The 533,987-nt window shown below is 30.4% G+C and overlaps 4 protein-coding genes and 1 pseudogene across 10 annotated transcripts; 2 read left to right on the forward strand and 3 right to left on the reverse strand.

Annotated features, from left to right (window-relative positions):
* The first annotated feature begins 6,570 nt into the window (after positions 1-6,570).
* LOC116412672 (adipokinetic hormone/corazonin-related peptide receptor variant I-like) lies at positions 6,571-103,647 on the forward strand. The gene is made up of 8 exons (XM_052902545.1): positions 6,571-6,608; positions 40,729-40,850; positions 54,037-54,142; positions 63,882-64,086; positions 70,174-70,327; positions 82,338-82,525; positions 84,270-84,334; positions 100,550-103,647. Exons 3-8 carry the CDS (start codon positions 54,092-54,094, stop codon positions 100,742-100,744), a joined length of 858 nt encoding a protein of 285 aa, XP_052758505.1. The 5' UTR covers positions 6,571-6,608; positions 40,729-40,850; positions 54,037-54,091; the 3' UTR covers positions 100,745-103,647.
* Positions 103,648-134,215: 30,568 nt separating this feature from the next.
* LOC113510786 (actin-binding Rho-activating protein-like) lies at positions 134,216-183,639 on the reverse strand. Its single transcript, XM_031907215.2, has 5 exons — positions 183,397-183,639; positions 160,572-160,708; positions 154,633-154,810; positions 142,627-142,719; positions 134,216-138,253 (listed from the first exon to the last, which is right to left on the reverse strand). The coding sequence occupies exons 1-5, from the start codon at positions 183,451-183,453 to the stop codon at positions 138,140-138,142; spliced, it is 579 nt and encodes a 192-aa protein (XP_031763075.2). The 5' UTR covers positions 183,454-183,639; the 3' UTR covers positions 134,216-138,139.
* Positions 183,640-184,169: 530 nt separating this feature from the next.
* On the reverse strand, positions 184,170-480,415 carry LOC113510787 (protein unc-13 homolog B). Of its 7 annotated transcripts, none has more exons than XM_052902517.1 (41): positions 480,287-480,415; positions 480,085-480,199; positions 478,393-478,516; positions 450,764-450,877; positions 448,933-449,048; positions 447,550-447,653; positions 445,549-445,634; positions 444,907-445,003; positions 443,565-443,787; positions 442,338-442,422; positions 441,353-441,577; positions 440,333-440,444; positions 438,853-438,917; positions 437,471-438,604; positions 436,454-436,812; positions 244,518-244,561; positions 243,993-244,083; positions 241,972-242,046; positions 241,491-241,710; positions 238,454-238,586; positions 237,955-238,061; positions 236,121-236,262; positions 234,857-234,983; positions 234,129-234,269; positions 199,686-199,864; positions 198,744-198,894; positions 198,066-198,224; positions 197,111-197,236; positions 196,375-196,542; positions 196,038-196,151; positions 195,158-195,325; positions 193,986-194,207; positions 193,207-193,373; positions 192,264-192,405; positions 191,289-191,420; positions 190,672-190,815; positions 190,127-190,346; positions 189,463-189,561; positions 189,179-189,341; positions 188,521-188,647; positions 184,170-187,497 (listed from the first exon to the last, which is right to left on the reverse strand). In XM_052902517.1, the coding sequence occupies exons 3-41, from the start codon at positions 478,475-478,477 to the stop codon at positions 187,324-187,326; spliced, it is 6,540 nt and encodes a 2,179-aa protein (XP_052758477.1). In that variant the 5' UTR covers positions 478,478-478,516; positions 480,085-480,199; positions 480,287-480,415; the 3' UTR covers positions 184,170-187,323. The 7 variants fall into 7 exon arrangements, with proteins under 7 accessions (XP_052758477.1, XP_052758476.1, XP_052758471.1 ...); XM_052902516.1 differs by having other exon boundaries at positions 478,393-478,519; XM_052902511.1 differs by lacking the exons at positions 436,454-436,812; positions 437,471-438,604; positions 438,853-438,917; ... (10 more) ...; positions 480,085-480,199; positions 480,287-480,415 and adding exons at positions 246,410-251,210; positions 279,706-279,791.
* On the forward strand, positions 417,855-425,846 carry LOC113510755 (uncharacterized; annotated as a pseudogene).
* On the reverse strand, positions 429,570-430,596 carry LOC128202372 (uncharacterized). The gene has a single exon (XM_052902518.1). It carries the CDS (start codon positions 430,112-430,114, stop codon positions 429,638-429,640), a length of 477 nt encoding a protein of 158 aa, XP_052758478.1. The 5' UTR covers positions 430,115-430,596; the 3' UTR covers positions 429,570-429,637.
* Positions 480,416-533,987: the final 53,572 nt, after the last annotated feature.

Below are 533,987 nucleotides of genomic sequence, written 5' to 3' on the forward strand. Positions count from 1 at the left end.
TCCACACAAAGAGGTTGTGAGGGTATTTTAAAACAACATTTAAATTGCCATTTTGCAACATTTATATCGGCATAGTATGGGATTTTCTTTTCTTTTCTTTTCCGTGGGTGTTGTAAATGGCGACTAAGGGGATTTGATGGTTAAGGGATGGAAAGCAGCATCCTTCTTCACCTTTACTCTTCAACTTCACCAAAGCCTACCTGCGGTTGTCAACCCATATGCCAACTACTGGCAAAGTCCCTCTTATGGGGGAGGTTTATGTTCTGTAGTGGAGAGTCAACTGCTGATATGGTATGATTATTATCTTGTAGCTTAATTCGTGTGAACCGGTGGCTTTTTTAATGCATAATAATAATGTATATTGGCGGGTAACCAGTGAAGGATTGATTAATCGTGCGAGTTTAAATAAAAAAGAATTAGAACGAGAGTTTATACATATCAATAAAGGTGGATAAAATGAGAAATGCGTGTAAAGATAGAGAGAGCTACGGCTACTTGATTTTCTCTATTTATCCTATAAGGAATGAAATTTTTTTTTATATCTCGAAGGTAGCCCGTCTGATGGTAAACGGCCACTGTAACCTATGGACGCCTGCAACACCAGGTCACGTGCGCATTGCCGACCCTGAAGAAATGCAAAAAATAAGAATAGAACACAGTGTATTGCTAGAAGTGTCATAACTCTTGCAATATTGAGATTTATTCGATAAAATTTATATTTGTACGTATTTAAAGTATTATAAAAGGTAGACTAGTTTTATAAGTGATACCCGTACAAATAAAAATATTTTTCATAACATTTTATAGAACTTATTTATGTAGCAAATATAATTTAAAATATTTCAGTTGTTTAAGCGTGATTGAGTAAAAAATATCCAAATATTTTTATAAATTTTCGCATTTATAATAGTAAGAAAACAAAGCAAAGTCGCAATCAGTATTTTATCTGTATATTTTATTTATTTATTTATACATTAGTTCAAATATGTGTACATGGCGGACTTAATGCTAAAAGCATTCTCTCCCAGTCAACCATAGGGAAGTGTCAGAATACTCGAATGCGGTACTACTAATTATTGATATACATACATACTAAAAATATATTCCATTCTCAGTATGTAGAACTCAGTGTTACACGCACAAATACAGAGAGACAAACGCTTAAATAGATGCTTTCAAAATAAATAAGCGCTGGAAACTCATATAATATACAATCATTCTGTTTAGCAGTTAAATACAAATTCGTTAGAGAGAAGCGCTCTGAAAATGTGTGTACACACTTGTATGTTGTGTACTTACCTTTAACTTGTTACGTTTGTGTATATTAAATTTATTAAGGGCGTATGTCATAAAATGGTCACATAATTCGAAGAACCGATAACAGATGGGGAAGAAATGTTTTTTTTTATGCAACTTAGAATAGCAAACGGGCTGATGACCCACATGATGGAAAGTGGTAACCATCGCGTATAAACATGAACAGTACCATGGACATAATAGAGTAAACTGTTTCGTCCATGACACCCCCCATACGTTGCCATTCCTTCATCAGGTGTTATTCCTTGTATCCTGTACCTTTAAATTCACTGCCATGTCCCACCGTTCAAACCGAAATATAGCCATGCAAACACAGCTGCTTCACGATTGAAACACGAATGGAACACAGGTGCCCAAGAAAACGACTTTTGTGCAAAGTCTTAGTAATTAAGTCTCTGGTACGTTTTTGAGTGACGACCTCCCACTAGATGGAGTGACGATGTAGGGACTCAAATGCATTGTAGGGAGACAGTGGATGCAGAAGGCCTAGGGCCGTTTCTTATGATAGTTTATGAGGAAGTCCTATGTTCAGCAGTGGACAGATAATGGCTGAGCTGATGATGATCTCATAAGATTGCGAGAACGTTTGTATTAAAGCATGTATATACATGATGGAAATTTGGCGGGCGGTAAAAAATTATTTAGTTTGTAACTCTGAATATAACACGACGTGTGAATGCATGATGCGTTTTCGGTGTTTATTATTGAACTAAAATATACGCCAAAGATTTCCTTTATTAGATTTTAGATTATCTGGCTAGATGAGGTAAATACGGACTATGAAGGCCATTAAAATGAAAATTAGATAGAATGAGTGAACATCGTAAACATAATTTCTAGTTTTAACAAAATGAATTGTGCGCAAGTATCAATTATTATTACTGCATTAAATAAAAAAAATCCTTTAAATATCTACAATTATTTTGCAGTAAAAATTGCTAAATCGCAAGCTGTCGTACGCATCGTCCTACAATACGACATACAAAGTGTTAACTTGCATTCCTTGGAATAGAATGAACTTGATACTTAAAAGCATTCTTACAATATTCTTACGCTGTACGAATAATTTTGTAAGCTACTTTTTTATACTTATGTATTTACCTTTGTTTTATCCTCTTTGTTCCTTTAATTTCACCATAAGCAGGTAAATTTCGAGCATAATTAAATGACTGCGCTTAAATGTTAATGAGTTCTTATAATGTGATATAATGTCTTACGCAAAGGCCTCTTTTTACATGAAGATGATATAGCTTAATATTACCAGTACTACGTTAGCTAGATGGCTAAGTACAGACCCGAAATTCTACAGTTTTAATAATTCTACTAATATTATAAATGTGAAAGAGTGTAAAGGTTTTTTTATACAACTTAGAATGGCAAACAAGCTATCGGCCCACCTGATGGAAAGTGGTAACCGTCGCCTATAGACATGAGCAGTACCATGGACATAACAGAGTATACTGTTTCGCCCATGATACCCCCCATGCGTTGCCCATCCTGAGGACTCAGGTGTTATGCCTCTGTACAAGGTATTTTTTAGTTAATTAAGCTTAAACAATTAAACAGATTTGAATTAAATATGGAACACGAGAAAGTTATATCCCAACTTAACACATAATACTTTCTTAGATCATATAGATAGAGGATCTTCTAAAAGATGTTTCTTTTAAAACAAGTAAACTTTTGTTATCTATGTGTGCGTAAATCAGGTTACCAGTATGAATAATTAGTACTATGTGGGAGAAATTTATAAGGTCAAATTGAAAATATGATTCTTACGAATATATTTGAAAGAAAAAGATGAACAGAGCATAATGATTTGTATTGATGCCATTTTAATTAATACATGTTTACCTATTAATTTATAAGCAACACATACATATGTATATTCATGTAATACTAGAAAAAAGCATTCCAATCTAAATAAAAAAAACTTGATATTATTTAATATTGCACTAAAAAAAAGCATTTTTGTTGTGATTAAAAAAAAAGTCAAGTGTCATAATTTGCTGCCTAGATTCTGGCCCATTTTTGATACTTGATACTCTATCTACATAATTTAAGGATACTTTATATAGTATTTTACGTGGATAAAGCTGTAGGAAATAGCTAGGTGATAAGGCGAGAGAAAATTAATACTGGTACATCGTGGTAATTTCTTGGTGAAATCGTCAAGATTGAAGCAATGGATCTAACTTCATTCCCATCTACCATCCATCACCGGTACTCAGTCAGTTTATATATTAATATTTACCTGTACTATTAAATGCAGGTAATATTCCATTTTCATTCAAAAACTATGATAATTGCTGTTTGTAAACTGGCGCTTGCTATCAAGCAGTTTACAATTTTCAATTTAGCTATTTGTATCAATTCAAAACACTCACTTTACGGGAATGTGACCCTATAATAATATTATTAACGATAATTAAAATCCAATTTACATTGATTTCTCTCTGGGAACATAAAATTAGGGAGAAAACGAACGACCTAATAATTGCTTGATACAATTATTCGTACATTAGCATGCTAATGCTTTTTAAGGGAATACATAAGATATTTGAGTAAGAAATAATCTTACCTTAGCTGCTTTTCAGGTTGTTGCCAGAGAAAAAAGGTAGTCGTTCTTAATTCGTCCGTATTTATTGTTAGTTGTGACGTTTTTGCTATTTGTGAACCGATTTTGAAAATGCTTTTTGCAATCGATATTAATTGCTCTCCTCTCGCCCGCTCTTGGGTCTCCTGATACAATCCTTCTCCAAGGATCTCCGGTTACCTTACTCGCCGCTGGAACACAGTGCTGTTAAAACACTATTTGGCAGCGATTTTCTACAAGGTGGAGGAACAATGCCAGTCCGGGTAGCTCCAATTCGGGCGAAAGATCTTTATGTAGCCTACCTCTCTTACTGCTTCCGAGGCAGAAGTATTTTCTTCTACCTACACACATCACATGTGAATTGAATTGGGTTTACATAAAATTATCGAATTTTATGCCTTGTCCCGGATTTAATATTTTTTTTGTATATTTCCCTATATTTTCATATTCATTCGTATAAATGATAATAATAAGATTATCTTAATAAGTATCACTCTAACTGTGACTATATTCACATAAATAGTTGTATTATCATAATAATAGTCCATTTATGTCTATTGTTGATTATATATAGGCCTTTACAAAAAGGAAGATGCTGAGTAACTGTTGGATTTGATAAAGGGGTCGTTGTCCTGTATAGTAGAGATAGGTATACCTGGGTGTACGGGATTCAATTGCAAATTATGTTTCTCGTCAAAATGTTAAATGGATTTTCCCATAAAGGTGATATTAAAAAGGATTTTTTTTCTTCCCGGAAACAAACTAAAGAGGTTTGGGTACTTTTGTATAGCGTAGGTTTTTGTACTTTTTGAAGCGATTATTAATAATTTTATTGTAGTAACATTTTAAAATAACATTTCTGATTAATAATATTTGTTGTTAGTCAGAGCTGAGATAGTTGAGCTTAAATCTTGATTCATAGAAAATAATAAAAATTTTAATTTTAATATCTCGATTCAGTTATTTTTGAATTAATATATAACAAAATTATGTTATTCATAATGAGATTTTTTTATTTTAAATTCAAATTCATCTTCTTTCAAAATATATTATAATTTCCATAATTTCCCTGAATTTTACCCATATCCTTTCATTAAAATCCTTGAGTTATTTACGAAAATATATTAACAAATATATATCTACGAGCACATATATAAAGATAGGGTAAGCGTGGGTAGGAGAGAAGTAATATATTATTATCATCGTACATATATAGGTAATATTACTGAAAAAAATTATTGGCAATCATGACAAATTTGATATGGCATGGAAAACATTTTGCATATCTTTTTATGGTATACATACATATCGATGTTACATAATATCTTTAGATAGACTATCTTTTTTTTATACAATTTAGAATGGCAAACAAGCTGACGGTCCACCTGATGGAAAGTGGTAACCATTGCCTATAGACATGAGCAGTACTATGGACATAACAGAGTATACTGTTTCGCCCATGATACCCCCTATGCGTTGCCATTCCTGAGGACGCAGGTGTTATTCCTCTGTACCCAGTAAATTGACGCCATATCCCACCCTTCAAACCGAAACACAGCCAAACAAACACAGCTGCTTCACGGTTGAAACACGAATGGGACAGAAGTACCCAAGCAATCGACTTTTGTACAAAGTCTTCCTCTAGTAAAGGTGAGCATTTGTATCTTCATACAAATGCTCAGCTAAAACTGTTGTTATTGTTTATTTTAGCACGATATGTGACCACAACATTCTGCAAACACAGAGACAATATGGTCCATGAATACGATCAATCGAAAAGAGAATGAATTTATGCTTAACGGTTTCTAACTTATTGGCATTGTGCTGGCTTAAGTACTCTTTCAAGCTGTATTTTAAGGATCTGAGGTTATAATATGAAGGAAACTTGTTTCGGGAAAGGCCATTCCACAATGTGACCGTGAGGTTCACGTAAGAGTTGGTTAATTTACTTGTACGCAAGCGCGGGAAGGCAACCGTCTATGGATGTAGAGGTTGGCCTATCCTCGTGGTACAATATCTGAAAGGGGAAGGTAAAATAAAGGAATGGAATCGGAAAAGGGAAGGCGGAATAAAGGAATGAAAGAAGAAGGTCAACTTTTTTATTCGTGTTGGTGAATAGGGTTGCCATACTAAGTATTTGAGATAAATTGTATTATAAAATTAAAAATTATTTAAAATTCTTATAATATATTTGAAAAAAAAATTAGATAAACAGCCTATAATTATTCGTAATAATGCTTATCTTTAGTAAATACTTTTATACTGAATTTAGACATAAAAAATGTTTACGTCTTGTAATAATTGGAAATGGCCGCAATTTTAATAAATACATGTACTGCTATAATATAATATGATTTATTCTAATTTGTTAATATAATGTTATGATTTGTATATGTATTAAACATTTCCGAACGCAATATCCTTCTACCCTCCTTAGTTATCCATATTCTCTATCAAATCTGGGATCACATTGGGGGTAGATGGTCAAAATCAGTCTGTAATCCAACAGTCCATTGAGTTAATCAAGTTCTGCTAAGATCACAAATAAATTTCCGCCAGTTGCGTATTATTCAATCAACCGCGATCTCCGCGCAACATAGTGACACTTTAAGCGAATCAACAAATGTGTTGGATAATTTGAAGATAGAACAAGAACGCGTACAAAAGACCTACACGCGGGGACTACGTGAACCAGGTTTGTCCTTCACCCTTCTTTTTATCCAACACTAATTAAAAAATTTAGGAAATTTAAATTTAATTATTTGCAACACTGATATAAAGGTTACCTAATATCTTCTCCAATCATCAATTTTGACCTCATTTTGGTATTTCTTGTTGCAATCAGTACAGTTTTATTTCCATATTAGCTCCATTTTATTTTTTTAATGATTGAAATAGTTTTTTTTTTGTAGCTAAGTCTACAATAAATTTCTTTTTTTTCAACTAATCTTATGTAAGAGAAATTTGAGAAAGTTAGAAATGAAGTTAACAGCTGATTAGGTACACGTTCTAAATTCAAATATTTTTAATCAGTTTACAATGTAGTTTTTAGGCAAAGTGTTTTTGTTTCCAAAACACAATCTAAAAGTATTTCGCAGTAAGTAACAAATAAAAACTCTTTATAGTTTTAATAGATTATACGTAGTACTTATATGTAGATAACTCACAAGATATCAAAGCTGAAACAGTGCCGAGGTAAAAATAACTTATTACTTTGGTCTTACGTTAGGTCAAGTTAGAAACACTGTATTTTTATTTCTAGTAAGAATTTCCTAAAGACCTTTCTAAAAACCTACCTAATTTAGCTTTTTTTTTTATTTAATTTTAATTTATTAAATTTAGCGGTTTGATCTGACAAGGTATGTCAAATATTCAGTCACTTCGAAAATTAAATATTTGATATAGTTAATAAAATATAATAGTTCTAGAAGACTTCAAAAAGGAGTATATTTTATATTCTACAGTAATTTTTTAGGTCTATATAATACTTATACTTTTACTTGTTATGATCTGATTTTGATATTACTTTTTTTATCTTGGCATTATTGAAGTCACTGTTTAGCGGAGTAAAACCTTAATTCTTTACTTACTTAAAATTCTTTTGTAACAAGAAAAACAGTTTATTTCATTCATATTTCATCCCTTACAGTCTCCATTGACAGGAATGAACCGTAGCGTCATATCGGAGACCTTAGCCACGGAGGGCGCACGTCGCGAATTCCCGTTGTCACGTCGCGTGTAAAATCGCAACTTATTTGATAACTGTATAACTTATTTGTGTATAACTTTATAAGTGTAATTACACATAACATTTTTAATAATGTGTTTCTGTGTTTTGAATTATACATTGTGAGAAATGTAGCTGAATGTACTTGAATAAAGATTTTTTTTATTTACAAATTATTAAAATTAAATAAGGAGTAATATGTTATTAGATTAATTATGTTATCAGCGTGTTAATATTTAAAAGACTATTTCAAATAATAACAGACAGAAGTTATTTATTTTGGTGATAGAAAAATATTTAAAAATGGAACAATATTTCAAAAACTTTTGAATAACCTAATATTGAGGTGAAAATACAAATTTAAATGTTAATTAAAATAAATAACACTCCGATAATATTAAAAAATGTTAAGTGAAATGTAATTAATCATCAGTAAGTAATTATTAGTGTTTAAATATTTTGGTGATTAAGTTGAAATAATTAGAGACAGAAATTACTAATTTCAGTGTTAGAAAAATATTGAAAACAGAACGTTCTTTAGAAAAACTATTAAAAAACTAAAATTGTAGTGAAAATACAAATTTACATGCTAATTAAAATACAAACTCGGAAAATGTTAAAAAGTGTCAATCGTACACTATCATCGGAATACGATCATGACAATTTGGGATTTTGGGATTACTTTAACATGAAAGATATGGATGTTATGAATTCGACCGAGCGTGGGGATGCTACTGTTCCGGCACCGGACCAGGAGTTTGTGGTGGCTGTGTACAGTGCTCTGCTGGTTACTGGCGCGATTGGAAACGTGGGAGTCTTCGCGACTCTCATGAAGTCACGGCGCAGAAAGTCAAGAGTCAACCTGTTGATGACACACCTGGCCATTGCTGATATGATGGTCACATTCATCGTCATACCGCTTGAGGTTTGTACTCTTATATATTTTATATACAGAAAACGAAATCCTTAGTATTTTTTAAATCCCTTAAATTGTCCTTTAATTATCTTTTTTTTTGTTGTTATAACATTGCCCTGTTATATCAATGAAACTGGACATTTTCATTGAAGTAATGTGGGTCAATGACGCCAAAAAAATTTGAGCCTCCAAACTTACACGGCGCGTTCAGCTGTTTATTTAATATGGGAGGCTCAATTTGTTGCTGTCTTTGAATTTTTATTTTATAAAATTTTTGTCTTAATATGTTCTATAGCATATCTAGATTCCTAGTTTTACGTAACGCTAATAATTTCGAATTAATTTTATTTGTAAATAAATTAATGAAAGGCAAGATTTTGCTTCTCTTTACATCATCTACTATCTTACTGTTTATATAACGGATTATGTCCTGAAAAACTCTTACAGCCACCTTTTATCATCATACTGCTCGCCATCGGCACGACATTATTTTCACACCTTAAAACCAGAATGGTAACGCATAGCGCGGTTTCAGAGGAGCTTCTTCCCGCGAACACTCAGACTGTGAAAAAATTTTCCTGCCGAGGCTTTCTCCAGAGATTAAATTTATTGGTTAAAGGAAAACAGATAGAAATGATTTTAAAAAACAGATAGATTTTAGTATTTTATGCACGTAATAATTCTTACGAATCTATATTGCACAAAAATATCAAATATATATACATATAATATACATACATAGCACACATAAGGAAATATGACGAATACAGTATATTATATTCTATCAAACGACAAAAAAAAAATGAGAATCTTGTAGTAATTTCCCCGCTTGTTGCTATTTTTTGCTACAAGCGTCAATTTAAATCATTAAAAATAAGGTCACGAATATTTCAAATGTTCGCCTACGGCATTCGGATGTCTGAACCCTGGAAAAGAAGGAATGCGTTTCCTGTACTCTACAGAACCTTTCTATATTTTTATTTATGACATTTTGAAACGACGACGACGTTGTTTCGAAGCAAATTAGTTTCTTGGAAATTTCGTGATATTTCGTAGCCATTTACGGTTCAACGCATATGTTTGTTATTGACTAGTAGAGATAAGCGTATTCTCTTTGAGCATCACAGCTCGTGAGTCACGAGTAAGAATTCCTCAGACGTAAGGATTCTAGATCGGAAAAGCGTATGGTATAACTGTGTAAACGTAACATTAACTGCAGTGCTGGCTGAGCTAGTGCATTACTTGTATGTTTTGTTTTAAAGGAACTTAATGAAAATGAAAATTATACAGTATCTGCTTATGTTCAATAGAAATATAAATAATAAATCGATTAAATGACTGAACATTTCGATTTATTACTAATTTATAACGAATTTAGAGAGAAATGTTTAATTTTTTTTTCTTTTCTTTTAGTTTTTTTTTTATAACACAGGGGCAAACGAGTATGCACCTCACTTGATTGTAATTGACTATCGTCGCTCATGATCGCTTGTTCAAAAATACTATAAGCTACGTATCCATTATGCTATCGGAAAATACACCTTGTTTGCGAATAAAATGATTTTTTAATGGATGATAATGGAATGGTAATCCCACCTGTACTAAAAGTATACGCTGGCGGGGTATCAGTCAGGATAAGTGAGAATAAAAGACAGATCAGTTAGTCCATTGTGATGAATATACTTGAAATTCAGCACGACGGTTTCCAGGAGGGACCACGTGGAGGGCAACTTGACTTGGTATATTGCTAGCAATACAACTAGTATTTAGCAGTATTAACAATTCCTCTCCCTCGCGGATAAAATTATTAGGTTTTACCATGTTTGACAGATTCAGGAGGCACAGGGCTGTTTATTATGATCGTTAATATAGAAGGTTTGCGTTCAGCAGTGGACAATAGAAATGATGATTCAATTAAATTTAAATGAATGCATATTTTAATCTTATTTGTTACTCTGTTTGAGTCATAGATTACTATTTGCTCTTCTATTACAGTTGTTTTGTTTTTTTTTTGTTTTATATAGTAATATTTTATGTATGCATATATTGCATGTATATATTTATTTATTTAATATATTACGTGTATGTTTATGTTATTTGAATACATGAAGTATTGCTTTATTTTTTCTTTATTCAAAAATGCATCGCCTATGTGTTTCTCGGTTTGCCCAATAGTTGATTGGTAGAGAATACCGTCTGGTATTAAGTTCGCCAAATGTACATAGAGTTTTACTGTGCATTAAAGTTTAAATAAATAAATATGGATATTAATGTAGAACTGACGAAAATAATATAAAGTACATTTCACATTATACTGTAATACACTACAACTGAAAATTAATTAATTAATTTAAAATCTTCAATTTGGAAATTTTGTGGATTACACACAAACTAGGGATCTGAAAAATATTTTCGTAAGCTAGAAATGATTTATTTTATTTATCGATCATATTACAAAAAGAAAATGCTATATTATTCATATTAAAGTAAAATAATAGATAAAAAAACCTATACAGACAAGTAAATAAAATATAAAGAATACGGTAGCGAAGGTAGATGCTCTTTTACTTTTTTATTTTGAATCTCTATTAGGAAAATAAATCTCATTCAGCTGCGATTTCTGTTTCAACTTTGTCCCCCTTTATAGCTTTGTCATTTCTTCTAATCACGTGGGACTAACGAAGCTTTATGATAAAACAAAAGCTTTAAAAAGGTCCTCTCGTTTTGTAAATCCTAGTATTGGTCTTGTCTCTTTGGAAAAAAAGATGATAAAAAATCAATTTAACGTTAAAAGAATGTACCAAATGTGTTAGATAAATGGATGGTTGGAAAGAATGGGTTCTGTTTAGATTGCTAATACTTGCAGGAAACCTTTTAGTGTGATTATTAATTCTGATTAAGGTATATAATACCGTAATTGGTAAGTGCGTAATTAATTGCGCGTTAAAAGTGCGTTATATATTATGGTTTTTGTTTTTTTTTTGTTTTGTTGCTTTTTTATTTTCATTCTTTTATCTTTTTTTACTGTGTATTATGTATATGTTTGTATTATAATTTGTGTGCCGTAAATAATGTAAAGAAATTATCTATATATCTATCTAAATAAATTTCATCATATCATATCAGTATTAAACTGCTTAATGTAAGCATTCTCCATATGGGAGGTTTTGCCAGGTTTGACAAGCGAGTTTTTTTTAATGGATTATAATCGTATGGTAACCCTGCCTGCACTATCGGTATACACTGGCGGGCCACCAGTGAGGAATAAATAGTGAAGATGAAAAGGCAGGTCAGTTAGCCCATCATGACAAATTCAACAAAAAAATATTCATGATAGTTTCCAGGGGAACTGCGTGGAGGTCGACCTGATAGAGTATAGTGATGTCATTGTGTGATGTTTGTTAACTCCCTGTTAACTTGTTTGCAATTCTTTATTACATAAAAAAACAAAATACTTTTCCTAAATTAACAATTCAATCTTTTTTTCATTTAAGAGTTTCCTGTATTTCCTCACCGACAGGTGTAACTAATTCATACATCTTCTTCCAGCCAGCTTTATTCAAGGCCATATTTTTAACCTTCATATACGAGATGACACCTAGCGTTTTCTTTATCTGGAAAGGGATTGTTAGTAATGGAGACTTGAGAATTCCATTGCTCTAATTTTTCTTCTAATTTAAAAAATCAGATCGACCTCTCGGTTCTTTTAGTAGAAACTATCATGGTTAATTCCTAATGAATTCATGATGGGCTAATGGACCAGTTTTCATTCTCATCTATCACCCTTCACTGGTGCTCTTCCAGCGTATCCCATTAGCGCAGGCGGGGTTACCATACCATTTTCACCCATTAAAAAAACCTAGCGTTTTCTTTATCTGTCCCGTGTAGTTATTTCTCGGTCTTCACCTTTCCCTTTTGCTCTCTACTTTTCCTTTTATTATGCTCTTTAAAAAATCGTCATGACGTATAAGGTGGTCAATCGTAAGGACATTTTAATATTACAAATGTTAGAAAATAACGGCTATCTCTTTACAAAAGTCCATTAATATGACAGATGATAAAATAATAACACTACTATATATAACACATATATACTAAACTAAATATTTTTGAAGATTTTCCGAATTGTTTTATCTGTATGTATGTTTAAAGATGATGGACGTGTGGTCCCGGCATAGAAAAGGCCACCTGTTTCTTTCTCATGGGTGCTGTAAGAGGCGATTAAGGGAACTTAATGGATGGCAGCGTTCCTCATAAAACATTACCAAAGTCTAACTGTGGTTGGCAACTGGCCTGTCAAGCGTAGTAACTATTGACAAAACTCTATCTCTAGTCTATGATTAGTAGGGGATAGTTAATAATCGTATTATTATTATCGTCATTTTCAATGACTTTCATTTAAAAAATGGCTTTGGTAAGCTAAATATAATAAAATATCGGATATTTTGGTCTGATCGGGTCAATTTAAGAAACTTAATGATCTAAATGGGCAGCAGCCTCTCTATTAGAACATCACCATAGCTTAACTGCAGTTGCCCATCCGCTTGCCAAGTGTGGCAACTGGCAACTACTGGCAAACACCCCCTGTTGGGGGACCTCTATTTTCAGCAGTGGACAGTAGATAACTGATATGATGGCGATGACAGGCTACAGAATGTTTAAAAATCACCTCCTAGCTTGTTTAAATTCCTATTTATAAAACTATGTATAAGTCTGACTAGACACACATGAAATTACGAGCATACCTAGTTTCAAATGTTTGCTTTAATTCACAAGTATTTTACTCGAAACTATCTCTTAGACTAAAATGTCACGCGAAAGTGTCGCCAGACTATTATTTTGAAGATAAGATGTAACAAATTCTAATGAGTTTTCAACCTACTTCAAAAATGACGAGGTTATCAATTCGGTTGAATTTTTTTATGTTTGTTACCTTATCACTCCGTCATTTATAAACTGATTTGCAATTTTTTTATGAAAGAATATACTTTCAGATTGGTCTTATAGAAGTTTTATAGAAAATATGTTTAGTAGTTTAGTTTTTGAAACAAAATTTTTATTTATTTATTTATTCATTAAAAATAATTAAAACAGAAAAAGCCAAATCAATGTTATAAATCTAGTGTGTATATATATATACATATATACTGAGCCGCTTCTAATATATATATATATATATATATATATATATATATATATATATATATATATATATATATATATATATATATATATAGTTAGTATTAGCGGAAGTGTATAGACATTATTTAATTACGTAAATTGAACTTAAACAGATTGTTTAATTACGCTAATGTGTAAACTATTTATGGCCCAATATTAAAGTCACTTGGCCCTGTATGTTTGAAGAATTTAATGGTATGTTTTAATAAGTAAATGATTTGATGACGATGTGGTCTAAGGATCATATTATTACTTCACATGAAGCGAGACTGTGGTCAGACGCGCACGAATTTTAAAATAAATTTAAATTAAAATATACATTTTTTATGTATACTAATTCTGAAGTAGAGGCACGTTGTATTTTTACTCCGTCACCACCAAATATAATTTTTGTTCTTTATGATAGATTTAAGAATAAATGTTATGAGATATAGCAGTATGTGCTGATCGATTTCAGGCTCGAGTTACGAAATGGAGACTAGGTTTTACATCGCTATCATCAATTCTCTTGTTTTAACCTTGTTTTATTATCCTAGGTAAATGTTATATATTTATTATGTACTAGGAACATTATAATGTAAGATAGAAGGAAGAAGGGGAGAGGGAGACCGAGACATTATCTATATCAAAATTGAATCAAGAGCTCCACCGACAAGAGCGCAGCTCTTAAATGGATAGATAGTCAGATAGATTTCATGCACTTTATTTTATAATTCCACCATTCCCCGAGTTTCACACGTTCACGCGGAAGTTGTTTTGTTTTATTCAAAACTATGTTAGTTGTTTCTTGCGATTCTTCACGCGTGAATCGTTGTTAAGTTAGGAATTGTTAAGTTACATCTTGAGAAACTCATATTTATAATATTATTAGGATTGTTTCTGTCGTTTTCATTTATCATCATCATCATCATTATACATATATATATACACACATACACACACACACACACACACACACACACACAGTCCCGGTATAGAATAGGCCACTCCTTTTTTTTTCCATGAGTGTCGTAAGTCACGCATAAGAGGGATGGGTAGTAGCGTCCCTCTTATAACATCATCAAAACCTAACTGCAGTTATCCATCCGCTTGCCAAGCGTGGCAACTATTGGCAAAATTCTTCTTTTGAGGGAGGCCTATGTTTAGCTAACGGCTGATATGACGATGATACGTTCAATCATATAAGTAAATAAATAATAATAACACTAATTAAATATTGTTATGCTTTTATTTGTTATGTTTAATAAACATTAACGATTTTTACAACAAAATAATATTTAAATTTTAAAAAGTAAAAGTCTGTATATATCCATTATGTAGTACTCATAAAACAAACTCTACTTAGCTCGAGACATGGTGTCACTGTATTAAATGTAATTAAAAGTACATTTTTTGTTCAGCCTATCTACACAATAAATGAATATCAATATCTACTTTCATAAAAAATACTTACTCATTGCTCACTACTTAGTGAGTATTTATTATTTGAAATTAAAATGCTACTCACGATTCTGAGAGGTTAGATTGGTCCTAAAATTTTTTATTTAATAGTTACAAACTATATTGTAAAAGTATATTGTAATTAAATAAATAAAATATACGAGTATAAATAAATGTATAATGGAATTTTATTAAATTTATCAAACCCTGTTTAGAAGCTAAAGAGGTTTTGGAATGGACCAATGGAATTGTTGTAGCAATTTTTTGCAAAGAAAACTTGTCAACCCTTTTGTTGTCAGCGAAAAAGCGCTTTGTATAAGATTATTTTAAAAAGATTCTCCAGTGACGAACTTTACGGATTCATCGTCTTAAATATATATTATCATCAATACACATAATAAAATGGTAAACGGTCGCTGTCTGTACATGGAAGAAAAAAAGAAAAACTACTTTAGGGCGGCTTTATAAACGCAATAGAACCCATAACAATGATTTATAGAATTTTGTCTGTTTGTCTATAAGTTTACGCATGTTAATCTGAAAACGGCTTAACCGATTTGAATGTGGTTTTCACTAATACGTTGTGGTTTGTTCCACTTAATATTTAGTATTTGTTTTATTTCAATCGGTTCAAAAATAAAAAAGTTATATAAATCTAAAAAATCTCTAAAAAAAGTTGAATTGGCTGAATTTTTTTTTTATTATATGTATTGATTTCCGAAAATTCTATCTACTCGTGCGAAGCCGCGTCGGATCACTAGTAAATAATATATCATAATTTACGCCGTTTGCTTTATATTATGAGTTTTTTTATTTATAATCTCCTTGATAGAGAAGGTAATCCGGATAAAACATGAGATTTTGAAGACTTCTTTTCCCTGTTCTTTTCCACGTGTCACACAAAATAAATATTACGACACATATATTTAATTTGAATATAATTTTATGTAATAAATTTAACATAATATCAAAGACTATGTAGACTTTGTCTTTTTTTCAAGAAAGTAACTTCAAAGGAAAAAAAGCAAAAGGCACGAATTATGTAAAATTGATTTAATTTCACTTTCGAATGCAGGAATAAATAAAAAAATGTATTAAATTTCGTTGCGATATTTGCTATAAATATTAATTTAGGTAAATAAGAGTGCAACATGATTTATTTAACTTTTCAGTAATCAAATTAAGTGATAAATAATTTTACTTTATCTTAAAATTAATGTGCCATCAATTGTGCCATTTCTTAATAGGAGGACAAAATATATACCTAGTTCTTCCAGATAATTCGATAATGAAAATATCGGTAGATACGATTGCGTTAGTGTATTTACAAGAAAGAATAAGATGATAGACATGATATCTGTTTTCTCGTCCTGTCTCAGGTATACGTAGTGAAAAAGTATCGTTTTATTTTTATTTAGGGGACGGTAAATTAGCTACAGAATTCCACCACCATCAATAAATTTCAAGGGTAACTATTGTATATCTGCTGATAGATATCTCGCATTGAAGCGGTAATTTTCGCACTAGAATCAGTCTGCCGGATTATATGAAATGGCTCAGGAGAAGTGGCCATTATTGCAGGTTCCTGCCGGTCCAATTTAAGAAAGAAACTTTTTATTATCCGCTTGATGGCTGGGTATAGAGATTGGGTTGTGCTTGTAAATTTGTGGTTTGGGAGATTAGTGTAATTATGTAGCGTTATATTATATAGGGTGAAATTCGAAGTTATTAACTGTACGTAAAATTAAGAATCTACCTACTTTATAATATAATTTTCAACATCCCATATATATTAACTTTAAAGCTGAGGGTGATGAGAGATTGTTAGTAATGGAAACTAGCGATCCCATTGCTAGAAATATACCCTTACAGGTCGACCTCTTCGCGATTCACTCTGGAAACTGTCACGATTTAGTTCTTTACTCACAATTACCCAAAACATTGGTTGCTGTACTTGTTCCAGGGTATACAATAGGGAAATTAGCCCGACCTTTCTATAATTGCATAGTACTCATCGCAAGCGAAATTGACTAGAGAGATATTATATTGTATTTATTACAATATATGTTAATAATATTTTCCTAACTCCGTATATATTATTGTATTAGTTAAGTGTGTTTACCAGCGAAACGGCTAATGTATATATGCTTCTGTCTTTGTTTTCCGCATTACGAACATTAATGCTGTTACGTATCTAAGTTTGTTTGGACAAAAATATATCTAATTGGACTCCATAATCCTTAAAACAAAACAACTTCGATGGTATTATTTTTATTCATTAAAAAGATATCTCTTAATCTATTAAAAACTTTTAACGACGTAGAAAACAACAAATACGATTAAAAGCGTCTGATTAAATAGTACTAACTAATATTTAACAAAGTCTTTTTTTTATTATAAAATTTTGCCAAAAATTTCAGCAAAGTTGGACCTGCAAATGACATTAAAATTAGTTCACAAGAATTTTTTTATGTAAGAAAGTTAAATTAATAATTAAGAATTTAAAGTCAGCGTTCGTTTCACATCTTAGTGCGCGGGGAATCTTTATACTATACTACAACTCTTTTATATTCCATCATAAAAATAATCCGAGATAATTATAAGCTATATATAATACAATAGAACGCCCCTATTAAAATATCGCCGAAGTTTAACTGCGGTTGCCAACTCGTCTGCCAAGCGTGGCAAATACTAACAAAACTCCCTTTATGAGGAAGGTCTATGTTCAAAAGTGGACAGTTAACGACTGATATAATGACAAAAAAAATGATTATAAAATCATCATCATATCAGTTGTCGAAGACCATTAAGTTCCGTTGGGACGTTCACCCACGGGGAAGGAAGGGGTGATTCATTCTATATCGAGACCACACAGCAATTTACAATAATAAATAATAATTTATTTATTTATTTAAGGACAACCAACAAGGCAAACATTTATATCTACTTAAAATACATTATAATAAGGTTACATTATAAAATGCTGCCTCAATTAAAGGTTGCCACGACACGCGTATTATAATATATATATATATATATATATATTTATATATATATATATATATATATATATATATATATATATATATATATATATATATATATATATATATATATATATATATATATATATATATATATATTATAATCTATTATGTGCAATGATAGATGCCATGCTGTTATTAAGCTGATTAAAATAATATGAATTAAACTTAATGTTAGTGCTACATATAATAAAAATATAATTTGTGTAGGTGTTACTTGATAGTTTCAAGTTCTTCCAACAAAAAAATAAATATTAGCATAAGTCTATGGAGAATAAACAATAAGCTTTATAGTTTTAAATAGCACATCTATTAAAAACAGATTATTTAGATTCAAAGTGTGATATAATACCATTTACTTAGTTTAGATAAGTAATTTAGTTACATATAGTTTTTTATTAATTAATATTGATAAGGTATCTTTAATCACAATCACAGTTTAAAGATTTTGTTCAAGATTTTGTAAGGTTAGACGAAATATTATCCCACGAAATTTGGGATGAAAAGAGTACCTATGGTATTAATCCAGGTTACAATTCATCGAACCAGTGGACGGAAAATGGCTGAGATGATGATGATGATGATATCAATCCATTGGTGAATAAGATTTCATCCAAATCTAAACAAATTACAATAAACAGCAATTAATAAATGCTTTTGGCTTTTAATTTTCAAGAATTTTATTTTTCGGAATAAAAAAGAAATTACAATCAAGTTGTAAGCATTTTGAATTATTGTTTATAAGCATTTATTTTATGATTAGGAATTTTTATGTAAATTTAGAATCGCAATGATGCTGATATTGTTTGACAATAAAACTTGATTCAAATAATATTGTTTCATGTACAACCATTTTAAAGATTCGACCTGATAAATGTAAATCTACAAATCTTGATTTTAATTGCGTCCAGAGATAATTGATGTAAATTTTTTTAAAAATACAATTCGAATGGAATTATATTTTAAAAATTTTCTCGTTAACCTTTTTTTTCTGGTATCCAATACTGGGTCAATTTATATTACTGGCAACCGCTTAGTGTCTGTGGTATGGTTTTATTAGATTTTATTATTATCCTAAAGGGACCGCATGATTTGCTAGAATAAAAGTACCTACTATATTATTGTATGTTTGAATATATTACCTTTATTGTGTGCCCGACCAACTTAATTAACATTGTTCTAATGGTTATGAATACATTTGAATGTTTGTCTGTTTTGTATAAATTATCCGCATGCTTTGTTTGAAAAGGAGAAATTAGTAAATTAATGTAATTAAGATATCCACTGCAAATTGTAGAATAAGAGGCTTTTTTTAACATATTTGGTACAATTCACTCATCGTGATTAGTGAAGAAGAGAGAATTACAGTAACAGGGTCACGCGAGACTCATTGCTGATCTGACTTCATCATCAATTATCGTCGCTCTCTAATACTTCTTAAATGTAAGGCATTAAAAAGGCGCAAACAGGGTTACCATTTAATTTCTATCTAATAAAAAAAAACCTACAGTATTCCTATTATGATAACAATGTTTGTTTCATGTTCATTTTTAAATGACTGAAAGAATTTGATTTAAATTTTGAATATAAATGTATTATATTCTGTATTAACATATAGAGTATGCCATTTCAATTTCAACCTACATTTGTCTATTGCTAGTCATAGATGATAATGATGACGATATTAGCCGTTACTGTCGACTGCTGAACATAGGCCTCCCGATAATGGAGGTTTTGCCAGTAGTTGCCACGCTTGGCAGATGAGTTGCCAACCGTAGTTAGGCTTTGGTGATGTTTTAAGAGGGACGTTGCTGGGCATACGCTTTCCCTAGAATCTTTCACTATGTAAAGATCCTTTCGTTCTGATTCGACGTTTTTTAGATCCATCTATTTCGTATCCGGTCCAACTATGGTATCTAGAAAAGCGCCTCACGCTCCATCATTCAATATGCGAACTTCATTTCAAGACCTTTATTCTCTATGAGCCGTCGCTGATTCATCAAATATGGCAAGCCCACTACCACATCAGCTGACAGTATTTAAGATCTATGTTAACCACTTTTGTTCTCCATCGAAATTCCTCGTTCACCCGTAGAGACATTCTAGGCGTAGTTCTCACCATCGTTTGCTATCTGACATTTGTGGTACATACGGTACATTTATTTCAATTTAGAGTGAAAAACCGCCGGATAAAGCTAGTATCAGTTAATTGATTATTTAATAGATATATAAAAATATACATAGTTCAAATATGTGTCGCAAATTACGTTGAATGCTAAATTATCATAGAGAGATAGTTCATAACAGATATGTCTCAGGGTCGTCCTTTTATATACCTCGGTTGAAGTTATTATGTAATACTCGTAATATAATATATTATCGAGATCGATTTAAGAATTCATCTTGGTTGGGTAGCCAAACGTTGGTCGAGAAAATACAAAATATTTATATTATATATATAATGAAAACTTAATAAAATAATTAAAACAATGATAACTCATTATCGTTCCCTTAAAAGAATGATTGTTGTGATTTGTGTGTTTAAGTAATGTCATATATATATATATATATATATATATATATATATATATATATATATATATGTAGATGTAAAAATGAAATTTAATAATATAATTAAAAATGGGCAACAAAAAGCTAAAAATCCTTTTTAATCAAGGATGAGAAAATAAAAAGAATATAAAAATAAACTTACAAAAAAAATTTAAATAAAATATTTAATATAAAAATATACTTAGATAAAATAATTAATAAATATTTAATATATATATATATATATATATATATATATATATATATATATATAAATATATAAATATATAAACTTATATAAATATATTGTATAAGTTACTATGATGGAAATGACTTTCTTAAATAGTAATTTTTTACTTGTAACTTAAAATTCGACAATGATTTTATTTTTCTCATAGAAACTCATTCATTTCAAAGGCGACTAAGGGAATGCGAGGGATGGGCAGTAGCGTCCCTTTTAAAACATCTAGAAAGTCTATCTGTGGTTGCCAATTTGCTTGCAAAACGTGGCAACTACTGGCAAAACCCTCCAAGGGGGAGGCTTATGTTCAGCAGTGGACAGTTAAAGGCTGAAATAATGATGATGATGATGAGAAAAGATAATATGTTTTAAGTATTTAAAATGCTCGCTTTGTGTGTCTATCTATATACCGAATTTTATTCAAAACCTTTCAGTCGTTTAAGCATGATTGATTACAAATATTTGAACATCTGAACGTCTTTACTCCAATTTATGTTAGTAGGAAGTAGATAAAAGCAAGCTTATGAAATTCCTCACTTTAAAGTAATGGAATTTGATAGTACGAGAACAAAGCGTTCAATGAACCCTTTCCTTAGAATCCTTATTATATAAATTATATTTTACAATGTATTTGTATAGGCTCTTATATTAGGTATATTATCATAGTAAAATGGCAAGTGAATGCTAGTAACCTTTTACCTTCATTAACGTGAATATCGTCATAGTCGTAGAATACTGATGGATCTGACAAAGATTACAGTATTAGATCCGTCAGTATTTTACAACTATGACGATATGTAGTAACTGACTTGGACAAATAGTAGGCTATGTCTTTCTAATCCTATATAGCATGTGTATACCAAATTTTATAGTGATTGATTAAGCTGTTAAGGTGCTCATAAGAATGCTCAAGACTATAGACTTGTATCGTATGATCGACTTGTATGTATCACATAATCATATTATATGAAATTAGACTAACATTTAAATGCTTTTTTTTATGACTCCGATACTGATATCGGAGAACAGTAATCATTGACATATATTCAGATATAAAATTAGTCATTGATTCCTTTGTTTTTACTTAATTATTGGGTAATTTTGGTATTATTTAGTAATTTTCGTAACTGATAAATAGTTAAATTATTAGACGGGTTTGTTTAAAACTCTATTAATTAAAGTTTAAAATATTAAGTTCCAGTAAAAAATAAATAGATAATAATCTACTACTTAATGTGAGACAACTTATTTATTAAAATAGTTATAAAGTGCCCTGTAATATAAATATTTACGATTAAAATGAAAATTTTAATTATTATATTTAATTACATTAAAGTTCATATACAGGTTGATTCAGATTCAGAAAATAAAGCATAATATATACATATATATATATATATATATATATATATATATATATATATATATATATATATATATATATATATATATATATATTATTATTATTATTTGATTTATATTATTTGATTTGATTATATTAATTGATTTACTTTTACGTTTACAAATCGCAATCATCAATTCATCTTTTTTTAAACATATGTTTAAAAATTACAATATACATATAATTGTAAATATTTTTCTTTTTTATAATATAAAAATCATTTGTATTGATTATATTGTTTCTTAATATATATGATGTTTAAATTTACTAAAGTGATAATGAATTCTGTAATCAACAATCTGGAAATTCATATTTATTTGTAATTTAAAAATACCACCTTAGTGGTATAAAAAAAAAAGAAACAAAAAAATCTAAGCACCTAATAATTATGTATTTAAGGGAAATAAGAGTATTCGACACTTGTTTAGGTAAGTTATTTTCATATAAAGTCTAATGTTATGTTCATAATGTCGTTATCCCAACCAACGTCAATCAAATAAACATTATAAGACCCAACATGTTAGCGTATTATGTTGAATTCTAAATTTAGTTTGTGTCAGAAAATGAATATTATCAGAAATTATTGTGTAATATTCAATATATTGGATTTATATTGAACAATGTACCTAATTTGGGAAAATGCTTTACTTTTTACATCCTGGCTTTGCACTGGTAGATAGATAAAAAGATCACCAGATGGAGACTTTGTACAAAAGTCATTTGCTTGGGTACTCCTGTCCCATACGTGTTTCTACCGTGAAGCAATTGTGTTTTCATGGCCGTGTTTCGGTTTGAAGGGTGGTATTGGTTATGTCCATGGTACTGCTCATGTCAATAGGTGACGGTTATCACTTTCCATCAGGTGGGCCGTTAGCTTATTTGCCATTCTAAGTTGCATAAAAAAAAGATATGTTAGTATTTTATATAAGTTTTAATAGGTAGACGGACCGTATGCCTGTTTGCCACCTCAGTGGTATATATATATATATATTTGTAAAATTGTTTTATGGTCAATAAATGTCTTCTATTCTATTCAAATTAATACGATTTTCTTAACTTTTACCTAATTACACACTTGTGCCGGTTTTCTTTAATACGTTTTATTATGTATGTATATGTAAGCCATGTAAAATTTATTGTATATGTGAAATTTAGAATGTTGTATGTGTATGTTTTATAATTTTTCCGTGTAGTCCCGGCATAGAAATAGTGTCTTTTTTAAAACATCACCGAAACCTATCTGCGGTTACCAACTCGCTTGCCAAACGAGGCACCTACTAGTAAAATTCCCCAAGAGGAAGGTTTTTTTTTTTCGGTGGGTGAAAATGGAATGGTAACCCCGCCTGCGCTAACGGGATACGCTGGTGGAGCACCAGTGATGGATGATAGGATGAGAATGAAAAGACAGGTCAGTTAGCCCATCGTGGTGGATACACCTGGCATTCAGCACGATGGTTTCCAGGGGGGACCACGGGGAGGTCGACCTGACAGGGTATATTGCTAGTAATGGGACTGGTAGTCTCCATTACTAACAATCTCTTCCCCCTCCCAAGAGGATGGTTTTTTTAATGGATGATAATGGAATGGTAACCCCACCCGCGCTATCGGTATACACAGGCGGGGCACCAGTGAAGGATGATAGGTGAGGATGAAGTAGGTCAGTTAGCCCATCGTGACGAATTCAACAAGAATTGTTCACGATGGTTTCCAGGGGGCCCCACGTGGAGGTCGACCTAATAAGGCATATTGCTAGCAAGTTAAAGTCCATTGCTAACAATCCCTTTCCCCCCCAAGAGGAAGGTTAGGTAAACGTATGTTCAGCAGTGGACAGTTAACGGTTGATATGATGCAAATATGATATTATGTAGTTACTATTACGAATAGTAAAAGAAAAATGTTTTTCCCTACATTAACTTCTTTATATTACACTACTATATATAATCCTATATAAAATTGACAAACAAATTATCGAAACCCACACACGTTTTATTTTCTTTGAAAAATTTCACTAACAATTTTATTTCTTCAAAATTTCTCAATATATATATAAAAACGTTTACTCAGAACTACGAAAAAATACCCGGTCTGCCAATGATGTAAATATTTACGAGAAAACAACTGTATATATAAAGGTGACCTATACATATTTATTGACTTATAGATAACTTCTGTTTATTACAAATATTTCTTACAACTCACTAATATGTGTGTTTAAGATGCAATTATTTGTTTATTTATTTATTTATATAATGATTTTATCATCATCATGATATAAGGCTTTAACTGTCCACTGCTGAAGATAAGCCCTTTTGGGGGATTGGCCAGTAGCTGCCACGCTTGGCATGCGGATTGGCAACCGTAGATAGGCTTTAGAGATGCTCTAAGATCGCTGCTATCCATTTACCATTAAGTTCCTTTATTTGCCTCTTACGACACATATAGGAACGGAAGGGGTGGCCTATTCTGTGCCGGGAGCATCCCTAACTATCTCGCTAAAGAGGAGCTCTATGTTTAGCAGTGAATAGTTAATTGCTGATATCATCATTATCAACAAATTTATTTTTAATTTCTACCCAAAATGCAATGGTTTTGTTAAAATTAAATAAAAATCGGGAATTTTGAAGTTTATTATTTGAGGTCATGCATTAATTGATTATGCCTTTTTAATGCGAACAGAAAACACATAAGTAGGTATATAAATTTCCGAACCGTCCGCTTGAGGTGTAGTTAAGTTTTCAATGTAATATAATGCAGCAAGTTGCGTTATATTTGTACTTAAACTGAGGACTATATATAAGTTACATGCTTGCAACAACAGCTACAGATACTAGAGGGAGATTTTATACATAAGCGATCTGTTTGATTACCTTTGTCCCATCCGTGTTTCTACCGTGAAGCTATGCTTGAATGGTGGAATGTAGCGGTGAAGTTACAAAGTGTGGAACTACAACAATTTACCTAGAATGGCAGACAATTTTTGTTATAACCTAATATCTATATTATAAGTGAATGTACAAAGGCGTATAAATAAATAATTACTACGTATTTATTATGTTATGACCTTTAGGTTATTCATGTCTGTAGGTAATAATTATCACTTTCCATTAGACGGGCCTCTTTGCCGTAAAGCGCATAATTTGTTTAGAGGATTGGGTAAATCTAGTAAGGGTAATTTTTAAGAGACAAGCGATTATGAATATAAAATTAATAATAAAACCAATCTACGGGACACCAGGTCTATGTGCCTTATACGCTCGTAACTTATTTTTAGTACCTAGTAAAATGTGCAGTTTACATGAAGTCACTAAATATTTATAACTGAGAAATCCAGCTTTATTTATTTATAATAAAAAACAATGTATAAAATATTTTTAATGTAAAAAAAAGAAGGCTGGCCTATACCTTGGTCAACGCATTTCCATTGCTATTCAGCGTGGAAATGCAGCAAGTATCCTAGGCACCCTACCAGCTGGCAGTGATCTCAAAGAAATTTTTTATCTTTAAATAATTTTTTAATTACTTGTTCTTGATATTTATAGCTGTATAAAAACACTTTTTTATACTAGTACACATTTTGCTTGTACGATACCTATGTAAAAATATTATTAAAAATATATACAAGCTAAGAGTCTGAATTTATTTGTATACTTATTCTGATATTAATCCGAGTGATAAATTCAAATTCAAATCACCTTTATTCAAATAGACTTGTTTACGAGCCCTTTTAAATCGTAATCTACTGCAGGGCTCAGAAAGTTATTATCTGTTGAAAAGAGCCGAGCCCGCAAGAATTTCTGTTAATATATATATATATATATATATATATATATATATATATATATATATATATATATATATATATATGTATAAGTACACATATATTTATTTAAATAATAACTATGTCTAAAATAACATGCTCATTAAAAAACCCGTGCATGATTGACTAACACCATGCACGTTGTGTGTTTTTGTGTGTTTTTTAATAACAGTTTTAAATTTATTAAAAGATAGATATTAATATTTCCTACGGTATCATATTATTAACATTTAACGCTCATTCCCATAAAAGACTATAACTTTCGACAGCAGCGAGTTCACTTAAATTTAAACTAATATAGAATATTGTAGAATATAGTTTCTTTTTTGTATTAGGAATGTGTCTTAGTTGTCCGATTATTTTTTCAATTATGTAACTTAACTAGATTAATTTTGTAACTTTAAAACTTATTTAAAATGTAGACATAGAGAATTATTACATTGTTCTTGTAAAATGTGAATAGGTACTTGAAACAAATTTTCGACTTTATTGACAAGCGAATTATTTTTGATTACTACATTTTTCGCTTAAGTGGTTTTAAAAAAATAATTACTCCGTCTTTGTTAAAACTATTTAATTTAGTCTATTAGGTTATTTCTTTTATCTTAATGACAAATCTCACCTTATTTCTTTCAGTACGTATAAATTCAATAGGTATTTAGGTCGGTTTGTGTGGTATTTGTAGCAAATAGATTTAGGGATTTGAATTAGGCAACCACGCAATGTAAGATTAGCAGTTACAAGGGAATACTTTGATTGCCTAGACAGGATTTCAGATATACGTATTATATCTGTGTATATAGTCTCTCAAATTTGGGTCAGTTGGTTAATGTATCTAATCTTATTATATATATATATATATATATATATATATATATATATGTATATATATATATATATATATATATATATATATATATATATATATATATATATTACCAAAAACTTATTTAGTAGTTGCTAGAGTTTTAATAAAGTAAAAAAAAAATAATCGTTCTTTTTTAAATGCGTTATTGATTTAGTCTGGCGAAGTCAGGTCAGTTGGTCCATCGAGATAAATAAATTTATAACTTATTTAACAGTTGGATAGGCTGTGTAACTTTTATGCTTGGACTCTAACATAGATTTAATATCTTTTTTTTCGGTTTGTCGGCTTATGTTCCTTTGGGAAAAATATTCAATTTCTTTATTAGAATACTAACGACGTTAATAACTTAATAATGTTTGTATATTATTTTTGGTATCAATGTCAGCCCCTTATTTTACTATAAAACTATACAATATTACCACTGCGATAAGAATATAACAAATAATAATAAAATTATGTTTCACAAAGCAACTGACTTCAATTGTTGTAAAATCAGTTATTTTGGTTCAAAAACAAAACTTCTTCTTATCCGTATTCTAATTATTATATGGTGTCGGCGTAATATGTTTTTTATCCATATTACAAAAAGATTTGGCTTAGTTTTACGACCAGGTTCCTGCGTGACGTCAACCCTTTTTGGAAATGCATTTGTTGGTGGTTTCCGGTACTAGGGTATGGAGGAAAGGATTGAGGAAAAAACAAAGGAACCATTACAAATGCGTAAAGGATATTGGTAAATAAGAGGAAGAAGGGACTTATGCGGGAAAGGAAAGCGGGGGGGGGGGACACTGTAGTTGCAGAAAGGACTGGGATACTGCAGCGGCTCGGGAGGCCGGAGTCGCATACCCGTATTCTAGAATCGGACAGATTTCTAGAGAGGAATACCCCTAAAAATGGTTCAAAAACAAAACTATTGAATCGATTTTGATAGAATTTCTGTGCTACCAATCTGTTAGTGTATTGATTTAGTTAAAAAAAGAATTTTTCAAATAGGTTTATAACTGACGTAGTTATGAGGTAACAAATAAAAAAAATACAATCGAATTAGTATCTACTTTTTTTGAAGTCGGTTGAAAAGAAGTATTATTCGAGCCATAAAGTGTTAAATTAGTAATCATATTATGAGTTACGTCTGAAGTCTTACAAAATTATAAATATTATTTAAATCGATTTATCCATTTAGAATTGTGTCTTAATATTAATCCTTGAAATATTTATAGACTTCGATGTAGTAATTCGGGAAGTTATTAACTTAACGTTTTCCCTCAAAGCATCTTTAATTTTTATGAAAGAAATAAATCAAACTGTATTAAAGTAATATTAAAGAAATGGAAAAATTATGAAGAACAATCTTTATAGATTGTGATTAGATCATGATTGAATAAATAGAAAATACTATATTATTATAATCATTACACGTAGATAGATAATGCATATGTATGTAATGTGTACGTAGGTACGTAAGTATTGTTCTCTATTTGGGATATTTTCCATGTAAGATATATTCTAAGCGTCATAGGTTCTAAAATCAAACAGCGGAATTTTGTAATGGATAAACCCAAAAAATACTAAACCGATCTTAAAAATGTTTAACCCATAGAAAGCTACATTATTAGCGAGTAATATAGGTTTTATATTGTTTTCAAAAATTTGATCTAACCGTGCGAAGCCGGGATGGATCACTGGTAATATTATAAATAATTATATTAGTATTAAAAAAATCTAAAACATTTCTTTTTATAATTAATAAATGATGTAGATGTGTCACACAGGATATCCTTCATGTTTTGCTATTCCTGAGGACTAAGGTGTCATGCCACCCTTCAAACCGAAACATGGCCTTGCAAACACAACTGCTTAATGGTAGAACTACGAATGGGATAGAGGTACCCAAGTAGACGAGTTTTGTACAAAGTCTCCCTCTAGTGAAAGTGTTTTATATACTTATATTGATACAAAGTTATCAGTATACTAAATTTCATCAAATTTAATATATATATATATATATATACACATATTAGCTCGTACCTTTACAAAAGTCAAACAGCCTGAATATAATTTGTAATTTAATGTGAATTTATTGCATTCCTCTATGAAAGTGAACAAAAGGGTTTCAGTTAACGAAGCACGAATGGAATTTGTTTGGTTCCCGGAGCTATTGAAGATAGAAGTAAGCTCTATGGATAAAATTACATTGAATAAATGGATTTAACGTGAACTACAAGACTTCATTGCATATTAAATTATATTATATATATTATATTATACTTCAGATACAACGTATAGGTATATTAAAATATAGTATAGAATATAGTGAAATAGAGGCTATTTCACAGTATTCTATACTATATTTTAATACTTAATACCTGCTTATTGCCGTGATAGAAATGTTATTAAAGTATAAAACTTATATTCCAATAAATATCATCTTTTCAAATCTATCGCTTCTGTTTCTTGTTAGGATAGGCAGAAATAATGGAATACCAAATGCTTCGATTCAACTTCCAGCAGCAATATTTCCGAACTGATACGACATCATAACCTTCAAGATAAGAGCATATTACTTTTTTAACCTGGCAGCACACTTGCAATGACTCTGGTGTCGCGGGTGCTCATGGGCAGCGGCAGTTACTTACCACCAGGTGAGCCATATGCTCGTTTGCTTCCTGTAGTAAAAAAAAAATTACTAATGGTGTCTTATTATTATTAGTTATATGGAAAAATTGACACATAACGTTCTAGTAATAATAATTAGATTAATCGTTACATAATAAAAAATACAATGCATTTGTGTTGAATCTCATAAGTGTGTCTGTCCCAGACATCAGCAAGCGTGACCGTAATCACGGAATATTTGCCCTACCACGCAACAGGACATTTCATGCTGATCACGAGGGCACTACGTCTGCTCAATGAGGTAGTAGCGAGTTCCAATCTGGACTTATTTCACTGTACTGCCACAGAGTTTCGCAGAGCGGTAACAAATTACTCAGAAATGCATTTTTAATATTTATTTTATATAACATAATTAGATTTTTGTTATTATTTAAATATTGTATTGTTTGATATTATAATGTTTGATTTTTTAATTTTTATTAAGTACATTGGTAAAAATTGTAAAACTCACCAAAAATATGTATATAAATAAATAAATATCTCTGAAGTACTATTGTTTAAAATGTAATAATTCTTAGTGATATTATATATAGAAATGTTTGTCTGTATATTATATGTTGACACATAGTTTATGAAATACATAATAATTGGGATAGAAAAGAACACATTGGCAAACGATTTAACTCCGTCAAACATCGCGTCAATCAATGAAGTCGCGGGTAAAAACAAAAACAAATACCAATTTTTTAACGTTACTTTGTACGCGTGGATATCGGAAAAAGGAAAATAAAATAAACGATTTTCAGATAGTGTATTAAAATAAAACATTCACTAGGTTTTAATTTAGACACTAAAGAAGATAAGTATGAAAGCCGGAACCAATTTGGTGTAGTAGTTTTTGCGTTATACTGAAACAAACAGACAGACAAACAAAATTCTAAAAAACATGTTTTTGACATCTATTGTTGTTATTAAGGCTTCTAATATAATTTTTTCTTAAATACTCACAGACATTGACATTCACAGATATATTGAACATATATTGTAAAGTTAAAATTTTATTATATTAGTAAGATTAATAAATGTACTTATCTGATATTGTGCAGAAAAATAAACAAATGTATTATTAATAAAATAAAAGATTACATCTTGAAAGTAATGTGGCATGAAGATTAGCCGTTTATACCTAGGCAGTCTCGTCTAGATAAATGTCTATTATATTTTATTCTCATATGTAAGCAACACAGGTAAACATACATTTTAATATAGGTGAGCGTATAAGATTTCCTTTTAATTTCGCTGGGAATTATATCTTTTATTTTTCGTATTTGTTTGTATCTATTTTTAGAGATTGTCCTTTGAAATAATTTTAGCTACATTATTTACTTTCATAAAATGTATACACACAATACAATATTAATTTTAGCTATTTTCAGTTAAGGGTCGGTAATATATAAAAATATCTATATATTTTGATTACAATATAGATAGATAGATAGATAATTTATTTGTACAACATATATATACATAAAAAGCGAGATAACAAAAATGATTAAAAAAAAAAGCTAAATACAATTCTTCGTTGTGCGTGTGCCATAACAATACAAAATGGTCACAACTCTGTTTATTGCTTCGCCCTCAAAAGAGCAAAGCACTGATATTCTGTTGCGGCTAAAGGGAATAGGGTAACAATAAAATAATACTACCAAATTATCCATACAGTAAATAGATAAATATACAGTAAACAGATAGATATGATAGTTTATATAGCAGACAAATGGAACATAGAGGTAACTTGTTGGAATGTCTAACTTTTGCCTCTCAATAAAGAATTTTTGTAAATAAATTTTGAAACTGGACTTAGTGGACTTAGTGGACAATATCTATCTATATATTGGCCCAATAACGAGTATATTAAATATTTGTTATCCAATATACAATATCGAAACCAAGAACCCAATTAAAATTAAAATAAATATCCGATATATATGCGCTATATCAAATTGGATAATGAATTTTTCCCGCCATTAATGTTGAGAGGAACTTAATATATAGATATTGGTGCGATACCGATATTACTTACGTCTATTTTCAATATCTAAAATGCTTTTTATTTAAGTGAAAGATCGTTTGTTTACATAAACATTAAATAGTTGGGAAGGTATTTATGTATGGAGATGGAATGGTGTATTCTCCTATTGCGATGGAGCACAAGTGGAGTATGAAACGAGCATGAATTTGGTGCAGGTCGCCTATCTTGACGTATTACTTAAGAATTAACCATGATAGTTGTTCTAATGTATAAAGATGTAAGTCGACCTGATAGCGTGTTTATCTAGCAATAGGGACTAGTCTTCTTATTATTAATAGAAAGGTTAACCTTCTTCCTTCCACCAACTACGATAGTTTTTTTGATGAGTGATAATGAAATGGTCACTCCGCCTGCACTAACGGTATATGATAGCGAGGCACCAGTGAGGGATGATAAGTAACGATGAAAGCAGGTCAGTTAGCCCATCTTGACGAATTGCACTAGAATTAACCACGATGGTTTCCAAGGGGAATCACGTAGAGGTCGACCTGATAGGGTATATTGTTAGCAATGGGGCAGTTCGACCCAATTACTACCAATCCCTTTCCCCTCAATTATGATAGTTACCAGAGGGGTTGGGTGAGTTTTTTTTAACTCCATCTGTGCAAATAGTATACATTAGATACCGAAGGTTAATAACAAATGAAGATGAAATCAGGTCACTTGGTTTATTGTGATGAATTGACATGTAATTTAACAGAGCGATCGCGTGGAGTTTGATCTGACGGGGTATAAGCTTATTATTGGTAGGTTGATTGGTGGTTAGGTATTGAGGAAAACGATGTGAAATTTAAGTACTTCCATAGTGTAAACACAACGATTTATGTTAATGAGGTTTAAGCTTCGATTTTGGATTAAGTCGAACAACAATATAGAATGAGTACAATATTTAGGCAGTATACGAGAGACGATATAGGCGACGGTTATAACATTCCAAGGAGGCGTTGACCCTGACATTACTAAGGGTCTGTTTACCAGCTCTAATACGATTGTGAAATGTCAATACATACTGGTAATACCTCATATCTGACCTTTATTTTTCAGAGAGGTTTCAGATGTCGCTATATCAATTTCCTATATTTTAGAAAAGATATTGAGGGGATGTTTAAATATAAGCAATTATATTTTATATTGTCTATGTGGGTATGTAGTAAACAATTAAAATAAGCCTATTCTATATTTATGTGATAGATTTGGCTGTTTTTATTTTAATTATGAATAAATTTCTTATATTTTAGAAAATATACTGAGGGGTGGTTTTAAATGTAAGCAATTATTTTTTATTTTATCTATGTGGGTATGTATTAAACAATTTAAACAAGCCTAATCTATACTGATGTAATAGATTTAGTTATTTTTATTTTAATTACAAATAGTTTACTTTTTTGAAAATTATTGTATTAAATATGTTAGTGTGTACACAGTGCATATGCAATGTTGGTACTATATGCTGATATAAACATAATTATGCAGTGGTAACACAAACCTATGAAGGTTTATAACGGCACGAAAAAAATTTATTGTAAAAGAACACATTTGTTGAGAAATGAATTAAATTAAAAGATAAATAAAAACTAACAATGGAATGTATAATCGATAGAGAGAAGTAGTTACATAATATACTAAATGAAAACCAGGAAAATCTTAAATATTACGAAAATATCTTAAGAGATTATATAGAAAGATATTATTGTTAGATAGAAAATATATAATATAATATAAGACATTATATCGTCATCATCATCATCATTTCAGTCATTATCCGTCCACTGCTGGATCCGTCCGCTTCTCCCATACGGTATATACAATACATAAGGAACGATGGATGCAGATGGCTGAGCCACTGGAATACCTAATATATAGAAAATACATTATAGAAATATATACAATATAATAACAAAATTATATTATAAAAAAATAATAAATTAATTATAAAAATCATAAATTAATTATAAAAAATTTATAAATTAATTATAAAAAGATATACATTTAATTATATTTTAAAAATAATAAATCAAATTAAATGATAATTCATTTAGTATTGGCAAAAGTATTTATTTATTTACACTTTACTGTAGACACTAATAATACTTCAAGAAATATGACAGTGGAAAGCAAATGTACAAAGACGAGCTTAACTATACAAGAATTCTCTTCCAGTACATCCAAAGTGGGAAGGAACAGATATCGTAATTAATTCACTTAAAAATAAAATATAGGGGACAAGAATCACCTTTTTAAAATCGAAAAGGAAGACAAATTGGCAATTATTAATATTTTATTTTGTCACATAATGTAATAAGTTAGATAAAGTACTTAGCTCATTATGACCAAAATAGCTCTTTATGGTTTATTATTTTGAATTATTGTTCCATTAAGAATCTATTGGGGGCGATATGGGCTTGAATTCTCATTTATAATCAAATAATATATATTTAATCATGCATAAGAAGTCAAAGATATGTTACTTATGAGTTGTGAATCGTAATATTGTCCGCGTAACTGGATGTTAGATATATATGAATTCACTGGGAAAAATGTAGAAATATGAAAGCCTATGCCCTTCCTCATCTTAAATACTTCGTGAATATTTGTTTTTGTAGTAAAACTATGTAATTTGTTTTATGATTAACGATTAACGTTTCACTTTAATTAATTAGAACATATTTTATATAGTTAGAAATATTTTAAAGACTTCAATTGTTTTTGACAGTTTACCTTGTTGAAATTACCATATTTCGATTGAGTTTTCTTAAAATTAAAATACGATTTTAATATGAATGCTCTTAAAATTCATCAATTTGTTCAAGTCATGTGTGGGTGTGTATGTACATGTATATAATTATCAATGCCGCGATGGGATGAAGGTATGCCTTTGAGCTTTGATTATTAAAAAAATAATCACTCTTTTTCCTTTTATTAATATCCTGTACAAAGAATACATAGAAAATAGTTAATATCAAAGAGTAATCTAGAAATATTAAAATATAAAATTTATTGTTTAAGTAACGACTGTATAACTTATAAATTGTATGTATAATGTAAACGGTAAAGTTCACACCTATTCTTAGAATAAGTGTTCATTCATTTTAGTGTTTATTTTTAGAATTATGAATAGATATATTTATATACAATATAATGGAATTGTAACTAGAAGATATCTATAGATAGGAGATATTTAAGAAAAAATATATACATATATAAGATGCCCTAGTAAGAACAACAGAAGTTATTATCAGAACTTTTAAAATATTTGTCTTTTGTCTGCATGTTTATTCCGGCATCACGTAACCGAAACCGAAACTTAAAAAGTCTTTAAACGTAAAGTGCAATCGTAAACTAGTCACTTTTATGTTTATACTAGCTTTTCCCCGCAACTTTGTCCGCGTAACCGTGATATGTTTACTGACTTGGACAAAAAGTAGCTTTATAGTACCTAACTTCATAGTGACTGGGTAAGCTGTTAAGGCGCTATATGGTAACAAACAAATAAACAAACCCACTTTCAGATTTATAGTATTAGTAACGATTATTCAAAGCGGTTGCTTCATATACAAATTTTATAATTATCTAATATTAACATAAAAAAATATATTTCTACGGGAATTGAACCCGCAACTATCAGCAGTGACATAGTAATGTGCTACCATTTGTCATTTACGTTCACACGCCAATCTGTCAAAATATATAAAGATAATAATATGTTAGTCACAATACAATCCAATATAGAGTCTATTTGAGAATATTTGAATATTTTATAGGGTTTCTTCACCATATGGCCCATATAATAAAGGCAAATTCAATATACGCGCAAGTAGATAGCGTGGCACACACGGGCGTACATGGTAATATATATATTACACATTTAAGTGGAAAATATGCCCCATGGAGAGGTATGTATGTCTTAGAAATATCATAAATATTATTCGTGAGCAAACATTAATTTTAAACAGAGGGAGATTTTGTACAAAAGCAAACCGCTTGCGTACCACTGTCCCAATCGCGATTTTGCCGCCAAATTGTGTTTCGGTTTTGTTCCGTTTTGAATTGCAGAATTACAAAGTACGAATGCATAAGAACTTCTAAAAAATGGTAATGCATGAAAGGCCTATAGAGCGTCACAGTATATTTTGTGACGGTTATGTTGTCATGTGATCCCGGGATAGAATGGGCCACCCCTTTCTTTCTAGTAGGTGTAGTAAAAAGCGACTATGAGAACTTAATGGTCGAAGGATGAGTAGCAGCGTCCCTCTTAAAACATCACCAAAAGCCCAACTGCGGTTGCCTACCCGCTTGCCATATGTGACAACTACTAGCAAAAGCTCCTTTTATGGGGGAGATCTATGTTCAGCAGTGGAAAGTTAACGGCATAAATGCTGATGGCGATGATAATGTTTTTTATGTTTATAGGCGATGCCACTTACCATCAAGTGGGCCGTTTTTTGCTTATCTCTAAAGTTTCATAAAAACGAAATAATAAAGAGCACAATTTTAGAATATCCAGCTCAAGAGAATTAATTGGAAAAACTTCGTCCATTTCTATTAGTTTGACTGAGGATAAGTCACGGAATCTTTCTTTACTATTGAATATCACTATGTATTATTGTCTACCCTTGTTTCTAAATTTTCAGTAGTCGCAGAAATTTGAACCTTGTAAATCGTAACAGAAAGTTTAAAGTCGAACAGTGAGCATTAGAAGTAAATTTAGAAGGGATAGATGAATCAGCTGAGACGATTTTCACGTTACAATGCCACCCTCGCAAAATTGTGCATTATACTTATATTATAAAATATAGAAAAGTAAGGCAAAAATAAGGATTTTAATTGGAACAATTTTCAAGCGACTTCAGAGAGGAAATTCTTCAAAAGTATTTTTTTTTTTAATTTGTTAACTCATAACTCCGTCAGTTGTACACCGATTTGGAAAATTCTTTTTTATTTGAAAGGATATATTTACAGATTGGTCCCCCATAAATATTATATCGATCAGTTCATTATTCGGTTTAGTTTTAGATCAAAATAATTGGTTGTCACAATTATTGTATTTGGTTTTTTTTAATTATTATACTTGGTTTTTTTGTCGGATATATTTTTTTTTTATTATTTAAGCACCACGCAACTTTACAAATTTCAAAATAATCAATGTTATGAAGCATCAGACAATGGACATCTGCGGATACAATCTAGAACACTTAGATCCGTTACAAATCAAAAAGTGTTTTCTAAACTGATCCGATCGAGAATTGAACCTAGGTCCTTATTATGCAAAGCAACATGCTTACCGTTGCGTTACGGAAGTTATCAAAATTAGAGAATATTATATTTTGGCAATTTCTGGAGGACAGATGAAGGAAGAATTGCGCGTATATGAATATATTGAATAATGTAGAGAAAGCGAAAGAGGTCTGTTTGAATTGAAGCATTTGTCATTACATTGTTTTATCTACCTACCTATCTAATATAATGACAGATACATATGTATGTATACATCAACGCGAGAGTAAACCTTCTCAATTATAGAAAGAATTATGAAAATCAGTTTAGATTGGGCAACGTAATTGAGTGCGCAATAAAGTCCTAAAAATTCAAATGAATTGAGCACCTAAATCTTTTCCAAGTTGGTTAAAAACATAGTGGATTCGGTTTTGGATATTGATATAAAGTACTTTGTTTGGGACATAAGAGTTAAAAACTCTTTGACTGCATAATACAAATGCTAGTTTTTACGAGTATGTCTATATCATCATCATCATCATTACCGTATCGGTCATTAACCATCCATTGCTGAATTAATATGTTCACATTAACGGCGTTTGTGACAGACTGAAAGCTTTTCTTACTAACTTGCAAACTATTCGAAAGCGCGTCCCTTCAAAACAATACTTCTGCTTTATAAAGCTGTAACCGACGTTTCAATAACATACAGCTTAAGTACTTGTGGTCGTATTTACAAGACGTATCTTGAGGACATCTATCGTCTTCATGTACGTATATTAAAGAAAATTGTTCCAGATTATACTAAGGCTCAGTGCATCACTGGTGCATATAAATTGTTTCAATATTGTAATACTCTTTCAATACACCATAAAGTAAAATATCAATTGCTAAGAAAACATTTTTTTAGCAAATATATAAACAATTTGGTTTTTCACAGTACAGTAACACGCAAGGCGAAGGTAAATCAATCACATTCGCAGCAAAAAACATATACGGAACCAGAACTTGTGCGGATATAATTTCTCGATTAATAAATAAATTAGACCATAATTTAAAGGAGTCCTTAAATTATAAGAATAATAACACAGTATAAAACAAAATCGCTTTCCACTGTCTGTCCCTATGTATGCTTAGATCTTTAAAACTACGCAACGGATATTGAAGCGGTTTTGTTTTAATAGATAGAGTGATTCAAGAGGAAGGTTTATATGTATAATACATGCATCATATAGTAGAGAAACACTGATAATTTTAGAGGTTTCTAATGTCATAAATAAACACATTTTCTTGTGTTTCCATTGCAAACGCTGGCTGAACCCTACGAGATAGATCAAAATAATATACTACAGTATTATACACCTTAAACTTTACAAAAAAGCCGCAATGTTTTATGTCTATCTCTTAGGGATAACATATTACTTTTTTTTATATCTTTGAAAGAGATCTCCTTTAGTTACCTTAATACAGTGGCATAGTAAATAATTACGTACAAATAGTAGATTTCAAAAAGTCATTTAGAATAAATTTACTTACGTGATTTTGTGAATGAAGCTTATATAACTTATAGTTAAGTTTTTTATAAAAGTTAAGTTGTAATAAATTGTTTTCAACTAAGATATCTATCTCAGTCATTATCCATCCATTGCTGAACATAGACCTCCTCTATAGCGTAAAGAATATTCCTGAGCATCCTCTTGCATCCACTGATATCACTCCATATAGTGCGGGGTCGTCTAACACTGCGTTTGCTCTTACGGGGTCGCCACTCAAGAACCTTTCTTCTCCATCGGTTGTGTTGAATGAATTGTTTTATCTGATAATAATAAAAAAAAATTAGGCCTCCTACTTAGATGGTTATTAGTACTTATATATAAATATAAGTAATATTATACATGAACTATATTATGTTATATATATGCTGTATAATATTATATTTAATACATTGGAATGTATTAAGTATATGGTACCAGATGTCTAATACTCAAAGTATAAACTGTGCTTAGTTTGGGATTAGATAAATGTCCAGTGGCATTTTATACCAATATTATTCCGCCCATCCACGACATCGACCTTTATACAATTTATTTTCCTTCTGAATATTGTGACTGAAGCCATTTCTCGAGTACATTCCTTTACCATACAGGGTGAGATAAAAATCATTAGCATTTCTTTATGGGATTACTAGCTTTTATTTGAGACTTCGTATGCATGTCCGGAAAATGTTAACTGATCAGGATAAAAACAGCCTATATCCTTCTTTATCCCATATAATATGTATATGTCAAATTTCACAGTGATTGGCTGAGCCGTTAAGGCGCTATAAGGTAACAAGTAAACACTGTTACCTTATAGCGTATATAACAGTTAAACTGAATATAGGAACTTCATAAGGGAACATGGGTCGGTAAACGAGAAAATAGTACATTACAGCGGCTGAGGCGTAGCCGAGGCACACATACGTGAGTCCATCAAAGCCTAGTTGCAAGAATGCGCGAAAATCAAAAACACAATTTTACTTTTTAAGTTCAATGACGAATTACAATAATAATTTTCTCGCTCCATAATGTTCCTTTGTTTTTTTTTTTCAATAAACAGCTTTCTATTTGCAAGCCAGTTCGAAATTTAAATAAAACTTTTTATTAGTTACCTCCTTAATAGGTCATTCCATTTTTAAATTACAGGACAGATATGAGTTTACATAGTAATTTATCTGGCCGCAAAACACGACACATATGGATTTTCATACAACTTTTGCCGACCGCTGCCCGCATGTATCTGGTCAGTACGGCAATTTTGATTTATCTCGAAGAAGATTATCAAAATAATGCTCACATTTCCAAGCATGTTTGAAAAAAAATTATATACTGACGTGGAGAGTTCAGCTGTTACATTAGTATGGAAGGTTCGAAATTTTACATGTACGGCATGTGTGTGGAGTGCGTTAATTTTGTGATGGCCAAAGCCGTAATTTAGAACATAGGCCTAAACTGCCATAAGGAACGGTTCTGAACCAGCTGCATCCACTGACTCCCTGCAATGCATTTGATGTAGTAACATCATCTAGTGTGGGGGGGGTCGTTTGCCTGTACGGAGTCGCCACTCAAAAACGTTTCTTCTCCATCACCAGACAATTGCCACTTCAACTTGCTTATCTTTCGGCTATGTCGATCACTTTGGTTCTTCCGCGAATATCTTCAAGCACGCAAAGAAACTTCAAGCATAGTTCTCTCTTGTTTTTCCAATTAGGTATTATAAGAGTATTAATAAGATTAGTATGCTTTTTTTTATTAGTTTTATTTGAAATAGCAATCGCTTGTATCTTAGCTACAAAATTATCCTACATTATGTTTGCCTGTACGGGGTCGCTACTCAAGAACCTTTCTTCCCCGTCGGTTGTTGGTTCTTCGAGTTATGTGATGAGCCTGTTGTCAATTTAACTTGTTTATCCTTCGGGCTCTGTCGGTTACTTTTTTGTTTATACCATAATTTTCGATATTTATTTGTTTATAGTGTAAAATAAATAAATAAATATATTATATTATAGTCATAGATTAATATAAGGTTTTAAAGTAGAAGAATTCTCCTCAGTTTGAACATGGGTTTAAAATTTAACAGACAGCGAGTCTTCTGAATTAGTATTATTTTACAGATACTGTTTATTGGTAAATTTTGAGCAATAAACAACGTTTTTATTTCTTTTTCAGATTGGTTGGCGAACGACCAACGCATGGCTGGCGGGGAATCTGGCGTGTAAATTCTTTTTAGTGCTACGAGCGTTTGGCCTTTACCTATCATCTAATGTTTTGGTCTGCATATCGGTAGACAGGTAAGATTTAATACAAAAAAAAATTGTCATAAGTTTAATGTATTCTATTGAGAAATATAATTAAGAAATAATTGTTTTTACATTAATTTCAATATCTTATGCTGCATTAGAACTTAAGTCGACGATTTTAGTTAACCGATTAACGTAAATTAAGATAAAAGTTAACTATGTGTTTGAAATAATAGGATAGTTTCCTAACCTCTCTCGAGTAGGCGCTGGAATATCTCAGATAAATTACTTTAAATTTAATATCTTTGTTTAATATAAACTTTGATTCTTCTTTGTTTCCCAGTGCATGCTTAAACAAAAAAAAAATGGACAGGGGTCCAGAAAAGATTGGAAACTGAAATGATGAAAAATTGCTAGCATATGGTCCTCCTGTACACTAAATTTAATTTAAAATTCTAAAATATTCAAATATTTAAACGTTCAAATCACCAACTTTTACATTTCAGTTATAATATGATTATAATATTCGAGAATTATTTATTTATTTATTTAAATAATTTTATTGACCATATAAAAATATGGTGTAAAAGGCGAACACAATGCACATAGTACACCGACAAATTTTTGGGAGGATGAGTGAATGACGAACGCGGTTGTTTATTAATAGGATAGATAATGCAATAGATAGATTGATGAATGTGGAAGAAGCGAAAGAGGTTTGTTTGAATCGAAGCATTTGGCATTCCATTGTTTCTGCCTACCCTAATGGGGAGACAGGCGTGACAGATATATATGTATGTATGTATAATTCAATTAAAAATATGTATTCTTGTCAGTTTTATCCTAATTTCTGTTTATATTAAAGAAGTCAAGAATTTGCATCGACCTTGCATAATTTATTTAAAGTGAATTCCAAACTGATAAATATTAATTGATAATATTAATATTATGCTAATACTTTACATTGACAAGTTCCAAAGGATTTTAGTTTAGCACGTTAATCCCTTAAACGAGGGTAGGAATCTGGGTCGGGCTAATTTAGAATTCGAACTTATGTAAACCGAGTAGGACCTGGGCAGTTTGGAGGGTGCTCCCGGATGTGACTAGGTTAAATTTTTATCTAGCTCTGAGAAACAGGCAAGTTATGATTACCTCGCGTTACTGTGATTAATGTATTTACACTAGACCAACAGTTTATAATTATAAGAGAGGAATTTTAGAGATACAACCTGACTAAAGGATTTCCTATTTGAATTTATAAATTGACACCGTATATTCAAATTTAGCCTACTACAAAAGTTTATTTTATTTATTCTTTACTACACAATAAAACTTTGTACAAGTGACGACCTTAATGCCATGTGGAATTCTTTACCAGCTAATCATAAGGTTAGAACAGAAGGCGTATGGAGGGCAGTGGTGGTGAAAAATATGTGACATAATTATTGTAACATACTAAAATAATTATGTGTATGTGTAATTATTACATAAGAAATACATTAACATTACATTTAATATATTTGAATATACTATATATATATATATATATATATATATATATATATATATATATATATATATATATATATATATATATTGAACAACTTGTTCTTTGGAAGTTGTTTAAAAAGTATTTAAATCCTTTAGAAATGTATTGACTATAGCACTTGTGGATTCCTGTCAAAACAAACTATTAAATTGCATCGATAGGCACATTGTTTTACATATAATATTCCGGATCCGGTTCGCGATTGACCCAATTTAGTAAAACAAATTTTGTTGAATTTGCTCAATACTGGGTGTTTTGGTTTCTCATAACGTAGTATACTCTGTTATGCCCATGATACTGATCATGTCTATAGACGACGCTTAGCGCTTTCTATCAGGTGGACTATCAGTTCGTTTGCCATTTGTTGTAATGAAAACTAGACTAGAACTGGAAATCGCCACTTAACTAATTGCAACGTCAGCTTTACTAGACCACCCCAGAGGTGACTCAGGAAAATGGTACAAGCGAATGCTACCCGTATTGATTCCGCGAACATCGAACCACTAAAATACTTCATCCTCATTAGCCTTTAACTATCTACTGCTGAACATAAGCTTCCAGTAATTGCCATGCTTGGCAGGTGAATTGGAAACCGCAGTTAGGCTTTAGAGATATTTTAAGAGGAACGCTGCTGCCCATTTCTCGCACTCAAGACACTCACGAGAAAGGAAGGGGTAGCCTATTCTATGCCGAGACCACACGATTAACTGAAACACTTATTTCTTATTAATAAGTTACTTAATTATTACGTATTTAATATCGATCAGGAGTACTTATGATTTTAATTGTAACCTTTCATTTCATTTGTTTTTTAAATAAATTGGCTTTTTTGGGGCTTCCGCCAGCGACTGCAATAACTCATTTTAAATTGCCTAAAATTATAAGGTATCTTGAGCTTGAGGTTCAATCAATTGGTGTGATTATGTGACACTTATTATTATTATTATAAAATGTCGTTGAAGTTGAGAATTGTTTCCAAGTTCTATATGAAGTTTGTATTGACATTTACTTGTCAGTTGTAATAAGATATCGCCAAAGATTAATATCACATATGTTCTAGAACGTTCTCTATTGTCTCAAGATTGTCTATTATTTAATGTAATTGGAAATCTTAATACGTTACACGAGGATGAATTTCCATCATATCTTCAGTTATTTTAGTGTTTGAAACCATTGTGTTATGTGATAGTAATAATAATAAATCTATTTACTTCCTATGTATGTAAAGTAATTTAATTTTGAAATTAGTTACATAGTAAAGTTGTTTATTTGTCCTTATTAATATTGTAAATGTGAAAGTGTGTTTGTTATTTCTTGATATTTATAAAAGCTCGATTACTTAATTGTCATGTAATGTTGTATGCTGTAATGGAGAAGGCCAGCGGTAAACTTTTTACTAGAGGGAGATTTTGTACAAAAGTTGTTTGCTTGGGCACCTCTGTCCTATTCGAGTTTCTACCGTGAAGCAGTTGTGTTTTCATTTGGCTGTGTTTCGGTTTGAAGGGTGGGATATGGTAGTAAATTTACTGGGTACAGAGAAAGAAACACCTAATAGTCCTCAGGAATGGCAACACGTATCATGGGCGAAACAGTATACTCTCTTGTTCATTGTACTGTTCATGTCTATAGGCGACGGTTAGCATTTTACATCAGATGGGCCGTCAGCTTGTTTGCTATTTTAAGTTGTATAAAAAAGACTCCTTTTTTTGTTTTTATCTTAAATATAATGAGTAACAAATTGAAATATAAAAACCTATTAATCGGTTTTTAATATTTGTTGTACTCGTATTTGTATATTAGTAGGTCGAGTCAATTCTTTGTTTACATTTTCGTCGAGTTTTATTTCGACAAATTAAAAATTATATATATCTCTTTCCACGTAAATAATAATAAATATATGATCGATATTGACGGCTAAGTATAGGTAGGTATATATAAAAGAGTGCTGGCGTAAACACTAGGAAAATCAGTCACTTCTGTTGACAGTGAGAAGGGAAAATATTAAATAGATGAATATTGGAAGTTTGACATAGCAGGTAAAATTTTACGCTTCATATATTAAACATGACTAGATTGAACAAAGCGTCTGTTATTTTACGGTGATATACAATTTATCATAGTTTTCTGTGTGTGTGTGTTTTTTTTTACAATACAGGGGGCAAACGAACATTCGGCTCACCTGATTGTAAGTGACTACCGCTGCCCATGATCACCCATAGCACCAAAGGCATTGCAGGTGTGCTGCCGGCCTTTTAAAAAGAATATGTTCTTTTTTTGAAGGTTATGATATCGTATCGTTTCGGAAACACTGCTGCTGCATGTCACGTAAACTATAAATTTAAAGTAACAAAAAAGTGGTGTCAAAGAAAAGAACAAATATCTAAAAAAATATATATATATATATATATATATATATATATATATATATATATATATATATATATATATATATATATATATATATATATATATATATATAAAAGGCCGGCTGGCTATGCTGTCGGTAATAGTAGCTTTTAATTGAAATAAAAATTTTTGTGTAGAATGAATTTTTTTTAATGGGTAGAAATGGCTTGATAACTCCGCCTGCACTATCGGTATACACTGGCGGGGTATCAGTGAGAGGTGATAGATGAGAATGAAAAGGCAGGTCAGTCAGCCCATTGTGACAAATTCAACGATAAATTAGTCATGATAGTTTCCAGGGGGAACTGCTTCATTCTCATCTGTCATTCCTTACTGGTGCCTCGCAGCGTATATCGATAATGGAGGCGGGGTTACCATTCAATTTTCGTCCATTGAAAAAAAAAATATCTCTCATCACCCCAGTAGTATTCAAAGAATAAAAAAATATCATGGACTTCAAAGTATATTCTGTGATGTTTTTGGAATGTTTTATATTTGTAGACGACGGTTGTAATTTTATAAAGTTAGGTTAGGTTAGGTTTTATAAAAAAATAAACATATATTCCAAAATTTTAATGTTTATTGTGTATAATGTTGTTCATATAATTATCAAAGTAAATAATGAAAACACTGCACGTATAGTTACTATTAAATTATCTCTTTACTCCTTTGTTGTGCACGTTCGCAATGAGTTCTTTGTATTAAACTTGCATTTGAATACACGGTTTCATGTATTGTTTGCTTAGCTATTATTTTATCAAACATAATCAAATATCCAATAAAAAATAGTATGATACTAACACAGGATTAATTATTAGCGATGATATCATGTACAATTTCTTGAAACCTTAACGAACAGAGTATGCTCCTTTTTGAATGGCCAACAATACACCTGCAACTAACTACACTGATGTTGCGGGTGCTTAAGGGCGGCGATAGTCACTATTATCAAGTGAATCGCATGCTCATTTGCTCCCTACGGTTAAAAAAAAATGTTAATGGATAATTTTTATTATATTAATAACATTACAATTATGGTATCATTAATTATTACTGGCTGATTAAACTGGCTGTTCTTATTTTAAAACATAAACCTATTGATGAACGACGACATGTTTATGTATGTGTAGACACTAGAATCGAAATAATAATATTTAAATTTAGAACGCGAAATCGTGCATGTCTCATTTATTTAATTACTTATTATTTTTGTTTATTTTATACTAGTAATCTAGTCCGGCTTCGCACGGGTAGATAAAATTTTCGAAAATGATATATGTTACTAGCTGATAATTCATTTCTTTATTTATACTTTTGAACACATTAAAATGTGTCTACAGACTTAACACCTGATGGTATTCTCTACCAGTCCAAGTGATAATGTAGTTTTCTATAGGTGAAAGGATTTTAAAATCAGTTTTTGAGTTTATCCATTACAAACAATAATATCTTTCTTCTTTATAATATTAGAATAGACAGAATTTATAATAAAATAAAAAAACAACAACCAACACAAACATACAAACAAACAATAATAATAAGCAGGATTTTTTTTAAAAGAAAAACGACATTTTTAATCAGTCGTAACAAAACGGAACCAAAATGGACCAACATTGAACTAAACTTTATAGATTACAAAAAAAAATATTAAAAGTTGTTTACAATTGATGAAGATATTCTGTAATGTACTCGAAAAACATACAAACGAATTAAGAACTGTGAAAATGTAAACAAAAACAAAAAAAAAATAGGTTTACCTAGTTTCTTTTATTTTCACTACTACAATTTTGATCGTGTTTATGCATAAATGAAAGAGGTCAACCTTTCAGACATTCTGTATTATTATTCTGTGATCTATTTGTTTTTATATTGCCCAAATATTATTCGTAGCCTAAATATTAATTAATAAACGAAGAAAAAAATAGTTGAGAACGAAGAGTGATGTGTGAATTGCAGTCATGTCGAATTATTTAAATTATCATATTGTTTCTAGTGGAGAAATCAATTCAGAATAAAGAGACGACATTATTTTATGTATAGCTGAATGAAATATATCTATTAGATGTTTGCCACTTATTTATGAAAATAAGAAATACTAATGTTGACTGAAGGAAATCTCTTTTATGTGATAAGCCCGTCATTAAATTCATTTTTTTTTATTTTGTACTCTATAATTTAAGACTTAATACTACAATAAATTACAAACAAATAAATAAAGTATAACTAGTAAATATAAGGTTTGTTTAATACATGTTAATGAACCCCACTAACTGTATAAATTAGCGGGATACCAGTGAGAGATGATAGGTGAGATTAAAAAGGCAGGTCAGTTAGTCAACCTTGATGGACACACTTGGAATTCAGCACGATGGTTACTAGGGGGGCCACGTGGAGGTCGACCTGACGGGGTATGCTAGCAATGGGACTAGTAGTTCGCATTACTAATAATCCCTTGCCCCCAGTAAATATAGTGCTGTAGTGCTATTATTTCTTGATTCCAGGGTCTTTGATATAAAAAAAATGTTTTCTGACTGTGTCTTATGGCAGTTTATGTATCCGTACCAGACTTAAGTAGAGACTTAACAGTTGAAATGATAATGAGAAGAATGATGACGAAGATCATGATGCTTGATATAATTTGTAAAATGGGATAACCCATAAAATACATCATATGGTGGTCTGTGTGAAGCCTATATTTTGCAGTGAATAATTAATATTGTCTAAAATAAAGTTGATAAAGAAATAGCGTATCTGGCAATACTAAGTGGTTATATGTTACTGAATATTCTAGGGTCACCGCCCCGATATTTTGGTAGCGTTTTGCAAATACAAACAGTTAGAGTATTTGTACGAAATTGCAATTTCACCAACAAACGGCTGAAGTATCCAAGTGGGACGTTGGCGTGACAGATGTCTGAATCTAGTATCCACTTTGTTGGGATAAAGGTTCGGTATGTTTTTTTAGGATTTCTACGACATATAAATTTACTGGTGCAGATTTTTCTTTATTATTATTTAATTTGATATCTCTATCGTTTCATATTAAATCATAGGAAATTTTTCATAAAGGATTATGTTGGAGATCAGGTAACAATTTGTCGTTTACGATCGAGAAAAGATAAATTGCGGTCGTGCTGTCTTCTTTCCATATATCCTTTTTTTTCTGTATAACTTGAAACGACAAACAAGTTGACGGCCCACCTGAAGGAAAGGGCAGCGTAATCGTTTTCTAAAAATATCTGTATGAAACATAGTGCACGCAGCACAGATAACATCGTTTTATAACTGATAGTGCTGTAATAATACTATTACATATCGCAAAAAAGTATGTTTGAAGTTGTTAGTAATTTACACGAAATTTGTTAGTAATTTAGTAAAACATTGTAGCTAGAACAAAATTTAAACCAGGAAAAAAATTTAAGAAGAAGATATTAGTAGGGTAAAGATTTTTTTTAGAATTTAAAGATATAAAAAGATCATACTGCAATTTTTTTTTCTTTTGAACCATTAAGGCGACAAACAAGAATATGCAACAGACAGTCCGTCCCATGGTACAGTTAACTGTAAGGCAACAGTTATTGTAGCTTATGGGCGCCTGTAATTTTTTTTTTTTTAATAATTGAAAATGAAAGTTTACCCACCTGTGCTATCGGTATACGCTGGCGAGGCACCAGTAAAAGATGATAGATGAGGATGAGAGTAGGTTAGTTAGTCCATCGTGAAGAATTTTACGAGAATTAACCACGATGGTTTCCCGGGGGGAGCCGCAAGGAGGTCAACCTTATGTAGGGTACATTGCTAGCAAAGAGGCTGTTAAACCAACAATCAACTAACAATCCCCTTCCACCCCGCCTGTAATACTAGGAGTGTCACTGTAGTGTAGGGAAAACCTCGGCAGGGAGTTCATTCTACAGCCTGAGCGTTCGCGGTAGAAAATTCCTTTAAAACCGCACTGTACATGACTATTTAGATTCAAGTATGTAAGGATAAATTCCTTGTCGATGGCGAGCGTGAGATAATAGAAAGTGGCTACGGGCATTATTTTAAACAATTCTTCGGAACACAATCCGTTATACAAGGTTAAGTCTCGTCTAGACTTAAGCGCTTGATACCGCCTGTGAATTTAGGATCATCGATAATTCTTATCTATTCTCTCATAATTTTATTACAGTAAATTGAAGAATAAAAAGTAATTGTTATAAAAATATTTATTCTAGAAATACTAAGTCGCTTTCATTAGATTAGGTATGTATATATTTTGTTTCAGAATTAAAATGAATTCAAAGGAAGCAAATAATACTGCTTACTTAAAAAAAAAAAAAAAAAGGATTCCAAGGATTTGTAACTTTTAAAAATGTCTCAAACTCGTGATTGGTTTTAGGAATTACTAGCTTATTGAATTATTTGTTGTACTCGTAAAAACTATTATGGACGCATTGTTTTCGTATTTATAGAAACTATTTATTGCTGTTTACTGTCCTTCACTATCTTCAAGATTTTATGATTATATTTTAGAAGTTAAAATATGAAGTAATATATTTATTTTCAATATATATATATATATATATATATATATATATATATATAATTTTCATTCTATAAACATAAAATGATTATTGAAACGAGTAGTTTATGTGACACTAGTTTATGCCTATTACTTTGTTTGCGCGAGATATCAAGTATTGCTTTATTTTTCCTTTATTTTATAATGCACCGCCTACTTCTTTCTTCGTTTGTCTTATGATTGACTGGTAGAGGACACTGTCCGGTGTTAATTCCGCTAAATGTACGTCGAATTTCACTGTGCTTAAAAGTTTAAATAAATAAATAAATAAGTTTTTTGATTCAGTATAATATTGTATGTAAATAGATTTAGCAGGATATATTATATACCTATTTGGTAGTATAACGATACTGCGTAAATTTGTATTCTGGATATAATTTTTTATTATTTTTCATTAGGTGTGAAATAATAATAAAAGTATATTTGCTCTAAATAAAAACAAGGTTTCCAATAATCACAAAATATACGGGTGTAGATATATGAAACAAAAGTCGTTTGAATTTAGAACGCGAAATCGAATGTTTACACAGATTTTGCTTTGCAACAAATAATTTTTTGATTCACAAAGGAACAATATATTTATATAATGAATACTTAACGTTTAAACGTAATAACATAGCCGCCCTGTTACTCGTAAGTAGATAACTTCTGTAATGCCCTAGATCAACACGTATCTCATTAAAAACAGCTTAGTACGGAAATAATAGATGTTTTCAAAAAGAATGATTAGGCATAAGTACTATAGAAATATCGACAAAATACCTCTTGGGTTATTACTTATTTATTTTTATGTAATAGGATTATAAATTATGGAGATACCTACATAATTATTGATAGCAACAAGAGGGATAAAAGAAACAAATTTATTTATTTATTTAAATAACATTATTGACCAAAACAAAATAAGGTACAAAGGCGGATTTAATGCTAGTAGCATTCTCTACCAGTATAAATAATGTCCTTCGGGCTATATTAATTACTTTGGTATTTTTGCGGATGTTGGCAATGTATTGGTCACATAGCTCGAAGAACCGACAACCAATGGGGAAGAAAGGTTCTTGAGTGGCGACCCCGTAGGGGCAAACACAGTGTAGGACGATCTCCCTTCCCACTAGACGGAGTGACGACCTGAAATGCATTACAGGGAGTCAGTAGATGCAGCTGGTTCAGGACTATTGCTTATGGCAGTCTATGGGGGAGGCTTATGCCTAGCAGTGGACGGATAATGGCTAAAATGACGACGATGATGATAAATGTAGTACATAAAAAAACCTTAAAATTATTATATTAAATGTCAAAGTGACTTTGTACGATGCCCTTTGACGTTTTATCTTCGTGATATTTTTCTTATATGGACGATAGTGCGCCAACTACATTTTGTCTTTTTTCTCAATGTTTTCTATTTAAGTATTACCTAGAAGAGATTGCTTAATTATAATGCAGTCTTTTGTATCACATTGTATAAATTAATTAATGTCGAGTGCTATTAATATCAGAAGCGGTACTAGTGAAGGATGATAATAAATAAATATAAATATTTTTACTCAAGTAAAATTAATTAAAAGCATTTTTGAATATTTATTTGTTTTAAATCTACCGCTCAATATTAGCTAAGAAGAACGGGAAAGAAATTAAGTCGTTACCTTTTTCAAATAAAAAAAAAATGTGAATGAATAAAACGACTATCACAAACTTTATATTGATAAAAACTATTTTATATTGATAATAAATCACAGTATACTTGATAGATGAGGATAGAAGCTGGTTAGTGAGCCCATTGTGGATAATTTATTAAGAAATAACTACAGCGTTTTCCAGAGCGAACTGCATGGAGATCGACCTGCTAGGACATATTGCTAACAATGGAGCTACTAATTCCCATTACCAATCTTTCTTCTTACTCTCATCGTCATAGTGCCATTTAGTATATATGTATTTAGTACTCGGTATGAAGAAAATCATAACTTATTATTTATTGCGGTCGTTCTAATAATCGCGGTTATGAGGACAATGTGTATACACTAAAGCTCTTATTCATAAAAACTTATTTATAGGAACGCGAATAGCATATTGGATTATAACATATATAACGAACATGAAATACGAGACAATAAGCTATTCCACAGCATTAACTTTAACATAATTATACAATATGAAATAAACAATTTTTAAGGTAATACAAGGCTACAAATATTTTAAAAGTTACATTATAAATTATAGAGAAATATACATATAACCGAAGTTGTAAGTATGGTAAATACGATAATTAATGAATGAAAGTTAAATTAGCAAGTTTTAGTAAATTAGCAAGCTATTGAAGTGTTTTGTCCATTTGTTTTGCGCTAAATTCTCAATTTGAGAGACGGTGACAAAATACTGTAATAGTTTAAATATGTTTGTAGGACGTATTTTTTTTTATGAATAAGGAAGTTATATTATGAATGTGGAAGTAGACACAGCTAAATATAAAAATAAATTAATATCGTATTATAATAATTGAAGAAAATTTTATAATCGTGTCATGTAATCTTCATTTATATGAATTTTTGGTGAAAATATTATTATATATTTAGTTATTAACCATTAAGAAGTAAATTAGTTGGACTTATATCTGGAGACCTTTTTCATAAACTTATCTTTAAAATATTTTTTTTATTAACCTTTTAGCAAAAATATTATGTTATTTACACAAAGAACTTAATATGTGTATACTTAGACTCACCATTCACTCAAAACATATTCACAAAATTAATTTATTCAAGTATTCTTTTAAAAAATGATGTTACAGATCACTGACAACAAAATTTCAATTTGTTTTTAAATTTATTTCAAACTAATGTTTAAAATCACGAAATCAACAAAATCAACCAGCATCACCAAAAGCTTAACTGCGGTTGGCAACCTGCCTGTCAAGCGTGGCAACTACTGACGAACCCTAATCTATAGGGGAGGCCTATGTTCAACATTTGACAGTTAATGACTGATATGATGATGATGAATGTTTAGAATAACTACGTTTTATCAGAGGGAGACTTTGTACAAAAGTCGTTTGCTTAGGCACCTCTGTCCCGTTCGTGTTTCTACGATGAATTAGTTGTATTTGCATGGCTGTGTTTCATTTTGAAGGGTGAGATACGGCAGGGAATTTATAGGGAACAGAGGAATAACACCTGAGTTATCAGGAATGGCAACGCATGGGAGGTATCATGGGCGAAACAGTATACTCTGTTATGTCCATGGTACTGCTCATGTTTATAGGCGACGGTTACTATTTTCCATCAGGTGGGCAGTCAGCTTGTTTGCCATTCTAAGTTGCATAAAAAAGTACTTGGTTAATAGATATAAAACTAAAATTTAATACTTACAGTAATATAGATGTGCCTCATTTATAATATAGCTGTCTTTAAATATATATATATATATATATATATATATATATATATATATATATTTTTTTTTTTTTTTTAATTACTTATCTCTAATTATATATATAGGCTAGTAGTTGTATTGTTCTATGTTTATTTTATATAGCTATTAAATTGATTGAAATTGAAATTGATTTTAGTGTAGAATATTAAATTATTATATTATAATAAGGTTTTGCTCGTTGAAATGAATAGATTATAAGTTCTCGGTAAATTCACTTCGAGCCTGTTTTGACCTCCAATTTACAGCTGTTTAATATTCAGGATACAAATTCATTGCCACTAATGAATTAATAATGTTCACGAAATATATTTTGTTGACGTACGCTCAATAGATATTGAGACCTGAGAAATAAATAAATAATTTACCAGTTTGTGAATGCAATGAAAGTGAATAAAATTGTGATAGTAGAAATACAGCGATGGAATTTACACGTAAAAGTCTTTATTTTATTTTATTTAACTAAAATATTACGCATTCAGTTCAAAAATGTAAGTGCGTATTTTTGAAATATTGTGTTTACGAGGATCAATATCATTTATAAATATTTATTTGGAAGTAAAGTAAAATCTTTAAAAAGAAAATAACAGATTAGACAAATAAATATTTCAATCTGCATAATATGAAATTATATAATCTTGGTTTTTCCTTGTATATTTCCAGTATTGTGCTGAGTTGTAAGTCGAATAAATTAGCTTTGTTAAACTTTTTATTCATATTAATTTTTGATTTATATTACAAGTTTAACTTCTCCTTTTAAGATTTTTTTTTTCAATAAATGTTGGATGCATTATTGTAGAGTATTGGTGTTAGGTGGGGTTTATTCTCTCTTAAATCAATTTTGTGACGACTGATGCTATTTCTTTGTACCAACAAAAAACTTTGTGACAACAAAAAACTGCTATTTGTAAAACAAAATAAGTTTATAAAAATACAATTGTACGTATAGAACGTATGCATTATAGAACTTCTTTTTGAAGTTAGTTGAAAATATTTGAATGTAGAATTCAAATTTGTTTCAACTAATTTAAAAAAGAAGGAGCTTCTCAATTCGGTTATAATTATTTTGTCGTTCTATTTTGTGTTCTGGTACTATGCTCAATCTATGCTTGTGTATTTATGATCAAAACAGCTTTTTATACAAGCAAAATATGCTTGTTTATAATCGATTTTGTCGTTGTCGAAAGACAAAACAATAAAATATTCTTCACATGTTATTGTTACATGTAATATAATATTTATTATTACTCGGTTGAAAATACATACCGATAAAATTTACGTTTTTGTTTCAGATTTTTCGCCATACTGTATCCACTTCGGCTAGCGATCGCCCGTAAGAGAAGTAAAATGATGCTGTCATTTGCTTGGATGATAGCTTTATTGTGCAGTTTGCCACAGGTAAATTATGAATTTTATTTCATTATCATCATACCAGACTTTAACTGTCGATTGCTGAACATAAGACTCCCTCATAAGGGGGGTTCTCAGTAGTTGCCATGCTTGGCGGGCAATTTGATAACCGTACTTAGGCTTTGGTGATATTTTAAGAGGAACGCTGCTGCCCATCCCTCGACCATTAACACCCCTTAGACGTCTTTTACTACTGGAAAGAAAGGAGCGATCTATTCTATACCTGGACCACACGGCAACTTTAACTAAGTAACTTAAAAAGGTTCTCAATTCGTCTGTATATTCTTTTGTGTACGTCTGTGGTACCCAAAGTGGGCCGTAACGACCCCGGGGGTTTAGCAACTATCTTTATTTGCATGTGGACTAAGTCAGCGAAAAAAAATTGGGTATCAAAAATGATGTTATGTAAATGGGAGTCCATGATATTAGACCTCATTTAAACAATGGTGACACTGCGGTAAAAGTTCGTATAAAAATACAAACTTATATATTTTCATAATTCGGTACTTATAATTCACTTTATAATTAATGATATTACAATATCATTAATTGTAAAGTGAATTTTTTAACACTATTTAGTTTAATTACATATTAATTGAATTGTATAGTAATTACAAAACTTAAACTTTAGAATTTGCATCATTTACAAAAGTCATAATTAAATAGGCAAAGCAGAGGGTCTACGAGAAATCAGGTTTACAAGAAAAAGTTTGAGAACATCTGACGTACGTGTGTATATAATGAGCAATATTTTCACTAAAATCCTGCCATCTTGGTTTCGGATTAATTTTGTCACGAATAAAGTTTGCTTTTTTCTGGAACAAAATTTTATTTATTACTTTTTTATACGAATGCTTCTTTCCTTAGTGATGAATAAATATAGCTATATTGAATGAACCCTTCATTGTATAATTTATTAAAATTTTATTTAATTTACATCTATGTATACAGGTAGTAACCGTCTCTTTGAGAGAAGCCTTTAACTTGCTTCGTTTGTTAGCCTTTTCTCTTATTTTAATTTAAAAAAAAATTAATTAAATTTTCAAACAATTTTTAAAGGATATGAAAGTTCTCTTTAGATGTGCCATGATCTAAAATATTTAATTTAGAGCCTATTTACAACACCAAGTTAGTGGTTTGGTATGTTAGGTATAGTGCTTTGTTTCTCTCCCGAGTTCGCTTTGTGTATTATTATATGATTCAAACTTTATTACTACACACATTTGTCACACCAAACAAACTGTACTAAAATGTCACTTATATTTGTTTTCAAAACAGCTTTTAGTTTTGAGAGATTTGAATTATTTTTATTTTTATTAAACATCAAAAATTTTTTATTTTGCTAGAACAATTCTAATAAATACTTATAAGTATATAGTATAAGTATACTTCTTGAAGTGACTGCAAACTAGGGATCATCATATGTAGCTCTTAGGTATATTTTTGTGTTGATATTTAATTCATGAATTGGACTAAAATTATCATCCACAGTTACTTTATCTTGGTATCCCCGTTAAACTGTTGGTAATATTTCTTTAGACTGCTTTCATATTTTCATATTTTATATTTAGTACCTATATCCAATGATGAGAAGTTAAATAATTAGATATGACACATTCACAAAATATCTATTGTAAGATATTGTTGTTAATATTAATATGCATGTCGTCTAGGAATCCCGCCACTGTTCCTAGACAAATTGTATGTGTGGAAAATAACTTATTTACACTACATTTCGGTATACACGTGACACACACGTTTATTTATTTATTACCCGACTTCAAAAAGGAGGGTTCAATTCGGTTGTATTTTTTTATGTTTTACTCCATCAGTTACAAATCGATCAGCAAAATTATTATTTTTTTATCTAAAAGGATTAACTTACAGTAATCTGTAATAAGTTAATCCTTTCATATAAAAAATAATAATATAATTCTTTAGAACTAATGTGTTATAGAAATTTATTAAAATTCGTTTAGAACTTTAGATTTGAAATAACTGGTTTTGCTACAATTGAATTCAGTTGTTTTTTGTGGAATAAAATCTTAAATTATTTGAATAATTATATTTGACCAAATGATAATATTAAAATCCTAAAGTTATACTTAGTGTTTAGCATTCTCGACTAGTTAACCTTTGGAATGAAATTTATGACGAAGTTAATCATGAATAAAAATATGTGTAAAACCCTTGTTTAGAACTAAAATTAAAAAAATCCGTTATTTCCCTTGCTTTTTGCAGATAAATGTGAAAGGTATTTTCACTTATTTCACTACACTTTTAAGGGTTAAAATCGGGAGCATATTATTTGTTTTTTTCCAAATTCGTTAAGTACTTTATGTATATTCGGCTTAAATATAGCTTTTATAAAATCCACATATCAATTTAAAGTAATTGTAGTGAGACAGTTCTATGAAATCGTAAAATTCAATATATTTACAATAAAAATATAATTTGAAATTTACATTGTTCTGTTATGATATAAGCGACATAATATAATTTCCTTTCAACCCTTGTTTGTAGAGAAATATTTACGAGAGAAGTTATCTGGGACAGACGTGATGTGGTTATACGGCAGGTTTCGAAACAAAAAAATGTTGGGATTAACTCAAAATAAGAACTATGTGGGCTAAAAAAAATATTTTAACAACGGTGTGTGGACAGCTTTAGAATTTGTGTACAAAATGGTTATGGTTGATAACACTGAATTTGTTCAAGCGAGTTTTGTCAGTATTTATATCTTTTTGTTATACGACTGCCCAAAAAGGTGTGTAATGTTTTCAGGCTTCATGAATGTATGACAGTTTTTTTATTCTATCCTAAGAACAAGATTCTGCCATAATATTTTAAAATGCCTGAACAGATATTAATGTATGTATATCCTTACATTATCCTGTGTGACACTGTCAACATTTTTTTTTAATAGTTGGATATTTGATTTGCTGTAGTATTTTTCTAATTTGTGAAGCAAAATGTACATTTTTCAATTCTATATGTTTGTCAATTCTGATCATAAACTTGACTATAAACTAATTTGGTATTTATTTTTATTATCAACATGCTTCCGTTTTAACTAATAGCCGTTATTTGTTAAAAGTATTTATTATAAAATATTAATTTATGTTTAGCCGTATAGGTCCCGGTATAGAATACCCTTCCTTACCCGTGGGTGTCGTAAGAGGTGACTAAGGGAGCTTATGGTGGAGGGATGGGCAGCAGCGTCCCTCTTAAAACATCACCAAAAGCCAAACTGCGGTTGCAAACCCGCCTGCCAAGCGTGGGGACTACTGGTAAACCCCCTCTTTTGGGTGAGGTTATGTTCAGCAGTGGACAAATAACGGCTGATACAAAAATTCAGTCTATTTAAACTTCAATCAGTTTGTGGTGTAATTTATTCGACAAAGAGAAGGGCGGAACAAAATCCTAAGTTATTAACGGTATTTTTCCCTTGAGAGTATGTTCGCAGAAGAATGTGTTCAATACATACCTCGCAGTCTAGAGCATTTTCTTTATTACAGATTTTTTGATTTTTTTGAGACCTCTTATTTACAATATAAAAAAAATGTTGTACTGTTACTCGCAAGTTCGTTCATATCACCGGGTAAATGTCATGTCCTTCTTCATCCCAAATAATACTTGTATTTCAAAAGTCTCCCTACGTGGTGGTTATAGGTTCGATGTCCGCGTAATATAAACATTTGTTTTCATGAGTATGTATATGTCTGATTTTTATTATAATGCTAGCGTTTGCTCGCGGCTTCGCTCGCTTTTAATTTTCATCTCTTATTTCACGCCCTTAGGGGGAAATTCTTGAAATCCATTAAATGAATTATTTTTCGTTTAAAAGCCTAGATTTAACATTTAACATTTGTTTAACTTCTAAATTGATGAAATTTCTTACAAACTTTCAACCTCCGTTTTATTCCCTTAGGGGTTTAGGAACTTTCAAAATTCCTTTCTTATTGTTCACCTACGAATATAAACAACCTATTTGCAAAATCTCAAAATTCTAAATATAGCGGTTTCGGCTGTGCTTTGATATAGGTCAGTCAGTCAGTAAGCGATTGGCAATGAAATTTTTATTAAACAGGAAGTAAATTTGCTGTCTGTCTATTTCTTCGTTTACTTTTCTAAACTAGGTAACGAATTTTAACGCACATTTCACTTAAATTTTTTTTATACAACTTAGAATGGCAAATAAACTGATGGCCCACCTGATGGAAAGTGGTAACTGTCATCTATAGACATGAGCAGTACCATGGACATAACAGAGTGTACTGTTTCGTCCATGATACCCCCAAATGCGTTGCCATTCCTGAGGACTCAGGTGTTATTCCTCTGTACCCAGTAAATTCAAGCCATGTACATTTAAATATTTTATAAATTTATGTTATTGCATAAGTTTATGATTATATTACTTATTACATTATAATATAATAAAATGTAAATAAATATTATACCCGTGTCAAGGAACGGATCGCTAGTAAAAATAATATTAATTCAAACTAAAGTAGTTAAATAATATTTTAATATTATTTAACTACATTAGTTTACTTAAGAGATTGCTATTTTTTCAGCTGTAAAAAACGTCGTGTCCATAAAGTTAACTAAGTTAACGAGACATAATATAGGGAGACATCTTTGAATACGCAATAAGAAAATGAATGAGACATTCAACTAATGGACAATAAGAGTCAGTCAATAACCTTTTCACTTCTCAATATTATTTTTCATTTAAAACATGCAAAGGCTTGCATCTTAGATAAATTTTTAATCGACTTTAAAAAAGTATGTTCTCAATTTGATTATACTTTTACTTCTATGTTTGTCACCGCACAACTTCATAATTTATAAACAGATTTGGAAGTTTCTTTTTTTACCTGAAACGAAATAATAATAATAAAAATTCTTTATTTGGAACAAAAACATTGATTACAATATTATTGAAAAACGCTGAAGAAGTATAAAACTCTGTCGCGAATATCAACGCCCTCCTCCTTATTGCAGGATTCCAAAACAGACCAATTAAGACGTATAGTTATATCAAGAAAGACAATTTTTTTTGTATCTAGATACTTTCCGATTGGTTTAATGGAAATATTATCTAAATAAATAGTTTAGTTTTAAATCAAATGTTTTAAAAGTAATATTTTTGTCACGATTGAAATTGGTGTTTTTTTTTATGTACAATAAAATATTTAATTATTTACTAATCATTTATCAAACAAGAAAAAAAAACAAATTCATTTCTTGACATATACTTCAGACTAGATAGAGAAGTATACAATACAGTAAATAGTATTGGTGAAGTGATACAAAAGGCGATCTTATCGCTGAGCAAGTACACAATACAAAAACAGACAACCTTTGGATAGAGGGCATTGAGAGAAAAAGATAAAGAATACGTGGTTTACTGTACTATATAAATATATAAACACATAGACAAGTATTAGTATATACTGCTCAACATAAGCTGAATAGTAGAGCTTCCAGGCAAGCTTAGGATGAAAAGGAATAGTTTTTTCGCATTTTAATATGTATATGTTTCTTTAGCAAAAATGTTTATATAGATAGATATTCTTTATTATTTCCTCCAAAAGATTACAATAGTAAACTTATTATAGTTTAGTTTAACTGATGAATATTGATTTCCATTCATCTCTGTATATATCATCATTTCAGCCGTTAACTGTCCTTTACTAAATATAAGCCTTCTTCATAAAGAGATTTTGCCACGTAGTTGCCACGGTTGGCAGGCGGATTGGTAATCACAGTTAGGCTCTTAGAGATGTCTTAAGAAAGACGCTGCTATCCATCCCCCTACTATTAAATTCTTTTAATTACCTTTTACGACACCCACAGTAATAGAAGGAGTGGCCTATTTTATGCCAGGACCACTCGAATAACATATTAATAACACTTAATAAAGCTTTGCTTAGTTTTATCACCCATACGAATATGGAATAATTTTTTTTTCTGAAATTATCAAACGCAATTGACACGATAATGATAAATTATATTTAAAAATCTAGTACAAAACTTATACATGTATTGTAGACAGTATATTATGTATGGGACCAAAAGTCTATAATAAAATATCAAAGTCCAAAAATATTACCAATTTTTGTATTTAAATACATCTAAATAAAAAAAATATATAATTGATAAATGCTATTACAATCTATGTGAATTCTTAAATGGTAAAATTTGACAAAATTAATACTTATTTATACTTATTGACTTAATTAATTTCTGAAATTCCCCTTATGGAGATAGCTTATGTTTAGCATTGGATAGTTTACGGATGAAGTAATGAATAAAAATATTAATTATTTCAGCCATAAACTGCCCACATTTGTACCTTTAGTAAGTACATTTTAACATTTAAATAAATTATTTCAATAAGTATTTGTTTCTCCTAATTAATTCCTAACAAAAAGTATATATCCAAAGAAGATTTAATTATTTTATCACGTACCTACTACTGTTGCTGTGGCAATAAATTCGATATAAATATCAGCAAGCCTTGTTGACTATAAAGAGCGGTAACAAAACAATAACGAAACCTTCTAACTGAGAGAACTAGAAGTTTTTAACTGACTAATAATTTTTAAAGCTGTTTACGCTTTTGTTTGATTTAAATAGCTATTTTTGTAATTAATATCAATAGGAATGTAAAGAGATTAAAAGGGAATATTGTGGTTTTTCTGGTGGAACTATTTGTTACGTGATATTTCTGAAAAAGCATTGTTTCTTGTACGGGTAGTTTTGCAAATAATAGGGACATTTACCAGTTCAAATAGATATAATAGATGAACTGCCTGATAAGTTAAATTAAACCACAACTTAAATCTATATTGGACTGAAACTAATTTTGGGCGCCAAGAGAGTTTTTACGTTGCTTGCGGAACTCTGCCAAAACCAAACCACGGCTTCCCTCAGAGATATTTAATGTCTTAACTTCAGGATTCAATCAAGGGCATTTCCTTGGGCTACAACAATGAAGAAACATCGTTATTAACTGTGATATCATGTGTTCTATGTAACCGTTAATTTGGTATAACAATTTGTAAGTCTGAACTTACTCCTTCGGTATGTAATCATCTGAAATCACTTAAGATTGGAGAAATCGTTTAACACTGATTTACTAATGCCGATAATATTTTAATACTGTTTCTGTTTACTAGTATTATAATAACAAAACTCAATTAAGCCACATAATAACTTTTCTTATTCCTCCTCTTCAAACACGCTGTTTGCTGTCACCCTCTGGTCTTATTGTACCTTCATTTTATTGATGATATTTATTTATTCGACTACCCTGTGACTACACTATATTGACAGCTAAATATATCTTCCGCATTACAGATATTATAGTTCCCTAAAAATCTCATGCAATTATTTACTGTAATAGCATTTTATTTTCTTAAATAAGAAAAGAAAGAAATTAAAAAAATTTTGAAAATATTTAGTTTTGATATCTTACTTTCACGATATGAGTGGAATGAATCTAAACTAATATTATAATGATTTGATTGAGATTTGAATTGTTGTATTTAAAATTCAAAAAAATATTAAACCGATTTTAAAAATTCTTTCACATATAGAGAACAACATTAGTAGCAAGTGACATGGACTAAAAATGGTAAAACAACCGTACGACGGCTTTGCCAGGTTTTTTTTTTTAATATTTTCCGGGCGACTCGTTAATAAATAAATGTATGAGATACAGACTAAACATCCAATTATTTATATAATCCAATATAGTGATACAAATACTTAAAAATATTAATTTAATTATATTTTTTATTAAAAAAAAACTATTAGGTTTCCTTTTTTTTACATTTTATTCGTAAATAGTATGTGAATGTACATTCATTTATATAACGATTAGTTTAGCTGGTAAGGTACCAAAGGGTTAACAAATTACCTCACGTTCACACTTACGATATTAGAAAAAAAAATTTCACTTTATATATCATAATTATGGCCATGTAGTCCCGGCATAGAATAGGCCACCCCTTCCTATCTCGTGAGTGTCGTAAGAACCGACTAAGAGAAGGCTAGGGATGGGCAGCAACGTCCCTCTTAAAACATTTATAAAGCCTGACTGTGGTTGCCAATCTACCTCCCAAGCATGGCAACTACTGGCAAAACCCCTTAAGGAGAGGCTTATGTTCAGCAGGGGACAGTTAAAGGCTGATATGATGATAATGATGATGATATCAGAATTAAAATTATTTTATATATCAGGAGCTCTTTACCTATTTGTTACGTAATAATTCATTAATTTAGCTTGCCGTGATTCTTCTCCTATTACTTAATTGATATAAAAATATACAGATGACATACAAGTGACATGTGTTGTTTTACAGTTGATGTCTCTGACACGTGTAAGGGTCCATTAATTAGCCGAATATTGTGAGGGTCGTTGTACTGATATTAATTGGAATAAGATGCAAAGTCAAATATTTGCTTTTAATCATAATTAACGGTTTGATATTATTCACAATAAGTATATACGTAGATACTTATAATCTATAAATTTCATTCATTCATTCATTAACATAAAATTATCAAAAAGACAGTGTTCATTTTGTAGAAACATAACTTATTGTTAAAAATGAAAATATATATAAGTGCAATCCTGAAACTGCACTTAATGTTTTTTAAATACATTTATTTGATTTTATATATATATATATATATATATATATATATATATATATTTCTTTAAATTAAAGCCTTTCATTTAAATACAGAACACAATCTCATATTCAATAATGACTACCACGAATCATTTTCCGGTTAGTTCACTGTTCACTGTCGAACATAGGTCTCCCCTTTATAGGTGTTGCCAGTAGTTGTTACGCTTTATTGGCGAATCGGTAACCGCAGTTAAGCATTTAGTGATGTTTTAAAAATAATACTGGGCACCAGTATCCTTTTTAAAACATTACTAAATGCTTTCTTGACCATTAAATTCCCGTGTGAGAGGTCCATTCTATGGTAGTACCACACGGCAATCATACTGTATTATAATTGTTTATATTGACTTTGTTTACGTATATAACTTGGAGATTACCTGATTCAGAAACTAATCTATAAGTTTCTGACTCTATAGGAGTCATTATGAATAAATTCACGGCTGCTTGAGTTGCATTGCGCGACAGTGACTGCCGTGAAACTTATATTATGAAATAATTTCCTACCATAGATAATAATACTATATACTACTATTATGAATGCAAAAGTTTGTAAAGATATATGAATATATGTTTAAGTTGTAAGTTATAAGCCCAAAAATATGTTATTTACAATTATAATTAAAAGGAATAATATTAATAAGATTAAAATACCGTAAAACTACACAACAATGATAGAAATAACTCCAGCAAGTTCGAGACAGATACGTCTAATTGTGGATACGAGCTCAAAATATCATTGAGTAGTTTTAATGCATAAGAGATGCGAGTTTCATTGGCCAACTCTGTTCTTTTTAACGGAATATCAAATAATTTGCGTCTTGCTCGCATGTAGTTACTGGGTGCTCCTAATGATCTTGATACCTGTACAGTTTGTTTACATTTTACCTCGTATTAATTTTAGAATATAATTAATTAAATTTAATTTCCGTCTGGTAATGATAGGTTTCCCCACGTAAAAAGGACTTCGCGGATTTGGTATCTTGGTTTAAAATAATGAAAGCCTAAAATGCTTGTTGCAGAGTCTCGTCTTCCGAGTTATGCAACATCCAAGAGTACCAGACTTCCAGCAGTGCGTCTCCTTCGAAGCCTTCACTAATCAGCAGCAGGAGTTCGCGTACAATGTGTTCTGTCTATGTGCTATGTACTTCTTTCCACTGATGATCATTACCATCTGTTACGCGTGCATATTCTATGAAATCTCCAAAAATTCACAAGAAACTTCAGGTAACAAGTTTTACTTTTTATAAATATACAAGGTAAAATAATATAATACATTATATAATAAAAGCATATTTTCGACCGCCTTTAAAAATAAGAAAGTTCTCAATTCGGTTAAATTTTTTTTGTTTTTTACTTTATAACTGCGTCAGTTTTAAATCGATTTGAAAAATTATTTTTTATCTGGAACGACATACTCGTACATACAACTATTCTGAGTCTCTCGTAATATGTCTCTAACTTTACATTTACCATTTTGTTCAAAATATAAAAAAAAAATGCACTACGAAAGACTTAAATTAGCCTGCTATTTAAAGGAAAGATATTTGTAAAGCACAATAATATTATAAAGTAATACTAAAATAGTTTTAAGTTTTATTAACTAAATGTTAATAACATTTAATTAGTAAAACCAAAGAAATAATAAAGAGATAATATATATATAAAATCAAATAAATGTATTTAAAAAACATTAAGTGCAGTTTCAGGATTGCACTTATATATATTTTAATTTTTAACAATAAGTTATGTTTCTACAAAATGAACACTGTCTTTTTGATAATTTTATGTTAATATATGATTGTCAATATTGATCGATTTTAATGTTTTTACGTAGTACCTGAAAAATAACATTTAATTGTTGAGAATGGTTTCATGGCATGCCATTCTATATATAGAGACCGATGTCAACCTTTCGATATTTCGGCAATTAGAGTTCGTTACTGTTTCAATCTATAAAGCGATACAGTATAAATCTCCAATTACAGAAATATACAACTCTATACAAACTACAAAGTATATCACAATACAAAATATTTTGTTACAATCAAACTTATCTATCAGTATTGTAAACTTAATTCGTTAGTATTCTGATATTGAAAATATCAGTTACAACAAAAACAACAACAACAAAATTAGTATTTTAATTAACGTTGTTAATATAAAATGTAAATAATTTTAATCAGTACTTTCAGATGAGAATAGAAAGATACCTTCTTTCCCACCTATGCCATATCCTATTACTGTTATAAACGCAAAAAAGTATGAGGATGGATGGATGTTTGATATTTTATCAAGCAAAAACTACTGAACATACTCGTACTTGAAAAGAGTTTAGTACACGGATAGATTCTATTCTAATTTAACACATATGGTACTTTATATAATGTTCTTTTAGCTAATAAAATAAGTATTTGTTATTGCTTTACACTGGCCGAGTGTTTTTTTTTTTTTACAACACAGGGGGCAAACGAGCATGCGGCTCACCTGATGGTAAGTGACTACCGCCGCCCATGGTCACCCACAACACCTACGGCATTGCAGGTGTGCTGCCGGTCTTTTAAAAAGGAATATGCTCTTTTCTTGAAGGTTATGTTGTCGTATCGGTTCAGAAATACTGCTGCTGGAAGTTGATTCTAAAGAGTGGTTGTAGTGTTAGAAAAACTTTCATTCCATCATAACTTTTGTAAGTTGATCATGTCAGTTTAAATTAAAATTAAAATAATACATACATCTCTCTCACGTCTGTCTCCCATTTGGTTTGGAACACCAAATGCTTCAATTCAAACAAAAATAATTATAAGACTTAGAACGTACATGGAGCAAAACTTAAATATCTCGGTACAGGATAGAGTGTAAGTTTTGGTTCACCTACTGATTCTCGTTATACATATTACCACTTTCTTTAGCATTTTATGTGATGTAGTGTACTTATCGAATTACTATAATATATTGGGACGAAATTCGCATATATTTGGAAAGGAAAAATCTATTAAGTGTCATTTAATGATTTTATTTCTCGTGGGTGTTGTAAGAAGCAAAAGGGGAACTTAGTGGCCGAGGAACGGGCAGCAGTGTACTTTTTTAAATATCACTGAAGCCCAACCGTGGTCGCCATTCCGCCTGCCTAGCGAGAAAACCCTCCTTATGGGGGAGGCCTATATTTAGAAGTGGACAATTAATGGCTTATGGGGAAAAATAGTTAATATCATATTTTATATTTTTAACATATTTATATTAAGAAAATATTAAAAAAAAACACTAAAAACTGTGGAGTAAAAGTACAGAAAATTCTATGGTTGGCCAGTTTGTGACTTGAAGAAATCTCTTTCCTCTGGTTAATTTTTTTTTTTAATATGAACGATATAATTCAATATCGGTCAGAATAGCGCACAACACGTTTTGCCTTTCTGTTGCCTATTTTGAATATATTTTGAAGAGATATAATGTATTTTAGGACTTAAATACTTATACTTATATTTGTTGTTCTTGATACCGGAAAAGAAGTGAGAAATTACAATGGTTACTTTATAAATGTAATATGAGTATACCTTCGTATTAGAAAAACTTTTGTTGCAAGTTCAATAAACCCGTAATGGTCGTCAACCTCAATGCTGAATGTACAACTTTTGTTTCCAATTGAAGTTTTTTTTTATATATATATTATTACGCACTAGTAATATTGGTAATATTGCAGAGGTACAGCCAAATGCAATAACAACTTAACAATTAATATTTTATTACTTTATCGAATTATAAAAATGTTTTAGTTTGCTACAGTGGATTCTAACACGCTCGGCGAATTTGTGAAAACTGGTAAATTTTTCGTTAAGTGTAGAACTCAGCCATCAGCATAACGTAATAGTTGACAAATGTTTTTGCTAATCTCATCATTACAATCGGCAGTATATTTATATATTTCCTTAACTATATAATTTTAACTATTAATACAAACAAGGTATATAATTTGAGCATTTGTACAACGAAATAAAAGTAGTTTACTTTTAATTTGGCGACAAAATTAAAGACAATAATTAAATAAAAATTATAATGTAAGTAAATACATATTATTATTTATGCAGTAGAATCGTTATAATTCGCACAGTACAGACAAGGATATGATATTCATGTACAAAAAAATATAGACTATTTTGGAACTTCGTATTAATTACAGTCCCTTTATTTACGAAGATATATATTCTTTATTGCACTTGTAAGTTACATATAAAATAATGTATTTATAAATGTTGTGAGCAAGGGCGGACTTATCTCTGACAGAGATCTCTTCCAGTCAACCCAGTAGAGTAAGAAAGCATTTCGTTAGCGGGCAGCTGAAGTGCTACAACTATTAATACATAAACCAGTTAAATAAAATATTGAAATATATAATAAAATATTACATAAATACATACACTATAAATACATATAATACCTACCTACATACCAAATATAGTATTAATAAAACATATCTATTGTAAAAGTTTCCTGGAAGCAATCAATTCTGTTTCTCCATCGTTACATGTATGTTATAATTAGTAAAATTATTTCTTTAAAAGATATTATTGGAAATTGCTAGTAAATATTATATTATGAATGTCTTCTCATAAGGGGTTTATTAACTTATATTTACTACCATGCTGGCTTCATCATATTAGCCTTTAACTGTCCACTGCTCAACATAAGCCTCCTCCTGGGGGAGGGAGTGTTTGTCAGTAGTTAGTTGCCATGCTTGGTAGGCGGATTGGCAACCGCAGTTAGGCGTTGGAGATGTTTTAAAAGGCACGCTGTTGCCCATCCCTCGCCCTTCCTTAGTCGCCTCTTACGACACTCACTGGAAAGGAAGAGGATGACCTATTCTATGCTGGACTATATTGGATTAGTTAGGTTTTGTTTTTAGTTTACCCTCTTTTTAAGCAACTTTTAAAAAAACTATGTAATCTAGTCGTCTTCATTTATTATACAAATATGTTATAATTCACTGTTTATTTGTGATTTCTTGATACAACTTTATTATATTGATTATATTATATTAGTTAAAATATTTGTATTTTGTTTCACTACCTTTATTAAAATGTTATTCAGGTGTAATTGTAATATATATATATATATATATATATATATATATATATATATATAAATATATCTGATGATATAATTTCGAAACCAAACGCTTTTATAAAACAATAAAATATTTAATAAACACAGTGTGACAAAGTACAAGTATTTTAAATAATATTATATGGTCGACGGTTCAGAATTATTTTTACAATTAATAAGGTTTATTCACGTGTTAATATATCATATTAATTTTGCAACGAAAAATACACATTTTTATATTGTTTACATGAAGTAATCAAGATTTGATGGATAGTCCAGAGTGGCTAATGTGAGATCAAAATTTACGTCACGACTGCATTTATATTTACGTTGATAGTTTGTATGAAAAAATATGAGTTTTCGAAACCATCATTAAGTTTTCAATAATAATGATAAAATCGATGTAAACTCTGTTATTGTAATCTGTGTTAAACTCACAGCATGACCTCAATAGTCGCTTGTAAGTCCTTTATCAGCGTATTTATTCATTCAAATTTAATGTTTGTATAATGTAGAATATTCAAGAAAATCATTTCATATCTCAACGGTTTACTGATAGATTTCTGGGAACGTTCACCTTTGAAATATTTACTCAGGTAAATGACACTTTAGGAATTTACAAGTACCTAACTAAAGACATTTTTTATTAAATTAAAATTGAAATCTTACATCGTACGTTTTTGAATAAAGTATAGAGTTGGTATCAAAAACGGTCAAGCCAATGCTTTTGACGCGATTTTTTTAAACATTTTAATGCGCGCCATGTTTTTTGTATTATAATGGCAAGTAATAGGTACATAATACTTAATATGTACGTACGTACATAATAATGTTCTTATTAACAGATATATTGTGAATCTATTAAGTTTCAGAAATGTATTTTATGAAAAAAATTAACTTACATAAGAAAAAAATATTGAGTTGGTACTGGTGAAGTGTTAGATAGAGGGGATCTAATTATTGAGAATCTAAGACTTGAAAATATTAATTACAAGTTTGAATTCTATAATACAAAACTAAACAAGGAACATCTGGGGCATAACCAAGAAGAAGGTCAAATTTACAAAGGTTCATCTGAAAGTTATCTGACGGAAAATCACACTCTTATTTCCATACATTATTTATGCACAGTAACGTACCAGCCCCGGTGTCTGTCATTATCATGAAATATTTTGTTTTTAATCGAAATTAAAGAGTACAAATTACTGTGATGAGAATATTAATTTAAAATATCTAAATTGTTGATTTTGATTTTGTTAAATAGGTTTTAAATTTACGCTAAGTTCTTAACAAGGTAGGCAGAAAAAACGGAGTACTAAAAGTCTCTTAGGTACATTTTTTCTTTATCCACTAAAAATATATATAAATTAAATTAGATAAAATAATGTATAAACCATTTCTGGTTGATTGTCCTTAATACTACGTCATTGTTTCTCAACCATTTTTATGTTGCGTCCAAAAAGCCAAAATTAAATAAGTCTTCCCACTCTGTCACTATTAAATTAATAGTTTATTTATACGTTTAATAACTAATTTTTATTATTTTATTTTATTACGTCTTGATATTGTATCATTTGAAAGGGGTATAGTAAAAACAAATCTTTCCAAGTCTTATTATTTTTCAAGACAGACTCTTTAATAACAAATGCGACCCCCTCAAGGGTCATGACCCCCCGGTTGAGAAACGATGCACTACGCAGTATTTGGTAAATTAACAAAATATGTTTCCGGCACGTTTTCGTTAAAATTAGGTCTAACTTTGGAATATACCAAATTCACAAAATATCGAGGAACACGTGAGTGGAATTCGGTGTATGCGAAGAGGTAGTAGTTGTATTTAGTTTATGCATGCTTGCTTAATTAACATGTAAACAAGATAATGTAAAACAATATATCCTGTGAAAGGGTAGAGCCCTTTCTAAGGTAACTGACATGTAGACACATAGGTTATATTCTTAGAGTTATATATATCCTTACCACGCTTGGCAAGTGGGTTGGCAAACGCAGTTAGGCTTTTAGAGATGTTTTAAGAGGGACGCTGCTGCCCATCCCACGTCCTCTCTTAGTCGCTTCTACGACTCCTACAGGGAAGGAAGGGGTGGCCCATTCTATGCCGCAGCACACACTGTGAACGGGATGAAGTTTACTCGAATAAAAATTAATTATATATTAAGTAATCGCTTAAAAGCACATGTTCACGTTATTGGTAACTTTCAGAAAAGTACGAGCAGACCGATCATAGCCGCGTGCTCCTCAGACGGTCAGACCAGAGGCCGCTGGCGCGTGCGAGGCGGAGGACTTTGCGAATGACAGTTACCATTGTCACGGTCTTCGCATGTTGCTGGTTACCATACGCTACCATGACAATATGGTAAGTGACATATTTTTTATTTATGTGTTTTTATCTTTAGGGATACTAGCAAAACTAAAATCACTTTTGATCCACGAATGGTGGATAATAATTTCCACCTATCGTGTACAAATGAATTATAAGTATATCTTTTGATATGTTAATTATTGGGTGTTTTAAATCAACTTAATTTTTTTTTATCTAATATGGCAATTTTTATAATTTACGTATTTGATAAAAGTAACAAATTTTAATATACACTTACTTATGTATTGAACTTCAATATCATAATAATAGAAAATAAAACTACGATGTAACATAATGAGCAAAATAAGTCCTATTAATACAATAAATGGAAAAATTTGTAGCCATGGATGGATGGATAAATGGATGGATTGATAGGTGGGTGGAAGTTTGTTACTTTTGTATCTAAAAAACTACTGAACAGATATGAATAAATTTTGATGCACGGGTAGGTTATATCTTAACATTGGATATTCTATTTATTGATTTATCTGAGTAAATCCGCGGGAAACAGCTAATGGAAAAATATAGGATTTATGTATTAAATATCATATAAATACTTGATAATAATAGCAAATATTTTGTAAATAGAATAATATAGAATAATAATATATAAATAACATACATATAATACCCACATGAACGATATAAAATATAATTGAATACTTTTTATTCAAAAGACCATGAATTGCCTTTTATCATACGACTGAAGCCTCAGGGCAGCGCTTCGTGTCCTTTATTTAATACACAAAAATACGATACTAACAAACATATAGTAACCTATTTTTATTTATAACTTAGCGAATGCTCATAAGTTAACTTTATCTCTGTTCAAGCAATTAAAGCGGCTAACAAAATTATTTTACAACATTTAATAGCAAAATAATATTTCATTGACACGGTTAATTCTGTCTTCTATTTCGGCAAATATATCGGACGTCAAATCAGAAGATATATTTAGATATAAGATTATTTTCATATGCATATTTGAGACGGTAAGGGAATTATGCGGAGGTCATAACCTTATACGCAACACCATAAAATATTCTATATCACATTCCCTTAGTTATGATGAGGTTCATGCGAATACACCACAGATAATATTATATCAGTACTTATAAGTAAGTACGTAATTACGTTTCCGTGCCGTATTTTGTACTATATCCTGTAGTTTCATCCACGTGAGTGGATTGAGTGAGTGAGTTATTCAAATCCATTCAGTAGTTCATTTCATCATTCACCCATTCATTTATTGTTACAAACTTTCGCATTTATAATAATAATAAAAGGATTTAAAAAGTGTGAGCAACATTGAAATTTGTCCTCAGGAGTGGTAACGAATGAATGAGTTGTATCATATCGTAATGTGTCACAGCTTAATTGTTGTTAATGTCTGTTACCACTTTCTCAAACTAGGGCGATTTTGTTATTTCATAATTTCATGAATATTTTTATCAGTTTTTTTTTAATATTTATTTATATTCGTTATTTTTATCAAAATAAATGTGAACAAAGATTAATTTGGCTCTAATAAATTAAGCTTTTTTTAAAAAAAAATGAAATACCTGTACATAAGTAGAATTTGCTATGATACGCGATCTTACGTTTATGATTCTTGATCAGAATCAAATCAAAATGAAGAATTCGATATTTCTTTACGACTTGAATTTGAATGAGTCCTCAGGAATGGCAACGCATGGGGGTATCATAGGCGAAACAGTATACTCTGTTATGTTCATGGTACTGCTCATGTCTATAGGCGACGATTACCACTTTCCATCAGCTGGGCCGCTGTTTGCCATTCTGAGTTGTATAAAAAAAATCGTCGTTGTACTATGTGTACTTAATAACCGAGTGATGGACAGCGGCGTCCATCTTAAAATATCACCAAAGGCTATCTGCAGTTGCCAACCCGCCTGCCAAGCGTGCTAACTATTGGAAATGGTGAAACCACCGCAATAGGAGGAGGCCTATGTTCAGCAGTGTACTTTAGGAATTCTTAAAACTGTAACTAGTTAAGTACTACGGGTTTAAAATATTGTTAGTAATGGGGGCGTTAATCCCCATTGTTACTAAACAATTCGATATATAAATATACCATATTTTTATCAACAAATATAATATTAAAACCTTTAAAACCGCCTATTAATCTAATAAGTTACTAAAATACATAATAATTAGTATGGAAATATCAACAGAATTTTATTGAGCTTCGGTTTAATCTTGTTATCTTTAATTAAACTCTTATAAAATGTAAAGAGATAGATAAGCTTATTACATATTTAATATAAAGTAATATAATGAAAATCCAAAATGAAATCATAGCAGTGAGAACTTACTAAATTGTTATACTGTGAACGTAATTCAGAAGTCAATGTTCTGATTGTACTAGCTAGGAGAAATACGTCAATAGGTTTAGTCAATAGAAAGAGGATTGAGCCTTGTGGTCACAGACCCGACCAATTGTAATATCACTTCTCAATATTGAAATTCATTATCAACTGTTAGCCGTCCTTTAGATGATAAATACTTGAGCACAATATCTTCCCTAAAAAGTGATATCTATCACGTCCTAATACTCAGACGAATGGAAATGTGTAACATAGACATATTAGATAGAAAATATTTAAATTTAGAATACGAAGTCGTGTTTACGAGTGGGTTGATTTTGTTCTGGAGTAATATTTTTTTCTATAATGAAAAATGGACTAGAAACATCGTTCTTTTAGATGTTACTTATTAAATATTGCATTGTCATAGTTCAATAATTTGTTTTACGTAAAAATAGCGGCTTATTACAAAATCACTATGGAGATAATACGAGAGTAAAAAGAATTAATTGCAAAAGTTATTATAAAATCGCTTCAGAATTGGCGCAGATATTAAATAATTAATACAACAAATATAGATAATATACAGAGATTTACGAGAACCTAATAGGTATGTAGCGGAAAAGTTATCGCTTGAGTGCTTGAATATGATTAAGATTGACTTCTGACTATCTCTCTTCTGATGGTAGCTGTTATTTATTTATATAGAAAAAAATATTAAATAGCAGTAAGTGTAATTGACACATACAATTTATATTGTTCACATATTTTTTTGTTAAGGAATCACGCGACTGGCTTTTGGCCACAACAGAATATCAGAGTATTGTTCTTTTGAGAGCACAGCAATAAACTGAGTTGTCACCTTTTTTGTTACTATGGTACACGTAAAAAAGGAAAATTTATGTTACTTCTTTTATGTATTTTTTTTTTTGTATATGTATTCTTTTATCTGTTTTATTGTATATATCTATCTATGTCTGTTATTATTTGTCTGCAGCAGCAGTGACGCAAATAAATTATAGTATATCTATCTAACATAGCTAAAGTATACAAGGATTTTTTTTATTCAATTTGGAATAGAAAATAAGCTGACTGCACATTTACTTGAAAGTTTACCATTTACAATACAATGCTCATTATAGAATACACTATAACGAGAACCGTCGTATTTAATTCTCTCCTTTTATCTAAAAAAGTTCGATGTTGTAGTTTTATTAATTATATATATATATATATATATATATATATATATATATATATATATATATATATATATATATATATATATATATATATATATATTCACTAAGTAAAAATGCATACTTACCAACACTATTAAAATTTGTTGTGTTTATTTTTGGTTTCCCTTGAAAATATCTTGTTGAAATCTTAATATTTTATTTATGTAATTCCTGTATGTTCTTGAATTAATATTCTAATTCTTAAATTGATTGAAGCTGACTGCACACTTACTAGAAACTTTAACTACCATTTACAATACAATGGTCATTTTAGAATACACTATAACGAGGACCGTGGTAATTCATTTCTTAAACTAAACTTTTTTAAACTAAAAAAGTTTAGTTTAAGAAATATATATATATATAATAAGTTTAAAAAAGTTATTAAAAAAAGTTCACCAAAAATAAACATTAATAGTGTTGGTAAGTACCAACACTATTAAAATTAATGTTTATTTTTGGTTTTCCTTGACAATTACTTGTTGAATTCTTAATAATTTCTTTATATAATTTCTGTGTATTCTTAAGTTAATACTCTAATTCTTAAATTGACTAAATACAATTTCTTTGACAAAATTTTGCAATAAGTTTTAGATTCTTACTGTACTCAAGGCTACATACAGGCCAGAGACTCGCTTAAGCCAGGGGCTCGTGGTATTTTGCTTTGCCACCCTATCGTTATACTACCGCGCCCATGGTACCCCCTCATGCGTTCCATTCTCAAGTACTGAGATGTTATGCTTTCATATCCTGTAATTTAACTGCTGTTGACACAACCTTCACAGTTACTGAGTGCAAAGTAGCTATTAAATGCAGCTCACGGTCCAATAAACAAGATCAGAAACGTTCTATTGCTGTGTAATGAGTATGATGTGATGTTTTGATACGTGTAATTAAGATGCGACTAGGGAAAGAGAGAGATATATTGATTTTGCGGATTAAGAAAAATGGAAAATTTTTATAGAAGAATTTGTCCCGCTAAAAAGCTTCAAAATTGAGACTAATTTATCTTACCATTCTAATTACGACTCGAGTAAAAGTTACCAATAAGTGTAATATGCTGATGGATGAACAGTATTATTGACGGTGGACTATGATGAGATGGTTAATAAAGACACGGGTTTTAGGAGAGAAAAAAATATTACTAAATGTTAACAAATTTTTCAAAATTTAAAAAATCAGGCAAGAAAGGAACATACTGTACGTGATATTTGTAAAAAAAATACAAAATCGAAGTAATAAATAAAAACATTCTAAAAGTAAATAAGTTTGCATCGGCCGGTCGTCAATAAACAGATTCATTTTCATCATATTGTGAGTACAGACTAAAATAACAAATAACAAAAACAAATGCAGAATCAGTCTGTAAAAAAGAAAGTACATAAGAAAAGTAAATTTCTTATATACTTTCCTTTTCTCCCTTTTGTACATGTTCATCTATGTTTGTTGTTATTTGTGTGGTGTAGGTAAATACATATTAAGTTATTATCTATTTAATAAACCATCGCAAGAGAAAAAAAAGCTCATTAAAAGAAGTATACTGAACTGCCCGGTCAGTTCGGTAATAATACACATTTATCTTCTTTATTATCTCTATAATAAATCTACATTTTATTCCCGCTGATTTATTTAGTAACACGTTAATTAACGATTATGAATTGATGATAATTTTAAACGACTTATAAAAGAATGAAATAATTTTCAATGTATCAAAGTACATATACTTCTCTCCTTATGGAACTTTTGTAGAAATTAACATTATATATGTTACATTTATTATATTACTTATTTTACATATTATGTTTTTTATGTGGTCCCACCATAGAATAGGCCATCTCGTCCTTTTCCGTGGGTGTTCATAAGAGGCTATTAATAGAGAATTTACTAGCCGAGGAATGAGCAGCGTTCCTCTTAAAATATCACCAAACATTAACTGCGGTTGCCAATCCGCCTGCCTAGCGTGGCAACTACTGGCAAACCCCCCGATAAGGAAGGATTTTATTTTTAGTAATGACTAGTAATAGCCAGCCATTAGCTGATATAATATGACGTTTATATTTTTTATATTACATGAAATTTGACTTCATAACAAACAAAAGGTTTATCAGAGGGAAACTTTGTACAAAAGTCGATTGCTTGGGTATCTCTGTCCTATTCGTGTTTCAATCATGAAGCAGTTGTGTTTGCATGGCTCTGTTTTGGTATGAAGGGTGATGTGATGTGATGTGTTTGAAAGGATATGGCGTGAATTTACTTGGCACAAAGGAATAATATCTGAGTCCTCAGGAATGGCAACGCATGGGGATACCCCCCATGGGCGAAACAGTATACTCTGTTATGTCCATGGTACTGCTCATGTTTATAGGCGACGGTTACTACTTTCCATCAGGTGGGCCGTCAGCTTGTTTGCTATTCTAAGTTGTATAAAAAAAAAGGTTCTGTGAAAGAAAGGCTTATTTTGTTTGTGCTTATGTAATTGTATCGATTTTGTTGATTATTTATACAAACGATATGCTTTAATTCGTATCGCTCTTATATTTATTTTGTCATGATTAAAGTAACTGTTTTTTCAAAGTGTAATCCTGCTTGTTGCGATGTAAAATCCATTTGAAAAGTGGGTTCCAGGTTGTAATGTCTACAAAATATGTCAAAATTATTAACTTCATAGTAATAACCATAAAATTATTACTACGATTAAAGTTACCTTTATTTTACGGAGTAATATCTGTTTGTAAGTGCTTACCAAACAATGTCAGGCTCGCTTTTGTGAATAATTCAAGATAAAAAATATACACAAAGGAAGAAAGTTCGTGTTATCATTAGCTAAAGCATTAGCTAAAGATAATAATAAAAATACAACACCCTCATATTTCTCAAAGAGAAAATTGTAATGCTGTCTGCTGCAAGCATATTTACACCAGAAATCATCCCTATCATGTTTCTTTGACAAAATGGTGCCCGAAATGGCTGGGTAATATTATCCCTGAATTCTCTTATAAGGAAGAAATATGTTTATTTTGTACATTGTCAATTTAAAAGGCATAGAAAGAAAGAATTGTTACTTTCGAAGCAACTTCCCAGAGAAAGAAGATAGAGAGACTGGTTTTTAGAGTTATCAAATTTTTAACACGGAGGCTTTATGATGGTTTTATTTATTTTTATGTTTTTAACTTGTGGTAGAAAATGTGAAAAAATATAATTTTTCTCTTTTTCGAAGTTTGTGAAGCGAAATATCTAAATTAATTTCAATTTATGAAGATTTCAGTTTTTGAGAAAATATCAAAAAATCACAAATAAACTAATGTCTTTAGTTTTCCACCACATTTATTGTTCATAAGAAACATCGAACTATAATAATAATAATATTGCCTTCTTTTTCGTTTAAAATAAAAAAAAAAAAGATTTATGTTGTTTATTTCATATAAGAAACACAATGTGTATAAGGTTATTCTATCTCATAATTATTACTGCTCATGTCTATAGGCGACAGTTACCATTTTCCATCAGGTGGCCGTCAGCTTGTTTGCCATTCTAAGTTGTATAAAAAAAAGATTATTTAATGTATCGAACTTTCTATGTTCATACGTATATGAATTCATATTCAACTAGCACTTGACTGGGTTTATTTGTTCTAGTCACACGTCTCAGTCATGTTATCACAAACACATGTCTAGTAGAGCAAGTAACTCTTAAAAACAGTTAAGTATTGATATAGTGAATGAATGAAGACATTTTTAGCAATTTGCTTATGATTACAGTTTTTATGCTATAAAATATTTTTTATCACCTTTAAATAAAAATAAGTTGACGGTCTGCCTGTAAAAAAAAATACATAAAAAAACAAGTTCACATGATTTATTTAGGTTATTTAGTTTATTTTCTGCTCCAATGTAATAATAAATGTATGATATTTATAAAAAATATATATAATATTTAATAAGTAATATAACATTGGACCAGGAAATGTTAAAGGAATAAATTTTATTCTATAAATATAATGTATTTTTCAACTTTCTTGGATATTAAGTGTAAGTTGAAATGTGACACCTGTATATTTAGAAGGATTCGGGGAAAATTGGAAAATTTAAGAAACGGAAGAGAAGATATTATTATGTTATATTAATATAATATACCGATGTAAAAACAGTTAAATAAAATATGTGCACACCGGGGGGAAAAGGATTGTTAGCAATGGAGTTTGACAGCCCCATTGCTAGCAGTATACCTTATTAGGTCGACCTCCACGTGGTTCTCCCTGGAAACCATCGTGAACAATTCTTGTTGAATTCGTCACGATGGGCTAATTGACCACTTCATCCTCACCTATTATTCTTCACTGGTGCCCCGCCGGTGTATACCGATAACGCGGGTGGGGTTACCATTCCATTATCATCCATTAAAAAAAATATGTGCACACCAATATGATAGCTTCAATTGTTCGAAGCGTTTTTTATTATGTATCATGAAATGGCAAATAAGCTGACGGGTCCAGCTGATAGAAAATGGCAAATATCGCCTACAGATATGAAAAGCACTATGAATATCATAGAACACACTCTAATAGCCATGGCCCCCCACAAGCATTGCTATTCTTGAGGAGTAAAATGTTCCTGTAATTCCACTCCTATATTCCACACGTCCATATTTTCATACTTCATAGCCGATAGTTTCATATTTGCCATGTGGTCCCACGTGTAGTGATGGTAACTAGTAAATAAAGTGCCAAAACATTGTTATAATTGAAATAGGAGTTTTAAAGTTTTATAAACAATACTTCTTGTATTTAAAGTTAATGAAAGTTACTGCAAACAAAATATGATGAAATATATTTAATTACTTTTGTTGTTGCTTCTACTATTATATTTGACTTTAATAATTGTACGTATTGTAAAATAAACACAACACGAGACACGATTGCGGTGTACGCGACAGATGGGTCTGACGTGAAGAGGCGCCACGCGCGTTTGTATATATATATATAGATTCAATTAAATATGTGCACACACACAAACACGTACACACAAATCTTATTTGCAAATGTTTTTATGTAAATAATACTCTGGAATCAATAAAGAGATAAACCAGTTAAAACAAATACTTTAAACACCATATATGATGTATTTTAAGCTTACTATTGTCGTAAGCAAATAAATGATACTATTTTGTCTGTAATAACTTTGACTTGAATTTACTTAGTAAAAAAAAAAAACTTCAGTTATTAAAGTTTAAAGAGAGTAAATCAGTTTATTCGTAGGCATACCTTATGATTGCATTGTTAATTATTATAATTGTCTTAATAAATTTTCATTACTAATCACATCACTTGAAAATGGCTGTACCGATGTACCTATTTTATTAGATTTGTTTGTACGTAATAGTCTAACAAGTTTTTTAAAATAATAACTTTAATTATGAAAATACCGATGAATGAATATGTATTTCTTAGACACTAATTTGTTTTTAAGACTATTTGAATTTATTCGACGCAATAACATTGCTATAGAAACATTTTGTATACGAACAAATTGACAACCTTCCTTTATGAAATCAATTGAGCTATTTAGAAATAAAAATTGAAATTATTGTCAGATATAGCCTTTGTTACTAAGTGGAAGAAGGTTTACATTTGTCTGTGATTTATTTCAGTATGTTATCCGAACGTAGGTAGATAAAGGTAGACAAGCGAGGACTTTCTAAAAGTCACCTTACTGACAGCAGACACCTTAATCAAAGTCCTCTCATAATTTTGTTAGACCTGCGAATAGTTGTATTGTTTCAGTTTACAATTAAAGCATTGGTACTTAAATTGTAAATTGAATACTTATTCTCCTAAAAATATGCTCATAGTTACTAATATGTATTCATATTATCTTAGATTATAAGCAACAGCTTTATGTTAAAAGCAACAGCTGTGTTTTTACCCGTTCTTTTTAGTTGAAATTGTACTCTACAAAATGACAATTCGAAAATGATTATAAACAAGTTTACTTAAAAAAGAATGAATTATTATTTTATGTAATTTATAAGTTAATATTTATACGTATGTGTAATTGTTTATCTGCAACAGTTTTCAATTTTTTTACGGCATAATTACATTTTTGTTTTGCCAAAGGTTGACTGAGAGAGAATGCTATATAGTATTAAGTCCCCCTTTTAACCCAGACATTTTTTTATAATGTGGTCAATAAAGAATAAATAAATAGAGTATGTAGTATAAAGCAATTTCTGTCAAACTAACAAATTGATTTTATCAAGTCAAAGGTTGCCTGATAAAACGCTTTTAGCGATAGAGCATGGCTATGAAATATATTTTTTTATACTAGGTATTTGTCATTTATGTAAAAGTGTATGCAAATGTCGTAGTAGTGCTAATGAGTGTCATCTCCATGTTTGATATTCGGCACGTTTGAAACATATATCACTTTTATTGTAATATCATTGTTTATCTCTATGTTATTTTTTATTCGGTATTGCGTAAAAACGGAAATTCTGTCATTTATTTACGTATATTCTTTACTTTTTTTTCTAAAACAAATGTTCCAGAAACAAAAGTTTTTATAGCATTTATAATATGTATGTGCAAGTACTATAGATACTTTTTATGTGTATTATATATATGTTTTTATAAAATTGCAATTTTTTTTTATTTTTGGATGTTTATAAATAACAAAAGAAAAAAATACACCTGCGGCTTCGTTTGCCTTAATATTTATTATAAATGTTGAATTAAAATTATGTCAGGATACAAACTACCTGCGTACCCAATTTCATTCAGATCCATTTAGTAGTTTTCGTGTGATAAAGTAACAAACATTTAACAATACATCTTGTCAAACTTTAGCGTTTATAATAGTAGTAGAATAGGATGCAACATCTTTATATCGAAGTTAATAAATCAATTTCCTAATTAAATGGAAATTGGGTTGAGAACTTTCTCTTTGTTATGTCAATATCTGTGCCAATTTGCGGTACAAACAATTGAATCGTATATTTTAATTGAACGATCTAATTAGTTTTTGATACGGGTTTGAAAATTTCACAGAAAGTAACGCAGCTTCTCGATCATTCGTAATTGAAAGTTAGAATAATAATTTTATTAATTGACCTATTTATAAACATTTTTAAATGTATAATAATGTTATAACGATTTATACGAGGTCTGTCCGGAAAGTTCGTATAAAAGTGTTCTGGAATGCGAGAAAGAGGAGTGGGGAGGCCAGGTAAGCGCAGGACCCCTTCCTTATGTCCCTAACAATGCTTCAGTTCTGGTCTGACCGCCGTGCGGTGCGAACTGGCTTGTCACGCCATCTGTGAAGTTACCTCTTAACGAAACCCCGTCGGCATGGAGCCCGCTTCCGTTGAAGAGCAGCGCGTCGTAATCAAGTTTCTCTCGAAACTCGGCAAGAATGGCCGTGAAATTTTTGCCGATCTCAGAACAGTTTATGGGGATGATGCTGTGAAGGAACCAACCGTCCACAAGTGGCTAAAAAGATTCAGAGAGGGCCGAGACAATGTTGATTGTTTTTTTCAATAGAATTAAATAATTGTAAAGAAAAAATATATAACAAAGATTTAGAAATAGATGAATTATCACAAAAAATTAAACTATTAGAGAACTCGTTGTCCAATTTATCTTTGAAATACGAATCAGCTAAGAATGAAATACATGAATATTCTGATCAGTTAGATAATTTAATAAAATTGGGTAACTACAACATGGAGCGGTTTGTTTCTCTTACGGATAGATGTCACTGTAATTCACCGTAGACAGTTGATGGAAAATTCTACGTCGATGTGCTCAGACGCCTCAAAGCTCGTGTGGCACGAGTTCGTCCAGAATTGGCGCGAGAGGGGCGTTGGATTCTTCACCACGACAATGCCCCTGCCCACACCTCTCTTGTTGTCCGTGAGTTTTTGAGTAAAAATTCCATTACGGTGACCGAACACCCCCTATTCGCCGGATTTGGCCCCGTGTGACTTCTTCTTGTTCCCAAAAACCAAATTGGTACTTCGGGGGCGGCATTTGGGGGACATAAATGAGATAAAAAAAGCTACGACGGGGCAGCTGAGAAACCTACAACCAGAGGACTTTCAAGGAGCCTTCTCACAGTGGAAACGGCGTTGGCACAAGTGCATTATGTCACAGGGGGAGTACTTTGAAGGGGATAAAATTGATTTACCTGAATAATTGTAAAATAAAATTTTTAAAAAACTTTTATACGTACTTTCCGGACAAACCTCGTAAATACACATCTGTAAATAAACTTTAACAAAAGCCAAATTTAATTTTTAATATATGGTAAAAATATATGGTTTTACAGGTGTAACCACTGTGATAAAGAATTCTCATTTCTTTGTATACAAACGACTTAAAAGTAGTACATTTTCATTTATTTCTATTTTATGTATAATATAAAACAATATTTTTTTCTTTAGGTATATGGTGGACAGGCATTCAGCACAACATGTATCAGCGAGAGTGCAGGACCTGTTCTTTATCATGGCCGTCTCCAACTCCTGCATGGACCCATTGGTTTATGGCTCCTATACATTAGATCCGAGGACGTTCACAAGAACTGCTAGGAAGATCTTTTGTATTCACCCCAAACCTATGGAAATTCCCGGTATGTAACTATTTAAACTTTAACAGTATGTCGTTATCGCATTTATTACTTTTATGTTCGCCTGTTACACGCAGTACTTTGTGTATGGAAATTACCAAGAACTGATCAATTCACGAATTATAAATTGGTCATACTGTATCGTCGTATTAACGCATAACTGAAACCGCTGAATCTGGAATCGTAAAATATTGCAGATAGTTTCTTTATTAAGTGTGGGTGAATAAGGAGAAAGAAATTTTGAAAATTCTACCTCGAAGAGGGTGAAACTTTTAAAATCTACGCGTACGAAGTCGCCGGCAAAAGCTAGTTATTAAATAAAACAAATTTCGTCAATAATTTATGTTGATCATAAACAAGTTTAAACAAATTATTTGTTTCGTTAAATAATATCCATCCGACCGTCTAACTTGTAAAAGAGTAGGTATAGTTTCGGCAAGTTAATTGCCAACTATTTTTTAGGGTTTCATAAACAAATGACAAACATAGCTAAAATTTAATTCCGTCACGATTGTTTAATGTTTATGAAATGTTACAAAAACAAAAACAAAAAAAGAAACTGTTAAAACCTGCAACTTACTACAACTAACTTAAACAATTTCACAAAGCTAAACAAAGATTTTTTTAGAAGCTTTCTTATCCATACCAATATTATAAATGTGTGTGTATGTGTTTTTTTTTAATGTGTGATAATGGAACAGTAACCTTGCTTGCGTTATCGGTATACATTAGCGGGGCAACAGCGAGAGATGATAGATGAGGATGGAAGCAAGTCCGTAGCCGATCTTGACGGTTTCCACATGAATTAATCGTGATGGTTTCCAGGGGGAACCGCAAGGAGGTGACATGGTATATTGCTAGTAATGGAGCTGTTAGATCCCTATTATTAACAATCTCTTCCTCCTGTATGATAGGATTTTCTGTTACCTCTCGGCACATTTAACATTCAACTAATCGTCATTTTTGGCATAGTCAATATTTGGAATGTGAAACATTATAAATTACTTTTTAGCCGTGAATTCATCATCATCATCATATCAGCCGTTAACGGTCCATTGCTGAACATAGGCCTTCCCCATAAGAGGGTTTTGCCAGTAGTTGGCAGGCAGATGGGAAACAGCAGTTAGGTTTTGGTTATGCTTTAAGGGCTGCCCATCCCACGATCATTAAGTTTTCTTAGTCACCTCTTACTTCACACATGGGAAAAGAGTGGTCCCCGCATAGAATAGACCACCCCGGGGACTATGCGGGGACTACATGGAATATTATAGGCATGAATAGATTGGTTGCATAGAAATTTTATCATAATCGATTTAGAAATTTAGTTTTTAAATCCAAATAGTTATGGGTTTGCCACAATTAAAATCGGCTTTTTTGTGGAACACAATTTGACTTAAATTTGAAATAGCAACCAAGCTGACACCCTATTTGATGGAAGGTGGCAACCATCGCCTATAGATATAAACAGTGCCATGGACATCACAGAGTACGCTATCATACATATGACGTCTTAAATGCCTTTCGACTGTCCACATTAATTTGTTATTATTTTATTTCTTACATTAAAGAAAAGTAATACAATATACCATAGTACCTACAACCCGGTGTTCTGCAAGTTTACGTAGACTAAGTTTTGATTAGGACTAACTTTTTAAATGCGTAGAACAAAATTCCCGTAAAATTTGTCTGTGTTGAATTTAAAAAAAAATTGAATGTTATTGACTAATATTTTTTTTCTGTCGAACAGGTATTTCCGGACCGGATATTATAAAAAGTAAGCTACCAAATAATGGATCCATACATCATGATCATGTAAGTATAGTTTAATGTTGCTTTTAAATCATTGACAAATCCCGTGGGGCAATGGTGTGCTCGTTGCCTTGCATAAATGAACTCTCGGGTTCGATTCCCGGTCGTGTCAGTTCAAGAAAGGATTTTTTTTAATGGCTTGGGTCTGGGTGTTCTAGGTTGTGTCTGTAGATATGCGTTGAACATTATTACATAGAAAAGAACTTAAAAATAGATATACACTCTAATACTCCTTTTGAAAATAAAAAATTGTAGAAAAGATAACATTTTAAAGACAAAAAATTCACAGTGCACTATAATATTCAATTAAAGGATTTCTTAACAACAGTGATTTATAAAATTTACACAGATTTAAAGGTACCAGAAAAATCGGTATTTCGAAACGAACCAGTAGATCAAATAATTTGTCCAGTTCATTTAATGTACTGACTGAATATTTATGATCTTAGTGCTGGTGCTTTATAATTCATTTCGTATCTTCAAGAACATTCTGGAGCATAGCTAATTTTAAACTTTCGCGCTGTTTACACATATTTTAAATACACAATCGGGATTTAACGCGATGTAAAAGCTTTTACAGGTAAATACACCCTATACACCTGCTTCTTTATTGTGGACGTTTCGACGTGGATTGCACCACGTCGTAACCACGTCGTACTATTTACCTGCAAAAGGTAAAAGCTTTAAGTCCCGATTGTGTATTTAAAATATTCGGGAACATTTCAGTACATATAAAAAGCAGGCGTAATCGGTAGTTTACTACATTCTTATTTTAAAAGCGACAGTAATTATATTATTACCCTTTTCCTATTTATTGATTTTCTGCAAAAAAAGTTGCTCAGGTTTCGAAATGGAATTCCGAAAATGAAAACAAGATATTTGATAAACGTACTAACATTTTTGTCAGATTCTTTCCTGTGTACTTATATTGACACGGTGTGGGTGTAAAATTAATTTATCTATTAATAGATATCAACTTGAACGTGGTTATGTCGTAACGTTGACATCGTTGAAAAGGCCTTTTAGCTTTACAATAAACTATTTTGGGTCTAGATTATTGTAAAGATATTATAGACACTAGATATTATAGACATAATACAATTACCTATTAATAATCAAATGGACAGATCCATTCGCCATATTATATGTTCAGTAAAGTTTGAGAACTATACGTCACATACTTTATATAATATTCCTACGATTTATAACGGATATGATGGTTTTATAACTGATTTCAGACCGAATAGTAGGTCAATTAATTGTGGCTAGTCGAAGGTCCCGTCCTGTCCTAGAACGTGTCTTTAAATTTACTCAAACTTGTACCAGTTTGACCAAAATGGGTATAAATCCACGATATATAACGTAATAAAGTGTTTACATTGTTGTCAAATTATAATATTTTCAACATCTTCTTCTGCCTTCTTCTTTGCCATTTCAAGTTCAATAAAAAAAAAAACGCAGAATATAACTGCTAAACTGCGTTCTGGCCAAAAAAGCTGGATTCGTTCTAGACGAACCATTGTGTTGTGTTGTGTTGCATGTAGAAAGAACCCAATTATAATTAAAATTGTAATAATTTGTAAAATATAAAAAGTAATTGGTAATTAAAATAAAGAATTATTTATTTATTATTTGTAGATGTCAAATATAAGTTTCAAATTAAAATTACTTAAAACGATACAAAAATTAAAGGATATTAGATATAAATAATTCTAACTGAGGTATCTTGTGATATTTTATTAATAGAAATATTTCAAATAGAAATTATTGTATTGAGTTATACCGAGTAACATCTTTTAATTGTTTACGTGTTGTTTATTTATTCGAAATTTAAAAAATAAAACATTATCTCTTAAATAAAAATCATGCATATTGGTCATCAAAAGAAAAAAACATAACACATTAATACATACGTTAGAGCGAGATAGATGACCAGGATCATTCACGTACACGCTAATGGTCCGCAAAGGTTCGCCGGAAGTTATGAACATGTTGTAATTATTTCCACGTTAGAAGTGTAATTTGTTTTAAGTAATCGTAATTAATTAGGATTATTTGTACCGTATTTGGATGTAAAACAAATTAATAACAAAGTCCATATTATTACATATTTTACACATTATACGTTAGTGGTATGCTTGAAACGTTTACTTTTTTAAATGAAATATTAAAACTTGCTAAGTCTTTTATAAGAATTGGTAGGAAAAATCAATTGCAAGAAAAGCTTTGAATGTCCACGAATTGAAATTAAAATAAGAAATAAATGTGAACGAGAATATCTATTGTTATTTAATTTCCAATTCAGAAATCAATTTAGATATTACTATTATAAATAACACTTCTTTGTAACTACATAAAATAAAACTATTGCTAAGCATGCATTGTACCACTGTGTACTAGCAATTTATCTAACTTATAATTATGTATTATTAGCGGCTTCGTTTGCGTGACCAGGATATTTATGTTGATTGACTGAGATAAAATGTAACTATATTCATGATACATACTACGACCCAAATTCTATATTTATGCCAAATTTTATGATCATTAAATAATAAACATATAAATTCACTTTCATATTTATAGCATTATTAAGGGTATTATTTTTTTACTATCATAATAGACTGGCTATTACGACAGACAAACCATGCACATGTCATGCACATAGACAATTTTATTACTTTTTTTTTATTTGGAATGCTTACATTCACTTTAAATTCACGAAACCTGCCAAATTCTATTACTGTGAAGTCTGTTTTACCTCCTGTCTGGTTTTTATAGAGCGGAGCTTTATCAGACTTCTAGTATTAGGTTAGCTTAGATTTAAATAAATTACAATATTTAAATACATTTAATTAAATAGAATAGTATTATTATTGTTTTAAAACTATTGTAATAAGGCTAATAACGACAGACATACTTAATTATTTCTTCTTTTCATTTAAGAGTTTCCTCTTGTTGGTACAAATAATTTATGCATTTTTTCCAGCCAGCTCTATCCCATGTCATATCCTTGACCTCTCTATACGCCATAATACCTAGTGTTTCCTTTATCTTCATTGTTATGTCTGTGGAAATAATGAAAACTTTAATGACAATTAAAAGCATTGTGGTCGGCACACTTGACATTAAGTTCTTTAAATAACAAATAACTAATTGAACTTGAAAATGAAAATTAATTTAATTAGTCACCTGTTGAGAGTGGAGAGCGTTATATTGTTGATTGTATTGAAAAACGAGGTTGGTCATGCCATAAATTCTTATTTTGAATATTTATTTTAGTGAATTCGAAAAGGAGGACATGTTATCCGATATCTTCACTGGTTATGACGACAGCCGAATTCTCTGTTTCCTTTTAAACTACGCAACGGATTTTGATGCAGGTTTCACTATTATTTAGATATTTTTTTTGCAGAAGATTTTTATATGTTGATACAATATATTTATTGTATAACATAGGTATTGTATTTCGCTGTGTGGTCCCAGCGTATACTGGGCCACCCCTTCCTTTCCTATAAGTACTAGCCAAACGTGACAACTACTGGAAAAACCCCCAATAAGGGGAAGCCTATATTTACCAGTGGACAATTAACGGCTGATATGATGATGATGATGAACTTTTGTATAAGTAGATACACGAAGCTGGCTCGGAGCGCTAGCAAAATATGAAACGAGAAAAAAAAAATATTCATGAAACCTCCGCAATTTTAATCTCATCAAATTCCTTGGATTGATCTCATAACAACCGAGACTGTTCTCATTGCCAAGTTAGACACTTCTACTCCTAAAACTTTTCCTATTTAGAACATTCAATTGTACGAAATATATTTTATTAAGATTTATTGTTTAGCTACTTTTTTGCTGTAATATTAAATTGTATCCGTAATAATTTTAAATAAGACTTGTACATATTATTTCAAGGATAATAAATTTAATTACAAAGGCATGGATAATAATAGATAAAATGCGATATCTGTATATTGGATACCTCTGGACATCCTGGATATTGATGGCAGAAGAAAGGTTATCGTCCATTTCGATATCGCCCAAATAGGTCGGATATTTATTTGCGCATATGTTAAATGTCTGTTATCCAATATTATTTTTTGGATAACAGACTTTTAACATATCCGTTATTGGAACAGTACATAGATATTGTAACTAAAATATATAGATATTACCCACCCCTGTTACAAAGCTTACAATTTTAATGATATTTGTACCACAGTATAAAAAATTATGGAGACTCCTTATACTGTGCTTGTACTGTCTGATGTATTATTGATACTTACCCACAGGTTTCACTTTTATGAAATGTTCAAACGTACCTATTTAAAATTACTCGTAGTTGTTTTATATTTAGTGAGCTTAGGTTATATAGTTATAGATAGAGTATCGAATATCAAAAACATGTCAAAATTTAGTCAGCTATTTTGATGTTAGGCTGACTAAATATTTTTATATTAAAACATTAAGCGCTTTTTTTTCAGTGTTGCACCTTGATTATTACTCCACCTTGTTCTTTTAAATATATTCGTAGGAATTTCGTATTGTTTCTTTTTTTTCAATTTAACCTTATAATATTTTGTCCAACATATTGACTATATTATTAATTGCACGTACTGGTAACGTAATCTATATAATCTAAATCAGTGACATAAAAATGTGCCTATGTATTAATCTCTGGTGTATTAATACAAGACTGCGCATGTAGATACTATTCTTAATCTCTGTCTATACAATCTAAGATGAATGAGTAACACACAATTTCGTTTTCTGAATTTCAATATTTTATATCGAACGTGCCAATGAAACATCTCGTTACCCATGTGCGTATTTTATTTTGAAATGCGAACAATCAGTTAAATTTTGTTACGATTGTAATACCTACCTGGGTTTTACGCGGAAAAAAATTATGCTTTTTTAAAATATGATTGGTAACTGGGAATTTGAAATCCATTTTAATTCTTCTTATTAGATTCTCTGTATCATGATGTATACACGTACTATATAGGATGGAGAGACCATTATTAGTAAACACTCTCTTTCATCAAATTATCTTCAGCAACAGTTCAGTAACTCATAACTATTAATTGGTTGTTGTACTTTCTATCTATTTCCCCTTAAACGACCAATATAAACAACCGATATCTACGTAGAATTAATTTGTTCAGTAATAGAAACTGTACTCAATATTATTATATCTAGACATCTATTATCTAACATGTTAAGGTCTAAGTTATCTTATATTAGTAATACCTATGATAAAGTTGTAACTATACCATACATAGGAGATATTGGAGAAAAATGAATGAATGAATAAATGAATGAGTATACCTTATTTGCATTATACAATATAGGAAATAAGCAAGGCAATTTACAAACACAACGATACAATTGTATAAGTACAGTAAAAATTTATGTAAGGCGTCTTAATATATAATCCAGCAATAGAATTAAAAACAATATTTTTTAGATTTTTCTTGAGTAATTTTTTTTTTGAATGCGTGAAAAATGATATGACCAGAATAGGAGTGAATGCGGAAATGACTGCGAATAGAGAAGAATGGAAGAGAAAAACATATTATACCAACCTCAAATAATAGTTGGGGTAAGGGTGAGAAGATAATGGTTTTTTAGAATCTTTATCTGTTTGTCTGTATGTTTGTTTCTGCATTAGATATGATGCGTACATATTTGTATTCCTGATGAGCTAACTTAAAAACTTGTGAATATGGAAGTGGTATATATTATTTTCATACTTCATACTTTTTACATTTACATTTTCATACTTCTAAAATTCACGCAAATCTGCGTGCAATAACTTGTATAAACTAAAATTGAAATTCATTAGTAAGATTTTTATATTGAATGCTATTAAATGTTAACAATTTTATAGATTTTTTTTTATACAACTTAGAATGGCAAACAAGCTGACGGCCCACCTGATGGAAAGTGGTAACTGTCACCTATAGACATGAGCAGTACCATGGACATAACAGAGTATACTGTTTCGCCCATGATACCCCCCATGCGTTGCCATTCCTGAGGACTCAGATGTTATTCCTCTGGTATATGTTATTACTCAGGTATTAAAAGTGCATCAAGTTATGAAGTTATTACGTGGAATGGATGAATAAATGAATGAAAACTCATCATTGTTCCCTTCAAAAAATGATACAGATGATAAAGATTAACCATATGTACACAAACAAAATTAATAAATAATAACATAAAAGCAAGATAAAAAGGCAACAGTGGGCGACCTTATCGCTAAACAGCAATCTTTTCCAGAGAACCTTAGGATGGAAAAGATTTTTTTTTCGCTTTTTTATAAGTACGTGTATCTTTGGGAAAAACGTCTTACGACATCCACTGGAAAGGAAGGAGAATATAACGGATAAAGAATGTTCCTGAATTTGATACTATGTTGAGATTTGGAGTGATAAGATAATATCTATCTATGACATCTATGATGTAACCGTTATCTATGATGTAACCTAAATTATTCACAAAATCTTCAGATTGAAAAAAAATTTATTAATCACGAGATTATTGTTTATACATTATGTACATCAAACTTCCATCTTGGTTTTTGTTAAGATCAACGTCATTTTTAATGTTATCTACGAGCTTTTTAAGTACATTGAGAGGAGATTTTATTTATTTATCTAAATAAATAATAGTTATACTTATTTCGTCAACATTGTTGTCTTACATTATTTATAGTCTACCAGAGGGAGACTTTGTACAAAAGTCGATTGCTTGGTACCTCTGTTACATTCGTGTTTATACCGTAAAGCAGTTGTGTTTGCATGGCTGTATTTCGGTTTGAAGGATGGAATATAGCGTGAATTTACAGGTTACAGAGGAATAGCATCTGAGTCCTCAGGAATGGCAACGTAGGAGGGTATCATGGGCGAAACAGCATGCTCTGTTATGTCCATGGTACTGCTCATGTCTACAGGCGACGGTTACCACTTTCCATCAGGTAGGCCGTCAGCTTGTATGCCATTTTAAGTTTTATAAAAAAAAAATCAGTAACTACAACCACAGACATATTGAGTTTTATTTATTTTTATTTATTTACACTTTATTGCACCAAGTAAAAAGAGAAATAACAAATACAGTAAATATTAATGAGAAGTGATACAAAAGGCGGCCTTATCGCTAAGCAATCTCTTCCAGACAACCTTTGGGTAGAGGACATTGAGAAAAAGACAAAGAGTAGGTTAGTCAGTCAGTGTTATACGACCCAATTTGTATCTCCAGTGAACCATTTTGAAATTGTTAAACTACCGTAAGTAGGTATAGATAGTACCTAGTACCTAATTAATAGATCTGTTCGAAGTACTTTCATATTGTATGATGTATTTGACTTGTTAACTATATATTTATTATTGTTATATCAGCCGTTAACTGTTCTCTGCTGAACATAGGCCTCTCTCATAAGAAGGGTTTTGCCAGTAGTTGCCACGCTTAGCAGACGACTTGGCAGCCGCAGTTAGGCTTTGGTGTTGTTCTTAAAGGGCCGCTGCTGCTCATCCCTTAACTATTAAGTTTCCTTAGTTGCCTTTTGGGGCACCTACGGAAAAGGAAGTGGCCATTATGTACTGGGGACCAAACGGTGACAAATATGGATAAGTACTCTTTATTGTCAAATTAAAATTAAGTTAAATACATATCATCATTATCATTATGTCAGCCATTATTTATCCGCTGCTGAACATAGGTCCAAAATTAAAGGATAGCCCCGAGCCACTTGCACCCACTCCCTGCAATGCATTTGAGGTCGTCACCCCATCTAGTGGAGTTTCGTCCTACACTACGTTTGCCTGTACGAGGTTCTTCCCCATCGGTTGTCTGTTTTTCGAGCTATGTAACCAGCTCATTGCCACTTCAGTTTGCTTATACTTCACACTGTCAATCAATCGTATATATATATATATATATATATATATATATATATTGTATTTGATAATCTCCTTCTTTTTGAATTTGGTTGTAAATATATTATTATCATTCTATAATACGTCTCGGTATAGTATCACTCATATCATTACCCCTGAGGCTTGAGTATATTATGCGAATTTCTTCAAAGATTGCATCAGGGTTACATCCATCGTAATAGAAAGATGGTAATGTCTATCCTAGACTAATCATACAGAACTACTATTGGTGCTAAGATGAAATTACTCGGTTGTTTATAAATATTTTAGATTAAATCTGTTTAGATTTCCCTCAGGAATAAATAAGTTACATTCTGATATCTACCACTACTAAATTCTTGCTATTCATGTGTTTATAGTAAAAATACCAGAGGGAGACTTTGTACAAAAGCAATCTGGAGACCACTGTGTCATTTGTCAACCGACTTTAAAAAGAGGAGGTTTTCAATACGGTTGTTTTTTTATGTCTGTTACTACACAACTTCGTCAGTTATAAACCTTGTAACACAGGTTCTTCAAAACCTACCGCAAGCACCAGTATCTCACAAAATTGGTCTTCATATCAAATTGTACCTCAAGTTATCACTTTATACTACCTTTTGTGAAGAGAAAATAAACCATTCAAGTTATAAACCGATTCGGAAAATTCTTTTTTTATTTGAAAGGATATTCTTACAAATTAATCTCATAGTAATTTTATCAAAATTGGTTCAGTCGTTTAATTTTGAAATCAAAATAACTGAATTTGTCACAATTGAAATCTTCTTGAGGAACATAATCTTATATTATGATTGTATCGCTAAGCAACTGTGATTGTATGATTGTGTCTTGTCATAAAAAATGAAATCTTATATTTTTTAAAACTCTTATTCGAGACACTAAAAAAACAAAAAAAAAAAAACGCCATGATCCGTAATTATCACAACTACAAAAACAAGTAACACCTGTACATGTGACAATGTGTGCGTATATACGAGTAGTTAGGGAAATGGGCATCGCAGCGTATTCTGTGATATTCATAATGCTGTTTATGTCTATAAGCCGAAGTTACTACTTTTCCTCATGTATGCTTAAGCTATTGTTTGTTTTTTCCAATTTCAAAGAAAATGGAAGCGGTTTTGTCTAAAGTTCTTAATAATTTTGCAATTTTATTTACAAGTTTTGAAAGATATTGTTTACAAAATTATTTAATTTTTTATTTAGCCTGATCGGATTATCTATGTGAATGTCGGTTTTTAATATATTAATAATTATATATTAATAATATTAATAAGAAGTCTTTGAATAAGTCAGCATATTGAGAGCCATATATTTGATGCAACCTTGCTTTGAACATTTGACCTACAAAAATAAATTTAATTTATTATATCACTTACCATTAGGTAGATGTATCGTATAAATATAAAAAAGTCGCATGGTTAGTTCAAATTAATTAATTAATCACGATTACATTACATTATTACTAGTATTAAAGAGGGTTTTTATCTACAAATTACTATACTGTAACCAAAACTTTATAGAGTTGCTAAACAAAACTAAGATGAGGCCTTAGAATTGAATGAATGGTATTCATTACTTAATTAAGTAATGAACGTGACATATATCTTCGCTCTATTTAACTTTGGTTAGCAGGTTTGGTTTTAAACTAAACGTAAAAGTTAATGTAATGAAAAGATAAGAGTCCCCTAAAATAAGAGTGTTAGAATATATTTTATACTGAAATACCTCGTTTGACACTTTCATAGTATAAAAAAAAGCTTGCTGTTGTTTATATTATCGTTACAATAATATCGAGTTCACATTTCAATTTTTATATATAATCGGTATCCTTATATATACACTATTTGTATCTCGGCTTTTCTTAGGTGAATCTTTATTTGAAGTAAACTTAAAAATATCACTTTAGTAGTTCGTTATCAAATCTCCATCAATTGATACAAATTCGGTTTTTTTTATAATAGTGGTAGGATAATAATGAATAAACTAATACTATTTTCAGTTTACATTTTATTGACTACTATGTTTGTGTTGTAATATATAAATTTAGAGGTCTTTCCCTTTTTACGCTGAAAAAATAGTACGTGCCTTGCTATATCTATACAATCAGTATGCTGTAGTCAATTACACGTCGATTACAAGTCGATTGCTTGGGTACCTCTGGCCCATTCGTGTTTCAACCGTGAAGCAGTTGTGTTTGCATGGCTGTGTTTCGATTTGAAGAGTGGGATATGGCGTGAATACACAGGGTACAGAGGAATAACACCTGAGTCCTCAGGAATGGCAACGGCGAAACAGTATACTCTGTTATGTCCATGGTACTGCTTATGTCTGTAGGCGACGGTTACCACTTTCCATCAGGTGGGCCGTGAGCTTGTTTGCCATTCTAAGTTGTATAAAAAAACACATATTTTCCCTTCACCATGCATATCACTTATAATTTTTTTGTCCAAAATAGAATAGAATTTTTTCCTTGCATAATATTATCGAACATAAACAAAGGAACGAAACATAAAGCGATGTACATGAATACTTAAGTAGATCATGAATAGATACGGTGTCGCTGAGTTTACAAAGAATGCTTCCACTCACTTATGTCTCAACATAGCTGTGTTGAGACATAACTGAGCTGAGAGACATAAGCGCTGCAACGTTGATTTTTCTGTGAAGTTTTAAAAGTGTTTACCTGAATCTCGTACAGATATTATGTAACATAATAAATTAATAAAAAATGAATTAAAAAAAAACGCAAAAGATATATAGGGATTCCAGAAAACTTGATAAAATATTGTTCTCTAATCGATGCAAATTTCATTATTTGTTACAACGTATATTTGTTACAAAAAAAAAAAAAAAAAAAAACTGGCATCAATTAATTCAAGTAGCCCATCGTACTGATGATTTAAAACATAAAAAAGTCTTTTTATGTACGTGTATCTATATTTTAAAACTTAAAATAATTTAAATATACTATAATATATGTAGGTCTCGAATGGACTGGAAATAAATTCCAACAATGTGTCGCTACGTAGATACAATGGAATTATTTATCCAGTTGCTGCCTTTGAAATTCGTCGTTTTTAATTTTGGAACAATAATATTTTATCAGAGCATTTCCCTGTTCGAATAGCAAAATGAAATGTTTAGAAACCTCTCAACGTTAGTCTATGGACTTTATTCAAAGTTTTGATACATGTATAATTTATTGTTGTGAAAAGTTGCTTTGTAGGTGAAAATTAAGCAATGTTTTCGAAACAAGGCAAGTAGGTAATCTTGTTACTCAAACAAGTTAATTTGGGTACTTATATTTCAGAGTATTAAGTGGAGTAGGTAGAGACTATTAAAGACTATTTAAAACCATTTACAATATAAAGATAACATTATAAACATTTGACTACTCGAAAAAATTTATTCTGTTTATATATTAAAGAAGAATTTCTTTAACTTCAAATGACTGTTATCTATAAAAAAAATTGTATATTTTGTTTTGATTTATAAGTGGACATTTAAAATTTTTCTATTTTATTACTTATACGGAGAATTTGGATAAGTCCTCTTTACAGGCCTATATTTAATTATAAGGTCAATTATAAATAAAATCTAATCTACTGTAATGTATAAATATATATCTGATAGACTCGTCACCATGATAAAGGCGCATAAGAAGGTATTAATATATATAGGTAGGATATATCTAAATAAAAATACAACGGTATTTAGTCTAAAACTGAGCACTTTATTTTTATTTCAGCCTTTACATGTCCACTGCTGGACATAAGCGTTCCCAATAAGGGGAGTTTTAGTAGTTGCCATGCTTGGCAAGCGGGTGGGCAAACATAATTAGGCTTTCAGAGATATTTTAAGAGGGACGCTGCTGCTTATCCCTCGCGCTCCTTTAGTCGATTTTTACGACTCCCACGAGAAAGAAAGAGGTGGCCTATTCTATGCCGGGACCACACGGCAAACTGAGCATAGTTATTATTTAATTGTTATTTTTTTTTTGTGATTTCATATATATTTTTTATGTTACTTAAAATGGAAAATAAGGCGATGGCCCACTCGATAGAAACCGATAACCGTTGCCTTTAGTTAGAAAATCTATAGATCATTACAAATGATTATTGCTCATAAATACAAATGTAATATTGTACGAGGCTCGTAACCATTGGGGAAATAGGTAGTCATCTAATCCACTACACTACCAAGATCATTTATGTAGGAAAAAAGAAAATAGCTTATTTATTCTTCATTATCCAAATTACAAAAAAATGGCACAGAAGACGGACTTAATGCTCTACAGCATTTTGTCTCGGTCAACCTATGACAATACGAAAATGTAATTAAGCGGTTAAAAATTTAACATCGCTGTAGATAAATTGTAACAAACGTATTCATATTGACTTACAAATTATAAAACACATACAATGGAGAACTGCTACACATTGTGATCATAAAAATTTATTTACATGAATACATTAAACAAATATTACTCACATATACAAATATATATTATGAAAACATACATAAAATTAAAAATATACATTCTCATTGAGACTCAATGTCGCCGTGCCGTTCAGAGCAGGCCATGTACTCTAAAAGTGATCATAATTTGAATTCTAAAAGGTTGAGGTCTGGGCTAGATGAGGGCCAGTCTTCAGCTCTTATAAAGTCCGGAACGTTGGTTTCAAGCCAGGTTTAGGTAGCTCGTGCCTTGTGACTAGGTGCAGTGTCGTGCTGGAAAGGCCACGGTATATTTTAAAAAAGTGTATTGCTGAGAGGTTAACAACACGATCCAAGACTGTATCTTGATACACTTTAGCTGAAGTTTTCACTTCTTTTTCACAAAAATGTAGTTTTGTGACTCCTTGATAAGACACGCCCCACTAAACCATCACTGACGCAGGATGATGGCCACGTTGTACCTTTCTGACCACTTGAGCAGCTTCTTTAGAACTGTGAGCGTACACTTTATCATTTTGCTTATTGTAGTGTTCCTCAATCGTGAAAATTTAATTGTATAGATTGGTTTAGGACATGTCCTGATTATCGACGATAAACACCGAGCTTCAGGTCTTGTTTTATAATACGCGACAGAGTCCTAGAGGGAATCTTCATTTCTCACGATAAGATTTTTTTCCTTTCAAATGGGGTTTCGTCGAATTCTGGCTTTAACAGCATTCTTAATTCATTCAACAGTCTTTGTAGTTCTAACAGCATGCGGCCGCCCCGATCTTTTCTTGTTTTCGACAGAGGAAGTGTTGTTGTATCTGTTGATAGTACGATATAGGAACATACGGCTGATATCAAGCTTTTGAAGTGTCTGGAATATGACCAACGGCTCCATACCCACTTTGTGTAAAGTGCACTGCAATCACTATAATCCTATTTTTTTTAAACCCCCATTCCATATTGTAATTTGATAATGAACACGAAAAAATATGTGAAATGGCGTGAAATCGAAATAAGTTTTTTTAAACGTGTTCCAAATTCAATATAATTAAAAGGTTAAAAAAAGTAAAGTTTTTATGTAACAGTATTTATGGCCAGCTATTTATATATGGGATAGAGGGGGGGCTATATATTATGTGAGAAGTAAATACGATATGTTATCATAAGTACTTATTTATTCTGTTTCTCCTTTTAGTATGAAATATTAAAAGTTTTAATAATTTTAAACAATAGTTACATAAACACGCATTTGTATTAGCACACCTTTCACGTCACAATAATAGCAAGTTCATTTAAGTCGGTAATTGGTAGTCAAGGGAGACCTGTCAAACGAAAACTTTGTTGTATTTACACTTACAATGTATGAACTGAACTATTATGGTTGAAGTTAATAGTTTAGGAAATATCCACTTCTTTCAACTAAAGCCATGTGGCGCAGTAATTAATTTCACTCAAATGGAAGTTGGTATATTTGAATATTTGGTACTCAATTAAACTGAATCAATTTAAATTATATTTACACAAATACACCACATGTTTAATGTACATTCATGGTTTATAGCTATTATATGCATTTATATGCAATTTGAAAGGTCTCTATTCGACTTTGTTTTTTAAGTAACGTACATATCTAAAGGAGTGATGATTTAAAAAGGAGTTTTTCAGTTCCACTGAATGGGATGATGTAATTTTGCAATTACAATTTTATTATTCTAATAACAAAATATTAAGAATGATTTTATTTATTTTATTCTTTGAACTTTTAAATGAACATCAATGAAATTCGAAGTCAACTGTTATTCATTCGTTGTATTGTTCAAAACACAATTATAGTATAACAGTAATTGTATTTAATATTTCTTTGATTGTTTCTAATAATGTTGAAAATAATTTCATTAATTTATTAACTGAACAGTAATACTAAAGGGAGTCATTTTACAAAAGCTTGAGCATCTTTGTCTCATTCGTGTTTTTGCCACTAAGTGTTCAGTCACACAGACTGATTCCGAAAGGAGAGCATATCTTCGCATTTAAAACAGAAAGAAAATTTAAAATAATTAAAATAAATTTTATTTTTACATCTCACTTCTTTTGTCATGTTTAAATGATAACAAAAAAAAAAGCATAATTGAAAAACAAACCTTATTTTAGTGATCTAAAACTCTATTTTATACGCTACCAAAATCTGATCTCGTCTTCAAGCCGGTCCATGTGAATGGATTAGTACCCATAGCATGTCAACTATAGCATGTAACTATAGCATGTCAGTGAATTTACTCAGTCCTCAAGAATGACAATGCATTAGTGATACAATGGATATGACAGCGTATCCTATGGTATTTATGGTGCTATTCATAGCCATGGCGACGATTACCCCTTCCTATCAGGTAGATCTTCGCTTATTTTTTATTTCAAGTTGCATAAAAAATTACCAAAAAGTAATTAAAAAAACATTAAAGTATATCTATGCCTAGTTTGCGATTGAATGTTGGTGAGCATTTAATTATATATCTCCATCAATCACTTCTAATGGGCCTTTATAATACTGACGGATCGATTAAATTTCATTTAACTGGCCTTATAAAGAAGTCTGTCTGGAGGACCTATCCGTAAACAAGTGTACCTACCTAGTTATAATAGAGGAGTCGATAAACAGATTTTCTGTATAAATAATAAATTTGGAGGATTTTAAACGTGGAATTATAAAACAAAACCTAATTTATAATGTTGCATAAAAATATTTATCACAATTAGTTGAGTACTTTGTTGTTCGATCAACAAATTGAATTATAAATAATTGTTGTAACACTGAGAAGTATTCGAGTTTTGAGTGCTATAAATTATATCAAAAGCTAATTGTTCAATTTAGGGTATATTGCGGTACTTTGCGTTACAGACAACACTAAATTACAGATTAATATTACAGCAAAATAATTATTGTAAGGATCAGTATAAACTAAATATAAGTAAGATAGTGTTAGATTGGCCTTAAGCCTTGTTTTTGATTATCAATTTTAGATATAGACTAGGTTTTGGTTTTGATAATCATAGTTCATAATTGTTTCCATTATGTTATTAGAAACCTGGCGACAGACATCTGTCGTTAGGTAGTAACTATGATTATTATGTATACTTATGGATATATACTAAGTTATTTTTATACAAATGTGTACAATGGAAAATACATTGTACACATTTATATAAAAATAATTTATTAAAAATATACATTTTTATGTATATAATAATCGTTAAATAAATACTGGATATAATTTTGATTAGGAGCTCAAAATCAGACTAATAAAAACTATAGATGCCCAAAAATAAAATCATAATATTCGGTTTTTATTTTTTTCATATTACTAAACACTATTAAATTAAAAACTTGAAACCTTTATTTTGATGGTTTGAGTTAGGAAGAGTTACGTTATTTTAATAAGTAGGAAAATAAATGGGCGCAGGGTCTACTCGGGATATTTAATTTAATTATGTCAGGATAATATTTAACAACGGCAAAGAATTTTAACGAGAGAAGGAAAAAAGTGGTCTTACAATGTTTTGAATTAATGAATGAAATTTCTTAGTACAATAAATTCGAAATTTGTTTTTAGTAACAAATACAATTGCGTTTAAATTAATTTTTTATTTCGACTTCCACTGACTTCCTGTAATGCATTTGAGGTTGTCGCTCTATGTAATGGAGGGTCATCGTACACTGCATTTGTCTGGGGGTCGCCACTCAAAAAACTTTATTTCCGTGATTTTGAGACGGATTGTTTTGATATAATTATTTTGTCATAATAAATTTATATTATTTTTGATACAGGTACGCCCCAGTAACTGTTCCCGTCGATACCCGGTGCGTTTCGAGGAAACATCAATCTCAACAGTACGGCCCAGTGCTAATTCCGACCCAATACAGTTTATAAGTGAGCGTTCGATTGAAGATCGCATAGTGAGACCGTCTCTAAGTTGTGAAGTGTTTGTCTTACATACACCAGGACGCAGCTACATACCTTAAGTGTAAGTGGTCAATACCCTAATGGTTTAATATAAACTTTGTACAAATAGTTCTAACTTATATTTGTGTAGGGACATATTTTAGTCTATTTGTATGAATACATTACGTAAGGTAAACTCAGATAGTGGTTTACAATCGCTATTACCTACTATACCTAAAGAAAACCGAATTTAATGTAAAATTGTGTACTGTATTATTTATTTATTTTTTTTGTTTTCCGCATGTTCTTAATAACATCTCTGGTGCTGTGTTGGGCACCTTGAGTTGCTTTGTGTAAATGAATTCTCGGATTCGATTCCTGGTCGGGTCAACTTAGAGAATGAAACAATCTGAATTGGCTAGGATCTGGGTGTTATGAGTGTGCCTCCAGATGTTTGTGTATGGTTTCTTATAACACACGGTATCCTAATTTGAGAACGAGGCGATTGATTCACATCAAGCACTCGTGTGATACTTATCATTATTTTTAACATTAAGACCAGAAATATGTAGTGCTGTATTTTTTTCTTTGTTATATTAGCGTAAATGCAAAGTCAAATTGGAATTATTAGCATCTACCAATTAATGAAACATTTTTCGCGAAAAATTGTTTTTTTTTGCAAAAAATGTTTCGTTCATTGGTTGAAAAATAACAACCAATTTCATGAAAAGCTATTTAGTTAATACGAAATATTCAAAAGTATGTTAACGATTTTGTTTATATGTATATGGGTGTTCTGTTAATTACTGCTACTTTTTATATTATTAAAGTAGATAATTAATTATATGTATATTATTTAAACACCTGCTCAATTGTTACTATAGATGTCGTAATAAGTACCTAATAATCTAATTTTTAATGACGACTTTGTAAGCGGTTGAATGCACTAGTATACGTCTGTCAGTAGACCAATACTGACAGTATATATATTATATTGTATTCAGTTTATTATATTTTTTTTTATTTTATACTTAACTTTTAATCATATTATATTTGATTTTTTTTATTATATTCAATTATGTATAAATTTAAAATACTTTTATAGTATCAAGTTTGAAAGTAGATGGTGCTGTTTTTGCTAAGGTTATTTATTAGTACTTTTATTAATCAATTTTAATTTCTTATCATTATTAATACACTTAGTATGCTTTATATAGTTATCTTTACCATAACTTTACATTGACTTTCTAGATCTCTAAGGTTTTGAATAATTAATTAGTAATTTGTATTAGTTAACGGCGGCAAGTTTGTAATTTATGTTCTCGCCCTCTGAATGTTGATTCCGCGAATCTAGATCTTTAAATTTAACTTTAATAGAGAGGAGATTTTGCCTGACTGAATAAAATGAATAAAATCGATTGTGGCAGTTCTTATTCTAATCTATAGTATCGCTGTTATAAACATTTCGTTAGCTTTGAAGGCACTGTTTTTGTATGCACTTTTAAATTGCAGTCTATCTACCTTTCTCCTTACTGAATGTCATATTGAGTATTTAGTGTGAATGGAAGTCCTGTTTTAATATATATAATTCTTTTAATTTTTTAAACTTTCTTCCCCATTTAAAAAAGTCAACTGTATACCTGAGAATATTACTGTAAATATTAGGTAGTTAATTGTAAAAAAATTGATATTTCTATCTAGTCACGTTGTAAATTTGTTATTCTACAACTACATTAAATAATTTATAAATAAGGTATTATCTACGTTTTATATTTGTATCAAATATGAATGTATAAATTGGGAATGTATATGTATAAAAATTATGTAAATAAAAAATTTTACCCAATGATTTGATATAGGTTTATATAAGCTACTTTTAGTTTTTTATACAATTTGTCATTTATAAAGTCATTGTATAAAATGCTGTTAAAAGTATACATATAATAGTATATTTATAATAACAGTTATATGTATCACTAATTAACTATGATACAAAGATGTTATTATTATCATTACGACTATTTAAAATCCCATAGATAATAAAAGAAAACAAATAGGGCACATCATCACGTCCATCATTTAACCATAACCGTTTACCATCAGAAGGGTTGTAGGCTTGGCCATGTTTATAGTATATAAATGAGAATATTGGGTACTATTACCGAAATGACTATGAGTTTTAATCTATGGCACTGGAGTATTCTGATGTGGTTGTTTAGTCATTTTACGATATCTTGGGGATGAGGATAAATATTGAAACGTTGTGTTCATACGGAATTCGTCATCATACGTAGTTAACTTACTTATATATGTAAAAATAATACATATTTTTAAGACCAAGTTGTATTATTGTCAGTGTTATTTCTGGTTTTCAAATTAACTACTGTTCATCACGAAATTCAGCAAATGTGGATGAGGTAGTTCTTAGTATAATATGTGTATAATGTAATAAATTAAAATGAAAGGAAAACATAATCTATAATGGAGTCACATTGAGCGTTTTTATGACACGTAATGTTGAAATCTTTTACGTTTACGATATAATCATTATCATCTTATCAGCCGTTAACTGTCCAAAGCTGAACACAGGTCTCCTCCTATGGGGGTTTTGGCAGTAGTTTTCATGCTAGGCAAGAGGATTGACAATTGAAGTTAGGCTTTGGTGATGAATGGGTTCCTAATCACGCTTCTGACTATTCTTTGACCATTAAGTTCCCTTATTATAAGAAAACAAAAATTATTATCTGTTTCAACAAAACTTAATAAAAATGTAAACAAATGACAAAAGCTTATTTATTATTAAGTAGTACAGATAAAAAAAAATTGATTGAGTGTTTCGATTTGTTGTTAAATTCATTTAGAGAGTAGTTCTATCGAAACAGACTACAATTATACATAACAACACCCAGTAAGATTTGTTTTTCCTTCATTTTATACAAATACCTACCGGTGGTTATTATTATATTAAAAATACTTATAGATTACTGGAATTCGTGTAATAGAAATTTAATTAATACAAACATTATTTTTGTATCTTTGAAAATATGGATTAATCATTTTATTTTCAATTTTCAGATTAAATAACTAATTACAAAATCATTTTATTGTTTCATTTATCAAAGTGGAAATACTTGATGATGTACAATTTATTTTACAAAGCATTGTAAAGAAGTATTTAACATCACGGTCCGCAGAATAATGGTTTAAATCTTTGCTGGTAAAAGAAATTAGATTAAATTTTTAAGTAGGTACTTAAGTAATTATTTCTATAAACAAGTGCTCATAAATATTTTTTTCTTATTGTATTAAATAAAGATTTTTTTTAATAATAACTATTGTTAGTCATATTTTAATAAATAAACGCTCCATTGAGTCTAAAACTAGTCGAGTAGCCCCGATTTTCATTGCTTATAAATAAAATATTATATATACACTATTACATTAGAAGTCAGTGGTCAGCGTCAACTGTTGCTGTTTTGGTGACCGTAATTCGACAATATAGTCGATATATCTACCGTCATCAGGATGATAAAGTTAAAATTAATTACTAAAATACCATATTAAACTTTTTCAGTGACAGTGAAGTAATAAAGTTGAAGTAATTAGTATTCTAATAAACATAAGTTGCAAATTAAAAAGATAAAATTTCGTCTGTAAAGGTATATATAATACAGTTTATCAACTGTATTGTAAGGTATATATACTTTACGCATAAATTTTTAGTCCTAGAGCAGGTACAAAAGAGCCTAGTTGACAATTTCGATCCAAAGTTCCTGTAATAGGTCTAGAGATCTGAAAAAAACAGCATTTTAAATAGAATTTCGTAAAGACGAAATGGTTTTATTATGTTATAATAAATACCTTACCGCTTTCGTCTTTTATTTAGGCTATCCACATAAGTTAATTTTACGAATGAAAGTAGTACAGTTGATCAATGAATTCAAACATAATATTATTAATAGTGATATATTTAGTTTAAAAACATGTCTGTCTCTAGAGTAAAACCCTGCAACACCTCTATTTATTTCGTATTTACAGATATATATCTTTGAAAATAGCTACAAGTAAGTATTAAATTTTTATGAATAAATCTTTCGTTACCTCATAAATTTCAGTTAAGAAGGCGCGCATTTTATTGATGCAAACATATCGTATCTGTCCTTTCGGGTGGTGAAACAAATCTAATAAATATTTAGTAGGTATCTCTCTTTCATATCTCTCGACTAATCTCAATAGAGTAATTAGTATCTAATCATAAATTTCTCGATTTACCGTCAACCATCAGCATTAAAACTTTACAACACTAAATGTAATTGCTCTAGAAGTTCATTGGAATTTAGATAACTAAAATATTAACTCAAGGGGCCAACGAACTTCTCCACATTACCGATATTTATAACTTGATTGACAGTTTATTCAGTTATACAGAATGTTTCTTTTTTATCAATCATACGGTTCATCTAGTCGCAATCGGCCATCGTACTCTAATACTTGCAAAACCAGAGGCATTATTCGCTGATTACCAACCCTGGGGATATAATGATATTTGGGCCCAATACTCAAAAAGAAGGTTATTTTTATCATGTCTATGTGTGTATAGTTATCTATGTCTTATCACGTCTCATTCTAGACATAATTTTCCTCACTATTCTGAAACTGCATTTTTTACTGAAATAATAATACTATTTTAATATTTTTTTCCTATAAAATTTTGCATTTTTTCGCTTAAATGAGTACTATGAAGAGATTTACCAAAACTCCCACAGGAATTAAACATAATGAGTTCCACGATGGGGAATTTCTGAGAAATAGTATTTCTATTAATATAAAATGTCAACGCAGTGATCGAAGGACTTTAAAATCGAAGTTACTCAAGGATGAAAATACGAAAATGGTTCCAATAAAATGAGTCGGTTCAATATCGTTACGGTTTTCGATATGGGAATATTGATACAAAATAATTTTAAAGTAATAATCTTATGTGTGTAACTATATTTACATTTACACATGACACTTACATTGTCACACATATCACCATTACATGTTAATTTATAAAAACAAATAATTTCAATATTTTTTAACGAGTATGTATTTAAAAGGTGCTTTCAAAGAGAGGGAGTTATTGCAATATCTTTCTATGTATTGTAAGATTTAAAAATTTGGAAATTCTAATACATTTATATAAAAAAATATTAAAGAAAAATACATGTTTATGTAAAAAAAAAACTTAATTAATTAATTAACACTGATTAAGTCATTTAAAGTTTTGAAGATTTATTTATACTTTTAATTGTAAAATAAAAATATTCAAAAGTTTTTTACTAAATATTATTAAACGCTGCATTGAAATGGAACATACTGTATAGTAAAACATAATTAACAGTATCATAATATTATGAAATTAAAGTAATTATAAGGTCCATTAATTTAACCTCTGTTTACTGTCATGTCAAGTTACGGCCTGTTAAACACTATAATTATATTGAGCTTTCATATAGAAGGTTTTAATGGTGCCAAATCTAAAACTATCTCTAGGGAAGTACAAAACATGAATTTTAAATCACAATCATTATTATTACAGTCGTCCTACTGCAGTTCACTGTTGAACATAAACGTCTTTCAAAACACGTCTGTTCCAATGGTTATCGGTTCTACGTACAGTCCACTGCCACTTAAGCTTCCAAATTCATTGAAACATCTTGGTAATTTTGGTCATCTGTCGTATTGTTCTATTTAAGATACGATCCTTTAAATATTCTAAGCATATTATTAAGAGAAGTATATTTTTTTTTAATTTTAAATGACAATAGCTAATTTTAATTTTACATTTAAAATAAATTACTAATTTAGTCGTGATATTAAACACAATGTTACTTAATATATAAATGACTTCGAAAGATGCTGTTATAATTTGCCTCTATATTTATATGTATGTTATGTGATATATTTGTCAATTTTGACCCAATTTTGTAGATAAATATATTATATCGATCGATAGAGTATATTGTATCGCTCATGATGCCCTTAATATGTTATGTAATACCCTTTTGCAGAAGTACTTTAAGCATAATTATATTGATTGATCAGGATAAAAAGTAGTCTATATCCTTCTTCATCATAATATTATGTATATACAATTTCACTATAATTGTTTGAGCCTTTATGGTGCCAAGAGGTAATAAACAAACACACACTTACGCCTAATATTAGTAACGATCTTTAAACATCAAGCCTTTCAAATATTCGTACCTATGTGAATATTAGACCCACAATAGACTTTGGGCATTTATAGAGTATCTATCCGATTTATTGAACGTATAATCATCCATTGGATCGGAAATTAATATTGATCATAGGAGTATATTCAATTGTGTATTTCAGAAAGTCTAGACAGACAAAATGCCTTTGAACTGCATGTTACCAGCCCGAGGCTTGGAATCTAAATATTAAAGTATTAACTGTTGGCAACATGATCTTTTATATTTTAATAATTAAATTTGTGTTCTATAAAAATAAAAAAAAACCAACTTCAATTATGGCAATACCAGTTATTTGGATTTAAAAACTAAACTACTGAACTGATTAATGATAAAATTTGTATAGGACTAATCTGTATTCTTTCAGATAAAAAAAAAACCAAATCGTTTTACAAATGATAGAGTTATGATATTAAAAAAAAAAACAAAAATACAACTGAATTGATAACCTTCTACTTTTTACAGTTCGTTGAAAAGGCTTTAAGGGTCATACGATTTTGACCTCTATATGGTTAAAACTTAAAGGTATTAAGGTAGCATAATGCATTGATATACAAAATAGACGTCAAGTCAGACATAAAAATTATACTCAAAATTGTCTTGAATTTATATAAAAAAAAAGTTATAAGTACAAAGCATGTGTGGAGTAGAACACGTTTATTATAAATGAGAAATCACAAGTATTTTAAATTGTATCGAAATTTGTTAGAATTTTTCTTTTAGTACATGAGACTGATTATAAACGTCACTCGATGGTCTAAAATGTCATTGTGTCATGTTAATTGGGTTAAATGCACTCTATTTATTTGTCTATATCAACACTAAACAACACTGTATATATAAGCATATTATCATCATATATTTCAATAATTTGTCACTCAGTGCTGCGCTATTGATCCGTCCAAAATCCATTTGCTGTAGCGGAAACGTACGGGCGATGTAGGTATATATTAGGAAAGCTGCTTTTTGACGCAATTGTATTGAGATCAAATTGAAAGTATTTTATTGCTTTCATAGGCTTAAATCTATAGAAAATTCACTTATAAAGACATATTCCAAATTCTACAATCTCCAGAATCACTTAGAACTTAAATAGAAATTACTTCGAACATATATCAAATTTACGTTATTTTAACATCAAAAGTTAACCTGCTGATACTATATTCGAGTCGTGATTTACATGAGAGCATGAGCAAGTTATGGATAAAAATGTTCGACAAGGATTGTCCATTGGCTGCGTAGGCCTTAATAAATTGGAAGTCTTTTGGGAGTAGTATATTTTTTTATGCATAAAAAATAATGGCAACCACGTTTACGTTTTTCGTTTTCATTGATGAAATAATATTAAAGGGTAGTAGGTGAGGATGAAGTCAGATTAATTGGTTAGTCGTAACGGATTCACTTGGATTTGGCCTCGATGGTTTCCAGCAGGAACCGCGTTGAGTCCGCGAGACTTGATGGACTATATTGCTATGCTAAATTATCGGTTCTTTATATTCCATTATTATTCACTTATCTCTTTATTGCACCTAATACTAAAAAATATACAATGAAAGTTAGTTCAATTAAAATACAGTAGGATGAAAATGGCGATCCTATTGCTGGAGCAATCTCTTACAGACAAACTTTTGGGAGAACAAATAAAAGTAGGTAAGTGATGTAAAAGTGAAGTAATAATACATATTTGTACACACATGTACTTAGCACACACAAGGTAATGTGATGAATCGAGTGAAACATTACAGAAGAAAGGAAAAGGGGAACTACAATGAAAGAAAATGCATATTTGTCTCAAAGGAACATGAATCGAAAAACAAATATTTAATTTAAATATATTATATATAGACATCAATACCCAGACTAATACAAACACATTGATATGGAATAATTACCATATTATTTATTATTTCAGCCGCTAACTGTCTACTGCTGAATATAAGCCCATAAGGGGATTTTAGCCAGTAGTTGCCACGCTTGGTAGACGGGTTAACAACTAGGTTAGGCTTTGGTGGTATTTTAAGAGGGATGCTGCCGCCTATCCCTCAACCATTAAATTCTCTTAATCTCTTACGACACCCACGGGAAAGGAAGAAATGGTTTATTCCATGCCAGGACCACATGGTCAAACAAACACACTTTCAAATGATTAAATATTTTTTCTTGGGTGGAGATTGAACTCGCGACCATAAGAAAATGAGGTATTGTGGAAAACCACTACACCGCCAATAATCAGAGCTGTTATTTATAAAGATTTTAATTTTTTTATAATTATGTTTGTACATAATATGAAAAAATCAACTTATAAAAAGGAGTTCGGAATTACTGTCAACAAACCAAAGTACCGGCAACAAATTTATTTGACACTAAAAGGAATAAGATCTTGGCCACATCACAAATTTGTTAAGTATTTTCGGCAAATATCGTTTTAGGTACCAATTTTAAATTCATTATTTTCTAAATCATCGTCATCATCATCATAGACGTGTTGAATTGGAGACGTGTAGATCGTGTGTACCCCAGGATGTGGGCGGAACTCTCAACTATGCGAAAAAACATGTTTGAGAGTAATGTAATATATGCTTTTTCTATGGGATCATTTGAAAGTAAAATTAAAATTATCTTACTAATAAAGTAAAATTATAACTAGACATTAATCTGTACATAGGAGATATTTAAGAAAAAATAATATGAAGTGTCTGTAATATCTTGTCAGCTGAATTAACTGTACTATAACTGTAGTAATGTGAGCAGGTCCTAAGGCTCGAACAAATCGAGTGTAATATTCATCATAGTGGCAAATATTGACATCTTGTCAGCTTGATAACCTTTGGATATGAATAGTAACAAAATCGGAAAATTTTGAATAGGATAAATGAGAAAAGAACACTAATTAAAGCAATAGGGAAATATGAGGCAAAATATTGGGTCAATTTATTCGACATAACGATTTTAAAAAGAGTAAAACTAAATATATACAAAAACAAAAAATAGCGTCCAACAGAGGAAGGGGAAGATAAAGATATAGTCATAACTATATAGGATAGATTAAGAAAAGGCAAAGTGTTATGTTGTGTAGGGAGTTCAATACTATAGCCCGGGACAGATACTGTTTAAAAAAAGGCATAAATTAGTTGCTCCAATAAGAAACAAATCTTAAAATAAAGGTAAAATATAAAGTTAATTAATAATTTTAATAATCAATAATTAAGGGCTGACACCAAACAAACTGGGATAAAACCAGGAGAAAGGATAAGGATAAAAAGTTAAATAATTTATAAGGGATTTGTACTCGTATATAGGTACATTTTATAATTACAAAATTGAATACCGTAAATGAGTCAGAGAATTTGTTTGTATTTATGTTTGTATATTTTACCTATTTATTTTATAAATTTATTTAGGGTTTATTTATAAATAAATGTTGATTTACATTTTAAAAGAGTTGTTTTATATGAGCAAATTTCTGAAAATCTTTTTTAAAAAGCTACTCAAAGATTATACCTTAGTATTAGTTATTAATACCTTAGTATTTTTTAGCATACAGGATGCATTTTACTACATTGTAATATTTTAATTTCTATAATAAACTACAAATAATCATAACGGATTTAAGAATAATAATAGATAAAGATTAATAGATAGTAAAACAATTTTATCGTAAAGAGAACGGCAAAAGAACTGTACCTATACAGCTTTTGTCTATCGTTGTTGTGTTTTATTCGATTATATCTAAAACTGACACTGACATATTGACAACCGAATTTCTATAAACTCCGCTTTTTGCCATTAACCTAACTGCGGACCTTCAAAAATGGGCGTTAAAATAAAAATTCCTCAATTTAACGCTTACAATTTTCTATAATGTAAAATATGGTTTATGGAATACTGAAGAATTGAGTATATTGTTATAAAAAATTCATGGAATCAAATTAACTTTCTTAATGTTTGTTTTGACCAATAAATAATTGCAATAGAGCATTTAATATCGTTAGAAATATTATATAATTTTGTGATTTTCAAATTCCCAGTCGATTGAATCGAAATAAAAATAAGATTTTGTAAATATAGTTTTATTAAATATATATTAGATGCCAGATCTATATTTTAAAAATGAACCACCGAATAATTCATGTCACCGGAGGGAGACTTTGTACAAAAGTTGTTTGCTTGGGTATCTCTGTCCCATTCGTGTTTCAACCGTGAAGCAGTTCTATTAGCATGGTTGCGTTTCGGTTTGAAGGGTGGAATATGGTAGTGAATTTATAAGATATAGAGGCATAACATCTTAGTCCTCAGAAATGGCAACTCACAGGGGGTACTATGGGTCAAACAGTATACTATGTTACGTCCATGGTACCGTTCATGTCTATAGGCTTTAAGTTGCATAACATAAAAGAAATTCGTCATTTTTAGAATGAATTCCTATCTACGCTATTAGCTTTTCATTTACGTTTTAACATTCACATTCAAGATTCAAATTATGATCTGTACTATAATATTTTTAGTAGTACAATTGTTACTTAATCTAGTATAAGTAATTATTACATTATTATACAGGAGGATTTATTTTGTAATTGTTAGTGTATTAATTACATTGCATTATGTGCACAGTTATCATACCTTTGTATACAAGTGCATCTGTCAAATATTTGATAAAAAGCTTTTACTCAACTTCACTTACTAGGACTTTGAGAATGCTCTTCGGAATGCTACGAAAGCTCATCACTACTATATGATGACAAAAAGGTAATACTGTAGTCCCCAACAAAACATATTGTTATATCGAAAATTAACGGCTTCACAGGTAGTAAAACATATATGCTTACATTTTTGGCATCGAGTATGAATTAGATTGATGTAGTAAGCTACTCTTGATAATTAGACATATGCCGTCCCGGATTTTTTTGTAGACCTATAAAAGAGAAATAATCCCACAATACATTGTTTTGTTATATCACAAATGGATTATGCGGCGTTTTCGAATAAAGTTGTTATCTATTCATGAAAACTGCATTAAAATCCGTTGCGTAGTTTAATGAATTTTAGCGTACAAATGACGGGAAGCGATTTTATTTTTTATTTGAGTAGGTACTATGTAGAAAATTTTAGTTCAATAGTACAGTTTGTAGTCTCTAAATGGAAAATAGGCAAAGGCATTTCTCGTGTACAGAAAAGTGAACTATATATATGTCAGGTTATCGATTTTCTCTATACAAATATAATAAAGTGGAATTTTTTGTTTGTTTGAACGCGCCAATCTCTGGAAATATCAGTCGGATTTGAAAAAATATTTTCGCATTTGATAGCTCATTTCTTGGTATAGGTTATTCGACATCATAGTAAAACCACAGGACAATAAAATTTTATCAAATTGGCTAAAATTGGCTGACGTATTAATGATGTTATTAATTTTTTTACGTTATACATACCCATTTAATAAATTTTAATGAACTAAAAAAAAAACAAATGACCCATTTTCTAGAATCTAGACTAATATAAACTTAAAATATTTGTAATTCTTATTTATATGAGCAATGGAACAAACTGATCACGTGATAAAAAGTATAAGAAAAACTGGACAGTCATGTTTTATTACTGAAAGTTGTAAACTTCGGAGACCAATGTCTTGTGAGAAAAAAAATGTAGTTTGGAAGAAATAAAAAATAAAAGTTTAGTATTCAAACACTTCAGACATGTATGACAAACATAAGAGACATCAGTGGCATATCATTCATTATTTACATTGTATTCAAAGCGAGAAAGCCTGACCTTGTAGCTGGTTAGTTAGAAACTCTCATGAATACTAACCAACGCTTTTGAGTTGTAGGTCCCAATAATAGTTATATATGTATATAGTATTTATGTAAAGTAATTTCGCCTAATTAAGAGATTACAATTTGCTTGTCTGGTCTTTTGCTCGTTATATTATTAGATATACCTAATATCTGTCAGAATATAATTATAACAGAGCAGACACCGATATAATTTACAATTTGCAATCACCTTGACAAATGCAGATTTTAAACATACTTAAGTTAATCAATTGACTTTTCTGAGTCAATGATGTTTTATTTTATTATACACTGTACTAAATGGTCAATGCTTCATCATCGTCATATCAGTCTTTAATTGTCTACTGCTGAACATAAGCCTCCTCCTCTTGGAGGGTTTTGCCAGTAGTTGCCATGCTTGGCAGGCGCATTGGTAACCGCAGTTTGGAGATGTCTTTAGAGGGACACTGCTGTCCATCCCTCGTCTTTCCTTAGTCGACTTTTACGACACCCACGAAAAAGAAAGGGGTAGCCTATTCTATGGCGGGACTATACGGCACTGCTTATTTCGTTAAAATTATTTTGTTTAATTCCGCTACCATTAATATTTGTGTTTTTTTTATACAACTTAAAATGGCAAACAAGCTGACGGCCCACCTGATGGAAAGTGGTAACCGTCGCCTATAGACATGAGCAGTACCATGGACATAACAGAGTATACTATTTCACCCATGATACCCCCCATGCGTTGCCATTCCTGAGGACTCAGGTGTTATTCCTCTGTATCCAGTAAATTGACGCCATATCCCACCCTTTAAACCGAAACAGAGCCATGCAAACACAACTGCTTCACGGTTGAAACACGAGTGTGACGCTAACATTCGAAGATTAACCACCATTATTACTACCAGAACATCCACAGCTTTCCATATTAGCCATCAAACTACAACTGACATTTTGCCTACATACTAGAACAATATGGAACCATTATGTCACTAGTATTGCAATTCGAGAGCGCGGAACGTCGCAATTTCAATATTGATTTATTGGAATTTATTTCAAGAGTAAACCCACAGGTAAGGTCACTATTACGTTTTCAAACATTTATTTCCGGCGTAGATTTCCAGGTGTTTATGCGAGTTTCTCATAAATACCAGGAAATCTACACCGGAAATTTTAACTAACAATATTCATAACTTAATTTATGATTATTGATTGAGCCAAAAAGCGTCAATTAATAAATAAAAAAACAAATGAACTTACGTTCATAATATTAGCAGAGTCTTATAAAGTGAACATGAAGCATGAATTTATATTCCCCTACACTCCGAAAGTCGTTACAAGGACACTTTACAAAAACCAAGAAAGTAATTAGAAGGTGGATGTGACAAAGTTAATTAAATCCAATTTTAGAATTTGAAAAGTTTATAATATAAATACTTATAAATGCATGTACTGGTAAGTTTAACTGGTAAGAGTGTAGACAGTCCATGTGATGGGTAAAAACTACCGTCATAAACATAAGCATTCCCCATAAAGAGAGGTTTTGTCAATAGTTATCACGCTTCGCAAGTAGATTGGCAACTGTAGTTAGACGTTTTAAAAAGGACACTGCTGCCTATCATTCGACCTTATGTTACATTAGACTCCTCTAACGACACTTACGGGAAAGGGAGGTGTGGCCAATTCTATGCCGGAGCCACGCAGTTTATGTGTATGTTACGCTATATTTTTGCTAATTATGAACTGATTTTGATTCCTGCGTTGGTAGCAAGCATTTTTCTACCGAGAAGACTGTGTACGAAACTCGTAGGTTGCTTTTTCATTGCATCCTATTTATATTAAGCATAAAGACCAGAGTGCCTACAACTGTTTGTTCACAACCGGTATCGCCGGGATGACACGGAGAATGAGAAGCGTTGAAGTAGCGATGCATATATCTACTATGGTCGTTTGTTCACTGCACCCATGTTAACGGAGCGCCGTTATGCCTTCCATCGAACATAGGAGTACGTCGTTTATAAGGTCTCTATTATTATAAAGGTATGCCAGTTCCGAAGACTTTTCTCAATTAAAAGAAGAATTTGCATGAATATAAACTATCATAAAAACACGATTATCAACGTCAAAATAATATATTTTTATATTTATATTTTTAGAACTTGATCTTTATATTGTATATCTTAAAGAATTTAAAGTAAGTAGAGGTAATAAATAGTAGCCTGCGTTATATTAGGCACCCATACAAAGTTTCAGAGGGTTGGATAATTAATATATAATTACTTAGATGCCTATTGACAAAGTTGGTCATATTCACAGAACTTGTAAGTAGTAAGAGTTCACTTATATTTAATTAATACCCAAGGGTAATTAGGCATAAGCTTCTTAGTAAACCTTAGTGCAACATCAGATAACGCTTTATATGAGATGCAACTAGTACTAATTATTAATCATTACTAATTATATAATACTAGACAAATTAGAATAGACTTTTTTCTTTATGATTTTCTCATAATGTGTGGCTAAAATTTTATTATACTGAATAAAGATAAAGATTACCTACATTATTGTATAAATTTTGTAGAAAAATATAAAGAATTCTATAGTAAAGTAATTCCGTAGGTTTATTGTCAATTTGTTTAGATAAAACTATATATAAACGTGAAAACCTAAGAACAAAGAATGTGAAAACACGATGAAGGAAAAAAAAACATGATATTAGCGCTCAAATGTCAGTATATACGAGAACTCCTCGTGTAACCTAATATTTTTATTTCCACAGAGATCATAGTGAGTTAATTTACTTGTGAACACACGACTTAGTCACACATATACAATTTAACACAAGTAAGAGACTGTATAAATGTCACCTATGTAGGTAACTATCTCATATTTCTATTTTTGCAGCAAAGCAACAGTGTCAGTGTTTCTGTGGATATAGGAAAGGTACAGGATAGGATATGGCGATGAAATTAAAAGGAGTCTTAACATCTCGAGTCTATCAGAATAGCATTGCATGAGTGTACAATGAATACTACTTCTCTGATTTGCATAGTGCAGTTCTTGTCTATTGGAGACGGTTGTTACTTTTCTTCAGGTTTTTGTTTGTACTCTAAAGAACGTCAGCTTATTTGTCATTCCGGTTTGTTTTTAAAAAATGAGTATTTGATAGTTGTAATTACATTTATTAATAGAATTTACGAACTGGTGACAGAACGTGGAAAACTATTTTATTGCTTATTGGCTTGTAATTAAAGGGATTTCTAATTTAACACATGTCAATCCCTGAGGTAAATAACGTATAAAGGACATTTTGCTATTGAACATTATAATTATAAAAGTTTATAGCCTATGTATCTGTGCTAGGTAAAGACTTTCATGGCTATAACGATTGGTAGTTATATAATGTACCACCTTTGTCAATTAGGAAAGTTTTTAATTACTAAATCACAGAGCGTAGTAGCTGTTACCATTATTACAAAGCCACATTTTACTTTCTTTTTAATTATACATAAGATTTTGTTCCACATCAAACCCTGACTTTAAAAACGGCAAAACCAGTTTTGACTTCGAAATTTAACTACAGAAGCGACTTTAGTTTGAACTGGTTTTATTACAATTTCTATGATACCAATCTGTAAGTATATCCTTTCAAATAAAAAAAAAAAACAACTCGTTTTATACCTGACGGAGCTATTAGGTAACACACGTAAAAAGTATAACCGAATTAAGAACCTTTTCTTTTTGATGTCAGTTGAAAATAGGTTTCAGCTTGAGTAATGTGAGTACCGTTACCTAGAAAACATTTATTTGCCCATCGACATAAAGAGAAATTGTAGTCATCCAGGAATATAGAAACAGGAAAAGAAATCCTAAAAGTTTAAACATCTTTGAAGTAAAGGACTAAGGTACGGTTTAGTACTTCGCATTAGGGATGGTGTAACATTTTTTTTATACAACTTAGAAACGGTTGAAACACGAATGGGACAGAGGTGCATTATGCAGTTCTATGAAGTTACTGGGTAGTAGATATCAACTACTGAATGTACTTCGAGTACATACGCGACAGATATACGTCTACATAGACGTAATTATATAGTATTGTATTATCGATGCTATAACAAAATAAATAGTCAACTATTACAATAAGTTAGAGATTGTGACATATATTTTATTTTAACAGAGAAATGCTTTATGCCTAAAATTCATAAAATATTTTGACATAATATTAAAAGTAGAATTTAATAGTTTTAATATTTACACGAAGAAAATAAATATAAGTATTGCTTTAAAAAGTAGGATAAGTCAACAAATTTTAAGTCAAACGTCAGGCTGGAATATTTATAAAAGAAGAATCGATTTTCTACATGGACGAGTTTTACAAGTGTTAATAAATTATTTACTATTTCTCAACATTTCAATAAAATTATACAAAATAAAAAAATAAGGCTTTGAAGGTTTGTCAATATAAAATAGCATTATTTATATCAATTTCCAATAAAGTACTCTGTTAGTGGCACGAATATTGCAGGATTGCTTCACATATTCTTTCAGGATTTGAGATTGTTAGTAATAGAGTAGTAATATATTACCACTGATAATATGGTAGCTAATAAGCTACCTTACTATCAGTGGTAATATATTAGTACTCTATTACTGGTACTCCTTGAAAACCATCATGATTTTCATCTATTATGATTTGATTACTATGGGCCAACTGAGTTGACTTCTGATACCATATATCATCCTTGGTACCTCGTCAACGAAAACCTATTACTATAGTTGATGTTACTATTCCATTTTATGCGATAAAAATATGCTTATATACTTCTAGCCGTATGAGCAAGTTAGTAAAAATAAATGACAAAATTATTTCGAAATATTATGAACTAATAAATTGAATTATCTATGTAGTTCCATTAATTTCAAATTTAAATATATTATTTCTTATTTAGCAATATGTATTTTTGTATATCTTGCACTGGTGTTATTTATGTAACATCAGTGCAAAGTAAAACGTTTTGAACGAGTAAATTTTGTCTTATAAAATAACAAATCGATTTAGCAGTTATTTTGATTTAAAAATCAAATTAATACACCAATTCTGACGAAATTTCTATGGAACCACTTCAAAAGTATAATAAAGTATATTTTTATAAAAGAAAAGAATTATGCAAATTGATTTATGACGTTGGTTTAAAATGACGGACTTCTGTGGTAACGAATATAAGAAACATACAACCAAATTGATAAGTTCCTCCTTTTTTGAAATCGGTTGAAAATTTTTAAAAGTATAATAACCCTATAAATATATCTGGCCACCATAGGATAACAATGGAACATTAATGGTTTGTTAAGGTAAGAATGGTCGTTAGTAAACGTCAACTAATCAATCAGTCATTCACTTCGTCAATATTTAATACCACTCGAAAAGCTTTTAGTAAATTATTCATGTGTGAGTACAAAGTTAGTAGTTTAAATCGGTAGGTAGGTAAAATTTTCGATATTTTGTGCTTCCTGTAAACAAAGTATGTATAGGAGTCCGCTCTACATGTGTCTCGTCGCATTTAATAAATACTATATACAATTAAATAAAATTGAAATTGTTAGACGTATCACCATCATCATCTCGGTCATTATCTGTCCACTGATGAACATAGGTCTCTCCCATAGACTCCCATAAGGAACGGTCCTGAGCCACCTGCATTCACTGACTCCCTGTAATGCGTTCGAGTTCGTCACTTCATCTAGTGGAGGATCGTTCTACTCTGCATTTGCCCGTATGGGGCGCCACTCGAGTACCTTTCTTTTCTGTCGGTGGTCGGTAAGAAGATATATACAGAATGAATTCGAAATTATTAGCGATACGTAAAACTAGAAATCTGCTTATACTGTAAAACATATGAAGACAGAAATTTTATGAACGAAAAATTCCAAAAATGACAATAAATTGAGCCTCCCATAGTAACTCAACATCTGAACGCTCTGTGATAAGTTTGGAAGATCAAAATTTCTTGACGTTATCGATCCAAATTACTTCAAGGAAAATGTACAGCTTCACTGATATAATAACAAAAAAGGGTATTGAAGAATAATTTAAAGGATTCAAAAGATGCTGGCGATTTCGATTCATGTACCATATATAAGTACCGACAACCGATGATGATGGATCGTCAAGCTATGTGTAACCAACACATTGCCAGAGATTGTTAGAGTTTTGTAAAATAAAAAATCTACCTCCTCTGTTTTATTAATATTATAATTTTCCGAATTTCATTCGAATCTGTTTAGTTGTTGTCGCTTGCAAGAGTAACAAACATCCATTCATCAATTATTATAAGCTTTCACATTTAAAATACTTGTTCATTTTATTCCTATTTAAAAGCTGTGCTATTGTCGATGGAGCTCTTGCCACGCACTACGTTTTACAGCGAATTGCTTCGCCTTTTGAACCGCCTGCGTTGGTTTCCCTCTTTCTCTCCTTCCTTTTATCTTATCTTTTATAATAATGTGTGCCATGTCAAGTATCTTAACATTTTCTCCCTTCTGAACTTAATAGTTTTTATAATTTGTCTCTTTTCCTTAACCCTAAGTAGAATCTCGTCATTACTAATTCTATCTTTCCAACTAATTTTCCCTATCCTTCTGCAGCACCATATTTCCAAGAAACAGATATACTTAAAAGTATATCTATTTTTTTCTGGGTTAGTGTCCACATCTCAATTCCATATAAAATTATACTCCAATAATAGCCCTTGATAAGTCGTTTACTATTATTTTTATTACCTTAGTATAAGGTATTTTTTTATATTATTGGAGGCTTGCATATTGACTACTTCAGAACTCCTATGTGTTCATCATAAATACTTCATGACTGCGGGTATAGATTTTGAGCTTACTGCCCGATAATTTTATATCAATGCCTAAGTTTTAATTTTACTAATATAATACAATTGTAACTAGATATCTAATAATCTGTATGTCTAATCAATAGTTTTTGCCTGTTTACCTATTTGTATTTTTGTTCCAGCATCACTCATAAACTAATTAATAAAACTAACTAATCCAATTAAATATGGTTTTCACAATTATACTCCTAAAGATGTAATTTAAAGTCTGGTGTATGTTTCATCTTAGTAAGCTATATAAAATCAATCTATTTCAGTCTTCCTTCTAAATCTCAAGTATATGAAATAGCGTACAAAAAGCTATATAATAAAAAGTATTATTGTAAAGTATTTGTAAGTAAAAAGTATTATTATAAGCAGTCTTTACTAAGTATACTTACTTGCGTAGTAACATCGTTTTTGTCTGTTACCTGCTCATATTATAAGTGTGAAAGTTTTTAACGAAGTTTCAGTATTTGCGAATGATTTTTATTATCTATTTATTTACATTACATTAAATAATATGGAAATAAGGTGTGTTTTATCCTAATTTATTAAAACATAGTCGTTGAAATAAAGAATTAATGAAATTACCGTTTATTAATTAAATTACTAGTACCGCATTCGAGTATTCTGACGCTTTTCTATGGTTGACTAGGAGAGAATGCTTTTATCATTAAGTCCGCCATGTACACATATATATACTAATGAATAAATTAATAAAAATAAATAAAAAATTGTATTATTTTAGTGACCAGAAATATTTATATAAGTAAGCGTTGAATTAACTGTTTAATAAATAATGAGTTCTACAAACTTGACCAGTGGCTTGGCGGATATAATTTCTATCATTATGATAGAAATTTATTTAAAAATTAATTCAACGCATGCTTATGTAAATATAATTATAATTTTCAGTCAGATACACTTTAGACTATTCTCTTTTATGTAGTCATTGACCTCAAGTTTTGATACTCGAGTAATTTATTATAAATCATCTACTCATCTGGGATTATATTTCCTATTCTAAACATTAGATACTTGCAAATAAGTACTTTAGGTCCTATGATTTAACTTTGGTGGAAAATTTACGTAAATTCTCGGATGTTTAATTAATGAAATTAATAAGTTAGTTAAATGTCTATTAATTTATTACAACCTATGTGTACTTGAGAATTCCGATATTTTAACATAATATACTGTGAACTAATAAACAAAAAAACAGAAGTCAGTCAATTCGTTTTTTAATAAAAAACAGTAAAAAAAAATTATGTGATAAGTTAGTATATTAATAAATTATAGCTTTAATTAAATCTATTACTTGTGTGAAGGTCTCGCCCTCTAATTTAAAAATTTTCTTGGCTGTCTTCATTACACACGTTAGCCTTTGATGTAGTTTATCAGATAATGACTTATTTATAATTCAAAATTTGCCAAAAAGAGACTTTATACAAAAGTCGTTTGCATGGATACTTATGTCCAATTCGTGTTTCAGTCGTGAATCAGTTTAAATGGCTGTTTTGATTTGAAGGGTTTCCTCAGGAAAATCAACGTATGAGAGTTTTCGCAACCGCTGTATCGCAAAAAATACACATAGATATACAATATATGTTGTGATGTCCATGGTGCAATTTATTGACGACGGTTACCACTTTTTAACCCTTTTCAAAGAATTTTCAATTCAGTTGTATTTTCTTTTCTATGTTTGTTATTTCACAGCTCCGTCAGTTGTAAATCTCTTTAATAATAATAATAAACTCTTTATTGCGCACAGTAGAGATGTATACAAGGAGTATTTATACAGAATGTGCATATACAAAAGGCGGCCTTATTGCTAAAAGCAATCTCTTACAGACAACCTACACAACCTATTTAGAAAATTATTTATTTATTTTATAGTATATACTTACAGATTTTTCGATAGTAGATTAGTTTATAAATCAAAATAACTAGTTTTACCAGAATTGAAGTCAGTTTTTTTTTGTAGATCACAATTTTAAATTATTAAGAAGTGGGTCGACAAATTTGGTGCAACTTTTTGTTTGTATTCATGATGTTATAATTTCATTCACTAAAAAATTTAAATTAATGTAATTGTGAACTAGAGTATCGAATTGTAGGAGTTAAAAGAAAAAGAAAAATAAGCTCACTATTGACAAATCTATCATAAATGATAATATTTAAGTAAAAATAAAAATCTAGATAAACATGCAGGACTAAAGATAGGAACAATTCATCAATTTTATGACAAAATTGTGTATTATTTATTGGATATTGATTATAACAGAATTACTTACAGAATAAATACAGCTCGAAGCAGGATTCGATAGGATAAGTAGACTAATCCCTTAAACCACTCAAATATCTTTGACAAGTGGCCTCGACGGGTATAAAAGTGTAATTACCTTGGAGATAGTACTTAGTAACAGGTTCTGTTCTAAGTAACTTTTGTATATAAGTATTTAACTAAGGAGAAAGAGAAGCGATTGTTACTAATGGGAAAGTAAAATCGCAGTGATTAATTCTTTTTTTTTATAATATTATGATATATAACCGCACCGTCCTGAGTAAATCCAGGGACAATTTGATCCATGAATCTTGTTTAGTTTTTCTGTAATATTTTTAATACTTTCGCGGCACTACACTCTCTAATTACGACAATAAACACACAGGCACACACGCACGCACACACGCACGCACGCACACACGCACACACATACACACACTCACACACACAAACTCACACACGCGCACGCTCGCTCGCACGCACACACCGCGGTTTGAGGTAAGTCTAAAGATAGTTTATTATTTTATTTATTTTCCATATGTATATACTCGTACATAAGTGATTAAAAATATGCATCGACAATGCAGCTTTCTGGAGTTCAGAACCAGCAACTTTAGTGTGAGATGAAGTAAAGTGAGGTGATTAAAGCTAAAATTTCACCGAAATCCCTACATATGACAAATCTGATCAACCAGTAAAAGAATGTTCTATTCTTAATGGTTGGCCACACTATGCTGGTTTACTAAGTGCTTTTAACACTACGTTTAAAGGATCCGAGGTTATAGGTTGAAGGGGACACGTCACAACACGATACTCGTACACGTAGGAGTTTAAAAACATATCTGTACGTGAGAGCAGGAAGGTCAGCCCTACTGAATATGCCATAGTAGGCTAGTTAACCAGACTCTATTCTCATCTATCTTTCTCTATGGTATCCCGCAAGCATATAGTGGTAGCGCACCAGAATTATTTTGTCATATATACCCCATTAAAAAAAAACTAAAGGAGATATAGATAGGTAAGTGTACTTAAAATTAATTTTCGTGACTTCTATTTTTCTGTCTTTTAATTTTCCAAATGATATTTGAGGGAATTAGAATGAAAATATTTAATTCGTTTGTTCTCTTAAAGGAAATCCTTTTAAAATACCTACGTATTTTGTAAAGGGTATTTAGATCAAAAGTTTTGTCATCACAGACCTAATAATAAAATAGACTAAGCATGTGTAACTTAAAAGCCCACCAAAACTTACACATCTACATACATACTCACACTAATACAAATGCAGGGACGAAGTTAGGGTAAATAATTACATTATTAAGCAATTTTTTTTAAAAGCGTTTATAGCTTTATCTTGAAGAAATGTGACAACGTCGCAAATAAAAAGTACTCTGCCTACGAACTAAAATGTTAATCATGTACTAAGTTATTAAGCTGTCACTGAAAATTTGGATTATGATAGTAAAAAAGTATTTAAAAAATTTCAAAGCAAAATGTCTAGGTACATAGTATTTAATGATAGATTTATATGAAACGTATTCTATGATTAAAGTTTAAGTTCATAGGCAGATCACTTTTTAAATAATTAATCGGAAATATTCAAGAATTCTTCAATTGTTTCTGAAAATTGACAGATAATAACGACGTTGACATACTTCGTTACCAAACCAACTAACCTATTTATAATATATTATATATTTAATATATAATATATATTTAGAATATTTATAATATTCATTAATAAAGTCTTTATATTTCGGGGGGAGGGGGAAGGAATTGTTAGTAATGGAGTATAACAAGTTTAATGCTAGCAATAAATTTATCAGATAAGGATATATGATCTTTGTTTCTTGAATTTGTCACGATAAATCCAATGGTCTGCATTTGTCTTCACTTAAAATCTTTCACTGGTGCTCCATCAGTATATATCGATAGCGATAGGTAGGATTAGCAAACAATGCTTCTTCTTATAATATTCTGAGGATAAATTATGGTGATGACAGATCTTATCCATCACTCTGCTGTAAGAGATCGTGTATAGAGAAGGGAAGTGGTGGTAATTGATTGATATAGGTCCTTAATATAAGAAAACTATATACGAGTACATATGTATTATATAAGTACTCACTGTTATATTGAGGAAAGTACATCGTTTCTTTAAAAAATTAGATGGTATTATTTATATTTTGATATATTCGTCTTTAGCGAACTTAGAATTATTCTAATGTATAATATTCTTTATAATTTCTTTATTTAATTTTTTTTATTTTAATTTTTGCTAAACATAATTAAGTCTCGTAGGTCTAAATGCGGTCCTTCCTTTCAAAAGTATATACATTAAATGTCAAAATCATATCCTATACTTATTGTAAATCAGAAAAGCAATAATTTTTATCTTATTTCAAAGTCTCTATATAATATAATATATTGTTTTATGTAATTATCTAAAAATTATTTGCAATTATAGACTCCAGCACATGTATTTTTTTGAATATTTCTATAATTCATGATAGGTTGATATAAAAAAGATGTTTATATGCCACTAAAAAATTAAATCTGGCATATTTCCATAAATTACACAATTACAGAAATTGTATTTTACAATTTTCACGTACTTTTTTTTCAAATGAACAATTGACAATACGAATTCAATAAAAACTAAACAGTTTTCAAGGGAAACCGCGTGGAGGTCCACTTTATAGGGTGCATTGTTATCACTGAGACTTTTAAAACTATTGGACCATGAATCCATAGACATTACTAACAATCCATCTCCTCTTGTAAGTGTGTTAGATGAGCATCGCTAACGTATGTAAGAGAGTAGCAGAGTACCAATGTGGGGTGGTAAGTGAAGACAAAGTTACGTCAATTGACCCATTATTACAAATTCATCAGGAATTCACTACGATTATTTCTAGGCAGCGAAAAAGCGGGAGGGAGTAGCGGTATGTGGAAAAAATTTGAACAGGTTATATGTAAAAATGGGGCCTCAATTCTCCAATAACTTTTTCTTCCCCTTAAGATCACATGTTTTCTTTCACAAAGCTCGGGATATACTTACATCTGAAAATTATTTCTCTTTCTTTTTAGTCCAACCAAAATATAGACAAAAACAAACAATCAATAAATTATAGATTTATTTGAATACTTCAAAGAATTGTATGACAAGTACATTAAATTGTATTAAAGCCATGCAACATATCCAGGGTAAGTCCATCGTAAGTGTTACTATTCTAGCCATTGTTAGTTTGCCTTTATTCCTTTCTATATACCGAATGAACTTGGGTATTATATTTTGATTCGATTTTTCTGCGAAAAAAACTATTTTAAAATATCAGTTGCCTTCATTACAGAATTAAAATAGAATGCACTTTACCTTTATAGTCTTTAGTTAGTCAGAATTTATTTTATAATAATTATTTTAGTGTTGGATAATTAACATACTTTGAGAGAAATAATAATGTAAAATGTTATAAATAACCATAATAGGAAAGTATATTTTTAGTATTTCTTACTAAATATACTTGCTAAATGTTAAATATTCTTGTACTTAAAATAATATTGTATGAAATTAACTTATAAGTATCACCTTAATAACTACCAGTTATTAAGATGAATTACCAGGTAATATCATAAATGTGAAAATTTATAAAGATGTTAAGTAAGTATATGTATAAGTATGTAATAAATATACATGTACATGGTCATAATAATTCAATAAATGAATGAATGAATGAGTATACTTTATTTGCATTATATAGGAAATAAGCAAGACAATTTACAAACACAACGATACAATTTTATAAGTACAGTAAGGCGGTCTTATTGCTGAGAGCAATCTTTTTAAGACAACCTTAAGGTTAGTACAAATAGTACATAAAGAATGTTTTACCTCTTTTTTAATGTTTATAAATAGCTAACTTTTGTATATAACTTTCTTGGAGTGAATTTTTGGAAGTACGTAATCACTTCTAGATAGCGTATTAAGATAAAACATACACCAGACTTTAAGTTTAGATTATCGGAAATTTGTCTGTGAAAACTGCATTTAATTTAGTATAGTAGTTTTTGAATAATACCAAAATAAATTGTCTGTCTGTATAGACAGAGAAAAATTAAAATAAAAAAATATATTTGCTACTACTGTTCTAATTATGACCCTCTTAAATTTATATCTCCTATGTACAGTCAATGTCTAGTTACAATTTTATTATATTAGTACAATAGCTCACCATCAGATTCAATAAGCAGTTCTGTAAGAAATATTGTAAACTTTTTATCCACTTTCATAATCATATTTCCTTCGAAACAAATTAAGAATATAAGCATAAAATCTTTAAATTTCATTATAATAAAATTAATCATATCTAAAAATGTTATAGATGTTCTTTTCTGAAAAAAAAAAAATAGATTTTGATAATATGGAGTAAAGGAATTTATGTTTCTTACAAAAGAAAATAATTACGTACTATTAATTATATAAAATATGTGTATAAAAACAATAACATGCAAAGCAATTTAAGGTGGCAATAATATACTACTATTACTAGGCAAAATAATAAAATATATAAAGCATTCATCGATTCTTGTTCAAACGATAAACTAGTTTTACACATAGACAAGTGTTTGTACGTATTTGTCATAATGGACTTTGGTAAATATATTTAATTAATAAATAAATATAGTTATTAAATATCTTTATATGGGATTTACAGACGCGTAATATTTTGACGAAAATAAAGCCAATTATTAGAAGTTAACGTTCCGACAACAGTTGCTGCGGACTATAATGTAGCGTTTTCCGTGAAAGTATTACTCGTCTTTAAGAATCGCTCATTAGAACATAGTAGATTACCTCATCTTTAACGCTGTATGTGTATAAAAATATTTGAACACTAGCTATAGCTAATGTAATGGATAAATTGCAGATGTACTGAAAAATATAAAAATGAATAATTTTATTAAATATAACTGAAATTTCGATATGTTTTAGATAGTTTATAAACACCATTATATATGGTCGTAAGGCCTATAGTATTCTTACAATACAAATATAAAGTGACACTGTATGTACATCATCCATTCGAAATCCGTCAAGTTGTTTAGGTTACTAATTGTCACACATTGTACCAAAGATTTATTTATATACGTATTTGTATACAAACATAATTATTTACATACATAAACAGATAATCATTGCCCTCCTTTCTTTGGTAGTCAGATTGAAATACTCAGAATGAAATATTAATCGTAGAATATTACTGATGTTGACTCTTTTTAAAAATATACAGTATAGTTTTTAAAAATATATATACAGCACTCAATTTTTTGTTTTTTTTTTATTTTAATTTTTTTTGTATAAAAAGTAGGTTGTGTTGTTGTCGTTTTACAAGTAAAATACTTCCCTATTTGAAGGATGTTAATAATTTCGATGTTACTCTGTTACATAGATAAAAAAGTCGATTGCTTGGGTACCTCTATTCCATTCGTGTTTCAACCGTAAAGCAGTTGTATTTGCATGGCTGTGTTTCGGTTTGAAGTGTGGGATATGGCGTGAATTTACTGGGTACGGAGGAATAACACCTGAGTCCTCAGGAATGGCAACGCATGAGGGTATCATGGGCGAAACAGTATAGTCTGTTATGTCTATGGTACTGCTCATGTCTATAGGCGACGGTTACCACTTTCCATCAGGTGGGCCGTCAGCTTGTTTGCTATTCTAAGATATATAAAAAAAATTTAAATATATAAATTTTTATTAGAAGCTGACAGCCCATCTGATGGAAAGTGGTAACCATTGCCCATAGATATGTACAGCGCTGTGGTCATTACAGGATAGTGTAAGGATCATGCGTTGCAGATTCTGAGGATATTTTATACTTCCGTATTCTGTAATTTTACTCAACCTATCCTTCAAACGAAAGTATAGCATTGCAGGCACAGTCGGTGAGTAAAAAAATACGAGTACTATTTTTTCAGATATTTTTTTAAATTTTCCTAAATAATATTTTTAATAAAATGAAATTTTGAATTGTCATACTTACAGCTGGATTTAACAAATCAATAATGCACTTTTCTGATTCTACCATCGTCTTGTAATCTTCGAAGGCTTCGATTAAAAAATCATCAACTTTTTCAACGGAAATCGGTGCAGGCGAACATTTCTTAGAAGCGTCATGTTTTGGGGTTTTATTTTCCTTACGAGTTCTCCGGTACTTAATATTTTTATAAATCATTTCTAAACGACATCTAATAAGGCTGAATATGAGGAAACACCAAAACGAATCCATGTGCATGACAGTTATAGTAAACCACAACAAACAGCTCATAATCTTGTCTATTCCAACTCGCTCGACAAGTACAAATGCAATTAATATATATAATTCAGAAAATACATAAATTTGTAATAGAATAATTTTTAAAATTATTTGTTTATTATCATATAAATGGTGTCTATTAAACAAATTATTGTAAACTGAACATACTTTATCTCCTTTCACTTTGGCAGTAACAAAAGTGAATAGTAGGTTTAATTCCCTCAGTATCATGGTAATTTGATATTCGCGAGTTGGAAAATTCATAAAAACATACACAATTAAGCAAAATATAAGAACAAAACATAAAAAGCTATATATTAAATAAATTATTTTAAATATTTTTCTGGGTTTCGTGTTAAAATACAAGCCTCTATTAATGCCGCAGATTGCTAAAAATACGATAATGAAACCGATAAGTATTCGAGGTGGTATATTTTTCTTTGCCAACATTTCGATCTTTACTTATCAAGACTTCGTAATGAAATGAATGAAATTCGTGAAACAAACTTATTGATTATTAATATTGTCAGTGTCATCAATTATATTTACATTCAAGTAGTCTCGCATATTTCTTGTAATTTAGCTTTTCTTCTAATATACTAATTGCTAACTAACTGTACCATACGGGTTTGCCCGTGTGAGGCACAGTAAAGATATGAATAATGAAGATATGTTTATAGATGTGATGTCTTTCTGAACAGCATAAATTTCGTTTAAATCCGCTCTGTTTTGCACTAATTTCTATATTTATTTTAACACGCAACATGATTTAAAATTACAAACGTGATTTAAAATTATAATATCAATCAATGGTTAAGATTTGACTTTCAAATTTTAAAAATTATATCTTCTAAACTAACAATATTAGCAAATGTTCTATTGAAAAATATTTTATTAAGTGAAATGAAATGATAAGATGACTGTTCAAATAGTTAATCGACAAGCTGACGAGAAAACATATCATGTCTACATCTAATTGAATTAACTTTAACAACTGAGCATTACATTAAATGAAAATATAAAAATAAAAAAGAAAAACTTTTTTCACTTGTATTCTACAGTATGTTGACGTACAATGTTAATGTGAAATCAATATTTCTATTGTTTTCAAAGCCACCCGAACTTTTGAACACTGTTTCTGTTAGTCGTATGTGGGTCTTTTAACGAGATGAAAATTAAATGGTATCCGCGCCTGCGCTATCGGTATGTACTGGCTGGGAACTAGTAAGGGATGATAGGTAAGAGCGAAAGTGGGTCTTTTTGTAACGGGTGATAATGATATGGTAACCCCGCCTGCGCTATCGGTATACACTGGCGGGGTAGTAGTGAGAGATGACAGATTAGGATGTAAGCAGGTCAGTTACCCCATCCTGACGAATTCAACTAGAATTAAATACGATGGTTTCCAGAGGAAGCCACGTAGAGGTTGACCTAATAGGGTATATTGTTATTAATGGGGCTATTTGACCCCATTACTAATAATCCTTTTCCCCCACGAAAGTAGGTCCGTTACCCTAGCGTGGCATATTCCACAAAAAATAACCACAATGATTTCCAGGGGTAATCGCATTTAAGTAGACCTATAGGGTATATTGCCAGTTATGAGGTTGTTTGACTCATAACTAACAATCCCTTTCCCTCCAATCGCATGTGGGTATCGCCTTCTAGTGCCAAGAATTTCTATGCTCCTTTCATTATATACGAAAGCCGAATATAAACAAAATAACAAACTGTCAAATAAAAAACATTTTTAAATTATTCTAAAATTACTTTTAAAATTCGGAGGTTTAGGCTGGGATTCCACCTTGAGATCCCTGAAGGTCAGTCAAGCATTATCCGATTGAGCAGTCACCGCGCTTCTTTTAATTAGTGTCTATTTTTAAATAATAATTTACGAGTGAACATCTTTTATATGACTCTATATATATAAATATATGTTTATATATATTTATATGCTCTTGTATATAACAAAGCTAGTTTTTCAAGCTAAATAGTATATTATTTTAGTATTAGTAAGTAAACAAACTAATATTACTTCTGATCTTCTTTAAATATAGAACTGCTTTCCTTTTTTGAGCCCATATAATATTTAAATAAATTTACATTTCTGAATATACTATTTTAAAAAAATATACATATTAAAGAAAACGAGGTTTGATGAGGTCATCAATAAAGAATGATTACTCGATAAAAAACAAACGATTTTATTATTGTTTGAATTTTATTTCCCATCTTTGAAAAAGGTTAATGTAGGTATAATACTAAGTTCCTAAGGGCACTTTAAACCAAACACAATATGATAGCTTAGGTTTATTGGAAGGAACAAGTACAAAAATTAAAAAATCAAGAAAAGTTACGGTGTTTACAATATATTGCGTTCATGTGATGCCAAATCTAGTCATCATGTTTGAAAACTAAAACATTTGCATTTAGCGCCAACTGGCGGTGAAACCGAAGTTACACTCTAACAATATTAGTACTGGATCAAAGCTAGTTAATTGATCAAAGCGCTATGTTTTGTGAACTATTTACATCCATACTTATTTTTTTTGTATATAGTTATATTGCATTCACACATGTTTTTTAAAAATAAGACACACAGGTCCACAGACGAACGAATAAGCTGATTTAAATTCAAAGTATTTTAAATTGACTATTTTAAGGACCATTAATTCAAAACAGCTGATCGTGGGCGACGGTAGCTTCTATCCATCAGATGGATGATCGTTTTCGTTTGCTTCTTTAACAATAAAAAAAAGTATTTGTAGGGGCACATTCCTTTAAATACAATTTACTAAGTATAGTTTTTCTTTACATCGATGTTAACGTTGTAGGAGCTATGGTTGTTTATTACTTAAATATTTATGATAATGGATTACGTATTCCAATATTCTTTTTTTCTTTTATTTGCTAATAATAGCTAAATTAAGTCTATAGTGAATATATTTATTATAGGTCAGGGTAGGCTTCATCATCACTACATAGTATAAAACAAAGTCGCTGTCGCTGTCTGTCCGTCCCTATGTATGCTTAAATCTTTAAAACTACGCAACGGATTTTGAAGCAATTTTTTTAATAGATAGAAGTAATTCAAGAGGAAGATATATATGTATAATACATGCATAATATAGTAGAAAAAAAAAACTGATAATTTTAGAGGTTTCAAATGTGATGTAATGTAATGTGCACCCGTGCGAAGTCATGGCGGTTGGCTAGTATATAATAATAACAAATTTATTTGCTTTAAACAAGGTACGAAGTTAGTTAAGTTAGTTTAGATTCTTAAGCCTATTTTGCCATTTATAGAATAGCATGCAAATGTCACATTTTAGTAGGAATTGACCAATTTATGCATCGACAACACTAACTATACTAGGTGTTTATCTATCCTTCTTAAAAATATTATCTACTGAATAAAAACTTTTTATAACTAGCCATTTACGAAATATAATTTTAAATTTATTTATTGCAAGAAGCTTCTTTTTTTGTATACAATTTAGAATGGCAAACAAACTGACGGCCCACCTGATGGAAAGTGACACCTGTCGCCTATAGACATGAGCGGTACTATGGACATAACAGAGTATACTGTTTCGCCCATGATACCCCCATGCATTGCCATTCCTGAGGACTCGGGTGTTATCCTTCTGTACCCTGTAAATTTACTGTCATATGTCCCACCCTTCACACCGAAACACAGCCATGCAAATACAACTGCTTCACGGTTGAAACACGAATGGGACAGAGGTACCCAAGTAAACGACTTTTAGATAGATAGATACTCTTTATTATTTCCTCCAAAAGATTACAACAATAAACTTATTCTAGACATAAACAATGGGCGACTAAAAGCGATCTCTTCCAGGCAACCTTTGGATGCAGAGGAGTAATTATAAACACTTTGATTGGAGGCACGATGAAGATCCTATTATTTTTAAATATGGAGATGTAATACATGTAATAATGTAAATATATATCCCTACTTATTATATACATACATACATATATTAATACATATATACATACATAAACACATGCATATAAACACCTACATAAGTACATAAAAATATATAAATACTGCTTACATTTATACGTAAAACACAAAGCTATAAAATTTTTAGACTTTTGTACAAAGTCTCCCTCTGGTAGACGAGACTTCTCCCAGACATACAACGATATTTACAAAATCTTGATTACGATGCCACAGAATTGATATTACATAACATTTATTGATTTTTTTTTTTACAACACAGGGGGCAAACGAGCATGCGGCTCACCTGATGGTAAGTGACTACCGCCGCCCATGATCACCCACAACACCAGCGGCATTGCAGGTGTGCTGCCGGCCTTTTAAAAAGGAATATACTCTTTTCTTGAAGGTTATGTTGTCGTATCGGTTCGGAAATACTGCTGCTGGAAGTTGATTCCAAAGAATGGTTGTGCGTGGAAGAAAGTGCCTTGAAAAACACACGGTGGAAGACCGCCACTCGTCCAGATGATTGGGATGAAACTTTAGTTTGTGGCGGGTTGTACGGTGGTGAAAATCAGCAGCAGGTGTCAATCCGAACAATTCCTCAGAACACTCCCCATGATAAATTCGGTAGAAGATGCACAGAGATGCAACATCTCTGCGCAGTTTCAGTGGGTCAAGTCGGACAGTAAGGCGTTGACTATCGATAATTCGAGCCGCCCGACTTTGAATGCGGTCTAGCGGAAGGAAATGGTACTGTGGCGCTCCTGCCCACAGGTGAGAACATATTCGTATATAGTAGTGTATGTCTTTTGTATATTTAATTGTATGTATTTATTTATGTAATATTGAAAGTACTGACATAATTTTCTGTTTTATGCGCATGTCTTCACGAAGCACTTCATTGTAACTTGTTGTTTTCGTAAAACTGGCTTGCTAATTTAATTTAATTTATATTTGTAAATCAAAATTTCTCTTATAGACGTCCGCGATACAGGTTCGCCTAATGCGGGGTCTAATGTACTCGCTGTTGTAAATTCCTTATATTTAATATATAAATAAATTTAGTAAGTATACAGATACTTATAAACATTATCATATAAATATAAAATATAGAATTTTCTACGAATTAAATGAAAAGTATAAATATTTTAATTCTATGGGTACAAATTAGTTTCAATATATAATACTAAAATAAGTTTCATATTAATTATATGAAATTTATTTTGAGTGTAAATTCTTGCATCAGACCACTTTATATAATAAATTGTAGTACTTGAGACCTATTCTTGGTACAGGATTATCAAAGAGATGAGTTAATAGGTACTGTATTGTTTATGTCTTCTATTCATTAATTAGCTTACATTCGCTATGATATTAATATGAGAAATATCTAATTATTTCTCTTAGTACTTATTCTAAGAATTTTATTCACAACTACCAATTCATCATCGCATGGAAAGATGGAATATTCGAAAATGTTACTTGCTGACAATTTAACTTTCTGTGGGTAAAAGGATTTTAAAAATCAGTTGAATAGGTTTTGAGTTTATTCATTGTAAACAAACAATCACATCTTTCCTCTTTATAATATTAGTATAGTAGAAATAAAATATATAAACTTGGCAGGATTTTTGTTCTTGGAACTACTATTATACAGTCTGTTTGCATTTGTTTTTTTTATATTATTGAGGTGGCAATCCAGCACACAGATTACCTGATGGTAAGTGGTTAACGTAGCCTATGAACGCCTGCAATACCAGGGGTATTACTCGCGCGTTACTGACCCTGGAGAAACCTCTTTACCGCCCTTTTTAAGAAACCTTTGGGAAAACCTCGCCAAGTACTTGTGTTAAGTAATCAGAGTCAGTACCATGTCTTACACATGATTTTTGAATGGCAGCACTTATATAGCTATTCTTTTTTGTTGTGTTTGTCAAGATAAGGTTTCATCATATCAGCCCTTAACTGTTCACTGCTTAACCCTCCTTAGTCGGGCTACTGGTATCGTATTATATTATCTGTGGCTAGACTAGCACCCGATAAGGAAAATAAAATAATGAAAACATTGGTTCTTTTGCAAATTATTTATTTTACAAAACAAATAGACTAGGCAGACTAGAACAATCTTTTTTTTATTTTTATTGGAATTAATAATGTATTTTAAATTTTTATGTACTCGCATAGTTCATTGATGTACTTAATAGGTACAAATCGTGCGTCAATGATTTTATATAATATAATAATTTTTATTTTTCAATATAGCAAAAAGAAATAAAAGAATATATAACATACATACTGAGATTTATTATTATGGAAAAATATAGCAGCGTATACGAAAAGTTGCTTCAAATATCTGTTTATAAAAGTTTTTATTTACTTCCCTATACATATATTGGTTTTATTAAACTTGTAAGTATTCTATACAAAATGGAAATAATTTAATTATATTAGACTGACTCTTATATAGATAGATAAATAGACTTTCGTATATACATTTAATATTAATATTGGAAATTTTATTTTATAAATAAAAATAAATCTTTTCTTCCGGTATTCTAGATATCGAAAATAAAAATATATATATATATACTTTCTTAAACATAGTATTAAAAATCTTGTAAACAGTCATAAAATTAGATATTTATTAGTTCCGATACATTTTTATTCCAAAATTATTTTACATAGTCTTTTTTTTTTTTAAGTTTATACTAAAGTCGACTGTAATTTTGTATACACTTTACACTCGTATTTTGTATAAATTCTAAAGTATTACATAAAATTATTGCAAAAAAATGTTTAGCCACAACCAAGTATTAATTAATTTTATAATAGATATTATAAATAATTAAGATATTATTATATTTTCGAATTCTATTTTCATATAAATAATTCTTGCTTGTGTGGTATATTAAAACGTTATCAAAACCATGACAATAATTAGGATCAATAAACTTTGAAATTAATAAATTATATTTGAGGCAACAGTTATAATATTCTGTTTTGATGCTATATGTAATGTACGTTTCAACATCCTCAATATGTATTAATAAGCTCATGAATAGAGAAATACAAAACGCACCAAATTGTCTCTGGACAGTAATAGGGTTAGTTTGTCCTTCACTAAAGAATCTTGGAATAGCTTTAGGTACAAAGCAAACCAATATCCAATTAGCATTTCCTGTTGTTACACAGAATGCCTATTCAATAATGCTATGCGCTATACGGACAAATATGACAAGGTGAAATCGAAATAGCTCTACATAAAATTAAGAATTACCCATATTATAGAATTATCATGTATATATATCAGTCCTTAACTATCCACTGCTGAATATACTACCACCGGAACCACATAGCATATGCAATAGATAATATAAATTAAAAACGATCTATAAAAAAATCTTAACAGCTGAACGTGCCATGTTTAGGAGACTCATAATTCTTTTTCGTTTCGTTTTTTTTTTTATGAAAATTTACAGTTTTATAAATAGAATACTCCCTTAAAAGGTTGCTAAACATTTTAGGTTTCAATACAGGTATATCAATTAATCCTTATGCAAAAAATAGACACGTTTTTATTCAATTAAAACAGTAATAAAATTAAATAAATATACAATTTACAAACCGAGTTTAAATAAATATCGTATATATTTATTTAAACTCGGTTTGTAAATTAGACTCAAAACTGAGGGACTCTAATCCAATAGTGTCTGTAAAAGTTCATGAACTTTAATTTTGTTTAAACTACAACCTTGAAATATTTAGTACCATAAGCTTGTCTATGGTTGCGTGGTTACGTTCATTCTAGAATTCTCATTCATGTAGTTTATAATTCATGTAATATATTTCCCAGTTTAACAAGATTGATCATGATGTTGGCATAGATTGACTTCTCCTTATGTTACAATGCATTGGCAGTCCTTTGGCAACATTATCAATAATTTAATTGTATAAAAAGTTTTTTTTTAATAACTGTATAATATAAAATACATGAGGCAATTATTCTTAATTATTTATAATATCTTTTTATCTTTTATGTTCTAAAATATAATCAATAATATATATTTAAAAATAAATGTATAAAATTTATCAAAAGATCTCCATATAATGCAAAATCAAATTACAATCGAATATTTTAAACAAATCTACATGTTTTCTTTTGATCAATTAATTTAACATTCGTGTCCATTCTTTTGTAAATATGTACATAATTTTTTTTTATATGTAGTGCTATATATTTTCTAACTCTAACAGATGTCGTTGACCGCATATTAGATTAGAGGCCTCATACACGGACGGATAATTACGAATCGCACGTGTATACCTAATGATGTACATACAAAATACATTCGATACGAAATATTTGACTTTAGCGATTTATGCTTCATTAGTTGAAATTGGTTGACTGGAGCGATAGATATAAGAAAACAATTACTGTAACAAATATTTATTTAATAAAATTTTATTAACCAAGTCTCGTAAATAAATATAATATTTTATTTAAAATTTAACTGCATTGTATTACAAAAATTATCTAGACTAACTAGTGTTTGTATTATGGTTTTTATAATTCTGACAATTTTCAAAACTTAATTAGCCATTCTAAGCAAGTACACGCCAAAGCAAAATGAGAATGCAAAGATATTTAATGAAATACCCAGGAAAGCTACGAAATAGAATTCATTTTATGAAACAACGTATCACATTACAGTATTTGCACAAAATTTTTAGATTTACTATAAATATTTACATTATTAAACGTTTTCTGTAATTTCGTATATATCGTATTTCATAATGATATCCCTAGGTATTTCACGATATCCCTAATATTCTCATTTTCCTGCGACATATACATATAAGTAAATCATTCTGATAACTAAAATAGTTTAAATTAAAATATGTATTACAAATGTTTGTTAATTGTAACAATGCGTACAATTTTATTACTTCGACCTGTCCACACTTATACCTCCTAAAGTATATATAAATGACTAGTAATTTACCTTAATATAATTTGGTATAAAGTGATTTTTTTACATAACAATAATCTAAATAAACAGATTTAATAACCAAACTTCAAAACATTTTAACGTTTTATTGTAATTTGATGTACATTTTGTTTTTGATAACATCACATGAGCAATTTTTGAGCAATAATAACTCAGTGACTGTTATAGGAAGTAATTGTACATTACGAGTACCTATTAATATGGAGATTTCCTTGTCAGTGACAATTTTATTGCTACATATTAATATCAAAGTATATTATTTGTTACTTTCGGATATTATAATTCACAAATATTGTCCAGGATGTACAACATTTATAAAATACTGTTGCAGAAAAAGTCAATAGTGTACAAATAAAATCCTAAATTAAATATTAGAGGGCAAAAACATATATATTACAAACATTTAAAAACTTGCAAGGTTTAGGTCACGTCACGTGACTGTAAATTGGACTGTATTGTTTGTGATTTTAATTAAGCTACTTAGCAGCTCAATTTAATCTGTAAAACAGGCGATAAGCCCCTAGCGTTATACAATTTAAATTGTCCACGTAAACACATTTTGTTTATGCAGACGAGAGAAGAATAACAATTCTATCTATCTACTGACGACTTGCAATGCAATAAAATATTGTATTCTATTTTGCCGGATAAAAAATATACCACCCCTGTTTTATATCTACACAGGTTTCGTGTATTCGGACTAAGACTGTAAGAATTAAAAATAGGAATTTTGAAAATCTCAATTTAAATAATTGTAAAATAAATTTTAATCATTTTCAAATTTTTTTTAATATTTATAATTATTACATGATCAGAATGAATGAATGTTCGGAATCCTTTCCTTGAACTGCCAAGATTAAATTTAGATTATTGCTCTCGGTTATTAATTCTGTTGGTTAAGATATTGCTATTTCTTACATATTTATTCATAAAATACTTATTACCTATATTGAATATAACTAAATTTCTTCTATCTATTGAGGCATTGGTGATACTGATCTTCTAGCTTGGCTAGCTTTGTCGTCGCAATATGCTCTGATGTCTGCAATTGGTTTTAACAGGAATATAGGCACGTCGTCATCGCGTTTCTGAAATAAAAAAATAATATAAGTATAAAATAAATTGTAAAATAATCTTTTGTACATCTTTATACAAAATAAATTATAACTATGTAATATTTGTGTACAATATAAAACAAATTAATTAATTAGAAATTCTTAATTTTTTACGATAGATGCGTTACGTATGAAAATAATTTAACCTTAATTTTGTTTAAGCAACTTAGAATGATAAATAAATTGACAAACTAAAATGGTTAATTTATAAGTATAAACACGAATAGCATTGTAAACATTACAGAATATATTGTAACTCTCATCATATCTTTCAAGCATGGTATATATATTCGAATTGAGTTTGTTGTTAATACCATATTAACATAGTGACGATTCATATTTCCACTTCTGTGTAAAAAAATTATAAAGTAGGTCTTTACAATTAAAGGTTGATGGTTTAATGATAAAACAGTGGACTGCAAAACTGTTATAATTCTTGTCGAAGTTAATTGAACAAACAATATAAAATAAAGATACGCATAAGGTGTAGTCGGTGACGTGACACAAAGTGAGGAATAGAACCGATTTAAGCCGAGCCCGCCGGACGATTCTCAGTGTTGCTGTTCGATGAAGTGCGAACAATAATAAATAAAAAAGAAAAAAAAAAATACATATATATTGAGAAGCAAAATCTACGCATAGACAGACGTCTTCGCATTCTAATTGAAATACATATTTCAAGTCGTTATTTTTGCTGAGTAAAATTTACCTATTATTTAGTTTGAGTTAGTACAATAATTATAGATTTTACTGTGTTAATTGGAATAAAACAAATAAATAACAACGGACAGTTTTGTTTCTATTCATTGAAATTTATGTAGGAATAGTTTTGTATTAGTTAAGTTGTAAAATGAAAGTATTCACTTTTGTGCCTGGAAAGTAATTAACTAATTTGCTAATTAATAAATTACTATTTGATTAATGTATTATTTGCTAATATGAAATTTAAAACGTATATATACTCGCAATAGGATTTTTAATATTTTTTACATTATATTAGATAGATTACCTTATATATGGTAATTGGGTATCATCGTCATCTCATGGTGAGTACAATCATAACAAAAAAAAAAAGGTTTTATATGTATTGCTAATCTAACATGTTAATCATACTTAAACTTTATATTTTATTGAGAGCTATTTATTTTTTAATTTCTAAAAGTTTCTTATATTTTCTCGTGTACCCGGACTAATGTAGCTATCTAGACATTCTAAGTACTACCTACGTTCTCGTTACCTACTGACATAAATTGTCAGTAGATTTTATGTAGCTTTTAATTTTAGGTTGAAAAAAGTGTTTTATAATTTTATTAGTTAAAAATCTACCTAGAAAACATTTTTATCACTAAAACGATTTTTTCAAATCATTCATAAAGCAATTACATGTTTAAATTGATTTTATATATATTTATTTCACATTTAAATCGAGAGAAAATGTCTATTAATAAATTAAATTTATAAATATTTTATATTATTTTATATATATATATATATATATTATTTTTACGGTAGGCTCATCTCTACCGTTTTAGGTTCAAATATGCTCGGCGAAAGGTAGGCATATCGAGTGTTACGTTTACTACGATAGCGACAACAATTGCCTTTACCCCATCTAATTATTATAGTCATGGGAGTATTTACAAACTATTTTTTTATTTTTTATACAGTTGGTATGTTTCATAAAAAGATTCAATTTACTATTTAAATAGTTCATTCAACGATAGTAAAAAATAATATAATATCTACATTTTATGTCACAAATCTCTAAATATTCTAATTTATTTTTTTAAGTAACACTAAAAACAAATATTAGAAAGAAAACTGATTACTTTTGAACTTGCTCTGAATCTCAAATATCTAAAAAAAAAAAACATAATCCCGAATCTCTCTACCAAATTTCCGATCAAGGTCACATAAAACTATGCGAAATTCAATATTCTCTGCGTTTACCAACGCTAGTACCGTATTATTCTAATATTTTTATACAACAAAGAAAACCATCTATCTACGAGACCCGGGGGTAAGATTTTAGGAATATCGGAGTTTATTGATGTCACAGGAGAGCAAAGGGTAGGCACTCACTTGTGCCTCCCTAATATTACGACTAAAGGAACCGACAACAACGCTTGGAATTATTTTAGGGTTAAATGTGTTTAAGTATATTAAAAAGAAATTAGAGGTTTTTAATGCCATTGTATTTTTTTGTTAGTATGGTAGGTAATGGGGGAGGCCTATGTTCAGCAGTGGATAGATAATAGCTAATATGATGATGATGATGGTAGGCAATATCTTGATCAATTCTGAACAGATTTTGAATTTCTTTTTGCAATCGATAGTCTTTACTTTCGTGTTCATCTTAATTTTTTCACTATAATAGCAGGATAATTTTCAATACCCTATAGCATATCATATTTTAGATAAAGTCAAAACAATTATCGAAAACTGTAAACATAGTAAGTTTATTAAATTTCATATATATCTAATATATAATATTCTCGTGTCACGGTGTTTGTTACCAAACTTCTCCGAAACGGCTTAACCGAATTTTATGAAATTTTGTTTGCATATCAGGTATGTCTGAGAATCGGCCAACATTATTTTTATATATATATATATATATATATATATATATATATATATATATATATATATATATATATATATATATATATATATATATATATATATATATATATATATATATATATATATATATATATATATATATATATATATATATATATATATATATATATATATATATATATATATATATATATATAATATTTCTCATCTAATTTTAATAAAACATTGCTTACGCTGTTATGATTTTGCATAATCACCCGATAAAATTGAATAAACAATAAATTAATTAATTCACTTTTATCAAATGGTCATTCACTCTAGATATATGAACAAAATAACTTTCTACGCGTACTACGTAGATACGCTTTCTGTTGTATAGGATATGAATATGCTCGGCGAAATATAATCATGTAGAATATTATGTTTTTCACAAAGATAAAAGTCAATAAATATCTCTGACTACCGTATCAGAGATTATAGTCGTGAGCATTCTATTATTTTAAACGAATTGCTAAAAGCTTGTAAAAATGATTGGGCTCTTATTCTATTATAAAATAATATAATAAATACGAATGTTTATAACAATGGATGGATCGAAGTTTGTTACTTTTTCACGCAAAAATTTCTGAACGGATTTGAATGAAATTTGGTACAAGGGTAGGTTATATCCTTACTTAGCAGATAATTATGTACGCATTTAAGCGGGCGGAGCTGCGAGATACCGCTAATTGCTTAATAATTAAAATTTGTATCAGAGAGACTTTATACAAAAGTCGTTTGCACCTCTGTCCCATACGTGTTTCTGCGATTTAGCAGTTGTGCATGGATGTTTCAGTTTGAAGGGTAGCATATATCATTGAAATTACAAGGTACGGAGGTATAACGTTAACCTTCTAGAATATCAACACATTAAGTATAGCATGGGTATCACAAAGTATTTTGTGACGTTCATATTGCTGTTCATGTTTATAAGCAACATTTACTGCTTCCCAACAAGTGGGCCGTCAGCTTGTTTGGCATACCAAGTTTCATAAAGAAATCTCTAGATAATTCTGCATTTAAATAATTTAAACGCACTTTTATATATAGATGATGCACTCTATTTTTGGACACAAAGGTTATTTTTCCGAAGATTGATCCTACGAGATAATTTACAATTTAACTAATTGCCGTATAATCTTGGAATAGGATGAGTTACTGTTTCCTTTCTCTTGGGTATCATAAAAGGTAATTAAGGGAACTTAATAGTCGAGGGATGGGCAGTAGTGGTCCTATTAAAACATCACCAAAAGTCTAACTACGGCTGCCAACACGTCTGCCAAGCGCAGGGAAATATTGACAAAACCTCCTTATAGGGGAGCTGTACTTTCAGCAGTGGGTTAACAGCTGATATGATGATAATGATAACTAAATTCATATGAAGTCACGGATAAATATTTGCAGAGGTTCTTCAAAAAGGATATATTAAGGTTTCTTCGGGATTGGCAACGCGCACGAGACACCCTTGGTGTTGCAGGCATTCATAGGCTACAGTGATCGTTTACCATCAGACGCGATGTATGCTTGTTTGCCACCTTTATGCTATAAAAATAATAAATAAAAAATATTCATACACGAGAATAGCCGATAAATAGATTTGTTAGTCACATAATGTACTTATAAGTTACAGAAGAACACACAAACATGCCAATTCGCCATCTGGAGTTGCGAATGTGATTAATAAGGAAGCGAAAACAAATTCCAACTAAAGTAATATTCACCTGAAATAAAACTTCCCCCTCGAAGTACGTCAGATGGTGCTTCCTTGACCTTAAAAGTATTCCAACGAGTTTGTCCGAGATCACTGTGTATATCTGTGGAAAAATAGATATAATAAATTCTCAGTAGAAATTGTATTGCAAATAGGCGATAGATGAATGACTATTCAAAAATGCTTGCCATTTACTTGAATAAAAAATACTTTTATTGTAAAAAAAGAAATATTTCAATACATTTTTTTGTAAACACATACACACACTCGCACATAAATTTTTCCAACTTAACCACCTTAAGGATTAGATAGGTTGTTCACTTAGCTACAATTTCTTTTTTTTTTGTCTCGATACCATCATTTCTCGCTGAGCTATCGGACTTTAAATGAAAATGTATCATTTTCTCTTTGTTACTAAATTGCATTATAGAAGAAATAAATCGTTGACATTAACTAACTTATATTGAATATTTAAACACTTTATTACGTGAACTTTCTGTGGTAAAGATAAAAAAAATTAAGTAAATATATTAAATGTATCAATAACTTAACTCTAAAATTTAACTAATAATTAATTAAAAATATGAAATTTCTTTAAGCCCGTCTAATAAAGTAGGTAACATCTGTTTACTTGTAAAATTGTTTTAATTAAAAATGTTAACATATGTATTTATTAAAATATTTTTATTGGTTATAAGATATGCATCTAAAAATTCTTAGTAAGTGTTTTCATTTATATTTAGTAGCGTTCTGTCAATAAACTCTATAAAATATTTAATAACTGTAGAAAAAGTTTTTGAAATTCTTAGTAACTACCTCTAAGGTTGAAATTCTTAGATAAATTAAAGATAACTGCTTCTAAGTGTTTACTAGAAAACATTATGCTAGAATGGATTTAAGTATAAGTTATTTATATGTCAGCTAACATGGGTATTAAACATGTCTATCGATAAAAAAGAGTCATCTAAAACGGATTAGAGTTGGTCAAAATCGTAGAAAAAGTATCGAAAATATTGCGTCGCCCGAAAAATGTTAATTTAAAAGCACATTGTTGTACTTAAATATTAATTTGTAATCATTTCATTTTATTTTTATTTAATAAAAGTAATAATATTGTGATGGAAAATTTTAAGTTTAGATACGTGCATATATACTACCTATCTAAAAAAAATGCATAAAACCAATATTGACGTAGCGCGCACGTCAATCGATCGGTGCGAACCAAGCGAATATCAAAATATTCCAGAGTTTACTGCCGTAGCATCCGCTTCCATATCTGGCCAGGATCTTGTTTACGTTGCTAATTATGTGAACAGACATTAGTAATCCAAAATTAAATCTTGGCCGTGACGGACTGCCGCCGCGCCGCAAGGAATGCACGTGACGTCATGCGTATCGTCATAGACTGTTACATATACAAATACTAGCAATAATAAGCAACTTACTTGCATACTACGTTCTGATTTGAAACGCGAGTATCGCATTGCAATTATTGAGTACTAGTTTTTCCTGTGACTTTGTTTACGTGACTGAGATGAAAAGTAAGAATAAAGAAAGAGTAAGTAAGATGTGTACACTAATTTTAGAAACAACTTAACTGATTTTAATGCGATTTTCACTAATGCGTTGCGATTTGCTCCATTTTACATTTAATATTTGTTTTATTTTAATCGGTTTATAAATAAAAAAGTTATATTAATGTAAATAATCACATTTAAAATGCTATAAAACAACAGATCGCTTAAATTGATTAAATTATTTTGTATACGAATATAAAAAAAACAACCAATGTATAAAAAATTTTGATTTTCGAAAATTCTGTCTATTCGTGACCGTAACCCGGGTGGGATCGCTAGTACTATATATATGTTAAATTTCATGATAATTAGTCAAGTCGTTGAAGCGCCAAGAGATAACAAAAAACTTGCCTCTATTTCGCGCTTATAATACGAATAAAAGCATAGTCCATATTTGTAATCAGCTTAGATTATACAGATACTAATGCTTCGCTAAACACAGGTCAACCTTTTCGTCCATGTGTGCGTATAAGGGTTACCATAATTTATATTTATTACTCAGTGTATGGGAAAATTATAGTAGAAAGTTAAATTGTAAATAAAAAAACGATAAACGAATATATTTGAAAGAACAAGATAAATAGTGCATAATAATTAGTAAATATGCTTAACTTTACTTCAATACTTTGATTTACATGTGAGTCTATACTATTTATGTCTATACATAAAAAGATGTTTTCATTTTTAAATAATAAAAAATGGCCACCACTTTAATTAATACATGTATGTTCAAGTAACATTTACATATGTATATTTACGAGTATATCGGAAAAATAGTTGCAAATTCAAATTTAAAAAATCAATCTGATCTGGGATTTTTTTAAACCAATTAAGTAATTGCAAGTGCAGCATTAGAAAAAAAAACGCGTTTGTTTGGATTCAAAAAAATATAATCAGCCAAACATCACATTGGCTTACTAAATTTTAACATGTTTTCGACATTCGATGCTCTATCTGTATAATCTAAGGTGGAATTATGTGTGCCATTCCCAAAGAGGGTTGAATTCCCAAAGAGGGTTGACGTCAGGCAGGCGGCCAGTCGTAAAACTATAAGCCAAATCTTTTTGCAATATGGATAAACAGCATATTACGCCGACCCCAAATAATAATTGGGATAAGGGTAGGAAAATGATGATGAATTATGTGTGCCATGTAATTATATGATTACGTCGCGAATCCTGAACCGATCTTAATAACTATTTATCTGCAATTGACAGAAATTGGTTTATTATTAGTGTTGTAACAATTGAAACCGCCGTTTATCTTTGTGGAGCAAAAAAATACTTGTTGCGAACAAAAGCTAAACATAAACACGCAATCCTATATTCTAAATTAAAATGTTTTTAATTTAGAAATTATTTTATTTATGTATTTTTATGCAACATACAATGGCAAACAAGCTGACAGGTCACCTGATGGAAAGTGGTAACCGTCGCCTATAGACATGAGCAGTATCATGGGCATTACAGAGTACATATAGTGATTCGCCCATAATACTCTATATATATAATTAATTTATGTTTTGGAAAATAAAATATATAAAATATATTAAAAAAGCGTCATAAATTTGACTTACTAAATAAACCTGTCTAGAAAAGATCCCTCTTGTAAAGAATTTAATCGTTTAAATGTGCATAAGAAAACTCTTTGTATTTTTAATAAAAACTCAGTTTCATTACTTTCGTGCCGTAATCATGCGGAAAACCTCGTTTTTTTGACATTGTTGATAATAACATAAACAAAAAAGTAATTTAATATTTTGAAAAGAAATCCGTTAAAGTTTTCTGCGTTGATAAACAGACTATAGCTGAGCCCGAAACTTCACTCGTATAGAAAATAAAATAAAAATAAATACTAATATAATAAGTGTGATTGTGACTCTGTTTGAGCTTCAGGGGTGTTCTTCTCTAGAAATCTGTTCGATTCTAGAATAAGGGCATACGGGTACGCGACCCCGGCCTCCTGAGCCACTGCAATGTTCCAGTCCTTTCCGTAACTGCAGTGTCCCCCCCCCCATTTCCTTTCCCACATAAGTACCTTATTCCTCTCATTTACCAATTTTCTTTACGCATTTCCAACGTTCCCTTCCTTTTTCCTCAATCCTTTCCTCCATACCGTAACAAATGCATTCCCAAAGAGGGTTGACGTCAGGCAGGTGGCCGGTCGTAAAACTAAAAACCAATATATGGATAAAATCATATTACGCCGACCCCAAATGATTGGGATAAGGGTAGAAAGATGATGTAACTCTGTTTGTTACTTCTTGGCACTTTAAATGCTCAATCAATCATCATGAAATTTACCATACAAAAAGTATTTGCCATCAAGAATATAGGTTATTTTTTATTGAATTCAATCAATATTACGTAGTTTCACGGACGATGTTGTAGGTTTACGATTATTAGTATACGATAGACATAAATCCTTCTTTTCCAGTGAGAAAAAATACCTTAGATGTCGTCCCGTGATATAACTTATTACCTAGTTTGTCGAGTTTCATTAAAGTCCACTGAGATGTTTCCGTATGATGCCTACGCAGATAAAGTACCTTTATTAATGTTAATAGGTTTTCTTAGTGGTAATGGCAAACAAGTTAATCTTTTTCTTAGAAATGGAGTGGCATGTACGCGGTTTCTTAATTGATATAATAATAGTATGGTCTTTAAAGGATGAAAATAAAATAGTCAACCCGCCTGCGATATCAGCATACACTGGCAGGACACAAGTGGGAGATGACAGGTGAGAATGAAAGCGTTCTAAGTGAAACATGAATTTATGATGATTTCCGAGGGGAACCACGTGTAGATAGTAGACTTGATAGGGTATATTGCTAGCAAGGGGACTGTTAAATCCCCATCACTAACAATTTCTTTCCTCCTAATAATGTAATGGCAACTCCGCTCGCACTTTTGGTATTTCTTAGCAGGATGATAGCATGAGGGATAGGCGAGGATGAAGCCAGGTCAGTTGGTCAATCGTAATTAATTGGGGGGAAAGGGATTGTTAGCAATGGAGTTTGACAGCCTCATTGCTAACAATATGCCTTATTAGGTCGACCTCCACGTGGTTCCCCCTGGAAACCATCGTGAACAATCCTTGTTGAATTCGTCACGATGGGCTAACTGACCTACTTCATCCTCATCTATCATCCTTCACTGGTGCCCCGCCGGTGTATACCGATAGCGCGGGTGGGGTTACCATTCCATTATCATCCATTAAAAAAAATCGTATTTAATTCATCAGAAATTAAAGCGGCAGTCAATCTGACAGAGCATTCAGGTGGCGATTGGATAACTAACGCTTTAATTACTAACAATTCTTCCCTCCGAACTCTCCTCCATGTATACGCATTTTATACAATGACAGAGCACCAGTGGGAGATAAAATGAGGAGGAAGTCAGACCAATTGGCCCACTATGACAAATATACTATGTATTAGCCACAGTTTCTCAGAAGTCTTTGAATGTTTACAAAAGTAAAATTTTTATCATATTTCACTGTAACAAACAGATGTCATTCATCTATAAATGTTCAGTGAAATATATATAGAACATATAATGAACATAGTTGAGATATTTAACATTAAAAATTCAACAAGACAGTAGCAAATCTTAAATATTTCGTGAATGTGTCACAAGATACCGTGAATGTTCCATGTGCCAAGTTCATTACTGTCACAAAGCATTGCTAATGTCCAGACGGTAGTACGATACGGGAGACAGCGATTTATTATACACAAGTAAAAGGTAATATTTTTCGGGTGATTGAAAATTATTAACATTATGTGAATTTACATTGTGAAATAAGTGGTATTTAGTTCCACTGATTAGAATATAAAATTAAATTTTTAACAAAAAAAAAATTACTGTCAAATAATATTAAATACGTGAAATTAATTTAAAAGATTATTTTTATTTAAAAAAAAATTAACAGAGATTTCTATTAGTTCTAAACGCTTTTTACTTGTACCAAAAACTAATGTTTTGTCAAGATCATCCTAGCGGTACATGTGGGTTATTTTAGTATTCTGCCAAACTTTGGCCTTGTGACATAAGAACTAAATGTATAACAAACAATGAGTTTTACGCAATTAGACAGTAATTAAGTAGGTGTGTTCATTAGTAAGCACCTATAATAATAATTGCCATGTGGTCCCGGCATAGAATGGGTCACACGTGGGTGCCGTAAGAGGCGATTATGGGAACTTAAATGGTCGAGGGATAGGCAGCAGCGTCCCTTTTAAATATCACCAAAAGCCTAACTGCGGTTGGCAATCTATCTGCCAAGGGTGTTAACTATTGGCAAACCTTTTGGGGGAGGCCTATGTTCAGCAGTGGACAGTTAATGGCTGATATAATGTTGATAGTGATAATAATTGCACGATTTACACTTGATTCTAAATTATCATATTGGCTATATTTCGTATCTTCATCCACGTGAACCGGTATAAAAAGTCCATGTGCTAAGTTAGAATATAACCTTGTATGGTATGAAATTTGGTACACAGGTAGTGTACCAAATTTCATTCATATCTGTTTAATGGTTTTTGCGTGAAAGGGTAAAAGTTTGTCTATCTATTCATCGTAAGATAGAATGTTTTTATAGTGTGGTAATATTAAAATGAAATTCTGTTTACACTATATAAAAAGTAATAAACATATACACAAAATAAGATATACTTTTAAATAATACTAACGTTTGTTCTGTAACAAATACTTAATTTTTAACAAAATACGAGTTAAAATCTAGAAGAAAAAAATTATATGCGTTTTTTTCCAATTTGAAAAGTGATGTGTTGACGGTTCCTACTATATTTAGTATTGTGATTATTATAAATGTGAGTTTGTTTGTTACCTTATAGCGCATTAATGACTTAACCAATCATTAAATAAATTTAATATACAGGTACTATGTGGGACGAAGAAGGATATAGGGGTACGTTTTATCCCGGTCTGTAAATATTCCGGTAAAAATAAGTATAAATTAAAACGAAGATACATTTTATTTAATTATATTTCTAATAATGCCTACAAGGACAGAGAAGGATCTATAAACATGGATGGACTGTGTGAAAGTTGATATGGCCAGAATGGGAACTAGAGTGAACGTGGAAATGATTGCGAACAGAGAAGAATGGAAAAGAAATTCATATAACACCGACCCTAAATAATAATTGGGATAAGAGTAGGAGGATCATGATGATCTTTTAAATGATGTATATGATATATTATCGTTTATAGTTAGAATTCTGCTGATTCTTATATAGGATAAATTACGCCCTTATATTAAAATTATTGATAAAGTTGAAGCTAGTTTTTGTACAATTTACAAATGCACCAAAGTCTGTAGTTGGAATGTCAAAACAACCTTATAAATAGTGGTTACTGTCACCTATACAGGAATAATGCCTGTGCTTGCTGTCCCTCTACAAATATGAACATTACCAGAATAGTTTAAAAGTATATGACAGATGACTTTTTAGACTCTCTTTGAGTAATAATTACCTCTAAGATTGTGTTGTACAAAAACACCGACTTTGATTATGACAGAACTAGCTACATTGATTTAAAAATCTAAACTACTGACCGTTTTTGATAAAATTTCAATGGGACCAATCTGTTAGTATATCCTTTCAGATAAAAGAAATAAAATCCAAATCGGCTTACAACTGCTGGAATTATGAGATAGCAAATAAAAAAATTTATTCGAATTGAGAACCTTTGTCTTTTTGAAATCTGTTGAAAAGTTCCAACTAAATAGTTTTATTTACTGAGAAATCGACTATCAAGCAAAACGTTATCTGATCTTTCTAGATTATTTTGAAACAACAAAAGTGCGACACAATAATAACAAACCAAATTAATACAACATTAATTTCGATGATAAAATAATTTCACCTTTTTATTATATTAATTTTAATAAATGTAAAAAGTGAATTGTATAATGTAGAATATTTATAGAGAAATTTAATATATAAGTACATAATAAAACTATAATTAGATTTACAGTTTCATTTAATAAAATCTCGTAATTAATTACTGCATAATTTAAACATTATGCAGTAGTTACTTTCAATATGGCATGTACCTAATTAAGAGGTATGCCATAACTTTAACTATTCCAAGAACTTCTATGGTACTGGGAAACGTTCATAAAAAAAAACTAGATAGAACGGAAAATACATTGAAATTTGTAATAACATTTTTTACTTTAGGAATTACCACAAAAAACTTGAACTGCGATAGACAGGTGTTCAATATATATTTAGTCGTCTAAATTCGAGAGCGTATTTTATTATTATAATTATGTCTAAATAAGAGAAAATATGTCTTATTAAAAGTAAAAGATACTTAAAGTAATAAATTTATATTAAGTAAAATTATATTAAGTATATGTATTACTATACATTTATACAATAGTTTAAATATTTTAGCACATAAAATTACAAGTAAACATTATCACAACGACTGAACTACAATATATTTAAACACTTGAATAGAGTTTTGTTAAATTGTGTTTACATAAACAGAGTTTTAAATTATTTTTGTAATTAAGTCAACAGGTATGTAGGTATCTTACTCATTTATTTGTGTATAGTAGAAGATATAGAAAATATGAGTAGTACGGGAATCTTCGTGTGTATAGAAGTATAGACACGAGGAATTATTACCCATTAGTAACGACGAGTTACTAACAATCAGTAAGTACGAGAAATTACACAGGAATGAATCAACGTATGCTTGTACTATATAATTATTTTTGCCATATAGTCCCGGCATAAAATAGGCCATCCCTTCCTTTCCCGTGGTTGTCGTAAGAGCCGATTAAGGCAAGGGATGGAAAGCAGTGTCTCTCTTAAAATATCTCCAAAGCCCTGACTGGGGTTGTTAATCCGCCTGTCAAGAGTGGCATTTACTGGCAAAATCCCCCAAGGGGCCTCCCCTTTGGGGGATTTTCCCCTTGGGGGACTTATATTCATTAGTGGACAATTAAAGGCTGATATGATGATGACTATAAAATTGGTAAAACTGAATACAGATGGGACAACTGACCTATCGACAAATTGGATGCCAGCTGTTGTTTTATGATATTAATGTGGCGCCCGTTCGATTCTGACCGAAAAGTTGGCTTGTTGAGCAGAGGTATTTGTATCATATATTTTTTAAATGAATGTTAATGGAATGTCAAGCCCGCCAGCGCTATCGGAATTCACTGGCAGGGCACCAATGGATGATGATAGATGAAGATGAAATCAGGTCATTTGGTTTATTATGACAAATTTACCGTAAATTAAGCATTTTACTACGTTGGTTTTCAGGAAAACATAGAACTAGGTATTGTTTGGAATGAGAGTGGTAGTCCCCATTATATAATAAATAATAATAATAAATAAATTCTTTAATAAAGGTAACTAGAACCCACACAATTTTTGCAAAATATTTTTAATTATTAGGTATATTAATGTATGTTAGCCAGCATGTGAATTATACTACAATAATTCACATACTGGCAGTCTGGACGGTCCGCAAATACCCTAAGGATAGTGTTAGAGCTGGCCCGCATTCTACGCATCAGAGATCCCTAACAACATCCTTATATAACAATCTGCTCGCATCATAAAAACTTTTTTTTTTATTCAACTCAGAATGGGAAATAAATTGACAGCCTACCTGATGGAAAATGGTAACCGTCGCCTAAATACATGAACAGTGGACATTGACATGTATGGACAATTATTTCTAAATAAATAACAAACTGAAACATTAGATAAATTAATAGATTTTTATTTGTATTACAATTAGATATCAATACATTGTTTTATAGTCAACTTAATTGTTTGTTTACATTTTCAATAAGGTCTTTTGAAACATACTAAAAAGTGATCAGTTCTCAGCATACAATATTGGAAGTCGCTCACTTATTTAGTTACGAAATAAAACGATTATTAGTAACAATTTATGTTACAGAAATTGGGAAATATTTACATTACATTTCTTGTTTATTAAAATACATTTTCGTTGTTATTTTGTATAGTTTATATAAGTGATTTTAATTAAGACAATCCTAAGTAAATATAGTAAACAAATCCGCTTAGCCCCAGTATACTACAAGTTTATAAATTCTAAGATTTCATCTGTCTAGACTAAATTAAAAACATAAAAAAAAAAAAACTAAAATTAACTAAATAATTATTACAGTACAGTACAGTTTCCATACATTGATTAAATATTGTAATGTGCTTATTTCACCTATATAGTATATATTCAGATAAAAAATTTGAAAAAATACTCGTCTTTTAAATATCTAACAGAAAGCCGTGTGGTCCCGGCATAGAATAGGCCACCCCTTTGTGTGGGGACATCCATGGGGGATGTTGTTAGAGACGACTAAGGGAACTAAGTCAAGTGATGAGCAACAGCGTCCTCTTGGAACATCATCAAAACCTAACTGCGGCTGCTGACTCGCCTGCTAAGCGCAGCAACTATTGGCCAAACCCCCTTTTCATGGGGGAGGCCTATGTTCAGCAGTCAACGGCTGATATGATAAAAGATATTACGAACAAATTCGCAAACAACAATTTCATGCTAGGACGAATCGATTGATAATGATGTATCATTTATTAAAACTGGTATGTAATTATTAAACAAGATTTATACATATAAAGATTCTATTAATTTAACAGAATATTTATTAAGTAGCTACTTGAGTTGTTGCTCATAATTATAATGAGAACGTACTTGCGAATGATATTACGATACTTAATCATAATGAGGCAAATTGATTAAATTTAAAAAGTACTTACACATGTTAAAATTGTATTTCTCTTATACTGAAGGTGGCCTTAATAAATCATCATGAGTATAATATTTTCATAAAGTCGAGTTATTAAGAAAATTATATTAGATTTTTTTTTAGAAGTAAAATACATAAGCTACGTTTAATGGAATTGTACTCAACTGTAAACCTGCGACTGTGATTTCATACAGCTATGAAGTCTCATATTCAGTTTAAATAGGCAACATTAAAATTATATCATATACTATTCAGTATATTTTATTTATATTAAACCAATTTATAATATTGAATTATTATACTAGTTAATAATAATAAAGTAATTAATTTAATCAGTATTACTCTTTACTCATTCTTTTTTTAATAACTGTGTATCCTTTTATTGTGTAACTAGAGGGATACCTTGTACAAAGGTCGTTTGCTTGGGCACCTCTGTCCCATTCGTGTTTCTACCGTGAAGCAGTTGTGTTTGCATGGCTATGTTTTGATTTGAAGGAAGAAATAACACCTGAGTCCTTAGGAATGCCAACATATGGGGGATATCGTGGGCGAAACAGTGTACTCTGTTATGTCCATGGTACTGCTCATGTCTATAGACGATGGTTACCACTTTCCATCAGGTGAGCCGTCAGCTTGTTTGCCATTTTAAGTTGCATAACAAAAAATCATATAATTTAAAATTTCACTGTATAATAAGAAATTAGTAATCATTTCATTTTATTTTTTAATACAAGAAATGAAGTGTTATTTTACAATTAAAATTTGTTTCAAGCTCTTTTTATTATTTATGTCTATCCATATTATGTAGTAATAAGGACCTTGTCCAAACAAATAGTATTTTTAAGTATACTTGTGTAATAAAATACTGGGCATAACTTTTAACCACTTTATAAGGACTCAGTATTTTATCGCAACTTTGCTTGGGTAAATAGGCAAAGTTGTGAAAACCCTACTTTGTGATAAAATATATTACCTTATAGATAGAGCCTTAGATTATATACCTCAAGATGGCGTATTGAAAGACAAAAACGGTCAGCCAAAAAAGACTTGGCTGACGAGCTTTGACTGTCATTAATAAAGACAGCCATTTTTAATCATTGTGACTTTCATAGTCACATACTCTGTTCCCAGATATCGATCAAAGTAATTATTAAAGTAAGCTTCATTATACCCTGTTTACACCGTTCTTTCAAATATAGACATAAGAATACTGTATTTTATTTTTCCAACTAAACCTTACAATATACATTTCTCCTACTTGCTACGTAGTAATTTGCACGCACACAAGATGTGAAGATTCTTGTGTGCTAAAGTTTAATCAATTGACTTCGAAATGACAGACATTCCAATTATGTTGTATTTTTTTATGTTCGTTACCTCATAATTCCGTCAGTTGTAAACATTTAACGATTTGGAAAATCATTTTTTTATCTAAAAGATAAAATATATAAGATCCGATTGGTTGCATAGAAATTTTCTCAAAATCAGTTCAGTAGTTTTTAAATCGAAATAACTGGTTTTGTCATAATTGAAGTCGGGGTTTTTTTTATAGGATATAATGTAATTTTTTTTAACAAAACGTTGTTTTTGAGATACTTCATCTACGAGTATAGTTATAAGATCCGAAGATTTTGTATATTACTTACCGAGAAAAGTTCACCAAACAGGATCACTTTGGTCGAAGACGCCAGTTCAGGAGGTAATAAACTCTTGCAAGGTGGTTTTCCATATTCATTGATGATCTCACATAATTCTTTCATTTCTGTGCACACTCTGGCTTGAGCTTCGGCTCCTCGGAACTCGGTCATTGAACCAGGGATGGGTCTGCGAAAAAATTGTATTTTTATTGATTTTATAACATACTTTCATTGTCCTAATGTGTAACAAGATGATATTTATTTACTAGTAATTGTCTGCAGAATTACTTGTATGAAATAGTCTTTTTTAGACACTTGGAAATTCTGTAAAAACATTATATTAAGTATGCTCGTATGTTCACACCATCTGGGATCCCTAGAATCTAGGAAATGGGCCTAAAAATGAATAAGAATGAGAAAAGTTCACCTAAGATATGTTATTACTTTGATACTACACTACAAAACAGGAAAATGAACAATAATGGCGTGGCAAACAGACTTATTAAGAAACTTTTATGTTTATGAACTCATATGTGTTCCTATTAAATAGATTTATATTAAAATTAGCATCGACTTCAGTTAATACTTTACTAGTAAAATTTTATATTTCTTCTAAAGAATAGGGTGATAAGCAATAATTTTTATCGTACTTTACGGTTGGATGCACTGTGTTAGCATAGGAGTTTTAAGTTAATAATTTATAAGAGAAATAATGCAGAGGGTAAACGCATCGAATAAAAGACATGGTCAGTGTTGTTTGTGAGATAACTCAGGTGAATTGAATCATAATTTATCTACCTAATTTATAGCATTAATACCCTCTCTCTTATAAGCCATTTCTTTTATAAATATTTACCCCTCTTATAAATGTTTTTTATTAGTTATCGACTTATACATAAACTAAATAACTGAATATTGACCAAAGATTTGATTTTTAGTTTGTATTGGATAATCTCTAAAATACCTAATTATTTCTGAAAATTCTTTCATCTGTACAAAGCTATATTATCAGTGAGTATTAATTATTGTTATTATTGAGAGATGGGCATTCTTCAGGCAGAAAAACCTGTGACATTGCAAACTTTCCATGATCTTTTATGCTTGCCCTTTTTTAAAGTTTGCTACTAATTCTTATCAGTGATAAGAATTTTTAAACGTTCTTTGTAGCGATGTTTTTTATCTCCTTAGGTGATATGGTGTATTTTCCAAAGGAAATATATCGTTATCAGTAACATAGGTGATATTTATTTTTAATTAGAAATGTACATATTTAGTCGCACGAAGTCAATGCGGATTGCTAGTTTCTTATACGAGGAGCATTCTCTAAAAAGGATTGATGATTTCTAATTCAGTCTGTAGAAATATTGATATCCAGAAATGATGAAACTTGTTCGTTCATTTAACTTAACTCTTCATCACTGAATACGTGAAATAAGGATACAAGCATCCAATATTTTAGTCATAACTTTAGAATATCAAACTTGCTAAATTCAATAAGTCGCAAAATTTAATAAGGAACTTCCATGTAAATTGGCACGATCAGTCTACGGAACTTGTTCTATCTAACGATTTCTAGAATTTTCTTGTGCCTCCTGTTGTAATATTCTTACTAATATTATATTATAAATGTTAAAGTGAGTTTGTTTGTCATTTTTTCGTGCCTTAATAGTTTAAATAATTCGTGATACAATTTGGTATACACGTACTTTTTAGGATATAAAAGTGCTACTCGCGCGAACGAAGTGGTCAATGTAAGTTAGACAAATCTAAAAATATTTTTAATTTTAACTATCTATCTATATAAAAATTCATACATACATACATACATATCGCGCGTCTCCCATTAGGGTAGGCAGAAACAATGGAACGGCTTCTTCCACATTCATCAATCTTGTCATACACGCTCGTCGGTTACGGGTACTTTTAATTTGGCCCTTCTTCAGCACGTCGCCTATTTGGTCGACATACGTCCGTCTAAAATTCTTGCTCGATAAATCTCTTTTAATTTTCATCCATCCTCTCCAAATGACCAAACCAACGCAACATTCCTTTTTCGATTTTGGTATATATAATATATAATAAAAATTCATTTACACAATTTTCTGTTGCTTCTTGTACTTTTATTCATCTTAACAAAATATGAATATATAAGCTTATTTATAAGTCCATTTTCTATAAAAATAAATGTTTCATAAAAATACATTTCACATTTACGAATACTAATTCTAAAGAAAGCCTATGTTTTTAACTGACATCAAAATGTAAATGGCACGTAAATTTTTTATCTAGGAATATTGATTTCTCAGAGTCCTCTGGGCGCCTTCTAGTAGTCTACTAGTATATTTCTTTTTAATTTAAATTGTTTAAAAGTGAATTAGTTTTGTGTCATACTAATTTTGTTAAAGTTGAAATCGATTGCATTTGGTTCTGTAATTTAAAATATATGTAGAGTGATATCATCAAAAATCTTATACAGATGAAGTAGAGTTTAGTACTGCAAAGAACGGGCCACCCCTTCCTCTCCTGTGAGTGTTGTACAAAGCAACTAAGGGAACTTAATGATCGAGGAATTTACAGAAGTGTCTTTCTTAAAACATCACCAAAAGCCTAACTGCGGTTGCCTACCCGCTTACCAAGCACGGCAACTAACAACAAAACCTCCCTTTACGGGAAAGGCCTGTGGTCCTTTTAAAGTCCAACAGTGGACAATTAACGGCTAATATGACGATGATGATGATGATTTGCAATCATCATCATCATAAAACAATATGCTATTTTCTAAAAATAGTTAATAAAAATAATGAATATCAAAGATTTATGTTGCAAATAATTATCATAGAAGATATTTTATAACATTGGTTTCTCAGAAACATCCAAAGTAAAAAGACGACATTACTGAGACTAGATTAGAAAGGAGTTTGCCCTTTCTAATAATAAATAGAATATTAGTATGATAAGTCAGATCAGAAGACCGATGAAAGTAATTCATATATTTTATTTATCAGGCTTATTGTTTATATTTTTATAGAAGATTTTTCTTAACTTTAATATTAATTAATTAATATAGCGCTGAAAACTCTTTTTATTTTTTTTATTTATTTTTTTATTTATTTATTTATTTATTTATTTTCTCCACAAATCTTACAGAATGTTACATGAAAAAATACAACTATATATGTATGTATAATTAAAGTGGTCTGTAAAACTTGTGGGAGACTGGACCCTAAACTAGATCAGAGATCTGTATCTCAGGAATCCAGGCCCCCAACTCGGACACCATGTACAGCTTGCATTAAGCTAAAATTAAAATTTGTGAAAACGAATATACAAAATAAAATGTGTGTGTGTGTGTGTGTGTGTGTGTGTGTGTGTGTGTGTGTGTGTGTGTGTGTGTGTGTGTGTGTGTGTGTGTGTGTGTGTGTGTGTGTGTGTGTGTGTGTGTGTGTGTGTGTGTGTGTGTGTGTGTGTGTGTGTGTGTGCGCGCGCGTACGTGTGTGCGTACGTGTGAGCGTGCGAGTGTGCGTGTGCGTGCGCGTGTGCGTGTGCGTGTGTGCGTGTGCGTGTGCGTGCGCGTGTGAGTGTGCGTGTGCGTGCGCGTGTGCGTGCGTGTGTGTATGTGTGCGAACGTGCGTGCGTGCGTGCGTGTGTGTGTGTGTGTGTGTGTGTGTGTGTGTGTGTGTGTGTGTGTGTGTGTGTTACTGTTTAATTTCCATAATCTTTTCCGTTTCTTGGTAACTAAGGGAACTCAAATATTGAAATAACTTTCTCTTTAATATATATTTAGTAGTATTGTATATGTTAATTTTTTTGTTTATATGGTTATATATTCTACCTGCACGGAAATATAAAAATTTTTGAGCAAACGTTGTCTTCACGGAGGTAGATCTACCCAAAGCATAATTTCTTCTACTCATTAAAATATTTTTACTTGTGTTTATACTTAATCTTGTATGTTGATAACGCGCAACATATAATAAGTAAAGCTGTCTAACTGTAAGAAATCCCGCATCTTTATATAATTGATCAGTAGGATATAGTTTAGTTTTAAATAGACATACTTTTAAAAGCATTCTTTGCGCTCTTTCCAACTCCAGCAGAATGTATTTGGGCGATCCGCCCCAAATTTTAATGCAGTATGTTAAAATAGATTCCACTAGTGCAAAATATATTATTTTCATAGTGCGTTTATCTGCAATACATCGGAGGTATTTAAACAGGTAAGTCAATTTTCTAATTTTTTGTGATATCATGTGTATATGATCATTAAATCTAAGCTTTCTGTCTATAATAACACCCAAGTATTTTATATTATCAACCAATGTGAGTGTTGGGCATGTACATTGAACATTAAAATCAAAAGAACAGTTATGAGCAATAAGGGGAAAAGCATCTAGATTACTTTGTTGATTTTTTATTGTATATATCATATACTTGGTTTTACCAGCATTCAGTGATAACTTGTTATGAGCAAGCCAAAGACAAACAGTCGTAAATCCATTTTGTGCTATATATTTAAGCTCTTCCCAAGTTTTTGCATAGAATGTTAGTGCAGTATCATCTGCATATGTGGTAACTCTACAATTCAATAAGTTAAGTTTACAGAGATCGTTTATGTAACAGAGAAAAAGTGTAGGTCCTAAAATACTCCCTTGTGGCACGCCGTAAATAACAGAAGCTTCATTACTAATTAACTCTCCAATTTTAACACATTGTGTTCTGTCAGTCAGGTAACTTGACAATAATGTAAGTGGAGTGCCACGTATACCCAGAAGTTCCAATTTATTAAGGAGGTGAGGAACAGACACAGTATCGAAGGCCTTAGCAAGATCGATAAATATTGATAAACACTTCCTATTTTTATCCAAATGTTGTACCACAAATTCGGTCAAGGCTTGTACTGCATCATCAGTCGATCGACCAGAGCGAAAACCATACTGAGTATCAGCTAATAATTTATATTTTTCTAAATATTTCAAAAGTCTGGTATTAATGATACGTTCAAATATTTTTGAAAATGTATTGAGAATCGATATTGGACGATAGTCATTTACTTTAGACCTATCTCCTGCCTTAAATATTGGGAGAATAATGGATTTTTTAAGGGCTCTTGGAAATATACCCCTCTCTATGCATCTATTAAACAGATCTGCAAGAACAGGTGATATCAAGTCTGCAATTGACTTCAGTGCTTTCGCACTAATAAAATCCCAGCCAGGTGAGCAGTCACTTTTTAATCCATTAATAATTTGCTCAACCTCTGTGCTGTCTGTAGGCAAAAGTATAAACGAATTTGAAGTCCCTGGCGAATTCTTTGACATAGATATTGTTTGAGAAGATACATTTATAGGAATATTTTCAGCTAATCGTTTTCCTATATTGGCAAAGAAGTTATTTATCTCATTTATAGAGTTCGAAGTATTATCTGTCAAAAGTTCGTGTGGGACGGAATTTTGAGTATTAATATGAGTCACTGTTTTAATTGTATTCCATAACTTTTTTGAATTGTTTTTAGAATTTAATAGTTGATCGCGTTCATACTGTTTCTTTAATTTTTTTAACATATTATTACAATAATTTCGATAGCGGATATACGTTACTTTTAAAATGATATTGTTCGGTTATTAAAAACAAATAACTGAAATCTGTTCAAAATTAGAAAATAAGTATAATTTATAGATATATAGACAGAAAAAATATGGTTTAATGAAGATTTAAATACCTTTTTCATTACTAAAAAAAAGGGATAGTTAACAGAAATATGTTAGGCGGAGTACCGATTACGGATAGGAAAAAATATTTCTCAAGTAACAACCCCATAAAGGCAAACTCAATAAAGAATGCAGTTGATTCAGGACTATCTCTTTCAAGACAAGGAAGGCTATATTCTATGGTGGACTATAAATTACTGATGATAATGTATACATAAGTATCTGTAATGTTGAACTCACTTGCCGTATTCATCTTTAGAGAATGTAGGCTTATGATTTTTGTCGAAATGCCCGCTGAATGCTGTCACCTTCTGTAGGTCGCTGTGTGCTTGCGCTTTTGTGTCGAATGCGGAGATTAAGTCTGTTAGCGACGAACTCTGTAAATAAATAATTAAATATATAATTATATTTACAATCCCTTAACAATATTAAAGTTATTTGTATTATAATATTGGCTGTGTAGTCCCGGCATAGAAGGAGCCAGCCCTTTCTTCCCCATGGGTGTCGTAAGAGATAATTAACGAAATTTAATTGTCGAAGAATGGACAGCAGCATTCCTCTTTAAACATCACTAAAGCCTAACTGCGGTTACCAATCCGCCTGACCAACGTAGCAACTACGGGCAAGATCCCTCATTTTGGAGGAGGCCTGTGTTCAGCAGTGGACAGTTAATGACTGACATGATGATGATGATTAGTGATATAGAAAGAAACAGTTTAATTCCGGTCTATCAATATATCTTGGTTATGTAAATTAAATCGTGGATAAAAATTAGTTTATTTATATATTTTTCTAAGCAACTTGGAACAGCATACATACTGGCAGCCCACCTGATAGCATCTGGTAATAGTCACCCGCACAGTATTATGCATATCCGAGAACATAATCTTCAAGACACCTCATTGTCATGTACTTTGTAATTTCACAACCATATCCCACCCTTCACATCGAAACACAACCATAACAGTTATTGAAATGGACACAAATACGAGCAGAATAACGATACCCATGCAGATTTCTACTTTTAAACAAAGTAACATATCTTCAACAGGATATATAAATAAAAATTAATCAGTATTGCTGTAAGCGATAATATGTACTTTGAGCTAAAGTGTGTAAAAATAAAGACAAAAAACTCTTTGTGTAAACGTAGTCTAAACATAATACTTTAATATCACTTCACAAACATTTGAATATTCAGAAATTCTCCTAATAAATAATATTGATAAAAAATTAAAATGCAGTATGTTATTTTAGTATTTATTATTTTCTATTTTAAACTTTTTTAGATGTAAAGTAACAAAAAATATACATAAAAATAAACAAGAAAAACAGCCACAAGTCGTCTGCGTAGGTGGAGAATTTAATAACTTAGTTTTTTATAGTCTTGATATAAAATGTAGTATTAAGACAACCTAAGTTATATTTTTCATTTAAATTATCTTTCAGTTGTTAATTACTAAAAAAAAAAAACAGAGAAAAAATTGTAAATTGATTATGTCGAAACTAAAGAACTGAATTATTTTGAAACAATTTAATTCAATTTTTTAGTCAGCACCATTGGCTGGTATTTTTTATAAGTTTAGATTTAAAAAGAAAAGTATAAAAAAGCGTAGGTTTCATGCTTATTATTGACAGTCTGTTGATCATTTCCATTCATATAATACCATTATTGACGTCTGAAGTACTGAATTAGTTAAGTTTGAATCAAAATTACGACTCATTCCGGGAAATCTGTGATCTCCAAATGTCCCTCAAAAGTTATTTTATAAACATTTATTTTAAATACGTGGCAATTTTTAGAGTAGTAGTTAATATTTCCATAACTTCAAAACTTGATGTTACAGCTATTAAAACTATTAAAATATTATCATTATATTGTAATAGTTATATGGCCATTAAAAAGCCTGTGCATGATTGACTAACATCATTCAAGTAATCGTTTAGTGTGTAAAAGGCTTTGTTCAATAAGTGTTTTTAATGACAGTTTTAATTTTATTAAAAGGTAAATCCAAAATATCCCTCAGTATCTTATTTTAACATTTATACCAGAATAACATTTAATTAGAATAGCAAATTTGAATTTGTATATAGTGATAAGATTATTAAGATGGATGATATCACATGATTATTATATATCAATCAATACGTAAAGTTTATTAAACCTTTTATTAAGAATTAAACTGAAATCCATTGAAAATTATACATGTTTGTTTTACTGCTAAAAGTTATAAAGTTTAGCTTAGATACAAATTGATAAATATTATATGTATTTCGTTGGAACTAAACTATTTGACTTCATTTTGGATTTAGATAATCACGAAAACAAACTAACAAGACACAAACTTGAGTAAGTAATTAATTGGGAAAATGAGAACATTTTTGTAATTAAAATGTTATAGTTTCAAATACTATACTAATATTTTGTATAATTTTCTCATTGAATACCTCGTCGATATTTTATTCATAAAATTAAAGATGGAAAAAAGTTTACTTCTACGAAACTCGTTAATCTAAGATATATATTTATTTTTAAGATTACAATTAAATTTACTAATTCATTCCTGGAATATGAAAATCAATAATAACAAAATTAATTTTGTAATAAACAATTACAAAATTAATAATGGTGCATTCAAATTCGATAAGGCAACTGAAACCAAACTTTAAAGAAGTGTCTAGACTAGGTACTTAGATCATTATTTAATAATAAAACATTTCTATGTCTATGTTAATATCCGTAGTAATATTAAAAAAAATCTTTGAACAGTACACAATTTAGAGCTTACTTTGTGTTATTGATAACAGTTTTATTTTAATCGCAGAAATTCCATTCTATTGTTAACTGGTGTTTTAAAACGTTTTAGCGCAAATGTTAGACACTTTTGATAAATCAATAAAAGTTGGCACCAGACACAAAGGTGGATGCGAAAATAAATGTCGCTTAGAACGGCTTTGTCTCAGACAAATAATGGATATAGGCGAAACACGTCTAAATATAAACACTGACTTTCAGATCATAGATGTAGTATGAACTCACGTACTGACAGATTGGAATGAAACAAAAAAAAAACAAGAAATTCGAGTTTAATATAAAAACCTGCACTCAGAATTTGCAAGATGTTTTGATTGAGAGATAGCATTTATTTACATATTTGTTAATATTTTGATTATCATTTGTCGATTGTAGGCACTCTCTCAAAATGGGTCTCATATATTTAATTGTACCTTAAGCTGTTACTTTTTACTACCTTTTGTGAAGATAAAATAAATCATTCATTTATTTAGAATTTTATTCGAATTACATATGTGCTATACTTTTTCTAACAATGTATGTACAATACAAATGTATTGTATAAGGGAAAAGGAGAATGTTAGTAATGGGGTCTAACTGCCTTGTTGTTAGCAACACACCCTATCAGGTCGACCTCCACGTGATTACTCCTGGAAATCATCATGATTAATTCTATGAAATTCATCACTATGGGCTAACTGACCTGCTTTCATCGTCACCTATTATCCTTCACTGGTGCTCCGCCAGCATATACCGATAGCGCAAACGAGGTTACTATTTTATTATCACTCCTACAAAAATGTATGGTTCTGTAAGTTTAAATTTAATATAGCGTAACGTTATAGGTTTAAGTAATTCCAATTGGATAGAGTTGTATGCAAAAGCCAGAAAATTACATAATTTATACGTAAGTATATATAAAAATTATTGTAGTTTAAAACATATAAATAATTAGAATTTGTTCTTAACTTCCATCAAATATTTTGGAGCCCATATTGTGTACAATATTCCTATCTATCTTGAATTAACATATATGTTACCTTTTGTTCTCTTTTATTTTACCAATTTTTAATACATTTTTCATATTTATTTATTGCCTACGTGTACGTTTGAAAAGTCACCTCACTACTTTTTGTTAAAAGCACGATGCCATTGCAAATGGGTCATGAACGCGTCGTAAACATATTAAAGTTTCATCAAAACTATCAACAGTAAGGAACTTTTGGCAATTGTGATTATAATAATAGATCTGTTTCTCTGAGGTGAGATAAATATGATGCTATAATCCCTCTTCCGTAAATATTTTACAGTATAAATAATTTATTTTTATGAACATTTCTTGTTTCCTTCAAGGTAAGTAGTAATGTTTCTTCAGTAAGATAATAACTGAATCTAATTTTTTATTGATGTCGATAATATATGTGTTTAATATTTAAAAACTAAACTACTAAATCGAAGTTGATAAAAATGTTATGACTTGTAAGTATACACTTTAAAGATAAAAAAAGAATAATCCAAATCAATTTATAACTTACGAATTTTTAAGGTAACAATCATAAAAAATGTACAACCGAATTAAGAATCTCCTTCTTTTTGAAATCCTTTGAAAATATAATGAAAATTTATGACAAGAGATTATATAAATTTTATTATATAATAATATTAATAATGTGACAGAAGTAGATAGTATATTTAAAAAAAAAACAACGTATTTATTTACACGACGAGCGCTAATAAAACCACTTTATTGCAAACATGAAAGAAGTTATGGATACTTTGAGAGTTTCCATTGTTTGAAATTTTGTTGCCAGATGAATGAAATCTGTTTACGTAAAATTTTATTTCGAAGAAGATGTTTTAATGTTGATTCTCAATTTTTGATTTCTCTAAATATTTATGTTTTCCATCTGCAATTTGTCTTGGTATTAAATCGGAGGGTTAAATTCTACTGTAAGCCTTTACGACCTCGTTGACTGGTTATTAGGAAAAAAAATATAATGAACGAGCCTAAAAAAAGATTGATAGACGGATTTAGTTCGTTTGAATTTTAGTAAAATTTTATTAGCCCTTAACAGTAATTTACTTGGGTATATTATTTTAACGTATGTAACTATATTAGTGTATTCCGTAGCTTTGTCAACATAAATGAATATATGAAGTTCTCTGTATATAACTTTCGTGTACCAAACTTCATTCATATACCTTCACAAAATTTGTTATTTGTTATAGTAATAGGATTTGGTTCTTAGCTGTTATTATTATTTATTGTTACATTAAAAATTTGTTAGAAAGAGAGCCATGTATGAACAAGAGCCAATATCGATGGTAAAGGTCATAAGCTCGAATTCAGTTAACACTAAATCATCATCATCCTAACAGCCATTAACTGCCTACTGCTGAACATAGGCTTTTTTCATAAAAGGAGTTCGTCAATAGTTGTCACGCTTGACAGGCAGTTGCCACAATTATCGTTTGGTGATGTTATAATATCAAATACTTTGTATCAATTTATTTTACAAAATAATCTCCACCAAGCGTGGCAACTACTGCCAATACCTCCTTATGAGAGAAGCTTGTGTTCAGCAGTCGACAGTTAACGGCTGATATAATAATAATAAAACCCTATTAAGTATTATAATCGTGAAAATGCAAATATTTACTTTTTTTATTAATTAAAAATATTTAAAAGTAAGTAACAAAATTTTTGTAGTAACTCATAAACATCAATTACTGTTCCTACACTTTTACAAATAGTGAAAAATATCAGATGCGTCCAAAAAATAATCTGTAGGGTAAAACGTTTTGATTTTATGTATAGGTATACATACGTTATCGTCAATAACGCACGTGTGAACTCGCCATTAAAATGTCAAGTATACATTTATTTATCGAAACATCTACAGCGTGTTTAACGTACAGTGTTTACAACATTATACAGTATTACAGTAGCAATAATACAGTTTTCAATGTTCCAACGTTATCATGTTTATTTCAGAAACATCCGCTTGCTAGTTGTAATAGGAATGCGGAGAATATAAATTATTTCTATTAATACTTCTTGATTTCATAAATTAAAAGCATAAAAGCTGGTGTTTACATATATATATATATGTATATATATAATTTATGTATTGTTCATGGCTATAATAAAATATATATAACATTCTTTATAATACTTGTAAAAGAAAGATACAGTGGTTAATAAAATTAATACTTTGCTAACAATTTCTTAAACAACTTGTTAGCAAGAGTCTGCTTATCTCTGAAAGAGATCTCTTCCAGGCAATCTAATGTAGCGAGAGAGAAAAATGATTAGTGGATAATTATATAAATAATAAAACAATTTTTATATGTGTTAACTCGTTTATCATTTAAAAAGTTTAAATTTTAATTTTTATAGCGTCATTTTTTGTCTCCTCAGGATATAGAGTGTGTTTTCCAAAGGGGATATATCGTATATGTATGAGTAGGCAACAGCCACACATTAAGTGCTGCGGCTTTCCTTCCTTACCGTGATAAAATTTGCAAACATTTTTTTGTCACAAGCTTGTTTAGTTTGCAGTGTTTAGTAAAAGCCCTTGTTAATACATATATATTATTTTTACTCAAAACATTAATTTAAAAGAGTAATTTTCTATATAATATTTATATTAATAATTAATAAAACCCTTTAACAAGTAACTAGCTATATGTGGTGACAAATTTATTAAAGCACTGACTTTTACACGCCACTTTGGCAGTCAAAGTGATGCCTATGTTAAGATGGAAAACATCCCAAATTTTACACCAAATATTACAGAGATTGTTTAAGTTGTTAAGTGGCTAAGAATAAACAAACAAACAAACTCACTTTCATATTTAAACTGGCTTTTATATGACAACTAATGATTGGGTTCGATTTCACACGTATTGATAGTTTTATGTAAATAATACGAGTATATAGCCTATGTTACTCGCTAATGATGTAGCTTTCTAAAATATAATAGTAAAAGAATATACAAATTAGGTTGAGTAGTTTTTAAGTTTATTATTATTTTTTATTTATTTGATTATTTGTTTTATTAACAAACAAATCATCAGATTTTCCCTCTTTATAATATTAAATAAAGTTTATTTTTGCAATCGATTGACAATTGAAGTTACCGTGTTAAAAAGCATATTATATTTGGGTTCTAAATTCAAATATTTTCAATCTAATATATCTACGATACATCTCATCCTTCATCAGTATGTTTTGTTACGATTTTACAATTGAAGTAGATATTTTTAGTGGCATAAAATATATTTGTTTAAATATATGTCTTTCAGTCATATTTCGTATTTTAATGTCATTTGGAAAGATAGCCAATTGTATGAGGTGTTATTTCGATGCATTTTCTTGATCAGTAAGGATGATTCACGGTGACTAATTGTGGCATCTTGATTTACATTCGATGAATTGCCAACAGCTGTCAGTACGCATTCTTTGATTATACTGTTCACGAATTGCAGGAAACGGTGGGAGTTTATAATTATTATCCTTGTATAAAATTTAAATATAGTATTCCAAACATTTTTACAGATGTCTTACTTTTTTTTAATCCCAGTGGGGTAACAGTGAGGGAAAATAGGTGCGAATGAAGACGTTTCAGTTACTTCATCATAATTAATTCATCAGGAATTTATCGCAACGTTTTCAAAGAATTCGACCAATTGTATGAATTGATTTAGAATCTCTTTCCCTATTACTGTGGCAAAAAGGATTATTAGACATGGGTTGAATAGCCTTTTAGCTAGCAATATACCCCATTCAGACAGACCTCCACGCGATTACTCCAGTAAATTATCGTGTTAGGTCTTGTCGTTATCGTTAGATGGGTCAACAGGGGGCGAGGGATTATTAGTCATACAGACTACCATTCCTATTGCTGACAATATACCCTGTAACGACCTTCACGTGGTCCCTCCTAGAAACCATCGTGCTGAATTCCTGATGTATTCATCATGATGGGCTTATGGACCTGCCTTTTCATTCTCACCTGTCATTCCTCATTGGTGACCCGCCAGCGTATACTGTTAGCGCGGCCGAGGTTACTGTCATTATAATCCATTAAAAAAATCCCTGTTTTACTAATAATATTTACCTACAAAATCCCTTATTTAGGTATATATTTAATATGTATGTTTATCATAAAAATAAAGTATATATGATTCAGGTATTAGATAAGTTTAATAATATTTTGTATGCATTTTTTTATAACACAGGAGACAAACAAACGTGTAGCTCACTAATATCAAATGAATATTGCCGCCCATGAACATCTGCAATTTCATTGTAATTGGACGTATGTAGAGTATAAGAAAAGGGCATATTCCTTTTTCAAATCTAATTAATATGGTATTTTCTTTTAATATTTCAATGTCGCATCTATTCTGGAATACCTATTGTTGCTATTTAAAATATTTCATTCCAGCCAAAGGAATGGGACTGCCTTCCGTCCTCAACTTGATTTGAAAGAACATTTCTCATTATTCAAATCTTGTAATTTAGAAGATTGGCTCAAAGGCATAATTTCCATTGCTGCTGTTAAAATAAAATGAGTAACTCAAAGATTATTATAATAACTATATATATATATATATATATATATATATATATATATATATATATATATATATATATATATATATATATATATATATATATATATATATATATATATATCGTCGTGTACTTCTGGAATAGAATGGACCACCCCTTCCTCTCCCTTGGGTATCGTAAGAAATTATTAAGAGAACTTAATGTCGATAATAAACAAATATACATTTGTTTGTTCGCGTCGATTTTAGTATCTATTTATATTTAATATTTATATAAATATAAATAAATTATATTTATATGAATATAATCTATTTATATTTAGATTAATATATAGAAATTTCTTTGTACGCAGTATACTATGTAAATTAAATTTGACAAGGAAGATAAATATAAGCTCAAATACGTATTTCGTGATGTAGTAACTACAGTGTTACTATTTATAACACTTTTATTATTGTATACTTTAATTTTTAAAATGGAATATCTATTTATTTATTTAATTTTCTATACAAATCTTTGGTAAGCTTTACAGATTTACCAATGTACTCACCAAAAAACCATATAACATTAATAACACAAATAATACGTTAATAGAAAAAAATACTGTAATTAGTTTATACAATAAATAAACATTAAAATTGCAGTTTTACGTAATTTATTATCGCTCTGCCAAACTCTGTGGCAGTACAGTGTAAAAAGTCCAGGACCTCTAGACAAGTGGCAAGCGAATTCATCGATGGAATCGACATCGCTAGCGAGTCCGTGAGATAGAATGAGAAAGCAACGCTAGATGACTTATTCCAATTTACGGACTCGCTAGCGATGTCGATTCCATTGACGAATTCGCTTGCCACTTGTCTAGAGGGCTAGTTGTGAACTTGCAACTACCTCATTGAGCAGTCGTAGCGCTCTTGTGAATAGCGTCTTATCAGCATGCAATGCCCTGTTACGTAGTAGGATAAATGTTCCGTGATTATGAAAACTACCATAGGTTTTTGGAGGGAGAGGGATTGTTCGTAATGAAGAAAGTTCTCCGTGTCACTCTGCCAGCGTATATCGATAGTGCAGACGGTGTTATCATTCCAATATCATTTCTTATGAACCGTAAATGTTTCTTTTGTATTCGTGGGTACTAGTAAGTCGTTAGTTTACAAGACAGTATGTAACAAAGTTTCTATTGCTTTGCAATAAATACCCTTTAAAATCCACTTGTATTGTATTAACTTAATGTTATCAAACAATTATATGAATAATAAATATCCAATTCAATATGCCATTCAATAAATATAAAAGGAATGATATTAATTCAAATACATTTATTTACAATAACATTTTAATGGCCATTATTTGTTATTACAATTGATATATGTAATATTGATATATAATATACATAGACAGCCTATTCAAAAACAAAGTAAAATTTTTAATATAAATATATTATAATTATCATTGTAATATTATAAATATGAAATATTATCAAAATCAAGGTTAACAGATCTTGTTATATTACTTAGAGCACATCAAAAAACATAATAATAAATACATATTGAATAATTTTAATTTATTGAATTACTATTCCATGTTTCTAATAGATACAAATCCAGCCTTTTTCCACATACTTTTGTTTGTTTCATTATGAATAATTGACTTTTTTTTTATATTTAAATCCACTAAGAGGCTCTCTCTCACTTATCAGTTACAGTAAGTAATTCTACGAACTTCTTAAACAAGACATAATCCATTCTATCTCCTTTCATTTTTAATTTTCATGGGACTTAAAAAAGCAGGTTTTTAATTTAATTGTTTTTTTTTTTATTATTTGTTACCTTATAAATCTGTCACTTACAAACTGATTAGGAAAATTGTTTTTTTATCTTTTTTTTTACTTTCAGATTAGTCCCATAGAAACTTTATCAAAATCGGTTCAGCAGTTTGCTACAATAGAAGTTTGTTTTTTTTAACACAATCTTAAGTTGTCTCTTATAATGCTAATTTGTACCGCATGAGTGTATAAGAATCATTTATGCATGCATGCATATATGCATGCATATCAATAGCATAAAAATTGGTTACGTATTATCATATTTTGTAAGCAATAGATTTATTTCAATATACGAGTATAGCTTCAAACGATGAACTCTATTTAAGGTCATTGGATAATAAAAGAAGTTGTATATAATTCAAATTTATCTGTCAGAAACACTTATATTAAATTTGTGACAAGCTATATTTGCGAAATCATGAATAAATCGATTAATTTTATTATTGGCATCATATAATATGTGGTGTCTTTCTAAGGTCCGCCAAATGTATATACAATTTCACTGTGCAATAAAGTTTAAATAAAATAAAATAATAATATGATGCCTCTGTTCTATGTAATTTCACTTCCATACCAATACAGATTCAATGCAGTAAAATAAAATGAGAGTAAAAAAAAATTAGGTACTGGATACCTGCAAATGACTTGTGCAAAGTCTCCCTCTAAGTGGTTTTTTCACAAAGCCTAAATTATATTTGTGAAATAAAAAAAAAACTCTAGAATAAGTTCACATTTTGCAAAGGCATACATTTATTATATTTATTTATTCTGTTTTTGTTTTTATTAAACCAAGAATTAGAATGACAAAATATTTATAACTCGAGTAAGACCTGCAAAGTTTCTTTGTATTAGGCATTCATATTTAAATACATATATTATAAATATAATACAATGATTTGACTAAATGCTCACGTGTTCAGTTGCAACTATTTCAGTTGAACATTCTTTTTTATTCTTTATTGTACACAAAACATACTGGTAATTACAATTCATTATAAACATAATGTACAAAGGCGAGCTTATCTCTAATAAGAGATTTCTTCCAGCAAAACCTTTCCATGTTAATGTGTTATTTTATAAATAAAAATAGGCAGTCATACGATCTGCATATATTGCATGCATAAGTTATGTATACACAAAGAATAATACAAACTACACATTATAAATTACATAAAATACCCTGTAAACATACACATATATTTACACAAACATACATATACACATACATATATATACACATATAAACATATATAAATATACATACACATATACATAATACGTCAGCATAGTGATAAGTAATGCTCTCTTAGACGACGCTTAAACATGCCTATACTTGCCGATTCCCTTATTTCGGATGGCAGACTATTCCATAGTCGAATGGATATAACTGTAAAGGAATTCCCAAAAGCCTGAGTATGATGTTGGAGTTCTTAGAAGTAATCGTGTCTGAGGGCGAAGTGGTTTATCTCTTGAATATAAATATTCATAACGCTCGCGGAGATAACAAGGAATGGAGGGATTATGCAAGATATTGTAAAGAAGCGTCAGTATATGGACATTCAATCGAAAACGTGAAGGTAACCATTTCAATTCTTTTCGATATTTGGAGACATGATCAAACTTACGCAAACCATAAATGAAACGAATGCATAAATTAAATTAAAACATTATTTATTATATATGAAAATCTTTGCAATTCGATGATGATGATTTTTGATAATAATATGTTCTTTCAAATATAAGAATTTTGCGTTGTTTTTTATTTTTAATTTTATCGATAAAATATAAATTCATATACTGAGTAATAAATGTACATTATGGCAACTCTATTCACGTATACATGGATCAAAAGTTGACCTATATTTGGCGAAGCATCTGTATATTTATATAATCTAGGAATTTTTTATTATAGTATGGTACAGGACGGCATTACTATACGGTATTGGTATCCTCTAGGTGTCTGTTGCCTAGTTCCTCATACTACAAATTGTCCCAGCTTGAAGATTAAGCAATTTGCGTGTTTGTGTTGCATTTATTATTATACTTTATACAAATTTATTATTATTATATTATACAAATGCACACATGCAGTCGTACAAAGAACCTCCTTGTTTTCGAACTCAGTTGCTAAATATGAAATGTTGTGCACAACAAACACATGTAACGTTCGAAAATATCCGAGCATTTGTCATTTTCCTGGGTGAATGACAGAGTCATAAGCAATGCGCTTTGGCCCCGCGCCTACGTCGGCCTTGTTCGCTCGTTAGGTTTGAATGATTGGTCTTTCGACGTGCGCGTGAGTCAGCCTTCCGTCTACGCGTTTGGATATTTTACAGGAATGTAAAGAACATTCCTGTAAAATCAAGAGGTGATAAAATTAGTTGTTTATTTTTGTTGTTCGAGGTGTTAATTTAGTTATCGTTTCTCGTTACATAGTTTAAAATTGCAATCACCGACTTCAATTATAACACGAGTAGAATTTAAATATAAGCAATGTTTTTAATCGGTTTTAAAGAGAAGAGAACGATAATTATATTATCAGACATTCTTTTGTGATGACGTAATAGACTGACTTGATTAATGACTGGCTTGGAATCTATTATTTAGATGTTATAAGAAAATTATTTTCATGGGCGTATCCAGGGAAGGGGGGCTAGTAGGGGAAGGTGCTCTCCCCGCCTGAAATTTATATGCTTTACAATTTGTTATGTGTTAATTATTAAAGAAATCGCGCAGTAAGCAAATGTCACAATCACCACAAATCTAATTTGCCCTCCGTGTCTATATTTAGCTTCCGCAGTCACAGATGCAGCACATTTTCACATAAAACATGTAATGTAGATACTTCTCAATTTTATAATGTAGATATTTAGATTTAGTGATGTAGTCTATGCAATGATATATAAGTTTCTTCGTCTGTAATTAAAACTCAAATAACTAGTGTATGCCAAAAGTGGATAATTACATTGAACGCGGTTAGTGATCATTAAAACGTTTTCTGGCTATCAAAATGATATCGTGTTGCGGATTTGAGAAAAAAACTTGGCACACAGCCATAAGACGCCGACATTCAACTATAACAGGTCGGCTTGTGAAATATTTTATTCAAAACATAAACAATAATAATTCATCACTAATCAAAATGAAAAATATACATTTCTATTGCAATATTTTGCTTAATTTAACATCTTTGTTCAATATCTTGGTCGCTATTTGTCCAAATTATTGAAAATAAAAGACTTAAAAGATTGATTTGTCAATATGAAATAAATGTTGTATTGTTTACTGTAGAAATTACTCACGGTACTATATTTGTAGTAATTCATCTGAGTCACTATACTATTCTTAATCTGTACTATTCACAATCTTTTTTTACATTTTCGTGGTCTTGTTGTTGTCTTTACGTCTAAAGTGTAACTGATGCACAAGTAAATTTATAACATTGGTAAAGATACTTGAAAATAATTAGGTTAGATAATTGCCAAATGGATTGAAATATATAAAGCATTTTCACGTACCATGATGCAAAATCTTAATGCCCTGATAGGTAAAATTGAATAGAGTTTTTTGTGGAAATAATATAAGATTGTGTTAAAAAAAAACCGATTTGAATTGTAGCAAATTCAGTTATTTTAATTTAAAAACTATTGAAATAATTTTGATAAAATTTCTATGTGTGAATTTTCCAAATCGGTTTATAACTGACGTAGTTACGAAGTAACAAACATAAAAGTTACAAACAAAATACTTCCTTCTTTTCTAAGTCGGTTGAAAATCCAGAAATAAACATTAATAGACCTTAAGAACCCATTAAACGTCTCACTGCTGGGCACTGGTCACTTCTTATAAGAGAGACTATGATAATAGTGACATTTCCTCTTTTAAGTCACTTGACAGGTAACTTACTCGTAGCTTCAGTGTTTTGTTTCGCATTTATCTTCTCTTTCAATACTGTAGGTGAAGCCATAATATAAAAAAAAACACAGCTAAGTACGAGTCTCTTGTTGTAGAATTAATAGTATTGATTAAGTAGACTATTGCTACGTTTATAATATTATTATTTTTATTGGTTTTGCTTTTTAGTTTTTAATATTACTAGTTGTATATTTATCTGTTATAATATCATCAATACATATAATAAAATTGTAACTGGTCGCTGTCTGTACATGGAAGATATATACGAAAAACTATTATAGGGGGAGGGAGGGGGGGCTTTATGAACGCAATAGAACCCAAAACAATTATTCTTAGAATTTTTGTCTGTTTGTTTGTGCGCGCTAATCTCAGAAACGGCTCAACCGATTTAAATGCGGTTTTCACTAATGCGTTGCGGTTTGCTCCACTTAATATTTAGTGTTTGTTTTATTTCAATTGGTTCATAAATAAAAAAGTTATAGCAATCTATAGAATCACATATATTGTACTATAAAATAACCGATCACTTGAATTGTCTGAAACTTTTTTTATTTTATAAATTGATTTTTGAAAATCTATCCACTCATGCGAAGCCGGGTCGGATCGCTAGTCTATCATAATAATAATTTTATTATACTAGATATACCTACATATTCGTAATATTACTTCAAATGGTACGTAAAGTTAGAAGTCTTCGTATATAATAAAAGTAGTCTAAAAACTCTTGTCACCAAAGGGCGACATTATGGTATGATTAGTATTATAAGTAAAATCACTGTTAAAATTGTATATATGACTAGCGATATACCCTGGCTTCATACGGGTGAATAGAATTTCCGAAAACAGTATATAGCCTATGTTACTCGCTACTGGGCCATAGCTTTCTACAGGTGAAAGAATTTTTAATAACGGTTTAGTAGTTTATAAATGTATCTATTACGAACAAACAATCAAATCTTTCCTCTTTACTATAGTGATAATATATTAATGTAGGTACGGCACGATTTTCTCTAATTACAAATTTGACACGACTGTCTCTTTTACAATATTAGATTTCTTATTTATATTTTCGGTCAATCTACTGTATTAAATATAATTGGCACATTCGTAGATGGAAACGGAATTGAACCTGTGAATCCACGTTCCGCTTTGTAGGAATTAGGACAAGGACCGTCAAACTCGGTCAAAGTACATTGAGTGACGTTTTGAGAAGCCTCTGAAGATACTTCTGGTACCTATTTTTATCATTTATGAGACAGAAAGTCATTGCTACTTTTCTTTGTAGCTTTGCTTTCACGTAAACTTCCTTATAGTTTTTTTTTTTAGATTGTATATAAATGTAACCTTGCATGTGGTATTGGTTTACACTGGTGGGGTACCAATGTAGAATTATATGTAAAATTTAAATCAGATTGTTATAAATTGTCATTGTTATAAATTCACCAGATATTAACATCAACAACTACGTCCGTCAATACTGTTCTATATAAGGGGTAAAAAAAATTCTTCAGGGCCGGAAACGCGCACGTAATGCCCATGGTATTGCAGACGTTTATAGATTACGGATTATTTAATGAACCGTTTACTATTAGCTGGGCCGGATACTTGTTTGCCACCTCAGTGGTATAAAATAAATATTAATAATACAAAGAAGAGATATTTGATGTTTTGTATATTTGGTAGATAAACTCAAAAACTACTAAACTGATTTTAAAATTACTTTCACCTATAGAAAGCTACATTAACAGCAGAACATATACATACATAACAGAGTAACATAGGCTATATATATTTTAAAATTTAGAGATTTCTATAAAAGTTACCATATTATAATCCAAGTATCAAAAAAATTGCCTACTAAATCTAATGTAAATATGCCATATTACGAGTAGTTTTCTATCTGTCTATTGATAGTTTTATTATTCAAAAGGAGCCAACAGAACATAAGACAATGCAGAGGATTTTTATTTAAAAGGCGATTTATTATAAGAGATAACACTTATATTAAGAGCTTGTTACAGAGAGAGATGATCACAAAGCACAGAGCGTGTAAAAATTAAAAACGAAAATTAGTGGATACATTGCGCGATATCAACTTTCGTTATTTTGCGTGCTACATTTTTATTTTTTATTGGTGCGAATCCGGAGCGGATCACTAGTCGTCTATAAATTATGATCTATAGTATTAATATTACGTAAATGTATAGGCAATCTACGTATATATACACAATATCTCAGACGCTCTCTGAGCTACTGAGAATTTGCTAGTATTTTGTCATAATTACTAGATTTTCTTGGTAAATAGACGAAATAGATAAGAGTATTCGACATTTATGAATTCAAGGTACCCTTGGGTATTGCAAAATTAATACTATTCTCATTTCTTTGCAACATATCTATATATCTAACAGTACAATATACTGTTGACAACTATTAATGTAATTAAAAACGCTGCCAAGTCTAAAGAAAGAATGATAAAATGCGCTAGCGTTAGAATGAGTGATTTTCTAGGAAGTTAATACTGTGGTGTAGTCTGATGTAATTTTAAACAGTTTGATTAATTCACAGTGTTCGTCTATATAACAAAATGCGTAGTGGCTTATGGGCTTCCTATAATATGGTCGAGCGCAATGTTGGTTAGCCCATTTGTCATAATCATGAATGAGTGCCACGTGGAGCACGAGCCATTAATATTCTTTATATTTTTTAGAATACAATAGAAAATATTTATTGCCAGAAAAACACATAGTTATAACAGAAGATACGATATATTATATATAAGAAGTATCTCATATTAGGCAAAGCGACCGGCTCAGATGATACTATGAGTGTCTCAGTGCAGTGTATAACTGTATAGGGCTAGCTTTCAGCCAGTCTCTCTCTTAACAAAATACTATCAAAATGCAAACGGATACAACTGTAATTGCATGTTGTAAGAATGTGCCCTTTATGTTATTTCCTACCAAATTCAATATTCATACATCTTTGTTCCTTTTCGGCACTCGTTCGTGGGCTTAGTTTTCCTAAATTTCCAATATCCCTAGTTTTCTTTATTGCCTACATGTTGCTCACAGAGACTCAGAACAGAGGTCTGCTCAGGATTATAAAATTTTATTATATATAGTTAATTTTTGTTCTACGTTTTATAATAATCTATATTATACCATTACTCAGATATATTAAATGTCTCTCATAATTCTTTAGGGATTATAGTCATAAGCATGTTTTTTTAATTTGACCTAAATATAATTCGTTGAGTATAATATGATAGCTGTTATTATACCCAAATTTTCGTATTAATTTGTGAATTATTTGAAAAGAGAAACTATCAATGTTATTGGCACCATTCTCGGAAGATAGGATTCAATATTCCGATTATAAAAAAAAATCATTCAAAGTAAAGTACTTAAATATATAGTATTTGAATTTGAAGATTATTTCAATGTTATGTCTTTGAAAGCAAACAATAAATGAACTATGAGAAATGTTGAAGAGAAAATGTTCACAGTTGAAATAAATTTTCATGCTATCATTGTTCTCATCTCTTTATTGTTTCTATTAAATACCTACGTAACAATGTATAAATATTTAAATTCAATATACGCTCGAAACACATGAAGCTTTTGTTTAAGAATTTGTGTCTTGATTTGATACATGATTTCCTTTTATAAATAACATGAGAAAATTTCTAACGTGTAAATAAATAATTGAGTGAAATAAATAATTGGATGAGAATGAGAAAAGGACATTAACAAAAACAAAAGAGAATAGAAGAGGTAAGATGCTGGGCTACCTTACATACATGACGATTTTTTTTAAAGAGCATAGTAGAAGGAAAAATAGATTAAGGGGAAGACCGAGGAATAATTACATGGGACAGATTAAGAAAAGAAAAAGGCTAGAAGAAGCGGAAATTCTTAAACCAAAATATATATATATTTATATTGGCTGTTCTAAACCTTGTCTCCATGATCGACATAAAAATTAACCCAAAGATATTCATATTATAATACAAAAGTAGCCTGATTTTGTCCATGAAAAACAGTATAAGTGGAGGGGGAGGAGATTGTTAGTAATGCGAAATACCAGTCCCATTGTTAGCAATATATCCTGTCAGGTCGACCTCCACATGGTCCCTTCTGGAAACCACCGTGTTGAATTCCAGGTGTATTCATCACGATGAGCTAACTGACCTGTTTTTTCATTCCCATCTATCATCCCTCACTGGTGCCTCGTCAGCGTATACCGTTAGCGCAGGCGGGGTTACTATTCCATTATCACCCATAAAAAAAAATACTATGAATATGTTGTTATTCATTTACTTGCTATTTCCTGCGGGTTTGTCCGCGTACCTAAAGTATGTGTATATATAATATACTTGCTCCCACGAACACTCAGGTTATTGAATGAGCTCCCTGCCGAGGTTTTCCCAAGAGACTACAGCATGGGGTTCTTCAAAAGGGGGGTAAAGAGGTTTCTTCAGGGTTGGCAACGCGCGCGTAATACCTTTGGTATTGTAGGCGTTCATAGGCTACGGTACCGCTTACCATCAGGTGGGCCGTATGCTTGTTTGCCACCTCAGTGGTATAAAAAAAAAACCTATGTGTTGAATATGATCTACCCACAAACTTTATTCTAATCTGTTCATCCCCTTAAGAGTAACTGAATAACAAAATTTCTCATTTATAATATCAGTGTGGTATTATAGCGAGATTATCTTAACAGCTCATTAACGACCCACTGCTGGGCATAGCGAGTAAAAAGAATAATATAGCTACTAATACCATATTTATCAAGCTGCTCGACTTTAATATAATTGCATGTTAAAATAATATGAGGATTTCAGAATACAGAATGGTAACGGAAGGAATGAAAATCTCTATATGATTCTCTAATAAATTTGCGATTCTTATATTTAGAAAGCAGTTTAAAGATTTATGAAATTTAATATATAAAAAATTTGTAGGTATATATAATATTGTAAAAAAAAATCTAATTAATTGTCAATCTGAGTGAAAGCGGATATTGCTATCGAGTAGTTTAGTAGGAAAATATAGTTTTGTTATTACAACATGACTAGTTTCTTGTTAAACTATGTCAGTAAAAGGACAAGATTTAACAGGGATGGGCAAGATTAATGGATTACAGGAAGGACCTTTGTAAAGTCGAGTTAATAAGTTGTCAAGAAGTTCATGAACATGCTTTGATCGAAAATGGCTCTGATCAGAGTAAGTAGAAGAATTTCTTCATCATTGCTGGCTTTGTAACCCTGTTATTAGAAATATAATGGAATTAGTTACGAGTCAGTGAAGAAATCTTCAATTCATTATAAAAATTTGCTACCAAATTGAACTAAAGAAATTATTATAAAGGTGGTATGCATTAATAGTAATTTAATTAATTTACATTTTATCTGAAGTAACTTATAATAAAGTATTACATTAAATAACTACGTTCCCTAAATAGAAAGAACGTATAAATCATATTATAAGATAATAGAATACAAGAATGCTTTGAAAACGATTTATTCGGCCAAAAATAAAAATATTTTTCAACTAACTTAAAAAAAAAAGAGGAGGTTCTCAAATCGACTGTATTTATTTTATGTTTATTACCCCAGAACTCCATCATTTATAAACGAATCTGTAAATCTTTTTTGTCTGAAACGATACACTTTCAGATTAATCCCATAGAAATTTCATCAAAAACAATTTAGTAGTTTCGGTTTTATATCGAAATAACTAACTTTGCACTTTGTACTTGTGTACAGCAATATTACGTCTTATGTCCTACACTCTCGAATCAAAACATGAGCTCACGCAAGAACATTGCAAATTTATCGAAGAATTTTCTACGTTTTTGAAGAATAGGTAAAATTGTTACTAATATTATAATTGAGTTTCTTTGTTACTTCTTACCATCTAACGACTTAATTAATCACTATAAAATTTGGTATATAAATCTACTATAAAAGATGTAAAAGAATATAGGCTACTTTATATTCCTGTTGGTAAATATTTCCCGAATATGCAAACAAAATCGCGAGACTTTGTATTTCTTTGCATTTTTCCACTTTTCTTGAATAATAGGTAAATAAAAGCGTCTTCACGTATTACTCATCGAATAAGCGTAGATAAGTATTTATAGAGAATACAGCATTCTTCACCTACACAATTTTTTTTAATGGATGACAATGGACTGGTAACCCCGCCTGCGCTAACGGTAATCACTGGCGGGGCACCAATGAGATGAAAAGGCAGGTCAGTTAACTCATCGTGATTGAAAGACCAGGAATTCAGCACGGTGGTATCTCAGGGGGGGATCACGTGGAGGTCGACCTGACATGGTATATGGCTAGCAATGGGACTAGTAGTCCGCATTACTAACAATCTCTTCACAATACCAAAAGTGTCCATTTGCAAGCTGTAAATAACAGTTCCAAATCCCTCCAAAATGGTATGAAACGAATTTAATAATTGTTAATGTAGTGAAATGCCCCGAGTTAAATAACTTAATATTTTTATTTACTATTTATTAATGTATAATAAAAAATAACAATGGTATTTAACATAACATTAACTATTATAGATTTCTTGAAACCTACAACAAGAGTTTTCTTTTGGAAAGTACGTCATTGAAGAGTGAAATGTTTGTTTTTTTTTGTTTACTTTATTTAAAATTTACCAACTTGCTATTGTAGCGCTACTTTAAAACCTTATGAAGACTTTTTAACCTTTTCATCCATGGAGAAAAATTTTCTCTTCTTCTTATTATATATATATATTCTTCTCTTTCTTATCTCTACCCTTTATACAAAAGACGATTACTCATCGATCTACTTTTACACAGGACTAGTTTTCAATGACAATTGAATAATTTTTTTAATGTCTTACGAAGATTTGTATAACAGTATTCAATTAAAGATGGAGACACATTGTGAGGACCTTAATTGCGAAGAAGAGCCTCATCGACAATCCACTATAATCATGAAAACCATGATCACTCTGTCAAGAGTGTCCAACAGAAGAGAGATTCAATTAAAATGACTAAACAAGTTATTTATTAATTTATATAATGCATAAAACGACATTTCTGAGATACAAATAAAAATAGCCAATTTATAACATTTCGATACTTAAATTGGCCCAATCCAAAATCAAATATAAGATCTCATCATCATTTTCATGTCCTTATCCCAATTATTTGGGGTCGGCGTAATATGTTTTTATCCATATTACCCAAGGTCTTGGCTTTTAGTTTTACGACCGGCCGCCTGCCTGACGTCAAATTCAAGAACTACTAAACGAAAAACACCATTATGCAACAAAGACTGTAATTTTAATATATTGAAAAACATATATAATTGAATATTTACGTATTAAAATAGGTTATATATAAAGCAATTTTCAATACCTATTTGATACCTATAATGGTTTTTTTTGTGTACAATGTTGTTAATTGAAGCCTAATAAAAGTATCAGTAACTAAAAATTAAATTTACTAAAAATATATTACACTTATTCTGTAATAATTGTTTCCAAATTACAATTTTAGTAATAAACTATGTATTAGGAGCTTTATTTATTTTTATTTTCTTTATTTCAGATAACAAATAGATGTCACAATAAGTCTTATATACTATTTACAATACTAATCCTTAATTATTTTGAAACCCATACTTCTATCTACAGACGAATAAGAAAAGTATACATATAACCAGACATTCCAAATATATATCTAAGATTTTTAAAGTAACATTAGGGTATTAGTACGGGGGAAAAGAGAGAAAACATATAATTACAGTATACAGATACACATAACAGGAGTACAGTTACACGTATGTAAGGTATTGCATTGTATTTGCTGAATGTAGCCTTTTATGCAATCAAAATGTCTATTTAATAGGTTTAAGTTTAATAAAATTAATTTCATATCAAAACGTAGTAGTCCTAATTCATTTTTAGACCTCTATGCGCCATCTATAATCCAATTACTCATTAAATTTGAATCAATGAGCTGAACTACCAAAATTATGATCTTACTACAGCACCAGGATAATAAAGTTACTAGATTAGTATATTTTGGGAGATATATTCCAAATAGATAAGCCCAGTGGAAGTATTACATTTTTTTCATACTAAATGCGTATATTATATATGCATATAGTATATCTGTGGTATGGATAAGGTACGGTATATTTAGTACCCAAAAATAAACAAAGAATAGTTAAAATTTTGTTCCATGAAAAAAAAATTACTTCGATTGTGGCAAAACCAGCTATTTTGATGTAAAAACTGAACCATTAAATTGATTTTGGTAAACTTTCTATGGAACTACTCTGAAAGTATATTCTTTTATTTTTATCGGCTACTTATCCAAATTAAGTAGCTAACATTACAAGTAACATAACATTTACAAGACTTAATTGAAGTTTATTATTATAATATATTTATTATAAAATTGTGTTTAAGAATTCGAAGAAGTCAAAGAATTGAATAGAATAATTATATCTTATAATAATATATCATATATCATCTTAAAAATTCGGTCAGTTATATGTTGTAGATTAATGAGAAACATGTGTGGTGTTTTAAAGATTTAGAGTATAGATATAAAAAATAAAGTATTTTTTTAATACATACCAAACTAAAATGATTTAGAGTACAGATAGAGAGATTATAAAGAAAACTGAAAAGTACTGAAATATCACAAAACAAAGTCAATCAAGATAAGAATGTTAAGATCAAAATCTCATTCAGTGATTGTGATAATTTGCGACTTTGTCGTTTATGTGGGTGCTAGATAAATGAAGACGAAGCCAAATAAGTTCTGCAACATGAACGACAGAAATCTATTTCTACTCGTATGTATTATAGTATTCACTTCCATGATTGTAGTAGCTGTAGCGTGTGTTTGTTTACTCACTAGAAAGAAGGGCATAAAGAAGCCTTACCCGTGCTCGCCTTTGAATAGGATCATCGCCGGGGATGGTCAAGAAATTCCCGCTCATCTTCACGAGACAAATGCCACAAACACTGGCGCTCTTTGTACTCAAGTGGAATTCGTTAAAAATAGCGCGCGTTCGCTTTGTGTGGAGAAGCGTGCGTACGCGACTGTGGTTATTCTGCGAATGATGTACCAGTTTATGAATGGGTGACGTTTAATAGTCCCTCTCTCTCCGTTCCCCGATGACGGTGCGCTGGTCACCGCGTTAACCCCGGACGTTCTTGTGTGGGAGTGTCTACGTTCCAATCTAATTGTTACCTAAATAGACTGCACCACAATCAGCAGTGTGAGCAATTCTTTGAAAGGGGGGGAAGCGATTGTTAGTAATGCAGACTACCAGTCCCATTGCTAGCAGTACACTCTGTCAGGTAGATTTCCACCTGCCCCCCCCCCCCAAAACCGTTTTGCTTAATTTTGGATGGGCTGAAATTCATCATAATGGGCTAATTGAATTGCTTTTTCATTCTCACTTATCATCCCACACTTCATTAAAAAAATCTATGAAAAACCGATGATCACTTGTTAATCGGAAGTGGATTTCTATTTCAAGGTTAGAGTATTTGGAATCGAAAATATTCTTGGATATTATCTATAAATATCACTCATTTTCTATTTCCTCTTCGAACGCCTAAACATTTCAAATGAACGCAATCATAACATTATTAGAGGCGATGAAAATATGGTATTTCCTTTGACTGGAATATCAAAACAAACACATAATGAAACGAAACGAGGTATATTTGAAATACGGATATTTATTTATTTTTTCATAAAAATTCTAAATTCAATAATGTGTTTAAACATGTAACATTTACATATATGCATTTATACAAAGATATATGCAATGTTTAGTGATATTAATACTAAAATTGGAGCGTTACAGACTTACAATGATGCCGATGCATGTGACGATCACATTTTACACTTACAAAATAATATTTACCAAGTATTGTCAAATGGTAAAGGTTTTATGTGTCAATACAATTTGTTCGTATTATATTTTGATGAGATTATAATGAATACTGTGCGCTTCTTTTTTACACTAGCTCGTATCGCAATATCTTCATAAACGATTACACGGAATTAAAATTAATTTCAATTGTACAAATACTTGTAAAATTAAATATACACCGAAATTAATACTGATACATTGTTAGTTTATGCAGATATCACACGATCCCATCAAAACTGCTGCCTCCCTTTCACAATACGATGGAAGTATGATTTGTAAGTATTTACAAATGGATGATCCAATTATATGAGGTTATTATCATCATTGGAAACTATCATCGTCAACAATTTGTTCTTTTTTTAAGTCGCGAACGAAACGATTGGATATTGTTATCCGATTGTTAACTATTTAGCTAAAATAATACAAACTTACACTCCATTCAATGCATTAATTCGTATATGTATTTATTTATTTATTATTAATGTTTTATTATTTATTTCAATGGACAAAGAATGTAATATATCTAATTCAAATTGTTAAAGCACTGTATATTATTAGTTTAAAATACGTTAATACATTGAATAGAATACAGGGATAACTTAATAAAAAATAACTATTTATTTATTAATTAATGATTGCGGAATATTTCTATTAACTATAGTTACACAGATTCAGTCGACTCAGAAATATAAAGTAAAAAAACTCGATTATTTAAAGAGTAAATATATATTATTGAGATTTGGACTAGACAAACCACATTCTCTATCTACAGATATGTAATCCATGATAATGCTAATATTTAGAAAATCTTAACTCCGTGTTGGTTAGTGATGTGCTTCAGCTACACATCGTGTATATTTTCAAAGCCACGCCGATTTTATGATACCGGTTAATTTGCACTCAAGTTTACATGTCCGAAAATGAATATGCTTTTATATTGTTTTACTAAGACTTTTTTTATTGAAAGATTTGAAATTGTGTGACAAGTGGGAAATTGCCTATGAAATTTATGAAGAGGTAAATTTATTATTATTACATTATATTTCTCAAAAAGATACGTCCTTTCTAATGAAAAATTATTAATGGTATACAGGTATAAAGTTATTGAAAATTTCGTATACTTGTTTGTACGTATCATAAAAAAAAAAGCTAGTGGATTTGAAAATACACACATTATAATTTAATTTATGTGATGTTTCAAACACTGTGACTTGAGTTTGGACTGTGATATTTAAATTATGATTTAATTATTATCTTGTTAAATCAACGATTCGTTATTGTTATCCCCCATATAAATAGCCTTAACAAATTATTTTTGAGCACTGATCATAAACGTACAGTCTCTAAACGAAACACATTCGAACATTCATAAATATTTTATTTAAACATTCAATATTGTATTGTAGATATAAACGAACTATAAAGATTTATTATTATTTAGTTTATTTAAAAAATATCAGTGCCCTGTACTCTGAAAATTAAGGATGTACCATCACTAACACATATAAGAACAATTATTACCAACCGACCATTTAATTTATCAGCTAAAACAGATTTAGGTACATTAGTAAGTACCCACGACAGTTAATGATTGTATTTCATTTATAACAATATCACAATTTTCAATAATATACAAAAAGACATAGGAGATTTTTGATTACATTTCTTGTTAAACAGGCCAAGCTTATTAAAGTAATATTAAGATGTGATATATATATTTAAACAACATTTTATTTGGTATTTACACGTTTCAGTAAAATACTAAATCAATGTGAACCACATTACAATGCAGATCGCTCGAAACGGGACACAAAAAGGAGTTTTATAAAAGATGGATAAGACCGTACATTTTATTATAAACCATAGCTATACCTATATTAATTCCATTTTAGAACACTCATCTCCTAAACGAACATGCTTTACGTACTCCGAGCATTACACCACGCTTTTAACAAATTACCAGAAACGCGTTTGCCTATAACACACTTCGACATTCAATAGACCCTTAACAGTTTAGATACATAATTCCGACTAACTCGATATGAAGCAAAGAATACAAACGAACGAAGGAAATAATTTACATAAGGCCATATATTATTTACTGTACACGCATAACGAGTAGATGATTAATTAGATAAATAATTATGTTGCATTATTATTAAGGGTTAAGGATTAATGCATCCGTATTTACGGCAGTTTTGGTCCATATAAATATTATTACATAAATCGTGTAATCGATGCTGCCACCATTTTAGGTACCCAGTGAAAAAATTATTAGAACAATATGATTCAAGTATAACTGAGAAGAACACTTCCATAGAATCAAATAATATTCTTGTATTGTTAATTAAATTCGTCGTAATGTAATAAAAAATAATTTATTGTTCTCTTTCGAGCCAACTATTTTGCAAGTGAGTGTAATTTTTCATTTGTCATATAAGAAAAATGTTATAACATTAAAATATATCTAATATACAATTCAATTAAATGGAAGTGTGCGATATCGAGACATGATAGAAATAAATTCCACGAGAAACATCTGAATACCTAAACGTAGGTGGCGCTCGCGGCGCCCGCGGCCGCCTACGGTCAGTCTTTTCAGCTAATGTTTACGAATTTGTGCAAAATATTCTACTATCCGCGTAACTTAACACCGTAATTTATTTACAAAAAGTCTAGCCAACGAGATTGTACGAAATTAAACGAACGAGCACTGACCGGGTACCGCCGGAGCGCCGGGCTTGTTCGTGTATGGTCGTTTCTTTCTGACGCGCAGCGCCGTGTATGTCCGTCTCGCTCGCACTGTACTATCGAAGGCTCGCCTGGAAATGTCAAAGACTATGGACCTTGTTAAATCCAGTCTCAGTTACCAAGTAGCCCTTACAGTTTGTGTCGAAGGCTCGGGGGTTGTCTTTAGAGGGTTCACGAGGGTCCCTGACCTCCGGTTGGTGCTTCTGCCCTCATCTCTGATTTGAGCTTGACGAATTCCCGTGCCACTTCATCGCTATGCCGCTGTGACAGTATTCGAAGAATGGTCCATCCGGTCTCGTCCATTTTGACGCGGGTGCCTAGTGGAAGCCAGCAGGCGCATGAACCCTGAAACAGAATTATTTTGATGTTGTTATTGAATTTGATAACTGGAAATAGGATAATTCAATGATGGTTTACTTCAGTAATACAGTAATATTGGTGATGCAGTAGCTATCATTGTTGAATGGTTCAATAGTTAATGAGATTTTTTTTATATTTAGTCTGACAACAAAATATTCCCGTAGAATTTGTAAAAAAATACATTCCTAATAGGGTATATAATTCTGTGGGCGTAAACCATTCTATGCCATATGGTCTCGGCAAAGAATTCGGCCAACCCTTCCTTTCACGTGGTGTTGTAAGAAGTAATTAAGGAAACTGATCTAGGGATGGACCAGCAGCGTCCCTCTTAAAACATCACCGAAGTCTAACTGTAGTTGTCAACCTGCCTGCCAGGCGAGGCAACTACTGACAAATTTTCCCAATAAAGAAAGACACATATATACAGCAATGGACAATTAAAAGCCGATATGATGATTATGATAATTATACTCCTATTAAGTTTGGGATGAATAAATAATAAGAGGTAAATGCAATAAAACATTAGAAAATTAAAATCACCTTCAAAGTCAATGAATATATTACTAACTGAAATCAAGCTAAATGTTAGTGGTAGTAAAATTACAGAGTATAAACACGTGAATTTACAGGGTACAGAGGAATAAAACCCGAGACCTCAGGAATAGCAACGCTTGGGAGTATCATGGGCGAAACAGTATACTCTGTTATGTCCATGGTACTACTCATGTCTATAGGCGACGGCTACCACTTTCCATCAGGTGGACCGTCAGTTTGTCATTCTAAGTTGTATAGAAAAAAGACAAATACCGTAATAAACAAACAAACAAACCGTCGTCTTTAGATATAGCATCACATGAACAGTACCATGTGTGATTACAATGTATTCTCTTCGGTCATATGAAGAATTTTCTACCAGGTGTGTTGCTGTTTGCACTTCTAATTTGTATAAAACATTCTGGATATTTTTGTGACGTCTAAAAGAAAAAATAAATATATTTAAATAAATACCTGTTCTGCGATATCGGCGAGGCGCATGACTGCGACGCCGACGAGACGGTCCTCGCGCGCGAAGCAATAATCCCGCACGCACACGTGCAACTCGAACAGTTCCAGTTGTTCCGTCGCGCTCACCATGCTGTAAATATATTATCCAAATATTGAATAAATAATAAAAATAACATATGACTGTTTTGCTAAGAGATAAGCACGTGATAGAAGAAATACTTGGTACAACACAATTTAATCAATTTATAAGAGACATCTAAAGATGCTTCCTATAATACGAAGATTTTTATTCTTTTGTTTTTTTTTTTGTTTTGCATAATACTGATTTATTTATTGATTTATGCTGATATATTTAATAATAAAATAGATAGATTTTCTAAATGTTGTTTTAAATGTTTAAGTTTATAAAATGAACCTATGGCTCACTATACGTTTTGAGATACTATAAGTGTAGTGAGCAATTTATAAATAAATACAAAGTTACAATTTAATTATGTTTAAAATCCTTACTAACATTACCCATAAATTTAAATCATTTGATCGTTATGAAATTTAACAAATACATAGTATTTGGAAGAAAAAATGACATTTTTATTTTTTATGCCACTAATTTGGTCAAACGGAAGAAGTCACAAGTAAAATCTAGTAATATAACACTCACAAGTGGAACGTCTCGTTGAACTTGGGACTCCAGTTGTTGCTCTTGGACTTGGTGGCAAACTTCCTCTTCTTATCCGCTAGATGGGGCCCAATCAGGTTCACTTCAATGAACGGACGGAACATACCACTCGCAATCACCCATTTCAGATCATTGGCTGCTACCACTGAAATTAAAAAAAAATGTTTTGGTTGTAAAGTTATAAATTCAAAATTAAAAAAGATACCTTAAAATTAAAGCTAATGCTTTGTAAAGGGACTTATTACAATTATTATAGTCTATTTTACCTTTTACAGTGATCTTGTGTTCACCGGTACCAGGATGTGTGAACAGATCGACCTGCAAAGACACTTCTCCAACGCTACCTTCTTCTGCAACTGCTGCATCTGTGTGATGAGGGTTATATAAATTAGCTGTAATTAGCGAATTCATTTTATATAAACAACACTTGTAACGTGATCGAGGGTAAATATTTAAATTTTTCAGTTTTTAATTTTTTTATTTGTGAAAAAGGAGTTACAATAAAAGAACACAGGACAATAGTTGGAACTCGATATAAAAGATGGAACTTATTAATGTTAGGCATTTTCTTAAAGACACAAAAACAAACTACAAAATTTATCGCGAATGCACTTAAGAAACCAAAGAATGCTCTCAGATTAGTTAAAAAGTGCATTTACATCAAAAAAGTGTAGATAGGCAGCAAAAATAATGATTCTTAAACTTTAATTTCACTTTAAGAAATTTTAGATTAGAATTGATTTTTCGTAATGTTAAAGTAATAAAAAAGCATAATACGAACTAGTGGAACATGCCACGTACACACTAATGTACATGTCGCCGGCCCAAAATTAATATTTTCACGCCTTTTTTTTAAAGAATCCCATACAAAAAACAGTAATAGTTATCAACTTCCCTTAAAGCAGATCATAAATTAAAGATGTAACTTACCCTGATTCTGCTGACTGGTGACAAATGTTCGGATAAGCGTATCTGTTGTTTGCGTGTACAGACTGAGAGCATATCGCAACGATTGCAGTTCCGGACTCTTCTCCAAAAAGGTCTTTTTGAGGCCATTGCCACCCGCGTGGAAGTATTGCTTGATGGTATCCAAAGCTGCGTCTAGTACCGCACATTGTTTTGGTGTTAAGCTCTTCTCAGCAGATAGATGCTGTAATCATGAAAAAATGTTAGAATTTTAATCTAAAAGAAAAATGTTAGAATATGTCCCAATTTGATATTATTTTACAAGGCACTCTAATAAACATGGACTTGGCGGATACCATAAACTTTAAGACATACATTCTAATTAAATTTAATTCTTCCAAATTCAAAAGTCTAAAAATTGTTTTAAAGTTGGATATATTAAAAATGTGACAGTCAGTTGCTTATTTGTATTTCAGAATTCATTTACAAGCGTTGTTCCGCAAACAAAGTTAGAACTAAAATACCATAGTATTCTCCTACGCTTAAATGATTAATACCATGGTAGATACCTCTTTAGATATATCCATAACCCCGGAGAGCGCATGTTTGACATCCTGTTTACCGACTGTACTCTTGAATAATTGTGTCATGTCTTCAATCTTTGCGTTCGCCGCCAAATTCTTGGCGTTGTTGGTTAAATTCTTAAGCATCATCTGTAAGAAGGTAAAAGATATATGTTTAGAAATATATTCACAGACAGAATCAGACACATTTTATGGAATATTCCTTGTATGATATCAAAACGAGAATACAATGCATCACTACTCATTGTCGTTCCAGAATATGCAAGTGATGATAGGAGAACTCATCTCAACACACCAATGCAAAAGATAAATCTCGGAAATAAAACTCCAAACCAAGCCATCAGACCAGTGTGATAAATCAGAATAAGAAAGCAAGGATCTTTTTATGGCATAAGATAATTATGGCAAATATAACACTCCATTTTTTCATACATCAGTGAGGATATTTGAATCTGATGATCCACTTGCGTTTTTTGGATTTTAAATAATTATAACATTATTGATATAATGAGGTATATAATATTTAATCCGCATGTTATATACCTATGTATGTTTGGAAGACGTATACATGCAATCAATTAAGTAAAACACAATTAAGTTACCGTCTTATCAGTCATAGGCGGAAGCACAACAGTCTTTTCGAGAATCTTCATAACGATCTTCCATAACTCTTTGAGCAGTCGTTTGAGAACAGTCTTTTCGCAGGACTCGGCGTACATTGTTAATGAACCATCCTGAAAGATAATTTATTATTAAACATAATAAGATCTTTTTATGTTCTATTCTGAAAAGTTTTTTAGGATTAGCAAAGTGACACTTTAGATCTAAGAAGTATCATAAATACAGTGCTAATGTGAACAAAGTAGCTTTAATTAATCTCACTATACTTACTGCGCCTACCGATTTCAAATGCTAAAAATGATAATTTAAAAGAGCTTGTAATCAAATCTATTTGAATAAAAATTATTTCTATAAATCATTTCAGCTATTACTTGTCCGCTATGGAACATAGGTCTTCTCCATGGATTGCCGTAAAAACCTAATATTCTTTTCTACATATTATTGAAAGCAAATTACGAATAATATAAAATATAGCAAAAATTTAGCATCGATGTCTATCAATATAAAATATATATTTTATACTATAAGATAAGAGAAGAAATACAAGATAATCATACAAGGGCTTATTACAATCTTTTAAAAACTGGGCAGGTCTTTGTCACGGCCACGTGACCACTAACACACTGCCCTGCTTAGCCTACGGTTTTAGTACCCATTTGTAATGCAGCTTAATCTATTATTATCATATCAGCCTTTACCTGTCTAACATAAGCTTGCATTTAGGGAGTTTTGACAGTAGTTGCCACACTTGGCAAGTGGACAGGCAAGTTAGGCTTTGGAAATATTTTAAAATGGAAACTGTTACCCATGCCACCCAAACCTTTAGGAAGGGAAGGGGTGATCTATTCTATGCCAGATTAAGCTGATCATGTGGTCCTGCCACAGCTAATAAAACAATCAAATATTAAGCATTCGTAATAAAGGACTTATTACATTAAATTAATAAAAAAACTGACCAGTATGTCCATGAGTGGACGCAGTACTTCATCGGCCTCGTGGTGTGCAGGTGGCTGTGGGGCACCAGGAGCTCCACCACCACCAACCTTCTGCAGGAGCTCGCCCAGTTCTTTTACGCTCGCAGTGATGCGTCCCTCCAAGCTATCATTATGCATACAAATATTAGTGCAGGTTATATTAAATAGATCGGACGATCTCTGATACAAGGTGTCCTTTAAATAGTGTACTTTTATTGTCAGAAGTAGCGACTCGTGAGGAGAGAGCTATGGGTGGTATCTCTATAAATGGATTTGAAATTAATATATAATACAGCGGTGTGACTTTTGATGCAGTTTTATTGGAAATTTGGCATTCAATCGAAATGACTACGAATATCGAATAAATATTATCTAGCCCTTAACGAACTCTGCTGCACAGCGGTTGCTTTGCGTAAAGGACATCTCGGGTCAAACCAATTTAGACACGGATTTTTTATAAATTAACTCGGGTTTGAGTATTCTGGGTTGTGTTCCAGACATTTAATGGCTAGTTCCTCATAACATAGGGTTGGAATAACACAACTTGAGATCCAAGCAATTACTGCGATTGTATAGCATTTGTGTTATTATTATATTGCAATATCTATTCGATGTCCTTTCGATTTGATCTTAAAGCCATTACGTTAAAAATCACCTCGCAATCTTTAGTTATATTTGTACCGTTCTTTTCTTGCTATATATGTATGCAAGTAGAATAAATAATAAAACAATATTAATAATTTTTAATGCAACCGGTACAACTAGACCTTCAACCACCACTCAGTAGATTAGGATTTAAAAGCGTCAATTTGTTTTCTTCAGTCATATTTTTAACACATCCATGGCAATAGTACAAGTGTAGTGTAACTTATACGTAATAGTATACGTAAATACTTTTTTAGCCGAGTTTGTGTTCTGTACATACCTGTTTGCGAACATAGAAGCGAGTTCATCGAGCGTACTGTTCAGGCTTTGCTGTAAGTCATTCAAGATGTCGGCCGCGTCTCGCTCCAGCTTCGGACCTCCCATCGCTTCGAACATCTTCTCCAATTGTACTCGCAGTTGTTGGATGTTATTCATAAGAATACATGCCTGTTAAAACATTATTCAATTTGTGAAATTTATTATAAATAAAAATGATATTGTGACTGATTTTTGTTTAAGGATTCATGAATGAATTGATTAAGAAATGTATATTAAATAGGTAAATAAATTTTGTATGTACTTTTAAAATTTTAATAGAAACTATTTATGATATTTAATTTGATGCATATAAATTATTTACTTGGGATATTTAAAAGTCTATTTCTAATTACATTACGCCATAACATTAGAAACCTCTAAAATTATCAGTTTTCTCTACTATAGTATATTATGCATGTATTATACATATAAACCTTCCACTTGAATCACTCTATAAAAAAAAACCCATTAAAAATCCGTTTCGTAGTTTTAATGACCTAAGCATATATAGAGAGAGACAGACGGGAATCGACTTTGTTTTATACTATGCAGTGGTAATTGATTATTTATTCTGTGTTAATAATACGACTTATAGTTCATTTATATAACAAACTTCAAACAATTAAATTCAAGAACGATTAAGTAACAAATATCTGCTCGTATATAAACTGTCACGTAAACCAATATAAAATTATATATTGGTAAATATATTGTAAACTATTTGAATAAAATCCAACGTACCACTCTCTCTTCCTTCAAATGCTCAGGGAATTCTTTTTTCACAATATCAGCATAAGCGACGAGGACTTTCACGATGGTCTTCGCGAATCTCTTCATATACCGTTTCCAGATCTCAGGATCTGGACATTCCAGTTTGGAGACCACGTCGAAACACTGTGTCAGCTGCGTGAACACATCCACTACGGAGTTACTGAAGAGGGCATGCTCGCTGGATTTTTGGAACTGGAAGAGGAAAATTTTTGTTAAAATATATTCCGCTATTTTGGTGCAATATGATTTCTGCAACTATCCAATGGATAATAAATGAATGCAAGTTACAACTACTGGCAGATGTTTATATATATTTTTTAAATCATCTATTTTTTTTTTTTATTTTATTGTGATATTTTTGAGTATTGTATAAGTAATAATAAAAAAGACCTCTTTTCTTTTATTTCGTTTACGTTCATGTAAATTAATAATATGGATAGAAGAATCACACGCCATTGTATCTGTGCCATGTTGTCTCATAAAGAATATTGGAAAGATTTTGTTTATATATAGAATGACAAACAAGCTACCTATAATGGGAACTTGCAACAGCAACATGGATACCATAGAATACACTGTAATACCTCCTGAGTTGCCATTTCTGAGTTCTATAATGTTATGTCCCCGTATCCTGTACTTTTACTGCCATACCCACAATTTAAACCAAAACACAGCTATGCAAGCACGCAAGAATACTTTACGGAAGAAACAAGAGTGGGACAAAGATTTCCGAAGCGACGACTTTTTTATAATGTCTCCTTCTGATAAAATTATATAACTTATATAAGTCCTAGGAATCTTTTAGCTAGTCTCAGTTAACTCTTAGGGGTTCCCAAGTTATAAAATGGATGTTATACAATAAGTATCATCATAATCATCACATCAGCCTTTAACTGTCTACTGCTGAACAAAAGCCCTTCCTCTTCGAGGATTCTGTCAAGAGTTGCCATGTTTGGTAGGCGGGCTGGCAATCGCAGTAAGGCTTTAGAGATACTTTAAATGGGACACTGCTGCCCATCCCTCATCCTCCCTTAGTCGCTTCTTGCTACACCCACGGAAAATGAAGAAGGGTGGCCTATTCTATGCCGGGACCATACGGGTCACATATATACATTATGTATACTTTACGGTAATCTACTCACCCCATCTCGTTTATCTCTATTGAAGGCCCCGTTGAGGTATTCGAGTGATACATCGTCGTTTTCGTTGAGCCACTGCATTACGAAGGGCTCGAACCAGGCCGGGTACTCCGGTACTGCTCCGCAGTACGGAGGCACGTCTTTCACGTAATTCGTATGAAGCCATTTCACCTGAATTGTTAAATGAAAATGAATAGATTTATTTTTAGTTTAATAATACGCAACATTTAAGTAATTAAACCATCACAGTGATAACTGAATATATTGGGGGGAAGGGATTGTTAGCAATGGAGTTGGACAGCCCCATTCCTAGCGATATGTCTTATTAGGTCGACCTCCACGTATCTCCCACTTGGAAACCATCGTAAACAATTCTTGTTGAATTTGTCACGATGCGCTAACTGACCTGCTCTATTCTCACCTATCATCCTTCACTGGTGCCCCGCCGGTGTATACCGATAGCGCGGGTGGGGTTACCATTCCATTATCACTCGTTAAAAAAACACTGAACATGTTACAATGCCATCTACTGCTGAATTAAGCAGAGTAAGTAAACAACTAGTAGTGTATATGTACGTAATGACATACATATTATACGAGTATATATATGTAGAAAACATAAAAACATGTTAAAGTATTCATGATTACAAATGTTTGTATTATGCATAGATCGAACCAGTAACCATTCGAACGTGAGGCGGTATGTAGCCAACATACATAATAAATACGTGACAATGACAAATGTGAAGTGATGTATAAGGTTTTTTTTTAATTAATAATAGAACAGGGAATAATTAAAAAAAAATTATACACCAAGGATATAATCTATTGTGTAATATTTTCTTCACAAATTTCAGCTAGTTACGAGGTTATTCTTACAAACCTTAAAATGTAAGTTCATGTAGGCAGAAGACTTGCATAATCGATGTTGTTCGTGTTCTTCTAACGCATATTTCATGTCCACCGCAAACAGAGACCACATCGTTGCGGCGGATAACTGTAAAAATTATATAATTGGCCACATAAATTACACTGTTTTATGTATTTTTATTATTTTCATTTATGTAATTAATTTATATTAAGACAGTTCTCGACTCCTGTGAAAGTATTGGAACGCAGTAATACAGTGACGTGAAGTGGTGATAGCTCAGTTAGACGCACTGCGCAGGATTCGAAATATGTTGATTTAAAAACAGTATTTATTTTTTTCATTTTATTACCTGTCCAATGTTCAATTCCTGTGGAAATTGATTGAGGACGGGAGCGTAACTGTTCCTGTCCTCCTCTATCACAGATACGATGAGGGCGATGAGCTTATGCCAGAAGTCCACAGAGTCCAACTGCGGTCCGTGGTCGGATGGATCGCGTTTGGCCTCGTTTGGATCCACCTGACAGAAATTAATAAATAACATAAGATGGACGTCGACTTCAAAGGTAATATTATGTTACGTTAAGGTGTAGTTTCTTTTACTTTCTTTAATCTACATGTAGTATGTTATTGTTATTTAAATCGAAATATGTTGGTTTGATATGAAACTCTAACAGACAAATCAACATAAACACAAACAGAGAAATATTTCAAAAATTATATTTAACCTTATTATTTATTTATTTATTATATACATATTTTTGGTGAGCTTTACAGATTTACTAATTAATGCACTTACCAAAAACTGATAATAAACTAATAGAAAATAATAATAAAACATTCTAATTATAATATAAAAATAAATATTAAAAATGTAATTTTGTGTAATTTGTTATATGTGACACCATCATTTTTAATTCAGTACTACACGAGAGTGTAGTACTTATAAACTACATTACCAAAACAAATTAATATACAACTTTGAGAATTAATTAATTATTTAAATAAATTAAGCATCTTGAAGTGTTATTGGGTTACAAATATTCAAACATCTCTTATTAACTGTTGTTTTTAGAATTATAGTTTACCTGGAACTCTCTGTTGTACAGCTCGTAACAATTCTCAAATAGAAACTGATATGTTGATCTAAGGCAAGCCTTCACGCAGTCTTTGACTACTGTGCTGGCACGGGGTGGGCTGCTAAGCTCTTGGACCTAGAAAATACGCAAAAAACATGAATATACTTTAATAACAAAACAAATATAAATAATTATGTACTAAATAATATTTAGTACATAATTATTTACAAATTTAAATTACAGACAATTACAGACGCATAAGACGCCAAGTTAGGTAAATACTAGATTACTACGTTATTTAAGAGTCGGTACTGCTCTTTAATTGACTAAACTCTTAATTTAATTTATGCAACTACCTTCAATAATCACCACAATGAAATAATGAAAATTCATAATGTTATAGAACTATTATAATAAATATGGGTATCGATAGACATCACAAAAAAAAACTAGATGTTTCAGTGCAAAAACATTAAAGTTCAATGAACTGGTTGCATAGATTTCATACAAACGTTTCTTTGTTCGAAGTCAAGTTGAACGGCCAAAAATAATATAAAAATAAATTTGGCGGGAAATTAATATTTTTTTAAAACAAAGAAATATTTATGAACTGTTTTACTACATACATACATACATACATACATATCTACATACATATCTGTCACGCCTGTCTCCCATTAGGGTAGGCAGAAACAATGGAACGCCAAATGCTTCGATTCAAACAAACCTCTTTCCCTTACTTCTGTTTTACTAAAGTGTATAAAATATTGATTATAAAATTTTTAATAATTTTTAAGACAGATATATTTAGAAACTACTTTTTCTTTATAAGCATAATAAGAAAAAAAAACACAACTAAAATATAGCAATAAACTACCCCTGTTTCTAAGAATAAGGGTATTTTTTTATATCAATACAATTAAATACCTTGAATTCTTAGATTATACTAAAGTTTATTGTTTACCTTCATCCTGAAGAAAGTTATGCTGGTAAGCAGATCAACTGTAGACTTGAGATCCATGAGTTTCTCAGCGCTGGAAGCGGGGAAGTTATTTCTGTACATCGACAGATCGATGCGCAGTGAATTATGCAGCTGATCCAACAGTTTGACGAATTTCTCTTTCTGTGGATATTAATAATGATATTTAGTTTTAATAATCGCTTAATCGATTTTAATGAAATATTATTTTCTTGAACATGAGAGATGAAACAATTTTTATTTCAATAAATGTTTTTTGAGTATCATAAAATCTTAGATTATACATAAAGCATAGTGATTACCTGATAGTATAAAGAATAGAATAGAATAGAATAGAAAATCATTTATTCAAATAAACTTACATTGAAGCACTTTTGAATAGTCATTACATTTTTTTTTAATCTACCGCTCGTTCGGAAAGCTGTCTCATCACAAGAAGAACGAGCAAGAAACTTGCGTGTTGCTCTTTTAAATAATTTTATTATTACTTTATTATTATTAAGATGTATTCAATATAAATAATTATTTTAAAAAAAATGACAATATATCAAAGTATTTTAATATTAAAATTTATCCTGTTTATTTAAAATTGGCTGAACTCGGATATTAAGACGATAATAACATATTATTATTGAGAAATAACATATAATTCAATATTCTCACCCCAAAATTGGATGCAGCGAATCTGTCCGAAGCTGACACAGCAGACGAAGCAGTGGTATGGGCATAGTATGCATTGATATTGGCTAATAGTGTTGACATTACAGCTGGAACGCCCGCACATAGATACTTCGTGGATAAGCAATGAAAATGTCTGAAAGAAAAAATAAACATCAAATAAGAATTTTCAATAAATTATTGAGGTATTTATTACCTGTTCTATTATGTAATATTTTTTGTCGTATATAAAGAATTTTCCATGATATAATATTAAAAATTTGTATAGGTATTTTAAAAACCCCGACATGATTTTTTTTTAAATATTCATGTATCAAGTAACCTAATTAAACCAGCTTTGAAACAAAAATTGTGCACATACGCGTACACACACAAGCACACGCATGTGCATACGCTCACACTCAAATACTCAGCAAAAAAAAATACACACGTAAAATATTCAAAGAAAATGAGGGGTTTCTTTTTGTATTTGACTAGTACCATTAACTATTAGATTACATAGACAGAGCATTTAGTATCAAAAATGGAGCAAAATTTTTAACGGATTTTTTTACTAATAATATTTTTAGAAAACACAAATTTTTTTAGTAAATATAACGTGTAACTTTTTCACTGTTTTAAGTAATTTGATTGATGATGATGATAACTAAAAATTAACTTTGTAAATTTACTTCAGTTCATAATCACTTACAGGAGGAAAGGGTTCTTAGTAATGGGGTTTAGTAACCCCATTAGTAGCAATATACCCTGTCAAGTTGACTTAATTTCATTCATTCATGTAGATTTTTGAATTTTTCACGATGGGCTAACTGGCCTGCTTTCATTTTCACCTGTCATCCTATACTGTTTCTTACTGGTCCGACAGCGTAAAGTCATATGGCACGCCGATCTACAATTTCATTTTCACTCATTAAAAAAAACACTTACGTCATCGCCTGATAGATAGCTTCAATGCCGTATCTCATCGCGAACTCGTCTACAATCTCCTCCGGAATCTCATTGAAGTAGACCTTCCAAGCATCATCTCCTCTTGCCGCCGGAAGGGTGACGGCTCCACCGTTCTCTTCGCATAGGTAGTGGAACAAGTTCTCGTGAAGGCAGGTGTACTGGGGACAACAGAGACATTTTTAATCAAGTTTAAAAAGAACAAGTGCTAAATACGACTGCATTTAGGATTTTGCATGTTTTATAATAAACAAGTTGTTTCCCACAGCTTCGCCCGCGTGAATCAGTATGTAAAGTATCAAGTTAAAGATATAACCTACTTGCGTATAAAATGTTAAAATCCGGTTAGACGTTTAAGTGTGATTGAGCAACAGTCATACAAACATCTTTACAAACATTTACATTTATATATAATATTAGTAGAGTACGTATATATTTATGTATGTATTTTTTTCCTCAGAAATAATGATGATGTATATATTTTACGCAATACTTTTACCAATTACGAACAGATTTTGATAATTGTTATTATCGTCAAAAAGAGTTTACTCCCATGATTTTAATATTATAATATGCCATAGATCCCATATTACTTTTATCAGGATTTGAATCGTTGCTTTACTATGTATTATTAATATATTTACGTAGACTATATACTCGTATTATTATCTGCGCAATTTTATAATTAAGTTACAATTGAATTTTGTGATAAAACGTGGATAACAGATTAAAAAGTTTTACAAACGGACCCTCGATTTACAATGGCAACATTTTCAATTCGACGTTTTCCGACAACCGCGCGGGAAATCAGAGGCAAACGAATGCGGAATAAATTGGATTCTCCCGGCTTCGCTGGTGATCGACACAAGCGCTAACAGTGATTAATATTTGTCAGTTTTCAATATAAACAATTTGAAAACATCTGCGAATGTTTTTTTTTTGGTATCTAATAAAAATAAATAATTGTAAGTTCGTGTGCTGACAGGGTAATATAACAATTTGTCACCACTCCATTTTCTTACTCAGAAAGTCGTAAAGCTGATTAAAGGAGCTCAGTAACACACCAGTACTGGAAAAGGAAAATTCGAAATTAAACTTCATTTCGAGTTTTCCGTCTTCTTGTTTAGAGGAGAAAATCACGGTTTTGTTTCATTCTCCATTTTGATTTTGATTCGGTATTACGAAGATATCTTTTGTGACAGCTACATTTATATTCTCTGAACCCATATTTCTTTAGACACAATTTCATTATTTGAGTTTATTATAAGTAATACAATAATTAAATAATTAACTTGTTTTATAACCCGTAATTATACCTCTAATTAAAATGAAACACCACTGTATTAAAATTTAAAAAGAATTATTTATATTTATTATACTAATATTTAATTAACAAATTTGATAAAATAAAAAGTTTATTTTTGGAATTATTACTCTTCGTTTTCGGTAAACAAAATAAATTTATATATCACTTATTTATTGTAATAAAAATTAACATCTGTAATTTTAGTAAAAGTACTATATAATTTATTAAACAATTTGAATTAAGAACATTAATCGGATTATATACAAATGAGGATCTTATTATTTATACATCAGTATTGGGTTGTGAATTATGAGCGTGTTTCACGACACGCGATAAATCTTCTTCACACGCCAAAAGTAGCGTGATCAATAACTTAACGCAATGTATACTAAATATATAAGTATGTAAATATCATATGTACCTAATGCACAGATAGTATACCTATCTTCCGATGGGAATTTCCTGGAACTACTACCCGGTAAGATTTTGTGGGAACACTTTGGAAATGTGACTATCTGTAATAGCAGTGTGATTTTTCCTGTTTTTATGTTACTAGTACGTATAAATAATATTACGAAGTACAAATATTACAAATTTAAAAATGTATTTGTTTATTTATTTGTTACGCCATTTGGTATATTATTTGGTATATTTTTCTATAAAAAAAGCGACTGCTTAGCTAAATAGCTCTCAAATAGTCACTAGTTCACTAAACTTTTAATTTCATTAAACTTTTAATACCAATAGATACTAGTAGTAGGTATTAAATCAACTAAATTAGAAAATTTCAGTATTCTTAAAAGTAGTACTACCCACTAAAACATAAAAATCTCAATCTATCAGTAAACATATTTTAAATGTTCTAGCACAAAAATAACAAGACGTCGGTCGTTTCTGCCCCGATCTAGGGATATAGTATTTATTTATACTTTATTGATCACAATACAAAAAATAATAATAAGAACAAAGCAGAGTCAAGATAAGTGTAAACGACCTTAGTTGACTAATATAATATAAGCGCCCAGGACACAAGACCCAGAAGGTTTAAAATTTCAAAGGTATACATAGAGGACAGGAAATATTTCATGCGCAGGTGGACTTCTTAATCATTTTTAATCTCATTGCTTTTTGCGGCTTATGAAGTCTTGATACTGTAAAATTAAATACATGAAAAAAAAAAGGAATAAATTAATATAATATGGCTTATTACATTTAAAAATCTTTTGTTATAAGGAAATCTCGAAATAAAACTGTATTTCTAAGACAGTTATATTAATTTAATATTCTTCTATTATAAGGAAAGACTTTAATCCAGTACTAGGTAATGGTATATGGTTGTTAACCTAGTAATATATTAAAGAGTTGACAACAGAATTGCTGACGATATTGCATACGCAACATAAACATAAAAAAGTTAAAATGAGAAACTCCTCTTTGAAGTGAAAATGTTTTGGAATTTTTTAAAGAAACAAGCAAGTACCAGTAAATTATATAAGAACCAAACATTCATCAACGAAATGAAGATTGGAACGAAAATGTTTCCCATATCCGCTAAGAACGCGACGCTCTCACAAGATTAATTTGTAATTACATTACCTGCCAAATAAGTATGCAAATGTATAAATAATGAGAAAGAGTATGCAACTCAAATATTTTTCTGCGATTCAGTATTATATTATTTGATGATGTTAAATTAAAAGAAATGAAATACAATTACTTGGTAATATAAGCCTGGTAAGTAAGAAGGTACAAATTTTTTTTATCAATATTTAACCCATGTCTCTTTAAAAAAAAATGTTCAGTTTAGTTGATAGAACATACACCTAAAATGATCCTAATGATGTCCAATTTACTCTGTACATAATTATATAAACCGTGTGGTTCCGGCATAGAATAGGTCAGCCCTACATTTCCCGTGGGGGTCGTAAGGCAACTAAGGGAGGGCGAGGTATAAACTGCAGTGTCCCTTTTAAAACGTCTCCAATGTTTAACTGCGGTTGCCAATCCGCCTGCCAAGCACGGCAACTACTGACAAACCCCAAGGAGAAGCTTATGTTCAGTGGACAGTTAAAGGCTGATATAAATAAATAATGACGATGATAATTATATAAAAAGCGGAATTCCCTATTTCTATATCATTATATAATTACTATATTAATAAGTACATGGAATTATAATGGAAGATGATGTGTTAATTCTTCTCATTATGAGCAAACAAAGGAAGGCGGCGGTGCAAGAAGAAAATTAATTAACAATTAACAAATTGAGAGTCATCAAGTTGTTGAAAAAGGGCAGCGCTGAAACCCTAGAGCGTTTTAATTAATCTTAGTATTTGGGTAGTCTCATTATAGCACTACCATTCACTGATACAGCACTAAAGGAACCAAATAAATGGGGTCATATCACGATTCTCATACAAAACTTTTTAGAGTACACGTAAAGCTTTTATGTTCTACATTATTATTTTAATGCACTGATATTAGTTTAATAAGCATAAGATTACACTTTTTAGATATAGTTGTTTATTACTTTTTAAAATCCCAGTATAGTAATAATATAGCAAATTTTTTAATACACAAAATGTTTCTTAAATAGTTAATATATTTTTTTAACTTATACATCGTGTATACGAAAGTGCAACTTAAAAAATATTACTTTGTCTTATGTATAAAATATATGTTATTGTAAAAACCCATACATTGGTAAATCATAGGTTTAGCCAGTAAATCTAATAATTCACCAACATGATTTGATAAGACAGATCATTTTTCGGGCTTTTATCAAACTTAACCTACCTTTCTGACCATGAGTACGAACACTACGCACTAAATTCTAACTCAACTAACTTTATGTCTAAATCATTTCAGAAATAGTAAGATATCCTTTTTAAACTATTAATGTAAAAAGGTATGATCAATAAGGTTGCTATAAAAAGTTTAACAGAAACTAAAGAGGAAAATCTAAATTGATTTACAAACTGTTTGTAAAAAAAGGGTTTTATTTCGAAGCTATAGGAGTTTGTACTCTTTAACTTCGAATTGAATCTCTTTTACTTTTATACGTAGTTATTTATTTAAAATTCGAAGAGTAAACTCATTAATCCTTCCACAGTTTTCATATTATAAAGACCAATATAAACTACAATTCTAATAGGATTAGATCAAAATTATTATAAGCTTAGTATATATAATCCATAAAATATCAATTTCGCAATATCAAATTTAAATAACAGGTTATGAGATAGGTTTAGAGAAATGATGCCTAAAAATTAACCTCAATGTTTATGTTTATAAGCAGTTATCAGAACCTTCCATTAACTGGACTATCAGTTTATTTTTTTTTCTATAGCATTATAAATAAGTGGATATAACATAGTTATAAAAAAATCCAACCATAAAATTAGTTACTGACAGTTTATGGCCGCCGTATTTCAGTTCTACAATTAAAATGAACTAACAAATCTAAGTTTCTCGTTTATATAAATAAATAAATAAATTATACTCAGCGCCATAGATACAAAAGCACTAATATACATACATATACATACATCAGATAAAAAATACTCTTCTTTCTATAGTTGTGTGTTACATTTACTTCTCTCTACCTACCCCGTAAGGGATATAAAAACTGATAGTAATCTCTTATAACGTACCGCTAGCCTAAGAAATTTCATTTTTTTTTTGTTTCGTCAATTTTGCGGTTTATAATAAATGTAGGGAAAAGTTATGAGGGTAAGTGAAAAAGCCTGTCGGGAATATAAACTCCATTGAAACTGATAACAAAACATAAATTGAATGATACGCCTCTGTAGGACGTATTTTCCTTATTATCAAGTATGGCTAAGTCTGTTTTCTGTACGCGTACAACTTGATTATTTTGTGCATGTCAATTTCAAATCTCAAACTCTAAGGATGTCACTATGAGTGATTGATTATTTTTTACCAGATAAATGAAATTCGGGTTCAATTCTTATTTAAAACAATTTAGGATCAATGTACTTGTTCAAGATGGGCTTACATCAAAACTCGTGTTACAATGCATCACAAGATCAAAATGAAGATTGTGAACGACGTGTCGATATTGTTCTGGTATTGAGATCCCGGAGTCTGAGAATTTTGCTTAGTAATCCCCAATTTATTAGTTATTCGATCAAAAGCGATATCATTATTATCAAGTATAGACTTGATAATATATTTTTGTATTTTCAATATTGAAAAGACAAAAATATATTTTCTTATCTTAAAATATTTCTTTTAAAAGATTACACTTTGATATAAGCTGATAAGTTGATCCAGCTGATTGGGCTAGCCATTTACTTTAAATTGCTTAACTACTAATTACTGCAGATCCTCTTATATTTTATTCATGTATGGAGTTAGCTAAGCTATTACACGTTGACCCATTGGTATTTGTTGTGCTTCCCCCTGCCTACTGCGCGTCAATCAAAATTGAAGAATCCATACAATATTTAATTTTAATTTATTATTTAATTAACACATAATTTATGTAATTAATTGAAGTTAAATTTTATTTCTTATTTATTTTTGATGTTTCTTCACTAATTAGCAAATGTTTAATTATAAAGCAAATGTGTTACTCGTATACAGTGTAATTGCTTACAATTATACCATGTATGCGTAATTTGACCTACATTACACAATAATTATGAATATATTATTTGTATTTCTATTTGTACAGATGCGGGAATAATAGGCGCGTGAATAACAGCCGCTTTTCCTGCCAATGTTAATTTCAACGTTCTTTATCGCACGATATGATATTACATTACAGTTATAATCTGAACCGTAGTGAATTTGTAAATAGCTGATACCATATTATAGAATATTAATCATGACGAGGATTAGTATAACCATACGGCCTAGTGAAAGGAAACTTATAGACCAAGCCTTATGTACCTAACCTCAAAGTTAATGGGGTCAATCAAAAGATGGGGGTCTCAGCCTACAAATTAAGTATTTATAGAGGTTTATTGCGGTTCCCAGGGCAGTTTAGATGTTCGCGACGACCAGAGCTTAAATTATTAAGGTCCAATTTGCGGCCGTCACTTTTGATTACCTGTTGATCCAGGATGTTAGGTTGTCATGTCTCTAAAAATACAATTAGGTTATTGAACCCAAAAAAAAGATTATTTAAAATCATTGCGTGTAATCGTCAGATATATTCTTAATAACGTTTAAGCTTAAAAATAGTAAAAAGCTAACTGATATTGTAATATATATTAAATGTTATACAACAATATTGTATGTTATATTGTATGTTGTATTGTTGTGTTGCTTTTTATTTGTAATTAAATTAATTATTTGTAATTAAATTTGTTGCATATAATTTGTAATTAAATTATATGGCAATTTCCCTAAATTGCCATTATGTATTTGTATCGGATCTGAATGTTTTAGGTTATGTGCTTGGTTCCTCATAACACAACGATATCGTTTAGTCGCTATGTTATGAGTAGCCTCATAACATAGCGACTAAACGATCTATGTGATTACATAGGATTTATTATTATTATTGCTATGTGAAGCATATAAAAGTAGCAACATATCTTGTGTTCTAAGCGTATGATTTTAATACTTATGTTTCAGAATCACATATAAGATAGCTCATGTACTGGTTTGTACCTACTTGTCTTATACAGGGTAAAATAAAAATCATTAACTGCTACGAAAATATTGTACTAGTAAAACTGATTTTTACAGAAAAGTGATCAGCCAAGAAACAATAAAATCTATGCTTTTTTTATACTATGAAAGTGACAAACAAAGATACAGACCATTTGATGGCAAAAGATAGCCTATGAACGCCTGTGACATTAGAAGCATTACGTACGCGGTGCCGACCCTGAAGAAACCTTTATATTTCCTTTTTGAAGAACCCCATACTGTAGTCTTTAGGGAAAACCTCGGCAGAGAGCTCATTCCACAGTCTGAGCATTCGCGGAAGAAAATTCCTTTGAAACTGCACTATACGTGACCATTTAGGTTCAAGCGTGTGAAGATTAATTCCCTGTCGACAGCTAGCAGTGCAATGATAAAAAGTGGCTATGGGCATAATTTTAAACAATTTCTCAGAACATAATCCGTTATACAAGCGGTAGAACACACAAAGGGAGAGAAAGTCTCACCTTAGACTTAAGGACTCGATACCACCTGTGAGTTTCGACGATTCGAAAATCGTCGACTATTCTCATAGCTCGTCTTTGAACCGAGTCAAGAGAATCAAGCTGGCATTCAGGAGCTCCGGCCCAGAGGTGAAAGCAGTACTCCATATGGAGACTGATATGCGACTAAAAACCTTTCACATTAAAATGTCATATGTAACTTTAACAGATAGTTATAATATTTCGACCTTTCTTTGAGAAAAATATTTAAATTTACTGGCAGAGCAAAAATGTTATTAAATTTGATGTCACCCAGTAAACGTAATGTAAAATTTTGGATTATCAAAAACTTCATAAAAACTTCAAAGGGAACAGACAATATATATAAATTAAATTGATTAAATTATTTTATATAATATAAGAGGAACTGTGAGCGTTTATTAGTTATAATTATGGTATAAAGGAAAATTACATTTAATATCCTTCCCAAGTTTCAAGTATATAAAACGATGTCATTTATCCAAGAATAGCGCGAACAATACGAAACTGAAGTTTAATTTCGAAATTAACTCTATAAGCTCTCATCTTTTAGTATTACTGAGAGCAATTTTTGTATATTTTTTTCATAAAACATTACATACACGTTGTGTATGTAATGTTTTATAAAAATTGTATTGTATCTTCATATTTTTTATGCATGATAATTATATAGTAATCTCGGCAGCATGATCGGTTTACGATGGCAGTGTATTAGTAAGAGATGTAGGGTAAAAAGATAAAACCAGACTATTTGGCTCATCGTGGCGAATTCAAAAATTAACCACATTAGTTTCTAGGGAGAATCGCGTGGACGATTACTTGACTATATTGTTAGCAAAGTCGCTAGTCTCCTTTACTAATAATCCCTTCTCCCTTCACACTTTTACAAAAGGCCGTGTTGTTAACAAGCGTCTAAAAATAAAAAGAAAACTTTTGTATAATTATTTCTTGCGAAGCTTTCAACTCAGCTTAATAAGAAAACATTTTGAATAATAGCCTTTAATGCTTCACGTTTATTAAGGAGTCCGCGAAGCACGGTGGCGCCCCCAATTAATTTTATTTAATTCTCTTGGATGTTGGTACAGTAGAACTAGAATATTTCGTTGGCTAATAAAGGGCGTTTATATTTTTGGTTTAATATTCTGTATCCTTTATTGGACTGAAACAACAGTACCTTAAAACGAGTACCTTTCTTTAAAACGAGCTTTTAATATTTTGAAGTCCATTTAATTAAAGGGGCCCACAGTAAATCGAGCCAAAGATAAATTGGTTTAAATGGAACGCTACCTCACGAGTGCACGGGCAAGAGTAATTTGAATACCTACCGTTAAAACAACTCATATACAGGAGTGCACAAATTTAGTCTTTATTATAAAGACATAAGGTATGTTATGTTGTAATTGAAACGTTCCATGATATATTAAACATTAGCATAAGTTAAGAATCAGTAAATTCGTTAAGTAGAAGTAGCCGGTTTTGCATCATTAATTTAATATATTCATCAATCAATTATACGCATTATTTTTTTTTTTGTTTTACTGTATTTAATAACAGACTGAAAGAGTAATAATGGTTAAATTAATGGTTTAATTGATCACTATAATATGTTATCAACGTACTAAATGGCATGAAGGGAGATGTAGGTTACTTATTATCCCGATCATTGAACATATCCCGAATATATGGATGAAGATAAGGGAGACTTTGTACAAAAGTCGATTTCTTGGGTATCTGTCCTATTCGTGTTTCAACCGTAAAGCAGTTGTATTTGCATGTCTGTGTTTCGGTTTAAAGGGTGGGATATGGCGTGAATTTACTGGGTACAGAAGAATAACACCTGAGTCCTCAGGAATGGCAACGCATGGGAGTTATCATAGGCGAAATAGTACACTTTGTTTTGTTCATGGTACTGCTCATGTCTATAGGCGACGGTTACCACTTTCCATCAGGTGGGCCATCAGCTTGTTAGCCATTCTAAGTTGTATAAAAAAAAGATGAGAATAAAAGCTAATAAAATAAAATAAACAACATATGAAATAATAATAATAAAGCTTACTACACTGGTTATCCAATACAAGAAATAATAACAGAAGAATAATACAATAAGCTATATGCACTTCTGAAAATACTATATAGATTAGAGTGAATCCGAGCTAAATTAAATACATTACGAAAGCAATTTAGAAAAAATACCTAAACGAGAAACATTTGTTCAAGTAAAATTTCCTTCAAACGAAAATATCCCTTTTTTATGCGAAGCAACGTGCCTCCGTGGTGATTATAAAGGTTGTCATTAAATTAATAGTAAATTAAATGGCGAGGATACTCGTCTTATAGCATTTTAAATATTTATTCCAAATTCGAAAGATAAGCTCTTAGTTGTGGTGAAAAAATACACACCAGAGAGATGCTTTTACGTTTGCAAGCATCAATATCATTTATAATTTCTTAGACAGTGATAAATATCTTAATTTAAGAAGTATCATTACTTTTCTTAATGTAATTTTTTCAGAAGAATGTTTTTCTTTTCACAGATAGAAGATTTAGATATGGATTATATATATTCTGATGTGTAATTAAAAATATGACGAATTAAAAGAATTTTTAAAAGATAAAAATAAATGTATATATTGACCAGATTCCAGCATGGAAAGGTAGATTAGCAAATCAGGTCAGTTTGCTTATCATTATGGACTAATTCACTATGATGGTTTCCAGTGGCAACCACGTATAACCTGACAAGGTTTGCGATGGGGCTCTTACATCCCATTAGAAACGCTCTTTGGGCAAAAAATATTAGGTAATTTCAGTGATAAAATTTTATGTAAATCGATTTAACACTTTTCCTTAATTAAGAGCGAGTGAATTTCGGTAAGCTTATCCCTACCACGTTTTATTCCAATATTATGTTCCACTAAACATGAACAAATCGATTGTTGTACTCGATACAACAATAATAATTGACGTATGTTTTCTATTTTTCTTTTGTGTAACAGAAAGGAACCTATTTCTATTCTGTCAAAATTACGCAACTAATACAGGACTAATAACTATTCTATTGCCATACGATTCCGGCATAGAATGGGCCACCACGTACTTTCTTATGGGTATCGTAAGAGCGACTAAGGAAATTAAAATTTCAAAGGATGAGCAGTACAGTTCCTCTTAAATCATTACCAAAAGTGTGACTGCGGTTGCCAACCCGCTTGCCAAACGTGGCAATTATTGGTAAAACTCTCTTATGTAGGAAGCTTATGTACAGTAGTAGATAGTTAATGGCTGATATGAATGTATAAACTACTAACAGTTCACTTACCGGGCTCAATAAATTTATTATAAAAAGAATCATCAAAATCGGTGACATTACGTAGCGTACACATATTTTATATAACTTAAAAAGTAGTCTAATTATATATATGTGCGGAGCCCTACTTGAAAAGTATTTATAAAATTGTATTTTACTGATAAGGGACTGGCAGTAAGCAATCATTTTGGCAAAACACCCATCACACTTCCTTCGCTTCGTCTATATTCATAGGGCGTAACGTAAAAGCACGTAGGTTTAGGGCACTGTGGATTTCACCCTTTTTAGGTAATCGTCAATTTGTTTTCTCGATAAATATAAAATATTATTTTTCTTGTATTTCTTAGTGCGAAATATAATAAATGTTTCTTTAAGAAATGAGAACAAACATAACAGTTATTATGTTGATCATAATTATAATAACAAACGTATACTTTTCAGTCATATTTTTAGCATAAAACTGCTTAAAATTTATAGAATAGTATCCAAGTACAATGCTAAGAATCCCTACAATATTATAAATATGAAAGTTAATGTGTTTGTTTATTACCTTATAACACCTTAACGGCTTAACCAATCATTATAAAATTTGGTGTATTATACGGGATGAAAAAAATATAAGCTACTTTTAATCCCTATCGTAAACACATCCCTGTCATGCGGACAAAGTTGCGGTTAAAAGCTAGTGTGTAATGATATAATTACAAAATTGATTTCTTTACGAAAACAACATGTCTAGTACCATTAAGTCGAACGCACTGGGCTCTCAAAATTTAATACTCAAAATATATAATGTTAAATATTTGAACATTCATAAGTACCCATTTAGTAATGTTAAGCACGCATTTAAGACATTAATATTCTCACACACATTATTACAGAGCTGATTTAAACATGTATAACAAAAAATGAACCCTCCCATCAAGGTTTTGTAGTTCAATTATAAATGTTTGTGGTTCTAATCAAGTCTTTTTGTTTACCTGACATAAATTGATAAGAATTGTTTAGATTATACAAAGACTAATACAAAGACAGAATAGGGAAGTCAATATGTGTATGTTAGTGGAAAAACACGTAAGTAAAATACACAGTGAAGTAGTATTAGGTGGATTGCGTTGCGTATATGAGGTTCCAAATTTGATTCCTGGTTAGTCTAATTTTTATATGAACTTTTCTAAATTGTCTCAAGTTTTGGTATTTTGATCGTAGCTTTAGCTCCAGAAAATTTGTATAATTGTGTGGCATTTATCATATATTCATAAACTAGAAGGAGACTTTTAACAAAATTGTTTGCGTAGGAGCTCTGTCACACTTTTTCTACCACTAAGTAGTTAGGCTTATACAGCTGTAATCTAATTCAAAGCATAATTAAATATAAATAAATACTGTCTACCTGACTGTTTGTATGTTTGTTCCGGCATTACGAAAAAAAAATATAATAATAGCCTTTTCTATCATTTCTTATTAAAATATACTGTATTTATTATTTTTAATTGGTGCAATAAAGTGTACAGAAATAAGTAAGTGGAATATGACAGGGGCATTACTAAGTGTTGCCTTTAAATTTTTATTTTACAATGATCAATAGTATGCGAATGACGTTTGAAGTCCTAGAGTTACACTCAAAGGTATATACCTCTTTAAGAAGCATATGCTTCTTTGAAGAAGTTGTGTTGTAAAATGTGTGTTTTTTTATAATATTACTAGTTAGTAGTTAAAATTAAAATTTAAAATAATCTTCAATGGAAAAAAAAAACGAAAACATGGGGAAAAAATTATCATTTTCATTAGCATAATATCGGTGGCTTAATTGCCCAAAGAAATTTTTAATGCACCATCATTTTAAATTAAAAAGATATAATGATATCATAAAAGCTTTATTTTGATATAACGATCAATTTACGGTAGAGTTTAAGACTTTTCAAATGATGATATGAATGGATAATTTAAAACGTCTTAGTTCTGATACAAATAATTTTAAAATTATAATATTTCTATATCAAATTTTGTAATTATCTAGTATTCTGTAAATTACAAAAAACAGTTTATAGATATTGAAGAGTAGTAAAGTTTGTTTTACAACAATTATATAGAAACTAATTTAATTAGGAAAGAAATAATTATGACCTTCGATTTAAATAAATATATTTACTTTAAGAATTGATAAAGATATACATATTTATTCGAAGCCTTTTTAATATCGTTAATTTTACTAATTACTGAATAATAAATAAAATTTTATCAATCCAGTGTCTAGTAAAGTTACGTAAAATAAATAAAAAAAAAAGACAGTTAAATTGAAAAACTTTGCATTTATGAGTCAAGAAAATATGAAAAATATAGTATTGTGTGTTCTTATGTGTAATATTCTACCTATATGTGTATCTGGGATTTGAAAATCAATTCAATTATATTTAAGTAATAAGGCACTACCGGATTACTTGTAAGAAAATGTAAAGATTTGTAAAAGGTCGCTATTTCTATCAACTAACAGGCCTCAGTAAATACGTTTTTCAATAAAATTAATCAATTCGCAAAGCGAGTAAACTTTTATTGATCCCGCTTCATTCCCTATATTTACTACCAACTTGTTATTGCCAGTTAAATTTTGTAGCTTAATCCTATTTAATGTTCTTTGTGGCTTATGAATTTTGGCAATATCATAAATAATGCTAATTACATTCCAAAAAAACGTATTTCAACCTTGATAAAATTAGTATTAAATTTATAAGAACATAAACAATTTAAATAAAAAAAAAAGTTATTAAAATCGATACATATTTTGTGTCGGTACATTTGCGTATTATTAGTAAGCAATAATATTGTAATAATTATTATTAGGTTTCTGTTTAACACTACTACTGTTCACTCACAACTTTCTATATTACTGTGTTACGTTGACTAGAAGAAATCTTTTTTAGAGATAAGTTTGCCTTTACTTACTTTGTTATTATTACTTTATATTTTAGTGAAGAATATATATAATTTAAAAATTATTTTCATTACTTATATTAAATAAAAAAAAGTTAGCTACCTCTTTAATTCAAATTCAGTACAGTTTTTATACAGTAGAGTATTCAAAGAAATATTGTTCATTTTACCTGAATTAATGACGTGTTGAAAAATTGCTGATCTTAATACACTATAAGCTTTTTCTTTGAACATCAATTTCAGGGTTTTACAACCTCGTACTTGCGTACGTAATGAAAATTTCTCATCATGTTCAAGGGCTTTTACGCACCTGTACTACATCACAAAATATACATGCTTAGTTTTATATCCGTGTTTCTTAACATACGTTTCCCAATACTTAATTTGTGGTCTAGAAATTATATTCTTTATATATAAATAATTTGTGAAATTAGTGAAAAGTTACGGGAGAAAGAAACATATTTAAACAGGTAGGTCGATTTCTTACGTGTTTCAGTATAAATCAAACAAAGATCGATCGAAGCTAACCAAATAAAATACTAGGTAGTAAATTTATGTTAAAAGATTTTTGAAATATTTGAGTTTAGCTGAGTTCCACGGCTTTGGCATCGATCAGTATATAAAGTATCCTATATGAGAGTAGACCGACATAGCCCAAAGAATAAGCGAGCTGAAATGGCAATGGGCTGGTTATAAAGTTCGAAAAATCAACAACAGATGGGGAAGCAATGTTCTTAAATGGCGACCCTGTATGGGAAAACACTATGTAAAACAACACCTTACTAGATGGAGACAACCTCAAATGCATTGTAGGGAGTTTTTGGATGGAGGTGGCTCAGAAACGTAACTTATGACAGTCTACAGTGGATGCTTATGTTCAGCAGTGCACAGATAATGGCTGAGATGATGATGCTGTGTGAATTAGGATATAACCAAATTTCAGTCAATCTATTCAACTATTTAAGCATGTTTGAATAACAAACATACAAACATCCTAACATCTTCAAAAACTTTAACATTTATAACATTAGTGGAATAAATAAACTAATTTAATAACTAATAAATAAATAAATTTGCATTGATTACGAATTATTCAGGTGTCACAAAAGAAATATTTTGTCTTTCGCAGACAAAAAGCCTTGACCCATGCAGATTCGTAGAATATATAGGTATTTCAGTAGTCATCCCAAATCGAAGTGGAAGTTTGATATAAATTACAATATTTCAAACTTCTGATTTTATACCTAAAAGTTATAATCACAAGTCGCCCAAAGTCATCGATATAGCAGCACCCGCGCTAAAATGTTTTGTCACTTGTTAGATGTGAAATAAAGATAATATATAAATCATTGGATATATTCTGACATAGGTAATTCATTGGTAATACACCACTAGTAGCTTATAATACTTTTTCAAAACCTACAGCAGGCACCAGTGTCAAACAGGTGTTACAAATTTCATATTACCTAAACCTTTATTTTTTTACTATCTTTTGATAGGAGAAAATAAACTATTCATTCTTTATTGAAATTTATAAATGTGACTGAAGACAAGTGGTATATTATATTAATTAATTTAAATAAATAATTTAATAATGACATATAATAATATATAGTTATGTTAATTTATAATAACTTTAATCAATCTTAGAAAAGTCGCGTGTTACATTTAGAATTTTATACTTATTACCTATACACCTATCTCAAAAATTAGGGTTAAGATTCAATCTCCGAAGCCAGTAGTATTACGTGCCAAATGACTATTCGTTAAAATTATAAAGCTTAAATTTATTACATTACAATGACCCAAATTAATTTGGTCAGGTAGCTGAACCATTATATCTTATTCTGATATAGCAATTTTAATGTACGCTCCTGGAATTAATTGAGCTAACTAGCTATTACTGGAATTTATAATACGTAATTAACAGGATAGGAGAAGTAATATTTTATAATATTATTCATATACGAGTACAAATCATGGGTACGGTTTGTTTTCAGTTCATTTAAATATTTTTGTTTCCTCATAATATCACCCAGTATCCATTCGTCTACAACAATAAATACCAGTAATGGGCGCGAAATTTCTCTGAAAACAAGAGTAGAAATCGCCATATACAATGCATGTATTATTATGCTAGCTGTCACTAATATTTTTATCAATCCATATCAACTAATTATATTCGTTATCCTATTATAGCTTTTTTCTTATAATAGAAATAATTTAGCCTATTATTAGTTTTGATCAAACGCCGTGGAATAGTATATAATTTAGATTTTTCCTTTTTTTGTATTAGTATAATATATCATGTTTTGTTCTATTAGATAGTTTTACAATATCATATTTATAAAAATTGTAGTGACACACATTCTTACTCGTTAACCGCTACAATCAGCTATTTGATCTATAAATTAATATACTATAAGAAAATATAAGAAAGGGTTTTTGAAAACATTGATAAGAATGAGAAAAGCGAAGAAAACATTTCCCATGCGGGCAAATCCGTTAGAATTACTTCCATTGATTCATCTAAGATACAGTAAATTGACAGGGCCACGTGTGGCACTGGGCTTAACTAGCTTTTCTTATTACTATGTGACCCAATTTTTGTAAAGAGGTCGAAGCGTCATTTCTCGTTAAATTTCGAATATGGAAGGAATGCTACGTTTGCTTTCGACCCATAACGTATAAATATATAATTATACGTACACGTGATGTATAAGGTGCATAAATATTATATCTACAACTACTTGAACGTAACTAGCTTTTTTTTATTAACATACGACCCAATTGTAGTCGTATGAAGAGGTCAAAACCTTATTTCTTATTACATTTGGAATATGAAAGGAACGTTATGATTGTTTCCGACCCTTAGCATAAAAATAAATAAATAATGATACCTGTAGGTACGTTACGTCAAAGGTGCATATACCCACCGCTGTCATGTTTAGATACGAGTATTATACGCAAACAATCCGCGAATATTCTTCGTTCTTAGAATTTCGTAGACAAATACCAAAAAGAGATTTTTTGATGGAATAGATAACAGAGAAAGGTTTTTTAACTACCCTTATACACAACGCAGTGTGACGTAACCTGATAAGACAACGAATGGCTGAAATTATAATGATATCTATTTTTTTTTTGTCGGCCATCTAGAGTGTTATAACGTCATAGCTTTCCAACCTATTTAAAAAAGAATGAAATTCTTAATTCGAATATATATATTTTTATGTTTGTTAATTCCATCAATTATAAACTGATTTGGATTTTTTTTTTATTTGAAAGAATATACATACATATTAGTTCCATAGAAACTTTATCTAAATCTTTTAACTGATAACTGATCTGACTGAACCGTCTGTAACTGATTTTGCCATAATTAGTCTATTTTTTTTTTGTAGAACAATTTTAATACACCTCTATAAAGATTAAATTGATGTTTTTATGCGACTTAGAATGACAAACAAGCTGACGGCCCACCTGATGGAAAGTGGTAACTGTCGCCTATAGACATGAGCAGTACTATCGACATAACAGAGTATACTGTTTCGTCTATGATACCCCCCAAACTTTGCCATTCCTAAGGACTTAGATGTTATTCCTCTGTACCCTGTAAATTCACTGCCATATGCCACCTTTCAAATCGAAACACAGCTAAACAAAGACAACTGCTTCACGGTAGAAACACGAATTGGATAGAGGTACCCAAGCAAACTTTTGTACAAAATCTCCCTCTGGTATAAATCTGGTATGAATCTTTATAAAAGTGCACAGAATATGTACAAGGTGTAATTCGCAGTGAAATCGTCACGATACACGATAGGCTAAATGACTCGACTACATCATAGCTTCAAATTCCACTAATGTTCCGCCATTGTATATCAGTGACACAAATTATTCACAATATAAGTTACCATATTTATGACTATAAGATATAAGATTTCATTATAACAATACAAAACACCAAAATAGACTTTCGTCCCCAGAGAGACTACCACAAGGCCGTGACGGGGAGACACAAGGTTCTTTTAAGTAATTTATGATTCCTAAGAGATAAGTGGCGTGCTCGTCACAATCTCTGGGGATTATCATAATATAATGTGCCTACAACAGAAAGTGCAGTACAGCAAACTATCGCTCGTTATTTATTGGCCTACGAATAGTATTTAAAATTGCCCTAATGGGCAAATGCCTAGACTGTAAAAAAAGGAAGACATATATTGTTAAAGGGCTGCAAAATATATTTTTGCCTGGCTCGGGGAAATATCTACATTAGGCTATCATATAAATATCTATATCAAGCTATGAAATGAGCTCCCTGCTGTAGTTTTCCCTAAAGACTACGGTGTAGGGTTCTACAAAAAAAGGTGTATTAAGGTTTCTTCAGGATCACTAATGCTCACATAAAACTCCAGTAATGCAGGCGTCTATAGGCTACAATGACCGTTTACCATCAGGCGGGCTATATGCTTACTTGTCACTTTCTTAGTATAAAAAAGTATCTTCATATTATATATTATAATAAAAAATTTCAATGGAGCAAGAAGTACAGTATATGTTGATACAATTATTAAATTATTACTACAAGAAGGCTCATTAGAATTAGTGTAGTAGTTTCCCGTGATACGTGTGTAGATACGTATCAGTTATTGTTTTAATACACTTATTGATATTAATCCATAGACCCGGAGTATAAAGTTAAAGAGTTTCCAATATTATATTGTAGTATTTCCGAAGGATCAAGAAATACAAAAAATTTAAAACATTATATATTTTTCAAGTGAATAAATTACACCCAAGTTTGAATATTTGATAGCTGTCCGAAGCGTGAAAGCGAAAACGTCGTTAAAAATATATTTTAAGGCTTTGCTCGTAAAAACATAATCGATCAATCAAACCTTTGAATGCATTTAAATTGAAAAGAGATTTAAGTTTACGACACCAGTTTTAATTTAAAATTTTTAATAATCGTTTATTTGAAAGGATATATTAACAGATTGGCCTTATAAAAATGTATCAAATTTGGTTTAGTAGTTTAGTTTTACAATCAAAATAACTGGTTTTGCAACAATTAAAGTCGGTTTTTTAATGGAACACAATCTTAACTTTTATTAATGTTTTAATTTATAAATTTTTTATTTTATGAATTTTCACGATTTTATGAAAGCGAATAATTTTAGTATTTGTTTATCTAAGAAGAACGTTTCCATCGTACGAATCCATTAAAAGTTTGAATATAAAAAAATATTTGTTACATATAGGCAGGCATCAATTATTAAAAAAGTATGTGATATAGTAAAATGCAGTAAATATTATATATAATAATATCAATTTCTAGGCCCTCTCTAATAAGATTTAGAGGCATATCTGAGAACATCCAAGTCTGGGATATTTAAGAAAAGTTATTTTTAAATTAACTCGATCGAGAATAAAACCGGCGCCTTATTTACGTAAAGTATTTACCACTATCACAGTCTAGTCTGCCTAGACATAACAATAAAATTATAGACTTAAACATCACAAAAATATTTTTCTCTAGCGTAATGATATGACCTCTTCAGTACTATGAAAAAGCCAATCAAACGTATATGACCTAAGTATACACTGGGGTCAAATATTGCACAGCCTTCATGGACATGTCCGACTGTAAAGTGCCACATAAAAAGAATTAGGACTGAGTTCCTTTATGAGAATTTGTGTTATTTGGCCCACTGACAATTACTACATTTATCTTGTACTCGAGCGGAGAACAATTCAGGCGTGATTTTTTGTTAGATATACGTAGATAAGAAGCGAATTCTTTTGTAAGTTACACCGGGAAAGGTTTCACAGGTCCTTTGTGTAATATATATAATATAAACGTATGTTACGTTAAAGCTACATAATATAATACTCTTTCTGCAAAGTTAGATATAACGATCATCATTTAACAACTCTACTTCCTTTCTTTGAAGTTTTTTTATATAGTAAATGTACTTTCTTATATAGTAAATTTTAAACAGTAACGTCCATGTGGGTCCAGCACAGAATAGGTAACCCCTTATTTTTTCGTGGGTGTCGTAAGAGGCGACTAAGGAAACTTAAGAGCAGAGGGATGAGCAGTAGCGTCCTTCTTAAAACATCTCTAAAAATCTAATTGCGGTTGCCAACCCGCCTGCCAATCGTGACAACTACTGGTAAAAATCCTGTTATGGAGAAAGCTTATATTCAGCAGTGGACAGTTAACAGCTGACATGAAAATAGTAAATTGTTTTTGTATGCAATTTTAATAGTTTCCATTAATTAGGTTAATTATGAGATTCGTACCGAAGTTTTCTTTAGAGATTACTACATTATAAAAAGTCATAATAAATTTTCTGAAAGCACACCCTAGTATTAAAGGCATTTAAGGATTCAAGAATAACCCTTATTATCAGACGCGTCGTATGTTCATTTTATTATATTAAAAAAAAAATTGAATTATTTTTTCAAGATATAATTTTGAAAATAAAATAATATTACAACTACTTGATCTGTATTTTATTGTACAATTCTAGCACCATTAACCTTTTTATGCATGACCGACCTCTAGTATCACATGAAAATAATATTTTAAGGGCTAATCCTTTTTCTTTTGTAATACGAAACCCTAGACCCAAAACACTTTTTTAACCGCACCTACACACTTAATCTACGTCAATCAAACAGAAATATAGAGATATCACAGTACATTTACACAACGTTTTTTGTCCCAAAAATACGAGTAAATAGAATTCACATTATAGAGTTTCTAAATAGTTAATAGACATACTTAATATCTTTTTAGTAAATACACATTGTACATACCTGGATATAAACAAATATGCTGTTTAATACAAATTTTATAATTTTCCCGCATTAAATTGACTACCATTTAAAAATTATAAAATATGTAGTGCATATCACCAAAAAAAAAAAGCGATAATAAAACATCAATTAAAAAAAAATGCGTTTATTATAAAAAAAGAAATAACAGAGACAGAACAGAATAAAAATATCACTTATATCAAAACTTATTATCAAGTTACATTAGGAAAAGTCTGCATTATTATCGGTCACTAAACTAGGTCAGACTTGTATCTTGGGGACTAATTCTTTAAACTTCTAATAACGTTGCGTTACACAAAATGATGATCTTTTAAAAAAGGGATGAAAATAATAAATCGTAATTATTTTGTAAGACATCGGCTAATTACGGTCACTATTGTAATTATGAGAATAGAACAATTTTATGGCTTCCATTACAAATGAAATCATTACTGGAAATTAACCAAGAAAGATTTTCTTATTATATTATAAAATATTTGTTTTTACTTACAACTATGTCCACGTAATGGATATGTTGATTTATATAAATAGTCTATATTCTTCTTCATTTCAAATTTCATGAGCAGGTCAAGCTATTAAGAAGCCTAGAGGTAAAAAACAAACAAATATACTCCCACATTTTCAATATTAATGAGGATTTATACCGCTACATACAATATTCATAGCTTTCACAATATATATCTAGCGACGTAAAACATAAGGTAACTTTTAAAACATTCCATTATCTAACCCCATTTGTGAGTTCACAAGCTCAGCATGTGACAAACATAACCTCTTACGATCCTAATTGACGCAAAAGGGCTTGGCGTCAACTTTTAATTGCGTTACTTCACTCTCTCAACACCCTGAATGACTGAATTTCATTTTCATACATAAAGAATATTTATATGACAGTATGAGCAATGGTAGGTACTATCATAGTGTAATATATATTCCCCGTGTGATCCCGGCATAGAATGGGTCGCTTTTTCCTTTCCCGTGGGTGACGTAAGGGGCTACTAAAGGAACTTAATGGTCGAGGGATAGACAACAGCATCCCTCTTAAAACATCATCAAACCCTAACTGCAAATGCCAATGAGCCTGCCAAGCGTGTCAACTATTAGAAAAACTTCTCTTATGAACACAAGGTTCAGCAATGGACAGTTAAGGGCTGATACAATAATTATAATAATAAAATCACAATATAAAATAGGAACTATTTTGTACGGTATAACCATTTACTACCACCATATCGGCTACTGATTTAAGTTGTCCTGTACACATTACACTCTTTTTTTTTCTCTATCACAAACAGGATCTTTTGTAACTCAGATATCACAAGATATGAACGTTTTGAGCCTCATATGTTATTGTGAAACTTGAATATTTTGGGAGGCTAAAAATAAACACACCGTGCTCGGCTCTTACATATTTGAGTGTGTACAGTCATTTGTTTCTGTAGAAGTGACAGTCAAAGATCACGCCGTTTTTGTATGAGGTGACAAAAATAATATATATAAAAATATCCAGTTAATTCATTTATTAAAAAAAAATCGATATAATGAGAGAAATACGCAAGTAAAGGAAATTGACAAATAAAGGAATATCCCTGTAGGTACATTTACCTTATTCTCCATGTAAGCGATATGGAAGATGAGACAGCATATCTAGTATTTTATACTTTCGCCCACACATCTTAAAGCCAAACCAGTTACAGTGCAATTTCATAACAAGTTTCGCTCACAAAAACAAATAACTACACAAAAAGTGACAAAGTTCTTTTAAGGCGAACAATACGCACATAATGCCCCTAATATTGGAAGCATCCAAACGGTGCAATAACCGTTTACCATCAGCCGGACCATACGCTTACTTGTCACCTTAGTGATATAAAATAATTATGAACCATGAAACTGATTATTAACCCTAGTCACGTCTCTTCAATGACCTAACTCTTAACCAAAGTGTTTGCCGTTTTGTTCTAGCCAAATTAAAGCAGTATTTCCTTATGAAACGTCATTTACGCTGCCATCTGAATTTTCCCAATGCTGTGCGACGGGTGGAATTTTTATTAGGACAGTCTCAAGGAAAAAGTTGATCCCAATGAAGAGCGGTACAAAGGGACAATTTCTACAGGCAATTGAAGATAAAATTAAGTTCTCTCTTAGCCGGACCATTTCTTATGTTAATGTGATGTAGGTAAAAGGATACACTGGTTCGTTATTGATATAATTCAAATAGTGAAATGTACGATATTTACAATAAAGGAATAGGCAAATTAAAATATTTTTTAACATTCATACTTATATGAAACTGTATTTGTATAGACCGTTGCCAACTTAATGAGATATCATTTGACTACGATTGAATTACAGCTATTATTTCTTTAAATTTGTTTTTGAATCATATACCGCTCACCATCGGCAGGGAATTCATTCTTAAACGCTTGAATCTAAATGGACACGGTACGGTTTCAAGGGAATTTTCTCCCGCGAATGCTCAGGTTGTGGAATAAGCTCTCTGCCGAAGTTTTTCCTAAAGACTACAACATGGGGTTTTTCGAAATATACCCTATATTAAGATTTCATCAGGGTCGGCAACGTGCATGTACCTCTAGTGTTACAGGTGTTCATAGGCTACTTTTACTATTTACCATCAGACAGTCTATATGCTTGTTTGCCACCTTTGTAGTAGAAAAAAATATCTCTTTCTCTAGAGAACACATTAGCTCTCGCCCAATCCAATCATTACGAGTATAATTAATGCGAAAGTTTGTAACGATGGATTGATATTTGTTACTCTTTCATGTAAAATCTACTGAACGGATTTGATTGAATTTTGGTACATGGATAGGCTATATCCTAACTTAGCTTATATGATATTTTATATACTGTTTCACATAAGTCACGGGATATAGCTAGTGAAAGGTCGATGGACCGCTTTTTAGGTCAAAGGGTCCGAATTTGTCGTCAAAATGTATTAAAAATTAAAAGGCAAATTAGTCATCAAAATTATGTCCGTCTTCTTATCGGTCTTTTTTCCAAGTCCTTTTGTTTTGTCCCAAGCTGTCAGTTTTAATTGTAGAATGTCTTAGCGGCCAGCGATAAAACCGGTCAAAGAGGCCGCAACAGCTAGTAAGCAATAATGAAGTCGATCTATGAAATTCTTGACACCAGGGTGTATTATCTTCATACGATTGCCATTTATAAGCCACAGTAAAAATATCCTAAGTACTAATCTAGATATTATTAAGTCTATCCGTCTACCAAATTACATTAAAATTTGTTTAACCGTTGAAACGTGATTAAGTAACAAATATCTAAACATCTGCGTAAACTTGTTTCAGAGATATTTTCTCCTATGAACGTTCAGGCATAGAATGAGCATGGGGTTCTTCAAAAAAAAGAGTAAACAAGTTTCGTCAGGGTAGGCAACTTTTATCGATTTTTTTCATAAATAAAGAAAATATACTTACTTTATAAAAAAAAAAAATTCTATACCAATATCAAAAAATAAGAATACAAATATCTATTTCCAAAATTCAGTACTACTCGTATCAACTAAATCCGTTTATCTGTTGGTTCAATTATTAAACTAAGCAACAAACATCCGAGCAACTCTACAAACTTTTAAAAAGTTTATGAAAGGTAAGTAACTTAATTGATTTTAGGTAACGTATCTCAAAGATTAAAAACTTCGAAAAGATCAGAAGGACCCTCATCTTGTTTTTTATGACTCGTTGAAAGATACTCCACTCGATAAGATACGCTAAAAAATCAGTATTCGCTTTTCCCATGTTAGTTATACTTTATAAAGGTAAACCTTATTGATTTTACCATACGAATGCTATTCAAAAACAAGTAGATTTTATTCTACAAGAAAAACAAAACACTGACTTCATCATCATCTCAGTCAAAATACTAACTTCAATCGTGGCAAAACCAGTTTAAATTTAAAATCAATAAAATTTATGTGGATACAATCTGAAAGTGTATTCTTTCAGATATAAAAATAACTATCCAAATCGGTTTTTAAATAACGGAATCTAAGGTGACAATCATAAAAGCTACAACCAAATTGAGAACTATCTCTTTTTTTTGAGATCGATCAAAAAATATGTTCACGACTACAATCATAGGTATTTGTCAAATATTGCCGTTGTAGTGAAAGTAATAATACCACAGATAATATAATACTATACTAGGTAATACTCAAGGTGTCTACATTTCACCATTTTTATTAAAATCAGACGTGACAGGAGACGAGCCTACTGTGATCATCATCTTCCTGCCCTTATCGCAATTATTTAAATATTTTTCTACACATATAAAATGTATCTTGTGTTTGTGCTTATAAGATACTAGCTTTTGTCCGTGGCATCGTCTGCGTGACTGGGATATGTTTACTAACCGGAATAAAAAGTAGTCCATATCATTACATCTCATATAGTACGTGAATACTAAATTTTGTATTATTGGTTAGGCTGCTTGGGCACTATAAGGTAACAAACAAACTAACTTTCACTTTTATAATATTGATACATGAATCTTATTCATTACAGACAGAACTGTTGGTATAAATATTGATAATTAATTTATTATTTACGGATGACTATATTATTCACTCATAACATAGTAGCGAATGTAAAAGTAGCTATCGCAATAATTGTATACATATTATATATATGAAAATTCATAATAAAATACCCTAAATAATCTACGAAAAACTCTTCGGAATGTTCCGAGGAAAGCTACGTAACTGGCTAATTGAAAAATATTTTATATATTGTAGTTGCACCGACAAGACGAAACTCTTAAATGAAAAAAAAAGAAGAGTTTAATACGAATATTACATATATTAGTTTAATCAACTAATATTATAAATATGAGAGTTTGTAAAGATTTTTAGACATTAGAATCATTTTTTGTAATACTTAAGATGTCAAAGAAGCCTTATGTTACAAGCAACCTCGTAGATATTGCAGAATATATTGTGATACCCATGGCACTTCTCAATCCGTTACCATTCTTAAGGAGTATTGTGTTACATTTTCATACCCTATAATTTAACTACCGCCACACCTTTTAAACTGAAACAGCCATATAAATATAACTGCTTCATAGCAGCAACACGGATGGGACAGATCTGCCTACGCAGAGAACTTTTATAGAAAGTCTCTCTCTAGTACTATTTGTTATTCAAACACATTTTATTGAATAAACAGATTTGAATTACATTTGATACGCTTATATGATATTATAATAAGTAATAGATATATCTACGAAAATGAAGCCTCGACTAGACCTAAAGAAGCATCTCTAACAGTAATTAACATATATAATCCTACATAGATACGTGTATTACATATCAAAACTACAGATGAACTGAGAGCCTACTATGAAATATTTTCCGAAATTTCGGGATCGAACGTAACACAAATTTGATGTTAAAATTACATAATACATATCGTTTAAAAATATAAAAAAAAATCGTTCCTTTGGACTATTATGGTAGGATTTATGACGAACGAAATGTTAATCTCCATTTACTGGGCCAATTTTGGTGTGAACAATAACACGAAATTAAGTCCGAAAATTCGGAATTTCATTTCATAGTAGACCCTCTGATACCTTTCTTCTTTAAGCAATCGCTTAAAAGTATATCAATATTTTACGAATTATTCACATTTAGAATGTGACTTTTTATACAATTTAATATACGAACTCGTAATACGAGTACAAAATATTCTATACAATTAGTTAATTATTCAATTGTCCACTATACAATTAAACTGTACTTAAACGGATTTGTGTCAACACACAAGGGACCAAAAAATATATATATTAATATAATCAACGTATTATTTTGTGTCTACGATTGTTACCTACCACTTGTATATATGCGTGCCACTATATATTATACTCAATGAGTAATTACTATTTTAGGTAACAAAACAATCGTAAAAAACCACAAGTGTATGTAGTACTCGTAAACATCAGTATTATGTGTTCGATACTTTCCAACCAACACAAAAAATGGAGATTCGTAATTCGACCGGACTTATTATGCATATATTTAACTATATCTGCGCCTATTGTGAAACGATTTTGATGACTCATTTTTATTAGAAAGGACTAAGACACTCCTGTATTTACTCTAGTACTTTTTCTTCACAATTGAAGAATTCAAGTAACTTTTAAAAAGATAAGATTTTTACTTCACGTTTTATGGCAAATATTTTATTTATTTTCATCTTGTGATTTAACATTCTAAATAAAAATATATAAAAATAATATCGAATATCTGCACTAATTTGAGACATAGTTACAAATTATAAGAGATCACTTCCAAGAATCTGTAGTAATATTAATTATTAACAGTAATAATTTAATACAGTTGCTAAAAATCAAGGACTCAACGGCATAAAAATGCATTAAAACTCAATTCAAAAGACTGAACTATAATTATATGACATAAACAATGTATAACTTGCAGGTAGTTGTTATCACGCGAATAACAGAACGTCCTGTTTTATTAAATCATGCTGTTAGTAATTTCAAGATAAAGAAAAACGCTGAAAATTTATGTGACGGCATGAACGCAAATCACTCGGGGCCTGACCTTCCACATAACCGGATTTTTCTATTAAAAAGCTGACGGAAAATACTGGCTAAATAAAAAGATGGAAACTTGTAAGAAGTTCGTCCTAGCATAACTTTTAATAACAGGATTTTACTTGGACAAGTACTCTTCGCTAAGAGATTTTATATACGCCTTGTTTTATAACTAATCAGGACAAAGAATAACTGTATTATAACTGTATTTTACGAGTCATGATTATTTTTTTATATTTAATGTTAAACTCATAGGGCGTTTTCATAACTTACAGCAACAAGACATGATATCGTACGATCACGATATATGAGTAAATAAAATGTATACAATTATATGGAGATACTTTTAATTTTCCGCAATGATTTCGTGGACGTGCACGGTATGATAATATCGTGGACGTGCACGGAAAGTTAAAAGCATCTACATGCTATTTATGCTATTTATCTTCATGTCAAGTTCGTTTTGGAGTAAGTAGTGAGAACAAAATTTTAAAATCTCCCATGCTCATACAATTTAATATTATTTGGTTACCTTATTATCATAGCAGTAAAATTAAACGATATTAATATTTGTATCATAAATGTGAAATTACTCTTTTAGGTAAATAATATTAAACAGATTTAAATAAAAAACATGGATAAGTTATATTCTAACTTAGCACATAGGATAATTTATATACTTATTGATATACACGGGCAAAGCCGTAGTATACAACTAGTGATACAATAAGTATAAAGATGCCCAATGAAGTCGCCGCTTTAAAATTATTCTATAATGTAGTTTTACTTTAGGCAAGGAGCCTACTATCTCTGAGGGATAACTTTATGCATACATTTCATAGCAAAGTTGCAGCGTATTACGGTAAATGTAAGCAGAACATTTGATAGCACCGCCGGGGGGTCTAATATGAAAAGGAAAATCCGAAGTTTCGGCCGAAAGTTCGGACATTTTCTACTACAAACTTCATATGACTCAGTCAGTCGGTACAAACTTTCCGTTCAGTTCAAATTAATTACTTTTGATTTATTAGACCGATAAATTTGTGTTTACAAATCAACGTAAACTTGTGACTAGTAGTTCACGTCCGACTTTTAGATTTGTATTAAATACAAATTATATAGATAATGTTCAAACAGAAAATTAAAAAGAATGTGAAAAAATTATAAAAAGATATATTTATAACTTTTTTTATGTTTCATCTATTTGTTTAGACGTTCGTTATTCAATCTTTTTCTCCTGGTCCACGCAAACAAAATGGCGGAATACCATTGGGTTTGTATTATACAAAGTTTCCAAGTTACGATCAGAATCGAAGATAAACCGATAGGGCATAGAATGTATGGGAGAGCCCCCATACGTTTCGCTGAATTACAACATCAAAAGGGGCACGATTGTAGGAGGTCTCTTTGAACCTTTGTAGTATTCACTTGATTCTGAAAGAAATTAAATAACATAATGGCGATAAATTATCGAGAATAAATAGAGTAGAAACTCAAAACAAAACGTACCCGATTTCTATTTGGAATAAACGCACAATTCTCCTTTTTAAAGGCTGTGAAATCTAATAGCGGAATACTGAATACGCTACAGATAACGCAAGTAGTAAAATAGTGATATAAAATTATTTGATCGGTATCATCATATCAGCCTTTATCTGTCCACTGCTGAACATAAGCCTCCTCCTTGGGAGTTTTGCCAGTAGTTGCCACGCTTAGCAGGCAGATAGGTAAACCGCAGTTGGCCTTTGGCTGTCTATCTCTCGCCCTCCCTTAGTTGCCTATTACGACACCCACGGGAAAGGAAGGAGTGGCCTATTTAATGCCGGAATCACACGGCGATTTAATCAGTATGGTGCGCTAAAATCTAAAAATGATATATTATCAGCAGTGTTAAAATCCACCTTATATAAATCACTTACTGAATCTCACGACTTCGCCCATTATCGTATCGTGATTTTGCCCGTAACTTTCCTCAAGTAATAGGCTGTTAAATGCAAAATGAATTTTTCTAATCCAACTGGTAGTTCCGGAGATTATTAGTATATTTGAATTTTATTATTTCGTATAACCTGACGAGTTTGAGAAATATCTCGCGCGAAAGGCTTACTATTATAATTCACGTAAAGCATGTTGGATTTAAGTTTTCACTGTTATGTATAAATCTACTCTTAAAGAGAAGGGCAGGTATTCGACATAATACTTAACGTTTTAATCGTAAAGCAGCTGTGTTTGCATGGCTGCATTTCGGCTTGAACGATGGGATATGGCGTGAATTTACTGGGTACAGAGGAATAACACCTGAGTCTTCAGGAATGGCAACGCATGGGGGGTATCATGGGCAAAACAGTATACTCTGTTATGTCCATGGTACTGCTCACGTCTGTAGGTGACGGTTACCACTTTCCATCAGGTGGGCCGTCAGCTTGTTTGCCATTCTAAGTTATATAAAAAAAAACTCATTAATATTTCAAATAAATTCTACGAGACTTATTTCTGTTGTTTTTCCACAGCATTTATCAGCGAGGAAGTTTTATCAACATACTTGTCTTCAGTTTTGACGGAATATCACAGCGTGCCGTTTCGCCGTTTCTTTCTTATTTTTACTTCATTGTAATAGAACGTAAAGAAAATATTTTTATCCAACTTTTATATATTGATGAGATTTTTAAAACAACTTCAAGTAAGAAGAGATTCTTAATTCATATCTTACGCGGTATCTTTACTACTTCTTAAATTAAAAAAAAAAGTATTCAGTATTTCTTTTTGAAATTGACAGTGTTTATTCGTGTCTTAGTTTTTCAATGTTGTTTTTTGCAGAGCAATTAATAAAGATTATATAGCCTTATTTTTCTCGTATTATTCTTAGTAACCCTTACTATTATTTATTAGTAATGTGAAAGTAAGTTTGTTTATTTATTACCTTATAGCGTCTTAACGGCTTAACCAATCACTATGCCTATAGTAGGTATATGTTAAATTTCATAGTGATTGGCACTATGAAATTTAGCATATACCTACTATATGCGGACAAGGATATAAGTTACTTTACCGGTCAGTAAACATATTCTAGCCTCACATGAAGTCCCAGGTCACATGGGTCGTACGATTCCGGCATAGAATAGCCCACCCCTTCTGTTCCCGTGGGTGTCATAAGTACCGACTAGGGGAGGGCGACAGATGGGCAGCAGCTTCCCTCTTACAACATTTCTAAAGCCGTCTGCCAAGCGTGGCAACTACTGGAGAAACCCCGCAAGGAGGAGACTTATGTTCAACAATGGACAGTTAAAGGATGATATGATGATGATGAAGTCGCGGGTAAAATCTAGTAAATAACATTTTTTGCATGCATACTTTTTTTTTTATATAAAAATTGAGAATAGAAAACAATAACCAAACTAAAATATATTCATAGGCAGCTACAATTTAAAGGGTTATAATTTTATAAAATAATTTCCGTGTGATTATTCCACAATGTCATTTTACTCATTTATAAAAAAAATCTATTTATCCACTCTTAAGACATTTTTCTCACAAACTAAATTTAAATAATACCTACTGTGAACGGAAAATAAAACTAGAATATTTTTAATAACATTAACACAACGTGCTAAATTGAAATTCTTTGTAGCAAAGTGTTATGAAGACTAGCTTTATACGCCGCAAATAATAAAGGCAAGAATTTTAATTAAAATTAATTTACTCATATACACTGACCACTATATATTTGAAACTGAGCGAATTGAGAGTAATTTATACTTTTATATTAGCTAGCATAGTTTGGTGGTTTTAAGAAAGTTTTCGCATTTATTCAAGAAAGTTGTCCCATTTGGTGCCCGCATCTGTTTCTCTTCTGAGGTAGGAGAGATTCGATTGTTTGTAGAACACGAGTCGCTCGTTATAAACGATTACCTTAATTTGAATTAGAAGATAAAAGAGGGATCTTAGCGAGGGGTGTTCGGAAACTTTACGAAGTTACGCGATCAAAAATGTTGAAACGGCGAAACTTACGTGTACTTATACACTTATATACTCACAAAAGTTCATCTAAAAAATGTATTTGTTATTTACATTTTATATTAATATATTATCTCAATTAAGGCTATAAAGGTAAAATATGAGCGTATAAATTTTTTATTTTTTTTTATTTTAATCGCTGTGCACGTGATTTCGTCCATTTATCAGGGTCATATTTATTACTAAACGTTTTCTAAAACTTTGCCTGCGTGAATTATGATAAAAAATGTCCTATATATTATGGTCCATCTTTGCACTAACATTCATTCAAATTCGAATGGCATTTGTCCACGCAAGCATGAATAACAACGCATGGGAGTTATCATGAGCGAAACATAGTACTGCTCATGTCTGTAAGCGACGGTTATTACTTTCCATCAGGTGGGCCGTCAGCTTGTTTGCCACTCTAAGTTGAATAAAAAAGTCGTTCATTTCAATTTAGTCATTAAAGTATATATAATAGAGTAATAAATACACAAATATCTAAACACATACATTCAAAAATCTTTACACACTTTCACATTTTTAATATTAATAAGACTATGTTTACATTTCAAAATGTAAGGACAAAAGCTCTTTATATGGTGGCTTTATATGAGAATTCTCTCAAATAAAAAAAAAAAATTGTACAGTTTTTTCTTTAGTTACATTAAAAAATGTATCTAACATTTAATTTAACTTTAGTGGTCGTTTTCATTAAAAGTTATAATAAAAACTTTGTTGAAAACCAGTGCAAGGGAAAACACCAGTAGAATGTAATGGAAGTAAGAGCAAGGAGAACAGAATCAGAAAGAAGGCTATAGAAGCTCGGAGGATACAGGCTGATATCAAAATCATTATTATCCTATTCAGGCAATGTTATATCAGTGAAACTAAATATTTTTTTCCAAACAGATTAAAGAGAGAGAGAAAGTATGCCATATTTGCTTACATTTAAATACATATTAGTAACAGTATCGTATATAAAGGCAACCAGTATGAATGCAACAAGGCGTTCTTATTGTTGAAAGCAATCTTTTCAAAACCTTTGGGTAATGGAATGGATAATGGAACAAACAGATAAGCAAAACAATGGAAAAGGGAAATGGAATACGAAATAAATAATAATAATACTACTGAACATAGGCCCTCTTCATAAGGGGTATCATTTTGCCAGTAGTTGCCACGATTGGTAGGCACTTGGCAGCCGTAGTTAGCGATGAATCAAGGGAGACGCTGTTACCCATCCCTCGACTATTAAGTTCCCTTAGTTGCCTCTTTACACTAGGCGTCATGTCGTATAGGGCGATAAAAGATATGGCCTGGAATAGAGCTGGCTGGAGGAAGATGCATGAATTAGTTGTACCAACAAGAGGAAACTTAAATGAAAAGAGAGTTGCCTCTTACGACACCCACGAGAAAAAAAGGGATAGTCCATTCTTTGCCGGGGCCACATGACAAAGAACACATAAAAAGGACAGATATATCTCTAAGTATTTCCGATGTTTATTACTCAATCATTCGTAAATATCTAAACAGATTTGCTTATTAAGTTTTTCAATGTTCTATTATCATACAATATTTAAGTACAATAATCTAATATTAAAGTTTATAAAAATAGCCGATTTTCACTAAAAACAGTTTAACCGCCTTTATATTAGTCTGAAATGGCGTAACACTTTGTTCTAAAAGACAATTCGCTCGATATTACGTCCTGATAAGTAATTACAATATTACATAGTCATTATGGATTTGTTGGCTGGCGGCCAAAAGGCATGGTGCCAACCCGTGGACCTGTTGATTTGCCATATGGGATAACGCGATGGAGAAATGAAAACAAATCGTTTTGGAAACTATTGTTGTCACCATAAATATTACTACGTACTTAATCCGTTTGTTTGTTTGTTACATTTTAGCGTCTTAATATCTTAACCAATCACGAAATTTGATATATATATATATACTATAAGGGAAAAAGAAAACATAGGCTACTTTTCATCTTGGTCAATGAACATACTCGTATCCCGGTCATAGGGACGAAGTCGTGAGTAAAAGCCAGTATAATATAATAGAAAAGTAAAATGTGCGTAATCGTACATAGACGGTATTAATTTTCTTATATCGTGTCAAATTAAAAGCACTTTTATACAAATACAAACAATTTGTTTTATTATTATATCTTAACGAAAAAAAAAAATCGTGTCGTGAAGTACTTTATTTGCTACAGTTGATAGTAAAAATGTCCATTAACTTCTAATTTTATAAGACGAAGATTCATGTAGGTAATCCTCAAGCGGATTAAGTTTCCGAGAGCCCAATCTTGAATTTAAAAAGTTTTAATCTGTTTTTAAAATCTACTAATACACCTTCAGTACTTTTACAGAGTTTTTAAAGATATATTTTAAAATTACTATGACGTTATATGGAATTCTTAAAATGGAGAGAGATTTTTAAATACTATACTTATTAATTATATCATGCTTGTAATAAAATTTGATAATAGATACGTATTATATGTCCCTTCACCACTAATAGTTGATTGAGTATTCTTACAGAGGGCACTTAGAATAATAAAAATATTCTACTTTCTATTGATATACATAGAAATATAATATTATATAAAGTACTTATATATCTTTGCGTTTTAATATTTTATTAGGAAAAATCGCCATTTATACTATATCTATTTTATAATTAATTATTCGCATATTCTCAAATTCAAATTATCTTTATTTAAATAAGACTTGTTTACAAGCACTTTTGAATCGATTTTTTATGAATATGTAGAGCTCAGAAAGTTGTTATCTGTTGGGAAGAACCCGCAAAGAACTTAGTAGTTACATCTCTGTTAACATTATGCATATTTATTTTTTTTTTTTTTACAACACAGGGGGCAAACAAGCAAGCGGCTCACCTGATGGTAAGTGACTACCGCCGCCCGTGGTCACCCACAACACCAACGGCATTGCAGATGTGCTGCCGGCCTTTTGAAAGGGAATATGCTCTTCCATATGTACTATGTCTAAAGTCATTAATAAGCCCGTGCATGATCGACTAACACCTTGCACATTGGTCATTCAATTAGTCGTTTAATGTGTAATAGTTCCATAAGTGCTTCTTTTTTATTAACAGCTATTAATTTATTAAAAGATATATTCAAAATATTATTCAATATCTCGTTCACATAAAGGACCTATTAACTTTAACATTGGAATAAAAGTCGCCGTTAATAAATGTAATTACAATTTAATAATAACAGCCATATAGTTTATTATTACTATCACTAACCTGAACGTGGTATGGAGCCACCTTCTCTTCACCTTTGATCTCAACGTTTATGTGTAGACGAATTGCCCCAGATACAGCGGACTTGTCTGTTCTCTTCTCTAAGTTATACCACACGTCCATCTCGCCGGATAATGTTCGCACCTAATGTAGAGATTAAAGAATTAAAATTAGATTGAAAGCTACTATTTCCTAAACCTAAATTGAAATATTATTTCATAAAACTAAATCACTTTAATAACTTTTATACACTTTAACAATAACAATTTATTATTTATTTTATTTTATTTTATTTTATTGTAACAATAATTGTGTTGTGATTATTAACTAAACCACACCGATACGTTGATATAAAACTAAACTTGGCTGGAATTATATTTTAGTTAAACAATAAATATATTAGTACCTAAATATTATTTTGTTTGAAAACATTTACCTGTATTACAGAATCTTTAAGCAATAACTTAGAGTGAATTTTATTGATGTAAAATCAGAAACTAGTACTTAATTTACTTTTTTTTTGCCATTTCAATAATAAACAGATCTTGTCTTTTATAGATAATTGATAAAAAATCTTTTTTTTTTGAGATCACTGTGGTCAACTTGTAGGGTACTTAGGAGTTTGGCCATACTACTTCGATAGGCTTATATAGTCTTCAGCTCGCCAGAGCTACCTAATTTGAGCCTCAATAGTCAAATAAAAAAGAAATATTTATTTTTATAGCACCCACCTCAATGATGGTTTGTCCCAAGAAGTCATCGGATTCTCTCGTTAATTTTTGTCGAAGTTTCGATTTGAGGTCGTTATCTTCATCCCATACTCTCACTTTGATGCGGTCTGAAGAATTGTGACATTCGCTGCAGAGACAAAATGCAAATAAATAATATAAACACACAATGTACCAAAAGCTTTATATCTGAATCTACATTAAAGTAACCGCGTTAAATTCCCATCATTCAAAAACTTTGCAGTATAATATTTTCTTGTCTATTATCCTCTTTTGTAGCCATAAGTGATTTATTACTCTGTCTTTATTATAAATTGCATCTTATAGGTGGGAAAAAGTAAACAAATATAACAAGCAAGAGTTTAACCGGACCACAAGATTTTGCCAAAAAATGCAAGGTATTCAATCACATGTGATCAATATATGTACATGTCATAATATATTAATATAATATAATAAACCCTATTGTACCTATACATTGTGTGGAAAAATAATTATTAAAATCAAAATTAAAATATATAAGCAAATAGAAAACTTTCCTGTTTTGGAAATTACTTAAAAATTAAATTTCAGTCTAGATGTGTAACAATATTGTATTAGTTTGGTCAACACAGGCGGCCTTGTGGTCGATACAAAGCGAACCCATTTAGATTTTACTCGTTAGTGTTCGCAATTACATTTGTGTTAACTTTGCTATTTCATGCTTCCATTTAGCGTTGGTCAAATTCCTTTATTTGAAAATACAACTTTTTTGCATAAACAGATAAACTTAAAAAGACAATTTAATATACAGATATAGTATAATAGGTAAACAAAAAATTCGAAAATTGGTATACATCTATCTCAACTAGCAGACCTTTAATTTTTATTCAGATTCCTCACTGAAATGCAGTTAATTTTCAAATGGCAAACTAAAGAAAAGGCTGATGTATTTTTGATAAAATAATATTTTATTTTTCTTACAATAAATAAGGTCCCATTTGTACCAACGCCAAGTACTCAAAAGCCAGAACATGTGAAATTATAAAATTTAATTATGAATTTGAAAAGTAGAACGGCATTTTGTAAAAATAAGCCTCTTTCTTTGTCTTGCCATAATATAACTTAATTACACAAAAGATAATTTTTTAATCGACTATTGGTATAATATTATAATATTTTAAAATCAAAACAGTTATTTTTTTAAATCGCAGTAGAAAATAGTGTTTCAAAATTGGCCTCAGTGTTTACAAGCATTTAGAAAATGTAATGTAAATGCAGTACTCACAAGTAAAATTTTTCATTCCACACTGGATTCAACTCTTGCGGCATAGTCCTCGTCCTTTTCTTCACTTTGCTTACTTGTACAGTGACGTATGGATCTGAAGTTCCACTCTTGTCTTTCGCGATCAAACCCTGAGCACAAATAACTGCCCGCAAAGGGCCAATTTAGTATGCGGTACATCAAGTTCTAATATATATATAAATATTTCAATCTTATTTTTACATACTTTTATAGACATGTATCTTCTATCTATCTTCTCTTTAAAAATGTTAATAAAATTGGGTACATGTAAAAGAAGTAGTGTGGTACATAATAACATATAAGACCATTTCTTTAGACGATCCCGTGGTGCGGCTGAATGAATCTTGGTGAACGTATTCGTAGCAAATCTCCCGAGAGTAACACATTCTTTTTACGATTATTTTATGATCATATATAACGAAGACTTTCACGTGTTCAAATATTCGGTAGTCTCATATGTTTAACGCTATACGCATCTTCTGAATAAACCTTTACTTATATCTAGAATACATTATAAAATTAAAAATTTGTTTTACCTGTTTACCTATATTTAGAAAACTTACCAAGGAAAGCATTAGTCATAATAATACCTTGAATCTCTATAAACAGGGTGTACTGTGGTCAAAACGGGCTGGGGGTCATAAAAGAAGACACTAGCTGCAAAACTACCAAACTTTTACTACCTATGCCCAAAATCGATTTCTAAAACAAGTTGAACATAGCGCCTACATTATCGGAGTATCTAATGCAAACTTCGACCAAGAAGAAAGTTTCAAAGAAGAAGTGTAAAGATATGCACGGGTATCGATCTAATGGTATTGGAATTTTCACGAATCAGAAAATATTAAGTACAGTTGTAAGTTCCTAGTTATCATAATATCAAGGCATTTTGATATTTCATTCTGCATGCGTTTCATTGTTTCTATACAATTTAATCAAATCATTTTCATCATGCAGATCTCCATAGTTCTGAAAAAAATATCACGTGATTTGTTGTTAAATTGTGAAACCCATGCAATTAATGTTAAATTAGCAGACGTGCTGCTGACTCCATGTAGTTTTGCAATCATCATTAAATAAATGTGACACAAGTTTGTGTTATTTGGTGTTCGAGGGATAAAAAAATTGTGTGCGTGAGCAGAATTTTATCATTGATACATTTGTATTCCTCCAGTGAAGTGTTAGATTCGTGGAATTTCCTTTGTGTAAATGATTATACAAGGCTACGGTTGTCGATGGGAGTGATTAGAGGCGGTGCATTAACGACCGTGATTCAATTGGGTTAGTATTTGAAGTAAGATATTATGCAATAGAGTGTCTCTTGACATCTGCTAACAACATGACTTGAAACAAAACACCGTAGGACTTTTCGATTTAAAATTCGTTATTTTGGTACAATGAATTTAATAAAGGAATGAAGTAATTTTTAATATAAAATATATTTTCAAAAAGTGTCATGTGATTAGCAGATTTCAAAAAGTAAGTAGCAAAGAATTCAGGCGAAGAGTTTCAGTCTAATAGAATCAAAATTGCGAGCGTGCGGTTCGTAGCCGCAAAAGACCACTGCAAACCTGTAATGGCAATCTTGCAAGACCATTTCGAAGTTCCTTCTATAGTGATTTGCTCGGCTTGTTCGAGACTGTCAATGTGAGTATCTGGATCGACGTTAAAAGTCCTCCTGGCCGCCACATGAAACGAAAGATGGAATTAAGTTTAGTGTCACGTGTGTTTGTGTAGTGCTCGTTGCGGCTCCAGCGGCGCTGTCTCGGGAACTCCTGTGGGAATGAACGGTTAGTGCCGCGTCGCGGCTTCGAACCTGTAATGGCGATTTTGGCGCTCCATTTCGATGTGCCATCGAGGACTGATTGCTTCACGGTGCTCATGTGTTGTCCATGCCCCTCTCCTTCGATGCTGAACACGCGTCTGTTACATACATACGTCTATCAGCAATTTCGCTATATGTTTTTTTTTTTTAACATAAAGAATCGTATCGACATTTATTTGTTATATCTAATAAAATAAAAACAAATTCATATTCAAGTTAAGAAAGGTTATTTAAAAACTACTAACTGCACAGTAATTATTTTAAATATTGGAGTAAAAGACTCACCAAAATGCTGAGCAGGTCTTAAAAAAACTATAAATGATTATGCTTAATATAGATAACACAGTCATATGAGTGCCTAATAATAATACCTTTAGTAATATGATTATAATAATAAAAAAAAATTAATGGAAAATCAACACTAAATGTACCTGAGATCCAAATCTCCGATGTTTTGTATAGTAAAATTAAATTACTGAATAATTATTACCTGATGAGTTCAAATATTTCAGGCTTGTCCCGTTCTCGTTGCTTCATTCTTTCCTTCATGGCAGTAATAATAGAGTTGGCTTTGTCCTCAGCGCCGTGTTTGGATGACTTCTCAGCAGCCCCTGCGAAACACACTGCTCAGGCGGTGCCAAAGTAGTTCTCGGATACCGCGGGATGCGCCGGGACGGCCCCCCCGCCCCGCGCCCACGACCGCTACGGCCACTCCAGGGTACAACCTGACTAGATTCCAACTCAAAATTCAAAGTTACGACTGTATTGAAATGCAATGATATAACCGATGTCAGATCTGATCAAGTTGGTGACCTCGAGCGGCGCTAGCCGGAGCGGACCTGAGCACGGCGCCTATAGAGTAAATTGAATACAATCCCATCAAATAAAAAATGTAACTAAATTTTGGGATCATTAATACTTCTTTATACCAATAAGTCACTGTTTGAAATGCTAGGATTGTATTGTTAAATACCCTTTGTATTTATTGTATGTATTAGTAGGTATTGTTTGTTAGTAACACAAATATTTTCATCGCATTTTATTCTCATTATTATATTTCTTTATTTCATTTACGTCGATCACACTTTCTTTAGGGATTCAGAATAAACAACATAAAGATAGTGAAAATAAAACACAGAAATGTGGAAGTCTATAAAAAGTAATATTAAATATAAAGTAAACTAAAGGACCACATATAATATCGAAGTGGACAGACATTGGATAGCGTGCACACATCGCTAACAGGCACATTTTTACAACATGTGAGATTTTGTCGAATTTATTTGAACACATGTGTATTTGAAGCTTCTATATCAATCATTTAGAAGAGCGGTGTGTAAGACAGTGTAGAATGTAAAGTAGGTTATAGAAAAGTATAACTTAAGTAATATAGTATAACAAGGGCTTTAACAAGTTTCGGCGCTGGGCGGGGCAACCCGAAAGAAATGGACGGATGACAGTACCGAATACCCTATCTACTCTATATATTTAGTCAACACTTTGAAAACGTTGGTACTTAGAAAATCTTGCACATAAAAAATATAGCAATACCTTAAATAAAAGTAAATAATATATACTCGTACAACAACAAAAAAGTACCTAAAAATATAACAAAAAATTTAATAATTTTATAATATAGGTATCGTATTGATTTAAATGAAAAATATATTCTTAAGGAACATTTAGAAAATAACTACGATACCTACATAAAATAAATTTTGTAAAAATAAATATAACATATATTATTACGATCTAACATTATGAAATAGTATAATAATTTTTAAAATATAATATATAAAAATTTAATTAAAGATACAATACTGTTTGTCTTCAAAGTGTAGACTAGAAATGAAAATAGCGTGCAGTCGATGTCTAAATTTTGATAATTAATGAAGTTATTACGTTAATTGCCTAAATGTGACTGCTCACATAATATGAATCGTGCAATGTCATTCTAAAACCGTATATTATAATGGGAACCATAAAATTTAGAAAATATAATGTAGGTATGTATAATTGTAAATCAACAGCCATGCATACCGATAAAGCAATGGACAAATTATTGATTAAAAGGGACAAAAAGTCATGCTAATTTATTATATGAGGTCAATAAAATATGAAGAAAAAATAAAGAAAAGAAACACCACAGTTAAGAAAGAGACCACATCAATAAAAAGAAACACATTTAAGATAATTTCATTAAATAATTACGTGAATCCTCATGATGCCACTATCAGTGTCATTAATTGATATTGTCAATGATCCTGATTGTGTTAATACGTGAAAAATATCAACCTATGATGTAGGATCGACGCATGCAAAAATTTACTCATGCACATAAATCGAACTAATGTAGGACATAAAGTTGGCTACGACGACACCTTTGACGTTAACAGTTTTACCTTTATCATCACCTAGATAACGATGTCTATTAAAATGTGTGAATATAAACTATATTTAAATATTACACAATTAAAAGAACGTCACTTTAAAGAGATACTATTTTTTTGTTTTTTAATATTTTTTATGTACTGACTTCTTTTAGTCACAATTTTATTACATTATTAAGTTACAACTACATGATATATATGATACAAATACTATAGTATTAACAGATAAGTACAAAGTACTTTTTAAATGCTTTAAGTTTGTTGACCTATTCCAGTTAATTATATATAAGTTTGGTATTTAACAGAATAAACATGTATGTATTTCATATCTTGCAAAATACGAACCAATAAAACATCATATAAACGACTTCCACGAGGAAATACGTGCGTGATAATATTGATATATTGCAATCAGCTAACTTGATATCCAATATTAGCTACAGTGTTATATTAATAACTCTGTTTTTATATACAATTCAAACTTTTTTTTTTTTACATTAAAGAGTTAATACAATTTTCCTTTATCGAAATTCCTTTTAACTTTAAATTAAATATTGATTTAACACTTTGACGGTGTGTGTTCAAGATGTTGTCTATGAACTAATGACTGACCCGTCAAGTGCTTCTCGAATCTACTTGAGATTAATAAGAAGGGAACTGTGCTTCGCAACCACTTGAAATATTCAACATACAGTTTTTTTAAAATAATTTCAGATCCCTATAAAGTAACGGTCTTATGCGTGATTTATTTTACAGTTTTGTGCTTTCAACTTACCTACACCTCGTATTTTTCTTTACAAAGTAGATATATATATATATATATATATATATATATATATATATATATATATATATATATATATAGAATGAAAGTAATTATCATTTATTTTTTTAGTAACTGTAACCAATACTGAATATTTATTTACTAATGTTAAAAATTCTATTAAGTTTCATTCTATTATTTAATTTAAATATGTTTCATCAAATAACATCCAATAATTAGTGTTTTGCGAAGATTGGTTTCAATCTAATTTTATGATAGATTATTTTTGTAAAAAACAAGTTTAAATTATTTTGAAAACAATCTTCAGTATATATACATCAAGATAAGGGAAAACATCACAAAGCTCCACTTACTCTGTAGGCAGTCGGCGTTGAGCAAATCTTTGCACTTTTCGTGACATTTGACGCCGCATTCCGTACACCTGACTCCTTGTCGGGCTATACCCCATAAGAGGCCTTCACACTCATAACAGTAGGTTGGGGATGTTGCCGTCCATAATACGAAGTTATGTGGGGTTGTTGAAGAAATTGGATAAATGAGTGCTTGCAAAGTCTTCTTGTACACGTGCATTTTCTGTAACACACTTGGTCTTTAGAATAGTAAATAAAATATAAATCTACCTTGTTTTCATAAATTCCAATTAATATGAAGATCAGCTTGAAACCAATTATAATAATTAATATTAAATATAAAATAAAATAACAACTTTATTTAACAATGTCCGAGGTAAATATTTGTTTTATTAATGTGACACTTTGATAAAATGAATAAAAATAAAATTATGATTATTTTAGTGATATAAATTCATTTACAATGTAAAATTAATGAACTTACCAATTCTTCATCATTCAGTGTTGCTCGATGGACAGCCGACGTCAAACCTGCATTCCTTTTTGTAGCAGCCATGGTCTAAACATTCAAAACATAAATGAGTAGAGAGTAATGAACTTTAATTTAAAAAGGCAAGCTCGGCATGTATGTATTAAAATATTGAGTATTAAAATTGAAAGTCTGACTATAGAAAAGCTGATTGTGTATGCCTACCTACATAGTCTTCGAGAAAATACTATCAGATACACTTCTAATAAATTATCACTTATTTTGATTGTATTACAGTAGTTTCAATTCAATCTACTCATGCTTTAAAGCTGTTGTTCAAGCTTGTTTTAAATTTACAAGAAATTATTCTACGAACTTTGATGAAATTCAATACTACTCTTATTTCTAAAAACAATATGTACCTCCAACCATTTGTATGTACAATGTATTGATAAAATATGCCAATTAAAAAATAAATGTTGCAGCAAATTTCAAGTGTGCGGTAAAATAAAAAAAATATGTGTAAATGTATAGAAACAAAGGCACAACATTGAAAAAGTGAATCAATGTTTGTTATAATATTTTGTAATGTTTATAAAACCTTTCCATTCATTAAAATGATACTGTGATATTAAAGCCTCGTCGAATGAATATTTAATAGCAAGCACGTGCATACTCTGAACGGAATTTTTAATATCAGTTATTTTATTCCTTCATAATATACGTACATAACTATAATCAATTTATTTGGTAGTGAATAAATTACATTCAATATAATTCAAAATATGTGACCATTAAAAAATTTCATGACAAAGCAGATTCATGCAGTGGCCGAGTTAATTTAATATTTAAATATAAATATTGCAAGCATACTATATACAATAAATGTGAAAAGAGAAAATATTATCCAAAGCAGTCTTTGCGGTTATACAATTTCCCTTTTCACTGCCAATAAGAACTGCATGCATAGAAATGATAGTGTTATTGGGAAAGAAATACCTTGAGAACCTGCAGGTCCGTGGTGAGGGGTAAAATGCAATGACATTATTAATTTTAATTAGGAATTTTCATTTGGTGTCTATGGTTCCTCTATAGCTGCTGGTGACCCCTAATTTATCTTTTACACGATTGAGGTTAGTTGGGATTGGTATATCATCTAAATTTAGGCCATCTAAATAGTGAAAGTTAGAAAGGAGACACATAAACTTACAGGTAACATAGAGACATCAAAGAAGAGAGAAGGGACATAGGCCTTTCGAAAATACTTTTTTTATTATTATTTAATTTGAACAATCATTGGAGACAACAATGTTATTACTGTTTTGGTATTTAATAAAATAATGACAAATATATAAACATCAACATAGAAAAACATAAACCTCGAATCGTAAGACGTATATCATTGTTAAATAATGATTATCTAAAGAAGAAATAGATTACAAAGCAGTTCCATAAACTCTCCATAAATTGTTCAAAACACTCAGGGTGAAAATATTTTTTATAGAAGAAAACATTGATTACGCGCCTAGTATTACTAAGCCTCAGGAAGCGTACGTCGATGCGAGCTTTATACATTTACGACCAGTTTCAAAACACCATCAAAATATCAAAAATCCTCGAAAAGTCTACAAATTTTCTTCACCAGAAAAATCTCGATCTATAATTTACGAAATGCATTTTGTTCAATTTATTGTTCATTTTAGAACTATAAAGTAACAAAAAGAAAAATTAATAAAATTTTTAATTAATACAGCTTATAATTAATTAATTAATTTAAAATATTATATAATTTGGTGAAAATAGATTAAAAATTAATAAACTACGGATACTATGGTACCAGTTAATGTTCTTTTAAAACAAAATTTATTATTTATTGATTGCTGCATCTCATATTCTGGTGAAAGAAATAAATTCAATGTCATTCAAATTTGAAACACAGTGGCTTGAAACCGGTTAAGAAAAATATAGATTACTTCCATCGGATTTGTAATAATAAGAGATATCTATTATATTAGTCTTAAGTGAAGTATACTTACAAGTTCAGAAACAAGGGGTATGGATTTTCGTCTCGGTCGGATATCTGGCATACTGTCGATATTACTGTAGAACGGGTTATCGCCTGGATGTCTAAAAATAGTATTATAATTTTTTTTATATTAAAATTGCATTTACGAACACAATACAAATAATTATGCTTTCTAAATTTAAAAACAATTCAAACATTTTATGACCATGTTTTTTAATTTTATTCAAAGTTTAAAATTCTTGATTACATAATATTAAATAAAGTGAACTGATGGTCCATCTGATGGTAAGTGATAATCACTCAAATATGAATAGCACCATGGTCACAGAATGTTCTCAGAATACAACAAAATTAAATGTACTACCATTATTTTAAATCACCCAAATGGAACTCGCAGCATTTGTGATTTTTTTTCTATTTTATTATCAACTCAAAAAAGACTTATTATAAAATATAAAAAAGCATTATATAAATGACAATCACTAATGAAAACCTTTTCGAAATAATACTTTTCCATTTGAAATATGTCACTTACCCGTTTCCGCGGCCACCTTGATCGTTAAATCCGCCGGAGCCATTCTAAAAACAAACAAAAAAAATTTTATTAAAAAAAAAAAAAAAAAAAATAAAAACAATAACAATTTAATGAAAAAAAAAATTGAATAAATAATATTACATATTGCATAACAATATTAACAGTATACTTTATTACTTCGATTAATATTTCATAGCATTTCGAATAATTTACTGTGAGTGTATGGAAACATTTGGTAAGCTATTGTAATTTATATATGTAGGTACATAGGATAGTAAATTTTGAATCTAAAATTAAAAAGTTAGCAACATGTTACCATGAAAAAGTAATCGAAGCAAAATAACACTTAATTAATGGAGAATTAATAATACATATCGTGTATCTAATAATTTTAACAATTATAATATTGCGGGCAGAATGTAGGTCAGTGAAGTGAAATTAACACATATTTTACTACCATTCTGTTCTGATTGAAGCATAATAGTTTCATGATAGTGAATATTTGATATTTCGGAAATGACTATACTCTTTTTTATATATAAATTTGCAAATCGATCTGCCCATACAATACTTTATGCTATTTAATACCGTTCAACATCTAAAACCTTCCACTAAATATTTACGTTAATACACAAAGTGCCAGCTATCTTTTATTAATGTAAGTGTAAATAGCTATACGTTATCCTAGGCTGTGTGATCTAGTTAAAATACATTCATAACGTGATCAGCATCATTATAATTCATATATAAGCAAACCTCTACGAAGACATAACTATCTTAATGTAAATTATAAAAAATAACTAGATATTTTCGTTTGTCTGGAAGTAATGAGTAATAAGAAATGCTGTAACATAAGTTTTCTTTTACTTTCAATAAGAAACATTTTTTCTACTGAAATGAAGTGATAAATCCTCCCATAAAATATATAAGCAATATTGAATAGGCATCTTTAAGAACATATTAATTCATATAGTTAATTTATGATAATCTCTTGATTTGATTTGAGTGATATTCTAAATAAAAACAAAATATCTATATTTGATATGAGATGATATGACAATGAGTGATTATTTGTACGTTAATGTTCCCAATATTATTTTAGAACTGGCGAATGAAAAACTATTAGGCAAATACGAGTAGCTAGTGATAACTTCTGTTTAAAGAATAATAATTAAATAACATATGCATAATACTGATTTATTATCATGTAACGATTATTTCTTATAACAGTATAAATATCGTAAGCATTTCAAAACGTTTTAAAAATCGTGTATTATTATTTTGCTTGAATACTTTTAAGCATTATATAAAAACCCCATATACGTATATAGAAAGACCTTAATATCTATTGCGCTGATTTATACCTAATTATTGCCTCAATAATATATAGGACAAAGAATTATAATAGTATAAATTTGTTTATTGGAGCATCCTACAATATTTTTTAATACTTTGAATTTGGATGTTAAAAAAAAAGTTGAAGTATTACTTTAATTACTTGTTCACAACCGCAATAACTTTACGTGATGTAAATGAGTATGATATAACAAAATTTATATATATATTTGTTGTAATTAATATTACAACAACTTTATTTAAATCATGATTTCAGTTATTATTATCATATACCTAATTATAGAGATGGACTTCTAATATAATGATTACAAATTACACATCTACGACTATCAGTATGGATATCCTATGTAGATAGGAAATATAAAGCAGGTTAAACAATTTTTGCAATGGCATTGAATATATCATCAGTCTAACTATTAGTTTTAACTTTCATATTGATATGAAAGTTTTCGGTGACATTTTCCTATATCAATTATACTTATATTTAATTAACTCTTAACTCTAATTTCATGAAACTTTTGCATAAGATAACTTACACCGGCGCTGACTTTATCCTTATCAGTAGAGGGCGTTGTAGCTGCAGGTGTTTCTGAAGTTTTTTCTTCAGCTTTTCTATCCTTTAATGCCTTCAGTAACTTCCACTTACTTCCAGCTGGAGCATCTTGTTGTGGTGGTGGCCGTTGAACTGGAGTAGGTTCTTCATGAATTTGTGGCATATCATAATCATCATCAAGCTCATCGCCACTCTGTACAGGGCTATCTGGCCCAGAAGTTTCCCCTGAACCTGAATCCGCAAATGATTTGTCATCATCTGTTTCTCTATCAGAGACTCCACCTTCATCTCGCTTCTCTTCAATGACAGGAAATGTAGTAATATCTTTCCAAGTTTCTTTAACTGGAGTTTCGTCATATTTTATCTTAACAGATGCAGTTTTTAGTTTTAATTCTCTTAAAACGAAGGACATTTTTTCTTTTAAATTCTCATTTTCTTCTTCTAATAAAGATTCTTCAAATTCAGGTTCTTCGGTTAATGTTTGCTGTCGTTCTGCTTCTAACTGCGATTGATGTTCCATTTCTTCTAATTTTCTTAGTTCATAGCAGTACCATTCATCTTCAGAATCAATACTGTCTTCAGTACTTTGCCTTCTTGAAGATACTCGAGAACCACTTCGCCAGGAATGAGTACTTTTGCTATCGTCATCATCGTGTTTATTTGGTATTTCTAAACTTTGTTGGTGACGAGGTTGGAATTTATTTGGAACTCCACGAGTACTTTGAATAGATGGACTTCGTTCAGGATAAGTAGGAGTCTCTTCTGATACTGTAGTGCTTATTATTTCAGGGGTACTTTGCTTTCGAATTCTCTTTTCTTTTTGATTCGTGTATTCTTCAGTTACCTCTTCTTCTGTTTCAGGCTTTGGAGGAGAAATATTATCGTCCACATGTTCATCTGAAATAGATGTTGATTTACGAAGTCTGTATTTGCCCAGTGCTCGAGAAACTGCAAATTCTTGTGAACTCCCACTATAAGATTTATTAAGTTCACTAAGGCCTTCTTCTGATGTACCAGCTGCCTTTTTAACATCACCTACTGTAGCAAAAAGTGATGCAGGTGACTGATTGTCTTCTTTTTCTTCCTCTTCAAACAAATCGACATTAGATATATCAGTATCAATATCTAACTTTTCTAATTCTGATATATTATTTTTATTCATTTGACTCACACGAGCAAAATGAAAATCTATATCATCACTTTTGTCTCGTGGTATAACATTACTAACAGGTAATTTTTCACTTTCTTCAACTATACACTCACTGTCTTCATGATAATCAATTCCTTGTTGTTGTAATTCTTGGATGATTTGCTGTTGTTCCACAATATCTTGATTGTTTACCTTTCTTTGTTTAGGTTTAGTGGCGACTTTAGCAAACATATTATTTTCGTGAGCTGAGTCGGAAAATACACTATCACTATCTTCAGATTGGGCACTAGATCGACCACCCGACCACTCAGTTTCTGATGTTTCAGGATCTGACAACGATTGATGACTAGCTTGGTTTTTTCGTCTAGCTTTTTGTAATAAACCAGACATAGATGCTACTAAATGATATTTCTTTTTTCTTCGTTGAGCAGATAATATTCTTTCTTTTAATGACTTTTCTTGTTGTGGCTGTTCCACATTATCAACGCCCGATGGTAAGGAATGTGATCTATGTTTTTTAGGTAAATGTAAATCTGGTAACCAATGACTTACAGATGACATTGCTGACTTAAGAGATGATGTTCGTTTTGGCTTTTTTGGTTGTTTTTCTTGAGGCTTACTTTTTAAATTTGTAGATATAGACAAGTATCCTGATTCTGATACCAACACGCCACTTGAATCTACATATTGATCTTTTCTAATTTTGGAGTGGTCTGCAATTATTTGTTTGTCATAACCTTGATTTTCATACATAATATTACCATTTCTTTGATCATATTGTTGTTGTTTAAAGTATTCTTGTTGTAATTGATTTTGAAATTGTTTTCTTTCTGAGATATTTAAAGAGTGTGATTTCAAACTAGATGTTTCCATTGAACTTGTAGGAGATCTACTACCGCCTTGCCATGACAGTTGATCTTCTAGTGACGTTCGTTTTGGTGAATCATATCTGGTTGATGTTGGATAATAAGATAAAGCATCTGTTAGATTACTTGGCGGATAACCAATACGATGTCCAGGCTGTTTGTAACCGTTTTGATAAAAATTGGGATCATTTGGACCCATTGTATTAGCTCTTGTGAGAGATCTTTTATTGGCATTAGCTGCAGACATTACAACAGTTTGCGCATGATAACTAGGCTCTGGAGGATATGAATCTACTACAGGTCTTGTAGTAGATTCAGTAATTTCATTTCTATCTAATAATTCGGAAAAATTTCTATCTTCAGATAACATACCTCTTGGAGTACTATAAACAGTAGTAAATATTGGCTGCCTATTACCTGCCACAGAATATATTGAAGGTGCTTCATTCCCATAATAATATTCACTCATATTACTGACTTGTGTATTTTGACCAGTAATAGAATAGGGTATGTCACTTTTTAAAAAAGCACTGTCAATTTTTTCCTGTAAATTACTCAAGTCTCGCGAACTACATACATCTTTGGGTAAATCCATTTTACGTAAATTATAATCACTTTTTAAATTTTTTCCTTCATATACGTATGAGTCTACTAGGGTTTCTAAATAGGGCTTAGAGTCTATTTCATAGGACATTCTTTGTATTGATTGTGGAGATGAGATTCTTATTTTATGAGAATCATGGCTTCCGTGAGAAATTCGTCCCATTTTTGGTGATCCAGGACTTTTTTCTAGACTTGACCACCCACTCATTGATGATAATCCAGAATCAGATTTAGCAGCTACAATATTAGTGTTGTCTCTTTTAACGTGTTTTGGCGACGTTTTTGGTGATTTAGGGGATCTTGGACTTAAACGTATATTATCTGCTGGAAGAGTAGAAAGCATAGAATGATGACTAGGTGCTGTTTCGTTGTTATTTTCAATAGAAAATAATTCGCCTCCATTAGGTGGTGCTGGAGGCGGAGGACTAGGAGATTTGTGTAGTCTATTTTCTTCGTAATTCATATCAAGTCGGCTGTTACTAGTAGACCCATTATAAATTTCATGGATTGACAAAGGGGAATGTTGTTCTGTATCTGTTTTATACATATCGTTTAATTGCTGAGATATACTTTTACTGGAATAATAATTTGGTCTATTATCAGTAACCTGGTAAGATGAACTATATTCAAAACGATCTCTCGAAATTGCACTTGGAGATTTAGAAGCTTTAGCTGCATTTATTTCAGCATTTGCCACTGCTGAACTATATGCTAAGCGACCAGTAACTGTCGTATATGGTTCTGTGGTTGTCCTTTCTGGAACAAATTTGCGACGAGGTGACAAAGTTGGTGGCAGATAATCGATTGTTCTTTCTGTTACTGTATTTTCAGTTAAAGATAATCTAGATGGAGATTTATCTCTCACAATAGAATCCTTAGGCATAGTCAACATAAAGTCATCAAAACTTTTCATCATATCATTGATACCCCAATTTTCTCCTCCAGAATAAACACTTTTTAATTGTTCGTTTATAATATTTCCGTCTTCTACAAGTGTTTTAGCTTCTATGTCTCTATCATGTTTTGATGCAATTTTTGTTTCTGGACTAAGAAGTCTGGTTTTCAAGTCTTTTAACTCTCTCGAATCTTTATGTAATTGTGTTGTCAACCTATCTAATTCATGTAATTTATCTACAGTGATTTGATCTATTGTACTTAATGTAGACAAATGTACTAAATCTCTTTCGCTAATGCCAGGACCTCCTTGTATACCACAATAATCTTTATAATCATTTGCACTGTATATTTGCCTAGAATTAGAAGGTATGATTTCGATATCAGCTTCTTCTGGAGCTTCCCAAATCATATCTAATTGAGAAGGTGGTCTTGAGGTTTCATCACATACTAGATCATCCCTATAAGCTTGATTTAAACTTTTATAAAATGCTTCGTTGGACTCCATTATTTCTTCTTGTGGATCTAATAATACAGAACTTCGTCCTATATCTAAACCTTCCTCGATACCATCTTCTACAGTACCGTTGCCTAATATTTCTCTTATCACTTCAAGTCGAGTCATGGGATCTCTGGAAGCAACAGTTCGACATGTATAAAAGTCTAGTAATGTTGATATAACACCCTGTTGATCTGCAAGCAGTGCTTCTAAACGTTCCAGCCTTTCCCACATTCTAACATATTCCTGACTGAGAAGATCTAGTGCTCGCCAAGCATATTTAAGCTCGGTTTCAAGAATGTTGAGTCGTGTACCCAAGCGTTCCATGTAATCACTGATGATGTAGTCGCCGGAATAGGGGGGCAGGTCGGGCGGCAACGCGAGGGAACTACACTCGTCCATATCGACCTCTGCAGCCCCACTCCCTCCGCCCTCGCTTTCCTCCATCGCGCCGCTTGCGCCTGCCCCAGCATTGTCGTGAATTTCTCGCATCATCTTCTGATCGGATTGTGGGTTGCACATAATATTTTTCACTATGAGTCATCCCATATCGTTTTATTTGTCACACTTTTTACACGAAACGGTCCTGTATTTAAAGTTCTTGCTAAAACCATTTTATCACTATTTCTTTCACCACATTATCGTTTGTTTAGTTCACTTTATTTATATATATTAAATTTTCGTCACTTTATTAGGTATACTTTGTACTTCGACGGAATGAAATTGATAATTTTACATCAAAAATATAGTTTGATTTACACTTATCACTTTACTGTGAAAAAATATGTGGTTTAGTTTTGATTGTAGTTACGGATACCACTGGTTTGTACATAATGTGAATTATGTGCACACCAGTGTCGGTAATGGGAAGGGAATACCTCGATAGAACAAGTTAATATATGTCGATATGGTTATTGATTAAGAAAAACAGGAAAAAGAAATGTATATAATATAAATTTATATAACAGTATCCATTTAGAACCTAATGTAATCGGAAATAAAAGTTTTGATTTTTTTCAAATAAATAAAAGGTAACCTGTTCTATTGTGAGGCAGCTAAGCGGTTCACTTTGGATTCCACATGAGCAATATACTCTCAGAGGTGGAAGGCGTTACACGGCTGGAAAGGAAATGGAATAAACGAAAGGAAATGAATGCCGAGTTTCACCACCGCTTCGCTTAATTTAAGCTTAGGATCTTTGCTTTAGGAACATTTTAAAAATCAAAGACTGATAAACAAAACCATTGTTACAGTGTTCAAACAGATAAAGGGTATTTATGCGATCAATAAGCGCTTGTTAGGTTAATTGCGATCGGCGTTGTCCTATTATATTGTAATAGCTCAAGGTAAAATGGTTTAGTAATATATATTCCTAAATTAAAAACTTCAAGAAACACCTTAATATACACATTTATAATTTTGAAATTTTCTGATTTTTATCCTTATAATGTAGATATGCATATTTATAATATTTGGTATTGAATTACGAATAAATAGATGGAAAATATTAAATTAAATTTATTACATAGACAGAACATAGATTACTACACAAGTTTTTTTTAATACTAGTGTGGTGGCAAAAAAGCGTACAGCCCGTCTGATAGTAAACAGGTTACGTAGGCTATTGTCGCCTGTAATACCAGGGATATCACGCGCGAGGTACTTATATACCAATGCACGCAAGCTTTGTTATGAGGTATCGTAATTCTGTATTAATATAATACATTAAAACGGGATGATTGTCCTGTTTAAATAGACATATATTTCTTAAAAAAGAAGAAGAGACGTTAAATATGAGCATAGTTGTAATTTATTATTTTGTCAATAGCATACAAATTTAAAGTTATTAAAACATATCTAGCAACCACATAAGGATAGCAATTACCTAAAAATATCATATATTTAAATAAATTAAACGTCATAATGCCCATAATTTGGAATTTGTATTTAATGCAATTTATGTTCTTTAATATAATACTAATAATTCTTGTTTCTAAGCACAAGTTAACTAAATAAAATGCTTCTGGGTCACAAAATGCCTGCCACAGTCCCTTATTAAGTAAATGAGAAATGTCAATAAGGATATACGTGACTAGCTTCCAGACAAGGAATGCCTTTGATGGCATTTCCAGAATATCTGGGAGACAAACAAAGCTTACTTTATATCTATGAGAATTTGGGTTGTATGAATGATAGAAGGAATATTGATCCGACAGTATTTTAGTTATTATACATACTGGTTACGATCTACATGTCGATTGTCGATGCAATCGAATTAAGATCAAATAATGTCGAATAGATGTCAAATTGATGTTACCATATATTTTCAATGTCTATTCATTGCAAATGATTCGATCCTAACTCGATTATGTCAAACGTCATTCTACTGGTCAGATGACCAGATCGCTATTCATATTAGAATAAGGTTTTTTTAGTATAATCGAAATTGATTTAAAATTTGTGAAGATATCGTATAATCCCACTGATATTATAAATGGAAAAAATTTTAAAAATATTTAAATGTTTGCTATTTAATCATGGATATAAGCAGTTACACGAATTACACGAATAAAAAACACGGATCCCCCTTTTTAAAATTACTTACTTAAAAAAATTAATACACCTTAAGAAAGCAAGGTAATATATTTCTAGTGTATGTATATATGTTAATTCAGATCTTTGATAAACATATAGCCTAAAGAGTTTAGTGTCTAAATTATGAGTGTATTGTTCTTAGTAATATTATATACTAGCTGCCTGCCCCGAATTCGCACGGATGTACTAATGAAAAAAATTTAACCAAATCTTCCATCTACATCTTATATGTGGAGATTTTTAAATCAATTTTTTTTTAATTTTCCGTACGATTTTTCAAACATTTCCTTTCATACAAACCTTACCCTGATAATTACCAACTCAACATAAAAAAATAAATGGATGCTGGATTAGCTGTTCTAATGTATAGTACTTACGTACATTCGGCAATATCTAATAAATTCTATTTAAATTTGTATAAAAATAGAAATCTATATAGATCATCATATCGTGCGATATATGCGCGCTGAATATAGACCCCTCCCCTTTAGGGGGGTATTGTAAAGGCAATCGCAGTTAGGTTTTAGTGATATTTTAAGAGGGATGCTGCTACTCATTTCTCAACCATTAAATTCACTTAGTCGCCTCTTACGACACTCACGAGAAAGAAAGCATATAGGGATATAGATATGAGAGTAAATTTGAACATCGTGGTCAAGAGAACGAAGTTGCAGTTTAAAATTAGTTGATCATATAATAGTATATCTCAAATGAATATAGCACCCTTATTATACTGATTAAAACTTATGATCGGGATTTTGTAACGTCACGTTCACGTCCATTTATTTACATAGTCAATATTTTATATTTTTATTTAATTGCGCAATAAAAATTAGATGTATAAAAGAGATAGAGAAATAGCAGTAATGAATATTACTCGGTCTAAAACATAAAATTGTGCTTAAGATTCCCTGTATAAACTAAAAATCCATTAACAAAAGAAAATTTGCTTTGGAAATTCTCACAGGAACAGGCAATTCAGAGTTCCGCATGCGTGAGCCGCGAAATTATGTTCTAAGATTAAAATTTGAACCATTTTTACAATTTTGCTTGTACGTTTTATTTCAAATGTACTCGTAGGTATCTATTATCATTAAATCACTCAAATGTCAAGCCTACATCAGAGAGGCAACGTCACGGTACTAAAGCAAGTAAAATACTACGTACGTACGTACGTACCTAATGTTGTTATATAACTATTCAAATAAAACAAGATAATTAGGATAGTAATATATGTAACTACAATTACATAATAGTAATATTACTAATAGAAATCAAATTAGTTAACGATTAAAAAATTAGATAATCATAAGAAATTTGTTTCTCTAATCATATCAATAGAATCCTATCAGTTTGTATTTAGTTAATCTATTTTATTATTATTGACCGTGTGATCTTGGCATAGAATAGGCCACCCCTTCCATTCCCATGGGTGTCGTAAAAACTACTAAGAGACGGCGAGGGATGAGCAGTAGCGTCACTTAAAACATCTCTAAAACCTGACTGCGGTTGCCAATCCACCTGTCAAGCATTGCAGGTATTGGCAAAACCCCCCGACGAGGCTTATGTTCAGCAGTGGATAATTAAGAGCTAATTTGATGATGATAATGATTTTATTATTATTTAAAAAAAACATACAATTAAGTATAACCTAGATATTGTTCTCACAAAAACAATAAAGAATTACAGTGAAAAACTTATTATATATAAAATATCAACAACGTGTTACTATATCATTCGATTGTCTATAAATAGAAACATATAAATATACGATACTTCGTAATCTTGTCTAAATATTTTCTTTGTTAATACAATACCATTATTTAACTTGTTCAGTAGCATTCCTGGGAAATGGGATTACAATTTAATTTTCACGGAATGCAATTTTCTTGTAAATTCTAAATTCTATCTGTGGAGTCATGAAATCTTTTCACCATCTTAAAACAAATCATCATTCTTAATACCTAGAAAGTAATTTAGGGATAAATGTTTGTTTTCTTGACAGGTTATATACGAGCTTTTTATAAAACTTGAAGCCCACCTGAAGGAAAGTGATAACCGTCCCCCATAGACATGAACAGCACCATGCAAATTACAATATGTATTATGACACCTACTTCACCGTCGATGCATTACCGTTTCTAAGATTAAGTTCTAATGTTTTAATATTTGTTGTTTAATTATATTGGTGTCCCTTATAATCCATTAACATTCCACTTCTAGGTACGTATCTCTTCCCGGACACCCTGGTGTATTGTATTTTGTTGTTTCTTATGTCATTATTGGAATGAAAAGAAGCGATAACTATTGGATTACTTCTCCGTTATCAAATACAGTACATTTAAAAATAACGGTGTTAATAATACACATTACTAACCAATTTTAATTATTGAATAGAGTTTACAATATAATTACTCAAATTGATGTCAGTTTTAATGCTCTTTTGCTGACTCCACTGACTATAATTCACTTATGTTTTCGATAAAACATTTAAGATATATTTATATTTTGGTAAATAACTACTACATAATGCAAGAATTAAAAATAGGATTTTCCATGTATGAAACTCAAATATAATTATAGTATTCATATAATACACGGATTTACATGAATACACACAACATCAAAATTTTACATTTCAGAATTAGTCTATTTATGAGTTATAGATAGATAGAGATCAAAAGTGATAGTCAAACATAATTAATTTCATAATTGAACGTAGTCACTCATTCTGATTCTTGACTAATTATTAAAACGGCTTAAATTTTTGATAAACTATTAGATATGTTAACTAACTGAGACTGTTTAACTAACTAACATTGTTTTGGAGGAAAAATGTTTGCCATGAAAGATAAAATGGACGCGGTAGATGGCGATAACTCCTTAGTGCCATCTCCCGGTTTCATTTCTTCTTATCAGAATAAAAATCATACTGAGTTTAGTGTATACAAAATATATGTACAGCATTTTATTTACATCGGTTGAACAGTTATGAAAAATAATGTAAACACAGACCATGACACTTTTCTCTTATAAATTAAGTATAGTAAAAACTTCCAGTACATAACAAATAATAACGTCTTATCGTCTATATTTTGATTTCTGTGGCAGCTAGAATCTTAGTTAGGCGACGCTCCGTCCCGTATCGGTTTTCGATAAACTGTTCAGCGAAACGATAGTTCGTTTTTGTGGCAAGGAATAATCCCGAATGGTTCTCATCTTACGTAACGAGAAAGTCTTAAGATTAACATTTAGTGGATTATATATCATTATTCAAGTAGTACATTATATACTTAAAAAAAGAGATATATGCTACGTATCGGATATGTGTAATATGTATATGTATTTGTCGATTGCTGTGTTGTATGTGTTATCATATTATAATTACGAGTAATAAGTCATCTAATATTTCAAGAATTCATTTTAAAACCAAAACTTAAACATGTAATTTACAACTAAAATGAAATAGATTTTATTTTACATATAATCTAAAAAAAGTATTTAAATAATCCCAAAGTTTAGTAATGTAAACTGATATAATAAATATTCCATATAATTTTATAAATTGTAAACATTCAAGTTCGTAGGAACTAAAACAATGTAACCGGATATAGAACAATTCCAACCCCTCTCTCTCTGTACAACGGTACCTAGTAATCAGTGTGCAATTGTCTTTCGTCTCACGGCACCAAACTAAATTAGTGGCAATGAACCAGCGGTGGACGTAAAGTTCTCTGGGATGGCGATAGCCGATTGAAACAATTGGAGGGCCGCCAAAATCCACCGAGAACTTTTGCCCAACACTAATTGGATTTGTAGCTGGCATAGGAAAGGTACAAAGTTTTATTGAATACCACTAAAATTGTAAGGTTTTTATGGACCATACTCTTTATCTAGTTACTATTAAACTTTCGCGTTAAGTGCACACTTCGATTGTAAAGGAAATACTTTATTAACCATTAAATAATTCGCGTTTTTTTTTTAATGGGTGAGAATGGAATTACAAATTCACCTATTCTGTCGATATATATATGCTAGCGGGGTACCAGTGAGAGAAGAAAGCAGGTCAGTTGGTCCATTGTGACAAATTCATCAGTCATCGAATTAATTACAATAATTTCTAGAAGTAACCGCATGGAGGCCGTCCTGATAGACTATATTACTAGCAATAGGACTGCTAGACCTCGTTATTAACAATCTCTTTCTTCCCAACTATTTACATTAGTACTCCCTAAAACATATTGATAATATGTTCTTCACCTGCAGGATGAAAATATATTTATACAAGATGATAGAGTTAGATTTTCATTCATATTTACACACTTTATTATAGGAACAACTAAACTTAATATTCTAAGAAAGATAAAAGTGGTCTGTTTGTACAGAGTTACTTTTAAGCCAAAACTAAAAGATAGTAACTATTAATATAACTGAACAACTTTCAACAAAAGACATAATGGAAATCTGTGTAATGAAATTTACCTATTTTCTTATATACGGAAGAAAATCTCTATAAATTCAGAATCAAATCTTTACTTTCTTTTTTTAAAACAAAGGTATACCACAGCATATAATGAAAATTTCTACGGAACCCGTTATCTCACGTTCCCGGGGGAATTTCGGAAAATAATATTTCTTATTCAATGCCCACGTCATAAAAATAGGTCACCTATATCCAAAGTTTCCAATATCTAATATCAGCGGTTTGACTGTGCGTTGATGGATCAATCTGTTAGATAAGTATCTTCAAAATTGTATGATATCTGTAATTTAGATAAAAATGTAAGAAAAAACCTATCATTATATTATCATTCCGACACTAAATACTGATTACTTATGCGGAAGCAACCCTCGGATCGTGGAGCTGGCTCTCGTCATCGAATGTAGTGCATCGAAAATTGTATATCACTATTAAGGATTTTTTTTTTTTTTTTCTTGTTAATTTGGTACATTGGATTCTTGTTCTGTTATATTTTTTTTTTCATTTATTCATTGTTTTTATACTTGTTTATTTTAGTTTTTGTAACATCAATATATATATTTGATAATGAAATTATGCAAACTGAAAATCAGCGCTGAACGAACATCAGTCCAGCAAAAGCTGAGTTTGTACCTATTGCCAGGCCCATACGATTAATGGACAATATATTGATTAATTAAATTATGTACATTATAATTTGTGAAGAATGGCAATAAATTTTATTATTATTATTATTATTATTATTATTATTATTAAATAACACTATTAAAGATTATGTGTCTAAAAAAATTATGTCAATTATAACAAAATAAAGTAAATTTGCTTTAGAAACTAAACTACTCAACCGATTTCGATAAAATATCTACGAGACCAATCCGTAAACATACCTTTTCGGATAAAAAAATCAATTTTCCAAATCGGTTTACGATTAAATAACAAACATAAAAAAATACAATCGAGTTGAGATGAATTGAAAACGTCCTCCCTTTTCAAGTTAGTTAAAAAATATATAATCAATTCAGAATCAGTGAAGATATTGCAATAGTAAAAAATTACAATACAGTAGATTAAAATCATCATCAGTGGTCATAAGTGAAGGTTTGTACTGACACAAAGGTAACTGGAGTCTTAACGAGATTTTCTTTTATTTAATTAACGTTAGCCTTTCCTTTTCAGGTCCCGAGAGAAGATAGATGAATTCTTCCTGAATTCACAATTTTCTACTAGTAGTTGTTGGGGCATAAATTTGTCGTAAGGTTCTACAGATTTATGGGACCTTTGCACCATTCATTCGTTAGCAAAATTTGTGGTACGTTAACTTTATTTAAGCATAGATACCTACAATGGCAAGATTAAATTTTAAATGTAACTAAGAATTTACAATTAGTATTATTTGAATTATGAAAAAAATTACTTTGATAAACATATTGCTGAATAATATTATTGTTAATAGATTAGAATGAATTTATACATGAATTTTTATTATTCCAAGTCTGTATAATATTTTAAACTCTTATTTACACTTTAGAAGATACACATTTAAAAAAATTATGCTATTTCAATAAATTATTGAAAATGTATAATTTTTTCTAACTGTTGTAAATTTGAACAAACGATGATGAGTCCATTAGTTATAACTTTTCTCTTATAATATTAGTATGAGTGTTAATAACCAATAAAAAGATTCTGAAAAGAATTACTTATTACGCAAACATTGCATTTATTATAATCATTGTTACTGTTATTTACACATTAAAAACCTTTAATATTTCCCGTCTTACGTAAACTGCGTTCTTTTCCACGCAGACGTAGTGTTAACTCAGCATAGATTGGGGAAAATGAACTTGAGATTACTGGCAGGAACAGGCTACAGCTGTTGGCAACTGTTCAAATGTTGGCACAGATGTTTCACGCCGCGTTGTTTGTTAGCAAGCTATGGGTAATGAGGTGATCTTTGTCGTAACACGAAGGGATAACAAAGGGTAATATATTACGGATAATATTTTGATGCAAAAAGTTTTATACCAGTAATGTGTTATATATTTTTAAAAAGAGTATTAATAGTATGTTCAGTGAAGATGTTATGATTTTACCTGAATGCCAAAAGAGAAGGTAATTTTTTCAGGTGTATGTCTCTATATGTACGGATCTTAAATATAACGAAACTACTAAGAAGATATACTAAAAAGGTTTAGTTATTTTTTTATTTTATTTATGGAAGACATAACAAACTAAATAAGATGATCTTCAAAAATTAATAAATCTCATCCAAAAAATCGTTGCTAGTAAGTTTCTCAATGAAACGGTATTCGTAAATAAAGAATATATATTTTATCAAGTACTTAATAAAATATATTTTCATTGACATTTACGCTATGAAATAAGAAGGCCTGATGACGAAAAATAAATTATTCTTTTCACATTCTATTGTAGCATAAAACATTTTTTGCGACAACAAAAAAGAAATATCTTGACAAAATATAAAGAAAAACCAAAAGTATTCCAAGGTTGACAAGAATGTAAAAAATTTCATCGCATTTTTTTACTCTACAAAGGTTATTCAAATCTAAAGCGTCGGAGGTTTATACAACGTACTACGTATTACAAACGTATCTATGTACCTAGTACAGTTACAGTTTTTAAAGATTAAAATAAAAAAAAATCTAATAAGATTCTTTACTTGAAAATATTACGCAAATAACAAAAGATACCTACTGGCCATTAATAATTCATATTATAAAAAATGTATTATTAAGTGATGGCAAAATTACAAAAAACCTCTCTATTTGTATTATTTGTAATCATTATCACAAATTTAATTTAATACATCTTATTAAATTTTAAAAAGCCTTAAACTTTTGTTCGAAATAGTGTTGTGACTGTTCCTAATTTCATGCATATGAATGCAATTTTTGATATAAGCAAAATCAAATAAAGCTTTATAACATTTTACAAATAACAAATGTATTTGACTGCGAAGTATTCGGATACAAAATATTACAGAACCAATGGCAGGTCAGATTATTCAACACATTGTTTTTGAGCTCGACTCTAGCAAAGCCGCGCAGTCATGCCTTATTTCATTCAGTAAAGCGGTTTTTCGCACCCCTTTTCCGTTGACACTAAAAAATATGTATCTGCCACTATTATTTTTGTTTGTGGCTGAGCTATTTTTTATACTGTATACAATATTTTGTACACCTAATAATATAACTAAAATAACGGGTATATTTTATATTAAAACACAATTGTACGAATTAAATAAATGCGTTTACAATTGTTACCTCAAAATAAAAAATTTGTCGAACATTCTTAAAATTTTACTAAACTTATTAAAGACAACGTGAGCAAGTTTGAGTACAGAATGAGTCTATCGTGCCGTCTCCGTTTATTAACGATATTTATAATTTCACAAAAGTTAGCTAATGCCAATATGATTTGATAATTTTATGGTATTATGACCTAGATTCTAAACCGGGCCATGACTTTCATTTATTCAATACATCAACATATAATACATACATATAACCTTAGTTGCCAACTGGTAAAATGTATTGGAAAAACAGTTGTATTGGAATCAAATTAATATAAATTGTCATCATATCGGCCCTTAAACTGCTGCTGAACTTACGCCTTCCCCTATTGGGGGTTTTGCCAGTAGTTGCCATGCTTAGCAGGCAGGTTAGTAACATAGTTAAGCTTTGGTGATGTATATTAAGAAACGCTATTGCCCATTAAGCCTCGACCATTAAGTTTTCTTAGTTGCTTTTTACGACATCCACGAAAAAGGAAGGGATAGCCCTGTCTATGTCGGGACCACACAGCAAATAAAAACTATTTATAAATATATATAAATCCTTATACTCGTGTACATAACTGTGAATAGATGTAATTATTTATATTTGTACTTATATGTATATGCATAGTGTATTAAAGAAGTGTATTGGAGCTTAACATCGACTGTACTACTTTCAGCCTCGACCATCCTATTGATTTCTTTCAGCTTCTCAAAGGTTATAAGAGATCCCTCTATGGGATAAGTCCGCGCTTTTATATATTATTCTTTTTCGTATAAAGTATGTGCAATAAATATTTTAAAAGTACAACAACATATCGTGATATAGATAGAAATAAAGAGACTCTCAATAGCTTAAGAACTCACTATTGTCTTTTGCAAGAAAAAGGCTTTATAATGAAACTTTGTTTAAATGAAAGATGAGCAAAAATTTAATACAATGCATTTGAATTGCTTACTTTCAATCAGCTATAACCTAGGGTTGCCACTTGTCAACCTTACTTGCGACTATTTTTTTTTTATATTTACGCCTATATTATGATAGAGTAAAAAGATCTTGGTAAAGAAACTTCATATTTCCTGTTAGTATAAGGTTTATGTATTCTGTTTTACGTATTTACCTCAAAAAGTCGTCGTGTAAAAAAGTATTAAAAAGTATTCCTCCGCTAACACACTGTCGTTCTACTTTTTTTTATTCACAAGTTGCATAAAATGACGCAATGGCTGTTGTTACATAGCCTGGTCGCCTATACGATAGGGTGTAATATTCATAATTATAATCAAACATAAGAGTCACTGTATGTAATTACCGACTCGTTTATTGCCCACCATTAAGTATGGAAATTTTTCTCGATACTATTTTAAGTTAAATTGTAACTGTACTATTAACATAACTTCACTCTTATCTACACCAGTAATAAAAACCACCGTACCGTCATGCTAAATAAGAACAGCTTTTAAACACAATTAGCATGAATTTATGTGCATTTTTTCGAAATGGTTTCACTAATTCTGAACCTATTTTGATAATTCTTTTTGCAATTGGTACATAAGATTTACCTAATGGTAAAGGACCAGGACCAAAAAGTTTAGTAGCTCCTGCTTTTATCGAATCATCAAATTATATGATTCCCTTCCAGGACTTGTGTTTCGTATTAAACACAACTTAGATTCCTTCAAGGGAGGCGTGTAAAATTAATGAGTTGTAATGATCAAAATGATACCATATTTATACATATTTTTGCCCTATATGATAATAAGTTTTATTTTAAAGGCTAATTAAAAAAAGAAACACTTTTTAATTAAATTTAGCCTGAATGTAATAAAATATTAATTTAGTTTATTTTAGTTCGACTATCTTTCGATAAACTAAAAGTATAAGACAAAGTTGGTCGCTGCATCTATGTGACTGAATACTAATGTTTCTATAGCAGTGAAACTTCTTGACGGATTTTATTACGGATTTATCCATTATTCATATTTCTCCAGGAGAGTAGAAAACGAATTATTATTTAACATAATTAAAGAAATCAAAGTAACCGATGCGGTCTAAAAGATACGCGAGCTGAAGTGACAGTGAGCTATAAAAAACCGATAATCTAGGAAGAAAAATAATTCTTGAGAGGCGATCTCCTAGAAATAAACTCGGTGTAGAATGACTTCCACTAGATGGAGTACGATCTCAAGTACTGCCAGGAGTTAACGAATACAAGTGACTAAGGACCATCGACTAGTTCTCTATAATAGTCGACATCATTATCATTTTATGTAAATTTAATTTATTTCTACTTTATATATTCAGGTTTACTCATAATTGTTTCCACTACATAGTGTAAATACTTATACATACATAGAGCTTAGAAGTGAGTGCAATATTTTTTTATACGTAAACACAACACATATCGATAATAACAATTAGAACGAAAAAAAATTATACAGACATGACTGTAATCAAATGATTAATAACTAAAGCTACCATCACTATAAGTAGATCCAGCAACACGATACTTTTTATATATTAGTACACATTTTAGTTTAAAACTATTTGGACTATCAAGATTAATATCGACCTGGTCACTGTAGCTATTTATAATTTTAAAGAACCTTGCAATTGGTGAATTACTACCTAATAATTTTAATGTATAATAATGTAAATTGTCAGCTAATAATCCTTTTAGATTGCTATATTAATACCTAATGAAGTAATAAAAGATTCTGTTTATACCTCAATTATATCTAAATAGGTCTATTAATACCTAATATAGTAGTCTAGAAGGATTATCAGCTGACAATTAACAGCTGACAAATAAAAAAATAAATAAAAGAAAATAAAAGTCAGATGACAATTAATTGTTGAAATGACGATGATTATCAAGTTTCTTGTTCGAGTGACATAGACGCGAACAAAACTGGGGTAGATACTAGTTCTGTTATAGATCAATCACAATTACCATCGGTGACTGTATTTGTGAACGTAAACTTATTTTTACATAATTCGTACTTTCTCTTTAACCTTCAGATCCGGTTTTGGTCACGCGAACGGTAAATGGTTAATAAATATTATAATGTCATTATTGTTATCATAAATGCTCGTCTAATATCATATAAATTCATACTTAGGATAAGTATGAATAAAAACCAATTAACATTCCATTGATTCTTATTGTTGAGCATAGTGTGTCTATAACTATACTCTATTTAATGGTGCATATGATTATTTAAGTAGCTAAATGATGCAGAAAATCTTTTATTTATGCTGATGTGTTGCCTAATAGTGTTATCCATTACACCCTGACACTAATGTTGGTGTGGCGTGCCCTTAAGTAAGTCCCTATAATATACTTATCACGTCTGAAATTACTTAAGTGTTATATTCGGGAGTAGTTGGTCGCGCCGACTTCAGACAAGCAATCAGCTATCTTAAAGACACAGGGAAAGTGTTATAAGGTAATTTTTTATTGTTAAGTAAATAAATTTTTTTTTTTTAGAATTACCGAAGAATGTATTTTTTTTTTATTATACAGAATAAAGTCGAAATTATTAACTTCCCTATAAGAGAATGGTATATGTGTCACTGGTGTAATTGAACATATTTTCCAAAGAAATATATATTGAAAAATGAGTTTTCTATACTAAATTAATAACCAGATGTACCATAGCAGAGATTCACATTTTTTTTGTTATCTGTCGCGCTATGTTTCTTCAGACAAAATGTTCCTTTTACTGGTCCATACAATAAAGTAGGGAATAATAGAACAATATAATAATCAGAAATTCAGTAATATTACTTATCAAATTGAACAACATTCGCCAAGAAACACCGATTGGAAAATAAAAATAATTTGCACCTTTCCTGCAATAGGTGATAATAAATATCAAAACCCAAAATCCTATTTGAATATTGTTAAATGAAATATACAGAGATAACAAACATTAATTTAAAAGTAACGCTTTGATCCTGTTTCATGTCAAATATGTCAGCGGGACTCCCATCTTTCTTCGCCAATATTTTTCTACCACAAGCTCAATGTCGAAAATACACAGCCAGCATATTAAAATTATTCCCATTGAGTTATAAACATCAATTTGAAAATGTGTTTGATAAAATACATATGTATTCATATGATATGTAGATAGACACCTCATATTTTTGTATTTATTTACTTATTAACTTACACCTCCAATTACAATTTCTGTTATTCGTATTTACGGTTGACTGGTAGATATAACGCCATCAAGGAATAAAGAGACTTCTTCAGGGTCAACAACGTGCGCGCAATGTCTCTAGTAAGGCAGGCGTTCATAGGCTACGGTAACCGCTTACCACCAGATGGGCAGCAGGTCAAAAAAATGGTATTAAATCCACCTTTTACACTGTGTATATGTATAAAAATTTACTAAATAAATAATAATAGCATCAATGATATCTCCTATATGACATACGAGCAGCTTTTATATGGCATTTTGATCTTATAACCACATTTCAAAAGCGACTTTGTATTACTTAGTCTCTATAACAACATTAGTGAAGTTCTAGATACAGTTATTGTTGTAAACAGCTTTTGTTGTACTTGAGAAATTTTGTTTTTAACTTAAATATGAGAACAAGTAAATTATTATCATTTATCCAAAAAAAGGTCCACATTTAAAGTTGTATAATATAATATAAAAACAAACGCAACATAGATAACTAATAATTATAACAAAAAAATAACTTCACATTTATACAATAGACATTAACCCCTAACTTTATTTATACAGGGCCTATATTTGAATGTAATAAAAGATTTTAATTTAGATACTAATTATGTCGATATAAAATCGGAAGCAGTCTCAAAAATGTTACGAGTATTTTTGTCTGAACCCAGCACAAATGTAAAAGAACAAATTACAAAGAGACGACACTTGAAACAAGAAATGGGGTCATAAGGAATCGTTGTTGCAGGATAACAAGATAAATGTAGACTGTACAAAATTTCATGAGTCTTGAAGTACAGAACTGGTTTTTCAACGAGATATAAATAACAGTTTTTAATTTAACTGTTTTTTGTTTTTCTTATATTTACTTTTGTTGTTACATACTACTCTACATTTCTATTCTTATTTCCTTTGTTTTCAACAAAAATATTTCGTCATTCCATTGTATTAATGTTTAATAGCACGTTTATATCTAATATAACAAGCTCAGTAGATATGGAACGTAATTGTTCAAAGTTTACACCAAAACCATATCATAACTAAACGTCTATAAATACACGAAGCCAAGTTTAGCCACTCTCGGCAAATTTATTGTGACTGGCACATTCACTGTTCTTGCAAACTATTTTACCGCTGAAAATATCGTCGGTAAATTAATAATAATAATCAAAGTATTACTAAACTATGACAGTACATAGAAGATATTTAACATTAGTTGGTATGAGAGGTCGATATCAAAAGAAGCCAATACAAACTATGTGAGTAACAAATAATTAAACATTTTTATATATTTCTAATATTATGGGTAGTAAGATAAAGTTATTTTAAAAACCGTCACAGCTATTAAGCTGTCTTCCCACTAGCTATTAACGTGCTATCATTAGAATTGTTTCCCATAAAATAAATCCTTTAATGTTTACGAACTTAATATAGAACAAGACAAAATATATTTAAATTAATTCTGTATTGATAAAAATTATCTGTAACATAAATTGGACGAGAAAAGGGCAGCAGCGTTCCTCTTAAAACCTAACTGCGGTTGCAAACCTGCTAAGCATTGCAACATTGGCAAAACCCCCCAAAGAAGGAGGCTTATGTTCGGCAGTAGACAGTTAAAGACTGATATTATTATGATAATAACAAAAAGAAAAAACTTTATTTCAAGTTTTTAGAAATGGACATATTTTTATTTTACGTATAAAAATAAATCCTTATTTTAAATCATGACAAATTTTTGATGATAAAAGGGAATATCTTTCCAAGCCATTGAATGACTTGAATTCGAGATCAGTTATGAAAGATTCCTTTTAAGCCGATCAAGACAGTTGAAATATTTAATATCAATGTGAAAATAAATATCATATTAGATTTTTCTGTTATTTAATCTATTTATCGATTTACATATTTTGTGTAAAAATACTGTTAGATACTAAAACAGTTGGTAATAAACGGCTAAAAACTTAAAATAAAGTAGACGTCAATTAGGTCGCAGACAGATATAAGTGGTTTATAATTATATATATAATTATAAACTATATTTATTCATATGTTTTACATAAAATAAAAAAAATACATTTGTATGTAAATATAATCCGCGAACACTGAATATGAGACCTTGGCAAATTTAATTCTTACTCCCCGTAATAAATTTAATTTTTTACCTCTTATATATTATTATTATTTATTTTTTATTCCTTATTGGTTCACCATCCAATCACAATGAATAACAGACATTTTAGAAAATATCGAAGCATTTTAGAAAATCTTTTGTCTCAATTCACTTGATTTATGTTCACTATAATATTAATACCTGTATTATAATTTACGAGCGCTACAACAAAACTGGTAATATATCACAAAATATTAAAACAGTGAGTATATATATATATTAATAACTATTGCTGCTTGATAGCCTAGGTACACCATCACGAAAGCTATGATGTTCATAAGGTCCACGCTATATAACTCATCACTAATTCATAGAGAATACAACACAACGGTCCGATTCACGAAAAGCATTGATTTATTCAACAAGACATTCTTGTTCCACGTGAATATAGGTACAACGGTGGTGACAAAGCAATTTTCACTTAATGAATAATGGGTGAAGGCTTAGTTTCAATTGGTGGGTAAGGCTCGGGCTTTTCTGCGGTTCATAACGTAAGACGCCCTTTGTCCCATGTTGGCGATATCTAGGCACTGTTTTCCGTACGCGGCAATTTCATAAATTAAAGCTTTCGTTGTCTACATTGCGTTGATAACTTTATTGCCCGACTGACAAAGAAAAGGGTGATATTTTCCAAGTTTAGGGAAAATATATAAATAACATAAAAATATATAACCTACTAGAAATATATTGCTGTACATATCTTATCTTTGGAGCGATTGCGCTTTTAGTCAATCAAGAGATGCAAAAAAGGCTAATGTGTTTATCACCTTATATATGGTGATTTAGTGGGAAAACGCCTGCACTGATTATAATGATTCTTTTACATTTGTCTAAATATTGCGTGTGTCACTAAAGAACTTACAGCAATCGAAATTCAATACAGTTACAACCAGACGCCATATTTTCTTATACAACTTAGAATTCCAAAAAAATTACGACCCACCTGATGGAAACCGTCGCGTATAGATACGATCTGTTATGTCCATGGTACTGCTCATGTTTATAGACAACGGTTACCACTTTCCATCAGGTGGGCCGTCAGCTTGTTTGCCATTCTAAGTCGTATAAAAAAAAACGAACGGTACTATGGGCGTGTCGCCCATGGTACCGTTCATGTTTTGCCATTTCTAAGAACTTATGTGTTATTCCTCTGTACTCTGTAATTATTGTGAACAAGAAAAAAAAATTCAACGTTACAATGAGGGTGAAGCTGCGAGATACAGCTAGTACATAACAGGTTTGCGACATGGGAACGTTTACAGGTAATGTCTTAAAAACCGATTTTATAGATATTAAATAACTTCAAAAAGGAAAAGATTCTCAGTTCGTTTGCATTTTTGATGCATATATTATGCGATATTTTCGATAATTTTAATTTTGATAATTATGATTACAATCGAATTTTATAAAATAATAAATGTAAGTCATTAGAGGCTAAAATAGTATAAAATAAAATATACTGTTAAAAGCTTCATAAGTTTAAGAGTTAATTTTTTTGTGCTTAAAATATGATATTATTAATAAAAAATATTAATTATTTTGCGATTCTCTCATTTTCTTGTTTATGTTTACTATTTGAAACTCAGCATCGGATTTATCGGGGATAAAGCTTATTAATATGCAGAAATGGGTCAACTTGTTACACCTACATACTGTGACAGCGTAATATATTAAAATGCACAGGCGATTGTGCATAATTAAAGCTAACAAGTTTATTATTTATAATGGACGATTTATCATTGTATAACATAGTGATGATTATTATTGTATCACAGTAGTTTATCATGTCACTTGACTGAAGGCTTTAAATAAGCATCATTAACTTGAACCAAAAAACAGTCAATTTGTTTTCAGTTCACGCTAATTATACATATTTAAATAGTTGCATAGGTAGTAAATTTTGATAACTGAGATCTCTCTCATAACGACTTAGGTTTAACGTACAGAAATGTATTAACTAAAACTGCTAATTGTTACTAAGTGTTATTTAAATAAATTCAAATAGTAACGTTGTATTTTTACCTCAGACAAAGGATAAAATACTTACCATTATTTAAATTATAAAATTGAAAATTCGATTTTTTTCTTTTGATATTTAAAAATGTTTTTCAATCATTCATAAATGGGGACATATTTCTGTTTGAAAGAAACACAAATGTGTTTATTTCCCGAAATATTCACATGGATAAAGTTCCGAGAATTACTAGCTAGCTTAGCTATTAAATTATATTCTTCTGATAGTTCGGTCCGTAACAATTTATAAAATGGATTTTTCAACGTTATGCTATTGAAAAATATATTGGTTTATGCCACTGGAAATGGCTAATGAACTGTTGAAGCACTTAATGAAAAAGTCGATAAATGAAATACTTTTTCATTTGTCAACTTTTTTATATGCAAGTGTATATATTATCATCCCCAATAACGATATTGATAATTATTTTTCAATCATAAATATCAATTTTTAAAATGATCTAATTCTAATTTTGTCAATAATTAATACAAACTGAAACGTAACTTCCTTCGTATTTCAGATTGCATAATCTCTTAGTATTCACAATTACCCATAATATGTCAATATTTAATTTCTCCTACGCAAAACCTGACAATGTTATAATTATAGAGAAACAAGAAACACAGACAACAAGTTTAGAAGGCTTCAACTTAATAATTTATATATTACTTTCGAGAGATTTGCTTCTCCATTATATGGTATAGGCCGAACATAATACTCACAACTCATAACATGTGATTTATCTGAGAATATTGCCTTCAATCCGATACTGTATTAACAAAGTTTACGCACACAATATAGTGCGCAAGGGACAATTTCCGAACCTACTAAATTCTTTCCCAGTGCCGCTGGAGAGCCAAGTTTTTATCGTTTATTGTGGCCACTAACTTATATTACGTGTTGGAAATCACGCAAACTTGCCCGCATTTACAAGTTATAAAATTCATAAGGGAAAGGATTTCTCACGTGGCCGTAAGCTTGATGAGAGAACGCGCTGCGCACGCGAAGGTAAAAATAGGAAAATATAAAAAGGTGGAATGCTTTTTCCCACCATATTTAGGTCAGTTTAGTTAGGTCATTTTTTTCTCATGTTTCATTTTAAGTATTCGCTCGGAATGAAAAAGTAAATGTACCGAACACGACTGTGTAATGTTGCACATATTTTTTTTCAGTCTTAAATTGTAGTTACCGATTCCGTACCTGAAAACTATTTATCATTTAGCTATAGGTACTATTTGCGAGTACTAGCTAAAATCTAAATCATCATTTTATGAAAATGTTTGTATTTTTTTAAATATTGAGCCCTATAAATAGCTGAACGTACCGTTAAAGTTGATGTCTGAGGCTTAAAAAATTTTGACGTTTTTCAATGTATATGTGGAAAATGACCAGTTATACTGGTAGACCACTCCTATAAAAGAATGCTAATGTTTTCAAATTCACCCGCCTTAAAAATGACTATAGATATATAACATGTAGCATAAATTTGATTATTATTATTCTATAGGAATACAGCAATACTAAGTTTTAGCCGCAACTTCGCTCGCGTGATCGGAATAAAGAGTAACCTATTTCCTTCTTTATGGCTTATAGTACGAGTACGTATATACCGAATTTCATAATAGTTATGTCATCAAGGCACTAAGAGGTAATAAACAAACTAACTTTCACATCTATAATATTAGTAAAAATACTCTATAGAAAATTATTACTACTCTTAATCATTTATATTTGCCAATTATAATTTAAATATTTCTAGCATGAAACTCATTTAATATCCACTATTTTAATTGTTAACCCAATATTTCTATATCAAATTGTACAAAACAACAAAATTTGAAATGTAACCAAGTAATATATCATGTTTTGTTACAAGTAGGCCGTAACTTATTAGGTCAGGTCACTATTAATACAAGTCATGTTATACTGAAGTGTTACCATTAAATAGAAAATATTCAATGGTACGCTTTTAGTAAATAGAAGTCATTTCATTTCGTAAGAGATTACAGTCAAAAACTGATGAATGAAAAAATAAATCATTCAAAGTTTTAACGGCTGAAGGCCATTCGTGACATTCAATTTGAAATCGTACAGCTATAGAAATAAGATTGCGAAAGCAATGAAATGTCACTCATTTTTCTCGTTAGCTGTAGCCTGGAGCTGCCCTAAAGAAAGATTTCTAGTGAAATCCGAGGTGGGTATTCTAGTGCAGTGTAACCAGTTAGATCCGGTTTTCCTCACTAATGAGGCACAGTCACGAATCATTTATAATCGTATACTTACTATCTGCTACGATTTAGTTCATTAATTAAACTTATTTATTGGTCAATACTATTGTTTTAATTATATTAATTTATTGTAAAACTCTTGAATGTTCATATATGATTCAAATTTAATAAAGTAGTACAATTATTTTTAAATATCGTTATTATAATATTACATACTTATATCTCAATCAAAGGCATTTTTATGTGTCGTTTACATATAAATTTTATAACAAAAGAAAGTAATTTAAAGAACTTAAATTTAAAGAAAAACTTACCTTGCGTAAGTTTTCGTGAATATTTAAATATTCACGAATATGATTCTTTATACACTTTTATTTATTTATATTTGATCATATGAAAAGAGATTAACAAAAGGCGAGCATAACCCTAAAGAGTTCCTTTCTGTAAACCTGCAGGTAATTTACTGGAAGGAAATGGTAAATTGCTAAAAATAAATATGTACTTTTCGTTACACGTTGTTGTATTCAAAAGCAAAGAAAATAACAATAACATTTTCTGTACAATAAAACGATATTTTATTTTATTTCTTGCAGAAAGAATCTTTAATGTCTAAGGAAAACGGTGAATACTTCTAATAAATGATTTGTAATGAAAAAGAACTACATTAGCTTAGTGTTAAGACACGACACGTTCTTGTTAAAGATGAAGGCCTACAATATTAAGAAAATATATTTTTTTTACTTATGTCACAGTTTATATTATTATTTTTTTTTTGTATATTTTTATTTTCTGTTTTGAATCTGTTAGACAAAAAAAATATATTTTGTTGAAAAAACATTTTTTTGCTTAAAATTGTCGTTTCTATAAATATATATTATATTTTCGGGCATCTTTCATTAAAACTAAGTTATTAAATTCAATATTGAGTTCACTTAAAATGAGACTTCTACTTAAATTGAGCGAAATCTTAGAGCATAGGCACCTGACATGCTCATATTTTACTGCAGTCCAGCTGTCAAATTAGTATGAAAAATTCACATTTAATGTCGTTTTTCTGCATTTAAGAAAGTTAGCTATGTAACAATTTTGATTTTAACCTATTTGGATGTGATTTGGATGTGATATACAATCAATGAAATAGTTGTAAATAAAAGAAAATAGAAAATCAATAAAATCATGTATTATGTTACTAAGTGTTAACATTAAATTAATTGAAAATACTGAATTTATAAAACATATCATAACGAATGAAATCTCGACTTAACGCAGTCAACAGTAACATGAGGATGCCTGGTCACTATAATTCAGCTATTTGCGGCTAGACAGATCGCTCTGGGGCATTAATTATAGTGGCCTCCTTAATCGGTCATCAATCAACCCCACTCACCCCCAATTCACCCCACATCCCTGTATCTAAAATAATACCCATTAGTGTCAATATCGCCTTGTACCTTAACAGATCAGCTGGTTTTTGCTAACGTTCGGAAAGTTTTATAAAGTTCGCCAAATGCTGATTAATTTTCTTTTAAACGCGTATGCCTGCTCTTGAAATGTTTTCGAAAAAGAAGCGATAACTTTTGCTGTTTTTTCAGTCTCGTATAATATGATACGAGAATATAATTACACTTAGCTAGCTTAAAAGTGAACCAATGTTTAAGTTTTAATATTGTAGAATAATTATTTTTATATTTTAACTTTATTTAAATATACACGCAATTACGATATTTAATATAAGCGTATCACGTACTATTGTGCTATCAAGTATGAATTAAACGCAGGTAGAATCACTGTAACACATACCTACTATCATCATCATCATCTCAGCCATTTTTATTCATTACTGAATATAGGTCTCCCCCACAGACTGCCACAAGAAACAGTTCTGAGGCACTTGTATACCTATGTGTAACAGTAATACAAATACCTATTTAGAATAGTGTTTGATTGTTATATGATAAGGATACATTTACTATAACAAGGTGCAAACTATATATTGGAAAATATCTATAATATATACTTCCAAATAAGACTGTAAGCAAGTGTATTTAGGCAATAGATATATCGATGATTCTTCAGGTACTCGGTAGAATTAAGCAAAGTAGTTTATGTTATATCAGTGTTAAGTATAAGCATGTTACATAAATAAAATAATGCACAAGTATATCATATGTACTTGTAATGGACTTATACCTTTTGACTGTCTTTTTTTTATACAACTTAGAATGGCAAACAAGCTGACGGCCTACCTGATGGAAAGTGGTAACCGTCGCCTATAGACATGAGCAGTGCCATGGACATAACAGAGTATACTGTTTTTCCCATAATATCCCCCATGCGTTGCTATTCCTGAGGACTCAGGTATTATTCCTTTATACCCTGTAAATTACCGACTTAAAACCGAAACACAGCCATGCAAACACAACTGCTTCACGGTAGAAACACGAATGGGACAGATCAGTCGACTTTTGTACAAAGTCTCCCTCTTTGAGTCAAATATTAAGTACTTTTTTGCCGTGTGGTCCCGGCATAGAGTTGGCCACCCCTTCCTTTTCTGTAGATGTTGTAAAAGGTAACTAAAGGAAATAAATGGTCGAGGAATGGGCAACAGCGTCCCTCGTAACTCCTCATCCGCCAAGCTTGGCAACTATTGGCAAACCTCCCTCAAGTCTACGTTTAGCAGTGGATAAATAACGACTGATAATATAATAATAATGGACTTAAAAGACCTTATGACGGTCTCTACAAGTCGAATATTAAGTAGGAATACATCATTGTAATAATTTACCACCCCTATACATATAAGGGACGGGGGTCGATAATAATTCATTTCCTTGACAACCTTAATAGTATAGTGGTTTAATACACTACCTCTTCATCCGATACTATTCTTCAGAAATTCTATATATTCTAATATAGGAAGAGTAACATAGTTTCATGTTAATTAATCTTGGTCTAAATTACTATGTAACCAAAGTGCTTAGCAAATTTAATTAATCAGTGCTTCATCTATTTCTAATACTAAAATAGTATAGAAATACGATTAATATATTAATGGAATGTTGAGAAATTAAGATATATATAACAAACTAATATTAATTTTACCTCAAATCGATAGTTTAAATAAATAATATAAACGTTATATAAAAATATTATTACAAAATTAAAATCATATTTCAAACAAAAATATAAAAAGAAAAACCACCAACTAAATATTTGATAAACGACCAACTGTCCTGACAGCTGTTATCCCGTACAAATTTCAATTCTTTTTTCTCTTTGTTTCGAACTATTTTTCTCCACTATCGGCCAAAGCTCTTCCTTTTACGTTTGAATAAAAAAAAAAATAGCCAAATCAATCTAACCGTTTTCAGTTGATATAATCATCATCATTTTGCCCGCTAAGTCTCCACTGCTGAACATAAACCTTCCCCATAAGGAGAGTTTTGCTAGTAGTTGGCAGGTAGGTTGGCAACCGCAGTTAGACTTTTAGAGATATTTTAAGAGGGACGATGTTACACATCCATCTATCATTAAGTTCCCTTTGTCGCTTATTTTCAATTGGTGCATTTAACTAACTAGCATTTAATTAATACTTCAAATATTTGACTTAGTTACTGTATTTTATAAAGGTTATATAAAATAGTTATTACCATTAAAAGAAATATTAATCTAGAATTCTAACCTTAATGAAATTACTCTTTCTGAAATATAAAAGCAAGGGGTAAAGGTTCCCTTTTAGGATTTTAAGAACTGAAAGTAAATATTTTACCTTAATTTTTTTCTAGATATTTGCTGAGAATACTTAGTAAAAGCTATTAAATTTAAGAACCTTAGTTTACTGTCTTCAGTTTCTTTATCTTTGATAATTGATTTAACATAATAGATTTCCACAACATAATAGTTTGTGTCGATAATTTTTAAAATTTTAAGTTAAAAGTATTTTTAATATTCGAAACTACTTATAAGTATATTTAGAGTTATAAAAGTGAATAAAGCATGAGATAGATCCCTTTCTTTACATACATGTAAGGATAGAGTTGGCACTTGATTCTTTCTACTTGCCATATGATGGACATTGAGCCACTCAAATCTAATACTGTAATAAACTATAAAATAATTTGATTAAAGTTTTGTTCGACCAAAGTTTTTACATACAATATATGTAACTATATATTAATCTAAAAATATAAAATTTTATATACTTATATCTTTAATAGCAATATCGATCAAATAATTATTAAAATCGGTATTGTTTAATAAAAATGCAATTAGATTCAACGATTAATTCGATATTACACTAATGCTATCTACATTATGAGAATCAAGTTATTGATGTTAAAACAGACAGATATAGACATATTGCTTACTCAGCAGGCATGAGGAATATATCTAAACATTTATCTGAATGGATTCCAGAGCTTGAGCAGTATTGATGTTCAAGTTACATTTCACATCGTCTAGTCGATATTCTATCTCAAGTGTTATATCAAATATTGTGATTCAGCTGTATACAATATAACTTTAGCACTCGGTTATAATCTCTTCATCCGAACACAAGCACGTTACCATAGTTATATAAGCATATTTATTATATTATCAATACAATCTATTGTTATTCCTCCTACACTTATTATATGGAAGATACATTTATCTTCGGATTTACTTTACATATTTCGTAACCCGTGTCACCACTACGCCAACTGAACAAATTATACGAGTTTCCCGTTCCGCTTTATACAAAAAATATTATAAAAATATGTAGCCATTTGTCTAGTAGTTTATTTGAAGATGTAAAAAGCTAAACTCTGGAAAATATGTATGGTGAAATGAGAATTCATAAAGTATATTGTTAAGTATAATGGCGTTAGTCGACAATGCCTCCACCATCTTGGATTATAGTCGTGGGCAATATCTTTTTAATATATAAAAATAAGTTTAATATAAGTATAAACTGGCTGGTCAACTCTAACAAAACTGGTTTGTTTAGAAACATTATTTTTTTGTATAGTAAAAATATACACATATTAAAAATCCTTGCGAAAGGGTTCCTATAATAAGAATGAGATAAGTAACGAACAAAAGCAAGTAAAGTTATAGGAACCAATCCTTATTATTCATAAAAATGCTTCATAAAAAGAATTATAGAGCAGGAGTGAGCTAAGTGCGGAAAAAGGAATCCAATTTATATTCACATTATAAGAATCATAAATTATGTATACATAAAAAAATACGATTATGATTGTAACGCAGACGAACATAACCATAACAGTAGATTTGCCTGGATTTCACTGAGCAAATTGGAATCTAACATTACCAAGTTGGTCAAAAATTTTGACCAAGACGAAGAATTTTTGATGGAAACTTACCACCACAGAGATATCTCTATGTGTGTGTAAATATCTATAAATTTTTATAATATTATGTATATAAAACATATGTATATTATACGACGATAAGAATATATATATATATATATATATATATATATATATATATATATATATATATATATATATATATATATATATATATATATATTATAATAGAAAATTTATTCAAATATCATTATGTTTAGTAGATATTGTTTACATATTAAGCCAGTCATTTCGTTTTGTTGGTACGAAGACTAATGCGTTTTGTAGGTAACGATTTTACAATTTGAATGCTAAATGACTATGCTGAATTTACAGGCAGAGTGTGAATTATAATATGCATAATATATAACTTGACCTTTACCCACGCACTGTATATACTACTATATATATGTAGAGTCATGTCACTTGTCTGTTTTATATATACAGTTTTAACATGAAATTTGTAATGAAAGGATAAATCAACTGTATTTTTTTACAATACAGCGGACAAACGAGCACGCAGCTCATCTGATGATAAGTGAATACCTCCGCCCATGAGCATCTGTAATACCAGAGGAATTACAGGTATACTGCCGATTTTTTAAAAAAAGAATATACTCTTTACTTGAAGGTTATGGTATCGTATCGGTTCGGAGATGTTGCTGATGGAAATTGATTCTAAAACGTGATTGTACGTAGAAAAAAGTGACTTTAAAATACGTGGAGATAGACTGCCACTCATTTTGTTAATTGTGGCGGGTGTAACTTTAGTTTGTGGCCGGTTGCACAGCGATTAAATTTAGCAGTAGAAATCAATCGAACATTTCCTCAGTATACTCTCCATGATACATTTGATAAAAGATGCATAGAGATGCAACGTCTCTACGCATTTACAGTAGGTCGAGTCGAATAGTAAGGCGTTGGTCATCAATAATTCGAACCACTCGACGTTGAATGCAGTCCGATAGATCCAGCTCAAAGGTGAGAATAATATTCTATATATGACCGCACATGAACTTTATACAATTGTATTTACTCCGAAATAATAAATCCATATATTTATCTTAATATAAATATGTTAGCAATTTAAAGACGGTATTTAGAAAATCGCGATAGAGTCCTGATTTTTATAGCAAACTTTTTCGGTTAACGTTGTCGTTTAATTCGTTCAATATGTAACAACGTTGATTGAAATAAAATTAAACAGCCCTATGCCCACATAATGATGACCACATAATATAAAGTTAAAAAGTAAAAGCAAAATTTCAGTTTTTAATAAATTCAATTTAAAAGTTAGTAATTTAAAACTTTTCCTGCAATAAAATAGGTACTGTGCTACCGATGAAAATTATATGAACCAACACAGTAATAAACTCTATCCATTATAAAAAAACATTCAATATTAATTTACGGATATAAAACAAAAATTATAGACAAATTTTAAAGCTTATTTCTGAAGTTTTAACAACGAATTCGTTGTCCAAATTAGAGATACATTATTATGTATCCTTAACTTAATTATTACTAAAAACTTAGCAGTAAGAGAAAATGTATTATATTCCATAATTGTATCCAATAAATATTTATATCAACTTTATATAAATTACATTTAATTCTATAATGAATTGAATATACAAAATCGGTTCACATTTGAGCCCAACTCAAATACTGCTCTCTTGAGACCCTATTAATTAGTAACACTATGTCAACATTAACGGAACTATAAATTCAATATACATTTGTAATCAGGATTATATAGATATACATAATAACATATACGAGTGTATATATCACATCATATTACAACGATACATACGTAGCTCTATTATACATATATTTATGAACACGTGTATATCAAATTTTCACGACCCACTCTTGGGACTAGTGGATGTCGAATGTGTACGGATCCTCACTTCCTGTGCTCCTTTTGTTTGTGTGAGTGAATAATAATGTATAATGTCACATATTGTACATTTGTATATTGCTTACGTATGTAACTAACTCTTAACATCCCTCCAATGTAGAAAGGTATATGCGTACCTCGCGATAATTTGTAAATTACGTGATAATACCTTCCTTATACATTTATTAATACTACAGATTGTATTGTACTAAACTTTATTTCAGTGTAAAATTTAAACTATTTTTCTACTAATTAAATCACTATTAATAAATGGTATTAACTCGAATGTCAGTAGTAGATTTGCTCTCGGCCACAGTAGATACTATTATGCTAGGCAAAATGTAAGTTTTTAGTGCTACGTTCATTACAAGGGTAACAGTTGAAAAATACCTCTCACTACCCATAAAGATTCTCTTTATTTCTCTTTAGTCGTGAGATTCTTTTGATAACAGTAGTTAAGTGACTTGTCTGTCCATTTAATAACAATAAATGAAAGTCTAGTTTACTACTTTAACTTTGCTATTATTAATTAATAGAATAATTATCAGGCTCGTAGACCGTAGCATTTGCTACGAGCGTCTACGATCGTGTAACTTGAATGAACTATAACGTAATTAGATAATGACTGACGCTCTTTATAACTAACACTTTAGAACTAAATATTACTAGTCTCAAAATAAATATAAGTAGCAAGTGGCGATGACGTTTTAAACGAATATTAATTACTTTGACAGTTGTACAACACAAATGTAAAAGTTTTGTTTTGTTGAAAAATACGCGCCGCGCATTAATTGGATTAACGGCATCGTACTGTAAAATTAAACCTCGAGCTATAACAAACTAAGTTAGCCGATCGCATATTATATATCCTTTTAACACCAAAAACTCAGGTGTCGTTTCGAGCGCTAGAACGAAATATAAGTGTGCTCTATAAATATAGCAGACAGTAGCCGGAGGCTTCCATTATTAATTGATGGCACTACATAAAATCCGACACTGAACACATCACTGTCACATGTAGTTTTGTTTACCACGGACACCGTATATACAGGAAGGGATATGGGTCGGTTGGCGGGCGGTGCGGCCGCCGCACGGCCATCTGTGGGGCCGGCTGAGATCGCATCTGCCGGGCCCCCTCGCGGGCACACTGCGCGCGCCGGGCTCGAGTTCTCGCTCGATACGGCTGCGCCGCGCCCCACGCCCCATATCACCACCTGTGCGCTCCGTCACAACACCACGCCATGGTTTTTGTCAGGCATGGCTGCAACGCGCTCCCATGGGGGAAAGGATTTTGTTAAGTATGCCACTTCTGAAAACTTTTGATTGGTTTGTTTTTTTAAAATCTTTTATATTTTCATTTGATATTTATGTATTGAATATAATATACACAGACAGTATAAAAGATGGATTTAAAACCGTATAATTATCACGTTATATACCAAATAGGCGTAGGTATAAATAACAATATAATAACGATACAATGTAATGAAATAAGCAAATAAATAGAAAATTAAAAGTATTAAGTTGCGTAAAAAAAAAAGAAACAACGCTATACTATTTTTTTAAGATCATACTTATTATAATCAACCATATTATTATATATATATTTTATAGACTTTAATGATTATTCTGACACGTCGCGTGATAAAATGCGGAAAGCCTGAGTTAAAGAGTTTTTATGGAGAACGAGAACTTTTATCTCCTATTTTGAGAATCCTAGGTCATAAAAGTCAATCCGCCGGTACTTTCTGTCATCTAATCTACATTTTTATCATTATACTCGACCGGATATTTTATTTCACGTTGAAAAATATTAAATCTTGCTCTGAAAATTAACTCTATAAAATGAGCGCTTTGACACCTTTTACTTTATACGCCTCTTTTAATTGTATACTTAAAAGTTTATTAATATATTGTTATCTTTCTTTCAGCTATATTAATCATTTTATATTAAAATAAACAAGTGGATAAGTAAAATATATTAAACTTCTTAAAATTAATAACACTTCATTCTAAACGAATACAACATTAATATTTATATTCAAATCACTAGTCTTTCATCACTGAATAACCTAATGAAAGCCACTATATATTAAAGAAGAAATTAAAGTTAGTTAACTTAGAAATTAAAGAAAGCCCTGGTGGAGAGACTAACGAATAAAATATAAAATGTATTATTACAAAATGTGAATTTAACTCCTTTAATTAAACGCTGGCGGCCGGCCGGAATCGCTGCACATGAACAACTTGTTCCATAAACGAAAACAATACTCAAGGAACAAATTTAAAAATAATAACCCTTACAATATTAAATATTTACGAACTTGAAAAATTTATATTAAGAGATACACATTATCATGCCATTATCGTACTACTGTTATACATTAATGTCTACCATAAAGCGAGTATATTGCCTTCTATTTCTAAGTTAATAGTTTCGTAAATGAGAGGAACTTAAAACAAATAATAGACATGAGTTTAACCATAGCTTATCCTGTTACTTCAAACATCCGTTCAACTTTGCGACACTAGTAAAAATCATTAATAAATCTGGTTACTAATTTAGTCGGTAAAAGTGTGTGAATATTTGTTGCTTACACGCTTAAACATCAGATGGCATAAAAATGAAATTTATTATCTAGATAGACCATATCCCAAAATAACACAGAATACTTTAATATCTAATTTAAGCGGACAAAATCACGATACAATACTAGTTTTATAATTAAAATTGTCCATTGAATATTCCGAACAAAATTCCAAACAAGCTCGGGGACCTATTTATTTACTTTCCAGTTTGCTGTCAAAGAGATGACAAAGTTATATAACGTTAATTTTGTGCGTTGCTTAGACTATGTAAACAATGTTGTTCTAAATATTATCCAGTTTACATCAAGATACACTTAGGATATGAACAATGTTCTCGGGTAATGTTTTTAACGTTGTTATGAGCTTTAATATTCCATAAACATAATTATATTAGAATATACCGGGAAATCAAATAATTAGATCTGTTTTACTGTCTCACCGTCCGATATACCAGGACGTTATAAAAGGAGATTAGGAAATAAACTACGATACAGCAGTGCAAAAGAAAAAGAAGGTTAAAATAAAATCCCATGCGAAAGTGGCTGAGCAATGGAATGAAAGCCAATATCGTTTTCTTATAAGAAGAAACCTGTAGCAAAGGGTAGCGTTTTAATAGGCTATATACGATTGTGATAATACAATCTTGGTAAATCAGATCTTTTATTCATGATATACAAAATCACAAGTCAAATTTCATATAAATATATCATTCTCATTACAAATTATCTCATTTTATTCAATTATAAATCCGAGAAAATAGCCTGTATTCTATGTAATAATAATGTTTAAAAGTAACAATACATTATAACAATAATAATTACGTCACTTCCACAATAATAAAATATAAAGTATTAAAATAATAAGTTTAAAACCAACACATAAAATAGTAAATAAACAAAATAATTTAAAACTTGGAAATAGAAATGGAAACGTTTTACATGTTTATAAATATTTAAAATAGTATGCATAAATGTTATTACTCATACTGTTGAAGCATAGAACTCTATTGGACAATGTATTTTGTCATATAGTGTTCTTTACGTATATAAATGACTTACCACTTTTATTAGACTATCTGTATAGTATTCTCAGTAGATCTTAAAAATTATGTTTTTACACAACAGTCAACTGAAACAACCTTCGTATCATAATATATAAATGATATCATAAAAACAAATAAGAGATGTTCCTTCCTGTCACATATTTAAAGCACGACAAATTACAAAAAAATAAAACCGTCTTGAAATCTGACTTAAGTATTCGGATTAAACAAAATGCCAGAGCACTCTGGAATAGAGTATGGCCTAGATAAAAATAAAAATAAACTACATCGATATAAGCATCGAGTGCTGAAGCAGTTTCTGACACTGTGTCATCTCACTAGATATGTATTACTAGCTTTCTTTTCTTATTATTTATTTGTATGGTATTAGCTTTTACCAGCTACTTCGTACACTAGACCGAGAATACGTTGTTAGTCCGGGCAAAAAATAGGCAATATCCTATTCCAGCCAATTTCATGACGTCTGATTCAACCATTAAAGCACTGCGACGTAACAAACAAACTAACGAGCAAACTCTCTCCTATAATATCGGTAAGGATAATTTTAAGCAATAAAATTATTTAAATTAAATGTACGAAGTGTTGTTGTGAAATTACATATACAATATAAATATTTTTAATATCATTTAACTACTATATACTAATATATATAAAACAAAACATATTCTTTCTAAGAGAAAAGTCAAGAGTCTCCGGAATTTGTATGCACTCATTAGACTAGTTACGAAAGTTGATGAAGCAAGACATGTATATGAGTGTTAAAAAAATATTTAATAATAAACAAATAAATAACTAAGAACTCATATCTTTTAATGTAATCAAAAACGAAAAACTAACTAGATATGGATTTTTATGAAACATAAAAATGTTGATCAATGAATTCTTCATGCATAATATAAAACATAAATAATGTGGAAACTTACAATAAAATATACAAAGATGACAATAAAATAGGTACTAAACGATAAATAATTGTTCACGTATATATTTTTTTCATTGCGCTCGGTTTCTAATCGTTAATTGCCTGTTACGAGTTATCACGTCAAACGGCTACGTAGCCTATTGTGATTTGATGCGATTGGTTGCATGCAATTGGGTACTTTGTCAGTATCGAGTTTATTGCTTCTGTATGAAGATTTTTCTATAAATTCATTGCAAAATATGCAATTCACAGAGTGTCTTCAGTCACATGAAATTTTTAGTATTGACGCCTAATAATATCCGATATTAAATTAATTCAGAATACAAACTCTCTCTTATTTTTTATCAATTTAGATTTTATGCTATAAAATAAATTGTAAATTGTCGCAATCGGTTGCATACAATTAAATAATTTATGAAAGCAACTTTAAAAGCTGACGAAACAAAATAAATGTGAGAAACGTTGTAAAAGACTACATAACAATAAAAAAAATCTACGATACATATGTGGAGATGAAAAAAATCGATAGTTCTAATTTTAAAATTTGTTATTTCATAATATAATAGACAAGACTAAATGTATGTAAATGTGTAATTCATTTGTATTGTGTGACATTTGTTATATTATTGACTTGTTATGTATTTGTTTTTGTTTAGTTTGTATTTGTATTTATTTAGTCTGCTACCATTAGTATGTGTGCGGCTGCCAATATTTATGGATTGATCCTTGTAGGCTATTAATATACGTAAGCCACTAAATTATAATACTAAATTTGCATGCCTTTAGATAAGGCGAAATGTGTAGATCTATTATATTTAAGACCATTATTATAACCACATTTCTAGCAAATAAATAAATTATTATTATTATTATTATTATTAATGATTTTGTAAGGAGATATCTCCGTAGATTTATTATAAACTATGTAATTAATTGAAAGAGAATTTTCTTTCGCATTAAATTTTCAGAGCTATCACCTTATAATATTCTATATTACTTTACCAGAGGGAGACTTTCCATCAGGTGGGCCGTCAACTTGTTTGCCATTTTAAGTTGTATAAAATAAAACACTCGATTAAGAATATTCGCCTACTCTGTGTAAAATATAAATTCCATAAACATAACGATTATTAAAGAAAATCTGCATAAAAAAAATATCAGGGTTTCTACCACATTTTAAATTATCCATCTATATTTATTACTATTATGACTAGTTAATTAATTGACTTTCCATCAATACAGGAATTTAGGTCAAAACGTAAACGGAGTCACTTTCTCAATTGACTATTGGCTTAATCGAACGAAACTGCTTACGAAAGGGATTCCCATTTTCCCATAGAATAGCTATATAAATAAATACCCATCTTTGTTGAAAACCCGAACTTTTCCCGGCCTATAACGAAACACGCTTCATCACCTATGTAATATAATAAGGATCGTAATTTATTTCATCTGACGCCCCATCGTAAACTGACAAACGTAATCCCCTCATATTTTAACATATGAGGTTACAATAAAAAAATATAAAGGTAATAAACACTTACATTTTTTAAATGCCTTTTTTCATATTCTATTGATACAGCTAGCTGACTCGGGCGTTCTAAAAATACCACTCACTCACTATTAATATATAGGTATATTCATTATTTGTGATTGGCTTTTTTATCTATTGATTTATATGAAACATAAATTGTTTAATTTCATTATTTTTAAAAATTATTTAAATTATTAGTATTAACTTACTATGCTAATAGTAAGTTTTTAGCTACAGTAACCGCTTACTATTAGTGCTTATTTGTCACCTCAGTGGCATAAAAAATGGTAAATTTTAAACTAATTTAATTGGGTATAAAAATTTACGTGACGTATAAAAATTTACTTTTAAAGAATACAACTATTTTTATATTTTGATTTATTATTATGGTATAAACTCTCCAATAAAAAGGGCCAATGTGACCAGTACGTAAAGCGGAAGATCACACTTGTTGGAAGGCATTGCGGAAAGACTATATCCAGCGGTGGATAGATACAGACAAAAATTATGATGATGATTGATAACTACTGTATAAAGTTAAATTAATTTTAAATGTTTAATAAATTTCATTTTAAATTATATTCCTTTAGTGATTCTATTTTAATGTTTTAAATTACTGGCTCATTAGTATAGACAACGTTTTACATTGAAAAGTAATAAATAAATTCTCTTTTCAAGTATAAATTAAATAAAATACCTTTTCATTCATTCTAAGTAATTCAATAATCTTCAAGATAATAAGACAATTACTACTAAGTAGGTATATAATAGGCTTTATCTTAGACTACAACTCCCTAAACATTTCCGTTCTTTATTATACAGATCAATTAATATTAGTAATATATTAATATGCCATGTAGTCTCGGCATAGAATGGGCCTCCCCTTCCTCTCCCGCGGATATCGTAAGAAGCGACTAAGGAAACTTAATGATTGAGGAATTGACAGCAACGTCCCTCTTAAAACATAACTAAAGCGGGTTGGCAACACCTACCAAGCGTGGCAACTATTGACAAAACTCCTCTTATAGGGGCGGCCTATGTCCATCATCATCATCATAAATAATTGATATTATAATCCAAACTAGTAGTATTTATTAAACTAAAAAACTTTCCTTATGAAATACGTTCATACAAACTACGTAATCACATGATCGATTTAATATAGAAAGTCAGCCGTTCTCCCTAGAAACTATCATGGTTAATTCCTGATGATCATGATGGGCTAGCTGGCCTGATTTCATTATCATCTATCACCCTTCACTGGTGCTCCGCTGGCGTATCCCATTAGCGCAGGCGGGGTTACCATACCATTTTCACCCATCAAAAAAAGAAATACGGACAGCCAAATATTTTATATTGTACTTATTTCCTTGTTACGTTCAAGTTCACGAATATTATGGTATAAGAGTATCCAATATCTATCAAAAATCGGATTCCGAGTAATTATATGTGCCGTTATCACTACACGCTAAGACTTCAAAAAAGGCGCACTACTCAATTCGGTTGTACCTTTTGTTTGTTGCCTAATTCTCTCATAAACCGATTTGGAATTTTAATTTGAAAGGTTGTACTTCTAGATTGGCCTATAGCGAAACTTTATCAAAATTCATAAAGTAGTTTGGTTTTAAATTAAATTAACTGGTTTTGCTATGATTAAAATTGTTTTTTTTGTTTTTTGTGGACTAATATCTGTTATATAAATTAGTCATCAAAATTAAATAGGTCACCTTACCAATGAGAGATCAGAAATATTAAACGCAATAAGGTTTAAGGTCGACCTCCAAACTGAAACTCCTAACTGACCTGCTTTCATCTTTACCTATCATCGTATAGCGATAGCGCAGGTGCGGTTACGATTTAATTATCACCTATTAAAAAAACCTCTGGCGGAAGAAGGCATCTAAAAAAAATAGAAAATCAGTAAGATCAGTTCGATTAAAACTGTTGCTGCAAAATTTTAAAATAGAAAGTGTTATAGGTAACATTTAAAGAAATTGCCCCATTTTCCTACATTTTCCTGCTCTTTAAAATCGTATAGACGACTTCTGATATTACAATATTCCGACCCAAGGGGATAATTTCCCTAAACCGTGCGTTATCGGGTCGGCACACTCGAACATCTGTTCCTCTAGATCAAACGGACTAGGACTGTATTGGTAATATTACAAATCCAAGAGCTAAAAAGCTAATGAAATTTTAACAACGCCTTGTGATGAATCATAATAGGTATTAATACATACATTAGAACTGTTCAATTATGATATCTTGAGCTTTTATACATACATTCGTGTACTAGACATTTTAATACTCACAATAAGCAAGTATCTATACTTAGTATTATTTTATGCAAATTATAATGACAAAGATTAAGATAAATATACGGGGATATTAAGCTATCAAATATATATATATATATATATATATATATATATATATATATATATATATATATATATATATATATATATATATATATATATATATATATATATATATATATATATATATATATATATATATATATATATATATATATATATATATATATTATATATCTTTACAAACTTTTATTATATTTATAGCAGTACCTTGATAATCTATTTATTCAACACAATAGCGTAGATTGTATAAGTTGTCTTTAAAATTCTTTAAAAGAAAATTGCAGTGCGACATACAATAATGAGATCATATTGAGATAAAACAAGTCTATCTTGGAATTTGTTGGTTTATAAACTATTTCTTACCAATGGCTTCTTTGTATTGCAAGATACTAACTTTTGCTAACAACTTCATTCGCATAGAAATGATAGGTACTTTGTAACCAATAAAGATGAATACATCTAGCCATTTTCAATATTGATTAAAAAGTATGAAGTCTAACTGTATTCTGCTACTATTCCCACTACAATTAAGGTGAAAGCTATCCTATCTGTTAATCTAGAATATGATCTGGATCATATTTCGTTCAAATCCTTTTAGCTGCCTAATAACGATTGAGTAACAATAGTCTAATTGTTTATACAAATATTTACATTTGTTTTATTTACATAAGAATATTTCTATAATTTGTCTAAACGGATAGAATTCCCATTTTGTTGAAATTTTAAGTCAAATTTGAAGCAGTATAATGAATTTACGGATTACAATGCGCTTCTACATTATTTATTTAATATTTGCACACTATATATACTATTAGATTCTCCTATATATACAAATCTAGTACATTAATAATTGTATTAACGAACACATTAAGCTTAAGAACATATCGCCCGACTTGGATAGTTAAATACAAATTCAAGCAGCACGAACGAGTCCCAATTTGTAACTTTGTTCATCGATTACCTATCGGTACATGCAATATTGAACTGTATTCCAAAATGCTACCAGCGTTAAAATCTCTGGTATATACTCTTACAGTAGATACTTTCTATAGATATATATATAAGCAGGGTGCAAGTAAGAATAGAACAGTATTATCTATCTAACTTTGTCTACCAGCTTAAAAGTCAGCTGACCGTGGCATCGGACTAATCTCTGGTAATCACTTGGGGTGAATACAATTTAACTCAAAGTAAAGTTTTCCACGAAATAATGACGAAATGTGATTACAATAAATTATGTATTAAACTTTTACTGTATAATTTTGCTTTGAAAATATTTTCACTTGACCTTTCATCTCGTTGCTGTGCAGTTTAAATAAGAGTAAAAGATTATAATAATTTTATTTATTTTGCCCCGGTTAATTTATGAAAACGGTTTCATTAAAGAAGAACTTTGGCAAGGTAATTAATTCCAATTTATTTTAGCTACCTTCATTCATTCATATCGTTTAGATTATTCTTAACCTTTTTTTATAACGGAACATCATACATACTGACGAAATACACACACGCACGATCGCACGCACGCATGCATGCACGTACGCACACAGGCACATGCGAGCGCGTTCTCGAATAAAGATGGTAAAATTAAGTGTGATAGAAAGTGGTAAACCATTACCCGTAGACATGAAAAGCCCCATGAAAATCCAGAATATACTGTAATTCCAACGGAACCTCTCATGCATTCCTGATAAATAAGATATTATGCCTTCGTACCCTGTAATTTCACTGCCGTATCCCACCTTTCGAACCGAAATACAGCCATCTTACTTATTTTTAAATTTATACAGCAAAGCGTATGAACGTAATTGTGTTCTCATCTGAGGATAAAATAGGCACTTAAATCACTCTTCTCATTAAACGTAAAAGATACATGAGCTTATGTAATCTTCTAGAGATAAGTAAAGTGTACTTATCTATATACTTCTGCTTAATTCTCAGGGATAAGGTATAGCAGCTAGTTAGCAGCTAATTTTGCTTTTCATATATAATGAATACCTATTTAACTGGCATAATCTAAACGAATATTATAAACAGGAAAGATTTAATTTTTTTGTTTGTATTTGGCCTAAATTATATACACACTTCTACCGATAAAAATCTACTTTATCGTCAATTAACATGGGTTGTGTTTTACTTATGAAAACCAAGATGATCTCAGGCTCGACTTTACTGTTTATTATTATTATTATTTTTATAAGGATTTATGGTAATTATTTGATGATAACAATGTTACCGTATATGTATGTAGTTCATATAATAACCAATATATTTCCTTTTACTTAAAAAAGTGAGTAGGTACATATGTACTTATACGGAGACGTGAGGCAGACAGATCGACGTTACGAACTGGTAGTGACGTTAGTTTACTTTTTTTATTCCGTCATCATCATCATATCAGCTGTTAACTGTCCACTGCTAAACATAGGTTTTCCCATAAAAGGATTTCGCCAATAGTTGCCATGCTTAGAAGGCGGGATAGCAACCACAGTTAGACACTATTTTAAGAGGGACGCTGCTATCCATCCTTCAATCATTAAGTTCCTTTAGTCGCCACTTACGATGCCCACAAGGAAACCCATTCCACGAGTATGTCGGGACCACACCATTTTTTATTTAATACTATAATATAAAATATCTATTTATAAATTCCTAAAAAGAATGAAAAGACATTTTAAATAATTTGAATATTTTCTGTATTTAGACTAAAAGTAAAAGGTTCTGTTCACTGTTTCATTATGTTTAGTAGACTTAAAATTTTAGAACTAACATTATAAATATTATTAGACATCTCTCCGAAAGGTAACAAAACATTATTATAATTATACTTTGCCATATTTACAAAATGTGGTCGTATTATAATAATATTTCTAAATATTATACTGAATAGTTGGAATAGTATTCTCAAAGGGTAAACGGTCTAATAAAGTGACGAGATACGTCGACTGTTGGGATCCCGGACCTTTTGCGACTTATCACACATTACAGTGGATTTATTGTGAATTTTATCATACTAATTTTATTTATAAAAATTTACAACGTTATATAGATAGATCGATAGATAGATAGTCTTTATTGCTTCCTCCATAAGATTACAATATTAAACTTATTATAAATATGAATAATTACAAGAAAAATATTACGCTGAGAAAACAATGGACGGCTTTATCGATAAGAGCGATCTATTCCAGGCAACTTTAGGATAGAAAAGAATAATTATTAACAGTGTTATTGGAGGCATGAGACTGTCTTAAATACTATAAACATAAAAATATAATACGTATGATAATGAGAATATATAAATGTACAGTCTAACTTTATATAATATTTTTTATACAACATACAGTAATAGATTTTTATGTTCAATTTAAAAAAAGTAAACTTTTTTACCAGCAATTCCATATTGTGCATCGCTAAAATAAAGACATTAATTTATACGTTTTTTTACTTATATATCCACAACTCAGCATATTTGGCTATGATTCCATTACTGCGACTAGTAAAAAATCTCAACCTAATCTATAAAAGAAATATTTCTGTAGAAAACATACTCTTTAAGAGGAAGGAACGAAGCTTGAATTTGAATAGCGAGGTGAAGGTTTGTTATTAAAATGTCTTAATTTTGTTTTAAATTATGGCTTCATTTATGGCGCCCTAACGACATAATTAATCATTATGGAATATAGTATACAGATACTATATGGAATGGAAAAGGACATAGGATATTCTTTTTATCCCGATCAGTAAACATATTTATTTATTTATTCTTTATTGAACAATAAAACTTTGTACAAGTGGCGAGCTTAATGCCATGTGGTATTCTCTACCAGCTAACCATTAGGTAAAATCACATATCCCGATCATGTGAACGAAACTAGTTTCAATATAATCGCTAAAGGGGTATATCCAAAATTTATGTGTACTTATAATATATACCAAAATTATCATAAAACACTTACGCCCGGTATTGTTATTTATTAAAATTTCATTACTGTTCGATATTCATTAATTAATCACATTGTCAAAATTGGCTTGGCGTAGTGAAATTAATTTATTTTCGTACATGTCTGAGTAGCTTCATATTATAAACCACTTTAATCTTTCACAATCTGTATAAGCGGAGAGAGAATTACAATAAATATTATAAATTGTTATAAACATGAATACCTCTAACATTGGAGAGAAGGTTTCACCGAAATGTATTATTTGGTTCGCAATACTGGATCTAAAAGGTGAAGGATGAAAAGAGATTGCAAACAGCCGAGATATGAGTGTCGAGATGAATGTGTTAAATTATGATAATGGATAGAATGAAGAATCAGTATGAAGGTAAGAATATTTGGGGACACTTAAAATTAAAGGAAAAGCAGATATGTAGCGCTTACTTATCTTGGCATTGTTAGTATGTGTCTTTAAAGAGGTTAAGTAACCATGTTAGAGGTGTTCTTCTCTAGAAATCTGTCCAGCTCTAGAATAAGGGTATATGCGACCCCGGCCTCCAGAGCCACTGCAGTGTCCCAGTCCTTTCCGCAACTGCAGTGGAAAGAAAAGGGGGGACCCCTTTCATTTTCCACATAAGTCCCTTATTCCTCTTATTAACCTTTTTCCTTTACGCATTTCCAACGTTTCTTTCCTTTTTTCCTCAATCCTATCCTCTATACCGTAGGTGGTGGAAACCACCAACAAATGCATTTCCAAAGAGGGTTGACGTCAGGCATGCGGCCGGTCGTAAAACTAAGCCAAATCTTTTTGTAATATGGATAGAAAGAAGAAGAAGAAACGTTCAGTGTTTCTTTAGATAGATGACCACGAAATTAAGTTACTTTCCGAAATGAAAATGTCTATATATTTGGGAACTATCTTTCTATAGACAGATAAACACATGCAAAAGATGCAAATTTTTACAGAAGTCAACCTAAAGATTTCGACTTCATTTTACATATTATTATAATATGTATTACAGAGTATACATATCCCGTACTTTGCCGATATGAATTCAGTATATCTTCCGTAGACCTTTCGTTTAATAGCATGATTGAGTAATAAACATCTATACATACAAATCAACGCTATTAAACTTTTTATTTCTTTTTATTTTTATAATATTAGTAGAATAATATTATATTTTATTTCAAATTCTAACAAGAAATATAATGAATTATATATACGAAACATCAGCTTATTGTCATAGACATCTTAAAAGGTGACAGAACATTTGTATCTAAGTAGGTGAAATGTACAATATAATCTGTATTCATGAAATTGTGAAAGGCAATCCTGTATGTTAAAAATGTGAGTAAGACTGGGGAGGTCACGTGACTGCCATCAGTCACGCATATATTTCAAGCAGACAAAGGGTGTTTGAACGAAACGTGCCTTATCATTGGTGTAATCTATTACTTTGTAAATATTTTTTTGTCCCACGTAGATGTATGTGGTAACAGATAGCTGGCGCCTGGGAGAAAGAAGTTTTTTAATACTAGACAAGTTTATTTCTTTCATTAGTTGTACTTTATTGAAATTGGATTTTAGTCTTTCTCTTCTTTTCTCGCACTTTTGTTACTGCTAGATTAAGCAAAAACAAAATACCTAAAGCTATCTAAAACGTCGAGGGATGAACAACAGCGTCCATACAAAGCCTAACTGCGGTTAACCCACTTACCGGGGGGGAAAGGGACTGTTAGTAATGGAAACAGAGAATACCATTGCTAGCAATATATCCAACCAGGTCGACCTCCTCGCGGTTCCTTCTGGAAACTATCATGGTTCATTCCTGATGAATTCATCATGATGGGCTAACTGGCCTGTTTTCATCTATCACCCTTCACTGATGCTCCGCCAGCGTATCCCATTAGCGCAGGCGGGTTACCATTCCATTTTCACCCATAAAAAAACCCACCTGCCGAGTATTACAACTACTAGCAGAACCCCCCCCCCCCTTTATGGGGAAGGCCTATATTCAGTTAACGACTAATATGATAATGATGAAAATAACTAAAATTATTTGTTTATTTAATATTTATCGTAAAAAGAAAAAAGCAAGAAATAAAACGTTTGTTTTATACAACTTAGAGTAAATAGGACTAAAGCTACTATTACCTATAAATATGAACAATATCATGTACATCACAGAATACACTGTGATGTCTATGATATCTCATACACGTTGTCATTTTTAAAGATAATTGTTATGCATCCACATACCGAATAGTTTTACGAAGTCATTTTACTGCCAAATCCCTTAAAATATTCAGCTAAAGAGAGTTTTATAATTAATGAATAGAAATATTACAGACAATGCGAATACAAATATAAAATTTAAAAAAAGTACTAACAAAAACTACAATGATTTTTTGCTGAGAAAAAACCAACAAATTTCCATTACACTTTAGTAGCAGCCAAGATAGTCTTATCTACGTATACAAATATTAAAGTGAAGGGAATCTTTTGTACTGAAATACAAAGAAGTAGAGCAAAAAAAATATTGAAACGTCTGAAAATATTTGATGGCGTATCTTTTGTTAGTGCTGTAAGCCAAATATAAGTCTAAACATTACGTTTATGCTGTAAGTAGGCCATGTTTTTACATGAAGTTTTTCCTTAAGAACTTTAATTATTTTGAAATAGCTTTTACACGCGACTGCCTCTGCGTGACTAGGACATCATGCTCAGATATGAAAAAGTAGCCTAAATCCTTTAATATTTCATATAGTACTTGTATATCATTTCGTAGTGACTGATTAAGCCGTTAAGATGCTTAGAGGTAACAAACATTTACATGTAAATATAATATTAGCAAATTAAGCATATTTACATACAAGCAAATTTTTTCTTTATTTAAAATTAAATTAATCGTACTTGTTATTCGTATGCATAAGAAATAAATTGAAATAAACTTACATCGCCCTATATATAGTCTTTTATTATCAATATTTATTCAATAAGACTCTGTGCCCAAAATTAACGTCAATTTATTATTCGGATTAACATTACTTTGTTAATCGGAATTGTATCCTCGCAATAACAAATACAAAAATGGATAATATAAAATGGAAATAACCAGTAATAGGCATCGATTTAAATATAAAACTATTATGACAATGGCTTTGCTGGATATTATAATTTGCTGAATACGAGTATGGTCATACCGGAAAGCTATTTGGCAGAACTGATAACGCAACAAGTACCAGCTGCAGGGTTGCCAACTACATTACATTCAATATTTACTATTTTATTATCTCATTTCTCATAACAGATGGTATCCTGTTACGAAGATTTAATTTGATAAAACTGAAACTTATTTAATATAGTTTTTGTTTATGTTAATCATCGAAGCAGCTTTCAATTGTAAATTACGTCGCCCTGTACGTGTAAAACAAAGAACAAGAAGCTGGATGTCGCTGTCTCGTTCTATCTCATACTCACGATAGAGATAAAATATCCACATAGATTATTTATTTAGTAATGGGGTCAAATAGTCCCATTACTAACAATATAGCATATCAAATCGACCTCCATACGGACCTACTTTCATCCTCACCTATCATCTCACTGGTGTCACGTAATTGCTATTGTAACACGATAGCGAAGGTGAAATGACCATTTCATTGCCATCCACTAAAAAAACTTATTCATATATAAATTCGTTTGCCACTAGTCTAGATGTGCAGTTGTATAACAAGTACAAAATGTGACAGATCTTTAAAAGTGTCAAATCTACCACTAAAAAAATTGAAATGAAATTAACAACCCTAGCTAGGTGGCAGCGTTCGTGGCAATTGCCAACTGGCCTCTCACCTTCCAAGACATTTTTATTGTGCCCGTTAACGACATTGTAAATTCACGTAAATTTTACGATGTTATTCTGCTGACAAGTACTAGTTACGACTAAATACTTTGGACTCATAAAAAATAATAAACAAATTTTAATATACAAAATTAAACGAACTGTTGAATGTTTTTAGCTGCAACTTAAAATTTTTATTACATTCATGGGAATAACTGCAAATTATATTATTTAATATTTATAATTATTATTTAAATTGTAAATTTTGCAATATTATTCTGTATACAAATATGAGTACTAGTTACAATTAATTACGCTGTATATATAAATTTTAATATATTAAAACCAACTATTTGCTGTAACTTCAAACTTTTATTAATACCCAGCGACAACTATATTTTACTTTTCCCCTACCCCGTGAGAAACATAACATGTTGTTATTAATGAAATTATGCAATTTGAGAATCGTGAATCTTGCTACATTATTTTGTTGAAAAATACTTGTTTATAAAAATTTTATCAGTTATTAACCGCAACTTTGGACTTTTATTAGTTTACAGAGACAAATTGTAATTTGCTACTTTGTTTACCACTTTAAGGACCTGTTATGAAAAAGACTAGACTATATTTCTTAATCTATATACATAGCAAAATTATAACTAGAAAATAACAGTGTCTGAAAACAGAAGTTATTTAAGGAAAATTGATATTAGAGGCCTTGATAAGAGCTATGGTAGAAGTAAAAAAAAATCTATTTTTATTTGTTTGCCCATCTTTTCGTCTATGTGTATTATTTGTTCCAGTATCAAGTGAAAACTATCAAATCGGATACTGTATTTACAGTTATAATCCTGAAGGTTTAGTTTAAACTCTAGTGTAAGTTCGTTGTTAATATGACATCTGAGGGTGATTTTTTTTCGCCTTCCAAAATCCAAGCTTACGAAGTTGAGTACAAAAGCTAATCAGCTATAAATTTCATGATGAGCAAACTAGACGTTATATCAGGGAATGAACTCATATTATTCTTCCACGTTTTGTTTTGACGGAAGGTAAATAAAGAACTATTTCCTTGTGAAAAACTACTACCAAAGTTTACACCATATAAAATGTGCCTTTTGTCACGCGATAAATATCAAGAAGTTTGCCAGTTATTGTTGTTTGAGTTAGTTAATCTTTTTGTTTGACAACGAGATAATATAGTTATATATAATATCTAGGTTAAAAAAGGAGCAAAAATAAAACATTTAATCACTAAGTCGATCTGATTTAGGCTTAGGGTGAAACTAGCACGCGATACTGAAGCGTTCGTTTCATTGTTATTCCACATTACTTATGTAATATTTTATGTAAAAATTAATACAATTTAATACCTTCTGAAGCAAACTAGCACTGCTTGGGTACACGCGTACTTTAACTTTAATAACCCTTTAAAAACTCTCTCCTGAGATGACGAAACTCGCCATAACAGAATGACTTTTTACCCAGCATTGTTATGATAGCAGAGTGGGTTGGTATAAAGTTTTATTTTGACCTTCTCTTGCACCCTTAGTCACCTCTTACAATATATACTCGTATATTAAGTCTGCTATATATATATATATTTTAATATGTGCAAAAGAATAAATAAATATATATATTGTAGAATGAGAAGAGGTGATGACATATTGTATTCTTATATAAATTTGCGTAGCTTTAATAGTATTTACATAGGTCACTTTCATCCAGACTGGGAATTGGTATGACCTAAAAACGATATTGAGTGTATCCCTGAATAGTCACCCAAATAATATTTTTGGAAATGGCACTTCTTTTATCTAATAATCGAATTTTTTATGTAATATAGAATGCAAAATAAATTGAAGACCTACTTAATGGAAAGCGGTTACAATGACAGTCAGCTATAGACATGAACGCATGAATGTTACAAAATATATAATTTAGATATACCAAAAAAAAAGATAAAAGAAAATATATATAAAAAAAGGAAAATACATGAAAGAAGTAATATAAATTTCCCTTTCATGCGCGTGCCACAGCAGCCCTTAAAAGAGCAAAACACTGATTTTTTGTTGTGGCCAAAAGCCAAAGTAATTATCAATTTTCTAATTGCAGACTTTTAGTACATATATCGTCATTTTATTTATAAAATATTTGCCAAAATAAGAGACTACGCAATACCTAGTCATTTATCTGCTATAAAAAAAACAACGTGTCAGTAAAAAGTAGGCTGGTCATTTTTTAGACGTTTTCTCACATTCGTCGCTCCTCTAAATGTATATGATCTAAGGCGATATGTTAGCAAACGTGACCCACATCACTGCGTTTCGAAACATCTTCGGTGACGCCTTTCGAATATATTTTATTTAGTAGGTAATAAAAATAAAAAAGTATATTGCTTACGACTCTAATCCCAGATAAGGTAGTCAGAGGGATTTGTCTCTTGTTATTGACGTAACACTCGAGTTGATATTAACCTGAGAGACTATTCTTTCAGCTTTCAACTATTTTACACGTACAAATTATTGAAATAAACAAATTTTATTCGAAGCATTTGGCGTTCCATTGTTTCTGCCTACCCTAATGGGAGACAGGCGTGACAGATATGTATGTATGTATGTAAATTATTGAAATAAACTAAATCTAAACCTTACTAATATTATTTATATATTATGTATGTGAAAATGGATTTATTTAGTCCCTCTTACTGCTTTAACGACTTGATTATTATAAAAAACAATTTCGTGCTATTTAAGATAGAAATAGACGATATTTATTCTTATCTCATCGATATCTATAATATTTTTCTTTTACAATAATAATTCTAGCCCAACAGTGGAATATTAATGGGTTGTTATGAATAAATAAATAATAAATACATTTGTATGTATGTAAATATGATATTACAGAGCATGGAAGTATATCACCATAACCCCAGAAATGGTAGCACATATGAGTTACTTTGGGTATCTCAGGGTGTTTTGTGATATTCGTCATGCTTTACATATTTATAGATTACGGTTACCACTTTGTATTAAGTAGATCATCAGATTAGTTGTTACTGATATTATAAAAATATTATTGTTATATTATAAATACGCACGTCGAATACTTCCATTTATATAGGATGTAAGACACAGGTTGGCAAAAATTTAAAAAGTTAATTCAAATCATTATTCTGAAATAAAAACCAGTGGAAATTCTTTCTTGAAATTGTAAATTTATTCACTTGCTTTTTTCATTTAAAATCATGTAATCTATAATAGTATGTCATAATATAAAGAAATAATAACATTTTATAGTGGAATACTATGAAATACCAAAAAAAAAACAGCAATGTAATACACATATTAAAATCCTACCGCGACGCGCAGAATCAGCTGTGTAAGGTTAACGCCCCAAGCGTGCTTAGGCGCTTAAGCGTACGAAAACAACCTACGAAGAAGCGCTATTGAGCGCGCCTTGTAGGTATCACGCGTCGTATGGATCGTAAAATTTCAAATACATTGCGTGGTGTCAAAAATAAGAACCGTTAATTATATGGCTATGCATTTCCGATGGCAAAATAATCAATCATCTGATTCAGACCATTCATCTGAATCAGCTGTTTTCGTTTTTGCCAACCTGACCCTTCCACCCTGTATATGTATGATAGACACCCAATACAAAACCAACAAAGAGAAAATATAGCTTGATCACATAATAAGAACTGGATTACATTTTGGTAAATAAAAATATCCCATTCATTCACACAATAAACAAAGCATGTGTCTGTATTGTTTGTATTGCTTAATTAATCTGAAATTCGATTAAATTTGAAACGCCTCTCAAATTTCATTTATTTGTATCAAAATTCAGATATTTATTTTACATAATTGAATTAGTAAAGGGTAAAATGTGATAATCCTATAATAATTTATATATTTGAGCATTACTTACATACTATTTTTTACTGACTAAAGGGTCACTGTTTTTCTGTGGATATTTCTAGACATAAGGCCTTGAATAAATAAAGAAATTCCTTCCAGATTATTAGTAATAAAGATCAATCAATTAAACACCTATATTCTGTATATATCAACCTTCATACAGTTCCATTGAATTCATCATAGTTAATTTCTCTTGAATTCACTACAATGGACAAAATGACCTAACTTTATCTCTATTATTATTTTCTCATCCTCAACTGATAAACTCCTCTATGTTGGTGCATCATTTTGCATTATCCATTAAAAAAAATTACTATATTAGAGTTTTCAAATTACAAAAAAGTATAATTATTTATTACAGTTATAGTTTTTAAACATTTGAAACAATTTATTTTTTGGTTTTAATTGTTTTCGTGTATATGATCGTGTTTATATTGAATTCTACCGAAATACTTTTAACTATGAATAAGTAAGGATATTTTAAAACAAATTTAGATCAGAAATGTTTTAATCGCTTTTAAATGATCATTTTAAATATAAACATGTTATAATTATAACTATTTATTCCAATCATATACGTTATTGAATGTATTAAAAATATTTCGTGGAGAATATTATGGGCGATAAAGCGTACTCATGTTATATAGGCTTATATATATATATATATATATATATATATATATATATATATATATATATATATATATATATATATATATATATATATATATATATATATATATATATATATATATATATATATATATATATATATATATAGGTATAAATTAAGTTGATAAAATCCCAAAATATGGATATTTTTAAATTATAAATTGTACAAGTAGGTACGGATCTAAAAATTGTACTTTATGACAACTCTCGCAAATTTGGGGATGGCAATTTTGTACACGCAAAATTTTCCCGAGAACAATTCAGAAATTTGCGTACAATTTCGCAATTAGCATAAATTTAGAGGGAAAATAATAGTGGAGTTTGTTGAAATAACTTAATTAATAAAACTCTGTTAGTGAGTTATGTTATCTACACTAAATATATATTACATATATTCTATATATATTAAAAAAGTAAAAATTATTTGTACTTAATCTGTAGGAATAAAAGACTATGTATATGATGAACATTTTCTCAGCGAATAACATATAGGTACCTTTATATATGCTGTGTACTTGCATTACACATGTATGTTGATCATACAATTTTAGGATTTTATTATAATCGTCTTATAAAATAAAAATGCAGTAGACATTGTTTCTCGCGTAACTTAAAACTTAAAGTTTGCTTCATAATCTGTAGAATTATTTAATTGAAACTAAAATTATTTCAACATAATTAACATTAAATACTTGCGTACATAATGCGACCTCATAGTGAGACGATCTTTATGGTGAGAACTATTCTACACATTACCTCACATCTCGATAATTATTGATGTATCCCTATCCAGTACATAGGTATTCATTTTTATTCATTAGTATGTCTATTTATTGATTGACTTAATAATTTTCTATATATATAATGAAAATAAAAAAATGTATAATATAATCGTACAATAACCAATATCTATTAAAATCTATTTAGTATATATTTGCCGTGTGGTCCCGGCGTAAAATGGGTCACCCATTTCTTTACCGTGGGTGACGTAAGAGATGACTAAGAGAACTTAATGGTCGAGGGATAGGCAATAGCATCCCTCTTAAAACATTACCAAAGCCTAACTACTGTTACCAACCAGCGTGGCAACTACTGTCAAAATCCCCCTCTGTTTTCAACAGTGGACTGTTAACAACTGAAATGATGATTTAGTATATCGCCTATATTTTTTAGGAATTTACCATCTTTGCGCGGTAATGGTAAAGAAATTAGGTACATTATAACCTTTGGTCAGGAAATATAGTTAATAAAGATTTACTATCTTTAATCATAAAACTCTGTTAGTCGTAAATTTAAATGTTGAACTAGTTTTCTAGTAATGGAAAACATTCTCAAACCTAATTAAAATGAGAGAATGAAGTAAATTTATGTCACAAATCCATCAATCGAGCTTAGCTAACGTTATAGAACTTCATTGTATATGTTTACTCATAGACACGTTCATCACGTATTTATATAATAATATTAAATAGTATACCTTAATAGGTACACATGTACCAAAATATCAAATCTTATTCAACTTGTGTCAACCGAACGTCCTGTTATTCAAAGCGAGCCGTTCTCGCAACAACAAAGGAATCCTCTCATTGTCAGCACCACAGTGACGTTGCGAATACACTGAAAATAACCCTAGTACTAAGCAAATGTTCGGCCGCAGGGCTATTACATAAAACCATTAAAATTAAATTGCACCGTAACGAAACACCGCTGTATAGCTTTTGTGAAAAAGAGAAATAACGGACATGGAGTCCGCCACGAAACTCGAGAAAGAACGGTCGGGTGTGTAATTAAAATTTTGGAGAAGCCGCGGGTTTCAATTCCGCAGAGTGGATACACCGACCACCGATTTATAAGAATAACCCTTAATTTTCACCGTTTTAATATCTTTCTCTCTGTTTATAAGAATACATACTACGAACCACCACTCTCTTTTACAAATTTTAGTAAAAGATGACTGAGAGAGCAAAAGCAAAATACAATATAACAGTTCAAGAAAAAAAAAGGGACTTAAAAGCCTCTGTTACGTCACCTAATTAGCATAGCATACCACTATTAGTAAGCTGTAAAGAGGTCTTGTCCAACAGTGGAACGTCACTTGACTGTCATGAACATTCCTCAACAGGTACATATGTATGTATTCTGTGTTGTCTGTTATCCTGTTCCTAACTATAAACAACCATTATTTTCCCTCAGGGAGACATCCGCATGCTTACCATTCCAAGTTGCATAACAGAATTTGCATAATTTATATTTTTAAATTTCGATCTCCATTTATCTATAAATCCATTCAACAGATGAAGTTTCGAAGTGTTAAGTATTTTTAGTGCGCGAATTAATAATTCGTCTGCGTTATTATTATGAAAAGTTAATTATTTACTTTGAAATGAGCTTTAAAAGTTTCTGTTGATTTTGTAGCGGAATATCTAGCACAAAGTCGTTAGAGTATTATGATTAAAAATGGTTTTTAATAAAAGTGCCTTCCTTTAAAAATCTTTTCGAATATTGTACACTATGCTTAGAAATTCATAATACTGAAATTTTGTATTTTTAACATAATATCTACTATCAAATTAAAAATGTATAAAAGTATCTTACTTATTAACTAAGGATTTGATGTAAATAATCTATAAGGTCACTTCGAAAGCAATATGTCTAGTAGGTACCTCCTGTTAAAATACCTACTTGTTTATGAGATACCTACATATTACGTGTAGGTATCATATTTATTACATATAAAAATATACACGTCATTTACAAATAAACTATAACAATTACTGCCTACATGAAATTCATATAGATAATATGGTCTATATTTAGATTAACTAAATATAGAAAGTAATATGGATTAAAGGGTTATTTTAACTTTTCTGCGATTCAATTTAGATAAAACGTTAATCACAGTTAATTATTATAGTTGACCTTGCATCGAAATCCTTTTTTTATGAAATACATAACATACGTAGATATTATTTCGAAAAAATTAGACACAAAAACATTCTTAGAACGTATATAATTTATCTGAATAATACCTACTGCATGTTATTATTTATTTTAAGATAGTTAAAGTTTACTAATCACAAAGTAAGATTAGCAAAATATAATCCGATAGAATAAAAAAAAGAAGGAAAAATATGAAAAAGGTAGAAAAAAAGACATTAGCGATGAAAAGGGAAAAGGCAGATCATTTCTAACAAACGTATCGATAATTTCCAACCAACAAATGACTACAATAGCATCAAAACCGGTATTACTACGGACGGTGACTAATTCAACGCCATTCACGGACGCGTCGGACTTTCCGCTTGGCTGCGTCGCGATTCCAGCCATTACTGAAGTGTCACATAGGTTTCCGTTCGTGTTGGACAGAAAAAAATATTTTCTACTCTATTTTCAACTAACTTTAAAAGGAAGACATTCTCAATACGATTGCTTTTCTGAATGTTACGCGTTAGCAAAATCTAAGTAACAAAATATGATAGAAATTGGTTTACAATTACTTTTGGAAATAATAATATGTAACAAGTATCGACTAGATTTATTCAAACTCAAAAGATATGTTTATACATTTCCTTTGTTTTCTAATACAAAATAAATTAAAAAAAAATTAAACATTGTGGAATAATAATGTTATTTTAATTGACATTAATTGTAGAAATAATGTATGAAGGCCACTAAATAACTGTCATATATGAAAATTTTTCTGACATGTTATTTTCGTTTAGAAATTAATATTCGTACCTTATCCAATTCATAAAATGAAATATAATCAACGAATATGACTTTTTTTGTCCAGACTTCAACATTTACACGATATATGTACTTTACTTTAACAAGCGAACATTAAAAGTAACCGAAAACATTTTTGGACAATAAATTCTTATTATGTTATACGAATAGGGTATGCCCCATATATGTATAAAATTTTATTTTAATATGTTATAGTATTATAATAAATCCAAATGTTCAAACTTCATATGTAACATCCATTATAACAAATGCAAAATTATCATAATTATAGACCATTCTCTATTTATCACTAAAAGGACATAAAGAATGATAGAAATAAATTACATCTTAAAATATCTCACGTAGTAATTAATAAAGATAATATGCCATATTATCTTCGTAGAGTGTGGGCAGGTAAATAATTGTGTACAATTTATTGCGTTTCCTACTTTCCTTAATACTTATATCTCGTATTATTAAAGTTCTTGAATCAGGATCCCGTCTAAACAAATACAGTAAAAGAAAATCTCCTTCCAGATGGATGACTTCAAATGTATTTTAGGGAGGTATACAGATAGATAACATGCGTATGAGAAACGCCTATGTTCAGAAGTGGGCAATTAACTGTAACTCTGCTTACTTTTTTTAAACCACCAAACTAATTCTGATATGGATTTTGTTGTCATTGAGATATTTTTTACGGAAGATCTTTACCGTCAATTTATACCTATGCAAAGCCGGAGCAAACCCTGGTTATACTGTATAAGTTAATATAGATAAATATAATATGAGAAAAATGTTTATATCATTTATTACTCGATTTAATATAAGTAGTTTAATTTATTTTATGAGCATTATATAAATTGCTCTCAAACGAAACCGTGTATTGAGATTGATGTGGGTACTAAATTGTATTTCGCAGTATCTCATGGCCGTTATTCCTGTCGAAAGTAATTTAATTTGTTTTATTTCTTCCTTCTTTTTGAGAAGTTTAGATTCATTATATTTTAGTGTCATTATTATTTATAATACTAAAAAGTATGTATACAACAGTAATCCCCGATAGTGTAGTTAGAAATATTTGTAAAATTCGACATGACATAAATTTGTTAAGCATATTTTTAATTTATTAATAAAATATATCAAATCGCTGATTAATTACTAACATAATATAATATAAAAAACTAGCTGTTTCCCGTGATTTCGCTTGCATTGATCCTGCAGGAAATAAAGTATAAATAAATAATAAAGTGTTGTGCTACATTTTTAGCAGTGCAATAATGAGTTAATGAAATAAATAAATAAGACAAATAATTAGAGATGATACATACAAAAATGTTGCGATATTGCATGACTAAAATCGGCGATAATATCCATAGTAGAATACGACTTTGCCCGTAGTAATTTTGGCGCAACGTTGTCACCTCATAACACCACAATACATCGCTTTTATGTGTACCTATCAACCTCTGCTGTTTACCTTTACTAAAACGTCTACGTATATATCCAAAACCATTATTTTGGTACTGGAAATAAAAAAATTGTACGTTATTATTAGATATCTAACCTAATGTGACATAAGCGTTTACTAAAAAGGATTTTGGTAATTTATATAATGTGTGACTAATTTTACATTACGTTCTACTTTTATTAGTTACTTGTTACGATAACTAAATAGTTAATTTCTTTTTCTTTGCTCCTCTACTGAAAGATCATCTGGAAGTAATAAAACCATCTTTTATACTTCATAAATGTTTTTATTATTCTTTAAGTGGTTCAATAAAGAGCAAATAAATAAATATTTTTATTATTGATAACTTTTGTGACGCAAGCACAAGGTTTAGCGTAAATAAGATACCATGTATTTATTCCAGTCTAGCCAATTTATAAAACGAACTTTTCCGAATTGGCTCGGGTCTAGGTGTACTGGATGGTACTCTCAGATGTTTATTGTCTGGTTTATCATAATATAGGACATTCTTTCTGATCCTATGTTGAGAACTAGACGATTAGTGGGTTTTTGTTGCATTTACAAGTATTGCTAAAAAGTCATAAAAATAATATTTTAAATTACAATTAGACAGAATATCTTGTATTGATATATTCATACACAGAGCCTCTTCATTGCGCGTACATAAATTAAAGTTAAAACACATATTAGGCTTGCTGCCTAGTTTCTCTCAGAATATGTAATAAGATCTATTATAGACCTATATTTGTGCTTTACAAACGGTAAATGAATTCCATTGTAGCAGCTACCAATAAATGGCTAGTAACACGAAATTAATTGAATCGAAACTCGTGGCCGTCATAATTGGCTAGCAATCGAATAGTCGAAACAACAAGGGGCCTACCTGTTCCCATCCCCTATTAAATTTCAACAGTTTCTGTTTCAAATTGTATTACAAATCCTATAGATTTGAGTCGAATAATATCGGAAAACAAATACCATGAATATTCCGTTACTATTCAAAACCGAATATTAAATACGTTCATATTGTAAAAAAATTATGAAAAATAAAAATAATCAATACTATTGTTATTGTAATGGCAACGCATAGAAGTGTATTATGGGCGAAACAGTATACTCAGTTATATCCATACTGCTCATTTCTATAGGCGACGGTTACCACTTTCCATCAGGTGAGCCATCAACTTGGTTGGAAATTATCAGGTGCATAAAAAAATATTAATACGTCACAATAGTCTAGTTTTAAAGAAACTTTAAAAAGGACGCTTTAAATACGGTATTTAATAATAAAAATTGCCAAAAAAATATATAAATAATGCAATTAAATAAATACATTGTTTCTAATTCTCAATTTTTTAGAATAGTTGTTCATACCAACTTTTTTACAAGACAGACAGTGAACTATGCGTTTCTGCCCATACAATCACCTCATGCTTAATCCATTATCATAACTCATCACATCCAAATCAGTTCTGAAGACTGTTGATTCCTTTTATAATATATATATATAGATATTGAACTGAAATCAATATTATTAAAAATACCCGCAAAATGGCTTAAGCAGCTCATTTCTCTACTTGCATTTTATAGGTCGTGCTTAAATACACTTGTGCTACTTCATGGTAGCACAAGACAGATGATTTTTCAATGTTCGTTGCAATGTTTACAAATATAAATTCATTTTGTTGACGTTTCTCATTTCGTCCGCCCAGCCGCGGCGAACGTTGCAGTATTGCAGAAATAACAAACGGCCCCCGTTGTACGTCGTTTGTACCGCAAATCCGTCTTATCAGTTGCCCCGGGCGTTCCGTATTTTTGCCCGACACTGTAGGTACGAAACTTCGGTGCGATAGAAGAGATTTGTATTCCCGTTTCGGTATTTTGCTCTGGCATCATTTGGACACATGCCACAGATTATTCAGTTATTTTTTCGATAACTAACTGAAATTGAAATCAAATTGTGTTTATTTATTTAGGAAATCATCATCATTATAACCTCAGCCATTATCTGTACATGTATGTCTGTGTTATTTCAGAATTATTATTTATAAATATATAAATGATATTATTCACTTAATAATATGGAAAGAACGTAAAAATTAAGTAAATGAGTATAGTCTATTTTTATTCCATAAAAAAGACATTAAATCATCTTACTAATAAAATTGTAACTGGACAACGTATATATATATGAGAAATATTTAAAAAAATATTCTTAGTGGTGTTACTAAATAAGAGCAATAGAAGCCAAAACAATATTTTTTAGAAATGTTCTCTGTCCATCTATATTTGTGCGTCTGTTCGTTTGATGCAACATCAAGCAAAAATTACTACACTAATTTGGATGCGGTTTTCACAATATTATTCCTGAAAGTCTAACTTAAAACTGGTATGTTTTATCTCGATACACTATCTGTAAGTGATCTAGTTAATTGATTTTCCTACTTCTTAAATTCACGTATACAATGTAGTGGGCAAAAAACAAGTTTATAATATGAAAGTTGAACGACAACTAATAATTACAACACTCTACTTATTATAAATTAATTTTATTACAAAAAGACTTTCCAATACTCTCTATACATTTTGTTTTAAATTACTGCATCACATATTTTATAAAATACTAGCAATCCGACCTGGCCCGGCTTCTTACGGGTAGATAGAATTTTCAAAAATAATATGTATACATATATACACACTCATACACACAAACATATACACACAAACACATACACACAGAGAGACACACACACATATATAATACAGCTTATGTTACTCGCTGATAATTTAGCTTGCTACAGACGTAAGAATTTTTAAAATCTGTTGAGCAACAAATAATAAAACTTTTCCTCTTTATAATATTATTATAGAAGAGTAGCCTGTCTTTTAATTCTTTCGAAAGCCATTCCAAATGAAGCTTATTTTTGGCACAAACGCATTTCTGCCAAATTGAGCGTCCAATCATCTGTGAAAGTATTTCAAATAAAAATTTCCTTTTATTTTTATAAGTATTCTTGTATATTACGAATTTAATGCGGTTCCTTTTAAATAAATATAATTATATAAATAAATATTAGGAAGGGAACTATAACAACTTATAAGAGTGGGTGTAGTGCACTTAACAATAATAAAAACGTAGTTTGCTTTTAGAGGCATAATAAAATAACTACCTTCTGAGGTAAATAAAAGCCATTAGAAAGGAAGACATTTAAAAATCATTAGCGGTGTATATGTACCTATACATGCCTAGTTATGTTACACGGCTTTGGTCGAATGGATATATATCCGGTTTACATAAGAATTTTCATTAAATTTCTAACGATACATATCTTTTGCTATACTTGTTAATCAGTAGTTGAGTTTATCCATCGATTTATTACCTAATATTAAAAGAAAGTAAAATCGCATAAAATTTAAATCATAAATTTTCTAAGATACTAGAGTAATATAACTAAATATGTAACTAAACTTAATATTTCATATAACAAAGATTTTTCTCTAGAATAAGGTAATAAATAAATATGAAAAAAAAAACAATACACTATAAACATAAATGTGTAGAAATATTAAATCTCATATTTAACTATCTAACCCGGCAAACGCTATTTTGCACCCTACTGCCACCTACCGGGTCATATTTTCTTATTGGTATAATTTAATTCTGTCTTTTAAATTAAAACAAATGACAGAAATTTCATTAAAATCGGTTTAACGGTTGCAGAGATTAGTTTGAACAAACATCGTGATACGAGATATTTATATATTGAAACTAACCAGCACTTTGAAGCTAAGTCCACAAACAATTTTATTCCACTAATAAGAGAAAGCAAGACACATTTTTTCCTAATAAAGTTACATAATGAGATATACGTGTAATCAAGGATTTAGAAGTAGTCCGAGACATGTCACTCTGTAGAGTTACCGCTAATAAGTCAAACAACGCGAACGTCAAGATATTGTAACGCGTGATTTTAACAAATCAGCCATGTTTAACACTATTGACGATTGACAGCGTGACACTACATCACGCTGCGCACATAAACTTTATAATTTCATCAAAATTCTTTTCATCATCATCATTCTAACTCAAAACTCCTAATAAAGTTTTTTTTCCTAATAAAGTTGCATAATGAGAGACATATATGTAATTAAGAGTTAAGAAGAGGCTTGAGACACGTCACGTTGTACCATTACCGCTAACAATTCATACAACGCGAGCTGCGAGATATTGCGGTGCGTTGTCTTTACAAACAAGACACGTTTAACACTATTGACGGCCGACAGCGTGGCACTACATCATGTTGCACATATTAATATTATTATCTATTCTATTATCTATCACATGAAAAATAGTATTCCTTCTATCACTATTTACAAACTATTCATTGTCGACTGTCGAACACAGGTATCCATTATATTTCGTCAAAAATCTCCTAATAAAGTTGCATAATGCGAGGCCTACGTGTAATCAAGGGGTTAGAAGAAGCCCGAAGTACACCACCCTGTACCATTACCACTAACAATCCAAACAACGCGAGCGGTGAGATATTGCGGTGCTTGGTCTTAACAAACCAGTCACGTCCGACACCATTGATGGCTGACAGCGTGACACTACATCACGCTGCGCCCATTAATTCTATTTAATTAAAACATTGCAATATAGTTTATAACTGTAATAAACGACGACATGTTATGAAATTTACAAGACATTAAGGTTCGGTATTATTAATAAACCTATATTACACATTGCACCCCAGTACAATAAAAATATACTATAAAAATTCATTTTTATAATATACACCAAAAGATTAACAGCGTGACATTACATAATGCTTCGTTTTTATAGAAGTGAATGTCAGTTTATTTGTTACCTCTTAGTACTATCAATCTCAATCATCGTAAAGTTATTCCCCAAACACATAGAAGACGGCTTGGGGAACAAATCAGCGAAGTTTATTCTGGTCACACAAACGACGTTCCAGGTACAATTAGAATTAATAAAATTCACAATGCCATATCAATAATTTCGTCCTCGAGCTAGAAAATACCATATTATGGGAAACTAGACAAAGGAAATCTAGATGCAGTGAGTCAGTTTATCCATTATGATGACACATTGTGCAGTTTACAAAACATTAACCAAGTTATACGGCAGTAAAATGAATGCTGTATAATACAGCGTTTCCACAAAATATACATTATATATTATACATTATTAATATATTGTATGTTTTGTGTAATATCTAATATATATATATATATATATATATATATATATATATATATATATATATATATATATATATATATATATATATTTTACACTTGTTAAGTTTTTTCTTGTATACACGTCTTGACAACTGTTACATAAATTAAACAATTAACTGTTTTTAATATAAATGAACTGTATTTTATTAATTGCTTTATCTTGCTGCGCTTAGTAGTTACAAATAAAAAATACAAAAGAACTTTATGGTCAAGTTGTCTTAAACAACAACTTTTACATCTTATCATGTACAACACGTGTACGACGTATAACATTAATAGTGGTAACGAATATGAGTAAAAATCAATTAGAATAATTAAATAAAAATAAATGAATTAATATAATAGAAAGAAAATAATTTATACGCGTAGGAACTTATATTTCTTTTATTTATTATAATATACTTCAGAGATGTGAGAATAAGATCAGTTATTATGCTGTTATAGCATAATACCAAACCTCGTCACGTCTTACTATATCGACGATTATGAACGTGACACTTCATCACGTCGCACACAATAATTCCTTATCACAATATTTGTGTGAAATATAAATTTATTTATAAACTGCTCCCTTACTTATAAACGAATAAAATGGTAAAAAAAATATGATATAAATTAAAAAAAAAAATTTTTTAAATTTATTAATTATAATAGAAAAAAATATGATGTATCAAACAAAAAAATATCAACCGACTTCATATAGAAATAGGTTCTCAATTCGACTGTATTTTTTGTTTGGATAAATCATACTATATTTTCACTAATTCTACACAGAACTCAAATATGTGTTGCTCCCGTATCATACAAAACTTATCCCGATTAATGGTTTTTTTTATACCTTAAGTTATAATATTTAGTTAAAACTTTGCACTTAAACATTTAATTACATTACATACTCATATTTCTTTTTCCAATCATTTTACTGTGACGTAACATTTTGCACTATGTTTCTATTCATACCAAAGAGCAATATAAACTCGAACAAAAACATTCATTTCGTCTAAAATAGCTATAAAATATAGCTAAATTAAAACTAACGTTTTTAGTATTTCTTTATGAAAAAAAAGGCATTAAAAAAAAGTAACTGGGTATATGTGAATGCAAATAAATGATTATGTTATTTTGTTATAACTAGGATTCAGATTTATTTATTAAACCGTTTATCTATTACAACAATCTTAATAATTACATTTATAGTATACTAGCAACCCGCCCTGGCTTTGCATGAGTGCAATATTCGTTTGTGTAACTTTTAAACTTAAAATTTTTGCTATAGATTTTATTACTTTATTTCAATCCGTTCAAGAAGCGCACGCCATATTATAGAATATTATAACAGACTTTAATTACATTTATTGCAATTGATTATTGAAAATATATATTTATCCAAATAAAATTTAGTCTATAGCACTCAGGGATAATATTCCTTTCTAACAGTGAATGAATTTTAACAATTGGGTCAGTAATTCCGAAGATTACTTTGAACATCCAAACTCACAAATTTTCCTCTTTATAATGTTAGTACAGATATACCTATATTCAATTCTGATGATTTTTATACTAATTTTATATAATCAATGCTCAGTCTACATATTTTTCAGCATAGGGCAAAATTAATATTTGCCGTCCTTTTTAACCGTCAACCATTCTCAATTTTGCCGCTTTGCGTATTCACCCAACTCGACCCGGCAGTTACACACTAGATTGATTTCTGATTGGAAGTCAATTATGATTATAATATTTCTATTTTATACTTAAAACGCAATCACATTCATTTATCTTTTAAATTGATTTAAAATAACAACTTAATTTTTATAAAAAATGTTAATTTCAAAATAATACATCCAACAATATATTTCTGTATTGAGACAGAAACAAGAAAGACAGATACTTAGATAGCTTTATAGTGTAGTCCTTCATCTAAGCTAAAGAACTTTACTCGTATATATAATGTAAGATTCCTTATTTATCATAGCGTTACATAAATCTCTACATGCTAGTTTATATTTATGTACTTTCACCACTAAAAACGTACTAAGTCTTATAATAAATCGTAGCAGTACTAACATATAAACTTTATATCTAAAGCTGCAGAAAGTCGCAGATGCATTTTTATCACCTATATATATTAAATAGGTTGCGAGTCAGAGCACGAAAATGAAACCAGGTAAAACCCATTTCGTATTATGATATTCCTAAATGCATCTTATTATTTGTATTTGTATACTTGAGACTTGAACAAAGATTGCGTAAAGTTTTGTTATTAAAACTTGAGATAATGCTAAGATACTTTTTAATAAGAATTATTACTTATGCCAGTCTTAATCTTAAGTCCCGTTGTTGGGCACGGATCTCTTCTAATAAAAGAAGGCAAGAATCAAATGTAACAACGCTGGCCGGGCGATTTGGAGGTATAATGAGTTTTCCTTCTCTTGCATTGATATACTGCACTTTATTCTTTTTGATATCTCTTACAACATCCTGAGTATGAAAAAGAATAATGTTTTTGAATTAAACAGCTATGTTTGCATGGCAGAGGGTGGGATATGGAAGTGAAATTAGAGTTCGGAGATATAACACTATAGTCTTCAGTAATAGTTATGCATGAATACTATCGGTATCCCAGCATATGAATGAAGTCCCATGAAGTCCATGATACTGTTTATGTCTGGAGGTGATAGTTACCGCTTTCTATTAGATGGGTCGATAACTTGTTTGCTATTTTAAGTGTCATAAAAAATCAAACTTTGTATTTTACTTCACAAGTTTATTTATAGGTTAACCAATACTTTGTTAATACTGTTACTATATTTAAATGCCTTTTTAAATTTATAAAAGTTCTTTTAAAATAATTCTATAAAATTCTACAAAAGGTCAAGTTAAATAAAAATATTAGTTTCGAGATATTTAACTTCTAGTTTCTTTTATGTTTTATAAACTTGTTCACTTTTAGTTTTATTTTTAATTAAAATAATAGAGTAGAACTGTTAAAGAACACCTTTTACATTACTTGGAAGAATAACAAATTCATATCAAAATTTCTTGAAATTATTTGTTACTTTCAGTTTTGTGATTATATCTTACATTTTATTTCTGATACATATGACAAAAATTATAAATTTGAAGATTATACTTGTACCTTAGAAAATATACAAATAAAAACAGAAAGTCTCACAGCTATAATACTCGATAGTGATACACTGTTGCCTTTATGGGCAATTCACTCGACACTTCTAGATAAACTGATATATTGGATCTACAAGTCAAAGTACCTATTTCAATAAATTTAAAAGATTTATGAACAAAAATATATTGCTCAGTAAAATTACTAAGAATATTTCAGAGATAAATGTGCTCGATTTTCGTAAATTATTCATGGGATATGCAATTAAAGACTTAGCGACCCAATTTAAAGAGCAACCCCGTATTCATAAAAGCAATTATATTTATTATACCTACTTCAGCCATTAGAGTATTTTGTCCTTTTCTTCCGAGTTAAATTCTTAAATTAATAGAGAGTAACTAAGTATAATGATTAGGAGAGGGTAATATATAACAATATCTAAATATTTTAGTTACAATATTCATATATTGGTCCAATAACGAAAGTGATGACCTTTCTTTCGTCATCAATGTGTAGACGAACCCAATTTATAGATATCAGATCGATGTCCATATTACTCATGTCTAATACCAATAGTTAAATTAGGTTTTTAGGTTCTAAATGATGCAAATTCTTACGTAATTATCTTGAAGAAAACTTCAATAACCTTTCTAATCTAATAATAATATTATGGAAAAAAATATTTTATGTTGGGTAAAATATTTTTTATACAACTTAGAATGGCAAACAAACTGACGGTCCAACTGATGAAAAGTGGTAACCGTCGCCTATAGACATGAGCAGTACCATGGACATAACAGAGTATACTACTTCGCCCATGATACCCCCATGCGTTGCCATTCCTGAGGACTCAGGTGTTATTCCTCTGTACCCAGTAAATTCACGCCATATCCCACCCTTCAAACCGATACACATATATGCAATATATTGATAATTTGTATAATATAATCACAGACACAACTATCCTTACTTATATTAATGTGTAAGTCAGTTTATTTGTCTGTTTACTACTTTTTAGCGACTTAACAGCTTAACCTATTACTATGAAATTTAGTACACACATATTATGTGCGATGAAGGAAATAGGATAGTTTTTTCAGTCTGTGAATACATTTTGTTCTCACAAACGATGTGGCGGATAAAAGCTAGTGTATATATGTAGATATTACTAGAGCATACAACAATGTATGATTTTAGTACTAATGTGATACAATAAGGATGTGGAAATGAAAAATTGAGAACTTCCATTTATAAGTCAAACAGGCAAAGCCTTAAATAGACTATTTGTATTCAGCTAACTTTTATTTTCCGGATATCCGAGCTCTCATAGCGATAATAACTCAACTAAATTACTCAATATTGCCTCTATTACAACACTATGTATATTTCTTCAATATTCAACCTTAAATGTGACAGCTGAAAATATACTTTTATTTAAACCGAATCACTGTGAAGATACGAATATGCTTCATACGAATTTGCTTTATATCTCTCTGGATAGGTTTGTATACTATACGACTGGATATATATAGTATTTAAAACCTTCTGTCGTTAAAAAATGTGTAAAATTAAAGAAATAAGATATGTACTTAAAACTTTGTACTTATTTTAACCGTGATTAAATACCTAACTATTATATTTTACATATGTTACTAATTTATAGACATTTATTATCAGAAGGATACTACAAAGGCGTTCATATAGGTATACCAGTTTGTCTTACCTATTAATTCTGCTACTAAACAGCTTACCTGCATAAGGTGTCGCGTAAGACCAAGAAAGATGTCATGTAGACGGTAATATAGGAGCCTTTCATGAATCCACTGCAGTACACCTTTTTGTAAGTAAACTGTGCAAGCTTACAGAACCAGTATCCTTATGAAATACAAGTATAAGTATAGTAGTCACTATTACAACCTTATTTAAATTTCTTAGACCTCAAAACGTTTATTTTGCTTTATTATTTTGTGATTTTCTGTAACATATACATGAAGATATTATAGATTTAAATATGCAAAAGAATTACAGACAAATTTACAAGAGAATATATGTCTAATATAAAAAAAAACTAATTGAATTCAATTATTAACTATGTAAAGTGTCAAAATTAATATTTAAAAACTTCATCTCGAGGAATGACATTTTACTCGCAAACACCAAAAAAGAAGCTCCATTTCTCTCTGAACGCTTGGAGATTTATAAACTTTATGATAAATATAATAAAAATAAAAATTCTCACTTGCGATAATTAGCTTCCTTAGACATTGTATAAATTATAAGAAATGTAATAAATAAACATATCTATTTCTAGAGCCATAATTTAAAAATAGTTATACTAGTCGCCAAAACATATGGCAATATTGCACTGTCTTTTCACGCTGCAAAAGCAAATTGTAACATTATGTTTATTATAATTATAATTCTTACTAATATTATTAATGTGAAAGTGAGTTTGTTTGTTTGTAACCCTTTGGTAAACGTAATGACATAAGTAATTGTCAGGAAATATGGTATGCACGGAGATGGGCATTATTCTCGATCAATCAATGTGTTCTGATCATGCAAACGAATTCACGGGTAAAGATTAGTTAAGTAACATTTGTTATCTACCAAACTTGTTCCATTCTACAAATACAGTTTATGTATTTATGTGCAGTTAAGATTGTCTAAAATGTTTATATTTAAAAATATACTTAAATAGATAAATTATTTATTTTTTGCCTACTTTTAATATTTATAGTGCTAACGGTGATAGCTACGAGTCCAAAGAACTGTTAAATACATGCAAAAAGCTACCGGGACCCCTTTTCAACAATGTTTGTCCTTGTCTAAACAAGAAGTCCTTTCCAAACATATAATTAATTAGGAACATGTTTTGTATTACAAAGTGACATTTTTAAAATAAATACACAAATAAATAAATTGCCTATGTAAATTCTCATGGCTGATACATAATACCAAGTATTTTTTTTATACAACTTAGAATGGCAAACAAACTGACGGCCCACCTGATGGAAAGTGGTAACCGTCGCCTATAGACATGAGCAGTACTATGGACATAACAGAATATACTGTTTCGCCCTTGATACCCCACATTCGTTGCCATTCCTTAGGACTCAGATGTTATTCCTCAGGAATCCTCAATTAATTCTCAAACTTCCTATAAAAGTGACTAACGAATCTATGGATAGCCACGTTATCGCATCTGCGTTTATGAGATAGAACAAAATATCGATAATATTTTAAATTGATAGTTTCGTGAAATTATTGTTTCATAGACCATCACAAAATAAATTTATAATTATTTTGAATTTGTTAAAAATTTAGTTCACATTGGTCCCTAGAATAAATAATTTGCTCTGAGATCAAATTTAAAATGAAAAAAAAGATATAATGAAATTTAAATTTTAGGTTTAGAGAAATGGCGCCTCAGAATCGGTTCCATTAAATCATAAATATCATAAAAAAGGAAAAGCAAGCCAAAATGATAATGGGCTAATCACATAGCTCGAAGAACCGACAACTGAAGGGGAAGAAAGGGTCTTAAGTAGCGACACAGTATAGGGCGACCCCCACTAAATGGAGTGACGACCTCAAATGCATTGCAAGAAGTCCTGTGTATAGTCAGGAATGGTTTTGAACCACTTACGTTCAAGACTGTTCCTTATGGCAGTCTATGGGAAAGGCCTATGTTTAGCAGTGGACAGATAATGGCTGAAATGATAATGACCATAAAGCAAGTATAATCATTTACAACATTTGTATAAGTAAAACAATACTTGCTTTGTGTTTAACTCGGTACATTAAACTTTTACAATTATACGTTAGAATGTACTAGCGACTTAAGACTTTTAAATATCGATCGTCACAGTTACTTAAACATGTGAATAAACTTCATCAAAGGCGCGTGTGTTCAACTTATTAACAATTACTCGCTCAAATACTCGCTGTATGGAGGTATCAATTAGTGGTTAACGTGACAAGGTGACGGGTGAGTTACATTACACTCTCCAGTTACGATGGTAATTGATCGTTTATTATACTCATATTAAAAGTTTAATGTTTTTTTTCTTTAGCAAAGAAAAAACTAAGATCGATACCAAATTAAAAATCATGACAGGCAACTCTTTCTTTAAATACGTGGAAAATTAAATTAACAAGTTTTAAAATATGTACTTAATCTCATAATAATTGTTGAGTTTTTTATTCCATTGTTAAAGAAAAGAGGGTATTGTCTTACGGACGGACGAAAAGCGTACTGAGTATAAAGATATGTCGCAACATACATTTATTTGATAAATTTTAATAGATTAAAATTATTATATAAAAAATAAATTTTAAAGAATACATTATTACTTTTGGAGTTTTTTTTTTATTAATTTTTCATTAAATATCATGATGAAGATAAACGTTTCATAACATCACTCAATATAATAAAATACATGATTTTTTATTACTTTATATTTTTGACAACAATTAATTCTCTTCGTGCCCTATAAACCTCCGTAGGTTTGTGTTGCTACTGCACAATCACGTTTGTTTTAGCATATAGTCCCTAAAACTACACTGCACATGCACTGTGTACACACAAACATATTTAAAACAATCATTTTGTTATTTGAAATAAAATAAAAGGCATTATGGCACCCTCGCACACACAAATATTTACACACACACCGACCTTTATATACCTATATATACTTTCACTTCCAGTACGTCATCATTATCAAATCAGCCATTAACTGTCGACTGCTAAACATAGGCTTACATCAAAAGGGGGATTTTACCTGTAGTTGCCATGCTTTGTGGGTTGGCAACAGCAACTTGGTTTTGACGATGTTTTAAGAGGAACGTTGCTACCCATCCCTCGATTAAGTTCCCTTAATCGCCTGTTACGATACCCACGTGAAATGACGTTCAACACATACGGGATACAATGTTTTTGATAAGTTTATTTTTTAATTTATGAATATAGAAGCTATACTACCTGATACTATTCTTGATTTTCAACTTGTTTTAAGTATTAAATAATAAATAAAAAATCCCAATAAACGTATTGGATATTCACACAATTTCCGGGAATATAAATATTCCTATTGCGAGGGATGTCCTCGTAATCATTGAAAGGCAAACCACAAAACACAATGGTTTAATTCCATTTCTCACTTAAGACTCTAAATTACTGCAATATATTCCAGACATACCTATCGCGCCTCAATTTAGATTAGAAGGGCGATTCGATCCCCTAAGAAAACATCACGCTGACCTACTCCTGACATCATCCTCCGACTATACATGTTTTGTGTCAAGGACAAACTCGGAGGATAGAAGAAAAGAAAAAGACCGATTACAACCAAGGTTTACTCTTTTCTTTCGTCTCTTTATGTTGGTTTTATTGCAGTTTCTAGATATATTTTAAATATATTTAAACATAATTTAATATTTTAAATGAAAAAAAAATACCCTATTAAACTAAACATACATTTTATTAAATCTTGCATTAAATTAAAAATTAAATATTTGTAAATTATTCAATATCATGAATAACAATGCTTGTATTCGCATATAATGAGAAAATTGGAGTTTTTCGTTGAATGCTATTATTTTTATTATTTTGTCAGCAAAAATCTCATTATTCCTTATTTTGTGTTATCAATTGAGTCTCCCTTTTCCTAATCCCAATAATAGAAATATGTCGTGCAAACACTATAAATCACTAAAATAGTTACAATAATACAAGTAACCGGAATACTCTTATGATTAATGAATATGTAGGCGACAAAAGAGGTCTGTTTGAATCGGAGCATTTTGCGTACCATTTTTTCTGCCTATCCCAATGGGAGATAGGCGTGACGTTTATGCGTGTAGATTTATATTTGTGACAACAAGAGACCAGAGAACTGTAACATATAGACAAATGAAAAGATCTTGAATCGCGCAATTTAACAGTGACGTAATATTAAGTATATTAGGGCAACTCGTGTGAGCGTCGGTAAAGGGCGTGCCGGGATAATTAACAAAGTTCCCGGGAGGGGTCCAAGTTAATGCCCTATAGATCGCCGGTTCTGTTCGTCACTCTAGCTCGACGAGAATGCGTATTAGTTATTTAAAGTTAAATAGCAATGAATCCTATGCATATTACGTAAGAGCCTTAAAACTAAGGGGCATTAATTTTATCGATAATGAAGGTCGAACCGTCACACCGACTTTGATAGACTGCTTCATCTTCCAATAGTTGTGAGTTCGATCACTAGTCAATACAAATATTAATCTTATATTAAAAATTTACATGAATATATCTATTGTTCTGGGCAAGAACGGCAATGCATGACCTTACTTGGACGCCCCTGCCCATGGTACCTTTACTATAAGTGGAGATAGAAGGAATTGTTAATAAAGGGAACTAGCGCCCCCATTGCTAGTAATATATCCTATCAGGTCGACCTCTACGTGAAATACGTATCGTGTCCTATCCTTTATGTATTCATCATGATGGGCTAAGTGACCTGCTTTCATCCTCAACTATCATCCCATACTGGTGCCCCGCCAGCGTATACCATTAACGCAAACAGGGTTACCATAATATTATCATTTTATAATTCAAATTCAAATTAAAAAATACCATGGGCATTTCTAAGTATTCTAAGATAAGCCTAAATGATTAGAATAGGTAATACACAGAATTTCGTATAATTGTTTCAAATATAAGCCTTATAATGAAAACTAAATATTATTGTAACTGGCACAGCTTGTGAAAGGACCTAAAACAACAAAGCACGTAGAAAACTTTTACAAGTAGATGGAAGGTCCTTGTTCTTTCCAGGTATTGTGAACGTAGCATAGTTATTATGGAGTTTAGACTAACCTGTCACGAGCAAGTTTTTAAATTGAAAATGGAATAGTAACCCCGACTACGCTATTGGCTTACGCAAACCTGTGGTTTCTTCATAAGCACGAGTAAAGGTAGAACAAAAACATACAGAAAAGTATATTATACAACAGCCCAACAAAACCAGTTTGTTAATATAAAAATTATAGATGAGCTCTGTGGTGGGTACATTGTTTTGCGTATTAAGATTCCGGGTTCAATTTACAATTGCGCCAATGAACTTTTCTAAATAATATCGGGTTAATGTATTTTCGTTTGCCTCCAAATGTACGTAAAAGTATTTCAGTCAAATACACAAATATAAATATATCAAATTAAAATTGATGTCAAAGACAAAATAATAATTTGAACCGACATCAGAAAAACGTGAGTATGATATGCAGTATTTTTGACAGTTCTGCACCGGTTTCTAAACTACAATAATTAAAGGTTGTATCCAATAAAAAAAAATCTATTTCAGTTCTGAGAAAACCAGTTATTTTAATTTATAAACTAAACTTTTGAATCTATTTTGATAAAATTTCTATGGGACCAAACTTTCAAATATAAATCCTTTCAATTAAAAAAAAAAAAACAAATCGATTTTCAACTAACAAAGCTATGAAATAATAAACATAAAATAAATATTATAAAATAATTTTTGAAGTCGATTAAAAAAAAGGGAGTTCTTAATTCGATTGCATCTTTATTGTATGTACGTTACTTTTTAAAAATAATATTTTTTTTTTTAATAATTCTTGTGCAATAGAGATTACTTCCAGTTTAGTAGATTGCCTAGATAGTGTGGTCTTGGCATAGAATGAGCCACCCCTTCCTTTTCCGTGGGATCCTTCCTTTCGGTTCGCTCCTTTTCACAATCCCCCCTCCCTTATGAGGTAGGCTTATATTCAACAGTGGACAGTTAACGACTGATGCGATTTGTCATAGGATTAGAATAATCCTATTCATCACAAAACGATAAAAATAGTGAAAGCTTTTTTACATGAACCTTATAGCATAAACTAATATTTTAAAAAGATATTATTGTACTATCTGGAAGCTCGGAGACCAAGACATAATCCTGATATTTATAACAGGAGAAGGAATAAAAAAAAATATCGCAATAAGCTTGCAGCCTCAGCTTCACGATGCAGATACAACTTTTAAATGTTTAAAATCACTATATAAGACCAATAAATTCTTATGCTATTACCCAACAACATAGTAACGAGAATTTACGGCCCCATTGCTGACAATTTACCCTATCAGGTCGACCTCCACGTGGTTTCCCCTGGAAACCATCTTAGCTAATTCTTGTTGAATTTGTCACGATGGGCTAACTGACTTGCTTCATTCTAACCTATCATCCCTCACTGGTGCACCGCCAGTGTATACCGATAGCGCAGGCGAGGTCATCATTCTATTATCACCCATTAAAAAAACAACATAGTACATGGTGTAGGATAACTACTAAATACTGATCGTTAAACAAAGAAGTGTCTAGTAATGATTAGTTTAATATTACATCGGAAACTTTGGACATGCGTAATTAGCATCGCGGTCACAATTTAATTACTCGTGATTACATCCCAAATGCCTAAACGTAATTAACTAGTGAAATGTGTGTTGTGATGTTTCAATTTCACTTGATGTTCGTAATCCTGCCCCTATCAAAATCTTATTATTATTAATATGAAAGTTTGATATATAACGTGAATATTTGATACTGTCACGGTTAAGCAGCTAAACGGATTTGAATAAAATTTGGCACACAGATGGAGCATATTCTGTATTATCATATTTTATAAGAACTTTTTTATCCTTTTTCAAGCGGGAAAATCCGTAAGGTACATCTACTTAGATTTATTTTACTTGACTTTTTTTTGCATTTTAATGTTCAGTAATAATAATGTAGTTATATAGTATTATATGATAGTAACAATCTTTATAATATTTATTACTTTTTAGACGACTTCAAAAGACAGTTTTTTTTTTACCTATTTGCCACATCTAGTTGTTTGATAAAATATGTTCTAACGAGTTCTACAAAACGTTCTCACCGACAGATCAACAAACTAAAGAAAAACATCTTTATGAGTGAGAAAACATTTTCCTGCTCATAATAAAATTTCTCACTTACAGATATAAATTTCAAATTTCACTAAATGTCAACAATTTTCAACTTTAACAAAACTAAAGAAAATCTTAATATACATACATACATATACATAATACACATCACTCCGAACTTACAGTTACAAACTTTCAACTTGTAAACAAAATGAAACCATACCTCCGTTGAGCTAATCTATTACATTAAAGTCAGTAATGGCACTTGACTTAAATGCAGAAGAGTTTATTTTAAAGGAGCGCACTCGTAAACTGAAAACAAATTGAATAAGGTTTTTAAAGCTACCCTCCCCTTTGAGGTTTACATCATTGTTATTTGTAAAGGGCAACAGTTACAATGAAGGTTGATAGGTTTCAACAAAAGAAAAAAAGAGAAAAAATCAATCAGCTTAAGAGAGGCCAAATCAAGAGTACCAGGGACGCATGAGATCGAAGGAGGAAATAAATAGATATTGAAAAAGAATATCAAAATACAAGCAAGTAGCACTTTGTCATATATCAAACATAGCCTACATCAAAGGGAAAAAGACGTGAGGGTACATACATTAAGGCTTTTTTCATAGTTGAAGATAGAATATGTACATCGGCCTAAGCTAATGGTATACTCGTACAATACCATGACACTAGTAGAGAGTTAAGTGATGAGAATTAATAACAGGTCAGTTCGCCTATAGTAGCGAATTCTCTATGAATTTACTACGATGATTCCTGGAAATGATCGGATAAATGTTGACCTGAGAGTAATCTGTTTTTGAGATGTCAAGTCACCATTATTAATAATCCATCGTTTTCAACCTTTTACATTGAAAAAATAAACAGTTTTCGTATATTATTACTCTTTGATTTTTTATGTATGTATTTTATGTGTGTATATATATTGCTATATTTGCTCGCTAAATCATACAGTCTTAGCTAATATTGCGCAAATGTTATTCTTTAAAATTTTAACATAACCAAAAATCCATTACATACAAAATTACATTCACGTTACTGTTATATTGTAACAAGAATGTAATAGACAATTACTTGGAAAAAATTAAATCAAAGGAAACCAAATGTTTTCGTTCGCGGTATAAATTTACATTTTATTTGCAAGTATTTCTTGTATAAGAGATCATATAAAATTATCGACAATGTGACGACGGATATAGCTCAAGCGGCCATGACTGTTCACATCCTGACCCAGTTTCGAGCATAGTAATAAAAGTGCATTCTACTCCAGTTTATTTTCTGAGTACCAGGGATGCAATTACAGGAACCTTTGCGCGTCACACAATAGGGCTGCCTCGAACAGTTGTTACTATGCTAGTTAATAACTAATATTGTGACAAGTTATTTGTTGAAATTTATAATGTTTTGACATTGTTACTCTGATATCTTATATATTATTTAATCATGTCAATTAAATTAAAAAAAAAAATGTAAAAAGAGTCGAATATTAAAAGCCTCTATCCTTAAATTATATATACCTATACATTCTTGGAAATAAATATGATTGTTTCTTTTGTTACTAATTTCATTTAGAAAGTGTTACTTTTAATAATTTCAACAAAACTGTTTTTCTTTTATGCAACTTAGAATGACAAATAAGCTAACGGCACACCTGATGGAAAGTGGTAACCGTCGCCTACAGACATGAGCAGTACCATGTACATAACAGAGTTACGTATACGCGTGGTCTCGGTATAAAATACCATCGCTTCCTTTCCCGTGAGTATCGTAAGAGACGACTAAGGGAACTTTATGGTGGATGCATGCCTGCCAAGCCTGGCGACTACTAGCAGAATCCAACAAGGGGGAGATTTGTGTTCAGCAGTGAAGATTTAAAGGCCGATATGACGATGATGATGATAATAAAAAAAAAACAGAAATAATAAAATAATAAGTAACTAATAAACAGCTTTAAAATAATCAAAGTTATTCTATTAAGTAAAAATTAAACATAGAGCAACAATAATCTTGTTGAATAATAACTATCGTGAGTTATACTGTATTGTAATTATTTATGTCGGCTTTACTCACGTTTTAAATTCGAGGATGCCTGACTGGGTTCGTATTCAATAGAAGAGTACTAATACTCTAACAGAATTCGAAACGAGTAGTGCATCCCTAAATTTAAAACATGAGTAAAGATGACACAAATAAGTTAATAATAGTTAAGCTAATATATTAGATTGTTATATTACACCTACCAACTTTTATTACCTAAGTTGTCCCTCCATTTTATCCCTTGAGATTAAAAGACACGACATTTATCTTAAACGTAACATACTTTTAACAAACACATTTTCTGCTTAGTCCGTAAAAATAGAGTGACTTCAACTGTAATAAAACAGACCGATAAGTGAAAAGGAACTTTGTAGACATATTAAAAATATTTTAAATTAGAATACGGAATCACATATACTAGTTATTTTTTCTTCATAACAAGCTATCTTTCAAAGGCATCCTTGATTGTTACAAAATTATTATGAGACTATCACTGGAATTAGATCTTTGAATAATTTATAAAAAGAATTGTCAAAATTAGTTCACAATTGGCGACATAATTAGTTAAATATACACACATAAATTTAGTACCCAAAATTAATATACAATCAACACGGGACTAATTTCTATGAATTACTACAAAAATAATTATCAAAATCAGTTCAGAGTTGGCGATTTAATTACTTAAATATATACAAATTTTATCAAAAAATTAATATGAGATCGACACGGGAATACGTCCTATGAATTAGCTCTAAAAATGAATTATTAAAATCAATTCAGAATTAACAAGGTAATTACTTAAACATTGTACACACACGTAAAGACACATTTAAGACATAAGAAGTAGTTTAAAAAGAATAAATAATAAATATAAACGTTAAAAATAGTAATAGTGTTAACAATAAACAATGAAAACAAAAGGGTAAATCTATTTATCACCGGTGTTGGCCCAGATGAATTTAAACTTAATATGGAAACGTGTTACTATCGTATTGAGATCAATACTGGCTGTGAACTCCATTATAGAACGAGAGAAGTAAATAAGCAATTTGTCAGTTGCGACCGCCTTTCGCACTGGGACGACTAAGTGGCTCCATTAAGATTGGAACAAACTTTTATCTTACCGACTGGATTGAGGTTTTTTTTTTATCTATTCCCATTGAATCTCTGTATTTTAAACTTATACCAAGCTATTTATATTTGAAGTTCGACCGTGTGACAGAGATGTGTTCACTAATTGGAATAAAAAGAAAACTATGTCTTTTTCTATCCCATATAGCACCTATATACAAAATTTCATAGTGATTGGTTAAGCCGTTAAGGCTCCAAGAGGTAACAAACAAACACACTTTCATATTTATAGTATTCGCAAGGATTCATATAATTTTGTTTCAACAGAATACAAAATGATTAGAATCTTTTTAATAAAACGTTATTCCAGTATAACTTTTTTCCTAAAAAAAATCTACTCTAAATCCCATAAAAAAATTTGAGCTTCCCATAATTATGTAAATTCCATTATTCAACGTCATATAACATGATTCAATAATAATTATACGGAGAGCCTTTAAATATGAATCTAGGTCACAATTTAATCAGTTAAAAGTGCCAATTGCAATTACATTAATGATGCTTTATCATTGATAAAGTCATTAGTAAAATAAATATACGTAAAAATACATATTTTTAGAAGGAGTGGGTAATATATAACAATATCTGTATATTGACCCAATAACACGTATATTAAAGTTGGTTATCCAATATCAAAATGGAAAATTCCTTCGGGATTAATATAGATATCTGACTGATAAGAGTGATATTGTAGTGGATGATGAGTTTACCATCACCATTATCCAGAGTAACCCTACATATGGATATCTGAGTGATATGCATAGTACCTACGCCTAATTTTTAGTTCTTCTTGCAAATATACAAATACTCCTGCCGTTTTATATGTGACCTATGTAGGAATCCATTAGAGAAGTATTTTGATTATACCAAACGACGCGGGAAGCCGCAAGCTTTCTTTCTACGAGATAAATAAATTTACTCTTGGATAAAGTGAAAAGAAATTGAATACGTCTCAGACGATGGAGTGAGTAAATTCAAATTCTAAAATTTGTGTAAATCTCCGAGCGCGTCACTTGCGCTAGTTCGCTAAGAAATATACCCATTTCTGCATAGGAGTATACACTATATTTAAAACAAACTTATCTCCTAGTTACTATAATGTGACTTACGAGACCATATATTTTAATGTAACTTCTGCAAAGATACATTAATTTTCTATGTCGTAATATCACTGCAATAACTTTATGCCACAGAATTCTATAATATCTATGTATTACAATAATGTACTCATATATTTCTTTTAAATTTGTATTTATCGGGACTTTAATGATAGGATAGATACTGTCTGATTGATTTAAAAATCAATCTTTTTCTTGACAACATCACCATCCCTAGTTTTTTTTTTTTTTTTATAAATCTTATTACCTCAATAAAGGGCTCATAATATGATTATACGACTTTAAATAACAAATGAAATTAAATGATATTTATTTGCTGTGAATGTGGTACATAATGGGATGGAATCAATGACAATAAATAGCTTGCACATTCAGCCTGTTTGGCATGCAACATTTTTATACATAATTCATAATATTATATTTGTCTAGTATTTATTTGTCAATTAACAGTTCATTATATTATTAACATTTTAATCATTGTAATATGTGCATTAATAAATTAAAACTTCAATAATCTCATTAAATTATGACAACAAGATGCACTGATAGTATCTGAATTTTACGGTTCGTTTTGGAATATCAGCTAAAAGTACACTCACACTGGAAAGTGCATTTTAGAATAATGGCTATTACGTAATATAGTTTTATGAACCTTTGCGGCATCTTTACACGAGAGTGTTAGCGTAGTGAAATATATTTTATACTAGCTGTACAGAAGCTTTTCTCATGTGAATATACAAAATATAAAATACTTTATGATAATATCAGGTTATGGTCTACCTATGTACCAAATTCCATTTAACTTGGCTCAAACGGTTCAGCTTGATTAAGTATATAATACGCGTGTTTAATTAAAAATCTTCCTAAAATAAGTTAAAGTTTAATCTCGTAATAATGTAGAAAATAGACAAAAATCATTTCTAAAAATACTAGTTTAGGTAATATTACTATTTCTGTATAGTTCCTTAGTTAATTTTGCAAAAAAACTCTATGCACTTTTAAACTATTGCAATTGTATTATAGTGTAAATAATTGAGTTGAAGATAAAATCTGCCACTTAATGGTGAGTGGTGATAAGTGAATAGATTGATGGATTAAAGAAATAATGGAATAAAAAACCTTTTAAAGAATATTTCTTTGCTAGTGAATAATTTTACAAGTGAATGACTTTTCCATTAAGTCTTTACTAATATTATAAAAAGTAAAAGTGAGTTTGTTACTTCGTGGTTTCTTAACAAACTATTTGTCATAAAAATTGGAACGCATGGATGTAATATTTGGTAACGGGACAGATATTAAATACTTTTTATGCGTCGATCAATATCCCAATCAAGTAAACAAAATCGCCGGTAAAAATTATAATCTATACTAATACATAAAGCGGAACTTTGTTTGAACGCTAATCTCTGGAACTACAAGGCGAATTTGAAAAATTATAGCTCATTCTTTGAAAAAGGTTATAGGCTATTCAGTATCGCTATACGATCAGCCGCGGCATACAGCTAGTTATACATAATATATTCACCGAATACTATCAGATCAGGTATGAAAAATAAGTGTCAAAAATCTTCGCAATGTGATGGCATGAGCTATAACTGAATAAAGCAAAAGAATATGTAAGAACTAACTTTTACCGCGAATTCTATCACGTAACCGGAATATGTTGATTAAATAAGATAAATAGGCCTATGTCCATTTCAAACACCACATGTGGGCATACCAAATTGGGCATCTCCATTCGTTTCGATCAGATCATTCTGTATATCGGATAAATGATATTCAACATATCTTTTATTGGGCCTATATATATATATATATATATATATATATATATATATATATATATATATATATATATATATATATATATATATATATATATATATATATATATATATATATATATATATATATTGTAACTACAATATATAGATATTGCAAATATTACCCATCCCTACTGCTTACAAGAACTACTATCATGAATACAGGTGATAGATTTATTGTGAATATATTGTAATAAATAACATCCAAATATATAGATTTAAATCCGCTCTCTAGACATTATTATAGAAATATAAAGAGTTTTACATGTACAAGGGTAGCGACGCGTATCATGAACGCGATAAAAAATATTACGGCAATTTACAATACGTCACCTTTGCAAAGGTATTTTATATCTCACTTATTCTACTCGAAACATTGATATTTATTATGATATTTGTTGCCTGCCTAAAATATCTGAAACTATTTTAGTGAATACAGCAATCATAGAAAATAACAATGTGACAAAAAAATTAATAGATTAATAAATTAATAGATAGGTTTGCCTTTATGACTTTTTGAAAGGTTTCTTGTTGTTAAATCACCTACCAGTTTCATTATTTATAAGTAGGTATATATCATAATTCAAGTCTTTTTGAATATTGTTGGCACTTGTAATGATCCTTAGGATATCACATAATTATCTCTATTGATATTAATTTCTGTTGATATGTTGTTTAATAATCTACTCTTTGTTTAATTAAGTTTACATGCAGTATTCTTATTCTTATTTCTTATTTATTCTTTATTGTACACAGAAAAAATTACAACATAATATATATATAAAATAAAGATGTACAACAGGCGAGCTTAACTCTGTAAAAGTTCTCTTCCAGCAAACCCTGAGTGGAAAGGAGCATTAATTATTATCGGGCAGTATGCGTACAATAATAGACGGAAACATTATAGATGTTTCTATTAAAAAATATGACATATATAAGTAACTCATACAATTAAAATCAAAATAAATACGTATCTGTATACGATAATACATATACATATATACATAGACATAAAATATCTCTTTACATACAAAATAGGTACATATACATACATAGACATAATAAGTTTATGAGGACAGAAGATGCTCTTTTAATCTGCTCTTGAATATATTGAGCGATTGACTTTCACGAATATGCAGTGGAAGAGTGTTCCATAGTCTGCAGTATGTGGCATGAGAAATATTATTAATCTTAAACTCGCCGTGTAGTGAATAGGCCACCTCTTCTTTTACCGTGGGTGTCGTAAGAACTGGCTAAGGGAGCTTGTGATGTAGGAATAAGCAAAAGCGTACCTCTTAAAACTGCGGTTGCCAACCCGCCTGCCAAGAGTGGCAACTACTGGCAAAATTCCTCTTAAGAGGAAAGCTACGTTCAGCAGTAGCCAGTTGACGCCTGATACAACAACATACAACATGATGATGGCTTAAACTTCGACGTTCTAGCAGTTGATGAAATCACAAAGTGGACAACCGCAAATATTTTTTTTTGGTTTACACTCCACAATTATTATTTATTAACATGCGATATTAGAGTTTTATCGCATCAGATATTTATTTCTATACTACCTATTAGATTTTGTACTTTCATTTCATGTCTTTTTCTGGTCTTTTATTCGAGAGGGCAGCTGCCCTGCGAGAAGCTGAAGACCGTGCAAAATGGAATAACATCATAAGAGAGGCAACAGACACCTTTCAAGGACATGACCTTCAGTAATGAAGAGGACGAAGAGAGAGAGAGAGATTCGAGAAATATACTGTATAATATAAAGTAAAATCTATGATACAAATTTTAATTATTAGATATCGTCTTTTTAATGTGAGAATTTTCACTATTGTTGACTAGTATTTATTAGTTTCGTACTGCGCCATATTATTTCATGCGAATCGAACATTCCCGTATACTGCAATGAACACTACGGCCATGCCGAGGCTACGGATGCAAACATCGATAAATTTACGTTTTAGTACAATCCGTACATCGTAAAAGAGATTGTCTCGGTCATTCCGCCAGATTCCCGGGGCTTTTACTGTGAGATCTACTTATTTTTTGGTAAATATTCAAATTATTGGAATGCTACCTAACAGTAAAACGAAAGGATATTTATTCTACTACAAAATGTCAACACGAAATTTTTCTTTTTTGAATGATCTATTTCAAATAATAAATAACGAAAGAAAATAAAAAAACACTCCGTCTAAATTACATGACATTTCCGAGATGTAAATATACACAGAAGAACTAAAACGTTAGAGAAAAAATATTTTGGAGTAGCGACCTCATACAGACAAGCGCAGTGTGAGCCGACTTCACTAAAATTTAATGACCATCCCAAATACAACTACAACACTATAAAGAGTAAGTGGATGCAAATGGATTAAGACCTTCTTCCTTTATAGTTCCTTATGATAATCTGTAAGCGAAGTCTACAGACTATTAAAAGAAAATACTAAAAAGTGCATAATTAAGAACTGAAATGACACCTACTAATGATAAATGGACAATATAATAATAGTGAGATAACAATAACAATTTTGAATACTATTTATTTATCGTGTATAAAAAAATTATGATACGTCGAATATAGATTTCACGTTTAAACACTTTTATAAAGGGACTGATGAAATTGTTTGACACATTTAATAATGAACAATTACAACTGAAGAAATAACGATAAATGAATTAACAATAAAATAAGTGAGCCAATAATAACAATTATCTTAATACCCCATTAATTATCGTAAATGAGAAAATTTATGATATATCGAATGTTGATTACATTTATGGCCAAATTAATGGAAACGTTCGACTCAGATCATATCTTGGACTTTTAATTACACAGAATTATTATCTGAGCAATTCGTTCGTATAAGCAATAACAGCTGGTTTACTGAAACACTATACAGCCTAGTCGGCAAACTCAGCGTTGCAGCCCCATTTTCCTCCATAACCCCTTCCTGCACTTTACTGATGTACTTCCTTTAACTCTTACAACACGGCAACTCAAAGTAAACGTTTATATTTTCTGCGTGGAATACTTTTGTGTGGATTTTAAAGTATAGAACAATATTGTTGTTTATTTTTGCTTTCAAGAACCAACTCCCCTGAATCTACCTTGTGTTCGAAAAAATAATTTGAGGGAGTTTACACGCTGAAAAAGCCAAAATTATATCATTACATATATATGTATACTATAAGGAGACCAAAGATAATACCAAAAAACAGAAGACAAAGGATAAAAAAGATAATCTTTAAATATTAATCCCTTAAAAAGTTGAAAACGGAAGTTTACTTTGTAAAAGCACCTCTTGAAGTACTATAAAAAGATGGTTAACGAATATTATATTTTTCCTAAGGGAATAAGTTTATGTGAACAGATCTGCAGTAAATAACTAGTATTTCATAAAGACTGTTATTCAAGTATCATAAATATCGTACTTGAACATCGAATTACCTATATTAAGTAAGAGTTACAAATCCTTAATTATCTACAAATATCCAGTTACAACATTCAAAAATATTAGTAGCTGCTAATAAATGAGTAGGTAATTTAAATATCGTATCTAGGTTATTCATCTCTATGACTTATTAATCATTAATGAAACCAAATCGACATTATTTAATACACGACTGGTAGATTAAAAGTTAGTATTCCTACTACTTAATTACTATATCAATGGACAAGATGATAGGTTAAATTCATGTAAAGACATAATCCTAACTAAATTTAAATTTTCACGGGAAACTAGAACTTAATATCAATTAAATCGAAGCATACCACTAGTTAGTAAAAATAAAATATGGACAACAAACTTCAATTACATAAATTTATGTTTAAATCCAAAATTTATCTAATTGTATACTATAATCCTACAATGAAAATAGAAAGAAATAAAAATTTATTCTGAATGCAAACTATTTTAACTAACTGTAACCCAATTATTTGTACACTTAACTGCAATACTATTACTGTCTTAATTCGACTATTCATCATCATCATCATCATCATCAAGTCAGCCCTTAATGGTTTACTGCTTAACATAAGCCTCCCTTTTGGGGGGTTTTACCAGTAGTTGCCACGCTATCCTTACTAATGCTATAAATGTAAAAGTGAGTTTGTTTGTTATCCATTAACGCCTTAAAGGCTTACCATGAAATTTGATATACACGTCTTATGTGAAATGTAGATTATAACCTACTTTTTGTACTGGTCAGTGAACATAACCCGAAGACGCGGACAACGTCGTAGGAAAAAGCTAGTATAATATAAAAGCATAATATGTAAAGAGTGAAAGAGAAAGAAAAAGTAATCAAGTATCGAACATAATTAATAGAATTAAGAGTAGGTTATTTGAAGCCTTGATTCGGTCGTTTTCACCAATTAGGTACAACAAAATAGATTATTATTGTAAGATGAGAATTAATTTTGATCTAAAGGGATAATTTATAAAAATAGCCAAAAGCATATTGAACATACAAGTACATTAATTGAGATGGTTAATATGTATTTAATTTGGCTACAGATATATGTGTATATAAACAATTTATATAAAATCCAGTATTTACTGATACAAACTCTTCCAAAACTTAAGAATGACTACAAATTCTGACTATTTTCATTTTAAATTACCAAAATTTTGTTAACTGCAACGACATCATATTTTTTTACATCTATCAAAATTGTCAAGGCATATTAACTTATTCGTAAATCCCTACTAATATTTTAAATGTGAAAGTAAGTTTGTTTGATAGATAGCATCATTATGGCTTAACCAATCCCTATATAATTTGATATACACTTATATGGAATGAAGAAGTATGTAGGAGGCTACTTTTTATCACGGTCTGTAAACATATACCACTCAAAATGATCGAGGTCACAGGTAAAAGCTAGTGTATATATATATATATATATATATATATATATATATATATATATATATAACCAAAAATATTATTCTCTTTTAATCAGCAGTCAGTAACAGGACCTTTATTATAATCCATACAGCTAAGTCCAAATGAAAGTGATTACAGTATAATGGTAGAGATTGATATAATACAAATAATTATTGTTTCTTTTATACCTTATACCTAACTAGTTCACAACAAGCCAGTGCGTAATAAAAAGAAGAACTGTAAACAAGAACAAAGTAATTATTAACGCCATTTGTAAACTCCGGGAAACAACGGAAAGTGCGTCATTATGGTTGCTTAAAACTAGACAATCTCGCAATCCCGCGGTATGAGGAAAAAATCCCGCAATCTGCTAACCGACGTTGCCAGTTTCATGCAATAATATCGTTGCATATGTATGTAAGCCGGGATTTATTCACGCCATCCATTTTAATAAAAGAAATATTGAAATTAATTCTTATTTGCTACTGGAAATATAAGAATGTTTATAAATATCTGTTCATTGTGGATTTATTATTAAGAATCCTTATCCTTAATAATAAATACAATAATAAAATATGAAGATTAAAAACAGTTTTATATGAAAAATATGCACACGATATAAACTTGACATAAAGTTATAAGCTATATTCAGTATAGATCTATCCTGACAACATTATTTTAATTCAAGAGTGTAAAACCAAAAGACATAAATATGTTAATTCTCAATATAAACACACGTTATATGACATTGCCCAACTTAATTTGTAACCACAGAATAACTTACACTATTACAATAATAAAAACTATATTTTTCGTTTCCAATATTTTCCAATGACAAACATCATTTAGAAATAGAATGGGTGTATACAAATGGACTAAAATATTCACGAGGATAGTCCATCGATGCTGTATCAAATGGGATTCTGATGGAAAGCATTTGTCAAGTTAGTAGGTAAATAGTGGATTTGTGTCACATATATATCAGTTACTGTCGTAACGTATCGGTGTACGTAGATATTTATTTTATAGGGAAACAAACCCATGTAGAGTTTATATTCAAAGTCCAATAGAAATAAATAAAAATATATGTATAGAACATAATTATCTTACATATTGAACACTATTTGCGATCGCGATATTGTTCATATGCCAATATTTGTACCTTCTTAAAGAGATAAAACGTTTGACAGCATTAAAAACTCTCATTTAAATAGGTATATAGACTCAGATACTGTCACTAAAAATTACATTAAAATCCTAGTAATATTTTTACCTGATGTGTATATATGTGTATTATTATACCGTATAGATTTTATAATCACCAGAAATTATAAGATAAATAAATTCTTATTTAATTTATTTCCATCTTTATGAATAACTTAAATAACTAACAACATAAAAAGTTTAAAAGTTCCTTTAGACCTACTTACTTATTCGTTATCGACCAATTAAATGTACTCATAAGTCGACCATTGAGTTACACAGTGGAACAATTTTTTTTATCATTCATATCAATTGGTGGCATAGGTATCTTCATACTTCATCTATCGCTCTTGGTAATTTTTTGTCAATAATAGAATCAATGAGCAATTAGTTATAAGGCAATAAATATATATATATTGCCTTATAACATATAATTAAATTATAAACCTCCTTTTTCTCTTCACCATAGTCGAGTAAATAAAATAAATCCAACAACTTTTATAGAAAGAAAATAAATATAAATAAACCTTTGAGACCGCTTTGAAATACGAAACTGGTCCAATATTTATTATAATTATATATAAAAGAATTAAATATTTTTCTGTAAATATCAATATTTTAATTAAATTCCACCAAATGGAGACGTCTATTAATAATATACTTACTAAAATATAAGCCACTCGCCAAAACTACATGGGAAATGTAGTAAATAAAAAATTCTTTACAGACAACATATTCCTCTCACGCCACTACTACTGTAGTAAACTAAACACCTATAAAACTTATCGCAAAGCATAGGCCGGGCCAGTCGCTTTGTTTGCGAAGAAATACCTTAAAATAGGATTACACCGTACGTTTCGGCTTCCGGCTCCGCTACGGGATACATATAAATTATTCACACAGCTGCCTTATTCCAGCCCTACTAACTTTAAACCCGGATCGATCGCATAATATTTAATGCTCCGAATAGCCCTGCTTTATAGAATAATAAAAATATCTCCGCGTGATAATATTTTGCTCCACAAAAAATGGTCAATTCAATCATCATTATTAAAAAACTACATTAATTCTGTCGCGACTGAAGTACTTATTGCATGAGAGTAAATCCTACTGATTACAGCAGAATTGTCAAAATTTGCTCAGAATTGCCGAGAAATAAAATAAAAAAAAAAAAAAAACTCAAATTTATATCGATTTAAAATGTTTCAAATGTTATAAACTTGTAATAAACAAGTTGATTTAAGACACAAAATGCTAAATTTTACACAATGTTATAAACGTCAATTTAAACGTTTAAGTAATATTTTTTTTTTTTTTTTTTTTAATAAACAAAAGAAATAGAATATGTTACTTTTAAGACACATACCAATGCTAAATTGAATAGAACACAATAGTTTACAAGTCACAATTTGGCAAAACCCGTTTAAGTAATATACTGAAACCCACCGGCTAAATCTGCTGAAATAGCAATGTGTTGTGTTTCAGTATGAAGGATGAGAGAGGCAGCATAATCTCCGACACAAATCGGCAAAATGAGGACGAATGTTACGTTCACCCCGAGCATTCACAACAATGGCAGCAATCAACAAAATTACCTTTGAATACAGCATCTGAAATGTTTTTTTAATAATGCGAGATAATTGGACTCGAGTTCTTAAAAAGATATTTTCTATAAAAGCAAAAACTGACTGATTGGAGGATGAACGCTCAGACTACTTGTCACAATAGTGCAAGCAAAAGTTCAGATTACCTACAATTCCAAAGGTTCCTATATTGTCGTATAGTAGCGAAAATTATTTTTTTTTTTACATCACAGGGGGCAAACGAGCATGCGGCTCACCTGATGCTAAGTGACTACCGCCGCCCATGGTCACCCACAACACCAACGGCATTGCAGGTATGTTGCCGGCCGGTATGTTATAAGGTTGTGTTGTCGTATCGGTTCGGAAATACTGCTGCTGGAAGTTGATTCCAAAGAATGGATGCTGTCAGGGTGAGCATTACGCACAATTGGAGTATAACTGGCATTGATTTGAAAAGAATTTTCAGCATGCAACGTTGAATCAAACATGTAAAAGAAATGTAGATGAAAGGTTAACGAAATAGAAACATAATGTAAAAATAAAAAAATGCAGGTACTGGGCGAGGCTAGATCAATATGAGACTGCTGGGAGAGAATTCAAGAATCTCCGGAACCGATGTTTACACACAGGAAGTGGCACGAAATATGTAAAAAATGTCATTGGCTTTTTACACGGTTCTCTCTGCTCAACCCCATAAGAGGCTTAGTCTAAAAGTAAATATACGTGTATTTATATATATATAATAAGAAATATATTTAAAAAAAAACAAGACCGTGAGTTCTCTTACAACTACTTAGTTTATTTCTCATGAACTACCCTTGATACTTAGCCGAATGTAGCGTATAATCAGTTAATGTGAAGAACACTGAACCGTTTACTTAATGTGTACACTTAGGCTTGAAAGGAAGCTTGGAGGCTCGTTATCAAACAGCCTTGTTATTATATACCTATGTACATTCTAAAACAACTTTTAGAAAATATTTTCATAGAGCTTAATTTTATCTAATAAGATTAATAAATCTACGTAGGAAAATAATCCTATTACCTACTAATATTATAAATTGAAAAGTTTGTAAATATGTTTGAATGTTTAAATGTCTGGATATTTGTAGTCAGCAATACCTAAAAGATTGTACACCGCTCTATCCCTTGACATTGATACTCCTTTCAACTTTGGATTTGCTGAAAAATAACTCTTTTAGAGTTAATCTCGTCTTTGTACATATGCTTACCACTGTCATATTTGTTATATATTATTACTAGTGTGTACAGTAAAATATAAATAAAATTAAATGAATCGAATGGATTTGAATGAAATTTACTACATGAGTAATTATATTCTTATTTAATACGTAATACACGGGCAACATAGTGGAAAATAGTAAAAATATGGTTACAACAATAGTCGTCAGAGACATTTTTTGATTCATATGGTGAATAAATACTCGGCGTGCTTACACAGTTCCTCGAATACACCTACCATACCATACATTTGAGTCCAATGTGACAGAGAGCGAATCTCACAGCAGTCGTTTGGATTTTTTTTTATTATTGGTATTTTTCATCATTGTAAATGGGTAAATGACGGTAATATGTACTCGTAATATGTTATTAGCCATCATATCTTACGATCACGAAGATATCTGCCGTACCAACTATCCGTATCTTTTACTTTATGCTATACAAACGTCACGTATGTCATGTCGTCTTCGATTAAATCATAGTATAAGCCTCAAGCATTGATCAAATAGCAGAACTGAAATTGAAATAAAAAAAAACTAAGTATATTTACGTGAAAAAAATTAAATACTGTTATAGCGACATTACAGTCTTAAAGATTTTTATGTATTACCTTAATAGATTCTTACTGTGACAAAGTACAAGAGTTTTCATGTTTATTGGCGGCGACTGTACATGTCTCGACTTAAAAAATATACTGCCTATATCAATATTTTATCTCACCAGGCTGAGCATGTCAAAGGGGACATATCTTATATAAATTTTATTTGATTCGTAATATGTTCTCTACGCATGCTTCTCTAATACCGTCTTAAGAACGGTAGAGAATATCCATATTATGTAGCATTAATAAATTGTACTTTGAGTTGTGTACACAAGGTGTATTTTCGTTGGAGCAGCTTATTACAGAATTCCTATTTAAGATATATCTTGAAAATATCTTTTCTTATTTTATTTAAATAAAATATAGCCATATTTGTCTTTTACACTTTATCAAGTAAAATATCCATAGTCAAAGGCGACAGGTACTATCTTATTTGATATTATTGGTTTGAATTATATTTTATGATATTCGATACAGTAAATATTATTACTTATTAAAATAAATACAACACTACCGGCGCAAAATTTCAACATTTTAATTACAATCTAGTTTACACAAAATGCTTGCAATTTTGTTATTGTTCTAATTTTTTTATATTGAGTTACTAGGAAGTCTGTATCTTATCTTATTATTATCTTTTACACAGAGCATATTATTCTATTTAAAAGATTGCAAAACAACATTTGTTTCATAAAATTCAAGAATCCAGCAATAAAAAATATAAATAACAGAATTACTTTTAAAATAAATGTGAAATTTGTGAAGATGCTTACATGTTACTTAGATTATTCTTTAAATATTGAACAGATTTAAATGAAATCTTGTATATATATAATAGATAATATTCTTTATTAATATATTCCCATTATCGGTCGCAACTTAACAGGCTTCGTTCGTCGAAGACAATTAAAGTTTAAAATAATATAATCAGTAGTAATAAATAGCTAATGTATACTAAACACAATATATATATAAAATAGGAAAAGAAAATAACAGTTAATAATGAAATACCGCGTTTGTGATTCTTTGTTCATCCCAGAGGTTGGCTGGTAGTAAATGCTACTAGCATTAAGTCCACCTTTTGTACCATATTTTCTTTTGATCAATAAAGTTATTTCATTAAAAAATTATATGAGATATTTTATTTAAATTAACGTAAACAAAGGTACGATTTATAGCTAGATTTAATTAATCTGTTTATTTTACAAGGAAATATTAATTTTGAATCAAGCTTGACTATGCACAGCTAGCCACAACAATAACATAATCAGTCGAGATCAAATTAGAGAAGATATATGTGAGGGGTACTCAATGGAAGAATGATTGTGACAAATTGAGGCAAGGAATTAATTTGCCGGCAATTATTACGGTCTAGCGCATAATGTAGGCGTTTGTTGAAGCGTGGGTATCACATAATTTGAATTTATTATGTTATTTTTTAAATACGGAACGAAAATTTATATAATTGATCTTTTGATACGTAACTCCCACCACCGAATGATACGCAGACATGGCGCATTTTAGTATAGTATATTTTCTTTTCTTCGCTTATTTGACTTTATATATATATATATATATATATATATATATATATATATATATATATATATATATATGCTAATCCGCCTGCCAAACGTGACAACTCTTGGCAAAACCCCCAAGAGATTGACTTATATATATATATATATGGCAAAACCCCCAAGAGAATGACTTAATTATATATATAGTGTGTGTTTCTATAAAAGTATTGTGACATAATAACATCCACTAGAGCAGAATTACTTGCATATGTGTGCCCCATATTTTATTAAAATTTACATTCCTCTTTTTGTTATTTATTATTCTTTTAATTAGTACCGCAACAGTAGTTGCTTTGTGAAAAATAATGAACTAGTTCTACTCTAATGAGATAAAAGTAAATTATTTAACGCTCCTTTGCATAATGGTGGAAATTTCCATCATAATATTGTATGCACAAAAATTATATAAAAGAACAAGTTCACTCTAAGTTGATCGTATATGGATACCTTTTTAATGTCCATTGCAGAAAAAAAAACATAGCTGTCAAATGTATTTTTTTAACTATTTTTCCTTTAATTTTCACCTTCACACAATCACCTTAATTTATTTCACCAATAAAAAAATCATGCAAAGAAGGGTTAAATTCTATTAATATTATAAATGCGAAAGTTTGTAATGCGATATTTGTTACTCTTTCACACAAAAATTATTGAACCGATTTAATTTTTTTTTTATACAACTTAGAATGGCAAACAAGCTGATGGCCTACCTGTAGAAAGTGGTAACTGTCGCCTATAGACATAAGCAGTACCATGGACATAACAGAGAATACTGTTTTGCCTATGATATCCCCCATGCGTTGCCATTCCTTAGGATTCAGGTGTTTTTTTCTGTACCCTGTAAATTCACTGCCATATCCCATCATTCAAACCAAAACACAGCCATGGAAACACAACTGCTTTACGGTTGAAACACGAATGGGACAGAGGTAGCCAAGTAAACGACTTTTGTACAACCAGAGGGAGTTAAATGAAATTGAATATACGACCAGGTTATATCTTAACTTAGCACATTACTATACTCGTAATACAATAAGTAATTACTAGAGGCAGTTAATGTTAAACATTCATTAATTTTTCCCGCTTCTATTAAGATAAATTTTCTTGTTCTAATTTAGAATATTTTCCTTCTATATACCAAAAAAGTCATTCAAATTCAAATTAAATCAACTGGTAAAGCGTGACATATCAAAAAATATTTACAGACTATCACATTTATAATAATCATACAATTATTTATATCGAGGTTTCAATTTCCGATATAATTTTTCCCTTCGCTGATTACAAAAATAAAAACTCTTGACTAGTGTCAAAACGAATAATAAGGTATCTACATTTGACAGACATGAATTTAATTAAATATGGCAACTACAATTCAACTATACTAAATTTCGATTCGATGTTTTCTCACAAGAAAATGTCAAATGTTTACGTTGTATTTCGTAGAGCATTTCATGTGAAAGGAGGCTTACTTAATAATTTGCATAAGCCTTAAATAACTGTTGTATTATCACAATGAGAAGAAAAAATATGACAAGATTTGTTTTTTTTTTTTTAACATTATGCCGTTGCAGTATATACGTTGACTGTCTCCATTTATGCCTATCGCATATACACACAAAATAGTGACGTACCATGATCGGTATCATCAAATTTCCGGAAATAAACCTATAAACTTGAAAGAGATACCTTATGTAATGTAGGTATACATTGAAAGGGTTTTTGGGAACGGAAGGAATCTGATTCCGGTCGAGTGTCAGGGCAGTGTTTCCTTCAAGTAATAAAATCTAAATTACACGCAAATTAAACCTGTTTGAATCGTTCATTTCTATTATCTTTCTGTGCATTTTAGTATCTTCTACGTGGTAATAAAGTGATAATACAATAATGTTTGTATGATTATGGTGTGTGATGGTTTCCTGTATTATCTTTCCATCCCCGGGATGTCGTAAACGACAACTAAGAAAACAAAGAACAACACACCACTGCAAGAGAAGAATAACACGAAATAAAAACCAAACGGCCTGTAACGGCCGGCTGAAAGTAGGCCATATCCGAGAGAGCTCGTTCCCAATTGTGGGATTTAATGACTTAATTTAATGAGTTATCTTACATGAAAACAACACATTGAATAAATAAATTTAATTTAAAGGACCGTTTTAATATACAGTATACAACCTACTTAAATTACATTAAAACAACCCATAAAATTAAATTATCTAAAATAATGCAATGAATTGTTTTAATATAAGGTACAACACTATGAACTCGAACTCATGAGCATGTAAAAATCTAAAACCTATAAATATAAATGAATATTCTAATGTAATTAAAGATGTGTCACAAGATTACACCTTATAAACATTTAGAATCTAATTTTAAATATAAAAATGAATATATGTGTATATTCAAGTCTAAATATTAAAGTGCAGTTTAGAAAGTTACAAGTTGGGAAATATCTATTAGAATATTTTTTTATTTTACTTACAACTTAGAATGGCAAACAAGTTGACAGCCCACCTGATGGAAAGTGGTAACCGTCGTCTATAGCCATGAGCAGTACTATGGTAATAACAGAGTATACTGTTTCGCCCATGATACCTCCCATGCGTTGCCATTCCTGAGGACTCAGGTGTTATTCCTATGTACCCAGTAAATTCACGCCATATCCCACCCTTCAAACCGAAACACAGTCATGCAAACACAACTGCTTCACGGTTGAAACACGAATGGGACAGAGGTACCCAAGCAATCAACTTTTGTACAAAGTCTCCCTCTGGTATATTATTATATATGGTATAGTATTATTATCTGGTATATTATCTGATTATAATATATACGAGTATATATTATAATCAGGTTGGTAATATAGAGACAAGACATGAAGCAATCGTTAAAAATTACCAATTAATCCAGCAAATATTCAGAACGTTTTGAATACTTGCAAAATTGTACATTATTGAAAACTTTGTTGAAATTATAAACTTTTCTAAAGAATAACTTTCAAAAGGTCGACCGCTGAAAACGTATTCGGTCGACAAGCAAATAAGAAAGAGAATTGAAACTTAAAAATTCATTTCAAGATATTCTTGTTCAAACAACTGAAGGAAACTTAAAGCTGATTATAGGTAGATATTCTATTGATTGGAGATAGTAAATTGTCCCGATGTGGAGTAAATGACGTTGAAATAAATGATACGAGGATGAGTATTAAGAAAACAATCAAAACAAAATGCTTTATGATATATTCTAGAATTGAATAAGCGCGACAATTTTGGGATATTAATTTTTCAAATTTAAAATTTAGCTTTGAAATTTTGTTATCACTCAATAATTATTGAAATGTGATACTCATGCTGTACAATACAATTTTTCTCTCCTAGAAATTACACACAATATCAAGATAATAATTGAAACAGATATTCGAATATATATGTATACCAAGTTGACCTTTCGTAAAATAAATATACAATCCACATTAGTGACTTCAAGGTATCAATTTATAATCTTTTACAAGCTTAAATCAGTTAATGTAAAAAAACCACACATCAGCCGGTCGGATGTTTTGGCAGGCGGGGCGGGGTCGGCCCGGGCGGGTCTATTGATTTTGCCCCGCGCCCCGCGCATACCCCGTACGCATCTCACAACTGTTGCTTGAGTACAACCACAGAATAAATACAGTAGTTTCGGTACGAACAAAACGTTTTGCACGTGGTACGGGGGAGCTTTTTTAGGTTGACGGCAGTAATCTAATTCCAGTATACCAAAATTATTACATCAAATTTTTTCATAAGCAGTATTTTTATCTTTTTATTATTACTTTTGTGATGTTTTATACTTATGAAGTATGAATTACATTAAAATTAGCTTTTACCCGCAACTTCCTTCGCGTGACCGGGTAATGTATTTTCTTGTACACATATATATATATAGTACATTAGTTAAACACTTAAAGGTAACAAACAAACAAACTCGCTTTCATACTTATATTATTGTTTTTTTATATTAGTTCATTAGGAATCCCTCTGACTGTAATCCCAGCTATTGTATAAGCGATTATATTCGCCTATTTTGTATTAAATGTATGATTTAGTTACAAATATGAAAAAATATTTCATTAAAAAATCAACAAAAATACATTTTGTTACACTAAATCTACGAAGTAAAACAATAATAATTCTAATGTAAATATATAACAACAAACTTCTATAAAAGAACAACAGGATCGCTTTAAATTTCTTTGTACGTACATTTTATTGCACATTGAAAATGCGTTGGGAATAGCGTGAGTTCTAAACGATATTTCCACTGTGCCAACTGCCTGGTAACCGGATACAACTAGTTTAAACCAGTCAGCTGTCTGTTGAAATTTAATCTACTGTTTCATTTATCCTATATAACTCCTGTGCACTATGATAAAGCGGCCTTGAAGAATCTACGAGAACGCCCTCGCAAAATAAGGACATAGTTATAGATGTCAAGTATGTCATCCTAATAGCAGATTGGTGCTACGTTTCTGATTTCACAACATATCCCAGTTTCGGTCGGTATTTTGTCATGTTATTAGAAAATATTTGGACCCTTCCAACCTTTTCAATTTTAGCGTATGATGTCTCTGATCGTGGCAAATGAAAAATGTTACAACATTTTAACTGAGTTTCATGTTTCATTTCATTTTTTCCATCGGAAAATGATTTCATATTATGTCCACTAATCTTTTTTCTGAAATACGAGTAAGATAAATTTATATTAAGCGATTACAACCAGACAACTAATTTTAGGTAATGGTATTGGCCTTTCAAGATTTTATTTTAATACTATGTTAATTAAGGAAATGAATGTTTAATATTAAATTATTAATTAAATAACACTTCATAGAAATGGCCATATTTAATTTCAATTTTTCATGGAAGATACCTACATATAAATATTAAAAGAGCAATGAAAACTAAATGTTCATCCTTAACTAAATCATTAGTTTTCTGCTTTTATACTTATTATTTATACTGATTAATTATCAGTATAAATAACAATTTCATTTGGTTTATTGGTTTGCCATAATTAATTAATGAAATATATTATTTATGCATCATTTATGTAAGTATATATCTATATAATACAATTTTATCTTTGGCTGTTAAATTGGTTACACAGGTTACACTCTGGGTTTGTTGTACGCATCCGTTTAGCTTCACTTCAGGATCCAGCTGAAAATCAGTGCTTTGCTTTTAAGCAAAACCATCATTGAACTGTAGCCTATTTGGGTCACTGCGACACATATGGCGAAACCATATTTTCCATTTTTATCTTTTGTTATGTATTTTAAAAAGTGTAAATAATTTGATTGTTTGTAATACTAATTTGTAAATTTACGTGTGTCATAAATGTCTCAAATAAAAAGTTTACCTATCTATGTGTCCATAAATAAAGAAAAAAAAACAATAAAATATATCGCCACACTTTTATTTAACACTCTATATGAGGTTACATTCCTTTCCAGAAAATTTCCTCGTTTATTGGGAATTAGTCGAGATCCAATAAACAATAATAGCAGGTACAAAGAAACATAGAGATCCGGAGGCTGTAACCAGAAATGTATTCATTTTATTTTTGTTTCCAAAAACTATAATAATATTAGAAAGAAGATTTGTTTGTTTGTAATAAAAACTGCATTGATTTGATGGCGTGAATTTACTGGGTACGGAGGAATAACACCTGAGTCCTCAGGAATGGCAACGCATGGGGGGTATCATGGGCGAAACAGTATACTCTGTTATGTCCATGGTACTGCCTATAGGCGCCTATAGGCCTGTTATGTCTATAGGCGACGGTTACCACTTTCCATCAGGTGGGCCGTCAGCTTGTTTGCCGTTCTAAGTTGTATATAAAAAAAAACTAATTTTAAAGATTATTTCGCCTATAGAAACCTATATTATCAGCGTGTAACGTAGCCTATAATATATTATTTTCCAAAATTCTATCTACGTGTGCAAAACTGGGCTGAAACCCTGGTATAAAATACGAGGGGAACAAGAGTGGATATTTATATGAGTAGAACTAGTTAAGTACACGTCAAGAACGTAGTATTCCCACGATTCTTCGATATTAAAAAAGTTTTTAATTCCTAATACGTAAGACTGAAAAATGTGTAAAGTTTATTGCATAATCTATCTGATTTTTTATAGTTTCAAATATTTTTTATGTATTTATATATATGTATATATATATATATATATATATATATATATATATATATATATATATATATATATATATATATATATATATATATATATATGTATATATATCTATATATATATATATATATTTGTATATATATATATATATATATATATATATATATATATATATATATATATATATACAAATCGTAAGACTGTCTATATTTTTATTTTTAAATATCAATTTAATTCACATAAAAAAGTTTGCTGGAATAAATCTCTTATTAGAGATAAGCTCGCCTTTGTACATTTAAAATTAATTGCTCCTATCATTATGTTTGTGTACAATAAAAAATAAATCATTAAAATAGTTTTGTTTGTGATTTGCAAGAGGCGACCTCATTAAAACATCTAAGTCGAGGACTTATGTTTATATTACTAATATAATAAATATGCAAATTAGATGATGTCTATGCATGGGAGACGTTAAAGCAAAATTAATATGATGGATCATATCATTACGCAAAAACTACACACAGTTGTGTTCCTGAAAGGTCAAACTTAAATTTAAATATATATTTTATTATGATACATCATTTATACGTGATGTATTTCATTGTATTTCTGAAGTGGAAAAGATCGAAGTTTTGTACCTACCTCAATTTTTTTCAAATTCCAAGCTAATATAAAATAATATCACAATAGAGTTACTAAACAAAATACTTTTATTATTTTTTCTAGTGTAGCAACGAAATAATAATACGTATGTTCACTAATCCATTGGTTCTACGCCTAATAGAGGATTGAGGTACGACAGCCTAAGCCGAGATCCCAACCCTTTGCGATTCACTATATCGTAGTAGTGATGCGCCGACTCAAACTAACGAATACTGATTCGAATACCTAATAGGTAGTTAGATAATCGAAAACTCTATATACAAAATTTAGATACAACATAATCGAATAGAGGTTTCAAGTACCCAGAGTACACGAGATAGTATTTCATCATTTTATTGTTTTTTTTTTCCTTTAATTAGCAAAAGAAAAATTATTACATTAAATTAACATTTATTAACTTCATTAAAAGTAAACTTCAAACTGAAAAAGTTGTCGAGTCTTATAAAATACTTGAACGCCCATACTTATTCGAGTACTTGTTCGAGTCTTCAAATTTGAGCCAGAATTCATATCTTTTTTAACGAGTACCAAAATACTCGAATACAAAAAAATGCCTACTCAGCTCATCACTATATCACCGTTACATTTTTGACGCGAATTATCTAGAATTCCTTTTTATGGACTCCTTGTAAGTAGGTACATAGTTCTATTGATGGATTATTGATTCTTTTGTCCTAGAAACCTTCACGGACCTCGTACTTTTGGGATCCCATGCAATTTGACAAATTACAGTCACTATCAGATACGTGAAATCTTCCGAAATGTTGTTACGTCAAAAGAATGTCTTTACCTTTTCAGTAATAGATAGGAATGTGATAGCGCAGTGAAAATACAATATGTTACCATCCTTTATCATCCTCTGGACATCGTAAGACGTGTAGGTGATCAAAACGTATTAAATAAATCCCCCTCCTTACTAATATTATTAATTGAGTTTATATGAAATTGAGTTTGTTTATTTGTTTGTTATCTCTTAGTGCCTTAACAGCTTAAGCAATCACTATGAATTTTGGTATACACGTACTAGGTAAGTCTAGGTACCTTATACTAAGTTTCGAAACCGTTTACTAACAGACTAGTACCATCCTCCTATAGAAGTCATTGCTCAATAGTGAGATGCTAATGGATAGTTAAGATTTTTATTTTTATTTGGTTATAAGATTAACAATATGTAAAGCAAGAGATTCGGATTTTACTAGAATAGAAATAACTACTAACTAAAAGAATACTAGTAAAATTTTTAGGTTAAGAGTACAAATGCAATAGCATAAAACGCAGTTTCACCCTTGTGTGTTTTACACATCCCCATGGGAATGTTGAGAAATTCTTAGTGGAAGTCTCCGTCATAAAAAAGAGTATACGATACTGCTACGATAACCGTTTCGCAGGCAGGCAGGTCGTTATTGTTATACTCCATACCACCATTACGGCATGTAAAAATCCAGTATTCAACACACGCGCTTTAGGTTATATTGAGCAAAGATAATTAAAAAAATACGCTCTGAAAACAACTCGAAAAATATTTATGTTATCTTTATTGAAGTTTTAAATTCGAAGATAATAAAATAGTTTCAAACTCAATAAGAACCCTTATTTACAAGTACAGTTATTATATAGTATGACTTAAGACAGTTATTATTCAACAATAAAAATATTATTCAAATTTTTCTATCAGAACACACATAGGCAATTCACCACATTGTCAAAAGGATGGAGTAGTTAAAGCAATATGAGATCTAACCATCTCATGATTGTTTGTGTATGTAAATTTTATAGTAGTACTAATTAGCGTCATTCCCAGGTTTAATTTTCGTTAAGTTTATAATCTATAACCTTTTTTCTTTTATTATATTATAAGTATATATATACACTGACATGGATTTAAATATATATATTGGCGACCAGCCGATGCAAACTCTTTAGACAATATTATACTTTTTTATATACATTTACTTTTAGAATGTTCTTATTATTTGTAATTTCAATTTTATATTTTTTGACATATATCATATTGTGCTGTTCCTTGCTTGCTGTTTAATACATTTATTTCGCTACTAAATTCCGTGTCTACATCATTTCATCACCTCATCACAGTCCACCGCTCTGTAATAATATATTTCACAACTGCACACACTTTGCATGCCCATTTTTCTTCCTAAGTAAGCCAAAAGCCTCATATATTTCACTTGCATTCAAGTTAAATCTCAACTCGAAACAACGCGAAATTGATGTCGAAAAGTTTAGAGTAGTGACAAAAACAGTATATGGATAGTATCTTTGAATCCATTTGAGGAGAAAGAGAACTTTCTAGGAATAACTATTTATAACTCAAAATAGTATATTATGTGTATATTACAAGAGCTACCCTTACTACAACTAGTTCAAATAACAGAAGGTTTTTTTTTTACTTATATATTTTGCGATATCTCATATCAATTCTGAATTATATCGAAAGGGTTTTCTTTTATGTTAGTTCAATATTCTTTTTGTCGAGATTAATGATTAATATAATCTTATTTATATCTTTGATATTTATCTATATTTTTTCTATATCAAATGAGATTATTAGCAAATTGCAAAGCAACAAGCTATACCAAGCAAAAGTTTTTGTGACCCTATATTAAATTAATTTGTCTAAATTAATGTTATTCAAATGACCTCTACTTTTATTGTATATCACTCTATTACTTGAAGTCGTACAAAGAGATAGTTTTCAAAGTAAACCGACCCGTGAGTGACGTAATCTTATCGTAGGAAAGTGTCTAGAAGAAGACATATTAGTGTTCCGACTTTAATTATTTAGTATCAAAGACTAAGGAATTGATTGTATAAACAATAATGATTTAAATGCAGTCAAATATAACTCTTTACACTTATGAGAAAATATTAAATATTTATTTAAAAAACACATACATGATATGTGAATCACAATTGTTTTACATTTATAAATTTTTGAATCGATGCAGATAAACATGACACAGAAAAGTGACATCAAAATTAATAAGAGTTTGCAACTTTTTTAAGGATCCCGCAAAATATTCACCAAGCCAGTCATGATATCTTCATAATTATTAATTGAATATACACGAATGAGCGAACTTCAACCTTGACTCAAAGACATAAGGTTGACACGATCCTTATGAAATAAAAAATCACCCGTGTTATCTGTCGGATCCACTTAGAGTTGTCGATTCGACAGTAACAAGGATTTTCTATTAGCACATGATACAGAACTCTAAATTGATCCAACAAATACTATATATATGTCATCATATGTTTATAAACACTGTTAGTTTATAATCTATCTCGGGAAATTGTAAACTGTCGATAAATTGTGAATATGTGATGTCGACTCGATAGTTAATAATGTATCCTTCCATTCTCAAAGTTTCCTTTTTGTTCTTAAAATTAGGTTGATAAGTAGCAAACAATATACAAAACTTGATTATATAAGCACGATCCTTGTTTTCAAATAAAGACCCCTCACACGCACGCTTTTAATCGACATTACGGTTAATGCTCGACCTCGATTTTGCTTAATCGCGTCGAACGAGTTAGCCAAATCCTCTATTAAACTGTGTATTCAAGTTTACATTCTACAGGGTAAAATACAATTAGCTCTATACAAAAGGAACAAAAAACGTTTGCCGGTTCCGCGTCCTTTGTTGGCATAATCTGCTTTCTTATTATTATTTATTGTTTATAAATTTCATTTAAAAGGTCATCATTTCAAGGTGAATCTACCGGCAATAAAGAATGGGTGATAATAAAAAAATATGGATGAACTGCACATGTGAAAGATACATTCATTTTTACATTTATACTAATATGTAAAATAAAAAATAGCCTCTGACATACATATGTTCCAAAGCAGGACTGTTTGTATTGGTCTGGGTGTTTTCTTTGTATAAGTACATATTTAATTTGAATTATACTAGAGGACGTTATATGATTAAGTCCAAAGAATAATAAAAAAAATATGATAAGCAGAATAATCTAACAATAAAACACTTTAGTCCTCAGAAATGGCAGTATGAATAGTACCATGGCTGCACTGTACCTATATTAATCAAACAATTTATTTTCTTGTTTGTTAATGATTAACAAATAGTTTTAATATCATTTTCCAGTATAAACACAGTACAGTTAATATAATTAGTAATACCCTGTGCAGTACGACCACAACCTCTACCTGTTCTCTCCCTTTCGCTAACCACACCCTCATTCCGTGATCCAAATGTGACCACTCGCAAAAGCACAACACCTTAAGTACCTCGGCATAACACTGTACACACATTTACGCGTGTACGAACTTAATCTGTTTATGTAATAGTGGAAGCCTTGTGTTTCTGCTTTTTTATTATATAGCGTCCGGAGTGTGATCTAAGAATCATAGCCCAGAGTCCTTGTGAGTTGAGTGCAAGAGTGGGATAGTTCAAACCGCTCAAGAGTTTCTAACTTGGTTTAACGACTACCGTTCCATTAACAACAACCGGAACTAATGGCTTATCATACTTTCCGACTCTCGGAAATGCTTACTTTAGGCTGTCTGCGCATTAGCCACTATTGCGTGAGTAATAGTTGCATAATCTAAGTTCTATCGTATTTTGTAGTAACGATTACTAGCATTAAAGTAGTATTGATGAATCCTGCCATATTTTATTAGCTCTTTGTTGCTCATTTGTCATTTGTAGCAGTAATGTTAGTATAGGAGTCGTCGAGCCTATTTTAGATTTTGATTTAGACAAGCTTTGATAATTCAATGAATTTATTATTAACTTCGGCTTTAAGGTAACTACACCTCTCTACCTATTACTCGACCTAATACTACTCAACCGCCAGTATGCGGTTGCCTTAATACTGTATACTTTTAATGTTTAGACAATACAATTAATTACATTCTGTACAATACAATAAAAATAGAAATATGAATACCTAAGAAATGCATTCATTTATTCAAATATTTCTATACTTAGTGGAATTCTTTATTCTCATCGATAAAACAACTCCCACAAAAGAATGCTAACAATTTCTGTTTCATTCTGTAGTAATACAAAACTAGTACTGAGCTGCTCCACCACGCTATACAGTTTAATCATAATTTAAGATTGTATTTCACAAAAATAACCGACTTCTATTATGGAAAAACTAGTTCTTTTGATTGAAAAACTAAACTACTTAAAAGATTTTGATAAAAATTTTATGGACCCAATCTGTAAATGTAACCTGTCAGATGAAAAGGAATTTTCCAAATCGGTTTGCAACTGACGGAGTTATGAGGTAACAAACATGAAAAATACAACCGAATGGAGAACCTCGTTCTTTTTGAAGTCGGTTGAGTAAACGCATCGACTCCTTGTATCCTTTGTGAATTATAAATCGACTCAACAGAGAAGGGCTCGCCCTTTTTTCAGTAAGAGGAAAAAAATGCTGACACTTACAGCTCACTCGTGACTTCAAGAACTAAGTTAGAACCTCTTTTCAATATCGGTTATTAGTTCTTTGAGTTATGTCGCTAAGACTTTTCTCGACTGATCACAATGCCCTTACTTTATAAGTTCAGAAGCTTTTCAATCTTCTAAGAAATAATTCTTTTGAAATTATTAAAATATTAGCTGGTGATATAGTTTTGTAGCAGATAACTTTTTTGTTAAATAACATCAAAAACGAATAGATTCTCAATTTGTCTGTATTTTATTAACATGTATTGAAATTATAATTCTTATTCTCATCGATGCATTTTGCGTTCAACGCATATACTTCCTATTTGTTATACAACTTAGAGTGACAAACAAGCTGACGGGCCACCTGATGGAAAGTGGTAACCGTCACCTATAAACATGAGCCATATACCATGGACATAACTTCTTTTTATTTTATGAAATAATAAAAATATTTTAGCGCACGTCAAAAATTTTGTATCTATATTTCAATTCCTGACTAACTACATGGAAAACATTGTTAGCAAATCAAATTCATCCCACCGATGCAAAAGCCAATGGGAAAAAAATACCGATGACGTAGGGTCGCCTCTTTTCAGGTTGGATTTAAATATGCTATATTTAAATTGAGTGTTACATTCACTGTCATTGTCATGCGTATAATAATAATTGCCATGTGGTTCCAACATAGAATGAACCACCCCTTCCTTTCTCATGCGTGTTGTAAGAGGCAACTAAGAACATAATGGTCAAGTAATAGGTAGTGGCGTCCCTCTTAAAACATCACCAAAGCCTGTTTCTTTCGTAAAAACAACTGTAACAAATCGAATACGATTTTGACAACTGTATTCCTTGAGTTCTAACTTAAAATTGGTGTATATTTTATATTGATACGACATTTAGAATTTCTACTTCAGAAATCCACGCGTATAAAATAGTAGGGAAACAGAGAGTATCGAAAAGAATGGTTTATACAATATATGAAAAAATATACAAATAACGTATAAATTGGCACATTTCTCTATACAAACGCCGTCGGGTCGCATGTCTGTTACCCGTCACTCCATGCTAAATGGGATAAAACGGATCGGAATTCCCGAGACCATTTTTTGCAGTTTTCAGAACAACATTAACCGATAGATATTTTTTCAGCGTTTATCGATTGTCTTTAAATAAATGTTTGTAATGCCCTTAAATGATCATCTAATACGATAAAGAAAAAAAAAAATTACTTTTTAATATATCCATTTTTAAACTGATTTCAAAAGAGATTTACTTGTTCAGTTGTATTTATATATATTCACTAAATTTAGACTAATTTCATTGATTCTTTCTATAATAGAAATCATTATCATTCATAATTATAAACTATTGTTACTTTCTATCAGGCCATGGACGTATTCTCTAATCCAAGTTGTATAAATAAATTACCAATTTATTTATTTTATTAAATTCTCATCAACTAATTATGTAAAAGGAATATTAATTAATGAATAAAGTGTTATTGTTTAAAACAATAAAATGTTTTCGTCTTATAACTAAACCAGTGACGAAGGTCTAATTATTAAATTCATAATATTATAATATATACGCAAATAAAACTATTATGCGATATTCACACAACGGCAGGCTCGGCCGAGCCGGGATAAACACGTACGTCCCAAACTCGCAGTTTGTGCACACACTGATAGAACTTAAATATACTGTTACCATATTCGCTGATATGTTTGTATATGGGTCAGTTTATTCCAGCGTTTTAATGTGCAGACATTGCGAATTTGTGATGTCCATGTTTAGCCCAATTAGCTTTATTGTCAGGCTAAGGTCATATTTTTACATATTTCGTGAATATTCAATATTATACTATACATTATATCGCTCCCATATCATACCATACCATAACATATTATTTGAAATCACGTATCATAATTCTTAATTAAATTAATATGTAAATAAACATAAATTGCAATATTTAACTCATTAATACGTCATCTAAATTATCCCTTTTCGCCGTAAAGCATCGTAAATATTGCCATAATTATTTAAAGCAATTTAAAATGGATCTTACTGGGAATTACGACACAAAATGCCATCCCACTTCTTTATCTTTTAATTACTCAACTCCCTTTTCCTCATGATAAACATCGCTCTTTGATATTCAACAGAGTTAACCGTTCCTAATAAACTAGATCTAGTGGTTTGTTTTGAGTCACTTATCTTTTTTAGTAGAAATAATTAGAATTTATTTAGTAGCAAAAATAATATATGTTTGTTATTCAATTAATTTATATAATTCATTTATTCCTTTAAAAATTCTTATATGTTATACTTATTATAATGCCACTGGATTGGATACAGAGCTCAAACAACCAAAAGCCAATGGGAAAAAAATGTTTCTCAAATACCGACACCAAACTAGTAAACAAAGAATAAGACAACTCCCACCAGATGAGGAAAGGGATTGTTAGTAACGCGAACTATCAATGTCATCGCTAGTAATATACCTTATCAGGTCGACTATCAAGTGGTCCCCGCTGAAACTATCGTGCTGAATTCCAGGTGCACTCATCACGATGAGCTAACTGATCTACCTTTTCATTCTCACCTGTCATTCCTCACAGGTGCCGCGCCAGCGTATACCGTTAGCGCCGGTAGGGTTACCATTCCATTATCAACCATTAAATAAAACCTCACTAAATGATGATGGAGCAATAACCATCATTGTATTGCCGATAATAGTGAATATGGGTAGGCCTATATTTATCAGTAGATTTAAGGCTGAAATGATGATGATGATGAGATTACAACAAATCATTTCTCAGTAACTTTTTTACTAAAAAAAATACTAAAACAAATTTACATCTTCTAACTGAGACACATTTTCAATAATTGTAAATACTTATGTTTCTCAAACAATATTTTGCCTTTGATTAAGATCTAAATATTCCATTTAGTTCTAAAACTATTTCAATTGGATCTATAACAGTATTGAAGATGTCTGGCAGCTGAATAAAGAATGTTACTTGAATCTCACGTTTCCTTTCATTTCCAATAAATATTTTCATGTTATATTTTTTTATTTATACTCGTATATCAATATAAGTAACGTGGCTACCAGATAAGAAATATCTACAAAGAATTATTGCATTAAAAATGTATAGAATCGTGCACTGAACGTTAACTATATACGGCTGTAGGACATTAACAACGTTAAAAACAAATACAATATACAATTGTAGATGACAGTAATTGGTGTTATTTCGAACACAAAGACTTATATAATTCAACTGAAAACCCACGAACGATGATTAACTAAAAATACCGAATGTTCTACATATTTGTAGGTATATATTTATAATACTTTTTTCTATAGATGGTTATAAGGGCAAAGGATGGACCTAAAAAACAAGGATGGATTATGTGAAAGATGATATAATAATGAACGGGAGTGAATGTAGAAATAACTGAGAATAGAGAAGAATGAAAGAGAAAGACTTTATGCCGACTCGAAATGTTAATTGTATCCCAATTATATAGATGATGATGGTACTTTTTCCGTACATTTTTAATATTTCAAAAGGTGATTCTCAGTTCTTCTATATCCTTTTTGGAAATATGTTATTCGATTATAACAAAAATTCCAAATAATTGCTTATTGGCAACGAACACTTTAACGAAATAAAATAACGAATATACTCTACGACAACGAAAATACTCTACATAAGTGTTTTCAATTGAATATGTTGATAAAATTTATCATAATTCATGAATGTGTTTCGTCATAACAAAAGTTCACCACCTTCGTGTATAAAAAACTTGCAATTTCTACGAAGAAAAATATGTTCATTTACTTACATCATCTTCCAAAATAGATTTAGTGGCAAGCTTTACATAATCTGACAAATGTATTTTTTATGTCTAACGATCCCATTGCTATATCTACTTGCTGAACATTTAACATTCATAAGAAATTATGCATGCTCTGTGCTGCCATCTACTCTGTTGTAGACATAAATCATACTGCATTAGCACCGTTCTATATATAATTCCTATAATAAATTTACGAGAACCGAAATGTAAAAACATGATGCAGAAAATAATGCGTTATAAATCTCTTTTGATAGAAAACAGCTTTTTTTCTCGAAATACGACACGTTCATGACGTGATCATAAAAATTGCTTGTAAATAATATTTATCTTAGCAATACAATAAAATTGTGACTAAACGATGTCTAATCATATGAGATATTAAAGAACAATTAATATGAAAGGTCTTGATAAGACTAATAGATGCCAAAACGATGATTTTTTTAATCATTTTGTCTATGTATATATCTGTTGCATCACACCAAAACTACTACACCAAATGGGATGGAAATTCACAGCTGTTTTTTTGAAAACCTAATTTAAAATCTGGTGCATATCTCATCTTGATTTGCTGTCTAGAAGTGATATATTTCATTGGGTTTGCTATTACTGATTCAATTGTACGAAATAGCAAGTAAAAAGCTAGTTAAATACAAAATATTTATAGTTTAAACTACGTATGGTATTATGTACATACCCATTCTATTTTTAAATGTATATTCAAATCTGTGAATAGTATAAAATCTTTCTCATTACTAATATTACAATGTTAATGTACGATCCGGACATAAAATAGGCCACTGTGGGTGTCGTAAGAAATAACTAAGGAAAGGCGAGGGATAGGCAGCAGTGTCCCTCTCAAAACACATTTAAATCCTTACTACGGTTGCCAACCCGCCTGCCAAGCATAGCAACTACTGGCAAACCTCCCCTAAGGGGCAGACTTGTGTTTAGCAGTGGACAACTAAAGGCTAATATGGTGACTAATATTACAAACTAGCTCTTTGCCCGCTTCGTACGCGTGAATTTTAGAAGTAGGAAAACTAATGATCATTAATGATCACTTCTATATGACTTCTTAAAATAAAATATATTGTTATTATTAAATTTTATAAAAATTCAGAAACATACTTGGATAACCATATCCAATTTAGTGCTGTAGTTTTTATTTGATACATTCTCAAATTTCGTGTTTGAAATAACATTAAAACGGACGAAATTTCTAAACATTATTATTTCGCATCTATTGGTCTTATTAAGACCCCTCTTGTCAAATTTTCTTAAATATTTCTCATGTACAGACATCTTTTAGTTACAATTTTATATTTTTAAGATGTAAAAACATGTTGTTTATATGTTACCTCTTGGCACTAACGACCCAATAAATCATCATGAAATTTGTCACGTAGTATTTGACATGAAAAAGGACAAAGGCTGCTTTTTATCCCTTTCAATCAATATGTCCCGGTCACGTGAACGAAATAGCGGATGCAATTATGGCAAACAAGCTGTCGACCCTTCTGATAAAATGTGCCAATTGTCGCCTATAGACACGAACAGCACTATACTGTCATAGAATACATTGTGATTCCCACGGTACCTCCTATGCATTACTATCCCTGAGAACTAAGGCGTTATACCTCCGCACATTATAAATTCATTACTCGCCCTTCATTAATACAAATTATAATTATGTGCTTTTTTCTTATGAATAGAAATTATTTTTCAAAACAATTTGATTCTAAAACCTTTCTTATACAGTTAAAAATGAACAAAAACTTAATTACGCATCTCACATCATCTATATTACAGCTGCATACTACTATGGACGCAGTATCATAAACAGGTGTAACATTTCCCACTTTTGTGTATCCAGTATTTTCATTCATTTATCATTCTATTTCCTTAAACATATGGCCATAATATTATCATCTGGCATATGTTGAATACAAATACTAACCAAATTATGCCAGAGCTGGTTACCAGTATTGGAACACATCCAATATATTTTTGTCTGTATATGTTATGAATGGGTAGAATACATATACAATGGATTTTTTTACATATGTTTGTCTTATTTAGTTAACAGATCCAAAACAATGGATCTCTTAAATTCAATATATAACAATGGTGAAAAAATTATTTTATACTGACATTTTATATTCAAATATTAAATGTATGATATGACATGACAAATACTGGGATATTTTAATCATCTTCATGAATATTTTACTTTGAAAGTGTATACTATAAAAGCAAAATAAAAAATCAAATCTTTTTTTTTACAAATATAAGAAAATTATGTAATTTAGTAAATGTTATAAACACAAATATAGGTTATCATAGATTTATGAGAACTAGCCATGTTCCGCAACTTTTATGAACTAGAACAAAAGCTAGTTCATATTAGTAAAACGGTTTGTTGGATCTTAACACGAATTATTTAATAAGAAATTAATTATCTGAGCCCAGCAGTGGAATGTAAAAGCGATTTATATGCATAAAAAGGGTCAGTTAAGAATCGAAAATTATGAATACTGTAATTAATTGGTGCTTCCTTTATAAGAAACACAAAAAAAGACTATCGTAATTTCGTGTAAAAAAAAATTTAAAGTATTTTTTATAGGTAACTTTTTTCTTCTATCGGTATCGCCCGTGTGCAAAAACTGGGCAATATTCAGTATTTTGCAGGATTCTTTTGCAAATAAGATTAGAACTGACAAACAAAACAACCTTGATAAAGAATATTATCCAGTCTCCCGGGTAAGTAGCCCAACTTTCTGAATCGCAATTTAATTTTGTCATGTTTGTTTTCCCGTTCGAGAGATCGCGGCTTTAGTCCTCCGCAATTAATATTTGTAAAACTCTTGTTTTCCAAACTGGATTATCTTCACGTTTCAACAATTATAAAAGAAGACTTAAGACACTGTTCCAGCTTTCTTTATTTTTTACTAATTTATATTTTGTTACCTCTCTATTTAGATACCATATATGACAATTATGTCATGATAGTACCAACATCTTTTGTATCTGTATTTCATGTTATTTTATGCAACTTAGAATGGCAAAAAAGCTGACGTCTCGCCTGATGGAAAGTGGTAACCGTCGCTTATAGACGTAAATATGAGCATAAAGGTGTTTACTGTTTCGTTCATGATACCTCCTATGCATTATCATTCCTGAGGACTAAGGTGTTATACCTCTGTACCCTGCAAAATGACTGTCTCATCCCACCCTTCAAACCGAAATACAGCCATGCAAACATTATGAAGTGGTTACTTCACTTTTGTACCAAGTTTCCCTCTGGTAAAATAACAATATTAATTATTTATAATTAACAATTCATTTTAATGTTTAAGTATCAGTATGTTAGAAAGATGGCTGCTTTTTGCGCATACTGGCTCGCTAATATATAATAATTAACATAGCTAGATATTAAATTGTAATTACTCTTACTATTACAGTGAACTTAAAAAGTAAAAAAATAAATAATTTACACATTAAACAAACGATATATTTTAATAACAAAATTATATCTTGTAATAACTTTACACGATCGAAATTGCTGCTTTTGTTTGCAGACAAAAAAAATATTATATATTGTTGCTAACCAAAATTTATTTTTACAAGTGATCTTCCTAGACGAAGCTACGGATAAATCTAGGACATAATTCCTAAATTTAAATTCATATAAATAGTCCTACTTGTCTTAAAAATTTTCAAATTTTAAAATTTATTTTTTATTAATATTAATATGGATATTATTTAAAAAATAATACAAGTGTTTTTGCACAATCTTCTACAATCACGACTACTTCTATACAACCAGACGATTTACTAAAACATTTGCCTTACTAAATAGCCCACCGTTACACATTTTACCTCAATACCTATAGTTTCAAACTTCATTAATCCGACAACGTAAAATGTTTCAACAGCCGTGAAAAAGTCAACATTTTTAAAAGCAAACACCACTTGACGCTATTATTTCACGCTTTAATAACACGTGAATAATAAGCAAAGTTTATGCTTAGCACAGTATGTTCACTCAATTCAGCTACGAACATAAAACACAAGAGCTTACGTATTTTGTACATGCATAAACAGTGATAAAAAAGAAAAAGTGCTTATTATCATTTATAATATACTGTATGTATTTTGTGAGTTAAGGCCTATTCATACGAGGGATTGTCCTCGGCGTACAATTTTGTCTGACATTATAGAATACAGAATTGTAGATAGAAAGAGACAGAAGATAAAAAAGGGGAAGTATATGTTTTTGCTATTTCTATGTATTATACAAATGGCAACAAAATATGTACGTGTTTGACTCAATCCAGAATCGGAACTTCTTTTTACTTGTTATATCGGAAGACACGTAAAATGCTAGACTGGTATCGTCAGGTATCGTTGCGTAAAAAGAAGGCCTAGAAAATCTTGACATTAGAAAATGCCTGTAAACTTGTATGTTTAAAATAAATCGACGCCTTTTTTCTTTTTTCTTTCATCTTTGGTACTTATATGTATTAGTGCTTTGGATTTGTTATTAAATTTCTTGCATGTTTCCATTGGACTTCATAAATAATAACTATATATATATTTAAAATACTGCTATTATCACTGTAAGGTCTTATGTTGTAAAACTGTAATGCATCTTGTATTAATATTTTGTAAATGACTGTTTATTGCCATTAATAAATAAAATAAACACGAATAATAATTACTCACTGGAATCTAACCAATCACCTGTCAAGCTTTTATCTTTTTTTTTTTTTAACACAACCCCATACCTTCATTATATACATCCTAGCGGCGAGACATCTATAAAAGAATAGTAGTTGCCTTCAATAGTACAATTCACAATTTATATTGTGCTACATTTCGAACCCCTATTAATATTCATAGAGACCGAAAATGGTATGATAATAATCGTAATTGGCCTTTAGACCAACCCTTGTCCTGTTTAACATTGCCAATGTTGCATGTTCGACGTGGATGTTTATTTAACTGGTAGGAGAAAGTGCCTAGTTTCGTTTATGTGTAGGTACGGTCGGCACCAAAACCCATAGATTTTGAAATCTCCGTCCAAACAAGTATGTAATGATCTATACCTTTTTTTAAAATTAACATGTTAATTTTATGTTTTTAATTTTTTTTTTTTTTTTTATTTTTCTATGACTTTAGGTATAGCTAAATATTTTTCTAATCTAGGTAAATTGGATGCAATAAGATCGTGTATATGAGAATGAAGACAAAAAATTTAACTTTACATGGCCTTTTCATCTTATTAAAATATAAATAATCATTTATATAAATTATTGCATAAATTCTAAAATAATAATTTACAACTATCTTTATATTATAAATATTGAATTGAATATTAATTTTGTTCCAAAAGAAAATAAATTTATAAAAAAAGATGTATTAAATTCGGATATACTTAAGATTAACTTTTTTTATATAATAGCGAACATTTACTCGGCCTAAGCTCCATACATCTCTGAAACATCTCATTTTCTAAAATTCCCACCGGTCAGGAGATAAAGGATACCGGATGTATGAAAGCACGGGGAATAGCTGCATAGTGGTGAAATATTTCTGTTAGGTATTTGGGAATACTGTACTAAAATTTACACTGTTACATAAATTCTAATGCTACGTAGGAAGAACACTGGTATTTAGATACGGTATTTCTAAAGGTTCAAACAACCACTGTGGTTACATTATTAACTACAAATGGAGGCTATGTAATTATATATAGGTACATTTTACATTGCTTATTGTTCATAAGAAAAGCGCCTACTATTCAAAGCGTGGGATCTGGTAACCTGTAATACTTGTAATGCCACATGCTACAGGCCCTGGTACCCACAGAATTGTTCTTAATAATATTATTCCCTTAATTTATAATATTTTTTTTTAATTATTTTTCGCTCGTGTTTTTACAAGTAACACTTTAAAGTAATAGAATACTTATATCTTAATATAATAAAATTTTAAGTAGATGATGTCTGTATATGAAATATGTTTAAGAAATATTAATATGAGAGGTCCTAACAAAACTAATAGATGCCAAAACAATATTTTTTAGAATTTTTATTAGACTGTCTATGTTTATTCCTTCATTATGTAAAAACTACTGCCCCAAATTAGATGCTGCTTTCACATTTGTATTTCTGAAGGTCTAAATTAAAAACTAGTGAATTTTTATCTTGATACGTCTAGATTTAGTCTGTCTAATATGAAACCCAGCTTTTGAAATCCACGCGTACGAAGTAATGGGTAAAATACTAGAAATTATATAAAAGCAAAATACCATCTCTCCATCTTAAGAACGCACGTTTAAAATTTTGCAACATCTCATGTAATACATCCATCAATTATAAAACTTTTGTTTAGCAAAAAAAAGAAAAAGATCTCCATGCAGACAAAACAACGGTATTTCCTTTCAGGTGTAATACAATTTTTAATATTATCTACCGATTCGCTAGCAATCGTCCATTTTACCATCCTCACCGACAGCTTTACTAATATGTGAAATCGAGGTAGCTCAACTTTAGAAAAAGAGATGGTTCACAGGTCGCCTGTATATTGTTTTATGTAAACGGTACTTGAACAATTTTAAACCGATTATGATATTTTAACAATCGATAAGGTTTACCCCATATTCATCGTATTTTTTTTATTCAAAGTTAAATCCACTTATTATTTTTTACCTCTAAAAACCTGAACAACTCAAGCAATGTCCGTATAATTCAGTATACAGGTAATATATAAAATAAAGACAGAACTTTATTTATTAATATCTTGCATAAATTAAGCTCACAATTGGTGTTATATAATTCATAGACATACACATCGATATATCTCATAATATTAAAAATTTTCAACTAGTAGGTATAATTATTATGTTGCATGACCAGAAATCTTGATTAGAAAATGTTATTGCTTTAAAAGGCACCCAGGAAAAATGTTGTTGAACGTAGAACTCAATAAAATAAGTAGTTAAAATCACGCGATATATGTATATAGATTACAAAATAAATGTTGCGTACTAAGTCACTGAATAGTTCTTAAAGTCTAATATAGTTTATAATCCTTTTCTCGTTGACTGAGAAAATATATTAAAAGACGTTAAGAGGCTTCATATCGAAGCTTACCAAAGTGTGAGACGTCGAAACTGTCTGTCAATTAAAAAAAATAATCGATAATTTTCAATAATTCTCATTGATTATTTAAAAAGTTCTCTGATAGTTACAACGTTGATTATAGAATGATGTAAATAGAGACAAATTGATTCTGGGCTCTTGTATTTGAATCTTAGTGTCCCAGTCAAAATTAAATCTTGAGAACTGTTAATAACGTTACCGAGAAATCCTAACTTGATAGAAAACTGGAAGCTGCTAAACTAAGTTTAAATTATATAGTACGAAGGATTGTTCAGAAATTAGGACTTTGAAGTGACCGGACATTTGAGATTAGAATGGTGAAATTTCCGCTCTCGTAATTAGTAAAGTCAAAGTGAGGCATCCTTGAAAATTTACTTCAATTTAACCCTAATTACATCTGTAAAATATAGATATGGATAAATTACTCACAGCAGAATTTTCAGCGGCGAATTAATGTAGTATAGATTTTTTAAATTTGTTAGTACAGTTTTCTCTGTCTGTATATGACTATACATACTTTTTATCTCAATAATAAAAACTGATTATAATGTAAATCCTATTTTTTAATACTATAAAATTCAAAAGTTTGTTATGAACGGATGGAAGGGTGTTACTTCTTCACGCAAAAATTACTCAACAAATTTTAAAAAAATTTGGTAACAAGTACATTCTATCTCTAATTAGAATATAGAATACTTTATATAGTGATTCATGTAGGCATAGTCTCTGGATACAGCTAGACTACAATAAATCGTGACCACGAGTACTAACTACTGTTTATCTTTCGGAATATTCCAAAGAATTATATGACAGTTCGGGACGCATTTCTTTGTCTAAAAATGGATGTCCATTTGATAACTAGTAGCTTTTCTACAAACCCTGTAATTCTTAAAACTATTTAAATCTTATTATACTAAATTGTTATGCCTCTAGGAATAAAAAAATTATCATTTGTTATCATTTGTTGCTTAATTTTATGTTAATGTTACTGCACCGTTTGCTCCCTAACGATAAATAACCATAATGAAATGCAAGCAACCAAATACAAGTTAGTTAGCGGGAACAAAATTAACGTCTTGACAAACTTGCTGCTGATTGTTACACTTGATTGCGTCGTACAACTTAGCCGGTTTTGAACAAGAAATTTGTTGACGTAATGTTGTCTCAGGCTGGAAATAGGAAGAGCATGTCGTGTCTGTAAAACCTAACATATCTATTTTGAGAGAGAAAGGTACAGTAGTAGAAACTACAAAAATAAACCAAACGCCCATTGCCAGCATTCAAATTGTGGTGGCAGAAACTAAATTTGTACTAAAAACTTTATATAACAAATTATATTTTCTCTTGATCCTTGTTTTATTCTACTTATAGGATCATAAGCGATGTCTATAGCTTTTACTCGTAAGTTAAACTTAAAAATTTATTCACTAATTTTTTTTTACAAAAATATTTTTTATTATAAAATGTTATCAAAAAAAGTTTGTAGATTTTCGCTTGCTTTTGCTCATGCTCAAAAATATAACATAAATATATTAGAATTTAACTTTGTATTTTAATAACATTTTCTATAAAATTTCATTAAATATTGTATTCATATAAAACTATTAATTTCATTTCTACATAAATTAATTTTGTATACCGACAACAATTATTCAAATATTACTGAGAAAATTGCGGGTTAAGATACAAGAAAATGTACATAACAATCGCTTTACAAAAGCATCGCAAATAAATATATAACTTATATTGATGTTACATATTTTACGATATATTCATATTAAAAATGGAACACGATATTATTAGGCACTTTTATAAATTAATGAAGTGCATCACAGAATAGTACATTTTTATAATAGTAATATGTATGCAATTGTAAGAATGCTCTTGTAATTTTCCAGGACTATAACAAGAACGCACATTGAAATTGAAAACGTCTTGATACAATTGCATATATTTTGATTCCCTGTTATATTGTGACGATAAAATTGTTCGATATCATGCCATGCTACGGTAAATCATAGAAACGCCCATTACGTAGATATATATCTTTACAAACGTATATCATCATTTCTATGTATCTACAGTTCTTGGTTCTACGAATATCTTCAATATTACATTGGATCTAGGAAGTTCCTTTGAAAAATCACAACCTTCAACTGAAACTGATAACAAAACGGTCGATTCGAATAACGTAGGATCCATATTATCCATTGAACAAATGGCTCAAATGGCGCCGAATCGCTGAATTTCTGTAATATTTGAAGTGCAAAAGAAAAATATTTATACAGTGTATATCAAAATAGATATAACGAGCCGAGATACAGTAATGGTTTTCGGGAAATTAAAAAATGAATATAGAATTTCAAAAGTACGACAATCAAAGAAGTAAATTACTTTTAAATGGTGTATGATAAAATAAATCATAGTTTTTAACCAGTTTTTAAGTTAGAACTTGGAAAATATATCTGTAAAAATGATATGTAATTTGATGCAGTAGTTTTTACGTAATACCAAAACAAACATACAGAAAGACAGGCAAAATTTCCAAAAATTGTTTTAGTATCTATTGGTCTTATTAAATTCACTCATAACTCTCATATGCTCATATTTTCTTAAATATCTTCCATGTTTAAGTTTATAATTTTGTTATATTAATAACATACAACATTGGTACAAGTAAAATTAATCTAATAACACTTATTAAAACGTTAAAGTCTCATATTGCTCTAGAAATCTAAATATACATATGTACACTTGAAAAACATTACCCCTTTCTTTGCCAGTCGGTTAAATATTTGAGGGCCCATGGTGTGGTTATTCCATGTTATTTTCATTTAACCCCTTCAATATAAATACTTATAACAAAATGGCATGAATTCGCCTTTGTCTCGCGATATTAAAACAGGGTTATTGATGAGAGCACGTTATACTCGTATCAGACCTTTTATTAAATTAAAAATGCGTTGTTTATTGATACTTACACTGACAGAAGGGAAAATATGAGACCGACTTTCTTTTTCATTTTTATTTCTAATTAAAGATACGTATTCTGATATCTTTATACTCGTATTCCTAAAATGAATTAATACGAATAAAACCTTTTCGTTATGTTATAAACCGACATAAAGTAATAAAATCTTAAAAAATTCATAACACTATTAAATTAACATTTTATAATATTTCTATTTATTACTAAACATTTGTCTAATTAAACATAGATAATTTTAAATTTAATTTGTAAAATAAAAAAAAAAAAAAATATATATATATATATATATATATATATATATATATATATATATATATATATATATATATATATATATATATATATATTATTGAACATTTTCATAATTTACAATTATTTACCGTTAATGAGATGAAGTATCTGAGACAAATGTAAGTACTTTTTTACGTACGAGTATGTATGGTACTTCAAAAATCGCAGCCGCAACTTTGTTAAAGTTTACAAAATAAGTCGTACAACCTCTGAAGTGGCATTAGAATTAACTTGCTAAGTAATATTTTAAAATTATATTTGTAACGTTACCATTATATCACACGCATTAATTTATTTATCTTGACAACAGCAATTACACGTAACTCATTTATGTGTTGAGAGTAGGTAGGTATACGACAACGAAGTGCGTAGGTAGCCGCATAAATAAGTTCTAGAACTTGTAAATTAATATTAAAAACATTTCGACATAGTTATAACTACTATAACATAACCATAGTATTGTAAAGATAGACTGCTTTGCGGACTTCACAAAGAACAATCTATAAAAAGCCAATTAAATTTAAATTGATTCTATTCTATTTTGCATGGCATTTTTTTTTTTGCTTTTATACTATTATTATTTAAAGATTGTGTTCCACAAAAAAGAAACCTATTTCAATTGTGACAAAGCCAGTTATTTTAATTTAAAAACTTAATGACTAAACCAATTTTGATAATTTTTTTAAGGAACAATCAGTAAGTATATATTTATATCTTTTCTGATAAATTAATTATTTTCCAAATCGGTTTAGAAGTGACGGAGTTATGAGGTAACAAACAAAACAAAAATATAACCGAATTGAGAACCAACGTCTTTTTAAAGTCGATTGAAAAGAGACCTCTGGTTTTACCTTTTTATACACAGTTATTTGTAGTTCTATATTTAAACGGTTAAAAAAATAGAAACGCAAATAAAATTTTTGATTAAGTTTAATAGCTACGAGGGGCCACTGTCACTAAATAAATTCTAGACAATTTAAAAAACGAAGCGATTTTCAATTTACCTATTTTTCGTTATCTTCATGAATTTTAAACTGATTTTTATAACCAGAGGGGAAACTTTTACAAAAGTCGTCTGCTTGAGTACCTCTATCATACTTAAGTTCCTGCACGAATCAGCTATACTAGCATGGCTGTTTTTCAGTTTGAAGGGTGTCATATAGCAGTAAAGTATAAAAAGGATAAAAAGGTAACATTATAATAAATAAAAAAATACGGAATGCTTAATAATCACATCAATTCTATATGTATCTATAGGGATGGGTATTGTAATATCGATATATTTTAATTACAATGTTTATATACAAGTCTAATAACAAATATGTTAAAACTCTGTTATCCAAAAAATAATATCGGATAACAGACTTTTAACATATTCGAAAATAGATATCCGAATGGAACCCAATATATAGATATCAGATCGGTATCCATATTACCCATACTTAAAATTCCATATAAATATATATATATATATACATATATATCTTTGTCTATCGCCATCTATGTCTGCAATTAAAATCTTCAGAAAACCATTATAACTATCCAGATATGCGTATTGTAACGCATTTCGCGTTGATTTACGTTCCAACCATGATAACATCGAATCATTTACGAGCTAATAGTACAATGCCGGTTTGATAGAGGTGACAAATGGACTAACAGATTGAGATGCCGAGATTGTTCAAATCCAGATCATTAAATAATTCGGCGGTTGCTTGATTTATGATCGAGGTCGTTTCTTGCTTGAAATTAATTATGTTCACTGCAAGCTCTATATTCTAATGGCGTTAAATTACTTTATAAACTAGTTTTACTATAAAAAAAAATATTTAATGATGAAATCCCTCGACATTATATCAGAATTAGAAAACCAATTTTCAAGAAATTTCCATAAATTTTATAAATGTATAATAAACAAATCATAATGATCATTAATGTGAACAATGGCGTATAACAGACAACAGGAAATTCTGTAATGTTAATGACAAGGAAGTATCACACGGAGCCACGCGCGCACCGAATCCCCGTCGATCGAGAAATCTTAATTAAATGGGCAAAGTTACCGAAATGAGGTGAACGTGACTTTTTTCAAAATGTCGCTATCAGAACCACTAGGGATTTTAACACTTCATAATGCTTGAGAAATCAGATTATATTCATTTTAGACGTAAATAAAAGATAATTTTGATTGAAAAATTTATGCTCATTTTCCCAAGACGATCAAAGAAAAATCATTAATGTTTGTTTTAAATGAATTGTAGTATCCAAATATATTTATATGCATATAAAGTTACTCGGATCTGGACATAAAATATAACCAAATGATCCAGTTCAATGCACTGCACATTTCCTGCGGTCAACATATTACAATCTGTAGCAAACAATTATTGCAATAAATCAATTGTCACAAGTCAATTCACGATCGAACAATAGCCATTCTACGTGGGGGGGAGAAGGGATAGTTAAAATGCAGACTAACAGCCTTATTGCTAGCAACATTCCCTATCAGATCAACCTCCCCGCAGTCTTCCCTAAAAACTATCGTACTAAAATCCAGGTATACACATCACGATAAGCTAATTGACCTGCTTTTTCATGCTCACCTATCATCCCTCACTAGTGCCTGGCCAGCATATAATGTTAGCACAGGCAAGGTTACTATTCCAATATCATCCATTAAAAAATCCTTTGGGTTGTATTCAAAATAACATCATAGCATTATCATTAATAACAACATTTTATTTTATTTATAATTTTCGTAACTTAAATGTGTGTATATAAATAAATAAGGTTAATATTGAAAAAACTATAAGCTACATAATATAAGTATAGTATAATAAAAAAAAAATACCAAAAATAATCAAGCTTTACTCACTTTGTAACATTCACATGTTATTGTTGTAAATTTAATGAAAAACAAAGCTAGTTGTAATTGATTAATTACTGAAATGCGACTAATAAACTAATTGTGTATTAATTTTCAGAGCCTATACGCAATTCAGGCAATATCCGCTTGTTAGTTTACCACCGACGCCTATTAATCAATGTTTCCTTAGTTTATACAGAAGTAGAACAGCGTTCGCTTGAAAATTTTCAGCAATCGATATTATACATATATTGCGATGTAAATAAGGATCTCTCAATATAACAACTTTTACATAAATACGCAGTACAAGAACATTTCGACGCGTCTATCTGACGCTTTGAGAAAGAAATTACTTTCGTTTGCTCTCAAGTGATTCAGATCGTCAATCTTTTATATTCTGCATTTTAGTTCCTTGACTCGCAAATGTTACAATATTTTATGCAAAAAAAAAAACGAGCTATTTGTAAATACGATTTAAAAGTTATTAAAAATTAAGTTCAATTCAGAATTGGTGAAGATGCGTAACATTTTGAAGTCACTTGAAAATATAAATAAATCTTTATATTTTATTTATACTATTTTTGTAAGGAGTAACTATGTAGTGTCAGATGTGTGTAGGCTCCCTACTTTATCGAACCCATTGAACCTCAAATAAAGTGTGTGGTTTATTTAGGGTTCAACAGTCACCTCAGTCTTCTATTAGTTATTCAGTGATTAATGACCTGTAACAGTGTAACTCTCCTTTCCTTTTCATATATATACACTACTAAATGCCACAGACTAAAAATCTATATAGAACAAAATAACCATCTTTCCCTTGATGCTATGATATAATGGTCTGAATCACTAAAATGTGAGAATATAAAACATAAAAATATAATGCACGGTAGACAGAATTTTCGAAAATAATATATAGCCCATGTTAGCTTTCTATAAATGTAAAAATATTTAAATCGTTTGAATAGTTTTTGAATTTTTCCATTACAAACAAACAATCAAATCTTGCCTTTTTATGAGTATAGATAATAGATAACATCCCTGATACGAAATTGTATATTCAGGTTAACCGGAGGGTTAAATTCCATAAGTTTTGATAAAGAGGTAGATCAATATCGATATTTTAAACATAGTATATTTCTACTACCGCATTTTATAATATAATTTGTTGAATGATATGAATTAAGATTATATATTATTTAGAAACGGATTTTACAAGATTAAACAAAAATGCATGCAAATAAATATTTAAAAATAAAGTGGTTACACAATCCAGTCTAGAGAATTAGTGTTATCTCTGGCCACTAATCTAGGCAAAGCTTGTGTTTTAGAGAAAGACATGAGAATAGCGCTTTTAAATAAATAGAAAGATAGATGGTATGTCCGTGTGCGTTCTGACGTTCGTGTGCGTTCAGATATGCATGTGTGTGTGTGTGTGTGTGTGTGTGTGTGTATACCACCGTAATATATACACAAATACTTATACATCAGCAATTTAGGATTATCCAACACATTTAAATCCTTATTCAGTGAGTCGCAGTAGAGAAATTCGTCCTAAAGCTCTGCTTATTAAATTTGCAACTCAGTGTTTGTTCCGAGTGAAACCCGTATCTAACGGCACCTGTGGACACAGTTTCGTGTGATTTCGTATACGGGGATATAAAATGTAAATGTGTTACTGAAAACTTGTACATTATATATGTTATTTTGAGCTCGGTTACATGTTTCACTAAATGCTTTAAGAGTTAAGACAGACTTCTGAATACATGCATAAGTACATTTCAAACAAAATTATACCTATTACTTTGTTGTTAATTTGTAACTACAATAATTGCAATAGAAAATATTATCATAATTATTTTGTTAATATTTTCTATATTTCTTCGTATTACATATGTAAATATATATAAATATAAAATTTATGCTGACAATGCAATGCTAGTAGGGATAGACACACATTTTTGACGATTACTACCATCATGCTATTATATTATTGTTTTCTGTATTTTATCAACACATTTATCTTTATCTCAACATCCTCTAACCAAAAGATGTCTGGAAGAGATTGCTTAGCGATAAAGCCGCGTTTTGTAACACTTTTTATTAATATTTACTATATTTATTATTATTTTTTACATGGTGCAATAAAGTGTAAAATAAATAAATAAAGTCTTTATTCGTGTGTATAGTCACAGCAATGGTATAGCATAATTTTATTAAATTTTGTATTTCTTAAAATAATTTCATCTCTTTTATACAAAGATTTAATTTAACCAATATAAACGATAAAGCTAACTATACAATTTCATTTTGAAACAATAGTGTATACATTGTTTCAGATAAGTATGAGGTAATTTAAAACAATACAACGAAGCATTAGAGAGGTATTATGTACAGACTAAAGTATAGGGGTCTAAACCATACACGTACTTTATCCCAGTAATCCCGGACAATGGGTCTCTTGAAATAATGGGGTAAGAGATGGAAAATTTTATATGTTACCCCACAGCTATTTTAACCAAAACTATTTAGAGAATTAACCGACGCAATACGGTCTATTTAATATGCTTATTACTCTTAACAGTTCAAGTATTGAAATAAATCTAAAGTCAAAATAAAAAATTACTATAAATGTTAGAGAATTCATTATTTTTCAGAGAAATCCATATCACTAGTTAAACAAAATATTTTAAATCAAATAACCAGTGTAAGAGAATTGTAATTCTGTGAGATTCTTAAGAACAAAATAATTACTGAAACAAATCAATTTGTTAAAATTTTCTGTGATGTACCTAAGTTAAAACGCAGAATAAAAAATGCAATTGCAATAAAACTCAAAGATAGCCAAGTTCAAAAGAAATAAATATAGTGATATAAGACCTTTCTCCTGTTAATTAGTTTAATCGTTTATTTAATCGTTTATATATCAGATTTTTTAATTTTAACATATAGCAGTGAACTGTACTAATCTATTATAATCAGATAGACCTTGTTCTCTCTGATGGAGGAGTCAAGAATTTCTGGAGGCAATATAATTCAATATTATTAAATTTTCTTTGTCTCGCAACTGTTAATAACTCGCTACTGTTTATTTATATATACAAATTTCATTGTGCAATAAAAAATAAATATTAATAAACTATGTTCTTTGCAGATATGTATATTGTAAACAGATTTAGTAAGTAATATTCAAATATTGTAACATGTTATCACATTTATAACAACACCTAATAGATATTACATAAAAATACATTTAAATGTGCAGGTAAGAACTGATCTAATGATATTTCATTGCTGACTATACTAGAAGTCTGTAATGAGATCTTATGTAACATTTAAATGTTGTTAAAATCAATCGATAATACACAAACCATGGTGCCATTAAATATCTATAGTATATACCTATCTTTATATAAACTGGGCTATATGTAAATTTTAAAACAAACTCGGCCGTGGGTTTTCGCGCACATTTCGCCAAACACTCCCCCTGCGGTATCCTTATCTCTTCTCGAGAACATTTTGAGAATTTTCTATTACGGTGTACATGCATAATACAATCATGCACGTAGACTGTTGAATTATATCACTTTGACCTTTTATGTAACATTTTTAAGGTTTGGTAACTCTTTAACATGTTTCAAAAAAAAAATATTAAAGATAGATGTGAAATAATGAACAAAAAATAGATTTCATCATTTTTTGAAGAACAAAAACTTAAAGTGTTGTTTCATGATAACAAGTGACTACAATATCCTATAAACATATTTTATAATTATTTATACACCTTTTACTTTAAAGAAATATTACATATATAATATTATTGACCTCAATCAATTAGAACTCCTATATCTATTTATTTAGTAAACAAATTAAATAAACAAATCTTATTTGATTTTTCATTACAGTATTAATATATCTATATCTTTTATATCTCGAATCGTATTTTACGTTTCATCGGTTACCGTTCATAAAATCACATTTGTAATAATAGTTCTAAGAAATAAAAATACAACCATTAAAGCAACTTTGTGAAGAACATTTCCTCGCTTTAATAAATAAAGTTATTGTAAGGTTTATTCAGCGTGATAAGAGTAATAACTCTACCGAAGTACAAGTTACAACTTCATACAACTGAAATGTAAAGGAGTTTACAACGCCAGTGTAATGACGTGATTCGTTGTGAAATGAGATTTTCATTACACACACCGGTAAACAAAGGAGTTAACAATACTGGATATAACTGTTCGAGTCAAAGGGTTATATTTCGCTATAAAATATCATTATCATTACAACCCATTCGTTTGATATCTAGACGCAATATTAAATTATAAATATTAAGAAATTACATATGCCGTGCTGAGTGTAGGCCACTCCTTTCTTTACCGTAAGTGTCGTAAGAGACGACTAAAGGAGGGCGAGGTACGTACAGCAGTGTCCTGCTTAATACATCTTCAAAGCCTAACTGCGGTTGCCAATTCGTCTGCAAAGCATGACAACTAGCAGTTGCCATGCTGTTGCAAAACCTCCTCAATGAGGAGGCTTATGTTCAGTGATAAACAAAACAAGCTCACTTTCACATTTATAATATAGTTATAGTAGGTTTTATTAATTTACAAAGTATTCGTAATGTAATTCGTAAATAATTTAATATTATCCCAGTTTTCATTCATTTCTAGTCTATTAAAATTATTTTAATATATGTAGGTATATAAAAAGTCCTATACTTTTAGTGGCACTCAAAAAGTACATACATATGACCAACCAACGCGATGCATCCCTAATCAATCACGGCAACCTATAATCCAGTCCTGACTCCTGACCTACTGACCCTCTGATATCTTTCACTGAGCCAGTTAGTAACTTCAATAATAACTTTTGTTACACATAAAATTTGTAGCTGCCTAATAATTCGTAATTATTATAATAAATAAATAAATTCATATAAATCTGAATAACTCCATAATATTAAAATTACATCAACCTACAGCCAGCAGTTATGCCCACGTAAATTAGTACATAAAATATCTTATTTATTCATTTAATTACACTTTATTTATATTTTTAAAAAATAATGAATGCAGTAAATATTAATGACAAAATATTCTTTATGGATACAATATCTTAGTATTAATCTTGAATATTATTCATCGGTATTCCAAATTTCATAACTGCTAATATATATTTGGCAGTGTAATATATCTCTTGAATGCATTGAATAAGAGAATATTTCATTTGCAATGCACCGACCCAGCGTCGATGCGATGCGATGCATCCCTAATTAATCATCTATAATCATGTCCTGACCTACTGACCCGTTCTGTTTGACCTTTTTCACTGATCCAGCATCCGTTAACCTCTCTACTGTATTTTAATGTTATTTAATTAAATTTTCAATGAAAACATTTATTTTATGTAGATTTTGTAGTTACCCAATAATATTGTCTTTGTATAAACCTGAATAGATGTACCCGCTTCTTCGCCCGTATTACTAAAACAGAGCATTCTATGTCCTTCACCATACCAAATATTACATGTATGGCAAATTTCATGATAGTTCAATGATTACGGAGTAATAAATAAACAAACAAGTAAATAAAATATCTTCTCATTTTATCCTTTTATAATAGTTTTAAACCTTAGTTCAAACACTTTAAAGAATCTTTAATTAACATAGCTTCATCATCATCATCATTTCAGCCATTATCCGTCAACATAGCTTCACCCGGTAGTAATTTTGTGGTCAATTATCATTATTAAATAAATAAATTTACTATAACTGGATAATATCACACATAAAAAACTGATTAGTCAAATTTCGAATTATAAATACCCAAATGTAAATCTGCATTTATGTCATAAACTACAACAATTACCATTTTTCAAATTAAATATTATTTGTCAATCGCAGAATCAATCAATACGATGCTAACTACTCCTCCCTCCCTTACCCTTAGATAAAGTACAAATAAATCTATTGACAGAATCCTTATCACTAGCGAGTGTTCGCCGTGAGATAGAATAAGATGGCGACATGCGCTATCTTTTTTTATGTCAAGTGACCGAAACGATTCTATCTATAGATTCGTTTGTACCGTATCTAAAGGACAGGAATGCTCAAGTCTCAATAATGGTCAATTAAATCAATTGGTACATTTATTTTTACACGTGCCAGTTTATTATATAAACCGTTCGTAGCAAAATTATATTATACCGGTTTATACATAGAGTTTATTTTTATTTTGTATTTGCGAACGTCGATTAATATGCATGCAATGACTGGATAGGGATTGGACAGAACAATGAGGTTGGCATACGTGCAGCGCCTTATAATTTCAGTGAGGTTCCATTTTATACTTCTTTGTATTTTCTGGTTATATCACTTTTATTACCAGCTCTCATAAAAATAAACTATCAAAGGACAAAGAAAATGGACATAATTTTATCGCTATATTTATTGTTTTATTCTTCAATTATGTATGTGCGATTGATACATTATCATGATTACTGAACAGTTGTCTCTATTCATAAAATAAATTAGTAGTAGCTTTTATTACACGTTTTCTCTCTTTAGTACAGAATAATTGGTGTTTGTTATCGTTGTCACCTCTTACGGCATATTAAGACCTAAAGGAATAATGGCTCCTTATTTCTCTTTACATAACATATAATATTTTCTTGTAAAATAGTAATGTATTATTAATATTACCAAATATACGTTTTTAAATAATCAAAGCAATAATGTATTACTACTATTGAGCATAGGCTTTCATTTTATGTCGCTGGAGCAACGCTTTATCTTTCTAAAGTTATGTAACAAATAAATAATATACAGAGTTCTATAGCACCTAGTAGATTTTACGTATTATTTTCCAAAAGCAATGCAAAGTAAAAGTAAGTACTGAAGTGTAAAGCGAAATACGGCAACATCTGGTGCTGTGAATAATTCAAGCATACCTCTTCTTTATTTATAAGCATTTAATATGTAAAAAGAAGGACCAATAATTTTTAACAAGGTAGTACTCATGATAAAAATTTCAACTCAAATTTTATTATGGCAGCATAGAGCACCATATTTATTTTATACTGTAGTCTATATTATTTCCACAAGACTAATCTTGTCTATCAACTTAATAAAAATTTTGAGATATACATATATGTATATACTCGTAGTTACTAGAGTAAAACATTACTATCTTTTTTGCAGACGGTAAAACATTAAAGACGCGCAAGTTAAATCTGTTATTTAACTGACAATAATTTAGGTTAATATATGTGGAGTTACCCTTCGATTTGGTTTCAATATACAGCTGTTTTAAAACGCTACAAATATAAAAGAACAGAAATGAGAATTCACAGCAAAAAGTGAACTGTCATTTCACAAACGAGTGAAGAAGTTGAAAAATTAGCCATATTTCAAAAGGCAGAAACACGGGCTTTTAAAATAGCTGCTCTGGCAAAAAAATGTGAAATATTACTGTAAACAGTGAAAGGCTTCCGCCTGACGCGTTACAGATACATTCTCGCTAGATTTACGGGCTACGTTATTATAAAAAAATATGCAGCGACTAAATGGAAACCTAAAATGGAGAAAATTGACTTTAAAATGTCGGTATGGAATACGGATATTAACTCACTATATCCATTATCCTAATCTTTTACTAATATTATAAATATGAAAGATAGATTTTTTATTATACTTAGTATACGATGAGTAAGTGGTGAGACTATGAGGTTCTTAAGAACCAAATGGTATGGATCTTTTCATTTTCACCTATCGTCCCTGGTGCCCCGCCAGCGTATACCGTTAGCGCAGGCAGGGCCACTCTTTCATTATCCTTTATTAAAAAAAACTATATAACAAAAACCGAGCAGAATACAACAGTTACCATAATAATCTTCAATTTCAAATTTATGTAAATATAATATTTTGTTAAACAAATGTGTTTTGTACAAAAAGACCCGATAAAATACGTCCTTGCCTATTATTTTTGCATTTCCATTGAAATCTGTGTGAAAGTATTATTTTCGGTGTTTATGAAAGATGTCGGTGGAATATAATAAAAATTGCTTACAGGAAACATGCAAATTACAAAGGTAATACTTTATCAGATGTTATATACTGTAATTATTTAAATTTTATCAATAAACTAGTTATAACTCGCGGTTTTGTCCCCATAAGATAGAAAAACAGTTCTAATCTAGCATGTGGTTTTTCTATGAATCAAATTTTATTCAAATTTGATTGTTTCAACCTGATTGAATAACAAATATCCAAACATACTAAAATCCTATCCTAATATTATCCTATGTTATTATTACTACTATATATTGTAACAAATGCGAAAGTTTGTAAGGACGCACGTATGTATAGATATTTATGACTACTTCACGCAAAAAGTACTGAATAAATTTAAATAAAGTTTAATACACAGATAAGATATATCCTGACTTAGAAAATAGAATACTATATACACTGCGTTACGTGGACAAAACCGCGGAATACAGCTAATTATAATTGTGAAAATTTATTTGACAGTTACTAGTTACGACTTGGCATGTTAATACCTTCATCAATAGTTTAAAATCGATATAATTTAAAATCGAAAAGAATATACGATACTTGTTATCCAGACTTGTGATCGCACCGTTCGCCATCGACAGGTAATTCATCCTCACACGCTTGCACCTAAATGGTCACGTATAGCGCGGTTTGAAACAAATTTTCTTCCGCAAACACTCAAGCTTTGGAATGAGCTCCCCGCCAAGGTTTTCTCTAGAGACTACAGTATGGGGTTCTTCAAAAAGGGTATATTAAGGTTTCTTCAAGGTCGTCAACGCGTACGTGATACCCCTAGTGTCGCAGGCGTCCATAGACTACAGTAACCGATTACCATCAGACGGTCTTTATTCTAATTAACCACCTTCGTGGTATAAAAAAAAACAAACATACGTTCACGAGGACGGAATCTCAGTCAAAAAATTATAAACACATTTCTAAAATTTTAAGAGAATAATTCTGTCATTAAATATATATAAGGTATAACGTATAAATACATATAAGCTTGTCTCGAGAGAATGAGGCATTATGTGTAGGTATAAGGGCATCGGTATGAAATTCCCATTACACGAGCCTAGTGAAAATATCGAAATGTCGGGTTTATATAATATTCTAGTGTTATATCTGGAATTGTATAATGAAATTATTTATCTTGTATTATTATCGACGTAGGTAGAAATCTAAATAATTCAATATTTGTATAGTATATTTTACTTGAACAAAATGGATATATGGGAATATGGAAATATGGCGTCACGAAAATGCTATGCACATTATCTTTTTTTCATTCATATTTTAATGAGTAACTATTATTAGATTAGCCTTAATAACATGAACGATGCAGCCTACGTGAAAATAGTAATTGTTTTATTTTATTATTATTGTTATTTTAACCGTTAACTGTCCACGGCTGAATATAAGCCTTCCCCATAGTATAAATCAAATATGCTTGACGAAAAATAGGCATGTCGAGTGCTACATTCAACACAACGGCATGACCGATAAATACCTTAAACTATCTCGTTAAAAATTATAGTCGTGATCGTATTTATTTTTATTTTAATAAAAAAAAAAGTAATGTAACTAAATACTTGTTTATTAATTGTACACTGAAAGGCGGACTTAACACCATATAATATGATTTTATCTGCCAGTAACAGTAGATAGAAATAACAGAAAATATAACTAACGTTGCAAAGAAATGAGTTAATAAATATAATAAAATAAAAGTATAGTAAATATCTATAAATCCTACATACTATATAATAGTAAGTTATATACCTATGACTATTTTACACTTCGGAGTAATAGCTGTTACTATTTTACTTGTACCTACATAAAATAAACGGAATATTAAATATTTAACATTACAAAGCGCTATTTGAATTTATAAGAATCCGTAATATTAAACTAAAGTAACTATTGCATTATAACATATTTAACAAACATTAATAAATCTCAGGTTACTATGTCAATTATTACTAGTATAATAATAAAAATTTACAATAACTATTACAGAGAAATTCAAGGTTTTTAATTAGCATTAAAATCACAAAAGTCGTTTTAGGCAAATAAAAATAAATCCACTTCATGGAAATGTTTCTTTTACTAATTTGTAATTTAAAACAATTTACTTGGTAACGAGTGAATAATTCATGATTGTCTTAATGTCCTCTCTCCTATATTATTTGTAAAAATATTTTTAGTCAATTGTAATGTCATCGTTGTCTGGATAATTTTTTGTCTGATTGCCAAAGAATAAAGGATATTGGTCTTCCAGATGTACTCACATATATATATCCGGATCTATGACTTAACATGTAAATTGTTTGATTCTGTAAATGATACTTCATCAATCTTGATTATGAGAGTGCTATCTAGACTACATAATGGCAGTATGTAATATAAATATATCGACTACAAATAGTCAAAATGATTTTTGTGTTTTGCAATCTGGCTTTTTGACTAGTTGCTATTATTAAAAATATATAAGTATGCACTAGTAGATATATTTTTAAGACACGTTATTCAATGCTATATCGTAAAAACAGAATATTATTTTTATTTTTATGCTAATAGTTAACTTTTGTGATAAAATAAATTTAAAATCCGTGACAAAATGAGAAGCAAAAGAACTAAGGTCCCAGAAAATACGATACTTATTAGCATTTGCAATGGGCAATTTAGTTACTTTTGAGGCGCATCTGTACTACATCTTATACTTTAGGCAATACAGAGAGAGTCAAATTCTTTTTTCAATTTTAAATGCATAGTATATGAACTCTTGGTAAAAAATCGTTACAACGCAATGCAGTATCGATGCAATTGCTAAAATGTACGAGTTTGTAACAATGTCTACACAGCAAGCCAATCGCTTAATCGTATGTAAAACATAAATGCATCAAAGATACTGTTGCAATAATAAAAGTATCATATCTGCTTTGAATTAAACACTACTGATTGCATTTCTCCTACATACCATAACATAAAGCCTACGTACGTTATTACTAAGTTTATTTGTTTGTGTTTTTTTTTTATTGACGTGTCCCGCGATTAATCACAATCTCACCTGATGGAAAGCGACAATGTGGTCTAGGATGGGGCCTTTGCTAAGATTGCCTTAAATTGGTGCACATTATATTTGAATGGTAAAACATAGGCAGGGAAACAGTTCCGCTCCTTGGCCGTAAGCATGATGAAGGAAAACGCAAAGCGCTTCGTGCGTATAAATGGTATATCTACGACATAAAAGTGGAGGCTCTCGCCCCGTTTGATCTAATGCCGAAAGGATGAAGGAGAAATCAGGTTATACAGTTCTCGAACACTCTCTCCAAAATGTATCCTATAGAAAATAGCGACATGCGCAGTTTTGCGGCCGTATTCTAGACTTTGAAATATTTTTTAGCGCCTTAACTGCTTATCACTATGTTTGTTATACGCGTACTATATAAATTATTTTTATCCCGGTCAGTGAACATATCCGTGAACAAAATCGCGGGTAAAAGCTAGTTTTCTATAAAGATAACATTAACAATGTATTAGTATCGAAAGGTTTAAACGTATATTAAATAAAATATTTTATTCCAAAGTGTCTTACGTACTAAAGGTACTACACAACTTTGCACAAGTTTACTGAACAAACATGCTAGTGTGTAAAATTTCTCCGAAACGGCTGCCAGCGGCAAGCCGCCAGGTATATATACATGCCCGCGATATGTGCAAACATATTGTTTCAGCATATAATGCCAATTTATATAGCTTGATAATCTGCTTTTACTCGACTTATACGAAGCAAAAAGGAAGGTTAAGATCGTGATCAGTGTATATTTATGTAGGTATGCATGTAGGTTCACCTGCTCCCTCGTTACATCTAAACTACTTATCATAATTCAACAAATGTGATATCGTTTGAAGCGTTTTGATTGACCTCTAGTTATAAGATATATATATGATGTCACATTAAATTGAATATGGCAACATTTAAAGGATAATTTGTTCATAAGAATATCAGATGAGAAAATATTCTTGTTTTCTTTTTAACTTTTTAGGACGTCATTATAGTAGCCGGGTTTTAATATAATTGAACATAATTTTTATTTATACTTGTCCTTTACCGATAAAACAAAATTTCTTGGCATTAATTTTTAAAAAGACTACAATACTTAAAACAAACAAATATCTAGAATATAGAGATACTAAATTGTTTTCAAATAACAAATTAAAAAAATATGTGCTCTAACATTATTTATTAAAAATAAAAATTACACTGTCATGCTAGTGTATTCAATTCTCAGAAATTATTATTAACGATAAGTCTATTTTAATTAAAACTGAAAAAGAAATTTAAGGGATTTATTACTGAAACAACATTTAATAAATGCCACCCAAACTCAGAATATTTTAAATTATACAATACAATTAATAAAATTATAATAAATATATATCATTTTAAACACATTAATATTATGACAATTTGACGTAAACGCGATAAATAAAGAATTTAATTTACACTACATTTCAACACAGTGTTGCATTGCATCTGACATTGTTACCATCAATCTTCCTCTGGACACGACAGATGCAATTCTTTCGAAATGTCGAGAAAAAGATTGTTCTTTTGTGTGTTCAAATATTTATCCTACTTACGTTATAATAGTGAAAGTTTATAAAAATGTTTTGACGTTTAATACTCAATCATACCTCTCAATTAAGCATGGCAATTATTGCAACATTTAATTCATTATTATTTAGACAAATTTTCATTTTATTCGCTGTAACATCTCCAGTGACAAATGATAAAAGTAATTTTTGCTCGCAATAACTTAATTTCGCGTCCGTTACTATTTGCAAATTAAAGTGAAATATGAATTATGATTTATAAATGTGCCTCTTATCGCACGCTTTGTACTGCCAAGCAAACTAACAGTATAATAGTAACTCGAGAATAAAAATAACCGCAGCGACTATCTACGTTTTCATTAATAACGACGTTCATACATGCATTACTGCAGTGACGTATGATTTCGCATAACTTACAATGTTTCATTTGATGCCTTGTGAAATATTCCAAATCCTACTTTCAGTCTATCAAATTAATGATATGCCATAATAAATAAACTGAATTAAACTGAATTACACTTAAAGCACTTTTTATTTTTCTAGTTAGAATAACACTAATGACAATTCCAACGAGCTCTCGGAATGTGATTATACAAAAATGTTGACGATATCAGCACATCTAAACACGCTCTTATAAACGCTACGCAATAAATCTTCTCGATAAAATTCATTATCAAGAAGTCAGCACAACACTCGCTCTCGACTTGTTCCTTGTCAACGAGAATATCGTATTATTTCGGCAAAAAAAAATATTAAAAGTTTATATTAGGTTTTTTTGAAGTTTACTATGAATTATACAGACATTTCTTTATTTAGATAGAAGTTACAAACAATTTTTTTTGCATTACATTGACACTATACAGTATTTGCGCTACACGAACTAAAGTTAAAAACTCATTTATAACTAAATTTTTCATAAAATTGTCTTAAAATCCAACTTCATGTTATACAAATTATTACATAAATTTAGCAACGTACTTCTGTGTTACCAAAATAAGAAGCTTACGAGTATCTCATTACGTATTAGTACATATTAAGGACCACGAAGTACTATATTGATAAAACCCTATTTTATCAATTTATATTTATTATTCATGACTTCATAATTTAATTCCTTCCCATTATTTTTGTCATATAATTTTGTGTCGTCCTGTTTTCACCAGAGTATTTTACCTATTAGACAATTGAATAAAGACAAGCAAGATAATCAGGAAGAACAAATAAAAATATAAAAAAGGAAGAAAATATAAAAACAACCAGAGAAAAGGAAGTAACAAGGCAACCGTTATTTTATATTATCCTAGTGTAAGAATGAAATTATATATTTAAAAGCAACTCCTCTCGTGTTATAGGTGTAACAATAAAAAAAAAAATAAGTTGTATAAAAAACTTGTAACTAGATTGTATCTATGCATGCATCATACATTTTTTTATCGTAATCGTAAATGTAATAAAAACTACTGAATAGATTTTGATGAAATTCTTTGTTATTATTACTTATTATCTGGTTCAATGTTTAGAATATTTTTTGCTGTAGTAAATAACATCTCTATGTAAAAAAAAAAATAAAAAATCATCACATTACTTAATAATTAAATTACTTATAGATATTTATTAGATAATCAGGCTAGGTATTAAGAAATCATACAAACTACAGAGCAACATGTTGTGCGTTAGATCACTATAAGCAAGTTCAAAGATCAAAGATAAAGTTACCATGTGTTCTTTAGCTAAAATTATAATATTGTTACAGAATTTCTTGATTACTATATAGTCTTAGTTATGATCTCTTAAAATCATATTATTTATGACGATGTTTCTTCTAGTTTTTTTTTTTTTACAAAATGCATCTAAAACAGTCACAATGCATAAACGAACTTACATTTTAAACGTTAAAATATTAATGTCTCAATCCGTTTGTATTTTCATTGTGTACATTGTACAATGTTTTCCCAAATTTTATAATTAATTTTGTAATTAGTATGGTTTATTTTTTTATAAAACCTAATTTTGCTGCGACTGAAGTTAGTTTTTTTGCGAACAAAATCTTTAATTATTCCTTTTTTTTGCCAAAATTGACAGGTGTCGAATGAAAAATGACAGGTACATGCATGATATATAACATAATCATCATATTTCTGTGATTTTTTCATATCAATCAACATAAGACATTGGATATCTTATTCTTGTTGATCTTATTACCATAACAATGTAAGGACGAAAATTAGTTTGAGAAACTAAAATTTTTGCCACATTTCACAATTTTAATGTATTCTTCAACATATATATTTTTTTTTATTGAAAATATAGTTACACTGGAAACACTCTGTCTGGAAGTATTCTAATGATTTCATTTTCACTCCATATATACCTCGGCAAAACAAATATCACGTGAACAAAATCACGGGAAATTCTAATAGAAGACAAATCCCACCCAAGGTTCCGTGACGAAGGTGCTTACGCGGCATTTCCAATACAGCAACGTAACTCTTCCGAGAGTTGTTATACAGGGTGCAACTCTCTGCCTTTATATTTGAAAAGTTCCACCTTTCCACTGTTGTCATGGGAACGCTCAAAGTATTTTCACAAGTCACGAATATTGCTCTCCACGGACCAACCAGTGCACACTATCATCGTTTAATCGATTTTTGATCACGCCAACCATTTGAAAGACATGATTTAAAATAAAAATGTTTCAAAAATTTAAACTTTATCGCAAAACATTATTTTATACAGTTTAAGAAAAGCAGATTTCAATAAGACTATACCTATTATATATGTAATTTTCATAGTATTCCTGCGTATTTTCAACCGATTTTGTCCACCCTTTCTCTGTTCACTTTCTTCTTTCATTTGTTATTCTCGTACTGATTTTATTAAAGTGTTAGTTTTTTCTGTGAAGATATTGCAATAACAAACAATAAAACCTATCGCAATTTGTAATACTAGAATTTCCAATTAAAGTCACGTAGTAGTTACAGACACACGATAAAATGTAAAGAATTTTTGCAACTATGCTCAGTCGATTCGATTAAAAATCGACCTAAAGCTCATACATTTTATATTCGTAGGGTATGTGTACAAATATTACTCTTCAACATCCCTGAAGTGCAATGTAATAAAATCCCTGAGGCGTCGTAATACGATTCGAAATGTGCATTTTCTCACAAATATAAACGGAGCTCTCAGCTAACGGCTATTAGGTTCAACATAGCGTGATAAATGCATCGTATAGCGCTTAGCTACTAATTAAAGTGTATTTATGCTCCTTCAATTCCTGTTTGGAGCACAATATTCATAGCGTATAACAAGGCAATATCTGCATTGATTACATTGGAAAACTATCCATGAGATTTATTGCATAAAATTGAATATGTATTGTATTTATTTGTAAAATATTTTTTAAATACCTATACAGTTAATAAGTGGATATAAGAGTAATTAATAGATAAATTACTTAGCGACAAGGCCACCTTTTGTGCCATTTTGTATTAATAATTTACTATATTTATTGGTTTTGTAAACGTTACAATAATGTAAAATAAATAATGCCTGTATTAGTATTTGTCATATATGATTTCCGAACGTCACTTGAGAATTGTTGTCAGTCTTGGTATACTTTTTGGTCAATCCAAGTTGATACAATATTTTTTCATACAATTTTGAATAGCGGCCCGCCCGATAGAAAGTGATAACGGTAAATAGAGAATGTATTTTATTACCTAACGTTAATACCCTTGTAAATACAAATTACTAACAAATTTCAAATGGTTTCATAGATATACTTGTATAATTTTCAACAGTCCTATGTTAACTGTGTGATAATCGTAATCGCATTTTTTCTTTGCAGAGCAAAAAACTATAACGAAGCAAAATGTACTTGTTAACAGACTCCACGTTCTAAATTCAAATCATGCGCAAGGGATTTGGTGTGAAGATAGCTATTTAATTTTACGCCATTTCTTTAAAAATATATTAGCAATATTTTACATAACTTAATGTTGAATTAAGATAAGAGGAGGGATAAAGAGGCTTCTTCAGGATCGGCAAAGCGCGTGTAATAGCCCCTGGTATTGCAGGCGTTCATAGACTACGGTAACCGCTTACCATCAGGTGGGCCGTATGCTTTTTTGTCATCTCAGTGGTATAAAAAGATAAAGATATATATATAATAAGATAATATAAATTAAATATAAAATTGTTCTACAATTTTTATTCAGGTGTTCGACGAAATAAAAATCTTACTTAACTTCGGTTTAAAGTACATTTTACAGGTTAGTGTCTCATAGTTAGTAACTGTAGTCCTAAAGTTTCCGCCATAAATGGCATAGAGAAGAACATTTTAATTACAGTTTTACTTTTACAGTGTTCTATATTACCTACTGTATAATTAGGAAACGAGGTATTTTAAGTTGGTTGTATTCTAAGTTGTGATTTTTATATCTTATTATACAGAACCGTTCTATTTTAATCATTAGGCAATTAACGTATTTATATATTTTTTTATATCAGCCGTTAACTGTCCACTGCTGTGCACAGATATTCCCCATTAGATTTTGCCAGTGGTTGTCACACTTGGCAGGCGGGTTGGCATCCGCAGTTAGGCTTAAGAGGTCAACCATTAAGTTCCCTTAGTCGCCTCTTACGACACCTATGGAAAAGAAAAGGGTGCTCCATTCTATGCCGTAACCACACGGCGAGTTATATAAAAAAAATAGATAGTATTAATCTATTTTTTTTTAATAGTATCCTATATATTATAAATGCAAGGGTTTGTAACGATGAATGAATAGATAGACGTTTGTTACTCTTTCATGCAAAAACTAATGAAGTGATTTGAATGAAATTTTATATACAGATATGTTATATTCTAACATAGCATATTTTATATACTGATTGACGGTAGTAAAACCGCGGGGAACAGTTTAATTTCAAAAATTTATTTATTTTTATAACTTTTTTGTGTACATCGCAATACAAACTAAGAAAAGTTGTTATATGATTATTTACCCATAGTATCTACTACACTAATGACAGGTATTTATAAGCTTTACATATTATAGAAAATTTAACTGGACCAACCATACAACAAATCGGGAATTGAACCTATAACCTTCATCAGTACATATAGCTATTTTTATTTAGTAATACCAGCTGTTTACCGTCACATTACTCGCCTTTTAAGGCCGTGTGGTCCCGGCATAGAATAGGCCGCCCCTTCCTATCCCGCGGGTGTCGTAAGAGCCGACTAAGGGAAGGCGAGGGATGAGCAGCAGCATCTTTTTTAAAACATCTCTAAAGCCGAACTGCAGTTGCCAATTCCCCTGCCGAGCGTGGCAACTACTTGTAAAAGCTACCAAAGAGAAGCCTTACGTTCAACAGTGGACAAATAAAGGCTGATATGATGATGATTATAGTTGTGACTTAGTACCTACTAACTCACAGCTATAAGTTTTATCTAAAGAATATGATTTTGCAACAAGAGTTCTAAGAAGATCTCCTACTTTGCATAAAAAATCTTAGTGTAAAGTTTCAAATTCAATAATAACTTCGAATAATAAAGAAGAATATCGAAAAGAACGGAAAACAAAAGATTGTTCGAGGCGAAATCGTAAGAATGTTTATATTACTGACATTAAAAATATTAAAAAATAATTTACAAAATTAATGCACATCAGACGAGATACCGCTTTAGTTTCAATTTTTTTTTTTCACCTACCCACGCTTCTAAATTCAAACCAACCTATCCTTTCTAAATCGGAATTATTTTGCGCCTAAATAAATACGGGAACTGGGTTACCTGTGAAACGGCAAAGTTATATATTAGGTACATCTCTATTTGCGTCGTTCTTTATGTACCTATCTACCTACGCAACTACGACATTTGGTTCAACATAAAAATGGATTGTGTGGGATTCTATTATATAACATACTAGTTTTTAGCTGCAACTCCGTCTGCATAACCGGGTTTGTTTATGTCCTTCTCTGTATTTTAAATACTACGTAATTGTCAATTTTCGTAACGATTCTTTGAACTACTTGACAAAAGGAAACAAACAAACAAACTCACTTACGTTCTTAGTAAAGTTTGTAAGTTTTTTATATATTTAACATTCTTTAAAATATAAATTTCTTTGCGTTTTTAATAATTCTGAACATAAAAAAAATAATTTTTCGTAGCCGCTCAAATTAATATAAGATTACATGCGTTATATAAATACTATACTTTGGTTTATGTCAGCAACGCACGCGTAATGCCTTTTGTATTGTAGGCATTCATAGGCTACGGTAACCACCTTACATTAGGTGGCCCGTATGCTTGTTTGCCACCTCAGTGATATAAAAAAATACATTAAAAATATGCATATGACTTCTTTTTTATAATCGATTAAAAAGTCTAATTACTAAATTAATAACAAACTTAAACCTAATTTAAATATTATCTGATATTGATTAAATAATTCATCTGATATTGATTTTTTTTTTTTTTACAACACAGGGGGCAAACGAGCATGCGGCTCACCTGATGGTAAGTGACTACCGCCGCCCATGGTCACCCACAACACCTACGGCATTGCAGGTGTGCTGCCGGTGTGTGATTAAATCAATATTCAAAGTATATTATTTAACTTTGATAAATACACAATTTCGCACATACATTAAACTAATCTAATTCTTTACTCAGTATATAAAATGTCATCCCAATAATTTTTATTAATATCCTGATATTGAACTAGATATGCTGACGATTTTATCCACGTTATTGAAATTAACTTATTCGTAAAAATATTTTTATCTTTATGATAATGGCAAACAAGCTGATGGTTCACCTTTTTTTTATATTTTTTTATACAACTTAGAATGGCGAACAAGCTAACGGCCCACCTAATGGAAAGTGGTAACCGTCGCCTATAGACATGAGCACTACCATGGACATAACAGAGTATACTGTTTCGCCCATGATACCCCCCATGCGTTGCCATTCCTGAGGACTCAGGTGTTATTCCTCTGTACCCAGTAAATTCACACCATATCCCACCCTTCAAACCGAAACACAGTCATGCAAACACAACTGCTTTACGGTTGAAACACGAATGGGACAGCTCCACCTAAATTAATGCGTCACCTTTATACATTAAAAACAACCTAGATACCACAAAATATCTCCGATGCTGTTTAATACAGATACAGTACTCCGTACTGTTTAATTTCACTGCCATATCGCACCCGCCAAACAGAGAAACAGCCATGCAAGCTCACCTGTTTCATGGTAGGAACACGACACAAAAAATAGTACCTATGCATTTATACAAGTAAGCAAATATACAATATGCTCGCTATTTATAGATAATACTAGCTGACACAAACTTCGTACCGCCTAACAGTCTATTCTTTAACTTTTTATATTTTTTAATACTTATTCTGCTATTCGGGACGCCGGATCAGCTAGTAAGATAAAAAAAGGAAAAAGAAAGTTAATAAGTCAACAATTACATTATGTATGTTTATACAATACTAACGTCACTCAATTATTTTGCATTCCCGGAAACTCTTCACTAACACTTATGGTATGGTATTAAAGTTCAAATTGACTTTTAAGTATTATTACGAATTGTTTGTATAGGAGTATAGAAGTGTTGTTTTTAGACATTTTCAGGCAATTTTTTTTTTATTTTTCTCTCTATAAAAACCATCCTCGTACTTCAAGAAATATACAAAAAAAAAGAATTAGCGAAATCGGTTCAGCTGTTCTCGAGATTTACGCTTAGCAACACATTCAATGATTCATTTTTTATTATAGATAGATGTATATCGGTATATATCTTTTGTAAAAAGAATAATCAAAATCGGACACAAATTTTACTATTAATATACTTGTATTTAATATTTCAATCTATAAAAATATCTTAATTGGGACAAGGCAAAATTATTAAGAAACAAAGACGAAAATAAATAATATTATTAATAGTTTTACTTCCGTCTTTGTTCCTGTTAATATTATTAAAAAAAAATATTATTATTAAAGTCCACGGTTAAATAAATTGCCATTTTCTGTATTCCAGACATTTTTTTTATTAAAAAAAAATAACAAAAGGTAATCAAATTTTCTACATCAGTGGTGTTGAGAATTACTCTGCTGGTCAGGTACCAGATTTTTTTTTACATTTTTTACATTTTTATTTCTTTTCGGTTACATGCTGATATGTTGGGAGAAACATCAGGCGATTAAGAGTTAAACCAGCTCCACAACATACTGGCTTACTGTGTAGAAATGGATCACCCAACATGGCGTATAATAAAATTGTATATCAATTCAATCACAGAAAAAACAGTAATAGCGCGTTTCAGGAACTATAGGCGATGTGAATTGACATTAGTAATGATTCACGTCAGACTTTTTAAATATACCCGCAATATTGTCAATAAAATCATGCTACCATTATAAATTTGAAAGATTGTACGGTTGATGTATGTTGCATCAAATGTTGCATTTAAATAACAATAATTTAAAATTATCAAATATTTTTAATCTATGCTTGCTCAATTCCTTTGAATATACCTCGTGCCTCTTTACCTACACACTGGCACTGTTTACCTACATCAAGTTTACGCATCCATCCGCTGTAGCGCTGCTGGTAAAGAAAAATCTAATTGTTGTCAGTTGGCAATATGGCCACTTCAACAGCATGGAAAAATTACTTATATTAACAACAAAACACTGTCGTTGTTCTATCCCTGTACAGCTCGCGTGTGTATATTTTAATATCATAACAGTGACAATCAAGAAATTCACTACAGAGCAGTTCCACGGGAGATCAAGGTACTGTGCCAGTCCATGCCTACCTATATCATTTCCTACATCTTAATTTATCCTTTTTTTAACAGCTGTAATATTCGGCATTTAAAATTAAATACCTAAATTAAACTGATTAAATAGGTAACCACGCCACCCCTATTATCTACGAGTACCTATGCGAAGCCAGGCCCCATCACTAGTGTTTCATATAATAAAGTGTAACTGTAAAGATGATCAACTCAATAAATATATACCAGTTTTTAAGTTGAGCTTATATATACTTTCAATCATAAAATGTCTTTGAAATCCATTCATCCATTTTCTTTTGAAGACATAACCCACGAAACGACAGGCATCAATTCTAAAAATGATTGATTTAGGTTTCAATGCTTATATCTAACCGTCCTAGAAAACTTTTATGAAAAAAACTCAGTATATAATTTTTCCACCCTTCAGATTTTATTATTGTGATGTATAAGCTTAAAATATACATAAGAAATGAATAAGAATCAACTATTTTCATCCTTATTTTGCATTAGTATTAATGATATTAAGATTTATTTATTCAACGGAATTATGTAAAAATATTCATTAAAATAAAAAGAATACAAATCAACTTAATAATAGGAAAGATTACTTTCTTCCAAAAGCATTTGCATCTTACGATGAAATAACTATTTTTTTATTTAAATTTATTCTCGGGACTTAACATGAAAATAAATTTAAATATGAATAAATAAAAAACGCGTAAACGATTATTTTTTTTAACCAACACCAAAAAGACAGTGAATATAAACTCGAAGCGTATTTTGTATGTAGCAGATTTACTTATTCTTTATAAAAGAAAATTTTAAAAAAGTAGTAAGATCGTAAAGAAAAATCTAAACGAACACAGAATCAACAATCGCCATATTAGCAATTTTTATACAAGCTTACTAAATAAGCAATAAATATATAATTTTATTCAATGCCATTAAGCAAATTTGCCAAATCCATTAAACCGATAATCAGAATAATACTAATAAACAAAAGCCAGACTGAATAAAACAAAATTTACGATGTACATACAACAAATAAAAATATAAAACGGTCAAAACACTCAAGCTGAAAGATCGAAATCTTTAAAACGCTTTTATGTTGTGTAATACGAATAAATAGCGTACGTAGCTGAAACTTGGTTTATTGAGTCGTAAACTTTACAGGGTGCTAAGTTCAAATGAAAAAGTTGGCACACTTTTGCTGTGGTTCCGCACGTGTAACTTTGATATTCTATTCCTTATTTCAAACCTAGCCCGCGGCTCGTATGGAAGAAGCTAAAAATATTTGAAAATTTTCAAATCCGTAATCTTACCTTTAGTAATCCTAAATTATATATCGGTTTTTTTTTACAACACAGGGAGCAAACGAGCATGCGGTTCACCTGATGGTAAGTGACTACCGCCGCCCGTGATCACCCACAATACCAACGGCATTGCCGATGTGCTGCCGGCCTTTTAAAAAGGAATATGCTCTTTCCTTGAAATTGAAAAATTAACTTTCCTGCATACAATACGATCTACTCAAATTTGAAATTACTTCTCTTTACTATCCGGGGTGAGTGTGTTTCATGTTAGTCCATGGAATAATTACACATACGGATAGAGAAATTAGAAACGAAATATTTCAAAGCTGATTGCGTTGCAATATTGTCCACTTAAAGCACTATTCATACATATCCGGAGTGCCATCAATGCCAGGAACCGGGAAGTTATTGAATATCGATTGAATACATTTTGTATAAATTTGATCATACTCGTGGTTCTGTGTCAAGCGTATCTGGACACGTGCTGTCCGTGCTTTTCATCACCGAGACGACATTTTGTCATAATCATCTAGATATTTATCTAGATGAAATAATATGGTCGCGTACAATGCGATTTCAGAGATGTTTTCTCCCACGAACACTCAGGTTATGAAATGAGCTCCCTGCCGAGGTTTTCCCAAGAGACTACAGCATGGGGTTCTTCAAAAGGGGGGTAAAGAGGTTTCTTCAGGGTCGGCAACGCGCGCGTAATACCTCTGGTATTGTAGGCTACGGTAACCGCTTACCATTAGGTGGGCCGTATGCTTGTTTGCCACCTCAGTGGTATAAAAAAAAATCAGTACTTGATTAAATATTATTTCAACTATTTATAATTGAAATAATAGATTTTTTGTATGTGCACATTATAAGGTGCAATAGATTGGTATTGGCTAAACACCGATGGTGTATTCCTTTTGAAATATTTGCCATTCCTGGACAATTAAGAAACTCGGGTAAAATGTATGAATGGCACTTAAAAATAAATCATGATTATCAATAATCCGCATTTCAGTAATAAGTAATAAATTTAATATAATGTTAATTTAGTCTTTATTCATTGGAGATTTCAAATCTCAATAAAATCTGAACACAAATATTAGTTTATTTGCAAAAGAGCTTTCAGTTTTATATATTAAGTTTGCCAATACAGTTTTAAACAGCGATATCTTATAAAAATGCATGAAGGGTAGCACTGCTTGCATAAAGTGCCACGTATTTACATTAACTTATGTTGGTGATCGAATTAGCAAAGCACAGACGCTAGGGTGTCAGACATATACTTAACGACGAACTGTTTATTGTACCTATATGCTATGACACTTTGACACTTCTTTTTATCCCGGGTCGAGGTAAAAGGCGTCTATGGGAATAAAGCACAACATTCCAGTGCAAAAGAAGATTTTTTTTAATGAAACTCTATACCAAACACCCTAATCAGTGTAATAATAGTAGATTTATACCTTCCTCTTATGAAGAGAGACTGATGAAACAGCCAGCAGTGGGACTTTAATAAGCTTATGATCTAACACATGAGATTTTAGTAAAGACATTTTATAAATCCACAACTTCATGTTCTGGTACTATTTGTAATATAGTTCTAGATACCAATTTTTTTCTTTTTTTATTCAAAATTAACAGAAAAACATATTCACTTAACAGTGAGATATTACATAGGTTTATATTCATGCTAACTACATACACTTATAAGCTACTTAAGCATATACGGTGAATATTCTGCATTTAAAATGTTCAACGTGAAAAACTCAACCAATTATATACGGCGTCAGAGCTTTATCAGGCCAGATTTATGTAGAACTATATTAAGGGGCATACGTGTTTAATGCTCCTGTTCAAAGACGGATATAATACAATAGCCAAATTAACAACTTCATATCATCTCGATACAATCCGGTCCCCGATATAAATCAGCAGTTAACGGAAACCGATGGTAATTATTCTGAAACAGCATTCACCCGTTGTGTCGGCAGCATAGAGAATGGCAACACCATTCATCAAAAGGGTCCGGGCCAGACGTGACTGTTATTGGCACAATATGGGTACAATAAAACGGTTGCATCTCGGGTCTTGAATACGAATATCGTTTACGAGCGTGCGACGCTGTATAAATCGGTAAGTGCATACTCTACAGGTACATATAGTGCAACATGACTTATTTATATACTCACTTTTATAGGTATACTCGTATTTATAGGTAGGCATCAGCGATTTGATGCCAGATTTATAGATATTTGATATTTGGACTGTTAATCTTTTGGTTTTTTGTTGTTTGAGTTTTAAAACTTGGAAGTTAAAGATCGATGATGGAAAGTGATAGCCGTCGCCTATATTATGATCGTTTACCACAGAACCTTATATTAAAAAAATAATTGAAAGGAAACCTTGTTATCCAGCGATCTTATTAATATAATAAATGCGAAAGTTTGTAACGATGTATAAATGGATATTTTTTATTCTTTCATGCAAAAAGTACTGAACAGATTTAAATGTAACTCGGTGTACTAGTAGGCTATATCCTAATATATAGGATATATTATAATCTGATACTCAAGGGTAAAGCTGCGGAATACAGCTAGTAAAAACTAATCGCCTCTTTGCAATATCAGGTCAAACTCATCAGGTCCACTTCTACGCTACCCCTGCTGGAAACTGTCGGAATTAATTTCAAGTAATTAATAATGAGACAATTGGCCTAACTTCATTTTCAATGGTAATTTGCCATGAACAGCAATAGCATATGCGGCATTAGCATTTCATTTTCTTTCTTTAAAAAAAAAAACATAATTACAGTTAAGTTAAATACAGTTAGTCAACAAACCCTCACATATACATATAACTTATCAGCATCGATACTATACCCGCAGTAGTAAAATGTCACATATACAAAGGATTTATACGTGAATAGGGATCTATATAAATAATCCTAACAATAGTTGCATCTCGAGCCATGAATACGATCCGAGGTTACGAGCGCACATACGGCACGGCACCAGTCGAATAACTTAGGTGACACCCGGCGCAAGTTATAAGATAGCTACTGGAAACATCGGGCTGAATTATAGGATATAATTTCAAGAAGTTATCGACTTTATACGAACCTAGCTAGGTCAGATAAGTATAAAAATGCCACAGATAACACCAAGCATATAGATAATAAGCGTTGTAGATATCAACTAGGGTAAAATCTTAGTCTTTAGTCTGGATTACTCTTCAAATTCCGTAATCTTACTTGATCTACCTTTCAAGCTCATAATAATTATTTAAAATTCTTATTCTTAAAAGGTCAATTATTTTGTTTATAAGGCAGATGTTTTAAGTACATAAAGCATAAATAAAACTTTACTTGGAAGCTGAGTTTTATTTATGTAAATTAAGAGTAATTGTAACTCCCTTTAATTAAGCATTTATATTTACGCCATTAGCAAATGGTAACCTTATTTATAACCAAAATAGTCATTATTATTGAAAAAATCTACCCCGTAGTTTGTAATAAGAATCAGCGAACAATTTGACACAGAATAGTTATTATTCGGCAATAGAATCAACAAAATTAAAAACTTGAATCAATTCGCAATCGGCAATGACATCGTGTAACAGATACATAAAAATGCAGTAAAATTTAGAACTCCTCTTTGAAGTGGACTTATAAATCCAATAGTAGTGATGGTGGTGATTTCAGCTTTTAAAACAATTATCTTCGATATTAACTAATTCAATGTATTACTACTATAAAATTAAAAAGGCACATACAACAAACACAATCCAATTATAATAAACATAACATAAATATGCATAAATCATTAATTTTGTGGTATGGATTTAGGTAAAAATATAATGTAAAAGAGATAAAGAATATAATAACGTTTATATTAAAACAAGGTAGGTCAACAGAATCTTTTACATACACGCTAGTGGGCTGTAGTAATTTAGCGAAAATTGTGAACAAAATAGTCACTATTTTCAAGTTTTAAAGTGTTATTTCATTTAAGTGACCCTAATTAGAGTTACGTGTGTGGTTGCCTGGATATGACACAAATTGTAAAAAAATATTATACTCTTAATACGTGAGTACACTTGAAATGTAAGTACTCTTTAAAAATATTTTTAAACCCTTATTAAAGTCGTGTATAAGTATTGATAAGACAAATGTTTTAAATAGCTATTTTTTTATCTGCACCAAATCATAATTTCTATTAGACATTCAAAGGTTGATTGGAAGAGATTCCTCTTATGGAATAAATCCGCCATTGAACTCATTCTTTTCTTAAGAACTCTGTATCCTATATTTTGAGACTTCACTATACAATAAAGTGTTACAAAGAAACAAATTATTACGTTAACAAATTAGCTTTGAAAGCATTTAAAACAATAATAAACACATAACTATGCAATTTTATTTAACTTTAAATTCAGAACTGCATATAAGTTTTGAACCTCATATTCATATAACAAAACACACTAATGTAACAATTGTTGCGCTCGCAAGTCATTGCATTTCCAGTCTGTGAGTACCTACGTGATTACATTATACTACGTCTATGGATGAGGATTAAACTCAAACATGTAGAAAGCCAACCACTTTTCCCATTAGGTTAAACATATTCGTGTAACAAGATGACAGCAACTGTTTAACATTAATATGGGTTTTATACTTTGTCGCTCACTTCTGTACGTGTACCATGGAGCTTTGTCCTTTATCCTTTAAATACAATGGGTGAAAATGTAAGCGAGACAAAGGTTTATGGCAGCATTATGTTATGAATAGCGTTTTACCTTAGCTTCTATGTAACTTTTAGAATTTTTCTACCATTTCTATGAAACTTTGCTCGTAAGTATAAATTTAGTTTTCTTTCTACACATTTTTATTTTAAGCGACTTTAAAAAAACAACGTTCTTAAATTCCCCTATTTATTTATATTTCTTTGTCACGCGATAACTTTTCCAAATGTAAATCGATTTTTATATTTCTTCTTACGATCCATCAATCCATTGAATTTGCTATCTTGTTGAAAGTGGGTATAAATTTTTTGCGCAAATTTTAAATGCTTTTTTTTTATACTACGAAGATGGCAAACAAACCTACAGCCCGTCTAATAGTAAACAGTTACTCTAACCTATGAATACCTGCAACACTAGGAGATTCACTTTGCGGACCCTAATTGTATAGTAAGAAGATTAATTTATAAATTCATTTGAAAACAATACACACGTCCGTTTTTAACTTGAAGCCTGTGACATATTTTAAAATTGAAACGTTCCTTTCTTATCTAAATTTTTATGAATAAATTTTGAAATTCCTTTCCAAAAGTACAAAATGCTTCTTTAAAGATTTAAATCAGAATAGCATCTCAGAAACCACAATATAATAACATAAAACATTCAAGATATTCAAGTGAAATAGAAACATCAAGTTGCCAATACCACAAAGGGAGAATACTGTTACAAATAGCCACAAATGTCTGAACTTCGTTACAAAGGAAATAAACTTGTTTCTAATTAAAGAGAAATTTGAGAGCGAAACATTTTTATTCAATTACTTAGGATAAATTTCTGTTGCATAACATTCGCTTTTATCGGGTTTGTATAATTAGTGAATTAGGATTAACCGTGTAGTAACATAATAACTGTCTTATTCATAAAAACTAAAACCTTTTACAAACTTTTTAATATTACAATGTTTTTTAATTTCTTTCTATTTGTTAATTTTGCGAAAAAGGAAAAGACAAAACATTTCAATGGTTAAGATAAGTTTATTAACATGTTTAGTACTACACAGTTAGTTTCTATCAGCTATAGACATGAATAGTATTGTAAACATTACAAAATAGTTTACGATAAATGTCCTAATTCATTACTATTTCTATGATACGCTATTTATATGCGTATGTATTATATTTTCTCAAAAGTATGAGTCAACTATATCTGCGACTAAGATACAAGTCGTAAACATTTATTTTTTATAATATAATAGATTTATTTATTATTTTGTAAAAGAATTTTATTATAATAAACGATATTGCACATTTCATCCATTAACAAATTGGATAAAGTTGTCTCGATGTTCTAATTAAAGTCAAATTTATTCGATAGCTTTTATCTGCCTTCGTTTACTAATTGAATTTCTCGATTACTTGATACACCTTATAACTAGACATACCTGATTTGGATTTATATATTATTTTATTTGTTGATTCACATTTAATTCATTTATTGGTATAGAATTGACAAATAAAAACGCAATTGTAACAGATTCCATGACATCTGCGGCAATTGGCCGATTTCTCTAATGCCAATCTTTTGCCAATTTACATCTAAACTGAATTTTATTAAATCAATTTTAGTAGGTATTTCCACGTCTACCTATTATGGAAAGAATTTTTATTAATAATATAGTCAAATTTCCCTGAATATATCATACAGAATACCTATATATCCAGTAATAATATGTTACTAAGGAATTAGCTACTCTCCAAAGCCTCATTTCACATAAACAATGTCGATTGTCAGACATCATCATCATCAACATACCAGCCGTGATCTGTCCACTGCTGAATATAGGCTTCCCCCATAGACTGCTATAATGAACGATCTTGAGCCACCTGCATCCACTGACTCCCAGCAATGGATTTAAGGTCGTCACTCCATCTAGTGGGGATCGTTCTACACAACATTTGTCCTTACAGGGTCGCCACTCAAGAAACTTTCTTCCCCCATCGATAGACGGTGCTTTGAGCTACGTGATCTGCCCATTTCCATTGCTGTTTGTTTCTAATTTGTATCTAATGTGACTCATTTCTTGAAAGTTTGTAATCACAATTTCAAAAAAATATAAACGAGAGAAAAGTTTGGGAGGTAACAGATTTATTGGAAGATAGCACATTCAGTTATTTTTTAATGTACTTCCATACTTATACATAGAAATGTCAAATGGCGAATTTATTTTTGTATGAATTGTGTTCTATAACCTCATTACGTAGCATTATGTTTAAGATAGAATGGGACTGACATTTCTCTAAATAAAAAAATCTCATTAATATGTATTCACATACTTACTCGTTTATTACGTTTACAACATAAGCAAGACAAGATGCTACCTCTGAAATTATCATACTGAAATAGACCTTTGTAGTAAAGATATCTCGAAAAATATTTTCCGTTACTGAGTTACATAATGGACTACACGACATGACCTCTGAGATATCTAGCCCTTGTCCTTGTATCGTAAGCCTTTCTATATTTGAGACCCTAGTTCTGTTAACTACATTTTCTATTACAGGTACCAGCCGTAATATATTTACTGTACAGCCGATAAATAAAGTCTCTTCTGTCTAAAGTTTTTGAATTCCGTTTATAAGAGTATCATCAAGAGACGAAATTGAAATCATTAGTACCCTTTAGAAATCATTAGCACCACTAGAATAATCTCTGTATTTCATTATAATTCAATACTATACCAGTCAGTCTGAACATATAAATTTTCAAAGAAACATGGATCGAAAAATAACAAAACTTTGAACACATTGATAGCTGAACGCTTCATGTAAATATATGAGATTCGTAGTAGGGTAAGTTAAAACATTTCTATCGTTTCCGACCCATGTTTCTTTGTAGAAACAGTTCAGTTTCACTGATATAACATTCTCTTAAAAGTATGCTAATGATTTCGATCGTTTATCGCAACTTCGTCCACACGGATTCCGCCATTTTCCAATCCCATGGTAATTTAGGGTAAACCACCCTTAATATATTTATTAAAGATAATTTCCCCGAAATTCTCATATCCCCGTATTTTTACTTCTAAATTTCGTATTTCCTAATTACAGACTGTACATTATTTATTTAACTCTTTATCGTACCAAAAAAATATACGATGACAATTAGAAAATTCAAATGAAATACATTGGTATAAATAATAATTAATTATAAATTAATAATATATAATTACAAGATCTATCAATCATGACTAGTCTTTTCATATTAATATGCAATATATGGACAAATAAGATATTCAACTATTAAACTACATGAAACGTTACGAAATGAAGAATAGAGAAGGAGTACGTAAGCTATTTGCTATTATCCTATTGCAATTAATCCGACCGTTGGCTAACTCCTTTGCCAATAAACGGAGTTCCGTGGTGAAACTGTCGAAACCGTTTTTATGGCTTAGCTTAAGTGCAGATAAAGCGAGAGATTAACTTTTCGCTCTTCACAATTTTACTTCGGGGAACACTTGAAAGGGTAACTTTAATTCTGCACGAAATCAAATATGTAAACTTATTTTGTTAACATTTCATTTGCAAATCATATTTATACTTTCAAGAGATACTTTTTAGAACCACAAAGGAAAAGATTTCCAATTAAGCTGTATGTAATGGCTTTGTTACGCAATTACATGACAGAATCCGAACAATTTTGCATATAATAAAGTATATAATATATAGAGTGTGTGCGTATGAGCTTTGTAATACTGTAAATAACAGTTTGTTGTAATCCTTGAATATTAATTATCTTATTTGACATTCAATTTTGTATCGACTTAAAGCGTTTGATACAATTTAAAATTGGGCATCGCAAAAAAATATTTAATTTGTACTAAGAAAATTAATTAACATTACAAGATTTGTTTATAACACTGGAGGCAAACGAGCATGCGGCTCACCTGATGGTTAGTGACTACTGTTGCGTGAGAAACTGCAAGTATGCTGCTAGCCTTTTACAAAATTATATGTTCTTTTCTTGAAAGTTATGATGTCATATCAGTTCGGAAATCCTATTAAATGCAAAAATAATTACCAAAACTGAGTCAAAATTAGAGAAAACATGACAAATCATCTCTTTATTTAACTTACTAAAAATTTGCCACTAGCCTTATACAAAATACCAGATAGAAATTAATCATTCTTATGAGATAGGTAATAATGATGCGTGATATAAATTGATTTTTACTACATATAACCACGCTAATCATGCTTGTTTTCGTAGTGAACAATTAAAAGATATATTTTTTTGTAAATATATATCATATAATTACATATAATATAATATAATATAATTATATTATACATAGAATATCCAAAGAAAGACAGACAAACTTTTAAATACAAATGTATATATTCTGTGGGAATCAAATCTGCAACCATTGTAAATCATTAATTGTGAAAACGCGACCAATATTTTACGCACCTAATAAAATACTTCTAAAAGATTGTTATGCTAAGGCTGACCACGAATGAAATTGCAATAAGTCAGATAACAACCATTTTTCCTTCTTAGTCTGTGTAAGGGCACCCCAAGACAGTTTAGATCTTGTAAGACGTTGATTTATTATCAAAATGAATATAAAGGTGCTTTGTCACTTGTCAAAATAATGTTGTTTTTTCAGAGATTTGTTAACAAGTCTCTTTTCGTCCTTCTAAATGTGCTGCAATTAAAATTCGAATAGCGTTCTCTTCGAATCTTAATTTGAATTTTATTATGGAAGATAAAACATTGGTTGTATTTTTATAAACGACTAGCGATGGTTGTGGGTAAAAAGGATATTATATTCGTGTTTAAAAAATCTTATGTGTACCAAAGACATAAAACATTTTTTTTTCTTATAAACTTTCGTTTCATTCCATTCAATAATAATAGATAAATTAAAAAAAAAAATTTTGCATAAAAATAAGTAGGTATCGTCGTCTAGTACCAATAATCTTTGATATCAATAAGTATATTGTTACATGTAGATAAATATCCAGTATTTATATGTATAAATCACAAATTTTAATTTATCTCTGCAATACTTTAAGCTGCCATGAATACAATTTTTTATACCACTGAGATACCAAACAATCATACAGGCCACATGATAGTAAGCGGTTACGGTAGCCTATGAACGCCTGTAATACCACGGGCATTACGCGCGCGTTGCCGACCCTGATGAAACATTTTTATCCCTTTTTTGAAAAACCCTATACTGTAGTCAATTTGTGTAGAAATTATTAGGAAGTAGAAAAAAGGATTTTCAGATATTAACAATAAAAAAATTCAAAGATTGTACAAGAAATACGTTTAATAACATATACATATAAGGCAATATTTATTTCCTATCAAGGAATCGTAAATGATTACATGGCAATAGAGGCGGTAAGTTTCTATTCTTATCAATTATCATCATTAGTACCAAAACACACACGACCTTTATAAACTGACCAAATATTGTCGTTTATGAAGACAAACACAACTAAATACTTGTGTATTTAGGTCTTCAATACTCAATACATAATAGATCTGTTTTCAACATAACATTCATAACTCGATAATAAATAAATTATTAATAATTTACTTCAGTATTATAATAAAATCTTTTACTTTAGTTATATTATATAATAATCAAAATTTTTATAATCGTAAAAAAAACCAAAAGGGCAACTATAATTGACTTTTTAACTGTTTTTAACTTAATTAAAAAACAAATTTACAGAGTGTATGTTTATCGCTTTTTATTTAATTATCCTGATAATATTATAAATATAAAAGTTTGTAACTATATTTGGATGTTTATATATTTATTTATTTATTTATTATTTATCGTACAATAAAACTTTATACAAATGGCGAGCTTAATACTATATGTTTAAATGTCAGTTATTCAATCATACTGAAACGGCAGCACGAATTGGAATAATATTTGATACAGGAATATATTATGTCCTAATTTAATGCATTTTGTAATTCACGCAAGCAAAGTCACGGAAATTATTATTATAAATGTAAAAATAATAGATAATAGTTAAGGTAAAATCCATTAGTTATTCTTAATTCAATTATATTATACCTTACATGAAGACATTTTCATCCGACTTCAAAAAAGAGGTTTTCAATTCGGTTCTATTTTTTATGTTTATTATACTCCGTTTTTTATATGACTTTTTTTAACTGAAATACTATATACTCTCTAAAGTGGTTTCATAAAAAAATTATGAAATCGCTTCGATAGTTTGCTTTCATATAGTAGCAATTATAAATCATAATAATTGATTTTACCACGACTGAAGTTTCTTTTTTTTTTATTTAATTAGCGTGGATAAATACATTTAAAAAAAACTGGATTTTTAGTACCACTTAAACCTCTTGGGCTTGTGTATGATATTTTACATTTCGTTCTCAAATGTCAATATTTACATTAATATTCTGCTGTTTTAGCAAGGTTGGACAGTAAATAAGCTTTCAGTTTAAACTTTATGTTTTTAACAGTGATATTGTTTCGCAAGTCGGTAGATAGAGAATTTACTAATCGCGGTATGAGATAGGCGCTCGTTCGCTCGCCACAGTAATTTTTTGCTCGAGTAGTGACTAGCTTGTTTTGCGCGGCGGAGCGAGTATTTATTTTTATATGTTGTAGAACAAAATATTATTGCTAAAAAAAGTTAGGTACTTCAAGCTTCTAAGTCTTAACTATAAAGATAATGAACTAGAAACCTGTTGTTATGGTTTAACACATAAATATTTTATTTTTTTAATGAATTCATATCTTACGGTTACACAACATTACAACAGAGCTGACAATTAATAAACTGTATATAAATATCTATATCTTCTATACTTATAATAAATCTGTAAAGAGGTCAATTCTTTACATGAAATATATTTCCAAAATAACTATCTGTGGGGATGATGAGTAATCGATACTGACGCCAAAAATGCAATCAGTAAAATTTTTGCCTGTCTGTCTGTATGTTCGTTATAGAAACAAAAACTACTATACGGATTTTAACGATACTTGGTACAATTACTCTTTACAATTACTTTTCATTTCGCTAGCAGAGCAGTGAAGGAAAATGTGTCTGTTACATCAAAACCACTGTACCGTGAGGAAGGACATAGGCTACTTATTTTACGAAAAACGAAGAAAACGCGGACGAAGTCGTGGGCAACAACTAGTCATTAATAGGCCTAACAGAACAGGAGAGAAACACGATACCTACATATAATAAGGGAGTAAATACAGAAACGTCTGATAGGGAGGAATGAAAAACCAATACGCCGCTAACTCCAGATAATGGAAAAGGGCAAGGTCATGTTTAAGATACGAATATTGATAATATTCTTTATAATGTACCAACTTTCTACGCATCTGTTTACATCTTCCTTACAATTATATTATTTACTTGCTTTTACCTACGACTAAGTCCGCATAACTGGGCATTACATAGATAAAATATTTATAAATATTGTAAGCAAGGGTGGACTTATCTCTCACAGAGATCTCTTCTAGTCAACCCAATACATAGAAAAGCATGTTTTTATCGGGCAGCTAAAGTGCACGAGTGCTGTATGAACAATTTATTAATACTACAAACACGTATAACTATTAATATCAAGCAATACATAGGCTACAAATAAACAATTAAATAAAATATTAATATATATTAAAATATTACATAAATACGTAAATATAATACCTACCTACTTATATAATAAATGTTAAAATAAATGAATATACTACCTACATTAGAAATTAAATTTAATAATTTTAACATTTATATTGAGTGCTCGGAATAAAAAGAATCTCTCTCCATCTCAAACATTACGTGTTTGTTAAATTTCATCACAAATATTTGAGCTGTAAAGTTTTATTATCTCATGAATAAAAAATTACACTGATAATAATAGATATTGAGCAGAAGGGATTGTTAGTAATGGAGACTGAGAATCCCATTGCTAGCAATATACCCAACCAGGTCGACCTCCATGCGGTTCCCCCTGGAAAATCATGGTTAATTCCTGATGAATTCATCATGATGGGCTAACTGGCCTGTTTTCATTCTCATCTATCACCCTTCACTGGTGATAGCGTATCCCGTTAGCGCAGGCGGGGTTACCATACCATTGTCACCCATCAAAAAAAAAAATAGATATATCCCGTGGCTTCGCCTGCAGAAATCAATATTTAAAGTACCCTGTATGTTAAATAAAGATATAACCTATTCGTATAACAAATCCCATTCAAATTCATTCAGTAGTTTTTATATAAAAGAGATATCCATCCATACATTATTACTAAACTTTTGAATTTATAATAAAAGCAAGATTAGAAAAAAAATCTGAATGCACTTCATAAACCTAGACCAAATCCTAGAGTAACACTTGCTTGCCCTAATTCACATGATTAAAATTGCAGATTATATCTAATTCTATTAATAACATAATTATGACACTTTGTAAAGATGTTTGTCACTCAATCAAGTTTAAACAGTTGGAGAGACTTGAAATAAGTTTGATACACAGCGCCTGTAATAAATTAACACAAGATAGTATTTATCTTAATGAATATGATCAAGGCCGCGGGATACAATTCGTTTATATGACCAAAAAGGATGTCAGTCAAAAGTAAAATGTCGGGAAAATGTAACAAGCGTCAATTACAGACTCTCGATTCAATAAGTCAAGGTAATTTTGATACTTAAATTAATAGAGTGTAAGCTTACAGGGCAGCCGTTAAACTAATTGTCTGCTCCTTTGCTGTTTTAATTAATTCTATCGGAATATAGAAATTTATACAGGACCAACAACTTTGATCTTTATTTTTATTTATGTAAGACCGTTTTTGTAGAATGTCAATTAACTTCAGTATGAGCTTTAAATTACCCAATAGCCTGCAAAATTAATTAGTTTATTTCGAGCTGCGAACACGGCGACGGAATTGTCGCCGTATTTCATGTATACCCACGCCATCTATTAAACCATGTGACCACATCTAAGCGTATATTATTTGTACGTGACAGGCTATTATTATTAGTTTCAATTACAAAGAAAAATTTTAAACAATATTATATGAAAAATGTCACTCAGTGTACTGACGGTATATAGATATATAGCACATCAGTAGGGTCTTACTTCTTTTATGATCACAAAAAATGCAGTCGAATTGAGAACGTTCTTCTTTTTTGAAGACACTTAAAAATTAGAACAAAAAAAAAATGTGCTTGAAACACACAAATACTGAAATGAAATGAAATTAGAATCTTTTTCTCAATTCAGTGAGATCTCGAACTCAAACTAGCAAAAACCTTGTAGCAAATCAGAGTTTCTAGATCTAATAGCTTGGTCTGTGCATAGAATAATAAATGAGATACATATTCAGCAACTCTTTTATATCTTATGTCTACAGAAGACAAACAAAGTATCCAATTGTCAACAATGGAATCTTGAATTCTTTTATACTAGCCTATTATATTAAGTAAAATGCCAAGTAATATATTATATATAGATTTTTATAGCAATTTTTTCTTAAAATAATTATAATGTACGGCTCTGGATGCAAATCTGAACCCATTATTTATCGCTAGTGTTGCTATATTGTTCGCGTAAAATAAACTTTTAAAAATCGGTTAAAAACATACTAATTTCTTTTTTTTTTATTTCGTATAGCCTCTATGGTCCTACTGTTGAGCAAATGCGTCCCTCTAACATATTTATAATACTTTTCTCGTTGCATATTTTGTCGACTATTCTCTAATGCGTGCAAATGAGAATACAATATATTTAACATAATCAGTACCTCTTGCATATCTTTTATCTACATTTTATATAAGATAAATATTAAATACTAATAAACGAAATATTATTTTAAAATCTACATAAACGCTGCCGTCTGCGTTTCTTGTCATCTCTTGATATCTGTAACTCATATGAACATTAAGCTTGGTAGTATCGAATAAATGAATACGTGACTGTCGATACTTTGAGAACGCACAATTTATTTCCTATAACCCGCCGATGAAAGTGAACTAGTCCTTTAATATTACACCGTCAGCGCGTGAGGCCTATTAAAGAATGCGGTTAATATAAAATAAGTGCTAATTCATATAAAATGGATTTTTAACTTCTTTCTCAAAAAAATCTCTTTTAAGATTTTATAACGACTTTAAATGACAACCAAGATGACGGGCTTTATAAAAAGTGGTAACTGGCTCGTATACACATAAAGAGCGCCATAACAACCATGTAATACACAGCAGCATAGTACTTTTCATGTGTTGCCATTTTTGTCGACTAAGATGTCTCCGTACCCAATAATTCCATTTTCAAAGGCTATATTCAGCAGCAGTCAGTTAACGGCTAATACAAGAACAACAAGACTAAATAAACAAATGAATAATAATTATATACATTTAAAATATAATTATTGGCATTGGCATTGACGGGCAGCAGCGTCCTTCTTAAAACATTACCAAAACCGGTTAACGGATGATATGATGATGATGATGATGATTTAGTTACGAGACACTAGTATTTTAATTTGTGAGTACCAAAATACCTATATTTTATAAATAAATAAACCAAGTTATCTGTAATACTATTAACGTACGAAAGTTACACTACGAATTTGATACGAAATAATATTGTATGAATCCGTATAAAAACCACTACACAGGTGTGAATATTTTCCGATAGTCGACCAAATAAAAGGTAGCGGTAACATAAATGGAAGAATAATAAAACTGTAGTACAAATTAAAAGATACTAGTTGTTCATATAAACGTATTATTTATACAAAACAACTAGTGTTGGATTGATGGATTTTGGTAACAATCAACTATCAACTCAAATAAAAATAATATATGTAAGTATCATTAATTACAATATATAGATGCTCTTAACATTACTTATACTTTGTCACTCTTGAAATCTAACATGTTATAAATGAATGATTGAAAGAATGAATATCCTTTATTTGCATTATGCAACATAGGAAATAAAGCAAGACAACTAATAAATGTAATGATAAAATATTTCTTAAGTTACGAGTTTACATTAGCAATCGTATCAACGCAATGTATGTATACTTGCAAACATATGTATACTTGCAAATATATGTATCAAATAATAATATATATTAATTTCATTTTAGAATATAAATATGATCATGAAAACTATAAATTTGTCTGTTAACTTTGTATTCATACAGAGTATGAATATTATTTACGTTGATATTATTAAAATAGAAGTTACACTTAATTTGATATATCATTTTACTTTTAATATGTAGATTGTTTTTGAAAATTTTTAATAAAAATTACACAATGTGAAAATTCATTATATTTATTTCCAATTAAACCTAATTCTAGTCGTAAGTCAAATTCGTTTTAAATTTATATTCTTAATGTTAGGATCATGTATATAATTTTACAGTAGTATTTTTTAATTTTATATATGACTATAAAGAAACCGTATAATACTATGTAAAATTAAAATTCTTAGGTGCTTAATAACTGTAACGCTAATTACATATATAATCAAAACAAGCTTTATAATAAAATCAACACTTCGTGTTAATTAACAGATGGGTTGCAAATATCTTAAATTGAATGTTTAATATTAATTACTGCAGATTATGAATTATGGTAATTGCCACGATGCCACACCCTCTCATACATACTACATATTACATTTATATTCAATGCCATATACTGAGACGTGAGGTGCACAGTTAAATGACGCTACAAAGTAAGGAATTGATTCAGTGATGAGATAGTAAAAGCTAATTTTAAAGCATTAATTAAATAAAGACAGTAATAAAAATAAGATTAAATTTGTATCATCGTCAACATTACAGCTATTATTTTTATACTGATAAATATAGACCTTCCCTACACGTTGCTATAAGAAAGAAAGAAAGAAATAATTTAATCAAAGAAATTTAATAAAATAAATAGTCCATTTGCATCCACTAACTCCCAAAAATATATTTTAAATCATTGCTCCTTTTGGGAAAGAATACGAATACGAGTTGCGTAATAAGAGTACGAATTCGTCACAAAGGTACAAATGATAAATAGAAATAACTTTTATTTAAAAGTATATACCTATATTGTTTAATTACTGCGTCAAACAAATTTAATCAACTTATATAGATCACAAATCAGAAGATTAGTGGGTTCCATAACGACGGATCATGTAACACCCGTAATTCATTATTTTCCTTGAATTTCTCAACCCATACGGTTCTTTTCGTGATATATTCGACCAATTTATACTGCAATACGTTTAATAAAATCGGAGCCGGGCCCGTTAGAAAACTGATCGAACTTTGTTACCATCTGTAAGTATTTGGTGCCATCTGTGTATCAAACATTCAAATCGCTTGAGCTGTTTAAGTATATTAGAGTAACAAATTTTAAAATTTATAGTGTCCTACTAGGATGATAAAATATCACATGTTTTTACTTTATTCACTACTTCTATAATATCATCATTCCAATCGTTAACTGTCCACTGCTGAACATAATCCTTCTCCATAAAGGAAGTTTTGCCAGTAGTTGCCACGCTTGACAGGCAAGTTGACAACCACAGTTAGGCTTTTAGAGATGGTTTAAGAGGGACGCTGCTTCCCATCTCCCTACCATTAAGTTCCTTTAATCGCCTCTTACGAATCCCAAGGGGTGGCCTACACCGGGACCTCGCCGCAAATTTCTATAATATAATTGTATTTATTTAGTACTACACTTTATTTAGCATCATATCCATTCTATGACCCTAGTTGTATGATAGGATCATCACAATCTTGTAACCACATTTTCATGAAACGATCATAAAATCTAATACATTTTGTTGCGACTATGTTTCAATAAACATATATTCAATGTTACAAAGTGTAAAACTTTATGTTTTTAGATACTGTACTCACGACGACATTGTACAGATGAGATTGTGTTTCTTATTACAGCTATAAAACTTGGCAAAAGAAAAGCAATTTGTGTAAATGTATAAGATTTTAGCAATTCAATCCAGTGTTTTAGTTAAATGACTTAAATTAACATCTCATAGACCCGGCCCTGGCAATTGCAGGAAATACGAACGCATTAAGAATAAATGTCCCGGAACAATAATAACTCATCTAAAGTTTAATTTATTATTGAATTGTTTAAATACTAAAATCATATTGAATTATTTATTGAATGAATGTCTCTCTGTCAAAATTGACAGAGACTTCCTAATGATTTTTTAGTAATTAATTACTTAAACGCAGACGTCTTATTACCAAAATTTTTGTTTTACTATAGTAATTATGTAAATCATTTATGATTACTATATAATATAACTTATATAAAATCTTGACTTCATTAAATGAGTACGGATGCAATTACTAACTTAATTTGAACATAAATTATGTCTGAACTATGTAATTAGTGTTAAACATAAAACATACACCTTGAGATGAGAATTACCAAATGTAGTACAAACGTTAATACTTAAGCCAAAGGAAACATTAAGACTTAGTATTTCACGACAGTTTGAGCGAAAATTTGGAATTCTGTCCTATTTTTATAGAGACAAATGCCTGAATAAAGACACTTCAAAAGAACAATACTCTGCTTCCATATATTTGTCTGAGCACACTAAGCCTTGAACTTTTTATGCCAATAATTCAAAGCTCTGTGTTTCAAATTTTAAGTAAGTCTCTATCTATAAGAAACTATTAACAATTGGTATATTTCAAAAAGTGAATGACAAATAAAAAAACTGCAAATATAAAATAAGCTTTTTAAATTTGCGTATACTGAATATTTATATATAAGCATTTCAAAATTAATGGCCATCATAATTCACATTGTCATTAACTTACAGTAATCCCGTACAATGAAAACGAATCTAACGACACCTCATTTATTAAAATCCGTTAAATCGTTTAAGCTACACGTTTTGTCAACAAATACCATGGTATATATACACACATACATACATACATATATATATACAGTCTAATCTACTTTGATTTCGTTATTACAGCAATCAGATATAAAGCTAAATAACTTTTTAACGACTTCCAAAATAAGTTATAAATTTCTCGGAATTTTTCTTGATTAAGATACGCAATTCCGTCTCCAATTTTGAACCTGGTTTTGACAATTACTTTTACAATTAATACTAAATTTAGATTTATTCCCGTATTAATCCCATATTAATTTTCTAACGAAAGAAGCTTTTCTTGTTCTTCTTTACATTTTCATACAACTAGCTTTCATAAATTCAAATTTCCATACGTTTCTACGAAATATCAGCTCGTTTATCTGTGTATATTTATTTACATTTGAAATCACTATTTATTTTGGTAGGATAAAATGTAAGTATCTACTTTTTAGGTTATAATGAATGAGTCACTATTATTTACTGTTCCATATTTGGAAAAACAACTAGGTTAATCTTACTTAACTTATTATCAATAACACTTGACTGTTAGACGCATTGATCAATTATTATAAGTAAAATAGCTTGATGGATTAATATTTGACTTTCTTTGTTATATAAATACTTAGGGATTCAGCTTTGACAATGCTCAGTTTATAAAACAATATACTTTATTTGTCATAGCAGCTTTTACGATTTCTAATAATGTTTTGCTGTAATGATTATTTTTAAAAATGATAATCTGAAGGTATTTTGGATTCTTGCGTTATATAAACGTTATTTAAATATTTAATGGTAAATAATTGTAAATATGATCCAACGGGGATATAAGGATAAAGGAAGACCTAAAAAGACATGGATGGACTATATGAAAGATGATATATCCAGAATGGGTGTGAATGCGGAAATGAGTGCGAATAGAAATGAATGTACGAGGAAAACATATTACGCCGAGCTCAAATAATTAGGATAAGGGTAGGAAGATAATGATTAAGATCCGACAAACCGTATTAATATGATAATCAGAAATTGTTGGGTGTTTACGACGACGTTTACTAATTGTTGATTGCTTGTTTACTATTCCATGTTTCTAATTTGTATTAGGGGCATACAGAATCTTGTTATACCAAATCTAGGAATATCTTGATGAATTTTAATGAACTCAGTATCATTTACAATGTTTTCCTTTAGAATATGTATAATACCCATAACCCATATGCAAGGATAAGCAGCTAAAATGGCAATGGGCTGGTCTTATAGCTCACCAATAACCGATGGGGAAGAAACGTTTTTGAGTGACAACCCCGTACAGATAAACGCAGTATATGACGAATACTGGATGGAGTGACGATCTCAAATGCTTTGTAGGGAATTAATGCATGCAAGTGGTTTCTCTCTCAGTTCTTTATAGCAGTCTATGGGAGAGGCATATGTTAAGCGATAGACGGATAATGACCGAGATAACGATAATAAACAATATCCATAGAGAACACATACAAGATTACTTTTTCTAGTATAAATTTGATTATTTTATTAAATAATTTTATTTTTACATGTTTATTTTATAGGTATCGAACTGCACACATCTCCAAATTTTTCCCCAAACATGTCTACTCCTGGTACATTTGTTTTAAATTTCATAATTAACTTTTTTTAAATTTCTTTTAATACAGCAAGTCTATATTTGTATTTCTTACTATTCAATCTTGCAACAAAGTACAGATATGTTTTATTGCGCTTGTAATATTATATATAAATTATTGCAATGCTCTTTATCAGATTATTTTAAATATATCTACTAACTTTTTGTCCACTATTTCGTACGTGTTTGTTTCGAAAGCAGAAAACTAATGAAATAGACAACTTCTGGATGGTTTATCAAGAATAGCAAAAAATTACTAGACTAGACGCCAGAGGGCCCCGCCGTCTGCAAATTCTATATAAACAAAATATTGATTTAATAAATATTAAACTTATATTTAGGTACAATTCCCCAGTTATAACAACAACATTTTCCAAACTAAATTTTCTTTTGCGTCATCGCTTGAAATGTTGAAAATGAAATGTTCCTGACAACGCTCCTCCGAAACGGCTGATTGTAGAAGATTACTGACATGTTTAGAGCAGCTGCAGTGGTCTTGTTTGCATTTACGTTCTAGATTGCATGCAGATGGTAATCACCACTTTCAAACTGCAAATGGAGCTGTTATTAACAGGATTATAAGTTTTATAAGCACACGTTATATTTAATCGTAAACTTAGGATTCCTTTTTTAGAAAATAATTATTTAATAAGAAAATATGTATATATTGAAACACCTTCTAATTTTCACTAGCTAAATCCTGTAGGTTCTACGTGAGTTAAGACAAATACTGTGCTTGTTTATCTAAGCTTAAATTTATTAGTGTACCAATTTTCATTTAAATCTTTTCTATCGTACTTATTAATTCTGAAACTTTTACATATGTATATAATACTAGTAAAAAGTAATACTTAGACAACAGTGCAAAATTTATAAAATTAATAACACCGAACTATTTGAAATTAATTATTTCTCGACCATGTACCTCGAAAGAAACATGAAATTTCCTCAAAAGTTGTTCAGTTTAATAAATATTATCGCAGAGTTTCGGTGTTGTACTCTTTATATTCCTACCCTATCTTATAAATATTCCATCAAAATTCTCTTTTTGTAATCAATGAATGATTTATTTTACAATAGCAAAGTTATTGAGCGCTCTTTACAAAACCTATCGCGTGCTCAACCACACCATCGTTGGGTGCCTCATATAAAATGGATGCTTTCAACTTCTTTCGACTAGTCTTACATTTACTCAGTGATATTCAAGTTTTACCCTATATATAACCAAACTGACAGCGTATATTGCTAGCCAAAATACCAAAATATATACCATAAATTACCAAAATGCTTTTAATATATATATATATATATATATATATATATATATATATATATATATATATATATATATATATATATATATATATATATATTAAAAGCATTTTGGTAATTTAATTAAGTAACAAAGACCCGGGAAGAGAATTGTTAGAAATAGGGACTAACGCTATTGCTGGCTAGCAATATACGCTGTCAGTTTGACGTCCACGCGATCCCCCCTGGAAACCATCGCGATTAATTCCCGATGAATTCGTCACGATGGGCTAACTGACCTGATTTCATCCTTACCTAACATCCCTCGCTGGTACCCGCCTGTGTAAACAACAGCGCAAGTGGGATTATCATTCGATTTTTATCAATTAAAAAACTTATTTAGTAAATTCATGTCCGTCTTTACAAGTAATTTAAAGAAGTGGATATTTTTAAATACTCTTCAAAACGGACTTATAAAAAAAACTCGCTGAAATATTTCACCAAAATCTATAATATTATTTTATTTAGTCACATTCATAAAAACATACACACATACACACACACATACACAAGCGCGCACAAACACATACAAACGCATACGTGCACTCACAACCACGCACATAGACACACACACATCCTACATTCGTGATTTTTACTCATTATGATACTATTCGAAATTTAATAACTATTGTTAAAATGTACTGTAGTATAAAATAGTTGTTGACTTCTTTCTAAATTTTGGAATTACTTCTAATTTTAATTAAAATAATCTATAAATTATAAGCTGTTGATTTTCCCATAAATTATTAAATAAATAAATAAACTTACATGTGTATTTATTGCGGTAATAATGTTATACTACAATATAAAACTATAACATTAATAAATAAACGAATTGAATGGGAAAATTCCTTCGACAGTTTATTAAAAGGCGGCTCTTATGAAAACCCATTAAACTAATTGAAAAAAAAAAGAAATTAAATAGCGCATCATTAATCCAGTTGACTATTAATAAAAATGTCCCAAATCGATTCTTTAAATTAACGTAAACGAAATACAGTTCCAGCAAAAATATGTTAGTAGTACAAACGGTTGTATAAATAGTATTAATAAATAAATACCACTGGAAATATTACACAGCGCCATCTAGTCCCAAACTAACTAAGAATAGCTTGTATTTAGTACTAAACAAATGACAGAATACTTACTCTTTTTAATACTTACTCTTTTTAAAACAGTCATAGTAATAAAAACCTAGAACTTAATATCCAGGCTAACGCGTACTCCTCAAGGGGGAGCAAAAAAAAATAGTTATGAATAAAAAAATGTTTTCTTGTGTAATGATCTAACATGCGAACATCGTGTGTTGAGGCGGTTTGTTAAACTGCGTGACCACCGAGATCGTCATAAATAATAATAATATATCCACCAGAGTTAGATTGCCATCTCCTCTCCTTAAGAGATGTGAATTTTGTTAAAGATAAAAGTAATAATAATAAATATATGTCAAATCGTGCGCAAATTCTTACAAGAATTAATGAAACCTCTTACACTTACTTAGTGTAACAAACCCGTAAGTCTAAATTTAAAAACCGAAAAACGACAACAATTATATAATATATTTATATATATGTAAAAAGACATACAGTTATTGTATTACAGCTTCGTAAAAAGACTATTAATAAAAAAAGAGAAAGAAAGAGTGAGAGAAGAAATGATTCTTTATATATTTGTACGTATATAGAAAAGTGAACAACGGCTAATATAATATTATAATATAATAAAAAGTGTCAAGTGGCCAAGTTGCTAGCAACAGAAACTTTACCATACATTAGAGAGCGACACCCTCACACGAATAGCATAAGTATCGTTAAGCTACCTTAAGGATCATATAACACATCTATTCAAGACAGGCAGTAGTTAAATCAAATCAAGATATGAAAGCCGTAATGTTAAATTTACCAAGACATACCTACTGTAATTACAGTAATCAATCTAAGTCAGATTATATAGTTGAGATAAATCGAATTAACCTCGCTTAGCATAATTATCAAGTAGTTTACTCTAATTTCATAATTATGTTCAATATAAAGTCTTTCACAGGCACAATAAGTGGAAGCGATAAAATTACAAAAATATTATTGCCTATGTTTAGCAGTGGATAGTTAATGGCTGAAAGTCTGTTCTGACGATATACAATAAAAAATATATAGAAATGATTTAAAAAAAATACACACACACACGTATAAATTTATAAAAATACCTAATTAAAATATATCTATCATTTAAGATATACTTTATTACATTAACAATTTCAATTTACATTATTAAAGTAACACCCGCCCACAACTAACAAGAGAACAAAACGAATAGAGGCTCCATCTACATGAGTTTTGAGATTCAGAAAACCACTTGTGCCAAGGAATATGACTGAAAGGTTTCGCTTTTCACTCCACTTTGTTTTACATAGTACAGGAAATCGACGACAGATGGCGCTATTTGAATTACATCTTCAATTATGCTAATTTCTAATATATTAGAAATTAAATAATAATAGTGAGAAAATATTTCGAAAGGTTTTTTAACATTCAGTTTTATGACTCTCTTTCACTATTCTATAAGGGACCTAGATATTTAGTTAAAAAACATTAAATACTTAATCCATCTTTAAACAATAATAAATTTCGAATTTACCTTACATTTTTTACCAACTAGGCAGGTAATCACCAGCGTCCCTCTTAAAATATCTCTAAAAGCCTAACTATGGTTGCCAATCCGCCTACAAAAGTGGCAACTACTGGCAAAACTCCCCTTATGAGGAAAGCTTATGTTCAGCAGTGGACATCGAATGGCTGAAATAGGGTAGATAATACAATGCCATTATATACCCAACTAAATTTAATTGTATATGTTACGCCCTCACACCCTAAAGTTATAGGCATCTAAGAGCCTTCTCTACCTACACAAAAGCAAAGTACTTATAGTCAGAATAGTTTATAATGAATGGCTATAGTTGGTGTATTTATATTATATATATTATAGAACTACATTAAACTGAATGGAACGTTCATACAAGCAAAGACGACCACACGAATGATAATATTTTCACTGAGAAATCATAACAAAGTGGGAAATATTAATTTGTTCCGTATGTGAGTAATTACCAATACTACCTATGCGAGGGTAGTCCCGCTGTTGTCAAGAGTTCATAGGCCACCTTCCTGACACGTAGCTCTCACGTGGCATACCTAAAGACGACTTTATCGAACCGCAAAAAAGACGCCGTTTGTCGTATCTCCTCACTTTCAGGGCACTTCCCTTGATAAAAAGTCGAGTCTAGGAATTCTGGGCGTTGATATATCTTGCGACCTCCAGTTTTGCAGTCATCTGGAGGAGAAGGCTAAGATAGCTTCCAAAAAGTTAGGAGTGCTCAATATGGTGAGACGATATTTCATGCCAAAACACCGCCTGAAATTATATAAAGCCCAAGTCAGGCCGCATATGAAATACTGTTCTCACCTGTGGGCAGGAGCGCCACAGTACCAACTCCTTCCGTTAGACCGCATTCAAAGTCGGGCGGCTCGAATTATCGATAGTCAACGCCTTACTGTCCGACTTGACCCACTGAAACTGCGCAGAGATGTTGCATCTCTGTGCATCTTCTACCGAATTTATCATGGGGAGTGTTCTGAGGAATTGTTCGGATTGATACCTGCTGCTGATTTTCACTACCGTACAACCCGCCACAAACTAAAGTTTCATCCCAATCATCTGGACGAGTGGCAGTCTTCCACCGTGCGTTTTTCAAGGCACTTTCTTCCACGCACAACCATTCTTTGAAATCAACTTCCAGCAGCAGTATTTCCGAACAGATACGACAATATAACCATCAAGAAAAGAGTATATTCCTTTTTAAAAGGCCGGCAGCACACTTGCAATGCCGCTGGTGTTGTGGGTGATCATGGGCGGCGGTAGTCACTTACCATCAGTTGAGCCGCATGCTCGTTTGCCCCCTGTGGTGTAAAAAAAAAACCTCCAAAGCGAGAGGCCACTACCACTACTACTTATAAGTGATTACCACTTGGTAATCACCTAAATGATAAAAACACGAATTATAAAATTCTAGATTTAGGCTGGTATTCGATCTTAGAATCTCGACCGCAATAATGATTTTAATTCGTACTTTTATGACATAGGGGCAAACAAGCATGCTGCTCACCATGGTAAGTTGTTACCGCCACCCGCAATATCAGAGCAATTGCAAGAGTATTGCCATCCTTTTACATTATTAAAAAAGTCTTTTCACTGGAACTGAATTAATAAAGTAAAAAATATCTCTATCCTACATCTCACACACTTCTTACTACGTTTACTTTCATACCTCGCCTCATGCATACACGCCGGTTCTGAAAACCCTGAACATGTCTACTGTATAAAATCCTTAAGACTTCATTTGCGCTAATTTGAAAATAATTAAATAGTAATAATATAACTCTAAAACAAAATTAGAGTCAAGAGTAAAACAAGTTTAATCGATTATAAACTACAGCCAATATTCAAGTCACGGTGTCGCCTCAGTTTGGAATATAACCATAACAGTCAAACCAATCGCAACGGAATCAAAACATTTACCGAACCACAAAACAATCAGTCGCGCGAAGTGTCGCATACTATCAACATCATTAACTGTAGTTATCGGAAAAATAAGGCATTTTCGAAGAAAGCTACATAATATAGTACACAACTGATTGATGGAGACACCAATGAAAATGTATAGTGTAAAAAGTTAATGGTGTTTCAACAGGAAGGCGATGAATCGCAACACGTTCCTTGCATTTTTTTCGGCTATTGTCGTCATTACGTTACAGGTAGTGTAAAAAGATACAGGTATTTATTCACAATACATACTCGTTTGCACACAATGAAATATACATATATGTACAAAGTGGTTTTAATGCCTGATACAATTCTCTACTATTATTCTGAACAGAGAAAGTAAAAAGCGATATTAGACTAGTGAAATTAATTAATTAATTAAATTAAGTATATGTAAGGAGCTTTTACCTACGACTTGATCCACGTGACTGGGATATGTTTACTAACCGGAATAAAAAGAAGCCTATCATAATAGTAGCATATCCTTCTTCATCTATATAGTATGTGTATACCAAATTTCATAGTGATTGCTTGAGCCATAAAAGTGCTATAATGTTACAAACAAACAAACACACTTTCACAATTATAACATTAATTAAGAATAATAATTATTGTTTTAGTTTAATATTGTTTTTGTTTTTCTGTTTATTCGAACAACGTCACGTTACACCGTCAATTATGTATATTTTCTACTATTCTTGTTTACAGTCAACTGGTAGATAACGCTGTATGGTGTTAAGTCCGCCATTTCATATCTAGGTGTATTAAAAATTAATAAATAAATAATAAAAATTTGTACTTAATTATAAAAAAATCCAATACTTATTATTTATAAAAATTAATTATTTATTGTTTATGTAACAGTTAACTTACATGTATTTTTCATAACCATAAATATAACTAGTAAGTTATATTTATATTTCTATGTAAAAATATAGCTGAATAACTGTACAGTTATTTTAACAATAGTTACAACTTTCAACCAACCGTTGATAGTTGTATAACTAAACTTAGTTTGAAGATTTTTATATTATATTTTCTTATGATCTAAAAATTAGTAAACACAATTAGAATGTATCACTAGTTGTATCATTAGTATGTAATACCATAATTTCATAATCACAAATATCTCGCTTTAAAACTAAATAATTTAATTTAAAAAAACGTTGCTTGAAAAAATATTCTCTTGCATAGTTGATTTCATATCTCAGTAATGCGGCCCTAAAATAATATTTATAATTATTTATAATTTATAATAAACTGTACTTTAGCTTTTTTTATTACTATAATTATCATACTACAAAAGTGCTTTACTAAAATATTATTTAAAGGCGTACGAGCACGCCTTTAAATAGTATAAAATAGTCTCTGCTTGCGTCTGTCTATTTATTAGCTTCTTCTAAACCATGTAACGGATTTCGATAAAGTTTTATTTAAATATATAAAATTTAAATAAAACTTTATCTTTGAAGGTTTATATGTACAATCTGCACCCAAACGAAACCGGAGCGGGTTGCTTGTATAGAAACAAACAAATTATTTAAATTCAATTCTAAATAACATTCCTAATCGACTTTCCCCCATTTAATGCGCAAACATCCTTAGATGATATTTTCCTTATTTACCAACTCGTGAATTTCATGCCACCGCAAGAGCACTTGAATCTTTTCTCTGAGCAAACTTCCTTATATTTTCACTGCTACGGAATGTGTTTATACAAATTCCACAAACGGAACAATGCCAGTTGATGTTTGTCTTTTCTGTCAAAGACTGGACAGGACCTTTTTATTTCTAACCGACTTCAAAAAAGAAGGTGGTTCGTTTCAGTTGTATTTTTTATGTTTGTTACTTCGTAACTTTATCGTCATTTATAAAACGATTTGTAATGTTTTTTTTTTTTTTTAATCTGAAAAGATATATTTTCGAATTAATTTTATGAAAATTTAATCAAAATTAATACAATAGTTTAATTTTTAAACCAAAATAACCTTTTTATATTTTTAACATTTTTTTATGAAACCCAGCCAATAAGTAATACAAGCTCTGCTTATAACTAAACAGTGCTACTAGACTGGTTATTTGTCATAACTAATTACTAGATAGAATTATAGAACGACATAGAATAGTCCACCCTTTGTGTGTCGTAAGAGCCAAGGGAAGGCGAGGGATGGGCAGCAGCTTCCCTCTAAAAACATATCTAAAGCCTGATAGCCAAACTGCCTGCCAAGAGTGGCAATTACTGGAAAAACCCCCCAAGGGGAGGCTTATGTTCAACAGAGGACCATTAAAGACTGATATGATAATGATGAATTACTGGATATAGCATCCGGTAATTTTTGTGGATGTTTATAAATATTGACTAGAAAAATTATCTACATCTAAAAACAAAAACCTGTCGATTCGTTTATTTAATCCAATGGTATAAAACTCACTTGCATACAAAAATACGAAAAACTCTCCGGTAATCGGGTAAAAACAAATTACAATCGTACAATAAATTAGCAACGGTGCCCACTATCAGGAACTCTGGCAAGATTTACTACAACTAGGGCCTCGTCGTTAGCGCAGCATTTAGTCCGGCTCATTAGTTGCGACTTTCTTCTTTTTATTACTGCATCGTTTGTGTACGGAGTTTTAATGCTTGGCATGAAAGATAAACAAGGATTCACATTTAACCGTATACAGTTAACATAATTAAACTTCAATTGTAACAAGACTAGTTATTTTTATCTAAAACTGAATTACACTAAACTAAAACTAAACTGATTTTGACAATTTTTTATGGGACCAATATGTAAATATATCCTTTCAGAAAAATCGGTTTAAAACTGATAAAGTTATAAGGTAAGAATTTTCCTTATAAATTATTATAAAAACATTTTTTTACTCCTTATAGATAAAACACCATTATTTTTAGTCACGCTCTTGGTAGCAAATGTAATAATACTAATAATATAATAAAAAGTTAAAGCATTTTTTTAAGATACTTTTTATTAATTTTTGTTTTTATATCTTTTATTTGCTTCTTAGGGCTGCTTAAAATTATTTTTACTTTATTATAATAATAAAATATGTTCTCTTCACAAAACTTTTGTCGTTATTTTCTGAGATTTATATGCTTAATATATTTCTACATATGATTGAGTTTTGCTATTACAGCACTGTTGTACTAGATAACATTGTAAATATAAAAATAAAAGTGAAGAACAAAGGAACTAAATTCCGATTTGTCTGCCTACAGACTAGGTAACACAAAATAGGTGATCTCACTAATACAGTTAAGGCTAGATATGGGGTCTGTACATGGAGATATTTATAGAAAAGTTGATATAAGTAACCGGTGTATGTTATATCTTCATTTGAATCTAGAAGTTTATTTCAATGATTTTCCTACTTCAGAAATCCACACGTTTTATATGCGTGGATTTCAAAAGCAAAGAACTAGTATTATATAGAACCAAAATGAAAAGAAAATATTATGAGTGACAATAGTAGTAAACCACATCAACTATTAGGGTTGGAGTAAAAAACTTCAAAACTATGCTAGCGTACCAAATTGAAAAACTTCTGTTTTTAGAAGCCGACTAAAAATGATCTTATTAAATGTGATTTACAGACGACAGATTTCCAAGACAATTTAATAAATGGCTACCGAGCGCTCATCGCCGACATACAAGTAAGAACACAAAGTCGAGAGAGGACATGGACACACTGGTCTCTCAGATAAAACTTTTAATGAAGAACGAAGCCGACAAAGCCATTAACTATATGACCGTGTACCTTGAACAGATCTCTTTGTACTTTCAGGTGATTTACTAGACTATTTACAGTCAATTTTATTAAATTTAAAATATAGAACTACTTCTATGTCTATTAGATCTAAGTAAGGTGAATTTTATTCTGATAAATTAGGTTAAAAAAACGCATTCGTTGAACACCTATTTTATTAAAGAATTTTTCAAATTACCTAATATATCAAAATATCATAAAATAAAATATATAAATTAATTATGTGATTATTATATACGAGTATAATAAACAACAATTGACAGTAAAGATTGATATTGATTTAAATAAGATTTATCTATAAAAATATTATATATTTGTTGAGTAACAATGTTTCTTATTAAAGTCGATGCTTGTATATTTGTCTATTAACATGTTTGTGCACGCATACTTCATCTCTGGAATCTATAGATATTATAACTATTACATTTTATAATTTATAGGCAATAAGAATATCTAAACACACTTAAATATCACGGAAACTGTTTTGACATGTATTTGCTAAATCTTGATTAATATAATATGTTTAGACAGAACTTAATTAATTTAAATAAATGACCCAACCATAAGACTGTCTACTAATCACCATGATTATAATACAAAATAAAAATAGGTTGTTGAATGTTTCAATTTGTTATTCATTTTATTTAGAGAATGTTTCTGTGATATTTTTTACGAAATTTTATTACCTATTTGCCAAGTTCCATTTAAACTAAAATAATACATTTTATTATAGTTAGTACTACACTATTTCCCTCGTATTTTTATTATCCGCCTTTCAGGTAATAATTCACGACAGAAAGCCTCGCAACGGAACTTACTGTAAAGAGAGCATAGTTAAGCTTCTTGGGGAGAATCTGCAGTTGGCAGACGAGAATGTCACATTGTGCCTCGCACTCGGATACCAGAGGGTGCAGAGATTACCTGGTAAATACTTTTGTAACTATTCAACACTATTTCCCGCAACTTTATCCACATTTATTAAGGTAAAAACGGTTCTATATGTGTTTTTATACGTTATATCCTGTGTTAGATATGGTCTATTTTTCTTACAATTATTATTAATTCAACACATGGAAATATCTTTATAATTTTTTGCATGTGATATGTTAATACAATTAGCTATTGCCGTGAATACTCCCAAGCAACTGAGAAAATATTGATTGTTACAATATTTTTAATATAAAGTTAAGTGATACTTCATAAGCTTTTTTCGTTCTGTTTATCCTCAAAAGAAAAGGCAAAAGGCTCTGCCTATACAGCTCATGTCTATCGTAATGATTCTCTATATGACAGTCTACTTTATGGAGAATGGTAATTTAACCATTGTCTATACATTACAACATACATACGCAACTCATCACATAATACACTGTGATTCCCATGGTAATTTTCATGAGTTGCTATTCCTGTAAACTTCCAAACAATATTAAACAATTTATAAACATTCCTTGTTTTGAATTTAAGAATAAATAATATATTTTGTTATTTTAGGTAAACATAATAAAAATATACAATTAAAATGATGTTTTATTAACGAAGATATAATAAAAATATATAACGGTTCCACGTATAAAAACAAAGGTTTATAAAAATATTTTTTACTATAAAACTGGAATGTTAGAATTTGAAAGTAGGTAGACACATTTTTAGTTAGTTACTATCTGAATATTTTAATTAAGAGTAGTTATTTTTGTTAAAAATACAATTCCACGTATAACAAAGAGAAAGTTAAATAATTGTTACTACTTGAAAAACAGAAAGCGTGTTGAAGTGTTAAAAAAAGGTCTAGCTTTATTCTAAAAATAGAAATATAATAGATTTTTGTTACTATTTTAATATTGTAATTTGGAGTGTTTTTTTTTTACAGCACAAGTGGCAAAACGAATGCTTTGATATTGAGTTTGGTTTGGTTAGATATTGAGCTTTATTTCAATGTTTTGCTTTTGTCCCCTTAATCACCACTTACGATATCTTTTAGATGAAATGAAAGTACTCCACTTGTATTATTAGTAAAAAAATCGAAAAACATTTATAATTATTTTGTCAATAAATCTGTCGTCATAAATAAAGGTACGTGTACAATTAAAGCGACGACATTAAGGCATTGTATACACAGCGAGCACGTTGTTTGCGGAACGGGATCCGGTGGCGAGGAAGCATTGTCAGCCTACATAATGTCTCGGTTTTATTTTGGTACACCTTCCTTGTTTATCGGTCACGACGTTTCCGTCTACACATACGACGCAATTCAGGATTGTTTTATATATAATATAAATAATTCATACATTTTGTGATATAAGGTATAGCCAATTGTTTAACAATAATATTTAATTTATTGTCAAGTATCTAATTATAAATAAAAAATGTTTTATTATGGAGCACACGTAGAGAATTAATCTAAAATACTGACAGTGATTTAAATGCAAATTTCCCGAAGTGAATTTATTATTATTTTGTAAATTTTATAAAAGTCAGATGTATAAATTTGTCTTTCTTATTGGGTATTAATAATATCGTAGTATTGTATATGAATTTAATTTTAAACATTATTATTATTAATAAATAAAGAGACATAATTTAAGAATTTATTTTACATAAATACACCTACTTCAAATATGACAAAATCTAGTCAACCTGTTTTGTTGTGTGTCAGGTAGTAAACTGTGTCGATTTCAAATAGAACTGTGTAAACCAATAGGTTTGGAGAAGGTATCGTGTGTATTAACACAAAAAAAAATTACAATTGAATTGAAAACCTCGTCCTTTTTTAATTTGGTTAAAAAGTATAATGAATGAATAAAATAACGTATTTAAATCTGTCACTATTATTATTATTATCTTACAGGCGAAAAATCTGTCAAAAAAGTTAAATAGATATAGCATTCCTTAAAATTGTTAAGGAATTACATTTTAAATAAAATATTGCCGTTACAGAAAAACTTCAAGTCCATTTTGAAACTCTTGAAAACCTAAAGAAGTATTCAGCGTCAAAACTGTTTGAATGTCAAAAACAGCAACAAGTCGGCGGAAATTGTTCTCATGAAAGTCAAGACTTGGAAAGGACAGTGGTAAGTTTCTTTTCTGTTATTCAAAATAAAATCGATATCTGTTAAGATATATAATTGAAACATCTATACTTGGTAGATATATAAACTTTACGAAAATCGATAAATAATTAACTTAGCTTAGTAACATCTGCGGTTGCTCACCTGCACTCCTAATTGCAATCATCACAATAATTAAAACAACAAATTAATTAAAATTAAACGTCAGTGTTAAATATCATAAATATATTTTTCTATATGTGTATTAATATTTCAATCTTTTATCTTTTTTCTTCTGTAATTTCCATTCAAATTATTACAGTTACACACTTAATATTTCCGTCTGCATCTGTTAAAATGTACAATCTAAATATTAAACAGATGTTAAACATTTCCTACCCTTTTGTAATATATCCTTATTTCTGTAACTAACTGGTGCAGTAAAAATATAAATAAGTAAATATTTTTTCTTGCTTCAAATATGTCCGTGTTTTTTTTTTTAAAAAGTCTAACAAAGCGAGGCCTTTTTTCGAATAAAGTAAAAAAGCATTCATAATAAGGACATTAAGTACTTTAAATACATTCTTGTACTGTGTTCATAATAATATGTATACATATATATATGTGTATATGTGTAAGTGTATGCACAGATTAAATTATTATTATATTTCTTACAGTTTCTATATGAAACATCACCATTTCCTGTTGTGATGGCTGAAATCGCTATCCATGGATTCAAAGAGGTGTCAGACCTCAGTGTGTGTCTAAAGGACATCATATCCAGAATGATGACGCATTCAGTTAAAGTGATCGGTGACTTCAACAAATGTATTCACAATATTGAAATGCCGAAATTGAAATATCTATTGAAATTTATGAAGAAATATGCATAATGAATTTTATGTATATTAATCGATAAAATTTAAATAAATAACAAATCATTAAAAAATATCGTTACGTCAATTATCAGATACCCTAAAAAGACGTAAATTGAAATCAAGTTGATTTCAATTTACGTCTTTTTAGACCCACGAAATTCATTTTCACGCTAAATGAAAAAATTAGGGTGTCATTTGCTTGACATCTAAAATATCATTATACATTTTAATAAGCAATAGGAAAATGGAGATATGCGGATGGTAAATAATATAAAATATTACTGTTTTTATTTACAATTAAAAATTATAAAAGTTTAATGTTATGTAATTTCGTAATCAAATAAATTAAAAGTAACTATAATCTTTTATTCTACAAAATATATACTTATATACTGTAGTATATTATAAATTTAGGGTCTATATTAAATCATTTCATTTGAATTAGGATAATAGCAGGAAGAAGAGGATGATGATGACGAGTATTACGAAATGTATTAACATTTCGTAATACTACCTATATTATTCCTCAACATACATACATACTCGTACATATATATACAAAATATATGCCTGTCTCTGTCATTTAAGTACGCAGCAGCGCGTCCTTAACGTTAATCCAAAAAATGAAAGAGCGAATGAGGTTACGTTGAAAACGAATAGGTACTCGAATACTTATTTGAGCAAGGCTTCAAAAGCCTATACTACCGACTATCTCGAATGCTCATAAGTGTCAAGAGCAATTGACGGATCAATTGTATAACCGAAGCATTAATATACTGGATGAAATCATTAACTTCTTTTTAGGGGAATGATATATACTAATATATTACCAATGGAATAATGTTTTTTTCCAAAAGGAATTAATTGATAAACGACAAAAAATATATGTATCCCATACTAACACGGCGCATCCACATGTTAAGTTAGTATACGAGGCTCAAGATCTTTCTTATTTTTGCATTTTTAGATTTTTGTATCGAAATTATAATCCTTATATATTCTAAAGCATAAGTAAAAGGGGGAAAAGATTGTTAGTAACGGAGATTAACTACCGCCCTGCTAGCAATATACCTTATCAGGTCGACCTCCACACAGTTCCCCCTAAAAATCATCGTGATTAATTCTTGTGAAATTCGTCAGGATGGGCTAACTGACCTGTTTTCATCCTCACCTATCATCTCTCACTGGTGCCCTGCCAGCGTATAGTGTAGATGAGGTTACCATTTAATTTTCACCCATTAAATAAATTAAAGCATTGGTATATATGTACTTACTTTTACATACGACTAACGACTTTGATTTCTCACTGTATAAATAATAGCTACTCTATAGTTCTAAATTCAATATAGATTACCAAAAACATCAAACAAAACGGACCTCTTTTGCGTTCTTCATATTCGTCAACATAACATCAAACGAGCTCAACGTTTACAAATACTTTTATTGGATCCTTTTTTAATATGTCTGCCATTTGGTTAACGTTTTAATCAATTAATAATAAATTGCATAAACATAGAAACTGAATTTTGTATTTTATACGAAATGCTATGTTTTCATCAGATAGTATTAGATAAAGCTAGGAATTATCCGATTCGATCTCAAAATTGTTTGATTAATCGGACATTTATTCCATCATTGAAAGGTTGCGACAGTCTTGTCATATTAATAAATTTTTAACAACAACTGATATGGTAGAGACAATCTAGGATTCTACTTATAGCATCTTCTTAAACTGTTTTAGAACCTTTAGTTTGTTGATAGAATATACGCATCACGCTTCCTTTCATTAAAAACATTTGATCATACCATATGTGCCTGATTGTTATGAGTACAAGAACAGATCGTTGTGATTATCATTTCTATTATTCAAAAAGGTAAATCTCTCTATTATTATTATTTCAGCCGTTAACTGTTCACTGCTGAACATAAGCCTTCCCTATAAGGGGAGTTTTGCCAGTTGTTGCCACGCTTAGCAAGCGTGTTGACAATCGCAGTTAGGCTTTTAGAGATGTTTTAAAAAGGGCGCTGCGCCCATCCTTCGCCTTCCCTTAGTCGATTCTTACAACAGAAAAGGAAGGGGTGACCTATTCTATGCTACGATCATACGAGGAAAATCTCTCTATATATCCCAATAAAGTAAATGCAAAAATTTGCAACGATGCATGGATAGGTAGATGGATATTTGTTACTCTTTCATGCATAAACTGGGACATGATTATGTGATATCCGAACTTATGAAAAAATACTCTTTCTACTAATTCACGCAGGTGAACCCGCAGAATACACCTAGCATGAAACTAAAGAAATCATCACAAAGATAAAGTATTTAAACATTTTCTCAGATTCGCAATTCAAATGTAACTTTTTAAATAAAAATGCATTTGCATTGAAAATTCATGACATCCCGGGTCGGGCCGCACCGGCGCCCGGAGACTGCTATCTTATGCATTGCTTCCCATTCATACCATTGAATATAAGAATTGCCCACAAATAAATTAGATATATAAAATTTCCATTTATATCGATTCCATTCTTAGCTAAAAGTCCTTGTTGATATTTTTATTGGAAAATAAAATGAGCCACTTTTTGCCATTTTAAACTTAATACATACTTGAAACTTATGATTTGTTTAAATTATTTACAAATAAAATCTATAAATTTATTTTTTATAAAAAAATAATATTAAAGTTCAACTACTTACTATCAAGGAAAAACTCTCAATGTTCTTTGTAATATCATCTAAAGATATCTTTGTTATAATTTAATTAATTTTATATCCGACGAAGTATAAATAATAAACAAAACTGTCTTTTATATTTTTTCATCTAAAAATCTATCTACCTATAGTTCCATAATGTTTTAATATATATTCCATAATTAAAACTACTCCTGAATTAATTTCAATTAATTATTCATACAGAATAACTTTGTATACAATGGAATATGGCGAAAGCATTGCATAAATAAATACTCCGTATTTAAGTTTAACTATGCAAAAGTTACAGGAAGCTCCTATTGTCCGTTGGAAATGTAGATCTTTACTAATGCATTTAAATTTATATAATTACGTATGCTTTTCATTTAAATCTAATTCACTATAACGAGCATTAATTTATTCTTTTTACTTTTGCACAAATGTAAATTTTTTTCTCCACGTTGATACCATTTCTTTTACTTTTAGTCAATCTTTAACTTGTGTTGGTTGTACTAGTGTTTTTACTGTGTAAACACTAAATAAAACTAAAAATAAACAAAAATACGTACTTTTGTATTTCATACATTTTCACCGTATGCTGCTATTTATATTGGTATTTTTATATACTAATAAACTGCTATATAGTATACAAATAAAAAAGCTGTCAAAAAAATATCTAAATTCCTCCATATGGTTTTTTCCCGCAAGGAATCCGGCTTCGGGTGGACCCCTATATGTGTAGATATCCGTGACGGATTTTCCGCATATAAAAAACTCCTATTCCATTTACTGTCACATCCACTTGTTGCTGACGTTACAATCTATTTCCTTCATTAAGGTTCAATCTAAGACCGCTCGATATAAATATAAAATAGATATTTAATTAAATCTTATGTTCACTTAATATTTATGTATAAATATTATTTTGAATCTATTTATAACGTTAATCTACGATTTATACGTAGCTTTAATTAGACAAAACTATATCTGAGTATAACAATCGGAATTTGAAAATTTAAAAAACTTAGAATTAAAAAATATATTAACCAGACGATAGCATTTTATTACCTATGGCGAAATTCAAACAACAATTCACTATAATATTCGTTGTTAATGCCCATTAAAATGATAATGCAGTCATTAGATAATAGATAAGACTATTACATCAATTTATCGTTATCAGCTATCCCTTATAATGCGCTTATCAGAAGCTAGAAGCTTTACACTAACAATGTATGTTAATTGTAACTTAATTTATAAAGTACTTATAATAAACAAATTAGCAAATTAATTTGTTTTCTAGTTTCCCAATAAATAACATTTAACATAAAATTATCATTTCTCGCTAACTTTGATGTTATTTTCAAAATTCTAAATTAGTAGTTTTAAGGTTACAAATATTTATAAATAGGTTTAAAATCAACACTCACCAGTGTAATTGGAATATCAGCAGAACAAGGTTGATATTTCAACAGCCTGCTGAATCTCAATGTTCGTTGTGCCATGGTCAAAGGTCCTACGGGTCGGGACACATGGATAAGCGGAGAGGGCGGCGGATGCGATGGCGGACTAGACGGAAGCGGTGGCATGTTTCGACGGACAGTCTCAAGAGGAACCGTTCTAGCGACAAGAGTGTCACTACCTACAGAATTTGCACTGCCACTGAACATGTTCATCAAATCGCCAATAGAACCACCACCGCTTGAGCCGCCACTGCATCGTAACTTATCTAAATCGGTCAAGCTGGACCCACGACGAACACGGAGACGAGAAACATTATTACTTGATCGGTTTTGAAATGTTTGGTCACGACGAATGTCCGCTTCACTGGTCGCTTGGACCTTTCGATTTCTAACCATTTTGAACATTTTTAACGGGTGTTATAATAACAACAACATGTCACAACTAAAACCGCACTACTACTGAAAGTTAACACCTGAAGTGGAATGAATTTGCATATAAATTGCTGATAGGTGCGCTCGCGACGTGCAATCAATAGGGCCACGGTCGCCCGCAGGATGTCGCTATCGCGGCCTCGCGCATTTCCGTCGCCATCGCTTGCGCAATGTTTTCGAAGCCTAATTGTGTATGTATTTTGATCTTATTTTTTTCTAATGTTATTAGCGACGTTAACAGTCGAAAGGCCGATAACGAACTGAGCAGCGAATGCGTAGTTACATATGTGCGTATGGATGGAGCAACTCGGTTGAACTAATGAGGTGATCGGGTTCAAAGGCGCTCTGGGTCTCCACAGGCGGCGGTATCCACTTAACCGACAGACTGCGGGATGCTAGAAGGATTCCACTAAAAAAATTAGACTTATAGAAATTAATGATAACGCTAAAAAGAATAGTTATCGATTGCATAACAAATTACTTCAAATATTTATATTCCTACGTATACCTACCGTTGCAATGCCAGATACGCAAATTAAATATTAAGGTATAACAAAAAAAAAAACAAGAATCTTATCTTAAAAGTATTCTACTTTTCCATTAATGTAATGTAATTTCGCGGAAGTACCTATCTACTTTATAATATACATAAAATATTTAGTAATGTAAGAAGCAGAATACTTTGAATCATTAATGGAATAATCATTTTCTAATTTATATGAAACAAGCACATAATATACATATATAGATACAGTTATATTCAGAAGACATAAAACTTAATTAATTATCAATAGCAATAAATACTTGAACAAAACAAAATAGTTACGTCCAATATCAATAGAATGATGGTGTTCGTCCATAAATCCATTTACCAGAGGGAAACTTTGTACAAAAGTCGATTGCTTGGGTACCTATGTCCCATTCGTGTTTCAACCGTGAAGCAGTTGTGTTTGCATGGCTGCGTTTCGGTTTGAATGGTGGGATATGGCGTGAATTTACTGGGTACAGAGGAATAACATCTAAGTCCTCAGAAATGGCAACACATGGGGGGTATAATGGGCGAAACAGTATACTCTGTTATATCCATGGTACTGCTCATGTCTATAGACGACGGTTACCACTTTCCATCAGGTGGGCCGTCAGCTTGTTTGCCATTCTAAGTTGTATAAAAAAAAAATTTTATTACAGAACAAATCCGCCACAAACTAGATACTCAATTATTGATTTAATGTTTTAATATTTATAAATCGTAATGTATTTATGCTTTCTTTCTACTCAATCTAAGAATAAAATCTAGGACATAGAGATACACAAAGTTGTAGTATAACTGTTTAGGCCGACAGTGTGTTATAGAGAGAATCTGTCTTTTAAGTACATAGTGCATGTTAATTGACCTACTTTGGAATTACTTTGTCTTAGAAGTCTTGCTAAGTACTTACTTACTTCATTGCATAGAAATTGTCGGTTCATAACGTGGATTAGTACGTTCCAGTTTCCACATACTTAATCGACTTCTACATGCATTGTTTCAAACTGTGATTCTCATAATGTTATGCACATATAGTAATGCTGGAAGCTGCAGTACACTTTAACATAATGTTATACCTATATATAACAAAACAAAGTTTACCGTTTATTTGTAATAATTTTATTCACTTAATATGCTTTTTTCCCTACACTTTTTATATAGATTAGGTAATAACAAAAATGTATAGAGGCGGACTTATCCCTTAAAGGTATTTCTTCCAACCTCGAGAACCCGAAAGGAGAAAGAACGTATTATGCCGTGACGATAGTCATTTTGAAATTAGAACTATATAGAAAAACAATAAAAAAAAACAAATAGTTTTCACCAGTTGCAGTTCAAAACTGTTATCAGGAATTTTCTTTTACTATTAGAAGTAGCAAACTAGCCAACCTAGAATAACCTGAAGGACAATGATAATATCTGCCTTTTTTAATTCTTAAGGCCTTTTACCTTCTGCCTTTAAATATGAACAATATCACATTTAGAACAGGATAAAAATTTGTTAATTTTATTCCATAAAAATACACCGACTTCATTTGTAGCAAAATCAGTTATTTTGATTTAAAATCCAATTTACTAATCAGATTTGGATTAAATTTCTATGAGACTAATCTGAAAATAAATATTTTTAGATAAAAAAGACATTTCCAAATCGGTTTATAACTATGACTAGAACAGAATTATGAGGTAACAAACTTAAAAAAATGCATTCAAATTGGGAGTCTGCTTTTCAACCAACTTCAGAAAAGGAGAGTTTTAACTTTTAATGTATTTGAAATATTGTAAACTGTTATCTTGTATGCAAATACAAAGTCTCAGTAATATAAAGTCATTTTCTGTGAGTTCTTTCATTTCAGCATATATATGCCTACAATTCAAGGTCAACCCATTAGGAGGTCAACACACAGCGTAACAGCATTTTTCCATTTCCCAACACCGTATAACGGTGTACATCAGCACAGCAGGACACGAGTACATTTCTCTGAAACACTACCATACTAGGCTTGTTTTCCATGTACATACGCCGACTAAGAACTTAATTCTATTCTACTATCAACATCCCACTACTGGGCAAAGATCTCCTCCATCCCTTTCCAAAACTTCCTGTTCTGCTCCACCTCAAACTAGTCCCTTTTAAATGTGTCTATGTCTTTTAATTATCTCAACCAAATTATTTAACACGAGTAGACCACATGTTATTGAATAAAATCATATAACAAAGCGGAAGCCGATCTAAACACAAACTTTTCCGTGAGCATTGTCTTGTAAACGGTATTTTTTTCAAAACTGAGCAACATGGAAATTTAATTTTAAATTCGAAGCTTTGGACTAAAAATAGCCAATATTCAGTTAAAAGTTAAATTTTGAATCTAATTTACAAACAAACTTAGTTAATGACATCTGTTCCCATTTATAAATACACTTTTATTTCGCAAAAATCTTAAGTGACCATTTTTAACAAAAAAGTGTATAATGTTTAACTGAAGTACAGAATAAATAATATTACTTACAAGTATTGACTACATTAGTATTCGCACATACATGCATATGTAAAAAACGCGTAGTGAGAAAGGGCACTTAACACAAATTGACGCAGCCATATCGGGACATGAAATATGGACATGATTTCTAGCAGACTGGACTGCCCGTACATAAATCGTTACTGCCTCGTATCAAATAATATGATTAATATATTATAGAAATGTTTCACGTATTGATTCTGACATATCATATTATCAAGTCAACATACTTTTAAAGAATACTGACCAAATTATTATATTTTATTTTATGAGTATATCCCATATTAAAAAACCCATCCATTCCATTATATTCAACTTTTTTTTCAATCACACTCCTATCAATTATTTCATATTTTATAGTAATTGACTTTTATACTTCATAAAAGAGATTATGTAAAAAAGTTAGTTAAATAATTCAACGGCTGTCGCTTCATAATTTATGTTACTAATTAATGAGTCTGGTGTGCTTATATCATTCTGAAATAGTTACGACATTAGAAGGCAGAAAAATTGCCAAGCAAATAAAAAGACAGTAGAAATTATAAAATTTTAGTTTTATCTATTTACGTATGTACGTAACAGAGTTAATGACTTTTTAACTAAAGTGAAAGTATAAACTTTTTACTTTTAAAGTTATTGTTACTTGTAGTCTAAGTGTATGTAAGTGTTGTGTATTATTATAATAAATTTTCATTCGTTCATTCATAATATCTGTAAAATAGAAATGATACTTATAAAAATTATAATAATAACTTTCATAAGAAAATAAGAGCATGTTACATATATATAGAGTAAATAACGAAATAACCGTGGTAACAATACTAATGGAAGACACTGGAGAAGCTCGTAGGCTTACTGCTTCCTTTGAAGAAACTGTCTGGATTTCAAAAGGTTTTTGCAATGACATGAAAGGATTAGATGGCTATAATTCTTGGCCATTCGACTTTGAGTGAGACCGACCCATCTCTTTTTATGTTAACGGATTAAGGCAACAGATAAGAGGTTTGGCCAAATGTATCCCAAGTAAAGTTATAGATACATATTACAACTTACTCTTATTACATAATTTCCCCTTCAGTATTAATATATAGACCAAAAGTATTATTCTAAAATTTATTACTTAAAATATTTAAGTTTATCGATCAGAAATAGTGTTACTCATATTAAAGCGTTTCTTCAAAATATTTATTTATACTTTATTGTACACGCTGATAATACATAAAAATATGACACTTATATAAATACAATATTTAAAAATATATAATAAATATTGAAATAAAAATACGATTATTTTTAAACTGTGGTGTAAATCAAAATCTAATTAAAATTGACCCCAATGATCTAAATATTGGATTCAAACTCTTTATACCTGAGACTTGTATTAATTAAATGTTATCTGTATTAGATAAAGAATATATTCTTTAATGATGATATTAAAATAAACTTATGACACACTGTCAAAAAATTACTAAAATTAGATCAATATCATGTCTGAATTGATATGCCATTATATTTTATTGGCTTATATAATTAATATCTAATAGAAACGAGACATAATATCGGGGAGATCAAATCATTATAACCACATATCAATATCTGTAACCCGGCGATAATTCGGCAGAGCCCACCCACTGAGCGAGACAACTGTTACCCATTCTATCATATCACACATAATGTCGTGAAACCTTATTATTATTCTCAAGGAAAAAGCGAATAAATACGTGCACCTACAAAATGAAACATTCAAATATACAATACATATTACGAAGTTTTAATGACACACTTGTTTTTTTAAATGCCTGATTAAATTATGTTGTTATTAGCGTAATTAAATAATTTATCAAATGTTTATTTTAGAAAATAAAAAATATTTAAAAAGAAAAGTATTATTTCAATTTACGATCGGGTCTTCACACAACGCGATTATAGATTATAACACCTATATATCTGATTTTTATTACAATCTTTGGGAACAAAAATCAAATATGTAGATACTATTTACTTTTAGTTATGTCTCAATCGTGAATTTAAATATTTATAAACAAAGTGAAAGTTTAAGATGAACTAGAAAAAATAATATTAATTATAGACTGATAATGCAGAAATAGGTAGTCTAGTCGCATTTCTATGTAATTTCCCCTTCTTTGACATTATAATTATTAATTACTTTAGTATATTATTTCAAAAATATCTTGAGACCAGAGGGTATTACTACGTAAACGATAAATATGAACAATATAATTTATACCTATCAAAAGATATTTTATTAATCCCTATCACACGAAAAGTTTATTAACGTCTTTCGTTTTTAACTTTAGATATATTATAGATTTTTATTAGTTACCGTATTTTAGCTTTATTATATAAGAATTATAAAAATAATTACTATATATTTAAGAATATATAGGTACATAGAGTAAATGCTCAGTTTAGCGATAGATAACAATTATAATATATGAATGAGAAAATATATTTTTGTCCTTTTGTACATAAAAGAAGAAGGGATCACAACAACTTAATTGAGCGTAGTGTACCCAGATATATACTCTAAAACGAAACGATTACTAAAATGCTACCAGGTCATGATTTATTAGCAAACTATCCAATGTTGTTGTATCTATTAATATATAAGATAAAAAAGATAGCTGTCATACTTTTTTACACGAGTTTCTTTACTTGTTGATCATGCGATGTAGTCCCAATATTCATGTCTTGATATTACTGGATATCGTGTCTACTTTATGCGTAATAATCGCTTATTTTACCTATTTCGTGTACAAATTTATAAAATATTCACTTACCTTTTGCCAAAAATGAAAGCATTATTAATTCTCCACAATTTTCAAATAAACACATTTTGAAAAATCACGATAAAATCAGATATCAATATTAACAATTTAAATTGACAAGAATAAATACCTATATAAATAATAAACAAAAATTAAAAATATATAAAAAATATAAACAAAATTAAAAATATCTAAAAATTGTAAACATAAAATTATAACAAAATAATTACTATATTAAAAACTTACAACACCTAACTAAATAAAAATTATAAAATTAAAAAAAATACATAACAACATAAATTAATAAAACAAAACTATAGTTCATTACAACAGTCAATTTAATAATAAAAAGAAAACAAGGAATTAAAATTAAATTAGACTTTAAAAGAATTTGCAACAACTGCCATGATTAAATCATAATGGTATCTTAAAAGTAATATCTGATTTCAACGTCAAAAATAGAAAAGGTACTCACATTCAACTGCATTACGACTTTGTTGTACGCTCGGTGCCACCACTGCTTCGGCGTCAACTTAGGTTGCTCTGGTTGAAAATCAATTTGTTCCTCTTCTTGCCGCTGCTCCTCATTAAATGCACTATCATCTTGATATTGCTCGTCTTGCTCGTTAAACTGTTCCTGATCATCAAACTTCTCATCCTCATCGCGGAATGCTTCGTCCTGATCACGGTACTCTTCATCATCATCTGGATATTCCGCTTCGTGATTATCAAAATGTTTTTGTGTTTCAGGATATACCCCTGTCTCCTCTGGAACTTCGTGATATGTTGTGCGATCGTCTTGAAATGTTACTTTTGTTTTATCATTCAATGAATCTATGGAATAAAATATAATAATAAAATTTAGTTGCTGTTGATTATGAAAATAAATATTAAAAGCTGATAACATTAATTCAAAGAAAATAAAAAAAAAACATATTTTATATTTATCTAACTAGAACTAAAAGATAATACTTTACCGAAATTTCTAAGCTTGTTTGCATAATTACTTTTATTTTCAGAATGTATTACTGATTTAGTAAAAATTTATGTTATTTTCTCTGTTTAATACACAAAATCCTTATTAGTATTACAAATGTGAAACTAACTTAATTTGATTGTCTTGATCCTTTAATGGCTCGACCAATCGTCAATATTTGATATACATTCACTATCTATACTAATATTATAAAAAGGAAAAATTATTTTAAAAGAAATTAAATATTACAATATTAAATACTATATAATTTTTTTTATTTTGCTAATTAATATTGCTATGTGGTGGTAATAACAGCGCAAAGTGTCTACTCCAATTCACCTACAAAATAAATGACATCTATAGTAAAAAGGCAGAACACAGAAAAAGAAAACACGAAGTAATATCCTATATTAAATCCCTTCGCGATATTGTAATACTAGCCTAATTTTACTTTTCTAATGAAACGAGACAAATGTTTAAATAAACTTTAGCTGAATATAAATAAATTACATTTACCTTCTTGTGTAGTCGGTATAGAAAGTTTTTCCTCGTGATGAAAAGAACTTTGTGAAGTTCTGCGATCAATTATTGACGGCGCTTGACTGTGATAACTATCCACAGAAGGCTTTCTCACTTGCGAACTTCGTCTTGTAGGAGACGCAGTCTTCTGTAATCCTGAATTAGGCTCTTCATGTAGATGTCTATCCTCAGTGACATCTTCGTGAATGGTATCATCGTCATGATACCTGTCTAAAGACGTCCTGTCACGGTCTATAGATTGATCGTATTCAGTCTTATGATACTCATCCTCGTAGGCACTTTCGTCGTAACTCGACGGTGGTAAGTCCTCTGGTGCGTCGGGTAAAGTCCGCGTTCGACGCACAGGAGGTCTTTGTATGGACTCCTGTCTTCTTAATGACGGAGTCCGGTTTAAAGTAACTGGGGTTGAACTGGTCACAGTAGACACTGGCACTGATGGTGATACATCTGGGACGGATGCTGTGATAGGTACTGTTGAACTTGAAAAAGGTGTTACAGGAGCTACCGCTGGCGTGAAATGATTTACTGATGCTGTCGTTATGGGTGCAGTAGGCGGCTGACTTACTGCAGGCGCAGCGACTGCGGCTGCAGCTGCGCCAAAGAAACTTCCTAATTTTTTTGCACCACCCGCTACTAATGATCCTAATGTTGCCGCTCCAGTTAGGACACTAGATTGAAGTTGCTGTGCTGGTTGCTGCAATTTCTGTTGTTGCTGTTGTTGTTGCTGCTGCTGTTGTTGTTGTTGCTGTATCTGATTCTGTTGAAATTGTTGCTGCTGCTGCTGCTGCTGATATTGCTGTTGCTTTTGGTCATCTTGATATTGTTGATCATATTGCCTATACTGATAATCTTGATTTTCTTGATACAAATTCTGTTGTTCGTCGTATTTTAAATCGGATTTATCGTACTGGTACTGTTGTTGATCTTCATATTGCAAATCATACTGTTGGTAATTATCTTGATATACTTCTTGTTGCGTAGTTATGGGCGGTTGTGGTAAATGAGATGATATAGTGGATGGTAATGTCCTTTGAACAATCGTATCTGCCTCGGTAGTTGTTGTGTAAGGAAACTGTGTAGATTCAGTCTCCATCCACGAAGATTTTTGAGCTGAAATTTTAAACAAAATGTTAATTATATTTAATGGTAAATTATTACAAAATACGTCAGTTGTTAGGCACGACATCGAACTGACTGTTTTAAAATATGACTGTAAATATAGATTTTTAATAACGTAATATATAAATGTTGTAAAAAGGAAGTTGTTATCACTTTGCATATTTATTTACAATGTCAATGATAAAATATATGTATAATGCTATAAATAGAAAAATTGAATAATAGTTCTATTAAATTACCAGCGGCAGGTGGAGTAGCGTGTGGGGTCTCGTCGAAGAATGGTTGCATACCATCTTCATCATAACTGAAAACAATACAATCTTAAATAGTGGGCTCTTAAAGGCTTGATGCTATAGAGCAAGATGATCCGCGGACGAATTTCCCTTTCTGTTAGCCGTTTAGTGGCATGGACATATGTACGTAAACACATAGTTTGATTGAGAATTGTCCTTTTCTACCCGACCTTTAAATATAATTTAGGGAGTCTTTACTGAATATCTTCTTATAATAATCATAACAGTTGTTAACTATCCTATGCTGAACCTAAGCCTTCCCCGTACGGAGAGTTTTGCCAGTAGGTGTCACATTTGGCAGGCGGAATGGCATATATGGCAATTTATTCCTACTAACTATGTCCCGTGGCTTTCTCTGCGTAAATCAATATATATACTTTTCTATGTGCTTAGTTAGGATACCGCATACAAAATTTCATTCAATTCTATTCAATAATGTGTGCGCGCGCGTGTGTGTGTGTGTGTGTGTGTGTGTGTGCGCGTTCGTGTGTGTGTGTGTGTGTGTGTGTGTGTGTGTGTGTGTGTGTGTGTGTGTGTGAAAGAGTGACAAACATTTCATCCTTACAAACTACATTTTATAACATTTATATTAAATTAAATAGGATAAATCACGAATTAGACACATTATTTTTTGTAGTTTGTATAGTTTTTCTTTTTTTTCTTAATTATTTAAAACAATTCTATTAATAATATGAATGCGAAAATTTTTAACGATCTATGGGTAGATAGATGGATGTTAGTTACTCTTTCACGCAAAAACTACTGAACAGATTTGACAGAAATTTGGTACACGGATAAGCTGTATCCTAACTTAACACAGGATACTTTATATGCCTACTGATTCACGTGGGTAAAGCTGCAAAATACAGGTACTAGCTTATACCTCCACTATCCACTTGTACTCGTACGTAGTTGCAGGTAACTAGCTTTTACCTGCAACTACTTACAAGCGGATTTTAGAAATAGGTAATCACTTCTGAATGGCAAAACATTTACTAGATTTTAAGCTAAACTTAGTCAAAAACTTACTCCGAAACATAACTGTGAAAACCACGCCCAATTTGATGCATAGTTTTTGCATGATGCAGAAACAAACTATATATATATATATGCACTTGCACTTGCACTTGCACTTGAACAATATATATAGCGATTAGTTTACTATTTACTGATTAGTAACTTGTTAGCAAGGGAGGGCTGATCTCTGAAAGAGATCTCTTCCAGCCATCCCAGTGTAGTTAGAGAGAAAATTATTAATTGGCGGGTAATCTAGTGCAGGAAAGGTACCGGTAAAAATAATGTAAATACAACAAACATAGACAAAAATCACAGGTTTTGTCACGATTGAAGTAGTATTTCTTTTTTGTGGAACAAACTCTATATGTAAATATATAATAAACATAAATAAATGCATAAATTTTATTACCTTGTATTATAATTAGTATCTTGATATTGATCTATGGCAGTGTCTTGATATTCTGGTTGGTATCCGTAGCTATCGTAACCGTAATTCACTTCTGGTATTGTCTTTTCAGATTCTGTAAAAAAATACACTCTGATTACATGATCAAATAGGGTTGGCAACGCGCGCGTGACATCTCTAGTGTTATAGGCGTCCATAGGCTAGGGATTACCATTAAACGGCCGTATACTTGTTTGCTACCATAGTTGTGTAAAAAAAAATATACACAGATTAATATTTCATCTCGGACTCATCCCCGCGGTCATAGCTAAAAATCAGTGTTTTGCTCTTTGAGTAAAATTCCACACTGAGTTTAGTATTTTTCCTTTCTGAGGCACACACGCGCAGGTATACTTATATAAGCTATATTTTATTTTCCAAAATTATTTATACTATTTATTATTTACTGTCTTTAAACTGTAATATTAATGTGTGTATTTTAGATGCATTTTTTTATTTATCTGTCTAATAACCATCAACTACATACGATCACATCTTTAAATCTCAAAGTTCAAAATTTCTATAAAGATTTATGTAAATCTCAAAGTGTTTAGTTTGTTTTAAAGTTTTTGAATCCTTAATGGCTCTACCAGTCTTCATGGAATTTCAATATACAAGTAGTATTCACAGACAACAAAAATTGACATTCTTCTATATATCTGTGAAATCTTTTTTTTTTTTAATCTTTATAAGTACATTATACATTAAAGAAAGCTCATCTAACTTGAATTATAAAGACAGAATTTAAATCGCGTTTTTATCAAAACATTTTTTATTTACTTGATATATACATGTATCGTCAGACTGGTGTTAATTTAAAGTGACAGTTCCCTAAATTAGTCTAATAATGATTAAACCAATTTTTGTATAAAATTGAGGGAAGGTGATGATGAAGATCCACAGACATCACACAGTCACCATTTTAATCCTATACATATATTTGATCGTACAATACCCTTATAAATAATGGTCATTTATATTTACCGGATACGTAAGGCACGTGCGGGAGCGCGGGGGCAAGTGTGGGTACAGTCGGAAGGGTGGAAGCAGGGGCAACAGCGGGGGCAGGGACGGCGGGCAGCGTGTGGTGAACCAGCGGCGTTCGAGGCGGCCTCGGCAAGCGGCGACTTCGGCCGCGCAACGAGCCCGACTCACTGCTCGGCGGCACCGGCAGCGCTCGTCCGCGTTTGGGTGTTGAAGATGGCGTCGCTGGAACAATGGTGCGGGTAGGGTGACATTCATTCTGGTATAAGTAATGAAGGCATATCTGTTATGATAACAGTCTCATTCAGGCCCTTCAATGAACCACGAAAGTTTGTAATGATGGGTGTATGAATGGATATTTCTTACTCTTTCATCCAAAAAAATTGGGATCAATATATGAATGTTCATTCATAAGGCATATTGGTTACCATTGACGTAATATCCCTGTTATGATGGCTGTAGAGAAATCAGTCGATTTTCTAGCTACCATTTAGGCACTTCAGCAGTTTAAGCCAATCCTATTTATATTATAGTTTAAATGAATTATGGTCGAATTTCGACCCTATACCGAATCGGGTAATTAAACCCCTATATCGAATCTATTATTATTACTTGGCTACTGTAATAATAGCATAAAAATAAGAAATACTTAGTAAACTGTTTGTGTGCTGTAAGTAATACAAATAAATTATCTGTCTATCTAATAAAAATATGATTACTAGAGAAATATAAACAAATAGACACGTGACGAGAAAAGGAATTGATACCGAAATGGTTGCAAATATCATCAGATCAGGAAAATGAAAATGTTCCATTTTTTTTAATAATTATAAAAACTAAGATCATTGCAGTAACAAACGATAATTAATAAAAGGCACCAATATAAATGCACAGATTAATAATATTAAATAATTATGTCCATTTTTTCTGCCTACCCTAATGGGAGACAGGCGTGACAGATATGTATGTATGTATGTATAATTACCAGGGAGACTGGCCGCTGTCCGTCGCGGCCGTGGTCTGTACGGTGCCATTTCATTGTAATCTGAGTAACGTGATGACGGCGGCAACTGAAATGATTAATATTAATGAAATAACAAATAGTGTTATTTCGACATATGTATCGTACAGATAAGACTTCTCAACCAACTTCAAAAAAGGAAGTTCTCAATTCGGTTGCATGTTTTTTTTTCTATTTATTACCTTCATAAATCGATCAATTCTAAACCGTTTTGAAAAAATCTTTATTTATCTAAAAATGTTATATAATAAAAAATACATCAAAATCGCTTCAGTAGATTAGTTTATAAATCAAGATAACTAGTTTTGTCACAATTGGGCCAACTTTTTTGTAACCATACCATACCATTTAGAAAACAGTATTCATAAAGTACGTATTCATTCCTTTAATTTAAATAATTAATTAGTTCAATTATTGTATTTTTTTTTTCAAAGATTTTACTTAGTAAAGGTAGAACAGAAATGGGCCTATAATCTGCTGGATCACTTTTAATTCCATCTTTAAATTTCATTAAATTAGGAAACTTATGGTCATCAAAGCAATTATTCTGCTATATTATTGCTTATTAAGTATTATCAAAATTTGAGTCTAAAAAGACTACTAATACTTAATAAGCAGAGTCATCATATCAACTGAATATAAACTTCTCCCTATTGGGAGTTTTGCCAGTAATTGCCATGTATGGCAGACGAGTTGGCAGCTGCAGTTAGGTTTTGGTGATGTTTTAAAAGAGACGCTGCTACCCATCTCTCGACCTTGACTTAAATTAACTTAGTTGCATCTTACGACCCACAGGAAAAGAAGGGGAAGCCCATTTTATACCGTATTACAGTTATTAGTGTTAAACTTTCACATACCGTGTATAATATGTATATTATAATATCGTGAAGTTTGTAGTATCAGCTTGCTTTCTATTCTCCATATTATGTCATAAGTTATTATATCAGGAATATCAAATACGCTTATATATATGCAACTGCCTATAAAGTTAAAATTAAGTAGATTTTTCATAAGTTTCTTCACTGCTTAACATCCACAATATACTGTAAGAGACTAGAGAGAGAGAGAGAGAAAGAGAAAGAGAACGAAAATTCGAAATAAGTTCTATAATATCTATACTTTAATGATGACTGGTGTCCAGTATCAACACGTTAATGTGTAGTAAGTTAAATATTTTCTTTAAAATCAAACCTGTTTAGGTGGTACTTGAGGCAGTTGCACCACCGAGGAGCGTCGTTTATTGACAATATTCTCATACTCGGTGGGCGTGAGTCCACAGCCGTCGTCATAAAAGTATTGCCCCCCGCTGTCCCACTGTCTGGAGTCGTCGCCCAAGTACGACGTTTGGTAAGGATAACTACTCGAGTCACAATACTCTTCGTAGCTCGCCTGCTGCGTTATATGCGAATGGTCCCTGAAATTAAAATTAAATAAATAAAGTGGTTCGATATTCGTGAAATTTTACATAAAAATAAAATATAAACAAAGGTTGTCACTTTCTATTGGATGGTTTAGCGTGTTTGTCATTTCCAGTTACAAAAAAAACTACTGATCTACAATTTGATCAGTTTTGTTTCGACTTCTATGGATTATGGAAATATATTACTTTGTCTCAATGCTTGTTAATATCTTACTAATATAATAAAACTATAAGTACACGAAGTATACATGGGAGATATTTAAGAAAGATAGTAATATGAGGAGTCTTAATAAGACCAATAGCTGTCAAAGTAATATTTATATGTACAAATATAAAAAAATTCAGCAAGCCTATTTTCAATTGACTTCAAAAAACAAAAGATTCTCATTTCGGTTGTATTGTTTTATGTTTGTATATAACTCCATCAGTTCTAAACTGATTTGAAAAAATCTTTTTTTATCTATTTACAGATTGGTCTCATAGAAATTATATCAGAATCAGTTCAGTAATTTAGTTTTTAGATCGAAATAACTAATTTAATCACGATTGAAGTCGGTTTTTTTATTGGGACACAGTCTTTAAGGAGGCATGAACGCATTTTTGTAAATAGTTAAGAAAAACTATAGTTTTAATTCTGGTGTTTAACCATATATTGCATTATCATGTATTCAATTTCGCAATTTTTTCCGCGTAAAATAAAATAAAATCTTAATTTAGATAATTAAGATTAATTTATAAATATGAAAATATTAAATCCAAATTCAAATCATCTTTATTCAAATAGAATTGTTTACAAGCACTTTTAAATCGTCTTTTTTTTTCAAATCTACTACAGGCTTAGGAAAGTTATTATCTGCTGAGAAAAGTCCAAAAAAACTCAACAGTTACTATTTTATATCTCTGTTAACATATATATAGATAGACATGCTTGTAAAGATGTTTAAATGATTGGATGTTTAAACATTTGTTACTCAATCACGCTTAAACAACTGAACGAATTTAAATGAAATTTAGTACACAGGCAGGCTATATCCTAATACAACACATTATAAATTATATACTGATTCACGAAGGCAAACCCGTATGGAAACTGTAGATAAATATATTTATTACCTTATGTGCGTGCTAGTTGTGTATGCATCATACCCGTAGCCCATACTCTCGTCATACAATGTGTTCTGACGCTCGAGACTTGGTCGCCGCTGCTCCTCTGTTACAACAAACATTTATTTTTATATGTAATTCCTCTGAACGTATGACACTGAAATCGAAAGACCGATTTAAATAATATTTTTTGTGTATGTTTAAATGGACGGTTTTAATTCATAGTTGGTTTCGGGAGGTGGCGCTGCGATAGGGTTCAGAAATATCTTTTTTTTTTTATTAATCATATATGCCCAAAAAAATACAAAAAGCTTATAAATATTTATAACCTATATATCTTTTATAATTATTTTATGTAATATATATTTAATTTTATAAATAATAATAATTTATTTTAATAATTTATATATTTATAATTTCTAAATAGGTTATGTATTTCTTAATAAATTTCAGACAATATTAAAAAATAACCTTAAAAATTACCCAAAAATATGTGTTGTATTTGCAAGAATTCCTCTTTATCCGTTGGAAGATAATTTAAGATTAGTTCAGAAAATTAATTCAGATTATTATCGTAACCCTAACTTATTTTCCATAAGCTGAAATAATTATACTTCATTTGAAAAAAAAAACATGTACGCTATCCTTTACCTCCAGACTGCCAGTCGGCTGCTGTCCGCCACGAGATAGCTGATTCAATGCTCGCCTGTGCGTGCAGTTGCGACCACGTCTCTATTCTGAAAATAACAAATATATGATTAATATCGCTTTTCATTCCAAAATAATTTAAATTCTTTCAACGATATAACTACGATACAATAAAGATTACAGGATTAAAATACAAAATACCTATATTATAATATTTTTTCTTTACAACTTCAAATTTGTCGACTATTTTTGTTATTGGAAATACGAGTAAGTAGATGTTATGTAAGGACCTCAATACCATAGTATTAAAATTAAATTATAAAAATTTTATCCATATTTTTGGGAATGAATTAAATTGTAAGAAATTATAGGGATCCTCTGAAAATTAGTACGTCTGTGGTTTTCTATTCACTTACAGCGTAAATCCGAGAGAACCACTTTTGCTGCACTATTTTGTGATAATTATAATTTTTTTATATAATTATTGTAGTAATAAACATTTTATTTGTTAAATCACATTTTATTCAATAAAAAATAACTTCGTTATAAAAATCGTAATGTTTGGCCTAAAAATATTGACATGGTCCTAAATCTGCCAAAGCAAAATTGCACGAAATTTTTTTGTAAACTAACGCCCCGGTTTTTTTTTTTTATAATAGTAGCCTATGTAACTCGCTGATAATATAGCTTTCTATGGGTCTTTTCTTTTTATAATAGTAAATTAGATAACTTATTTTTCATAAAAATAAATATAAACCACCTATTTTTATCCTCAAGTTACTGTTCTCACCCTCGATCATCTCTCAAAACTACTAAATATCCAAAATAAAACTAAACTGAGCTGCCTAAGTAGCATAGAAATAGTACCTAAATTCTAATTCAAATCATCTTTATTGAAATAAACTTGTTTACAGACTCTTTTAAATCGTCACCTTCTATGATTCTAATGCTGTAAGTAAGCTTGTATTCTCCGGTTATAGAGAGAGATAATGCTGTGTGGCGTTATTAAAAACTTTTATGTTTAGTACACAAATTATTTATATTTTGACAATAACGCAAAAGGAGTCCTGTCTACTCACAATATCAACTAGTATAGCATAGTCTAAATAAGTGGTTTCAATATTTTATTTATTACTAGAGATCCGATCACGCATCGCACGGATAGATGAAAATTTTCAAAATAATATATATAGCTTATGTTACGCTCTGATAATGTAGCTTTCTATAAGTGAAATAATTTTTAAAATCGGTTAACTAGTTATTGATTTTATTCATTACAGATAAATAAATAATAAAATCCTTTCTCTATATAAGTATAGATTAAATTAATATTTATAGTAAAACCCAACAAACCTCATTAATAATTAAATGAATTGATAAGCTGCTAAGTGACTTTTCCTTTTTTATTTTCCGGTGATGTACTAGTAATATGAATGGACGAATTAGTCTAAGGGTGACTTGTAGCAGTGAAATTACAGAGTACTGTAGCCTACTTCGTACACATTATCATAAAAATGCTGACTTTCACTTTAATATCTTTAATGGTTATTGTTTGATTAATTTTAATTTCTCCAAGAAAACATGTATTTTTATTTGTCAGACCAGATCTGGAGATTCGTAAAACCACACTTGTTTCATTTTATTTAAATATAATTACTATCGATCAGAAGTAATTTTTTAAAAAAGTCTCAAACCTACCCTATCCATAACAGTATGGAAATATAACATTACAGTGCTCAACAATGAAAATGAATCCTCAGGAATGGCAACGCATGGGGGGTATCATGGGTGAAACAGTATACTCTGTTATGTCCATGGTACTGCTCATGTCTATAGGCGACGGTTACCACTTTCCATCAGGTGGGCCGTCAGCTTGTTTGTCATTCTAAGTTGCATAAAAAAAAAATGTCCTGCAATAATGTTATGTCTATAGACCACGGTTTACTATATTTCATCATACGGACTGTCTGTTATAATTACTATTCTATATATCATAAAACTAACCTATTTGTCCGCGGTTGACTATTATAATACAGCGGATCTGTGTCCCCGTGGATATGGTACTCCTCTCTCTCATATGAATTCTCTCGAGATACCTCCAATGACCTCTGAAAAGGTAAAATAAATTACATTATTTAAAAGTAACATCCTTGTAATCTTTATCTAGATAAAAAAAAAACTGGGCCAGCCTAGGTCTCATATTTCTATTTGCGTTTCCATGTGTGATCATATTATTACTATATAATTCTGCCACTTTCCTTAACATATTATTATTATTATATCGTCATCGTCATCATTTTCCCAGCCATTTTCTGTCCACTGCTAGATATACGCTTTCGCCATATACTGCCAAAAGGAATGGTCCTGAGCCACCTGCATACACTGACTCCCTGCAACGCATTTAAGGTCGTCACTCCATCTAATGGGAGGGGGTCCTCCTATACTGCGTTTACTCGTACAGGGTTGCCACTCAAGCCTGACATATTATAATACATATAATATTATTTATACATAGATTACACATAAACAGCTAGTATTGTTTGTGCTTGAAAAGAAAAATTAAAACTAGGGTATTGGAACGTATTGCGTGTATCAATACAACTTAATCATGATATCATAACAGGTCTTAAAAGTATAATGATGGTGTACTATAACACTAAATAGTTTGTCATTGAGCGTGCTTAATTTCATGTTATTAATAACTCAAGGGCGTCCAAGAAATAATTAGTAGAAACAAAACTTTTAAACACGCTACAAAGTTGATATAATTAACAAATTAACATGAGAGTCACAAAAAGTCATCTATTATAGGTATTTTCAAAGTCAAACAACTACAATTATTAAATTGTTATAAGAATACTTATTTTAATTAGAAAAGTAACCAGATTTACCCACAAATATTTTTGTCGAGAATGATGGACTAATTTCGAAATTCTTAACTATGAGTGCTTACGACGCGAACGCGAACTTCATCCATAATTAACAGTTAAGAAATAATACCGAAACTATAGTTTACGATAAAACTACGCGCAAATCAGTTCAGTTAATTCTACGCTACTTTCAAAAGAAGCAGGTTCTCATTTCATCCGTATATTTTAGCGATTATGGTTCACATTTACTTTTTACAACCGATAAGGTTTACTTCCGAATTGATACTATATTAGTGATATGAGTATTGAAACTGCCGTTTTTCTATACAGATAAAAAAAAACTGCTTGTTGCGAAGCGCCATCTACTTGTAAACTCACGTCTCCTTATTCTAAATTCAAATATTTAATATAAATATTTATAAAACAACCCATCATTCGTTGGTATGTTCGCGACTGTAATAATTTTTTAAGGAGCAAAATTTTTTTTTAGAGCAAATTTATTTATTCAATATCTTACCTGTGGCGTATGCATTTGATGCGCCGCTGTTCTGAACTGCGACGCGCTGCAGTTGGCGTGCTGGCCTACTGGGTAATTGAGATCCGATGTGTAATCCGAGTCCTCAGAATAACCCGCTGGAAAAGACCAATGAACAAAACATGAAATACGTTTGTAAACAACTTTCTCTGTACGTAAAAAGAAGTATAAATAAAAATTGTGCTACTAAATATTACACAACAGCAATCTTTTATATATATATACACAACAGCAATCTTTTATAAGTTTAATACAATTTTTTTCTAATTTCTAACCTATCAATGCTGTTTTAATTCGTAGTTTTTTACATATTTATAAAATATTGACACTCGTATTCTATTTACAATTATTATAGTTAAGATTGACCACTTTTAATACCGCGATCTTAATAATCTTAATAAACACTAGACAAAAATTTAAACTTGCTGTTCCAGTATCGTAAAGAAAAAGTTAATAAGTCCTTTATGGGTATATTAAATGTTATATAAGAAAAAAAATATTTTGAGATTTGCCTTTTATTAAGTTTAAAATGGGTGTTAAAAACTCTTATTGAATAAAGCCTATTATTACACATTAAACGAATACTTGAATGACAAATGTACATGGTGTTAGTCGATCATGCACAGGCTTTTAATGACCACGTAATTTAAGACATAGTTTTTTATTATTTTATCAGCCGTTAACTCTCTATTGCTGAACGGAGGTCTTCGTTTATAGTTTTTAAAAGAGTATCTTTTGCGTTTCTTGTGGGCTCTTCTAAACAGATTATAACTTTCCGAAAATGACCTATACATCCGCATTCACAAAAAAAAATACGATTTAAAAGTGCTTGTAAACAAGTCAATTTGAATAAAGATAATTTGAATTTGAATAATTCAAAATACATATTTTAATTTTTTAAGAACAGGTAAAATAAAATTAGAACAAAAAGCTAAAGTTTACTAACTTATTTATTTTATTTTTAAAAATAAAATAATATTTTATAATTATTATAACTATTATAAGTCCACATATTTTCTACAAATATTTGCGCACAAATTAAATTTTCAAGACTTTCTAACTTACTCCCTGCGGTATACCTACTTCCAAACGCCAGGTAAATAACAAAACCGCAAGAGCTGAGTTCCCTTTGACATTAATATGAGTACGTTACAGGCGACACAATTTCAAACTTTATAAGTCACGTATTAACAATGCATACTAAACAAAAAGGAGAGGGTGTCCGCATAAAGCATAACTTTCCAAAACTTTTCCTTTGTGTTCGTAGTTTCGGATAGTTTAAAAAATAATATTTTTCAATTATGCAATTTAATATAATAATATATGTGGAATAACCATCAAAGAATCATCACCTTTACTAAAAGTATTTATTTTTTTATGAAACATAGAATTGCAAAAAAGCTGATGACCCACCTGATAGAAAGCTGAAACCGTCGCCTATAGATATGAACAACATCAGATTAACTAAATATACTGTGATATACCTCATATGCCCTCATGCGTTGCCATTCTTGAGGAATATAATATAATATTATGATTCTGTACTAATTTCACTGGCCTATTCCATCCTCAAATTGAAACAAACCCATGCAAGTACAGATGCTTCACAGCAAAAATAGAGAAGAGACAGAGGTACCCATATAGACTATTTAAGTACGTAGTTTACCTCTGGCATTAAACATACAAAGACGTTAATCTATTTACAATCTAACGGTTGAAGATTACCTAATGGTTGATCGATTAAGAACACTTTTGCCATATGTAAACATATATTTATACTGTACATGAATTTTAAATAAATATATATACTCACAGTGAGCTATATACTGCATTTGTCGCCTCGCCTGCTCAGCTCGCTCGGCGTCGAGCGCGCCGTTCAGCAGGTCTAACTTTCTCTGAAGGTCAGCACCACCTGTTCCTTCCGCATCTGCAACAATTGACAATACATACAATTATCTTTTCTATTATAAACAGTTCAGCCGCCGTGGATGTCAAAAGTTTCTTTTTTATATACTTTTTAACCTAACCTGTTGATCGCTTAAGAGCATAAAAAATAAATAAATATTATATTGATTATTAAACGTAATACACAAGATAGTGTTATATTTTACTTAGTATTAATTATATTTTTTGAGTTTTCAATTGTTATTTCTCCGTGTTTTTCTTGTTCTGATAATTGACATAGAATACCATTCCTATACACATATATAATGGGAAGTTAATGAACTCACCGTGTTTGTCGTATCCAACAATTGTTACGACTTCACCGGAAAGTCCTCTTCAGTGGCGTTAGGCGCTTTGCGTCACAGTGGCAAACAATTGTCGGAAATGGCAAACATGACGAGTTCATTAATTTCCCGTTATATAGATATATAGAAATCGTATTAAAAAATGAACATAACTTTTAAAAATAATATTGATAACCCATGTAAATTAATACACTTGACAATCTACAATATTACAATCTCAATCGCTTACAAAATATTAAATTAAAAAAAAATCCACAATATTACTGTGTTACTACAATATCGGGGAAAATATATACCACGTTATTTATAAACATGATAACTAGGTTAAACACTGTTACTGGTAGGATATTTATTCACCACCACCTAAAGCGACGTGGACAGTTGAAATAGCCCAATCACTGGCCTATCTCGCCCGCTAATGTACACTTCCTGTGACCTAATTTCTTAGATTAAATTGATTTCCCTAACGGCTTGCAACCGAGATTATAGATAACAATCTGAATAAAGTTATAGCTCGTGATTATTAGTCTCTCTTTATTGAATTACAAACATAACTAAATATTTAATATCATCTTGTATGATGGAATAGATGAATTTCCATTGCTATGCACGACAGATTCTTGGGAATCATTTATGAATATAATTACATAATAGAGAATAAAGGAAATAAATAATTGATAACTTAACAATGAATAAAAATGTATTTATAATGATCGCGGTCTTTCTTTTTTTTAATATATTTAATATATTACTGGAAACGGCGCATAACCTAACTACTCACCTAACGAAGAATGGTAGCCATAGATATATAATATATCTCAAATAGATACTGAGAAGTCTTAATACAATATATGTAAACACCGAAGAGTCGTATATTTTTTGTAAGAATTATTCTTTTTTTGTGTCAATTATCTTAGCTTTTTTATCAATTTTATTATAATAAAAATTGTCATTAATTTCATTTGAAATATATCAAGTGTAAATACTGTCTACCAGTAGTATTATTTAGGTAACACTTAGTATTCGTTGTAGTAATAGATAAATAGATAATCTTTATTGTCTCCTTCAAAAGATTACAGTAGTAAACTTATCATAAACACAAACATGAAAATATCACACTGGGAAAACAATGGGCGGGCTTACCGCTAAAAGCGATCTCTTCCCGGCAACCTTCGGAAGAAATAACTAATAACTGTCACTTACAAACATAACACTGTAAATATCACAAAAATACTATGCCGTACACGGGCATTTCCTTTCTGAAATTAATGTTATCCTCTTAAAAAAAGTTTTGCGTCTTATGTCAAGAACTGCACAGAATATTGCATCTTTAGAACAAAACAAAAGAATGCACACTATATATATTATATTATAATAATAATATTATTAATTTTCTTTTTTTTTTTCTAGCAGAGAAAAGAATGTACAGAATCGACAGTTTAAGTTTAGTGTTTTTTTTTTTTTATTATCACATGCCGCAATTAGTAAAATAATCTTAGCATATATATCTAATCACATATATTTTTTATACCACTATGGTGGCTCACCTATTACATATAAAAATAAAACGAAAAAATGTTTATAATATATAAAAGTATATAACCAATTCATATAACATTCTTTTTAATTATACATTTATGCATTTTTATCTCGATATAACAACAAGACTGCTTATAAATTTCATCAAGTGAAAAAAAAATTTAAAGCTGTTTAACTTAGAAAAAATTTGTCAGTACACATTATAATTCAATCACGTTCGCGCTCACATTATACCCACTCATGATTAAAGGTATAAAATAGGATGAGAGGAAAGAAATTATTAGTAATGCGGTAACCAGTCCCAATGTTAGAAATATACCTTGACAGGTTGACCTCCACGTAGTCCCCCCTTGAAACCATCGTGCTGAACTCCAGAAGAGTTCATCACGATGGGCTAACTGACCTGCCTTTTTATTCTCACCTATGGTCCCTCACTGGTGCCTCATTAGCGCAGGTCGAGTTACCATTATCATTATCAATTGTGAAACTGATCGAGCGTGCTAAATAAAAATACACGCCCTAACTTACGTGTATTTTTCTGTTGATTATTCTAAAAAATAAAATTTAACGCTACAGTAAACCGGGAGGTCGCTCGTTAATTCATTCGACATGAAAAAGTCAACTTTTCAACAGTAAATGAGTTATCCAGTAATTACAAAGATTAACATTGTAGGTATATTTAACCGGTTTATTCCGATTATGAAATTATTTGCATTTTACAGCACCGCCACAATTTGCATATTTAAGTGCACCACTGAATCATTTGTAATTACGCCATAAGACTTGGGTGTAAACCTCAACAAAGTATATGATTGATTTATGTATCAACCAAGTTTTTATGGTTAGGCTGTTGGCCTGCTTTTCAATTATAAACTCGAATTTTGATATTAACATTTTGATTTATGCAATAAAATCATGCATCCACTGCTTATAGATATGTATTATGCAATTTAATGCGTTTATTCAATGGAAATTTTTAGTTTAAAAACAAATCACGATAATTAAGCTCAAAATTTTATACAGACTATTGCTGCTGTCAGTTTACATAGCTGATAGTTAGGACGAATCTAATGACAAACCATTTTTTATCAAAAAACCATCAAACCTTTTTATGGTGTGCTGTTTAGTCACAATTGAAATCTTTCTTTTTTTTGTGGAAAACAATCTTTAATTATAATAAAATACAGATCTAGGTAATTATATTACCTAAAAATGCTTTTTTAAGTCAGTGTACAGAGTGTATTTCTAAATTAGGTCATACCTTTTGATAGTGTAATGTACACCTGTAATAAATTACCAACCTGCGTTTAATAGACTATAAACATTTAAGACGTGATTAATGTTATCGCATAGGTAATAAATAACATTATACAACGTTGCACATACAAAACTATACTGCATGTATATCAGTAGCAACTTTCGCCTAAAAAAAATACAAATAATTATGATAATACTATAGCACACACATATACACATATAATAATTATGTGGAGTCCAGACAAATCACCACATTTATTAACACTCATTCGCACGCATGCTTCACTCGTTGAAAGGCTAATACACGTACAACACGACACCACACGAATAAATCACCACTCATAATACGACAAACTGCTATCCAACTATAACACGTGTATATGAATATAATATATATTTATAACAACTTAATTTAAGCACTTTGAAAGGTTTTTTTTTATAATTATATTGAATCCAAATATTGCAAACTGGTGTTAAAAGCCTTAAAACTTTTACATTTAGACGCCCTTTTCAAATAATTTACAGAGCAATTTAGATTAATAATGACTTAATTAATGACTGTAATTAATAGAGCTATCTTAAGAATATATTAAATAATTTATTTACCGAATAAATGGTCCTATATACTTGCCATCAATGTAAATAATATCTCGATCCGTCACTAAGAATTCACGTAAGCTATTCACGTAAAGTTAATTCACTTTGAATATATAAAGATTAATGTAACACTTAATTCTTATTTTAAATACACAATCGGGACTTAACGCGATGTAAAAGCCTTTACAGGTAAATAATACCTAAATATCTGCTTCTTTATTGCTGACGTTTCTTAATTCACTTAATTACTTAATTTAGTCACTTAATTCTTTTTTAAGAATATAATTTTCGAGACTTATTAAATCCTGAATAATTGTATTATCGATTGCTAAGCAAAGCTTTACTTGATTACTGTCGTTAAAAACTAAGCCTGTTTTACTTAGGCTATAACAGGTAATGCTGCCATATAGCTCGCGTGACAAAATCGCTACGTCAGCGATGTTAAGCACCGAATTAATCATACCGACCTTCCCGATCTGATGTTTAGATTCAGTAATAACAGGCTTAAAATAGGAGTGAGGGCATGAACTTAGAACTATAAAATAAACAATGTCTATAAAATCTAAAATAAGCAGAGCATGATGAAAAATTTTGTTTTACGTTATTTATACCAACCAAACACCGAAACTAAGTTTCATTACTGGAAGTTTTATTTTGGTACCTTATATCATATCGTTATCATATCAACCTTTAAGTATCCACTACTGAACATAAGACTTGGGGGATTTTGCCAATAGTTGCCACGCTTGGCAGGTGGATTGACAACCGCAATTAGACTTTGAAGATGTTTTAAGAGGGACACTGCTGCCCACCCCTCGCTTTCTCTTAGTCGCCTCTTACAACAGCCAAGGAAGGGGTGGCCTATTCTATACCGGGACCACACGGAGAGGTAGCTTATATATATCTGGTAAATTGTTATTAAAATATTATTTAAACTTTTTACTTTGCACTGATTTCATACTATTTTATTATAACGATATGCGCTACAAGATACACTTTCGTAGATGCCATCTACGCCGTAGACACTACAGTAAACATTACATAAAATGTTTATTTATTTTTAATTATTCTCATTTGCATCTAACAACAAATAACTGTCACTATCCTAATAATGCAGTAAGTTAAGTATTTTTTTAAATTCTGCCGATCATTATTTCAAGTAATGAAGACATCGTAAGTATAAGAAATTAACTACATTTATCAATCAACGTAATGTCATTTCATTGAGAGAAATGTTAGTCTAACAATTTTTAACGAGAAATATCAGGCTCTTCAGATCCATAGCACTGAGACCTTATAAGATCAATTATAAACGTCATTTTCTAAAACTCACTAGTAATTTCTGTCAGTAAAAGAAATTTTAGTGTTCTTAGTAGTGATATCTCTTCAGAATAAACGAATTATCAAACTTTGGAATTCTCTTCCCGGTCACGGGTTTTCTTCTACTTATAATCCTGCGACATTTAAGAGGGGAGTGAAGAGAAGCATTTGTAGGCTGTCAAGGAGACGATCGTTAATTCAGTATAAATTGCTGTGATAGTAACCCTCGTTTAGACCACATTAGTTGACTTTCATAAGATGGAGTATGGCCACTTTGACTAGCCTCTATACAAAAAAAAGTATATTTGTGCATAAAACAGCTGCAAATACGTAAAATGCATTGATTAGCATATTTTTTTTGTAGATGATAATGGAATGTTAACCCCGTCTATGCCAATGATATACGCTGGCGGAGCACCAGGGAAGAATGATAGATGAGAATAAAAAGGCTTGCAGGTGTTCATAAACTACGGTAACCACTTACCATCAAGTGGGCCGTATTCTTGTTTGCCACTTCAGTGATATAAAAAAAAAACATGGAATTCAGCACGATGGTTTCCAGGGAGGTCCACATGAAAGTCGACCGGACAGGGCATATTGCTAGCAATGGGACTGGTAGTCCGCATTGCTTACAATCCCTTCCCCCCTGATTAGCATGTTATACTTTGTCTATGATAGCAACATCAAACAGTTTACATAGTAATAATTCACAGTCCCCGGAAACCTTTACAATAAACTCAGTGCGAAACAAAACCCTTCATAAAACTCATATTGTTTATGTTATATTTTGTTCTTGCCTCCAGCTAGTTCCTTATTGCTATGTTCTGGAATTTTTGTAATGTAAGCAAAGGAAAACAAATGTACGAGCTCTACATATCGCAAACGACTTCATACAAATATTTTTATTGTACGAAGAGAAAACATGTGGTTCACCTGTCGATGAAGCTTATATACAAAGTTATGTATAAATAAAAAATGTTATTTGTTTTTTATTCAATTTGGAATAGCAAATAAGCTAACAGCAGTTATTGTGATGGTTTCATTACATTACTATGTTATTAAGTTTTTTTTTTCTAAAATTGTTAGTCAAGTGAAACATAATATTTGTCTGAACAGAATATAAGTATTTCTATTTAATGATTTATGTATCTGTTTAAAAAAAAATATTGACTTTAATCATGGTCAAAACAATTGTTATTCTGATCCAAAAATTAAACTACTAAACCGATTTTGATAAAATCTTTAACAGGACTAATCTGAAAGTATACTCTTTTAATTTTCCTTTATTTTTTTTTTTATTTTCCTTTAATTTATTTTATAGAATAGAATTTATGAAAATATGATGTAACATATATATTTAAACATATCCATCAAATTTATAATCTCTGCATACTTCTACATTGACCTGAAAGGTCAGAAAAAAACCATGATATACGCTATCACAGTAACTGTCATGGTACTAAATAATATTGCTTATTCTGTGGTCACAATAATAATATAATTGTTCCATAGAATTACATGTGTATTTCACGCAATACGGTTAATATTCTTCATTCGTTAGTATAATACCAAAAAGCATGAACGCAATGTTATAACACGTGTTAGTGGTATATCACACTATCAAATATCATATATAAATAAATCTTAAATTGTTAATGCATTTTCAATATTATTGTTCCGCAATTTGTTTATTGTTTGTTCAAATAAGTACATTTTACTAAACAAAAATGCAATAAAAAACCGATAAATAATGTTATATTTCTTCGACATACGACTGCAATTTCTTGAATTTAGAACACGAAATCCTGTATTCACGAATACATTTTCCTTAGCAATAAGCGGTTTTAGATTCATATGGCTTCATAAAGAAAAACGATGCTTTCAATTATCTCAAAGTTAATATGATACCGATATAAACCATATCGATTTCAAAAAGATTCTAAGCAATTCAGAATTGATAACGTAATCCTGTAATAAAGAAAATACAGACAAATTTCGAAACTCCTTTTAAAAATCACTTAATAAAAATATTTTTTTTACAACTTAGAATGGCAAACAAGCTGACGGCCCACCTGATGGAAAGTGGTAACAGTCGCCTATAGAAATAAGCAGTGCCATGGACATAACAGAGTATACTGTTTCGCCCATGATATCCCCCATGCATTGCTATTCCTGAGGACTCAGGTGTTATTCAAACCGAAACACAGCCATGCAAACACAGCTGCTTCACGGTTGAAACACGAATGGGACAGAGGTGCCCAAGCAATCGACTTTTATACAAAGTCTCCCTTTTTATCTTTTCAGATAAAAAATAATTTTCCAAATCGGTTTACAACTGATGAATATATGAGATAACAAACATAAAAGAAATAGAAGAAACAGAATAGAGAACCGCCTTCTTGAAATGGGATTTCATCTAGCCAGCCTTTGAATGTCGGATTATTGTGAATTGGTGAAGACAAAAATAAGAAATAATAGGCGTTACATCACAAGCATAACATTGATACCAGACAACATAATTCCATGTATATAACGTACTTGTGTCGTTTACCGTTTATAATAAAATATTTTTCATGGAAACGGTACAAAATATACTGTTATTTGACAGTATATTTGGTACCGTTATAATGAAGTAACGCAGAAATCCAATTCACTTAGTTGCTGACACACACAAACTGTACTGCTCTGCAATTTTGTATTATTCAGAAATTATACTGAAACGTATGTATTTCTAGCGTGATTTATATTTTCAGACACAATTATTCCTAATCTGATACTCAGGTAATGATTTCATAAGATTCAACCTATATTTTTGTGCTAATAAAAGACTAGTAAAAAAAGTTATTAATGTATAATATCATATTATCTGTGCTAATGTTAACCTAAATTCTTTAACAAAGGAAGAAAAAGAAATACAATAGTTGTACATTTTTGTTATAACCTAATTTCTATATTGGAGAGAAGGGATTGTTAGTAATGAGGTCTAACTGACCCATTACTAGCAATACACCCGTCAGATCGACCTCCACGCAGTTCCCTCTAGAAACCATCGTGGTTTATTCTAGTGGAATTCGTCACGATGGACTAACTGCTTTCATCGTCACCCATCATCCCTCACTGGTACTCCGCCAGCGTTTACCGATAGCGCGGGTGGGGTTACCATTCTATTATCACTCACTTAAAGAAAATCTATATTATAACTGTATATACAAAAGCATAGATAAATAAGTTTAGATCACACCAGTAGTGTCTAATGTTTCAGAAAAAATATCTTTTAGCAGTAGTAGTAGAAATAAAGACTTTTTACACATTATACATATATAAGTGTTTCTATACAATTTACTTTTCCATTTTTATTCTTTTTTTCACTATTAATAATATTTACATTTGACTATACTACTTGAATATCAAACATTAACGCTTTTGTTAAATGCAATTAATATCAAGGGAAATTGCTTAATAAGCAATTTCGACCTTTTTGCAGAAAAAAAAATCTACTTCAATTCTGATAACATTACAATAAAAATAAGATATAAACTCATTTGATTAAAAATAATTACCAAAAAGTTCACAAATGGTGAAGATATTGAATAACACACACGCAAAAATACACTGGATCCTCGTAGCCAATAATTTATTTACTTGATGACTTATCCTATTTCTAGTCCCAAGGGGCTGTTCTCAGCAGAAATTAGGCCGAGAGTTTATTATCCAGAAAGATACGGCGGGCCACTGACTTTGCTTCATTTATCACGGCGTGTGCCAGTTAGTTGCGACATAACTAATAAAGTGTATACTGTACTCTACACTTTTAGCAATAGTACAGTATATACTATAGTATAGTAGTATAAAAGTACTTTAAAACTCACTGCAGTAAAATATTTACGCTTAAATTTTTATTTCAAATATCGTTGAGGTGTTTCGCATGCCTAAACAGAACGCTTATGGGTAAATATCACTTATATATGGTATAAACACAAGCCATATATTCGTGTATATGGCTCATGTATATACCATATATAACTTTTTTTTAGTCCTACGCAACAAAGAAAATTTTTGTACAGGTTTAAATTTAATTGATTAAAGGATCAGAATATATTTACATATTTTTTATATCTTTAATACTTTTATATAATTATATAATATCTACGTTAATTGATAGAAACATATATAATTATACAAGTAAAGTATATTGCCCTTATAATCTTTTACAAAATAATCCCGTTTTAATTAAGCTGATATCAAATACTCTGAAGTATTTATGAAAATCAGAGAAAATAAAAAAATACAAAAGACCAAATATTATAATTAAACAAATATAATCATCATTAAGATCAGTAATTGGTGAATACGCTTTATCATCATCTACATCATGTCAATCATTATCTGTCTCTCTCTGTGTGTCTATTAACATACTTATTATGACTTTAAAGAAGCTGTCTAGGAACTATATCTCCATTATCAACAGCGACGAAATAATACATACCTAGCGTATCTAGTTCAAAGCTAAGTGTAATTTTTATTACGGATATTATCAGTATAACTTCTGTTATACATAGGAATCACATAGAAACAATTATAATTAGTAAATCCTAAGATTTATCAGCATGCGGACTTTTACAATAACATATATATATATATATACATATGTACATGTACATATATATAATAATATAAATAAATAATCCTTCCTTAACAACCCATTGACATCGTACTGTTTGGACGCACGTCTCTCACAAGAAAAGTATACCAACTATAATCTTGATGGATAGGATTGATGGATAGAGTCGTATTTTGAGTTTTACGTCTCTTATACTGCAGTTTTGTGGCTTGTTCCATTAGTCACCTCTTATCCAGACATCCATAGATATTTTACGTTCTTAAATATGAGTAAATTACAGTAACATTTTCTTCAACACTCATATCGCTAGACACCGTACAAATAATATATTTAATTTACATAAGTATTTACTAGAAAGAGACTTTCTCCCTTATTTATAATTACTAAAAGCTCCTACAAACATATTTTTACTATTGATGTGTTTTGTCACTTTCTTTCAATTAAAAATTTTTGAACATAAAAACAAGACAAAACTTGACGTTTTCATGAATAAAGGATTTTGTATAAAAATTATCTATATACTCGTAGGTACTTCTGTCCTAGCCGACAAGAGCCAATTCAGAAAAGATCGTTTCGAGAATCAAGCCGGAAACATCATTGGGTACAGCAATAGAAGGAATTGACTTGTATGAGGCCGTGTACGAATCAAGATTGTGAAGAATCTAGCGCAAGATTTTGCCAATCTCATCAGGTTATAAATTAATTAGACTGAAAGTATACTAAATCTGAACTTGAATTTTTTGAAATATTTCTTAGATTATTACTGATTTAACAATTACCGAACATAGATATTTTTACATTAACCTTTGTATTAGGTCATGTGTAAATTACACTGACGTCTTGCTGATTTACAAGGAATCACAGATTTAAAAAATTCAATTTCACGACGTTTTTTCGAACGAATTTGGGAAACTGATTAACTGATTATAATGAAATTTTATAAACATATATTGTTTACTCCAAACTTAGAGATAGAATAGTCTTTACCCCGATAGAAAACCCCTAAAAATAGTTATTAGTTAATTATATAAAGTAGACATTGTTGAAACAATAATTTTACGTAAACATATCGGTACGTAATTTATTGCACACGTATTGGATCGCACTTACCGACCCATGAGCAAAGGCTTCTATTGCGCTTCGTATAACGCACCTGTTCAAAACAGGACAGTTGAAAAGGGTTACTAAGTTAATGATACGAAATTTAACTCTACGAATTATTTGCTGAGCTGCGGTCTACGTGTGATTTACGTGACGCCCGTTCTTAATTAGATAGGCTTGGTTCATGGAGATATATAATAACGTTAACACGACCTAATGTCAAATATAAATAAGGTCGCAAATCCAGATAAGTCTTATTACAAATTATAATATTTTTAAAATTGTAACAAACAGAATAAAATTACAATTTATTTCAATATTTAAACACACATCTCTCTAGATATCCATTGGCCAATTTTTTTATTCACCTTAGTACTGCATGATATAACTTTATAGTTGCAATATAAATTATACAATTCTTTAAAAACAGTTTTGATTTTCAACGATAATGTCATGAAGATATCGCGAACAAACAAAATAATCTTCTTAGAATTACATATAATATTTCCTATTAAATAGTAATGTTAAAATCATTCCATACCTTGTTACAATAAATTAAAAATGCACTCACTCACTTACCTTAATGTTTTAAATAACCATTGAATAAATCTAAACCTAATAAACTATCATTTGTGTTTTAATATTTGTAATTATATTTAATAACAAGTTATCAAACTTGAAGCAAATCCCAAATGTTTATTAAATAAACACCAACATTAAGTGGAAACATTTAAACAAATAAAGCGAAACTTTTAATAAAGCAGTTCTAATAACCTCTCCACGCTTTATATTAAGATACCTTTAATTTCTAATTCTACGAATAATTATATTAAAATGTGAAAGGCAATTTATATTGCGAATTTTATTATCTATTTCTTGCGGAGTTCACTGTGCGTACTTTTAATTGACGTTTGAGAACCTAATTCGCTTTTATTAAAGAGAATTAGGTTTCCAAACGTTATTTTCACTCGCGATCATGTCTTGAATTTTGAGTGTCAGCCGAGATGTGGGGTGAAAGTATGGCCTTTATATTGAACGGTAATCTATATATACCAATATTAAAACGATCGGTATCGTTCTATTCACACTTTTTTATTAATATTTTAAATTATAAAAGCATGAATTAGAATCTAAAACCCCAAATCAATGCAAAGTAAATATAGTTATCCACATACGAAAACACTAAGTTTTTTATTATTTTACATATATTTTTATTCTTTATTATTATTATTTACATATATATTTACTTTTAATATTGAATGAATTCATGAGTATGTATTACTATTTGCATTAGGCTATATAAGGAATTGAACGACATAAGCAATAAATGTAACAGATACATTTATATAAGTACAGTAATACAGTTTCATCGCTGGAAGCAAACAATCTTTTCAAAACAACCTCAGCAACAATATTGTTTAGTAATTGTTTATTTATATATATATATATATATATATATATATATATATTGTCATATATATATTGTTACCAAATATAGATTCTTCTTACCTTCTTTGTCATCATCATATTGATATAATATTTAGAGGTTTCAATCTTATATCTCTAGGGTTCCGTACCTAAAGGGCAAATCGGATCTCTATCGGATCACAACCAGCAATATTTTCCCCTCAATATCCTGAGTCTATTCAATCCACGAGATTAAATGAAATCCAATATGGCGGTTCTTTACTTTCATTTTGTCATTACAAAAAAATAAAGGCTACTAACTCCTTGTAAATCTATCGAATGAGATATACATAAATCATAATTATTTTACTAATCCTTACATGAATGTAATTTAAAATAAATAACACATTAACATGGAAAGGTTTTGCTGGAAGAAATCTCTTATTAGAGATAAGCTCGCCTTTGTACATTATGTTTATAATGAATTGTAATTACCAGTATGTTTTGTGTACAATAAAGAATAAAGAATAAAGAATGAATGTAATTTTGTTTATGTATTACTTTTTTGCTCCTTAACAGCTCAATTATTAGTCATAAAGTGTAACATTACGATACATAATACTTCACATAGAGAAGGACATAATCAACTTTTTATTCACATGGAATAAATCCCGGACATAGGTAATAATAAAATTATTAAACATTATTACGAGTATTATTCAACAAATTAATAATTATGTTTTATGACTTTATAAATGTAACAACCAGGATTTTATGACGTAATCACGTTCATTTATTAGACTTATAAACTTTGAGGAAAAGAGGGGGAGATCGGAACAACTTTATTACGAACGAACTTTTTGGTTATAAGCTTATTACGTACTCGTAGTATAAATTTTAAGGAAACCATATGTGACAGGCGTACACTCTTTATACTTAAGGGGAAAATTTACAAAATCATGATGAGACCCACTGTATTGACATAGAAATTTTTAATATAGACACAGAAATGTTTAATGTTTCTTTTTTTATTTATTTACATTGACAAACAAGCTGATGGCCCACCCAATGCTAAATGGTAACCGTCGACTATAGACTATAGACACCAAGTGTTCTTTTTACTGTTCACAGAATCCTAAAATTCGTAAATCTAATACAATAGATGTGATCGGAATAAATAATAAAACAAAAATAATTTATTAAATGTTAATTCACGTATTATAACGACTATAAATAACAAATGACAGTGTCACTATAATTTGCGATAAACAAAAACAGACAGCTAACCTACATAAACATCAAAGGGCGACCTACATCACATGCTTCAGTGAACACATTATATATCAAAACAATCAATACACATCTCGCGGTGGTTCATTAAATAATTGTCGTATACAAAGCACTCCCGTAACTTTCTCCACGTGAACGAATCATATTGATTGACCAGAATAAAAGGAGTTTATATCCTTTGCATTCGCACTACGTGTATGTCAAATTTAACAAGTAAAGATCTATAGTTTGTCGTAAAAAGTCAGACAAACATATTCAGTCTCTCTCAACAGCCTCGTTATCTCTATGTTGCTTTAGGTATTTAATATATTTAGTACTCATATCTATAGCGTAGGAAATAGGCATAACAGATATGTATGTATATGTACATATGTATATTATATACCTAAGTTTACTCCCTACTAAATAATATAGATATATTTATTTGTATCTGACATATGTTACATATCTTTACTCTTTTTCTTTATACACATATATATGTTACCAATAAAGTCACTTCTCAAAAATGAATATAATTCATAAACAAATAAATTAATTTATATGTGTTGTATTGAACTAAAGTTCTAGTTGTACTTTTAATTTGTCCGCAATAAAGAGTTTGTTATGTTATGATGTTTTTTTCTTTATTTTTAAATATAAAAAAAAATATTGTCTATACTCCTATATTTTTGTATGGCTATTACCTCAATTTTCCAATTAGCGGTCATATCATGTTTTTTTTAAAAAGAAAACTTTATTGTCGAAATCCCGTTAAGGAGGGTTTATGGAGTATTCTACGGTTATACAAGGGTAATTGACAGTGTTCTTGCAATTACCGAGAACCATAAAATTTCCTTCCATATGGCAACGAGTGTGAATCGGGCTTCAAGAGTACATAACTTTACTTTTAAGTGCGTCTTAAGTGTGAAAGTTATGGCGCTGCTAGAAGACGAGAGAAATAAACTCAACGAAATTATATATGTTCTTACTGCTCATAAATAACTTGATACATTATGAAATTGAATACGTCTGTTGATAAATTCAATTGCATGTAAAAACGATCTGAATACCATTAATATGTCCCAAAACTAATGTATATTTATAGAGTTAACAGGTGTTATTTACAATGCCATTATCATTTTTGGTTAAGAAATATTTTTCTAATAACTTTTCTATAAATCATTACGAACCTGTTGCCTTAATTTTATGCCATAACACTACGTGATTATTTTTACTGCATCTTCATGTCAAGAATATACTAGTATATGGTAATTTAGAGTCTCTAATTTACTATCAAATTAAAAAAATTATTAAATTCTTTTTTGTCTGCTGCAATCAATGGAAAATTATACAAGAAACTAATACAATGTTAGGGAATAATTTATAAAATAGAATCGTCCATGACCCCAGTAAACTATTATTAATTAAAAGTATCTACTTATAAGTATAAGATCTTATTTATCCACACTTTTAGCAAATTAATTATATCATAAGAGATTACAAGGATCCTTTGAAAATCGGAGCAATCTTTGATTTTCTTTCCACTTACAGCATAAATCCGAGGAGACATTTGCTGCACTGCTTGTTTCTAATAATTATATATTTTCTGATTTTCTTTATTTATGTAATTTTATATTGCAATAAATACATTATTTATTTATTTATTAATATACTTTACAGTCATTTTTTGCTTTTTAATCATAGAATAACTCGCGTCACTAATCGAGTCACTAATAATTATGCATTTACTTCATATTTTACTTTTCTTAAGTTACAAAATTTTTTAAATACTATTTTGCTAACAAAGACCAAATTATCAAAGACAGCTTAATAAGAATTAATAAAACTTCAGTTCTAACGTAATAAAAAGTGATAAACAACTTTAAATATTTTTTTAAATAATAAAGTCAACTTTTTAGAATAATAATTATATATAAATGATCTTCATTGACATCATCATCCAGTCAATGGATGTCTACTATATATAACTTCTCCTGTTTCCTATACAGGAGGGAGGTTGTATCGTCGGGAAGCGGAGACAAGACGCGGATGTTGGAACTCGTTTGCGCAGCACCTATATACCTGCAATCAGGTACCGTAACATTGACATTTTAAATAATATTGTCACAATATATTAAACCTATTTAGAACTATATTAGCTTTTATCAAAAATTTGTTTTACCTACGACTTCATCCGTGTAATCAGCATATCTTGACAAACTTAGATAAAAAGTAAATTATGTCCTTCTCTATTTTAAAAACTATATATATACTAAATACGTACAAACAAACAAACTTCTACGTTTATAAGCATTGAATTATCCAGTGAATTTTTTGTTGACTTTTTAAATCAATTTAAATTTGTACAGAAAAATAAATCTTAGATAAAAAGAAATAATGTTTTTCTATACTTAGCCCAAGTATTAAACAATATTGGAATTCCTTTTATTATTTAGAAATAAAACAGACATAAAAGTATGCAATAATATAAAAAACCAAAAACAGTAAAATGCATGTCAGAATTTAAATGTTAAATAAACACATATTAATCCATTTGGAATTAAAACGTTGACTAGAACGTTATATTATTTTCAATATAAATAACACAAATCAACAACTCTAACCTACGCTGTCAATAATATTAATGCTTGTAGAATCTTAAATGTCAATTGGCAGTAACCTATGATTGATTTTAAAAGCTTTCAACTTAAAATAATATTCAGTATAAGCTTACCTATGCATTTTTACACACGTAAACACAGAACTTAATTCGTTCTACCTCGCCGCACAAACTCCCATTTATACGAACCTCCCCTCGCTCCCCTCCCTGCCCCCTCTATTTGTTAAGTCAAAAGACAGAGACCATAGAGCGCCACTTGCTATCCTATCTTGACATACTTCCTTCGCTTCCTCTATTCATATGCCTCTTCATACATGCTTGTCGGTTTCGGATACTTATAAATTCACCCTTATATCAAATGATATCGAAATTATTAAAATCCTATTTTAACCGGCTTCAAAAAGAAGAAGATTCTCAATTCGGTTTTTTTATGTTTTGTTACCTCATTGCCCCATCACTTGTAAACCAATTTGGAAACTTTTTTTTTAATGTAAAGGACATACTTACAGATTAGTCGCATCATTAAGATCGATTCTCATATAGTTTAGTTTAGAAATCAAAACAACTGCTTTTGCCACAAATTGTTTTTTTTTTTTTCTGTGCACCACAACTTTATATTATTAGAATGTGTTGTTGTTTACCACTCTAAGTATCATAAATATATCAAGAAATATGGACCGAAAACAACAAAAAATTGTGAACCTTCCTCCTTTTCTCCCATAGAAAGGACGTGCCTTGTCAATACAATATGGAGAGCTCTAAATTGTTATTCATTTTTTTACCCATACTTCTTTGAAAAAAGCTTTGTATATGTACATGGTAGAACTCTGCTTACTGCAACTTAAAGGGAATCTAGTGATTTTAATTGTGTGAAGTTGGAGAAAAACTCATAATTTTGAATCTTTTACTAGTCGTATAAGTATCTGGAACCTCATCCACGTGAATGGACTGTTTTTAATTTCTAAAATTGCCAAGAGTTGTTGAATGAATTATTAAAAGTGTCTCTAAACGTACTCTTTTAGACATTCTCGACTCTTCAGTATATTCAACTAATAATATATGTCACAAAATATTCCTATTCATCGGATGTGTTAATCCTTCATATATATCAGTAATCGAGAGATTCATTATATTTCACCGAAATACTAATGCTTTAAAAAATTACTATATAACTTTGAAATAATATAACTTATATATGAGTTTTCTTTTAGCCTGCTGCTACTAATGATATTTTATCTTTATTTGGTCTCCCAGCAATTGTTACACTGATACCATTTAATATTAAGACTACTTTCTATTTATACATAGTATACAATCATTTTAAGAGAAACACAGCATGATGTTTACAATGTTGAGATTAGATAATAGAGTAAAGATATTTTTTATTGTCTTCTATTATATGGTATACTCATTTCTGTTTGCAAACTGTTATTTTGCATCTGTTAGTACTAATAAATAATAAATAAAAAAATTCTTTGCCTGTTTCCATCTCAAGTTGTACGTTAATGACAAATTTCTAGTGTGCTGTTAAAATGCAAATAAATAAACAAACAAACTCACTTTTACATTTATAACATTAGTAAAGTTTAAATACATTTATTTGGTATAACGAAACTGATTTATGTTTTATAATAATAAAAATTCAGCGAATGCGTCTTTAGGGTTTTGATACTAAGCTTACTTAAACATCAACACATCAGTTTAAGTACACATCTAGATGTTGAGGGTCATAAAAGTGTTATTTTCAACTGAAAAAGGTTGAGACGGTCGTCTACAACTTAACAAACACGATCTGTAACTTTACGAGTATTAAGCTCGAAGCTGTTTACAAAACGAGTTCTATTAAATTTATTTTATTTTTAAACATTTCATTACTTCAAACATCTGTGCACTCAATTGATGTATTTTAATATTTCAAAACTTAAATTTTGTAAAATATTTTTATAATCATGCGTCTTCAGCAGAAAAGAACGAATAAATAAAAAATATCAATGACAAATGACGAACTTTTGAGTATAAAAATTAAAACGTTCCTTAGTTCTTAGAAAAAACAGAGCAAAGCTATTTATTATTGGTAAACAACTTTGCACGCCAACTCCATTCAAAAATATCACTTTTAACGCGTTTTTCGTCTTTAATAAATAATAATAATAAATGCTTCAAAATAACACCAATCGTCTGGTTTTCACTCGAGAACACTGTGTCATGAGGAACCATCCAATTAACGTCTGGGGGCACAACCAAGAATACTTAGGCCCAAGTTTATTTAGAAAAACTCCCTAAATTCATCTGACCGAAAATCGTTCCCTGGACCTCAGTTACACAAAATAATGCTTACCACTGTGCCACGGAAATTGTCATTTCTCTAAATTTTTTGTAATTTTAATAAATATAATACTACACAATATGTTTTGTACGTTATTCATTTTGTATTCTACTTCCTCTTTTCTTTATTTTGCGTATCTATTCCATTATCGACTGCGTTACTCAAAGGTTGCCATGAAAAGATTGCTTTCAGCAATAAAACCACCATGTTACACTGACATCAATTGTCTATATGCATGATACTATTATTTTTATCCAAACATAATATGTGCGATACAAACAAAATACATTCTTTCTGTTTTTTAAAAAAAGAGGCCGAAGTTTAGGTTGTGCCTTTTCTTAGGAAACATTAAATATTCAATGGGGAAAATATTTCCCAACTCTACACAACGTGAAACCCTTAACATAAGAATTACGATAGTATGTATTCGGTGAATACATATATCTACTAATATTATAAATGTAAAATTGATTTTGTTTGTTTATTACCTTTTCACACTTTAAAGGCTTAACTAATCACTATGAAATTTGGAATATACATACTATATGGGATGGAGGACATTGGCTATTTTTTATCCTGATCTGTAAATATAACCTGATCACACGGACGAAGTCGGGAGTAAAAGCTAGTACTAAATAAAAATACGGTTGGTATATTGCGCAGAAACTTTTATTATAGGAACAAATTACTATTACCTACAACAAAGAATGGTTACATCGAAAATATTTTTAGCTCCGGAGAAAAAGCGTGATAGCATAGTACAGTAGTTATAACTAGAGCCAATTAAGTCATAACTTGGTAGGAAACGTCGACATATCTTGAGTAAATAATTATATTTTACCTAATTCATCGAGATAAATCATGTCTTTTAAAAAAATTAATTCAAGTAGGTTCTTTTAGGCATACTTAGACAAAATATTGATACGCAATATTATTAAGCGATAAGAACATAATAATAAAAATAAACTATTATAAATATTTTTGAATTTAGTATGATTGCTTGAAAACGATTTCATTTCGTTACTATTGTTACTACTACTGTGTATACTGTTGAAAGTTGTGTGTAAAGGAAACCAAAATTAATAATATTTTGGTTTCCTTGGTATGTGGTTTAGTTGCAATCATATTGTAATATAATCTATTTGTGTCATATCACTATTAAATACACATGCAGTTAAATTTTCAAAAAATAAAGATTTTTTGTTGGAGACTTTGTACAAAAGTCGTTTGCTTTGATACCTCTGTCCCATTCGTATTACTGCCGTAAAGCAGTTATGTTTGCATGGCTGTGTTTCAGTTTAACACCTTAGTCCTCAGTAATGGTAATGCATTAGGGCTATCATAGGCGACATACATAACAGAGTATATTGTATACTCTATTATGTTCAAGACACTGTTTATATCTATAGGCAATAGTTCCCACTTTCTATCAGGAGGACCGTTAGCTTGTTTGCCATTCAAAGTTGTATAAAAAAATTGCGTCATCTATTTAAATTCATATCTATGGTTGCTATACACACTAATCGTCGCAGGTCGTCGATTCATTTATGATATATTACTCTAGTAAATTTGCCCAGCACGAGTCATGAGGTAATCCATCAATTTTGACGGTCGACAGTGACAGCACGGCTGGGGGACACAGATATGTTAAGTTTTTGTATTACCCAAATTTGTTTTCCGTCGTTTTCTTCAATCTGGATTAATGTATATAAAATGACATAACTACCAGCCATATAAAGACATTTTCAGTAATTTATATACGATAATACATCATAGTCCGTACATTTATTTTTAAGTATTATAATGTAGTTTATTTTTTGTTTTCTATAAAGTGCCTATATAGCCAATAAAATTGAATATTTTTCTATCCTTCTTATATGATGCTTCGCCTGATAATCTTTCCAAAGGGTTTTTCTATATAATTTACACATATTTATTTTTTAACTCCTAAGTTTTTTTAACAAAATCTGCTACCTGAAAAACAAGCAATCAAGAGCAACCTGTGACAACAAAAACTATTCACTGATGTCCGCGATAAGTCCTATAATATGTACTGGGAGTTTAAGAAAAGGTTCAGAATAGTTACTGTCACATGTATAGTTGTGTTTGTGTACACAACTACACATGTCTGTATCGAAGTGTATTCATTGAACAGCAAAAATCTCATTCGGCATTCGCAACGGTATCACATGTAAGTAAATAAATCTGATATTCATTTAACATATCTTTATTATTAGAATACTTATAACATACGGTCTTTCAAAGCTAGACCTAACAGACATTATTTATTTGCGTGCAACATCTTATTCCACCTCATTACTTAACATCAAACGAGACTATGGACAAACACGATCGGATTTCATAATAATTGGAAAAAGATCTTTATTTCTGCATGACGAAAATTCTGTAGTGCAATATATAGAAATCAGATTGTTAGCTGTTTTGAATAGTATAAAGTGTTACGGAATTTAATTAACCACGGCTATTCCATAATTAATTTGATTAACCCGAAATAACTTGTAAAAGTTTATTTCCTTACTAAAACTTCATCAATGTAAAGCAATATATTTACTACCGCTTTACTGAGGTTGTCTTTGTTTATTTATGTTACTAGAGAGCTATCTATAAATATCTCTGATCTATAGTAGTCTATAACTGCAACCCACGCACGTAACGCGCCTATCTTTGCGATTCCCTGTATGCCCATTCATTTTCGTTTCGCAGAAATATGTTAAGATGAAGATTATAGTTTTTTAATTTTATTTAAATATTTATTTAATTTATTTATTTATTTTCACCATATTAATCAAATTAACAAACAAGCATATCAAAAATCACAGAGGTTTGTTTAGGTTTGATTTATCCTAAAACTTCTAAAAATTAAACATTATATTCTACTCATCAAAACAATAGAACTACCACAAAAGAAGGTACTCCAGTGTCACAGTGCCTAAATTAAAGTATTATTCGCATTCTGTAATTTCACTGCACTATTGTTCCACAGTTCAAATCTTTGACGAATCTAAAATTAAATAACTAAGGTAACTATGCTATATTCCAATTTTCAACCGACTTTAAAAAGAAAATGGTTTTCAATTCAGTTGTATTTCTTTTTTTTTTATATGTGATACTTCATACCTTCAAGAGTTCTAAACCGATTTGAATTTTTTATACCAGAAAGTATATACGTACAGATTGGTCCCATAGATTGGTCCCAATTTTATCAATATCAGTTTAATACTTAAGTTTTTAAATCAAAATAACTGGTTTTGTTACAATTGATATTGGTTTTTTTTTTTGTGAGACAGAATTTCTAATTATATGAGTTACTAAATTCTTTAGACTGTTTATAAGTAAACACAATGTAAGGCAAATCCCGATAATACGGAGTAATTACCTTAAAAATGTTGCAATGAGTTGAAAGATGCAAATACATACACGAAATATGGTTAACTATAACTGCACTTGTAGTTAAATATATAACGTAAACTTTTACGATTATACATCTATATTCCACAGTAGTCATTGTCTACCATAGAAAATAAATTTGTGATGATATTATGACGAATCTGTTACCCGCGATTTCACAACAAAATTATATTCTTCTCTCCTACACCTAGTACTCAAGAAAAGGTGACGCCCTCTAGTGCCAAGACAAAGCTGTCTTCATTGCACACGATCTCTGACGTGGCTTATTGAATGATGGCTTTAGGTGCCTTCCAAAACATAAAGCAAGTGATAATCATTTTTAAATTATTCTTATTTGCTTCGTGAATCCAGATATGAATATGGAAATTCAGAGGCTAAGGTTCAATTTTCGGAACCCTGGACTGCAATCAACTACTGAATTTTCACTGTCCTATGTTTTATTATTATATATTATGTTATATAAATAAATTTGAGTTCTGGTTGTGTGTGTCACACGAAATTCACTACTTCTTACAGTACGAGAGTTTCAAGTGCAAAATCGCTATTCAACTTGAAAACACAAAGGTCACGTCCACCCTCAAACTTTTAGATCCCTCTTTTATAAGAAAGTAAACAAACTTACTGCTGACATAATGGTAAATTGTTGCCCTAACTTAGAAATGCCTTCAATGCCGGGGTGTATTGTAACCATTGCGTACTCGTACATTGCCACCCTTATGAAACTTTTTCACGCCCTACTTACTCACGGGTTTACTCCCGTGCTGATCCCATATTTTTGTGACGATTCAAGCTGACGTTTTCCTTGGCAAAACAAAAACATTCTTTTTTTTAAATTATGGCTCCATCGGGGCTCCGTTCGTTTTACAAAGGAAAATGTAGTGCTAGTAAACATGCGAGTCCCTATTTTAAATTCAAATATTTCCAAGATATCAATAGTCCTCATCAACATCCCATTGTTTATTGAAGTGCATGAGTTCACAATTGAAACTGCTTTCCAAAGCAAAATACACTTGTCATGTATAAAAAAAAATAACTTCTTCCCGCCAAATAGTCTACAGGCGGTAAATGACGTCCATTCATTAGCGCTCGTGTCGTCACGTGACCTTGAACGCCGCGCCATCCGCCCACCAGTCTCCAGTCTCTCTCTCCCGCCCAGACGGCGCCTTTTTGTCATTTAAATAAAGAATAAAATGTATCATAATTTTCACTTGTTTTTATTTGAACATTTTTTATTTATTTTTATGATATTTTTAGTTAGGTAGTTACTCAACTAACTTTTATAAGTTTGACTCCTAATCTTTACATTATGTGACGCTACTTGTTACTATCATAAAATATACCACTAAAAGAATTGTGAAAGTAGAACAAAATATTAATTTCTATGATAAAAGTTTTAAAATAATATTTCTATGTCAAAAAATACGACATAATTATAATATTTTTTTACCTTATAGCTGTAAGTTGATGTTTTATCCGCTTTCAAGGATTTATACTGGATTTTTTTTTTTAAATTAGAATCAGTCATGTATAACAAACCACAAATATCCTATAAATGGATCTCTCCTTATTAGTATAGATTTTTTTTATACAACTTAGGATGGCAAACGAGCTGACGGCCCACCTGATGGAAAGTGGTAACCATCACCTATAGACATGAGCAATACCATGGACATAACAGAGTATACTGTTTCGCCCATGATACCCCCCATGCGTTGCCATTCCTGAGGATTAAGGTATTATTCGTCTGTACACTGTAAATTTACGCCATATACCACCCTTCAATCTGAAACACAGCCATGCAAACACAACTGCTTTACGATTAAAACACGAATGGGACAGAGGTAGTCTCCCTCTGGTATTAATGTAGTAATTATTTATATTTTTTATACTACCATGTATTATATATACTACATATATAACGTCAGCCGGGCGTCTTGTACATATTCTACTAAAACAGAGAATAATTAAAATTTATCTTGAAAGTGAACGATTATTTTGTCAACATAACTGCTGACACACCAATCTGTGGCTCCATTGTAGTATAATAAAGAATAAAACATAATAGAAACAAATAAGTAATAAAAACAAACAATGAAACTTTATATTTAAGATAATAACATTATTCAGAAATATCTCCATTATATATGAATATTTGTCATATCGCCGTGACATTAGCACGTTATGTTTCGCTCGTTGCATTCTCGTATCACGTTTCCAAGAACTCCAGACAGCCATGTTTCCTGTCATTGATGAGTATGAGAATTTCGACGTATATTTTATAGCTATCAAAGTACATTCTAAATTAAAAATATTACGTTATGAGGGTATTTACACAGTCACACTATCATACCTACTTGTACAACAATTAGTCCGTTACCTTAAGGTTGTCTTGAAAATATTGCTCTCAGCAATAAGACCGCCTTACTGTACTTATACAATTGTATCGTTGTGTTTGTAAATTGCCTTGCTTATTTCCTATATTGTATAATGCAAATAAAGTATACTCATTCATTCATTATATACAATAACTAGAAAAGATAAAATAAAAATAGAAACTAATTTTGATCAAATAGTAATATTTTAATTCCTGGTCACCTTAAATACATAGCATAATTTAATACATACATGTTATCCTTACGACAACAACAAAGAACAATTGAGTGTTAATCTTACAATCCATAAATATATATTTTAAAAGTAACTAACGTTGAACACTAGATATGAAGGGTAACGTAACTTAAACAAAATTTCTAATTCCCTTTCTGGGGTAACAAACTAAAATCATTTAGTCTCTCGTCAAATTCGTGTACCTATTAATTTGCTGTAGTTCGAGAGCTGTCAACCCTAACGGTTTAAAAATAAAGTTACTAATACTTTGACGGGGGTAGGTCTACAAATAGCACCTCATGTTGAATGCCCTACATATTATAGTTGAAGAGGCTTAGCGCCTAACAAGCAAAAGTATTTCTTGCACGTCATAATCTCACAACGGAAATTATTTCTTTCCAATTTCCACATAAGCGACAAAATCTCGGCAATAGACCGTTCAATACCCATCACCGTTCTATGCAATCAACGAAATCCGCCAACAAAAAGGTTATTCAAGAGTCTTATTCATTTGCCACCACGATATTACCACGATATTTTTTCGGAAAGACACGTTTAGTTTAAACTAGCTTTTACCTGCAACTTCGTCCACACAGTTGATATAATATTATATATTATAATAGATTGTCCGGGATAAGCAGTAGTGTCTATATCTTTTTCCATGTGATTTCTTGAGCCATTAAGGCGCTAAGAGATAACAAATAAACAAACACATTTTTAGATTTATAATAATAGTAAGGATTCTGGATGTTAATAAAATATGATGATAAATAATTTCCATGTCTTCGAACTCTCTGTTTTGTTCATGGAAGTGAAAATATAGTGAACAGATTGTAACCAAACAAAGCTCAGTAAGTCGATTTCTAATAAAATTGTCATAAATATAATATAATATAATATATGTCTACTTCTATTACTGTGTAAATATCTTATAAATAAAATAAATATTTATATTTCTACATATTTAGATAAGCCACTTAGGTTTAAATAGTAAATATGTGTGAAATATTATGAAAGAAAGGATTATAAATTTCTGGATAAAAAATACGTAAATATGTTTTTTTTTATACAACTTAGAATGGCAAACAAGCTGACAGAGAGACAGCCCACCTGATGGAAAGTGGTAACCGTCGCCTATAGACATGAACAGTACTATGGACATAACAAAGTTACTGTTCCCCCTTGATACCCCCCATGCGTTGCCATTCCTGAAGACTCAGGTGTTATTCCTCTGTACCCAGTAAATTCACGCCATATCCCACCCTTCAAACCCAAACACAGCCATGCAAACACAGCTGCTTCACGGTTGAAACACGAATGGGACAGAGGTACCCAAGCAATCGACTTTTGTACAAAGTCTACCTCTGGTAAAATAGTGGCAGAATCTTTAAAAAAAATCACTACACAAAAATATATAACTGAAATATATTATGTATATATTTGTGTGTAGTTTTTTTGCCAAAAAATCTATTCATAAAAAGTAATATAAAAATCGAAAAAAGTATTTTTACTTCTTACCTACATGTAACAAATAGAACAGCTATTTCGTTTGGATCACTGACCGTGGTAAGGTTTCCTATATTTCACCAAACACTAGGACATAAAACTTGGCAAGGCCGCCTTGGCTAGACCTTTCGGCGCCATCCTGACATAGTTCAGGACTTTGCCAACTGGAATTACATCATATATCTTTATTTTGTCGATGCGTCCCACATAAGTTCTCCTGAACATGAATAATAACATCGAAAATAAGATTTCTGAAAGATCTGCTATCAATACCTACCTTATATGTCTGATGGAGGATACTCTTCAAACTGTACTGGTTACGCTTCAAACTCTTTTTTCCTACATTCTTCACGACTCTGGAACGCGCTTCCTGATGCCATTAAGAGATTACCGACTAAACTGTCTTTCAAAAAAACCGTTCACGCTCACTTTTTATCTTTATCCGAGCAGTAAGTGCTTTATATTATTCCCAAATTCGTGTATAATATAGTATACATCATATATGTGTAAGTATATTTGTTATTCATATATATTTATTCGTTTATATATGTAATTTTAGTATGTACGTATATCAATAATTAGTAATACCGCATTCGAGTATTCTGACACTTCCCTATGGTTGACTGGGCGAGAATGCTTTTAGCGTTAAGTCCGCCATGTACACATATTTGTACTAATGAATAAATAAATAAATAAATAAATACTCGTATGTATGTTAAAGCCAAATATCGAAGTGATAATGGATTTTTTAATGAATGATAATGAAATGTTGACCCTGCCTGCGCTATCGGTATAAACTAGCAGGACACCAATTAGGGATAATAAGAGAGTTTGAAAGCAGGTCAGTTAACAATTATTAACCACCATGGTATTCAGAGGGAACCGCGTCGAGGTCGATCTGATAGAGTAAATTGCTAGCAATGGAGCTATTATACCCTATAACTAGCAATGCCCTTTCTCTCGTGATAGTGGATTTGAATGGCATCGTTAGGCTCGCCACGTTGAATTCAAATGCTCTTATAATGAATTTTTATAATACAGAGAGCTAACGAGTTTGCGGCTCTCCTGATGGGAAATGACTACCGCCGCATATGAACACCCGCAACACAGATATATTCCCGGACTGTTAAAAAGGAATATGCTCTTTTCTTGAAAGTTACAATGTTGTATCGTATCGTGTATGCAATATTGCGTCCTGCTATGTTTGCTGCAATGATAACAGTTAAAAGATATCCCTGTCTAAATTATTTAGGATTTGTGATGAATACACATTTGTATGATAAATATATTTATATATATATATATATATATATATATATATATATATATATATATATATTCAATAGAATAAAGTTGAAGTCAAAATCTACTTTAGGAGTATTGCTTCGTTACTTCGAAATAATATAATATAGATAACAAAGTGTCTAGCATGCGTTGTATAAAGGTTTACGTTGTCAGTGTATTTGTATGGACATATGAATTTCTGAAATTATAAACTAAAGACGCAGCTGAGTTTTCAGTACAAATTATTAACATAAACAATAATAGGTTAGTAACATAAATCTGTGAACATGAAAAATAAACAAAAACTTACCGAACGGTGGTTCGAACCTGCAGTCGAGCAGCAGCGCATGGCCGGTGGGCCCGGTCGTCCCGACCACCGCGCCGCCGCGCATCATCAACTGTGCCTCCAATTCCACCCAGCGCCCGCCGCACTCCTGCTGGGAAAGGAATTGCCATTTTTTATAACGCCATTATGGTAAAAGGCCATAAATTAGATATGACAAAGTACAAAATATTTTTTTAATCGATAAAAACCATGGTTCTCACATTACGATCGGATGCAAGAAAGAGTAATATGGGGCAAACCCCCAACAGATAAATTAATGACCTCCAAAGCAATCTATTGATGGCCATGGAAATACTTTGTCGTGTAATTTGAGAGAAAAAATCTTAAAATTTTTTATCTCTTTTCTCGAGTAGATAAAGAATATGAGTACATTCTTTGTCTACTTGAGAAATGAGATAAAAATTTTCAAAAATTCATTTAATAGCAAAATATACCTGCTAATCCAGATATTGTAATACATTTTTTTTTTATATTTTATATACGTTATTAACAAAAACTATATATAATAAATAACTTTCAAAGAGTTAAATAACCGACTGGTTATTCAAGTACGTCGCTGTCAGAGAGTTGCCAAGCTCTGACTGTAATCAATCAAGGTTTCGTTAACTACTAAATTACTGTCCCATTAATATTTCAGCTGGCAATCCGATCAATTACCCGTGTTTCAATGATACAGAATTAAATATACATTCAGTGGATTACTAAAATATGGTATACATATTTATTACGTGTAGATGGAACTAACTTTTAGACGAATATTTTTGGCTTTTGAGAGACTTTTTACGCGACTTCTCAGAATATATTGCCTGTTTTTTTAGTATTTGTAATAAGTATCATCGTATTTCTTCCATGTTAATTCTATATTGTTTTAATTTGTCACGCCTAAAGTAGTATATTTTTTAAAAACATTATCTTAAATTTATTATTGCTATTATCTATTTAACGCCTAAGAGCAAATATAAATAAGTCAAAATTCTTATTATATATCAAAAAAGACATTAAGAGATAAGTTATTATTTTATAGAATTATATTCCAACTAATTTATTAATTTAACCATCAAACCATCACTTCATCCACGTTATCGATATACCTATATTTGCTATATACATGTATATCAAATTTTATACATAGAGGCGTAACAAACAAACAAACTCACTTTAACATATATATTAGTAATGATTGACGGTAATTTATACTAAATTAAGTTGCGTAGGTAAGTTGTTGTTTCCAATAGTTATTCTATTTTCGACCTATTGAAAGGTTTCAACTGTAGTGTAGATAGGTAACTGAACTTAATTATTATCTAAATCAAGAAGCCAATGTTAAAACTATTATTAATCACGGTACAATCTCTTCACATTCATAGAGTAGATGGAAAATCTATACCTTAAACTTAGAGATAATATTTATAAAAGTAAACAAGGAATATAATATCAATCATTATTCAAATACATGAAAATAAATCTATACTTTAAAATACAAAAGTTTGTGAAACTTATAACAATCTAGATTTTTCATTAACTGTACTGAACATGTCAATTAAAATTTATTTCTCTTCTTGCCATTCCTATAAATAGCTGGTTCCTTATAAAAATATACCTAAGATACTAAAATGTTTAATCATTTCACTATATAGTGTTTCCTTTCTGGCTTACCTCGTTATAGGCTACGGAAGTGAGAGGCAGATAGTGATATCCAAGCGCTCGGTCCCAGATGACTCCTTTATTCCACACTTCAACTAGGAGACCCAAGTTGATGTCGTTAATTTCACTGTTGACAAAAAAAATACATTAGTATCTATGTTATACTAACTTTTACCCGCAACTTCGTTTGCATTACTGGGATATACTCACTGACCGGAATAAAAAGTAGCCTATATCCGGCCAGCCTATGACCGGGATAAAAAAGAATAAAAAAAGAAACACAAATAAACCGCATGCATGTACTGTTTACCAATAAAATACAATTCTTCTTCGTTACAATTTTATTATACGCAAAAAAGATAAAAATAATAATGTAATGGAACTGAATCATAGGAATTCCCCGCAACTTCCTCTGTCACAAGCAGTTCATAAAATCAGTTTGCTGCCTACATAAAATCGTATAGAATTCAGAATTGGACGACATGAAAAGCCCAACGCGGTGTGTCCCAGCGGGATATAAACAAATCATAAGGATTCTAACTTCAGTAAACGTCACTAGGCTACGTTTTCAATTCTGTATATAAATTATTTGTTTATTTTCCCAGTATTATCAATCATAATATTTTTTTCTCTTTAACAAGGAATATGTTTAATATATCATAACTTAATAAGCGAGCGATCTTTTTGATGTTTGTTAGAGATTTTTATTTGTGTTATCTTTTCTTCACGCCTACTATATACACAATCTTTGAATTCATGTTCATACAAAAATAAATATTGTTCTATATTACTGTAATAAATAATGATTTAATTGAATTTTACTTAAGTAATGTAAATGTGAATGGGAGATGTGGACATTTGGTATCTTAATGACTCAACCAGTGGTTATGTTGTGCCACCTTTGGCGCATGCATAATAAACGTCACTCTCATTGCAAAATATTTAGAAAGGAATTTACTTTTATTACAATAATACGAAAAAATATCTATTCGCGACTTTTTTTTTTGTGTGATCGTGATTTGATTTGTAAAAATGAAGTAAAGATTAAAATAATATCACTATTATTTGTCCTCAAAATATGGATATTGCTTTATTTGTACAATACATTGTGATTCTAGATCCACAAAAGTTTAATTTACAAAATAATGAAAATATTATTTGCAAAAAAAATATGAGAAATTCGTAATGACTTTTCGACTTAAAGCGTTCACTCATTACGCAAGAAGATTCCGTATTAAATGTACATAAAAATAAGTTACGTATATATTTCAGAGGACTCCATTCATTTCGACCGTATTTTTGGATTATGTGGAACATGATTTTGTTTAAATAATTATTTTGTCATAAATAGTAATATATCCTGTCTGAGTGACGATGGAGTAGCGCTTTTTGCTAAATTAGATCCAAATATAACTGAATACCCATCAAATATTACACTCTCTTCACGTTCTTAAGTCCTTTGCGGTGTAAGCAAAGACTAACAAATACAAAAGGCAACCCTTACTTGCATTTAATGCTACAACCACTCATCTCACGCTTGCATACCAATCCCATGAACTCATTTATTCCTCTACTAAACTATCTTAAATTAGTCTAAACCTTCCGCAATACCTACACTTTCACATTACTTATCTATTTTAAATAAATACTTTATAATCTGATGAATATTATGAATAAAATGTCCTATAACCGGTATATCACTAAGTCAAAGTAAAGTAGATATCACGAACGGTTGAGATCGACAGTTGAATAAACACGAATGTTTATCTGGAGCATAAGCTCCGCAGTCAGTGAGGCATACAGTGATCCTCATTTATAAAGAAAATAGAACATTCCTATTTACCGGTATTACTGGTAAATAATATTAACAAATTAATATTTATTTTCATAATTTTTTTATACAACTAACTGTCGGCCCACACGATGAGAAGTGATATCCGTCGCCTGTAAGCATGAATGTATAGCAATATAATCATAGACTACATTGATATAGAAATACAATATCAATGTAGTCTATGAGCATCATACACTACATTGTGATGTCTATGGTTGGGAAACCATAACGCATGTGAGAACATGCGTTGTCATTTCTGAGAATTATAGTGTTATAGCTCAATACCCTGTAATTTCACTGTCGTCTCCCACCTTTCAAACCGAAATACAGCCATGCAAACACAACTGATTCACGGTTGAAACATGAATGGGACAAAGGTTCTTGAGTGACGACCCCGTACGGGTTAACGCAGTGTAGGACGACCCCCAAATAGATGGAGTGACGATCTGAAGTGCATTGCAGGGAGTCAGTGAATACAGGTAGCTCAAGACCATTCTTTATAGCAGTCTTATATTGAAATGATGATGATGATTTCTAGAGAAAAGGTTTTAAATAGAAGTAGACCTGAAATTAAATTATATAAAGTTATTCCCGTGACATTATCCAAATGACCAGGTTAAACAGTAAGTATCCTGTCATTCTTCATCCCCATTATGCAACATATATGCCAAATTTCATGCTAATTGTTTGAGTTTAGTTGTTACAACACCAAGATGTATGATATACTCGTAAATGGTATGTATGTATAATATATAGGTATGATATATAAGTCCGCCTTTTAATCCATCTAGGATTATTCAACAAATAAAAAAAAATAAACAAACTTACTTTAAATTTCTAATATTATATTTACAAGGATATTAATAAGGTTTAATTGTTTAGCAGTAACACCAATTTATTCCTCAAAGCACCTGACCATTAACTCGAGAAATAAATATTAACTTTTAAATTGTTCTTAGTTCTCACTAAATACCAATTCCCATCTTAGATGGATTTAGTTGGCGTTTCTTAAGTTAGTCTAGCTAAGATAAGACATACCTAAACATTCAAACTAAGTTAAATTATCATAGCAGTCTTGAACATAATAGCACGAAACTGTGATTAAACTTTTTTACGTTTTTTACGTAACCTGAAATGGCAAACAAGCTGTCATAAATGGCACCTTGGATATCACACAATATACTGTGACTCCAATAGCACGCATTGCCAGACAGACAGACAAAAATTTTACTGATTGCATTTTTGGCACCAGTATCGATCACTAATCACCCCCTGATAGTTATTTTGGAAATATATTTCATGTACAGAATTGACCTCTCTACAGATTTAATATAAGTATAGATTATATTAACTATATATGTTGGTAGATGCATTAATTAAACAAAGACCGATTTAGTTTTCTTTTTAATATTCGTAAAGTTAAGGTTTTTAATCCTATTAAGGATATATATAGAAATAGGACAACCTCTGACAGGTCAGCTAGTCAGAAATAAATAATTATTGATTTTACTTAACAATTCAAACTTGTGTAAGGTAACTATTAAGTAGCGTTTGGAAATAATGTTTAGGGGTAATCAGCCTCATAAATCTGATTTATGAATTCAAAGTTAAAGGTCGATACAATGTTAGCCTTTCATTATATATGTAATGAATGTGAAACTTTAAATGATATATAAGTCTTTGTCCACCTATAAAACTAGATAATTATTTATATTAAATAATACCTTGTAAAAACTACAACACCAATTTGAAAACTGCATCCAATAGTTTTGCATGATACTGGAACAAACATGCATACCGACTAATTCATAAAAAATATTGTTTTGGTGTCTGTTAGTCTTATTAAGATCCCACATAATAATTTTTCTTAAATATCTCCATGTACAGACATCATTTTCTTATACAAATTAGAATGGCAAACAAGTTGACAGTCCACCTAATAGAAAGTAGTAACCGTAAACTATAAAAAAAATTATATTAATAAAAAAATCTAAAATTAAACCAAATAATAGACATATAGAATATTATGAATTATGCATAAAAATGCTGCATGCCAAAATGGACTGTGCAATGTACGTATTATCATTATTTTAACCCATTATTGTACCACATTCATAGCAAATATACTTCATTTCAGAGTTCTTATAAAAGTGAATACAATGAGAGATTTATCTAACAAAAGGAATTTCTTCTAAACAACTTCTGAATGTTTGATTGAAATTGGTAATTAGCAAAGATAAAATATCTAAAAAAATACAAAACAATTCCCTATTCATACACAAAAGTATAAGGAATAATTATTATTATTATTATTAAAAAACAATAATATCATTTCTCTTCCAGTAGATCTGCTATATGTACCTTAGGTCTGTGCCTTGAGCCATTAATTTCAGGCGTTATACTCGAGAAAGGCACTTAGCAACCACACGCTTACGTATCCAGAGCCCGCGTAATGTGTTGGGTGTCTAATAAAATGAAAGGACTGCTATTTCTTTCTAGCTTTCAAATGACCTCAAAAATCTCGTTATTGCTGCCTAAAGATATATTTTTTTTATATTATAGTTATGTCTTCAGCTTTATTTAAACTACATTTAATAAATAGAGGTCAAGCCTTTTTAAATAATGAATAGGGTCATATTTTTTGGTTATTCGTCATATACTCTATTAAAAAAATAAAGAAAACTATCTAAAACTTGAACTATTACAGTATATTAAAATAATTTATACTGCAATATCAAATAAAAAAGTTTAGTTTTATCTACTTCGACTAAACAAACTAAATCGAAATGAAAACACATTCTACAAGATCACGCGTTGATCAGACATTTTTTTTTATTCTATACCTAATATATTATCAAAAATCCTGATTCAGTTAATCAGGATCAGGATTCAACTAATATATAAACGCCAAAGTTAAATTATAAATACGCGTATATTGTCCTTTTATGACAAAAGCATGTCCTCAAAAACGTTTTCCCGAAGTTTATACGACAACAGGACAAAGCTAGTTCCGTACCAGCAAAACATAATACCTACAGATAAAATACATAGAAACAGGTAAGTACTAAAAACTAATCCGCATCTTTGAATTAAGCTCATATTCTACAATTTGGAGCAAAATCCGACTCTGTTCAGTGCTAATTGCCTCGATTCACTCTCAACTCCAACAATACGACATTACGCGTAATTAAAGTATAAACTGCCGAAACTCTAATGTGAATAATAAAATTATATTATGTAGAAACTATTTTGAACACAAAGGTGTCGTGTAGGTGAATATGTGTGTGCATGCTACACTTAACACACTAACGCTTTAGACCTCAGCGGTGACACCGCTGGCAGGACTGACTATAACGAATGGTTACCACTTTCTGTCAGACGGGCATTAGCTTGTTTGGCAATCCAAATTTTATAAACAAAATTTAATATATTAAATATAGTATGTTTGGAATATTATCTATATTGATTTTAATCATCATAGTAGCTGTGAGTTAGTCACTTAATGTAAAAGTACAGTCATCTGTAATAACATGGAAACACTTTTGAACTTTGTCTCAGTAACATACATATCTGTCATGCCTGTTTCCCAATAGAATAGGTGGAAACAATTGAATGTCACAATATCATTTTTTTTATATCTTAAAATATTAAAATTGGTAAATTTGCTAAATGAGTGTCTCCGAAACCGCTCAACCGTCTTTAATGTAATTTTGTAAATATGTATTGTTACATAATATTGCTGCATGTATTGCGATTCAATTATAAAAATAACCGAATTGACTTACGTGTATTTTCATCGAGGATATATGAGCATGGTGCACCAAGAGCTAAATAAATTCACCGCATAACATATTAAGTACCTCTCTTACTCTTTCTAATATATTAAAACTTCAAGGTACAATAAATTACCCCTTTAATCCCACTGCACTGAATCTTTTTATGTTTGACATATTACACCTTGAGAATTTCAACATATTGGGTGCCATTAGTGCGCATCTTGGATGGCGTCATCATATATGTACATGGGATTGAAAAACTATCCATTTGGAAGAGACATCGTTAAGAGCAACATATATTGGAGTAGTAGGTATTCAATACAAATTGAGCAATTATTGAACTGAAAAGCAAAACAATTACTGAAATTATTAGTCCTTAGGAAATCATTATTATCATCATCACATCATTGATATATATACTCGTAAATTAAACCTCTTACTACTACTAATACTACTATATATAAATTCTTAACGTTATCTAATTTAAAAAAAATATTAATATTCATCATATCATCATCATATCAGCCTTTAACTGTCCACTGCTGAACGTAAGCCTCCCCCTTGGGGGGATGATGGTCGCACGTCACACCCCCCCCCTCCCCCGAAGAGGACCACATGGCTAAGGAATTACAATGCATAAATACTATAATAAAAAATGTACTTATGTCTATATATGCACTTTCCATCTGGATAGGTAAATTACTTGTTTGTCATTCTGAATAATAACAATCAATATCTGCTCGGCATACAGGCAGACAGCTCAACTTAGATAAAATATAAAATTAATATAATAATATAATTCTTAAAAAGATATCAAATAATCAGTACAATAAAAATAAACAAACAGTAAGCAAAAGATTATATGCAATCTTTCGCTTGTTAAATGATCATATGTTAACTGTACTCAACTTGAAATTGTCAACATTGTCATAAATTATTCAGTTAATTTCTCGTTTTGTGTAAAGATCTAGCTCATACTTGAATAAATATGGATATATAAATTAAAACTGAACACTTCTCTCGAGATTATAATTAGCAGAATATATTTAGAGAACCTAATTTTAACTTAAATGCTTGTGAAACTAGAATTTGTGGAAATTAAATACTGAAGGGATGTATTCGTAAGTGTAAATTCTGACTGATTTACGACAAATAATTTTAATTGTAGTGCTAAACGGCTAATTTACGTGTATTGTAGTAAAAAATGCTTGATTAACTGCGGAGCCCTTTATCATGAACGGCTCAGACATAATTCTCTATTTTAAAAAATACTTATTTTATTATTGTATTAGATCAACAAAATCAATAAATAAGCTCACGTTTATAATCACTAATCTTTGCAGTCTCTATAAACAGAGACATTTGTAGTTGTACTCGTATATATTAGTAACGTGATAGACTGAAAATAGGTACTTTATAATTTTTTATGCAACTTAGAATGGCAAATAAGCTGACGGCCCACCTGATGGAAAGTGGTAACGGTCGCCTATAGACATGAACAGTACCATGGACATGACAGAGTATACGATTTCGCCCATAATACCCCGCATGCGTTGCCGTTCTTGAGAACAAAGATGTTATTCCTCTGTACCCTGTACATTCTCTCTACATATCTCACTCTTCAAACCGAAACACAGCCATGCAAACACAGCTGCTTCACGATAGAAACACAAATGGGATAGAAGTACCCAAGCAAATGAAAATACTAGTTACTCACGTTAGAATGCCCTCTGTAGTTAAAATTTTCTAGGCTGTTTTCGTTATACCACAGATTTCCGATGTGCCTCATTAAATTATTAATATTTTATTAGTAACTAGGCATGGGTAACATTGGTACTACTCCAAAGTCTATATAATGGGTTCTTTTGGACATTTAACATATTCGTTATTGGGCCAATATATAGATAATGTAACTAAATGTAGATATGGCTATATATTGCTCATACCTATTAGTAACTATTACAATTTCTAGTTTAACAGGATAATTGTCTCCGGAATTGAAGTGCATTCATGTAACGAATTATGAATGTAGAAGAAAAATATAATACAGAACAGTAATCGTAGCGTCAATTTTATCTGCCTACTTAATAAAGAACCTTCCTTGATGTTTATCTTCCGCAAAATTAGTGCAAAAAATTATTAGATATTCAGATCTGTTCACAACGAATAGACAATATCTTGTAGTCTCGGAATAGAATGGACCACCCCTTCCTTTTTCGTGGATATCGTAAGAAGCGACTAAAGGTATTTAATGATCGAGGAATGGGCAACAGCGTCCCTCTTGTAATATCACCAAAGCCTAATTGCGGTTGCCAAAACACTCCTGTTAGGCGTAACAGTTACTAGTAAAACACCTCTTATGAGTGAATATAGGCTCTTCAAATCTTCATATAGGCCATACTCAGCAGTGGACAGTTAACAGCTTATATGGTATGGTATACATAGATTAAATCATTACCCGAAATATCAGCTTTAGTTCTTTTTTAACATAAAGTGATTAAATTATACATTATTATCTTTGTAGTAAAGTGCAATCATAAGCAATTAATTTCTTATAGTTTGTTTAATATCATAGCCTCTCGCTTGTAATTTTTTAATATGTCTAGGTATTCTTTTCAATAAGAACAGTGTTTCCAAGTTATCTATCTGTACGGATAGGACTGACTCACCTATTTCTGCTGACAACTACGCATAACTTTGTTCCTGCATACAATATGATATTGAAATAACTAGATATATACTACAACTAAAGATATTCGTGATAGCATAGACAATATGTACTCTATGATAAGTACTATATAAGTATTGTATATATGTGCCTAGATATGAGATGTAAATTTTGATAATTTTGTAGGTACATGCTATTGTTATTTAGGTTTCTATTTTGCATTACTGCTACCTACTCACTACTTACTATGCTACAGCGTTAGGTTGACTGAAAAAGATCTCTTTTACAGATAAGTACATCTTTGCTTACCTAGTTCTAATTGTTATTATTACTGTATGTTTGAGTGCAATAAAGAATATTTATAACCATTTATCTTACCAGATTTGTATACCAACTTCATTATAGGTATATAACAATAAAACATAAGATTTTCTCTATACTTCCGGAATCACGTTACGCCAAGACGTATCGACAAATCCGTAGGAAAACTAGTGATGTGCCGAGACTGATTCGAGTACTGACTCAAATGCATAGTACTCGAGTACTTACGGAACTCGAATAATAGTAGCATGTTTATTGTAATTTTTTTGTTTCTATTTATATATTACATCATAATTTTATCTTTTTTTTTTTCCTTAGCCGAGGGAGTAATTATTATATTACTGAACATTTGTTATTAATTAAAAAAAAAGCTTCAGAAATCAATTGATAACTTACTAAAGTGTAAAAAAGAACTCGATTACTTCTGACTGGAGTCAGGACTCGATTCTTTTTTTAACGATTATCAAAGTACTCGATTGGCGACTCGACCTATCACTTACGCAACAACTACGCAAGTAAATACTATTTATATCATCCATGTTTCCTAATCAAGCAACTAAGTACGCGGATTGCAAGATAGATACGCACATTCTGTGTTATTACTGCGGACATTTTGGATGGATTTACTGTCTACGTCCGTTGAATTTCTAAGCTTAAAGACCCTTTCCAGGCCTGGATTATGTGAAATACAGACTCACTGCCAATATATTTTGACAGGCACTGCCATTGAGAATAGAAATATTTAACTTATTTATGTTGAATATAGGGATTATATACAGTGTATCAAAAAGGGTATAATAATCCGGGATAGTATTCATGAAGCTGAATAATTTTTTTCAAGGAACACCAAGTACCGAATATGTAAATACTTCCTACTAAAAATATAAATGTGACATTTTATACCTATACATATTTATTACTCAATCACTTAAACAGCTGAATAAAGAGAAGAAGGAAAAAAACAATTACGATATACGACTTACGATATACGAATACGGATGTATAAAAGTGTTAAGGAAAAGTTTTCCTAGTTATGTAAGATAAATATTTTTTCAAATATGACAATACATAATCTGTTTTAAAACAAGTACATCTTGCACCGCGAATTAAAAAGCACCATTTTCGACCAAAAGTGAACTATTATTAAAAATTTATTGCCAGTGACACTTGAAAAGATGTAAGGATTCTAACGATATCCCATACATCCAAATCTGTCCAGGCATTTAGAAGTTGTGGTAGGATAAAAAACACATTCATATCATATGAACCCTGAAAACATTACACTCCTATTTTAGGCAGTCGGGTAATTACATCTTTGGAATTTATTATATCTATCTTATTTATTTAAAAGTCATTATTTTTTTGTAAAAACAATTTATTACATTATTAGAATCACAGCCAAAGATAGTGAATATTGCAAAAGGAAAAGGGGTTATAGCCAAACTCAAACCATCCATGGAGACTATAAAGAGGATCTGTAAATGATCGACACTAAAGTAAAAACCGAATTGAGAAACAAACTTGCGAGATATAAATGCAAACAAAAATGTTTACATAACTACTTCTTCCAATTTTTGTGGCAAGCTTTTAAGACACTTTTAAGTAACTTTTGCTCCGCTAAAAAAGCGAATTCAGTAATAAATATGAGTGGTTTTAAGACGTATATTAAGTCAGAGTAGTGACACAAGTGGTATATAATATAAAATAGAATAAAACTAGGTTTATTTTTTATGTTATTTGGCAAAAGTCCATGTCAGTAGTTACTCAAATAGAATTATTTTGTTTAATTACGCTACCATACACGCATACTAACGTGTACGACGCCAACATATAATTATCACTAAAGTTCCTATTAACGAAAGGACATTGATGTTTATTATGGAAGATCATAGAACTTCTACTAATTAATCATTGATGCTCTTTTTTACTTTAGGACATTTATAAGTTCGCTTTTATTTCACTCATTGTATTTCATTGTGATGAATTGTGAAGAGAAAATAAATCTATTTATTATTATTACCTCTTTTATATTTTTTAAATACGATTGTATGTAAAATAAAGCATAAATAAATAAAAACAACAGCTTCAATTACGAGTATTATAAAATTAAATTATTGCTAATAAAAGATTAAACCTTAATGGCTGCAAAAATAATTATTATAATCGCTTAAGAGTTGACGATGTAATTGCATTATATAGTTACAAATTATTTAAGATTGTGTCCCGCAAAAAAAACTGAATATAGCAAAAAATATTTCTATGAGACAGATCTGTTAAAGAAACCTTAAAGAAAAAAAAAAGAATTTTCTAAATTGGTTTATAACTGACGGAATTAATACGTAACAAACATAAAAAAATAAAACAGATTTGAAAACCTCCTTATTTTTTAAATCTGTTGAAAAATCTTACAAACCTGTTTCTGTGCTTATAACTTGATACAAAATTTACATAAATTCAGGTATACGCTAATTTTCCAATATCCCAATAAGCCCAAGGTCTATAATATTGTGTTAATTCAATATAAATAATCTAAAATTTTCGAATAAAATCCATCAATACAGATGGGCATTTTTTTTATGTTTTACGTAGAGATTCATGTCTAAATTATATGTAAGTATATCTGTACAGATTCTAGAAATAGCAGTCAAGCCAATATAGTAGGTTGAATATTATGTAGCTAATGTATCTTACATTATGATCTATGTCAAATTCATAATTAAATATAGTTGTTGCATAATAATCTAAGTGCTACATATACCACGACTTGAAAGCTACCGTGAGTGTATTTGAAACTTGATAAAATTATATATCCATTTAAATTTTCGACTAACCTTAAATACTTACGTGATCTGAGATTGTATGAGTATAAATATACTAGATACGTTATATGTAGATTTTTAGTGGCAAGCATATGCCCCGTCTGATGGTTAACGATTATCGTACTCTATCGACGTCTGCAATACCAATAACGGCATGTGCACGTTTCTAATACTTAAGAAATCTTATTGTATGATTTTTAAAGAACCTTATGCTGTAGTCGAGCTAGAGAAAACCTCAGCAGGAACCAATTCTCAACCTAAGCATTTGCGAGAGGAACCTGCAGTGTCTGGGACCATTTTGGTTCTAGGTAAGGTTCAGGGAAGTGATAATAAAAGGTAGGAGAGTTACGGTAGGCAGGTACATTAATTTGATACATATATTTTTGTATTATGTGAATAGTCATCTGAATCCACTTCAATCAAGTTTTACTGAATTTAGTTTTAGTAAAAAAACTACCAAAAATGCTAACAAAAATAATGATAACAATATTTTATCCAATATTTAATTCAGAAGTGGAATAAATATCCACTACAGTCGCTTATCACCACTTGATATACTGACGCATGGCCATTATTATCGGAATACTCGCAATATACAGAGTGATTTAGCAATCAGTGTATTTATTGCATTCATGATACCGAGTCAATGTACTCGTACATACTGGAGTCAATAGAGCTTTTTAATTCACATTTATCAAAATTACTTATGATTTTATTCCATCAAAAACACTTAATTCTATCGTGACCAAACCAGTTATTCTGATTTCAACTCTAAACTACCAAAGCGACTTTGATATTTTAACTTTTTTATCTCAAGAAATATATCCTTCAGATAAAAAAGAATTTTTCAAATTGCGGAGTTATGAGGTAACAAATATATAAAAATACAACCGAATTGTAAACCTTCTCCTTTTCCTAAGTCGTTTGATAACACTTTTAATTCCTTTTAGTAGAGAAATGTTTGAATACTATTAAAAAAACCTCGATAGTTTATGGTAAAATGCACAGAGTTTTCAACAAATACTCGTAATAAATTTAGTAAATAAGTAAGTAATTTAGTAAATAGTTTCTTTTGTTGTTACATATATAATCTATGAACGTAATATATACGCTGTGATATGTGTGTATGTGTGTGTTTTGATCATCCTGTGTACACAAATTTTTGGAGGGTTAGCTTGAACAACAACAAAACATTATTTTACTGTATAAATTAATCTAACATTGTTAATTCTCTGTAATGTGTACCTATTGAAATAAAATAAAATAAAATTCTATAACGACTTTTTTTACAGAAAATCTCCGAACAAAACACAGGGTTAATAAATAGTAAGTAGGCGTTTGAAATACGTAAATGCCAATGACGTCATATTTCTCTTAACTTCTAGAATTATTTATTCATTTATTTATTACATTACATCTACTGGGTGAGCTTTACAGTCTTCCAATACGCTCATCCAGAAATATACATATCTAAGAGGACATTACAAAATATATTACCGCATTCAACTAGTTCAATTTAACAGTTAACGATTCAGTTCGTCCCATACTATATTTTTTTTAAGGAAAAATGTGACCTCGTTTCAATGAAAATGTTTCCAGTACATGTACATTTTTCTACTGCTGTATACCAACAAGGTTTTAATTACGCTGCACAAAAATCACCAGAAACGATGCCACAGCCGTTAACAAGACGATGGTGAGAAAACAACAAAAGTTTTTAATTAAAGTCCCAGGGAGCGATAGTCGCCCGTGCAATATATATTTTTGTGGATATTTCGTACGAATTTTCTATATCACAATTTGATACTTCGCAGTCAATCGATTGTACTATATTCATTTGCAAATATTGTTGTGTGAGTTCTTGGTAGTACTACAACAAATTCAATATTGCAACATGTATTTTGACAGTGACATGACATCTACATTTTTGTCATTGTAACATCCATATTGGCGCGTATTTCTAAATACTTTATGTTTGTAAAATTTTTATTGTGTTACGATGAGGAAACTTCTAGATAACAAAATAATAACTATGTACTCGTGCTAGGTTTTTACCCGCTACTTTGTACGCTAGAATTTTAAAAGCAAAAATACCTATAGAACAGAATGACCACTTCTAGATGACGAATCAAGATAAAACATAAACCAGATTTTAAGATAGACTTTCATAAATATGACTGTGAAAACCGCATCCAATTTAATACAATATTTTTTGCGTAATCCTGGAACAAATATACAAAGAGACAGATAAATAGACAAAATGTCTAAAAGTTATCGTTTTAGTATCTATGAGTCTTATTACGACTTCTAATTTTTTTAATATCTCCCGTATACAAACGTCGTTATAATTTTATGATATTTAAGATATTAATGGTGCGTGTACTTTAATAATATAACACTTAGCATGTATTGATAAGAAAAAAAGAATGTAGAACACATTCTTGGAACAATTCACTGGAAGATAATTGGTTTTGCGAACCCTTCTTTGAATAATCAATAAATTGATAGGAAGGTGTGATTAATGAAGTAAACAAATAGTTTTAATCTATTTAATACAATTTTTCCTGATATTAAATTGTATAAAGTATGGGTATTTTCTACTACAAAAATATGTAAGTATTTAAATATCAATTCCTAGTATCTATTGTACAAACTATTTATTTTGTCACTAGATGGCGTTGTGTAATGTATGTTATGTATTTATTATTATTACTAATGGATTTATCGAGTAGATATGAGGATTTTATACCATAAGTCTCGTTTTACGCGACTTGAAAAATGTAGAGGTTCTTAATTTGCCAGGTATTTTTTTGTATACACTTGTTTATATACGTTTATTTTAGACGTTCGTTACAATTGAGAACATTTAAACCATACTAATATTTACACAAAGTCGCTATTATTGAAAACTTCTTAGAATACAATTTTCTTGTGCGACACGAAATTTTATTGTAAAAAGTTTCCGGGGTTTGTTGTACATCACTCAGTGTTCCAGATGAAAGGCATCACAGTTCTAACATAGGTGTAACGTCGCCTGCGTTACAACTGTAAGCCTTCTCGATTGAGAGTGACAGACATTTACGAGCCCAACCTACGTCACAATCTGACGCTACGATGTACGACCTGTATTAATGTAAACTAAGCGAGACCTAGCATGCGAATGCAAATTCTTTTGTGCGAAAAAATACAAAGGAAATGTATAGCTACCTACTGAATAGAGAAACATGATGGAAGCATTAATCAATGTTTTATTTTAGATATCACGTTTTCTGTTATTTGTATACTTAGTATGTACCAGGGGAAGACTTCGTAAAAAGTCGTCTGCTTGGGTACTTCTGCCCTATTCGTGTTTCTGCGTGTAAAACAGCTGCGCTTCGATAGATGGGATATACCTCCGTATCCTATAATTTTACTACCTTACATTCTCAAGAAAGGCAATGCATGAAGGGTGTCATGGGTGTCATATTATACTCTATGATGTCCATGGATTTGTTAATATCTACTATAACTACTCAATGATGTTTTGAGCTAGTATCCATATTTAAACGTATTTGTCTCCAACATGCTGGAATTTTGTCCGATGACCACAGAGTATTTATATTCAGATATTTAAGATATTTCTATTATTATTGTATGGTTGTGTAGTATTTTAATCTTATTAATAATATTTCTTTTAATTATAATTTAAAATATGTGTTATTTTACTGGTGCTTTCCTGGGTCGCTCACCCAGATTTATTAGAAGACTGTAAAGCTCACCCAGTTGATCAAATAAATAAATAAATCTATAGGCGACGTTTACCACTTTCCACCAGGTAGGCTTGCTTGTCATTCTGAATTACATAAAAAAAAACTTTGTATATAATTTGAAATATGAAAGTGAAGCCACTGGGATAATTTTGGTTATCTTGGCTTCGGTAGCCAGCGGCAGATTGAATACATAAATATTAGACAACTCAAAATATGTACCATAAAAAAACTATTATCATAATTTCAGAAGTAGCTGTAGCCCTCTTCAATTTAAGATAAGCCTCTCAAATTAAGATAAAATAATACATTATTTGTCTATGTACCTTGTTTGTAAATAAAATACGAATTACTTACTGCTCTTTCGATTTGTCGATTTCTTAATGCAAATTTACGACAGTATCATAGTTTAAAACTACATAACGCTGTTTTATATTCATATTGGTTGAACAATTTAACCACGAAGACGTAACAAACACAGAGTAAGTTTCGCACTTATTATAATTAACTCGAACTGTGTCTGACTTCGTTCGTAAGAACTTTATGCTAAGAAACTTTTTGTTTTCCCGGGATGAAAGATATTATTCACTATGATAAGTCTAATCAGGATTCCCGGTAAAGCTACCTGAAGTGTAAACTGACAAAGAAAAATTGTCTTTTGTACAGAATGATATCGAAGTCTTTTGTATACTTTTAAGGAATTATATCAATGAAACGGAATATTTTCAACCGACTTAAAAAAAGAAGGTTCTCAATATTTTAGTTTTTTTTTATTTTGTTATCTCATAACTCTGTCACTTGTAAACTAATATAGATTTTTTTTATTTGTAAATGTCTTCTGACAGATTAGTTTCATCAAAATTTTATCAATATTGGTTCAGTACTTTAATTTTTAAATCAAAATAACTAGTATTGCCTCACTGGAGGTGATTTTTTTATAAAAAACATAAGTTTGACACAACTCATAAATATATAAAAAAAAATCTTTTTTCAACCAACTTCAAAAAAAGAGGGTTCTCAATTCGGTGGTATTTTTTTATGTTCGTTACCTCATAACTCCATCAGTTGTGAACTGATTTGGAAAATTCTTTTTTTATCTGAAAGGATATAATTACAGATTTATCCCAAAGAGATTTTGTCAAAATTTGTGTAGTAGTTTAGTTTTTAAATCAAAATAACGAGTTTTACCACGATGCAAGTTGATTTTTTGTGGAATAAATTCTTAATTATATAACCGTATAAAGGAGAATGTCCATAAGGAGATAAAAGAAGAATATCTATAACTACTCCTTTTTATTCCTAGGTAACTAAAAAAAAGCACAATACATTAACACATGAAAATGAAATCATGGCAAAGTTCAATGACTTTATCTCAGAAGCTGTCCATTCCCAAAAGCGATCAACCCAACCTCCCAATAAAATCGTTAAAGATGGTGGAACAAAAATAAATTTACTAACAGTTAAAAAACCTAAAATATTTTTAAATGAGACCTTTAAAGTGTGTAGCGTATATAAGTCGTTAAAAGTTAAAAATAAATACTCACAAAAGGAAGTCTTGCTCCCAGCATGGAGTCGGGCCCTTCACTGTCACCGTAGTCGACTTGACATTCTGTAGCTTGAGTGTCACGTATGTGTTGAATTGTGTTGCTGCAAGCAAATATGAAACATGATGACTGTCTTCGTAAGGTTTACTTTACAATGGAGCTGTATAGATGCAATATTTCAAAAAGTCTGCTTTCATGGACTGAAGATCTGCAATTTTCTAAATAACTTAGCAATTAAGTTTTAGATGGATAGCAATTATAATGTAACTTCATGTATTCCATTTAAAAACCATAATTGTCATAGAATAATTTTAATTTAGTTATTTATATCAAAACAGTTATAAATAGAAAATATATAAAAAAATATTTTAATTAATTATATTTCGAAAAAATTAAAACGTAATGCATATTCTGAATACAAAAGTATCATAACTCACCTTGTATACCAACATAGCGCGCTTTTTTTACTGAAAAAGAAAAGAAAAAACCAATTAATATAGTAATAATAATTTATTTTTTGTTTATTTATATTAATATATTTTATTATATTAATAGTTATTTATATAAATTAATAATAATAACAAACAAAGTCGTCAAGTACACATAGTTTTGATTCTAATTTACTATTCCTTTTCCTTGTCCCTTTTCATGGCTTTGAGAAATGAAATCCTGCATTGTATTATGTAAACTATAAGTCCCTATCCCAATTTGTATTGAAATTACACTACTACTATATTATAAATAGACAAATATTGTAACTATTTATTATTTATATAGGTAAATAAAGGAATATTATGTAAATTTTAACATACAGTCTACACACCAATCCATTCAGTTATATCTTATATCCATACTTTACGCACACAAACATACTACACGTTGTCAACTGATGTTTTATAATATAATTATTAATAGTAAAAGGGGATTGTTACTTTAGTTCGCAATGAAGCAATGTATTAAGAAGACGTGTCACTTCATTTTCGAAACAGATAAAAAATCTACATTTTTTAAAGTTAAGTGCTACGTCAAGAAATATGCAAACAAACAAGCAGCAATTATGTAATTTTGATATAATAATAATACAATAAAAAATTATACAATAAATAAATTCTACAGAACTTTATCTAATGAACGTAACTGTACCGACTCTTTATTAAGCTAAACTCTCTCAAAAACCACCATTATTATCAGTACCCGATGGAATGTTTATAAATATTATTTAATAAATATCTGTTTATTAATAAATGTATTTCTTATTTTTTAATTTCTAATTTACTTTATGATTAGATAATCACAAAATAACACAAGTACCTTTAAAATTTTAAGTTTCTGTCACTAATTGTATAGGATATTCATCGAGAGAATAGTCAGTCGAAAAACTTTTATATATATATATATATATATATATATATATATATATATATATATATATATATATATATATATATATATATATATATATATATTATATATTATAAATATGAAAGTGAATTTTTTTTCTTACTCTAACAATCCTCATGAAATTTAGAAATGACATAAACCACTTTTTATCTGGTTATGCAGACAAAGCCGCTCTCCCAGCTACTAACAAATAATTATGATTGGAGTAAGGTTCAAAATTAACACAAGTATTCGCAGTAACACCGTTTGCGTGCAGCACGACATCTACAAGAATAGCTTTAAAATCGATAGCTTCAAACATTATAGAACTGACATGATTTAATAAATAAATCAGATTTAAAATTAAGCCAAGGCAAACCACCATAGTGACCGATTGGAAAATATGCAATGTGTAGGTATATACTTATAGATGGTGTGTATATACGAGTAAATAGATGGTCTTTGTGGTTCCCTTCAAAAGATAAGTAGTAAATATAATAAAAACAAAGATTACAAGGAAAAAGATCACACAGAAAAAACAATGGACGGCCTTATAGCTAAAAGCAATGTCTTCCAGATAACCTTTAAATGTGAAAGAGCGATTATATAATATTATATATAAAATTCAGTTATATGGATGAATTTGTACATTAAAAAAAATAAAACAATAATATAATAGTAGGCTAGTATTTTAGTTCACATCTCGAACTGAAAATATAAAAATTCGTCGCGAGAAATAAACAATATTTTTTATTTTTAATCCAAGGTGGACAACGTGTATATGTGATATATATATATATATATATATATATATATATATATATATATATATATATATATATATATATTCTAATGCTAAAGAGACTTATTAGCTTTTTATTAGCTCTTTAACATATTACCGTTTTATTAAAAATTTTAGTCATTGACTTTAGTATACCTACTTAAATACATTGTAGATATATATACCTATTTGTATACTATATAGATAAACCAATAAAATTTTACTACTCGTTCCTATCATAACTTTGCCCGATATTTATGACCATGGTTAACATTCAAATCCCTAAACACCTTTCCAGTGTTTCCGGACCCTCATCAAATTCGTTGAGCAAGTTGGCTCATTGAAAACACCACCTACTTCCAAAGTAATAATGTAAATTGCCCATTCTGACAGATGCCAAATCCGTACATAATTTATTGATATCTTTTTCTTTTTAATCGTGGAATTTTAATTTTATTCTACCGTCAAAAAGAACTTTTTTAATTATTTCTACTTTTGATGGAATAATACAATAAACAAGTACCTAATAAATGAAAACGTAAGTAGAACGAATAATACAAAAACTGTTTAATACTATACATATTTCATGCTTTATATATAAACAAATAAATCTTTAAATTGTTTATGACCACATTTTAGAGCGCGATACTAAATTTTATTTTATGTTAATATCCGGGATATATCGAGTGACGAAATAAAAAAAATATATCCTTTTTTATCCCAAACATTAGGTGTAGCGAGAGTCGTACAAACACCAATGAATTACAAACATACATACAAACTATAATAATTATACTTTCGCATTTATATTAGTTGAAATGTATTTATATATACATTTACACACGCACACACACACACACACACACACACACACACACACTTATATATATATTATATAAATGTATATAAATTTATAGATATATTTTACAAATATAATTATGATAAAAAAAAATCCCTAAATGACATATTAAAGTACAGCCTTTGTTGTCTCTAGAATTTAAAAATAAATCTACATGACAAAGTCGTAAAAGTACTGACCGAAAGTAACATGAGCTGTATGAGCAAAGCCCTTTACCTTTCTCTTTGGAATAAACGGTACAAAAAAAAGACTAAAAGTATTTTATAGTACTGCCACAAATAAAATTATTATAATAATTCGGATTATTTAAAGAAATTGTTCAATACGAAATATATGATGCCCACAACCACTTTCTAGCATCGTACAGTTCACCGGCGACAGAGAGTTTACACCCATACCTGGCTGATCACACACAACGCGATTTCAGAAATGTTTTCTTTCACGAACGCTCAGGTCATAGAATAAGCTCTCCTTTCGAGGTGTTTCCAAGATACTACAGTATAGGGTCCTCCAAAAAAGGGATTTAATCAGGGTCGGTAACGTGCGCAATTTGCCCCTGGTATTACAGGCGCAATTTGCGCATAGGCATAGGCTACGATAACCGCTTACCATCAGGTAGCATACATAATGTTTATCGGGAGTTTTCGCATGATTACTTATTAATTACTAACTTTTATCCGCAACTTTGTCCGCGTGACTGGGATATGTTTACTCATCGAGATAAAAATAGCCTATATCCTTTTCTATCCCATAAAGGGTGTGCATACCAAGCTTAATAATGACTAGTTAAGCCGTTAAAGTGCTATAAGGTAATAAACTCACTTTCATATTTACAATATTAGCAAGAATACCTTATTCATTAAATAATAATCGAATAATAAAAAAATAGAGGTCCCTGAAAATTATACCCAGTTATATAAAGCCCAAGTCAGGCCGCATATGGAATACTGTTCTCATGGGCAGGAGCGCCAAACCAACTCCTTCCGTTAGACCGCATTCAAAGTCGGGCGGCTCGAATTATCGATAGTCAACGCCTTACTGTCCGACTTGACCCATTGAAACTGCGCAGAGATGTTGCGTCTCTGTGCATCTTCTACCGAATTTATCATGGGGAGTGTTCTGAGGAATTGTTCGGATTGATACCTGCTGCTGATTTTCACCACCGTACAACCCGCCACAAACTAAAGTTTCATCCCAATCATCTGGACGAGTGGCGGTCTTCCACCGTGCGTTTTCAAGGCACTTTCTTCCACGCACAACCATTCTTTGGAATCAACTTCCAGCAGCAGTATTTCCGAACCGATACGACAACATAACCTTCAAGAAAAGAGTATATTCCTTTTTAAAAGGCCGGCAGCACACCTGCAATGCCGCTGGTGTTGTGGGTGATCATGGGCGGCGGTAGTCACTTACCATCAGGTGAGCCGCATGCTCGTTTGCCCCCTGTGTTGTAAAAAAAAAAAAAAAAAAAAAATACCCAGTTTCCTTATTTGGTGTGATCGTCCATTAACTTGGTAACTAATAGAGTTTTATAATAAAGAGACAACAATGTAATTACTAGATTATTTTTTATTATATGTAATTATATGTACTATTATTTATATGTAATTATAAATATTAATGTGAGTTTTTGATATAATATTATTTCTTGTTAGAAGTTTTTGACAAAACATCATACATAGAATACCTAAAAAATATAATGTAAAGTTGTTAAAATAACATAATATATTTTGTCAAACTAATTATTTTACATCTGAATATTTTCATGTAAGGGTAAGAACTTGTAATTTCACAGAAATGACGCTGTGATGGTCCCCCCCTTTTGCACCCCTTATAATAACTACCCTCTAAACTAAGCTACACATGGAAAAGCTACAAAGCCTAAGAAAAGCCTACGAAGGCTTAACCTAATGAAATCTATGAAAATCTAATGAAAATTCACCCTAAAGAATGGCCTAACACCCTCAATATAACCCCATACCTATATTGCCTTATACACCCCAAATATCCTATGAATCATATAAACCCTTAAAATAAAACATAATATTGAACAGATCTTTAGTAGAACACTTGATCATCTGGCCAGATAAATAAATGTGTGATCGTCTAGTAATGTAGGACCCGTTGTGTGTGTAATAACCAAAAGGTTCTTTAATTGGTATATGATAGGAGTTAAATAATGAAGATGATTGATAAATATTTAAGGATTAAGAATGATTAATGAATTATACTCATAATTCATGTAAGTGGAAGTTATGTTAATTTAATAGTAAATTACAGAATAACTGTAATAATAAAAAAATGGGGGAGCGGTCGGGCCCCTCACACGCCCGGACCAGTGGAAGACTTTCCAACTATCTATAACTCTTCCTCCTAAAAGGTAGGGAAGGGTATAACTATTTATTAATGCACTCTGATGGTAATAAGGGAATGAGTATTCTCAGTTCCAAACCAAACATAAGTACATTTACTTCAACATTACAGTGGCTCCACCAGCCCCACGATGCTTCCAGTATAAATTAGTGTTTGCCAGAGGCAAAAGAATCGGAACCGAAATCCCAGGATCACTCCGACACGAGAGCTTACTCATGGGCGATGACCCTTTCAGTCCTATATGGCGACATAGAGATCACCCACTAACAGTACGAAACTGTTTCCCAGCGTCACCCTGTTATGAGCTTACTCAATGGGGTTTCCCTTCGGCTCCACAAGAGATCAGACCAAGAAGCGAGATCACCCAGACACCAGAACTTACTTTGTTGGGACATAACCCTTCGGCCCTATAATGTGACATTAGAGATCACCTGTGAAGACAGTCCGATAGAGATGAAGATTTGTGTGATAGGGGATACCTTCCACACCCTGGAATTGGCCAAGCCATATAATGTTGATAATTGCTATATCATAACATAGCATTGTCAATTTAATATTATTTACTTAATACCAAGAATACTCAAGGTTCAAGTTAAATCTGTTGATTAGGCCGGAGCCTAAGAATGAGTAGTCCAACCCATAGGTCGAGAGCTACTAAAAGTAATGAGTGCTATTGAATGAACTATAAGTCCAGTCAATTATATGTAATATTATTGTTGATTAACCACATTGTGAATTAACCAATTATTTATTCAGAGAGATATATCTAAAGGAACTATAAGTCCTTTAAAAGACACTGATTAATCACAAGTTAACAACGTCTCGTGAAATAACCAGTTGGGTTTTCTATAAGTTTGAGGACACTAAATCCAACAAGCTATTATTGTGTTGAGAGTAATAGAGATCTTTTGTAATATTTGTAGAGGTTTGACTAATTACATTGTGAAATAATCAGATTAAATAATTATGTAGCTTTATAGAGAGGACTATAAGTCCTAATTGGTTGTTGTCATAAGTACTGATAAATTACACATTAAAGTGCCAGGTCAATTATTATATATAGGTATATAGGAAGGACAATAAGTCCTATTTGTGTATGTTGTAGTAGTAGAGGCAATATATTGCATAATTATAATGTGAAAGATATAGATTAAATATATATTTGTATAGAAAGGACAGTAAGTCCCATACAATTATTGTAGCTGTACTATAGTTATACTATATCTACTTCCTTTTAGTGTCTTAGTAAACCTATTTACTAAGAGGATTTCTCAGATAAACAAGTGTTTTAGTGTTTAAATCATCATGATTAAATCCCTAAGAAATTAGGTCTTTAAATAATTATCATATCATTTAAGTGAAATTTCTCATATAAATAATTCCAATATTTCCCCTACAGTTATTATAAAATAATAGAAAATTATATAAATTTTCTATAGACTTAGATATAGAATCATAACGTGTATAATCTCTAATCTATCTCCTTTTGTTTGACATCTGTCACATTAATGACGTATTGAATGACGTATTGATGTATTGAATTGAATTTTGATTATCTATCACGACTGTCAACGTAACAAATACTAGCAAGTTTGTTTATTTGTATTTGTTTAATATAATTAAATATAAAATCATCATATATCAACCGTAACATACAACTAAATTATCAGTGACATAAATAATCATGGTTTACACCAGAAATAATTAATAGTATCATGTAATGCTGCAGTTTTACATTCATATCAGTAGCCAAGCTTACTTTCAAATTCAAGAATGAACAGAAGATTAGAAGTTTAACATTCTTATTGCAATTGTACTTGCAATAATATATACATACAGTACTAATTCTCAAGAACATTCCTCAAATACATGTGTGGTGAAGATTTTCCCAATATGCTATCTATTTGATTTCTAACCTCTAATGTAAATTTATTAAAGAAGTGAATAATCAGTGTTAGTGTTTGCTTTATTAATATTTAAAGTAATTGTCCTAACTTGATATTAATAGGATAATATCTCCTTGGATACAGTCTGACATAAACATATAACTCAATAATTAAATTTATAAAATACTAATATTATATTTTACTACTTGTATATCTCCAAACTATTCCCATAAAATATTCAAAACATGTATATTAAATATAAATCCAGTAAATATTCACTAATATTAACCCTGTCTGAACTTGTCTAGTCAATATAACATGAACAAACAACACACATACAAACCTTATCGCCATGACAACTTTCCTCCTAAATATGAGTAAAATACATAACTTATACTTGTCATTTAATACTAATTTTATACTGTACCTCATACCTAGTTAAGAATAACTATAGTCAGAGAATCCTTTAGTACATTTATTACCATTAGGAAATAAATCCACACCCATAATATCAGCATAATTAAATATTATTAGAAACCAGTAATACATACAGAATTGTTATTATCAGCTTGCTTACTACAATAAAATCAATATTAAAGTTTATAATAAATCAAGACAAAATATCTATTTAAACAATACAGGCTTGTTTACCATAAACACCCCACAGTCACATGAATTTATCTAGTAACACAATTAATAATGTATTAAAAGTATTACATTCACATAATATCACTTGCAACAGTTAAGCTGTCTCTTTGTACATCTGGTGTAAAACAAATCCCCACATGTAGTCATGGATAATCAAATATAGACTAAGAATCATTAATCTGGTCGACTGAGTAATGGTATAAAAACACATCACCATGAAGCGTTAAGTATGAACAGATATTCCAAACCAACACTGTAATAGTGTAATAAATACAAATATTTCATCATCATCATCGTCTCAACCATCACCAACTCACGACTGAACACAGGCAATTTCCACCGACTGACACAAGGAACGGCCCCACAATACACATAAAACAGTCACTCCAAACAATGGAGGTAGCCCACACCGCACGTGCATTTACAGGGTCACCACTCAATAACCCCTCTCTCTCATCAATGGCTGTTTCCCCAGCAATGAGACCAGACCATAGTCACTTTAGTCTATTATCCTCAATAAATAAATACTTTATAATAACTAGATATGAAACTAGTTAGTATTGTAATAGTTCAATAGTTGATTCAATAAGTATTTTCCAAAACTGGACAATTAGAACATTGAATCAAATTGATGAAGTTCTATCAAACGACCATATAATTGGATTTTGTATATGAGTAGAATAACGTAAGTACGTAAATTATATTGATGTAAACTTTGTTCAAATGTGATTGCATTTAACGATATACGCATTACCTAAAGGTATATGGACTCGACTAAATACGTATTTTAATAGTTGTTGGGAAAAATATTAAGTATAGACTTTGCCTGTGATCACAGTCAAAAATCTAACTACGTAGTAATAAATGGAACAAGCTCACCGGATTCTCCAGTCTTCTATTGATTAATTTCACACACTTAATCCATAGTGATACACTACGATCTCAAACCCCTTCATCGAACCAGTCCCTCCTAGATCTATATCCCCATTATTTTTTTTATTTTATTGCGCAGTTCCTAAAACACGACTCCCGCGCCATCTTTTTTTTCCTTTTTTTTTTTTTCTTTCTATTGCGCAATTCCTAAAAAGCGACCCCCGCGCGCCCGCCGATCTCTCGTCTCTCTTTTTTTTTTTTTTTTTTTCTATTCTTTCTCTAATAACGTCATAGATTATGTCACCGAAGGGTAGATATTTCAATAATCAGATTTAGCCTATTATTCGAACTGAACTTTTCTTTAAATTCAATTTAATTATATGTTAACGTATTTTGGTATTTTATATTAAATTGATTATCGAATTTATAAAACTTTAAAGGCTCTCATAAACCTTATTAAACTGTGTTGTATGTATCTTTTTTACACCTGATGATAAAAGGGTAAACTATAATTTGGTTATATATAAAATATAATATATTTTTGTTTAATTTATTTAATTTTCTTGTGACATCCACTACACTTTGGAAACACATCAAAGGAGTTTCCCTTCTGTGTCAATATTTCATATATGGTAACGTCTTCTCTGTACGCTATTGTGAACCTTGACTTTAAAGTTTGTTTATATTAAATAGCTCAGCTTTCGCAGCAGCCACCCATAGGAACCCCTGTTTCTTTTCCATGTACTTATATGGTATTAAACCTATTGTACTATAGGCGAACCGTCACATCCGGCCCCCTAATTATCAAGGAGTTTACCGGAGTGATAATTACAACAAGATAAGTTTATTGTTACAAATTTTTTTTTTTTTTCAACCCTAAAAATGTACCTTACATATATGTATATAATTTAACTTTGCAGAGCTTAAGATCATCATTAAATTTTCATTGATTAATCTAATATTAATCATACTATCACAATATGAATCAGAGATACAGATAGCTAAAGCTAATGTTATTCAAAATTCTTAAGGCTCCCAGAATGTCATAGTAGAATCTCTCGTCGAATGCGAAGAAGTGAATGTGTTATAATAGTGTGTTCCAAACGTCAGAATATACAACACAACATGCATCCAAATTAATAATAACTTGTATTATCAACCCAGACGCACAAGTATGCCAGATAAACTGACGCTTAGGGTGCGTTACAAACAATAGTCTATAAAAGTGGCCATAACAACCGAATATTGAACAGAAAAATTGAGACTCGTTGATCTGTGAGAAACTCCATGGAGATCGTGACCTCTAGTCTCCTACAGCCATGACTAGACCATCCTCAACTAACGGAATTTGGCCTCATCAGTGATTCATGGATATAGCCTCACCCTCTCTCGATGAAATCTCTGATATACTTAAGACTCAAAACAATAAAAGTATATAAAAAAAAAATCTTTAAACCCGAAGTTATGTGTTGTTGTATGTTATGTGTATGAATAGCCTTAAAATTTCTACTCAATATATTAATAATTAAGCATAATATTTATTTATGAATAGATTTGTAAATAATTATTTATAATTAATCTGCATACGCTTTAATAATAGAGTGAATTCATTAAATTTCATAATTAAAATTTTTATACTCGTTTATTTTATATGTAATAAATTCAATGCATGTTATTACAATGTCATAAACAGCATAAATGAATACAATCCTAAGTGTGTGCAAAGGAATCTATAAAACCTAAATATTTGAAAAGCCTAAGTATGTGATGAGTCTAAATGTATAAAACCTGAATATGTGAAGAGCTTCAAGTAAAGAACCTAATAGATACTCTATTTGTATCAGTAAATTTAGATAAAGTATCTATTTAAAGATACAAGTTAAACATCTAAGTGGAAGCTCATAATAAAAGCCTAAATGTATGAGTGTAATGTATCAACAAAGCGAAAGAGCCTAAATAGAAAACCTAAAGCGAAATGAAGTGAAAAAATCTAAGCATTAAAATGTAAAAAAATGCAAAAAGAAAGAATCCTAAAATAATCGCCTAAGTGTAAATAAATGATTAGATAAAATCCCAAGTTAATTAAATATTAAAATGAAGATGTTCAAATAAATTTGTTAAAATAAATTTAAACAATACGAATAAAACTTTATGAAGCGTCTAAGTAACCACAAATACATATTTCATCTAAGAAATAACCTAGTGTTCATTGAATAAAAAAAATAATAGTCCCTAACAAAATTCAAATAAATTTAATTTTTATTTATTAATTTTAATCATAGAAGTAAAGCTTATATAAATAATAATTTATCACCACCGGCCCCCCTGTCTGACAAATTTTGCACGGCCCCCCAATTTTAAGACTCCTATAAATATGTTGCATAAAATAATACAAACGGCCCCATAGTTTAAAACTCTTATCTGTCTAACAAATTTTGCACGGCCCCCCAATTTTAAGACTCCTATAAATATGTTGCATAAAATAATACAAACGGCCCCCATACTTTAAAACTCTTATTATAAGAAATTCCTTTAATATACTTAAATTACCAATGACTATTTCTTAATACTCTCAGAAATAACATGATCAATAAGTTTTATAATAAAATATTATGTAACCCTATTAGATAAGTAGATAGACACCCTCATCGCCTCCCCAAAAAAGATCACAACAGCAAACCCAACATAAATACAACTAACTATATTAGATACATCAATTAATTTATTCCGTACAATAAATTATCATTTAAAAAGATACAAATGTCTTGTGTTATGTGCAATTACAAAGAGCAAAATAAACTAAGTGTGCGCAACATCTAACTAAGTATGTAAAATGCTTAGGTATGTAAAGAGTGTATATGTATAAATAACCTACAAAATCTCCCTCTGATATAAGTATAAAGTTTTTTTTTTTTTTATAATAAGTGTCTAAGTCAAAATAAGCGAATAATCAAATAAAATCTGAAATATAATTGTAAAGTGGAATAAAGAAATTATGTATAGAACCATAAATAAAATATTATAATAGCATCCTAATAAATTGTTGGAATTAAATTTAACAACATGAAAACACCTAATTAAATTTTCAAATTTAGGTAATCAAATAAAGTAACTAAAGGCCCTAACTAACCTTAATGATATTTTATGAAACGTCTAACTTTCAATTTGAAACCCCCTATAAACATTATATAAGCTATTTAAACATCTTAGGATGATCAAAATCAAATCATAATTATTTAATATTTTTTTTTTTTATATATATAATCAATGTCACTGCATCATAAAAGTTTATGAAATAAAAGTCAATAATTTCCTCAGAAATAAATAATGTCATTAATTCATCTTAAATCATTTCTTCACAATAAAAAGAATTTAATAAATTTTATGTATAAGTCATTATAGCATAATTATTGTTTATAAAATTAATATAATGTTAAATTAATAGTTCAGTAAGAATTGAGAATTAATGAAGCAAAAGAATAATAAATGAGTCCTATAGCATAAAATTAGATCAGTGTGAACTGAGTATAACGTAGCAAGCTATCTTTGCTGCTATTGTTATGTACCTATTAGTGTAGTTCTTAATATAATTTATTCAATTGATATAGAGTAAATGAGAAAAAAAAAACAAATTATGTAATTTGTTGTACAATTGACTTCAATAGGTAACGATTAAATGAATTTGATAAATTAAATCCTAATAACATAACAGTAAAATAGGCTATTTACCTATAGACATAGAGATCATGAAATTAGGCCCAAATCCTAGATCTATATTAAATATAAGAATAAATGAATGGACTCCTGTATACCTAACCTACATATATAATTAAAATAATTCAGAGTAAAAGAATTATTAATATGGGCTTATTTACCATAAGGTAAACACTATAAAGCTCTGATTTTATAATAATTATGACAGTATAATTATTTAGTCATAATCTTCAAAGTTGGAGTTGAATTATATTATCAGCAGATATTACTGTTTAACTTTATACTCCTTCATATTTTAATAACCAATCCCTGAAGTCACAAACTCCAATTGTGACCAAGTGTTCTTATTGATCTGATATGTAAATAGCCATGAACCAATTATATCCTGGTCACGGCACCAATTGTGATGGTCCCCCCTTTGCCTTTGTACCCCTTTATAATATAATAACTACCCTCTAAACTAAGCTACACATGGAAAACCTACAAAGCCTAAGAAAAGCCTACAAAGGCTTAACCTAATGAAATCTATGAAAATATAATGAAATTCTACCCTAAAGAATGGCCTAACACCCTCAATATAACCCCATACCTATATTGCCTTATACACCCTAAACATCTTATGAATCTTAAAAAACCTTACAATAAACACATAATATTGAACAGATCTTTAGTAGAACACTTGATCATCTGGCCAGATAAATAAATGTGTGATCGTCTAGTAATGTAGGACCTGTTGTGTGTGTAATAACCAAAAGGTTCTTTAATTGGTATATGATAGGAGTTAAATAATGAAGATGATTGATAAATATTTAAGGATTAAGAATAATTAATGAATTATACTCATAATTCATGTAACTAGGAAGTTAGAATATAATATATTAATTTAATAGCAAATTACAGAATAACTGTAATAATAAAAAAATGGGGGAGCGGTCGGGCCCCTCACACGCCCGGACCAGTGGAAGACTTTCCAACTATCTATAACTCTTCCTCCTAAAAGGTAGGGAAGGGTATAACTATTTATTAATGCACTCTGATGGTAATAAGGGAATGAGTATTCTCAGTTCCAAACCAAACATAAGTACATTTACTTCAACATTACAGTGGCTCCACCAGCCCCACGATGCTTCCAGTATAAATTAGTGTTTGCCAGAGGCAAACGGATCGGAACTGAAATCCCAGGATCACTCCGACACGAGAGCTTACTCATGGGCGATGACCCTTTCAGTCCTATATGGCGACATAGAGATCACCCACTAACAGTACGAAACTGTTTCCCAGCGTCACCCTGTTATGAGCTTACTCAATGGGGTTTCCCTTCGGCTCCACAAGAGATCAGACCAAGAAGCGAGATCACCCAGACACCAGAACTTACTTTGTTGGGACATAACCCTTCGGCCCTATAATGTGACATTAGAGATCACCTGTGAAGACAGTCCGATAGAGATGAAGATTTGTGTGATAGGGGATACCTTCCACACCCTGGAATTGGCCAAGCCATATAATGTTGATAATTGCTATATCATAACATAGCATTGTCAATTTAATATTATTTACTTAATACCAAGAATACTCAAGGTTCAAGTTAAATCTGTTGATTAGGCCGGAGCCTAAGAATGAGTAGTCCAACCCATAGGTCGAGAGCTACTAAAAGTAATGAGTGCTATTGAATGAACTATAAGTCCAGTCAATTATATATAATATTATTGTTGATTAACCACATTGTGAATTAACCAATTATTTATTCAGAGAGATATATCTAAAGGAACTATAAGTCCTTTAAAAGACACTGATTAATCACAAGTTAACAACGTCTCGTGAAATAACCAGTTGGGTTTTCTATAAGTTTGAGGACACTAAATCCAACAAGCTATTATTGTGTTGAGAGTAATAGAGATCTTTTGTAATATTTGTAGAGGTTTGACTAATTACATTGTGAAATAATCAGATTAAATAATTATGTAGCTTTATAGAGAGGACTATAAGTCCTAATTGGTTGTTGTCATAAGTACTGATAAATTACACATTAAAGTGCCAGGTCAATTATTATATATAGGTATATAGGAAGGACAATAAGTCCTATTTGTGTATGTTGTAGTAGTAGAGGCAATATATTGCATAATTATAATGTGAAAGATATAGATTAAATATATATTTGTATAGAAAGGACAGTAAGTCCCATACAATTATTGTAGCTGTACTATAGTTACACTATATCTACTTCCTTTTAGTGTCTTAGTAAACCTATTTACTAAGAGGATTTCTCAGATAAACAAGTGTTTTAGTGTTTAAATCATCATGATTAAATCCCTAAGAAATTAGGTCTTTAAATAATTATCATATCATTTAAGTGAAATTTCTCATATAAATAATTCCAATATTTCCCCTACAGTTATTATAAAATAACAGAAAATTATATAAATTTTCTATAGACTTAGATATAGAATCATAACGTGTATAATCTCCTTTTGTTTGACATCTGTCACATTAATGACGTATTGAATGACGTAATGATGTATTGAATTGAATTTTGATTATCTATCACAACTGTCAACGTAACAAATACTAGCAAGTTTGTTTATTTGTATTTGTTTAATATAATTAAATATAAAATCATCATATATCAACCGTAATATACAACTAAATTATCAGTGACATAAATAATCATGGTTTACACCAGAAATAATTAATAGTATCCAGTAATGCTGCAGTTTTATATTCATATCAGTAGCCAAGCTTACTTTCAAATTCAAGAATGAACAGAAGATTAGAAGTTTAACATTCTTATTGCAATTGTACTTGCAATAATATATACATACAGTACTAATTATCAAGAACATTCCTCAAATACATGAGTGGTGAAGATTTCCCAATATGCTATCTATTTGATTCCTAACCTCTAATGTAAATTTATTAAAGAAGTGAATAATCAGTGTTAATGTTTGCTTTATTAATATTTAAAGCAATTGTCCTAACTTGATATTAATAGGATAATATCTCCTTGGATACAGTCCGACATAAACATATAACTCAATAATTAAATTTATAAAATACTAATATTATATTTTACTACTTGTATATCTCCATACTATTCCCATAAAATATTCAAAACATGTATATTAAATATAAATCCAGTAAATATTCACTAATATTAACCCTGTCTGAACTTGTCTAGTCAATATAACATGAACAAACAACATACATACAAACCCCATCGCCAGGACAACTTCCTTTCTAAATATGAGCAAAATACATAGCCTCACAAGTGTCATACAGTACCAATTCCATACCGAACCCCACACCTAGTCAAGAGCAACTATAGTCAGAGAATCTTTCAGTACTTTTATTACCATTAGGAAATAAATCCACACCTATAATATCAGCATAATTAAATATTATTAGTAATCAGTAATACACACAGAATTGTTATTATCAGCTTGTTTACTACAACAAAATCAATATTAAAGTTTATAATAAATCAAGACAAATTATCTATTTACACAATACAGGCTTGTTTACCATAAACACCCCACAGTCACATGAATTTATCTACTAACACAATAATGTATTAAAAGTATTACATCCACATAAAATCACTTGCAACAGTTAAGCTGTCTCTTTGTACATCTGGTGTAAAACAAATCCCCACATGTAGTCATGGATAATCAAATATAGACTAAGAATCATTAATCTGGTCGACCGAGTAATGATATAAAAACACTTCACCATGAAGCGTTAAGTATGAACAGATATTCCAATCCAACACTGTAATAGTGTAATAAATACAAATATTTCATCATCATCATCGTTTTAACCATCACCAACCCACGACTGAACACAGGCGATTTCCACCGACTGACACAAGGAACGGCCCCACAATACACATAAAACAGTCACTCCAAACAATGGAGGTAGCCCACACCGCAATTGCATTCACAGGGTCGCCACTCAATAACCCTCTCTCTCATCAATGGTTGTTTCCCCAGCAATGAGACCAGACCATAGTCACTTTAGTCTATTATCCTCAATAAATAAATACTTTATAATAACTAGATATGAAACTAATTAGTATTGTAATAGTTCAATAGTTGATTCAATAAGTATTTTCCAAAACTGGACAATTAGAACATTGAATCAAATTGATGAAGTTCTATCAAACGACCATATAATTGGATTTTGTATATGAGTAGAATAACGTAAGTACGTAAATTATATTGATGTAAACTTTGTTCAAATGTGATTGCATTTAACGATATACGCATTACCTAAAGGTATATGGACTCGACTAAATACGTATTTTAATAGTTGTTGGGAAAAATATTAAGTATAGACTTTGCCTGTGATCACAGTCAAAAATCTAACTACGTAGTAATAAATGGAACAAGCTCACCGGATACTCCAGTCTTCTATTGATTAATTTCACACACTTAATCCATAGTGATACACTAAGATCTCAAACCCCCTTCATCGAACCAGTCCCTCCTAGATCTATATCCTAGTTATTTTTTTTTTATTTTATTGCGCAGTTCCTTAAAACACGACTCCCGCGCCATTTTTTTTTCTTTTTTTTTTTTTTTTTCTTTCTATTGCGCAATTCCTAAAAAGCGACCCCCGCGCGCCCGCCGATCTGTCGTCTCTCTTTTTTTCTTTTTTTTTTTCTATTCTTTCTCTAATAACGTCATAGATTATGTCACCGAAGGGTAGATATTTCAATAATCAGATTTAGCCTATTATTCGAACTGAACTTTTCTTTAAATTCAATTTAATTATATGTTAACGTATTTTGGTATTTTATATTAAATTGATTATCGAATTTATAAAACTTTAAAGGCTCTCATAAACCTTATTAAACTGTGTTGTATGTATCTTTTTTACACCTGATGATAAAAGGGTAAACTATAATTTGGTTATATATAAAATATAATATATTTTTGTTTAATTTATTTAATTTTCTTGTGACATCCACTACACTTTGGAAACACATCAAAGGAGTTTCCCTTCTGTGTCAATATTTCATATATGGTAACGTCTTCTCTGTACGCTATTGTGAACCTTGACTTTAAAGTTTGTTTATATTAAATAGCTCAGCTTTCGCAGCAGCCACCCATAGGAACCCCTGTTTCTTTTCCATGTACTTATATGGTATTAAACCTATTGTACTATAGGCGAACCGTCACAATACCCCCCATGCGTTGCCATTCCATTCTATAGTTTCCATAATTAAATATATATTTAAATTTATTTTCACGAACCTCATCCGTACTCGTATAACTCGTACTCTGAAACTAATAATATAAATAAATACTGTTTATTAACAACTACATAAGTGTTGTTAAATTAACTAATTAGAAATTAATAATAATAAAGGGGAAAGAAATACAATGGACGGTCTTGCATCATGCAACCTTAATAAAATATATAATTACTCCTTTTTTCATGTTAAAACCACAGAAAAGAATATTCAGTCAGAGGCAAATAAAAAAATATCTAACAATCTGCATGAGAAAGACAACTCAAAATAAAACACAATATCAAGGATTTGTGTAGTGATTTAATACTTTCTTCTCTTCTGGAGAGCTACAGTAGAGAATCTAGGGTAGAAAAAGTTAAAGTACTAGCAATCCGGCCCGGCATCGAATAGGCAGAATAAATTTTCGAAAATAATATATAGCTTCTGTTACCCACCAATAATTTAGCTTTTTATAGATGAAATAATTTTTAAAATTATTTCAGTAGCTTTTGAGTTTATCGCAAAATGGAAACAAATAAAAAACAATCAAATCTTTCCTCTTTAGATATGTATGATAAAATATCGCAGTAGAAGCGTTTTATAAGGAAAAACTTCTGTCAGTCGAGGAGCACTAACCTGGCATCGGCTTCGTGACTTCTCTCTGCTGTAGATTGTTGGCAGTTATTCCTCAAATCGTTTATGCACGTACACGCACATTTTTACAGGACCTTCAGGGCGCATACAATTTAAACACTCAATTACATATATTTCATAGGAGCAAGCATCTGCGTACTCGCCTCCGTTCAGTCGATACTTTTATATCGATATTTTATTATAGTTAAAATGAGGTGAAAGAAAACAATATTGACGGACTCCAATATTGTAAAAAATCTATGTTTTATTACAAGGGGAGTAATGTTTTATTTTGAACAAGGTGTATATGAAAGGTAATATATCTTTTCTTTCCTTTAAGAGTATGCAATACTAGGCAACGTTTGCATTACCTTAGTTTTTTATCATCAAATTCTTATAGAGTCTACTCACCCTCAATATAAATATTGAAGCATATGGTTTTGATGTCTACCTCGAGGGGAGTCTACAAAATATAGCTCGATACGATGCAACAAACTTTGTCCCCTGACGCGGCATGCGACATGTTAAGGCACCAAAATTTATAATAATTGAAAATATCAATTTAAAGCAACCCTAGAGCGAGAAAATGTAACAATATAAATTAAAATATACAACTGAAATATTGTAATTAATTTAATAATGCACTCAGTCGCAGGGGATGCACATCAGCACTTACTCTTTAAAAAGATCATCCATTCAATATCGCAATTCTTTGTAATAAAAATTCTTTATAATAAAAGCACAATGGCTCATTTTTAAACGAGCGAGTCTAATTCAAAGAATTTCGAATTTCGAAATTATCCTGCCTCCGTAGGCGGAGACTGGGATGGTGTCCATTTATTTCGGCAAACATGTTTGGGTGTTTTTGTTGGAGTTTATGTTTTATCCTGTTGCGCGTGTCCCATTATTATTTTAATACTAAATAAATGCTTCTCTGGAACCCTTTTCAAATTTTAATTTATGTTTCACAGAAAAGAGCAAACTTCAAACTTAATAAAATTAGTAATAAACAAACACAACTCGAAAGCAAATAATGTTGATTAGAAAATATCATCAAAATCGCTTGATTGAGAATAGGTGAAGATATCGGGATACGGGACCTCCTCCTGTTTGAGGTCGACTGAAAAGCGACATTTATGACTATCGTAAAATTGTTACTCTACGATTATTATTAGTAGGAATCAACATAAACACAAACATTACGGGATAATAATAAAAGCTCGTGCACTTAATAACAACTATAACGACCAAAATAGCCATCGTCTCGAACTTTCTCCTTCAGAAATATTATACAAACAAAGGAAAATAAACGAAAAGTTTCCTTGTGTACGGTGATAGTAAATTAAGCAATAATATATCATATGAACCATTATTGTGCAACAATAAATATTACCACACCTATTAAGAATTTTTTTGTAGGTCATTCTTTAAGAATCTACGATTGTATAGTTAATAATAATATACACATTTTGCATCGCTAAAAAGCAACTTGAGCACGACAGACTCGCAAGACACAACGAACACGTTATTTCGTTAGGGTTGCCCGATATTATTGTTTACTTTTAACTAAACGTATGTAGAGTTTTTCTCCAAATCGATACACTTTCTTTCATTTTTACCTTATTACAAACCTTTTATCGATTCACATTACGTTTTGTAATAGAACCACGAAGTGAACGACGAAAAAAATGAATTCCCTTGCCAACACTTAATTTCTCTCACTATCTGTGTGTGTCTGTACCTTCATTGGTATATTTTATAGTATTTATCTACCGCCTTAAAGTTTATAAATACGTAAACTATAAAAAAAATACCAAAATTTTACTAAACTCCTTTTAATTTTTCTCTAAAGATTTCTCTAAAAATTTCATTTCCCCAAAATGCCCAAAAAGACGGCAGCACACCTGCAATGCTGGTGTTGCGATTGATCATGGACGGCGGTAATCACTTACCATCAGTAGAGTCATATGCTCATTTGCCCCCTGTATTATAAAAAAGTCATTGATAGTAAATTTTTACAAAAATGAAGTATCGTTGGCAACACAATATACTCTATGATCTTCATGGTATTGCTCATGTCTATAAGCGACAGTTACTACTTTCTATCAGGTGAATCGTCAGCTTATTTGCTATTATAAGTAACATAGAAAAATATTGCAAAAAGCTAACCAAATTTAGCAACACTGTATTTTATAGATACCTAACACCTACAAGTATATTTACTTCTTAACATGCAGTTTTCGGTTGGGATGAAAATGCATCGAATATTTCAAACATAATTAAGATAAAGTTCTAAACTATTTGAGAATACTTTACATTTTGTTCTAATAATAAGAACTAAAACTTGTCATGAAGTCCCTCACGAGCTAGACAGGGAGCACGAGTGTCAAAGGACTTATATACATTTCTTGCATACTATTAGTATTTTCATAATTCGTCTCAAATGGACTAGAACACGGTCTATCGGATGATAATATGTTATTTTAAGTATCTTCCGGTACATACAACCATCCACTTCAGCATAGTATATCTGTTTTGTCGACCATTCATAATCTAACTAAACGTTGATCTGCGGTAAAATAAAACGGTTTCATTTTTTATTACAACTAACCATTGTATATGACAACAAACTGTACAGTTTGGCAATTCGCCATCACACATAATAGTTTTGACAACGGCTTTTTCTTCGACGTAAGCTACATCCTAAGACTACATCCTTGAAGCTTTGTATAAGGGTAGCTGTTTTACCTTGATATATTTTTTTATTAAAACTGTTATAATAATAAAAATATGATGCCTATGCTGACTAAAATATGTGTATCTTAAAAATGACTAACTGAGTTTATTAACTACAATTAACGTATAGCAGATTAGTGTAGTTCGAGGTATAATACCACTACATTTTCCTTTTATTTACACAAAAAATAGGTTACGTTTACCAAAACTCCAAATATCACGTCAGAAACTCTAATAAAATAACTTCCTGAAAAGTGAGTTATTAAGTTCTTCGTATATAATCTGTTAGTTATCAAAAAATTAATAAAAGCTAAAAAAATTATATAAAAAAATATACAGTCGCCTCCAAACGAGAAATTCCCGCCTGCAACTAACTTCACATCACTTCACCATAGATAATCATCGGTAAAAGGAGCTTAAACATATAACATAAACTTCACATATTTAAGGTGCATGTAATGTTACAATACAGCAGCTTCTTTCAAGGAATAAGAAGTCCAAGAGTTCCATTCCATTACTTTATTTTTTAAATAACAAAAATCTTTTAATCGCCTTTCACGAAGCTTAAACGTAGTGAAGCAGTAATACGAGTTGTTTGAAGCAGAATATTCACGTAACATTGAACTTATGTGATTTACATAAAGTCCTTCAAATTTATCGTTAAAGTTAAGGTGGGAATGTTTTAAGGCCATCAGTAGATTCAATAGATATTTACAGTAAAATGAAAAAGCACAAAATGGGGGGCGTTATCACCCGTTATCAAAATACTATGTTTAAATATTTGGATATTTTTTACTGAATCGTGCTTAAACGATTGAACACATTTGAATGTTTAATAGACGGTAAGATTACCTCCTAACATCCTAACATGACTCATATACACTCATTCATGCAAACAAATCCGCAGGATACAACTAATAACTTAAAATATTAATAATCTTTATTAAAATAAACTTGTTTAAATGCTCAATTTAAGCAATATTATTTATGATTCTACTGCGATTTGTTCTGAGATACCTATTTTAATAAGCTGCTTAAAAAATTAAAATGTAAAGTTAAAATAAACAATAATACAGACCTCATAAAGTACCTATTACAAATTACTTATCACAACCACAGCGACTTACTTAATGTTTGATAATTAATATAATTACGCTGAATCTGCTCAACCAAGAGTGTTCTTAATTGTTATCTATGAGTATGATTTAATTTGCAGCTGCGAACGGAAAAAGCAATAAATTTTGAATTTGTCCCGTAATCAAAACACACAATTTGCTTCGTTCAGCGACAAACAGAAATGCGTGATAAATATTGCTTTTTACCCGAACACAGATGGTGTATATTTTAACAATATATATACGTAGGTATGTTTGTTTGTTCCCTCACAGCTCTTAAAGTGCTTAATAAATTTTGGCAAATAAAATGTTACGAGAAATCCTTGAGAGTCTTCGTTACAAGTTCCCACAAGTTTGGTAAGTATCTTTTTATTATATGGAACAAAATTTATTCGTAATTAAATTTTACGCTTATTTATTTTTATATATTGTTTCTTTTTCTTATACGAATACTGTATTTTTTTCTTATGTTCAATATTTATATAACCAAAAATATTTGTATATTACCGAAGCATAAAGTTTTAGATTCATTTATCAAAAATATGAAACAAGAAACTCAACCATGTATGTGACTACTCTTTTGGATGACCCAACCCTCCTGCTCGATATGGATACATATCGATTATCGTCTTTAATCATTATATTTCTATATAATGATTAAAAACGATAAAATAAAATAGGCAGGGTAATTTAAATATATGAAGCCTAGCATGCTATATAGATAGATAGATAGATAATTCATTTGCATTACTTACAGCACACAAATTACAACATACATATACAAAAAAAAGCGAGATAACATAAATGAAAAAAAATTACACAAAGTTAAATACAATTTTCGTTTGTGAGTGTGCCATAGCAATACAATGCTATATGCTCGCAGCTGCCCTGCGAGAAGCTGAACAACATCATAAGAGAGGCAACAGACCCCGTTCAAGGACACGACCTTCAGTAATGAAGTGGATGAAGAGAGAGAGAGAGCATGCTATATAGCAAACTACAAAACAAAATTGAAATTATTAGTGCCCTTTTAAGATACCATACCAGTGACATTGGGTCATCGAATCCAGAAACTAGTCAGTCAACCCCAAAGTTAATATGTCAACAATGCAATGCAAAAAAATGGATGGATAGATGAGAAAAAGCAAAAGATCATACGTGGTGGAAGGCAGTGTAGATAGAAGACCTATGTGTATCAATAGATAGATACAAGCTAAAATGAAGATGATGATGAATTACGGGTATAAGTCATACAGACAATGCTTCAGGTTACGTCTACTGTTGTGTTATACATGGTGTATACAAATTTATAAAACATCCGTAGCTATATGGCCGTGTAGTCCTGGCATAGAATAGGTCACCCCTTCCTTTCCCATAGGTAAGAGAAGGCGAGATAGGTAGCAGCATCCCTCTTAAAACATCTCTGAAGCCTAACTGCGGTTGCTAATCCGCTTGCCAAGCGTGGCAACTACAACCCCTCAAGGAATGTTTAGCAGTGGACAATTAAAGCCTTATATGATAATACAACATCCAATGTTTTATAATTTACATGTTAACATTAAGACAATAATAAATCTGAACAATTTTTCGTATAATTTTTGTTTCGTAACAGACATTAATCAAATAACTTTGTTTAGGTAGGTGAATGAACTCATTCACATTGGGCAATTAATCACCTATCCATTTGAAACAGATTAAATTTAAGCTGTTACGTAGCCATAATCTAGATTAGATTGTAACTGTTATTCTGCCATTCAAATCTTTCGATTCGAATTCGTATCTCGTTTAATTGCTATAGCATTTAAATAAATAAAAATTTAAAATACCTAGATAGAGTGAGAAATAGTATGATCAGAGAGAAGAATGAACTGCAAAAGATGATATAACAAATATCAAAAAAGGATTATTGCATTGCTTTTGGCATTTAAAGAGGATGAATGAAAGAAGAATTACAAAAGAGATTTATCAAACACGAATGAATGAAGATGTACGTACGTGTATGTTGACTAAAAGGGTTAAATTAAAAGTGCTCGTATTTAGCAAACGTGTATAAATAAATTGATGAATGTGGAGAAAGCTAAAGAGGTCTATTGGATTCAGAGCATTTGGCGATCCATTATTTCTGCCTGCCCTGCTTCACAAACAAATTGTTCCTTTTTCTAAATTCAAATATTTTCCATCTAAAGTATCTACAAGACATCAGTATGTTTTATGCCAATTATAGTTGTTATTTTCTATACAAACATAATACAAAATTTTTATAACATACATAATTGAAATGAATATCATATTGTAATAGTAGGTATATATTATAACATACAATAACTGTATTTTTATTATAAATGATAAAATATTTTTCATTTCATTTTACAATCGACAGGCGAAATATGATAATGTCTGTCTCTTGTTTATATCTAATATCATTGCTTCCAAATATCTGTCAAAACAGTTCAGTGAATGAGTGAAATGAACAAATTCTGAAAATGAAAATTTTCCATTACGTTTATCAATGGACTAAAATATAACAAAGTTCTTTTATTAGAAATCCATTAAATAAATCACATTAATATTATATTTAAATGTATATTAAGTATATAATTATATGAAATACAAGTAATAATTTCTGAAGCTATCTGTACAAGTTTAATATATAAAAGTTTATAAAAAAAATTACGTGCATAAAATCGGATTTTATAAAAATTACCTGTATTGTATAATTTAAAATAGATACCCGAATTGAAAAAAGAAATGTAATGACTTATTAGATTCATCCAAAATAACAGTGGCAATGCTTCATATTATGATGAAGACCATTAATACCATATACTCGTATGTATTTATACTTATGTTTACATTATCATCACCATATCAGCCATTAACTATCCACTGCTGAACATTGACCTCTTCCTTAAGGGGTTTTACCAATAATTGCCACGCTTTGCAGACGAACTGGCAATCGCAGTAAGATTTTGGAGACATTATAAAAGTGACGCTGCTGCCCATCTCTCGACCATTAAATTTCCTTAGTCCCATTTTACGACACCCACGGGAAAGGAAAAGGTAGACCATTCTATGCCTGGACCACACAGCTACAGTTTTTAAAATGCATAAATATTAATCTAAATAAAATAAGTAAACTTTGTTCATTTTTCTTATGTACTTATATGTTTTTAAAACATTAAACTAAATCCTAATGTTTGCATATTTATTCCTTCCTTTATAATACAACAAAGCAAGAAGAGATTTTATATGAAAGTCATCAAGCACTTCTACTTACATCTCTGTATTTTGATTTGATGGTTGGAAAATAGAAAAAAAGTTACAGCGTATTGTATAAAAAATGCATTTTTTTATATAAATTTCACAGTAATATTTTGTTACAAAACATAAAATCAAAGCTTTTATAACCACTTAATCTAAACAAAACTATCATAGTAGGTAGTGAAAATTGAGGATAACAAATGTAATGCATATAAAATTGAAACGCAAAAGTTGTTTTAGGTCTTTTCTTCGACTACGAAAGAAATTATTCAACGGAAGTTTTATTAAAAACCGGCCAGGTGTTTGAAACTTGGCAACTTCGGCATATAATCAGAAGAGGGCTAGGTAAATTTATTGTGGTGATAAGGTGCAATGGGATCCGTTTTGCGTATTAAATGTTTAATTTATGTAACTTCACGCTAAGTTATTTACGAAGTAGATAAAGAAAAATATATATTCGAGGCTTATATATTCGCTTACACGATTATCTTCATCCACATTCATATTTAATTCCCTTATATCATGCATATACGTCAGTTTCGGAAATTTGATTCCTCCCTCATGATTATGGTAGGTAAGTGTAACACTCCCACGGATTCTGTATGTCATTACTTTCGCGTTATATATTTATTTTTGTCTTTTTATTATAATAAATAAATAATACTTCTTGATTTGATACTAATACAAGCAATTATATATATCTAAATAAAGCATAAAAAGTCAACTTCCGAAAATCGACTGACCTATTATTGGTTATTACTGATACCTATTTCATTTTTTATACTGAGTATACGAATGCTCAACTACTCGTCAAAATGTAGGAATATTTGAAAGTAAAATATTATAAGTATTACGAGTAATATAGTAAAATAAAAATGAAACAATTATTGATGCGTTTGTTTCCTTTTTTAAATAAAATGTAAGGTTTATTTTGGGAAAACGTTTATACGTTATCTATAATAAATATATTCGATTTGAATTCGATTGATTCGAATGTCAAATAACCAAACGACGTGATCCAAAATCAAATGAACCAAGTGACATTAATTTTATTACAATTTTTACTGCGTTTTAAAATTTTATTTATGGCATCAATTAACACACCTAACATTTAAGTGATTAGAAAAGCATCACACATCACACGGACAAAATAACAAAAAATACGGTTCAACAAAAGTACTTGTGATTTCCAGAATGTTTTTCTAAAATGTTAAACTCCGCAGAATGTGTCTCTCAGGGAAAATATTCTGCGTTTTTTTTTTTGCTTTGTAGAGAAACGCGTGCTACTAAAATTGTCAGTTATATTTTATTTATAAACTTTACGCTTTTACAGTTGACTAGGGAATAAACAGGTATTTCCGCGGTGAACGTGTTTAAAATGGTCTCTATAAAATAAAATACAGTTTTTATCACTTCAGCTATTTCCAGGAGGATTTCCTACTACAGCATAGAAGAAGCACTAACATTATCTGGTAGATATATACGTTAGTATAGTATAGGTACAAAAATAAATACTAAACTGTTACTGATGGAAGAAAGGAATTGTTAGTATTGCGACTTACCAGTCGCATTGCTAGCAATATGCCCTGTCAGGTCGACCTCCACGTGATTCACCCTGGAAGCCATCGTACTGAATTCCAGTTGAATTCCAGATGTATTCATCACGATGGGCTAACTGACCTGCTTTTTCATTCTCACCTATCATTCCTTACTGGTGCTCCTGCAGCGTATACTGTTAGCCTCTCCATTCCATTATCATCCATTATAAAAAAAATAACTGTTTCTGATAATTCAGCAAGTGAATTTTAAATTTATTTTGACGTTATTTAGTATCTCGTGATTATGAGATAGTAATATTAATTTACCTAACATTAATCTTATAATTACAGTAATAACGTATATTAAATTTGCGGGATCAAACCAGTCTGAGCCTATTTGAAACTAGCTATATTGCTAACAGTTTAATCTTATACTAACATGCTACTTCATCCCCATGACCGAGATTATGTACACTTCGTACATAATCTCGGTCATGGGGATAATGGGATCGAGACAAAAAGTCCTTCCCTCCAAATTATTCCAAATTTCATATTGATTGGTTAAGCCATTAAGGCGCTTAGAAGTAACAAACAAACTCAAACAAACTCATGTTCACATTTATATAATATATAAATGTGAACATGAGTTTTAGCTTAGATAATATAGATAGATTTAATGCAGAAAAAAATATTTTTATTTATTAAATAATTAAATATTTAATACGTTTGATACGTTAAGATACATTGTGTGCGTAAGTATATAGAACATTAATATACAAAATGGGTCGGCTAATTTAACAATTAACTGACAAAAAGTCGAACCGTTTTCAAGATTCGAGGCTCTATCTATATAAGAATATAGGACTATATTTAAGATATGGTCAATCTGTGCAGAAAATTTCAATTAATTCCGTTCTATTGTTCGAACATAAATATTAAAATTAACATCTTTACAAAACATTTATCATAGTATAACAGTAAGATATTCTATAGTTTAATATTTGTAGCAACATTTAAGCTGTTCTTTCATTGAGGAATTAAAGTATTTTAATTTAAATTTAAACTAAAACTACAAATTATTCACTACCATTCCTCTTAGCCAGGTATAAACAATTTAATTAATTTATGAGCTTAGTAGTCGATGTTTGAGTCTAAATAGTAAACTGTTTTGTTAAGATCTCAAAACCTTGCAAATAATATTATTTTAAATTTGTTTACAATCCAGTACTTAAAAATTTCAAATGGTGTATTAAAAATACTTCTTTACCCATATATAAAAGTCATTATTAATAATATCTGTTTTTTAGAACTAGCTAGTATTAAATAAAGAGTCGAAAATAATGTAAACCAAAGCTACCATATATTATACACGATTTCAGTAAATATCATAGTAAAATTGGTAAGAAAGGTAAAGTGTTTATAAGATGATATACAAAAATAACGAAGTAAATAAATATTTAACGTAATAAAAAAACGATCCCAACAACAGTTTCCATTATCCAATAGAGTCCCTTTTTCATAATTTATGAGAAAAACATTAAGGCCACAACATATCTGCGTCACTTTCAAGGACTTTAAATAGAACGGGATAGCTATATTGCATTTTATGTAATGCACTCTTTAGTAGCTGACATAAGACCTACATATTATGAGAAATCTAGAAAAGCTTTTAGTTTGAAAAGATGTGACAGACCGTACACTGGACACTAAAATGTTTTATCTATCATTTTTATGAAATGAAGAAAAATTGTTGAAAATGTTCTAAAAACCTAATAAAGATTAGAATTTATAGTAGCTTGGAAAAGCTTTTCGACATAAAAATATACGAACGTAAACGGCTTATGGAGTCCTATCTTTTCATATTCAGTAAACAATAAAGATAGATATAATATCTTGTATATAACAAATAATAAATAAGTGTGGTAGTCATATACTTCTAGAACTAAAGAACTAGTACTTTTGTTCTTGAGCAAGATGTCGGTTATTTTAAATCAAATGATTAAAAAAAAAACAGAAAATAGACGACTTTTGCGTCTATTGGTTCAGATTTTTAGTTGATTGTTATTATTTATAAACCATAAAAAATTCATAAAAATTAACACCTTCTACAAATCTATTATTAAAACTGCTTTTAAATACGCTTCGAATTTACCGATTAGTATGAAATAGAATTGTTTTTTAAATTAATTTCCATATATATTGCAATATAAAATCGTTCCTGTGGTCCCAGCATAGAATAAGCCATACCTTTCTTTTCTGTGGGTGTTGTAAGAAACGACTAAAAACTTAATGCAGCGGCCCTCCTAAAACATCTCTAAAAGTCTAACTGCATTTGCCAACCCGACTGCCAAGCGTGGGAAATACTGGAAAAACTCCCCTTATAGGCAAATCTTATGTTAAGCAGTTGACAATTAACGGCTGAAATTATGATTGTAATATAAATATGTATATATTATTTTGGATTGTATTTTGGCGAACATTATTCTGCAATTGTTTAGTATGTGCTAACCCCTTTTGCAACTAACTATTTAAAAAGATTTCTACTTTCAGCAGCTTTTACATTACAAGCTTACTGTTGCGCTAACGACATCTGTTTATTTGTTACGACCCTCGAGCTTCTAAACGAAATGCGATAAGGACTTGAAAATCACATAATAACGTAATATTGCGGGCCAAACACGGAAAAGGTAGAAAAAGATTACACAAAATACTTTTTATTTTGTATCTATGCTTACGGAAAGTCGTTTATAAGAAGTAGACTTATTTTATTTCCATTATTATTTTACTTTATTCTCAGCAAATTTGCCGGTTTTCTTAGACAACCCGTCCCAAAAACCATTGGGGAAAGGAAGCTGAGACCCCAATCCTTTTGATATATATAGTACTTTTTATTACATACTATTATATAATTACATATAATTATATTTATTATTTTGGGATTGTTGATAAAAAATTATTAATAAAAGGGCAATACCTATAAATGTCTAATTTATTTATTATATTTTAGTGACATCTTGAGTTATTCAATGGTAAATGTATTGCATTGTCTAAAAGATATGTCAAATTAATTTAATTATTTAATTTTTGTCCCCAAGATACAGATTTGATTTAATTTGGCGACTGATTGTAATGCAGACTTTTCATAATATAACTTAATATAAGTACCAATGCAAGTCATATTTTGTTCCGTCTCTATTATTTCTTGTTGGTAAAAAATAATAATAAAATAATTTTAATTTTAAATTAAGTGACAATTAATTAAGCCGTTAGGCCATCAAGAGATAATAAAAAAGGATTTCCCTTTCATATTTATAACATTAGTAAGGATTCCTGTATAGAGGCGTCTTTTAAATAAGTTAAAAATAGCTTTTTTTAGATACTCAAAGTTACCGCACAATAATTAATTTTTACCTCATTTCCTTCTTAGCGTTTAAAACCCCTTGTTTCTCCACAAAGTACTTTAATTCATCATTTTAAATTGGTTGGACTTGAAACACGAAGTTAGATAATAAAAAAGTAAAACTTCGCTTCCTGCGTTTTCTATGTTTGTTCTCTTATTACACTTTTAAACTTAAAAAGGGATTTTCTCAACAGAAGCAACAGAAATAAATAAATATGTTACCTGTATGTAAATAAGTTATAATATAATTACGCCAAATGATCAATAGACCATACGGCGTAGAAAGAAAAAAAATCTATCATAAACAACCATGTATAGATATATGACATAGTAACATCAGCTGTACACAAGTCAGTTACTTGACCTGTATATAGCGTGGATCGAGAAATCCACCAACAACTGGCGACATCACTACGCCATACTCTCTAATATAGATACTTTATTGAATACCAATAAAGTCTGTCCATGAGAAATAATGGCAGAATGCCAAAAACTATTTGGCAATATTGTATCAACATTACCAGTATTGAAATTAAAATCACGTACTGTGACATTACGAAGTCCCCACGGAAATGTTAAGAAAAATCGATGTTGATAAAGTTAATAAGGGTATTCTTAAACCATTTTCCTTGTGCTGAGGGACTTGTTTTTATTTATAGAACTTGAAGGAAAAACGTTGACGGCCCACCTGATAGAAACTGGTAACCGTCTATAAATACGAAATAATAAATCACGACTTTACCTACGAAATTTAAAATAATAAATACATAGATATCATATTTATATTTATCCATGCTACTAAAAATAAATAATACTACGTTTAGTTTTACATCGTTTAGTTTTAATAGTTGCTATTATTTTTTTTTATACAACTTAGAATGGCAAACAATCTGACGGCCCACCTGATGAAAAGTGGTAACCGTCGCCTATAGACATGAGCAGTACCATAGACATAACAGAGTATACTGTTTCACCCATGATACCCCTCATGCGATTTTATTCTTTTGATTCCTGATATGGTTGACACTTGGTGCGACACAGTATATTACATTATATACTATGCCCATAGTACAGTTCATATCTATTGGCGACGGTTATCACTTTCCATTAGATTCTATAAGTTCCATTAGATGGACCGTTGTCTAGAATGCCTTTCTAACTTGCATAAAAAAATTACAGTACTTCTATGTGTAGCTTATATAATTAATTTTTAGCTATTTGAAATTTATTATTGTTAATATATTTTTATTTTTTCTATTTCAGGTCAAAACTACTTGACTAAGAAACTTTGGTAAGTAACTTTGCATGATCGTAAACTTTTATTTTGGTTAAATAAAACATTGTTTAACTGGAGACAAACTACGATTTTAATAGATAATTACAATAAGTTTTATTTTAATTCATTTTATTAAAAGCTTAGACAGTATCGTTTTAAAACACTTTATATGGAAAATAAAAATAATGGTATTTCATATTAAGTGCCTTTATTTTGAAAATTAATAAAATATATGTTGAACGTTTAATAAAATCTTAGTAACTGCATTTAGAATGAAAACTTTAAGAGCGTTGCCTCTTTTAAATTAAGGATATTTTTTTGTCGTAATGTCTAAGAAAATTTTGATAAAAGTGAGAACCATTTTTCTCATATATAAATGTCACAATCGATATTTCAATTGAATTAACTTTTTTTAATTATTGCAAATTATTTTTCATTTTTCACCAGAGGGAGACTTTGTACAAAATTTGATTGCTTGGGTACCTCTGTCCCATTCGTGTTTCAACCGTGAAGCAGTTGTGTTTGCATGGCTGTGTTTCGGTTTGAAGGGTGAGATATGGCGTGAATTTAGTGGGTACAGATGAATAACACCTGAGTCCTCAGGAATGGCAACGCATGGGGGTATCATGGACGAAACAGTATACTCTGTTATGTCCATGGTACTGCTCATGTCTATAGGGGACGGTTACCACTTTCCATCAGGTGGGCTGTCAGCTTGTTTGCCATTCTAAGTAGTATAAAAAAAAATTATCTTCAAAAAAATTGCTCAATTTGGATGCCTTTATATTTAAAGCGAGCCCACCTCAAATTGGCCGTCATCTTGATTTAGGAAATTACTATAGCAACGTAGCTTCTTCACCAACCAATTTACCGAAGAAGGTAGTTTGGCCAAATTTCATCGAGAGTGTCCAATTTACGAGATTTAGACTTTAGATTGAGCAGTAAATAAGAAAAGGTACTTCTTATCAGTCTGTGGTTGATTGACTTGGATTTTTGGATTAAAAAATAATTTAATCTCAAGCAGTTTTGTCTTTCCAATCTAGAAGGAGATTTTAAATCCATTTGTATTTTGTGTATACGTAATGGTCTCGTTTTAATTTTGTATCGATTAAAGCTGCTTTTCTTTATAATGAAATATATTACATTTTAATGTAATAACTACCAATTTAACTTACGTGTAATTAGATTGAGAAAGATCGATTACTTACGAGATCAATTCGTAATCTGTAGTCACGAGAAAGAAAACAATTTCAGAGTATAATTTAGTGGCATATATGCAACTCTTTATTCCAAATAAAATAATCTAATATATTTAATATATTATATTTAAAACATTTACATTAATAAACATTATCAAAATTATCAATTTCATTATGTAACATAGCAACAAAAATACAGTCTAATTTTTAGCATGCTCTTGAAGTCGTTCGATCTATAATATAAATTTACAGCAAACTTTATACATTATTCAAATTTTCGTACCGTTGAATCTAATTAAGTATTTTAAGTCCTAAATTTTGTCCCTTGTCACATATATCTTTTGTTTGGTAAAATATATTATATCGCGCAATCGGTTTGCAAATTAAGACCTAAATAAGTTACAATACTTTGAGCCTTTCATTAACCTCTTAAAGGATACCTATATAATGGAAATAACAATGGCTCTACGGTTTAAAATAAAATTTACAACGTTTCTAAATTACAATACTCATAAATTAAGAGTGTATAATTAGTAAATAAAACACAGACGTTCAATTAATTAAATATTATAATATATAGTTTAGAAAAATGTGCACACAAAATTTATTGCAGTTCCTTTTTATTAAGTATTCAACGTGAAAGCATCCTTTGAAGGGAGTATTCTACCAGCAAACTGAATACTTTACTTTACGAAACACGAATTAGAAAAAGATAATTGACTATTGCTTGCTTTGAGCAAGCAATATTACTTTGGCAGTTAGACAAGTCAAATTAGTTATTATTTAAATTTTATCTTGTATTATTAATTAAAATTTTAAGTCACTAGCAAACAATTCAACTGTTGTATGAACTGTATTTTGTTGAATCAATTTTCTATAAAATAATTGTACATCAGTTACCAGTTTTTAATGATTTTTCAACAATTAACCTTCTGAGATTGAAATGTTTGACTACTTAAATGTTCCTTGGAGTATATTAAACACTCATACATATTGTATTGTTACTTTTTAACTCCGAATACAGGATAAAAGATAAAGACGAAGTAGTTCAATAACTAATAGTGACAGACGTTTGACGTTTAATAAGTAAGGAAGTTAGATTGAAATATACAACGAATCTTTCTATGTTTGCTATATCCTTAATCATACATTTTCAATACAAATCGTTCCTTTCACTATTGTTTTCGATTTCACTATACATGATACACATTTGTCTTACGAAGGACATTTATCATTATTTTCATCTGTTCTCAATTTACTATAATTTTAATTCTCTTGTTTTAATTGTTTTCTCCCATTTCTGAATAATGTTTCTTTTAGTTAATTTTATCTAGTCAAAATTGCTTTCTTTTTTATTTTACAAAAATAAAGCAACTTTGTTTATTAATAATTTAGATAGTTAGTGTACAACACTTAATAAAATACCTTAAAATAAATTCCTAATACAAACTTAAGGATTGATTTATGTGACTAAAGCATACTGGTGTATTATTCTGGCATAACTGAATTTATTTTATACGACATATATCAAACTTTGTGAGATATTCGACAGCCATGAACTGTGTACTTTACTACTGCAGAATATTATGGAACTAAAACTATACTCATAAGCACTTACTGTAAACTTTTTATTACGTTGCTTTGCAGAGCGAAGAGTGGAGAAAAGTTTGAAACAAAAAATAATTTTATTATTTTGACAGAGAACTCACAAAATAATATATCATAACATCCTATTAGCACTGGTTAGTTAATTACAATAATTCTTTTCATTTTATATATTTTTATTATTTTATTCAATTCTGCTAACATTAATATGCATGCAACTACCAACATTTGAAAATTGACCGTCCCATCAATAGCCCACTGCTGAGCATCGGTCTCTATTTATTTAAAGAAAGATCATATCTAGTTATTACCGCGTTGACTTATATAAAACTAGCTTTTAACCACGACTTCGTCAGCAACAGCAGCATACCTAGATATGTTCCCTGACCAAAATAAGCCTATGTCCTTCGCCATCCCATATACTATCTATATGCCAAATTTCATAGTGATTGGCTAAACTGTTAAGGCGCTAAGAGGCAATAAACAATCAAACTTACTTTCACAGTTATAATATTTGTAAAGATTTTATAATTATTTGTTTTTATTTTGCACTGGTTATTTACTTTAACTCATTATTCGCTTCTTATAACATGCTGCAACAAAAAAGGATTGGTAAAATGTATTCTCCATTTAATTTTCTGAGAGAAAAAGAAATCGTGTATAATAACAGTTATGTAACATGAAATTAATTTTCTTTGAAAAAAAGAACCTATAGATAATTAGTTTTTAAAAATAAATAATCATTTTATTTGATGATAATGCAAGAAATTATATAATTTTTGTCTAATATCTGCTTGTATTTAAAGGCATTCTGCCTAAAGCGTGTCCACTACACAGAGGCAACATTTTACAGTAACCACAATATTTGCGGATCATAAACCAATTATTGTGGACCACGGAGACGTGGAGGACTGGTTTGCTGGCGGTGATTGGCTGTTCAATTAATTATTTTTACACATTTTGTTGCTATGGACACAATATATTGAACAAATAAAATTAACTTACATTAACAACCCTTTAAGACGAGCTCGGAAAACACGAGTCTCCTCCCGAGAGGAGGGTATAACCTACTATTATCACGACATCTAGGTAGATTGTTACAAGGTTATATTTCGATTTATTTTTCTTGCACTAATGTATTATGTTTTTTTACACTACTTCGACCTTACAATATTCTGTCAACGAAAATTTGCGAATGTATCATTTATATTATTACTTCGCTACCGCACGGATAAAAGTACTTACAAATTCATTATTATTAATTAAATAAACAGAATACCGAGTCTTTGTATATTTATATACTTTCATATTTTACTGTGTGGTCCCGACATAGAATGGGCCACGCCTTCTTTTCCCGTAAGTATCGTAAGAGGCAACTAAGAGAACTTAATGGTCGAAAGATAGACAGCAGCGTCCCTCCAATAGCCTAACAACGATTGCCAACCCACCTGCAGAGCATGACTGTAGTAGTCTGTTTAGTAGAAATCCCAAAAGGGGTTTCCCTTTTGGGGGAGAATTATGTTTAGCAGTGGACAGTTATGGCTGATTTGATGATGATGACACTTTTTTATATAGGTATAAACTTATAAGAAAATGTATTAAAAATACAGTTGCGATGTTATACTAGTATATTTTTTTTAATATATTTTTTTTACTATAAATACAGTAGTATTAAAACTATTAAATATTAAAACTTTCTCACCTGTAAAAGAAAGGCATGGAAAGTCCTCTAGTTTCTGTAATTACTCGTAATTAACATCATTTAAAAGTAGCACGAGGGTACTCTGTCTACAGACGACGAATACCTTACCTAACTAAAAAAATACCATTAAAAAAGTACTCCGCATTGGATAATTGAGTACTTTGAATTCAATTCGAAAATACTCTCTAACATAGGGTTCTAAAGTTCAAGATAGAATATCAAACTAGTACACAAATAATAAACTCTTAATTAATTAATTGTTAAAATTTAGTTGAGCAGCGGAACCGAATTATTTTATTTCCGGGAAATGTCATTGGAAAATAATCCTCGTTTCTGAATTTCAATTTCATTATAGGAAACTGAAGCCCATTTTAATTACTATGTACATTATTATAAAAATTGATTTAGTTTTTAACCGCGACTTCGTCCGCGTGACCGGGATATGTTTATTTATTTATTTATTTATTTTATACAATAATTTGTACACACTAATAATATATACAAATATGACAATATAATATATACAAATGTACGAAGGCGAGCTTAACTATAAAAGAGTTATCTTCCAGTAAACTCAAATAAGAAAAGAGCATCAATATTAGCGGGTAGAGCGGTGTAAAATATTGTGACAATTTTCAAACCAATAGAACTAGACAAAACTTATGTTTATACGTAGCTAATATATCATATTTAATCATTTATATATACACATACATACATAGACATAAACACATACTTATATATGTGTGTATATATATATATATATATGTTCATAAAGATAGAAGTTGCTCTTCTTAAAAATATTTATGTTCTTTTCTATCAAATACAGTTCGTGTATAATAAATTTCTTAGTAATTTTATAATTCAGAAAGGTAACAAATAAACTTACTTTTACATTTATAATATTAGTAAGGACGAAAGTTATTTGAAAATAATTATTCCTAAATATGCTATGCTCGCGATTTGATTAATATGCTCTTTAAAATATATGTAAGTAA

The sequence above is a fragment of the Galleria mellonella genome, unplaced genomic scaffold, assembly GCF_026898425.1.
Source record: "Galleria mellonella isolate WM207_F2 unplaced genomic scaffold, CSIRO_AGI_GalMel_v1 utg905, whole genome shotgun sequence".
NCBI classification, from domain to species: Eukaryota; Metazoa; Arthropoda; class Insecta; order Lepidoptera; family Pyralidae; genus Galleria; species Galleria mellonella.

Bases quoted from the DNA above. Each gene is read 5' to 3' on its own strand.
- LOC116412672 (XM_052902545.1), top strand. From the start codon at position 54,092: ATGATGCTGTCATTTGCTTGGATGATAGCTTTATTGTGCAGTTTGCCA. The intron at 82,526-84,269 runs GTATGTAACTAT...TCTGTCGAACAG, and splicing joins CAAACCTATGGAAATTCCCG to GTATTTCCGGACCGGATATT. The intron at 84,335-100,549 runs GTAAGTATAGTT...TTTTTGATACAG, and splicing joins GATCCATACATCATGATCAT to GTACGCCCCAGTAACTGTTC.
- LOC113510786 (XM_031907215.2), bottom strand. From the start codon at position 183,453: ATGAGCGGGAATTTCTTGACCATCCCCGGCGATGATCCTATTCAAAGG. The intron at 142,720-154,632 runs GTAAGTAATATA...ATTTTTCCACAG, and splicing joins TGTTTGGTGAACTTTTCTCG to ATATACACAGTGATCTCGGA. The intron at 138,254-142,626 runs GTGAATATTACT...TTTTTATTTCAG, and splicing joins AGGGGGAAGTTTTATTTCAG to AAACGCGATGACGACGTGCC.
- LOC113510787 (XM_052902511.1), bottom strand. From the start codon at position 250,960: ATGTGCAACCCACAATCCGATCAGAAGATGATGCGAGAAATTCACGAC. The intron at 244,562-246,409 runs GTAAGTTATCTT...GTTTGTTTTTAG, and splicing joins AGGATAAAGTCAGCGCCGGT to AATGGCTCCGGCGGATTTAA. The intron at 196,152-196,374 runs GTAATAAAATGA...TAATTTTTACAG, and splicing joins AGGAATTGAACATTGGACAG to TTATCCGCCGCAACGATGTG.
- LOC128202372 (XM_052902518.1), bottom strand. From the start codon at position 430,114: ATGTTCAAAATGGTTAGAAATCGAAAGGTCCAAGCGACCAGTGAAGCG.